The 576,716-nt window shown below is 40.1% G+C and overlaps 7 protein-coding genes and 1 long non-coding RNA gene across 20 annotated transcripts; 3 read left to right on the top strand and 5 right to left on the bottom strand.

Moving 5' to 3' along the window:
* The first annotated feature begins 17,638 nt into the window (after positions 1–17,638).
* On the top strand, positions 17,639–28,934 carry MC2R (melanocortin 2 receptor). 2 transcript variants are annotated; one of them, XM_054060460.1, is made up of 3 exons: positions 17,714–17,743; positions 18,057–18,152; positions 27,595–28,934. In XM_054060460.1, exon 3 carries the CDS (start codon positions 27,729–27,731, stop codon positions 28,686–28,688), a length of 960 nt encoding a protein of 319 aa, XP_053916435.1. In that variant the 5' UTR covers positions 17,714–17,743; positions 18,057–18,152; positions 27,595–27,728; the 3' UTR covers positions 28,689–28,934. The 2 variants fall into 2 exon arrangements, with proteins under 2 accessions (XP_009566319.2, XP_053916435.1); XM_009568024.2 differs by lacking the exon at positions 18,057–18,152 and having other exon boundaries at positions 17,639–17,743.
* A 36,815-nt stretch (positions 28,935–65,749) lies between these two features.
* MC5R (melanocortin 5 receptor) lies at positions 65,750–70,843 on the bottom strand. Of its 2 annotated transcripts, none has more exons than XM_009568004.2 (2): positions 70,587–70,843; positions 65,750–69,792 (listed from the first exon to the last, which is right to left on the bottom strand). In XM_009568004.2, the coding sequence occupies exon 2, from the start codon at positions 69,708–69,710 to the stop codon at positions 68,733–68,735; it is 978 nt and encodes a 325-aa protein (XP_009566299.1). In that variant the 5' UTR covers positions 69,711–69,792; positions 70,587–70,843; the 3' UTR covers positions 65,750–68,732. The 2 variants fall into 2 exon arrangements, with proteins under 2 accessions (XP_009566299.1, XP_053916415.1); XM_054060440.1 differs by having other exon boundaries at positions 70,595–70,843.
* A 31,991-nt stretch (positions 70,844–102,834) lies between these two features.
* RNMT (RNA guanine-7 methyltransferase) lies at positions 102,835–120,559 on the bottom strand. Its single transcript, XM_009568003.2, has 11 exons — positions 120,501–120,559; positions 117,789–118,065; positions 115,389–115,521; positions 113,813–113,935; positions 112,403–112,518; positions 111,710–111,891; positions 110,947–111,111; positions 109,953–110,070; positions 107,606–107,707; positions 106,463–106,496; positions 102,835–104,618 (listed from the first exon to the last, which is right to left on the bottom strand). The coding sequence occupies exons 2-11, from the start codon at positions 118,047–118,049 to the stop codon at positions 104,581–104,583; spliced, it is 1,272 nt and encodes a 423-aa protein (XP_009566298.2). The 5' UTR covers positions 118,050–118,065; positions 120,501–120,559; the 3' UTR covers positions 102,835–104,580.
* Positions 120,560–120,640: 81 nt separating this feature from the next.
* Positions 120,641–143,303, top strand: FAM210A (family with sequence similarity 210 member A). 3 transcript variants are annotated; one of them, XM_054060075.1, is made up of 5 exons: positions 120,641–120,662; positions 135,573–135,692; positions 136,966–137,422; positions 139,827–139,938; positions 141,209–143,303. In XM_054060075.1, the coding sequence occupies exons 3-5, from the start codon at positions 136,983–136,985 to the stop codon at positions 141,473–141,475; spliced, it is 819 nt and encodes a 272-aa protein (XP_053916050.1). In that variant the 5' UTR covers positions 120,641–120,662; positions 135,573–135,692; positions 136,966–136,982; the 3' UTR covers positions 141,476–143,303. The 3 variants fall into 3 exon arrangements, with proteins under 3 accessions (XP_053916050.1, XP_053916049.1, XP_053916048.1); XM_054060074.1 differs by lacking the exon at positions 120,641–120,662 and adding an exon at positions 123,512–123,748; XM_054060073.1 differs by lacking the exon at positions 120,641–120,662 and adding an exon at positions 123,755–123,897.
* An 18,523-nt stretch (positions 143,304–161,826) lies between these two features.
* On the bottom strand, positions 161,827–458,122 carry LDLRAD4 (low density lipoprotein receptor class A domain containing 4). 6 transcript variants are annotated; one of them, XM_054059716.1, is made up of 6 exons: positions 458,040–458,115; positions 350,621–351,079; positions 315,092–315,232; positions 177,011–177,165; positions 164,193–164,246; positions 161,827–162,943 (listed from the first exon to the last, which is right to left on the bottom strand). In XM_054059716.1, the coding sequence occupies exons 2-6, from the start codon at positions 350,658–350,660 to the stop codon at positions 162,401–162,403; spliced, it is 933 nt and encodes a 310-aa protein (XP_053915691.1). In that variant the 5' UTR covers positions 350,661–351,079; positions 458,040–458,115; the 3' UTR covers positions 161,827–162,400. The 6 variants fall into 6 exon arrangements, with proteins under 6 accessions (XP_053915691.1, XP_053915692.1, XP_053915693.1 ...); XM_054059717.1 differs by lacking the exon at positions 458,040–458,115 and adding an exon at positions 457,723–457,861; XM_054059718.1 differs by lacking the exon at positions 164,193–164,246 and having other exon boundaries at positions 458,040–458,122.
* On the top strand, positions 217,649–230,265 carry LOC128851373 (uncharacterized). Its single transcript, XR_008448732.1, has 4 exons — positions 217,649–217,832; positions 227,779–227,943; positions 228,508–228,597; positions 228,804–230,265. It is a non-coding gene; the product is annotated as an uncharacterized LOC128851373 (long non-coding RNA).
* A 32,033-nt stretch (positions 458,123–490,155) lies between the features above and the next one.
* CEP192 (centrosomal protein 192) lies at positions 490,156–555,528 on the bottom strand. Of its 3 annotated transcripts, none has more exons than XM_054059713.1 (45): positions 555,483–555,528; positions 553,986–554,219; positions 553,029–553,151; positions 551,302–551,456; positions 549,727–549,773; positions 548,379–548,411; positions 548,114–548,246; positions 545,475–545,641; positions 542,743–542,871; positions 542,181–542,517; positions 541,714–541,854; positions 539,243–539,307; positions 538,970–539,161; positions 537,953–538,076; positions 535,467–535,615; positions 531,416–532,436; positions 531,181–531,307; positions 529,601–529,772; positions 525,947–526,844; positions 524,036–524,184; positions 521,566–521,796; positions 520,884–521,009; positions 519,915–520,058; positions 519,664–519,727; positions 518,890–519,029; positions 518,670–518,762; positions 516,929–517,044; positions 514,687–514,863; positions 513,553–513,643; positions 512,601–512,777; positions 511,421–511,681; positions 511,093–511,211; positions 509,647–509,756; positions 506,163–506,304; positions 504,193–504,365; positions 503,714–503,837; positions 501,471–501,576; positions 500,206–500,410; positions 499,468–499,547; positions 498,486–498,581; positions 496,770–496,889; positions 493,953–494,074; positions 492,969–493,092; positions 492,453–492,511; positions 490,156–490,636 (listed from the first exon to the last, which is right to left on the bottom strand). In XM_054059713.1, the coding sequence occupies exons 2-45, from the start codon at positions 554,204–554,206 to the stop codon at positions 490,504–490,506; spliced, it is 7,716 nt and encodes a 2,571-aa protein (XP_053915688.1). In that variant the 5' UTR covers positions 554,207–554,219; positions 555,483–555,528; the 3' UTR covers positions 490,156–490,503. The 3 variants fall into 3 exon arrangements, with proteins under 3 accessions (XP_053915688.1, XP_053915687.1, XP_053915689.1); XM_054059712.1 differs by lacking the exon at positions 555,483–555,528 and adding an exon at positions 555,105–555,260; XM_054059714.1 differs by lacking the exons at positions 548,379–548,411; positions 555,483–555,528 and adding an exon at positions 555,105–555,260.
* A 5,237-nt stretch (positions 555,529–560,765) lies between these two features.
* Positions 560,766–575,451, bottom strand: SEH1L (SEH1 like nucleoporin). Of its 2 annotated transcripts, none has more exons than XM_009567998.2 (9): positions 575,242–575,451; positions 572,549–572,599; positions 570,290–570,436; positions 568,803–569,014; positions 567,499–567,597; positions 566,306–566,446; positions 565,848–566,005; positions 565,039–565,189; positions 560,766–561,499 (listed from the first exon to the last, which is right to left on the bottom strand). In XM_009567998.2, the coding sequence occupies exons 1-9, from the start codon at positions 575,350–575,352 to the stop codon at positions 561,310–561,312; spliced, it is 1,260 nt and encodes a 419-aa protein (XP_009566293.1). In that variant the 5' UTR covers positions 575,353–575,451; the 3' UTR covers positions 560,766–561,309. The 2 variants fall into 2 exon arrangements, with proteins under 2 accessions (XP_009566293.1, XP_053915151.1); XM_054059176.1 differs by lacking the exon at positions 560,766–561,499 and adding an exon at positions 561,570–563,125 and having other exon boundaries at positions 575,242–575,447.
* Between the last annotated feature and the right edge of the window lie 1,265 nt (positions 575,452–576,716).

Raw genomic sequence — 576,716 nt, 5'->3', positions numbered from 1 at the left:
TGCATAACAAATTAAATGCCTTAGGATTTCAAGCACTTCAGAGGTTGGCTTTTGAGTGAGGAACAAAAATGTTTCCTTCCAAAGCTTCAGATTTTGGAGATATCCAAAGATTAGGACAAGCATAGTTTAGGGGAAGTGCCAAGTCCTGCATTTGGGTAGGAACAACTCCTCCATGCATCTGGGGGATGACCAACTGGAGAGCAGATTTGCAGAAAAGACCCTGAGGGCCCTGGTGGGCGCCAAGTTGAGCATGAGACAGTAACACTCCCCTGTGGAAAAAAAGGCAAATTAGACTTTGGACTGCAACGGAAGGAGGTCAAGTGACATGATCCTTCCCCTCTAATCGGCTCTGGTGAGGTTATTGAGTACTGCATCCAGTTCTAGGCTCCCCAGTACAAGAGAGACATGGATGTACTGGGCATAATCCAGTGAAAAGCCAGAAAGATAACAAAGAGACTGGAGCATCTCTCCTATGAGAAAAGGTGGAGAGAGCCGGGGTTGTTCAGCCTGGAGAAGAGAAGGCTCAGGGGAGATCACATTGGCCTATGTAAATACTTGAAAGAGGGTGCAAAGAGGATGGAACCAGGGTCTTTCCAGCAGTCCCCAGTGACAGGACCAGAGGCAACTAGCACACAATGAAACACAGGATGTTCTCTCTGGACATAAGGAAACACTTTTTTAACTGTGAATATGACTAAACACCAGCACAGGTTGCCCTGGTATGTTGTGGAGTTTCCATCCCTGGAGCTTTTCAAAAGCCTTTTGGAGACAACACCGGGCAAGTGATTGTAGGTGGCCCTTTATGCATGAGTGGGGCTGAAGCAAATGACCTACATAGGTCCCTTCCAGCCTCAATCATTCTTCTATTCCGTGACATGCTAGTGTTCCTAGTGGTATCAAGAAATTACTTGTGTATGTGCCCAGCTCGCTCACACACACAGAGGTAACATCAGATGTCAGATGAGACATCTGACTTCTCCAGGTTGGGTGGAGGATGACTGCTGGGTTGGATGGTTTGTTTCACCACTTGTTTTTTGTGACAGCTCTGAGCATAAGTCCGTTTCTGAGACCATCATTTTGCTAGTTGCATGCTAATGTCAGCATGCATTCCTTGAACTCTTTGCTTTCTTCCACAGTAGATTTTTCAGTGGTCATGGTTTCAGTTATAGAAGTGAAATTCCCTCTGTTAGAGGAATCTCACATATTTTGGGATCTGAGAAAAAAAAGAATGAGTTGATATTTGATCTCCTAATGCACTCTGCTGCTTGATTTCCTGCTACTGCAGGAGAGCAAACTTAACTTTGGTCCTGTGTTTCTAGACAGATTCCAATATCCCTGTATAATTAAATGAATGGGTTTGCAGGAGTAAACTGGCTAGGAACAGTGTGGGGTATTCTATTAGTTACCCAGAATTACAGAAATACTATACGCCAGAAGAGTCTGTCCCATACAAAAAAAAAAAACAGGACCATGGAAAGAATGACCTAAAACTCTGATAGGATGCTGCAAGTCTCTGCAAATCGAAATAGTTCATAGTTCATTGTTTGCCCTTACATTTTTTTTTAGCTTTCTATCGTGAAAGGGAAAACTAGGCAATTAATACAAAAAGAAATAGTTATTGTTAGATGCCTTATCTGTCAGAACACAATTTCCACAGAGAATTTTCAACTTATGCAATTTTCCTTATCATTCTGACCTTAGTTTCAACAGTGGGAATATAATTTATGTATGAGGAAGCACTTTCTCATAGTAGCAATAATGAAAAGCAACACTTAGGGATGTTGTGAGATACCTAGAAGTAAAGGTTTGTAATAAGAGGTTAGAAAAACCACCTGTGTAAATCAGAATAAGTGTAGGTGTTTCTACCTTGGGGCAAGGGAACAGACTAATTCGGCCCTGTTTTCCACCTATTTTCTGCAGTTTTACTGGAGCTAACCAACAACTCTCAATGCAACTCAATAGTAATTATTCTAGACTTAACTCTGCAGAGTCCACAAAAGATGTCTGTGAAAGGCCTAAGGCTATAAATGTTGTAAGAACAGACATATAATCTGTCACCCTCTTATAATACAATACGGAATGAATGCAGCTTCAGGGCAAATGATAGAGGATTTACGCAAACCAAAAAGTCAGTAATTATCTAATTATATTAATTTGCAAGATGTTTGGTATTTTTCCTACTTAGCTATTGTGACACTATCTCAAAGAGGTTTTTTCTTCTTTTTGAGCTATTTATATATGTTTACAATGGCACTTAGGAAATATCACACCTTGGCTACCAGATCTGAGAGAAGTTAAGAAAAAGAGGTGCTTTTCATTATTCTCCCTGTGCATCTTAGCTATTCTGAACTAACTTGTGATAATTAACCTTAAAAAAAAAAATTCTATATACAAAGTAATAGCCTATGATATAGATTAAAGGCAACGGATTCACCAGAACCTAATGAAAGGGTGACAGATTTCAGCAGGCAGGAGAAGCTAACAGTTTTCCGTTTGTACATTCTACTCTGATTTCACTTAGGCTCCAGAGCTCTACCTGCATTCTTTGACTTCGGGAAGATCCTACCCTGTGTGTAACTGTGTATGTAAAATTTTAAAACTAGAAAACAGCCAGCAATTCTTCATTATTTAGAGATTTAGGGGGGTTGGGTTTGGGGTTTTTTTTTTTCAATCAAATCTGGATATCTTTCTGTCTAGGCTTTAACTTGTCAAGGAGGAATTAGTCTTGATTCAAGAAGCACAGTGAATATATCTGTATAGACTCTTGCAGACAGATATCGGTCATCTCTGCCTGTTCTTCTATTCAATCAGCTGCACATCAACTCCAAACTGAGACTATTATCTTAGATTCTGCATCCAGGTAATGTACACCTATTGCTTTCCATCCAGAACCAAATCCTAATGCAGGAGGGTGAGCCTGTTTCTGCCTGTGATCCTATCTCACATACCGGCTACATCCCGGTACAGTACGTCAGACCCTTGCGGCTTTCAGGTTTTGAAAGGAAAAATGAATGGGTAAAGGTAAAAGGTGTGCAAAGCAGGAAACAAAATTTGCACTGAACACTGAAAGAACAACTAAAAAATAAAAAATTTGCATTCAAAAGCAAGCACGTGTCTCCTCTGTCCATATTGTCCACAACATTGTATATTTTTCATATGCTTCACCCTGCAGCAACAAAAGGTAATCAAAGGGGTTGTTTCTTTAATCAGCACACAAATTTATTTAGACACAAGAATTTGATTAAACAAATAATGCAATTCAAATACATAATCCAGCAGGGAAACTCTGACAACTGTAATAGAAACCTGATTGCCAAAGGAGCAAGAGTGTAGTGGAAGGGGATGAAAACTGATATTATTGGTACTCACTCCCCATGCAGTAATTTAATTGTTCTCATTTGCTACAGCACAGAAAAATTCCCCATCTCTCCAGATCTGCATAAGAACTGATGTGTGAAGTGTAGTTCTCTTTTCTTGCTGAATCTTCCGGAGTTAACTCATGTAGTATCCTATAAAAACTACTGTGACTTTGTCCCACAGGTAATTAATAATCAATCCTAAGAAGGGCCGGACGTAGTTTACTTGCAGGACAAATATATATGAGTACATGTATCTCAATTTGTAACAGAACAAATTCATTGCACTTGACTATGGTTTTACATCATGCTGTAGGCTCAACTTTTTGTAAGCTGAGGTAAAAAATATTTTGCACATTTCTTTAGAAATACCATTTTTTGATGAATACTTGACACAGTTTGGAAAGCGAAGCCTCTTTGTAGGACTGTGTGCAAAATTTGCAATCATATTTGCAAACTATGAGTTTTCAGGCTTCTTGAGCAAGCCCTGCGCTGCTGCTGGTGGGTGTATAATCCACAGTCAGTAAGTGTTCTGAACATGCATCTGCTTTCATGCAAGAACCAAACTGTTCCTAGCAGACAGCATGCAGGTGTGACAAGATGTATCTCCCTGTTTTTCATTTTAGTAGTGGTGATGCCTTAGAGTCAGCATGCAGCAGCTTTTACAAAAAGTCTATAAAGCACAGACAGTTTATGAAAACTTCAGTATTTATTCAATATTCTGCATGCACAGTCATGTCCTTTGCAATGCTGCTATTACAAAGTAAAGAGGTTTATAAATAGAAAAGAAAATGCACATAATCCACAGGAATCTTTTTAAGACACTCTTCATTTTGTTAGCATAATGACTGTCTACCATGCTTCCCTTTTCAAGCTCTTTCTTGCTAAGCATCCTGTATTTCCTCATCTAGCACAGACCTCTGTCAGTGGAAAAATAAAATAACTCCTTTGACTCCAGTTGTTAGCAAGGCTCCAGTATCACAGGTACACAAAACTGTATTTATAGCTGTGCATAATCATTTGCAGGAACATGAATCTCTCACTGATGGTAAAATGCAATCACTCTCTTTTTTGCCATATCATTATCCTAAAGGTGATAATTAAAATTATTTCAAAGTTCAGATTTAAATAACATTTTGATTAATTATGAACTGTTCATTATTACCATATTTTGAATTTTCTCTCATTACCCTGGTAGTCCATACACAAATTAGTATGACGACTTTATCATTAATAACCCTAAATAGAAATAATTTTCATAATCTGTTCACTGGATGTGTCAAATTGTACAAATCTTCTTTTTTAATTCACTTTCTGAACTATTCCATCTTTCAGGCTCAATGTAATTATGCACCTTCTCTCAGAATAAAAAGCAAGCTATTCTGAGCTCTGATGAGAGAAAATATTGCTCTTCAGCAGCCATGAACTCAGGGTAAGATGAAAAGTTAAAGCACACATAGCTTTCTGAAAAGAAACATTTTCTGATTAAAATGGTGAAGGAGGTAGAGTTCTTTAAGTATAATACAAAACATCAAAGATCAAGTAATACAGTTGCAGTGCAGAAAATCTGGGTTCTCTCTCTAGATCAATGTGATTGTTACAGATGGTTTCATTCTTCTGCTTCTTGGAAGTATTTCATCCTATTTCAACTTCAGATTTGCAAACAACAACCTTGGTGGGAAAAATCTTTTTCCAACTGAATTTTTTAGCAGATGTTCAATTCAACAACTTTAAGATCACAGCTGACCTGTGCCAATGTTTGCTAACTAGATCCTGTCTGTGCTGGACTCATCTCACCCACATATTCTGTGTTCACACTGCCTACAAATTTTATCAAAATGAATGAACTGCACAGAAAAAAACAAGTATTTATGTTCTCTTAGGGTGATTTGCTTACACTACCAGTTGGTGGAAAAGTGAGAGAGCCTGAGAGCAATCTGGTCTCCCTTCCATCCCACTTATTCAAAAGAACTGAGGCAATAATGATGTCCTACTGAGAAGTATGAAGTCCTCATCTCATCTTCTTTTACATACCAGTGGTAAGCCAGTCAAAATATAACAGAAGTTTAAAAATCAGGCTCTTTATGATCAGCAACTGTTCCGGCTATGGGTGCAGGAAGCCTTTGATCTTGACTCTTAGAGAATGGCTCTGAGAGATTGTCTTGCAAGGTGTCTTCAAAACCTGACTTCCTGATTCATGACAAGTTCAGGAATCTTAGTGTAAAAAAAAAGAAAGAAATTCCATTTCCAGCACCATTGTTTCTGGATATACTGTAAAATATCCCCACAGATGGAGTTTGACTGCAGTAGGTTTCAGGGCAGGTCCGTCAGGGTAGTTTATCTTTCTGACTGTCATGGTTCAGCCCAGGGAAAGAGATTGTTGATTGGAAACTAAAACCGAAGCAGTTTTAATGAAAATTAGTAATATCAAGGGAAATACTATTAATAAGATAATAATAAAATACATACAAATATATTAAATTGCCTCCCCCCCAATGACTACATTATCACAGATGCTGCAAAGTAGGCACTGGAAAAACATTGAAGACTGGACTCAGTGGCAGGAGGGTGCCCAACTCAGCAACTGCGTTCAAGAATGCAGAGATCCAGGATAAGTGTAAAAAGACAGATGAGGTCCTCACTGGACGTATACCACCAAAGAAGAGAGCTTGACCCTTGTGATCCCTTAATTTTATGCTAAGTATGACATAGATGGAATACTTGAAATATAATGGAATACTCTCTTGGTTGGTTTTGGGTCACCTGTCCTGTCTGCCCCTCCCTGCAGGTCAATCCTTTATCGTCTTTGACTTACAGCATTCGAACTCAAGGATAGCCTTGGTTTCTATAGTAATAAGTATAAACAATGGCTTTCTGCTTACCAGTGCCCCACGTTATCACTTCTAGAGAGAAACATTGTCTGCAAACATGCAGTTAACTTTCAGAAAATGAAGTTACTCAGACGAAGTTTAGCTGAAGTTAGAAAACTGATCCTATTTTAGCTTAAACCAGAACACTGACCCTACCTCACAGGCTGCTAGGTCAGCAACAAGTAATTTAACAGGAATTGTGCAGGCTGCCTTACACCTTCTCATCAGCTGCAGCGATCTTTCCTATTACAAGATCTTCACTTTATTGTAGTTTATAAATAGGTAAACATCTGTAATAATCTGGAAAACTTTTCCATTTTCCACCTATACATTGTTCAATATTGACAATTCATTCTATGTAACAACCAGAGTAAAAATCAAAAAACCCCACATTTCCTACGTTTTCTTTCTTTCTTTGTGACTTTTTAATTACATTTAGAATGCAGTTGAAGGGCTAGTGCGAGACCATAAACCATGACATTCATTAAACCTTGACAATCTTGCATTTAAATGGGAGCAACCCCTTGGGCAACAGAACAAATCACCACCACCAAATCACATCAAAGAAAAGTGCCTGCTAGCTACAAGTCTATAAAGTAGGAAAGCGGATCATTTGACAAAATACATAAAAAACTACAAAGCAAATTTGGCAAAAAGGAGTTAAAGCCAAAAGCTTTTTGCAGGAGAGAGGGAGACTTAAAGATGCAAAATCAAAACCATGCACAGAGATATGAATGTCCTATTTGGCATAACTGGATGTGACAGAATTTTTAAGACCTCTTCGTGGTAAGAAGAGCCCAGAGCACGTTGCTCACATATTTAAGTGTCTGGTGCAGATATGTGGGTTGTCTTTTGTATCATCAATCTACAGACAAGGATATTTGGACTAGAAAACATTTATAGGCCATATATTTGTTTAAGCTTAATTTTTATTTATTCCTAGAGGCTTAAATCTCAGGGAAAAGAAAAAAAAAAAAAAGAAAGAAAAAACAACACAAAAGAGGCTCATTGTTCAGTAGAGGAAGAACAGTGACCTGATCCAGAACATCATCCAACAGGAAAAGGATGGCTATATGTTTCAATATGCCATTATCCCTGTCTTCCTTCCCTACCAAAACGCTGCTTGTCTTTCATAGAATGAAAAGAGGAACTATATTCTAAAACATAAAAGCAGGATGCCTTGCAGAAAAAAAACACACAGGTTACAAATCTCAGGAACTTATCGCATCAGGATATTCTGATGCTTTGAAGGTTAGAAGTTAACATGAGCATGAAGGAGGCCAGAAAACCACATTTAAAAAAAATCAAAACCTAGCAAACAAATTAAACTTATTAGATTCTAGAAAGCAAAATTCATTGAACTGAAAGAGGTGAAGACTTATTCTTTAGGCATCCACCAACGGCCACTGCTATATACAAAATAGTTCTCTAGATTGACATTTGGTTTTACCAGAGCTCACTGCAGATATCTCCTTACGTACTCTCATGGAGCTCAGTGCCACCACTGAGGTGACTACTCTCTGCCTGACCAGCTGATGGCCTCCACCAGAACAACCTGTGATTAGTATTGAAAATTTCTATTTCATCATCATCCTTCTGTTTAAAGCTCCCTGTTGTAGTCCTAGATAGCAAAGCGGTCAAATAAACTCCATAAAGAACTGCTGTTTCTTTAGCTGTGCCATGGAACTTGGCAGAACAGAGGAGCCAGTACTGAAGTCAGTACAGTCTCATGCAAACGATCTGTAAGATGAGCAGCAGCAGGTGACAGAGAAGTGGTCTCACCGTTCAGCTGTCCATGCAAACCTAGTCGCCAGCAGTTCTATGCAGCTTTTGCTGTTCATAATGGCTGAACTAATACTGGTAGCTAGTCTAAACCAAGCTCTGAGGAGCTTCTCTCTTACTGTAAATATGTCCTTTTCAGCTTCTCCATGATTGACACACTCGAGGAGGCAACTAGAAACATATTAATTAAGATTGGGTTTTACCTCAAGGGTACTGTGCAGAGAAATGAACTGAAGATAATGGGATGTATGCTCAGACACTGGAGCAACAGAGAGCCAGCTAATATCTTCATTTGCTTTCCACTGTCTTCTTACACTGCCCTCTTATTTTGATGAAGCTTTATGCTTTAAATCTATTCTGCTATATACATTCATTACTGGATTTGTTTTGCGATGTGAATATATTACAGAAATTAAACCCTCGGTACCAAATAGTAAAAGTCAAGCTTCCAGAAGATCCACTGCCTCCACCTCCTACAAAGACAACTACCCCTTGTCCTTGGAATTATATTAAGATTTTAAAAAGAGGGAACGAAACTGAATGTCTCTCTTTTTCTTTCTTTGGTGGCCTACTGAGCCCAGATACCACTGGTGAAGACTAGTACGAGTACGAAAAATTCAATTTAACAGTGCAAACACACTCAAAATTTTGCTCCAAGTCTCAATACTAATGCATGGGTGAAAACAATAAATGAACAATATAAGAGGCTTTTCAACTATATAGAACAGAAAACCAAACATTGTTTATGGAAAATATATTTAGTTGGAATAATCAGCTGGTAGATACAAACTGAATTGAGAACAAAGTGCAAATCTTTGTTGATTTTCTGTCACATTAAACGAATGAAGCATTCAAGAGAAGCATGCTACAGACTAAATAATGGTCAAAAGAAAAAAAAACTACAAATGCCTGAAGAAATGTTCGTTTCTTCAGTTTGTATCATGAGCCTAAAGTAAAAGCTGAATATTAACATTTTGAAAGAGAAAAAACAATAGACAAAGCTGTTATATTGGTTATCTCCTTTCTTTGTGTGTCAAAAATGATAAGTACATAGACAGCAGCAGACAGCAGTGGTTTCACACTAAGAAGAATATGAAAACTATGCAAACAGCACTTTAAAAAATCACCTGATTCCTAAAGCTAGAAATCAAATGTGAGAACAAAAATATGTTAATTTAGAAAGCCCCCATAATCCAATGGGAAATGGTTAGTCACCTGCTACACCACTTACACATACAGGACTCTATGGGGCCAGATGGGATCCACCCAACAGTACTGACGGAGCTGGTGAAAGTATTCAGCAAGCCATTTTCCATCATTTCTCAGCAGTCCTGGCTAACGAGAGGTCCCAGATGACTGGAGGCTTGCCAACTTGATGCCTATCTACGAGAAGGGCCAGAATGAGTATCTAGGAAATCACAGGCCTCTCAGTCTGACCTCAGTGCCCAAGGAGCTATGGAGCATCTTGAGTGCCATGACATGGCCCATACAGGACAATCACATGATCAAGTCTAGTCATCACAGGTTGATGAAAGGCAGGTCCTGTTTTACTAACATGATCTCCTTCTACAACAAGGTGACCTGCTTAGTGGATGAGGGAAAGGCTGTGGATGTTGTTTACTTAGGCTTCAGTAAAGCTTTTGACACTATCATTCACAGTGTTGTCCTTGAGAAACAGGCTGCTCATGGCCTGGATGGGCATACTCTTCACTGGGTAAACAACCAGTACCCAAAGAGTTACAGTGAATAGAGTTAAATTCAGTTGGTGGCCAGTCACAAGTGGTGTTCCCCAGGACTCAGTACTGGGGCCAGTTCTGTTTAATACCTTTATCAATGATCTGGACAAGAGGATTGAGTGCACCCTCAGTAGGTTTGGAGACAACACCAAGTTAGGCATATGTGTCGATTTGCTTAAGGGCAGGAAGGCAATACAGAGGAATCTGCACAGGCTTGATCGGTGAACCAAGACCAGGTACACAAGGTTCAACAAGGCTAAGTGCCGGGTCCTGCTCTTGGGTCAAAAAAAACCCATGCAACACTACAGGATTGGGGAAGAATGACTGGAAAGCTATCTGGCAGAAAAGGACCTGGGAGTATTGATCAACAGTCAGGTCTCTATAAGCCAGCAACGTGCCCAGCTGACCAAAAAGGCCAACAGCATCCTGGCTTGTGTCAGAAATAGTGTAGTCAGCAGGAATAATGAAGTCATTTTTCCCCAGTATTTGGCACTGGTGAGGCTGGGACTTGAATACTATGTTCAGTTTCAGGCCCCTCACAACAAGAGAGACATTGAGGTGTTAGAGCATATTCAGAGAAGTGCAACAAAGCTGGAGAAGGGTCTAGAGAAAAGTCGTATGAGGAGCAGCTGAGGGAACCAGGATTTTTTAGCCTGGAGAAAAGGATACTGAGGGGAGACCTTATTGCGAAAGAAGGTTTGTAGCGAGGTGGATACCAGTCTCTTCTCCCAAGTAACAAGCAATAGGACAAGAGAAAATGGCTACAAGTTGTGCAGAGGAGGTTTCAATTGAATATCAGGAACACTTTCTTCACTGAAAGGGTTGCCATCGTTGGAACAGGCTGTCCAGGGAAGTGGTTGAGTGTCCAGGGAAGTGGTTGAACACCCCTGGAGGTGTTCAAAAGACATGTAGATGTGGCATTTAAGGACATGGTTTAGTAGCCATCGTGGTGTTGGGCTGATGGTTGGACTTGATGATCTTAGAGGTCTTTTCCAACCTCAATGATTCTATGATTCTATGGCTTAGTGGAGAACTGGGCAGTGTTAGATTTACTGTTGGATTCAGTGATCTTAAAGGTCTTTTCCAATATAAATGATTATGTGATTTAATGATTCTAAAAGTCCACACTCAACAGGTATCAATGCATTTAGAGAATACCCAGGTAATTGTTCTTAAAAAGCCATTTGGACACTGTTTTTGTTTTTATCAAGTAGTCATTTCTAATGGTCATCACAAAAAGTAAATGAACATATTTCAGCAGTAACAGAATCTTTGCCTGTCTTTCTTTTGGATCTTAAGTGATACAAAATTTGCATGGGCTGTCTTTGACATTCCAGTGAACCCTCCTCCACTTACCCAGTCACTGCATTAGAGGTGTTTCAACACTAAGAGATTCATACTTCAAATTGCAGTATCCCTTTCTCTAATGTTCTCCCTCTCGTTCAGCTTAACTCTGTTGTCAAACCTTCCAATATAAAGATAAATCTGTATTACATAGAATAAAAGGTAGTACAGGTGGTCAGGTTAACTGCAGTTACAAACCTGGGATTGTGGTGAGGCTGTCTCAGCCTGACATGAAGTTCTCACACACTACATAATCAACTCTCTGCACAAAAGGAAAGGGATGTAGAAATAATAAAAGGAAAACTTCAGCCTGTTTTATCAAAAGATTACATTCTCTCCCTCCTCCTGCTCAGTGCCAACAACGGACATAGTGCTGCTTTTGCCATCAAAGAGTCCCACTGAGGGCCCTGGGGCTCAAAATTTTTCTGAGAACAAGATAAGAAAGAAGTAGAACAGTTGAAGCAACTCCTCAATCTCCGAAATATCAGCTAGAGAATTCAATAAATTGACAAATTATTTCACTGTCTTGAAAGTGTAGAGCACTTTAGTGATACTTATCCCTGTCATTACAATTATCCCTTTGCATATTTTTATTTGTTAGCTTTAATTAGCATAACAGGCATTAGTATTTCTCCTCCTACATAGACAGACAGCAAGCATATATAAAACTTTATCTAGATGTTCAGGTCTCTTTAGGGATGCTTTTTAATGAGAAATAAAAATATAATATTAAATTTCAAATCAAGAAATTTCTTACGTTGCACTATGGCAATCCCATGCAAATTATTTTATGAGGTTTCTTTAAAAATTAACTGCACTGACTAAGCACAAAATTTCTGCTTGTCAATAGCAAACTTGAAGACCCAACCAACAGATTATCTCTTATGTGAAACATCATTTTGCTGTTCTTAGCGTGATGCATGTTTTACAATTAAGCAATAGAACACAGCTTCCCCATCACACAGTGAATGATATCACAAAGAAGATTGAGGTCAAAAGTGACCTGACCTGTGCCACAGTCTGGCTTTAGAAATGCTTATCATAAAAAAAAAGAGAGAAGGATAAGAGGAAAGTACTCTTACTCTGAACGAGTTACTTGATGAGGAGAATCCAAAGTCCCGGACACTTCCCTTATAAGGTATTGGCCCATCCTAAACTTTGATTTGTCAAAAAACCTAAATTGTATATATCTTGAAGGCTTTACTGCTTTAAAGTTCATATAATACTGAATATCTTTCAGTTCTTTACTATACCTACTGGTACTTTTTAAAAAGTATAATGTAGATAGGCACCTATACAGAAATGTTGTCATTTTTGTAAGTGTCATGTTAAGTTTACATTTATTTTTTAAAAGCAATTGTAGAAATGAAAATTTCTTTCACAGAATTTTCTTTCACAGAAAACTAGATGAAGCTCAATTATTTTGTTGCTAGTACTCCAAAAGCAGAATTAGTAAGAAAAAGCAAAAATAAATTAGTAAGAAAAAGCAAAAATAAAGTTCAGGAATTTAAAGAAATGGAAGCAAGTCATGGAAAACCCGTTCTTGATAGAAATAAACTGACAGATTGAGAAGCCTGCTGTTATGCATCACAGTACTTGCTTTTTGAAAGTGGAAATAATTATACAGTAAGCTTGATAATGAATAATCCTATGGAAAATATTTAGCATACTCCTTTTCTAGACTTTTTTTGTTAGAATGTCTCCTGTAAGCTCCACAAAGAAGGAATGCAGAAAAAACAAATAGTAATTATGAAAGAAAAAAAAAGGAGGACAATCCTAGACAGCCAATCGCATGTAATAAAACACATACTGCTTTTGTTCACTCTCATTCACACTTTTGAAGAAATTAATGTACTTTTTGCAATATGACTAAATGCCATACTATTGATTAAATGCACTGAATGTCTATAGCAAATGATTCAGTCACCCTGAATGCCAGCAAGCGAGCAATGGTGCCTGACCACTACTCTATGTGCATGAAAACAGTCTCTCAGGGCTAAAGCAATGCCAGCTTTTCCTTTTAAAACTTTCTTATTTTTCACTAATAGCAATATTATACCTAAAACTCTTCCAAAAACATAAAACAAAAATAGCAAATCCAAGTATTTAAAAAGTAGTAAAAGTAAACATTAAAGTACACCATGCAATTGTGGTTAACCCTTATGTGTACTGAGCCTAATCCACTCCTTGATTACACCATTGTAGACTAACAAAATTTCATATATAACTCCTTTTAGAAAAATTGAAGTGGAAAAAAGTTCTATTGCAAGGATTAGCAGTAATACCCACATGAGACATCTGAAATGAAAAGCCATTTAGATTGACAGAGCACTCTTGTGACATTTGGGCTGACAAAATTAGCTGCAATTCTCCACATAGGCTGACGACAGAGACTGACTGCTGTTAATCTCAGAGGAATACGAGAGGATCAGGAAACTAGATCTCCATTTTACAGAAGTCTGAAGGGACAATTGTCACATAGCCATCCTTACCTCCTCCCATCTTCTCTTACTACTCTTTCCATCCTGCCCTGGTGAGGGTGTCATGCCACCTACCCAGCCACCCCACTTCCTGCAGGCTACTGGTTCCTCACTTTGCCCTTTTCCATGTCTTATCGAGCAAGGGCACAGCAGCTGGGAAATCTCTCTCCTCCTTCTTTTCCCCTCACTCCAATACACTAATTATGACGACTTAGTGCAAGAAAATAACAGCGCTGTCTCTGATATTACTGTGACTACTTTTAATGCATGACAAATCAAGCTTCCCAGGGGGTTGACATGGCAGCCATATGTTTGTGCTCAGCAGAGTTCAATTATGGCATGCCTGGAACAAAGCAAGAGGTGATGGCTGGAGAGAGAAGTACATCAGTGCTGCACCTTAGGCTTCACTATTTACACCAAATTCATCCAAAAAAATTTCTACTAGCATTTTAATACCAGCTTTTAACATCACACTTGCTGTATCTCAGTGTGCAAGATACAACATACTAACATCTGAAAAAGTTGTCTGAATCTTTTCTTGTCAGGACTTGGTTTCACTGTGTGGCCCTGCCTCAAAGATTAATTCTTTTTGAGTGTGCCTCCAGAATTTCCCTAAAAGATAATTTTCTCTCATACTCCATATTTACCAAGTCATTGAAAAAGAACAAGTAATATTTTTGTGCAAATACTGAATCAGTAACTGGATTAGTAACAAAATTGCAAATATTCACATATTTTTTATTTACTAGACCATCACAACTCAGACGTATTCTGCTTAAGGAAAACCTTTTCTTCTGCTATTATCTTCTGCAGCTATCCATCCCCAAGAGATTATTTTCTGTTTTCTAATGATAGAATAGCCAAACAGTTGCCTTTTCTACAAAGCTCCAAGTTTGTATAGCATGCTGGGAACAGTGTGGAAATCTGACTCAACAGACCTACTTTTAAGCAAGAATCAAAAATGGCAGGCTAAATCTACCCATGAAGGCAATTGACTTTTGTCAATTAGTTTAGTTTTGCTAAAGGTAATGGCTACAGAATCTGAGTCTTTAGTAAGTATTTAATACAGCTATCAAACTGCAGTTGATGTGTTCCCTGTCTAATGGATGACAAAATTTTTTATAACATGAAAATAGCATCTGTTTTTCTTGGCCCATCTGAGGTCCCCGGTTTTATGCACTCCGTTTCTAGTCAACTGTACCGATCAAGGCTCCTCCTTGAAAGCCTGGGCTATTTACAGAGATCTTTACTGCCACAATTTCTAGATCTCTTTCTCTCTTCACATGTTGTGAAAATACTTTTTATTTCCTGGTGTGCTTTTCAGAATTGAAACACAGCGGGATGGAAACATACACAATATAAGTATTAAATTGACTATAGATTTGTAAGCACTGAACCGGTAAAATCAATGTAAGAAGTTTGACAGGTGACAATGTCCTTCACTACTTACTTTGCATTTTCGACATTCAAACTAGAATTGTCTAGTGATTTCATGGCTCAATAAATAGAAATCAGTTTTATGCAGTGTAATAACAGGTGTTCATCTTTTTATTTATGACATGCCATTCTATCTGATTTTTTATTGTAATTCATCATAGTACATCTTTTTTACACAGTAATATTTTATTCTAAAAAATATTGAATAACATTTGTCCCAACTCTGACAAGTCTTTTCATCTTTACATACAAAACAGGAAATTAATGCATTAACACTAGAAAAGTTGATCTGCCTAAAATTGTATTGGTTCGTGCTTAGGTGAGTGATTTGTTAAGAGTTATTTTAATGTATTTCTTGCCTCTGATCCCACCTTTAAATGCTCACATTACCTTCCAAAATAAATCTCTCAATACAAGCCTTCTTATTTCTTAGTATTGTGCTTCCTCAAACATTCACTGTGCATTTAACCGTAGCAACATATATCTCTACAGAGCTGCAGAGAGCCTCTATAGCCAGGTCAGAAGTACAGTAAATGCAGCTCACGTTCCTTTACTGCTGGAGATTTGTACTTAATGTGCCTCCTGGAGGCTGAAAGATTGTCAGCTGCAGTTAAAATGAAAGGCACAATGTTGTCCCTCACCTACCTACAGCCTCAGCTCTGTTGGGCTGGTAGGAGTAACATTCACATTACACCTGAACACAGATCTTTGAAATATTATCAGAAACTTATTAGACTCTTAGGTTGAAGTAGCCTGAAGAAGAGTTCTCTGAAGGCCTTCTGGTTTTCCACTCAAAAGTTTTTAAGATAATAAAATAATCATAGGGCAAATCACGTTCCCTATTCTTTTTAATAAACCGGTCAGTCACCAGAACTCAATGAAATCAGTATACCACTCTCCTGTTGAGAGCAACTACCTTCTGATTTTCTAGACTTAAATAAAACTGAAAATTGAATGTTCGAATTGGACATGACCCTAAATAGCGCTGTTATTAATTCTGACTCTTTACTTCATTTTCAGTTCAGACTTGACCCAAACTTATTTGTTGCCTAAGGCTGAGTGAAGAGGCCTCTGTGCCTCCAATGTGTTTATCACCCCTGCAACCAAAATAAAATGTAAGCACAAATCTGCAGACTGTTTTTCTTATCAGTTATTTATTTTAGCTTATGGTACTGACTTTTTTGTGCCCGCAATACACAGTTAGGCTGTGCATCGTATTCAGTGTAGAACAGAAATTCATAGCACAGTAAGAGGTGAAAGCTTTCCACAATTAACTTCCAAGGCAACTAATGAGTGTCTTCAGGTCCAAAGCAGCGCAAAGAACCAGAATTCATAAGGATATGAGTTCTGCTTGACATGATATAGAATGAGTGCCCCTGAAGCTGGTGTTCCAAAGCAAGGATCATGACCAGGCATATTTGAAGGAGGTTATTCAAATAACAAGGCAGATGAAACAAAAATAGTAAAGAAATGTTCTGCACTCCTGTGACATCAGTTGTCTTGACTGTGTCTTCTTCCTCCCCACAATGCACACAATTATCTTTGTGCATGATAATAGCACTCAGTGGGTCCAACTGGTTAAAGAAAAGAAAGTTAAAAAGTAAAGATGAAACCTATGTGCATTTGAGGATGGAAAATGAGGGTGAGGCACTTTCTTCCTGCTTGGAAATCTGAAACAGTCAAAAAATAGCTTCAATTTTCTAAATGTTTTTTCTTCTTGAAGTCTCCTCCCCTCGAACAAGTTGCTAAGCCTTTTCCCTTCCAATTAGTAAGTACGTGCCAGAGACCCAAATGACTTTCACTGGAGCTGTCAAACTGCTAATTGCAGAGGGTCTGTGTTTTCACCAGTCATTCTGCACACAGATGAATTAAATCCTCAGTTCCTCAGCCCAAATTCACCCTTTCTGTACCAGGCTTGTGCTTTTATTTGGGTCCCTGGGAGCAAGCAATTTTTCTCAGTTTATTCTGTTAAGACTGTGTTTCTGCTTTGGGGCATTGTTATTTAACTGCAATTTAATAGCTCCAAATGTGAAGTCTTTCCCTAAGGCAATTAACTTATGCTATCCCACCTTATTTGTTTCAGTAACAGGGACTACCACCTCTTCACAAAATATTGTTACAGCTCAGTACATTTTTTTACCTTCATGACCTGAATTACAGTTGTCCATAATGATCACTTAAATTCATCCAGACTGGTGTATTTGAACTTCGGTGCTGCTGAGTTCTCTCTACATCATTAACTTGCCAGTTCAGCTACAAATTGTGTCTTTAGTAAAGGTCTGAGATTGAAAACCAAACATAGTGACAATCATCTTGATGGGCACTGATCATTCTATGACATCTTAACCATCTAATTCCATGCTTAGACACTATTTATAATACAGACTACGGTGTTTTTCTGAATGGATTCCTTGATTTATAGTGTGCTGAATATTAGGACTGGTGTTTATAAAAGATCAAGAGTAGCTGAAAGTTTCCTGCTGAAACACAGTGTATTTTCCCTTTAACTCAGCATATTTTCTTTTTTTTTCCCTTATGAATGTTTTCAGAGACAGTGGGTGATTTATTTTAAAATGACCCTAATTCAAGGTTATGCCAATGAGACAACTGTCTTTCTCTTTGATTTACATGTTCCAATCTTTCCTTTACGCACAGACTATGTTGATATCATTTCCTTTATAAGTAATCTTGCTCCCAGAGTTACCAGCACACTGGCTCGCAAGTTGTTTCACTAGCAGGTAAGTGCTACTAAGTCTATCTAAAACTCAGAAAAGCCTTATTGGAGAAAGTAGTGAAAGACGTAATGTTATTTTTTGAATGAATTGCCAGATTTCTAGTGTTCCCTAAAATCCTTCATTTTACAATCATTCTTTCCTGAATCAAGATTTTGGCACAGGTTTTATGCCTCTTTTATGAAGTTTGAGTAAGATTTTCCTCTTTACCACCTGAAGAAGTTAAGCTATACAGTAGGAAAACTTCTGCAGAAATGTTTCTTACCTTTTGGATAGTGTTTCGCCTGCTTTATCTCATTTTTTTTACTGCATCAACCAGAAGTCACACATCTATCAGAGACTTTCTAACTGGTCACCAGTGAGTCATCTTCTGGACCTGAACTGTGAATTACGCAAGGAGGGCTACTCCTGCCAGGTATAGCTTTGTAGAATTCACTCTGCTGTAGGGAGACCATGTTTTGTTCTCACTTGCTCTAGAGTAAATATTGAGAAATTCCATCAATTTACCTGATATTATTATAAATTTTCAGGAGTTTAACTGACAGAAGACCATGTGGTTTGGTGAACTCTAACTGCCAGTACTCCTAGATACTTAATCAGTGCCAGTCTGCAGCACACAGCAAAGGAGGGCAGAGGTTTCTCTCTTTGAGGGAGATGACCACAAGGAAAATCAGGGAGAAATAAATATCTGTATTTAACACATTTATGTTGTTGTAGATATCTGAGCTATCATTTCTCTTCTGACTGTCCTTGTTACTTTTTTTAGACCAGAAGAAGAATCCAAATGACACCATACATACACGCACACATATATGCATGTAGTTCTGTGATAACCTGTGCAGAAACTGAAATAGCTGTTCTACCATATCACCATTGCCATGGGACTCGACATCCTAATGCATGTAAAACACAAGCTAGAATGACCTCATTTAGGGTACTTTCATAAACCTTCCACACGTCTCCAGAGTTGGCTTAGGATGACAGCACACCTTTCTCCATGAGACTTTATTTACTTCTACCTATAGCAGAAGCCATGCCAGCACTGAATGCTGACATGCAACCAGGCTAAAGCTTTATGTGGCCATTACTCCAAACGCAAGCAGATTTTTATAGGCTTGTAGAATTTAGGTTTGATTCTTCCCACATATGTTTTTTGGTTTCCTATGCACTATTTCTCCTTCCTACACGAAGATGAGCACAAAGATGGCTCTGAAAAGACGCATCTCAAGGAGGCGATTCTCAACCTTGGTCCCATTTTATACATTTTCCATAAGAAAGTAACTGTCTATTTAATTCAGCTTTTAACATTGTGTTTTCATCATTTTTACTTTTAGCATAAAGAAATGCAAATATATTAGGTCAGTGGGAAGATAAAACCAGCAAGATAAAAAGGCTAATGGTGTTTTTAAGTAGCTCTCAAGAAAGAAGATACTGTATCTTCCATACCCTTTTTTTCAATAAGATGTGCTTGGTTCTACAAGATAATATACTTAAATAGCAGTGAACGTACTATAAATCTACATCCTCTTTTTATGTCATTTAAAAATAAAAAATACTCTTCTAATGGTTTCATCTACTCTAAATATTGCTTTTGTTTGCAACTACATAGCCAAAGAAAAAGATGAGTGGCTCCTAAAAAACAGCTAGGAGAGCTGCTTTCTTTAGAGTAGAAACACAGAACTTCAGCAAGAAATGGTTAATGCTTTTTTGTCCAGATTTCCTTGATGCTCGTTGACAGCAATATTTCTGTGATGGCACGGTTACTGGCAAATTTAATGATTTACGGAAAGAATAAGAACAGAGCAGTGGCCTCAGAAATGTCACTTGAAGGCCTCTTGATTGATTTTTACAATGATCCTAGAAAACTATTCATCCTGTATCCAAATTCACTGTTATTTTTTATTCCTTGTAGAAAGTTACAGCTATATTTAGGCCTAAAATTAATTTATTTTGGAAGCAAATAGGAAAGAACTCTGCAATACAAGCAGACTATGAAGTCTAGAGCACAGTAATTGTTTAAAAAAACCCGTGAATCAGTCTACCACAATATTAATAAAGAAACATAAAGGTATTAGGCATTGATCATTGTAGCATTTCACCAGGCCACTGGAGTGGCTTGAGAGTGATATACTAGAGTGAAGGGTGTGACTGAAGGGTGTACATACATCACTTCCAAAGCAATTACCTGTATCAGGAGCAGTGGAGAGCGGGAGGAGACTGGATGTTCTTTTTGGTAGGTTATGTTGTTACAAATTACAGTAGACTAAAAATCATTTTTCTTACTACATCACAACAGCAGCTTTGTGTAGAGTGAGACTCAATGTGTTTCAAAGAAAACCCCAAACAATTCTCATGATTACACTTACTGTCCAGCTGCAAAGACAGAGGAAATCTTCAATGAATTTCATTCTATTTCATGATAGCTGTGTAGTAAATGATTTGCAAAATTTTCCCCTCCTCAGGGCACAATGTGTTGTCTGCACAGGTGGGAAGGCCCCTCCAAAGTGCAAGCACTAGATAAGGAAGCAAAACTCCAGTCACTAGTTCATTATCGCATTTACAGCCCTTGATTTTCTGCAAGTTCTAGCTTTTCTCACTATGGATAACTCATTTTCAGTCCTCAACAAACTTGATATGAAGAGGGTTATTTCTCTAGTGACTTCATGGGCATATCGTGTTTATGCCTCATGACATGACAAATGTACATAACTTCCAACACTTCATGCAATTTTTTTTAGTTCCAGATACTTGAGATAAAAGTGCAGCTTACAGCCTCAGCAATCATGTGAAAAATGACACTGCTGCAAGGAGTTAATCAATTAGGAAACATTTCCCGACTTTTCAAATTTAATTTATTTTTCTGTCATTTTAATGGTTCTTGTCGTTTCGTTCATAAACGTCCTAAATAATTCCTTTTCCTCTTTGTTATTACAAATATTTTTTTTGTAAGCATATTGAGAATTCTGTCCATCTTTTCTCAATAATATTTACTTTTCTTACTTTCAATAACTTTACTGAAATACTCAGGGCTTTGCATGTTTTGAATGAAGCAACACTAGCATTATATAGAAAGAAGCAGTCCTGGCCATGCTTTGTTGAGTTTTATGTTCTTGGAAAACAAAATCAAGACATATTGAATACACCTAACCTGAAATGTGAATGAGGAAACCTTTCCTGAATATAGCATTTTTTCTTATTCATAAAATAAGAACGTAATTGTGTTATTTTAATGTTGATCTTAAGGGAAAAGGAAAAGAAGTATCCATAAGAAATAAAACCATCTTTCAGACTTTCTTCATCCGTATTCTTTGAAAGACCTCCAGTATTTAAAATTTCTTTAAATGTAAGACCTCCAGGATTTAAAATTTTAAGCAAGAGTGATTTACAGCCTAATTTCACTCTGGGAATTTTGCTTATAGGGTAACTACTGTTATAATTGTGTGAGAAATATTTTGCTAGTTATTAGCTCAGGTATACGTATGGCTTTCAACAAAACAATATTTTTTCTGTGTTTAGCTTATACACATATGCACTTAGGGTTTTTTGTGTCTTTGTTGTTGTCTCCAAAAAGCACTGTATCTATCATTGTGAATTTATTTCTAAGAACGTAGAAGACATTGAAATCACAGGGGACATATATTCATTATTTTGATGCAGTAAATCTACAAAATATATGGCAGTGAACATAGTTACATAACAAATATTTATCTAGGTCTGATGCAATTCATGATCTTGAAATTGGGCTATATAATGTTATATAGTGTCCACACATGCGAGGAATCAGAATAGCAGTAATCAGTCATTAATATGTGGCTAATCCTATTTTATTGAACACTAGAGGGAGATCAAAGCAAAAGAATAAATTATCTAATAGCTATTAATTGGAGTAGTTCATAAAAATTCAACTGATGTTACAATGAAACACCAGGTAGCATAGTATCTTAATTTTTCATCATAGTTTTCACATAGTCTTATTTTATATTGTTTTATCTAGACTGTAATTTTAAACAATAGAAAAGAAGACTTAGAAGGAAAAGGACTGTGCTTTTATCAACACTACAATTAATGTATTCTGAATTAAATTAGTTTTTCATAGGATGCATGTTTACTTCTTCAGTAAGAAGATAGAGTTTTTAGCAACTGAACAATGAAACATAAGCACAGAGTCGAGCTATCCCACTGTTATCTGAACACATGGTACTTCTTTCTAGCATGTGCCTACAGCAATAAGCAGGGGAAAATTATGTTTCTGAAAGACCTTCCCTGCAAAAAAGATCTTTCTGTTAGACCTAAAGGCAAGCAACTGAGTCTGCTCACATTCAGAACACATTTCAGGACGGAAATTGGTGCTGTCACTCCTTTGCCACCACAACTGCTGTTTTGTCCAGTGTTTGCTGAACAAATTTTGCAACACAAGATATGTGTTTTAAAATACAGACTTTTTTAGTTTTTCATGAAAAGATGTCATCAAATGCACACTTTTTTGCCTTCTCAGTTCCTGCTAGGAAATATCAAGTCTTTCCACAGAATTCCCAAAGGAAGGGCTCTTAGGACCTTGAATAGTTTCCTAAGAGGAAGGATCTGGTTAATCAGGCCCTAGTGGAGAAGGAACCCTGGCATCAGTGTTTCAAAACCAAGGAACTAATGCTCCAGTTTGTCCAGGGACTGTTATGCAGTTAGGCATGCCTCAGCTGCATGGAAACAGCCTGATGTTGGCATCAGTAGAAATGCAATTATTGCAACAAAGAACTCACAAAGGGTTAGTTCACCCTGAGAAAACTGACACCACACTCTACTGCTCCTGTGGCTATGCATGGTAATACAGGTTTGGATAGGTTTAAGGCAGATGATAAGAGAGGGCAGGAGCAAAGTCAAATGCAAATGGGAAGTGAGAGCTGGAAATTTGCCATTCAGCATGGTGAGCTGCTAAGCTGGCTCAGGGCTTGCTATGAAACCATAACCTCTCATAGTGTCAGCAGTCAGCTCTTCTCCGCACAGGAAAAAAGAATGCTGCAAGTTTCATTTCGCTGCTTGGTTCAAAAGGAGACAATATTTATATATAATTGAACAACCGTGCTAACATTAAAGTTAAGTAGCAACTCCTCACGTACTTCCTGCACTATTTGAGTGTCCTTAACAAATGCTAAGGGATTTCAAAGCCAAGCCAGCTAAGAAAAACATTTCCTTCAAGAGTTTAACAATAATACAAATTGTAGCTGAGGATGTTTCACATATAACCTGCTACCATTCATCAAGTAGACAGATTTATCTTTGATTTTTTTTTTTTATACAGGCCATGTTGATTTACCTTAATCATGGTCAACCTAGAAGCCACTAAGATACTTTAAATACTCTGAGACAGCCAGTTGGTCTACACTTTAGCTATGGCCAGAAAAGCTATGGGAGGAAAAGCAGGCAACTTTCAAGCTAGCAGAGCCCTTAGGAGTCTGTAGATATCGTACAGTAATTCCTCTAACACAGTTACTTTTAACACCTACAAAGAGCCATACAATGTGCAGGGCAAGGCAGAATTGGGATCTGCATGCCCTTTTTCAGTTCTTGTTTGTTCAGGGCTAATCCCAGCTGGCAGACAAAAAGAAATGTCCCTTAGAAAGTGTAGGAAACAGCCTGCCCTCATGACTTGCCTTCCTATAACGGGTCCAGTCCCTTTTGTCCCCATGAAAGCCATTGCCTGCCTACTGGGAAAAAAAAAAAAAATGAAAAGACAAAAAAAAAGTTTGTCCTTTCACTTTTTGTAGAACTGTAAAATCTAAGCCTCCACATCAAGGTTTTCAGTGTCTTGTTTCCTTCCGTAATACCTCGTATGTATATAAAAGCTGGAAACAAGAAAAAATGGTAATTGTCAACCACAATTTTATACAAATTTGTAACAGCTTGAATGGACACTACTGAACATGTGTAATGCTCCCATCCACTGAACGTGGGACTCACGCTGTCATTTCCAGAAACATGTTGCCCTAAGCAGCACCAGGCAGCATAACCAGTCACACACAGCTTGTCTGAGCACCTCCACAAGTGTTAAACGTTCCCACATGACCAAGTTTTAGAAGGAGAATCAAGCTGAACCAGGTGCTCCGACACACAAGGTACATTTATTGAAGCCTATGAGGATTTTTATGCTGGATAGTTTGGGGGATGAAATACTAGAGCAAATTACATCAGAAGGCATTTGTTAAGACATTAATCACTTTCTTGAGTTGAGAAATGGTCATGGTCTTTTAAGTGATAAAGCACTACCTATGTGCTGAAGGGCTTATGAAGTATATTTTATATATTGTGTCTGAAACACACAACATTTATTCTTTTTCCATTCTAAATAAATTACTTTTCTAAAAAAATATATACATAAAAGGACAGGGAATTCATAATTTCATGGCTCTAGAAACAAATTAATGAATCGACATAACTGGCCAGTTATCGCAGTTGTTTTCTGCAGTCCAAAAGCAGAAGAAACTACTCAATACCTCAATGCAAAAAAACATGGGAAATTATACAGTATTTATAATATAGAATTTCTTTACTATGTCATATTATTACAGTTTACAGCTGAAGTTACTTTCATTGCTAACAGCTGACTAGGCCAGTTCGTTTAACATTTGGGGACAGAGGGAATTGTGTTGTTTATTTATTTAATTAATAACTTTTCATCCAACAAAAAAAATATAATCAAGTACAGACCTATTATTCCCAAACCTTTCAGGTGCTAAGTCATCTCATTTATTCTGTAATGAAAAAATGAATTTTTGTAATCAATAGGCCCTAGGTGCACAAGAGAGAACTATGTTTTTTGTCCAAGACTAATCTTGCACAGCGCTGAGAGCTCCCAGCCTCCTTGGAGGCATTCTCAGCCTTGTCACAAGCTGAAGTATGGGGGCTGGCTCTTAGCAATGTCACAGTGTGAATATTTTTTGCAAGTGTCAGAGTGTTGAAAAGACCCAAACCATAATCATGGTGAATGAATACAATTGGCAGGTACTCTGAATTGTATTCTATTTCCTAAGTTTGTACCGTATTGTCAGTATGGTTTCTAGTCCTGGTTTCCAATCTCCCAGTTTCCCGATTCATTTTGCTTTAGATAACTACAAACTGAATATAAATTGCTGATAATACTACAAATGTATGCATTTTTAGTAACTTCACTGTTGTCATCAGCTTAGTGCCCACTATATCATCTCAGCTGGCTGCCTCTTTCTAGATAAATAATGTTTCTGAATACTCGATGTTATTGAGCTGTTGATTTCTCCCCCCAGGGAGCTAATTTAAACATGAAAAACAAAGAGTTGCAGTTTTTTGTAGTTTTTGTGATACAGCAACTTGCAAATGTGTTTCAAACTTAAAGGGTATTTTTGCTATTTATTGCTCATTTTTTACTGTATTACATTTCTTGCTGCAGTCAGGTAAACTTATTCTTAGACTGTGAATGACCTCAGGAAAGGTGAAATCCAAATAGTTCAGCCATGCAAGGAAAAAAAATTACTGTAGTATAAAGCACTTTTTTATTATTTAATTGTTGTGTTGCATTTTAAACCATCCTGACACATAAACACTAACTGTGAAAGGCTGACTTTGCAGATACCAGTAAAAGATAAACCTGAGGTCCTTCAGAGGGTGGTGGTGGTGGGTGGCACAAACTCTTTATCTGCACAATACAATGATGAAGCAAACTGGCAAGGCATTGATGGTAGAGAGGAAATCTGTTGCATCCAAGCTGACTCTGGTAATGCAAACACAATTTTTTTTGTCACATGATGTTTATTTATAACTTTGTGTGAAATGGCCTTGGCTCTGATTTCTGTAGCCAGTGGAAATAAGCACCCTGCCCAAAGTGTCTTATTTTCCCATTAGCTTTTAGGACACACCTAGGTTATTCATCCTGTTCACAATATCTTTACATCCCGTGTGCAGCCTGTATGTCCTACACTGCCTAGAAGAGTTAAACTACCTCATGAATGCTACCTGGAAGATCTGTGGCACTGAAAAAAATCCTGCGAATATGGGACTTAATGCCGATGTATGATACAATGTGTACTGGGTAGATAAGGCATTGGATTCACTACCTGCATACAACACCGTATACACAGATACAGTCTGGAGGACTAAGACAGAAATATGACTGTGCACTACACAAAAAAGGACATAATTGGCAATATCCTTGATGGAACCCTAATAAAACAGTGTGCAATAGCCATATACACATGCTGAAATGAGAATCTCTGAAATATGAATGTCTTTTTCTGGCTTTCTATGAACTGTTTTAAAACAATATTAAGTGGTATAATGTAATCATTCAGTTTACTGTAACTGCTCTAAAGCCCTTATAAGTTCTCTGCTCTAACCAAATGCAGTACTTAATATGAAGTTATTATATAAAACTGTAAGCAGCAGACGTAATATATCATGCCATTCATAGTATTGTACGTTTTCAGTGAAAGAACCTTCATTGCTGTCAGGCAGATTAGTTTAGCAATATGACTATATCAGCAAAGAAGAATTATTGGAAAATAGTTCTGAGAGAATAATGACCTAAGAAATGCACTTTTACCTACTGATTCTCCTGTTTAATTCCCATTGAAATTAATCATAAAACTTAACTCTGACACTAGCTCTAGGTGAGAATAAGAAAAACATATTATTACAAAGACATTGTTGAGTCTCTTATTCTTGTTAGCAAGTCATTCCTTCACAGACTGACAGATATTGACCTAATTGACTTTAGGAACTTTCACACATGCTGCAGTGCAACGCAGTTCATTTAATCCACCCATACGGCCTTTGTTTTCAGATAGGTATGGATATTCTCCTGAATGCTTTCTCTTAAGTGAGTTTGTTTCAATTGAATTAATGATAGCTGGTGATCCAAGTCTCCGCATTCTTCATTACAAGCAGCACCTTACTTGCAATCTTAGCAGATAACATTAGCAAAAACAAAAGTGGCCAAACACATTCATCTGAGTTAAGGCTAATCACATTCAAGTGCAGTTCAACTCCCCTGATTACAGATACCCACTGACATTTGCAGAGGGCATTGTTTGTATACAAAGTAATTAAATCTTTGGACTTCTCCCTTTGTAACAGTAATAGAGCATATTACGACACTCAGCAACCCTAACCATAAGAAAATATCCAAAAGAATTTCAAGACTTACTGCCATGAAAGCGCCAAACAATTAAAACCTGGTTTGAACTCTAAAACAGAGGAAAAATATATCCATTCTTTTCAAAGGGGGATATTCCAATTAGCAACTGCATTTTTCACAAATGGGGTTGTAAAAATACAAGAAAAATAGGTCTTATTGTTCATCAAATCAACAGACAGTTTCAATTTAAATGAAAAGGAAGTCTCTCACTAGTACCTAACACACCTCAGAAAAATATCAATATTTATGAACGTTCATATCTAAATTGACAGCATTTTTTTTTAACAATCAGCAGTGTGGTGGTAAACACGCTACTGTCCTGAACAACAGTTTATCTTGGCATTGGTTTCATTTGTGTCTAATAATACTGCAAAACTGGTGAGAAATTCCAGACTTTCTCAAGGCAAACAGCTGGGTCAAAAAGATTGCCAGACTCTTGAAGTCTGTCAAATCAGTTTCAGTAAACGTGTAATGCTCTTTGGTAAAGAAATCTACACAATTCTTTTAAAACTGCTTTGAAGCTAGAAGAGAATTTACACTTTGTTTTCCCCTGAGGCTCAGCAAAGCCTATGGAGCTCTTACTTTGTCTCTCTCTAACCATAATGTATGTTTGTTGCATTGCAATAAATGATATTTCAAATGTTTATTTTTGCTATATCTATGTGGTGAATTTCTTTTTGATATTTATGGTTTTTTGTAGGTGAAATTCAGAATATTACAGTTAAGTCTAAAAATTGCCCCAGATGAAGGAGAAAGCCCTGCCTGACTGACAGGTCAGCTTCAGAAAAAGCCAAGCCTGAGAAACAATCCAGAAGTTTTCCACGATCAGAAGAAATGAGCACTGAGAGACCTTCCCACCTCATCAAACAACTAGGGCAGACAAGCATTCCTTCCCTCAAAAATATAAGTGATTTCTCCTTAAACGCCACAGACTGCACCCAGGTCGTGGTGCCAGAGGAAGTTTTTTTCACTGTTGCTGCTGCTGGAATACTGGAAAATCTGCTTGTCCTCATTGCTGTTGTCAGAAATAAGAATTTGCACTTGCCCATGTACTTCTTCATTTGCAGTTTAGCGATTTCAGACATGTTAGGTAGCTTGTACAAAACTCTGGAGAATATCTTTATCATCTTATGCAAAATGGGGTACCTTACACGTCGTGGGGACTTTGAGAAAAAGCTGGATGATGCCATGGATTCCATGTTCATTCTGTCCTTATTGGGGTCGATTTTCAGCCTGTTAGCTATTGCAGCAGACAGATACATTACTATCTTCTACGCTTTGCGATACCATAATATTATGACACTAAGAAGGGCCTTAGCTATCTTGGCGATCATTTGGACGTTCTGTGCTGGCAGTAGCATTGCCATTGCCCTCTTCTCTTATGAAGCAGCAACAGTCATTCCCTTCACCATCCTGTTCCCTTTAATGATGTTTTTTATACTGTGTCTTTACATCCATATGTTCCTCCTGGCTCGATCTCATGCTAAAAAGATTGCCTCACTGCCAACCAGCACAGTCCACCAGAGAACTAACATGAAAGGAGCCATTACACTGACTATCTTCCTTGGAGTTTTCCTTTGTTGCTGGGCCCCCTTTGTTCTTCACATACTCTTAGCAAGGTTTTGCCCACATAACCCTTACTGTGCCTGCTATATGTCCATTTTCCATGTGAATGGGACACTCATAATGTGCAATGCGATCATTGACCCTATGATTTTTGCATTCCGAAGCCCAGAATTGCGGAGTACATTTAAGAAGATGTTTTGCTGTACCAGGTCGAACCAAAACTGGTAAACACATCATGAAAAATGAATATTATAGAAGAAACCTATGTGATGCTGTGCAACATCAGTTTGCACAGTTAAAAATACTAATGATACTGACCAAAGTAGTACCATGCGTGTAGGATACTGCCAGTGATATTTAGAGGGCTACCAAAGAATGCATGAAAACAAAACACACACAAAACTTTGCCAACCAGACCTCCAGAAATATTAGTAATTAAATTAATTCTACTGATAATTTTCATGCAAGTAAAAATAACTGCATCTTAACTACCTTTAGTCACTTCGGGATAAAAAATATAAATCTTCTGCAGCAAGTATTGCATTACCCCAGAGATGTGTTTATCTCACCTCATTTTATTTCAGTTTAAGGTATATTCTACTCTAAAATTCTGTTGTTTAAATCACAATGAAATGAACATTTGTTGCTATACTGTGTATTTACATAATCTGTGGTAAGGTAGAAAATGTGGGCATGTAACGATTTTGCTGGAAAAGTAAATTCATTACTATACTTTAACATCTTTCCTTAAAATTATGCCATTAGTGTTCTCTAAGTTTCAAAAATAACCTTTGGAGTGTGAATCCAAGAGAAGATCACTGAATCACAGAATGGTAGGTGTTGGAAGTGACCTCTTGAGATCATCTAGACCAACTCCTCTGCTAAACTAGATTCACCTAGACCAGGTTGTACAGGAATGCATCCAAGGAGATTCTGAATATCCCCAGAGAAGGAGATTCTACAGCCTTCCTGGGCAGTCTGTCCAGTGCTCTGTCACAATCACAGTAAAGTTTTTCCTCATGTTGAGGTGGAACTTCTGTGTTCCAGTTTGTACCCGTTGTCCCTTGTCCTGTCACTGGCCAACCCTGTCCTCTTGACAGCTGCCCCTTGGATATTTATAATCATTGATAAGGTCCCCTCTCGATCTTCTCTTTTCCAGGCTAAACAGACTGAAGCCTCTCAGCCTCCTGATCATCTTTGTGGCACTCCACTGGACTCTCTCTTGTAGTTACTTATCTTTCTTGAACTGTAGAGCCCATAATCGGACACAATATTCCAGATGTGACCTCACTAGGGCAGAGTAGAGGTGGAGGATAACCTTCCTTGACCCTCTAGCCACACTGTTCTTAATACACCTCGGGACACCATCAGTCTCCTTGGCCACAAGGGCACATTGCTGGCTCATCATCAACGTGTTATCTACCAGTACTCCCAGGTCCTTCTCTGCAGAGCTGCTTCCCAACGGGCTAGTTCCTAACCTGTACTGCTGCAGCAGATTATTCCTTCCAAAGTGCAGGACTCTACACTTGGCTTTGCTGAACTTCATTATGTTTCTCTCTGCCCAGCATTCCAGCCTGTCCAGGTCTCACTTAATGGCAGTGCAGTCTTCTGGTGTATCAGTTGTTTCTCCCAGTTTTGTATCATTAGCGAGCTTGCTGAGGATACACTCTGTTCCCAAGATATTTTGGTTTAAAAGCTACCTTTAGTCACTGAAGATCTTTTTCCAGCATAAAGTTATTGTGGCAGAAAGGACAGGGTTTGAATTTTAAAGCCCTAAAGTCATGTCTAGACTAGCAAAGGGGTGTGCTGAGCTTGCCAGCTTCTCTTTGAAAGCCCCAGGGCTAGTTTGTTTAAATAAAATAATAAGCTTTACAGACAGCAAAAGAACTTTGATTAAGCCATTACTTTCTAAACATGCCACAACAAAGAATTCAAAGAATAAAATACCAGAGAGAAAATTCAAAGACCCCAAATAACTCAGTCACCTGGAGAAGGAAGCAGCTAGCCAGGCTGGAAGGATACTGCAAAACAGTTTGCAATTTACAAAATCCTACAGAGAAAATTTCATAATATCCCTGCCAAAATAATATAAAACTCACAAAATATTAAGATAGAACAGTTTTCAATAGCAAAATATCCTGAAGCACTCCACAGCATATGGTGAGGAATTAACCTCACAGTGATTCAATGGAGTTACTCAGCTATGCCAGATTGAGAATATTTAGTGAGACAGCCATGAAACTGAGAAAGCCAAGGCACAGCTAGAACAAGAGTGAGAGTGTAAGATAAAATATATTAGAATACATAGATAAACAGAACTTATTCTGATGGAACAGTAATAAAAACAAGAATTTCAAGATATACGGAATATGAACCAAATCATACCTATTCAGACGGATTTAGGCTTACAGCTAAAGATATAAGAAATGAACAATAAACCTGAAAGCTTCTTTAGAACCTAGCAAAGAAAATATCTAAAATGAGAAAAGAGATACTAAATTGAAAATTTTTCAAGCCTAATTATTTATTACAAAAGAAGTTTTATCTCTAAAATGTAAGTTCAGAAGGGAGTTCAGATACAATTGCACATGGTATTTTAACGAGACATTTTCCTTTCCATCAAAAGCAGAACAATGTAAAGCTGCACAGCAAGAGATTACTATTAGATCTGGGGATTATACAACATTAAAGACAAGGCAAAATAAAAGACCTACAGGACCATAATACTCCATTCACACATTTGATGAGCTTCAAAATGATAAAAAATATTGGTGAGAAAACTCTGATTTAGGTAACCCTTATGTTAACTCTGCAGCATATGAAATATCTACTGAATGGGTCTTCATTCAAAGCTTTATTTTCCAACCGCTTCCCTAAAACAGAGAGAGTTAAGAGAGCTAAGTAGCTTCCACAGTGTTAGAAGTCACTGAACCTTGTAAGGAAGTTTGCTCTCATTCTACAGACACAATGTCTCCATGTTTACACCATGATCTCAAAGTGTAAACTTTAATAAATTATGTACAATAAAAAATTAACCTCTAAGTTCTAAACATGGAGAAATACTCAACAAAGAACATAAATTTAGCACAGCAAAGAGGAACGTTTAAGATGGGTTTATGTCAGAATACCAAATCAGCAGTAAAATACACCATTGAAATTCTTTATAACGTCCTTTACAAAGGACTGCTCATGTTGTGGAGACACTAGCAGTTTTGTCTCAGCTTCACCCTCAACCTAAGACCCTAAGGGCAGCTAAGATCAGAACTTAAGATACAAAATCAGTCTTACAGCATACCTTCTATCCCCATCCTCTTGGCCCCACTTCAAGGACAGAGCAAACAGTCCTCCAGGGACCGATCACCTATTCACTCCTCACCAGGCTGTCCCATTGTCCTTCCCACCACCATCCTCAAGCCTCCACTCACTGTTTAGCTGCAAGCAGCTGTGATTATGTAGGTTATGGCCCAGAGAGAGATTTTTTTTTTCCATCCAGCTTGCTGAAACAAAGAGTCAACATTTAGGCAGCACATTTTCAGCAGGTTGTACCATGTTGTTCTCTTTGACTTGCAAGTACTTCTGCATTTACTGACACTGGATATCAGATTGCCATCAGATCCAAGCACTGTCAGGAAGTTATTCCTACCTAATGTTACCAGGAATTAACTGCCCTATTCTTTGAAGCTTACCTGGTCTCATCTGTGGAAACATTCAGAACATCCCAAAAGCATTTGTTAAAGTCATGATGCCTGAGTAACACTTAAATATATGGCTTGAGTTTATATCTTTAAACTGGTGATAGAAACTTGTTGGCCCTTTGTGTTAGTCTGTGTCTAATACACAGACAGACAGCAAAGAGTGGGAAAAGCTGGTACATAAAAGAATTTAAGACAAAGCACAGAGAGACCTGGCTTGTGAATTACAAAAATTGCCTGGTTTTCCCTATTTTTAATTTGTTTAGGAAAACAGAACTCGTCATGTTCTCTGTGTAAATTTGTAAGAAATGCTGATCCTATGCATTTGCAATATAGATGAAATCTGGAGCAGAATATTAGAACCCAAAATGCGCCTGAGGTATATAAAAGAAAATATAAAATTTAAAAAAAAATATATAAGAACATTTTTTTCTTCAGTGCACACTACTTATGATTAAATGGAACATTCTTTTGAAAATATTTCATTTCAGGGGAGGCAGAATCAGGAACAGCACAAAGTATTCTTGAATAAAAATCTTCTAGGAAGATTTTCATTTTTCAGTCTGCCAGCATTCGTTGCATGTCAGCAGATGGGTAAATCTCCATATGTTATCTCCTAATTGGCTGTAAATTTGGCTTGCATTTTAGCTGTTGTGCAGTCTCCAAGCAAATATTTTTTTCTGTTTTATATACTAATGTCTCCAAATATTTCCCTGTGTCTTTGGACAGTTTCTTTAAGCCATGATTTTTGAAGCCTTCATTGCTATGTACTGAGGTCACTCAAAACTCTACTCTGTCATACTAATGAGTAACAGTGAAATTTTTCTCTCAGATTTTGGGACTTTTCTTCACTGCCCAGCTTTCAATTACAAGTGTTTGAGGTGCAAAACTGTACATTTGCATTGGGAGATATAAGTTCATCTTGGATCCTACCAGAAGGTAATAAACCTGTAAGGAAAATCCAGTCCCCTGGAAATCACAGGCAATGCTACAATGAATGTTTTATTTCACAGAATCACAGAATCACTAGGTTGGAAAAGAGCTCCTAGATCATCAAGTCCAACCATTCCTATCAACCACTAAACCATGACCCTGAGTATCTCATCCACCAGTCTTTTAAATACCTCCAGGGTTGGTCACTCCACCACCTCCCTGGGCAGCCTCTGCCAGTGCCCAATGACCCTTTCTATGAAAAATTTTTTTCTCATGTCCAACCTGAACCTCCCCTGGCAGAGCTTGAGGCCATTCCCTCTTGTTCTATTGATTGTCACTTGGGAAAAGAGGCCAGCTCCCTCCCCTCTACAACCTCTTTTCAGGTAGTTGTAGAGAACAATTAGGTCTTCCCTCAGTCTCCTCTTCTCCAGGCTAAATAACCCCAGTTCCCTCAGCCGCTCCTGGTAAGATTTGTTCTCCAGCCCCTTCACCAGCTTCGTTGCTCTTCTCTGGACACACTCCAGAGCCTCAACACCCTTCTTGGAGCGAGGGGCCCAGAACTGAACACAGGATTCGAGGTGCAGTCTCACCAGAGTGAGTACAGGAGGAAAATAACCTCCCTGGACCTGCTGGTCACGCCTTTTCTGATACAGGTCAAGATGCCATTGGCCTTCTTGGCCACCTGGGCACACTGCTGGCTCATGTTCAGTTGGCTGTCATCCAACAGCCCCAGGTCCTTCTCCTCTGTTCAGCTTTCCAGCCACTCTTCCCCCAGTCTGTAGCACAGGGTTGTTGTGCCCCAAGTGCAGGACCGAGCATTTGGCCTTGTTGGCCAATTTGGAAGGGCCCACAGAACTGCCTGTGACAACAAAACTTTTCCTAGTCATTTCCTGCAAAACTAAAGAAGAAAAGTTTCTCTGTTTCTGTTGTTTTGAACTGAACTTGATGTTCAGGAACAAACTGAACAAATCTGATAAAGGCACACAGGGGAATTAATTGCTCTGAAGCAGCTGGGATGCCAGTGAGAGGCAGACTTGCACAGCAGTGTGATTTTGTTCAAAAAACAGCAAGACAAATATAGGTTATTTGTGAGAAAATATAGAGTTTATTTATGTGAGAAAAATCCCATTTATATGAATTATGGTTCTGGGTAAGACTTTCAGAAAAATAGATGTCTTGGACCCCTATTACAAAAAAAATCAACAAAATTTCAGGTTTTTCTAACAATATTTCAATAATGAAAACAGAAGTTTGACTTGAAGTGCAGAGCACTATCAAAGGCAAACAATATTTCTTTACAGTATGAGTTGAGGCAAATATTAGCCCTCTCTTTCAAAAATCTCAGGAAAGATACTTTATATAGAGTCAGCTAAAAGTAGATGCAAGGGAAAAAGTAAAAGGATCTTAAATTATTTATCATGAGACCTTATAATGCTTGTAATAGTACTGAATTGTGATTATGTTCACAACCTTATCAATGTGGTTGGTTTTTTTAATTTGGTTTAGCCTTGTAGGTTTGGAACTTTCAGTACTCTTTTTTGCAGTACTGTCTATGTTTCAAGCCAATTTTTTTTTTTTAAATCTTTTTCAGTCAGATTTAAACTAAACTCTTCAAGGAATACATTTATTCAAACAGATTTTTCTCCCCAAGTGGGCAGAGGGTTTGGTTTTTAATTCTCTAAAGGTAATTACAGCATAAAGATAGCCATCTATGAAGATATTATGGCTTCATTATTCAGTAGTGCTTTGATACAGCTTTGTTTGAAGTGTCACTTTTACAGAAGACACAACGCATTGTGTGTTTCTAATTCAAAGAGGATGACTTGCGGTACAGTTCTGGAGAAATGGATGTGACCATTTAAGAAAACTTTTTATGTCCACTTGAAAGCAGTTTTCGTATGTCTGCAAATCCCCTCAAATTACTGCTATAACACAAAGATCATACTTCTGAACTGTCATACGTAGTCTAATGAGTGACCATTAGCTATCAAGTAATTCTGGATAACACAGCTGGAATACAAACGCCTAATGAGTAATTAAAATTATTTATTGTCTTTTAATTTCCTCCACATTTCATTCCTTCAGCAGCATCTTTGTACTACCATTTATTACAACTTCAGTCCTTCAACACTTACACCTAAACTTCATATTAAATATCCGAATAAAGGCAGACCTAATCAAAAACTATTTGCTAATGAGAAGAGTTACTTCACTGGCAACTTTACACACTCTGACAACCTGAGTGAGAATGGAGGAGGTGGAGCCTAGGTGGATACCTGTATTGACAATTCAACTGAAGTTGCATGATTTACCCACTCTCTGCTCCACTCTCATGAGACCTCAACTGGAGTACTGGGTCCAGTTCTGGAATCCTCAACATATGAAGGATATGTAACTGTTGGAATGGGTCCAGAGGAGGGCCATAAATATGGTCAGAGGACTGAACCACCTCTGCCTTGAGGACAGGCTGAAAGTTGGTGTTGTTCAGCTAGGAGAAGAGAAGGCTCCAGGGAGACTTCATAGCATTTTTCCAGTACCTGAAGGGGGCGTACAAGAAAGTTGGAAAGGGACTTTTTACTAGGGCATATAGTGATACAAAAAAAGGAGAATGACTCTAAATTGGAGGGGGAGAGATTTACATTAGACATTAGGAAGAAATTCTTCCAGATGACAGTGATGAGGCACAGGAACAGGTTGCCTAGGGAAGTTGTGGATGTCCCCTCCCTGGAAGCATTCAAGGCCAGGCTGGATAGAGCTTTGAGCAGCCTGGTTTAGTGGTAGGTGCCCCTGCCCATGGCATGGGGGTTGGAACTGAATGATCTTTAAGGTTACTTCCAACCCAAAACATTCTATGATTCTATGATTCACATGGATATTCAAACAGCGCCTTTTTCAGTACTGCTGTATAGAATCATAGAATCATTAGGTTGGAAAAGACCCTAGAGATCATCAGCTCAAACCGTACTTGCCTACTACTAAATCATATCTGAAGCACCTCATCTACCTGCCTTTTAAACACCTCCAGGGATGGTGAATCAACCACCTCCCTGGGCAGCCTCTGCCAGTGCTTGATAACCCTTTCTGTGAAGTTTTTCCTAATGTGCAATCTAAACTTCCCCTGACACACCTTGAGACCATTTTCTGTTGTCCTACCACCTGTCCCTAGGAGGAGAGACCAATACCCACCTCTCTGTAACCTCCTTTTAAGTAGTTGAGAGCAATAAGGTCTCCCCTTAGCCTCCTCTTCTCCAGGATAAACAGCTCCAGTTCCCTCTGCTGTTCCTCATAGGACTTGTTCTCCAGCACCTTCAACAGTTCTCTGGACATGCTCCAGGACCTCAAATGTGTTTCTTGTAGTGAGGGGCCCGAAACTGAACACAGGATTCGAAGTGCAGCCTCACCAGTGACGAGGACAGGGACAGAATGACTTCTCTGGTCCTGCTGGCCAAGCCATTTCTGATACAGGCCAAGAAACTATTGGCATTCTTGGCCACCTGGGCACACTGCTGGCTCATGTTCAGTTGGCTGTCGAACAACGCTCCCAGGTCCTTCTCTGCCAGGTGGCTTTCCAGCCACTTTTCCACAAGCCCTGTAGCACTCCACGGATTTTTTGTGTCCCAAGTGCAGAACTCTGCACTTGGTCTTGTTAAACCTCATCCCATTGGTCTCAGCCCATCAGTCCAGCCCATTCAGATCCCTCTATAGATCCTCCCTAAACTCCTGCAGATCAACACTTCCTTCCAGTTCAGTGTTGTCTGCAAACTTTCTAAAGGTGCACTCGATCCCCTCATCCATATCATTGACAAAGATATTGAACAGGACCGAAGTCAGCACCAAGCCCTCAGGAACACCACTTGTGACCAGTGTTTCCAGGAAAAAAAAGCAGGCTGCACTGTGTGCAGCTTTATGGGTCCACATTCATTTAAGTGTCAGGGCACTGAGGCACGGATAGCCCTGCCTGTTCCTGCCCAATCCCTGGGGCTCCCCGACTCTGCCCATGGCCCAGGAATCCATGTCAGCCCCCCTGCAGGGTCTCAGCAATGCCATAGCCAGGTCAGCCTCCAGCTCCCCACACCCCTGCCCTGCCATGGTTCCCACTGAGCTATGGCCAACCACAGCCACATCTCCTGCCCCAGCCTCCCACCATCCCCAGGGAGGTGCCCGGTGCCTAGAGCTGGGGGTGCCCCAGGGCAGTGGGACAAGTTGTGGCTGCCAGACCCTGCCCTTACAGACCCCAGAGGAGCCCCATGACCACCACTCCCCTCAGCACCCTGACTTCAAGCTGATAGTTGCAAACAGGCTGTCAAAAGCCACTTTGACAACATCTGAAGATAAACAGGAGCCTCTGCAGCACAGCATGAGAGCATTCAGCTCTGCAGGGAGCCTCGGTGAAAGCATAAGACTGCGTAGTTTAATACAATCTTTAAAGCCAGCAAGAAATCTCTTCAGCTCCTTTAAAATCCTATCAAGTAAGTTATTCTGGTTAATTGTCCATTCCTGCCAGTTTAAATTTGGTCTCAGTATTTGGTGTCATTTAAAGTCCAGAGAAGATGTCTTCCAATTCAAAACTAGCTTCCCAGGCCCAGGAACCCCTGCAGCTACTCAGTTTCAAAAATAATTGATATTAACCAAGAGGCTAGATATGCATTTGAGCTTTCATTTGAATTTTAAAGAATGATCTACAGAGTCTGCTTTGCTGATTTATCATTTCAGTCTTACAATGTAGTGTCTAACATTTTCATTTGCTTGAGAAGTGAAACCACAGCCAAGCAATTTCAGTAATCACATCATCTGGTATGACAGCTAAATCTGTCTTAACTGCCATTCTGTGCAAAGAGGGAAAAAAGGAAGAGGGAAAAAAGCACTTCAGCCCAGCACGAAGTGGTCCATGTCAGGGGGCAAGCCGAGAGGAACTGACGGAGGCCTCAGGTTTCTCGTCTGCACTTAGCTTCCTCTCAAATCACAGCAGAGCCTACAAAAGAGGGGGGAATTTGGATAAAAGGCAAGTGCTGGCTCCTGGGTGAGCAGGCAGATGAAAGCACCTCAGATTTGCAAGTGAGTGCTGGCTGGTTAATAAGGGGTTGAGACTGGGCAGAGTTTCCCAATAGAGGAGCTGGCACTGAGGGTTGTTAGAAGTCTGGGAACAGTCCCAAGGAAAAGGATTGCTGAAGAATAATTATTTTCTAAAATAACAGCGCTAAATGAACTAAATCATTTGCTCAGCCTTTTTCTATACATAGGGGTTTTTACGTGAAGGCTTTGTCTGGGTGGCTGAGGAGTTTCAGGGGCACAAGAAAGTCCATTGGGCAAAGGAGTGCCTGGGCACCCAGTCTGGAAACATTACCAGCAAAGTCAGCATAGAGCTAGGAGAGACAAGGGCAGTGCTGAGACCTAGGTGGGAAGAAAGAAATAATTTCTAGCATTGCATAGGACAGCGTGGAAGTAACCAGAACAGAGAAGGAAAGGGGTGGAGAGGACATAGTCGTCTTGCGCTGCTGGACAGAACTGTTCAGAGAGAGAGGCAGAAATTAAGAGTAACATTCAGGGTCAAAACAAAGCAAGGGAATGTCAAGAGATGAGTGAATGGAGATGTCCAGAACAGGGCTTTTGCTCTTGATTTGCAATAACAAACAATAATTGCTTTTTGTTTCTCAACTGCATTTTCTGTTCAGTATTGATGTTTTGGGTGAGGTGCCCAGGTAGTGGGTTAGGGTTAGGGAAAACCTAACAGGGAAAAGCATTACTGCTCTCAGGCAGGAAGGACATCAGTGGCGGCAGCAGCTGGAAGGAGTACCTGGAACCTGGAAGGAACAGTGAAGCTGTGGCTATCTGATTTACCCAGATCTCTTTCTGTGGCTCTTCTCAATGTCATGCCATGAAGGAATTGAATTATTTGTATGTGTCGTCACTGACATTCAGATAGATATATTGCTTTCTTTATAAACTTTCTTTCAAATGACACAGGCTTTCAGTCTCCATCCTGCATCCATTTGATTTAGTGACCAAAGAAGCCTTAAAGTGCATTTTCTGTGTTACCTCTTTGGATATGGGTAAATAAAGTGACATTGTACCTCCTGGAAGGAATTCAAAACACGTCCTGAAGAATCTATAATGTGAACAGGGGTTACGTTTGTGTTTGATAGCTTAATGACTACTTTATTCTTTATTTCCTTCCTATAACTTCCAAAAAAATCATTTTCTTCTTTAAATCATCATCATAAAATGATGATTTGATCCTAGTCCCTGTTAATGTATCATGTCTGGGGGTCAGTCATATTAGAGTCAGATTAAGTGCGATGCCTCTGGTATTTCAAAAATACCATGATAATATAAAATTTTAAAAATATTGCACATTCATTTGAAATTCAGATGTTGAAGTTTCAAAGAATATCTCATGCATTATATCTGCAAAATACTTTATATCCATTCCGTGACTAAGTATCTCATAGTATACTTCCTTCAGCTGATTGTGCTCCTAGCAACTAAGTCATGATCATAAAATTTAGCATAACTGACTAAAATTACCTAGTGTAATATCTGTGCCAACATTCAGCAGTCTATTCAAATGTTTGCCTTCTTATATTTGTAACAGAGAATGTGAAGAAAAGGCAGCACTCTGAGAAAAATATTTTAAAAAATAATTTATTTTTGTGTTTTAAAAAATAAAAAATAAAATTAAGGAAAGCAAAATTCACATTCTCCTTACACAGAATTCAAAACCCCATTTACAGCCTTTCTAAAGCAACTGTTGATCCACAAGGGTTTATATAGGTAGAAAGTTGCTCTTTCTTGAAGGAGTTTCTACTGTTGAAACTGCGCAGTGAAGAAAGCACTGTTCACTGGAGCAGGGGAAGAGAGAGAGTTGTGGGTCCAAAGCACCCTATATTCAAGGAGATCTGCAACCCAGGTTCTCCTCTCTGTACTGCTGACATACTCCAGCAAAAAATATAACAAAGTGATTCCTGAGGAATTCTGAACTAGAAGTCCTCCAGGCAATAGAATGACCAGAATCCAGTGTCCCCTGCTGATGTAGGGGTGGTTTAAACAATAAACTGTTGCATGAAGCTCAGTCTTACAATCCAGACAATGGCAGGGTTTTACAAGAATGGTATCTAGTACACAGCTCCCTCAGAAAGGAAGGGCATGATCACCTGCTCTAAAAAGAGATATTCATAATGGGGTTCCATACCCCATAAGATTACTTGAGTCACCTCACTTTTCACTTTGTTCAATATTTCTGAGTTGTCTTTAGGTAACTACCTGCCTTCCCACCCTGCCTGGAGAAGCTTAGACCTAAGCAGGGCTCTGGATTCCTCTCCTGGCACCACTGAAACTGAGGAGATCCTCAGAACTAAATCGGTTTAACTCAGGTCTCCAGACTGCCTTCTTATGATGTGCACAAAGAGTGGGTGGTGACAATTTAGCTCCATACCCAACACACTCTGTGCAAACCCAGAGCAATGTACCAGCTGTTTGGTCTATGCAAACTAAGGAGCATAAACGACTCAGAAAAGAAGTATGAAATAAGATACTGCATAGCCCTAGTTCCCAACTGCAAGCCGACTTGCAAAGCAAATCTCTCAAAAGTGAGAGAAATCCTGCTTCCTCCTGATTAGAAGAAGGATCTGGTTTTGAACCACTTGGAAAACATCTTATTTTCATTGAGAGGTACTCTGTATTACACTATGCGTTTACCACAGAATTTCTCTCCTAGAGAGTGAGATGAACTTAATTTTAGCAAATGATCTCATATTGCCTGCAGCTAGCTTTGTGAAAGCCAAGACTTTCAGTTTAAGGGTTTGGAAAATGTCTCCTGGAAGAATGTGATAGAAAATGAGGGGAAAAACAAAAGGTCTGCTGAATTAAGTAAGCCTGCTCTCCCAGCACTTCTGGCTATATTGATGACAAAGCCTCCCCCACAAGGAATACGCCTTACCAACTGGCGATGTTGTGAAACAAATGCCTAGAATAAGAGTCAGAAATTGCATTTGGCAGTTCTGATATGCATCTGTTCTGTTAATGATGCTTTCGTATCATTGTTTTGGGTGGCAGATGAAACTATAACGAAATGAAAGCAGGTTTATGTCAGTTTAATCCTTCACGCACTAATTTCAAGCTGAGGCACACTTTTGTGTCCATGGGTGAATCTCTTCAACAAAGATCTGCTCAAGTCTGCTTCATAAGTCCTGGAAAGGCATACTTGGGCTGGTTTGTGCACCTGAGCATTTACCAATTTCTCTGCAACAGACTGCAAGGCAGATTGTCTTGCCTGTGAGCTCAGGTGCCCAGAGCACACTTCATTAGTACAAGACAGAAGGAAGGTGGTGGGGACAAGAGGCTTTTCCCACAGAAGAGAAATCTGATGTTTGCTAGCACCTGCAGCACACTGGCTGACAATTCCTCCAGATTCTGAAAGTGGGTACAGGTAGGAGAAGCCACACTACCCAAAGCACACAAACCTCTGTAGCACAACAAGGCAGCTGCTGGCAGGTATGCAACCAAAGTTACACGTAAGTGATGCAAAACAAAGGAGTTGCCAGCAAATGTAACCTTAAGAGAAACAAAAGGCAAAGAAACTGCTTCATTTTATCAGTGCTTTCTAGCAGCAGTAGAAATGGTGCCACAATTATCAAGAGAAATGTATAAAGCACAAGTCTGCCCATGACACTGGGGTAGTAAAAGAGTTCCTCAGAATAAGAAATGAGAAAGAACTAATGATAGAGTATTAGGAATTAAATTTAAAATAGCATGTAACTCAGTAGAGGTTAAAAAAAAAGGAATTTAATATTTCTGCTTAAATCCTAGCAATCTGTGAATTACCTGAACTGCACATTGATTTTTGAGATATATTTACTCTAGTAAGTATTGCACATTTTCTATAAATCCTTTTATCCATCAACACTACAGACATTTTGCTGACCTTTGAAAATAGCTTTTTCAAAAATCAGAGGGCACTTTTAAGTCCTATTCTTTGCTGCCTAATCTTTCTTCATGACACACTCACTACTTTTTTCCAACCAGTTGCAAGATGAAGTGTTAGTATTGCTCTCCTAGACTAGTTACATCATCTTTCAATAACAATACTCAAGTTTATTACAATATTATTAGCTAGAGGGAAGGTCCCCTGATTAAGCAATAAACACAACTGAAGATAGATTTTGACCACATGGAGGAAACATTCTCATGGGGTAGAAACTCCCTCATGTTTTCCTCCATGACAGCCTATGTGGGCCAGACCAGTAATGGTATCTGAGTCCCGTTACATGGAATAGCTACAAAACATTTCATCCTACCCTCACCATTACTGCTGAAGAATCTCCAGAAACTATGAGCTCTGTGCTACCAGCCCACGCCCACTAGTAGGTCTCTGCAAATGAAAAAATTGTTCTTTAAGTGAATTAGTACATGAAATGAAAAGACAAAATCATAATCAGCTGGACAAGAAAGACTATATCTGGAAACAGACCAGAACACAGCCAGTTTCTGAGAAGGTTAAAGAAACAGGAGGTGAGCCATAGGATTATACTTCAGAGAAAGAAAAAAAACTACTGTGAGTTGAAACCCAAACACAGTTGATCCCTGCAGGAAAGCAGGTAAAGGTAGAAACTACACACAGAGTGAAATGATTAGTTTTAGTACTTAGTAGTATAGACTGAATTCTGTGTCATTGTTTATGGTATTTTTGTTCAAATCACAGGGGCTTTCTAATAAGATTGTTCTGGTTTTAACTCTTAGATTTCGACTCTCTTGTTTTTACGAAATTGGTACAACAAGAGAAGTGGATTTACTGTGTGGAATTTAACAGCCAGTATAGTCTCTCCTTAAGGAATACTAGAAGCGCTGAAAGTAAAGAACAGATACTTGAAATAAGCTTTCAAATATATGTTTCCGTGGTAAAAAACTACCTGTAATATATGGAAGGACTGTAACCACACTTCAGCTAGCATTGCTTCTTCTCCACTCCCTGGCCACATCTTACTGTCTACATTTCAAGTGTCTGCGCACATGTTCAAGATTCAGAAGTCTGTCCTCAGCTGACTTAAAGAAAATTCATGTATTATCTTTGGCATGTTTTGTGTGCCATTTGACAAGTTGTGCATTACCAAAACAAAAATTTCATACACTTGAAACAAAATTGTACCCACTCCCAAGGCTGAGAGGGCAACAGCTGAGAAAAAGAGTCTGAAAAAAAGAACAGCTTCAACTATCCACCAATAACTTGTGTAAGGACAAATGTCAGGGAGAAGAAATGTAAGTAGGCCCTTTTTGTAAGATATGAGGAAATGATAAGTTGGCAGTCCCCCAGGACAAAAGGAAGAACCAACAAGGACTGCATGTCTCTCATGCCAATGTACAACTTGGTAAAGTCTATCCTTAGCTTTGCAGCCCATGACCTTTGGATCTGTATACAGATGCCTGTTTTTCAGTACTTTTTTTGTTCTAGGAAAAATGTCTTTCCCAACTATAGTTCCCAGCAAGCTTGCTACAAAAGGATTGAGCTATTATACCAGTATGGCTTTAGATCCCTTAGAGAGGTCAGAAGTTGCTGTGCTACTGCAGGAGAGGAGCGGGGAGAGCTAAAGGGACACACGTCCATACAGAATCTGCTCTAAATAGAGGCTTTCAAAGAATTCATTACATGGAGAAAACCTCTTGCCTTAGTTTAAAGGCAGTGATGTCTACCAAGCCTGAAAACAATACAAAAGAAATACTAGGTGTCTCTTCAACATTTCACTAGTCATCCCACAGGTTTGTCTGCATGAGACTAACTGAGTTATTAAACCACACATTTTCGGCTGTCAACAGTCAGTGCATATCTCTGACATAGGATAGGTTCCACAGAGTTGTTTGTACATGTGGGAAAAAAGGAATATTAACAATAGCCACCCAAAAATTTTGATCACAAGGTTCAGATGTGTTTGGCGAGCTGTTAGCATTTAGATCACCAATATGTATCACTTGTGAGATAAATAAAGAAAAAGGTATATAGGTAGGTAAATAGATAGATAGATAGATAGATAGATAGATAGATAGATAGATAGATAATGTTATATCATTATTATGCTATTTTGCCACTTTGGAAGCAAAATTAGCCACTCAATAAAGCAGTACAAAAGCCTCAGAGACAGAAGCTGAGCAGTAAGAAAAAAAGTACATTTTCGGGGACAGACAAACAGAAACAGCTCAAATAATATGGCAAATATGATTGAAGCACAAAGGACTACTACTATTTCCAACTAACAAAAGGGCATGTAGGGATGGTGGTTTCTAGGGGAGATAAGAATTTTACATCCTTGTCTTTAGAATACAATGGAGAAGAAACAAAAAAAAAAAGAATTAGTGTTGTCATCTACAGTACTGATGCGGTCCAAAATCTTAATGGTGAAGGGAAACCTCTAAAAAATCTAGAGAATTTCTGATTCAAAGGCTGGGGAAAAAAATAATGTGGAATTGCAGAGTCAGAATCTTCTTACCAGTTATTATACTGCGGCTTTTATTTACAGGTAGCCTGTTAATGTAATAATTATTATACTAATGGAGATGGCTTTCATGTTAGTGTCAAAGACAGAATTGCACTCCAAGGAATGGTCCAGAATTTCTCAAAATGGAAATATAAAGCTATGTCTTATATAGCATAGTTTTTTATTTGTCAGCATATACATTACTTGCTACTTGTACTCATCTCTTTTAAAGACAGGACAGTTGTACAATCAGTTACTGCAGACATTTGCTTTAAAAGCATTGATTCCTCTGAACTGAAAAAGCACATATTCTGCAGTTGAAGGTAAGCACAGTATAATTTTATGCATTCAGTTATGACACCACTTGTCGATTTAAAACCTATTAAATGATTAGTGAAAGAAATCCCTGAAATATTTTGCAGACAAGCCATTATTCTGCCTGAACTCTGAAAGCCCCACTGATCAAAAACTAGTATCTTTTAAAGAGGAAAAATTAAGCAATTATAGTAATTAACCAAGGAACAGTAATGGAATCGCTATTAGAGGGGGCAATGTACTCCCTTAAAAGACTCATCTTGATCTGGGTTATGAACAAAAGTTAATAAACAGCAGATCTCACTTAGGGAAGCAGATTTCCTTATCTTTCACGTAAAGTTTTATTAAATCTCTTTAATCAAAAGCGATCAGAAAACAAGAAGTCATTCACTTCTTTTCTGCCATGTTGTTTGAAGTAAAAAAATATTTCTCTATCTAGTCATGTCAAATAGAATCTAAGTATTTTCACCATCATTATCACCATGGCAGCTATATTCATAGGATTTTTCATTACTATCCCAGCCACTGTTTTGATAGATAATATTAATAAATATTAAAATTGCTCAAAAATCACTTAGCAGATGAATTGTCCTGTGTATAAATTTACCTTTTTTCCCAGCTAATTAAAATAGTATTCTGCAGGAAGGTTTCTTTTTTTTTTCAAAAAACATCTTTTAATTTTATTTTTAAAAGCTTACAGGAAAAGTAAAATGTTTCAAACAGAATCAGCCCAAAACCAGTACTTTCTTCCAGAGCTAGAAATGTTACTTGAAACAATAAATGGAACTGGGAAAGGACATTTTGATAATGTGAAGGCAGCAATCTCTGGGACAAAGGTTGGTAACCACAGTCCTTTCCGTCTCTAATAGTTGCATAACTAAAGATTTTGAAAGAGAGCAAAAAAAACAAACCTAATAGTGTTGCCAAAAAAAAAAAAAAAGCCTAAAACTGCAGAAAGACAGAGTGAATAGTTACTAATTAGTTCCTTACCCAGCTAGAGATAAATATCTGTATTTCAGGGTAACATATTTCGGCTTCCTTTATTATTATTATAATTACAGTGAGTAATTGAGGATTCACAGACAAAGTGTGTTTGTAGGCAATAGAATGAAAACATGCAGTGAGCTCTGGAGAGATGAGAGCAAAGGAAAAATAGTAAGTAGGCAGCTGGAAATGTCATGTATTTCATCCATTTCATTTGGCCTGGTACCTCACTGCTGGTTGATGAGCAGCTTTCTCATGAGAAGACCTGTTGTGTTCAGACACAACAGCATAAATAAAGATAATGTACTGTGCTTTCAGGTCTATGCTTACATTCACATTTCTTCCCACTCCTAATGATCATGTATGGACACATTCTTCTGGCGCAAGTGGTATTTCAATGCACAGGCCCATGCTCCCACTCAGCAATCACTCCAACTTTGATGCCTGAAGTCATTCTTGAGTCACTGAAAAACTACTTTAAAAGACCTGGCAAGGTTGCAACCCCATCCCAAACACACACTGTGTCCCAGCTGGTACCTATTCCTCTGACTCATACCTTCATGTTGCCAGTAGTGTCTTCTCCCAGCTAGAGCCACAAGGGTAAAATGAAGCTTCCTGACCTTCCCAAACACTTGTGCAACAGAAGACAGAGAAATATTTCCTACTGAGAGAGATGGCTCCTTACTCTGCGGACAGATCTGTCAGTGTAGTGGGTCTTCCTAATACAGAAAGTGGTTTTCCATGTAAGTACATACTTTCTTGCATACACACAAAGGCAAGCTTAAAGTCCAGGGTAACAGTAATGCACAGTGCCTCAACATTTTGTGGTATTTCTAACTACTGGTTTGAATCTTCTAGACAAGTGACTTACACAGGATAATCTTGTAGTGTCCTTTAAATCATAAAGAACTCACATCACCATTAGCTCTCTATGCAGTAGCTGTCCATGTGCACTCTCATGCAGAATAACTTAGGCCATAGACACACATGGAGACATTCAGCTTAATCATACTTTGATTAATAGCTGGTTTTAGGTGGTACCTCAGCACATAAAACAGGAATTCCTTGCTTACAGCACCAATTCCAGGAAAAGGTTATAGCACTCTCCCATCCACAGGATCAGGGAAGAAAATAGCTTGCTGAGATAGAATTATGCTGTCTAAGAAAGAGAAGCACTTCCCAGTACACTTTCTTCCCTAACTTGTCACTCACCATCATTCCAAGTGTCACATGCTTTAGGCATTCACCTTATTTCCCTCCAGAACTTAAAGCTTTTAAGTTTCTAATAGGAGGCCATCATTAATTCTGTGCTCTTTTAAACTGCTTGAAGCAGTTTTGCACTTTTTTAAAACTGAGGTGCCTGTCAAGGCTTACTGGGGAATCAGAAAAAGAATCCTGATACTGGTGGAAAAGGGAACACAACCAACCTTCTCTCACATACAGTTAGAGCACAGGCTCACTCCTCCGCTTATTTTAATTTCCTTCAGACATGTTAGTGCTTTCTGCAGCTGGATTCTGTCACAAATGCTGACCTCAGAAGTCTCTGTCCACATCAGCTGAGGTCTCAGTGATTTTGCTTTGCTGGCAGATTTGGGATTCCTGCTTCTTTTCTCTGCCTAATGTGATGACAGCCTTGTTTGTTAGGTAAGAACCAAGATGGTCCAGCAGGGAAGGAAGGGAGGAAGGAAGGAAGGGAGGGAAGAAGGAAGGGAGGGAGGGAAGGAGGAAGGAAGGGAGGATGGAAGGAAGGAAGGAAGGAAGGAAGGAAGGAAGGAAGGAAGGAAGGAAGGAAGGAAGGAAGGAAGGGAGAGAGGGAGGATGGAAGGAGGAAGGAAGGAAGGAAGGAAGGAAGGAAGGAAGGAAGGAAGGAAGGAAGGAAGGAAGGAAGGAAGGAAGGAAGGAAGGAAGGGAGAGAGGGAGGATGGAAGGAGGAAGGAAGGAAGGAAGGAAGGAAGGAAGGAAGGAAGGAAGGAAGGAAGGAAGGAAGGAAGGAAGGAGGGAGGGAGGGAAGGAAGGAAGGAAGGAAGGAAGGAAGGAAGGAAGGAAGGAAGGAAGGAAGGAAGGAAGGAAGGAGGGAGGGAGGGAAGGAAGGAAGGAAGGAAGGAAGGAAGGAAGGAAGGAAGGAAGGAGGGAGGGAGGGAGGGAGGGAAGGAAGGAAGGAAGGAAGGAAGGAAGGAAGGAAGGAAGGAAGGAAGGAAGGAAGGAAGGAAGGAAGGAAGGAAGGAACAGGAACATTAGTTGCATTTTCAAGAAAAGGCCTGAAACTGTGGCATTCACAAGTGGAGAATAAGCACAGTGATTCAACTTCAGATTCAAAGTCAGGACAGTGCTGGCAGCAGCCTGGCAGCAGCTTTGGATAAACTCATGAAACTACTAGACTCACTGAGTCAAACAAGGCCAGGAGGAGTTCGAAAAATCTTCAGTTTGCTTCTTGTAGAAGAAACCATGAGCCATGGAAAGAACCCAAAGTTAACAAAGGCAGTGTTGTAGCAACAGGATAGGAGCCATTACCCTGCATCAGCAGTGATAAAAACAATAATAATCCAGGGAACTGCATACACAAAGAGCACCAAGATCTAACATGCTGTAGTAGGAAAGCAGCCCTGAGAGAGTAAAACTGTTTTTCAGTAATGAGCTAATAACATTTAAATCCCTCTAGTTCCCCTGAATAGCTCTCACAAAAACACTTCAGCAACAATAACCACTGTAAAGAGATCTGATAAAGAACTTGGCAAGGACAGTATATGTTGCAAAAGAGAAGAAAGTGGAAAAATAAGTCAGGCTGTCAGCATGTGCTAGGATGCTACCAGCAGCTACGCTTGACAAGATTCTTAATAAAGAGATAACTTAGTTTTTAAAATGTGGAGAGTTCTGATGTAAATATGTAGTCTTCACTGAACTTGTCATAACAGGACAATGAAAAGGAGAAAAGAGAGAAACGAAGATAATTCACTTATGATGCCCTCTAACCTTCCATGAAAGTTATCATCCAAGTCAACTCATTTACATCTCTGCTTCTCCCTGAACTTCTTGAATCATCTTTGACACCTTTACCTTTCATCACAGAGCTCTCTGTCATTTGGATTGCTCAAGTGGATCAAAACTACTTCAGGGAAGTTTCCTCCTTTTCTTTCCCCCTGACAACACAACTAGCAGGAACGCAAAGTCTGAATGAACTCTGGTCCGGTGTCATAACATGGGTCACTTGAGAGCTGTGAAGTGTCTGTCGCTGTTTTAGTCTTGTTGCAGTGCAAGTTGTATTCAACTTTGTATCTACTTATTTCTGTGTCTGTATAATCCCCTTGCCTCCAATTTCACAACAAAGGCTATGAGAAGAACAGAAACTCTTCTGACACAGAATACTATAAAAAGCCAGAGAATCTGGCAGACTTTTGCAGAGATGTGCTCTCAGTGCCCTGCAATGTTTAGACCTGCGGCAGCATAATTTGCCTTAGGAAATTATTCTTTCACAGAGTTTTGTTTGGAATAGGGTCTTCAGAGGACCATAGTGACACCTGTAGCTCATGGACCACAGGTTTCTAAGCACAAGCGCAAGGCTGTTGCTTCTACAAAAAAACTCTTCCCAATCTGCCAGTTATGAGTAAGTCCTTCTCTGTTCTAAGTAGTCATTTGATGTGGATTAACCCCAATAGGCACCTCAGCCCCACACAGCCATTCACTCACTCACCCCCAGTGGGATGGGAGAGAGAATGGAAGGTTAAAAGTGAAAAAAACTTGTGGTTGGAGATGAAGACAGTTTAATAGGTAAAGCAAATCTGTGCATGCCAGCAAAGAAAAATAAGGAATTCATTCACTTACTCTCTACAACTACCTAAAAGGAGGTTGTGGAGAGGAGGGAGCTGGCCTCTTCTCCCAAGTGACAGGGGACAGGACAGGAGGGAATGGCCTCAAGCTCCGCCAGGGGAGGTTCAGGTTGGATATCAGAAAAAAATTCTTCACAGAAAGAGTCATCAGGCACTGGAACAGGCTGCCCAGGGAGGTGGTCGAGTCGCCTTCCCTGGAGGTGTTTAAGGAAAGGGTGGATGAAGTGCTTAGGGACATGGTTTAGGGAGTGTTAGGAATGGTTGGACTCGATGATCCAGTGGGTTCTTTCCAACCTTGTGATTCTGTGATTCTGTGATTCCCATCAGCAGGAAGGTGTTTAGCCGTCTCCTGGAAAGCAGAGCTCCATCACACGTACTGGTTACTTGGGAAGAAAAACATTCCCCCTTTCTCCTCCTTTCTTTGAGCTTATCACTGTGCGCAATGTCATATAATATGAAATACCCCTTTGGTCAGTTGGTGTCAGCTGGCCCAGCTGTATCTGCTCCCAATTTCTTACGCACTCTCAGCCTATTTGTTGTGGGGACTCACAAGAAGTACAAAAGGCCTTGTTGCTGTGTAAGCACCGCTTAGCAATAAATAAAACGTCAGTCTGTTGTTAACAGTATTTTGGTCACCAATCTAAAAACATAGCACTATATGAGCTACTACAAAGAAAATTAACTCTAAGTCAGTCAAAACCAGTATATCAGTGTAAAGAAATTGTATTTACTTCAGCTATAGGAAGTATGATCAATTTAAAAAAAAATACTTACTGAATACTATCAGTAAAGAAGAAATCAGAAAAAGAGTAGCACCAGATGGATCTTTAGTGTCATAAAATACCTAAACCACCTTGAAGGATGAGAAAATGTGAGAAAACATACCATTAACTTTCCAATGAGAATCTGGACCCCTCTTTGCTTTTAGAGATGGAACCTGAAATTCTAAGTCATCTATGGACTTTTCACATGTATTTTTAGTACATACTGTAGTACTACAGAGTACAAGTGTTCTAGTTATCAGATACAGCAGTAAAGTATCTTGAAATAGACCCAGAAAGGGGGAGAAATAAGATTGGCTTTGCACACAGAACTTTCGAAGCTTTATATTTTTGTGCTTACTGTTCTTTTATGCATAAGTATATTGTTACAAATGAATGCTTCCTCAAAAATACACTACATGGGACAGAGCAAAAATCCTTTTTCTTTAGCTGGCAAATGCTTGCTCACTTCTTTTGTTCTAACTTTTGCCTCTGCTGTGCAGAACAACATTTAGCTGAAGAGAACTTGAACTTGCAGGAAATTTCACTAAGTGAAAGTGGAGAAGCCAAATGTATATTCCTGTTTTGGTTCCCAGTACTATATCTCTCTTTCAACTGGGACATTGTGAACAAAGTCCTATACTTCTTCATTTGTCAAATGAAAGAAGCTGAAGTTTCTGAGGCAATATACTAAAACGCTCATCCAGAAGATAATTAAATACCATCATATTTTCCCATGACCCTTAAGAGACTTGACGTTAATACAGTTCAGGCAGTCTAGCAGGATCAACATGGGAACAAAGTGTATTTTTGCAGATTTGAGTTAAGATATATTGGCAGAAGTCCACAGCATGAAACTCACCCAGCAAATATTACTACAGCGATCTGAAGTCTTATCACATTCCACTGGAGCAGCGTTCTATTTAGACGTTGCCATTTGCAGAAAATTACACATATTACATTCCCTTGGGATTTATTTAATGGCTAATAGCTACTCACTGAAACAGAATTATTCAAAAGAAACTAATAGGTTTTATGTTTTGACAACATTTCCAGTCTTTAGAGAAAGGTTGATTGTTATTGCATAATCCATATCTCCTGAAAAATATTCTAGATCCATCCTCTGCAGTAACAGTAAAAAATCAAATAACCCCATCTCTCTACTAATGTAAAAGGAGTTAGCAAAATTATAAGTCTGAATACATACACATATTTGAAATCTGTTCATTCAGATCTAAGAAGCTCTGGAGTAATTTAAAAATTAAATCATAAGTGGCTTCATAGGTCTTGTTATTAATGAGTTTTCTAAGAAAGAGATAACACAAGACTGTACTTCAATTTTAACTTGCTTTTAAAAGCATTTGCAGATAAACAGCACCTCCCCACTTGTGTGCCTACAGAAAAGGTGTCTTAGATGCACACAGAGAACCCCCTGTATCTTCAAAAAGTTCACATTTATCTCTTTTGCGGTATAAGGCAGTTACTGGATGGAAATGTTTATTCCTGGTAATTACTTAAGAAAATAATTCAATGTGCCAACTGTGCGCCTCTCTCTCTGTAATTTTGCATCAATTCAATTTGGTATGGAGCATTAGCACTGAAGTCCAGAGTTCAAGTCTATAAGATTAAGAGAGCCAAAATGGCTTTTTTTTCCTTTTGGCAGCTGTTGTTCAGATGTGTCAGTACTGCTCTGAGGTAAATAAAGCTTCTCAATTTTCAAAGTGCTTATCACAACACAGGATGAGTTACAGCAATGTACTCTCAGCTCATGAAGGAGCAAGCTGCTACATGAGACCTGATCATTTGGCAAGCTACAGATGAAATAATTTTGGATCTTGTAGAGATGGTGGAAAAACAGGAATTGCATTCAGAGAAAATATTTGGAATTTTTAGCCCCCTCAAGATTTTAATATTTATTCCAAACAAGGAAAAAAAAAAAAACCACAAAAACTTTGAAACCAAATAAAATAATTCCTTTTTCATACTTTTTTTTTTAATTTTTCCTTTCCCAATAAAATTTGGTGGAAAAAACCCCACCAGCATTAGAAGGAAGAAATAGACTCGACATAAGGAGGCATTTAGACTAGACATAACAAGGAATTTCTTCACAATGAGGGGGTGAGGCACTGGAACAGCCTGGAACAGGTTGTCGAGGGAAGTTGTGGCTGCCCACATCCTTGGGAGTGTTCAAGGCCAGGCTGGATGGGGCCTTGGGCAGCCTGGTCTGGTGTGAGGTGTCCCTGTCCATGGCAGGGGGTTGGAATTAGATGATCTTTAAGGTCCCTTCCAACTCAAACCATTCTATGATTCTATGAAATAGGAAAAAAATACTCCTTCCATTTAAAAAAATAGTGAAGCTTCATAAACATACATTTGAAACTGAAAATGTAACAGAAAACTATTTCCTTCTAGCTTTTTCTGAGGAAGGATTTTGAAAGTGCCAGAGCTGTCCTGTACTGCCAAAGCCAAATAATTTTGTAAAGTGTGTTAGCTTCTATAGCCATTGTGAGGGAATGCTTCTGAAGCCAAGGGGTCTCGGGTCACTTCAGAAGCCCAAAGGAAATGACAGGCATAGCCTGAGACCTAAATCTAAAACCTTGACACAGTCACATTTCAGGAAAATGGATTACAAAGCACGACACATGTCAGAACCTGAAAAATCTCATGAACTGTGTTTGTCCTGTAGACATTCATTCAGCTGTGGTTTGAACGGAAGAATTGATCCTGTTCCAATGAGGAATACAGCACAAACCAGGCTGCAGACAAATGCTACAAGCTGTAGGGGAAACTCTTCTGAGTAAATGAGGCAATAGTGGCAGCTACATCTTTGGAACATTTTCTGTTTTATCAATCAGGTCTACTCTGCCTTTGCTACTTTTAGAGTAACTGCAATGGTCTCCATGAGTGCTTCAGGAGCATCCACAGGAATAAGAAGATCGACTTAAGTACATTATCAGAGATAAAAAAATATTCTAGCATGGCTCATGGCTGTCATAAAGCATGGACAGGCTCATCTCAGAGTAACCAGGGTATACAAGAGGGCTTCTGTGGTCAAGGTCCTAAAGATACTGACACCCCAAATAGCATAGCAGCAGATGAGACAAAAAAAATAACCAGTTTAACTATTAAATTAGTGGATGGGTAGAGTGTGCTGTTTCCTTTCTCAGGATGAGAGAAAAACAAGGTCAGTTTACTGACTACGAACAGGAGCAAGGGATGTCAGGGTCCAGTTCTATGATCATAAAAGTCTTGTCACTAGAGCTCCTGTTGCCACATTTTTTTTAGCAGGTCTTCTATCCTGAGATTTTCTCTGAAGCTGTCACTTTGACAGACAGCCATGACTGCAGTGGCCCTGCCGGCGTGCAACCCTGTATGATTCTTTTCTGTACCCTATGACTACCTTCACAAACTGTTGTGCCCAGGTTGCCTTAATCTCACACTTCAATTGTTATTTCTCAGAGAGATTATATAATTAACACTTGTCTTCTTTCCCCTCAAAACAAACCATTTACTTTCTAATACAATGTTGGTTTTACCTTTTTGGAAACTATTCCAATGTGCTAGACCCTCTGCCCTTTAAGTGCTCAGAGAATAATTATGATGCTGGTAAATCCTGAAAAGTTACTTTCCAAATCAAGAAGGCAACACCATAGACAAAAGCACAAACTTTAGAAGAGGAAAAAAAGGTGCTAAGTAAGTCTCTGTAAAACAACATCATTGTTTTAATAAAACTGCGAGCCAGTCCTATAAGTCACTACTAATTGAAATTTATTAAAACCTTAAGTCCTAATTATTCCTCTCCCTCCACTGGCAGGATATTCCTAATTGGAATGGTTTGTGTATGAATTATTCTGTGTTTATAGTATATAAAGCAGGAGGGTGAGGAGTGCAGATATAATATTTACTAAAATATTTTTATTACAGTCCTAATCCTTGTCACAGTTTCCAGGCCAATTAGCCTGGTGGCACTGGATGTATAAGAGGGAGCAGTGGGACGAAATCTTCAGCCCAGTGCTCTTGAGCCAGTTGCTTGGTCTTAAGCGTTTCCCACAGTGTCTCATACTAAGAAAGAGGGCAGTGTTTCTCATTTCCCTTGTCCCTCCTGAGGGGAATGCATTAATAGGAGATGACTGGAACAAGAGATAAAACTCAGTCACAGGTTTTTACTTTGTCTTCTTGCAGTCCTGTAGGTGCCTTTATTTCCCCTAAGGCCAGGTTGCAGCTTTTGGTCTGGGCCACAAAGGAGGAGAAAAGTCCTTCTTCATATATAATTGGGCCACAAGTTGTTGAACAGAAATAAGTAGGGTAATACACAATGTGAAGTATCCCCGAGCAGGATTTAAATGGTCTTCCTCTTCAGCTCTCCTTTCATTTTAAAAGCCCACTGCACTCCCAGGAAATCTGTTGCTGAATTAAAATGAGTTATTTTCAGGGATTTTATGTCTAATAGTCTTCTACAGCTGAGACTGCCTTTGGGAAATTCCAGCCCTGCATTTACTGCATTTCCGCTCACTTTTTGTTTCAGAAAAAAAATTCTGAGGCAAGATTACTTTCATTCATTCTTCTTTAAGTGCATTAGGAGGAAAAAATCTAAAGAAGAATATTTTAACAGAATTTGCAAGAAACAGTCATACAGAGGAAGAATATCTCCGGAGTCCACAGTAATGACTGGCTTTTATTTTGTCACCTAATCATGGGTTATATAATTGAGTACATAAAATGAAGATCAGCATAATACCATTAAACAGCAATTAATCAGGTCCTTTAAAGTTCTCCCTGTCTTTTATCTTGCATAGAAGAAAAAAAAAGTACCATCAGAGGACACTTGGAATATGTGTCTTCCTTCCAAACACCCCGCCTGCTGCATGAAAGTTCATGATGCTTACTTAGACATTTGCCAAACAACTTCTTAGCCAGTCTTTTTATCACATCACTGCTTACTGTTCCTCCCTGTGCCAAAGCCACAAAAAGTCAAAGTATCTGTAACTCCTAATGGCCCTGCAATCCCTGCTTTGCAGCCAGAGAAGCTGGCAAAACAGTCTGCCTCAGGGGAGCTCAAATGAGTTTTAAAAGGACCCACTAAAAAAAAAATCTAAGTAAATAGAAATGTGCATAGTAAAAGCTTTAGCAAATAAAGACATTTGTTGAAAATTATCCTTAACCAGCTAGATTATGGGGCTACTTAAACAATATCCAGGCATCATAGATGTTAGTATTAAAAGGGAATTTTTGCCAAAACCAAATTACATTATAAACGTACACTTGAAAATTTCAGAACCTCTTTAGAGCCCAGAATTAAACACTTATTTCTAAATTTATCTCAAAGACGTTCTTCCATCCCAATCAGGAATTGTTCTATCATTCTTCTTTTACAATTTTATTTACACAGCTTATCATCCTGATGGTTAAATGAATGTCTAAAATGACAGGTCATTCTTTTACTTGTGGGAATTTAAAAATTAACATTGAGAGGCATAGATTTGAGGTGATTTTCATCACTCCCTTGCATTTTACCTCCTCTAAATTTTGTGATTCATTACCATCTATACTAAACATTTTGGAGGCAGCAAAACTACACAAATAACCAAACCTCTGGAATATTAGAGATGTAGTAACCGTAACCAATGCAAAACTAAATAAGGTTAATCATGGTTGATTCAAAAAAATTAAACAATTCCAGGAAATTAGCTGATGTGTCATTAATTAAATGTGTCATGTCACTGCTACAACTGGATAAATTAACTTTAACATAAATTATTCCATGAGCTTAATTCTTCTTTCTGTTTTGTTTTGTGGGGGGTTTGTCAATTACTTATACTCTCAACACTTCTCAGCTGAAGCAAAATTTTGTACAAAGCTACTTCACAGTTTAGGTTGTTCACTTGTACTACAACTTCTGATACCATTTTCGTATCAACCTTTGTATAGTTCTGATGTCCTGGTCACAGTCTGGTCTCATGAAAGCTTCTACCATGAATGCTCATATTTATTAATGTAGGTACGTTTTTTTTGTACCATATGAATTTACCCCTTTGGAAGAACAGAGTCATCACTCTTCATTAGCTTTCTTGGGAAAGAGACTGAACATTTGTTAAGTTTCCATGAAACTTACTTCAAAATTTTAAGACCAGCACAGATTAACATGATCAACTAATCTGACTTTCATAACAAATAACATAAAAACCTCTGTCTGTGATTTCTGCATGGAAATCATTAAAGTATTAATTCCTCATGATTAACAACGCAGTTTCAGTTTCAGTAAGTTCTTGCTGCAGTCTCTAAATCTATTAAGTTAATACAATAGTGGCATTAGACATGAAAATTCACATTTCCATATAACTGATGAAGAATTTACTCCAGTGATGGTATCTTTGCTCATGTTTTCTTGCTTGATTCTAGCTCCAAAATGAGACAGAGCATAGAATCACAGAATCATAGAATAGTTCGGGTTGGAAGGGACCTTAAATATCATCTAGTTCCAACCCCCCTGCCGTGGGCACAGCCACCTTCCACTAGATCAGGCTGCCCAAGGCCACATCCAACCTGGCCTTGGACACCTCCAGGGATGGGGCATACTCCACTTCTCTGGGCAACCTTGTATGACCTTTCTTGGCATGCAGGGGCAGTCATGCTTCTTGCAAGACTGGGAAGTTAGCACAAGAAGAGGCATTGCGCTGCCTCCATGTGACTTGCTTCCCTGGTCAACCTGTTCCAGCAGCTCACCATTCTCATCATAAAGAAATTCCTCCTTATGTCTAGTCTAAATCTGCCCCTTTACAATTTATAGACTTTTCCTCTAGTCCTATCACTACAAGCCTTTGTAAAAAGTTCCTCCCCAGCTTTCTTGTAGCCCTTTCAGGTACTGGAAGGTCACTATAAGGTCTCCTCTAAGCCTTCTCTTCTCCAGGCCAAACAACCCAAACTCTCTCAGTCTGTCCTCATATGGGAGGTGCTCCAGCCCTCTGTTCATCCTTGTAGACCTCCTCTGGACCCGCTCCAACATCTTCATATCCTACTTATGTTGAGGATTCCAGAACTGGACACAATACTCCAGATGAGGTCTCACAAGAGAGAAATAGAGGGGCAGAATCCCTTCCCTCACCCTGCTGGCCACGCTTCTTTTGATGCAGCCCAGATACATGCATACTGTATGAAGGGGCAGAGATTAATGACACTTTGCAAATATAAATTATATGAAGAGCCATCTAACATCATTATGCATTTAAATATGTCAAGTACAGAATACGGAGACAATGATCTAGCAAAGTAACCTACTCAGAGTACATCTACTCCTTGCACTGGGCCACAGTGCAGAGATCTCTGAAGCAGCCCTAAATAAGCTGTTGCCAAGACCATGAGAAGCATAGCAGGCACTGAGACTGGCTGTTTACACAAATACAACACCATATTTAGGTGGTTAGATTATCTGGGAGCCTCAAGTCCGCCCTTGTGGCATATTTCCCTTTATTATGCAAGGATATTTGGTCTAGTCGTGAGATCTCTAGCACCACTATCTAACCTCAGAGTTGTCAAGTATGCAAACAGTCCTGCAGATTTCAGAAGGACAGTTTCCACTTGTAAAGAGCAGACTGTTCTCATCTGTTTGCTTGGACACTAAATCAAGAATGCTCCCATAAAGTTAATGAACAGCAAGTGCCAGTCAGCTACAGATCTTCTCAAAGGAAAACCTGCAAACTGAAAAAGATGCCCTCAAACCATCTGACTGCAGATAGACTAAGGGGATTTTAGACCAGATGGCTACATATAGGGTAAGTAATCAAAGAGAGCAGCCTCAGTAAAACTAAGGTATTTTTAAAATCTTTACTTGTTTTCATCCATCACTGATTTTCCTTTTTCTACAGGATGAATTCATTTTTAATTTAGTCTGTTTCTGCAGTGCAGAGAAAACTGTTGCTGTGGGAGGCACAAACACTGCTTACCACTAGCTGCTATGAAACTCCATGGTTACTTAAGAAAGAAGTTCGCAGTGGACGCATACTATTACTAGACTTGAGCAGTAGATTGATAAAAGCATAAAACTGGAAAGAAAGACATTATAACTGCAACAAAAAAAACCTGCCTTGTCTGCAGCACAAGTAATACAAAACAAAGGGCCACTGACAACTAATCAGCAGCAGATCTAATGCCCCAAACAAACTGGGAGTCAAATGTGCCTTAGTAGATTCTGTAGAATAAAAGTCACTTGCACTGGTTTTGTAGATACCTCAAGTTGTACCAAAATATTAGCTGAAAACTGTGGATGTCATTAACAAATCACTATCTAATTTCTATGTATTTGCACATTTCAAGAGCAAGAAATGGCACAATATTCTAACTTCCCTTCTTTATGGATGATTTTCTAACTTCCTCAGAAAATAACAGGGAGAAGCTAACACAAATTTTTGTCTTTGCCTTGTCTGTCGGTTTGCCAAGGTATTTTCATAATTGATAACATTTTTAGACTACCATCATCCTTTCTAAGCCCTTGAGCTACAGTTGAGCATGCTTCCTTCTGGAACTACTAAGCCTCACACTACAAGCCAAAATCAAAAGACAGTAGAAGTAAATGCTCTTATCAGAGTATATGATAGGAATTTTAGTGGTAAAATTATTAGGTTTAAGAATGGATAGTTTATCAAGTTGAATTAGACTGAACACTGCTATCTAGAGGTACTTTCCTGTATCTTTCTACTGGCAGTATCTTGCCTCTGCCTTACCAAGTCTCACTGTCTGAAAACTAGTTTCAATGAAGGCTGATATTGTATTGAAAGTACAGTTAAATTAAAGCTTTCATAGGAAAACACAGAAACTTGTCAAGCACAACTTTTAAAGTATGCTTCCCCTGAGGTCTGGCTTATTAGAAAAACAATGCCAGTCTAATAAAAACTTACCTTAACTATCAGCTAAGCCTGTTGCTAACATCCAAGTCAGTAGCAATTATGGCACCCTTAAGCCTTGAACTCCTATTGCCTGTGCCTGTTTCATTTAATTAATTAAGAAAATTATTTCTATTTGGTTTGTTATCAGAGGACAATCCCAAGCAGTATAAACATTTCAGAGAACTAAGGATATATTAGGAGGGCTTTCTAGTGTGCAAAGTGCTCTTAAACAGTTTGAAAAGGCCTCCAAATACTTTCATGTCCTGCAAGTCGCAGTGCCCCATCCCTATTCTTAACCTCTGTTTTAGCAATGTAGTTATTCATTTATTCAAGCTCCGTTCATTGCAGAGATCACAGCTGCTAATTCAGTATTTTTCAGTTTGTATATTGAGTCTGGACCTGCTACAAACATGCCACTCACAAGCAACTGGTCACAGCCCAGCAACCAGGAAAAAAAAAAAAAAAAAAAAAAGGAATATACCCAATCCTCTTCATCTGCCAAGGGAGCAACCCCCTCTGCAGATTCTGCACTGCTACCTGAACACTTCCTCCTATGCTCTCACTGTGCTGGGGCTCAAGGAGGGAGGAAGAAAAGTCAGTGCTAGAATTCCATTTTTTAAGAGAAGGAAATGCCATGCCTACCCTTGCAGCTCAGCGGGGACTTCAGAGTCATGGACAGTAATATAGCACAAGGCCGAAACATTTTTCTCAGGTCTAGTACAGGAGAAAACTAAGCTTGGGACTATCCTACCACCCCACATTACACTGTGGGTGTCTTTTCAGCATCTTGAAGCCAAGTTCTTCAGGTTGTGTGGTGGCTTCAGAGAAGCGCAAAGAGACAAAATCAGTATCTTAGAGCTCTGCTTTAAAAAACAACTCATCTTTAGCTCTCAATCTTGACCATCAGGGTGATGCTATGCTTCTGCAAGCAATCTTGCAGCAATGGTTTGAGCTTTCATTCATAAGTGTTTGCAAAATACTGAGACTCTCAGAAGAAAGGTGAGACTGAATCCTTAATATCTGCACAATTAGCTCTGTTCAGAAGTTATTTTACAAAGTCAAAGGTTACAAATATAGAAAGGTAAACTGCAGAACAAATCAAAACAAAAATCAATTTGAAGAGGGTTAAATAACCCCCTATTTCTCTGTGCAGAAGGCTTATTATCTCTCTTTCAAAGTGCACAAATGTCTGGGGCCCATGGATGGCCCCCCCCCCAGCACTGGAGTGTGGGTGAAGGGAGCAGGGGACCTAGGACGAGGTCTAGGAGTAGTCTCCATGGGGCCTGTCCTCTGACAACTCTGTTGGCTGACCACAGGTTTATTTAATTATTATTAGCCATATTCTTTTCGTTATTTTTTTTTTCACAGTACTAACAATACTGTCTTTTCAGTGGCCATTATTATTATTTCAGCGAAGTTTTAAAGTGTGTAATTCTAGGTGTCCAGCCTCCCTGGATCTTTGCTCTGGTTCTTCACTGAGCATTAAACCTTTCATTATTTTGTCCAGTTATTTATTACCCTCTTTATAAATTCAGCATAATCTTCTAACTGACATTTTCAACAAAAGGTCATCTGAAATACACACGGTGTTCCTTCTATTGCCTGCCTTCCTCTCTAAAGGTCCACCAGAGCTAATGCTGTACTTGTCATCTATTTACTCATTACATTGTGCAATAGGCCTTTGATCACCCACTTACTTGTCTGTATGCCAGGGCTGTCTTCTACGAGGTAGCTCTAGGGTGGCTTTCCTCTTTTCCATTCCCTTCTAATTAAGCTGGACATGTTTTCAATATCCTCACTCTAAATACAGTTCCAGTGTATTGCTTAAAATGCCATAGCTAATTTCAGTTATTAATTGCACATGACTGGTGCACCAGGCATGTGGCCAACAAAAGCATGGAGCTGAATACGGAACTGAGAGCCTAAATCCACCTGTCACTTGTTGTAGCTAAAGTTCTTGCACCTTCCAGTTGTTTTGAAGCTGAGCACCTCTGCCTTGGGCAGCAGAGGCATGGAGGGCTACCGACAGATCGCATCTTAAAAATAAGTCCAGTCAAAATTAACTGAGATGTTCCTCTCTGACAGAGGGACTGTCAGACTTTCCCACAGTGTAACTAAAACAGCAGGCTACACACCAAATACCATTTTTTCCTTTGTAAAGTTTTCCGTCAAAAATCTACCTCCAGATTCAAAGGTGGCCACACCAGTGGCCCTTTTCATAATGAAAACCTGAATATTTAGCAGCTTCACTGTGAGATGAAAGACTTGGACTTCATTCAAGGACTGACTTACCTCCTACCTCTTCATTTTTTATTCACTTTATGCAGGGACATGAACTGTCATTGGAACTGCACTTGAAATTCAAGTGATTCATCTCTTTCCTCTGCCATTTGAAAGGAGGGCTTTTTAAGCACCTGCTTTACAAGCTGTGATTGACAAGAAGGGCATTAAGCCCAGGAAAAGTGGAAGGTTTAACCTCCCTTTTCCAAGTGAATTAAGCAAGTTCCCTATGACCTAATGTTTCAGAGACCCCCAGTCAGAGTACTAGATCATGGAGACTTACCGTGGACAGTCTGAGGAACCTGGAATGAGATTCAGTCGCACCTGCTGAGAGTCTTGCACACAGACTTCCGCTCAAGTTTCTATCACTCACTGGTTCTCATTCTCTAAAACTGACTTTGGCACAGTTTGCTGACTGGGATATTTTTTAATATAGCCCAGTCCTCACAGGTAATTCGTGATCCTCTGTAAGAGTGAAATGTTAACATAGATTTAAAACGCTTACTCCCCAAGGCTCCACCACTTATCTACGGTTGTATGAGCAGAGAGCAAGAACGTCCTCTCCTTGTTATAACCAGAGATCTTATGTGCTCTGGGAAAAACTTTTGGGAAATAGCTGCTTTTGTTTTCAGCAATGTATCTCTGAGCTGAGGTCAGCATTGGCACTACTAATAATTATGTTGCTACAGTTTAAAAAAAAAAAAAAAAAATTTAAGCATAGGAATATTTCCTGCTACCCTTCGAAAGGAAGACTATCCTGAAGAGATTCTTCTGACTTGGAAATGCAGAAGGAACCTGCGAGACAGAAATAATAGTAAGATCTATGTGAGACTATCCTGGTACTATGAACTGCTGAGATATAGAAATTCGGGGATTTATGTCCTGGCTCAAAATCCATGCAAAACTTTCCAGAACGAGTTCAGAGAAAAGCTGTGACAAACAAAAGGCATAAGACAAAGATGATAGGTATTCCTAGGGTCATTTTTTCAGGGCAGGTGAAGTTAGCGCAAGGTTTCTGTGCAAGATACAAAAGCTAGTGAAAAAGCTAATTACAGGCAATACCACTTATTGCTTGCCAAAACTAACTGTGTCCTGTTAAACACTGGCAAACTACTGAGAAAAATTAATGCTACTTTCTTTGTGAGGTTTTGTTTTATTGCTATTAATTAGAGCATTTATATGACAGATCATCAAAAATGTTAATTTGGTGCCTTTGAAAATCATCTTGAGCCAGCATACAAAGCTTATAGTTCCAATTCTCATCTTGCTTTAATCAGGTGTAAAAACACCCTAATTGAAAGGAGAGGAGTGATGAATCACCATCTGGAGGTAGCTGCACAAATTACATTCTTACCATCTTTCTCAAAGAAATTATGTGCTTCCAGCATAAATTTGTGTCTCACCATGGAATCTCTGATCCTCAGCCACTCAGAGGATGGCTGGAACACACTGCAAGGCCCTTCTAGCCTCTGTGGCCAGGATTCCTCCACATCAAAGGTAGGGAAATGGAAGCTGAGCCCATCAAATGAGTTCTGCTACAGAGCTGGAACATGGCCAAGGCATGTACTTAGACCTGGAAACACAGAAGCACTCCTAAGCACCATATATTTGGCATATGTTCTACATGCTGATGTATGACCAAAGTCCTCATTATTGAAAATGTAACTCTGTTTAAAGAATAAGAGAATATGTCTTCCTATGAGCATTTGCAGAGAGGTAATTCTTTCAAAGGTCTTGAAATTTTCCAAATTATGGAGCATGCTGTACTAAATGAAAGTATATTATTACATACTGCTGAGAAATGAATAGAGAGCAAAACATGTGGCATCATCCAGCACTGTGGAAATTTATTTGTTAGCTCTATCTGGATTATCATATGCTTACCTGGTCCCCTCTGAATCAGAAAGAATATAGTAGATCTAGGAAAACAACTTAAGGATAACAAGATACAAAAATGCCAGGCTAAAATCCTTGGCTGGAAAAGAGAAACTTTTTAGTGGAATATATAGGGCAGTCAGATTATGAACGTCACAGGGAAAGCAAATGCGGACTGGTTGCTTCTCTTCTTTACAACATAAAGACTCAGGGGCATTGAAGAAGGCTTCCAAGCAGATATTTCATAAGAGAAAAAAAATCATTTTTCCACAAAACATATCTAAACTGTGGAACTTACTGTCACAAGATATTACAGATGAGCATAAAGAAATTCAAAAGTGATTAGACAAATTCTAAGAAATGTTCTTTGTGAGCTGTCAGTCACAAAGCTGTAAATGCAACCTCCTGCCCATGAAGTGCTGGAAGGGTATTTCAAAGGATTACCATGTACCTATACATTGTATAATTCTTTTAAACAGCTGCACTTTCTTTTGATGAAAACCCTTCACTCTCAGCGCTCAGAACAGCCAGCCACGTGTCCTTCAGGTTCTTTAGGCAAGCAGCTCAGGAAGAAACTGTTCATGGATAGTGCTTAAAGACCATAAGAATTTAAATTCTACTAAATTTTGAGTATGACAGGCACTAAGGGAACTTTTTGTTCTGTCACTCCACTCTGATTTTCAAAGGTGCAGGATGCAAAAAGCACTTGATGTTTTTCTCTTATACTTAAGATTTAGGCTGTTGCTAATTTGTTCACAGGTGGAAGAAATATGTGAGAAACAGGCTGCAAATTGGAAGGTAGTGGAACAAGTAAGTGGAGAGCAAAGAGCAGAAAGATGAGAGAAAAAGAAACTATATCCTGACATATATTTCATTGACATTGCTTGTGATTTTACTCTGTATTTGGGAGCAAAACCTCATACATATGTAGGTGTGTATGTTAAGTATAAGCACACACATGCATACCTCAGATTCTCCTTTTCTGTCCTGTATGAAGAACAAACTGGATCCAAGATGCACGCAGCTCAGGTTGCAGTGCATGATAAGATTAGAAAAGGACAGAGAGCATCTCACCTTTAGATAACTCAGCACAGAAACTTATGCAGGCAGCTCCACTACAGCCTGCATGACTGTCCCTGGTGTGGGGTTAGCCATTTCCAGACCCAGGGCACTGTGCATGCAAATCCACACAGCTAAAGACTGGGACCATCCATTGCAATCCATGAGCACAGCAATGGTCACCATAAGCTGGTCTTTGTGAGCTGCAAGAAGCAGACAAGAAAGAGAAGAAGGATTTACTATAAGAGAGGCAGAAGAATCCCCAGGAAGGCTTCAGAAACAAAAGAGAATTCTTTGAGATTTCAGAGAGCACACTGTGTGAGGGAGTTCTTTGCTTTTCCACAGATGTATAAACCTTCTCTGCCTTCATAAAGTTTGCGTGTGCCAGAAATTCCTGTGGTTTCTGCACTTAGTGTGCACAGAATTCCTAAAAAATGCAACTAAAGTCTCCAGAGAGACACTCAGACAAGGTTTCCTAAAAGGAAAAGCCTAAGCAGTGGGAATGTGCAACCTCCTCTCACAAGGAAGCTGAACAGTGGTTGCACGGAAGTTGCAGGTCTGTAGGCTGTATTGCTGAAAGCAGTCACTCCTCCCAGCCCAGACCCAGAGGTGGCAGAACTCAGTAGTTCTACCTGGGCCATTTGTGACAGACTTGTGCCCATTTAGGAAGCAGGATCATAAGCTCAGGAATATAAACAACCTCTTTGTTCCATTCAGTTATGATTGTTATGTGTTCCAAGAGATGCCAAGGATCTTGGAAAACTAATATTTCCAGGTACCTCATTGTGGCCTTGGCCTGGAGAAAAGATTCAGATTTTCCAAATGTAAGCATAAGAGCATGCTGGGTATGGGATTATCCAGGCAATATCATCACTTGCAAAAGATGACCTTCTACTTCAATCTACTAAAGCAAGCAAAATTTAGAGCAACGTATGAAATAATTGAGTGTAATCCGGAGACAGAGCAAAATGCCTACCATCAACCACTCTTTGCATTAATATAGACTGAAGAATGTAGTCTTCTGCTTTACTAGATGAAGTTCTAGCACAGCTAGAAACGTTGGTTTGGGTTTAGTTTTGATTTTGGTTTTGTTTTAATATGACCCCTGCTCCTATTAATCTACTTGAAATGCAAGTATAATTTCACCACCCTTTCTGAGCTCATAGAAATTAACTCCACCTGCAAAAGGAGTGATTTAGGAAAAAAATTTTATTAAGAACTTTGAAAGTAGCAACACACAAGTTACAGGCAGTGAAGTGTTCGGTCATTAAAGCAGCAGTGGGCAATAGAAGTTGTTTGTGGTGCTCTGGGACAGAAATAGTGTGACTTCAGATTCTTTCCAATAACTGATACCAAACTGTAAATGAATGGCAGTGTAAACAAGAGTAGTACCATTAGGTGTGGGCACACAGTCCAATGACAGCCTAGCAGCTATTTTTTGTATGGCTGTCCTTTGACAGCAAATATCATCCTTACACAATGCTTGCTTTTCCCAGTTTATCAGAATACTTTTCCAGGCCCTGGTAAAAGTGAAAGCATGCTTTTATTCTGCAGCTAAGCAGTAGAATGAAACAGATTAAAACACGTCTTGGCCTTAAAACATGTATTTTATATGCATTCCTGTAGTGTAGACAGTTTTTTGCAGGAACTGTTCTAGCCTATTCTCGAAAATACTTCCATTTCCCCCTTTAGCTGTTTTAGCTCTCCACCTGTGAAGTTTATAATGAGGATGTGATGCTGACACCCAGAGGAACACAGGTATGAATGTAAATACATTGTATCAGTCTGTAATTCTCACAATGTGATTTTTTTTAATAATGCATCTGTTTAAATTGAGAAAAGAAAGCCCATCATGCAGTATTTCCTCTGTGAACTCTCTAGAAGGTCAGTGGACACATTACAATGAATAACCAATAATAGTATGTTTTCCAGCAATCCAGTTTAATAGTTTCTTCATATGTCTGTATATACATCAAATAAATTTCCAAGAAAAGAAATAATGTACAACTCAAGAAAATGCCCAAAGCTATTACAATTTTGTCCTCCTCTTTGTTGATTTACAATTATGTACAAAACTGTCTTATTTGCAATACCCAGTGAAGACTTAATGACTTATTTACAACATCAGCTAGTCCCTTTCACTATGCAATTGAACTGTTTCTTTTTTGCTATTTACATTCATAGCAGCAGGAGCACATTCTTAAGTGCCATTTATGGATAGGGTCGAGAAGTGGACTGAAACAAGGCTAGATCCTCACTACCAACCACAAACATACCTCTGAAGTCCCATTTTCAGGCATAACTAAAGGAAGATTCCAGCACCTAATGTCTCATATAAACATTGGGTTTACATAATAAGGTGTCTCCACCGAGAATAACATTCTCACCTATATCAGAGGGAGATACGTGTGAGCTGGAGGCAGTATACATTTTAAGATGCAGCAAATTAATGTATAACTCTGGTGCTAAAGATGCACCTTACTCACCCTGCAAGAGATCTCCAAAACACATGAAGACACAAAGTATGCTACCTTTCTAGATGTGTGGAGGAGAATCTATTTTACAGTTCTTCTTACACAAGAGATTAAATTAAGAGGGGAAAAATTATAATTCCATCATAATACACAACCTGTTTCATAAAACCACAGAATAACTTGGGTTGGAAGAGATCTGTGGACGTCATCTATTCCAAATCATTCAAAGCAGGACCAAACTTCAAAGTTGGAGACAGCTTTCAACATACAGCAGATTGTTCAGGGCTGTCTCCAGTCAAGTTTTTAATATCTCCAAAAGTGGAGATTGTACAACCACTGGGCACCTGTTCCCATGTTTGACCACCACTGTGGTAAAAAAATTTCTCCTAATCAGGACTCATACCTTGAATGCATAATCTAAGACCCACTGAGTCAATCATAGTCCTTCTATTGACAACAGTTTTAGAGCATACCTAAACCAAATATAACAAGGGTTATCCTTTCAGCTCCTTGGAAGTAACAATTCATTTTTCCAACCTTTTTTCTGATAGCTGGTCAGTAGGGTACCACTGCTTGAAATATTTTCATAGCTTGTATCTCAGTGCACGATATATACCATCCACTGGCATCAAGACATCAAAGCTACAGTTGCCCTTCCTGCATCTGTGAGAAATCCAATATTTTGCTGTTGAAGAACCTATCTAGCTTGACTAGATGCAAATTACTCACACAAAATGCATGATGATTACACCTTAGAATTCACTCAATAAAGACAAAAACTGTTTGTTTGGGGATCAAAAGTCAGGACTCTCTATTATGACTACATGTGCTTGAGTTTTTAAACTCCTGTTTTGCAGTTGCCTCCTATGCTTCTGATGATCAAACTTGTTTTGTCTCTCCCAGCTTTAAAGATTCAATCTACAGTAGAGCTTCCTCCAGTAACAAAAGCTACTCCTGAAATGATTTTCTAATACCTATAAAGGCAGCCAGTCTTTCCTTCTCCACAAAACATTATGTGACTATCTAGAGGCCATGTACTCTTTAATTCCCTGGCCCCAGTGAACAAAGAAAACAGACAAATTAGAAACAGCTCAATCTTCATGCACAGTGAGAAAACCACATATAGTCAGATACAACAAAGTACTGCATCCAACCTGGAAAATCTTGCAGTAACACTGTCCTCTTACATAATACATATTTTACGACAGTAACAGTCATGACTGGAATACAAGACTGCTGGTATGTTGAGCAAGGTAATTGAACCCTGACAATTCTCTGATTTTATGTCTTTGAAAGGAAATGACAAAAAGCGTGTTAATTCTGGGTATCGAAAGAAGCCATACTGTATCTAGAGAGACAATAAATATCAAGATAAATACACACTGAGAGGCCGATAGGCTCATTTGTATGACTGGTCACACTTGTTTCAGTTAGCAGAAAGAATAAGGCTTTTCCTGTATAATCCTCTTATAAGATCCACTCTTCAGTAGGGTAAATGAAATTCAGAATTTTCTTTCTGCCCGTAACAGAGATGCACTTAGTAGCTCCTGCCACCGGTGTGAGAGAGGTGTGTGGAGAGAAAGAAAGGTAAATTGCATTAAAAACTGGTTTCTGATGGCTGCAGAAATCATGACAGCTGAATGGAGAAAGCTGTTCCATGGGTATTTCAGCAAAATTACAAATTGCAGCAAGATGTTGCATTTCAGTTCTCTTCCCTGGTTTGGTTTTGTTTTCTTAATACTTGTCTGATAAGCCACAAACCATTCTCAGGCTATAGCAGCAAATTATCTCTTTGAAGGTTTTCCTCATTTCCTGGCTACGAAAGGCATAGATCAAGGGATCAATCACTGAGTTGCACATAATAAGAATGAGGTACATGTTGAAGTGAGACATGAAGCAGACACAGTAGAGGTTTTGAGGGCAGGAGATCATCAGGATGAGATGGAGGAAGAATGGAGCCCAGCAAACAATGAAGATGCCAAGAAGCATAGTCAAAGTGATGGCTCCTTTCATGCTGGTTCTTTGACGGACAGAGTTGTACCCAGGCAAAGCAGCTATTTTCTTCACATGAGTACGAGCCAGGAGGAACATATGGATGTACAGCGAGACCATGAGGAACAACATGGTAAAAAACATAGTGATGAGACAAACGATCACATAAGTTGATTCATAATAAAGAATGAAGATAATGCCGCAGCCTGTGCAAAATGTCCAGATGCATGCAATAATAAGCCCTGATCTTTTCACTGTCATGATGTTGTGATAACGCAGGGCATAGAAGATGGTGATATACCTGTCTACTGCTATAGCCAGCAAACTGCACATGGAAGCCACCACAGATATGCAGATCATTGAGTCAAAGACATTATCTATATGACGGACAAAGGCATCTTCCATAATTATATGTCTATTGTTTATTAAGTATATTGTTATGGTCTCCCAAGCATTAGAGACACTAACCAGCATGTCAGCCACTGCTAAACTGCAAACAAAAAAATACATAGGTGAATGTAAGTTCTTGTTCTTAATTATTGCACTTATAACTAGGATGTTTTCAAGGAGGCTTACAATGCCTAGAGTTAGGAACACCTCAGCAGCAATGATCACTTGCTCACATGGTGATGACTTGCTGTTGACAGTAGGCACGGTAAAGTTGCTGCCAAAGGCACTCAGGTTTAGTTCAGAAACATACAGTTGAGAGGATGTGTTCATCTCTGGAAGTAAACACGTTCTGTTCTTCCTGAGGGACTTGCCAAGGAGTGCAGTAAATGCATTTTCCAAAAGGCAAAAGACCCTGCCAAAAAAAATATAGCATGACGACAACAGGCAGAAGTTCACAAAACAAATATCAACAATTTCTATTTAATTTGGCTTGTACACATCCTGCCTCATCCACACCATATTCTTCTACTGATTCTAAATTAACCTCCAACTGGCACAGAGTTTTTCTGCCCATGCTTATGGGGAAATTAAAAATACAAACTAAAGAAGCGATCTATGTGCTCTTCATTCATGGTTTTGTTTATTCTATTCAGTCCCCCCGAATTGATCACACTACCCTGGAAATTCTGCTGAACACAAAACAACAAACAGTTTTCAGAGTCTCAGTTCTCAGAGCCTGCTCACTTGAATACAATATACAGAAGTTTGAATTATTACAATTAAGAGTTGAACATTTTCAGCAAAATATTAAAAGGCTTTCCTGACCTTTGTACTTCTAAGTTTGCATGAACTCTGTTATAAACAGCTTTTCTGTGCAATACTAACATGCTCACTTAAGAGAGTAGTATTAAACCCTTAACCGAGGCAAATCCACAAATTTCAGGATAGACAAATGTTACAGGATCGGTATGGGTGGAATTCTATCATTGAAATTCATTTTCTATTCTATATCATGTGTAATTTATTCAGTGCTCATTTGGTAATGAGAATACTCAGGGCAAGTTGTAAGCCATCAGATCCTTAAATAATGGGAGCACTGAGCTGACTGTCAGTGACTTGTTGCAAATAAAATTCAAAGGTTATCAATCTAAATAATTTTCCAATTTTTAAAGTAGCCTTTTGCTTGAAATTAAGAATTAACTGTACCTGTTTACCACAGCTGCTCCTTCAGTTGCTCTTCCTCTTCATTGCCCGCAACCTTTCCTCCAAGGAGCAGAAGTTTCAGCTCCCCTTCTCACCCAACATCTGGGACAGGGGACTCCTTGGTGGGAATGGATGACAGAAAAAAGAGGAAAAGCAATGAGTAAATCCATAGAGTCAAGGGTGGCCACGTATAAATTACTGTGCAACTGCCTTTTTATAGACTCCAAGCAATAATGACTTCAGTATTCAAACGGTGGCTCCTCCTCCCCTTCTTTGCCCCTCTGAACCTCTCTTCTCTCTGATTTTGTTAGAAAAGACTTAGGTTTTTACCGCCATCTCGTGGTCTTCTCTTGTCTGTCTAAGTGAACAGTGATTCTGATCTAACGTTCATCATCAGCTTCTCAAAATAAATGGGGAAATTTAGTAGACATGCTCCTTTCCAAAAATATTTATTTTTTGTGTTTGTTTTCTCTGCTGTTGCTAATGCTCACTGACTTCATACTGCTATAATAGTCCAAAAGATGTGAATGCAGAAGAGACTAATTGAAGTAGGAGGCTTATTGCTTTTATAAGCATTTCTCTTATATACACAGTTATAATTTTGCAATATTAAGAACCACACTCTTACAACTCGGAGAAGGTACAGTCAAGCCCATTACACCACTAGCAGAAGATATAACACTAGTAATTTATGGGGGGGGAAAAATGAAACTAATAAATATTTCTGTGCTGGTGCCCTTGCTAGAATAGAGATTTTGATGCAGATGTGAAAGGAGATCTATGCTATGCCCATATGAAAAGAATAGAGGATGCCCATCTGCAGTTCTGTTCCTCTCCTTTAATGTACAGCAAAATTTAGTCCTCCTAGGTTGCCTTTAGGTAACTTTACTGATTTTCGTTATCTGGTTAGTTTTTGGTTATATTTGTCATAGTTTCTGATTTTCCCACTGTACACTCTGGAAATAATATACCTAAAAGTAAAATTTTACTTTCACTGTTCCTATATCTACCAAGAATTACGCAGTCACTGTGCTCTTTCAACTTCCAATTATTTCCCTTCCAGCATCCTATTTTTTTTGTTTATTACATTCTCTTTTTAAATTCTGTTCATCTTACCATTTACAAATTCCTCCATATATTCAGTTTAATAGAGTTCTCTGCAGCCTCGCTTATCTGCCATAACAAAAGTTCTCACTGTACCTGGTAGGACTCAGTAGACTCCCTGATTACAAGAAATAAATCACACATCAGACTGAATGGTTAGGCTATTATTCCTTAGAGCAATACCTGGTCTCTCACATATAAATTATGAATCAGTCTTTGGATTCTTCTTCCACAGGCCAAGTATAAACCCTGGTACAAGTGTCTGTGCTAGACAAAGAAACTCGTTTATTTACATAGCTTGAAGAAAAAATAGTGAAAATGATGTAGTTTGTTTATGTTAGAAGATAAAATGAATAAATACCTTTTTTTTCCCCCAAAAAAAAAGAGTTTTATCATTCTACTGCTGCAGTAAGCCACTGTAAGCATTATAGTTTGAGAAGCAAGTAGCTGAAGAGGCACCTAATTAGCAGTTGGTGGAGTTGTGCAGGTGAGGTATAAGCATTGCAAGTAAAGGAGCACAGGAGCAGACCTTTGTATTCTCTCTGGAAGAATCCAACAGTGGCTACCCCTCCGGGCTGGAGGTCTCCTGACTGAATAAGCCAGTCTTTCAGGTGTTTGTGCTGCCTTGTTCGTTCAGTTAAATAAATTCTCTGTCTCTATAAACAGGCTGGCGCTCAATGTTTTTCAAGGCCACAAAGATCGTGTTTGGATCACCGGTGTGGATGAACAGTACCATGCATGGCAAAGTCAATTTGGCTATTGGGCTGTATCGACATAGCATAGGATCCCTTGAGTGCATACAGAGTGACCACCCTGAGGAACACACTGCCTCTGTACTGTCCTCAAACCAGCATTTTCTTTCCACAAATAGAAAGAGGAAGGGATGCTGGACAGGTGTCTTGGGGTGTGGGTGCACAAGTCTTCCTACAGCCTAGAAACATGCACAGCTGGGTCACACACCAAGGACCCTGCATCTGAAGCCCATAGGAGTGCTCCTGTGGTCCATGGTCATCCCAAAAGGGATACTAAAATGTATCTTTAGGAAAAAGTGTTTTGTTTTATACTTCATGTAATATGTTAGAAGAAAAATGCTAACTATTCGAAGTTGCTGTTTCACTGAACTCACCAAGAGTTTACTTGGGGCTCCAGGCAAAAAGACAAGAAGTGCCCCAGAAGGACATCAGTGAACATAACAAAGAAGTAAAACACGATGTCAACAGCAAAAGAGACATCAAGGTCATTTCTTTCCATTTCAAAGCAGTGGGAGAGAGCATAAAGCCACTCCAACCACATATCTGCCTCGCAGGCTTCATCAGTGACCAGAGTGGTGGCCATGACAGCATCAAGGACCTAAACACCCAGCCCCTGTCTGCTGCCAGCACCACAAGCCATCACTCCAAAGCTCCCATTTGCCCAGCACGTCCATTGGGATAGAAGGTGCCGTGACTACCCTGACCCGTAGGCAGGCAAGCTACTGATTTTATCAATTAATTGCATAAATGAGACCAATGGTACAATGTGGCCCCAAAGAAGTTGGTTTGAGAACAGCTTATTACATTCAGATGCATTCTGGTATTAATCTGTGCTGATCTTAACAGGTTCAGAAAAGAGGTTTACTGAAGCTAATACAAATGTATCCAACTTCTCTAGCACTAATAGATTGAAGCAATTTAATTCCAGTGTCTTTCTGCTGCTATTTTTATCTGTTTGACAAAAATACTTTTGTCCTTCACAACGTAGCTTTGGATTGCTCTCTTCGCCTGTTTATGAAATCTCTCTTCTGTCCACTGTTGCCTGTGCTGTCATTAACAAAGTATTTCAGAGCCGCAGGGTATCCTCTCAGACTACATTTTGCTCTAAGAGATAACCCATGAATCCAGGGGAAAAGTGAAGATCACGGCCTTCTCTGCATTTAGATTTATATTCACATAAAAAATGTTCTCTAACTTCTCAGACAGCGAAAATTATTTCTCTTGACTTCTGCCCTGAGTAGCTTTGGCTGAGCCCCATCAAGGTTCCCACTGTTACCTCCCCAGCATTACCATTCAATTAGCCTCTATTAAAGACAGCAATTAATCCAGACTCAAAATAAAAGGCACCAATCTTTGTTGTCTTTAAATTAAAAAAAAAAAAACCAGACAAAATTGTGATAGTTCAGTCCCCTCCTCTGTCCAGGGGACAGCTGAAAACTTAGAAGTTAGAATTTTGAGGCAAGCAGTGGTGTGTTTAATACATTATTTTACATCATGGCCTTAATCTTCAAAACAAGACTGGAATGTTTTTTGCAGGAAGAATCACAGAAAAGCAAGACTGAAAAAGTAGACATTGAAATATCATGTCAACTGTGTCCTGTCAAAGGCTGGGATTCGCCATACTTAGCATGACTGTGCTAACACTTCTACCACTCCTTTCATCTGAGTGCTTCAAAAGGGCTTGAGATAATCTCCAGCTATTCTGAGACAGTACCTATCAGTGGTGCTTGTTGCATCAGAGTAGAAAGCTGTGAAAGATGCAATACAGTAAAAAAAGGCATTTCAGAAAGACACGTCTTAATAACCTAAACTGTAACTAGCCCCCTAGTGTAAAAGGGTAATATGAGTTTTAGTAATCGTCACTTGTACGTGCCTTCTAAGGAGCCAGTTCTAGTAATGAATCATCTCCTAACATTTTGTTAAAGCACAGGTCAGCAGAACAGATCTGGTGAATCACACAGAAGTGTCAGCTACAGACTTAAAAAACACAAATGACCAGTGAAAGACCATAGAAACTTTCTGACAGGCAGGAAGGGTAATTAAAAAATAGACAAGCAGACTGCAGGGAAAAAAAAATGAGAAAACAGAAGCCTTAGCAGGTTCTTACCGTATACTACTTCCTACAAGAAAAAGGAAAGTATTTCTTGCAAGACCACAGAGAAAATTTAAAATGTCTTTAACCATTAGTATAACAATTTAAAATATGTGGTTAAACATGCTACTTTAATTACACATTATAAGACATTCCATGTTTCGTTTCCATCAGTTTATCTTGCAGTATGGCAAAGACAAGTGTTAATTGTTCATTTGCTTCATTAAAATCTTGTGCATGAGAATAATGTATAAAAATGCAACTAATTTGGTGTATAATTCAGCTTCTCAGTGGGACTTAGATATCTAAGCATTTTAATGTTTTAGAGTGACCACAGGCAATTTATTGAGTGCTTACATATAATACCCAGTCTCCACAGTCAGCATTCCCGGTTTTCCCAGCCCAGCTCATAACACCAGTGGCTATGCACACATTAGCTGCCAGGTGGACCTTCCAGTCACCCATTCACCAATAAATATGTACAACCATTCTTTTCAGAGAATCAGATCAGCAGATCATTCTTTTCCCATCAAGAAGCAGGTGACTTTACTTGCACTCTTCCTGAGGGGATCTCAGAAGGAGTAGTCTGCCTAAGACTCATCTAGTTTCAGTTAGGACCAACATGGGGCTTGTTTCACAGAGATGCACTCTGATTTTGACTGCTCTGTGATGACAGCCTACCAACTATTTCCCTGGGCTCAAGAAACAGGTCGCCTTTTGATGACAAAGGCCTTTTAAAGGAGCAGTTTGAACAGGCCAGACACGCCTCCACAATCCTTCTCTTATCTGCATCACTACCACATAGCCCAGACACGGAATCTTAAACCTCCCCAGCCTGGTCAGAAACACAGACACTGTTCTTATACTCTGGAGTAAAGTTTCACTCATTCCCAACACACAGACCATTCTGAAATTCAGGCTTTACTTTTCTACTGCTTACCTCCATGGTCCAGCACTGGTTTCTCTTGCAGCTTAACGCCACCTTCCCCTAAGTTTCATCAAAGTCATGAGCTCCCTGCTTTAGAGTTTCTGTCTTCCTCATGAAACAGTTGTGAACAAGTTCATGTACAGACACCGCACAGAGTGTCTGAGCACATCACTGCATTAAATAATAAATTGATAAAATTATATTGCATTAAATAATAAATTGATAAAAATCAAGAGATTATAGATCACTAGCAAACAGCAAACCTTCTAAACCCAAAGCACCGTACTTAGGTCATCCTTCCCTGGGATTTTCCTGCATGTCCACCTGAGTATAAAAAGCCATCTATTCCTTAGAAAGGGTGAAATTTCTGTGTTTTATGAATTTTTGGTCTAAAGAGATCCCTCGAACAGCTGCTCACTTCCCCGCTGCCAGATGAACACAGGACCGCAGAATGAACCCTCCCCGGGAGCGTTGCACTCCCCAACCTGAGCTGGCTTCTTGGTTTGAGCAAAGAGTCCTGACAACTCGATGTCTATGCTGTCTCTGTAGTTAGATGTTAGCATTTTAACTCAACATAAGAATGACAAACAAGATAAAGAACAACCCTGAGAAGATGTACAGTGACAATAATCACGAATACATTGTACCCACAAGCAAGATTGCTACACACACAAAATTGCAGGTGCAGCGATGTGTGCATACAGTTCCTTCCTAGGCAAGTGCAAATGTCTCTGATTCAATACATATTATTGACTAAATGTAAATGTTCGTGCTATCCGGGCTATTTTCAATAATGCTATGACAGCAATATTTTTTTAGCAGTTTTCAGTGCTATTTCTAACATATCTCTACTGATATACAGGTTCCTTCTTCACTCTTTGTTCAGGTTGGTATAAAATGCAGTTACTTCCTATTTAATGAGGTGTCTAAATGTACCAGATATTATGATTAAGTAATAATCATTTACTTAAGAGCTGAACTTTTTGTCAAGCCCTTAATACACTACTTTTTCTGAGCTTTCTTACGACACAGGCTTGCAATGCACAATGTATTTTTTAAATGTCAGGATGATTTTTTAATCACTGTGTTTTGAAAGAAAAGAACAAACAATAATATTTCAGGAGTAATTTCTCTTCCAGCATTTATCTGCTAAGGAGTGAAAATATGGAGTTTTGCTGAAACATTTTTTTTCTGCTGAAACCAAAGATGTAAAAATTTAAAAGGCAAATTATGTTAGCCAGAAACAAACAGATCTGCACAAATGAAAGAAGTTCAATATTGCATCTAAGCCTATAATATTGTCTTCCATGCTGCAGTAACCGTTGCATTTAGTGTTACTAGTGAGAACCTAAATCAGCTTATACTAAAGCGTTGTCCTTAATGGCAAGGTGTTTGCTTACATACAAAAACTAAGCAACTCTCATAAACCCCTCAAACTAGTGGCGTTTAAAAGTTCAAGTACCTTTAGCCCCTCAGAAAAGCAGGCATTATGTGCCCAACCATATTTAGTGTTGAAACCAGTATCAAGAGTAAAGCACAACCTGAGAAAATGCTTGTCACACTGGCCTGGTGAAGCTGTCTAAAAGTTGCAGGTTTCTGACTTTCCTGGGCTCACAAAGTACCTCATTGTAAAAGAAAACCAGAAGATAATTTCTTTTTGACACATTTTGAAACACAAACCAAAAAAAAAAAAAAAACCTACTTCCTTTTTTGTCCCAAAAAAACCCCACAACTGAAGAAAGCCAGATTTCAGAGAGAAGGCAGCCTCTAGAGCAAGCTCTGGTTCCAGTGAAAATAACCCAGAAAGCCCAGTGCAAGGGTTAATCATTCAGGCTAAAAGGGGTAGCAGATTTTTATCTCCAAGAAATCAGTTGCTATTGGATCAACTGGGAAATCAATTTCTTCAAGAGCTAAGCTGGACTATGCTATGGTTTGTCAACTGAATTGCATTTCTTCATGACATCTCTAATTGTTGGTAAATAAAAAGAAGAAATTTCTTGGCATCTATGGTCTTTCTTCCTCTTGCCGAGTTCCTCAGTTATGGCAGCGTGGAGGTCAACACTGGCTAAATATCACAGCCTTCAAAGCGGTGAAAAATGACTTCTGTGCTTGTTAAAGATTCTGAATGCCTAAAATGCACCTCAAATTCTATGGCTAGTTGAAAGCTAGGACTAAAATATTTCCATTTGGGGGGTGGAAGATAGACACTTCAAAATCCTGGAAACAAAATTGAAGCTTTAATCTTAAGAAAAAATCAAACTGATTTTTTTCCTGCGAATCTGCATACAAGTTGCCAGCCTTCACAGCCTCCAGGGCAGACAAACAGAAAGCTGAAGTGCTCTTCAAGAATATCACTGGGGAGTCAGAGAGAAGATGTGGTTGTGTAGACCTTCCACAAAAAACACCACCATGATAGAAGTTCCTATTTCATGTGTCCATATAGACACGTTGATGAGGCAGCAGTTTAATACCACAAAACCACCATGGCCCTTAAGTGCTAAGCTTGCACTTATTGTACTCTCCTATGGACATGTAGAGCTACCACCAATGTTGTTATAGAAGTTTAAAAAGCAAGGATTGTGCTCGTTAGTGTAATTACATTAATGTCAGTAGTGTCCCACAGCTACAGAGCATGGTGCTGATTCACAAATTGATGTGTCCTGGCCTTTCAATGACTAGCTCATAAGAAAAATTTCCTGAAAGGTAACAGGGAACAACCAAGGTCTGAACACCAACTTAACACATACAAAGTAGTAGCAAGGAATTAATTTTGGCTTCAGGGAAACTAGTAGCAATGTAGTCAGTTTATATACACATGTAAATACTTTTAATTCAAGAGAAGAAGACAAGATAATCCAAAGTATCAGATCAATTAGAAGAATGAGGACAAAGATAAATTATGCATTTTTCAAAGAATAGGATGAAACAAAAGGAGTCTAATTTCCAGCAATGAGAAAGAAATGCACTTGGTTTACATACATCTCAATTTAGTGAACAGAATTAATATTGACCTGCATTACCAACATTATCAAGTTCAATGATGCCATCAGTTTTGAAAACCAGAAAACACAAAAAACACTTCTCAGTATAGCCTCAGCCATAGAACACTTGGAGATTTGTCTTAATACATAGTGAAAAATCAAACTAAAGAAAATTTATTATCTTGTCAAGAATGTACAGGTAATTTGAGTTTTGCCACCAAGTACTGGTTTTGGCACTGAGAGTTAAAATTAACAGCTACTAATGTGGTGACAATTATAACGAGAAAACAAAACTAAAGCTAACACACAGGTTTCTTTTTCAGGTTTATAGAAGTCTATTCTCAGTAAACTAAACAAGACTAGGAAAAAAAGTGTAGTGCTTCTCAGTTACGAACAATACAATTGAGTAAAATACAAAGGCAAATGAAAATTTAATACTATTATAGAATTGGTAATATAAGAGTGACAATTCAATCAACTAATGAAATTTCCACCTCTTCATCTTCATTACAGTCTTCCTAAAAAACAGTAAATTAAGAAGTGGTTCTTCTTAATGTCTTCTGACATTATTTTGAGATGAATTTAGCTAGCATGTAAAGTGCCAGAGAATAACAGGAAGGCCATGGGAATTTCTTAGGAAGACATGCTCCTATGAGTTCAGCGATGCAATGAGAAAAATTTTGGGATACCTGATTGAATGGAAGTGATATTTTTATCCTAAAATTTTTTGCTGAATTTATCACACAATATAGAGTTGATGTCCTGCAACGAGATGATCGGTGCCTGAGCAGACATAGAGGTAGAACACGGTGGACAGGCAACTCAAGCACTGCCAGTAGGCATGTCAGTATCAAGTTAACCCACCAAAAATGTCTAAAGACATTTGAACCAGCTGAATAAGTGTGTATTGCATCAGAGCTTTACATCACAGCCACATTTATAACAGAGGATCAGAATATTAACTTTACGGTCATGTCAAACCACAGCTCCTACATCCCTTACAGTCGAGATCCTTGCCAATTTTAACATTGCACGCTAACATGCTGACTACTTGCAATTGTAATAATAAGGTTTTTCCATGTGAACATATGTCCACTACACACAATGAAGAAAACCAAAATACAGTGGATGTCAATACTTTAGCCTGATCTAAAAATTTTTCTTCCTGTACTTTCAGCCCACTTTTTAATTTTATTCTTCACCCTTTGTGTTTCTTCAGATTGTCCTATGTAATCACTGGATTGTTTTTTTTTTTCCAAAATGCATTCCAGAATAGATTGTTATTAACAACAGAATGATCATTACTTTTGAAATTCAGGACATATCTTTAGGTCATTAAATATTGACTTAAAGGCTAACTCCAGGCACACATTCCAGAAAACCATGTCCTACATAGTTTCCAGTCTAGAGTTATGAAAATATACTGAGGGTTAGGGAGTTGGGAGTTCAGGGTTTTTTTAGTTTGGGGGGAGGGTTTGCATCTTTCCTATTTTTTTTGCATAACTGAAGTTTTCTGAAGTATCTGAAAAATACCATTTGCAAGTAAACACTGGAAAATAAAACCATGAAAAGAAGTGTTCACACAATATGGCATGAGTGGAAATCCATGTATTTCCACAGCTTCACTTCCCACCAGGGCCTCCATACCAGCCATGCCAGCAGGAACTCTTGGAAGCCATATGGTAAACAGGATCAGGGAACAGTTCTCAGTTGAAAAAAAATAGGATGTTTATTTTTCTGCTAAATTTATGCTGCAGTCTATAAGTACACATATAGATCTGCGCAATACAAGTGGGAGGGAAAAGTGGTCAACAGGATACAGAAACTGTTGCAGCCAGCAGAGCTGCCAAAGGAAATCTGTGCCCAGCCACAGCCTTAGAAAACAAAAAAGTTCTGAGAGCTTAAATATTTTTCACATGCAAATAACATAAATACAGCTGACCTTAGTTGCTGACATGTGTCGGCTAACAAACTCAATCTGTCAACAGGAATACAAATGCATATCAAATGGTTTTTGCATTTACTGAATCACAGTACGATTAACAAGGGGATGAGCTAGCTTGGGAAAAACTTACTTAGCTGAGGAAGCAAATTCTTAGATGAAGGGAATGAGGTAGCCTCCCTCAGCAGAAGCACGGCAATAACTGCCTGTTCCTCCTCTCCTAACCCAGACACAATCACAGCCTTTAGCTGCTCGAAAGACCACATACTCATTTTAGAGGAAGAAGAATTGAGTGCTTAGAGGTTTGTTGCTTTTTCTAATCCAATGACAATAAAACACTTTGTCCAGGGAACAAGGTCAAAAATCATAGAACCATAGAATAGTTTGGGTCAGAAGGGACCTTAAAGATCATCTAGTTCCAATCCCTTGGGAATACCAGCTGCTTTCTTAGAAGAGAGTCCTATTGATCAGCTACTATATAGAGATCATGGCTTCCTTGTTTGATCCTTTTTCAGCTTGAGAGAGTTCACTTTGGTGTAGCTTCAACCTGTAGTCAGATGAGCAGGTCTTTTTCCTTGGGAAGTGGGAAGCTGGGTTTGAAGTCCCTGCCTCTGAGGAGTCCTGCAATGGAACTACCATCACTCTGAGTAAGGGCTTGGGCCCCAAAGCTGTTCAATAAATGGCAGGAATCTGTGACAGACTAATTCCGTGATGGAAATGGTATGCCTTAAACCAATTGTTTTCTGGCTGTTGAACTGCAGAAAGAAGCAAGTCACATGGAGGCAGCGCAATGCCTCTTTCTGTGCCAACTTCCCAATCTTGCAAGCAGCATGACTGCTCCTGCATGCCAAGAAAGCTCATACAAGGTTGCCCAGAGAAATGAAGGATACCCCATCCCTGGAGGTGTCCAAGGCCAGGTTGGATGGGGCCTTTGGCAGCCTCATCTGGTGGGAGGTATCCCTGCCCATGGCAGGAAGGGTGGAACTGGATGATCTTTAAGGTCCCTTCCTACACAAATTATTCTATTATATATGATTCTATGATTCTATGATATGACAATCTCGCCGGTAGAGGGAGCAAGAAGATCACCTAAGAACCCTTAAGACCCAAGACTCCTTTCCAGAATCTCCTGAACCTTCCAGAAGTGGCACTGCGCAAGCGCAACAAAACTCCTCCACTGAAGGATTGTCGCTTATTAATAATACTCTGAAGGTAGCACACGCACCTTTGTGCTTGCCATTCAGGGATCTTAGAAGACAACACTGAAACCTGGCATGGTGATACCTTACTCTTTTCTCTCTCTTTCCATTTCTCCCCTCTATTCTTTCCATTTTCCTTGCTACAGATTCAACAAACCAATGTCTGTCTTATTCCTAAGACCTCACCTGTGTAAATAAATTTATTTTAAGTCTATTGTTTGGTGTCTTTTCATCTTAATTCAGCCTGAGGCAATCCATGAATTTTAGGGGGGCCCAAGGCTTCCCCCAGAGACCCCTGGACAGTCCGGTCTGGGTCACAACAGCATCTCTTTGAACACATTGCTCAAAGCTGTAGTTACAGGGCGCAAATTCAGCCTGATATAATATTTATTTCACCTACAGCAATGCCAAGTTCAACGTAACCACAAAAGAAAATAGGTCATTCAGGATGAAATGGTTAAAATTACAAGTCCTAACTTCCCTTCCCAAAAGAGGACACAGGGAATCGCTCCCCAAGTGAGTGATACTGAGAGAGCAGGAGTGAGACCAGGAACACAAGGCTGTAAATACAGTACCAATGCATCATTACCTTTTTATAGCTCTGCCTTGAAGGCTAGAAATGCACATATTCATGAGAGGAAGATCGAACTCCAATTAAACTTTCTTCATCTAGTTTAGAAAAGGTATGTCAGGAAGAGATGTGACATCTTTACTAGGATAGTTTCATCTGGCACACTCTGTTGTCCTTGAATGGGTAGAGATGTTTTTCTGTATAACATCTGCCTCTTTGCATCTGTGAATGAGCTGTAACTGTACAACTACACCTCCAGGAAGAAATTGTACCAATTTCACGTTACTGGTGGAACTAATGGAAAACAGCTGCTCCCTGTAGGGAAGCCCTGGGTGAAACTGAGCATTTGGATGCTCACATACAACTGCTTAGAGGAGAAATGACATATTTGTTTAGCCTATTTCTGTTTGCTGCCTGAAAAAAAAATCCAGAGCAACTATGTCAACAAGGTAGTCTCTTGCACTTGTTAAAGGGTACAGAAACCTTCTTTTAGGCCTGATGCAGAAATCTTGCGGAGCTGTGCTCTAGCATCTTCCTCTGAAATCAACTGCTATATCTAAGGACTTCTTTTGTGTGAACTTTTGCTTTTAGTACGATCTCCACTTGATTTGCTGTTTCCAAAAAAAAAGATAAAAAAGGCAGTATTACTATTACCAGCAAAGAATAATCCATGCCTTCATGACTGTGTTTTAATTACAGATTTTCTATCCTATATGCCTCCCCTGCACAGCTCTGAAAAGGCTTGCATAGTATAAACTTTATTTGTTTCATACTTGTTTTAACGTTTTTACTTTAGAAGAAACTAGCACGTTCTCTTTGGTTAAAGGATGGGTGTTGTTCTGAAGCACTTAGACTGGCCCTCAGACAGCAGTGGCACAGGTAATGGCACACTGTCCCAGGGCTCCAATGGTATACATCGTGTTTTCAGTTCAGCAGCAGTTTATTCTCTAGGTAAGATGTGTAAGATGATAAGAGGTTAAGTGTTGTGTTTGTGCCAGGAGTAGACACAAACACTGAGGACTGATCATCACGGTGTGCTGGAGAGAATCCCAGACAGTGGAGCTGGAGCAGTACAAGTCAGGAAAGCCCAGATGGTGCACTGTCCCTAAGAGGCTCACTTGCCTTTCTCTGTCAGGGGTGAGAAGTTAAAGGAAATCATGTAAACACATTCCACTATACCCAGTTTTCTCTTATTGGTTCAAATTAAAAAACATTACTTTATGTATAATTTCTTCTTCAAATAGCATTTGGGAAGCCAGTGTTCTGTTTGATCCATAACATAAGTGGGATATCAGATGAAACTCTACCCTTTGCTTTCAGTCAGGAGGTAAACAATCACATTTAATTATCCTATTTAACATTAAAGTAGTGTTGGGGTTTATTTGTTTTGAAGCCTCTTAATAAAAATCAGGCTGGGATTTTACCATTAAAATCAAGCCAAAAATATAAGAAAACCTTCAGGGAATCTTTGATGAGCAATGTAAGATAGACGTATTTCTGAATAAATTTACCTTATATTATGACTTAATAGCAAGCCTAGTTTAACTGTTACTGGCAGAGAAGGCACAGTGACCTATCCTCACACAGAGCAATACTGATTGATTTCAGAGAAAGCATTGGGAGCTCTCAGAAGATCAATAGAGCATGGCTTTAGTGAAAATTCCAGCCTCCAGCTTTTCACAGGAGTACTCTATCCAATCTTTAAATAACATAATGATAAATTTGGCCATAAGTAGTTTGAAGCAATTTATTTTCTAGTATGACTCTTTCTCTTCAAGGGCATTTTGACCACATATTAGGAAATTGTGAAAGTTTCAAGGAACAGATTCAAACTGATGGGAGCTGAACATTGCACTGAACAGGTTGGTGTCACTTTCAGGTGGGAGCAAAGCCTTGTCCAGATATTCTCCCCTTTGCCTCTCCTTGTTCCTTTGGTATTATTAAAGGTCACCACAGCAGTATTTTACCCATTGAAGTTACTGAAAGTCACCTTGACCATCAGTTGTGAAAATGTACTCAAAACCATATTGATGATTTAGGGTTTGACATGCTGCTCTTACTGCAGTAGGGAAGTATAAAATCAGATATTTTCTTCAATGATAGGTTGTTTCACTGATGTTGCAGCGGTAATACAGATATTCTTTCTCATCTCCTTTATAGACTATACAATTCAATCATTTTCTGCACAGTATTTTCTAATGAATATATAAATGTGAAAGAAAAAATAATGACTTCTTTTTTTCTTATAGTTGTAGGGTTTTTTCTTTCTGGACATGCAATAAATACAAAATTTATTTACTAAATAAATACTTTATAAAATGAATGTGATCCCAGAAGTTAGGAGGGAATAAAAGATACTAAGTATTGTACTCCTTTTGCTGGAGCTGAAAAAGCAATGAATAAAATGGTATTGAGGACAGATTTGCTATGTAACTGCGTACACTACTGAAACTAGCACTGCACTCGTATTGCCAAATAGTCAAAAGTCATCTGCGTTCATCTCTAAAGGCCTGCATTGATCCAGCAAAGGCAAGCAACTAGGTAGTGCATTGCTACCAGCTGTGGTAATTAGCAACTTCCTGATCCACTGCTAATTGCCTGGACAAAAATTACAGTCATAATCATGCTGCGATCCAGCTCTGTCCCTTGGTTACACTAATTGTGCAGCCACCAAATTTTGAAACTTAAAACAATGCAGTCATTAAAAGAATATTTAATATTCAACACAAGTGTTTAATTGAGTCTCAGGGATGCAGAAAATTATACTATGTATTTGTGATGAAGTAGACCACTGCAATGATTACAGGTACTTGAGAGAAGGACAAGACTGCGGAAGTACTGAAAGATTACATTGTATTGCTACTCAATAGTTGGAACACAAATACATAGCACAAAGGTAGTCACCATTAATAATCTTTCCTGTAAGACTGTAGCTTATTATTTTGCCATCAAGAAGAAGAAGATCATAGAACCCTAAGCTTGCTTGTCTTCCTAACATGTTACTTTAGCTGTATGGTATACACAGATATTGAAACATCAGCTAACCCAGATCATTTTAGCAGCTAATGAGAGTAGATTTATATACTTATTATTATATGCAGGATATTTTAAGAAAGATTGCTTGTGCCCACTACAAGGAATTGTGAAGACTTCTGAACAGGTCATCTTTAAAAAAATCAGATCTTGTCATATTGTTTTCTGTAAGGTGTCTTATAACATAATTTCTAAAAACAGTAGTGTCTTAAAATTCAGGTTTTTTGTAGCGTGGTGGGTTGTCCCTAACCAACAACCAGACATCCACCCTGTTGCTTGCCTGCCATGGGACTGGCAGAAAATAAAAGAAAGGTGAAAAGACTCATAGATTGAGATAACAACAGTGTAAGAAGGAAAGAAAAAGCTGTGTGCAAGGCAGAGGGAAAAAGAATATATTCACAGATTCCCATTGGCAGGCAGATGTTTAGCCTCCTTGCAGGAGAGCAGGGCCTCAGCATGCATACCAGTTACTGGGGAAGACAAATGTCATAACCATGAATGTCTCCCCTTTGTGTATTTGATTTCTCCCCTGTTCCCATAGACTTTTGACAGCACAGGTTTGTCTGGGTATTATTTGTGCTATTCCATTTATTATTTTTGGCATATATGCTGATTGCAAGCCTTCTGGGCAGTGAAGCTAACTCTTTTATAATGAATAATAAGCTAGCGCCCACAGAGTTCAGCCTGCATACAAAAGGGATTATAGTAAAATAATTTAGAATACTTATAGCATTACAGCATTGTCCGTAGAAAATACCTTAATGCAAGTCCAGAACATGTATGATAAGGCTTTAATACCACACTCTGATTGTACCGCCAGACACTGCATTTCCACCTTTAAGGAAAATCGAAATTATTCCATTTTATTACACTTCAGTTCAGAGAAGAAAATGTATTACTTAAAGATTCAAAGACAACAAAACTTACATTGTCTGTGACGGTCTTTCTCAAGTAAAATTCCTAGAACTGAGCAAGTAGTCATAGACTAACAGAACTCATTTGTAATATTTGAAAGAAATATCTTGATGGGTGGGTGATGCCTCTAAAGAAGTGCCCCTCATTTAGGCTAAACAACACACCAGGTAAATGTGCTATGTTGAAATGTAGCCTCTATTACAAGACGTGTTGCTTGTGATGATATGCAGAGAGAGATGTGAATTGCAGATGCATGTCTGCCTTGAGACAGAAACACACACATAAAGAGGGATTGTACGTTAGATATGAAAAAAAAAAATGCTGAAAAAGAGCCAAGCAAAAGCTTTCTATTGAAGTACTGGCTTGGAAGATGGTAAAGACTGAAAGAAATTATCCCTATTTGATTGCTGCTACCCATGTCAAGGAAACTGGTCATTCTGGGTCTTTTTGGTGAATGAGGAAGACTTGCTCTGTGTTAGGATCCTGGCAGTGTAGTACAAATCTTATAAAATCCTCCCTCAGAACTGGACGAATAGGAAGAACAACTTTCTTCACTGTGCTTTTCTGATTCCATCATCACTTTACTTACTCAGGAACTCAGACTGAAGTCTAGTTAATATACTGAATTGTTTTATACCAAAGAATGGGCTTCCTACATCATCACCGAAGATCCTGAATATGGTTTTGAATATGTCTTTGCAATGCGATTTATACATTTGTACGCTACAGCTGAGGACATACTCTGAAGACAATGCAAAAGCACAGGTCAACTACCTTGTCCTACATGATTTTTAGTATCGCTTGAGGGATGTAAAAAGTCTGTAAGAGAGTGTGGCTTTTGTTGCTGGCTTTGTAAGGCTGACAGCTGAGGTATCTGACTTATCACATGTCAATAAGGCAGCCTTAATGTGGAAGTAATGAATACACACAAGAATCTGAACTTGTCCACACTCTCCCTAATGATGCTTTTGAAGTGGAGAGGCAAGAGTAAATCTGTGCTGCTTCCATAGGTACCATCTTTACATTTCACCTCTCCACATTCTTGTGCACCTGCATGCCACTTTCTACCTTTTATTTGGATTTCCTGGTAAATAATCCCAACCTCTGTGAGGCATATAAGGATTTTCCTATGAAAAATGCTCAAAGCAGTGGGTAGCTTTAGTGCTACACCCCCACCTAACAGAGGTTTAGCCTGTTTATAGCCAAATTTTCAGGCACACTGAATGACACCTCTAATTTCATGTACATCCTCTCATTAACATAACAGCCTACATGCTCACCTGTTGTGATAAAAACTGTAAAATTTGTCTGTAATTATGTGGTACGTTTTGCCTTTCTTCGGCAAGGTAATAAGAACAAATTGCTTTCGGCTTGTGCAGGTAGTATTGCTTCTTTATTCTGATTATGTCTGACAGGATTTCAAGGGCTGCAATATATGTTGAGGGCCATTGCTTGCTGCATAAAAACTGTCACCACAGTTGATATAATTGCACCACACTAATTGAAGCAGAAGATATTTCCTGGGAAATAATGAGTAGCAGAGAGAGTTTAATGCACCAAAACGCTAAAGAAGCCAATCTTACTCATTCATTACGCCTTCAGTAGCTGTCCTATGCTAGGCACAACCTTGACAGAACTACACAAAATATGAGATGAAAACATCAGTGCACACTGCAGGATGATCTTTAAGGTTTCCACCAGCATGTAAAGCTTTAACGGTGGTATTGTTGGCACCACTAAAAGTCTCATAGTGCTCAGATCTGCAGAATATTTTCATTTCTAGACTGAGATTTGTTATTGGATAAAAGACCAGTGCCAAAATCACCTAACGTGATTCCTTGTTCCGCAAGTGAGATTGCCTATCTTACTTTTTTTTTTCTATTTTTACTTTTCTTAGGAAGAAAAAAGTGACTGAGATTTTTCACAATAAATGCTTATCAGTGTTTATGCTGCAAAGTCCTACCAGACAAGTGAAAAAGCAGAAGATTTTACATGTGCTTTGCTCCCTGCTGTGGTGCAGGAGAGGGAGAAAAAGGAGCTTCGTCAATTCAGAAAACCATCTTTCTGGACTAATGTCTCCTCCTTCTTCTCTGAGTGAAGTGTTGCCTTTTATTTTTTATCACTGAGGTTTTTCACACAGTGATTTATCAGCTACAACCAGCTCTGTCAAGGAAAGCTACCCACAAAGTAAGAGATAGCTTGTCTCAAAAAAAACCAAAAACAATTCATGTGGCAATAACCAGTCCTGGTTGTAGGCAGGGAAAAGCAAAGGCTAAGCATTATGACACTATCGCATTCGAAGAATACACATACCAACTTGTTCTATTACAGCCGATCTGCTGCAGATTCTTGTTAATACATAGGTAATGTTTACCCTGAAGTTAATCTGCTTCCTATTGCAGTCCTTTAAAATCAGATGCAGACAAAGAAATGCATGAGGAGAAGTTTGAGATTTGCAGTAAAGCAGAAGAAAATATATGACTGCATTGAGTAATATGGACACTGTCCCTTTTCCTACCTTTCTTCAGACATACTCAACCACAGCATTAGTTTTCACTGTGATGCTGGGCAGAATTACTTCCATCTCTGCCAAAATATAGGAGCCTGGCAGAAACACCCTGTGCTAGAAAGCCAGTTTCTAATTTTCTTGCCTGTATTTACTGTTTTCACACTTTGGTGTTACCTTTTGACCAGCATCTTCTGTACTATCGCAGAACAAAAGACTCAGCAATGCTTCTGCTCCATTTGTGGGTCATCTCAAAGGGAAAGTGGGTAGGCAAACCAAGTGTTGCTCCTTGTGTGCATATCCTTTCTCCAACACCCTGCCCCTTTCCTCTTTCCAGTGTTAAGGGACAACTATACTCTTGTGACTACTCCTCAGCATTAATTCAGGTTTGAAAGTGGAATGGCAGATAAATGTCTAAAACTCTGCATGTGTATATTTAGGCAGTCTCAGACAACACATCCTGTGTGGAAAAAAAGGCAAAGAAAAGCATCGAGTTGTGTTAATGACAGTAAAACACCTAGCTTTTGCTAGAATGAGCATTATCACCTTACAGGGCTATGCATGGGTTTGCAAGCACTTTACTCCCCCTTACTTAATGAGCAATCTTGACCCTTGTAAAGATATGCTGCTCCTGCTAGTGTTCTGGATTGTTTAGAGTTTTTTGTTAGAGTAACCCTAGAGACAAGAAAAAGTTACCCTGTCTTCGGAGGATGCAGCCACTGTCTTGGACTAGGGCAACATAAAACTTTGATGCAGAGCTGCTGTGAGGAAACCTGACCTCGGTCTTGGGATGACAAAGAGTGGGGCTGGGTAAAAAAAACACAGTGTATCACAGCACTCCCTGGTTAAGCATCACTAGTTTTTCCTCCATTAAGAAACTAACAAAATGTCTTTTGGACACATGATACCACTCAGCAATGGATCAAAGGCAAGTGCCAAAGGACAAATAGTGTGTTCGACATTCACATCTACGTAACCACCAGGCTGCTCAGATTTAATACAACCATATGATGAGCCTGCATTCTGATTACAGCCCATCTGTGCAAAATCAGCTTCAAGGAGCAAGCTGAACTGGGAACTAGCTTGGAGGAGTAATCATGCAGGCTGATGAAGAAGAGATGACAACTACAAACCACTTCCTTGGATTGCCAACCTCCCTCCAGAAGGTTCCACTAATAAGCCAAACACACTTAGGGTAGAAAAATAGGCCACCTCCAGTACAAAAAGCCTTGATTGCATCAGTATTTCACATGCATTTCTTTGACAGGGGCAGGAACTGGAGAAAGGACAATGACACTTCTAAATGTAGCATATGGATGACTCCCAATTGCCATCTACTCCTGCTACCTGGGAGTCTGTAACAAAACTTTACTCTTTTCACAGTATTTTGGCACCCTGGCCCTTTGAAAACAGACAGAAGTTAAAATTTTAAAAGGACCCTAGGGACAAAGATATCAGAATTTCTTTTGAACCAAAGCCAGATCACAGCTCCCTGTAGCCTCCTTGGAAATTCCCAGCCCTTGCTATTTTGGAAGCTTAAGGGAGATGTCAAAGAAGATAAAGGATTCTTGCCTTAAAGAGTCTTTATGTTTTTATGTTAAAAAATACTGTATCCACAATACAACAGGGTAGCATACACATGAGCCTAAACATAGAGTGCACACAGTGCTGCTGCTTCTGTGCAAGGGAAAGTAGATCCAAATGGAATTACCTGCAGCCCTTTGAATGAAATATCCTCCAGAACAGGCACTGTGTGATACCTGGATACCTCTAAGTATTTACACCTGAAAAATGCTAAAATCAAGTAATAGGGATGGCTTAAAATAATTGTATCATCCGACACAAATGATTAATGCAAAAACCAGAATTTAAACATCATTGGAAATTATTTTAAAGGCAGCAAGGGCCAAAAATGTAATCAACTATTAAAATCTACTACCATGTCATTATTGTATCCTTCGAGTTACATCAATGCTGTGATGTTATTAAGGAAATATGTCAGTTACCTCATGCTTTACTTCTTGTTTTCCTCTGTCAGGCTGTAATTTATGTGTGTCACTAATGGGTTTGTTTCTGAATTATAGCTCCTGGGAAGTTCTGCTTCTGAACGTGCCTGAAGTTCCTACATGATTTAGGGAAACAGTTTCTGAAAGTTGATGCACCATTTAGTTTCTACCAATTGAAAAGAAAGTTAGTGCTGAAATCAGCAAGTCAAGGGAACAACTAACTTTTAAAAGAAGATGGCTAACAATATAAAATGAAGCTTTCAAAGTATATGCTTTGAGTTTAGATTCAGGCACAGTGCATCTAGTGTGGATATAAGATATTTATCCACATTCCTGGAGGTGTTCAAGGCCAGGTTGGATGGGGCTTTGAGCAACCTGATCTAGTGGAAGCTGTCCTTGCCCATGGCAGGGGTGTTGGAGCTGGATGATCTCTAAGATCCCTTCCAACCCAAACGTTTCTTTGATTCTCCAAAGGAAGTAAGGAGACTTCTCCAAAACACCTTATAAGTAATAAAGGGTCCACTAAGAAGGCAATGCTACCGGCAGCCCAGCTGAAGTGCCTCTATACAAATGCACAAAGCTTGGGCAACAAACAGGAGGAGCTGGAAGCTACCGTGCTACTAGAAAGCTATGATCTAGTTGCCATCACAGAAACGTGGTGGAGTGAATCCCATGACTGCAGTGGGGCTATCGATGGCTACAGGCTGTTCAGAAGGGACAGAGCGGGAGGAAGGGGTGGAGGCATTGTCCTCTGTGTCAGGAAAGGGATAGAATGTGAAGACCTATCACTGAAGAGTGGCCATGAAGCTTGTGGATCAGAATAAAAGACCAAGGAACCAATGGGAACCTTGTGGTTGGTGATCAGCCTGATCAAGGAGAGACAACTGATGAAGCCTTCTTCCTCCAGCTACAGGAGGATTCACACTTGCAAGCTCTCATCCTACTCAGGGACTTCAACCACTCCGACATATGCTGGAAAAGTAGCATGGCAAGCTGTAGGCTATCCAAGAGACTCCTGGAGTGCATCGAAGATAATTTCTTAATCCAGCTAATAGAGACTCCCACCCGAGAGGATGCAATACTGGACCTGATGGTAACTAATACAAGTGAACTCTTCAGTGACATTAGGATTGGAGGCAGCCTGGGCTGCAGTGATCATGCACTGGTGGAGTTCAACGTCCTGAGGGATATGGGGCAAGTGAAGAGCATAGTCAGGACCCTAAATTTCAGTAAAGTAGACTTCCAGCTCTTCAAGGAGTTAGTCAGTAAGACCACCTGGAACATGGTCCTCTGGGACAAGAGAGCAGAACAGAGCTGGCAAATATTTAAGAATGCTTTCCATGAGGCAGAAGAGCACTTGGTCCCTGGATGTAGGAAATCAGGCAGGAAAGGGAAGAGACCAGCATGGCTGAGTCGAGACCTGCTGGTCAAACTGAAGACCAAGAGGGAACTGCACAGGCAGTGCAAGCAGGGACAGGTAACCTGGGAAGAGTGTAGGGATGCTGCCCGGTTGTGTAGGGATGGAGTCAGGAAGGCCAAGACGCAGCTGGAGCTGAACTTGGCAAAGGAAGTAAAGACTAACAAGATGGGCTTCTACAGGTAGGTCAATCAGAAGAGGAAGGTTAAAGAGAATGTAACCCCCATTGATGGTCGAAAATGGTGACCTCACATCAACAGACAACCGCTCTCCTCAACCCTCCTGGATCAATGGACAATAAGATGATGACCAGGGGGGTAAACCCCCCCCCACATTAGAGGAGGATCAGGTTTGTGACCACCTAAGAAACCTGAACATATATAAGTCTATGGGACATGAGATGCAGCCCTGATTCCTGAGGGAATTGGCAGATGTGGTTGCCAAGCCATTCTCTATGATATATGAAAAGTCATGGCAGTCAGAAGTCCCTGGTGACTGGAAGAAGGGTAACATTGTGCCCATTTTTAAAAAGGGTAGAAAAGACAACCCTGAGAACTACCGACCTGTCAGCCTCACCTCTGTGCCTGGGAAGACCATGGAACAGATTCTCCTAGAAGCTATGCTAAAGCACATGGAGGTGATTAATGACAAGCAGCATAGCTTCACCAGGAGCAAATCCTGTATGACCAACTCAGTGGCTTTCTGTGATGGGATAACCACAGCAGTGGACATGAGAAAACCAGTTGATGCGATCTATCTGGATTTCTGTAAAGCCTTTGACATGGTCCCCCATAACATCCTTCTCTCTAAATTGGAGAGAGATGGATTTGATGGGTGGACTGTTCAGTGGATAAGAAACTGGTTGGATGGTCGTATTCACACCGGAAGGACGGGATGTCATCCAGGGGGACCTGGACAGGCTGGAGGAGTGGGTCTGTGCAAACCTTATGAGGTTCAACAAGGCCAAGTGCAAGGTCCTACACCTGGGTCAGCGCAATCCCTGATTTCAATACAGGATGGGGGATGATGTGATTGAGAGCGGCCATGCGGAGAAGGACTTGGGGGTGCTGGTCAATGAGAAGTTCAACATGAGCCGGCAATGTGAGCTTGCAACTCAGAAGGCCAACCATACCCTGGGCTACATCAAAAGAAGCGTGGCCAGCAGATCGAGGGAGGTGATTCTGCCCCCCTGTTCATCTCTTGTGAGACCTCTCTGGAGTATTGTGTACATTTCTGGAATCCCAAATGTAAGAAGGATATGAAACAGTTGGAATGGGTCCAGAGGAGGACTACAGAGATGATCAGAGGGCTGGAGCACCTTCCCTACGAGGGCAGGCTGAGAGAGGTGGCTTTGTTCAGGCTGGAGAAGAGAAGGCTCCAAGAAGATCTTATAGTGACCTTCCAGTACCTGAAGGGCCTACAGGAAAGCTGGGGAGTGACTCTTGATATACGCTTGTAGTTATAGGACTAGGACAATGGCTATAAACTGGAGAGGGGCAGAGTTAGACTAGACGTAAGGAAGAATTTCTTCATGCTGAGGGTGGTGAGGCACTGGCACAGGTTGCCAGGGGAAGGATGTGGCTGCCCCATCCCTGGGGGTGTTCAAAGCCAGGTTGGATGGGGCCTTGGGCAGCCTGACCTAGTGGGAGGTGTCGTGTCCCTGGACATGGCAGGGGGGTTGGAACTAGATGATCTTTAAGGTCCCTTCCAACCCAAACTATTTTTCTAGATTCTATGATTTTTGTCTTTGCACAGAATATGGTTTGCCACCATTTTTAATGCAGATTTGAGCAAAAAAGACTTTGGTCAAAGGCTACAACGGCTGTGGTAAAGAGTGACTTTCTTGGTCTGACCCTCTGTATAGGCATTGTGCAAAGGACTAGGTTAGAAGCCTATACCCTTGGGAAAATAAGAACAACAGCATGCCATAATTATATTCCATGGGGAACTGGATCTGAGAGAAAATCTAGTAGAGGCTAACATGAAATTGTACAGACACAGCATCACATCACATCACATCAGTACTGTATATGAATGTATCTGAATGCACAGGAACAGGACAGAAAGATAAGATAGTCAACCTGGATCCACCAGCTACTGATATTTGGTACAGGGATTAAAAATGTTATGTATGTAGAAGCAGACAACCAGCAGTTGAAAGCGAATTAGTTGTCTCTTAAGTGATGCTCTGGCAGTGCTTAAACACTACAGAGCACCCCTGTTGCTCTCTACGAAACAGTTTCTGGTCAAACCAGTCATCTAGCCAAGCAACTGGAAATATTTTTGTGTGTGACATTGCCCAGAGCCTTTGCTGAGTCACTTTGCATTTTTCTGTACCTATCAGCATATCCATAGATGCAAGAATTCAATTACTTATTCATGTAGTTGTATTAGCTCAGCATTTCCCAGACTCCTGAGCTTTTGGTGGTAGTCTGTGGGTCTGCATCTATTCTGCTGCCTGCTTCATGTCATTACATGAATTGGGATAATTGCCCAGCAGAGTACTGCCTGGCGTGTCTCATTAACATTCTTTAATTACAGCAGTACTGAATGGCACGTCATTTACTTGTAAAAACTATTCACTGTATATCACAAAAGTGATTATAAACTAATCTCTAAGCCTTGGCTTCATGTTGGACCTGACATTTTTATAGACACCTATACTTCATTCTGGTAGTTCATGACAACACATCTCCTTGATTAGCCATTGCCTGTTAATAAGCAATCTACTGTAATTCATTGTCTCACACTTTATTAAGCATAGGTAAACAAGAGCCTGGGAAATTCTTTTATTGCTTATTTGATTTGTTAGTAAATGTTCACACTAGAGTTATTCTTCCTCTTAGCTCCTACTTGCCAATTCTGGTGACTAGAAGAAAAATTACATTTCAGCTGGAGTTACACAAGTTTTGTAGCACAAATACGAACTAACAGAGTCTGCCTCCATATTGGCCCCCCTACCCTAGTTCTCTGGATGTTCCCTCTCTTTGCAGAAAGCGATGGCAATAAAGTCAGTCTGAAAAATATAGGCTCTTCTCAGCAATACTTACTCTGCTCAATATTATCCGAGCAAAACAAGCAGACCACGGTTCTCAAGGACTCCACTACACAAAAGGTAAGATTGCACTTAAACTTGGGGAAAACGAGAAAAGGGGAGGGGAAAAAGATAAAGTGGTTTCTACAGGAATCTGGAATCTAGTAAGCAGGTGAGGAGGAGCCACAATTTCAAATTTAAATACTTGAAACTCCTTTTCAGTCCAGTTTTAGAGATAGGAGACCTTGTGTATTACTAGCCCTTCGTATAAACCAAGCCAAGTAAGCCAGATAACAGAATGAAGTTTTGCCTTATAGCACGAGGTTGAGTTGCAGAAAGCGCGTGGTCTTAGAGAATGATCTACAAGGAACTCCATCATTGCTGTCTGTATAAACATTGACCAAACTGGGTTGTTCTATAATAAATCTAACATACTTAATTCCAAAAAGAGTTTCAAGGTGATAGAGGTAAAACAAATACTTCACTATGTAAGTGCAAAGTCAAGATTACCCAGGTTGCTTTATTACTGAAAGAAAGAAAAAGTACTACGTTCTATAGGTATATAATGCCATTTTCCGTTTTGGCTGAGAAGAAATGTGGTTAGCCCCCCTAATCAAATACAGAAATCCTGACTATGAATTCGTTTTTTCTCCACAACATTGGACACAGTCATGTTTCTGCTGGGTGAGAGGGGCAATATTAACACCCTAAATCAATCAGGATTCAGTTTTGTGCCCACGTAAGAGGTTCAGCACACTGAATGACCCAGAGGTAACGCATCTGTGAAAGATGAGGGTTTTTTTCTATAAGATATGCTTCAGTGTATAACTGCTAGATTGCTGCTAGAAAAAGCAGCTGTGAGAGGAGAAAACGTGATAAGCAAAACTATGGATACTGTCTGGAGACAAGCATGTCTTCAAGAAAGGGTGAAAGAAAATATTTACCTGATTTAAGCCATTAATATTAAGTAGAAATTGCTAATCAAAGCACAATGAGGGCATGTTCTCTGTCCCATGAACCACCTCTGGCCTTGAATCCACAGGGAGAATAGTCTGTACCCCACTATGGACAATTTATGGAAAACAACTCACCTGCCACACCCAGAATGTTTACATTGCTTTGTAATGCATGTTTCCATCAAAATCATATTTGTACTGAAGGACCCATGGCCTTTTCACAAAGGAAATGGAAGTATTTCATACAGTAAATAGGAACAGATTATTTGAAGCAATGACCACCACTTCCTGAGATTAATTTCAGGTAAAGCAAAGAAATGGGCAGTCATTATTCTACACTATAGTTTGAAGGAAACCTTCAAAGCTGAATAATGTATTTTAATAACAAGTCATCTTCTCCCCAAAATAGCCTTACTATGAAGACCTCAGTTAAGATAATTAAACTGATCAACTCCCACAGGAAACATGAAAAACACCCTTTCAGCACAGTATTTGATAGAATAGAGAAGGGGGAAAGGAGTAATAGGAATTATTTTTTTTTAAATGCTCTTTTGTTTATGACGAAGGGTGCTACCCTGCTCTGTACAAACCACTTTTAAAGCAAAAACCAATGAAATTAGTTGCTGAGCCAAAAAATTCTACAGCAGGCTCCAGCTATGACTCATGTGTAGATACACAGACACTGCAGATGCTCTTGGTTGATGCACCTAAGTTATCTTTGGAATTAGCACAAACTCACAACAGGGCTGATGACTAAAATTAAAAATTGTACTAAAAAATAATGTCAGAACAGAAGAAAATAGTTTAATACACTGACTTATCTCGTCAGGATGGCTGTAGGTGAAAGTCTGCTAAGTAAAGAACATTTTACAGGGTCTTTTAAAAGCAATTTCTCTATAACACTCACTTGTTTCATCCTGAGATTCATAAATAAAGCCATAAAAATGACAAGTTACAATGCTGCAGAATTAATGGACTTCTACGAGCAGGACATCCTTCCCTTTGTCATCAGAAACAGGGGCAGAATTTTGCTTGGCATATTAAAACAGTAAAGGCAGCATCCAAACTGCACTTTTAATGTCCATTTACTTCAGGAATCAACAGAAACCTCCAAAAAGGAAAAACGTAATACTGACTATTTTGCCTCTTTTTTTCTAATATTTTGCTAGTGAGTAGTAGAACAGTAAGCCTACTTCCATCAGCAGATTAATTTCCTAAAACAGTGATTTTATAATTTGTATTCTGGCAGGGATGAAAGTATGGCAAGAAGAAGAAAATTATTTCAAAGATGTCAAAGCAGATATAAGTAACATGCACTTTACATTAAAAAAAACCCTCTATTCCTCTATTATTCATAGAAATAAATGGGTTGTTGCATCCATTAAGTGTCCTAGAAAGGCTTAAACCATTTGGTAGAGTCCCTTTGCCTTCTGTGCATCCTCTTGTCTCACACGTTGGGCTAACAGCTGCCGCATGGGTATTTAAAATCCTGGTCTCAAGGGCTAATGAACATATTTATTTATTTGGGGGCAATGATGCAATCATGTGGTGGCAAAAATGATGATAAAGTGGTTTTAAACTAAGGATGGGTAGATTTAAATTAGATACAAGGAAGAAATTCTTCACCATGAGGGTGGTGAGGCACTGAAACTGGTGGTCCAAGGAAGCTATGGATGCCCCCTCCCTGTAGGTGTTCAAGGACAGGTTGGATGAGGCTTTGAGCAACCTGATCCAGTGGGAGGTGTCCCTGTCCATGACAGGAAGGTTAGACTAGGTGACCCTAAAAGATATCTTCCAACACAAAGCATTCCATGATTCTACGAAGCTGCCAAAACATTCTTACAAAATCGCAAGAAAACATTGATTCATCTCTATTCAGACACAAAACCATAGTACTATTGAAGGCAAAGATCCACTCACATAAGGCAACTTACAAAACTATTATCTTCTGATTAAGAAACCATTCCTCAGAGAATAAACTATTCTTTCCCCTGTTTGGACAGCATCTAGCATGCAAGTGTTATCGCACCACAAGTGGTTGATACAATCCACAAGCAGAAGGACAAATCTAACCTAATCACTAATTGGTACGTCTTTAGGGCAGCCTACAGACTAGGTCTTTCTTTCAGATCGTGTCACATTTTATACAAATTTTACCTTAAGGAGGCCTTAGACAAATTCTGCATTATATAATCAGCCCCTCGGTATCAAGGACTGTGCTTTAAACCGCAGATAAACTGTTCCTTTTATTTTGTCTTAAAACACTGTTTTCGAGCTATTGTTTGAGGTTAGGTGGTTGAAACTAGTTTGGAAGGATCACAACAAGGACAAAATGCCCTTTGTGCAAGCACACGAGAAGGGGTCAACTGGCAGTCACTGCAAGTCGGGAGAGGTTCAAGAGACATGGGATTACACCCCATGGGCATAAATAGGCATGATCAGATGGCCCCAGCTGCATAAAAGGGAAGAACTTTTTCTTACCAATGAGCACTCCCACTGTTTTTAGGAATATCAGCATCATATTTCATTGCAGGATCCTTGGGAAGGGGAACTATATCCGTCCACCAATTCTCTGTTTCCTCTTTTTAATTTGCCTCTCTTCTTTTCTGTCCAATTCTTCTCTCCTTCTGTCTGCAGTTCCATTTCTGGAGAGGCACGGCATTCCTTAATATGGCTTATATATGTACACATCTTTGCCTTCACCATGAATCAATAACTGTTTTAAGCTAATAGACAATTTAATAGTTGTAAACTGCCTTGGAATTAATAAATTAGTTTAATTTAGCCATACAGTGTCATTACCACTCTAATTCGCATCCTAGTATTCTGCTTTAATGAACCACATATCCCTTCCATTGGCAGGATAGGAGGAGGCTCAGGACATAACACTTAGTTATCGCACTTAAGGTTCCATGGTTTTGCCCAAAAGCCTCCTGGCTCAGATTCACAGTGATCAGCAGAGATTCCTCAGTTTCTAAGAGGTCTGACACTATCATCAAGGTGCAGGGGGTCCCACAGGCTCTTAAGGCAGCCCAATTTTATCTTGAGGTTGTTGTTAAGCGGAAACAATGACTTGCTTCTAGCTGAAGAACCATTTAATGGAATATATTATGAATTATGCAAGGAAACCAACAATTCGTAATCCTGTAATTATTGTTATTTGTTCAACTCACTCACAGCTCTTTTATAAAGAAGCAGACTTCAGTTCCAGCTGTCCGTTGCACAGATGAATACCAGCAGGTGTCAAAAACAAGGGAACTAAAGAAAGAAAAGGACTACCTGGACCAAAGAATTCAGAATAATTCTGCTACCAGAAAATTACTAGTCCACTCAGCAGTTTACTTGGGTTATAAAAATTAGATATTTAAAAGCAGTATTTTATATATAAACCAAGGCTGTCTTTATGTTTATTATCTCACGTAAACTTTTATAATTTTTAAATCAACAAAGACTATTTTTTTACCTAAAGTCAGAACAATTCCATCACTGTCAAGTTAGAAGAAGTGAGAACAAACTGAGAAGGAAGCTGTCACTGGTTTGAAGCTCGTAAGTCATCAGCCAAGTAATCTTATTCCAAGACTATGAAAAAGCATGAAAAATTAAGACAAAGAGCCAAGCAGCTATGTGGGAGTGAGAAAGTATGACTCCAAAAAATGTGAACATTGTTACACTGAATCCCATGGCGATGTTCACTCCATCACTAAGTGCAGTAAATTTCCAGCTTAATTGCAGTTAGTGATTAAATAAAGGTGAGCAAAAGCAAACCCCCCTATCAAACTATTTCATAAACATTATATGATTCAGATGTTACTGTAAGACTCAGAGAGAGAGATCAACTCTGTTGAAACACTATGGCCTGTGAACCAAAAGAGTAGTCTTTCCTTGGGCTTCGACTATTAACAGCACAGATCAATCAGACCTTAAATGTTCAAACACCTTATGCTGAAAGTGAATTGCATTTGCTAGGAGAAACATTAAAGCAAATAAAAAGAAAACAATGTTGAGAACTAGCTTTAATAAAATGAAGAAGGAACAACATCTTCCATTAAAATGGCATTTATGGACCATTGGAATACCTTTAACTTATCAAAACCTAATTTATCAAGTTAGCTTTGTTCTACCTTATATCTTCCCTAAATAAAACAAACACTCAAGGCAGTGCATACATCTATGGTGGTGATGTATTAAAGGATTATGCTATAAGAGAGGTTAAGGGAAAGGCATTTCACCAGCACTAGCACATCCGTGTAAAATGCCACACACTGGAGCCACAAAAAACTGAACTATATTAACAGTTTTTAGTTCACTACACAGCATTCATAATGCCATCAGTACAAGGTTTCAGATTTCAGACTTACTCTAACATCAAATGAGGCTTCTTGTTCAAAAACATTTGTTTGAGTGTCTTTTGGCACTTAAATGACCTGATTTTTGTGATTCCCAGTTCTGAAAAATGAGGATGCGTATTTGCATTTGTAAGTAACAATAGAGACGTCCGTTCTCTCACTTCCATGCAGACAGAGGCTCCCATTTGTAACACTGGGGGAAGGAAGTAACACTGGGGACTGAGATTACAAAACCACTGTTAATCTGACTGATATTAGACAAACCCTTTCTACCCTCAGAAGCATTATTACTTTGGCAATAAGTGGACTGCAAAAGTGGATTTATTACCAGCCCCTTGATTACTCTGCAGATGGTTTAAATTTATTGCTATGCAGTTTAACGTTCCCTAAATTAACTGGTTTTGAAGTCTTTACAAACACAGTTTAGTAATTAGAATACAGCATATAATTACTTTTTAATAAAAATAGATATTAGAAAAGAGTTCTTTATTAAATAGACTATAACTCAGAAGGAAAACACTCTTCATCAAAGGAATGAGACGTTCATTATGTAAATTAAACTATTCAAATGTTGTAACAGGAGTATTCCTAAGATTTACAGTAAGCCTAGTTTTTTTAAGTTGATCAGATACATTCTACCAGGCAGTATGCCTCCTTAAACCATTTGCTTAAAACATAAGCACAATTCAAGGCCAGGCTGGATAGGGCCTTGGGCAGCCTGATCTAGTGGGAGTGTCCCTGCCCATTGCAGGGCGGGTTGGAACTAGATGATCTTTAAGGTCCCTTCCAACCCAGCCTATTCTATGATTCTATGTTTAAGTCCTTTGCAGCAATTTCTGCTATGCTGATGTGTAGTACGCAAAAGCAAATTCATACGATATAGCACTGATACAACAAGAAGGTACTGAAACAACACTTTTCCTGCCCAAATACAATATCTCATTTCGGTTTTTTTCTGCTGTAAGTTTGTGGAATATCCTGAACTCCACAAGAAACAATTCGGTATGCTAACAGTGCTTAGGCAACTTTGTTGCCTCATAACCTCAGGAGAAGGAAGCAAATACATAGCTCGCTATTTCAAAACCAAAGATTTACGAGAAAAAGAAGTTAGGACAAATTGCCACTGGTAGCCAAGTACTTTTTCTGTTAACAGGCCTTCCATCCTTACCTTGGCAAATGCGTCTTTCACAAGCACTCTATCTTAAACAGAAAGGGCTGGTGTTTAACTTGACTCTTCATCAACACGAAGTTATACATATAAAGCATTCTATTTGTGATATTAACTGATTAGTTAAAAAAGGACTTTCGTACATCCACTCTCATGTCAAGCTGAAGAGTTTACTGAGTCAAGGGATCTATTTAACACATGCACAAAAGTTTTTTCAGCTGTGCTGGCTCTCCACAGCAACTACACGCTGAGCAACCGGGTCCTACCACAGTTCTCAACTGTCTGCCTCCAAAGAAGGAACTACAGGAAAAGGCTGAACCTCTTCTAGCTCCTGTTCCCCACTCATACCTCTACACCTAGGTGAGAGAGGATCAGGTTAAGGAATACTTTTGCAAACTAGATATGCATAAATTAATGGACCTTTATGATGTGCACCCACGAGTGCTGAGGAAGTTGTTAAATCTCACTATGAAGCCACTCTCAATCTTTGCATACTCATGACAACTGGGAGAAGTGCCCAAAGACTGGAGGAAAGCAAATGCCACTTCCATCTCCAAGAAAGGCAAGGAGGAACTGGCAAGCTACAGTATGATCAGCCACATCTTGATGAGGTGATGGAAAAGAAAACCATGAGGATGTGTTCATTAAGGAGAAATCATGCTTGACCAACCAGATAAATTCCTATGATGAAATAAATGACTGGCTTAGTAGGTAAGGGGAAAGCAGTGGATATAGCTTGACTTCAAGAATGCTCTTAACACCTTGGATGAGCAGAGAGTGAGGTGCTCAGCTAACTATCCAAGCAGCCAGTCCTAGAGAGTGGGACACATGGGTCATTCCTGAGTCAATCATGTTCAGAATCCTGGAGCATCTCTCTTATAAGGGAAGACAGAAGCTGTTTAGCCTGGAGAAGATAAGACACAGGGTGGTACTCTTTTCAATGTGTACAAATACCTGAAGGGAGGGTGCAAAAATGGAGCCAGACTCTTTTCAGTAGTGTCCAGTAACAGGATCGGAGGCAACAGGTGTAACACAGAGGAGGTTCCCTCTGAACATCAGGAAATACTTTTGTACTGTGAGGATGACCGAGCACCAGCACAGGTTGTCCAGGGAGGCTGCTGAGTTTCCATCCTTGCAGGTATTCAAAAGCTTTCTGGATGTGGTCCTGGGCAAATGGTTCTACGCGAACGTGCCTGAGCAGGGGGGTGGGACAGGTTCATCTCCAGAGGTTCCTTCCAATCTCAACCACTCTGAGGTTCTGTGATATGTTAAATTTGCTTAAAAGATGAAAGACACTCTGCTCTATTTCCCCTCCTTTTATTGTTCTAATTTCTTCCAAAAATAGCATAACAATGTACTTTCAAATTAAATTTGATACAAGAAATCTAACAAAACTAGCTTTGACGCACACGAATTTCTAAGAAACATTTGAGCGCTTCTAATGTGTCAGCATTTTGCAGCTAGTTTCATGAGTACTAATTCTAGCAGACAAGAAAGAGTCTTGTTTTCTTAATTTCAGCAGCAGAACTGACTGATTCTACTGCTTTGGTGAAGGTTATAGGTGGTGTTCTATACAATAAACAAACTAAATCAGGAGTCATGGAGGAAAGAACATGACCTAGTTAGAAGGGCAAGGCAACACAATGGAAATCTCAAATAACTTGAACGCTTAACTCGGTAACGGAAGTCTTCTTTCCTAGGTTTATTATAACTTCAAAATGCTCGTATACCATCAACATTGCATAATTTCATCTCTATGTAAATTATAGTAGCCAACAGCAGCAAACAGCTACTGTTAGCCCAAGAAGAGAGAGAAACAACATGAAGTATCCATCCCCAATCAATAGTGGGTGGCTGTAAGTACATGGAAAGCAGAATGCATACCATGTCAGAAATCCCTACGCCAGCTCTAAGATATCGACAGGCAGTTGAGATGATAGTTAGGCACATTTCTGCCTATTGATATCACTAGATTACATTCCCAAACAAAGTATTTGGCTCCAATTTAGGTGTTGTTATCCACATATATCAAGGTGTGTACACACATACACACTCCTCACTCCCAGAGTGAGCTTCTAGTATAATCAATACTCATGTGAGTTCACAATTCAGTACGTGACCTAATGTTCCTAATGCCTTAAGGACTGCAATGAGGTCCTCATTATTATCCTTCCGCCGAGCCCATTTGGAATTTTACGAAACAATTTCAAAACATATACTAAGATCGGTCTAATAAGTTTTAGGAGACATTAAAACTACCAAAACCTCATGAGAGTTTTTAATACAATAGAAAATGTTCAGTATTCTTAAGTTTAGAAGTTATTGATCACCGCACAGACATATTTGGAAAAATGACATAAAGATTTAAAACTTTACAAATTCCATTCTTTCAGAGCACTTTTGTACAGAACCAATTCATTTAATCTTGAAAGAACTTCATGGGACTTTACTATGTAAACTACAGCCTGGGTACCACTAAGGTAGATTTACACTGCAGGCTTGAGCACAGCACAGAGGTATTAATACTCAAACTGACTCAGCTATTTTTTGCCACTGAGCTCTGCATGCAATGCAGACATACCCTTTGTGTCTGAATATACCTCATTAGGAATTTACTGAGCTCTGCAGTACAATATTTAGGCCCTCATTCTGCACTACCAAAGTCAACAGTCATTTTGCCATCAACTTCAGAAAGTGCAGCGTCAGGCTCATAATCACAAACATATTTCTACTAACAAAACATTTGTTTCTAACATAAATTTGTGTAAAGTTCAACCGTAAGTTTTGAGAGCATGCAGATTGCTTACAAATACTTAAAAAGACTGGTTCAGAATCTTTCTTATATATACACACACAAGTCCATCTGTCACAGACAGGCAATGTAACTCGGAAACATGAGCTTGCTCTAGTTTTTGGTAGTGTCCTGCACACATCTGATAATTAAAAAAAAAAAATTAAAAAAATAGTTGCCACAATGGATTTCTGACCATTCCATCTTGCACATGGATATGATCTCTTTCTTCTTGTTGCATCCAGTACATACAGTTTCACAGTTGCTTCTCAAATGCAAATACCAAGTAAATACCTAAAAACAAAAATTAGAGTATTTAAAGTTTATGCTTCCTCTGCAACTCAATTAAGTTTTCAAAATGTAAGAAGGCTGATAGTCTCCCCAAACAACCTGTTAGCAGATTATTGGAATTACAGAAAATGCTATTGTTTCCCAATGAGTAACTCTAGCATTCGATTCCAGCATGCTTTTAGACTTACTTTCACAATAGAGCTACAAACGCAACACTAACTTCAGTTAATGATATTACTGGAATGTGAATGGAATTCATAAATTGCCAAGCCACGCTACACATAATTAAAATTCACTGGTGCGTAAAAAGTCATATGCAACTAAGTTTAAAGACTCCTTCATTACATGCAGTAACGGGCAATTAGGGGTGAAATTATCAACTTCATTTTCAATTAAAAAGTGAATAAACTCATGGCACCAAATTATCAATTTGGCTCTTTTAAAGCATCAAGGACGAAGAAGAAATATTTACAAAAACTAGATAGCTTTTTCTCAACTCCAGAACAGTATGATTCAGAAATGGATAGTCGTACAGTCCAGTACTCTTAGGAAACTCTCACTTGGCATAAAATCAATGCCAGCTATGTCAGATGTTTTTATACTTCATACCAGACAGATAGGTTAAACCAGTTTCCTGAGACCACGAGACTAATTAAACATTTATGGATTTCCACTTGAACCCAACTTTTATTTTAATGGATGAGTGTACCACAGCTACATTACAAATATTTCAAGACAAGCCTATCGTACATTCCTTCAGCAACAAAACAAAGCAAAGTTCCGTGTAATGAGAAAGCTGTGCTTATACCCTGTCTATCTGAAGTTCTGCACTCCAAATTTCTCTGAAAAAGAGATGACTTAGAAAACAGAGTCATCGATGAATTTTTAAAGGTATAAAAAAAGCCCCTCTCAACCAGATTAATATTTCACATAATACTTCTACATTGCTGGAACTAATGCCTACCTTATAATTCATACCTTTAAACTTCAGTGATAATTTAAGAAAGCAAACAGCTCAACTAAAGATTTGTTTTCATTCGTGAATTAAACAGCATTTTTCACTGTTTTTATACCACTAACACAACCAGTATAATGGTCTGCAAGAATGCAATACTGGGTGGTTGCAGTTACACAGAATTAAGTAACAATCTCTCTAGGAATCAATTTTTATCCTTAGAATTCTCAGTCTCTTATATCTGAGTTTTATTAAACTCAATATCAGAAAAAAATGTCAAGTTTTCCATGGCACTGCGCACAAAATTTCAAAACATAATTTAACAACATTGTATCCTTTTCGATGTCTGAAGCACTGACTTTCTTCTCCTCCCTTTATAACGTCTCTCCACCAACCACTGCTTTGTTCTGAAACATATATCACTACAGGAAAAGAGTAGTGCTTCAGTCCTTGTCTTCCCAAAACAGATTTGTATTACTTCTGAGCAATGTATGCCCCAAATGAGTTTGTTTTCTAGTTGACTGGTAAGAGTATAATATCCAAGTATACCAAGAAGTAGTATTTAGTCCTCTAAGAACATCAAAATAACCCTTTAACACTGGCATCCTATTTCACACATCCTAAGTAAGGCTTCCCCAAATTATTTTAGCCCAAAAGTTTGCATGCTAGAAGCTACTTAAATAAAACAAAATTTCAACCTGTTTTATACATTTCCCTTCCACCTCCTTGTGATGTGTGCACTACATAATTTATACATAGGTATCTGAGTAACACAAATAAGACAATCTTGTTATATTTAAAATTTGGATTTTCTTCCATAACCAGCAGGCTGTTTTACACACTTTCCATAGCAGTCATTCAGGCAACACTGAGTTTTCAAAACAGTACTTACTTGTTGCTTCCCATTCAGATTTACTCAAGGTTCCCTACAAGGAGACAAAATCCAAAAAACAAGTTTCAACAAAAAATGAGAAAACAATAAAGCACCCATTTAGCTCAGGATTATCAATCTTTCACAGATCAACTTTTAACCACCCATACTGGCTGTCTATTTAGGGATGAGAAAAGCGTTACTGTAGACCACAGATACTTATAACTCCAGTAATAAGGACAGTAGAGAACTGGAACACCCCATATAAAGGAACACATCTAAATTATACAGGTAAGAGGCCAACAGTCTGTTGGGTCGGATACCTCTGCAATGCAGAGCCACGCTGGGTCCATTACCACACACCAGTGTGACCTGACGTAGCTCACGCTGCTCTCCAGCCCAAGATGCCCAACACACGTGCAGAAGTCAAGAAGACGACCTACATCATGGCGCTACCAACTTAGCAGAGTAAGTTTTGTACAAGGTAAGATTACAATCATCACAAAGTAAGTTTCTTTTCATTCCAGAATGTGAACACAATATATTTAATAAAATTCAGTGTGGAAATATAAATATATGGATTTAATTTTATGCATGTAGGACTAGTCTAAGTCTAGGATCTCTGTTAAAAAAAAATAAAAAAATAAAGGCAAAGCAGATTTTAAAAAACAGTATTTACAGAACTCTAATGCAATTGGCCGAGCGGGAAGCTGGATCTTCTTCACCCAAACCCACAATAGAAAAACAATGTTCAAGAGTTCAAATACACTGTATTATGAAGAACGTTTTCAACTATCCTGTCTGAGGATTACAAGAAAAAAATCTAAAGCTTTAAATCAGTAGCATGAAGATCCAGAAACATAAGAAAATTCTTCAAATTAAGACGAGTTAGAGCAGCTGCCAAGAAAGATGGCAAAACATCCTTTCCCTTTTGCATTGTTACAAATTTTTTAATACCTACCAAATTAAGTGAATTTAATTATTTTGAGTATGGGGTATAGATTAGATTAACACCTTGGCCTAGCAGCTCTATGATTTTTCACATGCACAGAGACATTCATATCAATATCATTGCAGTTGAAATTAAGAAGGTACCACATACCTGAAAGACCTGAACCTCAACTTTAGACACCATTTGCTCTAGTAAAGTAAGGAAGAACTTACTATTGGTAATTTGGCCTTGCTATCTTCCATAAACTCTTTCGCATGCTCATAATCATCAGGGTTATCAGAAACAAGCCTGGAATCACCAGATGTAGAATATGGCTGCAGAAAAAAAAAGAAAAAAGTAAGAAAAGAACATTAATTGCATTGTAAGATATATTAATCACATCAGTCAAGGGTCTGTCACAACACAGCCCAGAACAGAGGTCAGTAATTATTAAGAGGATCTTAAATTTAGATCTCTCCTATATAGCACCTACAAGATCGGGTCCGATACTCTCTAATTCCCAGAAAATCCAACACCCAAGATTTACAAGTTAACTTGCATCCTTGCATCTCCAAAATAGGGCAAACAGAATAATTAGAAAAAATTCTTCTCCCTGGACAGGTAATTATGACTATTACCTAGATATATACTCTTTTTACAACAGCAATTGAACAAACCAGCATCTCTTAAGTAGAAGTACTAAGAAATGAGCAACTGTAAGATTTTCAAGCAGAATGCTTAAAAATGCTTCAATAACACACAGGATCCCAGTCAGTACATAACGTTTTGTACTTCACAAGGTAATCCTCAACTGTAAGTGTTCACTAATTTAAGACAACTCTCACTTTTCAAAGAACAAAGCTGATATGTCAAAGGCTGTGTCACCGTGTTTACTGGCAGCGTGAGCCCGTACAAAGCACTGTCCCTTCCACAGTCAACAAGCACAGCCAAGTCCACTTGCAGCCCATGTGACTTAGTCTGATAAATCATCAGATATTTGAATTGACAGTTTTATGCTGAAAAATTCTATTGTTTGAGAGAGGAGAGAAACACAGAGAATTGTGAGTAAAACCAAAGCCTCAGAAATGGCACTGAAAAGCTCCTCTGAAGATGTTAAAGTCATCCAGGACTTGTATCTTTTTTTCTTTTCTACAAACACAGCCTGTCCTTTTATTCCCACAAGGATTACTTTTCTGTGTTTTCGACTGATATTCCTTGCACAAAGATGCAGCTTTCAGTCTCTCTCTACTGAGTAAGAAATGGGTTACGGTTACCATCATACGACACCACACAGGATTCTCGCGCTTCTGCATAAAACTTATTAAAACCAAAACCTTGCCTTTAAATTGAAATTTTATCTACAAAACTGAATCGCTCCATTGGGAGCTGGTGCCCAGGTGATGGCAGTAGGGGGCTGCAGAGACTGCCTCCTGACCCCTGCCAGACACAGCTGGTTCCAACAGTTCAAACAAAGACACTGCAGGGCACAGCTGAGCCCCCTCAAGGCAAAAGTGTGGCATCTCTGGGAAAGAGTTTTAAGAAAGCACAAAAAAAAGCTCTGTGCAGCAGCTGTGAGAGAAGAGTGGGGGAAAATGTGAAACTATTCTGCAGAAACCAATGCCAGAGAAGGAGGGCAAGGAGGTGCTCCAGGCACCCAAGAACACTCCCCTGCAACATGGTGAAGACCATGGAGAGGCAGGCTGTGCCTCTGCAGCCCATGGAGGGCCACGCTGGAGGAACTATCCACACTGCAGCCTGTGAAGGACCCCATGCTGCAGCAGCTGGACATGCCCTGAAGGAAGCTGCAGCCTGTAGGAAACCCACAGAGGAACAAGCTGCTGGCAGAAGCTGCAGCCCCTGGAGAGGAGCCCAACCAGGAGCAGGTTTTCTGACAGGAGTTGCAACTCTGTAAGGAACCAAAACACACTGCAGCAGTCTGTTTCTGAAGGACTTGTACCCCATGGAGAGAACACACGGTGGAAGAGTCTGTGAAGGACTGTATCCCATGGGAGGGATCCATGCTGGAGCAGGAGAAAAGCGTGAGGAGGAAGAAGCAGCAGAGACAACATGTTATGGACTGACCACAGACCCTAAGTCCCCATCCCCCTGCACTGCTGGACGATGAGCAGAGGTAGAAAGGTCAGGAGTGAAAGAGTAAAGTTGAGCATGGGAAAAGCAGTGGGTGGTGGAAAGGTGGTTTTAGGTTTGTCTTTGTTTCTTGCCATCATACTATTTTTTTTTTTCTAGTAAGTTTAATTAATCTTCTCAGAGTTTAGCCTGTTTCAACTGTGACGGTAATTGCTAAGTAATCTCCCCATCATTATCTTGACCCACAAGGGTTTTGTTTTGGTTTTTTCCTTATTTTCTACCCCCATCCTGTTGGGAAAAGGCTGGCAGGTGTCTGGCAGCCAGTCAAGGTCAATCTACCACAGTCACACTTTCAGCCAAGGCAGTTTAGTTCTTCTGCTGACAGCCCTTAATTCATTGCACAATGTTCACAACAAGAATTTCAATGATTGCACAAATAATTCACAAGATGTAAAAAAGTATTTAAATGAAACAAGTTAACTCCATATTTACCTCCAAGGCCTGCATTCTCCTTAACAGCATTTTATGTTCCTCGTTCTTGATTTTTTCTTCATAGAATTCCCGAAATGTCATTTTGTAGACTAATTTCATACCGTGCTTCTTCGCCATTCTGTCAAAATAATAAGCTCATTTAGGAAACCAGAAAATCACTGTAGTTTTATTTTCAAAGGAACAATTTTAAACCACAGTGACATCTTATGGTATTCACTAGGATTACTCTCTTTCTCAAATTTGGTCTTTTAATAAAGACATTTAGATGAAAAAAAGCTGCACTACCACCACAAAAATGTACTTTTTTATTCTAATTAGTTCACGAAAAACCTACACAGAAGTAATTTTCAAATATTTTAATAGAAAAATGTCTCTTCTCCCAACACACAGCAGTTCCATTTGAATTTACAAATAAGACTACACTATTTTCCCTGCAGTATCATCACCCTGTCACGTCAGATATTATGGATATATTTAGACAATCTTTCTACTAGTTTTAGTGCCTTACATCTCAATTATATATATAGACACTGTAGTCATACAACATTTAAGCTACAGGTGTCAGTGCCCGATGCTGGTATTTTTCATAGAGAACTATAAATGTGTGAAAATATACTGGTTTGTAGGGAAAGCTTAGTATTAACAAGCATGCTGAGCTTGAATGACAGGAAAAACCCCAGCCTGAAAACATTTGTCTGTACCCCAGGAGACAGGCTTGGAAAGGCAAATCTGAATTCACACAGAGGTAACAGAAAAGTGTATGCACACAGATGAATCATAGGAAAAATCCTACAAATATCCAAATGACGTTGAAGACAACAAGAAAGAGGCACCATGATGAAGAGGATATATAAGAAGGATTACATGTAAGGACTAAGGAAAGGCAGAACAAAATATAATTTTCTGCAAGTATTTCACAATGACACACAAGGTAAACCAAGGCTTGTTATGTTTCACAGCTTTCATTATATAATGAATTCAAAACTTAACTTACTCTTCCAGTAATGGAAAGTAAACCAAGAACTCAGGAACATCAACCACTTCTTCCAAGTGGAAATCATACTTGCAGCCAAACAAGGGATAGTCTCCCTTCTTCTCAAATTTCACATTGTATACCTCATTCCCAAACGAATTTGTTTCTGAAGCTTCAAGTCGCTTCCTATAAAATGTGATAAAAAAAAATTGACTGACCAGTTTTGAAATTAACAGCAAAGAAAACTTATCCGTAAGAGGCCTGAAAGTGTTCCTCCCAGTATTACAGCATTCAGTGATCTCTGTAGTGTCCCATCTCCCTCCACTAACAAGGCAAGGAAACAACGAAACGAAGAGGAGAAGCATCATACTAGGTTTTAATAGTTTATGCTATACAAGATACCAAGGACTAAATTGACCTAAAAAATTAACCTTTATCCCAGACACACCCTAAGTGGACATGCCAGGCTTCTTAGAAAAACTACAACCAAATCCTGACAGTTTTTCCCCAGGTTGTGGCTATTTTGCCACTATTTAATTCGCTACAAAGGGTTTATGAATGAAACTCTATACCAGAATAGGCATGCGTGCAAGAAACAAGAGTTTGTACAGATTTACCTGTTTGAGTCAAGTTCATGAGTGACATTTTCCTGACTGGAATCCAAAATCGTTGCAAAAAATCTTGCTTTTGTTTGCACAAATATATCAGAGTGCTGTGAGAACAACTATCACTTAACAATGCTTCACAGACTTTTGAAAGACTAATAGAATATAAATATACTTACACAAGTTCAAAGCTATTTGGAGTTGTACCAATGAAATACCCTCCAGGAGAAAGGTTCCCACAAGCATTTTTAAGCATCATGTCAGCCTGCTCATATGTCTCGAATGAGTAATGATAAACAAATTGACAGCTGCAAATGTCAAAGCGCATATCTGGATCACTGTATTTGGTAGACAAGTGATCCTGAAAAAGAAAAACGTTTGTAACAAAAGCTGCAGAAACAAGCGTGATTCACTTAAATCTTCCAACAAAATAAGCTACTTCCATAATTCTTTGAAGTTTTTCCTTTTAGCTCAATTCCTTCACAAGTTCAACAAGAACAACATGAAAAACTAAGAAAAAGTCCTCTGCTACACAGAAACCCATACTTAACATTTGAGAACAAGAACATACACACACATTTCAAAGTTATCATGTAGCCTTTCCCTTCCACTTGTCAAGTGATAGAAATTGAAAGCACCAGTTTTATTAACAGGAAAAGACATTTAAGCTCCAAGAAGATTACACTGTAAAACAGTAACGAAATACATTTAAGTACATCTCAGTAACCTGTACAGCTGATTCTCACAAAAGTACAACAATCTGATCTTGAAAATACACGTCCTAAAGATTACAGCACTATCATCATTTTCTGTACTTGCTTAACACAAGAACATTAAATCTCAAAAATGTCATAAAGCATACGAAACTCTACCTTGGTACTATCTGCTTGTATAAATTCTGCATCAAAAATATGTTCATTATAACGACATCGGGCCTTCATGTCTTCATATCGCTGCTTGCATTGTTGCACAGAAATGTCAGCAATATCTAGAGAGAGACAGAGAAATTTTAAAAAAAAAAAAAGTGTGTAAACCGCCCCCCAGACAAGAAAACTGGAATGATTATTGCAACACAGCAGACCTTTTACAGTAGGGATAAAAGTTGATCTTCAGTTACATTTTGATGGGAACAAACACTTCAATTTCCAATTTGTAAAGAACGAATTGCAGGTGTTGTGTGGGATTACAACACTCTGTCATTCTCAGGCCTTACTTCAGACAAATATTGTCACCTTAAGATATTAGAAAGCTCCCATCCTCAAGAATGCAAGCAAGTCTCCAGAATTTCAAATGATGGATACTGGGTGATTGATACTAACCACTTTTAATATCAAGTGTCTGGTATGCATTAGATAAAACACTTGAGCTTCCAGAGCTTCTCCAACACCACCAAAAGCTCTTCATCTCCTTACAAGTACACAAGATGCTGAAATGCAATTATTAGTGATATATGCTGATATATTGTATCATGGGAATTTTTTTGTTTTAAGAATGTTCCTCTCTCAGGCACAGAATTTTTCTGAATAACATTAAAACTAACAATATGCAATAAATTTACATAAGGACTTTGTAAGCCAATTCCTTAACTGTATTTGAAGACTGACAACTGCAAAAGAAAGGCAAGAACAAACTGTAAAATGTAGAATATCCAGAATAATTCCAACTAAAGCAATTTAATGAAATGTTAGTATCTGTTTAAGTAATGCTTCCTCTGATTATCCTTGGCACGCTTTTTGGGAAAACGGAAGGCAGTATCTCCTTCCCAACATCTAAGCAAACTATTTAAGCAAAAAATTATTTAATCAGCTTTCAGCTCTTCCACTTTGAGTCTGAAAATCCTTGGCTGAAAGTAACATCCAAGGCCACCTCTGTTAAACCACTGTGGGGTTGGCTTGATTTTTTAAATGCAACTCCTAGATGTTTACTTTCAGAACAGTTAAAAACACTAAGATATTGCACACGAGAGAAAATACGTAAAATAAAAAAATGTCAGTCTCTTCCCCAGTGTTAACCTTTGCCTAAGACAATCTGTGGTAACTGCATTTCTTTACTGATAAAAGTTTTTATTTACAAGTTGAATTGAAAGCTCATTACACATTTATGCTAGCAGTCAAGTTGATGTCTTCAGGTTAAAAGACAAAAGAAGACTTTTTTTACAAAAGGTATGTAATTATATTCTTGGGCTTACTAAAAAAAAGAAAATAATAAGAGACTGGAGTTGTGCTTGTTTTTTGCATAGAACACTGGTGTGCTTTCCCTGGAAAGTTATCCTGCCTTCTTACCAGTGCAGACAAGTTTTTTAATTCTTCCTTTCTTCCATTTCAGTAAGTCTCCACCTTTGCCACATCCTAGATCCAAAACTGTTATATCACTCTTTTTCCGTCGGACCCGGTCTATAAATTCCCCTAGGAAAAAAAAGAAAGAGAAAATGCATATAGACATCTCCCCAATCCACTTGTATTGCACAGCAATCACCTTAAAGGACTAAAAGGATTTGAGAACTTTGAAACATCTCAGAACTTACTTTTCCTATAAGTCTTCATAAAATTACACACTTAAAACACATTTTCTAGAAAACACTAATGATGAAAGGAACCACTAACTTGTAAGGCTATGGAGAACATAATGAATATTTTCTGTGCTTAATGTGTTATGCCTTGTAATGTGACTGGAGCTCTGAACTGTTTCCCTGGCAAAGGCAAAACTGCATATCGTTAAACAACCACTCTGTGCATAATAGGAAAACATGGTTCCCTTTCATTATAATGGAGAAGGCTTTTGCAAAAGAGTAAAAGCCAATTAAATGCATCAGCCACAACTACTCCTTGCGGTCACTTTACAAATGCATAGGATGTTCTCTCCACTCAGTCTCTCCTAGGCCTTGCAATAACACTGGCTACTTGTTTGCTGTCTTTTTATCCTACATATATCAATTTAATTTTGTCTTGTATCTCCACTTTGCCTAGATTCTCTGCTATAACTAACACTGGTGTACTATGCAAAACATATCATCACACTAGGAACTTTTCTTCACAGTAAGAGACCTGAAATATGTTTGGATACAACTTCTGTAATGTCACACTACTGAAATTCATGACTGAAAGATTTCAACAAAGGCTCCAGGAATGGCTTTATATAAATCAAAATATTGTTTCCAAATGTTCTGATACAACACAACGAAAGCCAGCATGCTAATACAAATGATGCCAACATCTCCTGGTATAGATCCCACTTCATGAATCCATGGTGCTATGCCAATAATTCTTTTCTTTGTTTGCAGCTATCTCATGGTTAATTTGTGAGATAGTGGACTTTGCCTTTTATACGAAGCTGCTGACTCTTAAAGAACTTCATGCTCTATTTTTTTCATCTTTTAAAACCATCGACTATGGGTAATAGAGGAAATATTTACATGTTCAAGTTTCCTACAGAACTGCTTTATCTACACCCAAGGACACACTGTTTTGAGAAAACGGCTACAAAATTATTTCAGATAAGACTTAAATAACCAGAACAGCTCGATCTACACATGAACAGATAGGTTCTTTATGATTTAAAGCTGTACCTTTCTCTTTAAAAATGTGATGCAGGTCAGTTTCCACTATGAACTTTATCTGCTTTTCAGGTCAGCTGATCTTTAAAACTAGCATATATTCAGCACTTCAACAATATAAAGCACTATCACAAAGATTCAAACTAAAAATAAATATAGATATTCTATTGCACTTGAAAATCTTACCATTTGTTAAGAGACAAAGTGTCACAACTAACATCAGAAAGTAGAAAAAATGTTATGTTTAGACAGAAAAAATTAGTTACATCTTATTAAGGTCTAAGCAGTGAATTAAGGAACCTTACCAATGAGGACACTCTTTGTCCAATTATTAAAGTTTCGGAGGTAGAATATGCGAGACTGGCTACGTTTTTCCAATCCAACTTCTTGAAGTTCATTATAATGTGCAGCTACAGCTTGCCCATGGCCTACCTCATGCTGTAGAAACGAGGGAAGGAATAGACTCATGCAGTGAATTCTTTTTATTACTTCTTCATTTATCAAAAGACACGTGTTCGCTTTAAGGATTTAAGAAAGTAAACAAGTAATCCTATGAAGAACACCACTATTATATATGTATAAACATTTCCCATAAGCGTCCTGGTACGCCATCAGCATTTCAGTTATCACAGTGACAACTCCCTTAAAAATGTAATCTCCTTTTCAGTTTTTCAAGTAATTTCTAATGGACGATGCCCAACACTGTTCCTTCATAGAAATACTTAATCTTCAGTTCTCTAACTCTCTGACCACCCTCAAAGAGTCAGTTTCATTCCCCTTAAGCCTGGGATTGAAGAAGAGAATATTCCTTCTCGATGAGTATTATTTCAGCTTTAAGCTTCTTGAAACAGCCTGTTTCAGAAATTCAGTGTTTACATCTAACAAAACTGCCAATTTAAAAAAAATGTAACAATTTAACAAAATTTAACAATTTAACAAAAACACCAACTAGTTGATGTCCCATAAAGTCCTAAGTGGGTGATCATACTGCCAAAGCTTTGAACAGACTGTGGTAAGGGAAAAAGAGTAATGACTTGACAACAGCATCCCATGTAACATTCAGCGTAAGCTGTAGAAATGTCTACGATTTAGCCTTAACTGTAAACAGTCAAAAAAATTCCTGTCCCATGTAACACAGAAGCAGTGTACATGCAGATATTATGTTCTTAACATTTCTTCACCTTGAAAATAATCTTCAACTACATACTTGAAATTAAAATAAACTATAAATAAAGTACAAAGCAACACAACATGGAAAACAAACAAATTCTGTGAGGCACAAAAGTGCTTGAAATAACAATACAAATTAGAATCAAGGCTTCTCAGTTAAAAAACACAAATGTGCTACGAAGCCCGAGCCAGTATGAGTTCACACAGAAACTAAAAGCATTCACAACAGTTGGCTAAAAAAAACCAACATCCCAATGTCTTATTACCAAACAACAGTTCCTCATGGGAAAGGGAGGTTTGACTGACTTTATCTACTACATCAGTTCTTCGGTATTTCATGGTATTTTGGTAACCTTCAGAATGAACACAGATGTACTTGTCTGCAACCACTATGACACCATCATCTGTTTAATACCACACTCAGTTGACTGGTACTAACAAATATTTTGATCATTTCCAGTCTTTTTTAGGGTAAGCACAGATGGCTCCCTGAATGGCCACTGAAAGTGACGTAAGGTGGAATGGCTAACTTTGACAAACACAGAGTACATATTCACACAATCCATTAACACATCTCACTACTGCAAGCACAGTTGCAAAGAGCCATCAGCAATAACATCTAGAGGCTGGCAGCTGTGTTCAATCCAATCACCTCTCTACACCCCTAAGCTACAGAAAAACAATGTACTTCTTGTCTACCTAAACTTTATCATAGAACTGCCTTATTAAAGAGATGAAAGGATTAATAATGTTTTTTCCACAACAAAAGACCTGCTTTATTCTACCAAATTGCTGAGCCATAGGTTAACATCCTGGAAAAATTCTGAACAGAGAAAACAAAGCATTAGGTCAAAGATCTGATTTTCAAATTATACTTAAATATCCCAAAAGCTCAAAATTAGACTGGATAACACACCATCAGTTTCTACATGTTCATACATAATAAAGGACAGCAACATATAAAATATCCTTTTCACCCTCCAAGTTAAAAGGACTTCAAAAAAAAAGGCATCTGTAAACCTTTTGGTATTTCACTTGGCTAAGAAACACTGAAATTATATCACAGAGGATGTAATTTGTAGAATTTTCTAAACTGCACAATACCTTCTAAATGAACCAATACCTTACTGAGGAAATTAAAGGGCTAAATTGTCTTAGGGAAGAATCTCCCATGCACAGATAAGTAACACACAGGATAACAACATACAAAACAGACAAAATCAAGATACGGGACTTGGCATAACGCCAGTAAAACATACACTACATCGGATTGCTACCACATCAACAATGGAACAATAGTTTTAGAATTTAACTAACGATGTGCTGAGATCAGCTTTCACAAAAATTTAATTACTAACCCTCTTTCTCTTCTGTCACGCCAAACATAACTGCTGCACCTATTATTTCACTAGGAAGATACCTACAAACTTTGACGTTTTCTGCTTCATGCTGTTTCATGTACATTTACTGTAAATATTTGCAATTTTTTCTTGAGCTAAGGCTTTGAAGTATGACTCAAAATAAATGATACTCACTCTTTTCTTAGGAGGTTCATCTTCAGTATCTAAAGGCTTCCGTTTTGCACTGCCATCCTGATTACCACTATCAACTTCTTTTTCATTTTCAGTGGAGTGCACTGTACCTGAAGTTGAACTATGGCTTCCACAAACAATACCTGAATCTGCCTCTAAAGTACCAGGCGTTTTCTCCACTTCTTCATCTACACTCTTCTCTACTTCCTGTTCTTCTGTCTTGGTTAAATCAGCCATTTCTAACCGGATAGTCCCCTTGTCCATTGATCAGAACAGAAACCTATAAAGGGAAAAAAACAAAACACCAACTATTTTTAGTTTTGAATTTCACCTACTCATGGTTACAGTCATGACTTTCAGTCACAGGCATTATAAAAAAATAATACGTTTTTGCCCTAGACAACATATAGACTTCAAATCTGACTAGTTATTTACGAAAGACTGAGTGGAATCTCAAAGTTCATTATAAGATCAAATTAAGATAAATCTTTACACTCTCCATGTTTTAGTCTTTCTTAGCTATCGTTATGGATTCAACTGCAACACATTACTGATTTTGAGCCTGTAATCTCTTTCCTCATCCCCATATAAAGTAACTTACAAATCGCTCTATGTTTAGAAAAACAAGCTGCCAGAGTTCCTCAAATCAGTAAAACCATTACTTAATCTGATATGTTTTCAAATGGTTGTTCTCAAACAAAAAAAACAAGGTTTTTAAAAGCAAATTTTCATATCACTTGTGGATTTTCAGGTTGACCAAGGCCAAGAATATCCGCTATGCCTCAAGCTTCACTCAGAATACTAGCGAAATGGAGTTACACCTGAAGACATCTACGTAGTCTGTAAGACTGCAAATCACTGCTACAAAGCTCATTCAGTTTCCAGCCTATCCCAGCCTTCTTTACACCATCCATCAGGAAGTACGGCACCTACTTCTCAATAAAGCATAGGAGAGGACAATTTGTCAACTCCTTTTCTAAAGTAGTGGCCTGTAGCACTGTATCCAGGCTTAAGTCTCCTGACAAGGGCCAAAACACATTCACTAAGAGGACCATTACGTAGAGACCCAGAACAGCTTTCCTCCAGAGGGTAGATTTAGATGAGGTATTAGGAAGAAATAGTTTTCTGTGAGAGTAGTGAGGCACTGGAACAAGTTATCCAGAGAAGTCGTGGATGCCCCATCCCTGGAGGTGTTCAAGGACACGCTGGATGAAGCCTTGAGCAACCTGGTTTGGTGGGAGGTGTCCTTGCCAAAGGTAGGGAGGTTGGAACTGAATGATCTTTAAAGGTCCTTCCAAACCAAGCTATGATTCTCTCTGTTTTAGATTGATTCTGAAAGACAGGGCAGTATCTCCTAGAAAGGATGCACTGCTCAAATGCTGCACTTGAGAATGGAGTGGGTTGATAAGTATCCATAGAAATTTTATTTTCATCTTCTAGTGCGCTTAATTTCTTTCAAGCTAAATACCCTGGTACCCTTTTTGTTGAAAACTGGTAAAAAGTCTGCTTCTGAAACAATGTAGTCACAATATTGAACTTCCCTTCTAACCCAAACCATTCTCTGATTCTACAATTCAGTGCTGATGGCCCCAAACTACGACTTACAGAAATTATTCTTCCAACAGGATTTCGCATCTATCTTACTTCTAAAGCAGCACACACTCTCCCACCTTTCCCCAGTTGCCCCAAGCAGTTTACCAGATGCTTTTAAGGCCTAAACTTCAAAACAAACACAATTTCCCAAACAGTGATTGCAACCAAGTTCCCAGGGGTGGCAGCTCCTTTGATACAAAAAATGCCAGCAAATAAAACTCTCCAAGACTCGCTTTGAACTTTTAGAAAGCAAGCATCCTTTATCAGGCCTGGGCAACATGAGAAAGTGATCTCCATCCATTGTGTGCAACCAGACAAGAGCTGGGAACAGGATGCATTTCCCATTTACACACATATATATATTTTCCCAGAAATTTTATGCATATTCTATTAGTTTCCAAAATCTGACTTGAATGTTACTGCAAAATTTTGCACAGTCAAGTCTGTTGCTGATTTGGAGCTTTAGCTCCAGCTCTGCCTGACCTCACACTGGAGATGGGGAAAGGCTGCAAACAGAGGGGATCACAGCAGACACATCTGCTCAGCGTGGATCAGATCGAACACACGACATTACCATCTCCAAAGAATGAACAGTGTCTGGAAAAAAACTGCTTGAAGGAAACAATGCTCGCAAAGGCACATTCTTGTTTAAGTTTCAAAGACCACAACTGCTTAGATGAAACACAACCCTACTTTAGCTTAAAGCAAAACCATTCGATTTTTGTAACGGCAACCGCTTCTTGTATCAACTTCGAAAAACAACCTGGGAGACTCAAAACTCCAGAGACGGGACTGGGTTCGACGGGAAAAGCAGTCCAAGCGCCGTTAGCGCCACCCACCCCATTCGTTCACTGGGGGAGCCGCGTAGGAGAAAAGAGAGCTCGCAAGCACCGAGGCCCCCGCCCGCCGCCGCCGCGACGCCACCCAAGAGCCCCGGGCGCGGCCCATTGGGCCACGAAGACCGCACCCCCCACCACACACGCACACATACACACATACATACATACATACATACATACATATACACATATATACACACGCTCTGTCTGCCCACAAGGCCGAGGGCTCGAGGCCTGGCCCACCGCCTCGCGCCCCTGCTCCCACCAGCCGTACAGCACCCACCCGGCCCTGCGCTCCGCCATCCTGTTTGCGGAAGTGACGAGTGCGGCGGTGATGTCACGTCCGGCGCGGGGGGGCGGGAAGGGAGGAGGGGGAGGAGAGTGGGTGCGGTGAAGGGATCCTGCTATGATAACTTCAGAGCTCGTGTTAAGATCAGAGCGCTGTGTGAGTAGCCCCTCTGAGGGAAAGCAGGCGTGGAGAGACACCGTAGGCTCCTTGTGAATTATAGACTCATAGAAGGGTTTGGATTGGAAGGGACCTTAAAGCCCATGCAGTTCCATCCCCCCTGCCATGGGCAGGGGTACCTTTCTCCAGACCAGGCAGCTCAAGGCCCCATCCAGCCTGGCCTTGAACATCTCCAGGGATGAACTCAGCCTTTACCTGGCCGTTCTGCCTGCTGACATGAGATCTCAAAATGATACAAGAAATAGTGAAGTTTCATCTAAGCAATTACATGGGTTGGTTTTTTTTTTTTGAAAGTTACACAGAATGTCCCTCTGAGAGCATGTTTCCTTTGGGAGCATGTTTTCTTTTAGACAGTTTCTTTCTCAGACACTGTTTGCTCTTTGAAGATGATAAAGGCCTTGTGTGAACTCTGATCTGTGCTGAGCAGATGTGTCTTCTTTTTATGATCACCTGTTGTTTGGAATCTCTTCTTAACTCAAAGGCAAGGTCAAGCAGAGAGCTGGAGCCAGCTCCAAATTAGCAAGAGATTTGACTGTTGTGAAGTTTCATGATAACAGTAGAGTTAACCCTTGGAAAGTAATAGAATATGCTTAGGATTTCGAGGGAAATTCGTACATAAGCATGTAGGTGGGAAATGCATCCTGTCCCCAGCTCTTGTCTCGCTGCACACGATTGATGGACATGACTCCCTCGTGTTGCCCTGATAAAGGATGCTTGTTTCCTAAAACTCCAAAACAAGTTTTAGAGAATTTGTTTGCCGGCATTTTCAGTATCATTAGCAGATGAAAACAAAAGGCAGATCCACCACTTGGGTATAAATACACACGCTGCGATTTTGGAGAGGTTTTTTTCTATTTCATACAGGTTTGCCTTTAAATGCCAAAAGAGTTGCCAGAGAGCTCGTAAGGGTGCTGCTCGACAGCCGGCTGAACAGGAACCAACAGTGTGCTCAGGTGGCCAAAAAGGCCAACAGCATCTGGGCTTGTATCAGAAATGGTGCAGCCAGCAGGACCAGGGAAGTGACCGTACCCCTGTACTCAGCACTGGTGAGGCTGCACCTTCAATATTGTGTTTGGTTTTGAGCCGCTGTGAGGGTCGATCAAAGGATCTTTTTCTGTCTCAACATTTCTCATCAGGTGTTAAACCACAGGCACAGGCCTTGCAGTAATGGCCGAAGCTGGTATGCCTTGTACCTATTAAGATTGGTACAGGACAAATGCTTTCTACCTGTCCCTAAACCACTACTATTGTAAAAGATCCATGAAGCAAGGCAAAACTACAGACCCAGAGGCTCCCTGTTAACTACTATTGTGAAAGATCCACGAAGCGAAGCAAGAAAATTATCGCTAGGACTTACCACAGATCCATACCCCAACACAGCATGCGCAAAGACGAGTTCATTTAAAGTGCAAGGTGAAGATGACTACTAGCCTTCATCAGGCTACTGCCACCAGGAGGAGCGCATGCGCAAGGGGAGAATACCTGCCTCCAACGCTGACCATGCCTCAGATACTCCTCTCCTGGCACGTGTGGCCTGCCAGGTGGAGTTTGGCATATCTCCACAGGACTGAGGTGGGACAAAGGCGGGTCACCAGGAGGAATCAGGTGCATGGACTAACATAAAAGTCAGCTTTGGAGCCGCTGAACTTCGAAGATCTTCCCCACCGTGTGTTCACATCGATCGAAGACAGAAGCAGAGGAACCCCTTCTGGACCGGGGCCCCCCGAGACGCCGGACGTCTGTGGACCCGTGGTGGTAGCTATAACCCCTTTTTCCTTCCCTTCTTTTTCCTCCCCATCCTTTCCCTTTCTCTCTCTATCACAAGCCGCTTTATGGGCACAATTAATAAAGTTCCTGTTTGGATTGGAATTTAACTCCCTTGACTTGTTGAATTATTGCTTTGATTTCTTTTTTGCACTCCGAGATCATAACTGAAAAGAACCATCACACGTCCACTTATGAGTGGATCATGACAGCCCCTCACTACAAGAAAAGCATTGGGTTGCTGGAGTGTGTCCAGAGAAGAGCAAGGAAACTGTTGAAGGGGCTGGAGCACAGGTGTTATGAGGAGCGGCTGAGGGGGCTCGGTTGTTTTGTTACTGAAAACGCTGGCAAATAAAACTCTCCAAGACTTGTTTTGGACTTCTAGAAAGCAAGCACACTTTATCAGGCCTGGGCAACATGAGGAAGTGATCTCCATCCATTGTGTGCAGCCAGACAAGAGCTGGGTTCAGAATGTATTTCCCACTTACACGCATGTGTACAAGTGTTCCCAGAAATCTTATGTATATTCTGTTACTTTCCAGGGACTGATTTTAATGTTTTTATGAACTTCACAACAGTCTAATCTGTTGCTGATTTGGAGCTTTGGCTCCAGCTCTGCCTGACCTTGGACTGGAGATGGGGAAAGGCTGCGGACAGAGGGGATCACAGCAGACACATCTGCTCAGCACAGATCAGACTGAATACAGGATGTTTTCATCTCCAATAAATGAACAGCGTCTGAAAGAAAACATACTCTCAGAGGGACATTCTAACTTTCAAAAAATACAGTTACTTAGATGAAACTTTAGCTTAAATAAAAAATATTCCACTTTTTGTCATGGTAACTATGTCATGTATCAGTGTAGCCCGGAGAAAAGGAGGCCGAGGGAAGACCTTATCGCTCTCTACAGCTGCCTGAAAGGAGATTGTAGCTGGTTGGGTGTTGGTCTCTTCTCCCAAGTGATAGGACAAGAGGAAATGGCATCAAGCTGCGTCAGGGGGAAGTTCAGATTGGAAAAATTTCTTCACAGAAAGGGTTCTCAAGCACTGGCAGAGGCTGCCCAGGTAGGTGGTTGAGTCACCATCCCTGGAGGTGTTTAAAAGACGGGTAGATGAGGTGCTTAGGTTTAGTGTCTAGGTACGGCTGGACTCGAGGATCTCGAAGGTCTTTTCCCACCTAGCTGATACAGCGTGCTAGAGCCCGGCGGCGGAAGGCGAGGACTACAACTCCCAGAAACCCTCGCGACCAGGGTAGCTCTCGCTCGTCTGCGCAATTCGGGCCCCTCCCGCCTGGCCTCAAGGTGATGGTGGGGACGGGCGGTTCTGCACGTTGCCCTGCCGCGCGCGCGTGGCGCTGGGGGGGGGCGGGGGTGGTGCGCTCGGCTTTGGTGAGAGCAGCCCCAATGGCGCGGGGCCCGTGAGGAGCAGCCCCGGCGGCTCTGGGCTCAAGGTACCCGCTTGGTGGGACGGGAGGAGAAGAGAGGGGGTGCCTGGGGTGTCGGCGGGAGCTGCGGGCACTGGGCAGGTTCCCCCTACGGACAGGGGTGCCGCCGCCCCGGGGGGACGCGGCTGAGCGGCCGCGCTCGGAGCTCCCTGTCGTCCTCCGGGCCGCTTTCTTTCTTCTGCACCCCCGGGGCGCTTTGTCTGCGTAGAATGGGTTGGGTTGGATTGGAATGGACCTTCTGCCCCTCTGTTCCTCCCTTGTGAGACCTCATCTGAAGTGTTGTGTCCAGTTCTGGAATCCTCAACATAAGAAGGATATGGAGCTGTTGGAAGGGGTCCAGAGGAGACCACAAATGATCAGAGGAATGGAGCACCTCCCGTAAGAGGACAGGCTGAGAGAGTTCTTCAGCCTGGAGAAGAGAAGGCTCTGAGGAGACCTTATAGCGACCTTCCAGTGTCTGAAGGGGCTACAAGAAAGCTAGAGAGGGACTGTTCACAAAGGCTTGTAGTGATAGGGCTAGAGGCAATGAGTATACGCTGGAGAGGTGCAGATTTAGGCTAAACATAAGGAAGAATTTCTTCACCATGAGGTTGATGAGGCACTGACACATTGCCCAGGGAAGGTGTGGCTGCCCCATCCCTGGAGGTGTTCAAGGCCAGGTTGGATGGGGCCTTGGGCAGCCCATTTAGTGGGATGTGCCTGCCTGTGGCAGGGGAGTGGGAATTAGATGATCTTTAAGGTCCCTTCCAACCCAAACTATTCTATGATTCTATGACCTTAAAGCCCATCTAGTTCCAACCCCCCTGCCATGGGCAGGGACACTCCCACTACATCAGGCTGCTCACCATTCTCATTGTGAAGAATTTCTTCCTAATGTCTAATACAAATTTTCCACCTTCCAACTTAAAGCAATTCTGCCTTATCCTATCACTGTATGCCCTTGTAAAAAGTGACTTCCCAGCTTTCCTATAGCCCCTTTCAGGTACTGAAAGGCTGCTATAAGGTCACCCCAGAGCCTTCTCTTCTCCAGGCTGAACAACCTCAACACTCAGCCTGTCCTCATAGCAGAGGTGCTCTAGCCGTACTGTAGTCAAGGACTGTAGTTAGATTGTGCTCCTTGGGGTATTTCTCTCCTGAGACAACTGGTTCTGCGTGTGTCTTGGCTTCTCAGGCTACTTAAAGTGACTGCACAACTGTTTTCTTGTCTAGTGTTTTGCATGTGTTTTGGTAACTTGTGATGCGCAACAAATACGAGCAAAGGGCTGGCTTCCCTCTGTGTCAGAATCATTGAATAGTTTGGGTTGGAAGGGGCTTTTACAGTTTATGTGATCCAACCTCCCTGCAGTTAGCAGGGACATCATCAGCCACATCAGGTGGCTCAGAGCCTCATCCAATGTGACCTCGAATGTTTCCAGGAACAGGGCATCTACCACCTCTTCAGGCAACCTGTGCCAGTGTTTCACCACCCTCAGCAAGGTGACTCTCAAATGACCACCGTCAACAGCAGGAGAATCTCAAAAGTGAGGAACCTGATTTTTGCTCCTCCTACCCGTTGACTTGTAAAAATAAGGGGGTTTTCTCATTGTGAGCTTTCAGTGCTTTTTTCTTCTTACGTTTTGTATGGACTAACTTTGGAGTTAGTCTCTGAATCCGTAGGAGGCAGTGACTGGCTGAATGAGACAATGCTTTTTGGCAAAGGTGCATAGGTATGATTCTTCTTAGTAATCTACTTCTTGTAATTAACTATGGGAGTTACCAAGGGGGCCAGACTATGAGAAGTCAGAATTTGTGATGAGACTATTATATCAGCTAAGTAATTTTATACTTTTAAAGTCATGTGTGGATTATGTCAGAAATTGTGTTCAGACTTATTTATGCCCATTTCTGAAATGGCTCTACAAGCTGGCCGAAAAGAAGAAAACTGAATTTGGGCAGTAATATATGAAGTGTCCTAGAATTCCTTACCTAAGCCAATTCTTAAGCAAGTTCAAGACGAAAGGGTTCCTCAATTCACCTGAACCCCACCATGTTATTGCTGTTACAAGCATAAACATAAGATGATTTTCCAAAGTTTTGTTATGTTAGGGAGAGGTAGGGAAGGAGTTCCTCTTTTGGAATGTGTCTTGCCACCCATGCTGTTAGCTTATATGACTTGCAGCTGCTTCTGTGTGGGAAGTGCATGCAGAGAGGATAGTGTGTCCCCACCATCCATCTCCGCCTATGAGGCTGACAGCAGGTGTTTCCTTTTCTGTTCAAGGACTGTTTGAGGTAAAAGGCATATGACTGGCCTCTGTGGAAGAGCTATTGAACTGCACTTTCTGCTTCAGAAGCACTTGCATCAGGGAGGAAAAAAAAAAATCATTTGGTGATTTGGGTAGGTGGATTGTGTGGCTTGTACGTGGCAAAATCGGAGCAGGCAAATTCAGAGTAGGTGAAGAATGTAAGAAGCTAAAGGTTTGTCTGGCATGACTGTCTACAGATCTAGGTCACAGACTGTAGCAGCAAATAAGAAAAGTTTTGATCTTATTTTGTTTTAAGAAGCATCTGTGTAATTCTCCTGCTGTAGATGATCTTTTCTTCAGATAAACTGACATAGCTCTCTGTGTATGCCTATAGGCATTACTAAGAAACTGAAGTCTGTTTTTGCAAGACAGGGAGTTCTTGATGTCTCCTTGTGTTGGATAACAGACCTCAATTTGCATCTTGACATATTTCTGGATCTGCAGTGATTTCTGACTGGTCTTTAAGGTAAGGCCACAACAAATTCAAAGACAACAGCAGAAAAAGCACTGATTTTTTTTAAAATGTAAAAATACTAGTTGAATCCATAACGTTCCTTGCAGTCAGTTAGCTTTGCAGACTAGGAAGAGGATCTAGCATAGTTTTTGTTCTTGTGGATACACTGTGAACTCAGATCGTTGAAGCTGCACTTATTTTGAAAATTAGATGCTGCAGCAAATTGAATATCAGTCAGCAGTGTTTGAGTATTAAAAATGGATTAAAGCCACTAAAAGAACGGAGGCCTGGGCCCAAAACATGGTTGAGGTTTTCCTGGACAGTAAGGTATCATCACAGTAGATCATAAGTATTTTATTTTGATATTGTGATATGTAACTACCTAGATCCAATTTTAACCTCAGAGTTAGGGATTCTTAATGACCAGAGTGTACCTTTTAGTAGATTATTTGACTTGAGACAAATGGATTGTGCAATATGGCAGTAACAACGAAAAAATCAAAATGGCTGAAGTTACAGGACTTCTTCCTAATTTTTTAAGTCTTGGATGATGATACTTCTAAAACCCACAGATTATTCTTCATGCCCCTGTCATTATAAGAAAATTACAGTGATAGTAGAAAGTTATTATTCACTTAAATCTTCATTAATCTATTGTGATGATACCTTCCTAAATTCAATTGGTCCTGAAAGTACCAGTATGGGTGAGTTAAGTTCAACATACATTTTTTTTTTTTTTATTAGGTCAAGAATGTATTTCTTCAAACTGTCAGGAAAATTATGATTTAACCAGATATTAGTAGGCCAGATTGATGTGCCTTGTTACGTCAGTCTTCCCACCTTCTGTCTGAGTAAATAAGCAGTTAAGTACTGAAGTAATTTCTCCTTTAAGGTGTGCTGGGATTATACAGTAGGGCTTTACTCTCATTGGTGTCTAGACGTCTACAGTGCAAGTAGTAATGATCTGTGTTCTCTTGAACTTTGTGTTTCCTCTGAACAGCTCTAATCCTTTCTGCCTCAGTGCCTTCCCATCACTCAGTTCTCCCCACATCACCTTCAATGGGTAGCTAGTTTGTGTGATTCAACAAAAAATTAAAATTTGTTATTATATGTCCAGGCATGACGCTGCTCCTTCTAAACAAGGTCTTGCTCTGTTTGTGCCACTTAGCTGGTTGTAAGTTTTAATTCCATGGATCTGCTGTTTGATCTTGTCCAAAACCTTACCTTGACATTTTGTAACAGTTCTTACATAAATAAAACAAGAAGTTGTGTGGCTGTGATTGTGGCTTTGTAGAGCGTTGTAGTAGATGATCCCTTGCAGCTTTCTAAAACTTGTGTAGTTTGTCCTTGCAGAGTGGAATGAGGGAAAGGGATGGAGGCTTAATACAGTCATGTACTCACGAACAAATTATAAAACACAGCAGTTGTTTTTTGAAGTGGATGGATTTTGTTGATTCCAAATAAAAATACCTGGGTGGCTTTACAGCAGTTCTGTAAGTCTCTTCTAAAAGTGGATGGTGGAAGAGTTGAGTAGAACATGAGGGCGCTTAACTTTTAACTGTAGTGGTGGTGCTTATCCCAAACATGTGCCAGTCAGTTAGCTATTTGCACTTCATATTTTTTTGGATTTAAAAGCTAATTTTGCTCATGTTAAAATTAGACAATATCTTTTGCTTCCTGCTGTCTCAGTCTGTAGGATATTACTTTCTAATAGGGGGATGTTTCTGTTCTAGAACACAAGCCTTGGACTTCATTGATCATGTCTCATAGAATGTAGCATGCTTTCAAAGGCTGTAGTATTGTGGTCACAGGATTCTTTTTTTCAATCTGATTACAGCAGTGTGGTAAATCTGCTACTTCAGACTGTGAGGAGGAACATTGTTAGGGTCCAGTTACTGAAGTCATGTCAGAGTCTCCTGATTTAAAGACACAGCTCTGAGTCTGATGCTCTTTTGGACACTCGTAGGTGATGTCATTTTGTTGTTTACATGGCTAGAAACATTAGCAATCATGTCTTCTGTACAAAAGATGCTGTTTAAGGCATTGCGTTGAATTGAGGGTAAGAAAGTCCATCCACTCAGATATCAAGACCTTAATAAGTAATACGTCTTTCTTAAGAACAGTTCACATTCATTTGTAGAGTTGTGGAGAACAGCTTTTACTAAAAATTAGATGAAGTGTGGTTTTGAGCATGTGTGTGTTCAGTAAATGTTATGATCAGCCTCTTCACACATAATTTTTCAAGATATTCTGATTGATACTACACATATTTCCCCATATGGACAAATTTGAATTCACAACAGAGAACTCAACGCTTACTTTGAATATTTAGAAAAGATTTATACTAGAAGTGAATGTCTGCCAACAGTAATTCTGCTGAAAGATGAATGTTCTGTATTTTTTTTGCTGAGAAAAATTACAGCTTTTGAGTGTTTGAAAATGTGAAATAAATGTGGTGAGAGAATAAAAGAAAAAAGTCTTGAACCCAATGCTTCCACTGTGAATACTGTTCTTATTGAAGCTGAGGAAATTTTTCAGTTTGGGGCTAGCTTGCACTAATTCCTACTTCATTTCTAATTGTAAGGTGTCAGAGTTTTCCCTTGAGTGCGTTTCTTGAAAGTACTTTGGATGAATTTGAAGGGTAAAAGTTTTGTTACTTGATTGGGGTTGTTCTAAGTTTTTTATATAGTTGTTACATAGTATAAATTGCATTTAAAATATTGCAGCCAATACTGTTGATTACCTACCAGATGCCAAACAATGAAACAAGACCTGTGAAGATTCAAGGTGGCAAAAATGGCATTTGTCAAGGCTAGAAAATAAAGTTAGTCACAACGCAAAATGAGGCAGAAAGCTGTATAAAGTTGATGCAAAGATCTAAGTTTTAAATGCATTCCTAAGAGATGCCTTTTATAATTAGTCAAGAGAAGGTGTTTGAATACCTAAGCTCTTATTCTGTGGTCTGGATAAAAAGGCTGGACTTTATTTGATTCAGTTTCATTTGTTTTAGTGAAAGTCACAGTATCTACAGTGTCTCCAGTTCTTTCATTAGACCTTTCAGAAATAAATATTGTTGCTTGGGGAAGTTATTACTTAAGAGTGGAATAAACAGGAGAGAGAATTAGGTCTTACTTTGATCATTACCTTAAAGTGAAAGGTAATGTGCAGAAGGGCAGAATAATAAAAGGGCGAGTACAATCTCTGCTTTGAAGTAACTAAGGGCTTTAATCTTATTATAGATACGTATGTCTATTTGTAAGCTTAGTTAACATCTAAAAGCATGACTTCTCTATCTTGGTTATTGCAGACGTGTTTATAGAGTGACGAAAGGACAAAAAAAGCAAATCAGATCGCACTTTAAAAGGCAGGGGGTTTTTCCCCTTCCTTTGACACATGCCTATTACTCTGGTGTGCTCTGGAACCAACATAGAAGATAATCAAACAAATGTGCATTTCTTGGAAGGATTTGTGAAGAGTAGGCACATTTTATAGTATAAGAGGTGTACTTATGTAAAAATTCAGTAGAGGGCAGAATGAAACTTCTGAACGAAGGAACCCAGTCAGCACTGCAAAGCAGGAAAACAGAGTCAAAAGATGGAATAGCACCAGTAATTAAAAATATAGTTCTGAAGAGCAGAAAGCACTACAAATGATTGTGATGCTTTCTTTTAGAAGAATTAGAGAGAGAACATTCACATTTAGCCATATGCAAGCTTAAGATCTAATGCCTTCCAACATCGAGGAAAATGGAGATATGACTGTCATACTGGCTGGATGCAGATCAGCTGTTTAAGCCTCCTGTTTAGCATTCCACATCTATAACTAAATGCATAGATATTAAATTAGGTTATCCTGCTTTATTTGCCCTCTCAGTCCGATGTTCAGACTTTATAAATGTCTACAAAAACTTTTTTTCATCCTGAAGCCCCTCTTTGATGTTCTTTCAAATATTTAAGTTGTAGTAGTAAAGGTTCCTTTGTGTGTAAGGATCCTATGAAGGTTCATTCTACTTTCTTGTCTTCATTATGTTTGTTTTAGCAACAACAGGAGTAGTTTGGATAAAATAAGGGTAAAAAACTTATTGACTTGTCTTCACTTATATCAGAATTGAACTGTAGTAACATGATCAATTTAAAAAATATAGTGTAGCATTTACTAAGTGAAGATCATAATTATAGATATTAGACATAATAGAGTTGGGATGAAGCTAATGTTTTAGGGTCATTTGTCTACAAGAGTTTATTCTTTCATTGTTTTAACGTGATTGTGATTTACCAAGTTTATAATAAATTTCATCATTATTTACTTGCATTACTCCCTTTAACCTAAAATGTGGTGTTATATCTTTTTAGCCAGCACTAGACGGCAGACAAGATTAGACCGCTAGTGATGCCCAAACTTCAAATTATAACCAAGTTTCTTAGTTTAGAATGAATAACAAATTGTATCAGGGACACTGTAAAAGTAGTGAAGGCCAAAATTCGTATTCTAAATGCTTATTCATATGTTCTTAAAAGTACTAATACAAGAATACTAAGTACTAATACAAGAATAAAAAATACCTATACTCTGCCATTTTCCATCCATGGATAGTGTCTGTGTGCTATACTGAGCCATTGCGGTAACTAAGAGGTTTATAGTTGTATTTTACATTGAATTTAGGAAAAACAATGATGCTTTGCATGGATTGCACTGTTACTACTATGATTTTTAAAAGTGTTCCCAGCTTTTTAGGCAACATGTATGTGTTTTCTGTTCGGTTGTGTTTTTCTTATTTTGGTTTATTGGCTTGGCAAGATGCTTCTCTTTTAAATATACTGTCAATACGTTCTTGAGAAGAACAATTTAAATCTGAAAACAAGTTTCAACTTTTTTAAAATTATATTTAGCAAAAATGTAAGCAATACAGTGCCGTGGGGTTTTATTATACTGAACTGAGTGCGATCTCTACATTTGCTTCTTGTGCATCTGAAAGGTGAACTTGGAAAGGATTTCTGAGAACTTGGCTTGTGTCCTTTCAAAATTCTTCTATATATGCAACACACAACTCTCAAAGTTTGCTTGACTTTACTCTAAAAAGGACAAGAATATAAATTAATTCTCTGGATTCACAGAAAGGGTCCTTGGGAGTGGAAAAAGCTCATGGATTTTCATTGAGAACTCTCCTGTGGTGTAATTAATTCGCTTTTTTTAAAAACAGTGACAGAACAAGTAGAAATACTTTAAATTCATCCATATTTACATATTGTGTCTGGAGTGTTTCTGGTAGAACTGAGAAAATAAAGCAGTGTAGTCTATGTATAGTATACCCACAATTCCCTCAGATGCTTTCTGACCTCTTTTACAAAAGAACTTAGAGTAAAGTTTTTGCCATCTTCTATCCACCCCCGTTTCTGTATTTTAACTTTTCTGGTAGCTGAGAACAAGCCAATTGTAGTGTGGCAATTGTTTTTATACAAACTATCCTGATGAAAGTTTCATCTGACAGCGTCTTTGGCTTGACTTCTCTTTCCTACAGTAGATATCCCACAGCAGCCTTTGCTGTACTTGTATTGGCCTGGTTACTTCTGTGTTTTACGATGATTCTGTTTCTTTTTTGCACAAAATGATAGCACGCGTCCAAACCCATGAATTTGTGGTAGTAGCATGGACCAACTCTGTGGCGTTAAAAGATCCTGAACTTTTGTTGTCTTCAGGAACAAAAGCAAGTCTGATCTCTACTTCCGGATAATCACTGAAAGGCAAAGATTTACCAGGGCAAATGCAAGAAATAGGATGCTTCTGCATAAATCTGCGTCAGATTTATGGTAAAGCTGATCTAAATTATAACAGAAATACAGAAGTTTGCTAAACAAAACCTCTGGTGCTCTAGTGAGAAGCTGATCTCTGCTTTTCCTCAAGAGGCCACCAGAGCACTCCCTTTGTGTCAGAGGGTTTGTTAATAGCTTGCCATGAGACAGACGTGCCTTCAGGAACTAAATGGATGTCCAAGAATCCCAACCAGGACTATGTCCTGAACAGCCAAGATCTCCTCAGCTCAGTTTACAGCCAGCTGGAGATACTACTAAATAGTTAGCCAGAATATGACAGCCCTGAAGAGGTGACCTTATCCCAGAAGCGTTTGTATATCATTTCATAGTTTGTCCTACTAACATCTATTCAGTCACTGACCACATGGGATTCTTACAACAGAGAAACAGCTATATTTGTTCTTAGATATTTCAACGTTTATACTTGTTCCCTTGTAGCATTTTGAAAAGAAAGTTAATGTAGAAATCTAAGATGCTTTAAAACACCCTCTTCCCCCCAAAAAAAAAATAATTCTCGTGCCACAGACCAGCTGCTTTCCCACCTTGGTATCTGAAGCTTCTAGCTTCTGTCCTTTCGTGGTCCTTTGCAGCACTATGCCACAGCAGGAAAGACGTCAAATACACTAAAATGAAGAAAAAACTTTCACAAAGTCCCTTGATGCAATTGTGGATAACACCTAGGTTAATCTAGGTTACTGCCTTGACTTCCTTAGAATCTGGGAGGTTTTAACAACCTGATAGCTTTTAGAGCTCCAGTAACTTCTTTAAAAAAGTAGTATACTTGGAGAATAGAATTGTCTTGAGTCCATAGGCTGACCCAGCTTGTTGAGTGCACAGGGTACTAGAAACTTCCTTTCACTAACTGCATCTTAAAGGACTGATTTCTCTATATTCATCTTGTGATTTGGAGGGATGAAACAACTACAGTTTTGTGTTTCTCTGGACCTCCAACCACATTCATTGTGCAGTTTTGAGTTGTCTGTCCTATTTAAGATTTGTTTGCAATGTTGAGCCAAGTAATAAAAATATTACAATTGAGCAGCTGCACTCATCCCCCCTTTAAAAATAGTCATTTCTTTAAAATCAGTGTATGAAGTGGAGGCTGTATAATCTGTTATTTATTCCTTTGCCTTTCCTACTCCCTGCTGTAGCCATTATACTACTTTCTTCATTTAATCTGGTAGTGCTATTGGAGAGTAGCATAATCCTCAACTTATTGACACTTCAAAAGCCTTACCCTTGTTTATCAAGATAAGTGCGTTCCTATGAAAAACAGTAGGATCTTTAGAAAAATTTCATCTTTGTTTTGAAAGACCTGTTTCCTTGTATTCTTTCAAATATAAGCACTGTCCTATCTAACCTTATTCTTATATATCAAGCATCTAGCAAAATGCTTTTTTAAAGTGGAGAAACAAAAAGTAAGCTGTTTCACAGAATATTAGCTAGACCCATAGCATTGTCTGTGCTTACAAGTTTCAGGACCTTTTCAGGTCTACCCTAGACTGTTAGAAGGCCTTTCCTTTGACCAGCCAGGTATTGCATCATGGAGAAAAACCCTTTAGTTAGTGAATTCCAAGTCCACCTGTGGATATAGGAACAAAAATGTGACATGACAAGTCTTGTCATTGGCCCCGTTAGTTCCTCTGCTCTAGAGCCATCAGTGACATTCTAAGCCTTACACAGCGCACCTCACTCTGTGAGCAGAGGCCTTGAAACTCGTTTACTGATCTCACCTGTGTTAACTACTGACTGATGACTGAACATGTAGTAGTGACCCATTCCTGCTTCACATTAAGGAGAATTCTCATCCCATGGAAGCCATTTCATACCCCAGCAGCCATTGCAATGAATCAGAGGTGTGGTATGGTGTTACTTTTGTGCTGTCAGTAGGTGCTGGACAGAAAAAACTAGAAACAAGGGTTCTGAGAAATGCCAATATATACATTGTATAGAAATATTCCTCCAATTTCTTCTTGCGTCTGTGCAGCAAAGTGATCTCCTTGCAGGGCTGTTGGAATGCAAGGTCCTGTTAATAATATTAGTGAACTAAATCATAGTGCTGAGCTTGGTTTTCCTCATGCTGCATGGTGGCAATTTTCAAAGCTTGTTTCGAACAGGTATGTTTCAGTAAGGTACAGTCCACTGAAAACATGAACAGAGGAAGTCTAACTCAAGAGCTCCCAAATTCGCTTAGATGCATATATGTCTTTTTGCTGAGTCTGCTGGCTGGGTATTGTGAAAATCTCAGGGCAAATGCTTTGTTTTGCATACTATTAGTGAGAGGGGAGGAAGCAGTCCTCTATGGAGAGTGCTGTCCCTCAGTAAAGGAGTGCAAGTAGCAATAAGCAAGCAATGTAGTTGTCTTCTTCCAGTTTGTTATAATTTCCATAAACCAGTAAGGTGGTTGATGTATGACAGAGTACCATCTTAACGCTTGAGTTTTGCTGAGTGTTTTCACTATGTTTTGTTTTGAGAAACAATTGCATTTGGATCTTAAAAGTCAGCAAGAATCTCCACTTAAAAAACCAGAGTTATGACACGTAATTGCTACTTTTAGTAAATTATTTCAGGAGACAGGCTCGATGCGGGGCAGTACCTGTAGCTGATTTACTGCTTTATAAGCAGCAGCAGTACTGCTTGGCTCCTACTGAATTCATAACTCAACAGGAGTTAGTAACTATTTGCTTACATAGGGATGAGTTCCCTTTTCCCCTGTTAATACAATAGCTCCTGTTAGTATACATTAAACGAAAGTGGATGTCTGTGCTTCACATGTAAGGTAGGGGTTTCTGGGGAGTTTGAAACCACTCCTCCAATCTTTTCCCCACATCAAGCATTGTAATTCTAGTAATTTTAATTAATTCAAGCACAACAATAACATCAAAATACCTGGAAAACATATAAGTGGGAATGTTCCAACCAATGTATACGGATTACGAAACTTTTCTCTCTTGGAAGGAAACAATAATTCACAGTTGAGGAGCTTCTTTTACGTTACACAGAAAATAATCTCCCATTACTGCATCAGTATCCAAAGGAGGAATTTATACTAATAACTTCTTCCTTAAGTAAAGTTTTATAATATTAGTTTGTTGTTGCCATTTCTCTAAATGTGCTTTCTTTTTGCTTTCATAGAGTCATCAATGTGATCAAGACATATATTTGAAAGTTGGGGAACTAGTGGAAGACTAGCAACTTTTTGAAGATACAACCCTTGTCATACTTTCCTTTTGCATATCTGGAAATTAATAAAGAGTATGTATGGTTTCTTTCTTTTAAAAAAAAAAAACTTCTGCCTGTGTTATAAAGTACTGATCATTTTCAGTAGCCTAGACAAATTCATTATCTATAGAAAGAGCCAATTGGAATGTATCTAAGGCTGTAGGTGAAGGAGAAGCAGACATGACGATGACTGTGGAGTTTTAATTAAGCTTAAATAATTTCTAGTTTGGATCGATAATTGTTTTGATAATTTAAAATGTAAAAGCATCAAAGATTTGGAAGTTGTAATGTAACTGACTGAACTGGCATTCATTACATAGAATCAATTAGTACTTTTTTTGGAGGGAAGGAAACTTAGTTTTGTGGTGTGCAGTCCTTGTATAAAGGAAAGGTGAAAGTATTTCATTCACTAGTTCAAAACATGCATTTTTTGGGGGGGAAACACTGACTTCTTGATGTTTATACACGCCAAACAAAATTCCTCCCTTCTTTTGTGGGGAATCTCTCAAAGGTTCTTCTGAACTTTCTGGAGGAACTGTTAAGTAATCAAATTAATAAAGTTAACTGTATTATCCACAGCTTTAAATTACTCTTTGCATTGTAGTATTTCTGAAATTGTAGTTCAGTTTTGTTCCTGCTCATACATGACATTCAACAATACCTTCCCCCTTTCTGTCAGATGTATTCTGGAAAGCTGTTATGGTTAGGTTTGTTACTAATCAGATTAATTATCATTGGTTGTTTATTGTTTATTATTTATTATTATTGATTTTTTTTTAATGTATGAACCTTTAGTTCAAAATAGTGTAGAACATTAAAAGTTATACCAAAACTAAAAATGTGTTGAATGTATTGACACCAAAAATTAACTTTAATCACACTTGAATGAGTTCATACTACATTTATATTGGTTTGAATGAATTATCACTCAAACTATTACTTGCAACTAGAAGTGAAGCTTCAAGGATACTGTTTCAATATCTGTTCCAAATTATGCAGATAAAAGCAGTAGATAGCACTAAACATCTAAGTATGTTTTTAGAGAGCAGAATGAGCGTTTTAGCTGTGAGGTGCAGTGTTAAGTGAAGAGGCCATTTTAGTTCAGAATCCTAAAGAAGTGAAATTTAAAATTATTTGCTTAATTCTAGAAGGAAGCAATTTCTGCAGAGCAAGATAAGGAAAACCTTTTAAAGTGGAAGAACAGAAAGTTTAAAATTTGAAAATTTCAAGTGGCATTGGAGCAAATAGAAATCAGGTTATTCAAGTACAATTTGTTTATCCTCTTGTTCTTGTTTCCTCTCTATAGAAAGCCACACCATCAAAATGCATCGGAGTCTATTACATGCTGCGTGTCATCTGGCACATGGGACATGTCTGGTTTTTCCTCGCACTAGTATCTTTAAAGGACAATCTGTGTTGTCTAATGTTGGATGCAAAGTAATTTTGGCACTGGACCCTTCTAAGCGGTGTCTTCATGCAGGTGCAGCATGTTTTTCTTCAAAGAAAAGTGCTTTTTCATCAAAGCCAGCAGATACTCTTCACAAAGTACCAGGAGAAAGTAATCCTTTGACTTCAGCCACTGATACACCCAAGCAGAGCCCTGTACAATCAGATTCTTCAGATCCTGATCCATTACAAGACAAATCAATTGGTCTCGTTCAGAGATTCAAGAAAACGTTTAAACAGTACGGAAAAGTCATGATTCCAGTGCATCTTGTGACTTCCACTGTGTGGTTTGGATCTTTCTACTATGCAGCCATGAAGTAAGTTTTTTGTTGCAGTGCCCAATGCCACTGTTGAATTGAGCCTGACTTTCACAGGTGGAAGGACATGTAAATTATTATGATATGCTACAAAGTGCCTCTATATGTAATTGGAAATGAAGCTACATTTTTAACTGAAGCATAATATTAATACTAAAAGTATACAGGATTCATGAGTGCGACGTAAGTACTATTATGCAGTTATTGCTGTATACTAGATACGTTGCTAACATTTAAAGGAATGCTCATTTCCCCAAAATATGCATGTATGTAAACAGCATTGAAGTTATTGGTAACCTGTCACAAGGTAAAGAAAGGGATTTTATATCCTAATTACAAATTGATGGGGGGGGGTTGCCATTGGACTTGAGGGGTATTTTACCACGTCCTCCTCTCTTCATCCCCAGTTTTCCCTCATCACTGGACTTTCCTGCCATTCACCTCGCTGAGCTCCTCACAAACTTATGTGTATCTTCTCCTTTTTTATTTCTGTTTCCTGTCTTTCCTGCCTTGCACTGAAAAAAATTACTACGGTAGGCCAGACATTTTATTTGGAAATGAAATATTTATACAGCTAAAAAAAGGCAAATTAAGTATTCTAGTTTTATTTGCTTTCAGCTCTAGGCTTTGTCATACATCATTCTGGAAAATGGCATTTATTTGAAAAAAAACTATATCAGCTATGACCTAGTTCAAATGAAAGAGATTTTATCTATCTGCAAATGGTTTGCTAAATATAAGTAAGTGTTTATATCTGGATTGCTGGTGTTGTATATTTAATAATAGAAAGCATGAAACAACGGCAGTTCATGGTGGCAAGGATAGGGCTTTGACATCAGAATGCCTTACCACACAAGTGTTTGCTTTAGTTACTCTAACCAGCTGGCATAATTGACCTTTCTAGGAGCTATAGATCCAAATGTCATTCTAAATTTAGCTGATGTTAGAGCAATAAAGGTCTTGAGCTATAAAAATATTTTGGTTTGGATGAATTCGGTTTGATGCTTACATCCAGACGTTTCAGATTGAGTGAAGATTACTTTTTTTGAAACATTAAGTTAACTGCTAAAATAGGTATTTGATGGACAAAACCAACTGAAATATTTAACTGGAAACTAATAATAACAAAGCTTCAGTTTGTCATGCCACAGGAGCAGCACCCTATTGAAGCGGAAAAATAACTTTCAGAGGGACTGCTTTTGATATGAGAGTAAACAGTGGTGGTGGATGAAATAACATGGTTAATGTCATCTTTCAGATCTGACTTGGTCTCCGGTTTCTACTCTGGGGATAGGCCTTCAGACTATAGGTTCTAGAAACTTAGTAAACTACTGCTTGTTATTGTTCATGATGCCAAAGTGATTGCATGCACAGAAGAATACTTAAAATATTAGGTAGAAATGGATAATGATACTAATAATAGAACATCTGTAAATACTAGAAGGCCAGGTCTTCTATAACTACATAGTCATAGGATGAGGGGGAATAGCTTTAAATGGGAAGGGGGAAGATTTAGATTGGACATTAGAAAGAAATTCTTCATGGTGAGAGTGGTAAGGCACTGGAACAGGTTGTCCAGAGAAGCTGTGGAACGCCCCTCCCTGGAAGGGTTCAAGGCCAGGTTGAATGAACCTTGAGCAGCCTGGTCTGGTGGGAGGTGTCCCTGCCCATGGCAGGGGGGTTGGAACTAGATGATCTTTAAGGTCCCTTCCAACCCAAACTATTCTATGATTCTATATAGCTTTCTACTGAAACCTGAAGATGGGCTGTCTTTCTTTGGTGCTGTTGTTAGCTTTCCCTGGTTTTCAAATAGAAAGAAATTGTGAAAGGACTTTCCTCCACCCATCTTGCCACCTTAAGTTATTGACGGGGAGGAACAACTGGGCACAAAATGCGTGAAGTCTTGTCCGTATAACATGTTGCTTCCTTTTGTTTTGCCACATTCCACTTGTTTGATATATTTTAAAGTAAATGTAGGACACTGAAGTCTAGATTCTGGGCTTGCTGCAGATTGGTCTGAAATTTTGAAAAGGAAAAAGTAATTTTAGGCAAAACAAAACATGAAGTTGAACCTGCACAACTGGGGCTTGAGTAGCTGTCTTACCACTATTATGACTCCTTACATCCAAACATCGTAAACTGTGACACAGGTAAGTTAGTAGCTGCTCAGCCCAACAGGGATAATATAAATTAGTTGTTTATTGATGGAATGCTGAAAATAACATTTTTTGCTTATAGGTACAGAAATATAAATCCTGACAGTCTGTTACTTAGATGAAAAAATACTTTGATGTCAAATTATGAATTTTGTATAATGGAGTTAAAGAATGGAAATGGTGCTGTAAATCACTGTTGAGGTTTCAAACTCCAATTCAGTTTTCTTTTTTTTTTCTCTCTTTTATAGGGGAGTGAACGTTATTCCATTCCTAGAGTTGATTGGTTTACCAGACAGCATAGTAAACATTCTGAAAAATTCTCAGAGCGGAAATGCACTAACTGCGTATGCATTGTATAAAGTAAGTATAATTATAGTTTGTAAATATGCTCTAAATCTTGCCTGGTGAACTAAGCGGAGTTTATTTGTTTATATCAGAAAGAATTAATGCTGTTTTTTCTCTGATAGTTACACATACTTGAGCATTCATTCTTTGTAGTAAAAATAGTCTCATGCAAGTTGATATTGTCTATGTGTTCCTTTATGGAGTCTATCTGTATTTCTAAAATAACTTGTTTGTTTGCTGCAGAATTATTGTCTGCCCTCAGAGATTTAATTACAATTAAGTTATTCCTCTGTATCCCTGACACAGTTAGCAGGGATAAAGAAGTAAGGTCTAAATACTTCATGATTTCCAGATAAAAATACAGTTATTTTTATCCTCGAGAATTTGCTACTTTTATTTTCCTACCTTAGTTCATCATTGTCAAGTCCTTTCATTGTCAATTTGAATTAATTACTCGCATTCAGGTTTGGGTGTCTCTTTTGCTTTGTGTGTGTACAATCCATGTTTGGAAAACTTGAAACATGTCAGACCATGCGAAACCAAAGTACTGTTTTCACATCAGATGCTACTTACCTGTTTTGTTTCCAAACATGACGTGCTGCTTCACTGTTGTTTAAAGGTGTTATTTGCCCAAAACAAACGTAAAAGCAGTACTCTTGCCAATTATTCCTGTGCCTAAAAGAGACCAATAAATAAGTGTGGTTAGATGTAAAGATCTTATTATAGCTGGGAGATCTGGCAGTGTTGAAGAAACATTCAAGATGTGGAAGCACTAGAATATATCTTTGAAGTTCTGAACGAACAGGTTCCTGTCTAGAATAGCGAACCTGGTTCATTGTGTTTTGGATTAACCTGCCTCTTAAGGTCTCTTTTAGCTCTGATCTTCTATGTGTCGGTCTGATTTTGGGACCCGAAATTAGATGTCTGTACTCTTGAGAACTTCAGAATTTAAAGCATATCCTCTTGTCAGTATTTCCTCTTTGCTTATGTGGCTCAGTATTCACACACTGGCTGTTGTAAACTGCATTGAGACGTCTGATGCTTGTCCCACAAGCTGCACAGGGAGGTTTAAATCTAATGCCCATTTTGTCAAAACAATACTTTTTGACAAAGTATTGTTTTGTAACAGGTATGCATTTCTGGGGCATGTACTGTAAATTGGCTTATTTCCTTATAAATAGAAGGTCTTTTTAGTATCTAACAAATTCTCAATATTAAAAATAACTTTTTTTTAGATAGTATTGTCTTGTGTTATTGATATGGTGTGCTCTTCGGTTTCTTTAAGATTGCAACACCTGCCAGATACACTGTGACTTTGGGAGGAACATCCATCACTGTTAAATATCTACGTAAGACTGGCTACATGTCCACACCACCACCAGTGAAGGAATATCTACAAGACAGGATGGAGGAAACAAAGGATAAAATTACAGAGAAGATGGAGGAAACAAAGGATAAAATTACAGAAAAGATGGAGGAAACAAAGGATAAAATTACAGAGAAGATACAGGAAACCAAAGATAAAGTTGCATTTAAAAAAATAAAGGACTAGTGGGGATGGTTAATTTTTTGATATATCAAAAGCACTTTAACTCTTTGTGAGGCAGGAGATACGAAGTGCACTTCTGAACTTTTTTCTTTCTTTTTTTCCCTCTTGTCTGGAGACTACAGTTGCTTTGTGGATTTAAGAATTCATTATCTTCATCAAGGTTAAAATTCCCTGGAGAAGAGTAGTTGTGACAAAATTTCTGTTTACAGAAGGAAAATCGAGTCTCAAATTAGAACTTCATGTGTCCAGTGGTATTAACACTTAAGTCTTCGCTCTCCCTCCACCCAAAATGAAGATTGTTTCTTCCAAAAGCCACTGCTTTATTCTTCTTCCAAGTTAGTGCACAACCATTATTCCATTAGACTGAATTCCATTTAAATGAGAACGAAGATTTTTTTCTGCTCAGAAAGGCAACGTATTTTGTTCTTCGGAATACGTGGACCCAGGCCACTACAGTTGTGATCCTCTCCCAATTTGGAGAAAGACCTTTGTCATTGATACTGCACATGAAGGAATCGATGGATTTGCTACTCAGTCTGATTGAATTGAAATGGCTGCGTTGACTTCAAATGAGCTGCAACAGTTTGCAGGTTGAGACTATGAATCTTTCTTGGACATTGTATCTTTCCAGAAATCTCAACTGAAAGCTCAAGAAAGATGAGTTGATCACTGTCAAGTATACTTCTTTCCTAAAGTTGATTTACAGTAGAAAGAAAGTTATTAAATAATATTAATCTATAATTGTATATTAAAAACTGGGGGTGGGGGTATTATGTTAAAGTTTATAAAATTGTTTATTTCATTTCCAGAACAAAAAAGTCTGAAAGAGATGTTTACTTGCAAAATTAGTATCTAAGGGGCTTTTTAAATACATATGAAGTCAGAGTTAAACGCAAAAATTCCTCTTATTCAGGAAACCCTCAGACATCAGTGGAACAATTTAACTAAAACAAGCATAATTTCTGAGACGGTGATCACAGTCTACCGAACCTTTTTTCCCTAAGTTTTCTTGGGTTAAGCAAATACTTATTCATAGCTGAAGGCTGAAATGTTGTCTCAGGTGTCAGAAAGGACTAATGCTGAAACCGTTTGATTTGACTGGTCAGGCAAACCTCTCGTGGGTTTATTCTAATGTAGGCTAAATTGAAGGGGTATTTTCCTATTTCTTTTGCAGCCTTCACTTTGTAGCAATACTCTGCATGTATATCTTGTTTAAGAAAGGGGAGGGATTTTGCAGGGTTGTAAGGGGAAGCAACAGAGTTGGACCCTGAGCATTGCAATTGACTAGATCAAAAGAATATAGTTGATTAAGTACCAGCTCTGCCCCACTCTTATGTTTTCAGTCAAGTCACTGAGGGCCTCTCCATGTTTGAGTGAGTTGAACTTCATTCACTTAATTGTGCAGGATTGATTGCATACTTCTATGCCTCTGTCCACGTCAGATAGTAACTGCAATCTAATGCCTACCTCACAGGGATGTTGTGAGGAATAATCATTGTATATTTGGTGCCCTGAAGATGTAAAGTGCCATGTTTCTGATAAATATTATTTAAAAAAATTTAAAAAATAATTCTGTGATCTGTTGTGCTGCTGACATGAGTGCTACTGTATGATTGGAGTTTATTAATAGAGTCTTTTTTTTCTTTCTTTCTATTTTAGTGTACTTGTCCCTGTTGTCCCCATGCATGAATTTTCTGATGTTGGCATTTGTTCCAGTTTCCCATTTTTGCAGGTAGTTTTCCATTTTGCAGTAGTGTTGTCTCTGTCCTGCAGCACCCTGCAGAGCCTCAGGCCTGTCCCTGTCGTGTCCAGACACACACCCAGAAGGGGCACATGGCTCATTAAAATGAAGTTCTAGGAAGTGGCTTAAAGTGAAAATGACAGTATATGGTTAATTTGAACTAATTTACTAATTCTAAGGCAGTTTGCAAATATTCAGTTGTTTATTAGAGTAAACTAACTATCCATTTGTGGCAAAGGCAAAGATGTATACATATATAAACCAGATAAAGCAATAACGTGCGTCTCCCGAAATGCGAAGGCAGAGAGAGAGAGAAGGATCAGGGAAAAGGGAAGAGAGGCAGATTAAAAAGAGGAAACAGAGAATTGGTGGAAAAAAAATATTCCTTTCCAAGGAATCTGGCAATGAAATACAACGGCAAAAATCCTGGAAAAGACTCAAACATTTGTTCAAAACGGGGAGGGTCCCCCTTTTTGCAGCTGATGTTGGCTGATCATGCCATTTACACCCACTGAGCATTCGTTTAGGAGGAGCTCTGTGTTGCATAAGCTGTCATGCACTCATTTCAGGTGGGCACGCACCATTGGTCTTGGAAGTACTGGATGTCCTTGAGCCCCTTCCCAGTTGCAGTGACCAATGCTTGACCTCTTTGCATGCATGAAGGAACATTTTAGAAGATGTGAAAACCAGGAACCTTGTTTTGGTCCTAGTTCCAACCACTTCATCTCCCAACATGGCTCAAAAACTGTGTTTAAGAGAAAATGAAAGAAACAGTTCGTAGTTCATCTGCAGTTTGAAAGTCCTTGACAGTCCCACTGACAGTGCATGGTCATCCTTTTGGTCTGCGGCCAAATGCAGGAACCTCTTGGTGTAGTGCACAGCATTCATCTCTTCTTTGCATGTGGCAAGGGTTGCACGGGGGCACCTTGGATGCACCTAGGATGGGTCTGTAGGCCCCGGCATGGGAGACAAACCCTTTTGGTACCCCTATTGTTTTGCCTTTAAGGCCACCATGTCCAGGTGCCCTGTGTCTGCTCCAGCGCTGACATGATCCATAATTACTAATGCTAAGTACCAAAAGAGTTCCTGTCTTTGTGCAGTAGATTGTCCTGTGTGACCATCTCTGTGCCTGCAGAAACATCTCATAGTGACTGTTGGCAAGTGCCTCACCTACGCAATATCTGGTCAATTTTGCAGCACAAACAACCTGGGGGAGTTTCTGGGACACCTGCATCCTCCACCCAGGATGTCAATTAACAGAGCACACAATTATGTGGATCGATCTACACAAAGCAGGAGGAGGAATCTTCAGGGCTTTGAAAAATCTGACCTGGAGAGGTTTTGTGACAATTAGTGAAATGCTTGGTTGTACTGGTGACCTTGTCTCAAGTAGGCCTCACTTGGAATCAATGCATTGTCTCATTAGTGTGCAGACCAGCTGGGGAGTTGCTGGGCCACCCGGGGAGTGGACGACACTAGTCCAGTGGGTGCCCAGCATGTACCCAGCTACACTGCAGTTTTAGCCATAGGATAAAGTTGATTTTTCATCCTGGTATCTCACTTGCAACTTCGTTTCCAAAGCTCTTGCCACAATACCAGGGTGCAGTTCTTGTTATTGACAGTAAGACATAGTCTGGGTCTGTGTGGCTGGAAGCCAGCACCCTTCCCCCTTTGGTGATGGAGTACACTAGGAATGTTCCTACCAGCTGGGCATTTCCAGCAGACAAGGGGACACCTTGCAGGGAAAACACGGTCTTCTCTTACTGGTGCCCAAGCCAGCACAGTTGGCACACTCCCACATGGCAGCAGTGTCCTTCAAGGAGTAGCAACATCAGTGGGTGCCTTTGGCAGCACAGAAGGAACAGAGGAGAAGGTGCCATGGCCTAGGAAAGCAAAAAGTTTGGCTGCAGCTGGCATTGAGACAGCCAACAAGAAAATGACCCAAGCACAGAAGTACCCAACAGAGTGCCAAGAGTCCTTGGTGTGAAAAGCCCAGGCAGAAGCCGAGGAGCACCTGCCGTTGCCTGCAGGACCACCCAGTCAGTGCTAGCAGGGGCTGCTTTATTCCCTGGCAGCTCAGCATCCTCAATAAGAAAAGTGTTGTCCCCTTACTTGTCCTTTAGGTCCTAGAGAGGGCAGCTATCCCCTTCAGGAAATATCTCCTTCCTTTTTCTTCATAAAACTTTCAGAAATCTGATGAGACCAGGAATAAGGGATCTGCAACCACACAGGCAGCAGAGAAATTGCTGCTTTGGTTGTTCTCATGAGAGACTGAAACAGAGGTTGGAGCTAAAGTCACGGCCCAATATCAGGCTGGGGACAAAGCTGTGACCCAGGATGGGGCTGGAACCAAAACTGTGTCTCAAGATGGGGCTGAAGCCATAGCAGTAGCCCAAGAGCGCTCCAGATCTTCACTCACTGACTGAACAGGGGTCAGAGCAGAAGTCATAGCCCCAGAGCAAAAATTGCAGCCTAGTCAGGGGCCAGTGTGTAAGATGTGACCCAATATCAGCCTGAAGCTGAAGTTGTGGCCAAAGCAGAGGCCAGAGCTGAAATCACAGCATGATACTCCACCAGAGCAGGACTGGAGTCAAAGCTGTGACCTAATAACAGGCTGGAGCCAAAAGAGTGCCCAGGATGGGGCTGGAGCCAACACTGAGACACGTTTTCTGATTGTGTCCCCTTCAGGGTGTCAGCTTAGAACATCGTGCTACATTTGTCCTTGTTCATCACTTACCATCAGCAACGATAATAATTAGAGAAGCATAATTATCCCCTGGCAATTATCTGTCTATTTTGACGAAGATGATCTTCTAAGTAGAAAGAATACATCTTGATTTCAGAAGCCCTCAGGGCAACATGTAGCATTAAATTTGGGTTTGAGTTTGATGAATTGATTGGGCAATCACAGAGGAGGGAATGCAGAGGAAGATAACACAGTCTTGCTTAACAATGAGAAAAATAATTTCAAAAAACCCACCCCACCAAACAGACCTAAAACAAGAGGGGAAGAGTTTCATAATGAGACATAATTAGAGAAGGATTTCTAACTGCTCCTGTGTCTGGCCAAGTGGACAGAAAGAGACTAAACCACAACCAGAGAAGATCCTACCCCAGATAAATTTGCCAGCACTGTCTTAAAATATTTTCTTTTCAAGTTTATTTGGTTTGGGGTTGGTCTTTTTGTGGTTTTCTTGTTTGTTTTTAATAAAGGTACAGTATAAATTAAAAAAAAAAAATAAGGTAGTCTGCAAATCTGTTACTTTTTCTGTGCAGAACTGGTACAACTGAAAGCTGCTCAGTGCTCTTGCAGCTACCAGATGTGAGACATCCTCACAATGAACAGCAGATCTGTGAGTGCTCAGAGAGCACTTGCTCTTCACAGACGCAACGACAAAAGCAGTTCTCCAGCCAGGAGCCATGGCAGGGTGGTAATAGTGATCATGAGAGTACCCACCTCTGAAGGTGAAGCCCCATTTCCCTAAATCTTGTTCATTATCATAAGAACAGTCCTATATGGGAAAACAGAGGTTCAGGCAACCCCCTGTGTCCCAGTGCGCTGAGAAAGCAGCCCATGGATGAGCTTGGGGGGGGTACCAATGGGTGCTGTTGGCACCCATTATTTGTAGTCTCTGTGATTCAGCATCCTCTAGGAGTAACTCATAAGTGCGCAGCAATAGTGTTGTGTTATCCTGCTTCCGGCTGGAGCAGCTGAAGGACTTGGCTGCTGCCAAGCGCTGTTTTGATAATGTAGGCTCATTGATGTGCTAAATCCAAGTTTAGCATACTTAGTACCAGATTACATGTGCCATGGCTTCTTGACACGTATGTCGCAGTATAAGTTCACTTCGCTCAAACATGGTAGTTTTCAAGTCAACTCCAGTGTGTCTGATGCATTACAGAATTAAATAATCTGTGTTTTCCTACTTTCAATTTCATCCTGAATCAAGGAGCTTATGTTCTCCTGAAGTTAGAATAAAGTCATAAAACTAACATAATTTCCATCTCAAATGCTGCGTTGAATCCATCTGAAACGCAGCTGTTACCTTACACCTAATCCGAACTAACATTGTATTGCTGGGCAATAGTGGCATGGATCCCGTACCGATAACTTTGGAGCGCTGTCTGGCCACTCCCTCTGCAGCGAAGCAGTCATGGAGAGACAGCAAAGGCTCCTTGTGAACTCTGCCTTTACCTGGCCACTGTGCCTACTGATATCTTCCCAGATGGGGTCTCAAAGAAGGTGGAAAGAAAAAGCAGAGCAGCTGCTGGGCTCTAAATACACAAGCTGAAATTTTGAGTTGTGTTTTTTTGCTGTTTCATGTAGGTTTGCCCTTAAATGCCAAAAGAGTTGCCAGAGAACTCATAAGGGTGCTGCTCAACAGCCGGCTGAACATGAGCCAGCAGTGAGCTCAGGTGGCCAAGAAGGCCAATGGCATCCGGGCTTGTATCAGAATTGGTGCAGCCAGCAGGACCAGGGAAGTAATTTTCCCTTTGTACTCGGCACTGGTGAGGCCGCACCTCAAATCCTGTATTCAGTTTTGAGCCCCTCACTTCAAGAAAGACATTGAGGTGCTGGAGCATGTCCAGAGAAAAGCAATGAAGCTGGTGAGGGGGCTGGAACACAAGTCTTATGAGGAGCAGCTGACAGAACTGGGGTTGTTTAGCCTGGAGAAGAGGAGCTCTCAACAACTACCTGAAAGAAATTTGTAGTGAGGTGAGTGTTGGTCTTTCCTCCCCGGTAACAAGTGATTATATGACAGAAAATGGCCTAATGTGGCATCAGGGGAGGTTTAGATTGGATATTATAAAAAAAACTTCTTTCACTAAAAGAGTGGTGGAGGCACTGGAACAGGCTCCCTAGGGAAGTAGTGGAGTTTCCATGCCTGGAGGTGTTCAACAAGCATGTAGATATAGCACTTCATGACATGGTAGAGTAGGCATTGTGGTATGGGGCTAACAGATGGACTAGATGATCTTATAGGTCTTTTCCAACCTTAATGATACTAATATTCTAAGTTAGAGATCAGAAGTGACGCTGGACTTGCCTTTCATGTTTTAATAGGCTCTGTGGTAAGCACTGCAATGTGCCCTCAGCTGGCACCGACTAAGCGTTTCCCACGAGCATGTTTGCACCACCAGTGCTGTGCTTTATGTAGTCACTCTATCAGAGCTGAGTCAGGGTACCTTTCCTCTAGAAGAATGTGTCTGCGCACAGGTGTGGCACTCAGCCACCTCCCAGATGTGGCAGCCGTGTTTTAGTGCAGAAGGAGACACTTCAGAAGAGTTTTAGTGGGGGAACGGAAATTTCTTGGGCTTGGCTGACTGACATCTAACATTTTGGTTTGCCAAGTACCTGTGTTTAATTCTTACCCTGGATTAGAAAAGCCATGAAAATCATAGAATCATAGAATAGTTTGGGTTGGAAAGGGACTGTAAAAATCATCTAGTTCTAACCCCCCTGCCATGGGCAGGGATATCCCACTAGAGATAAAGATAACGCACTACGATTTTATATAAGGAGTACTCTGAGTTCTGCCTAATGTCACTAACAGTATATTTTACATTTTCGGATTGTCATGCAGCAATCCTATATGTAAGCAGAACTGCATCTATCTGCATCGATCTGCACAGTATGCACCTGTATACAGCCAATCTGTTCAAAAAGAAACAAGCAAAACTGCCAATGCACAAGCAGCACTTAAACCACAGCTGCACGGTTTACCCCGAGTACAATTTTACCTCTGACAGGCACTTTATGTCTTCTACATTACTGTCAGCCGGCAATTTTAGTGTACCTGATACCATTTTCCTGACAGCATAATTCTACAGTAGATGAAAGCGCCTGTTTCCCCAGCATATGGCTGGAGCTAGAATGCATATTTTCTTAAATATGGGCATAATAGCAGCAGAATATACAGCATAATTTTAAAGGGATGAGAGGGCTTGCACGTTGAGTGGCTAATGAGGTTATCAATCAGCCATATGTCTTTTAACACACATCAGTGCACCTCGCACTGAGAAGCGATGACACCTAATATTGCACCCGTGACTCTCCAAAACAAATATAGTCAGACTTTCAAGTAACTCTCAGCACTTTAAGTCTGCAGAACTGAGGGGGCCAAAGGAACCAGACTGACTGTGGCTGGTTCAAGCCTTACCTGTTCGGCTTTTCCTGACAAATCATTAGTGAAAGTCACCAGCTCATCATTTTTTTTCCCCTGAGAGCTATAAAGTTTGTAGCTGTAAGCAAATTTGAAAGCACTTGCAATCCTAACCCCATTGTCAGGAAAGAACTAGCTCCTATACATTTTGCTGTCGCCATAAACCCTGCTGAATGGCTATGCAAGCACATTCGTGCTTTTATATTTGACTTATATGGCTTCTTCACCAAGTAAAGCCAAGTAGGGCAAACTTGGCAAGGCTTATGAAATATTCACAGCATTGTAACACAATTACAGGTGTACGCATAGAGACAGGGACATGTAATAAGCTGGAACATTCTCACTGGATTGAGATGAATACTTTTTTTCTTCTTCCCATAAGAGTTTCTTGCTGCCCTGGGTTAAATCTAGGTCAAGCTGTCTGAGCCCATGTCTGTGGCACACAGAGCAGGATTAAACCAGAATTTTCCACTCAACTTCAACTGTCAATCACAGTAATGTCTGCAAATGTTAATCTGCTGTGATCTGGTGTTGGCATTGAAGGGAGCTTCTGGGGCTCAAGGGTGGCATTTTGGCCTCCATGAAAAAGATGCCCTCTTTCTCTGGATGAAGGATGCCTACATTCTGGCTGATTACTTAAACCCCTGTGACTATCAGCCAAACACAGAAAAACAGCTCTGTATGAGAGGGCAACGCATGCATCTTAGAAGCGAATGGGGAGAATCTACGCCTCACAGATGGAGGGGCTGAGAACAGTAGCGATGGGAAGATCGTTCCCAGCACTGCCACAGACTGTGCTGAGCCTTGCCATAGCCTCCTTAATGTGTGTTTTCTCATCTTTAAAATAGTATTAGCACCTTTCTGGTAGTATTCTGTAATGTGCTTCATAGTGGAAACCATTAAAGGGCACAAAATATTTTACAGTAAGCATCTGGTTTACTCACGAGCCCCTTTATGAAGGACAGCAGCCTTTAACGTGCCCCCTCCAGCTGTAGTTCGCACATCCACTGGTGCGCCAGCAAAGCTGCCTTCAGCTTCGCAGGTGACAGACATCACTGGGACAGATCACGCAGTCCTGCCAACTTAAATAATGTATTAAAGGCAATTTGGAACACCTAAGGTAAGCAGAAACAGGCAGTTAAATGGTGGCAAGTACAGCAAATAGTTTCTCCCTTACCTTTTGGAACATTCTGGGAACAAGTAATGTTACTGACTATACAGGATACTGAGAAACTCAGCTCATCAGTTTTACCACATGTGAAAGAATTCAATATCTCCTCTCTAATCCTCACTTGCAGGAACAATCATTTGGCAGTTTGGAAACAGACAAACAAACAAACAAACAACAATGTAGAAAAGGAAGGAAAAAAGAAAATCGTGGAAGTTTTTATCCTCCGTGCTAGACTTCCGTGAAAGTGGCAGGATGCAAACCACACAAAAGCAGAGCATCGCCGCAGCAGAAGAGAGCCATTAGAACAGTAAGTAAGGTTTTTCAAAATGTGCATTTTAATTAGAACTCATTTAAAGCACAACTGATCAAAACAGTGATAATGAGAGAAGCCTAATTAATTTTTGTGTAAGTAACGAAGCCTCATTACAGAGGGGTCTTTGGAAGAAAAGGGTTTGGGATGTTAAAAACAGAGTGTTTGTAATGAGACGCAATACTGCTGGGAGCCTGCAAGCCAGACCTAAAGGTTTCACAGGACTGCAGCAGCCACTGTATTAATCTTTTAACAGGAAAAAGTAACCCTACTGAGATGAGACATCCCATTTATAGCTGAGTTCTGAGTTGCAACCATTGGCAGAGATATTAAAACACAATCAAACGGAATGGCATATTATAAAACAAATATAAATACAATTAAAACTAGATTAAGAAAAAGATCAAAGTAGACTCAAAGAAAATGCAGTTTCCAGGGAGTTCAGGGTTCAGACAGTAGAGGAGGAGCAGAAGCCTGGTGATTTTGAGCACTTCTGAGGACTAAGGAACCAGCAATTTTCCAAGTACTAAAGAAGAATTAAAGTGCTGCAGGTAGAGGAAGGCTAAGTCAGAGCGGTTGTAGGAAAAGAAAATGGTTACTTTTGAACCAAAAATAAGTATTGTAACATTCCAAGCGATTTGAAAAGAGCAGCAGCACGGGGAACACCCCTGGTTCCTACCTAAGGGCAACACAAAGGCTGCTCTGTAAGCAGGTTATCAGAAATGGGCTGGAACGGTGGCTCCCGCAGCAGACCTCTCTTTCTTGAAAAGACCTGCGAGAAAGCTCCAGCTTTGAAGTGCTACCTCCCTCTAAGCACCATAGCTCAACAACAGAGAGATCAAGGTCCAGCAAGCCAAGGTGTAAAATACAAGAGAATGATTGCATTAATAATCACGCTAAATAAAGCGTCACTCTATGCTTATACATGAACAGAAATTAACTGCTCTGTAAAAAAAAAAAAATTAAAATAAATCTTTTCTCATTTTGTTAAGCTTTGGTATAGCAAAGTGACAGGTACCAGCTATGGAAAGTTTGATCTGCTTTGCAAAGATCCCTGTTACCAAAGATGAGCACCTGTCACGGGATCCTTTTTTCTAGTTTCCTACTAAATGGATCATGTCTCTTTCCCCCACGGTGCACCACAATTACCCATTTTAAGCGTCATCATAAGTGTGCCTCAGGTTTCTTAAACAAAGTTACTCCTTTTCCCCACTCCTCCCCCATATCCTGTATGTTCATTTTTGAATGATTTTTTTTTGCAACTCAATGGTTTGAGACTGCTGCTTATCCCCGAGCCGGTTGGTCAGCACTAACGTGCCAGGGCAGTCACCAAGGGCTTCAAATGGGATTGAGGTAGGGTTGTTGGCTTAAAGGAATTGAAATCATGAGTGGCTTAGATTAAGAGTCTAGACTGCTAACGACAGGGGTGACAGGCAGTTGCTCGGACACAGCTGCCTCTGGCAGAGAGGTAGGACAGAAACATCTGAAACCATCCTGGTATTAATCACCAAAGCTGAAAGTCAGAACACTGATGTAAAATCCTCATCAGACATCCATTTCCCACGGCTCTCCCCCATGTCTCCAGGGCTTCCATTCCTTCATGATCAGCTACCTGGTTGCCAGCAGCAAAACAGCAAGGGAAGAAGACAAGTACTTGTTTTACAGAAGGACACTTCAGTGTTTCTCCCTCTTTGGTTTTGTTCTGTTGGGTTCTGTTTTTTTCCACTTAAAAGAGAAAATAAATTAAACAGGAGACAAATGCATTTCATGATTTTTAATAATTTTGTGCCATGGTTTAACCACAGCATATTAAGAACAAGCATAAAATCTGTATTTAAAACTAACAACAGCACTTAGAGCAACATCTTCCTTTAAAAGTATTGCAATAAACAGACCTTAGGTCTAAAAACTAGGACATCACCATTTGCTCAGTTAAGAGAGTCAGATACACAACAGTTGAAATCTTTTCCTGTATATAACTGGGAGTCACGGTGGAAAAAAAGCAACAAATTAATTGTGTTAAAAGGAAAACAAAACAAAGTAAAAATTAAAGCAAGCCAGGTTTTCCATAGCGTCACATGAACAGCTATTGAGAAATTCCAATACAGTTGTAAAAAGACTTACTGTTTTTAATAGCTTTGTTTTTACATCAATAAAATTCAAAATAAAGATTAAATATTGTTGATAGTGCTGTACATATTTCAGAGTAGCTTGAAACAAAATGGACAAAAATAAGAGACGTTTTGAAAACATGATCTTGAAAGCCACAATGTTGGAAATACAAAAAAAAAAAATCCATACAGCAATAAAGCATTTTTACACTGTAAAATAACTAGCAAGAAACAACAAAGAAAGGGTCAACACTCTAAAACCAGGCATTTGATGGTTAATTGTAACAGCCTGACCGATGAATATACCATCATGAAATGCTCTGAGCACAGCAGCATTGGGCAACTGAAAGCTATACAAAGATAAAACCCCTATCGATGCTTAGGTAGGCTTTGTACTATAAGTAGAAAAGATTTGTTAAAGAATATTAATGTGAATTTTTATTATTATTTTTGCTGTCCAGCTCTACGACGCCCGAGGCTCTCATAACTTCTGCTTATACTTCTTTTAAAATCTTGGCTGCCTGCTGTGCTTTTTGGCAAACGGAAAAGTGTGAACGCAGCTGTGAGTACACTTAATAGATAGTCTGCTCTTTCCACTGCAGCTTCAAAGCAAATTAGTGCCTCTAAAAGGAGACATGCTCATGTTTGGTCCACTCAATATGCAAGTTTTGTTATGATAAATCCTACCCTAAATTCCTCCAGAGGGAGGTTTGCTCTGCACAGAGTCTTCCTAGTCAAGGCCTGGGTTTATTTTCTTTTTTGTTTTCCTTCCTTCATGCACAGAAGTGATACTGCAGTGCAAACAGAAACGTGAAGGTGGCCAGGCAAGGCATACTTCCAAAACAATTACTCTACGTCTTGACAAACAATAAATGAGTTAACAAATGACAGTCATGAAATATGCGTGTTTCACTATGGTACGTGCTTACTGATAGAAGCGCTCAACACATAGAGGGATGGATACAAGCCACCTGTGAGGGCTTGACGATGAGAACTGGCCAGAAAAACTTACACACTTCTTTAAAACAACAAAAAAAAAAAACCCCAAACAACCATGATCGACATTCAGATACAAGACTCCTGTGAGGGCTTTTAAAATAATATTTACAGACAAACATGTAGCCGAAGTTTCAAATCAACAGAGAAGTCATGAAGGATTGTGCTCCAAGGCACTATCCTCAAGCGTGACGGACTGGACTGAAAGCCCACTCAGACCAGAGGAAGCCTCACCATTGACTTCACTGGGCCCTGGATAAGGCCCCCTGAGTTTTAGCATAGCGTTTCACTAGTCATCTGAAAAACAAAACAAGAACGCCATCTCAAACATACTCTAACACATCACTACCTCACATCTGTGGTTAAAGCCCGACAAGTATAAAAAAGCTACATATAGACACGAGTATCTATGAAAGGTTAGTCGGTATCCATCTGTGAGAGGACTAGTCTGCCTCGGACCGATAAACATCACCTACCATCCTGGGATAGTTAGAACAAACAGTTTAGAAAAATAAGTACAGCATCTGCAAGTCTCTACACTAGAACTTCATGTTGAGTTTTCCTGAGGTATTTGCTTTACCAAAGAGCCCGCGCCGAGGCCATGTGGGGGCACGGGGACAGACAGCCAAACAAAGACACCAGGGGAGAACCAAACTGCCGAGGGAGCCTGGCAGAAAGTTAAAAGTGTTGGATCACTTTCCACGCCTCTTCCCACGTTGGGTCTGAACAGGTTTAGGCATTTCTCTACAATCTTAAATACAAACCTAGGCTGAACCATTGTTGCCAGTGGCCAACGCAGCAGCAGCACCGGCGACTCAAATCTCACGCTCAAACCCTGCATTCTGCCTGCTACCAGCTGCAGGTTTTCTCATCTACCCTAAAGGCTTGCACCTTGCAGATACGTAGGTCTTTCGTGATTCCCAGCCTCAGACAGAGCCTTAAGACAATTTAGAGTGACAGCAATGGGCGCAGAGCAAGGGCCAGCTGTGGTCACAAAACTTGCGTTGGCCTAGTTTTGATTTTGCAGGGATGGTTTGGGTCAGTTCCCACTTGTCTGAGCTTCACTTCAAATCTAGGCTGTGGATAAAAAGATTCAAAAGGTTTTAGTGTTTTAGTCCTTTTCTAAATTAAAAATAAAAAAGGGGGTAATCAAGGATAATAATAAATAATGTATCTGCTGGAGAAGTAGTAACTAATACTGGTCCAACTCAGCAATAGCGAGGCAACAACCAATATGAGAAGCATCTAGTTGCAAGGCTAAAGCTGTGGAGGCTTTGTTTGCTTTGTTTTTTTTTTCCTTTTTCTTAAAGTGACACATTGTAAAAAAAAAAAGAACAAATCTTCACAGCAAAGATGCATCAAATGACCAATCACTATACACAGGCAAGTCAAAAAGGATTTGTTCAAACGTTTTCCCTTATGATAGTATATTGATATTTGATAGGAAAATAAAATACATAGACTTTCTGTCATTTGTATGCATTTGTTTGCAAATTTTCTTACAAAAAAGGACCGAGCACAGAAGCTGGCATTCACAAAGTCTATGCCTCTTTTTTTTTGTGTGTTAAAATCAGTATCATCTATACATTATCTTACAGTATTAACAACATCTATTTGTTTTAGTATGTTTGTTTGTTCTACCCATTGGGTAGGATATGTGCATAATATATTCAAGTTATATACAGCACCATACAAAGAAAAAAAAACAAAACAGAAAAAAAGACAGACAACTGGAAAAGCACCATTTTAAGTGAGGCACAACAAAGGTGGGAGCATAAGGCTTGATCCAAAGCCCCCTGAAGTTGGCAAGAGTCTTTCTACCAACGTCACTGGGCTTTGGATCACGCCCTCTTGAGTGCAAGGGGATTCCTATCTGCTCAGACCTGAACATGAGGCACCTTAGTTGCTTACAAACTACTGACATGCAAACCTCCTCAAAATTATATCTAATACAGACATATTTAATTTATTAATAATCCTACCGAGGTGGACAGACAAGCACAAACCAAGAAAAGAAAGGAATAAGAAAAGAGCTTCATCACCCATGAGATCCTACACACACCACGTTGTTCCAGAAAGCTCACACACCAAACCATTTAGAACGGCGGCAGCAGCAGCAATATAGCAAAGAAATGACAGAGTCATCTCTGGCAGTAAATCACACGGCTGTCGGAGGGAACGGGGAAGTATCTAGGTTATGATTTTGTTTCTTTTTTGTTAATCAAGATAAAAAAAAGGTAAGCTCTTTAACAGCAGGAAAGCAATGCTAGCGATACCCAGGTATCTAAAAATGGAAGTGATGACAGCAAGGCAGAAGTAAGAGCCAGGAGAGTTTGCAGCGCTTCTCAATACAAAATCATGCTTTGTTTTTCCATTCAGAAGCAGAATAAATGTCATGAGTGGTTACAAAAATGGCATTAGCAGCTCTGAAGTATAATCTCACCAGATAGTTGTGATTTCAAGGAAACACCAGTAGATTCCTCCATGGTGTTTCTGTGCTGCTTATTAGCGTGGTAAAGCACTTCACTGAAACTGAGCCATCACCTACACTTCAGTTTGCTGGGAAGAGGCAGTGCAGGTCTTACGCTGTTTCTGGTGGCTGAACTTAGTGGTGCAGATTCTGCTCTAATTCCCCAAGCAGAGCCGTACCAAGAAAATTACTCTTTTTTTTTGCTGGTGCAAGTATGCCCAGTGGGGCTTTTGCCAGCATAGAAATGGCAATTACAGGTGAGTCAAAACGTTAATTTACACCTCTGATTAATGAGTGCAGACTGGCAAACAATATATTAAGTATTAAAAAAAATAAAAAATCTTACCAATCAACAGTTTCAGCGGGGCCACTCTCAAAACTTTAAACTTTGATTTCCTAACGACACATTCAGAACAGAGTCTTCAGACAGGAAACCTCTGCAAGTTCAACACATTCTCATAAGGGGCCTTTCCATGCTCTGAAAGGCCTCAACAGGTCTCATACAACTCAGTAAGACTGCCTCCTTCCAGGGATTTCAACAATCTACACGTTCGGGGCTAGTTTAGAATAAAAGCTGTAATCACACTGGTTGGGAAGCGGTGAACCCAGTGCAGGAACAGACCAGAATCTGTAATTCAATTGTTTGCCTTTGTCTAAACAGCAAGGATGTAATCAAAGTCCAGCCTCCGTCTGAATCCACTGTACAAACGGATCAAAGTTCTCAGCATCAGCTAAGTTTCAAAAAACACGCTTCTGAGATTTGGAGTACACGAAGTACATTTCCTTCCTGTACATCAATATATGAGGTCTACATTGGGGTTGTTCCAAAAGCACAAGAGTTTTTCAAATCTCAGTCAAAAGAAGAGCTGTTGGATGGAAGATGCAGTAGTGCACCAGGTCATGGGCAGGAATTTGCATGGCAATTAAGTCCCCTACTGATAAAAACAAGGGCATGACATTTGCAGGACTGCAAACATTCCTCCTGCCTCCAGCTGTTTGACAAATGACTTGTCATTGTTCCTGAGAACAGAATATACAGCCATGAAATACTCCTGGAAGGTGATTATGGAATAGTAGCCAATATATAGATAACCAAAGGGTAGGACACAGGCACAAGTTTCCATGCAGGGTATGTATACGCACACATGTGCATGGACACAACTTAATGAAGAGACTAGAGAGAACTGGTGAATAATCCTCAGTGCCTTCAGTGGTACCAGCAAGCCTGCTGTTTATCCTTGCGGGAAGAAATAATAAAAAAAAAAAAGCAAGGACCAATTTTGGAGCGTATCTATTTCACCAGCATACTATTTTCTTTTTCGTTGCCTATGAAATCAGGTTACCTTAGTTACCATGAGCATTCAGGGCTCAGAGTCAGAGAAAGGTTAGTAATGAATCTCCAAGACATCCAAATATTCCTTACAGATCAGAGAGTCAGTTTAAAGGTCCAGTATCTCACTACCTGGCAGGGTTAGAAACGACCGCTTTCAGACAGCACTGTTCCAGACAGCCTATACACAGGACTCTCCATCAGCACAAGGCTTTCTTCCAACACAAAGAAAGTGCATTCTTTCAGAAATAATCTTATTTCACTCCTGGCCCTTCCCTGAGCCACGTTTAAAGGGAAAAAAAAATTAAGTGACACTTCTTGTAACATATATTTCTGCAACACAAAAATTCAGACTGGGATAACAGAAGCAGCTTCCAGCTTGGACAAACCAGTGGGAGTAGTGGGCGAGCAATAATAAAAAGCCAAAGGATGCACAGCTAGACTCATGGTTCCTGCAGATTCCACGACTGCAGGAACGTAAATACCTTCCTCACTAGCCATCAAGAACTTGTACACGGAGCACGCATCCCAATTGTCATACTTAGAAGGGAACGGCATGCTGTAATAAAGTAACATCAGCCTGAGACTGGGTTAAGTGCAGAGTTCATCAGTGACGAGACTAGGAGTAGCTTAACTAGGTCCTCCCTGACAAAACCAACCTATTATGCCAAGTGCAGTGAAATCTGCCTGTGCCCTGCACTACGGGAAAGGGATCTGAAGGCTGCTGCGCTGACTGGGTACCAGTCTTCATAATCATCACTCACATTTTTTAAGCAGCATCACATAGACAGAGCCTGCTTGTACAGCACCGAGACAAACCCAACCACCATCAGGCTAAACATACATCCAAAATTAGAGCTAGGTGCCGGCCAAGTGCTTCATCAGGAAACTGGGAAAGAAACCTCTTTTCTGTTGCAAACCCCCTGCCTTTTCTAGCCCTGCAAGATCATAGGAAAACACCAAAGACAGGACATATTTAGCACCAAGAAGGGAGCCATGCTGAGCCACATAATGGAAAAATTAACCTTTGCAGTAGGATAGAGGTCATAATGCTTTATTTCTTGAAGGTACATTTAAGAAAAAAAGATCTTTTAACTTGAAAATTTCTGAAGCGGGGACATCACTGGACTATATCTTAGGAAGATGAGTTACTGGGCAAAGATCAGGAGATGCAACCAGAATTCAGGCTAATATGATCCATCACACAGAAAATTCCACACACATATTACATGGGTTTTGTGCATGACACACATAAATCAAGACACAAGTATGGATGCACAACCTACATGATTCGCCCTACAGTGCTTGCAGAAGTCTCCTATAATTTACAAAGCCTCCTTTGTGTGGCTGTGGAATACAGTTTATTTTTTTCTGTATATTTTCAAAAGGAGTTTTCTGTAACTGCTTCACAGAATTATCTGCCTTCAGCGATCACTAATTTCTAAGCCCATAAAGATCAGTAGTGCTGTCTAACCCTGATATTCCTTCTTTTACCATTCTGTTCTGTTAGCAAGGACATATTATCTCTCACTGCAGCAGAAGAAAAAACAGAAAGAGAAAACACACACAGTTGCCGCATTATACTACTGATGCAACCACCATTGGAGATCATTAATATTCATCAGAAAATATCATATTTACTCCCGTAAGAGGCCCCAAAACAAAAGCAGCAGATTGCAAGCTCACCTATGGCAAGCAAAAGGTGACTACACTTTCAGACTTGACAGGTAGACCGGCCACAAATAAGCTCTGGACAGCAGAACGCAATGAGAAGGCAAAGATGCAAAAGGAAATGCAACCATTAGGTGAGCAAACACTCAGAACCGGAACAGGTTACATATTCCACGCAAAGTAGAACTTCCTCAGACAAGAAAAATTAAGAGACAACAGTGCATGCACCATAGTGGACAATGTTAATGGGAAGTGCATAAATCCACCAACATGAAGAGATGGCGAAAGATGGTAAAGGGCTGTCTTCAGAAAAAGCATGCTCCCAAGAGGTGACTTTGAAGGCAACTTCAAGACTCACTTTGCTGCTATCTGTGCATGGGGAAAAGTTAGTGCTCGACCAGTCCAAGCCCCGGGCCCAGTCCAGGTGTGCTCTGCCATGACAAATGAGTTCCAGCTGTTCTCACCTAAAGGCTTCTCGGCTAAATAATCCTCATTTAGGCAACAGCACAGTATCTGTGTAGCTATACACATTCTCTGACTTAAAAGCTCACTTCTGAAGGACAAAAAAAGTCGCTGAAGATCAAAACCAACATTTTCTAGTTTTGTCTTCTGTTCAAAGTTTTTTTGTTTTCTAAAAAGTTAAAGAATTATGTTCATACATTGTTTGCAAAAACCTAATTTCACAGCTTTCGTTCCCAGGAACTAGACATGAGAAGAGCCTTAGCTGACTGACAGCCACCTAGTCACCTCCAAAACATCTGTCCTGTGAGTCCGAGGAATAAGTGAATTCTATCATACAATCTCTATCTCTCCCTTCAAATAACACATAAATTAAAAGGCAGCTTTATTCTGCATTACCAACGTGACTCAGACCAAAAAACAATTACAGGGACAAATGAGGCTGCATATTCAGACTAACAGTTAAAACAAACATGTCTTAAATGAGAATATAACTAAATTACATTATGAAGAAAATAATCTATACTGAGGCCTGTAAAACACGCACACAGACACACATACTGTTTTGGCATTAAAACTCTGCATAGATCAAAGATGCACTTCAGTTATCAGAGCCCCTAGTGTACAGAAGTCCTGCAGAAATCCAGCCTCCAGCCATGGGACCAGGTGCTTGGGCTCCTCCACTACGTGCTCAGAGCACTCAGTGGCTGCTGCCCGTAACCAAGCACAAGGCTTCCGAAAACAGAAAAACAAAAAGTGAAATATCTTAAAGTGAGAAGGTCTATGACACCCACACATACACATATCTATTAGAAACTATTCAAGCTAAGACTCTAAACGCTCTTACTTTAAGTCCATTTCCGAAATGCATTTTAAGTGCAAGTTGTGCTTTTTCATGTGCTTGTGATGCCACTATCACCACTTGCCAACTGCCTTCCAGCGCTGCGTGTGCTTCCACACAGAAACAGCCAGGGAAGAAATACCCCACACGCCATTTTACAGGCAAGTAAATTTTTCCAACTACTCTTTTAAGACCAGCATGACAAAACCAGGCCTTACAAACAATTAATACGCGAGTCATCTTTACCCACGAGCGTAGTCCTGCTGGCGTCAACCGGATGACACGCACGGAGGAGGGTTTCTGCAACAGGGCCCAGAGCAAAACCGTGGCAGGGGAAATAACTGGTGCTCCCATGTCACTGCCAGGGATGCTGCAGAAGCCAGTGCCACTCTCGCGAGCACTCTCGGTGCCGCTGCGGAAACTGCATGGGGGGAGGGTTATAGTTACAAAGGCCTCTTCGCTTCAACAGGATGGATCTCCAGGACTGAACTCCAGTATCTAAAGGATGAAATGGAGAGCAAAAAGCACAAACAGAGTCTCACGTATTTTAACAGCACTGCAGGGGAAAAAAATCCACCTTGCATTTTTAAACAATTTATTGCATAATGTCGTGATATGTGACTAAATACATTTCAGGCTACAGTGAGGACAAAAATCTCTAAAACCATAAGTACTGGCGATACTGCATTATGAAAAGGAAAAGAATGGCAGCACTTAGTTAGAATCAATACAAAATAACACATCTGGGATTTTGTTTTGCCGTTTACAAAACAAATAGTCTATGCTGCAAAACAGTTAAACCCTAAGTGATGGGAAATGCTGGGATTTCGTATTTGCCTTCTTCCATCCAAAAGTCTCCAAGACACTTCATTGATGCACTGTTATTTGAATGCAAATTATTGCAAAGTCAAGTGTCCCTGTATTTCTTGATTTGTAAAAGTCAAGAGATGTTAGGCTAAGTCCTGTCCCCTTTTTCTATCAAACCCAGGGGGAGGGGAGCAAACTCCTCCAGATTACTTCTGGGGCTCTATCATTATTCCACAGGTGAAAAGACAACATATAGAAGAACTTCACATAAAACAGTTCCCTCATATATATTTTTTAAAACATTAAGATAGTGCAACTTTTAAAAACACATTTATCACAACACAAATTAATTCCTTGCATTCATCTAAGTTCTCAACTTTATACCTTGGCACACAGAACAGGAATTTTGTTTCATATTAAAAAAAATCCACACCCTGGGAGAAAAAAAAAAGCAAACTGGCCAATTCTTCCCCCATTTATCTAGCAAAAACACCTCCTTCCTTCTGCCATTCAGTGAGTATAAAACAGGCTGTACAAGCCTTATTTCTGTGCTAAGTTAACTTTTTAGAATTAAATAATTGAAATAGTTTATTAAAAAAAAATAATATATTCCCCCCCCTCTCCCCTGAAACACTGCTTGTAGACAAACTGAATGGAAGTTTGTATTTCTTTCAATCTGCTTTGCATGCAATTCCCCTGAAAGGAATCAGAAACAAGTAACTGGTTTGCACGTTTGGTTTTTACTAAGTTGTACCACATGAAACGTAACAACATTGTGCACCGGAGCATGGGGGTCTTCCTCCACTGCTCTGCTTGAATCTCTTGTCTTCAGTTCAAGTGCACCTGGGTGAGTAACGTTAGACCAGGTTTCCTGATTTCCGGTCTTGGCCTTTGCTGGGGACTATTGTGCTCTCTGAATTGTTCTGCTGAAACTGAAGTCTGCTCCCCCTCTGCGAGGAAGGAGCCGCGTTGCTGTGCTGGTGATGGAAAAAAGAGGAGCCTGGGTAACGCCCCATGACCTCGCTGTACGTCGGGGGTGGTCCTTCCATCCTTCCATTACTGCTGTAGTTGGTTGCACTTATGCCCGAATTGCTGCTTGGTGGGCAGGGGCCCCCATTGTACATTGAGATGTCTATCAAGTCGCTATCAAAAATTGTTCGGTTGGGTGGTGCCCTGACGGATTCCCGGTTGAGCTCCATCTGCTGTTCTGGGTCCCGGAGCTGAAGGGTGCACGGGCCTTGGTACGGAGGTGGCTCTTCCCCGTCAGAGAGGGAGATGGTCGGAGGAAGGTCGATTTCATGCTGCATGTAAGGGTAAGTGGGCTGGAAGCGACTGAAACGGTCCCGCTGCATAAAGGATGGGGCGGTAAACCTGTCCCTGGACCTTGGAGCATACATGATCTGAAATGGGAAGAAAATAGGCACGTGATTCACGTCTGAGCAAAGTACTGTGGGTGCTCCGTAAAAAAATAAAAAGAACTGATAGAACAGAAAATACTTCTTTTTGCCATCTATCTTAAAAGACTAAACCCAGCAGATATTTTGCATGCGTGCTCCCACACGCATGCATGTGAAAAGAAGAGGTAGGAGTTACAGGAAGGATTTAACACAAGCTACTTGAGAAAAGCTTCCCAGAGGAAGACCAAGACCTCACACAGCTCTTTCTGACACTAAAACATGCAGAGCTGAAAGAAAACAATTCCATTTCTTTACACAGCAAACACTTTTTCTCTAGGTGTGACAATTAACTAGTTCACAAAAATGTCCCAATACTGAATCTCAGCTACAGCTGAGCCTTTCCCTCCTACTCACAGTTAATGTAATATCCTGCATCACCAAAGAATTCAGATGGTTGTTTTAGTACATTTTGTAAAGGCCTGGCATATCTCACGCCTTCACTACCAGAGTATATCAGGTATCCTCCTCCCTCTCAGCTCTCAGCTCTCAGCCAGAACTCAGCCTCCGGGGAGGACCTGTAAGGCTTCTGCACTGCAAGTGGGAAAAAATGTCCCAGGCTTATTAAGCCCCGGAGGCCAGGCTTTACAAGAGGAAGAGTTCAAGACCCTCCTTCAGAAGCTGTTGCTCCTCACTTGGTCTATCCCTGATGTGGGCAAACACGCAAGCTTCCTAGATCTAGACTTATCAAATTCTTCCTCACATTTTTGGGTTCATGCTGTATCTTTGGCCCCCAACTCTCACAGACGCAAGGTCAGCCACCAGAAGATTCACTGTCTGACACAAGCGCACTTGGCCACTTGGAGCAACACGCCCACAAGTTATCACTCAGACCAGGGATCTGTGCTGGCCAGAAGAAGGGACACACTGGTGATAGGATATGTGTATAAACCAAGGAAAACACAGAGAGGAGAGCATCTGGTCTCGCTAATTCCACCGAATACATTACTAAGCCACTGCATGAGAGAGACACCTATTGTCAGGTAGGTAGAATTTAATTCTTTTCATGAAAAAGTTTTGGGCTGTTATGGAATGGGAGTTAAGGGAAGCTCAGATGTCCACATGAACCTGGCTCTTTGTCTACACTGAAAAAGCTTTATTTACTAAACAGATGCATGTTTTTGAAAGAAGCCATACCAAAATAACAGGAAAGAGGAAAGCACATTGGTGAAGATAAAAAGAAATCTATCTGTACCTCTGAAGCACCCTGGCGTGAAACCGAGCTTTCTGAAGGCCACAAGCACCCTTCCTGGAATGTAGAAAAACACAACAAAAGAGAAATATTAATAGATTACATCACCATCCCACCTAAAATACCATGACTTTCAGGAGCAGTCAGCTTCTAAGGATTGGCTGTCTAGCTAGAGAAAGGTGATAAGTAACATTCCACCTCTGGCTTTCCAAAACTAAAGCAGACACAGTTCTGCACCCAAGTCAGTCAAACTTGGTCCATTTTGCAAGTGCTGAGATGCCAGCCACAGCAGCCAGCCCCACAGGCCACAAGGCCACAGCAAGACAGTTGCAGCTACAAGCGTGTGGCAATGCGCAGAGGTGACAGAAGATACCTCAGCACTTGTGTGCTGAGTGGGTACCTGTCACCTCCCAACCCACGTCAGCACGGCTGGCAGGTCTGATGAAGCTGACCTGTCAGCCAGGATCCGGATTACACACGGAAGCCGAAACAATTCACAACAGAACCTGGCGTCTGTAATCTCTGTGCAGTGACATCTGCTCTAAACCGAGGTATATTGTCAAAACTGTCAGTTGCCCAATTCCCACAATAAACAGTAATTAAGCAGCTGAGGTTTCAGCCACCGGTTCCCCTCTTCAGCCACTTCCCCAAACATCTTCTGAAGGCAATACATTTTCTCTCTCATGCCTTGAAAGGCCGTTCTGACACCGTACTGGCACTCAGGGCAGAATAAAAGGGTGAAGAACATGCCAAGAAGTGAAAAAAGCTTAAGGTGCATGATTATTTTCCTTCTTGATTAACTGTTTAGAGTAGCAGTAATTACTGCAGTGGATTCACTTTACTGGAAAATTTCAAAGCTGAAAAGGACATATCAGAGCAATAAAGGACAGAATTTCAATCTTGGTGCAAAAAAAGAAAATCAAAACATTGTACAATCACGGGTATTGTCTTGGTGTCAAATAAAATTTTACAATTTTTAGACATAAGGAATTTCAGGAACAGGGAGGGAAATGCATACTGTCCCCAAAAGCATTACCCTGTATGGACTACTTTCAAATCTTACTGTACTGCTTCTTCTCACCATAGCATCTTTCAACATATTGCAGATGTAAAAATAGACCTAACTAGATGTTCATCATGACACTCAGAGACCAAAAGCCGTCTGTGATCTTGTCAGCAGAGTCCACCGGAGGGAAAAACTGCTCTAAGAGGAATCTCCCACAGGATTCAACTGTTAAGGGAAATGTTTTGAATAACAAAGCTGGTCAACCAGTCCTCTCCTGTAGCTTTAGAGAGCAGAGACAGAAGGAGGCTAACCATTACAACTGAGAGCTATGGATGTCATCTACTTGTACTTCCGCAGGCCTTTGACGTGGTCCCAAAAAACATCCTTCTCTCTAAATTGGAGAGGTATGGACTTCAGAGATACGGATTTGATGGGTGGACTGTTCAGTGGATGAGTAATTGGTTAGATGGTTGTATCGACAGGGTAGTGGTCAATGGCTTAATGTCCAGATGGAGCTCAGTGACAAGTGGAGTCCCTCAGGGGTCCATACTGGGACCAGTACTGTTTAATAGTCTCATAAATGACACAGCAAGATCGAGCGCAAGTTTGCAGATGACACCAAGCTGAGTGGTGTGCCTGACACATCTGAGGGACAGGATGCCATCCAGAGTGACCTGCACAAGTTCAAGATGTGGGCCCATGTAAACCTCATGAGGTTCAACAAGGCCAAATGCAAGGTCCTGCACCTGGGTCAGGGCAACCCGCTGTATCAATACAGGCTGTGGGATGAGGAGATTGATAGCCACCCTACCCAGGAGGATTTGGGGGTATGAAAGGTGGAGAAAGACTTCTTAGCAGGGCCTGTAGCAATAGGACAAGAGGTAATGGTTTTTAAACTAAAGGAGGGTAAAGTTAGACTAAATAAGAGGAAGAAATTTTTTACAGTGATGGTAGTGGAACACTGGAACAGGTTGCCCAGAGAGGTGGCAAATGCCCTATCTTGGGAGCATTCATGGTCAGGTTGGACAGGACTCTGAGCAATCTGATCTAGTTGAAGATGTCTCTGCTTACAGCAGGGGCAGTTGAACCAGATGATCTTTAAAGGTCCCTTCCAACCCATATGATTATATGATTATTTACAACTTCCTTTTGCAAGTATCCCCATGTGCAACAATCTGATATGAAAGACAAATTTCAGGTAGATTAATGTATTTCACTCTTTTACACAAGGTTTTGTCAGCAGCAGAAATTATATCTGTCTAAATGTGTATATATACTTGTACCTGCCTTCCTTTCCACTTCTCCATCACTCACAAGCCTCATTTTGAAATATCTGAGGGTGTTTTTGCACAACTGAAGACAATCAGGTTATCAGCAACTGACCAAGCAGGCTCTAAGCCTGTTGCAACTGTTAAGTAAAACATTAGTCAAAGCTGAAGTGCTCAATTAACTGCCCAGGCACTAGAGGACAAATGCAGCCCAACAGTAGATTCCTAAGTGATAATTTGAAAAATATCATTGTGTGTGTAGCTTCACATTTAGTGCAACCGTCTCAGTATCTCCTTTAATATGTTCATCCTCAGAACAGAGGGAAAAAGCCAAACCCAATGACCTAACCCAGAAAGGAATTCAATCTACCACCACTGCTCATGTTACTTAAATTCCCTTATGAAAGAGAGTTGCCCATGTCAAAGCAGAAACAATGACTCCCTTCCTAAGGCCAATCTCCCCTCAGGCAGGAAAGTAAGGTGGAGAGGGAGAAGGTGTACAGGAAGAACATCTTGCACTGAGATGGAACAGGACTTGCATGCTGAGCCGAGGCATGCAGACTTGGGATCAGCAATGATCTAACAGAAATAACCTGCTAGAAGAGTGGAGTTGCCCATTACTTCTACTGCTGATGTCTGAATCCCAGTACAGTAGAAGAACCTGCCTGGAGGCACTGCAGCTACCACAGGGACCCCACAGAGAACAACCAAGGTGCTGGGATAGCTGGACCAAGACAACGAGCCCAAAGGAGCCCCAGGCTCTCCCCATTCTGGGCTAACTACCTGAGAAGGCAGACAGCTTAGGATGCAGCTGAATTCCAAGGCTGTGAGAATCTTAGGATGCAAGGATATGTAACAACACAGTCTCTGTGACAGTGTATTCTATAGTGCCTCTGTAGCTATTCCCTTCTCTAAGGTTTTCCCTGGAGAGACTGGCAGGCTGAACAAATAATTTGGTAGCAGCCAACCCCCAGTGAGATCTCTATCCCAGGAGCCAGAGGAACTCTCCAAGCAGATGGCTGGGTAGCACGCACTCAGCATGCCCTCACTCAGAAAATATCAATCTCACCATGCATATGTGGTCAGTCCAGTACTCACAGTACAGGATTCCTTCAAGACCACTAGAATAAACCCAGACTAACAGGCCCAGTGTTGGAAAAGGCACTACACTCTTACTTAGTGCATCAACAAGTTTTAAAACGGACAGTGAGAGAGGCAAGGAAAAAGGGAAGGAGCTGGCAGACAACTGGAATTCAGCTACAGATGAATCTGAATCCTTCTAGGACACAAACTTATTGTAGAGTACCTGCAATGATAAATGCAAACATGTAGAGAGACTTCCTAAATTTTAAGAGAGCAGTATGACAACATCGGAAGAATAGTACAGAGAGCAGGAAAAGGAAGAGAGACTATGGACAACATGCCAGTGCTTAATTATGAATGGCTCTATACGGTTTATATTCGAGGGATACAAAAGAACAGGAAAATAATTTATGCTCAATATCACACACTAGATATCCCTTATACTTCTACATAACATGTATTTCATTAGGTACCTCTGAACCAGATGCAGGAACTCACTACTGCACTGTGTAGCCCTGCTTCAGGGCTGGCCCAGCAACTGCAAACTCAGAGCAAAGGCACACTTCACTCACGTCTGTCTGCAACTAATTACTCAGCTGTGCCGTTCTGCTAAGAGAAAGGCTAAACCCAAGGCCGAGATAAAAGTTAGGAAACTAACAAAAATTTAACACGCCAAATTGCTTTGCTGAATCTTGCCCTGAAATGCTATAGGGGTTTTCTGCACTTTGCCTTCTATAGATAAACCCCACGTCCTGTATAGAAGGCAGGATCTGTATGGAACAAAAGAACTGCATCCAAACAGATGCCTGTCCAGTCTTCTGAATTTTGGTCCTTTCAGCCAATCTGCCTTCCTGAAATCACTGTATCCACCATGGGAGACTTACTATGCACCTTCCTCAAGTCCTCATATGATGCAAATGCTGCTCTGGGTAGATACAACCTAACCCAAGGGTAAGTGCACACCTATCCTACTGTTCTTGGGGTAATGGAAAGGGGTTGAGAGGAGAAGAAAGGAAAAACTCTGGTGCTGCAGAGTGAAAACACCCCAATGACTTCCTTCCCTCTCCCTCCCAAGATGTAGATGTAAGAAATAACATGTTGGGACTGCCATGAACGATCTGGAGTGACTTATACTGATGGAAAGTTGGTGAAGGGTTTAGAGGGGAAGCTGTATGAGGAGCAACTAAAGTCACTTGGTCTGTTCAGCCTGGAGGAGATAAGACTAAGGGGAGACCTCATCGCAGTTTACTGCTTCCTCACAAGGAGAGGAGGAGTAACAGGCATTGATCTCTTCTCTCTGGTGACCAACAATAGGACCCGAGGGAATGGCAGGAAGATGAGCCAGGAGAAATTTAGGTTGGTTATTAGGAACAGGTTCTTCACTCAGAGCACTGGAACAGGCTCCCCAGGGAAGCAGTCTTGGCTCCAAGCCTGAGAGTATTCAAGAAGCATTTGGAAAACACCATCAGACATGCTGTAAATTTAGGGATTGTTCTATGCAGGGACAGGAGTTGGACTTGATGATCCTTGTTCAACTCAGGACATTCTATGGTTCTATGAAAGGTTAATGCTTGCTCATTTCTTGTTCTTCTACTTACAAACCTTAATTTGATGAAGTGCTTCCCTGTGCTCAGATCAAGTGAAAATCAATTAATAACTAACAGCATTTGTTTTTCTATTCTCTTCATATTGTTTCTCCCTTTGTAACTCAAAATAACAAGGTAGATTGGCCTAATGATAGAAAACTACTTTTTATTTCTTTTCACAGAATTGTAAGTTGTAAAGTACCTTAGATATCATCAAGCTCAACCATACCTGTCCACTCCTAAGTCACATCCCTAAGCACTTCATCTACCTGTCTTTTAAATACCTCCAGGGATGGTGACTCCACCACCTCCCTGGGCAGCATGTGCCAGCGACTGATAACCCTTTTGGTGAAAGATTTTTTCTTAACATCCAATCTGAACCTCCCCTGACACAGCTTGAAGCCATTCTCTCTCATATTATCACCTGTCAATCGGGCGAAGAGACCAACACTTAGCTCTCTACAACCTCCTTTCAGGTAATTGTAGACAGTGAGAGGGTTACTCCCTCACCCTCCTCCTCTCCAGGCTAAACAACCCCAGTTCCCTCAGCTGCTCCTCATAAGACTTGCTCTCCAGCCCCCTTCACCAGATTTGTTGCTCTTCTCTGGACACGCTCCAGCACCCCAATATCTTTCTTACAGCGAGGGGCCCAAAACTGAACACAGTATTCAAGGTTCAGCCTCATGAGTGCTGAGTACAGGGGCACAATCACTTCCTGGGTCCTGCTGGCCACACTGTTTCAGATACAAGCCAAGATGCCATTGGCCTTCTTGGCCACTTGGGCACACTGCTGGCTCATATTCAGCCAGCTGCCAACCGACACTCCCAGGTCCTTTTCTGTCGGGCAGCTTTCCAGCCACTCTTCCCCAAGCCTGTAGTGCTGCACAGGGTTAGTTTCAGTTGGTGACTTCCCATCCCACTTCTCGTACTGTGAGCAAGACAGTATCAGGCACAAGCAATACTACTCAGCATGACACCTAACCAAGCCACGAAGCCCGGCTCAAACTCCAGTCTCAGTACCACACCTGCCTGGCATTGTGCAGACAGGCACTTTCTAGCTAGCAAATCCAGTGCTGGCAGTCCTGCTGGACACTCCACTCACACCAAACACACTGGGATTTGTACAAGTACATGCAATCAAGGCTAAACTTGAGTAAATGCCATTTAGCCATTTTTTTTTCTATGGGCAATATATTAATTATCTGCTTCTTACAGGTTCTCAATAGCTACACACTTGAACTTGCTGCTTCTTAAAGAGACTGAAGGTCTTTAGGCGTAAGCTTCAATAATTATAAGTCACAGAGGGAGACAGCTTATGCATTCATTCCCTATAGCATTTTCATTTTTAACATTTTTACGTTTTGGAATGAAGAAGGATGAGCCTCCATGGTAAGTCCCAGCTCCCACAAATAACACCAAAGCAAGAAAAAAATCTTAGCAATACAACTATGTCTTTTGCTGACCTTTGCCATTCCTGGGTTCCATGACAATTTACAGAAATTAATCTTGCCATTAGGTTTTAAAGAACAGCATCATTTAATAAATCCAGCTGAGAGATTACTTAATTACCTTATGGTGATGATTATTTAACTGAATATTTAGAGCTTAGGAGAGTAGATAAGCTTCAGACTATTTGCCCGATTTGTATTTTATGAGGGTCACAATAGAGTTAATTCTCTTCACAGTAGCTAGTATGGGGCTATGTTTTGGATTTCTGATGGAAACAGTACTGATAATACAAGGATGTTTTTGTTATTGCTGAGCTGTGCTTACACAGAGGGAAGGCCTTTTCTGCTTATCACAGTGCAGCACCAGTGAGCAGGCTGGAGGTGCACAAGGAGTTGAGGGGGGACACAGCTGGGACAGCTCACCCCAACTGACCAAAGGGATATCCCATTCCATATGGCAACGTGCTCACATGTAAACCTGGGGAGGGGAAGACGAGGGGGTTGTTTGGAGCGATAACACTTGTCTTCTGTAGTAACCACTACACATGACACAGCCCCGCCTTCCTGGAGATGGCTGGACATCTATCTGCCAAGGGCAGGTACTGAATGAAATCCTTATTTTCTCTGCTGACGTGCACAGCTTTTACTTTACCTATTAAAGTGTCTTTATCTAAGCCTACAACTTTTCTCACTTTTTCTCTTCTATGTCTCTCCTTCATCCCCTTGGAGGAGAGTGAGTGGCAGTGAGCGCAGCTGTGTGGTGCTTAGTTGTCCACTGGGGTTAAGCCACCACAGTTCCACGTAATACAAAAACTTTTCTTTTTCACTGGCTATTAAGCAGATTTACAGTTTTACTCCACTTTTCAGTTTGAGGATTAGAACTCTGCTTGAAATTGTACTTCCCGAGAAACAAAAATTAGTTTTTCACTTTCTCAAATGCATTATGGAAAAAAAAAAAAGAGACCTTCTCAATTAAACTCAGATTTTATTTTTTTTAATAGCTATACAGACACACAAAAATATACACACCTCTCCTGCAGACGAAGTGTTTCAGACAGCACTGTAGTTTCCTATTTTGGCCCTAGGTGGCAGTGACACATCACACCACATTAAAGCAGTGGTTTGCTCAAAATGCTCCGGAAAGGCAGCGGAGCTCGTTCCTCCTTGCCTGGGTGATCCCAGACCATCTCAGCTCTTAAGACTCTCCATGCCGAACAGAAGCAAAGCAAAACCACTGCACTTCTCCCAAGACAATGGCAAGTATTGCAGCAGGATTGCTCTCTCCATCAAAAGCTGTATTTCCCAAGGGCCAGGAAAGGTTACAGTCTGGCAGACCTGTGCACTGTGCAAAGGATGAGAAGTACCAGAAAGAGATGACTGCTGATATCATCACACCTCCTCACACTTACAGTGATTACCTCTATTACTTAATGCTTTAAAACTTCACAGCAGTTTAACACTTTAATTAATCTTCATTTGATCCAAGTGAAGGAAATAAGTACTATTATCTTTAGAGATGAAGCAACTTGCTCAAGGTGACCACAATGAGTCAGAAGCCACCTGAAGCCAGCACTCCTTGCTTCTAGTCCTACCTGTGGATTTCCTAGGTGATCCTGCAGTCATTAAAGCTGTTCTGACTTTATTGTGGTAGACTTCAAAGAGCAACAGCCAGCACACACTGTCCTCTCCTGGCAGCACACCCGGAGGAGAGGCAAGCCTGTGTTCCTCACAAAAGGCATCAGGAGAACACAGCGCACCTCCAGCTCCTGTCAATTGATGCCTGGTGCAAAGGAAAAGGATTGGCAAAGTAGGGTCGCCTACAGCAATCACACTCTCTCCTAGCTGTAGACTGGGTTCTCGTTCCCACTGGGATTTTCTTCTTTACTGACACATGCAGAAGAGAATGAGTGGGCCAAGGATGCCAGCAGGGAACAGAAGGAACAATGCTGACACCAGTCGGGAAAAATTTAAAAAGGCCAAGAGACAAGCCTAACATTTGAAATCACCAACAAATCCCTGCAGTTGTCAACAATATTGTTGTCTGTCACCCTCTTGATGTTCCCTTTATTCCAAAATAGCCGTTCCAAGAAGGAGAGTAGTATCTTTACAGCCATGCTCAAGGACCTTGGCATTCACGATGGGCATTAGGAATGCAGGTCCTAGTGCAAGCCAACTATCCGCTGCAGTGGTGCTGCACTCTGTGCCAGGAGGCAAGGTTCTCATGTGATGGATACAGGGTCTTTGCTGCCAGGAGTGGGCCTAGGGCAGTCAAAATGTTCAGTACTCCTTAAACATCCACTTCTCTAAGAGAAAAAGATGCATAGACAGAAGCTACTAGGATGGGGAGAAGGAATCAACTAAGGAACACCAGAAGCTCATGAAGAACCTGCCTGCAAGTCACTTAACCTCTTTTCCCTCAACATCCCCTGGTAATCACTGGTGATGACACTAAGGGTAAATAATCATAAAGCAAGATTTATCTTCGTTTTATTCCTGCAAACAGCAGAGTTCCCAGGCATCTGCTCGTCCACAGATACCTACACTCCAACAGGATGATTTTGGTTACCCACAATGCCACCCTCCCAATACATCAGTCCTCCAGAGGCACAGCCAGCAGTGCTGCAACACACACCTCCCCTGGGATACCAGACACACATACTTAGTGCATGGATGCACCCTTCCAAAGTTGTCACACTGCTGTGCCTCAAAATCCCCCCCTGCACTGCCAGTAGCATCAGTCACTCCCACAGGAAAGGCTGTACACCCCTAGTGAAGCTGCCCTGGCCGACATCCTGGTATGCTCCACACCTTACAGCTTTTGCATGCACCTCAGATGTTCTGCAAACCTTGGCTCAACTCCTGGTTGTGAAGTCAAACATCACTGATTGATCGGCCAGTAGGAGGAAACATTCAATATTTACTCTCGCATTTATGACCCCAAAACTTACATTCCTGCTACATTTAAAACAGCTTTAAATGTTTTAATATCCACACTCTGAGAGGGCAGGCAGCAACCTCAGCAGCACTGCTGCAGAAGCATCCCGTATTCCTGAGCACTCTCAGGTTGTCCTGCCCCTGCTGTTATCGTCTAGGACTCAGTACGCTAACTAAGGTAATAAACATACACCAGGGGAAAGACTAGAAGAGTAGACTTACGAGTGGGATGAAAAGGGAAAAAAGAGAAAGAAAAGAAAAAAGACAAACTGGTGGTCACATGGCATATTTACAGAATAGCAACGTGACAACTACTTTTCAGCATGTAGTCAAACAGTAACTTTTTTTCTTAGATTGGTCCCTTTTCTGTTCGTGCGTCACTAACACATGTGATTCCAGTAGTATTTCATCCTCTTTTTAATGCTATAATTTCTGGACTTCAAAGAAGATTATAATTTTAGCTTTCAAGCCTTCTGGTGTTTTTTTTTTTTGGTTTGGGTTTTGTTTTTTTTCCTCCACAAAAGAATTTCAGCCAGACAAAAGGAGAGAGCGACAAATACCTTTTATTTCATTATTTTGGAAGCCTGAACCCATGAGTTTCAGAAGTGCGACAGGCAATGAAGGCAATAGATAGCTTATCTATTCATTTCTATTATGCTTTCTAGAAGAATCAGAATAAAAGATCATCTGTTCAATAGTTGGTCTTTACAGGGCCAGAAACCTGTGCAGATCAGCCACAGCTCAGCTGTTGGAAGATGTGATTATCTAGAAATAGGACAGGCTTAAAGAAAATCAGACTTAACAAAAGGACCAAAAAAATGGCCCACCTCAATAGGAAAGGCATGATTCTGCATCTTGATACACCTCTGCTACCTCAATTACATGAAAGAAGGTTCACTCTGTAGTTCACTACAGAAACTAGCCAACAGGCAATTAATTTGCCTTACTGTTTTTGGCTGAACCACCTCTATTTCCACTCAGTACTTCTCCACTGACAGAAGGCCCAAGTCAGAATGAAATTTTCTTCTGACATTAGTAGTTCATAAATATTAAAATCTGTTTTCAGAATGTATGTAACAAAAAGTTACTTGGAAGATAATCTGCTTATTGAGAGCATTTGTACACAAAACCAGGCCTGCCTGGATTAAAAAAATTTCAAAAATGTATAATCAACTGCTCGCTCTACCTGTTTACCTTGTGCAACTCACTCTGTGGACACTGCGAACAGACTGGTCATCTTCAGTTTCACATCACAGAGGAAATGCTTTAGTTTCCCAAGGCTCATGCACCACATGCTGCTTTTAAGGTTCACGCTGCAAGTAGCACACAACCAGTTTCTATCAGAATTTCCTTCTTAACACCCGAGACAAAGGAAAACTGAAACATACTTGACAGTTGGCCTCAGAGACCTCTGAAGCCCTGTTCCCCAGAAGTATGATCTTCTTCTAAGAACAGCTTCAGCTTATCAAAAATCCAGATGAGTAACAGTGATGACAAAACTATACCAGGGCATTTTCAGAAGAATTTAGTAACTGGGTCTTGCCAACCAATCATCAATTCCCATGAAGTGCTCACTTGGCTACATGATTATCATTACTCATAAGGGTGTCAACAAACTGAAATCAAGTCTGTGTTCTAAAACTTATTTAAGAGCAGTTCTGGACACTAAAACAGCTCCCAAGTCCCCATTGCCAAATTGCTTGTTCATCACAAGAAGGTGATGTTTCTTCCCTTGTGTCCAAGAGAAAAGGCACCGCTTGCTGTGATAACAGTCAATACTAACAAACCATACAAAGGAAATAATGGGTTACTTCACACATTTGACAGTTTACTGCAGTTTTAAAAGATTTGTGAAGACGAAAACGTGTTTCCTTTCTCTCAAATGATTTCATCTTACCTACCTGTAGCAATTACAGCTAACATTTTTCAGACAGAAGTGTGCTGCTTGAATTACTCTGTCCATTTCAAAGTAATACTCAAATTAATACAATCAATTTTGCCAGCTCTGAAGTCCACAAGGTTAAGGTCTGACAAGTTGCAGTTTCGTCTGTAATCAAACTAAAGTTAAATATTCCTGCACTACTGAAGCGCTAGAAAACAAGGCAGGGAACCTTCTCTTGAGGAGAAAGCTCTCTTATTCCCTATGCAGCCCTCAAGGTAAGTGCTATACACCCCAGAAAAAGGGTGCAAGTGATGTGCTAAGCAAAAGCTTTAGGAACCCTGCATTCATCACGTTTTACAGCTGGCTTTCAGGAAGGAGATGCCAATTGCAAAGACTGACAGGAGCACAGCTCCACAGCAGCCCCTCAGGTCCAGCCCTGGCTGTGACACCCCTGTCTGGGCACTTTGCTTGTTGATCTAGCTGTGGAAAAAAAAGGAATTGGTGTTCAGCAAGATCAGCCCCCTGAGGTGTCTCACCACAGCAGTTCCCTAAGGAGCACAAAGAAGGTGGAAACATAGGACTGGGATGGAAAGAAGTCAAGACTTCTGTAGAACTTCTTAAGAAGTTAAGACTGCTGTAAACCATAATGGGATCACACCTTCCGGCTACAATCAGAGAAATATTTTGATAGTAAAAATGAAATGAAGCTGTGAACCCAACACTGTTGCCAGGAATTCAATGCATCAAAAGCTACCCTCACAAATGGCTTCTTGGCCACCACAGTCAAAGAGGCCAAAGGCACCACTCCAAGGACATCTAAAAGCACATCAGAAAATAGGATCAGTCTGCAACATCACAAGATACTGTATGGCTTGGGGGGTTGTCCCAGAAGGGACACCCTGTGGTGGTTAACCTTCACAAGGAAGCGAGGCATCCCACACAGCAAACTCCTGGCTCACAAGGAAAGTTCAGTCCCCATTTACTGTCAGGCTGACCAAAGACAGCCTTAACAAGTCTTGACTGAAGTTCAGTCTTAAGCCTTTGACTCCGTAATAACTCATCTTAACTACTTCAGGTCCTTGGAGGGATCATTTTCCTAATATTTCTTGCTGATTGAGTGAAAGAAGTGCTACACATTCCTGGGCCCTTACTAGACCAGTGTTTTGGACCCAGCAAATGGTTACTGCAGCTTCACAAAACAGTAACAGTGATAAAACTCCAGGATATTAGTAAATGCAGGGAAAGTCAGGACAACATGTATTTCAAACATTGGTACCCCAGGTGATCTCCATTCATTCCCCCTCCAATCCCCCTCCAATAACAGCAGCAGCAAACAGGGATGTCACACCTGAGCCTCAAAACACAAAATGAAAGTGGGCTACATAAAACATAGCAGGGTCTAAAAATAATAAAAGATGGTATACCTTAAATTTATGTCCCCATTTTTTTCTACTGACAAATACAACATCAGCAAAAGATCTAACTACAGGGAGTATTAAAAGTGATATTAAAAGTTTTTCCAACAGTTGCCTGTACCAGAGCTACTCAGGAGGCTTTGCTGCAGACCTGTACAGCACAAGGAGAAGTAATTTGGTGCAAGGAGCTCATACTCACTGTCTGCAAAGTTTCTTCCTGTCTTCTGCTTTGGCTCTGTCGGTTGATAAAGGAGCGTGTCGAGAGTTTGTAATGGTTCAACAAGCAGATGATCACTACCACCATAACAGTTAAAACCACAATTATAATGATGATTTGAACAAACTCCAGTTCAGCTAAAAGAAAGAAAAAGAGGAAAACATCAATCACAAAGAATTATATCCATTAAACCAACAATCTGAAAAACTCTCTGTATTTCATCCAGATCAATCTGGTGTAAGACGTTATCGCTGCCCATTTTGCAAAGTCCTCTGAGAAAAACTGTGTCCTAAAACGTATGAAAACTGTTTATTTTTTGGCAGTGCCCATCGACTGGTCTTTGTGGCTGTAGGCCAAGGCTAAGAAACTTCTTGGTGATCCTTCTCTGCAGTCTTCACAGGTAATAAATTTTTCAGCATAAACACCACAGACAAGCCTTTTTAATAATACAGCAATTTCATGGAGAGGCGAGAAAAAACACACACAGAAGCCACTATCTTAATAGCCACCTGCAACGCCAATAGAGTCCAGAGGGCTCCATGAGCTTCAAAGTAGAGGCCCTGGAGTGAGGAATCAGGTCACTATCTAGTAAAGCATTCTTAATTTCTATCAGTTAAATTGCACAAACACTACCTAAATGAAGTTCTACTTTATGGTAAATAAACTTTTTTCCTATTGAATCTACACACAATGTCTTTTTTGACTACTTCTCTTCAACTTTACCCCAACAACTCTCCAATTTTACTAGAGTAAAATTAACTTTTCTAGGACATTCCCATTCAGGTAGAAATCTAAAAAAAGAGACCTGGTATTCTAAAACAAGATTTGTTCCACTACCGATAAAAATGAAGCCAGGGCCTTGGCTGCTGCAAGAGATACCATTACAAGAACTCCATTCGAGCCCATCATTTTATCTGAAGTCCTGCCTATACCACAAATATTAAGTATATTTAGATATGAGTCACTCTTGCACCCTTTCAGCTACACTGGAACAGCAAAGATGAGCAACGTAAGGGGAGAAATTGCCCTTTGGAGTTACAGCATTTGCTGATATTTCTATGGAAACAGCATTGCTCACAGGGGATTCTCTCATCTTGAAAGACAACTCCAGTTAATGGGAGGAGGTCTTGTTGGTTGTTAGGCTGGTAGAAAAAGAGAAGTAGTGCAAGTGACTCAGTTTCAGCACCTTCCAAAACTGGCAGTATTTTTGGGTACCAAAACATGAACTTGGGGATTTGATATTATATTTCTGTTTTTAAAAGGCAATGAGGAAAGAAACATAAAAAAAATATAAAAACACAAAGCAAACATTGGCACAAATAAGCTCACCCCTCCCAACTCATTTGTAGTCACCCTCAGCCTTCTGTGTAACAGCAGAATGCTTTCGCATAAGCAACACGACTACAAAGCTGAGCTATAAAAATGCTGTTCACACATAAAATCCAAAGCTACCTGCAGTGGAACTAGAGGAAACGCAAGGCTATTTCATTATTCTAATATCTCTTGCGAACAAAACCTCAGACCACGGGAGCTGCAAGTGCTCTGATGTCCAGTGGAGGCCAGTGCTGAGGTCCAGCTGTTTGTCACAAGTTACCAGTGGGCACAGGCACACCACCAGCTAAGTGCTGAGGTTCTGCGATTGTCTTAGTAGTGCTGACTAAACTACATTTAAGGTTAAGGAAAGAGTAAAGGGCAACAACACATCTATCAGTTTCTCTTTGCTGTTATGTATCATCCACTCCTCATTAAGACCACCAACATTTTCAGAAAAATTTGATTAGTCAGCGGTTTGCTCCGATTTTTCTATCTGTCCCACGCAGCAAACTTTTTCTTCCTCTCTTGAATCACTGGAAGCCAACAATGTTAGCACCAAAAGATCAAAAAAGCAGGAAGCATAGAATTAAATAAAAAAACCAAACCCATCAAACCCATGCTTAAGTAAGAAGTCATTTTTCCTTGCTCAGAAGTACAAAATACAGACTTGACACAGTTGACAACTGCTGCAATTCATGCTTTGTGGCTACTACAGTACCAAAGGCTTTCTTTTCCCAAAACTCTTGGGTGTCTCTCCATGCAATAATTCAGACTGGAAATTGAGAGACTGGTGATAAAGGGCAACACGCAAAACAAGCACTGTTGATTTAGGCTTTCCTAGAACGCAAAGATCACTGGAATGACATGCTACTTCTCTATCTGCCAAGGGCAGAGTCTTCCAAATTTATCAAGGCCTCAGCATTTCAGTGGCAGAGAATGGTACCTCTCCTTTAGAAATACAGGACTGGAACTGTGCGGAAGGGGGAATAATTTGGAATCATTCCACCAAAACATGGCCATACAAAAAAAAAAATAATTAAAATGACAGCAGACCGGCGTAAGCACACCTGGAGATATTTAAAAGACAGGTAGACAAGGTACTCGAGGACATGGTTTAGTGGCAGGTAAGAGTGGTTCAACTCGATGATCTAAGAGGTCTTTTCCAACCTAGTGATTCTATGATAGCAAACAGTAACATGCAACAGAACACCCTGATATTCCACAGACTTTCCTCACTAGGAAGTGGAGGGAAAGGAAAGGGGAATGTGATTTTTAACCTCTTCTTCCTCCTTCAGCCTGGCCCTCCCCCTCCTGCTACTCACCAGATTATTAACAGAAAAAGCAGAGAAATCAGAGCAGCAGCAGTCTCTGTTTACCAGCACTGCTCAAGGCAATCTGAGCAGTCTCTGGCAGCTGCTGGCAGGCTCTGGGTGACTCCGGATCCCGCCCCAATGCCTGCCCCAAACCTTAGGGGCACGAAGGGCCCTTGCTGCTGCAACACTGCCTCCCAGACTGGCATCGCCTCCTGCCCTCTTCTCCTGGAAGTTAACTGAGAAAGAGACTACGGAGAGCTTCGGGAAGAGAATGATACCGTTTTGCCAAGCCGAGTCTCTTTGCCACATTCACGTACGCCTGTTCCTTTATGCTGAGGAAACTGTATTTATAATACTTTCTATAATATTTATAACATATATTTCCCCCCGGGAGAATATTTTTCATGGTAAACACACACGGAATCATGAAACAGACAATACCAAAAAGAGAAAGATAACTAAAAGTCAATGAAAATACCTTCACAAAAAAAGTACAATGAAAAGGAAATAACTCATAACCCTATCCACAACCACACAGGCAAAAGGATATGGCTCATCACCCTAAGCCCTCCTCCACAAGCAGCCTCTCCCGACTGGCAAAGCCCCGGCCAGGCTCCCAAAGCCTCTCCCGGGCTGGCAGAGGCTCCCAAAGCCTCCCCCGGGTCAGCAGATCCTTGCTCTACAGGCGAGCGCTCTCCGGGCTTGTCCGGGCTGCGGGTTGGGTTTCGCCCCCCGGGAGCGATGGGGCAGGAGGCAGCCCTCCCCGTGCGGGCGGAGCAAAGGGAAGAACGGGTACCTCTTTCCAACAACAGGTCTCTCAACCGCGCATCCTTCCCCGCTGTCCTGTTGAGCCGCTCATTGTTCATCGCTCGCCTCCGGCGGGCGGGGAGGGGGGGAGGCTCACGCCGCTCCGCCAGCCCCCGCATCACCGGCAGCCCCGGGATCCATCCCACGAGGGAACGCCGCCCGGGAAGGACAGATGTCCGTCTGTCCGTCCCTCGCACCGCCGGTAGCGGGCGGGGCAGGCAGGGCAGGCACCGACCTCCTCCACCCCCCCTTTCTTCCTCCTCCTCCTCCTCCTCTCCCCCGAGCCGCGCGTGTGCGTGCGCGCACACACGGACACGACAGGCGCCTCAGAGCTTTGTCTGAGTGAAAATGAATAAAAAAAAAAAACAAACCCAAAATAATAATAAAAGAAATTAATAACCGATTAAATAAAAAAAGGGGGGGGAATAAAAAGCCCCCCTTCCTCCCCCAACCCCGCTGGCCGCCCTGGTGGAGGCCGGAGGGAGGAAAGTGCGTAGCTTACCCACAGCCGCCGCCCCGCCGCTCTCTTTAAGCCCAGCCCGGCCCGGCGGGCGCTCGGGTCGCCCCGGCTCCTTCCGCCCCGCCCTGCCCGCGCCTGCGCCTGCGCCGCCGGCCACGCCCCACGGCGGCCACGCCCCCGCCGCAGCGACCACACTACTCTGACCACGCCCCATCCAGATCAAGTTACACATTGGTCACGCCCCGTAGCGACCACATTACACTTTGGCCAAGCCACCACATACCGCTATGACCACGCCCCCTCACGGTGGTCACGCCCACGACAAACCCCACGCTCTTCTGATCACGCCTCCACATTGGCCACGCCCTAATCACCTCCCAATTAACCACGCCCCCTTGAGCGGACCACGCCCACACAGAGACCACACGCCCATCTGGCCACGCCCCCACACAGGGGCAGGGCAGTGGGGGAGGGCGAGCGGGGAAGGCAAACGCCTTCCTGGGTTAATGAAGGATCCCAATGGCGTGTGTCCGTCCTCTCTGCACAGGCCCGAAAAGGCACCGGGGGAGGGAAATGTCAGCCCCCAGGCTGGTGTCTCCATGCCGCCCCATGGGGACGCGTGATGCAGGAAGCAGTTACTATGACAAAAAGTGGAATATTTTTGATTTAAGCTAAAAGAGAGATAAGTTTCATCTAAGGAGGTGTGTTTTTTTGTTGAAGTTAGACAGCATGTCCCTCTGATGGCGTGGTTTCTTGCTATGATAGCATGTTTTCTTCTAGACAGTGTTTTCCCACTGTTCATTCTTTGGAGATGATAATGCCTTGTGATCAGCCTGATCTGCGCTGAGCAGATGCGTCTGCTGTGATCCCCTCTGTTTGGAGTTTTCCTCCTATCACAAATCCAAGGTCAAGCAGAAAGCTGGAGCCAGCTCAAAATTAGCAAGTTTTGGCTGTTGCAAAGTTTTATAACATTAAAATTAGACCTTGGAAAGGAATGGAATATGCATAAGATTTCTGGGAAAACTTATACATATGCATGTTAGTGGGAAATGCATCTTGTCCCCAGCTCTTGTCTCGTTGCACATGATTGATGAAGATCGTTCCCACACGTTGCCCAGGCCTGATGAAGGATGTTTGCTTTCTAAAACTCCAAAATGACTCTTGGAGAGTTTTATTTGCTGGCATTTTCGATATGTAAGCAGCAAAAGCGGCTGCAGAGACCCTGGCAAGCCATGAGGCTGCAACGTGGTTATCCAGCATTTTAAGGGAGAGTCAGAGAGGGAAGTAAAATATTAGGGAGACTAAGTTTTGCAATAGTGCAAAACAACAGCCACCAGAAGAAGTAAAGCCTGTAACCTCCAGCAATCCACACAAGCACAAGTTAAAAAAGAAGAATGGAGGGGAAGGGAAAACAGGGGAGATGTTGAGCCTTGGCTTCCAGACATGTGTGTTTCTTTGGCAAAACTCCCGGTTCCAGCAGCATCTGCCTTCCCCTTAACCCCTCGCCCTGCCCCAGCCACTGAGCCAGCCTTGGCCACTTTCCAGGCAGATCCCCATCCCCATCCCCATCCCAGTCCCAACTTGTACTCAGTCACACAGCACCATAGCAGAAGCTGGTAGCTACGACTTGGAGGCTGCCCCACCACTGCTGCTCACAGGAGCTGCACAGCAGTCCCTGCCATGCTGGGACAAACCCTGTTAGCACCACATCCCTCACCAATGCCATGTTCCTCAACTCCCAGGATGTTCCTCCTATACCTGCTTCACCAGCATGGCCAAGCCCTCCTCCCATTCCGAGTTACTTCTCTGGATTATGGTAGCATCCCCAAAGGACCAGGTAAGACTGGTGTGTGTCTGTGTGTGCAGGAAAAGAAAGTTCACCTTCTGGTCTGCACACTGCAGCTCTTGGGAGCTGCAGAAGGCAGAGGAGCTCAGTGTCCCGAGTCCAGCAGGCTGGCTGGCTCTGCACAGCCCCACACCAGCACCACTCCCGCTCACAGCATGGCCACAACAGTCCAAGCCCCCAGAACACGCTCTGCAACTGACCATGGAGATGGACCCACAGCTCCCCACATCCTTCAGATCTGTTTCAATAAAATAAGGATCCCTTGACTTGAAGTCAAAGAGCAAAAGGGGAAGAGGCTTCGAGGAGCGGGGCTGCTTGTGGTCACCCATCAAGCTAGCACTAGGAAGAGTCAAGGCTCTGGTTTATTAGGAGGCACATCCTCATACACACAGCAGGGCTCTCTTCCCACTGTCTCAATTTATTAAGCCATTGTTGAAGTCAGCTTGCTACAGCAAGGTCTAAGGCCGCAATCCAAACAGTACAGTCAAGCTGGGGGACAATGGACTGTAAATAAATATCCTTTGAGAGTTCCTAGAAGAGCAGAATGAGTTTAAATTATATGTCGATGGAATGTTTTTGTGCAAGTGGAGTATTAACTGATGACAGCACTGCTACCAGCAGAGCGAAATAATTCAGTACAGATAGGAGACATGGAGAACCTTCAAAACTACAATCTTATCGCCCCTGGACTTCTTTGAAACCAAATAATTCAACATACTGGCCTATTAAACATGGCCGTTGTATGGGCATGACCCACTTTGTGTGTACAGTTGCTGCTGAGGCTGATTGTCTTCCTGTTGCAAATTCCCACTGCCAACAACTGAAGTGCAAATGTTTCTGAGCGAAAAATTGACCCACATACATCATTCCCAAACCTCATGTTTAAAATGAGAAGCTGGTTTCAGATAAGTGTCATTTAAAGACTACAAGCAGAAAACAAAATGAATGTATTAGTATTAATGCTGCTCCTTTGCTTTGGTCTCCTACAACTGATGCCTGGATATTTATGGAGTATTTTTAACTCCTGAAGGGCATTAACCTATAGCATAAACCTGTATATATAACCTATAGCACATAGAGAGACTGATACATCACACACTTGGTTACAGACACAAAATAGTTACAGACTGCTATATCCATGAGCAATGCACCTGATAAGCATCCTCAAGAACATCCTCAGAACAATTATTTGTCCCATTACCTATTTATTAAGAATTTATCATCAAGTTTTTAATGTGAATCAAGCCCTTTAGGGACTGAACAACTATGGCAAGTACCAGATAGCCCATGAAAGCTGCTCTGTCAACAAGGGCGGGGGACAAACTTCTTTCTAAAATTCCACTCCCAGTAACAGATTTCACCATGACCTCTGAGCAGGACAGCTCCTCTAGCAAGAGGGTTGAAGCTCCCTAAGAAGGCTTTGGCACACCGTGTCATAGCGCTCTTCCACAAGCAGTTACAAATCTAGTATATTAATGATAAAGCTGAGGGCTACTTAAACTTCGTTAAGATTTAGGTGTAATTTTATAAAGGATATGTTTACTGATCTGTGTCCTCAGGTCTTAACTGGGAAAACAAAATACTCATTCTGGAACCCACAAGAACAAAACCTGACTTTTTGTTTTACTAATAGCAAAGATGTTAATCTCTTAAGTGTAAGACAGCACAGTCATGCTTTGGTGACCAAAACTGGACAGATGCTGCTTTCTCAGTATGAGTTTCGCATTCCCAATCTTTTATTTTTTTTTTCCCCCTCTGCTTCTCTCAAGACATGACTGACTGTGGGCAGGCTTCTGGCCAGCCTTTACTCTGAAGGGTAAGAGAAAAACCACAGTCTTGGAACTGGAAAATAAGTGGGTGTTTCCTACTGCCTGCAGTCAGCCCCTTGGAGTCACTCATCTGGGAAACCTGGATGGTGGAGTGGTGTGTGGAGGTGCTTTCCCCTCCCTGCACTATGATACAGCCCAGAACCACACACATAACTTCAGTCCAGAAAACCATTTGAGGTGGGTACAAATCTACAACTATTAACACTTCATGCAGGGCCACACGTCCTTACGTGCGTCTTCCAGGTGGCACCAGGACAATGCTTCATGGTCAAAGCTATGTTGGAGAGACACATGCCTGTCGTGAGGGAACTGTGGCCGGGGGGCTTGCAGAGCAGCCCCAAGGGTCTTCAGGACTACCTGCATAATTGCCACCTGCTGCAAACTCAGTCCTGTGTCAAGTTAGTGGCCATGGGAACACGACCTTGGCTCTTTCCTGCCACCCATCTTGTCCTGGCCCTGGCACACAATGACAGTGACAAGGCTGAGGCACAGATGAGCCAGACCAGATACTTGCTCACAGGAGAAAAAGTATAATTGGTTGTTGTGTGAACACTGATGCCAACATAAAAAAAAGGAGGAGGAAGTGGTGAGAGACCGAGTAGGAGAGTGGGACCATCCCCTTTTGGGTAAGGGTCTGCACCTGGATGGGCTTCAAGCAACTGCAGATGCACTGACCAAATGTCCCACCCCCCCATCTCTCTAGCTCCCACCTCCTGGGGAAAATTCTCACCTTTTTGGTTAAATCAGGAGTTTATAGGTTAAGTTGTCAGAAAAATATACTGAGGAATGGCACCACTCCAGGGAAAGGAAAAGTGCTTTCCTCATTGGCCATGACTTCAAGTAACTTATTTGCCAGCAGGTGCGCACCTAGGTGTATTATGTTGTTGTGTTAATGGGATTAGGTGCAAGGAACAAGCAGAAGGCAGAAGTGTGGAGAGATTGGCCACATAACCCAAAAGAAGCAAGTTTGGTGGAGGGATTTAACACAGAAGAGGACAATGTTTAAGGCCTCTAAATTAACTCCCTGTTAAAGCTGTTCCTTCCTCTGCATTAATAGGAAGGATTGTGAAATTGGTTGCTCTCTGTTTTTTTGGTTTGTTTGTTTGTTCTTTGGTTTTTTTTTTTGGTTTTTTTTTTTTAAATCATCCTTTGCCATCTTCGGTTAAAAGCTCCTTCCAAATCTTGTTTGAAGCAGTCCTTCATGTGCACAATTAGTTGCACAGCCTGCATGGTCCATGTGCTGGCCACGCGTGCAGTAGTTTGTTTTCTGTGGTGGAAGGAGGGATCAATCTAGGACACTGAATTATTATATGCTGTTTAATAAGTAATCACTGTTTCAGACCTGACTAGGCCTAGATCTGTTTACACTGGCAAGTGAGAAAATCTGCTCATGAATTATCCCCTCTGCCGTTCTATTAGTCCTCACACGCCAGCTCAACACAGGCAATTTACAGTCGTCTCCTCCAGCAGGGTTAAATGGTACAATGAGAATAATTTGCTGGCCCTGTTTACCCTGGAGATTACACTGCTAGTAACTTGGATGCTCCCCTGCCACTGCTGAAAAACAGGTACAGAATTTCCTACTGCTGCTGTGTAAGGAGTGAGAAACTCTGGGCAGGGAAAGGCAGCTGTAACCCTGAGGGTGACAACCAGCCCAGGCTACTCAGACCATGAAAATATCCCTAAAGGGACAAAGCAATTGGGTGGCCGAGAACCAAAATTTCATGCAGGTACCTGTTATGCTGAACACTGATATACGGTGGCTTCCACTTATTTTAATCACTGACTACTTCAGTCCTCCACTTAGTTCTATTAAATACTCATGAACAAAACCAGCTGCACTGAAAATATTGCAACCCCTTCCATACTTCCCTTTGATCATATTCCATAGCTTTTGCCTTATTTTGAGCTCAAATCTAATCAGTGGTTATAAAAACGAGCCATTTTAAGTAAGAGAAAAGGCAAGAAAGGATAAAAATGTATTTTTTTTTTAAAATTCTGTTGTTATTCAGAGTTCTCCCAGCAGTAATTGCAATTAGTAGCTGGTCCTGGACTCTGTGGAGTCTCAGTGGTTGCAGCACAACTACCCTGCCTAAGCTCCCCATGGTTTCCAGGCAGTTCCCACTGAGTACAGGGAAGAATCGTCCTTCATCATTAATTATTTTTTTTTCAGCCCATTCAAACAGGAGCTAGAAGAGATGCACCAAGGACCATATTAAAAAGCTGAAGGATCCCATCATGCATTATCCTGCCATAGGAACAGATGAAAGTTAAATAAGAGACAGAATTAGCCTGGGTGCTAGAATCTATGCATATTCAAGAATCCACCTCCAACACAAAACCGAAAGCCCTGTTGATGAGATACAGGTTTCTAAATAAGCTATTAGTGGTATTTTACACAGAAAAAGGAGAGTTTATTCTTCCACTGAAGAACATTCTTCAGAGTTACAGAGTCTCCTGCCAGGTGGATTCTTCACTCCATAAATCTCAATAACCAACAAACTCTCTGGCAGCCAGGAAAAGAAAACAATGGACATTTGGCTGCAGATTAACAGACTATCCAGATATTTTAGTACTATCTGACGTGTGCATGGAAAGGCTTCAGAAAGCTGGACAGTGCAAAAACCTTTCAAGATCACAAGAAAACCCAGTAACCCTGGTCTAAAAAAAGAAACATAAGGGCAAGACTCAGAAGTGAGATTAGAAGGGAAAGCAGAATCAGGATTACAATAAAGTACTAAAAATACAAGTAGAATGTGAAGAGCTGTATTTTATTTCTGACATCAATATAATCAGCTAGTTTAGAGATATGAAAATCTGCTTCACTGAGGGTGCTGTCTAGTAAAGGGTGAGCAGAGGAACCTGGAAAAAGTATCCAAAGAGATATGGGGGAGAAAGGGAATCCACATAATCCTAAATTTGAGGTCAGCGATGACAGAAAAATAATGCTTTTTAAATAACTACAATGCCAATATAACCTAGTTATTAACATTTAAAAGTGGTTAAGGGAAAGATATTGATACTGGAAAAACAGATCTAGACGCAAAACAAAGGAACTTTCTTAGTTTTCTTTTATCCTACAGTTTTCTTATCATTTGTCTTGCAGCATTTACATACATACTGTCTGGATGTGTAATCATAAAGGAAATTAACCCTGGATAACCCCATGCTGCAGCATGTTTACAGAAATTGCTCTAGAGAAAACAACTCTAGGAATAAAATGGGGGATGTTCAAACCATCGGAAATCAAGTGAGTCAGACATTATAGGTCTGAAGAATGGGAAAATCTCTTTATGAGAACATGCCATTAAACATTACAATCAAGCATAAAATTGCTCTGCCACAGTATTTTGTTTTATTTGCATTGTTAAATTTCTTCTCCTAACAATAATGGATAGTTTATAGCACTAATGATTTATACAAAAGGAGCTGCGTAAATGCATCCCAAATGGGCGGCGGCTTCTTTCTTAAGAATTGTAGACTCAGTTTCCTTCAGCTTGATCGCCGATCAGTGACTCACACAGATTTCACATCTGCCTCAGGATACAATGGTGGAGCTTCTAATGAGGTTTTGTGATGGACTAAGTTCCTATGGTGTAAGAGAGGTGTAAAAACTCACGCTAGTTTAAAACGACACATTGCATTTCCACAGACTGACACGATGCAAAAACTATAGATGCTTTGCCACTAACAACTGTTACCTCTGAATCCTCTATGGCTATTTTACTAAGTTCATTACATCGGACCTGTGCAGCCCTGCTGAAAATAAAATACATTGTATACAGTTTGTGTATGGCCATGCACACAAACACAAATCTTCTCTAATATATCAATGGGATGAATCTGGAAAAAGCGGGCCACAGTTCAAGAGTATTTAAATTGGACTGCAAAACACATTCACCTCATTTGCAGTGCACCCCCAAAAGAGATAGTGACTGAGATTTTTGACACGTAAGATGATTTGGATTTGCTACAGTTTATAGCCCACTTTATGATCTAACAGAGTATTTTATTCCCAGTCCCCAGCATTCCAAAACTGTTAAGTCAGGCTCCCTCAAATCAAAAATCAGAAGAGTGACATAAAACAGCACTTTGGGAAACACTTTGATCACATCTTTCCTGTATTTCTTTGACCTTTACGTCAAAGTGAAAGTATTCTTCAACTCTCTTGATTCCAGCAGCTGAAGCATTAAGAAAACCCACTTAATTTACAGTAAAATCTTGAGAACGGACAACACTAGAAAGAAGAATCAAGGCTTCTTAGGCCAGTAAGAATGAGAATGACTGCAAATATAATGCACTCAGCTCATGGGGAAGCACCAGAACTTTCTAATGCGCTTCTTTTCTGACTAATGGCCTAAGTGAGTGTGTAGACAATAATCCTCATGTAGGAGATGTGAGGAGGAGATAGGAGAGAAAGTCCACAGAGAATGTTGACCTTTGGATGCTTCCTGCAGTTCTTCTGTAACCACTTACCAGGAGCCAGTTTTAATGCATCATCACAGGCATTCCTTGGCAAGCGGCAGCGTTTCTGATGGCTTCCTTCAGACTGGCAAAGGAGTAAGACTTCCTAAATATACATCCTCCAGAAAAGAGGGAATTAGGCGAGCGAGCTCTGCGCTCAATGGGAATGAGATACCTCACTGATGCTTGTGAAAAGCAGGCCTCTGAGTAAACCACCAGTGAAATGACAACCACGTTGCAGAAGCTACCAGGCTATTTTTACCGAAGCAGCAGAATATGTTATCTTTTCATTTTGTATAAAGGCAATAAAAATTCATAAGATTCATGCTCTGCATTTAAAGAGAAAAGCCTGGTAATACAGCATTCAGACCACATGGTTTTTAACATTACCATGAATGGTCTACATTCTTCAGTCTTTTGACACGTTCACAGGGATGGTGTTTACACTGACTTGTTCATAGTACATCATATCACATTTTAATGATTCAGTTCGGCTCTGACAAAAGGAAACATCTGCCATAATTTTTTCTTTCGTGAACTTTATCACAATTAAAAATCTGACGTTTCACCAGCCTGTGTGCCAACCGAGAGGCACGCCAAGTTCGGCACTTCCTGATACATACAAATGCGTGCAGCATGAACAGCTAGTACCAACAGCACCGAGCCATCACTGACTTGTCAGTTCCCACCACAAAAAAAGAAAAAAGATCACAGTTTGTGGGCAATAATTTTGTAATCTTGATCTGGTTTCCATATGACAGAGTGCAAGGGAGAGAAAGCAAAAAAAAAAAAAAAAAAGAACGCTTCACAGCTCTGTGTAATGACAACATATGATTTCTATGTCTTGCCCTATTGCAGCCAGAAAAATATTAAAGCAGCATGTCAAAACTGGTGTAGCTTCTAAGAAACGATTTCCAAACATCACTTGATGGACAGCACTGTAACAACTCGATACAAAGCTTAAATCCACATCTACTTTAAATAAAATGAGGCCAGTCCCGCCCAATGCAGTGACAATATTCTTGTTTTCATATCATCTATAAACTCAAGCCGCTTCTGAGACACTGCACATATGATAGGAAGGCAGCTTGACCACTTACCACGAAGACCACCAACCTCTTGTACCCTGCATAAGGTTGGGGGAACTCCTGTATCTCTAGGCAGTTCCAATGACACCATCATTTCAGGGTGGAAGCCAAAAGCCAGGAACAAAACCAGCAGCCTAAAGATACAAGTAATGCAGTGCTGCTTCATACGTGGAGCAGCAAGGTCCCACTACTCGGTGGGCTGTGATGGTACTGAGCTCAGCCAGTCAGGAGGGATAGATGTTTCTGAACAGGCTCCAGGACAGAACTGGGGGCTCAGTGAGGGCCAAGGGAAGCTTTCTAACACTGCTCCTCCATTCTTTTGGTTTTTTTTTTTCCTGTACTCCTGGCATTATACTGGATTGGGCACAATTTCATTTGAAGTGTCTCATAGGAACACTTTAGGGACTGTGAAAGAAAAGGAGAAATGACCCTGCATGTGGAACATACAAGACTGCCCCAAATGTATGGCATAGGAAATGTTTAAGGAGATGCATGGTCTACTAGCTATGAGACCAGACTGAGATTCAGCTTCTCTCCCCAGCTCTACCATAGAACCATAGGTGATCTAAGGGAATTCCATTCAGCTCCCCCTGCCCATCCACACTGTCCACTCTCTCAGTACCACAGCAGCACCTATGCAGTGCTTCCACAGTGCATGCCCTCACTCACTTCAGTCTTCACACGCTGCCTGGCACCATTAACATAGGAATTTGGGGCTGCTAAGCCACTTCTGAAGATGACATGTGAGCACCTAAATCACAAAGGTGCATTTTCAAAATCTGCCCCATGGTGAACAGACAGATGCCTTTCCCTATGAGCAAAAGGCTGTCCCAAACAGCTGCAAGTGCATTTTTCCTGCATGCAACAGCAAAAAACAAAATTTGCTTGAAATCTCACCAGACACACTGGGAATTGACAGATAATGTCTCTTACAGTTGGTTGGCTGGTATTTTTGGATGGGAGGCTGCATGTCAAACTACTTCATCCCCAGTTCTCACTCCATACAACTGTACATCCAGTGCTGTACTGACTCATCAGTACCATGTTTGGGTAGCCCCCTGAAGTGATACCAATTCACCCCATGTCGGTAGGGCAAGACTTTTTGGATGAATCTCTTTGTTGGAGAGGAAGTTTTGTGAGTAAGATAATAATTTTCAGGTTTACAGAGAAACTGCTGTCTTCCATGTCTACTTGCACACACAGCGGGAAAAGCACGCTCATTCCCACCAGTCACTTCTCCACATTACCCCACTGGGATAGCTGAACTACTGATGCCTCAAATTTGGCGCAGTCCTATTTTTAATAGAAAACATAGTTTTCGCTAGGATTAAGGTAAAGGTTTAAAACCAAACCAAATCATTACGCAGCCCCCAGGGAGAGGGCTGTGCTTTCTGCCCTGCCTAGGAGGGGTGGACACTGCCAGCACAGCATACCTTCCAGACTGCCTCCAGGCAAGTGCAGGGTAGACACAGCCTTCTGGAGAAGCAAAGAGTAGAGGGATCTCTCCATCATCTCTTATCGGCCTGACATCAGGGGTCTCTGCCATGCTTCTAACCCACCAAGTTTTAAACCAAAGCTGCAGAGAATCGGCCTGAGCCAGGCGAGCAATTTGCAATGCAGCTTTGTGATCCCCCGCCACTGGAATCACTTTATGCAACAATTCAAGAAACAGCCTTGACTGTTCACCTATGAACTGTGGAATGTGAGTCAGGTTTGCAGTGCTGGGAGACAGGCTATTTTTACCACACTTAGGATGTGCTGTCACAACGGTAAATCCTAGCTGCAGATTTACCAAAAGCACTAAGGGGATTTGTCCGGGATTTCAGGATGCCCAGCATCCTGATCTGCATAGCAGCTCATACCAGGCGTTTTGCCATTCAGAAGTCCCAGACAAATGATTGGTGAGAGTGTCCAGGTTGCCAGCACAGTGCATATTCAGTGAGCGCACAGTCTGCGATGCATCTGACTCTGGAGGCATGTGCTGGCCACCTGCACACGCCATCTCAGCCTCCCACACACACTGCACGCCAGACTTCATGAAACACCTACATCCACACGTGCAACCCCTTTCCTGTCCACAATGCCCAGGCACACCAGACCACAAGGACCATGCACACTACGTGCCATGTGGCAGAGACTTGGCCACGCAGCCCCTGCACTCAAGCAGGGCAGTATGTACTCCCAGTCCCTCCTGCGCCACTCCTGTCTATTTCTGTTGTCTAAACCAAGTCCAGCACACACTTGCAGTTACTTCCCTCACAAAGTTTACACCCTCCAGCCCACCTCTGTTCTCAGGGATCTGATCCCTTGGCTGCAGTAGGAACACAAAAGGGTCTCACAGGAGACATCTCAGTGCATCCATCACTGATGGTTCATGGATGGAGTCTGAGAAATGTTGCTGTACCACACTAAGGACAGTGAGGCTGAGTGGCTCCTCATACCTTACTTGCTGTATTTCCTGCCTTGGAAGCTGTGTGTCATTGTATTAGCACAGTTTTTCTAAATTAATTAGAAAAGGCACACCCTTTCCAGTGCTCAGCCTGGTTGTTTTAGACACCCTGAATAACTTTACATTGCTGTCAATATATATGGTTTCTGTATTACACACAGAAGACGGCAACAAGGGAATTGCTCAAGCCAAGGTTGTGCATATAAGGAACATGAATGTGTCATACAACCCCAACTGGCTTTCAGCTTTAATCTATCCTTTTTTGGGCAGCCTGCTTAGACATTTTGAATTTAAAAGGACTCTGCCATTTTCCTTTATGTTCTCTCTTGCTCTGGAAGCTCACACAAGGACTTCTTGTTCATTGTAGGCATCTTCCTCAAAGCTGGCTTAAATCTGAACACCTCAAAAATTTTCAAGAATGTGGTGATTTTTCTTTTCAGGGGAGGGCTTTTGTCTTTTTGGTTTTTCTTTACTTCTAGAGGTAAGAGTTGTGGTTCCCAGTTTTACAGCTCAGAATTTTGAGGGTCTATTTCTCTGTCAAAAAAAGTTGCTTTTTTTTTTTAGCACAGTGTAACTTTTCATTGCATAGAAACTGAGTCCCAGTTTCCAAAATGTTCATATTTTATCTTTTCTGCCATATTTCTTATATTTCTTAATACTTCACAATTCTGCCTGAAACTGAAGTAGTTTTAGTTTCTCTATTGCCTACACATTTTGTCATTTCTAACATGACAGCACTGTAACCCATTTGTTTTCTCAGTGCATCTTTCAGCATCACTTGTACTTCACAGTGCAGATGTCTAATGCAGATCAAGGCAGGCGCTGCAGTATATTCTGTTCCAAAAGATATCCCCACCTCCTCATTTGTTTTGCAACATGGCTATCAAAGCATTAAGTAAATAACAGAATACTTAGCTTATATCCATTGTTTTACATATTCTGACTGCTTTATAGATGTTACTTATTTTCTTCACGTCTTGCTCCTGTGAAGTAGATTCAGAGGTGATTGGTTTATATGAATTGCAGCTACAAAGCAAGTCAATAGCTAAACTAAATAATCAGATTGACAGCCCTTTCTCAATTTCCAAGGCTGTAATAAATCCCATTTATAAGGAATAAACAACAACAAAAAAAAATGCATACCACCTCCTGCAAACAAATAAAATGTAGTCTAAACTTTGATCACTACTTTTTTTCTCTAAGTCCAAACCCAAAGCCTGAATTCTCTCCCCTGAATCACACACCCAGAGTCATGGCTCACTGGTCAATGCAACCTTCAACATTTCCCATCTTGAACAATTTATTTTCAGGAACAAAGGCTGGAAAAGGTCCAAAAACCCCGTGTGGGCTGGCAGCAGCTCAGGATGCTGTCTAGGTGTGTCTGGCTTGCCCAACTAACAACTCTTTCCACTTCCTCCATTCAGAGCACACTTGTGCTTCGCCGTACGGCAGCAACCCACCCATTAACTTATATTCCTTCATTTCTTAAAAGGCTGCCAGTTTCTCCCACTAGAACCCCAGCTTTTTGGGCTGTCACACGCTTTGGGGTTTAGATGGTGGCTGAGAATTTGACAGCGAATGTACAGTTTAGGACTTATGGCTGGGAAAACAATTTCCCAGAATATCTGTATGAATGCAATGCAGAAATATGCCACATTGTAACGGTGAGTATTCTTTCTCAAAATGGAAGTGTTAAAACTTGAAGCACAGCCCTCTGCCTGAGATGAGCCAAGAAACTTCTGAAATGAGTAACTGGCCTTGCTCAGCACCCTGTGGGCAAAGCAGCCCCCTCTTTTCTGGTCCCCTTCACTCTCCAGGTACCCCCAGCACAGTAAAGACTTGTTTCTCAGCTATGATTTTAAGCCAAATTCCCCTCAATACCAATCGTAGAATCATATCATAGAATGGTTTGGTAGGAAGCGACCTTAAAGATCATCCAATTCCAAGTCATCCACCATAGTCAGGGACACGTCCCACTAGATCAGGTGGCTCAAAGCCTCACCCGACCTGGCCTTGAACACCTTCAGGGATGGAGCATCCACAACTTCTTTGGGGAACCTGTTCCAGTGCCTCACCACCCTCACACGAAGCAATTTCTTCCTAATATCTAATGTAAACCTACCCTCTTTCAGCTTCCCAGTTGCTACCCTCAAATTGTTAAATCCTGAAATGGGTCCCTCTGAAGGTTATTAAACTAATTCTTCACAGGCAGAAACACAGAGGAAAATAAACACTAATATTAACCGGTTCAAACAGCAAGAAATCCCTCCCCTCCTCTCCCCCCTCGTGCCTAAAGCTACAAAAATTAAATCCATAAGGGCATTTATAGAGAACGTCTTATTTAGGGAACAAAACAAAAGTGACTGACACAGTTATTTGTCACTGCTGGTAAATAAATTTGTGCAGCTTACAGTGTTTACCCTGGAGTACGGCTGAAAGATCTGTTCGTGCTGCATTAGAAACCCGCCTCAATGACAAACTTCAGCTCCCCGCTCTAGCAAAGCTGATGTATTGACTAGACAGGTAGATATTAGGTGCTCTGACTGTCTGGATGCTATGGAAATCATGCTGCACGCATCTGACCGTTGTCAGCGGCAGAAGAGAAGTGCCGGGCTCATTCTTATTCTAGCCAGGAAAAAGGCCTCGTCCGCATTAGCCTTTTAACTGAAAGGCTGCCATATTTGTCAGTTCAGACGCATGTAAGATAAGCTCTTTCCCCGTTATCTAATATTTCACCAGGCAGTGGAAACGAAGGATAAGCAGAACCTAATAGACTATGTAGGCAGGAGATCTTGAATGCTGTCAAGCTCAGCGCAAGGCCTGGATGCCCTAGACAAGGGGAAGTTTACAGCAGAAGTTAATCACTTCATTTTGAAGAAAAACTCACAGGGATTTGGAGAAACGGTTACATCTTATCCTGACTACGCAGCAAGCAAGGAGACAAGTGTAAAACCCTTAGTGCAGCATTATACTCGGTGCCTCTCCCTCCCTATAATGTAGGTACCGCTCAGCTAAAATTGCAGTCCAGTCAAAGGGGATTTAAGAAGGCAGCTGGAAAACTGCTGCTTTCCATAAGCAGCCAGAGGAACCAGAAGGACAGGCAGGCAGAAGTAAAATGAAAAAAACCTGAATTCTGCGTTCTTGAAATGTCCTGGCCCAGTCAGTACCTCACATGGCAGCTGGCAGAGAAGCCAAAAGCACCATCACAGCTTGGTTTGCCTGTACTTCTCCCCTCTAAAGCTACTCAAGTCTCATATGGAGTTGGTAGCGACCTGGCAAACAGATCAGAAAGGCTCTTGCTCAGTCGTGGGGCTCCCAGGCGAGCATGTCTCTAACAGGCTTTTATGCTGCATAATGTGTATATAAGACTGCTAAGTGAATTCTGAATAAAATTAAGATAGCCTGTTTGAGAGCTCACAGAGTAAGTCTGATTTAACAGCATGTCTGCTTAGCAGATACACCATCTTAAACAGTAGTGACTATATGGTCACAGTACTCCATTTTAATGCCCTGACATGAGAAGCAAACCACATCACACAGCAGTGCATCCCCAGTATAAGCTTTCACTGTAGTTTTGGCCCACCCAGAATGGCCAAGCTGTGCCCAAACTTTCCCGCCCCCATCTGCCAAAAGCTGATTTTCTGGGCCTTGAGTGTTAATGGGTACTTGGCCAAAAAGTAAGTGACAGCCTCTGAAGTAAGGATTACAACACGTGCTTGAGATGTAGTATCCAACATCCCTCTGCTGCCTATTCCTGATCTGCAGCTCACATTTTAATCCACTGTGTAAGTGACCTGGTGAATTGTGTCATGTATATGGACTCCTAACGTCAACTCTGCACTTAATACTTCATCTGGTCACCAATAATAACTTTGATCCTCCCCACAGTCAACAACACTTTGGCTGTCAATAGCAACAGTCCCAGGATAGCTGCTATCAGCGGCACTGTACTGCGCGTGCCCACACATGACGACAGCTCTGCTGTGTCACCCGCCTGTTCCCATCGCGTGACAAGGAGTATAGAAAGTCACAAGAAACCTATTCCCAAGGAGTCAAGTGCTCCTCGGCATCAGCACTCGCTGTCCTCGCAGAGCAAGCCAACTGGGGGAAGACGTGTGCGGCATGTGAGCCTGCAAGGAAAACAAAGCCTAGCCTGCATCTAATTTTAGGCTTGGAAGCCTTAAGGATGTTCTGGGCTGTCTTTATCTTTGGCTTTTCCAACTCCTCTTCCTTTAAGGTCATACCCTTAAAAGCAGTTGTGCTGCCTCTCCCTCAGGTCTCTTTGCTTCCCCATGAGCCCGGGCAGAGGATGCATCAGTGTGAAAAACCTCCTTTCAGGGAGCTGGCAGGATGTCTCATCTGGCAAAGACCTCCCAGCCTGCTGGCAGAGGTGAGACAGAGGAGGAAAGACCCCTCACACTTTATCTCCTCACCAGCCAGCTGCACAACTTTCTGAATCACTCCTGGTCTTGAGCTGGGCAAGAGTTTCTCTGCCTTTTCTGCCTTTTCACACAACAACATTGCAGTGTATTTTTTGTCTTTTTTTTCTTTAATGGTGTACATGTATCACTTCATTTGAGATGATCAGTTTCACAATACTGGGAAAGACAAGGGAACAGGAAGGTGCCAGCCACTGATGCCACATGAAGCCTTCCAGCTGGCCAGCTGGCCATTTCTTCTTACAGACCCCCCAAAATCCAAAAGTCCAACGGGACTCAGGTACCTGTTCCTCACACAGGAGCAAGATGCTGCACATTAGCTCCTTTGCCAAAACTGCCTGAAAGTACAGGCAAGATAACACAAGTATCATCTGGCTCTCTGCAAGGCACAAGCTCTCCACTGTGGCACACAAAGGGAGAGGAGTAGACGCTGGACCACCATGTTCACACTGACATTCGGAGGCTGATCATGCCTTGAGTGCCTCAGTCCTCTGCTGGTCCCACCATCTAAGCATGGGCCCTCTTCAAATTGCACCTGCAAAGAGTAATAAGCACATGGCAGCAACACCACCAAGCCTGCATGCTCGGCCCCAACATCCGGCAAAGCAGTGCCTCACGTTTAGTAGTGCAGAAAAGCAAAATAGAGAGAAAGGCTATGGTGCCTTTCCAAAATGTTTTTGTTTTGCTATTAATTTCCTTAAATGCAGCAAGGTTTTACTTAAAAGCTGGGAAAAAAATATAATAACCTAACGATACCCAGTCACCTTTTATAGTACTCCATCTCTACCAGTGTTTTCCGACTCCCAGAGAATGAATAAGGTTACCCTTCGCAACAGCAGCACTGGGTCTCAGCTCCAGGGGTATCGCACAGCCTCCTGAACAGAAATCCCAGCTTCTGGAGGGAAGTGTCTTCGTGCAACCATACAACATGACCTCTTCCTTTTACTTCACATTCCAACTGCCACTCTGAACTTTGCACAGAAATTAATAACCTCATTTTCTCTGATTTTTAATAATTTTTTTTTTCCCAAGAAGAAAAGGCAAACTTTGATTAGACTGACAAGGCTACTTAAAAGCAGTCTCTAGCAAATCCATTCTCTGATGAAACAACTAGGGCAGAATGGCTCTCTGTTAATGTTACATTTAGTCATTAAAAATGTGCATTTGTGATTCTAAAAGCTGCTAGAGGCAAAACAGAACAGAGAGATACATACTCAGATTTAAATTCAGTTTCCAGCCTGGTAGACTCAGTGAAACTAAAATTAACATCTCTACCTTTCATATGCATTTATGGACAAATGTACATTGAGTAATAACCACCACCGCTGTACACATTTTAATCCTCTTTCAGCAGAGGACTAAATGCCTTTTGAAAAACCTAAATTTAGCATCATAATAGTGCAAAGTGTGTAAAGACACTTTTATATACTACTGCCTCTAGCTCTGGGGTACAGCACAGGGGATGTTGTCATCTTAAAGCAACAACACCATGGCTTTGGGCAGGAAATACACACAGCTAATAGATCAAAAGAAGAAAGCTACTTGAACTGGACTGGAAAGCATCACTCAATAGTAATAATAGATAATTGAAATAAAAATAATAACTATAGAGTGGGATCTTTAATTATAAGGATCTACAAAGACTTGCTTTCACATCTCACCCATGCTTGTTAAACAACATCTTGGTAAAATTAGTTCATTCTCACCATTTATTTCTTTACAGGAACATAAAGGTCTGTCAATCAAGAATCACAACTGCAGTGGCCTGAGCACTGCATAATTAAAAAGACAGTCCTTACGTCTATGATCTTGAGGTCTGGAACTACAACAAAAAAGATGAATTGCTTAGGAAACAGGAGGTAAGATTAAGGGGTAAAATGCTCACATCCACTGTACAAAATTCTAGGTATTCTTAGCTCAACAGCTGCCTAACCAAAAAAAAAAAATTATATAAAAAAATGCACCCTGAAGGAAGCCTTTTCAGGATTTTAACAGCAAATATTATTTCCCATATATCAGAAGCCATCTATTGAATCACCACAATATCTTTCTGTTGCACTAGGACAATCTCCTACCAAGCCACATGCAGTAAACACATAGCGAGAGTAAGAGAGTAAGCGAAGTAGCAGGAGAAATTAACACCCATTATATATTCTGTATTGCAAATGCTTTCTGCTCTCTTTTTTTCTGAGCAGTAAAAGCAACAGTGAAATACGGTACAGATACCAACAGAAATAAAGCTGTTTCCATCTTCTGATTACCTATCTTGTAGTATTTCTAGTGTCTGAAAAAACAACACACACTGGGAAATAAGTAAAGGTTGGTGATTTGTTTTTTTTTTTTTTAAAAAAAAGGCAATCTGAGAGATTCAACTTAAGTAAAAGTAAATTCATTAGATGGATACACAGTTCAAATGCTGTGGCCATACTACCCACCAGCAGCTAAAAAAAAACAACTCTCAAAGCTGTTAAATTTTCCTCACCCAAACTTTGCTTTCCTTCCAGACTAAGGAGATCAGGAACGTAAAACTATACAACATTTTCCCATAACAGTTTGCAAAACTCACAGCCCACTTCAAATAACTTCTGGCAGACTTCCCCACTACCACCCCCAGAGCTCCTTGGAGCAGGGAACCTTTTAATAATTTGCTCCTGCAGTGTCAAGCAGAATGCCAAAATGAAAAAAAAAAAAAAAAAGGAGAAAGAAAAATAAAAAGGAAAAACCATAGAAGTATGCAGAAATGAATCGATGGCAAACTAAATTTCAATGTAAAAAAAAAGTGGTAAAAAAGAAAATAAGGTGAGGGACTATATGAAAATATGTGGGGAAGATGAACCAGGCACCCACACAGGTGCTCAGAAGCAATGATCTAACGGTGTCTTCTGATTTCACTGTTGAGGAGCTCCTGGCACACTGCTGCCATATCTACAGCATCTCCACACTGGAAAGAAAAGTCTATAACTCATTTGTTAAAAAGTGGTTCTTTAGGCTATTGTATGACAATAATTTGCAATGTCTAGATTTACTCTGTGCTTTGTTGCTGAGGAGAGCAGAAATAAACTTACTGTTCCTCTTCTACGGTGGTTTAAAAGCACAGCGCAATTTCAAGGGCAGATCAAAGTTAGACTAATTATTTCCTTTCTGCATATCCTATAACTAAATGTAACAGGTCACTAGGGAAGGGTGAAACAAAAGATGAATGTATTTGCACACACTAACAACAAACACTAAGAAACAAGGACATTATTTATATAATAAAAAGATGCATAAGGGAAAACATCAAAGCCAGTATTAAATATACAAACCCACAAATATATCACCAATGGTGCCTAAATAACTAGGGAAATAAACTGGCTGCTCTCTGTCTCCACACTTCAAATTAAATGTATCTGCTGAGACAGTGAAATCCTTCAAGAGCCTTTAGGACTACTGATCATGAAGGTTTGATAATTCTAATATTGCCCACTTGAAATTAATTCCAAGACTAAAAAAGATGCATTTCCATTGTTTTATGTTGTTTGGAAACATTTGAGTTTAGTAAGGCCATACTTTAGAGACTTAGACTGGAGTCAGGAAGGCTAGAAACATGCTTTACTATATCTTTTTTAGTGAAACTTGACATTCTTATTTGTACAGTTCCAGGAATCAGAGCTTTGAAATACTCCAACTATCAGGAGAACTGAAAAGTGGTCAAGAATACAATTTGCCTGTAGAAACTTGCAGAAGCAAATACCTCCTGCTCTGCCTAACTTCCTCTCTAGGAAACCTCAACAGGGATATTTTGCTTATGTTACTGATCCTTTGTCCTTTTCCCAGTTTACTTCATCTGCTAGTTGAGAAATCACAAGCTTTTTGGGGAGAAAGAAAGTGTCGAACTCCTGTGTTCTGTCCATCTGTCAGCAAATGCAAAACTGTTCTCCATGGCATATCCCTAAGCATTCCTACTTGAACTGCTGCTTCAAAGTACCTACACAAGGTAAGATGACCTGAGCACAGAGGAACTCCTACCGATGGCACACAACACACAGCAGCATCTGTAAAGGCTCAGGCAAATGTCCAACTTCTGTTAAGACCCATTAAACTCTCCACGAATCAAGAGAGAGCTTGTGGTATAGTAGCAATACTGCTTCTTTTTTCGAGAGCTTCCCTTGAAAAACATGTTCTTGGACAGTACTCTTTTTTCCACTCAAAGGGCAAAAGAAGTTCACTGGAATAGGAGGAGAAAAGGGAATAGGCATTTTCAAAGCAGAGAACTGGAGGTCTTCAGAGAAAGCCCTCTTGACCAGAAGGGTGGCACACAGGGAAAGGTACCCGAGTGGGATGGAGGAATGGCCATGGATGCACAGAGCACATCACCACCACCGTCAATAGGGCCTCCAGAAGCAGCAAAGAGTGCAATCCAGTGGGAATAATACTTTACATATTTATTGCTCTTTTCTTTCATTCCTGAAGCCTTAGGGAAGGCTGTTACCTGGCTTGCATCCAGGAAAGGTTGCACAGATCAGACCGAATGCCGACAGAGGACTACAGCCTAGCACACAGAGGTCTGAACAGCACACCTAAGTTTCTACAGTAAAGCTAGGAGCAACCCCAAACTCCTTCTCCATTTCTATACACAAATAAAAGGCCTTTTATTTGCTTGACAGTGCTCTTTATTTTTTTAATGTGTGCCCTTTTACTGTTTCTTGACTAAGAGCACAGATACAGGCGTTTCTCACCCACACAGTACTCAAATGACTTTCGAACCTTTGTGTTAACTTGTCATTTTTTGGTAGCTTTCACACCCCTATTGAAACAAAGCTTAGACAAACCCTGAAAACTAAGGATGTCTCCAGACATGTCTAGACTCTCAGTTCAACAAGGCACAATATTTTTGAACTCTCTAACCTTTATGGGAGGTGACCAAAGCCAGCTCAGACAGACTAAACTGACACACTGCCAACTAATACCCTGAACACCTTAAAATGCAAATAGCTCTAATCTTATTAAAAATGATGCAATTCGCCCTACCGCAACAGTAAGAGGGGGAAGGGAAGCAAAAAATACCGTTGACAGCATAGGCTACCATTCTCATCAGACAAACAAAACCGTAACATTTATTAATTATTTCCATTTGTAGTTAAAGAAGCCAAAGAATGGGATGGTTTGGTTTTTTTTTTAAATTCATATTGACCCTGGTAAAAGACTACATCTAAGCTATGTGTGGGAGGTGAAGAACTGCCACCATCTCCCTAAGACATGACTAATACAAGATTTGGTAAGTCAGGAAGAACAATGCCAAGTCTTTCCTCATACCATACAACTTGGATGAAAGCAAGTATGTAGGAAGGTAACTAGAGAATGCCAGTGTAGGCTCATGCTGTATCCACCACTATAAAGCAGGTGCCTCACTAACTTAGATGGAGCAAACAATGTAGAAACATAGCAAAAAAGTAGCTCTTTGCAAGGCAGAGCTGTCATGCTATCCTGTCTCCTACCTCCGGTGTGAGACAGCAGGAAAGCTACACCTGGTATAATGGAGGAGCTGGGCAGTTGCAAGTCAGTTCTACTCGGAAGATGGATCATGCCACTGGTGTGTGAACCTCACACACCACCTGATTCAACTTGCCTAAAACCTGCACGTTTACTACCTGTTACAGTATGGTCTAATACTCTGAACGTAAGATAAATGAGGACTGGTGAAATGTTCCTTATTCTGATGGGCTACTTGCATTCAGTGTCCTAGAAAAATAATGCTGCCTTGGATTTCTGCAGGCTTATCCAGTGAAATATTTACAGATTCCTCGCAAAGACTTCTGAGTCCTGAGTCTGTCCCTCAGTGGCAATTCCTCAAGCGAGGCTGTGCAAGCTTGGCCTGGCCACGACTGTCAAAGTGTTGAAAAGGACACTAGTCATGAACTGGTTTGTACCATTCAGTATCAGTGGACGAGTTGTGCTGCAGTAGCACAAAAGCCTTTCAGCCATTCTCATAAGCAAAGGCATATGGGAGAAAGGACTGCTGGAGTTTTGGAAGCTATTTACTGTGGTAATCTGGAACTGGTGTAGAGCAGCATGTACAGAAGGAGCATGGCAAGCTGACAGAAAGCAAGTAGCAAGCTGCTTCTCTTTTATAGAGGCTTTGCTCAGCTGGGTTGCCTTATGCAACCACCACGGGAACAAATTCACCATGGGAGGCAAGAAGAAAGAGAGATTGATTTATCTTAAATCCTGTAGAGCTTTTTCATTCTCAGTTTTGCAAGGCGTGCAGCCCCAAAGCACAGATCCTATCACATGAAAGGCCTGTCAGAAATAAAAACCTAATCATTCTACAAACACTAGGGCATCATCAAACATACATTTGCCTCCAGATCATGGATTGTTGCTATATTATAACAAATCTCTTTTCAAGTGACAACTCAAAGTAGAACAAAACCAACCATACGGCACAAAACCATATTAACCAAAAGCCCTACAGCCTATTGTCCCAACCAGATGCACACAGACCCATGTTTCTGTCTAATTTAGATCATAAGAGTGTAACTACAAACCTATTCTCAGACATGCATTCCCATGCCATTAAAAAAAATGCTAACCAACCTTCAATATTGAAACCCCTGGTTTAAGTCAGGTCACAAAAGAAGGGATGGAACAGCCCCTGTAAGTAAGCTGGGTTTTGCTAGCCCTCTGATGGATTTGAGATGAGGTATCTGGTGACAGTCTGTCCATGTCTGGACAAAGGGCCAGCAAGAATGTCAGCAATTAAGGGAGACCTAGAAAGAAAAGGCAGGATCTGGAAAAAAACCCTCCAGAATGAGAGTGGGAAACAAGGCAGTCTGCCTGTGCCATGCTCGCTGGAAAACAACTCCCTGTAGCTGCTGGTGTTGTTGTGAAAAGAGTTTCAAAAAGAGCAGGCAGCACAACCCTCTCTCTCTCTGGTCATACTGGATCACAAAACAGATCAATTTTACTAACAAAAAAATGAAATTCTGGCACAGTGAGGCACTTTGAGCAACATCTACACCATGGTTTGTTTTTCCAGCTTACACATAGGTGCATTTGACCAGGATCACAACTCTGCAGAGAACCTTGTGTGGCTACTGCTAGTTCAGTGCTATCAATTCCAGACTTTCGTATACTCCAAATCACTGCCGTGTCTTTCAAGTTCAAAAATAAGCCATTGTTACTGTTACCCTTCAGACTGCTTTGCAGATTTTTTTTCCTGAAGGATCTGAGTATTCATGTGGAACGTGCTGGGTTTTAGTCTCAGAATGAGTTGGCAAACAAAATGAGAACTTTGAGTGCACGGTGGAGCACTGGGATGGCAAGCCAGGAGATCCAGGATCTTCATAGTCCTGCAGACTCCACAGAAGTTAAACCTGGCTCATAGTGTAAAAAAGACGGGACAGGAGGGCTTGCAATTACAAGCCCTACCTTCAAATTGCTAGAAAGACTTGAGTCCGCCACTCCGAGTCAATAATCTAAGACCCCAACTGAGAGCTTCACTCAATGAAAGAATTTTGCTCACATCTTTTGCTTTGCTTCTTTGCCTCTGGCCCAAGTACAGCACTGCTGACTGTCTAGTTCCTGTGATCTTGCACGTAGAGACAGGGAATCTGAGAGGCACCACACTACTGGGAACATAAGTGGTGTCAGCCAGCACGGTGACTAAAGAGGCAGGAGATACCTCCTCCAGAAGTCTCCAAGACCATGCTCAGTAATTCCATGTGGACAACCACCTCTGGTGCCACGGAGAAGGAAAACACCCTTAAAAACCAATCTTCTGAACACTGAAAGACAAAATGAGAAATTTTGTACCATCTTCCCTCACATTGCTATTTCATTTAGATTGCTGAGTGCAAGGGCGTGACGGTAGATAGACCACCACTGTTCTACATGGCATGCATGTCAAAGACACAAAGTCAGAAAAACAACAAGAACTGTAATGAAACTCAGAGTTTAACAGTGCTGTTACTGCTAGCCCTCCACCTTTGCAGCCTGCCAGGAATGGCAGTCATCAGCAGCTGAAGCAGAGGAGAGATCCAGGCACTTGGAAATTGTCTATGATACAAAACACCTTGTTTTGTCCATTTGGGCAATTTTCTTGGATCACCTTACCAGCACCTACGAAGGCTACAAAAGTCATTCATATGCACACAGCACACGCTGCACCATCACCCATGAACTTAGCACAGCCCTCTCCAGTGCCACTGAATCCTTCAGGCTGGAGGGAACCTGGGAAGTGCCTTGTCTGATGCTGAGCCTAAAGCCAGGTCAGTGCTGAGTCCGTATCAGGTTGCAGTTTATATTCTGCTGATCAGATTGACTGTAAGAAATGCCCTTTACCTCATCAGGATAAGGAGGGAACTGTGCTAATTGAAATGAATTAATTTCTAAGAAGACATTATATCAGGTCTGAGTAAGGCTGGCAAGGGTTTCTGAAAACAGGCCATCTGGGTGACAGGAAATATTTCTCTTTGCATGAGAGCACTTAACTGAGTTCATGAAGTTACACAGGTCTCTTACCCCCTACATAGCCCGTATGAGTGAAGAACCCCTCAGACAGTATAGTTTAAACCCGTCTCTCAGAAGGAACAAGGTACACCAATAAAATAATATTTCTCTTTTTTCTTTTTAAATAATTTCACCTACCCTCCAGTTTCTGCTGGCACAGCTGAACGTGTTAGGAGAGTGATTTATACACAACCCTCGCTGACATGCCATTTTCCAGTGCAGACTAAGCTGCAGTCATTAACTAAGAGAACTTCAGAGTACAATGAGTTTAAAGAAGCCCCCCAATCAGTTCAGAAATAGTTGTCAACAATTTTTGGAAGTACAGAAAACAAGTCACCGATAATCTTTCCTTTACAAATTTCAAAAGGTTCAATGCAATCATTGTGGTCAATTTTGGAAAAACACCTTGTGACATTTAAGTTTACCCAAAATGAGCAGTGCTGGAAGAGGGAGACAAAATTTTAGCAATGAAACATACAGCTTTATAGTATGAGGAATGCCAAGTACATAAATGTTACCCTCGTGTTTGCTTTAACACAGTGTAGGTATAATCATTATGAGTCGATTTCATACTTGAAGAACTCTCCAGGTAATATAAAAGCATGTTTTCAAATGTGCTGGCACTCTAAGTTCTGCTTGTGGCCCACAAGCTGATAGTGACAAAACAGAGAATAGGAAGACTTCATTTAATTTAAGCAGAAAAGTTCTCAAATCAGTCGATGAGCTATGCTTGCACTACTAAGGCAAGCAATTTTCGCAACATACTTGTTCAAATCTGCACTGGTCCTACACACAGCATTCCTGAAACCTCACTGGAGCACTACATTTTTTTTTTAGGAAATAATTACATGTGCTTTCATTATTTTCCTTAGTCTGCTCTCACTTCTGATTCCAGAAGGTTTGTTTTCCCTTGCCCAAAATGACCCATTGCCACTACCATAAGCTAAAATTACACATAGCTGGCACATACACTGAGAAATACTAACAATAATTTTTAATGTTATTTGCTTTTAAAGGCAAACCAGCAGTTACTAATCTGTTGACCTATTTCTACTCTAATTTACCATACTTAAACATGCAACCCAAAAAACCCTGTTCAGAAATGAAAAATCACCTCAAAAACTTAACCAGGATAGAGAAAGCGGCAAAGACACCATTACCTACTAAATTCCTTCAGGGAAAGAAAATTGGTATTTAGAAATAAGATTAACTATAATAAAATGAAGAAAAGAAAGGAAAAGCTTAGGGAAAAGATCCAGGTCATGAGGATGGTATTTCCAATTTTTTTAAAGCTGCAATGCAACATTCCCAAGCTGAGAAAAACATGTTCCTTGCCCTCACAGCAACCCCGCCACAAAGATGCCAGTGGCCGTCTATCTCCTCTTCAACTTCTTCGTGTCTCACACCTCCAAACCCAGAGACTGACTCCTCCAGCCAGGTGCCAAGCTTCCCGCACGCCTGAAGAACTGAAGACACTGCTTACAAAACATGTCCCTATGGGTATTAGCAAAAGTGTCTATATTAATAGTATCATTTATTTTCACTATTTGTGCTTTTTTTTTTTTTTTTAATATTTATTAAAAAAATGTGCTTTCTCCTTAGCAAGTCCATAGAAAGAGCCTCCTCGGTGTCCTTTTCTTTGCTGGCACAGATCCTGGTCCCAGTGCTAGGGCTGGCGAGATGCCTGTTGATTTCAGTGGGAAAAGGATCAGGCCCAGTCCTGCAGATGTTACTCACGCAAGTACTTAGCTCCACCCTTTGTTTCTCACATCGCTCCATGCTCTACTACTTAAAATACAGGGATAAACTGGAACGATGGAGCCTGGCGCGCAGCACTTAGCTTCTCATGCCTTCTCCTTGTTATTATGTGCTGCCCCTCAAAGCTCTTTGTCACCACTTGGCTGGGACTGATAACGTGCAGCACTTCACACCTACAAATGCCAACTTCAGGCCAAGTGGATCTTAGTGGGAGCCAGGCACCATTGTCTATGTTTGTCAAGCAACGTGGTCCTTCTGGCCTGTGGGAAAATCAAAAGTCAACAAAGCCATCTCAAACAGTGCGGCATTTGCTGTTTTCTTCCAGTCCCAGTTCCTGGAGTCATGTTTCTTCTTGAGAAACTTGGCTTTCATTTAAAAACTAATCTTTCCGGGTTCCCATAATTGCAGAGGATAGTCTGAAAATCTGGCTTCAGAGTTTCCCAAGGGGAAACAAAAAGCCAGCAAACAAATAAAAAGAACTGGAAGTTTTTCTTGGTTTTATGTCATTTGTTGATTTTTTCTTAACATCACTATTTTAAGCAATTATCTTTATTTTTTTTATTATGTTTTATTATTTTTGAATGCTCTAGCATGGCAATTTGTTTTGAGCTAAATCCTGATTCAAACAGCCATCACTGAACATTTAAAAAACGTTTCTTTACTTGTTTGTCAGCATTATCCAATATTCATTAATTATATTTTTATATCTATTATTTTAAAGTAATGCTTTAAATCTCTTTATTGGATTAGAGAAAAACTTGGGAAACAAAGTCCATTTCCAATCCAGAAAACCCTCAAGGCAACTAAGAGGCTTGCATCTCATTTTATGCTTATGAAGCTGATGTAGGAATTGTAAATATATACCTATGAGACACTCTAGACTGGGAAAGAAAAGCTGACTGCTGCCCCTTCGCAATTGGACAATTTACAAATAAGTATGTAATTGGGCTTTAGTTGCTGACCTGTGTAATGTGCACTATTTCAGTATTTCTGACTCAAAGAAAATGATGCTCATTAGAAAAATGTTCAGCTTGCATTATTTCCATACTCAAAACTGCTCTTCCCTAAGCAGAACTGAAATGGAAAACAGGCATATATTTTATTTTTATATATATATACACATACAAACACACTTCTTTTAAAGCACACTTTCTGCCTTTAGGAGAGCTAGACACGCAGCTCGGACAACTGCAGATGTTTAAGAAGGAACCCTTACAATGCTTAAAAAAAAAGCAAGAAAGAAGATAATTGTATTTGCTTCATGTCTACCTATTTTATGCACGTGGGTGCAAGGGCATATTAGCTGTAACCCTCACTTTGCACTGTTGATTCAAAAAACTGACAGAGAAAAGAGTGAGACTTTCAGTGCAGCTGGGTCAGCTCGTACCACGGGATGCTCATCTGGCACTGGTGCGGCCCAGCTGCGCAGAGGATCTTATGCCAATGTCACAGCCCAGCTACTACAAATGAGGGCTGTTGCACAGTGGTAACAGCCTCTAGCAACAGGCTGTTGGGGCTGTAAATGCACAGCCCTGTCTTGTCCCCGGCCACCTGGAACCGTGCCTGGCTGAGAAAAGTTCCTGCTCGCAGACTGGCACCAGTTAAGATGTCGATGCATCCCAGAATTTATGACACTCTACACTTTGGCTGCGTACAATAACCTTCTTCATAAAGCAGATTCAGATGGGATGGGCTGTCGGTGCCAGCCTCACCAGGGTGGAAACATCTCCCCCACCCCCAGAAAGAAACCCCATGCATTTCCCCTTGATTACCCTTCCCCGGCAGCCATCCTTCTCCATGATCTGGCATCATAAAACAAACTGCCTACAGAGAAATATTCACAAGGAGCTATTTCACATGATTTTTTTTAATAGGAATTTGAGCCTGGGCTCCCCAAAACACACCCTTGAAGGTCTCTGGATTGGCCTCTAATAAATTATATCACCATCCTAAAATGAAAATGCCATTTATTTAGATTTTTTGATGCCAGAAGTGAGGGGCAGAAGGTTGCAGGACAGATTTTCAGCAGCAAGGAATTAAATAAAGTAACACCACCACACCCAACAACAGTGCAGCAAGCTTTGAGACAACTTAGATGCGATACATTGGACTCCACGTCTAGTTCTGCCAGCCAAATAGGAAAACTACAAGTTAGGTTGGGGAAGTCAGGCTTAGAAGCCTAGGCTGGACTGTTCTGCCCACTCCTCCCAGCCTCCTGGGTTCTTACTGAAGCTTTATGAATTTTAGAGAAAAAATTAGCAAGCCAGTATCCTGCACCTTTATGAGAAAGGTAGCGATGACTGAAGAAAAGGTACTTCGTTTTTTTTTGCACAGACAAGTGAGACTCAAGAACATCCTTCTGAGAAAAGTAACAGCAATATCATGGTATCATAGTATCATAGTATCACAGTATAGTTAGGATTAGAAGGGACCTTAAAGATCATCTAGTTCCAACCCCCCTGCCATGGGCAGGGACATCCCACCAGATCAGGCTGCCCAAGGCCCCATCCAACCTGGCCTTGAACACCTCCAGGGATGGGGCATCCGCAACTTCCCTGGGCAACCTGCGCCAGTGCCTCACCATTCTCATGGTGAAGAAATTCTTCCTAATGTCCAGTCTAAATCTGCCCCTCTCCAGTTTTTACCCATTCCCCCTGGTTCTATCCCCACAAGCCTTTATAAATAGCCCCTCTCCAGCTTTCCTGTAGCCCCCTTCAGGTACTGGAAAGTTGCTATAAGATCTCCTCTGAGCCTTCTCCACTAATTCATCAGGTGATAGAAGAATGAGCAAGAAAGGGTTGAGGAACTGCCACTGCCATGGGAACAATAAGCAGGGTGCCTTAGCTTGGGGAAAAGTTGGGACAAGATAAAAGTAACAGGGGAACATAGTGCTATCAGGACTGACTCAAAGTTTCCATACTTGCAAAACCTTCTCATGTGTTAACAGCAGAGCACGCACTTCTACTTCAGGTTTTTAATACAGACCAAAGGAACCCAAGAATAAGTCATGTAAAAATTTTTAGATTACCTTTTCAACCCTTCTCCAAAGACTCTGGCCCTAATTTAAGCATAAAAGACATTACAGGCACTCGGATAATTTCTCAATGGTAAAACCATAATTTGGGGGCAAAACACAGACAGCTAATTCTTCTGGAAAATACCTGTTCCCTTTTAAACTGGTAGCCAGAAGTACCTGTTTGGGGTATGCACACATCCAGAAGACCGATGTGTTTACAAAGCAAAAAAAAAAATAATCTATCAGTCCATACTGAGAAGTCAGGAACTGTTAACTGACCTCACCGTGACTGCACAAGGAACATTTTTCCCAAAGGCAAACTTCAAAGACTTTTCAGATACTGAATGTGAGTCTTTTTTGGTTTTTGTTATGATGATTTATTATGATACAGGAAGATCCAAGTAATCTTTTCCTGGTTTGTTCTTGAATTTTAAACTGAATGAGATCAGAAAAAAAATCAAATCAGTCTTTCTTTCCATTCCCACAGAGGACTTTTTCATGGGGTCTCTGGAAAATACTTACATTTGACCAAGTGTAGGCTTTAATCCAGACATTCCCTAGTATTAAGCTAATGTTCACAACATTACAGAGAAAATTTTGCAGTGAGTACAAAACCCTCCTCCTCCGAACTGCTCAGCCTTCAGTAGGTTCAAGTAGTAACAGTCTTGAGAACTTAAGGAACTACAGGACTGTGCAGTTTGGCAAAAAAAGAGCAAAAAGCTCCAATCAAACACATGATAAAACCCTTCAAACCCTCGTCCCATTCTCTTTTACTCCTTTTACACGCGTAGGTTTCAGATCATCCTAATTTTTTTATGCAGAAAAATCTGAGAGTGTGTTCTTCCACATCTTCTTTTGGAAAATTTTTCTGGTCTAGGTGTTTTTCTGGGAATATGGACATGACAAAGAAGAGGGGAACTCTTATGTTCATTTTCTCACATGGAAAATTGGACTCCGATTCCAATTTCTCCCATAGTGGTTGGAGTCAACAAAAACCTCAGTGAAAACAACTATGTTATTCTAGTGGAAACTTCAGAGAAAAAAAAAATGAATTAGGCTATCGCCTCGCTACAGAAATAGATCAGTATGTTTAGGCAGTGGCGTTTTTCAACCATGCACTAACAAGAATGCTCAGCTCGAATATTCCACAGATTCCTTAAAAACCTGATGCCTCTACTTGGGACTAGCTCTTCATGAAATCTAATGACTCCTTAAAACTGAGACAGGAAAATGTCTATACCACCTGCTAGCATGAGTGAAAGCTGCCTAGGTAAACTTGGTCAAAAAAATTATACAGGAAACTTTTGACATTTAGTGGGATAGTGAATATATTCTTGTACACACAAAGACAAGAAGACAAATTCCTGTCTTCCCCTTACAGTCCTCCCCACCCCCCAACCCCAAAATGTGATTTACCAGAAGGAGCTCACAATGCTGCTCTGGCTGAGAAAGTACACTGAGAACTTCACAGCGAGCCCAAAATAGCCTGAAAGGAGGAAATGGGTGGGGGTGAGGTTCTTTCTTCTGCTCACAAAGGACTTCACCAGCCGATATAGATCAAGTAAAAACAGTCCTGACATGCGGAGCAGCACTTGGTGACAGCCCTCCCCTCTTTTCCCAGTCTGGTCTATTTTAAGATCACATCACAAGAAACTTGGCAGCTAAATGTTTCCGAAAGTTGCCCCTGCCACTTCCACAAGTTCAAATCGTTTGTAAGGGCGCAGCCCACAGCAGAGAAAATTCTCAGGGGGGAGAAAAGGTACTGCCAGGCTACTGAAGGCAAGTCATTCAAAGAATGAAGTCAATTATCTATAACTAAATTAAGCTGAAAATGTGTTCGCTTTTCAGTACTGTTATCGCTGTTTTTCAACGAACAACAACGTTTACATGAGCCATCCAAGCACTGGTAGTACTCGCGTTGGACACCGTTTGTCTGCTCAAAGACAGAAGTCCTCCTTATTATGAGATTCAGCTGTGTGGGCTGTAGCTTGATCATTTTGTCATGGTTTCTCTCTTCTTAGCATCTTTCCATACACATGCAGCCAGAGCCAGGAACAAAGAACAACTCAGTTGTTGCGCGTGAAACTCAACTCTGATTCCCATTAAGCATGGAATAGGATAAATGCTAATGGCATGGTCTGATTAGAGAAATTGATGATAATTAAAATACTAACACAAATGTAAAAGCACATAAACATTGCTAATGCCTTCACCCTGCATTATAAAATCATCCATCTGTAAAAAAGCAGCAACGGGAGACAAAACAGGAGGCTTCTGAAACTAGGAAAATTAACAGTAATTGGAAGTAAAATTATTTTCAAAACCTATGTTTTTATTATTACATAACCATATCTTTGACAAATGCCAAAGCTTCATGGGTTCCCCTTGTTCAGAGAATGAAGTTTCTGAGTAATCTGAGCTCAAAAAGATCACTCAAAAAAAACCTCTGCAGAGGACTTACTATTTAAGCTAAATGAATAAAACAGACAAATAGATATTTATCTCCCTTTCCAGAAATAATTTATTCTGGACATGGAAAGAGCATTCTCATCTCTAAAAGTCAATTTTGAGCCACCTGCAAATAACTGAAAATACCAGTCCTCAAATTCAGCCTTTAAACTAACATGATTATTGGAACACCACAAATCTTGATCAGCAATCTAAAGCTATTAAAAAAAAATTAATATTGTTTGTGAAGAAAGAGAAGAGGTGCAATCCCTTGCCTCTTTATGATGTGCAAAACTATGCAAAAGCTTTCAGGGAATTTCACACAGTTGGTGTTTTGTATTTAGTGATATCTGCTTCAAAAGGAAGACCACCAGAGGAAAGGCGTGTTAGAACTCTTCCTGCAGAGCTCTCACTGCTCCCATGCTGAATATCTGTGCCCTCTCACCCAAGGGCTCTCTGTTCGGCTTCCACACACAGTTAGACAGATTAGCTTAAATTGCTGTAAATAACTCCTACTTGCTATTCTTGAGCCCTTTATTCCAGGCTGCTCTATATTCTTAAACTGTACCTGAGTCACCTTCATGTGTAATCCTTGGTGCTCTGGGAAACTCAGAGTTTAGTAAACAGGTTAAGCAAATGAAAAGATTCATCAGTGTTGTGCCTCAGATGGACGCGAGATGATATTACACTGAAAGCAAATATATTAACAACATTAAGAAAGAAAGGTTTCCAGAATCTTTGCACTAATCTAAATAGCTTGTACTGCACAAAAAGAAACCACCCCCATGTTTTCTGCTTGAGTCTTTTTTACCCTGGTATTGAAGACCATTACTGATACTACTAGATTACTGGGAAAACTGGGGTTTTTTCTGCCATACAGGCCAGATGACATTGGACATTATGAGTTCTCTATAATTGTGAGTGAAGAAATTGGAAAGTATAGAGATTAAGGTGGCAAGTAGATAATATTAGCTATGGAAAACAGAATTGCACAATACACTTACATTTACTTCTCACCTTGTGTTAATGTGTAACTCTACAGCAAAGAGCATGAAATTCAATATAGTTAAACACACAAAAGAAGAATTAAGGTAAGTTAAAGCAAGCTCAATTAAGAATGAATACTGACATTCAAGAAAGGCTCAAGAAAAGATTTCTTCATTCATTTTGGTTGGTACCCTTCCCTCAAACAAACATGCTAGTGACGCTAAGGCATGACGAGGCATCACTAGTTCAAACTCAAAGCTTATCAGGGACAGAAACATTAGGTGGAAAGCAACATGATACAACCAGTATAGCAACGGATACAAAAATCTACAGAGGCTTGTAAGCAACCCAGTCTTTTCCATTCTTCTCTCTATCTCTGTCGCAGATCAGTCCAACCCTCACGCCTCCATTTTCCACTGGCCATGCGATAGGCCATGATAGCTATTTTCAGTAAAAGCAACTTATAGACAATTGTAGAAAAAATCTGTACAAGAACTTCTTATTCTAATGTCCTAAAAATAATTATTTACATGAATTGGCTTTACGGTCTTAGTTCCCCCACGTTATATGGTCCCTCAGCATGAATGCATTCAGGTTCTACTAAGCATGCCATCACCTCAGTATTAGAGGCATTGCCCATCATCTTGGATCATTAACAAATCGGCATCCTCAGAAATGAGAAGGGGAAAGGAAAGGATAGAATGATTTCTCCCCTGAAAATTAATTCTTCTGCATAACAGTGAAAATATCTTGGATGTAAAGCTGATCAAGCAGAACAGAAAGTGGCTACGTTTCTTTATTGAAGAACTGCAAACCAACAGAAAATGTCTGCAGACAGTATTCCCGATAACCCAGCCCTCTAAGTTTTCCGATGCAGTCCTTCAGCTGTGAGATAAGGTGATTATTACAATAGCTCTTTACATACACAGAACCCACACAGCCACATGCACAGCTGAATAAGTTTTTCCAATTTGGTGGCATCAGAGTAAGGAAATCCCCACACTGCTGCCATTGCATATAGCAGCACAGCACCTACGAGTCCCTGTGGTGCCACACGCAGCCCACACACATCGTGCAACGCTAATTAAAGGTTCACTGGATGTAAGAAGCAAAGGGCAAGCAGAGAAATAGGCACAGCAAGATGAACCCACTGTCCTGAGCACCAGCTAAAAGCAAATGGCAAAGCCAAGAAGAAAACCCAAGGCTGTGTGTACGCAGTCGTAAAAGTGTGACTTGTAGAGAAGCTGTAAGCACGTGCACTCCTTGCCTTCAATACTCAACACTCATTCCTTGTCTGTCTTTTCTCCAAAGCCATGCAGAACACTGTAAATATCTTCTCAGCTACCTGGAGTGTGATCTCATTATTTATTTCCTGTTTTTTAAAATTATGCACAATATTTTCATGCAGTGGGCCACACTTTCAGAAGTCCTCAGCACATCAATATGTTGAGTCTTTAAAGAGCACAGCACTTTGCATTTCCTGAATATGTAATGACTTATCTACAGATCTGTCTTGTTTAAAAACCTAACCTCGGTAACCCCTCTGAAGGTTACATCAATACACACAATCAGAAGAAGTTAAGAGTTGCTAAAACCCTCCCCCGCTTGTTAAAAAAGATAAACAGGTTTAAAATACTGTTCTAGTTTTCAGTAACAACTTAAAGTTAAAAACCAAAACCTAAATCTCTCCTGGAACTCAAACAAGTGCCCTTTCACAGCAAATGCCAGGGAAATTCTCACAGGGATGCCGCCAACTCTGTATAACTAACTTTTACAGTCTCAAACCTTTTGAGCCTCTTGGCTAGCTCGAGGCACACTCAGAGACATGTACCTTGTCAGTCTAGCATTCACACATGTATTTTTTTTTTGTAAAAGTAACAACTTTTCTGTGGTACAAGACTGCTTTTCAAAGATGCTCATAGCTCTGTTTCCTGTTGACTACTCAGGAAACTGGATCCTCATCATCTCTAAAAAACTAGGCCATAGATGACTTTAGAGCTGAGCTGACATCTTCTGCAGGGTTATAAAAGCCAAAGTCTTCCAAAACCAAACAGTGGATCAGGGAAAGAACAGTTTGCCATATTAAAATGCGAGGCACTGTGTCCACGCAAAAATATTAGAAGAAAAAAATCCTAAAAATCTGGCTAATTTTAGTATATTAGCAGTCACATTTTAAAACACAGTCTATTTTCCTAACGGAGACATGTCTCGATAAGGTGAAGGATCTGTTCTGGAGCTAGGAAACATCTATCAAGAAGAAAATGGCCACTGCAATAAAAGCCAAGGAGTGTAGCAGTTGCCCCACCAGCTTAGCCACAGCATATGTCAGCAGACACTGCAGAGGTGATTGTTACCCAGGGAGGAGCACCTGGAGCACCACCAAGAGAAGAGGAAAGGCAGGTCCTGGAGGACACCTGCGTGAGGAACCTCAGCTCTTGGGAGGGACAAGAAGCTGCCATGAGCAACCTGGTAAGCAGGAACATGCCTGAGTGAAAACTGCGATAGTAAAACACAATGCTGGCTAACGAAGAGTGGAGAAAATCTGGCAAGCTAGGGTAGATTCCATCAGCATTTTGCATAGGTGATGAGCATCCACACCTCTTCAGCCTCCCCTGTTTGGATTATAGGATGTCAGTCTCCTGCTCACAAAAAAACAGGCAGTGAAACTCGTTCCCCACCACAGGCTCAACCGCTGAGGACCTCCTCTACTTTTTTCCCTCAAGTTACGGGAGCCGGGGGTAAGCAGGTAGTTTTAGGCGGCTTTGAAGAGCTGGTTGGAAGGCTTCAGTATGGGTGGGAGAGGGGTGTGGTGGTGTGGTAGAGAAAGGGACATATAGTTCTGAAGCACCTAAGTTTTAATAAAATCATTAATTAATTTCTTTGGATCGCAAGTATCCCCCTGACTTGGGGGTGTTGGTGGATGAGAAGCTCTACATGAGCTGATAACGTGTGCATGCAGTGCAGAAAGCCAACCATATCCTGGGCTGCATCAAAAGAAGTGCTACCAGCAGGTCGAGGGAGGTATTCTGCCCCTCTACTCTGCTCTCATGAGACCCTACCTAGAGTATTGTGTTCACTTATGGAGTCTTCAGCACAGGAAGGACATGGATCTGCTCAAGCAAGTCCAGAGGAGGCCATGAAGGTGATCAGAGGTGAAGGAGCGGAGATTTAGATTAGATACCAGGAAGAAATTTTTTCCTGTGAGGGTGGTGAGGCACTGGAACAGGTTGCCCAGAGAAGCTGTGGATGCCCCATCCCTGGAGGTGTTGAAGTTCAGGTTGGATGAGGCTTTGTGCATCCTAGTCTAGTGAGAGGTGTCCCTATCCATGGCAGGGAGGATTGTAACTGGATGACCTTTAAGGTCCCTTCCAACTCAACCCATTCTATGATTCTTTATTAAACTGTTGAAGGAATTTCATTTATCCTTCTTTATTGCCGAGGTGATAGTTCTGCCCCCACCTCTTTCCCTGAACCCAGAAAGTAAATTTTATTTACTCCTGGATTAACCAGGCAGCCGTTGTGAGAAGAGAGGAAAGGAGGGACAGAGGGAGGAGGGGAGGAAGAAAGGAAACCAGGGAGGGACGGAGGAAAGGATGGAAGGATGTAGGGAGGGATGTAGGGAGGAGGGGAGGGAGGGAAGAAAGGAAGGAGAGAGGAGGGGAAAGAGGAAGGAAGGAAGGAAGGAAGGAAGGAAGGAAGGAAGGAAGGAAGGAAGGAAGGAAGGAAGGAAGGAAGGAAGGAAGGAAGGAAGGAAGGAAGGGAGGGAGGGAGGGAGGGAGGGAGCAGACACCCCTGCCGGGCAGCGGCCGCAGGGCGGGGAGCGCCCGTCCCCTCCTGTTTGCGGGCAGGCGACAGCCGGGCAGGAGCGGCGGGAGGGAGCAGCGGGGCGGAGGGGCGGCGGGGAGCCACGGTTGTTACGGCAGCGACAACAGCGCGATCAACAGAGCGGCTGTGGCGAGGGCGATGCCCGCCGCGCTCCGAGCAGCCAGAAACCCGCTGGCAGGTCTGCAGCGGCTATTTTTGAACGGCCCGAGCAAGATAAAACTTGAATCTCGGGGGAGGAGGGGGAGAGGCGCTGATTTACAGCCGCTGTAAGGTCAGTTCGCTTCGGTGCGAGTGGGTGGAAAGGCTTTTATTAGGGAGGCTGGTGCTGCCCCCGGGTTTGGGGGCGTCTTGTCAGTCTGCAGCCTTGGACAAGACAAGAGCGTTGGACTGTTTTGCAAAGTATCGATAGGTATGGTTGGACTCCATGACCTCAGAGATCTTTTCCAGCCTGGTGATTCTGTGATGGAGCGCTGAACAGGCTGCAGTGGAAGGCTGCAGTGGAACAGGAATCATAGAATCACGGAATCATAGAATTATAGAATGGTTTGGGTTGGAAGGGACTTTAAAGCCCATCCAGTTCCAAACCCTCCTGCCATGGGCAGGGACACCTCCCACCAGATCAGGCTGCCCAAGGCCCCCATCCAACCTGGCCTTGAACACCTCCAGGGATGGGGCATCCACAACTTCCCTGGGTAACCTGTGCCAGTGCCTCACCATTCTCATGGTGAAGAAATTCTTCCTTAAGTCTTATGGACAGATGAAGCAGAACTAGTGGAGGGCCACAAACATGATCAAAAGCATGGAACACCTGTGAAGAGGCTGAGAGAGTCAGTTATTCAGCCTGGAGAAGACTCTGGAGGAGACCTTCTAGTGGTCACAGAATCACAGAATCACAAGGTTGGAAAGGACCCACTGGATCATCGAGTCCAACCATTCCTAACACTCCCTAAACCATGTCCCTAAGCACTTCATCCACCCCTTCCTTAAACACCTCCAGGGAAGGCGACTCGACCACCTCCCTGGGCAGCCTGTTCCAGTGCCCAATGACTCTTTCTGTGAAGAATTTTTTTCTGATATCCAACCTGAACCTCCCCTGACGGAGCTTCAGGCCATTCCCTCTAGTCCTGTCCCCTGTCACTTGGGAGAAGAGGCCAGCTCCCTCCTCTCCACAACCTCCTTTCAGGTAGTTGTAGAGAGTAATAAGGTCTCCCCTCAGCCTCCTCTTCTCCAGGCTAAACAACCCCAGCTCTCTCAGCCGCTCCTCGTTAGACTTGTTCTCCAGCCCCCTCACCAGCTTTGTTGCTCTTCTCTGGACACGCTCCAGAGCCTCAACATCCTTCTTGTGGTGAGGGGTCCAGAACTGAACACAGTACTCAAGGCGCAGTCTCACCAGTGCTGAGTACAGAGGGAGAATAACCTCCCTGGACCTGATGGTGACCCCATTTCTGATACAAGCCAAGATGCCGTTGGCCTTCTTGGCCACCTGGGCACACTGCTGGCTCATGTTCAGTCGGCTGTCAACCAGCACCCCCAGGTCCTTCTCTTCCGTGCAGCTCTCCAGCCACTCTTCCCCCAGTCTGTAGCGCTGCATAGGGTCATTCAGTACTTCAAAGGAGGCTTGTAAGAAAGACAGACTTTTTAGCAGGGCCTGTAGCAACAGGACAAGGGGTAATGGACTTAAACTAAAAAAGCAGTTTAGACTACATAGTAGGAAGAAATTTTTACACTGAGGGTGGTGAAACACTGGCTCAGGTTGCCCAGAGAGGTAGTAGGTGCCCCATCCCCGGAAACATTCGTGGTCAGGTTGGATAGGTCTCTGAGCAACCTAATGTAGTTGAAGATGTCCTTCCTCCCTGGGGAGGGTGGACTAGATGACCTTCATGGTCCCTTCAATCCAAACCATTCTCTGATTCTGTGTTCAAAACCTGCCAGGACGCAATCCTGTGCAACCTGCTCTAGGTGAACCTGATTTTGCAGTGGTGTTGGACCAGATGATGTCCAGACGTCCCTTCTAACCCCAACCATTCAAAGTCAAATGAAGCCAGTATGAGCCTCTCCAGCATGACATGCTCTAGGCAGCAGGTGCAGGTTTTGAGTAGGAAAAAGAGGGCAGAGCGGGTTATCCGGCTTCCTGCCTGTGTCATCCCAGCCACAGAGCTGTCCCTGCTATCCCCACATCAGGGTGCTTTGCCCCACAGGCCGCACTCCCTCTCACCGCAGCTGTCCCTGTGCGGCAGGTACGGCTTACCAGGTGTCTTGCGAGAGGAGGCAGCTTGAGCCATAAAACCAGCTTTGGGCTTTCTAGCCTCCCTCCAGAATTCACTGCTGCATCCACTCTAAAAGCTGCTTCCCCCATTCAGATTGGGCCTTCTGGCCAAAGCCTCTGTACCTGGATGGTGAGGATGCATCAGAAAGCCCAGCTTGCTTCATCTCAGGCTGCCACATTGTGCCTTAGAAAACAATGAAGCTGTAGAGTCCCTCAATCACAAAAATTAATGTGCTGAACTACACCAAATGCCTTGATAATCAAACTTCTGTTCCAACAATGCAGTAACAGTAATCTCCCACACTGCTGTGGCAAGGCTCTCAGTCATGTTGTATTTACTCTTTTTTTCTTGAAAAAGAAAATAATTAGGAGCATTTACTAAGCTTTCAGAAGAGCAAAAGATTTGCTACCTTTAAAAAATAACAGTATTTTGATGCAAATATAAACTTATCATAAGCTTCCTAAAGCGCACACAGCATAAAGGCAATATCACTGCAGAGAAGGTATCTGCTTTCAAGGGGATTTGCATTCTCATCGAATGCTGGACCAGGTCCAGATCAGCCGGAGAATAACCACCCTCTAACCTCCCTGTGGAGACTTACAGAAACGAGACTGAAGCAGTATCATTTCTGACAGAAATCAAATCCTGGCTACTGCACTGCTGGGAACACTACAGACAAGAAAAAAAAAATAGGGAGGAATTGGAATTAAAACAATTCAGTGGAGTTCATTTAGACAATACCTTGTCAAAGGACCTGAGAGGCAAACATATTATATATTTACTAAATGCATGCAAAAGTTAAATATCTGCTAGCATGAAATATAACTTTAACGAATGAAATGTACAAATGATAAAGCTGACCAATTAGAAAACCAGCTCCACTACATATCCAGGTTAACCAAGCTAAATAATACATCTAGTGAAATTGTACATAAAACCACAGAGAGCGTTCAAAAAATATGATTTGTTCAATTTTCCATCAGTTCATATTACAGCACGAGCATCTCAGAGGACAGGATAATGCCTAGCAATATGCCTCCAAAGATCCAAAAGCCAAGTGACCTTAATGGAAGCTTATGAATATTAGGATATTGCATTATGGGTGCTGTGTATGTATTCAGTACTTCCTTCTTGATGTAAGGCACCTAGGGATATGCATAAAAAAATCCCAGAACACACTGATCAACAGCTTCTAGCTATTCCCTATCTTGCCATACTCATTTTTCTGTAGTGGTAGAAACCTTTGAGCAGCACACAGCAAACAATCAGAAAAATGATAAGTAATTCCTTAGTGCCAGCAAAGCACTGGAGGCAGCAAAGGAATAGGAACAAAGTGACTGCACAAAGCAGCAACCGCTCAAACACTGTTGCCAATATGGCAAATAAATGAGTAATCTTCATATATTATTTTCAAAACCAGTGAGCCCTAGGCTTCTCCCAAAAGTAGCAGCATCTGAATTGTGTTGGACCTACAGAAATCCTTAGCCACAGACAGATTGTTTGTGAAAATAAATCTAGACTACGTGAAAAGGTAATGTTTTAAAATGTCCTAATTGCCCTGGTTTAGTACCAATACAAGCAACCTTGTACTATCCATATGGATATGCCAAACCCAAATGCCAGTCGGATATAAGATCACAACATTACAAAAGCCTCAAATACAGTTTATTTTTAAATTGTTACCTTAATGTCTCCTTCTTTCAGTTACAGTTTAAAATACTCCCCGACAGAATCTTCGTTTTGCTGTTTTGCAGCATTTGTAGCAGAAATATTAGGATTAGTCAGAAGAGCGCATGAACAGAAATGTCTGTGGGCAACAGCACTGGGAGAGGCAAGAGAGCAAAGTTACAAAAAAACCCCCAAAACATTTTGATAGCCATGGACACAACTGACAGTAATGAAACTGGTACGTACTGAAGAATGTGATGTTTGCATCAGGAGCAGAAGGCCTGTGCCCTAGAAGCCCACAGTGTGGATTAGCAGAAGTCTCGCACTGTGACAGAAGGATGGCAGCAAGGTTGTACCATGCTATATATGCCGTTCCTGTTATCCCCACAGGGAAGCTGACTGTAGCTAAAAAGACACACACAGCAGGGAAACCCAGAAAACAGGAAGCAAACTAAGATCCACCTAGGCTGAGGTAAGCAAGATTCAGAGGTGAAAGGCCACACTGTAACAACGTGCTTGACTCCTAAAGGCCAGAGAAGATCTACACTTAGAGGTCTTTTCCAACTTTACTAATTCCACTCCAAAAATAGGGCATCATAGATGCAGAAGTCAAGTAACATGGTTAGAACGAGGTGGGTGATGTCCCTTGTTTTCCAGGTGCACACAACTAATCCTAGCCAGATCACTTCTTGGGCACACGTGCTGGAGCTTAAAAGCATGAGGGTTGTGGGAGTAGGCATGAAATTGGTAAGAGAACAAGTGTGGGAGGAATCAGTTTTGTTTAAAGGAGGTATCACCTTTCATTTCTGTAACGTCTCACTGAGGGTTTTTTTGCACTAATTTCCTTGTCGCTATGTGTTACGATTAAAGCTGAGATTCTCAGATAACTACTAGAACCTCAAAGTTGAAACTTGCAGAATAATGTGGAATATGCAATAATTGCAAGAACTAGCAGACAATGCTGCAAATAAAACATTTTAACATACTAGCACATAAAAAAGGGCAAGCCAGTTATGGAGAACCTCATTGCTGTTTGTTTTACCTAGTTAACAATTTTTTAAGTACAATTTGATCTGTAAGAGTGTTTTCTGAAAAGAACTCCACTTTCTTCCCTGTTTTTCAATGCTTTCCTGGCGCTTCAGGAGAAGGTCCATCAGCTGTGCAAGTTAAGACTACGTTTAGGGCCTGAACTTCTTTTAGTATTTGCATAGAGAAAACTTTGTTGAAGGGAGAGGGAAAGGAATATACAGTAATTGTGGCCTGCCCCCCAAATAGGACAGATATACCAGATGGGACAGGACTTAAAACATCATGAGACCTGTCACTGTCTGTGTTAGTACTTTGCCATCACATGTCTGTGTGGGTTCTTACTCCACCACCACATCCACGCAAATCTAGGGGCGTTTGTCTAGGCAATGCAACTCTTCATCTGACACAGAAGATAAAGCAGTGTATGGTTAGTATTCAAGCAAAACACTAGGAAAGGCAAGAAAAAGAAAAATACAAAGGAACAGGGCAGTCTTATACGAGAGACAACCTGAAGCTTTTCTAGATGTGCAATTTCCTTCCAGAATTAAAGGAAATAATTATCTGAAAATAATTTGACTATTATGCTGAAATGAAATACTCTCACAGAGTTGGGAGGGTAAGCATCTTACCGATACAGCTACAGCTGGGTAACCACTCTGCTAAGACTATGCTGGGAATCCTCCCAGTACAGACCAGCCCTGAGATTTGGTCTGTTGTTTCTATGTAAGTACGCTTGATTCAGTTATAGGTGTGATTCTTAATCTAAACAGTTTATACCAGCACAGCCTGCAACACAGACGCATCTATCGTGGTATAGATGTTTCTCTGTGATGCTCCTGTAGCTGTTCCCAAATGGGAATCCTCTGATACTGGACAGAGGACACCCATACTGAAATGAAGCTATTTCACATTGTTTTCAAAAGAATTTGTTGCTGCAGCGCTGTAGACTGCCTGCTTCTAAATGCTGGTTGCACGAGTTGTTGTTTTCTGGGATTTATGACCAAAAAGATTAAAACCAAAGAAAACGAAAATAGATCTCCAAAGGACATAAATAGCTCCTTCAAGCTCTGTCACATCCCAGATCCCATTATTACAGAAAAATATTCTTAAAGTAATAAATATAGCTTCCTCAATTTAAACTCTTTTAAAAAAAATAATTTAATTCATTATACAAATATCCAATATCCCAAACACAACCATCCATGCAACTGATAACTCAGCAATCATTTGCCCCATTTACCCGTATAAGGGCAGCTGAAAATTTGGGCCATTGTAAATAGATGTGCATGCCACTGTTTTGCAAACATAGGTCTAATGTCCTGGAAACACTAAAATGCCCAACGGCGTCAGTGGGAATTGAGGGCTCTCAGGATTTGGCAGAACCGAGCCCTTCTTACGTGTACATATAAACACATTCGCTCACACATAGCAGTTTTGAATAAGACACAGATGGTGGACAAGAATTTCCTATTCATCTGGACATTGTGTGAGATGATATTCCTGACTATAGTTTCAATGTTATAAATTAAGATTTGGTAGTTCATTTACACAGTTCCATTTATTTGCTAAAGATTCTGGTTGTCAGCAAATGACAAAAACACATTCCCACAAAGCCAGCAGACCAAGCATTATATTAATTCTCTCACACTTGCAGATAACCTTTAAGGAAGCTTTACCTATTTATATCACAGCCATAAAAACATCCAATCAGCATATTAATTAATAGTGATAATAAAAAAAAAAAAAGCCTTCAGTCATGTGTTCCATTCAACCACTTAAACCATATATTTTTAAAATGAACAAAATGCGTTTGCAGTTTGCCAGGGAATTATTTTAAGGTCCTGGTGTCCCTTAGAATCTCTTCTCACGTCTTTAGATGTCTGCCTTTCGCTCGCACGGACTGAAATGTCTAGACATCCAAATTAAGGAGTGACCAATCACCGACACACTGATCCCCCTGCGTACGAGGTCAGCACTACAGAGGCACACGCGCGCACACACACACACATACTTGCAGCAGGCACTGTGCAGGAGACCTTTATTTGTGCACAAAAATATTGATGTTGCTAAGTGATATGCAGGCGGTCACTAGCCCCAAGTCTTTGTGTTTGTTTATTACTGTTTTTTCTTCCCCGAATAAACAATGCAACAGTGATGCAGAGATAGAAGAACCTGTCTAAATTAAAACAGCTATGGGATCAATTTATTATGTCTGTATGATATCAACCTATTACTTTTTTTTCCTCACTCTGTTCCGTTAACTCACAGGGAAAAAATCTAGGAGGAACTTGAAAACACACATGTCCTGAACAGTCCCAATCATCCCTCTTTCCTTCGGTTAAACAATAAAACCAATTTATTTGCAGAGGTCCTTCTGCATCTTAAGCTTGCTCACAACTGATTTAAGGAATTTGCTTTGAAGTTAAAGTAATGGTCCTGTGTTCATATATCAGTTGGAATAAGAGGGAATCTGAAAATAGTATTTCATCACATCACATAATATGCGTAGATACACTTCCCTGATCTAAAAATTCAGTCCACTTCCATTCAGTTCTAGAATTCAAGCTTTTATTTAAAAAAAATCTTTTAAAAAATCTTCCCCCCCCCCCCATCCCCCCCAACACAAACGTATCCTCTCCTTTTTTAACTTATCCCAAATCTGAAACCTGTATCTTTGGTGGTGCTAGGGGTAGGTTTATGGAAACACAAGTGTTCATGACAAGGGTTCCATGTGGAGTTTTTGAAATATATTGGCTTTTTTAACTTCAGGGAAGGCAGACTGTGGAGAAGATGCGTTTCTATTATCACCTCCCTTGACTATGTTCAAGGCTTATGGGGTGCCCCAGAAGTGCTGCAGACCCCTAAGCTTGTAAGCCCTCCTACTCCAACAGAGGGCTCAAGGTGAGGTGCCCAGGAAGCTCTGCAAACACAGGTGCCCAGAGGTCACCACGCTGTCCACAAGCACGCTAGGGGGAAATCAGCCCAGTCTCTCAGTCTCTTCCTGGAAGCGTCCAGATTCCCAGAATTTTTTACAGTCATCATGGCAGACCATTAGATTGCAAATCCTTTTTTCAACAGAAAAATATTTCATAGAGCTTTGACATGTCATTAACAGAGATGCTGCTGGAGTGAGTCCACTCTCCTGCTCACCTACATGTACCACTACCAACACCTGGAACTAAGAACATTATTAGGAAAATAGTGACCATATTTTGACTTTATTTCATTATAGCAGCAAGATACAAAGATGAGTACTAGTGGCAACTAGCTGTGGCAAGCACAGCTTGAAGAATATTTCAGAACCTTTTACATTCTACTGGAACAGCAAAAGCCTGCACAGCAATATAAAGATGAAAATTCACTATGAACTAATGTAAAACAGTAATTCAGGTAACTTGTAGTAACCTAGAACAAAATGAAAAACAAGTCCTGTAGTAAATCATAGACAGGCATAAACTTCTGTTTATAATTGTGATGTACATATAAGCGCTTCCCAAACTCTGTTTCCCTCTCTCCCACTGAAACAACGGCAAGTTTACAAAACCAGTATACTGCCAAGTGACTGCATTTTGGAAGTCTTGATACATAACCATACCCAAAGCAGTGCTGCTCCAAACCATCTTCCTTTCAGTCAGCTGAATCAGATACAGCAGCAATCAAGCCAGCAGGAAACTGAAGGGACAGGACAGCTCGATCCTCATCAGTAATTTGCTGTCTCAGTTTGTCCATCTGTACAATGTTAATAGCAATGACACCTTCCAAGTAAAAACCACTGCTTTAAATTCCAGAGGTCAAAGACCAGAAATGTCCCCATTCTGGACAAAAGCAATACTTCGCCTTATTCTCAAATTGCTTGCACAGCCATCACTGGGAGCAGACCCGTTCCACAGTAATCCTGAAGTAAAGGTATTAACCCTTATGCACCAAATCAGTACTTTCCGTTAAAATATTATTTCTGCAGATCTACTCTGGACAAATACTTTAGTTGTAAGACAGGGAAAGAAGAGGGGAATGAGCACATAAATAGAACATGTTTTCCTCAGGAAAGCTCTGTGTTAATTAAAAATATTATTTTCCAACAGACTTTTGATTTGTAGGAAGAACGAGACTCTGCAGACAACAAGCTTCAACAGTAATGGCACTACTTCGAAGGACCTGACTTGCCTTCAACTTCAATGTGACCTCTTAGGCAATCAACATACCCTGTGAAGGGCATATAGCTTCATCACATGTGAACTTACTTATTTTACCGCTTTTTCATCCTTCCTTAGAAACTGTTCCACATCTCACTAAAATCCTGATTGTCCTACTAAAGTTCATGCTTCTGATTTTGCCTGTCTAGAGAAGAAAACTTAATCACAAATAAACCTCACAGGACAGAAATATTAAGAGGAAGAAGATATCAAGTCAGACAAGTATGACTGGAAAGTCAGATATAAAGAATTCAAATATTTCAAAAGATGTCTCGATAGGCATATTCCCACCTCATTTCAAGCAAATAGGATTAGCACGTATTACTGAGAATTTTATGCCTCAGAAGAAGGCCCTAATTATATTTCATGCTGCTCTGAAGATTCGGGTAATATATACACACCTTTAATGTGGAATCTTATATCCTATTTATAGCATACAGGCTCTTTTTGATACTATTACTTTTCTATGAAAGTTCCTTTGAAGTCAGGTAATTACCTTAAGCGAAATATTTAGCCTGTTGTGAGAACTGAACTATGAGATTTCTGTAGAACAAATAAGTCATCATGTAGCCCAGTATAAAGGTTTCTGAGCCGCAAGTGGGGATAGAAACGTTAATTATGGGGACAAAGCCGAGAATGCATTTAAAATTAATTTATAGTGAGACCTGATAAATCTGTATAGCTCTAAATCTTGCTTCACGCATGCCCCTGAAAACTCTTTAAGCTAAGCACTAAAGAGTGTAAAAGTATTCCATTACTAGTTGCTATGCTTAGTAAAGCCACAGCTTTAGGTTACCACAGATCTGGCCAGAGTCAGGCTATAACTGTGAAGAGGTCAGGAGGAGTTAACTAAAATGGCTGATAACAATCTGCAGTAACGTCTCTCCAACCAGAAATGTCACATCATTAAAGACTTGTAAATCTGGATTCTTCCCATGCTAGAAGAAAGGGTGTCTCTTTCTCTGCAAAGCTGTGAATCTCTTTAGTGGGATAACTGGTGTATGCCTATTATATATCAATATAGAAAGTTATGGTCTTTTTATATTGCATTCTGATCTAGGACTGAACCGTGACCATTTTATGTCTGATGGCAGCATTTTGAAGAAAAGTCACTTGTGGAGCAATCAGCAGATTCCCTCTCCACCTCTTCTGATACAGTTCCTTGAAAATACCTAAAAGTACAAGATGTTAAAACACTATGTCATATGGATCAGCTGTTTGTCAGGTAAATGTTATCCCTCATATGCAATGCATAATGTAACACATGAAACCAAAACTTCAAGGTGTAACAGAGCCATACATACGCACACGTGCACACCAAAAAGGTGGGTCCACAAGGACCGCAAGACCAAGTTATCAGCATTTTTCACAGATGGAACAAATTCACCTAGTTTACCACATCCAGTCAGGTTTACCCAACTGCATGCACTTCAATAATCCCAGAATTTAAACTGCTCTTTCTGTTATGTTTTTCTGCCTAAGCAAAAGTCTAGCTTCTTATTAAGAATGGTTAATAAAACTAACACACATTAAAAACAGTCAGCAGGGAGTGTTGCAATTAGATGCTTTCACAGTGCTTCCCTCTGTGCCTACATGGAAATATTTTTCTTCTTATAAGGACTTTCAGAAACTTCATCATGTTGCTGCAGTACGAGAGACCTCCGCACTTTTTCTTCATATGAGATGTTAGGCCATCAAGTGTATATCACCATTACTTTATAGAATAAAACAAAACTACTTGCAAATTGCCTGAAAATCTAATTTTCCCCTCTTCCTTCCCTTGTTACAGCCCAACTGAAGACATTGACACTGCAGTTTCATCCCCCAAAAATTAGGAGTGGAGGAGAGACTAGGCTTAAAAAAGCAGGTCAATAAGGAGGTAAGAAGCTGTAAAAAACACATCTAAGATGACTGAAGTATCTACATGAATTATACAAAACTTTTTCCTTAACAGAATATAGAAATGCTGTTGAAATATGTTCTTTTCTGGAGGGAAAAAATGTAGGCCTTCCTCCTATAAAATTGGCTGCACGTAACTTCATAACAATGTCTGCAATTCTTTGTCTTCATGTTCTTCCTTCCCAGAGTAACCTACTAAAGGAACTGCAGCGTATACATTAAAGAAACCAAACCAGCAGGAGGAAACTTCAGGAGGGGAAAGGAGGATTAGGAGGAAGGCTCTGAATCACAGGCTCATAGAAGGGTTGAGGTAGGATGGGACCTCTGAAGGTCAACTTGTCCAACCCCCCTGCTCAAGCAGGGCCACCCAGAGCCAGCTGCTTATGTCTGTGTCTGGCTCCCAGCCTCGCTCTTGAGAGTGAGAGGCTCTGTTCGAGAGGAGTAGCTGCAGCTGTCTTACCTCAGCCCAGGCATGCTGCAGGACATAGTCCTTTTCTAAACTAATTTCACAGCCTGTCTTTTCCGAAATGTTCAACCTTTCCATAAAGGCTTTCAGTCAGAGCCTGATGGCATCTGACTTTAGCTTTTCTGATGCCATAGTCTGACAAAGGTGGCTTCCATTTTGTCAGAGCTTTGTTCCCACTGCCATATCGTAGCCTGCAAGCACAGCAAAATGTCTCTACCAGAAGTGAGTGTGCAAACAAACAAAAGAACGTTGCAAAAATATTCAGCGTGAAGGAAAGCCACACCCGTCATCTAAGCCCTTCCAAGTCTGTTTTTTCTCTGTATTTATATACAAATGTTCCAGGTTTGTTGGTTTATTAATTGCAAATTTGCCTGTGTGAGCCTCTTGCACATTTGTTATGGTCTTTATAAAGATATTCCTTGCAGATGCCTTGAGGTCACACTTAAAACCATGGTGTGAACTATGCCAGACATTGAGTTTGTGAAAGAGCTTCTTCCAGGACCGTGTGTGATGTCTGCCTCTCTGCGCAGAGCAATTCAGAAACAAGGTGCAACTACTGCAGGCCTCTCCCCGCTGCTCAGCAGCCACCACGTCTCCTCTCGGTCACGGCTGATTCCCACAAGATGGCACGGCACGATTTAATCTGAGCTTAATCTGAGATTTTAAATGATGACTCCTTTACTGACGCAAAAGTCTGCCAGCACACCGCCTCACTACACATCTCTCACGATCCACTTCTCTCACAGAGCGTCTTTGCAATTTTCCCTGAATCAAAGTATTGCCCATCTCTCCCTGTTGACAGCAAGTTTCTTTGCAGCATTTCTGCAAAACAAAGTTGCAATAACCTGAAAATGAACGTAGTTTTAGGTTGTGTGATCTACCTGAAACACTACTCAGGCAGCAGGTGACTGAAATGAGAAGGAGCTGGGGAAAGAAAAATGAAGACATAAATTAAGAGCGTGTTTTGGTTTAAGATTTTTCAGCTCTAATGGTTGTCAGTGTTAACAGTGCTTTGGTTTAAATCAGTCTTAAAACAGACTTTGCCTAAATCTTTAGAAAGAAATTTAAACCAAAATGGAAAATTAACACTGGTTCAATCAGTGTAACCCCTCAATTTCATAAAATCTCCATTATCAAGTTGGAAAAAGAAGAAATAAAATTACATTTCTGATCAGAGACGAAACCAATCTTTTGCCAAAAAATGAATAAAGGTAAATCTTCTCTTACTTTTCACTGTTGTTATGGTTTCTAACACTTTGTCTGTCCAAGCTGATATTTCAGCTCCCTGCCCAGGAGCATTCTGCACAGGAGCTCCCGCAGGACACTGCTGGATGCATCCCTGCCTGTCTGTGGCTGGGAAGAAAACGGTTAAGTTGAGCAGCAAAGCGACAAAAGAGGCAGCAGCCTCTGGCAGCCATGGGAACAACAATTTCTACAGACTAAAGGCTGAAATTTCAGAGGGAAATAATCCCAACTGCCGTAGCCAGGTCAGAGAGGGGGGCCCCAATGGTACTGGCTTGAGTTTTAAGGCAAAATGTAACTGCAGACATGCATGGACCTGACTTTACCGTCCTCTAAAGGGCCATAATAATGACAGCCACATACCTGCACGAGGTAATAAAGCAAAGCAGGAATTTTGCCTGCACAAAATGTAAACATCAAAACAGATGGCGCAGTTATGTTAATCAGTTAATGTTTGCAGAGTGCTTTGAAGATGCAAAGCACTATACAGGTACTAAATACTTACAGTCTTGTCTAGACATCATCAAGCTCGTTTTTAGATTGCAACCTTTTCAGGCCAAACCATGCCTCTCTGTACGTATTTGTACTGCATCTTCTCTAATGGCCTCCAATCTCGGGGTGTATTCCTAAGGTAGGAATAACAGAGGAGCAGCTTCTGGAGGTGAAAAGCACAAGCTAACAGCTTCTGCTAAAGCAGCATGAAGTAGCACAGCAGAGAATCGGGCTAAATATCATCAGGGAATCAGATCGAAGTCAAAATGTACTATACCAGAATCAAAATAAACACATCACTTTTGTGCAGTGCAGTATGTAAAATACATGTTCAAATACAAAGACAAAGAAAGGTAAAGATTGAGGCTGTCAAGGCTGTCACAACAGATAATCCTTTACAATACAGTTTGCCATAATGGTGAAAACCATTTACGGCATTAACAAGCCAGGATGAGAAAAAGCATCTTTGACAGCATAAACTCTGCATGTAAACTTAACAGAGCTGTGAGAAATGCAGAGGCAATCATCTTCATGCATAGTCCAAGCACGGAATTTAACAAAGTGAGTTATGAACAATGAGATCACACATTCTATTGAGGTTTGGGAAAAATCCATCTAAACCATTTCAAAACTCACACTTTTTATTTGCTCTAAGGAATGCGGCATGCAAATAAAATTAAACTCCAGAGACCTATTCTGCAATAAGTGAGCCTTCTGTGTCAAGATTGCCGTGCAACCTAAAGCAAACCTTACTAGTCTGATGTTAAGAAACCTTTAACAGATTCAGATTTCAGAAACCTTTTCCACTCGTGTTTCCCAGTCAGCTCAGACTATAAATGGGGAAATCTAATGTTACACAAAAGGTACAGATAGCTGAAACACGTAATCCTTATTCATAGCCTAAAAATAGACCCAAACTGACCACCCAGTGCATAACCAGTGCTACTGAGCATGGAATCAGAGTTAGAGATTTCAGCTCAGCCACTAGCTCCTGGCTATGAGCAGTGCAGAGTCAGGAGGAGGCCTGAGGGCCAAGCAGCTTCCAGTCTGTCTGAAACAGTTCCTCTGACCTGCTCTGAAGCAGCATCAACCAGACACATGGGGGAATGGCATTCTTTTTCCTTTACCTGGAACAGAATCTCAGCTTTGGTCAGGGGACTTATAGTCAAGATAGCCAAGACTGAAGGAAGAACGGGGTGTTTGTGTCTAGAAAATCAATCGCTTTCATCCTAAAAATAAAACATCATTATTTTTCAGATCAGAAATATGTATTCTGAAATGTGGGTGGAAAGACAGTTTTATTCCCATTTGCACTTTTTGGAGCCTCCCCCAAAATCTGCCTTCCTACTCTGCTGTGGGGGGGAGGTTTGCTTGTAACTTACTATTCCCAAGAACAGCTGTGTGTCAAAGGTCTTATGCTGTAGATTCACTTGCATACTAACCAGACGTAAGGTTATTTTCTTGACTTTTTTAAGGTTTTGTTTTACTTCTTTTCCAGCCTCTTCACTTTAGCTGTTACACATTAATTTCTAAGTAGAAGAAAAGCCTTTACATCATTACAGCTCTTATTTCTCAATTTGTTCTCAAATAATTTCTGTCACTGTCCCAAAAAGAAAACTTTAATTGGAAAAGGATTAAAATAATTTTTGGAAAAGTAGTCCTTCGTACTGACAAAGAACATTAATGAGCAATGCTAACACCATACTGACTTCTTCCTTTCCAGGGAAAGTGTTGCCTCTCCCTCTGTTTCAAAAAGCATGTATATATAATAAGCCCAAATTTCAGTCTCATCTTAACTGCGTTACCCTTTCCTTGCCCGTAATTTTGCATATGCTCACATAATTATGGCCTGAAATTTGCAGATACAATTACTTGCTGACACACTTTGTTATTTGAATGATAAAGTATTTGATTGTATCCAATGAAAATAAGATTAAGATGTGGAAGCAAACATGTTTTAGCATACCTAATGTACTAACTTAAGCTTCTGTTGTTTTATGGGAACATGATCCTCTAACAGCATGTCTACACCCTGTAGTGAAGCATTGTCTAGAGATTTTGCATTAAAAGCAGAATAGCCGTATCGCTGCGTTACCACATTTGCACTTGCCGGGTGAGAAATAAGAGCTACATAGGAACAATAGCCTTTTTTTTTTTAAACAGGGAAGTTTGCTTGCATAAAAATCATCAGGTTAACAATGGCTTATTAATGGAGTCACAAAATAACAAATAAAAAGATACTGCTAAATTAAACTCATTTAGAATTCATATTGAATCTTCATGTTTGTAAGTTCATTACATGTAATAAAATTGATTTCTCTCCCAAAAAGAAAATCTCCAAAACATGTTAAATTAGAACTTGTTACTAGTGGCTGCTAAAATACTGAACTACAGTTGAGCAAAACTAATAAGGTTAAGTCTGTCAATGACTTATGAAGCTACATTTATTTCTAATTAGTTCAAAGGTAAAAAAATTATTAATAAAATTCCATAGGAAATCCTTAAAACCTTCCATTTGGTTTGCGTTGGGGCTGACTCTCTCTTGTCGCAGTCTTGTAGAGTTCTCACGGCAGCTGGATTTCCGAGCACTTACTAGAAATGCAAATGACTAACTGGAAAATCTAGATGATGTTCAACTGTATTTAAGAACAGTTGTGACGTAAGACTTTCTTGATACAGAGCACAGACCTGAAGTAGGGAGATTACACTAGCAAGTTATTTTGGTTAGCATTTTCAGGAGAGAATGCAAACTATGGGCAAGCAGCCTAGTAATTACATTTAAAGATATTATTCAGAAAATCTAAGGACAGGAAATAAAGTTACCAGTATACTTAGAGGTATTACCAATAAGATCAGGAAGAAAAAAAAGCTTTTTGTTATTAATATTTTTGTCTATGTTTGAATATACTGTTATCAATGGAACAAAATGTGCAGAGCCTGGAGTCATTCATTTTAGGTCTTGAAGCTGATACTGAATAGAAACACAGCTAAGCACACAGAGATATTTAACAAATTAATATTATATGGAATCAATCAACATAACTTGAGTTGCCACATCTAGCTATACAGAAATCATAGCAGAGCTTATATCAGAGAGCTTAAAGATTCCTACATCTTTTTTCTTTATCTAGTTTCAGAGTCTTCAGGGATCATGTGTTTAAGCTTTTCTTCACAACTGAGAGAGCTGGAAATTAACCTTTTTTACAGTGAGAGCAAAATTCTTAAGCTTTTCTATAATCAGTAGCCTTGGAAGGCAGTTTCTAAAGAAAATGCAAATCAATGCCTGACTGTAGTGGAAGACTGCAAGAGTTGGTAACTATAATCCAGCAATGACAACACACCATTAACTGGATATTAACTTCATTAAGACTCAAGCAGCAAAATTCCAGTGAAGCCTTAACAGCATCAGCTTCAAGTTATAATCCACAATGTCTGCGCTGGGCTGGTCACACCACAAAGAAAGCATCAGGTAAGTAGATAGAGGACAGGCAGGCAGTGCGAGCAGCTCAGTAGTTACTGCTGCATTTGACACGAGTGTTTATGGATGAGGGTCAACCTTACTTCTTTGTGTTTCAAAAACTCTAGGTGACCATATTCAATTATCCACTTATGAATACTCTGGTAGTCCAGAAGAAAACCTAGACTTCATATTTACAGGACTCATCCTACCAGCATGCATTCCTTGGCCACCAGAGAGAAGCGCAACCCTTTTCCACATGGGTTGCCAAGTGTTGCTCCTAAAACCAACCTGAACTCATGTTTGTATTGCAGACTTTTGTTCCCATTGGAGCTGTGCAGGATCAAAAGCTGTTTACTCCTTTGGCTGAGTAGGTTCTACACCAACAAGGTTTCAGGAAAATGTGCCAAAACCGCCAATCAGGGCGTTCATGCTGTTGTTAGAGCCTAAGGAGGGATGACACAGTGTGTTTACATATCATGAAGCTCTGAACTCTCCAGTTCTCTGGGCAGGAGAAAGAGAACATGATTACAGTCCCCTGACTATGGCTTGTATTTTTGAAATGTTCAAATCTTTTCAGCCTTTCCATCTTATTCAATGCATTTTGATCATAAACTGCTCAAGATGGCAGGCAAACCCAGTTGAAAAAATATTAATCCTCTCCTTATATGGTGAGAATAAAAATGAGAAAATACAAGCTGCATTAAATGTGATAAATTTCCAAGAAATTCCTCTTTGAGTGGACTCTCTGACTCTACCTTCTGCATTCACAGCAGACAAATTATTTTGGCATACAGAGATAAGAAATTGTGTCAGTTCAAGTTAATTTTGTACCACTAAGTGCTGATTTGACCTTTAAAAAAAAATACAGTATTTACAGACTTTTCCCCACTCTTAAAACTTAATATGAAGTGCTGTATAACAGTTCTTGCAAGTTAGACAAGTATTTTTATTTTGCAGACAAGGAGACAATGAAATTGTTAAGGGACTTCCCCAAGTCATTATTAGACCTGGAGAAAATTTCAGGACTTGATCCTGTATCCTGCATTGTCCATTAATCAACATTCCTGACAGAGTGCATAAGTATAAGCTATGGTACCAGACATGTTTACATTATATCTACTAAATGGCTACATGAGTTGAATAAATTACAATAAACTAAGGTCTCTTACTGGGTTACTTTCCTGTTGGGTCAGCATTGCAGTCTAGGTCACCACACAGCTGTAGAAGAACTGTCACAAGGAAGTGGGCAAAAACATGTGGCCGGAGGTAGAACAAGACCCAGTACAGACAGAGATAAAATTAGACAAGGAAAGCAGACAGTGATCTAACAAAGTCCTCTGTTTCAGCCACAGGGTGCTGTAGGTTTTTTTAATTCATGCATAAAAACATAGAAAAACGGGACTGAAAAATTCAGAGATTAACTCATCCAACCTCCTGCTATAAGGTAGGACCGAGCTCACATAGATTGCCTTTGACTGATGATTATCTGAGCTGTTCTCATCTCTAGTGAGGACACTGCATTGAGCAACCCTCAGGTAGCCACTGATGAGGTTTACCACCTCCACAATGGAAAGCTCTTGCAGACTCTTAGCCTAAATCACCTCTGTGGCACATGAGATTGATTTCTTTGCTTCCTCTGGGAATCATGGCAAGCTGCTAATCACTGTCACTTAAATACTGACATTTTGCATATCGAAGACTTATGCCCCTTCTGGTCTCCTCTGTTGAAGACTAAGCGAGCCAATTTTTTCCATCGTTTCTCTTTCTGAACTCTCTTATTATTCAGAATTTTCTCCACTTGAGTCTTGTTATCTCTTGAAGTGAAGGAACTCAAACCAAGTACCGTACCCCACTGAGGAGGATCAGTACCAAACGTAGCAGAAAAATTACTCCCATTGTCCAACTGTTAACTTATCCTTACATGCAATGAAAAACTAAAATATCACTGAAGATGCTGAGTGAATTCCAACAATATATTTTTATGTGGAGAGTAAAATTAACCATGATGCAAGGAAAGTCCCAGCCCTGCAGAGCTAGCTCATCATTTGAAACAACATAATTACACACACATTCTCACACATATTATAATCTGGCTAGCTGCCTATATGACCTAGAGATTCTACTTGTTATTATGTACTCTTATTTATTCAACAGTTTTTGTTTTTCAGAAATGCCGTGTGCCATTACCTTGGCATTACAGTCACCAGACTGAGCAGGAATGTCCTGGATGTGACAACAGTTGCACCTATCAATAACTGCAAGGACTGTCCTTTCAGACAAAGAAAGCCACAGGAAAACCTGGCAAACCACTCTTTCTAGTTCAGGCACCAAGTCTATGCCGGGCAAGTAACCAGTCACCTGAAGGTGCTCTTTGCCTCTGTCCACTTCAAAGGAGAGAAATTGAACAGCAGAGAGCAAGGGTCCCAACTGCAAGGCTCCCAGCAAATAGAAAAGATGTGGACAAAGTACCCAAGGATCACTGCTGCAGTGAGGGGACATAACATGGGCATTTGCGAACTGGTCTTTCCATTTTCATAAGGCTTCCCATATTGCACACTGCCTGCAGTCAGAGAAACTCGCGTACAAATGCCTTTTTGCCAACTTCATATCTGTCTTTCAAAGATGTACCTGCAAAAATTGACTGAGAACTGCAAGCTGCCAGAAGAACGGAAATCTGGGGAAGTGTCTGCTTGAACTACTGGGTACATGGATTAATCAGTACTGGCCTTAATGCTCTTTGCTTTTTTCTAATGTTTTTTATCTGCCAGGTAAGGTCCTGGAAATAGTGGAAAACACCTCTGTTTGCACAGCTTAGGGCAGGAAAGAATGACTGGAAGGCACCAGCTGAAGTCACCACCATTAACTCAAATGTGAAACCAGAGTCTTCAGTCCCTTTGGCCAGGCCTGAGAAATCACAAAGGAAACTGAGAAATCAGTTCAAATAAGACTACTTTTATATCTTAAGAAACTGTAGATCCATTCATATTCATTATCTGAATATTGCAAACTACCTGCTTTCTCCTGACATACTACAGCTACCAACATGGGCTGGGCTTCACTCAGATTACCTCCCATAACTTATCATAACACAAGCAATCTGTAATGTTTTTGCAAATCATAGCAATAGATTTTTTTTTAATTCCAACCAGCAGCTGTTGAAGCAGACCAATAAATAACCACAGCACAGTTCCCACTGAGCTCCCCCAAAAAGCTGTAAATACATTTAACAACCTGCAGCATAAACACATCTTTGCTTTCAACTGCTACTGAATATCTTTCAGTAAGTTTTTGTTATGAGTGTATTTGAAGAGAAGAAAGGCTTTAAAGGACACCACTGATACACCTCTTTCCCAGGGGATGTATCCGCATTCCCTGCTGCACTGCATCTCCCAGATGAATCAGCAATCCACAAATACCAGCATCTTTCTGAAAATGAATGCAGTAATCACTCTGATTAATTTAACATTTACTTATTTTAACATGAAAACTTTAACTTGGGGAATACATGACAACTGATAGAAGTCACAGAAGCCTGTAATTGTGTCTTGGTTGGCTTACAGTATTTCCATAATTCACTCCCACCGTAAGTGCTTAAACTAACGCAGATGTCTGACTAGCAGGCATGTGGTATCTGACAAATTGCTGGCTGTGGCACTGAGCTGAGGTTTAAAGGGTCCCACTTGCCTGGACTCACACCACAGCTAGCCACCGCAACTGCTTGTGCCACCACTCCACAAAACACATCAGTGAATTGATCCAGCGTAACAATATCCAGTACATTTTCTTCCTCTAGAGTTGTTTTCCTTCACAGATATTTTCAGTGATGGCTCAGCAGTTTGGCCCTGCCAGCAGTTGCACTGCCAAAACCTCAGCGGTGGCATGCAGATGCACAGAGCCAGAAGGCTCTCACACTGACTTCACCGGTGAAGCCACTGTCTTACTGAGTTACACTCTCCGGAGGCAGCAACCTCTAGAATCTCCCCTGAGCTTAGCTAAGAAATGCAACTAAGGCAGCATATATAACCGGCTGAGGTAGCTTCCAACTTCAAAACAAACAAATAAAAAAAAGACAGAAAAATCAACCTGAAATATTGAAAATATATGCTCTTGAATGAAACTTGAATTAAAAATATAATTATGTTTCTTTACAGCATCAGAGTACTTGATGCTACATCGAATTTGTGATTCATGAGAGTTGCACTAAATTTATATGAAATTAAACCAATTACAGTCTTCCTCATCTTTACTAAAAGCGATGGTCTTTGGTAAACATATAACCCAGTGCTCGGAAGAAGAGTCTTTAAGGGGACACCTCTAGGAGAGATTCAATGGAAGCTGAGAGAGTTGGTGGTGGAAGCCCCACTGCCTTCTTGCCCCTGAGACCAGTCTACCCTAGTCTCTGATTATATTAGATCAAAATCAGGCCTTCACTGTTGCTGGTGCTACAATGTCCCACATTCATCCCAAATGTCAACTGTGCCTTCAATTACATTTCTGAAAAAACCCAGAAAAAAACAGAAAGAGCTGGTGTACATCTGCCTGTCATTTTAACTACGCCTCCAGATGGGGTAAGCAGGACTCACTGCGTAGGTATTAACTCTGTATTTCAGCCAGGACCATCCCATCAAGGATACATACGAAATGACTAACAACGGAGACATCAGCCTATGCGCTGTGCTGTGCCACTGGGAAAATCATGGGTTTGCCTGTGTAAAAATACACCTTGCAGTTTACACAGACAGCTATTGGGAACAGCACAGGACTTCAATTCAGGTCAGGGTTAAAGTCATGGTGGTTGGATCAGGTAGGGAGGTTCTGACGTTAATGCTCCGGTAGTTTGTTAGAAATACACTTTACTTTCTACCTCTGTTTCCCTTTCTTGCACCATTACTCCCTTTCTGTTTTGTTTTGTTCTTCATTTCAGCACTTTGAGGCAAAGACTGAAGGCATCTGCACAGCAGTTTGGCATGCAGATCGTCTGGCCGTTTTATGATTTGTCTGTTCTATGTTGCCTTGTTTCACAGTTTCGACTATTGCACAGCACTCTAGTTTCTAGAGAGTTTCTGCTCCTATTTCTAATTGCAAAGGATGTAAAAGGCACTACTTTTCAATAACAACAGTAGAGCACTGCCAAACACAGAAATAAATAAGAGTTTGAAATGTTCTTCCTTTAAGCAGAAGTAAATGACAAGGGGTCCACAAAGGATGATCAGAGAAAGCTAACAAGAACTCCTTGTAAAATAGAGAGCACTTACATAGAGTATGGAAAGCTACCTCTGACAGCTTTGAAGAAAATACTTGACCTTAGGCTGCTCTGACCATATCTGTTAGGCTACAGAAGCAGCCTCTGCTCACCTCTGCTGACACTTAAAAGTACCTTCGCAAAATGGAAACTCCACCAAGCAAGCACAAGACATGCACTTTGGGCACGCGGCAGCTCCTTGTGCGAGGTTCCCTGTAGAGGATACAGGACATCCAGCGAACTGGGAATAACCTGATTAATTTCCAGTTCCACCTCTGTTCAGGAAAAAAAAAACTTCTGGTAGGCACTTCACTGCAAGTCTTAGATTTTCCTCGGTTCTCCTAAGAGTATTCTGTAGGGTCAACTACTCTTGACTCAAACCCAAGCCTCCTAAAGGACATCATAATGAACTACAGCAGAATACCTTGTACTACTGTAAATGTTCAACATGGTCCAAAAACGCCATGCAAAGAGAAAATCTTGTAGTCGTTATTGTCGCATTGTAAATGAGCAAAAGATACCTGGAAAGAAAGGATTTAGGTACAGTTTCATAAAGGGGATAAGAAAGTGCCGTAAAAGAGAAGAGCACCATTTTAAATGGCATTTGCCTAATAACTAACACTATTCTCAAGGCAAGTGAGTGGAAACACAACCGTGCTCAGTTGCAAAGGAAATAATGCTACTGTCAGAAAACCTTCAAGCAAATTCTTTCTACACTGGCAAGGAAGTCCTTTGGCTCTGCTTCAGTCAAAGGATCCTTTATGCTATGAACAATCCCAATAAATGCTCCTAGAGCAGTGACAGAAGGAAACCTGGAAAATGAAGAAAAAGAATTTGCAACATTTCTTGATTTTATTAGCTTAGACATTTGGCTTTTGGAAAAGACATACAAATAACCATCCACAGTGACATTACCTCAGCTACATATTTGTTAAAGAAGCTGAACAGCAGAGTCTGGGAAAAGTGCAAACTATTTCTCAAAGTAACCTCTTGTCCGTCTGGCACATTTCAGGGGACAGAACGTCTGGGTCACATAGGAAAGAAGCTGGAGTCTGTGAACCTTGACAGAGCCATGTTGCAAGCTGCGTGAACTGCTTCAAATGAGGCAGCTAAGGGGAGTGGGGGGGTACCACTGTAAATATCTCACAAAAGCACTTAAAATACTGTAAAGCTTCGAGAATAAGAGACTCAGCGTTGCCAATCCTTGCAATTTTATGGCAAGTCTCATGATGCTCTATTTAAAGTCAGAGCTTTTGAAAACAACTGATTACCTTGGAATCAGCTTCCATTAAAGAAAGCGTCCAGCAGAGGTTACACAGAAAAGCCTGAAAAGCCCAAGTAAGCTGCAAAGACTGAATAAACAACCTGTTTATTAAAGGCTTGTGATCTTTAAGCTAATCATGATTCTGACAGACTAGCTCATGACTTTGTTTAATAGTTGGTGTTAGCAATATCAAACTAACAAACCCTGCCTCAAGACTAAACCTAAATGAATTCCTCAACAGCATGAGAAAATTGGCAGCAAGAATGGAAATCTATCTCTGCATTGCCTTGCCTTTGAAAGCCTCTCAACAAAACAAAACAAAACTCATACTTCTGTAAATCAAAGGGTAATAATCAAACCCAGGAGAAGTCCAGAAATACGTTGGGCTTATGGAGCTGTTCCTGGAAGGAAAGTTTCTAAAAAGTGGAAGAGAATCTCCAGGTTGTTGATTCCAGCAGGAACGCTGGAGCCTGGCAGTCAGCTGCAAAATAGGTGCAGCAACTTCAGAAACAGGAGATGTGGGAGCTAGGGGAAAACAGATGGATGGTTTGCCTACTATGCCAGGGAAGGTTATTTTTTGCTGCTTCTACTTGCATCCACATGAATTATAATATACATCCTGTGGATGTTGACTGTGAGGGAAGTGGGGCGAGAGGATCAGGCCACAGCCACAGCAGTGGGAGAGAACTATCAACACTCATCAAAGGAGCTTGGATGGGAAAAAAGCAGTCTTCAAGTAGGCCAGATCAAGATAACAGAGATGTTAACACCATGAATAAACTATCACTTCCACCTTTGCTACATTTATCTCTTCCTTCATCATTATTTCTCCACTCCCCCCCACCACTCCTTCAGATTTCCATTTCCAAGTAAGACAGAAGATCAAGATGTGTGCTTTAATTTAAAAGGGAAGGAACAGAGGAAGACAGAAAGAGAGTAAAGCAATCAGACTTCTTTCTTACTTGAAAGTTTTGTTTTTACAGGGAGGAGGCTGGTCTGATTTGAGTAAACAGTGTTTTGTCAGGGTATCATTGCCACAAGCAGTGGAGCATCTCGAGCCAAGAGAGCAGCTGAGTCTGATGTTGAGAGCAATGCCAGAGATGAGAGCAAAGAACAGGGCAGGGAAGTTTTTCCTATCCCGCCCGTTTGGCAAATCACCATGGAAGAAGGAAACTGTTTTTCCTGCAGGAAGGGAAACCTCTGTCAGACACAGACAGGTACATTCTTTTCACAGTCTCCTTCTTTCTGAAGCAGTCTCGCTTTAAAGCTGCTACTGTGCTAAGTACCATTAACAAAAAAAAAAAAACATACTTTTTCTATCTAAGATGGAAATTAGAAATACTTATAATCATACAAAGAATTCCTGGAGACTCCTGACCAATGCTTGTTGAGTCTATCCTTGCTAAACTTGCCACATGGAAATAATTCAGAGGTGGAAAGCCAGCCAAGAAACTCACAGGAGACTTGTAGTCCATATTTTTCTAGATTTTGGTCAAAGTTTTGTTTCCCATTTGTTTTTAATATACCTAGGATTCCTCCCAGACCTGCTAACCTCTGCATGCCTTTTTATTTCCTTCAGTTTAAAATCTGTTCCATAGACAATAGAAACAAACTGAAAAAAGCTTTGGGGAATGGAACCCAGCTGCCATTAAAACAAGCTTCCCAAAAGACGGTTCCACTGGCCCAACAAACCTCTAGACAATGACCACAGCATACAGGTTAGCAAGCCCACTCTTCCTCATCAAAGCAACCATATATTTAAATGGTTAGAAGGAAACAGGGATGTTTTCCTTAAATTAAGGCCACAGACACATGTGGATGTCAGCCTAGCATCCAACAGCAGGGCCCAAAATATGACAGGGAGCGAAGGAAGGAATAGTGGAATTTAATTCAACCTTTCATCCGCCTGTCCTGTGGTGAGCAAAGCAGAGTGGCTCAGTTAAAACCTATGTGAGGCAGCTGCTGCCTTCTACTATTGTTGCTAACTATTTCTGAAGCTTTGGCAGATGGTTTTACTTTGGGCAATCCTTGTCACAGGTCATACCCCATGGCCCTCCCAGAGCTGAGCTGGTCAGGGCTGGATGGAAGCCTGCAGATGCAGTGGTTTGCACTTCTGCAGATTGGATGGTTGGTTCACTCGGGCTGGAGAGATGTGTCTGCTGCTCGAATGTAGCTTAGTAAGGCTTTTGAAAGATTTTTTTGCTTCACTAGCAAAAGATCGAGTCAGTCACTGATCAAGGACAGAGAACCTTCCACTGTGGAGACATCAGATAAATTCTGTAGCCATTTGGAGGAATTGGGATGGTGCCACACTTAAGCTCTGAAGTCAGGCTGACGTGTGACTTGTACTGTGTACACTTAGGCAATAACACTGTATAGACTGATAAATCACTGCATGGAATGTATTTATATGTGCCTGCTGAGATATACACTACCACGGTGAAGCCTTGCATATAAATGTAAATATTTAACAGCGAAATAGGGCTAAGTCTGTCTGTGTATCAAAATATTTTTCCACTCAAAGACCATGTTTAAAACTTACTTGTAACATGCCAAATAAATATTACTTGCCGTTTTACAGAATCTGTAGTTTATTGGTGATTAATATTTGTTAACTATAGGACTGTATGTAGTATTTGAAACTGACAGTTACCAAGATCTGTGTCTACACAACAGTCCTCAGAGGAATGTACTGTCCTCTTTAATATTTCCTGAAGAGTCAAAGCTCTGCTCTGTGCTACGGAAAAGTGAAGATGAGGCAGAAATAGGATAGAACATAGTGCAGTCACACGGACATGTCATGTCCTACAAGAACAGATAAGGTGGAAAACAGTTTTTAGGTAAGTAGCCCAATACTACAGATAAAAGTATACAAACACGTTGCATAAAACTTTTCAGAGACGGTGTGTAGCTAGGTATGAAATCAAATTAATGGCCAACACAATATTGTGTAAGCATAATTATCAAGATGATGGGATGTCTTCAGTTAATTTAAGGAATATTAACAGGTTCATAAATCTTATCAGATAGATTTATCAGATTGGAATATTTTGAAAACCTCACCAAGCAAGCTCTGACTGTAGAAAGAGGAAGATTAGATTCTGCTGTTGCACATCTCCTACAAAAACAAAACAGAAAGGTCAAAGCAGTGTGCCTGACATAAATTGCACTTAGAAATTTCACGACGGATTGGCACATGCTCTATTCGCAGCATCATCTAAAGTTACTTTCAGCTGGGCAGCAAAAGATAAAACATTCCTCAATAGTCAACGGAATATCAGAAAAAGGAAAACCATATCTCAAGTGCACAACCCTCCAAAATGCTCTGTAAAACATATTCCAAATGAGGCTCAAGTCAAAGGAATATTTAAGGACTATTCTGCTTCCTAGCCTTCCTCAGGACCCAGCCATGCTTCCCAGGCACGGATCGTGTCCTAACTCAGCACATAGCTTCAGCTCACCTAACACATCTGCAACTCCTTTTAGTCTGAACTACACAGACTAAATTAAGCATGCCATAACTTAAGAAGTAATGGTATCAAATTGATTTTTCAGGATAATCGTAACTGTAGTAGATAGAAGATTCAATTTTGTCAGTGAAGTATCAAAGGAATTTTAGCATATCCTAGACAACGATTCAATTGTCTAGAAAGAAGACACCTTCTGTCATAGACAGTTTAGGTTAACATCCACGCATACTATACTAGAACCTCTCTGATGCAACAGATTTTATTCCCTTCTGTGTTATGCTGTCAACAAAAAGGTTTCAAGCCTTACTGTTTACAACATTTTAAAGCAAAAATAACTGAGTGCATCATAGTTGCTACAAAATCATGGATAGGAAGAACATCTATACCAACGCTTTTCTTCTAAAACAAAGTCAAGAATGTCTTTGTCTGTACTGACTAATTTGAAACTTTTGCACTCAAGGACCTTGTCTTGATTTTACTATTTCAATCATTTTTCCTTCCAAATATGTACTTTTATTCATAAAAGATATTCAACAGGTCATTAATATTAATATCATAAAATCAATCCTCTGTGAAACATCCTGAGTTGGGTGTTTTGCGTAATTTAGAGTCCTCTGATTCGAAATCTGGCCATATCATTTAAGAGACCAAGAACCCTATCTGAAACATGGGACCCTCTTCATGCCCTGCTTATTGCCCCCACCCTTCCTTAGCTTCACTCTTACAAAACAGAGGAGTCTCCTGCCTTTCCATATGTTGTGAGCATTAATATTTGTTCACTGTTTCAGGCATAAAAAATACCAATAAGTACCACCACCAAAAGCATGTGTATGCTAGGTGCAGAGAGCCATGGCATTCTAGGACTCTATCTGCAGTCTTCACAAATCCCAACACTGAGTGATCTACAACTTGGTCGAATCTAAGCCTCGCCTTACTGAGCCTTGAGAAATAGTCTCGATGACTTTCACAAAAGGAAACACTTTCCCCTGCAATATGCATATGACGGTAGAATTGGCTGTTACAGGCTGCCGAGGGTAAGAATTCCACAAAGTGTATGATGACATCTGTACAGATCAGAAGGCTATCCAGAGTTACAACAGTTAAAGATTCAGCAAGAATATTAAGCATCTGACTTCTGGGTTTAAGCCAATCACGATGAGAAATCAAGCTGAAGTTTTATGTGGAGCACTTAGTTTTTTCTCCCTTTAACATTTCCCTACAACCAGAATGCTTCACTTATAGGTAATCGGGGGCATTTCCCCTCCCATCCAGTTGTTTGGTATCTGAATGACCACACAAATCATAGAATCACCAGGTTGGAAAGGACCCACTGGATCATCGAGTCCAACCATTCCTAACACTCCCTTAAACCATGTCTCTAAGCACTTCATCAACCCGTTCCTTAAACACCTCCAGGGAAGGTGACTCGACCACCTCCCTGGGCAGCCTGTTCCAGTGCCCAATGACTCTTTCTGTGAAGAATTTTTTTCTGATATCCAGCCTGAACCTCACCTGGTGGAGCTTCAAGCCATTCCCCCTTGTCCTGTCCCCTGTCACTTGGGAGAAGAGGCCAGCTCCCTCCTCTCCACAACCTCCTTTCAGGTAGTTGTAGAGAGCAATAAGGTCTCCCCTCAGCCTCCTCTTCTCCAGGCTAAACAACCCCAGCTCTCTCAGCTGCTCCTCATAAGACTTGTTCTCCAGCCCCCTCACCAGCTTTGTTGCTCTTCTCTGGACACGCTCCAGAGCATCAACATCCTTCTTGTGGTGAGGGGCCCAGAACTGAACACAGTACTCAAGGCGCAGTCTCACCAGTGCCGAGTACAGAGGGAGAATAACCTCCCTGGACCTGATGGTCACACTGTTCCTGATACAAGCGAAGATGCCATTGGCCGCCTTGGCCACCTGGGCACACTGCTCATGGTCAGTCGGCTGTCAACCATTACCCCCAGGTCCTTCTCCTCTGTACAGCTCTCCAGCCAGTCTTCCCCCAGTCTGTAGCACTGCATAGGGTTGTTGTGCCCCAAGTGCAGGACCCGGCATTTGGCCTTGTTGAACCTCATGCCATTGGCCTCAGCCCAGAAGTCCAGCCTGTTCAGATCCCTTTGCAGAGCCTCCCTACCCTCCAGCAGATCCATGCTTCCACCCAGCTTAGTGTCATCCACAAACTTGCTGAGGGTGCACTCAGTGCCTTCATCCAAGGCACTGAACAGGGCTGGACCCAGTACCAAGCCCTGAGGAACCCCACTTGTAACTGGCCTCCAGCTGGAGTTAACTCCATTGACCATCACTCTCTGGGCCCGGCCATCCAACCAGTTTTCAACCCAGGAGAGTGTGCGCCTGTCCAGGCCAGAGGCTGACAGTTTCTGAAGCAGAATGCTGTGAGAAACTGTGTCAAAGGCTTTACTGAAGTCCAAGAAGACTACATCCACAGCCTTTCCCTCATCCAGTAGTCGAGTCACTTTGTCATAGAAGGCGATCGGTTTAGTTTGGCAAGATCTGCCTTTTGTAAACCCATGTTGACTGGGCCTGATCACCCGGTTCTCTTGCATGTGCTTCATGATAGAACTCAAGACCACCTGTTCCATGACTTTCCCTGGCAGTGAGGCCAGACTGACAGGCCTGTAGTTCCCTGGATCCTCCCTGCAACCCTTCTTGTAGATGGGCACATTAGCCAGCCTCCAGTCTAGTGGAACTTCCCCAGTCAGCCAGGACCACTGGAAGATGATGGAAAGGGGTTTGGAAAGGACGTCTGTCAGCTCCTTCAATCCTCTTGGGTGGAAAGGCGAGCAGCAGTTGGGTGAAGGACCTTCCAGAAAGTTCTCATCTCTCCAATATGAACATAGCTCTACTCCAAGCTGCCCCAGAATCCTAAAACTTACATGACACATGGACAGAATGAACAAGTGCTCAGTCACCTCTGCAGCGACGGGATGAGCTCACAGCAGGAACACGACATCCTGTGGCTCCAACACTCTGCGAAGAGGGTCCCACTAAGGTCGCAGTGGGAAGGTGGTGCACACCCCAGGGACCATGCTGGGCCATCAGGACTTATCAGCTGCTCAGTGTAAGCCCTTCAGGACACTTCAGTGAAAACCAAGGGAGAGGGCTGCTCAATTCAGGCACGGAGGCCAGCCCTGAGGTAAGCTACCATGCCTTCAAGCTACCAGAAGTCAAGCAGTTCAGTGTATTAACACTCACGTCCTGCATGCAGCCACCCCGACAGACACCAGTGCATACGAGCTAGCTCAGTGCTGATGACAAGTGAGTGCACTGTTGAAACAATCTGGCAAAGAGTTCAGCTATTCCTACACAGCGATGCCTGTGAGCTAAAATAACCTCTTCAAGCCCAAAGTGGTTCTGCAGGGGGAGAAAGCTCCAGTGTTTCTGATTCCTACTAATATGTCACGCAGGTAGTTGAGATTGACCATGTTTCTCAGGATGTGGGACTCTCATATTCCTTATCCATAACCTATTCATACTGCCTCATTGCATGCCCCCTCCTCCTGCATCCATCGACTCTACTGTGTACTGCAATCTCCATCTTTTGTCTTCCTTTATAAGCTTATGAAAGAGCTGTACAAAAAGCAGCACACTAAGTGATTTACACAACCCACTAGAGATGGAGAGGGATTTACGAGGGAAAAAACTATCACTGAGCTAGACAGATGGCTGTACTGCAGGGGTTATGGCTAAGAAAAAAGGCTGCAGAGACTAATCAGAAAACGGAGGTCCAGACTTTACAACAGACGGCTAAGCAAAGGGTTGGTAGGGACTGCTGGACTGGGCAAGATTTATGTAAGAGGTCATCCAGTTAATTTTAAGGCTGGGTCCCTAGACAAACAGGCAGGAAAAGGACTGGATAGGTTGCTTGTTAGATAGAGGTTAACAGTTCCAGTATGCAAAGTCTGATGCGTAAGCCTCGCTGCAGAGAGGGCTGCTAGCAAAGGTTCCCTTCTTCACCTGCATGAGCCCTGCAGTCTGAGAAGGCACAAGCAGATGAATATTAAATGAGAACAAGAGTGCAAGGAAATCATTGGGCAGTGCAAGTCAGAATAACGCTTTAACCTCATCATTGCCAAGTTTCTGCAGACAGAACAGCAAGGGAGATTTCTGAGGATAGTGTGAGTGCCTGGAGGTTGTTTACAGGAGCTTTCAAGGAAGAGTGTTGGTGTTGAAAGCAAAAAGCTAAGGAAAGTTGGCCCGTGTTACTCTTTTCTTCTAATCCTTTCACCAACTCCCCTTCCTCTATAACAGAATCTCTAGCACATAAATTGCTTGCCTTTGCTTTCAAGACCTATTCACTTCCTACCTATCACATCTCGTTTCTTACTGAAATATCATCTCCTGTCTCTGATCAACCAGTGATGCCAACGTTCATCACCAACTTCAGTGAAAAGCTGGGACAAGAATCCTTGCAGAAACATTTGCCATGGATATGAGCAAGACTGCATTTGTCAGGGCAAGGGAAAAGAACACGGCTGTAGCTGAAACATGAAACTGAATTTTAGCTAGATGAGAAGGTGGATAGAAATAGAAGATGTTTTGAAAAAAAGCTGATTTGTCTGAGACTCTTCTTGCAGCTGTGTGTAATTCCACATATTCCATCCGAAAACCAAAACAAGGTTGTGTTCTGAAGCACTCGTGACTTTCTGAAGCATTTCCTTGCTATTGGCTGCATGTGAAAAAATTCCATTGTTTTCCAAAGGAAAGCTCAGCTATCCAATTAATTATAATGAAAGGCAGCACAACAATCATATAGACAAAACAGAGAATTCAAAAGCTTAATAGGAGCTGCTATTAAGAGGAGGCTACTTATTGTAAATAAAGGGTTGGTTTGATTTAATTCGCATTCATTCACCTTTACCCATAATACGTATCAACTTGACGATGTTGTTCTAAGTGCAGTAGCTGCATGAGCTAGAGGCATGCTGCATGGAAACAGAAGGCATTAATATTTGTAAGTTGGGTTTAAAATTTAAAAAAGTGAGTTTGTGAGTAACTGAGTAATTATGATGCTATTACAGTGCATCTCAGCATGTTATATTCCCTGGATTACAGACTCACAGAGGGGCTGGGGTTGGAAGGGACCTCTGGAAGGCAGCTGGTCCACCCTTCCCTGCTCAAGCAGGGTTACTCAGAGCCAGTTGCGCAGTGCTATGTCCAGCCAGCTTCTAAATATCCCCAAGGATGGAGATTCCATAGCCTTCCTGGGCAACCTGTGCTGGTGCTTGGTCATCCTCACAGTAGAAAATGTGCTTCCTGATACTCAGAGGGAACCTCCTGTGTTTCATGGTGGGCCCACTGGCTCTGGCGCTGTCCCTGGGAATCACCAAAAGGAGTCTGATCTCTTTGCTGTCCTCAGGCTTCAGGACCTGACTCAGATCTCAGTCTTTCTCATGACTATAGTTTTGTTGATTTGCACTCTTATACCCACATCGGGAATAAATAAATCCAAGAAAGACCTCAATTTCTCAATTTTTTTTTACTTTACCAGCTACCTCTCTCTACACACACAAACGATGGAGTGTAACAGGATATGATATTTCATAGCAATGCATAGCCAAGTGAAGTGCAGGGGCCATCTCCTGCTGTTTGCATGCCCTGTGTGCACCCTGTGGCATCTCCTCTGGCCACAGGATTTCCCAACAGGCAGCTGAAGAAGAGAGACAAGTGCTAGAAGGAAAGAGCAAGGCCGATGATGAGCCTGTATGTCAAAACGGCCTGGACTTGGCTTGGTTACTTTACTTCACATACACATGAGGATCTGCAAGTTTGCAGGGTTCGCTGTGGTATAGATTCCTGGTTTCAGTTTCAGTCTACGCCAGCCTTTAAGTTCTTCCTATCTCCAACCGTACAGCATTCAACACTTTGTATATTTATAAGTGAGAGACAAGACTCCTCTCAAACAGACAGCTCTAAGACTACTGAAGAGAGAGTATTTGGGAGTTTGAGATATCCATAGAGCGTTTCATGTTAAAAAAGAGAGATGCGAAGCACACTACCATACCACTCTACCAGGACTAAGTATTAACTCAACCTATCATTCCACCAAAAAGTTCTAACATATGCTAGGCAGAGTTAGTGTGAGGTGCAAACAAGAATATTATCAGCTCAGCTTAAACCACACTAGGTCAATAAAAGCACTTCACATGCAGACAAGAACTTATTTGCTGAAACTCTTCATACAGTCAGCAGTTTACAGGGTTTTTTTTTACCCGCCAAATCATACACATCTGCTTATGATAATTACTCTAATCTGCCAGTGTATCTGCCAGAACGGACCTGACATAGCACCTATTACCAGTGAAGCGCAAAGTCTTTTACAAGATGAAAACCAGTGAAGCTATCAAGTCCTTCAGGACTGGCAAGATGCCAGGTGATGATGAGTTGCCACCCAAGATCTGTAAAGCCCATCAAGACGAGGTAGGTCCAATCTAACAGGCAGCATTTCATGAAGTGGAGAAGACTGAGTTTTATCTGCAATCCCTCTCATAAAGCTATCAGTTCTTTGATGGACAGAGACTCCCAGAAAGGCAATGAGATGCTACAGATAATGGATATACTATAAGAATTTAGGCAGACCAATCACTGCAAGAATGGTCATCTAATTTTATAGCCCACTTTGCATTTAAGGGCCATGTTCAAGTATAGGAGAGCTTTAATACTGTACTAAATGCAAGAAATGTAAAATCGTGTCTTGTTTGATGGAGGAAGTGGGGGATCCATTGTACATCGTGGAACAGTTGCTGGTTACCAAAAGCAGTTTTGACTGGGTGGAGTGAAAGAACTTTTCAAACCTCTCAAGGAATGTGCATGGTTATTTAACTGCACATATGCTTTTCTTTTGGATACACAAGTGCCAAAAATAAACCCAACTAAATCTTTTTATGAAATGGCTCTATTTCTCTTCCATTGGAAACACTTGAAAACGTTGCTTACTCTACTATTTCAACTTGAAATTTCTCCTGGGAACCAATGAGGAGAAACATACCAAAAAGTCATTAATAGGAGCGATCAAGTCTATAAAAATTATACGATGATGAAAGAATGCTGCAGCCACTCCAACATTCTGTTATTGATATTTAAAGGTCGGTTTGCTGAATCTGAAGATCTTCAAATTAACCAAGTATTTAATGTCACTGTTCTGCGTTCCTGGGTTAACCAAATCTGAATGATAATTTAAACTGAGAAAAATAAAGCATGACCTGAATTAGGTAATGGATGATGAGATGCAATTAACATTACTGTTCAAAATAATGGGTCAGATTCTTTTCACTATAAAATTTCTGCTTGGTTCAGCGGGAAGGAGGGTCAGAAAAACAATTACAGTTCCCTACGTATTTTTCCAGCTTTGAAACACAGACAACGCTCAAGTCTGCTTTAACATGCAGCAGAAGGAAAAACTCCTCAAAAACATACACTGTCAGCTAAAGACAGCTGGACTACTTAAACCACAGCTTCTCCCGGTACCCACCACACTGCCTGAAGATGTTCACGTCCTGGGATATGCTGAGCATGCATAAAGAGGAGCTGTCTTAGAAGAAATCCCCAAGAATTGGAGCAGAGCCCCATGTAGGCAGTTGTGAGGACAGTAAAGATGAACAAATTAAAAAAAATCCAATGCATTACATAAGCAAAAATTATATTAACAGAAATAACTGGATTTTTTGGTGCTACAACTATGTTGTAGTGCAAGTTGAGTACTTCTAGTGTAGCACTGCAACAACCTGAAAACTGAAACATTGAGATTAATTAGGAAATAAAAATCCAAGTTGCTTACATTCAATATAAAGCAAGTAGCTGCCCAAGTAAACATTAAAAACTAGATTAAAAATATGAAACTGCAAGCTTTTATATATTTTGTCCTTTTTCTATGTCCAAATCCAGACAGCAATACCTTTACAGAAAAATAAGACAAATCAGGATATAAGCATGCATTACACCAGACAAAATTCAGTTCCCGCTCCTAAATCAAAGAAAGCTCAACAGCCTACTGTCAGGTAACACAGACCTGAGCTCCTTTCCTCCTTAAGAGGTCTTCATATACTACCATGAATAGTTTTACATGCTAAGCAACCCAAAATGAAGATGTAGCTGTAATAAAACTTGTTTTTTCTCAAATACAGAATAAGCAGTGCCTAGCTTTTCCTTGATCTAATAAAGTGTATTGGGTGCTTCTAACTTCTAAAGACAACTAGTTTAAATGGACAAAAAAATAATTCATACACACATACAAAGCTATTTTACGCTTACATTGGGAGTCTGTGTTTGTACAGTAGAAAATCTACAGGATAAGATCTTGGGAGAGTCAAAAGACAACTACACAACCTACATTTGAATAACATTTGAATAAGGTTTAGACTTTCAAAGCAAAGTATTTTGTAAATTATTGTAATGACATATACACACACACTTTGCCCTTCTTCCTCTCACCAACCATTCCGCTTTCATAACAGATGCATTAGATGCACTTCTAATATAGCACTCTTCTCCAAATGAAAGGGAGATATTTGACTTGGAGTCAATGTTGAGAGAACATAACCACAGTTTAAGAGAGGAAAGAAAAGGATGAGGGATGGGAAATGGGGAGATGCTAAAGTATTGTAAATAGCAGCTATAGAAAGCATAAAAAATTAGAGACCAAGTTTTAAATGAAATCTGTATGGTTTGAAGGTTGTAGAAACACACAGTTGACAGAATAGAAACACTTTAATTCTGTTCTGTAGGGATGCCATTTATCCTACCCCCTTCCCCTCCCTCAAAACCAACACAAAACCATAACCACCACAAGAAACGCTTACAGAGGATGGAGAAGCTACTTTATTCATACTAAATTCACAAAATTCTTTTACATTAAGAAGGAAATTGCCCGTGACAACACAACTACATCATGATAAGTATATACACATGGAAAAAGTAGTCTAAATCTGTGTGATGCTATTTCCCTCCCCCTCCCCTTTTTTAAAGCTGAGGCTAAATATCATATATAATTAAGAGGAGGTGAAGTGTTAAACAGATGAATACAACTATTCTTTTAGATGACAGAAAAGAAATAGTGCTAATTATATGCATTCGTTTTCAGTACAGAGCTTCTCCTGACAAAAGGCAACACCTTAAAATTAAAAGCGGAGGCATAAGATGCTGTAATTGCCACACCCTCACACTTTCTTAGAGTACCTCACACTTTCTTAGAGTACCCTTTTTTGACATGAATGGTCTGTATGACGCTGGAAAGCCATGACTTTTTTTTTTAAAAAAGAAGTTTATCATGCAGGATAACTGCATAAAATCACGCTTCAATTACCTACCTAGACAGGAAAGGAAACCAAAAATAGGAAATTAACATTCCAAGGGAATTTTTGCATGTCTCAACTTAATACCAAACAAGTTAACAAGTGTTTCATCTGCTTACTCACAGGCATCATCTGAACAAAGCTGCAGTGCAGTACGTTACACAAGAAGTTTGGTAAAGCTCAGGAGGCGGCTTGCTACTTCATTTCTGTTTAGCAGTAATCAAGAGCTGCCTGGCTGTTCCTGGGAAAAAATGCCCTGGAAGGGAACTCAGTGATGAACTGCTTCTCAGCTTCCACAGCTAATTTATACCTGAAAGTCCTAAATAATGGTTTAGTATGCATGGTGGTGTTGGGCTGATGGTTGGACTGGATGATCTTAGAGGTCTTTTCCAACCTCAGTTGTCCTATAATTCTCTGAAGTGTTCCTGATCTGATTTATTGCATGTCTCTTTTTTTCAGATCTACTTCTAATATTATAATAAAGAATTTAAGCCCTTCATTTGCTATCAGAAACAGGTTTCTGGTATTAAGAACAACTCCAAAGAAACTCAATAAACAGTTTTCTAAACAACTCTTCCACATTATACTGCTTATTTATGCAGATCTGCAAATGCCTGTAACTTAGCAGGAATCTCTAATGTGCAGGAACCAAGAGTGCTTCCACCAAGCTACCATCACCAGTCTGAGAGCTGGTACCCACACAGGTCATTTCTGAAGAAGATGATTTCCCTGAACTGGCATCAGGCACTTTTCTGGCAAAGAGATATGTCAGCTACATTAGATAACAACCACCAGCCACCCACAGCTGCTTCATCATCGTTGCTTATAGGAAATGTCCGGTCACAGAGATAACCAGCAAGGCACTGGCACTGCCCCTGCAGTGACTCGGGAGGGGTTATACACTGCTGGCTCCTTTGGAAGTTCTGCAACTTTGATCATTCCTGATTATTATTAGGAACCAGTCTTGACTGACTGACTCCTGCAAGAGGAACTAACAAGCTGATGAAGGGTCCAAAGGAAGAAGGAAATCCCGCTGCAGACAAATCTTGCAGTTATTGTGGACACTGCTCAAAGCTTGACATCGACACTAGTCTCTCCCTCAATGCCTAACACGCTCGTCATTCCAGACTGTACATTGTCGCACAACATAGTGACCTTGCTTTTGATGATGATCCTGCCTTGTGTCCCCCTCTCTGATATTTGTGTCTGCCGATGTCTGAACGCCAGCAGGAAACCTAACCACTACAGCTGACCCACCCAGACACGGGGCACTGTGTCTCCAGCAGAAGTGCCATGGGGTTATGCTCCTACTAGCTCTGATGAGTCTGCACTAAATAACATGTCAGCTTTGGGACTTCAGAACAGTCCTTGAAATCTGTTTGGAAATTATGAGTTACCAATATCAGGATTGCACACCTACATATCCAGTCAGAAGTGTCTTATAGATATTCGGATCCCAGCTCCACTCGCTAATGAATTTTCTCTTTCACTGTTAAAATAATGGATAATTTAAACCTGAGTGGATGGATATAATAACTGTCAAGGTCAACAAAGTCTGAGCCATTCATCTGTACCCACATACGTAACACTGATGTATACCAGTATCATCTGCCAATGATTTAAAAATTTCATTTTAATGGCTGGTTTTACTGCTGCCTTCCCAGCAAATAAATAAATAATTATCAATTTGTTTTAAAAATTGCTAACAGCCTGGCCCAAGCAAATAAACATTTCAACCAAGAAAATCTCAGAAGAAATGTTTAGACTTATCTGTTGTGGGATGTTTATAGATTCACATCTTATAATCTCTCTCGTGTTCTAGTAATCTACAGCGTACAAGCCACACCTCTGGGCATGTGGCAGCACGATCCTTATGATTATATGAAGGGAGGTGCGTTGTCCCTCAGCCTCTCTCAAGTCCCATATTTTACTACATCTCAAAACCTAGACATTGTTAGAGCTGCAAAATCGTTGCAACAAAACCCCTCTCTAGAGCATTCTGTTCCCTTTCCTTCTGAGAATGGAAATGCTTCCAGGTAGTCAAAAATGGAAGAACCTGAAATCATCTTCAAGCATTCATGATGAATGTAACCCTCCTGGATTGCTTTCAGTGCTAAGATGCTTTTTACTTGGCATGAAGTTATGACAGAAATTACATCATACTGAGAGAAATGATGCATCACCTGGATTCCATGGGTGACTGCAGACCAGTATGTATGACACCATGCTAAAGTGACATAATTTTTCTGCAGAAAAAAAGGAAAAGGCATGGGATATAAAGATCTGCCATCAAACACAACATCCATCCTTCCCTGAACTTCAGCAATAAGGATAATTCACCATTTTACTGCTTTAGCCATCAAATTTTATTACACTTTTGGTAGCATGAATGTTTTCTCTCTAGCGCTATGGCACTTAGTGATTTTTTTAGGTCTTTTTGTTCAGCTTTGAGCAACAAAAAAAGGTACAAATTTTAATATCTGTTACAATTGCTCCTCTCTGTGACCTCTCCCTGTGCATGAGACTTTCAGAGCCTAAACATGTTTAACAAACTGAAGAAAAGTATCTGCAAGACACAGGTGCTCTGAACAGCCGCATACTTATAATAGGATGTGCAAACACCGGGGCTACATCCCAACACTTTGGCCTTACAGTAATGGCAACAGTTTTCTGGTTCCAGGAGCAGAATGTTTGCCTTTGTTTTCCTCCCCGGTCTGATGCTTCTTTTAATCGTACTTGTAGAGTGAACCCTTTCAGATTTTTTTTGCCAGGAGACCTTTTTTTTTTCAGTTCCAAAGAGCATCAGAGGAATCATAAGATCTGGTATTCAAACCAGAAATTACTGAAATGCATGCAGGCCATGTGAGCTCAACTGCACATCCAGCCACACATTTTTAATTTCATATGCATGATTGTGCACCATTGTCCTTGTATAAAGAGGGGCAAAGACATTCTGTGAGTAAATTTAAGACATAGTCCTTCAATTAAGTAGATGTGCTGAGTCAAAAGTCAGGCTAGAAAGTAACATACCAATATGACAGGGCATTTCATCTTCCCTTCTACGCAGTCTTTCCCTAATAACGCACTAAAGCTTTATGTAACTGGATTTCAACATTACATAACATGTATGAACACATAACAGTGTTCACAGCTGAATTAAATAAGTGGATGCATTAATAATGGCCTAATAATAACTTTCTAATGGTTTTGGAATTAAAAGCCCTGAAGTCCAACTTTAATGATGATTACCGGCAGAATGCAGGACAATGTGCATAATCCCTTTATGGCTCACTCCATCTGCCGAAAAAAAAAGGGTGTGTGTGATATGATGTCACCCCACTTTGACAGTGTTATCATGGCTGTTAAATTGCTATCTGTGAATTATATTAAGAACTCCGAGATAAGAAGATGTTTCAATTATGCTTGTTAAGCAGTCACATTCAGTCACATCATCATTTGTCTGCATATCTGCTCTGTTACTTATGCAAAAAGCATTGATTTGCACAACGTCAAGGTGCATAAAAACCTTTGGCCTGAGAGCCAAAAAAATCTCAGAAGGCTGGAAATGACTCTTGTTCACACAGACACACAAAGTCACAGGTATGTATGACTGTTGAAACACACGTACATACCTGTATCTATTCTCATGTGCTTTTTACAACGATCTGACTCAATGATCCAGTGGGTCCTTTCTAACCTAGTGATTCTATGATTCTATGATCAGCTCGCAAGCACTCTTATCCATTTTCAAATGCTGCACAATACACAATCCAGAAAAAACTACTATACGAAGCAGTTTCATATTCCACTGATACTAAACTTTATGACCCTTGTCTTCGGGGAATTCATTAAATCTTCTTGTAAGCAAACACTGTTTTGTTTGAGCAAGGATAGTGATGGAGGGCATTCCACACACAGCTGTGTGTACATGGAGACAGACACACACTGTGAGTAGGTCAAGAAATATGAACACTTTTAAGTATCTGCAAATTATTACTTATTAATTTCCATAAATCAAGAGTTTATGAAAAGTATGTTCTTCTCCTTACTTAATCTCCCAGTCAACATCCATCTCTTATTATTAATTCAATTTCGACTGTTTTTAAGCATCTCTCAAGGTACATTCCACAATATCTTGCAAGACAATCAGAAAATACAGCCCAAATAATGTCATAAACCACCAGAGTTGAAATGACTCAGTGAGAAAAATCAAATTAACATTTTGGGCAGCCCTTTAACAGAGGAAAATTCTCTAAGGCTGACACCTCTTCTACGCTGCATTCTTACTACTACTTCCTAAATATATTGCCCATCTTTAGTTAGAGCCAAGACTAACTCATGTTGCAGTAACCAAACTGAGCTTTCAGAACTGTCTGATACAGTAACTAAAAAGAAAACCAGGTCCTAAAACAAACCACATAAATTCTTACATGTACTAACACCATCACCTAATGGTGGGTAAAAGCTAAAGAACTCAGTACATACTTTTTGTTTATTCTTTAACGTATCTAAGCACATAAGATATTGCAAAACTACTTCAATAAACCTCTGTATTCTGTACCATAACTTAGTCTATCTAGCCATCCTTTCTGCCAATTTTTAAAGCTTATGAAAAAAAACCCTACTAATATAACCTTAACCTATTGTCCTTCAGTATTTGAGTTAATTAGAAACCAAATCTTTGTTTTTAACTACAAGATACAGAAATATGAACAAAAAGAAAAATCTACAATGGACTGTGTGAACTGAAGATCAGTTCACTGGAATTAGACCTGAAATGCTTTAGTAAGAATAAAGGATCCTTGGACTCTCGCATCACTCACTCCTTCTCCTGCCCCCAAACCCAAAGTGGCCAGAATACAGTCTTTTGCTCCTAAATTCCTAATCCAAATCTATCTTTAATCTTTAATCAGTAACAACTAAAATCAATTGCCATCTTGAAAGCTCTTTGGCTTATGTTAAAGGAATCAGAGGTCTCAGTGTAGCTCCTGGAGCAAAGGTGACCACAACATGGCTCATGAGAACTGATTCAACTTGGCAAGTTCCTTTCCTGGGTGATTTGCGAAGACAAAGAAGTGAACAGATATGGAAGGGGAAACACCTTCAAGCTTTTACAGGCAGAAGCAAGTCTGCCTAGCTGAAGAGCTTTGATGAAACGTGCCGGCAAGCCTACGTGGCTATTACACTAACTACTCTGCTATTGGAAACCGTATGATTCCGAAGCTACCAACATGACAGCATTCATCTGCCCTACATGTTCTTCAAAAGAAATACTGAAATCACACATGGGCCTGTGAAGAGCAAAACTAAAGACATCTCATTTCCCAGAGCTTTCTGGTTGGATTGCTGCCGTTCAGTAAGCTGCAAGTGCTAACAAAAGTTCTTCTAGGACCTGAAGCAACCATACCATCCTTTTCTCCTACCGACTCTGGTGTTGACTAAGTACTGGGCTCTTCTTGAAGCTTTTCATTCAATGGGCTCACTAATAATCACAGAATCATGGCATCACAGAATCACAGAATCATGGAACGGTTTGGACTGGAAGGAACCTTAAAGATCGTCCAGTTCCAGCCTCTCTGCCATTGGTAGTGACTCCTCCCACTAGACGAAGTTGCTCACAGCCTCATCAAACCTGGCCTTGAACACCTCCAGGGATGCAGCATCCGTGACTTCTCTGGGCAACCTATTCCAGTGCCTCAGCACCCTCACAGGAAACAATTTCTTCCCAATATCTAATCTAAATCTCCCTTCTTTCAGCTTAAAATCATTATCCTCTGCACTCTCTGATAAAGAGCCACTCCTCAACTTTCCTCTAGGCCCCCTTTAAGTACTAGAAGGCTGCTAGGTCTAGTACTAGAAGGTCTCCCTGGAGCCTTCTCTTCACTAGACTGAGCAAGCCCAACTCTCTCAGCCTGCTCATATGAGCCTCATATGAGCCTCTCTCATAGGGGAGGTGCTCCAGCCCTTCGATCATCTTTGTGGCCTTCCTCTGGACTCGCTCCAACAGATCCATGTTCTTCCTGTGCTAAGGATTCCAGAACTGAACACAGGACTCCAGATGAGGTCTCATGAGAGCAGAGTAGAGGGGGTAGAATCACCTCCCTTACGTGCTGGTCACACTTTTTATGCAGCCCAGGACATGATTGGCTTTCTGGGCTGCAAGTGCACATTGTCAGGTTCTGTTGAGCTTCTCATCTACAAACACCCCTAAGTCCTTCTCTTCAGGGCTACTTTCAGTAGGTCTTTCTCTTTCACCTGCTTCTCACTTTTGAAAAAAAAATCACATATTTAAGACCTGTTCCCCTTTTGGGGGGGCTACTGGTTCCAAAGTTGTGGAGAGGTGCGAATTAAGCAGGCCAATAGGCAAATGAACATCTACATGAATGCGTCCATGTGCGGACTCACACACACAATGTTCACAGATAGTCACTGCAGCCTTATTTCTTTGGAAATTTTAAATAGGGAAGAAATATTTTGCAATGTTTTTAGTACTCAGTAATCCTTATTTGTCTGTCTGGAACGTTAACAGAGGAAAATATCCAGAGCTTAGCAGCATCTGGTAAACACTGCACTCTTCTAAAAAAGCGGTTTGAGCTTCATGGAGAAAAAAAGTTAGCCAGAGCTCCTGACTCAGTAGAGAAGCATGCTCAGTAGCCCCGTCCCCAGGGACAGCAGCCCAGCATCTCTCCCTGCAGCTGGTGGAGCCTTCTGACACTTGCTCCCCATCTGTGCTGGACCACAGATAACACAGCTTAGCACAGCGTGAACCATGGACAATGCTGCACCCTCCTACCCAAAACACCAGCACCTTCATCTGCAAGTCAGTTGAAAATGCAGCATGTTGAGAATCCCACCTCTTCCCTTGCAGCCCTCCTAGAGAACAGGATGCCACTGGCAGAGCATGGTAAGCAGAGACTCCAGAGTCTCTTCACCAACCTGAGCTCTGCCTATGCCACTTCTGTCTGCAAAACACATGGCAATATTTAAATTCATGCCATTCTACGATAATCAAAAACCTCTCTTCTCTTACAAAAGATACACAGGAAACATTTTAGTTTTGTGTTCTAATGTAATGGACCAAGAAACTTTGTTTATTTAGAGTTTCAATTTTACCACTAAAACAATAAGGAACTGGCAAAATCAGATTAGCAGCATCCAAAGTAGTATGTGGTCTGAACTACTGAATGGTGGATGACAACAGTAAGCTAAAGAATTATAAATTATTATTATTATAAATTATATTATAAAGAATTATAAAGAATAATAAAGTTATGTTGCCTATCCATTTGACATGAGGACATTACAAAGACAGGATGAGAGAGTTGGGCTTGTTCAGCCTGGAGAAGAGAAGGAAGGCTCAGAGGAAATCTTATAGCGACCTTCCAGTCCCTCAAGGGAGCCTACAGGAAAGATGGAGAGGGGCTATTCATAAAGGCTGGTGGTGATAGGACAAGGGGGAATGGGTATAAACTGGACAGGAACAGATTTAGACTGGACATTAGGAAGAATTTCTTCACCATGAAGGTGGTGAGACACTGGCACAGGTTGCCCAGGGAAGCTGCGGACGTCCCATCCCTGGAGGTGTTCAAGGCCAGGTTGGATGGGGCCTTGGGCAGCCTGGTCTGATGGGACGTGTCCCTGCCCATGGCAGGGGGGTTGGAACTGGATGATCTTTAATGTCCCTTCCAACCTTAACTATCCTATGATTCTATGATTCTATGATTCTATGATTCTATTATTCTATGACACTGTCAAAGTACAACCTTTTATTTAGTTGTTCCTTTTTTATTGACTGATCCATATTTTACCTGTTTGTGTTACTAAAACAGGATAGCTGATAAGTTTTAATGGCATCCTATCCTAGAGCAAATATTACAGAGTAAGATCATAGCATTAGTAAGGAAGTAGTAAAATGAAAGAAAAAAATCCAAGTCAAGGAAATTTAGAGAGATCACAGTTCAGGGCGAGGATGGAGCCTCGAGTTTATAATCATCATGCAAAACGATACATCTGCTCATTGCAGAGATCACACCGTTCATTCAATGGATCTAGGAATACAAGGCCATTAAGAATATATATTAAAGGGGAAGTAACTTCATTTGCAACCAGGTATGCAGGCCAGCACTGTTTTGTCATGTTGACGCAAGTAGAGATTGTTGATAAGATAAAGTACTCTGGAGTCTACCATACCTGCCCGTTAGCAACCTGCTACATTTTCAATTTAGATGAAGACATAAATTGTTGGGTCAAAAGATAAGCCACAGAACAACTTCTAGCTACTCCTCCTTTTGGAGTTGAAACAAAAATGCTTGCTAAAGAAGAGTGTTGTAATGAATGGCTTACATATTTTTCTGTCCAAGCCCTGGAATTTAAAAGGAAAATTTAACTGGGGACATACTGAAAAAATTTTGTTCACTTTTGCAGGGTCAGTGGCTGAAAATCAGCACAGGCTGTGCTGGCACCGTAGATGACTACTGAAAGAACATAATATTTCCTGTCGCATCTTAAGCAATGATGTTCTTGCTTTTGCCTTAAGTGAGGAAATATTCTAAAAAAAATGAAGATTATGTTCTGCTTCTGTTTTCCCTTGAGAAAAATTTAGAGAGCAGTGTCATAACCCAATGTCCATTCTTCTCATCTACAGCTGACAGAATGGAAAATGCCACTTTATTTCAGAAATGAGCTACTTTTTTCTTCTTCCGTTAGTCATTCCTGCCTCCAGGCACAAGTGTTGTGGAGACAACTCCTTCAAACTCATGTTTAGAGTACTAGCGCTTCTCCTATCTGACAAGCTAATGCTTGCGTACTTTGATAACTTGGGCAGCTCAATCTTCTGCCACACTAGTTGGCCTCGACGCTCTATAAGATTAAATTCTTAAATCAAGAAGCTCAACAACTTTTATAATTTAGCAACAAATTAACATCCAGAAATATCTCAGTGGTCTACTTGTCCTTTCATAAAGAGGACAATCTGACTTTGCAGATCTTTTACCACTTAAATAACCTGTCTGAAACATGTTCAAGGTCTTCTGCCCAAGTCAAACTGGGCCAAATCACAAGCAACAGGAGGGCGTCCTTTTCTGACTATGAAGTATTAGAAACACAGGAATGATGTAGAATTTTATTATCTTTTATATTGCTGAGGAAAAAACCCCCACAATTAGGTCAGAGACCTCCCTTGGATATTTTGACAAAATGCAGAAGTTTGACATATTTTACCAAGATCAAGCAAACATCCTTTTCTTCTCTGCTCCAGAGAGCCGTAAGCTCCTACTGTTCCCTTGACAAATGTCAGGATACTGCTTCCTTTTTACGGCATCTCTTTCATGCTGCTGCCTCTTTAGTTTCACTACAAGATGGTGCTACTGTTTCAATAAATTTAATAAAAACAGTGACAAAATTCTGGTAAGCAAGGCTAAGCATCTGGATACCTATTCTTTTGTGAGCATTCCTTAACATTTCTATCAGAAATATTACCTGCTACTTAACCAAAATTATAGCCTTACAAATTACACTTACAAATGCCCATGCCTGTGTTTTTATGGAGTTTTTATCACCGTGGTTCAAAGATACGCATTTTTTTATAAAGGATTCTCTCCTCCTTTATGACACTCAAGAGACAAGAACTTGCCACTGTTTACCAACAAGAAACCTCCCTTCCTGAAAGTAACTCAGCCATTAAGTACATCTGCTGGTGCAAGACACCACCTCTCCAGTCCCCACACCATTTCCAGGAGAGCAATGCATGTTTCAGCATTTCACTCTTTCTCAGAATTAGGATCAGTAACTATGAGAAGGTGAAAAGTTACTTCCAGAGCTTGGCCACCAGGAAAAGCAGGTCCAGCAGAAGCCACTTGTGTTCTGGCAGGACAGAGACACCAATCAATTCAGACCTTTTTTCCATGAGGCAGTTCCTCATGGTTTTCAACAGGTAAGCTGACTGCAGTTTAGAAATATATCCACTGATCAAAACTGATAATAAATCTACTGTATAAATGACAGCCTTGTGCAGAATGAGTTCAGATTTCTGAACATCAAAACAGAAGAACAGAAAGCTTAATTTCCACTGTGACTTTTCTCCATGTCTTCCTGAAAATATAAGCAATGAAGCCAAATGAAGAGAAAGCACAGAGGTGGCTGCCTCCATACAATAATGAAATGGAAGTAGATGTATAGATGGGAAAACACAAAGGTCACTGAACATGAGCCAGCAGTGTGCCCAGGTGGCCAAGAAGGCCAACGGCATCTTGGCTTGTATCAGAAATGGGGTCACCATCAGGTCCAGGGAGGTTATTCTCCCTCTGTACTCAGCACTGGTGAGACCGCACCTCGAGTACTGTGTTCAGTTCTGGGCCCCTCACCACAAGAAGGATGTTGAGGCTCTGGAGCGTGTCCAGAGAAGAGCAACAAAGCTGGTGAGGGGGCTGGAGAACAAGTCTTACGAGGAGCGGCTGAGAGAGCTGGGGTTGTTTAGCCTGGAGAAGAGGAGGCTGAGGGGAGACCTTATTACTCTCTACAACTACCTGAAAGGAGGTTGTGGAGAGGAGGGAGCTGGCCTCTTCTCCCAAGTGACAGGGGACAGGACTAGAGGGAATGGCCTGAAGCTCCGTCAGGGGAGGTTCAGGTTGGATATCAGAAAAAAATTCTTCACAGTAAGAGTCATTGGGTACTGGAACAGGCTGCCCAGGGAGGTGGTCGAGTCGCCTTCCCTGGAGGTGTTTAAGGAACGGGTGGATGAAGTGCTTAGGGACATGGTTTAGGGAGTGTTAGGAATGGTTGGACTCGATGATCCAATGGGTCCTTTCCAACCTTGTGATTCTGTGATTCTGTGATTCTGTCTAGGGGTGACCTGCAGACAACCATGGCTATTGAATGCACAAAAGCATAGCTGTGAGCACTTCAACAGATCAGTAACAGTGATACTGTATCCTGGACTCCTTGAATATTGCTATGGAAAAAAGAGTAGCGGTAGCCAAGCAGGTGGAGAGTACGATGCTCTTTTAAAGGTGCTGCAACAAAATTAACTGTTGTTGTTGGGCATTTTTTTCCTCCAGGTTGTGGGTGGGGGTTATTACTATTTTTATTACAACTTGTCAGACTACTTGTCTGAAACACATTATGAGGCTTAATTTTTTAAGGAATATACAGCACGCTGGGAGTCGGTGATAGAAGACAGTTTACAAAGGCCAACTATCATAATTATGCTATGATTTTACACCCAGCAGGAAACTTATGATTTGCCACCCAGGAACAAAGCTAAAGAAATGATCTAAGGTAGCCAATTAAAGTTTTCATACAGAAACCCTCATCTATTCTCAAAACCTAAAATCTCCTTTTATAGCACAATCCTCTTAGCACTTATCTCTCCCTTCCTCATTAATCCAGTTTCACCTAGCTGGTACTGACACACGTGGAGACAGAGAGGGAGATACACAGACATATATACACATTTTACTTTTTTCCTTCTGTTCTTCTTGACCTTTCTGATTTGGTTCAGCATTTATACTAGCCCACCTGTCTGGCCGATCTCCCCTGCAACGTGCCCTTAAAGATGAAAAACATAGTTTGATAATGCATGGTGACAAACCTTGCAGAGAGCAAGCGGGCGAGCAAAAGAGAGAGAAAGCGCTAAGGGAAATCGCTTCTAACCAGGATCTGCTGCTGCACAGCTAATCAGGCAGGTATTCAGTTGTTCACTCCTGCAGACTTGCTTAGCATAGAAATAGGCTGTCTGCCCAGGAAGATGAGGTAATGTCTAGGTTTAATGCCAATCTCTGTAACTGGCAGGACACATCGGGTAAATATTTCTGCTGCAGGAGACCACGTTAATTTGATTTTGCTACCAATTTTCATTATTGTTATTATTTCTATCACTATGAATATGCATGAGTTTACCTGCTAATGCTGAGGATAGATGGAGAGGGCACAGAGCTCCAGGTGAAGCTGCCTCTGCACTGCAGCACTGCTCTCCCCCCTCTCCTCCCTACACTCAGCGCTGCCTCTACTTTGTCCTCTCATCTTCTTTACCGAAGGACTGGGCATTTGCCAGTTCACTTCTCTACTCCATTTATGTAGTATTAGATACCCTCTTCCACTCAGAGGATATGCTTTGCCCCTCCTTACTGTACCACAAACCCCACTTTCCATTCAGTACTGCAATACTGTGGTCATCCACAAGTGCTTCTTAGACATCGCTCTACCTGCATATTAATACAGCCATCTCTTCTATCGAACTGTCAAAAAAGATAAAAAACCTCAAAACATCAAACAAAACTCACAAGACACTGACAAAGAAATATTCAGAGGGGTCTTTTTCCCAGACCAGAAACGATCTTGAAAAGTCAAAGCAAAAACATTATCAGAAGTCTGTCCATCTCAGAGCTTTATAAAGACAGTCAGAGCTCTAAAACTTAAAGAGATGTTTAAAGGAAGTGAGGAGCATGAAAGCCTGCAAACAGTAGCAAGATAGAAGTAGAACAATCCTGAGGAACAACACTATGATCGAATTCCCCATGACATGGTGGCTTCAAAATGGGCAAAGATTTGGCAGGCAAAGGTTTCATGAAAAAGGAGGACATGGAATTATGTTCTGAAAATAGGGTTATTCTGAAAATAAGGTTGCAAAAACAAGGTTTTCCCCAAAGTGACTTGTTCTCGGCCTTAATTACTCTCTTATTTCTCTATCAGTTAGAAGAAAACCAACTATTTGTGCCTTAAAAAAAATAAATTTCCCTGAACTCTGCCCAGTACACTACATTTTCACCTTCTGGATCATTTGTTTTTAAGCTCTACAGTGTACTTGAAAATAATATCCCGAGGATACAACAGTGCTCCTTGTAGGCTCACATTTGCTTAGAAACAGACAAGGGCAAATATTTGTTCTTGGCAAATATAAAAATATCCAAAGTCTTAATGTTGCCTTTATTAAATTTTAGAAGCTTGAAATGTAAATACAAACTACTATTTTCTCCTTTTTCATGAGGTGTCTCCAGAAGAGCAGATTCAAACCACCTGAACGCTATCCATATTCCTTTCTGTAAATCTTCAGGTTTTTCAGCATAATGGGTACAATCACACTTTTGAAGATACCAAGGTCTAAAACAGTTGCATGCAAACTCGCTCCAGTCTTGACAGCAGAGCGCTCAGACTGAACATCCCTCTCCTGTAAGGGAGGGGACACTGTGATCAGTTCCCTGGTCAGAATCAGTTTGCAAGTCCCTAGCTCAGGTATGACAGGCAGATGTCTGCAGCTTGCCTTTCAAAACATTAATTATATTCAGTTGTGCACAATTGTATGAATGTTGGGTAAAATCAAATACAGTAATTTTCTTCTGTTCATAAGTTTAAGATGCTTAAAGCAATCTTCTTAGTATTAAAACTGAACAAAATCTTTGTAAACTGCTTGCAAATCTCTTGCATTAAAACTACTTTTTTCATTGTCTCATTTTTCATCTCTCGAATGTCAGCACATATTTTAAATCATATAGCATCAAAGAGGGTGAGGATACATTTGAGTTCATTCTTCTCCCTTTGATACCAGTATACAGATGAGCATTTCAGTTTAAAATCTGTTACCACTTGTGATCGGCATCCACACACTGAAGACTGCACTCTAACTCTTCACTTCTGTCCTTCGTGCTTAAGAACACACTGTCTTTTCAAACTGTGCCATTCCATTTGGTTCATCAAAACCACTCCATGTACCAGATTTAATATTTAGCACAGCCTACCACATGCAAGTAGTATACTAGCTTCCTTGAGGTTTGGCCAGTCCTTGGCAGACACAGTACAGACTTACACACTTTTACTACATACATGTATTTAAATCAAGTTCTTTGTAGTTTCTGCTGAAGAAACTGCTCTGGCATCAATTACAAAACCAAATTTGTTTCTGGTTCATCACTTCCAGTGATTCAAAACCATGAAAGGAACATTTTACGTAAAGAAAGGCTAAAATATCTGCATTGAGAGGCATAAGAGGTCAAGGTTTCTTCCAGGCAGCTGTCTATGGCAAACAAAGAACTGAAATGGAGAAAACTTATGCAGATATCCGTCCAAAGTGAGGTCTGCCTTCTTTCCTCTCTGGTGCACTGGATACCAGTGGTATCTGACAAAGCTGAGACAGAAAATGATCCAGAGACCTTTGTCAGAACTAGAAAGGAACGTGACTCTGTTTGACAGGAACACATTGACTATTCCCAAGCTGACTCAAGCCAGAACATGAAGAAAGAAGCCCATTTTCATCATTAGGGATGGGCAGGCACAGAAACCCAACTGGGAAGGAAAAAAAAAAATCTCCCCTCACTATGAAGAAAAGCAGAGCTAAAATGAAATCCATAGTCTTGATGTTACTGGGACCAAGAAACAAGACTCTTTGCTCAACAAGCCTTAGCTGCTTGGGCTGACAAGACAAAGGTAATGAATGTGTTCTGCACACTGCTTTTCTTGATAGGAATATGTTCGCATATTGCGCATTCAACTGAGGCCATGCCCCGGTGAAAAAAGACCAGCCAGAATTTGACAGATGACACATTAAAATGATTTTTCAATATTTTGCAGCAGAAAAATGTGTCTGTTTAGAGGAAGGCTGGATATGCCTGCTGCAAAACAGCAATGGCATCCAAGTATTGGACATTACCAGATTGCACTCTACAAGTGCTAAAACACTTCTTTGTGTGCTTCCATGTGCTGCCAAAAAGCCCAACAAAACAGGTTCTCATCACTAGGTCTCTCAAGTTAGCATCCTTTACAAAGGATGATTTCACTTTAAAATACTGGAATCATTTTTAGCAATTCCAATTTTAAGCCATGATGTCACCAATACACAGTAATCAAGGACAGCTGCTTTTGAGTGCCCATACCCTGACAGGTTGATGATACCTCTGTTATGCCCTTGAGTCCCTCATTCTCTCCTTCTGTATAAAAGATCCTTCAAGAGGTTCTTTGCAGAGATTTAGCCATGTTCAGTTTCTTACCTTGGAGACAAAGCCCAATGACAAGATAAAAAGAAGCGACAAATGCGACGAGATTCCTGTTGCAGCACTCGGCCTTCCCAAGGATGCCCAGGCTCTTTCAATAAATTTTCAGAATTATGTCAACAAAAAAGAACATGTTTCTGTGCGTGTTTCTGACTTTATTTTCTACCAGAACAATGGCAGCTTTCTATTACTTAAAAAGCAGGGAGAAAGAGATGGAAAAGTTAGTGTCCCAGCCACAAACCAGCTCTGTGGAGAGTTAACACTCTGCACTGGAACTGGCCAAGTTTGAGTCAAAATGTTCTCCTTAGGGTCTCCTGCCAAGCAGAGAAAATAAGGCAAGGCAGACCGGTGGGTATGCTACATTCTCCATTACATGAATTATATGGCGTAATGTGGGTGCAAGCCACGGCAGCCAGAGAGACATGGTTAGCTCTCTATGATTGCTGGAGAAGCTGTGACAATTACATGAGACAGCAGGCATGTACCTTCAGGATGTAGGAAAAAAAGAGTTCTGTCTTCTCTGCCACTACACAGGAACTCATGGAAGCCCTCCGCAGCTGGAGAAAGGGGGTCAGGCCACTTTGTCACTACTGAGCTTTTGATAAGTGGAAAGGGAAGTCTGGTGGACACAATGAGGGTACAAGAAGAATGTTTATGGGTTTTTTTTCTTCTTAAAACCAAACTCAGGAGGATTTTGACAACAGGGTGCACTAAGGGCATCTACCACAAGTCCTTCAGCAAATCTCACACATACCTCTAGGCTGAAGTGAACTTTTCACTCTTCACTCCAATCTGCTGAAGAAATTCTCCCAAATCCCCTCAAGTGGTGACAAGTGCTGTTATTCCTGCTGGCTGCCAAACCTCCTTTTCCCCCCCAACCTGTTATAGGAGCAAGGCAGGAGGAAGATAAAAATGGGAAAAACAGAAGTCTCTAGTATGACTTTCCTGAATCCTGGTCACTGAAAATCAAGTTGATGGATTTTTTTTTCCTGAGAGCAAAAAAAGCTTCTCTGTAATTGAAATATTTCTTATTTGCCATGTACTAATTGTGCATCATAACCACAGAACTAAAAAGAACATTCAACTCAAACAGAAATTGGGCAGCTGAGGATATTGCTTCAGTGAATAACAAACAAAGTGAGCTTGGTGGTGGTTATTTTTCTTTGCATTTAGTACTTCAATTTTCTCCAACATAAGTTGTGTTTTAAAAAATGTGACATAACTTTTTTAAAAGTCTGAAGTTAAATGTTTTGTCAACTTTGAACTGAAATACTTCCCTTAAAAATGATGTAGCAAATTTGACAGAAATTTGTGACAAGATTGAGTTAGCTCTAAATTGTGTTTCTCAGCAAGCTTTGAGAACCACCTCATCTGCTTTGTGGTTCACACCCCTGTACAGCTTATCTTCTCACTCTATCTTCAACAGCAATTTTACACCAGCAATTGCAGGTCAGCCTGCATCAAAGTCCGGAGATACATGAGAAAACTTGTATCAAGATTGGCCTCTTGCTTTTGAGAACATTAAGACAAAATTGTTCAAGTCCCACTAATGTGAGCACAAGAAGTCCAAAATTCAAATTCTTTCTCAATTGGTTAGTTAACTTTGTGGCAATTTAAAATACCAAGCACAAGATATTCCCTAATTATTTCCATGCAAAGCCGCACATTTTGTTTAATGCTGAGGTTTAGTGAAAGCAAGCAAACATTTTCTACCTTTCTTAAAAATCCTACTACCCTATCTATTCCCACGTTTCCTTGATGACAAACTAGCGAGTTGGTTTCTCTGGGACACACCTGTCAGCAGCAAGATCCTGGTTTTGAAAAGGCCTCTTCTTGTAGCTCTACCACACAGATGTCCAGGACTCTTAGAATTGCCATACGTTATTACTTAAAGAAAATACCTTGATTGTTTCCTTGCCATGTACTCCAGCCCCTCTTTTGTGTTCCTCTGTTGTACCCTCTGGCTAGCAAACAAGCAAGAAAAAGCATTGCAGACATTTTCAGATAGCTAATCTTTATGAACCAACAGTGTTTCTGACAAGTCATTACCCACAAACTATGCTATTAGCAGAGGAAAGGCATTTTTCAACTACTTACGAGGATATAGCAACCGCTTAAAAAAACCCTGACAAGAACATTGTATGCATCACATCAAAACTTTCCGCTAGCCTACATCATCCCCCAGCAATCTTAACTCTCCAGGGAATAATTTTTCTTTTTTCTGATTAAAGTCTTGTCATTGGCACACATAGGCTGTAAAATCAGGCTCTCTCCAGAAGACGAATGAGTTAACTCATTGGAAGTAGCAAGCCTAAAATTGTTTTTTAGGCTGATGAATTCAAGACATTTGTTTACTGAAACCAGTAAAAACCCACGTAGTATTTTTTTTTGTCAACACGGAGCTCTAGTTTTCAAAGGTACTTTTGACAGTCATGCCTTGAATTTATTTTCCTTGTGCTAATCAGTTAATTTAAAAGGTGTGATAGAAATTAATAATAGGTTATTTTAGCCCTTTCTCTAATTCCACTTGTTCTTCCACAGACCTGTGTGCTCCTCCTTGCTCACTGCCTGCAGGTAACGCATGTAGCAAACGATGGCCACAATGAGAAGCTACCACCATGGAAAGAGTGCCTTCAGCAAAATCAGACTAACTGATTTGGCACCATTTCAGCTCAGTGAAGATCATATGAAGAAAAAATGCGAATTATGATTTCAGCCGCCCACCCATGCCCACTCGTGACACTGTTTGCTCACACTACCCACGCCACAATGCACAGATTGGTTCCAAGTTACCACCTCTAAGAGAAACAGCTGAGTGGAAAGTTCCTCAACTGTTCCAGAACAGTACGGATTAACATCAAAATACCTATGTATACAACACTACCTTCCTCCCTTCTAACCACATTTCTTTCCTATATGGTTATAGACTATTTATATTTTCAGTAACTGCTGCTGGTAAGCATCAGGTCTTCCACTACTATGATACCTGTTTATTAACCTCATTTTTTAACACAATGAGCTCATTAAAGTTTTCATTTGGAATACAATGGTTTCCATTTAAGACAGTTTACCCTGTAATATTGACACTCAAACTCTAGTAGCCCTCAGGGCCAAAACTGAAGTCTTTTCAGCCTCTTAGATTTTGAAGGCTGTATCTGCAACAACCTCAACTAACAGATCACTGCTGGTTGGGTTTTTTTTCCTCTTCACTTTTGGATATCTATGAGAACGTAGGCAAGGGCTTTTATTTCCCATTTTCACTGAATATACGTTTTCATGTCAACCGAAGTGAAAGCTAACACAGTTGGAATATAGTAAATGTCAATATTTAATCTGGCCTTTCCTTTCCAATTTTTTAAAGCACAATGCATCATCTCAGCATGATTAATAACAACTCTTCTGTTGCTTTCCCTGAACCGACCTGAAGTATTTTTGTTGCTAGGTAATGTTTTGTTGTTAGCTGTCCTCCCAACATAGGAAAGATTAAGAGATCTCAGATGGAACCAAAGACGACATGCCAGTAATCACAGCTGAAAGACGCTTGCACTTGACATCTTGAGATGGGAACAACATGTCTATTGTTTGAAGTCATCAGCCCTTTGCCTGAATACATGACAGACAAAACCACCTACCTTGACAAGAATTAGGAATGTTGTCAAGAAATCATTTGTACTGATTGGATAAACAAAAGGGGAATCTGGGGAAGCAGGTGTATAAAACAAAGAAACTGTCTTAGAAATGCCCACAGTCACCATTACAGGCCAGAGTAAAAAGGAGCTCTTGATTCACTTTAAGTGGTCGCAGGAGGATCCAATAGTCATAAAGAAATTGTGCATTGACCTCAAGCTTCCACAGCAGCTTTTATAAGAATACAACGCAGTGCTGCCAAGGGAGTGGGTTTAGCCAGAGAAAAGAGAGTTTTGGCCAAGACATTCCTCCATCTGACTAATCCTTGGCTTTCCAAGAGCATGTTGACGCCACTGGCAGCCAATTCAAAAAACCTAACACCTTTTTAGTCCTAACCTGTATGAGATAATATTTCAGCAACCCCAAATCAAGCAAATGTGTAGTCATGTTGCAGACTTCCTCCAGACTGTAACCACTCCTTTGGCTGACCAGGATTTTATTCTAAAACAGTTTTTCTATGCAAGGATCAACATTCTTATTAGCGTATTTACAAAAATACATAGCCATATCTCTGCGTTTCCCAGCAATACCCTTGGCAGAAATAAGGCAAGCCAGACTGACAGGAAAGTTATACTCCAAGATTACTGTGCTGTATTCTTTGCCAAAGGGTAATTTGTCAAAGCACTTGACAAATTGAAAAAGGGGAACATTTGTAGTGCCAGCCCCAGAAAACAACAGAAGTGAAAAACAATGCTCATTCCCTTAGTGAAAATATCGCCATATAGCCTGTAAGATAAGGAGCAGAAATACAGGGGAAGAAAAAGAAGTCACTATACTGAGGAATCTAACTCCTTAATCTTATATTCTTTAAGGCTATATAAGCAAAGAGAAACACCATCTAGTTTTCCCAGTTAACAAGCTATTTGCGCATTCTGGTGGCACCTAGGCTCCCATCAGGAGTCAGAGATCCTTTTGTGCTAGGCACTGTAAAAACACTTACTGAAAGGACAGACAGCCCCAAAGGCTTTATTATCTAGAATAAATAAATTACCATGAATTAAGACTCAATTTTCTAGCAGTGTGGGTAATTAAATACTGGAACAGGTTGCCAGGTGGTAGACTTACCATCACACGGAGTCTTGAAGCCTGTATTTCTCTCTAAAAAAATATGCTTCTAACTAATTCACAAGAAAACCTAAATGGCTAACTATATACAGGGAGGGTCAAGCTGAATAATTACAGTGATCTGTTCTGACCCTTAAACCCATGAATCTCCCCTGTTCAATCTCTTATGGAGCTAAACCAAAGGCACATAATTAACAGTACTGCACTCAGCTGCTACTAATACTTACTGTTCTGCATAAGGCAACAATGACAACCCCACCTCGGAGCTTCAGCCATTGGGCAGATTTCCCCCTGCTGTGCATCCCAGTTATACTTTCTTCTGCAAACTGGAGCAACTCTCCAAAGTGCTATGCCCAAAGCAGGAGTCACTGAGTAGGACGGAACAGTATTGTATGGTCACACGGAGAACTTTACTTATTCACTGCCTAATCTGGTGGGTGTTATTTGGCTGTAACTGGTTATGCTGGCAGCATCTCCCCAGATCTGGAGCCTCAAAGGAATTTTCCTGCAGAGGTCTAATAACACTTTTTCTTTCTCTTTTAGCATAGCATGTAAATCAGAGGGTTCAAACCCATATCTCAGCTTATCCAAATGAGACTCTTAAACATTTTAGATATGACCTTTATTCTGACTTCTTTTCTGAATGTGGCATGCAACAGTTTAATCCAAATAAACCCCAATATTATGAAGGGCATATAAATGAAATTCCAAGGCCTTTTAACTCTCTCAAATTAGACCATCTAATGAAGTTCTTCAGGCATTAAACTCTATGAAGTCGATATAATGGCTTCTCCATGGGCAAAAAAGCACTCGAACCATTCTTTTCTACCATATAGAACTGTTAGTTCCAGTTTAATTAATACTAAGCAGCTTAATCTTCATTATATATCTCACTGTGTCTATGCAACTGCCTTGGCTACTTGAAAGCATTAAACTACTTGTCCCCAGTGAGTTCTTAATGAACAGCATTCTTCTACTGCATGTCTGGGAGCTTCTCTCCCTTTATTAGCTGTATTACAGACCACTGTGACAGGTGGTCATAAATGGTGTGCTACATCTATACATTATTCATATGAGTTACAACATTAACCAAACTCAGAAATGCAGAACAACATTAAAATAAAATGGATTTCTTCAAAATAGCGTTCTTTTCCTGGATTAATACAAATCTCTGTGAGATGTTGCACTCCCTTAGACGCCCAAAAACTTCCTGGATGGCAGCAGAGGGAAGGCAGCAATAAGACCTTCAAGATTATGCTGGGATTTGTTATTGCAGCTTTAAGAAAGCTGGCAGACTGCTTGCCACATCCCACACCCTTCCCACATCCCTGCCAGTTGTCTTGAAGAGTGAAGACAAATCAACCTTAAAATCCTGAGGTAGTCGGCCAGCAGCTGTGGAAATACTAAAAACAAGGAATGGCTGAGCCAGCCAAATCACTTCATTTCCTTAGGCAACAGCAAAGAGAAAAGGGCAAAAACCCTTAGGAGCCAGAGGACTTTGGGTATATATATTTATATATATATATTTGTGCTTGAGGGTAAAGTACTCCCTTCCTTAATCAGAGAAGGGAAATAGATGACAGAAGTTGGTGTTTCAGGTTAAAAAACCCTCAAAACCCAAGAAAACACACCACACAAAATATTCAGCAGTTTTTCTTTCTTTGTTTGAAAATCTTTGCCTGAGTATGACTTTTATTATATTTCCATTCTGGTTTGAATTCCAGACACGATGCAAAGCACAGAGAAAACAAACCCACTTCTATCAACTAAAAACAAACCCAAACCCCAACAACCCACATAACCACCACTTTTCAAAAAAGCTTTGCTTATAAAACATTAAGAGAAGAATCACTTGTGTCCAAATGCCATTCGATCTGGCATCACTACCCAGAAACACTGCCCAGTATAATCAATAAGACAGATTCTAGCCTTCAGGGATATTTTAATCATCACAACCATCCACGGTTATCAGCTCAAATTATGTGTCCACCCCTAAAACATTCTTCGAGGAGAGTTCACTGCACTGGCACTACTTTCAGGGCATGTATTTTAGGATATAACAAGTAGCTATTAGTCTAAGAGGATTGTGACGTTTCCAAAATGGCATAGGCATGCGACTCTCCTATAAAACATAATAAAATTTTATGTCAGATCAGTGCAGGAACTGAAGTCTTATGCGGAGCAGATATCTGCCTGGTAATCACCATCAGCATAGAGTCTGGTTGAACACTGCAGCAGGAACATCTAAGGTTGTGTTGGTTTCGAGCCCAAGTAAGTTCCGTCACTGCAGATAGCAGCTTTGCCTGAAAAAACAAGAAATCCAACCCAAACCAATCCATCCTACATTACCACTCAGGATAGTTACACTTGAGTTACACAGTCTTTCTCTCCAGTCCAGAGAGTCAAGGAGCAAGACCAAAGAGCTCTGGAGAGGGAGAGAGGGAGCCTTCAGGACAAACCAAGCACTCTCCAGAGGAGCACAGTGACCCAGACCTGACTCACCTCCCATCTGCAGCTGAGCTGCTTGCACTGCACTTTGCTGTGACTGTCATCTTAAAAAAATACCCACCCCAACGAAGATCCCTTTCAGTCAAGTCAGGCATCATCTGCCTAATATAACCATACCACTCCTTTCCAAATTTGAGATATGAAAGGTGTCTCTTTCAAAAAGCTGTGAGACAGCAAATTAAACATTGTGATAAAAGAAGTTTCTGATCAGCAGGTGCCTCCGGTGCTGGCAGCAGGCAAAGATACTCCTGTCTGTCAGCAAATACAGCGGTCCCCAAACAATGAGGTCTTCCACTTCGGGGGCTCTGCCAGAAACACTATCACCACCAGTATCAAGTAGCTGGCAGCACATGGCGTTATGTGCAGAGATCGCCTGAAGGTCACCGAACATTTACCTTATGGTTAAAAGCCAAAACGAGATTACCCCATGGATGCCACCTAATAAACGCACACACCAGGCTGTAAGGGATGCCAACTTGTCTGGAGCGATAATCACTCACAGTGCTTGTGCTGGCTGGCAGGCAGGGAGAGTGAAAAAGAAGCCTGCCATGTCTGCACAGCCCCCCTTTGGGAGGAACTCCAGACATTGCCCACTTTATTGTCCACAGGTTGCATTTTGTGCTTTAAAGCCTTGCCCTATGTGCAGGTTCAGTGGTGCCATCTGAACTGCCTCGGTGTATCCGAAGCAGTGCTACTTTTTCTCATCTCTCAGCAGTGATTTCATTAGGAGCGTATCTCAGCCAAGTTCTGCAGATCAGCACAAGAGTTATTGTATGGAAAACTATGCAGCAGACACCTAAAACGTGGGCAGTTCTCAGAAAAAGGCCATTCTTGGCAGAGAGAGCACTGTAGAAAAGCTCCCTTTGCACAGATCCCAAGTATATTACTTAAATGAAAAATAAAGGCAAAAAGAATTCCCTCAATCTAAGAGGAAAGGCCTACAGAAACTATGGGGAGAGTGCTGAAATGAGATCTTTTAGTATATACTATTTATTTATTTTTTTAATTTTTCACTTGCAAACAGCATTTCTGCAATGATACACAAACATAAATACATAACAACTGGGTACCATGACAGGGAGGGATATTAGTTCATAGCAATTCAATCAGGTACAACAGAGTGAAAAATGACACACTGTGTAAAACTGTCATAGATCAAACCATCCAGCACTCTGGCAGGAACCAAATGCTCAAGACTTCCAGGCTACAAAACCAGCTGATTTCCAAATAAGGGACCATCTTGTCCTGAAACCTCCTCTGCCATCCCAGTGTGTTGACAAGCGATATTCACAGGTAGCTGTTGGGTGGTGACTCCGCTGCCAACAAGAGCAGGATCTGCAGCTTGCTGTTACCCCTGCGTGCTCCTCTCGCTGCCCCTTCCCATCCGTCCCCTCGGGAACAGCCATCACTGCTGCCCCCACCTGCTGCATCCTCACCAGCTGCTTTGGTAGGTGGGACACCATACCTGTGCACGGCCTTTACCACAGTCATGCACTTGGACCAGGCCAACACACTGGCTCACCAGCACTGTATTATCAATTAACTGTACTTTTAATAGGAATAAGAAGGAATATATGGTTCTGCGATGTTCAATATTGGGTCATTTTTACCTTTCTTCTCTCCTGTTTTTCCACCACTAGCTCCTCCCTTCTTCAGGAGATGCTGTAGGGCCGCTTCCTTCAGATAACTGGCTATAGAGCATATGTTTACATCAAATCCAGAAGAACTCTTTGATTGAAAACTATGTTATTTGTGGCAAATGTTATTTGTCGCTAACATAGGTACCACCGATAATGGTTCTTCTACTGTTTGTGATGCCCCGACAGCACCAGCAACACACACCTCACACACATCTAACAACTTCTACAGCTGATCTGTGGAAACATAAATAAAATAAATAAATAATCCTGTTCTGGCAGCTCAAGATCAGATCAGTTAAATGTAACTAACTGCTCCTGGGAAACCCTCTCTCTTAATGAATTATTGATAGGTAGGTTCTGAATTGTCTCCATAATTTTATATGTGGCCTCTTAAGATTCTCAGTGGCAATCAAAGGCAGACAGCGCTGGTCCAAAAAAAAAGTTAACACTTTTTAGTGTCATGCCTGTACTATTAGCAAATGCCTTTTTAAAACAACTGGTGCATTGAGTTTGTTGCCTTCACAACATCAGGAAAACAAGCGTCACACCTCACACCAACTAATAATGAGCTGACTTCACCTAGTCAGTGGGCAGACATTTGCGTGGCCCCAAGAATATCCCACTGTTCACCCTACACCAGCAAAAAGCACCATATGGCCTACTATATTGGTGTCATATCTAATTTCTGAAATTATGTAGGGCACTCTTTCAGAGAAGTAGGTCGCTGTGATATTTTGGATGCAAAGGTCTTCCACTCTTGGAGACCTGAATCAAACTTTCATGTAAGCATAGTGCTTGTTGCTATGACATAATTGCAAGCTTGTTTATGTTATGAATACTGTGTAATGAAGTCTGCAGGCAGTCTCCTCTATTCTGGGATTGAAAGCACTTTGACTTATGAGTTATGGCAAACATTTTCAGTCTGGGTATCTGCTGTCACAGGAATTATTTGGAAGGCAGTGGGGCAGAAAAGCGTGCACAAGGGGAAGGTGCTTAGGGACGTGATCAAAGGAACAACAGTACTACTCAAAAAGCAAATCCACTGAAATAAAAAAGTGCATGAGGTAGTATGTTCCTTAGATGCCGTTCCACTTAAGACAAGGCTATTCCTAGTAATCCCCCACCCCTCTCCAAACTGAACTGCTAACTGTGCATGACAGTCACCGATCTGACTCAGTACATACATCAGTCCCTGAATACACATCAATTTAATTTGAGACAATACACCAAGTCATCGCTATTCCTTCCCTTTCCCACAGCTGGCACAGCCACCTGGCCTTCCCAAAGGAGGGATGGTATTACCGGAGCAGGAAACAGTAGTATGACCTTTCACAGTTAATTTGCTCTTGGATACCAGTGCCAGAAAGAAATATTTGGGTTCCTGACCATCTACTATAACCATCATTTCCCCACCTAAGGTGGCAAAGGGAGCAGCTCTGCTCTGTAGATCTGCTCTTGGGTACTGATCTGAAGCTTCTTATTGATGCGAGATAGGTTAACATTTTCTTCTCTAACTTAGATACTTCCATTCCCAGAATATACATATGAAAAAGCAGCAATTGCCCTTTTCCAGTTTATTCAGTCACAAAGGCAGTAAATGTCTCAATGGGTTAGCTTCACCTAGAGTAGCCCTGGTAGAGTTTTGGCACTGTTATTTCCCTCCTCTGATCAACCCAATACCTTTACTCTTTACCGATACGTCTGCAACTTTATTTTAAATGAAGTTTCAAAAACTGTGAACTATTTCAGGTGGATAATGGAGAAAGACCAAAAAAAGAAAAGTAAAAAGAAAAAAGAGATAGACTGAGATAGACATTATTAAATTTCTAAGAGATAATTCTTCAGAAGCATGGGAAGAACATTACTTGAGAGTGGAGTATTCAGTGCCATAACATTAATTGCTCTACCCAAGAGCGTAACAATAATTTAGCTGGGCTTCTGCTCTCAGCAGAGCCAAAAAAATTAATTTCAAAAAACTAATTCATAGTACGAAACTTCATTTCTCCTCGCAAGGAAAAAGTACTGATAACTTTTTTCCCCCTCCAGAGCTTCAGAAAAGAATTTTTCTTCTATTTTCCTTGAGTTTGTAACAAAAGGCAGTGGAACTAAATATACACTCTGTCTAGGAAAAAAAGCTGGGTGTCAGAAAGGCCACAGCACTGTATAAAAGAGTTTGCAGAATGGAGGGTACAAAGCGATTAACTTTATGACATGCTCTGGTAGGGAAAAATAAGAGAGGGACTAAAGTTATATCCAAAAACGAATGAAAAAATGTCAGATTATCTAAGGGCAGACCATCACTCAGAATTACTTCGGGGTTTGGAAACCAGATCCAAACATTACTAAGTCTCTCCCAGGTGTAGACAACAGCACTGAAAAGCCAAACCCCAGTCATTACTTTATCTGTAATGTTACGCATGTGTCCTAGCACTCTCTGCAGCTTACAGAGCCGAGCTCTCCAGAGATGCTTCTGCAATGAGCTGCAGAAGAAAACTGCCTGCATTTCTGAGCATCAGAGGAAAGCAGCCAAAATTGTGAGAAGGCTTTGAAGGACCATTAACCCTCCAGTTATTTTTACCTTTGTCCTCACGGCAAGGTGGCTGCAATACAAGCCTCTGAGAACAGAAGGACTCTTGACTCCTGATCCTACCTCCAAGTAGATGAGACCATCAGAGGGCAAAGCACCAACAAACTGCATTGAGAAAGTTTTATGTATAGATAAGGGCAACGCCCAAGAAACCAAACTAAGACAGAACCTGGAGTGCTGAAGAGTCTGTATCCAAATCAAAAGGAAAAAACATTTTTTCTTGCTATTCACACTTTTATAGCAGAAATAAAACACATGGGCTGCCTTTGACAATAGCTCCCAAATCAAGAGAAAAATGTTATGAGAGGGTGAGTAAAACAGAAAGCACTCACGGGCAGAGATCTGCAATCAGCCTGAGCAGAATCAAAACAAAACTTAGATGCAGGGGAAGCTGAGCACTAGAGGGGTGCTGGAGGTCCCCCTAAGGTACATCAACTGAAGTACATTTAAGCGAATACCGATATCTTAAAGCTATACTACCACACTTTTTCAAAGTCAAACTAGGAAGCTACCTTACTACAGCATTTTTCTTTATGAACAGCACTCTGCCGTCTCTGGTGATTTGCATATTGCCTGCAGGTTTTTTGCCAAATGCCATCAACGACCTCTCAAGGCCATTTAAAACCAGTAACATGCTATATCTGTTTTACAATAGCCGAGCAGGTGTATATGGGTTTTTGGGAAAAGCGTTGTGTTTTAAGCAGGAAGAGTAAAGCCTTCAGAAAAATAATAATAACTGAGAGATAAACACGCATTTGAAAAACCACCACGGCAAGAGAACGACCTTGAGTTGCAAGTCAGAGCGAGCTGAGCTGAAAAGCACAAAAGTGCATTTTGCTCTCAGCCTCTATGGGCCAAATCAGGAGAGGTAGTGAGTGTTTATTTGCTAGGGACAGCAGTTACACAAGACACCCTTCCTCTCCTGCTGCCTTACGTAAGCTTCCTTGTCTAGACACAAGCTTGACTTTGACGGAACATGCTGGTCCTACATTTTTCTCGGGACTTTCCTCACCATCTGGAAGCTACAGGGGAACAACTATGCACTCAACAGTGACTCTGCCTCCCTTCAGCTGCTTATATAAATATAAGTCCGGCCTTTTAAAGTATTCAGTGGCAGATGAAGAGAGCAAAAATCCAACTGCTTGGATTTAATTTCTTACTTCAGTGATATTTCCAAGGGGTTGATCTGTCATGCCAACACAGACAAGAATCAATATTCCTCAGTTACTTCTGCAAATAGAAAACAGAATTTGGATCAGCCTAGAAAATAAACACACAGAAAGGGAAAAAAGGAAAGGAGAGGTAATAAAGGGCAAGGAAACTATGGGTAAGCAGGCTATATATAAACTGTTTTATATAAAACACCTTCTATACCCCACACACTTTTTCAGGGCTTCCTGGCAATAACAAATGGTATTTTGTTCTTTGGGAAATAACATAGTCTAAATCAATGACATGTTGAACTCTAATACAAGAATGTACTGAAAGTAACATATGGGTTTGGTTGAGGTCACTATAATACCTTTGCTAGACAAGCTAAAATTGTACCTTTTACTGGAGTTCCAAGAAAATGTGGCATTTTAACAATTCTTAAGGCAAAGTGGGGGCAGAAAAGACTCTCTTAGATGTCAGGAATTGGTAGGAATTCATGTCCCAAGATCTGTTTTCCTTTTACTAAAAATACAGGTACACACAAAAGGAAAACAACACAGGCAATATTTCATAGCCACTGGAAGTTTGTCTTCTGGTAGAAAATAAACACGAACAAAAGATGATTAAGTTGATCTCCTAGTACAGTGCTAGTGGAAAGCACTTAGGCATTCCTTCAACTTTTTTCTGGCCATTGTTTGACCAATACTTGCCCATCCTGATCCAATGGCTTGTGTGCCAACAGACACAGTACACGACTACAAACAGAAGACAGACTTTTGCATACCTTAACATATTTCCGAATGCTAAAAGAAAACTCAAAACCAAATAGGTTTCTGAAAATTATCCTATCCAAAGCAAAGCAAATATCATTTGAGATCAGATATAAAATCAAAAAAACAAAACAAAACAGAGGGGGAAAAAAAGCATGCTGTAGTTATAAATGGCTTGTTAGTAGAGTTCAGCAGCAGGGCAGTCTGTGATTGATCAAGTTGGCTGTCACCAGTGGGAAGCACTATAAAGGTTTTTGGCATAGGGACTGGGATGGGATGATGGAGGTATTTGCTCAACTAAGGAAAAAAGGCAACAATAAAGTTTAATAAAATACATATTAAAAGATATTCACAAACACAGCTCATAGTAACTCTATAAACTCAAGAATATTCTGCAGTGACATAGGACGACTGAAGGAGTTGTTGACAGGAAGAAGAAAAAGTACTTTATTCTTATGTATATATAATAAAAACCACCCTTGGCTTTTGTAAGACGTCAGTTAAAAACTGTTTGGCATTTCCCAAGATTCCTCCTCTTTGATCTCACTGCCAACATGATCCATACTAAATGAAGAAGCAGAACTTATACTATATATCTGTCAGTAGGAGCCAGGTAGGGCATTGGGAGAGGCATCAGGAAAGAACATCGTAACATTCTCTTCCTTGTCATTTTTGAAAATCAAGGCAGAGTTTGCTATAAGAGGAAAAGGAGGACAAAAAGCCATTGCCTCTGTGCAAAAGGGCTCTTAAGTAATGGGTGAATAAAGCAGAACAATACAATTAAATAAAATGCCATTGTTCACTACACATAGGGGTGTGTGAATATAAACACACATACACACACATAGGCAATTTCCCTAGTCACAAAGAAGAAAAGGGTGTGGGTGCCTCGACTCTCAATGTAGAACTTCCATCATCCACCCCAAATTGCCAGCGTTCATGACACCTGTGATTCTGGGTCCTTATAATCCCTCTATTACAGTTTAAGTGATATTCTTGGCATAGCAGCCTCTGAAGAATATGGAAACTAAGGAAAAAATGAGTACAAGTGATTCTGTAACAGGAGTCTAAACTAGCCAGCCATGGAGACACTGGCCTGTTCATTCTCTCTGGCAACTCTGCAGCAGCGCAGCAGCCAGGGCATTGCTGGTACCTGTCACCATAATGAAATCTGGAGAAACCTATTTAAAGAACAGTAAAATTGGAGTTAAATAAACAATGGATGAACCTTAATTATTCTGCATTTAGTCAAACAAAATGTCTGGCCATATAGCTGAAAAAAAAAGTGATGAACTGCCAAGATCTGAATGTTCACAAGAATTATAAGAGAGAGACAAAAAGCTGAATATATCCTGTATCAACATCGGTTTAAACAGTGTTAAAATTGTTGCGAGTGGATAGCTTTTGAACAGCCTGCATGAGATCTCACCTCTGTGTGTGTACTGTACAAGTGTCCACACCACAAAGCCATCGGCCCAGCTGGCACTCTTACTGTTTCAGCAAAGGAGTCAATACTGCAACCTGACCTGAAGATAAAATACAAAAAGGTATTTGCTGCCTAGACACCAATGCTGGGCAAGCTCCTGGTAGCAGTGTCCATATGTTCTACTCATTACAGTACTGCCAACATCAAATACTCAAAAATATGAGTCAGGTACCATAAAATCTCACTTTTGGCATAAAACCAGGCATTTCTTTTAATAAATAATGGACTTGAATATTTTATTTCCTTCTAACGTCTAAGTACTTACAGCTCCTAAGCATTTTTCAGGAATTTTAGGAAGGCACTCCTCACACTTAAGAGCTGAAATCCTCATCAAATCTTGTGATGCCAGGAGACAGGCTTTCCAGTAGGAAAGAAGCAAATACCATGAGACAGGAACAAAATTAGGAAGTTAGATGTTGCTTATGCAAAAGCAACTTCAAGATCATCATCCACAGAAAGGCAAGAGGGCAGCAATGCAATACCCTTCTTGCCCAAAGTACAGAGTTCAAAGCCCATTTTAAGTACGGCTATCTCAGCTCTCATACTAAGTGAATTACTTGCAGTTCTTGCACCATATGTGATTCTCACACTAGAATTTCACATTGCCATTGCAGGTTTAGGAGGAGGATTGCAGTTCTGTATGTAATCACACAACTGAGTTATATTTACCTGCTCTCGTTGGAAAAAAAAAAAAAGAAAGAAAAAAAAGTGTCTTTCTATTTTAAAAGGAATGGTGGTTCAAACAGACTTTTAGTTTTGGAAACAAATTTCATATTAAAGTGCCAACTGATCAGAAAGTGACATAGCACACCTAGGTCCCCACCATTCTGGGAATCACCAGATCTCTGCCTGTCACCCCGACAGCACAACACTGGCTTCCCTCAGTGGACTGAAAGCAGTTTATTTTCCACTCTTAACACTTCTTCAGTTTGACAAACTCAAAACCTGTAAACCTCAATTAAATAAGCAGCTATTGTAGAGAGCTGACATCTCTCGCTAAGTGGAGATGCCTTGGCTACCGTAGATCTCTGTGACTCATCATTGGGAAATCTGCAGTTTCACAGGGCAGTGTCTCTTTAAATAACTGTTTTTCTTAGTTTCATTAAGCTGTGTGTTTACTTTAAGGAACATTTCTTCACTGCAGAGTCAAGGGACTATTGTATTTTATTCCTTGGTGATTTCTCATCGCACAGACAGAAGTGCTTCCACAAAGAGGCGGCAACAAGTCCGTGACCCAGCTGACCATCACTGTCTCCATGGGAGCTGCTCTTGTGTAGGCGCCAATCGAAGCAGAGTGGACACGTAGGAACTCCCAAGCAGTGACCCAGGGACTCTCTGTGTCTCACATGTTGATGTTACCAACTTAATTTACATGGAGATTTGCTAAGATGGACTGATTTGGTTCTCCCCGTTCTTGTTCGAGCTCTGTTACCACTGTGCAGTAAACAAAAGCCAAACCATGAGTATAAGATGTCTGATCAGTTATTAGCAAGTCCACCTCTCTCTCTACTCTCCTCTCCCAGTAAAAACTAATCTCTTATTCATTACCCCTGTTCTCCATGGACAGGCTCAGAATGCACTGAAAGTTATATGGGAGATGTAGAAGGGACAGAAGTAGGAGTGGGGTAAACAGGGAAAACTGAGGAAAAAGAAATGATGAGAGTGACATTTGGATTACATAAAAGCCTGAGGGACAGCAGGGTCCAGCTCTCCTTTTCCTGCTGACTCCCACAGACCATCTTGAGGGTGCTTCTCACTGTCCGTCTTGCTGCATCTCCTCAGTGCTGGCTGTCTCTCTGGCCACCGGCCACAGGAGAACAGCCATCCGGAGGCTTCCCTGGTGGCCAGCAAGCCCCAGCAGCTCATTACCTGCAGGGATGGCTACAGGTGTGACCACAAGATCATAGAATGGTTTGGGTCAGAAGGGACCTTAAAGATCATCTAGTTCCAAGGGCAGGGACACTTTCCACCAGACTGGAACCCCCAGCACATCCCAGAGTGCTGTAAAGCCACAGATTTGAGCACTAATGCTACTGCAGCCACAGAAACAGGTTTCAATGTGAGCTGGATTCACATCGTCAAGCAACTGGGCTGAAGCCTGGCTTCTCCAGACTCCACTTCTGCCACTGACTCAGCCCACACAGGTATCTGCTCCTGTCACAATTAGATCTCCAAATTGCCACACAGGCATCGCTGTGACAAATCTCTCTCTGTGCCTTTACACTCCCCTTCAGCCTCTGCCAGATCCAGCAGGGCATGTGAGATGCAAACGCCTTCACACCTACGTGTTTTGTTTAATCAACCACAGACGCTCAGATTGATTGAGCAGTGATTTGCATAGATTAGCATGATGTCAGTATTTATAATACGTGAGAAGTATCATGCCAAAATCTACCCCTGAGCAGGTATTTACTCACAAATTAAACAATAATTGGATAGATTTTACAGCAGAAAAAGAGACCAAAACTAAAAGATAGTTGAAGTCAGATTTATCACATTTCCTCAATCTTTTCCCCTCTTGCAGGCTTCTCTGTTCTCATCTATACGGTGTTGGAAATCTTCCTCCTTAACTTTCCTAGAAAAAACACACCACCTGTCAAGGCTGTCACTGCGACTAGATCTACCTGAAGTGAAGACTATATACAGTGCAAAGTTTGTATTTCTACACATTTTAATTAGTATCTTACTGGAAGTAGATCCGGGGAACAATCATAATTTTTCCTAAAAAAATCTTTATATTTTAACATAGAAGTGAAAAATAAAGTGAAAACTATTTCACAAGTTCAGCTTAAAAGTAGTAAGAGTTGGCCAAAAGAGGTTTGAAAAATGTAGGAGTTATTTTGCCAAGAAAAGTTAAATTTTTAAAGAAGACTTAATTTCAGACAAATAGAAGTTGTCAACATTTCTAAGCCGCGCTAATCATTTTTCTCCTGGCCTAAATAACAGACAGCTACAAGATTCACTTTTGTATGTCAGTAATGTGTGTAGTGACTACCTTTATTTAAAATGATTTTTTTAAAAAGGCCCAGAATATGTAACTCAAAAGAATGAACAAGAGAATTAAATTAAGTGCTGCACGCTCTTCTGGAATTCGTTGAAATATAGTGAAATGCAGTGAATACAGATTACTTCAGATGGCAATAATCCCCATTTTATCTTACACAAAATTAACACCTGGTTTACAGCCAGCACTAGTAAGCATCTATCAAAACAGCAGAGTACAGAACTTCACTTGTGATGTGAAACTGTTACCATGACCAAAGGATGCAAGCACAGTCAGCTGTCATGAGATCCATGTACTACAAACAGCAACACAGGCCCCAGGTACTTCAAAGAGTAAATCAGATGGCTTTTTTGCAACTCCATAGAGACTGGCAATATGATCATTGCCATACTGACATACATACAAAACTAAGTTGTTTTTTTTCCCTGGAAGTTTTAAAATAACATTAGGTTGACACTTTGGAATTGACTTCTCTATTTCACTGCCTGCTTCCAAGGGACCAAACTTTTTTCTTTTTTTTTTTGTTTTTTTTTGTCTTTCAGACCAGGTCCATGCCCCAACATCACACCAGCTGTAGGCACCAAAACACAGGACCACCCAAAGCACCTTGGGCATTACTGGTATGGCACATAGGCTATGCGAGTTTTGTTCTCCTTTGTTTACCTTCTCAGAGGATGCCAAACCCATTCCCAGACCACTAAAAATTACCTTGGGGTTGATAAACCCATTGAACTTGTCTTGAAACCTAAAAGTAACCTGTACTCGGGTAAGACTGAATAGGAGTCCCAATTCTGCATCAGAAGATTCTTATTGAGACAAATACAAAGATGTTTTGTTTTCTAAACTGGTCTTTGTTTCATGTTTTTTAAATCTAACAATTATATGATTCTATGCAATAGTAATCACAGAGAATCAACAGTGAATTCAGAGAATATTTTAATCAATATATATTTAAATTTTACTCTACAGAGGTTCCCGATTCAGTGCCCTACACGCAACTAATCTTACTACTCCTGGCAATAAATTATTATCTTTTAAAAGATATCACTGATTGATTGTACTGTCCTTCTTGAAAATGTTTTGTTACCATGATGTTTGCTTGTTTCCTTGCTTTTACACAAAACTTGAAAGGTATCTCTAAGAGTAGCAAATTTCTAAAGGTAGCTTAGCTGGCAATTAAAATGTAGGTTTTGCTCCCATTAATCATGTAACATCTGCATGCACTGATGAATTTCCTGCCCCTCCCCATATTTCCACTAGAAAAAGCAAAGCTATTAATAAATGAAAAGTGAAGAACACATCAACAAAAAAAAAAATCAACAGACAAAAATCCCAACATACATGGTCCTGTCCTTGAACATCAGGACAACATTTAGAAGGTGCACAAAACCTTGAGGAAAATGCAGCCAGTGTGTGAGAAATTACTCTGAGTGTGGTGATGCCGGCAGAAAAAACGTGCATTCACTCACTGCTTATGAAATACATGAATATGCACTTTCCTCTCTATAAAATGACCAATTTACTGTTCAGAAACTGCAAAGCAGTAATTAATGTACAAGGTTAAAGAGAAAGGAAAAGGAAGAAAGTCTTTCAAGGATGCAGCAAGAGAATTTTCTGCCTGAGGCTACATTAGCCAAAATAAGAACGTCCACTGTACAATATCTAATTTCATGCATGAATGCTGCTCCGGGTCACAGCTCTACACTCTCTCCCTCTGAAGCTTCCCCGTTCACCCTCTATCCCAGACTAAAATACTGCTATTTATAAACTGTTTGGAAAACTGGCGTCCCAACAGCCTCAGAGGTTTTATAAACAAATGTGCCTGTCTAAGGTGATACTGAATTTATAACATTTTTTGAACTAAGAGGAGTAAACAAGATGATGCACAAGGCCATTACTTCCAGATTCAGGCAGAATGGAGAGGAGTGTTATTGACAGAAGAAAAATTGCTCCTATTTTTGCCAGCAATAATAAGAACTCTGCTGGAACAAAATGAAAACTTCTTCCAACTTCCATTAATTTTTTTTTTTCCTTAAATAATATAGCTCAGGTTCGTTCTAGGGAAACCATCCTCAGGGCCAATTAAAGAATGGTTTATCAGGACAAAGAATGTATTTTATTTCCTGCTTCAGTTTAGGAACAGCAAAAGTGTTCAAATATGTCTTGTATTACATCCTGGGGGACGGACCAAACTCTATACTGAAATAAAATGAGGACAGATAACCAGGCTCCAGAACAAAAGCTTTAGGACTGCCTTAGACAGGACAGTGTAGTAACATATGAGCAACGAATTATCTTGGACTTATTTAGCCAGGTTAGCATGGCATTTTCCTAGGCTTCTGACACCCAAAAAATTGCCTTGGGTATCTCAGCAATCACAACTACATCCACTCGGACACATCTTCTGATGTTATGTTGTATAAGCACGCTGATTCACCAGTTGCAGCCATCAGTGGACAGCCTGCAGAGGCAAATCAGATATAACCTAAAAGGGAGAGGAAAATAAATCCAGTACCAGCTTGCTCTATACACCTGTGGAACTGCGGTGATTGCAAGTCAGATAAGCTGTAAATAACAGTTTTATCTGTCTAGACTAAAGGTTTAGATTGGCTTGCAATCAACAGCTTCAAATAAGGCAAATCTCCAGGACAGGAATATGAAAAAGGAGAGAGGAAAATCAGTATATGAAAACTTCCCTAAAGATACGGCATCAGAGAATGGTTGAGGTTGGAAGGCACCTCTGGAGGTCTTCTGGTTCAACCCCCCCGCCTCAAGCAAGGTCTCCCACAGACTTTGTCCAGGTTGCTTCTGAATAATCCCAAGAATGGAGACTCCACAACCTCTCTGGACAACCCGTGCCAGTGGCTCCGTCACCCTCACAGTAAAATAGCATTTTCTGATGTTCAGCAGGAACCTCCTACGTTTCAGTTTGTGCCCATTGCCTCTGGTCCTGTCACTGGGCACCACTGAAAAGAGTCTGGCATCGTCCTCTTTTACCCTCCCTTCAGGTATTTATACACATCGCTGAGATCCCCCTGAGCCTTCTCTTCTCCAGCCTGAGCAGACCCATCTCTCTACGCTCTTCTTCACAGGAGAAATGCTCCAGTCCTTTCATGATCTTAGTGACCCTTTGCTGGACACTCCCCAGTGTGTCCATGTATTTCTCATATTGGGGAGCTCTGAAAGGCACTTCCCAAAAGACACTTTCTCAGTCAGAAAGAAGTGGACTTCTCCAAATTCAGTACAGTAAATAGTGAGGATTTACTTCAGAGCGTTCACGTAATCTGCTTTCTCACCCAAAGTTATTAAGGTTTTTATGTTTTAACGGGTCAGTACTACTTTCAGGCCCACAAAAAAAGCCACGAAAGTCTCTAAACAACAAACATGTTGATGCATACCAGAGACAAAATTATACACATCTTTTTCACACAATTTATAGCTGTCTCTAGAAAAGGCTTGAAAATGACTAAAAAGGAAAGTTTATTAAATTGTTTACTGCTCAAATACATTCTGAAGCAAAAATAAATGCCTTGCCAGCTGGTGTTCCTGTGCTCTCTGCAAAGAAGCGGTATTCGACACTTATCTCATAGGACCCAAAATTCTTCTTTCTGCCTTTTCCCCCCCTTGTGCTGTTAGTTTTTTTCCTAACGTTTCCTCTTTAAAAAAAAGTGAAATCAATAAATAAATTCTGGATATAGCTGCTTGCATAATGTCATGAACGTTGTGGCAGAGCACAAAGTGATCTTTAACCTATCCCTCACTGCCCGGGAGAGGTCAGACCAGGAGCAATGTCACAAGAGAGAAACGACCATCAAAGGGTGCTGACTGCTGCTCCCATCATGTCCCAGACCTGAAGCCCCAGGTGCCCAACCTCTTTAAATGGGAAGCTTACCTAACCCTTTAAAGCCTGCCATTTCTAAAGCATGGAAGAAGAAGGAGGGGGGAAACAGGAGGAGAAAAACATACGCTGGAGTCCTCTCCTCTATCTGTAGGGAAGGAACTTGACAAAGGATTGTTAAAATCAACATTTTAATGAAACCAAAGACAGGATATCAACTTTTAAGCTATTCCTCTGCATGAATTTTTCCAGCCTATATTGGGGAAAAATAACAACAAGAACATGTTAACCTTGTTCTGGCTTACTAGACAGTTATAAATAACACATCTGAAAATTTTGGAAGGTTATATTATGGAGTCTGAGTTGCATTGTCTGTTGTTTCAGAATCAGGTGCAGGAAGCTCAACTAGAGCCAACATGCTTATCAAAAAAAAAGAAAAAAACAACCCAGCCAAAATCTCTGGATTGCAGAACTTGCTTTTTGTGTTTTTCTCACATGTTTTAGCAAATGTATGTATCCCATACATTAATATATACTAAACATAAATTGAGTGCTCCCATCTTCTTTATGAGCAGCAACTATTTATAAATGCCAGCAACTATTGGAGGCTCACCTTTGAAGAGAAACTCTGAACTTACCTTAAAATTGTTCTATCTCGCTGGCTGATTTCATATTAAAAACATATAATTTAATATATGGTTTTGATAGGGAAAGGCAAGCTTTTTACAATAGTCTGGTCTCTGTACTCCAAAGCTGAGACAAGAAGACTTCTTGCTTTTCAGTAACAGAAAATTATGTGAGCAATTCTTTTTTCTTACTCAGAAATAAAGTCAGCTATTGAAGACATCTCCCTAGGGAGGGCATTCTCCAGGTCTTAAAGAGCTGGAGAAATCCAAGTAGAAACAGTACAAACACTATGAATGAGAAAGAAGCCCATATTTTAACCCAGGTGAAATAATACTGACTTCAACAGATGTCAAATGTGATACCTTTTTCCAGCAGCAGACTGTGTTGAACAACCACAATGTAATTATTACATAGCTGCCAGTTCTGAACAGGATGCTTTCGTGATCTTGCACAGTAACAGCCAAAAATTTGCTTAATTTTAGCTTAAGGTCAGGTAGTCCAACACAAAGTCTGTGTCTGGGGAAGTTATATTTATGTACCACTTATCTGTTCTTCCCTTCAGAAAATTCATTACCCAGTCTTCCTTCCTGCTTAACCTTAACCTCAGCTTCCAAAAAAGTACTGAATTCTGCTTACACAGTGTTCTTTATAATTACACATAAAATGTTCAAGAAGTTCAATTATAACATTTTCTGCTATAGCATCTAAAAATGCTAGATATTAATAAAAACTTTAACTATCCTGAAAAAAATACTATGCTATCACAATTCTATTCCATGTTTCAAATTCGTCTGAGCAGAAAGAAATATAAAGACTGATATATTACTTATTACTATGCACATAGCTATCATTACATGAAGCTGGGAAGTTGGGTTACAACAGTCTTACAATCTTGAGAATACACCTATCAATTAAGTTTTCATCTATAGTGTTGAATACAGTAAAGCTTATTTTATGATGTAATATATATTATTATATATTCATTTTAAAATGCAATCTACAACTATATTACATCATGTTTTGTTAATAGGACTTTAATTGTACATATCTTTCACAAAATACTAACGCAATACACTTCATATGTGAATAGATGTGTTCACATTTATATGTATATATATAAACCAGGCAAAAGAGATGTTCAGATCCCTGGAGCTCTATGATGGGTAATGTACATATTACAGCACACATCCTTAGACTATCCAATCTAAGTGCTTAAGTACTAGCCTAACAGAAATATGCTGCGACACAAACATATCTGTTACCACATAAAGTTAAAACAACCAACCAAACCACTGGCTGTTGCTATCAGAACTTGTAAGACACTCTAAGAGTGCAAAACCTATTTTTGTCCTCCTGAAGCTTATTTCCTATTAATATACATTTTTAACCTAATATAAGCATTGAGTTAGTTTGTTGTTTTTAAATTTTAAGTACACATAATCTTGCTTTCTTCTCTCAATTACCTCAAAACTTTCTCCCTTAATTCTGCTCTCTGCTGACAAATCAGCCTCCCATTCGAATTTTCCACATTTTACATATTTCCTTCTTCGGTCATTCACTGGCACTTGTCAACAAAATTTACCTGCTAACCTGCCTGCTGATGTTGACATTTTCCAGGAATATGTGCGTCAGTTTACAAGGAACTTAAATAAAATGAAAAAAATGCAGGTTTCCTGGAAGATGCTAAATTGGAAATCCCTTATGCAAAGCCTCTTCAGTTATACAAAGACTTGGAACTCAGTGTAATGTCCTGCCAGATGAAGTCAAGCACTGCCCTTTGCTCTTTCACACCAGGTGGCTTTTTCTATCATCAGCTTCTGCTTACACAGACCCAGGTTTGGGAGTTTTCTATGGCACTGCCGGTATCTGAGAGAATATTTCGTTTTGGTAAGGAGCTACAATGATAAACACAATAATGGATCACCATGGAGAGCCCTCTTGATTATAGTGAACTCTTCCTCCCTGGCTTTTTAAACTTGGTTCAGGAGCTAACAGGCTTTCCCCCTTTTTATTTCCATCCTGTATAGTTTTATTTATTGGTAGCTCTGATCACTAACAGAAATGGACAGCAGCAACCCTTCAAGAGCCATCTATGTTTTCTTGTTTTTCAACATGCCTTCCTGTAATTTTCCTCCAACTCTTATACCTTAGGTTAGGGGAAACTGTTTGTTCAATAGCTTCCCCAGAGACACTTCCAAACCTAAACCAGAATGTTTCTCATTTAGTATCTGCTCCTTGCTTCCCTTCCAAGAGATAAAGGTGTTAGATCTTGTACAGCAGGACAGTTGTCGGTGGAAGACAGGTGGGTGGTCACTAATTCAGAAGACTGAAGACCACTTTCACAGTCACCAAGAACACATCACCCTATCTCAAGACAATCAGTACTTTCCAAAACAGTTGGAACACATGCATGATCTCAATGAAAACAAGGGACACAATGATCAAACTGGACAGATTTCTATTTCCAGCAAAGAAAAAACTTTACATCCCAAACGGCACTGCTGCACTCACTCTATAGATCATAATCACACCTTCAATACAAAAAAAGTTGTCATTGTTGTGTGATGAACATCTCGCCATTTATCGCTTTGGATCATTCAGGTCATAGTATGCCAATACAGGCTTCAAAATCCTGATCAAAAAGTTTTTAGCCTTACTGTTTAGCTCAGAAAACACACAGCCTTAAAACCCAGCCTTGTTTACAAGGTTATATCATAGGTCACATTTTCCTTTAACAAATGCTTACCTGACCAGAATAATTTTTTTAAAACAATAAGGAGGTAGGATGTAGGTTCATATCTAAGGACTCAAAACAAGCAATGAAACTTAAGCAGAGACAAGCCAGATCCAAAAATAATTTTGGGGCACTTCACATGGAAGGCTCTTGGGGAGAAGATTAGTTTTGTTGTAACCATACAATGTAGTTTTTTAAGTAAATTTGCCCAGAAGTAAAGTTTCATTGTAAAATGAGTGTAAATTTCGCTTTGTTAAGAGTCAGTAAAGAAAAAAAAATAAAACATGGAAGAACACGTATCCTGTCACTAGTGAAGTGCAGCTACGCTAGGAAGAGGTGAAAGATGACACTTTTCTCAGGCAGAAAAACTAGTCTGTCCTAGGTGGACTTAGGAAAAAAATACCATTTTGTATTGCCTTATAACCAGCTGAGGGAGGCAGATCCAAAGAGAGAAATGAAATCCAAACAACATAAAGTTTTCCAAGTAAAGAACAACAGAATAAATTGATTGTGCACATTTTATTGAAAATCGTTAAGAATTCAAAGAACCTAATTTCCAGGAGCAGTTTTCTGAACTGAATGACTAAAACTAACTGAACTGGAACATTCTGATGGAGGCATGGTATAGGAAGTACAAATCCAGTTCTTCATAAGCAGTGCAGAGGACATAAATTCAATTACATATAAAACTTTCACATACAGAAACTAGTTTTGTGAGAAACTTGGGAGAGTAACATCTATTGTTTCAGCAGAATCAGGAAAACAAGTCCCCAAACTGATCTTGAAGATCCATGTGACTTCATTAAACAGTGGATTTTAATAATCATTTGATAGTTTGACATTAATAAATAATTAATACTAAATACTGTATCACATATAATACATGCCAGCATTGTGTTAATGTTAATAAACTAATGTTCATTAGTTTGTTTATAGTAATATTTAGACTACCTTGACTGTGGTGCACTTTCGTGTAAGTGCACTTCATCTGATGCGCTTTAGAATTATTTGGGATTTTTTGTCCCCTCTTTTCCTCTCATGCCCTTTTCAACTCGGCAGTTTAATTAATATCTGTTTCTAAGAATAAGTAGCATCACGGAGAATTTCACTAAACATGCAGAATGAACCCTGTTTCTGAGAAGACCTTTAACAACACACCAAGCTTCAGCTGAGCTTCATTTCCTGGAGCACAAATCCCTCCTTCAGCTCACTATAACATTTGACTTATCACTGGGAATGTTCAAAGTTTATGTTATGTTTTGTGGAAAAAATCTTGACTTGACTCAAGTTAATACAGACCCAAATGACCTTCTTCAAAAAAAAAAACTTCTTAAGCTTCCAGAAAATAGCTTTTTTTGGGATAAAGCGGGCATTTTATAGAGTTCTAGCTCAATAGAGTTCTTCAGAAAAACACAGCTCCTTCCAGCACACTATGGAGACCAACTCTTACTGAGGAGATAATATAAATAAGTTTAAATAAATATAAATACTTTTATAAAGAAGATATAAATCTTTTTAAAATGGAACTGCTCATTAGACAGTGGCGCATTCACGCAAAGCAACCTGTGACCTGACACAGGTCAACGAAATCCAGACTGACTCTAAACTGGTTCCTGAGAATCCCTCCTACAGCAGCCAGGGGGCCTAGACCAAAGAAGAGTAGAGGGAAAAGACGGAGAAGAGGGAAAAGAGGCAAAAGAGGAAGAAGGGAGACAAAATGACAGGTCATTTTTTTCATTAAATTTCTTCTGGCTCAAAACCTGGAATGCTACACAGGACAAGACAAGGATCTAGCAGATACAGTACTGAATAGTTCCTTTGTTCATGTTATTCTAATGTATTTTGCCAAAAAGAACTGAAGCAATACTGTTAGACTGGAATATGTCACCAAACTTGATTCTCTTATCTGAAACCAAAGTCTAAATGATTCCTTTTATCTGCCTAGCTTGTTCATTGTCCCTCTCCAAGTGCCTGAATGAAAGCGAGGAAGCTCAGACCTGTCAAATTTCCAGATGTCAGTGGATGTTGCAACACCCGTACTATGAACAGAAATGGATTGATTTGGCTATAAGGATTTTAGGAGGCAAAATATCAAAAGAGGGCAGGAAGTAAGAAGAAGGAGGGAAGACGGCTGGATAGTTCCAGCCTTGGCAATGATCAAAACAAAGGGAGATGAAGCCACATCTAATGAGCTCCTTTCACTGCTTTCCTCAGCAATGGGCAGCTGAAACAGTAGATCTGATTCAGTGAGAGAAAAGCAGCTTACTGAAGGTTTAGCACTTCTACTTAAAATCATAAATTCAGATCCTCCCAACTGGTACCATCCTACTATTTGTTTTGAATGTGTTTATTTTCAGCATCCGTTTGAGTTGTCACTGTATCTGTTCACGAGATACTGAAGCGTTATCCTATAACCAGCAATTCTTTACATCCTTTTCTCCCAACTTGGAATTTACCGAAGCTTATCTCATACAGAAGTTGCCGTGCTATGTATAAACTACATCAAGGAAGATTCTAAAAGAGTCCCTTTTTATGCTACCTTGTATCCATTTTGCTACTCTGATGAACGTCCACACTAAAAAGGCCTCTCCTGGATGCATTTTATGTGTCCAGGTCTCAATTACTTTTGAAATGAAAATAAAAAGTAGTAACCACTTGTACTATATTTGCTGAAGTGACTAACGACATGAAGTGGCTGACACTATGTACACAAATACTACTAAAACACATCTTCCTTCATATCCATGCTACTGAGCCCTCCCCACCACCAATGGTGTCAACTACCTCTACCTTCTCTTTTTCCTGTTCCTCAGCCCCGTCAACATGGCCAACAGAGTTGTAGCTAAACCAGAGCCGTGCACACACTCCCAGGTCCCTGTTATGTAATTTGCCAGTCAACCATAGGTCTGAAATATATTCAATGCTTGAAACTCCTTTTTATTTCTTTCTTTATTTATGAGTATTCTCTATATTCATTACTTATGAAAGTAACAGACAAGATGAATAATTAGACATCCAGCAGGGCTAAATCAATGAAGCTCCTTTTGACTCAGTTCATGATCCATATAATTTCAGTGTGAGGTTCTTCCAATCCAACACTATTGAAGGGCCTCAAACAACTCCAGTTACCAGGTCTTTTTAATCACTGCCTAGTTTAGGAGTGAAAAGAATGATGCTATGTAAGAAAGAATGAGGTCTATTTTCACCCCTAACCTGAGCTGAGATATCATATATGAACAATTGAGACCCTAACCCTCCACCACTTAATTTTGCAATTGCTTTTACTGTTTTTTAAAACAATCAATTATTGCTTCTTGTTTTCTTCATAAAAAAACACTGCAAGTTCAATCAGATGCTCTAAATACCCTGCATCTGAATAAATAAGAATCTGCGGTGCTCCACCTGGAGCAACATCCTCAACTACTAATGCGCACAAGTAGAGCAGCTGATTGAAATCCCAGCATCACGAATCCCAGGGCTGACAAGTTAGGTTTCACCTACACAATTGTTTCAGAAATAGTAGGGACCAAAAACCCAAAGGGGTTACAGTAAACTGACTTCAAGACAACCAGCAGGAAAGGCTGCTGGGAACATGTGCGCACACAGTGAGTTTCGGATGGCAATAGCTACGCAAGGCAGGACAATGTTTTTGGGAAATCCAGTAACCTTTTCTTCCCACAACCTGCCACACCTCCTGCTTTCTTCCCAGCAACTGACTCGCCACGCAGTCTTGCTCTGCCTACCACAAGTTATCCACCTTCCAGCCTCTCTACCAAATCTCACCCAATCTCTTTGCTCTCGTTGTCCCCATTTCCCCATCCTTCGTGGACACACCTAAAAGACTCAGCTGCTTTTTTTCTTTAATATATCAATGTAGTATTTTGTGGAAGTCTCGCGTATTTTACATCAGCTAAAGGGACCTCCTCCAGGCAAGAAGCACTACAAACATGTAATGTAACAAATTAAAAGCTCTGTCAGAATACAATTACTCCTATTGGCGGTGGAAATACTACGTAAAACTGCAGTGTAAGTTGAGGACTTCATGTCCATGAAATATAACACGTTTCACCCATGTCTGCCTTCAATATGCTATGGCCGCCAAGGGCCAGCAGGCCCAGCAAACAGCCTGCAAAAGAATCACACAAGTATTACAGTTGGAAAAGACTTCTAAGATCATCCAGCCCAACACCACCATGCCTACTAAACCATGGCCTGAAGAGCCTATGACTGCATTTCTTTTTAAGATTCATGTGAAGAACACAGATTTTTAAACCTCAAAAAGCTGTTCCATGTCTGCAGATTTCTAGCGGTCGGTGGCCCCACTCTGTAATCAGATTTTCCAGAGAAAATCACCTCTAGACTTGTTTTCCCCCCCACTGGTCGACAACTAGAATTAATTAGAAGAGAGGTGTGTCTGTCTGTCTGTCTGAATAATGGAATGAGACACAGCTGGCAAAACTAGCAAAGCATAAATGTAATGTCTTGACCACTTGTCGCTATTACAAAATCCTATGGCATTTTTCCCTCGTCTATTAGTCTTGCAGGGGATAATTACATTCTGTCTACTTAAATCCTTATTTTAAATAGCTACTATGGTCACATATAGAAAGATATTTGTATGTCTAGCTCCTACTTAAGTGACTTAACTGCTGTTGAAATCAGGGACAAACATACCTTTTGAAAATGGCTGACATATAATTAAAGAAAAGAATTTCTATAAAGAGCCTATGCAGTCTATAGTTTAGCAAATTGTCTATTTAGCTAAAAAAAAATATACATTTCCTACAATAACTAGTTATCCGCCGAGGTAGAATATTCTATAAAGTTTATTATTACTCTTTTTAAGACAGAGACCACCAACGTCAGGAAAAACACACTCTGCAAACACGTTCTTCACAATGAAATAATATTTCAGCTTCCTCACTAGAGAGGCCAAAAATCAGAAAAATATATATTAAAAAATCTAACTGATATGGTTCAAATAAGTAAAGTTCCATTAGCCATACAGAATGGAGAAAGGAATTCTAATCATTATTACTAGTCATCTAATCCAGCTCAGTATATCACTAAGTACCGAAAAATTTTGTACATATGTGTGCAATTTAACCATCTCCGAAATTTATTTTTATGGTGCATAAACATTTTTGTATACAGTTATTAGCTTGACAAATGATGTCTTTATAGAATCCATAATAGAAAGTGCGGCCAAATATGTAAGCGAAGTGTTCCAGGCAATATGGAGAAACAGTTGTGCTCATGTAGAAACTAGGCTTTCCAACAGAGATCTCTAAAGCCCCATTTGTATTTGAAAGACACGTCTCCTGTTTCACTTCATTTTTTGCTAGCCAAGAAATATTTCATCTGTATTCGGCAAAACACACCTTTCAACTGTGAGAGGAAAAACAATGTTTTAGCATTCAGTGGAGAGGGAAGATAAGGAAGGAGAGAAGGGGAGGGGTGAAAGAGGGATTATTTTCCCAGTTACCTGGAAGATTAGAAGCGCTCTTCTAAATCACAAGCTTTTTCATACGGATAAAGAAGGAAGTTGTTTCAGGGAAGTGTGAGAAACATTACAAGTGCAGAAACTGGATCAGAAAAATCATCTCTGCATTTGTGTCCTGGCAGCAAATCTGGAGTCACTCTTTCCGATCTACACATGTGCCTTATACTTAGTGTAGAGTAGTAGGTAACTTATAACTGCAGTGTAGCAACAGTAGTTGTGTGTCTGTTACTGTCTGTTCCTAAAATGATGGGCTGGGCTGAAATGTATCACACATCTGGACTTCACAAAAGAAAAAAGGCTGTCCTAGAATATATATACACATGTATGTGCATGCATGCACGCACTTTTAGGATGCCTAGCAACTGGAAATACTAGTATTTTGTACTGCAAATCATAAGAGATAATACAGTAAAACAGGAACTTTAGATAATTTGCCATGGTTTTCCTAAGGAGAGGTTCATCCTACAAGAAACATTACCAGGTACTTCCCCCAGCGATGGCAGCTGAGACACTGGCTCCTCTTTGCTGACTCCTCACTGAAAGAGGGAGAGTGAGAATCATCAAGGGAGTAGTTTCAAGTCCAGATGGAACACACTGGGTTCATTAGCATGACAGGAAGCAAAATGGATGAGTATGGTTTCCTCTCCAGTGTTAACCCAATGCTGTCCCTTCAAGGGTACAAAAAGCTGATGGCCCTACACTTACAGTAATCTACACCATGAAATTAATCTGTTCTAACAAGGAAGTTCTAGATAGCTCACTTGCAAAACAATTTTAATTGAAGCATGTTACTTATGGTTCTGTGTAGAGATTAAGACAAGTGTGAAAACCAGATGCAGGACTGCACTCAAGCCATGAAACAAACACCAATGTTATTCAACATTCCAGACGCTAATTAGCAGACGGATGGTATCTGAGTAATAGCTTACTGGTGCATATATGACCACATATCTGTTACCCACCTCTCTGCATCACTCTGCATGCTCACAGCCTACACATGTTTCTCTCCGAAAGTCCTAATTAATGGATGGCTTGTTGCAATAAGCACAGAAACTGCTGTTGTCCACCACTGTGGAACATTACATACGGAGTTCAGTACACTGTATCTAAAGAACAGATACTTCTTAAGGTCTGATTTATTAACTACATGAACCTAACAGACAGAAGGGCTGTAAGAAGCTTCAAAGAATCAAATACCAGTCCATATTGCAACACATAGAATTCTAAAGCTTGCTCGTTTAAACTGGCTTCCTCCGTGATTCCTAGTATTCGTTTCCCGTCAGGATGCTCTCCTGAGCTGGGACGTGCTCAGCACCCTCCCAAGGCAAGAGCCTGGTGTGCAAGGTAACACAAGCACCAGCTGGCAGGGATACCACAGTTTTCACTTGCTGAGCAACTCTTTGTGCCAGCCTTGCTAGAAAACCACTTCCTATGAAAAAGATATATACAAGACAGTCCAGATTTCTGCATCATAAGATATGACACAAGGCTGTTATGTGCAATATCAGTAATTACTTCAGTCTGGGAAACAGTGCATAAGGAGTTTGATCATAGCACGCAAGCACTGTTCCAAGCCACTTACTATGGACTTGAGTTTCAAACCACACCTTGGAACTCATGTGTTGTCCTCCTGGATGAGATGTTCAGTTCTCAAAAAAACTGAGGAAACGTCCTCTACAAGGCCTCAACCCAATCTTACAGTTAGAAATAGGTTTAATGCCTTAAACCTCATCCTCACACATTTCCTAACTACACCTCTCTGGATAGATTACATCTAGTGGACTTAGATGTTCAGAGGCTTCCTTTCTTTAAACATCACTAAATTCTTGCCTCAACAACACTGCACAGTAATGAGGTCTACAGTCTAAAGATAGGATGTATGAAAAAAAATCTTTTTTATCAGCTTTGGAGTGCACTGAGCAATCTTCTAATCTTATGACACAGCTTAAGTTCCTGATCCACCTTCTGTTCAACACCCATAGTTCTGTGTACCTTTTTATTTCTCCACTCTTTATCTACACTCAAGAGCAAACAATTCCAAACTTTGTCATCTCTATTGATATCACAGCCTGTTCACCACTTCTTTCGGCTGTTTTCCTGTGTTTTCTACATCTGCAATATGTTGCTGTGCTGCAGCAACACTTGAATGCAGTGTTCTAGATAGAGGTGAAATGTTGATTTATGTAATGGCATCATAACATTTCACATCCTACTTTTATTGATTCAAAATATTTTATCTGACCGCAACTATATTCTCCAAAGAGGTCTTCGTTCAGCCCTTCACAGTGATGCTTTGGTACTTTTCCTTAAATTACACAATTAATTAGGATCTAATAAACTGTATTAATAGCACATACTTTGCCCTCCAGTGTGAATTACTTTGCATTAATCAAGATTGAATTTCATCCATCATTCTGTTGACTGGTGACCTTATTTGATTAAATCTTTCTGATATTCCTCTTCAGACTTACACCAACACACAACAAGATAACATTACATCACAGAGCATTCACTGTTTTTTATGATATTCTGCTCCAATTGTGGAATTATAATTGACTGACGAAACTCATTCCTATTCTTCTGTCTCTAGTCATATTTTAATGCAAATTTACTTTTTATGTATCTACTTAGAAACTAATTTCATTGCTTTTAGATGTTAACATACAAGTGAAAAATTAAAGATAGATTTATTAATATTGGACATGTGTGCTAATGTTAATATAGAACATAAAGCACATACTTTCTAAACTTTATTTTTTTAATTCTGTCAGCTTATCATTGTATTTTTCTAGTATAAGACCCATTTTTCTGAAGTTATTACAGCTTAACATCTCTTTGCATGTTTCTTCAACCACATAAAAATTTAATATTCTTTTATTACTTCTGAAAAATAGATGAACATCATTATCTCCATTTTATAAATAAAGATATCAAACAAGAAAACCAATCAAGATTTCTTCAGGATTACACAGGAAGTCTATGGCAGAGATGCCAAGCAAACCTGGAATTGTTGATGAGACCTATTCACTGATCGCCAAGTCTTTCACTCTTCATATCGTTTCAGTCCTTACTCTAGTTTTTTAACAACAGTGGAATTTCCTTTCCCCATAGATTATATAATGGGCTTGTCAAAAGGGAACATGGTTTGTAACTGGTGTCATACAGCGCAGTAAATGCATTTGCTGGAGGAGCACCACCAGCCCCAAATACTCAGGGCCAGTTGACTGATCATCTACATTGTAATAGCCTATCAAAAGTGACAGGTATTCACAGTGAGAGCTGCAGCTTATTATAAAGAAAAGCAACATGCACCCTTCATCCTGGTAATTAAAACAAACAAGCCAGTACCTTTGCCAGGGAGGGAAACAAAGAGCAGGTTTGTGGCATAATGATTTCTGACAGTGTCTAGCAAATCTTTGACTAGTACAAATCATAATTTCTTCTGGAATATCTGAACCTGCTGGAAAGGAGATAAGATCATTTCCTATTGAAACAGCTGAAAGGTTCTGCTGTTGATGCCATATCATTCTTGGCATCAAGTTGCAGAGCACTGAACATGAAGGAAGAGACCGAGTATGTGAAGTACCATGACATGGGTGGCCAGGCTGAGGCCCTGGACTGGAATACTTGCCACTGTGACTGTATCCTCCAGGAGAATACTGACTCCTCTGGAAAACACAGAGAGATGACCCTTACACCAGACCATGATTCTACGGTTTCTCAAAACATACAGTTTGTTCTGTCCAGATGAGCTAGGTTTCAAAACCAACAACAGTAAATCTATCTGAAATTTAGTAGAAGATGTAAGGCATGAACTATCTAAGAACTGAGAAACTGATTCCCACCATCATGTGCATCAGTGCACCCATTCTCATAGAACCCTCTGTTTGCATAAAGACAACCCTAGCCCAGCCTGCCTTAGTCATACACATTTGTTTATACACACTTCGTTATCTTCGACCACAAAAAAAGAACATTCTAAATCTTGGTAAAATATAAAAGAAAGATTGTTTCAGAGGACTGTGCTGCCAAGAACACAATTATATCACCATCAGCCCCCACACATTTGTTACTGCATTCAGCACAAGTGCCGGATGAACATCTGTACTGTAAAAATTCAGCCCATTAGCTCCTTCAGCTTGTTAGCATATTTTAATACTGTGATCACAGCTTTCTATTTCTATCAAGGTGCTACTAGGTGCCAGACTCCGTATTCACATAATGCGTCATTATTATCTCTACAACCCCCAGGTCCTTAATCTATCTTACTTTTATGAAGCTATTACACAGCAATACTGAAACAGAAGGAAAGAAGGGGGAGAAATCTGAGGAGAAGGAAAGAAGATGCTACTAGTGTACCAGTACTGCTGGGAAGATAAGCAGAACTGTGATCTCACCATGTATGGTTGGACTAATGCTGTGTTACATCCATACCTCTCTAGACTCTTAGTCTGTATTGTAACTTAGAGAAAAGTTGTCTATCACATACAAAATGCAATTAATTTAATAGCTCGTCCTCTCCTGATCTACTTTTCCTTTAGCACCTTAAAGAGGCTAGGTATAAATAGTTGGTCAACTGTCTCATTTGTGCACTAAATAAAATTCTTAGTGCTAACATTACGTTAGCATAAGACATACATATCAGTAAAACAAAAATTAGTGCAAGTCTGCTCTAACTTACACACATCTGCTCCCCTCCCACAGTACCTGATGCCATTGCGCTCCACAGGCAAAAGTGACGACTGTTTTCAACATGCAGTAGGCTTTGCGTGTGCATTCTTTTTAAACATCCAAACCAAATTTAAGCCTACTTTCATCACAAGATTAACTTTGTTAATATTAAATTATATTAAACATAAAGCTGTCACACAGTCCACAAATCCTGACCGAAAAAAGCCCCAGCACCACAAACTGAAAAACCCCTACACCACTCAGAAAAAACAGTAGGCTTAGAGAAATTAAAAATATCTGTTCCTCACAAAAGAAATGAAAAGATCCCAGCAAGCAGACTTTCAGGTTCACATGAATTCAGCACTTTCAAGCTTGTGTCCTACATCTGAAAAGCCTTAACATAAAAACATGTGCTGAATATAGAATAAACCAATGTGCCCACACATTTAATGGTTAGCAAAGGGTTGATGGATCTTCTCTTGTTCTTACACTTATGAAATGAGACATTTTCTCTTCACCTCAGTTCCTGCCCTCTCTAAATGCTGAATTCTGTCAGAAGGACAGAAATCCATGTTCTTTACTCAGAGCAGTGCAGCATTCCTCCAAGGAACCAGGTTTACTGGGAAAAGCACAACTGTTTATCTAATTTGCTTATACTCTTTCACTCAGCATCTGCAACTGCCCAGTGCCAGATTCAATACTGGGCTAGTTGAGCCTTTGATCTGACCCAGGACAGCTGTTTCAATGAACTCATTTAACTAGCTAACATTACTCCAACAAAGCCCCATGTCTTAAGCCAAATTTGACTTTGTTATTGAAACAAAATGTTATATTACATTCTACTAGCATGGGTTCATTTGGAACAAACCTGTGAGAATGGTCAAGAGAGACCCCTTCTGATGCTTTGTTCTTCTTTTTTATTTCTCTGTAACAAAATGTGACAAATGATGAGATTTGCAGAAATGGGGAAGGCAGGGGGAAGCAACAATTCGCTCTTAATTCCCAAACTCTCCTGTACTGCAAGGTATCGAAGCACATGCTTTAAAGCAGGCAAGACTAAGGTATTTAGTAACATTACAGTTTCACGGAAACCTTAAACCAGTCAAGGATAAACCACCAGTGAATGTAGTCACTTGTACAGCCCTCGGCTTTGTGCTGGCAGAAGAGTTTGCGCTGTCAAGCTGAGAACACAATCAAAGACATGATGCTGGCCGAAACTAAGTGGAAGTGTTTCAGAGTTCATCAGAACCAGACCAGGTCTCCAACCCAATTCCTATGTGGCCGCACAAGCATTTGCACAGGGACAAGTGAGGGAGCAACCACATGGGGCAACACTGGCTTATGCTGGTTACCAGCACTTTCAGAACTGTGGAGAAAACAGGGTTTCTCAGGCTTTCCAGTCTCAGAAAAATAGCTGCACATTAATGGCCAAAGCAATATGATTTGTTAAACACTGCATAATATGGAAAAACATCATTTCACAAACAACATAGACCACAGAGATCACTGAAAAGCATGGATTTCTTGCTGCACAAGCATGATGCTGTGTGTTAAGCCACACAGAAACTTCAGACAGAAATTTTTCAACATGCATTTTTCATACCCGAACATAGAAGCAAACTTCTAATTCATCTTCGTTTCCGCTGTTACTTTAAAACGAAAGAAGATGAGCCTGCTTAAGAAAAATTAAAGTGGTTCTTTTCATCAGGGAGGTGAAGAGTTTCTGGAAGTAAATGGTCAGATACTGACCTGTACAATGAAACGTAACCAAACATCACAGTCTGCAGCATTTCTAGGAAAGGAAGGACATTTGACTCTCTGTCCCTTTCTTGTGAGGGTGTTTTTTTCTAAACTATTCTTTTCTTTTAAAAAACGCAGCCTCAAAAGCACATTCTCTGCAACACTTTAAACCACATGGAAACACAAGTAATTTTGGTAGTGACTAAGCATGTGAACAGCTTCCAATGCTGTACGGAAGAAATACTTTGTGACTGCTCCTCTAGGCTTCTATTAACCAAGTGCAAACACAGCACAAACGCAGTCCTAATGAGCATTTACCAGCAATAACCAATGTGAATGAATGACAGGGAGACTGGTGGCTTTAAAATTCACACTGGAAGATTTCAGAACTGCATCTAAAACTTACTGAGATCTGTCCAGGCAGCTCCTAGTTCAATCTACAGTATGACCCCTGCAAATGAAAATGTAGAGAAGGACAACAGTGAACAATACTTACTAATGTGGACTGAAAATATAATCAACAAAAGTTGCTCAGTTCCATTCTGCATGATTTCTGATGTGACATTTGAGCACCTACTAGTTGTAGGTGAAATAATGTCTGAAAATAAGTGTCTCACAGCTTATTCTCTTCCTCCCTCTCTCCAGAGCGAGAATTGTGTCTGTGGTATGATACTGTGGTGTGGGTTTTGTCCTTTAGTTTTAGGCCTGCATTGATGAAATATTTTTGCTACAATGCACTTCTGGTGGAGAAAATAGATTGAAAAAAGGCACGTGCATTGTCTGTGGGAGGTCATTTCCCTGCCTCACAGTGGTCCACAAGGAGCTCCTGCCTCTTGCAGAACCAAGCATACCTGTAAGATAGAAAGTCATATCATAGGTGATGCCTGGCATCACTGCTTTGAGATTTCTAGCCTGAAGTTTAGGCACTCTCAGATAAAGGAAAATCAGTCTTTGAATGAAGATCTTAATACACTGTACACTAAGCACTTAAAATTCTCTTTTGGATCTCTAAAGAATCAGTAGCAGAAAAAGGAGACAGAGGAAAGCAAAAATATTACCAGACATAATTGTACTAAACTGTAACATTTACTACCAGACCAAGTTTCCTAAAAGCTAACAGAAATTGAAGGAGGGATGAAAGGAAGGAATACGATGAACAAACACAAACAGTTCTAACGAATGTTGCTTGATTAAAGGCGATTCAACTGACTTAAATACTTTGTGAATGAATAATATACCATTTCAGAGCCACTGAAATTGCCACATTTTCATTTGCAGGGCACTGTGAGCTTCTATTTTTTTTTCTCATTAACGTTCAGCTGGAAACTCTGTGAAATGGAAATTCCTTACCAGAAGCCGAGTTTAGCTCTGTTTGTAAGCAGATGCAAATACCTGACGTTGTACCGGCATATTTCATGCTCGTTATTGGCCACGTACATGTGTGTCTGGCTTGTCCGAGTTACTAATACTGTAAGGCTCCGGATGAAGAAAGTGTGAACTCCAGCATTACTCAATTCTACTGCAGATTTATTGCAGAATTCACAGGAACACCATTCTACTACATTTATTAAACATCAGCAAATACAGTATTTTTTTAAATATATACAAAATATTGAAGGAAAACACAAAATTAACCTTAGTTTTACTTTTTTGCCCCAAAATTTCAAGCTCATATTAATTGCTAACGTTCCATGCTGTGCTTATAAATACACAAAGATGAAGTTACTTCAAAACAAAGCACAGAACCTGCTTATAGCACTTTAAGAAACAAGACTCCACTACAGGCTGAGAAGCAACTGGATTTTCTAAATAAAAATATCTATTTACTATTTAGTTATGTATACACAGAACTAAAATCCAGAACACTATGGCTTATACTGTAATACAAAACCCACTGAACCTCTTGCTTTTTAAAAAAGTTAGTGTATGTATCAAATTAAGGTTTTGTTAGAACTCCATCAGTCAAATAAATACTTGTTGTTCTGTCTGTATCAGAAATTTTTATTTCCCTATCATTATTTGTGCTTACTGACAGAGAAAGGACAACTAACAGCATGAGAGAGCACTAAATAGTGCAAGGTCTGCCCTGGGCCATGGGTCTCACCTGGTTAACACAGCTTCTCCTTTCCAAACTGTAGGCAGCCTGAGTTAACCTCATCCTAACAGCAAGGGACATATGGAGCCCCAGGTAGGGAGAAGAGATGAATCCTTTTGAACAAGTGGGCCAAATCAAGGAAAAGTAAGCAAGTAAATAAGCATTTTCAAGAGTATACTGTAACTAAACCAATCAATAAATACAGGTGACCGAGCAGTTTTATGTATGTGCTTTACAGTCAGATCATGGCTCTCCCAATCCGCTCCCTCCCAAGATCTATATTCCCAGCTAAATCACCCTACAGTTCCCAGGCAGATGCAGCAGAAATCAATAGCGTCGTAACACCATCCCTCTCCTTCCCCCCACCCCCCGGCAAAAGCCTCGTGATAGCCAAGTTTTGGCTGCGATCCGTATTGACTGGCTCCCAGCACCAGCAGGGCAGGATCAGCCCGGATCCCCATCCGATTAGAGGGGAGAGCCTTCTGACTTTCCCCAGTCACTTAAGCCGGCGTCTCATTGCTTGTCCTTAGAGACCACAGCTCCACTCAGGCAGAGAGCGTCTAGACAGTATTCATGATCCATCTGTCTGGCACAGCCAGGCTGATGACAAACTCTATTAGACCCGAAACATTTTTTTTTTCTGCTCTTCCCTCCTCCCATCTCCCTTTTCCTTCGAGAAGCCGTAATCTGACACTGAAAATTACTATCATTGTTGCAATGCTCAAAATAGCAGTGCCAGACTTTCATTAACATCAATGCTAGACTGCTAAATATTTAAAGAAATGGATAAATTTCACCTGAAGTGGGACAGCCCAGTACACATGAAAGCAGAAGCACAATCAAAATGTAAATCTAAGCGGTTGTTTTTATCTGCACAAATTCGGTGTCACAGTCAGAGGGGGATGCCAAAGGTCCCTTTAAACAAAATATTTTCCTTTGATTGAGCTTTTTGTTTTTAAAACAGACTCATTCTCCAACCCCCTGCAGATCCCTAGGAGGCTCAGAGCTGACAGAAGTAGGTGGGGGTGGTGAAAGGAAGAGCTATATATTTGATTTGTTTGGGTTTTTTACCTTGCAGAGGAAAATGAACTCCTACAGCAAACTCTTCAATGCCAAAACAACCATGACACATCACCTCCATCAATGCTGACAGCTTGAAATTTGATGTAGACATAATTTTCACATGACAAGAAGGATTTGTTCTCCCTTATTTTGTTCCTCTTCAAATTCTCATGCACGTCAATATTTGTGTTTCATATGCTTATGAACACGTACAGACTGTTTTCCGTCAAACAATTAAAGAACTAAAATCTCCACCGTCACAACCCTTCTCAATTAGACATGACTTCGATACTGCATTCCGTAAACAGACAACAGACTACACTTCCCATTTCAAAATCTAATTTACTTTTAGCAGGACAAGGCAGGCTGATCATTTGTTGCGAAACAAAGGGAAATGCTCAAACAAATGAACTGTGTCCTGCTAAAAGCAGGCACGTTGTTTCAATTTCTCTGAGTCCAAATTTTGCAGGTCATGTGAAAAGACAAGCTGCCGCCAAGACCAAGTCTGCAACGTTCAAAATCCTACTCTTCATCTCGTTTTTCCTACTATGGCTTTGTGCCGTCAAATACACGCTTGACCTCCACGTAGTGTTAAAAGAACAGTCATCTCCATTATCTCAATCAATAAGTCTTTATAGTTGCTGAAAATAAACACAGCAAGTGGACCTTCCAAAAGCTGACACGGGCTATTTTGAAAGAGGCTACCTGTTGGGAAACATGCAGTAACCCCAGGCTGTCTTCACTAAGGAGGCAGAGGTACATTTTAAAGTGCATCACCAAACTTGTGTTAAAAATATCTATTTTTAAATCAAGCAAGCTGTTACCTTCACATGTTTGGATTAAATGCTTTAGCATGTATTTTGACCAACTAAAATCTGCAGGATTGCAGCTGGTGGTGTCTAAAATGAGGCTCCAACACACTAGATAATGTACCTCATAGCTGATGTGGATTTTCCCTGGCTGCTCTCTCATTCCTCTGTACTATACAGACTAAATTGCTTATGTAGCAGCAGAGGGAAGCTCTACCTACAAGTCAGCAGAGGAAAACTCATAAAACTAAAGCGCTGCAGAAATACACGGTTTGTTTAACTCTGCACACACGTGAGACATCTTATTCAGTAGCAACACTTAAAAGATTGAATTAACAACCTTCACACTGGAGCCAGATAAGGATAAGAATACTAAGGACAGAGGAAGACTAAGCCTGGGAGATTTAAACTCCTCTAACACAATGAGATAGTGTCTCTTATAATCACGAGATCCTGTGAGCAGGTCAGCCACAAAAAATATCTTTCTATATCACTGCTCATGCAACTTAACTTAACTAAACAATAAGCTCCAACGAGACATTCTGGATTTGGCTGCTGGCAAGAACACAAATGAGAAATGCTTCAGTAGCCAGAAAATATGGGCTACCACTAACATGGCATATATTGCTTAAATAGACTGAAGCAGAACTTCCACATGAAGATTTATTTATTTATTTAGACATCATTTAGGGGCAGTCTATGTATTACTGTGAAATGAGATTAATATATTTCCCACCATGGGAGGATAGAAAGCTTGAATACGGTAACAGAAAGTGATTCTTTGACGAAACAGCAGAGGGGAAGGCATACCACAGCACTGTCACCGTGCTCTAAAGACAAGAGCAGGTCCAGGAAGAAACAGGCCACAGTGCTGGGACAGACTAGCTCACACTTGTATGTGGCTGCTTTCAACAGTTTCCCCCCTCATTCAAGAAATGCACAAGCATGAAGATTTAAGAACAGAGCTGACAAGTAACAGTGACCAGAAAGAAATTTCTGCTTTAAAATTCCTCAAATGACTTTTTTTTTTTAATCCTCATTTTCTTCTTATTGAGCTGTATTACTGTCTTGTCACTAATTAGATGCCAACTAATTTATGTACTTCTGTGTTAGAAGGTAACCTCGTCATCTGGGACATTTCAAGCCCATATATACTCTGCTGTACTCTAGTAGGGATCCCCATTAAAATCATTGAGCAAAAGCATGCACAAGTTTCTTAATTCAACATGTCATCTCTCTAAGGCCTGCGGACCTCACTTCAACAAGAATTCTAGAAACATTTTTTCAAGGCTGGAATAAGCCAACACAACCAACTGCCACGTCCATAATAATGCTCTTTCCTATTACCAATTGGCACTGATTTCTACTATGTAGCAGCCTGTTTCATAGCCAAAAAATGATGAATATCACTAATCCTCATTTGTTTTAAATACTATTTATGGTTGTATTATTTTTCCATCTGGCTTTGACCTTTTTTCTCTTTGTTTCACTATGAGGACCCTGTTTGACTGGATCTTGGGTTTTTTATTTAAAAATCGAAGTCCTTTTATTTGCCAGAACTTGCCACACAGTCCCTATTGCGATGATAAAGTAGAGTCATTATGAATATACCCAAACACAACAAATAATGAACCACTCTCTCTGCCACAAGGTAAGCAAAAGTTAAACACTTCCAAGTGCTCCTAGCAATAAATCAAATATTTTAGAAGGAGTCAAGAGAAAATGAAGAAATATAACAGATTTAAGGAAACATAAGTCATGTGAAAGAACTTGGATTTTGGTCGTTTTTTTTAGACTGACTCAGATGACAACTGACAGATGGGTAATAACAGTCCTGAGGTTTGTAAATGGCTGATTTGAGAAGGAAGCAAACAATTTTTCTCCATGACCACTGAAAAGTGAGACAAATGCCGCCACTTTGATGTACACAACTCTCCAAAGACAGGATCATGAAATACACCAACCAAAGTTCCTGTGCAGTAGGAAAGCTGCCACTGAAGATTTTTTGAAGACGCGTTTTGTTGTGTTTGCTCTGGATAACCTTAACAGTGCCAGAGGCAAGAAGAATGGCCTGCCAGCTCACCAGCACAGCTCCATTTCAGGCATGCCTGGCTTCACATTCTTGACCTACTGCAATGCCTGAAGGGAGGGTTGTGGCTTAGGGGGAGACCAAGAAGTCTGCAGATCCTGGATCAAGCAAGGCATTTCTACAAGTATTTCTACAGGCCAAAAGCCTTTTGAAGAGAAGGAGAGTGTGTGGTGCCATTGTGCTGCTGAGCTTACTGAACGACTGCTACTGGGATGGAAGGACACTGAAAAACCACTGGCACTCTGGCTATCACACCACACGCTGAAAAAGGCTTTTGGAATTCTACCTAGGATCTCCACCTAGGAACTCATGGGGTGCCACTGTCACACTGCAGCCTCACAGGGCCACCACCTGCAATGACCCAATTCCTGCTTTTCACCACCTTCCTTCCCTACATGTGCTACCACAGTGTTTTTCATGGCTCCTTTTGGCCAAACATTTTTGCTGGCTTGGTTTAAAGGAAGAGCTGTACAGTATCCCAGTCAAAAAAAAAAAAAAAAAAAATCCTCTATTTGAACTTTAAAGATACGCTTACAAGTTTTGAATGCCCAAATCACAGAATCATAGAATCACCAGGTTGGAAGGGACCCAGTGGGTCATCGAGTCCAACCATTCCTAACGCTCCCTTAAACCATACACCTCAGCACCTCGTCCACCCGTCCCTTAAACACTTCCAGGGAAGGTGACTCAACCACCCCCCTGGGCAGCCTGTTCCACTGATCAATGACTCTTTCTGTGAAGAATTTTTTTCTGATATCCAGCCTGAACCTCCCCTGGCGGAGCTTGAGGCCATTCCCCCTTGTCCTGTCCCCTGTCACTTGGGAGAAGAGGCCAGCTCCCTCCTCTCCACAACCTCCTTTCAGGTAGTTGTAGAGAGTAATAAGGTCCCCCCTCAGCCTCCTCTTCTCCAGGCTAAACAACCCCAGCTCTCTCAGCCGCTCCTGTAACACTTGTTTTCCAGCCCTCTCACCAGCTTTGTTGCTCTTCTCTGGACACGCTCCAGAGCCTTAACATCCTTCTTGTGGTGAGGGGCCCAGAACTGAACACAGTACTGAAAGTGTGGTCTCACCAGTGCCGAGTACAGAGGGAGAATAGGTCACAGAGGTCACACTGTTCCTGATACAAGCCAAGATGCCATTGGCCGCCTTGGCCACCTGTGCACATTGCTGGCTCATGTTCAGTCGGCTGTCAACCAACATCCCCAGGTCCTTCTCCTCTAGGCAGCTTTCTAGCCAGACTTCCCCCAGTCTGTAGCACTGCATAGGGTTGTTATGCCCCAAGTGCAGGATCCGGCATTTGACCTTGTTAAACCTCATGCCATTGGCCTCAGCCCAGTGGTCTGGTCTGTTCAGATCCCTTTGCAGAGCCTCTCTACCCTCCAGCAGATCCACGCTTCCACACAGCTTAGTGTCATCCGCAAACTTGCTAAGAGTGCACTCGATGCCTTCATCCAGGTCATTGATAAAGGCACTGAACAGGGCTGGACCCAGTACCAAGCCCTGTGGAACCCCACTTGTAACTGGCCTCCAGCTGGAGTTAACTCCATTGACCACCACTCTCTGGGCCCGGCCACCCAACCAGTTTTCAACCCAGGAGAGTGTGCACCCATCCAGGCCAGAGGCAGACAGTTTCTGAAGCAGAATGCTGTGAGAAACTGTGTCAAAGGCTTTACTGAAGTCCAAGAAGACTACATCCACAGCCTTTCCCTCATCCAGCAGTCGAGTCATTTTGTCATAGAAGGGGGTCAGGTTAGTTTGGCAAGACCTGCCTCTCATAAACCCGTGTTGACTGGGCCTGATCACCCGGTTCTCTTGCATGTGCTTCATGATAGCACTCAAGATCACCTGTTCCATGACTTTCCCTGGCACTGAGGCCAGACTGACAGGCCTGTAGTTCCCCGGATCCTCCCTGCAACCCTTCTTGTAGATGGGCACATTAGCCAGCCTCCAGTCTAGTGGAACTTCCCCAGTCAGTTCGGACCGCTGGAAGATGATGGAAAGGGGTTTGGAAAGGACATCCACCAGCTCTTTCAATACTCTTGGGTGGGTCCCATCTGGCCCCATAGACTTGTGAGTGTCTAGCTGGGCAAGCAAGCCTCTAACCACCTCCTCTTGGATCATGGGAGCCTCATTCTGTTCCTCTAACTCCTTGGGTACACCAAGGGAACAACTTCCTTTACTATTAAAGACTGAGGCAAAGCAGGCATTAAGTACCTCAGCCTTGTCTTGAATAATAAGGAATAACTACTTGACAACTCAAAAGTGAAGGTTAGCCTAAGTTCAAGGGTAAAATACATGTGACATTTTAATATAGACCTATAACGAAAGCCAATGGCTAGCCCTGAGGCTTTGGAAAGAGTTCCACTTCAAAAACCAAATCAAAATAATAATGAAATAACATAAAAGCATATGTAGATCACTATTATTTCAAAACTTCTCAAATCACTGCAGAGGTAGCAAAGTACTCTGATTTAAAAACACTTATAGCATAGCATTTAGAAACACGTTCATTTGGGGGTTAGAGGATGAAAGGCATATATGCAACACCTGACTTCATATTCTATTATACATCCACTTCAGTGATTCTATCCTGCTTAATGGCACAAGTGTTCGTTACAAAAATTACAGATATATGCTGCTTATAATTCCTACTATTAATAACAATATAACACCACAGATATTCCTAAGCCATAGTCACAACCAGAGGTGAAACAGTGTGCTGAGGGATGTCAGTATTGGCAGAACCAAACCATCTGGAAAGCCGTAAGTAACATAACAGCACATCTATTGTACTTGTAGACCAGGAGCATTACTGGAAAAAAATTCTCCCTTATCCAGAAAGCTGAATTGTGGTTTAAAAATAAACTATTGCAGAACAGCAAAAATCAAAAAGTTTGATTTCTGTGTACATCACTGAGAGCAAAGCACTAGGAGAGTAATTCTGGTCATAAGCTCTGTCACTCTGTACCAGATATTTAGGCACCAAAGAACAGCAACTATTTTAAATATATACCTAAAAAAGCTTAGCAACCTACCAAATAATGCTGATCTGAGTACTAATAAAACGCATTTGATTAATAGGAATGATGACTGGAAAGGTTACAACATTCCTAATAGACCTAATAGCATATAAACACTGTCACATAGGCAAAGCATAAAATATTTTTTAGAACCTCGGAAAACAAATCATTTAACATTTAAATACTGTCTTTTCTTTCTCAGAAGCTATGTGTGATCCATATGATTACAACCTCATTGCTTGCAGCACAAACTCCTTTTGCATAACCACAACGTTCTAGGTTTAGAAATCTGGGGAAACCGTGTTACAAATCACTGCTGGTTCAGAGAAAAACAGTATTTACTTACTCTGTCTCATCCGCCTCAGATATCATACTGCGGAGCAAGTTTATGAACAGACTGATTTCTGTTGTAAACAGACATCATCGACATACATACATACATACATACATACACAGATGCACATACAGAGCCAGTACTCACAGCTAAAGATCCCTGGAGGTGGATGCTCCGTTACAAGCAGACAGTTCTCTTCATCACTGTTATCCCCACAGTCATTCTGTTGGTTACAAATCAACGAACCAAGATACAAGCATTTGCCACTGGCGCAGGTGAATTTGCACTCTGAAAGGCAAAAAACAAACAGCAACAAAAAATTTGTGAGGAAACTGATGCTTACCTTCTTCACTGCTAGAATGACCGACATTAAAGGCAATACCATAGAATCATAGAATCACCAGGTTGGAAAGGACCAACTGGATCATCGAGTCAACCACTCCTAACACTCCCTTAAACCATGTCTCTAAGCACTTCATCCACCCGTTCCTTAAACACCTCCAGGGAAGATGACTCGACCACCTCCCTGGGCAGCCTGTTCCAGTGCCCAATGACTCTTTCTGTGAAGAATTTTTTTCTGATATCCAGCCTGAACCTCACCTGGCGGAGCTTCAGCCCATTCCCCCTTGTCCTGTCCTCAGTCACTTGGGAGAAGAGGCCAGCTCCCTCCTCTCCACAACCTCCTTTCAGGTAGTTGTAGAGAGTAATAAGGTCTCCCCTCAGCCTCCTCTTCTCAAGACTAAACAACCCCAGCTCCCTCAGCTGCTCCTCGTAAGACTTGTTCTCCAGCCCCCTCACCAGCTTTGTTGCTCTTCTCTGGACACGCTCCAGAGCCTCAACATCCTTCTTGTGGTGAGGGGTCCAGAACTGAACACAGTACTCAAGGTGCGGTCTCAGTGGGCAGCCTGATCTAATGGGACCTGTTCCTGTCCATCACAGGGGGGTTGGAACTGGATGATCTTTAAGGTCCTTTTCAACCCAAAATATTCTATGATTCTATGATAAAGTATTTGTAGCATTGCACGTACAAAAAATATATGTGACAAATTCCAGATCACCAGAATCAATCCACTAGTAAACCAGATTTATTATTCGGGAAATTTAGGTGCTGCTCCTTCAAAACCAGACAATATTTTTTTTGTAGTTAACGTTGATTACAGTCCACTTCAGACAAAGACTGGGTTCTCATACATGTTTGTGTGGCACCTTGCATATTGGGGGTAAGACAGTACTATGAATAAAAATAACTGTCCCACATTAAAAAAAAAAGTCTTGCACAATGTAAAACAGCATCAGCTGTGATGCGCCAGTATAGTTTGTAACCAGGAACAATTCTGTCCAGACATAGACAATTATTCCTTAACTATCTTTCCAAAGCCAATTTGCCAGTCTCACAACTAATTACAGTCAAGCACTCAGTACCCGCACATTGCACTCCCACATGCCAGTTTGCTTTACAAAGTCAGTAAACTTCTGAAACCTTTTAAAAGCGCCTGAATGCTATCCACAGGCATGCTGTATTTTTTTACATTTTGTTCATTACAAAAAAATTAACCGTTTCCTCTAAATATGGTTCCATCATGAGAGCAATTCCTATGAGACCACACATCTAAACAAAAACTTTGTTACCTCAAGTTCCTTCTTACTTCTGTCTCTTTCTCTGCAATAGGATGCAGGCTGGCTAACTAATCCTGTGTAAGATATCTCGCTAGACCGAACTCCAGCTCTTAAAAAGAAAACATCAAGAAAAACTCCTTACCTAGTCTCCCACTCAAAGTTTACACCACCAGGAGAGCTACACAGTTACCCTTTCAGATAGGTATGACCTTACCTCCATCCCTGGCCTTTTGTTTACTGGAAAGATTCAGTAAGAGCTAACCAGAGGCAGCTTTGCATGGAAAATATAGTCCAGTGCCTTCTCATCCTGGATGCTTTTTCTTTAATTTTCAGAACGTAATCAGACAGGGCTTCATTTTGACTGACTTGTCCTCTGTCTGAAGCTGTAACACCTCAGTATTTAAATAAGGCATTATATAGTAAGGATGTCTATTATGGTTGATAATTAAAATTCCATTGCCCTTCTGGTAAACTGATCATTTAAATGTCACTGCCAGAAACAAAGCTTTAAAGTAAGTATTTGAGATGTAATTAAGGAAGGTTCACAAAAATATAAATGCCGTTATAAAAAGCTTTCTCATTAAGCTTTTTTCAAAGTTAAATCCACTACATGTATAGAAAAGATGACATATTATATCTAGACAAATTATAATTTAATGATTATACTCCCAGCATGTTTACAAATTCTGGCAATTGTCATTCACAAGCAGAGGCAAAGTAGACAGAATTAGAAACATTCACAGGCAGCTTATTAAAGCTCCCTGAACCTTGCTCTTCCCTAAGGCTGCAGTTTGGGTTGGCTTATTTGGTTTCAGAGAGCTCTCTGGTCCTTCCCAGTGAAGACATAGCACTATAGCACAGGTCACATTCAAGGTATTAATAAGAGACTTTCTTTGAATCTTAACAGCGCTTGGACTCACTCTGAACTGAGACAACAACATCTGTAATTCTATAAAGCCCCTAAAACAGTTACTAAGATGTGATGTTTACCCACACGTATCTGATGTGTAACAATAGCAAAACAGAGGAAAAATAAATTGGGAAAAGGAATGAAATAATTTTTCTTGGCAAATTTGCTTTGTAGGTAAAAGTGATTTGTGGACTTCACTCTGAACACTTTTCAGTAAGAGTATTAAGGACCTTTTGGTACACATACCAGCAAGACTCTGCTGCTGCAAAAATATATGCATCAACATGTGTAACACAGAAAATGCTACTTAGGAATATAAGCAAAAGCAAGAAAACCAAGAATTTAGTATGGCGAAAAAAAATCCATTTTCCTCTTTCATTTGGTCAAATTGCACTTAAAAATCAGTGAGTATTTGCTTATAGTATCACAGAATCATAGAATAGTTAGGGTTGGAAGGGACCTTAAAAATCATCTAGTTCCAACCCCCCTGCCATGGGCAGGGACATCCCACTAATCCAACCTGGCCTTGAACACCCCCAGGGATGGGGCATCCACAACTTCCCTGGGCAACCTGTTCCAGTGCCTCACCGCTTACATGGTGAAGAAATTCTTAAATAAGGTCCTCAAGATTTAGGCTTTTTCAGTCCAACCCTGTAGTACTTGAGCTATTCAAATTGTACAATAAAATACTGTACAAACAAAATATTTTTCCCTGTTCTATTGTCTCCCCGTCCTTCTCTGCTACAACAAAGAACTGAAGAGGAATTCAAGAGATTAGGTTTTCTGTTTTGAGTATAGAGTATAAAAAAATAATAACCAAACAGAACAAGCCTTTGATACTCAAGGAACTAAGGTCATTTACTTTTGGAAAGGAGACTTAAAAGATCAGTCTTAATATTAACAATCTGATAATTACAACACTTTAGGACTCATTTCTGCAACTTCATGAAGTAAGAAACTAGAACAAGAAAAGAACAAAGTTGCCTTGGAAGATTAGAAAAGTTGGCTTGAAAGGGTTCAAACTTTCCAGGTATCCTAAATAAGGAAATAACACAAGGTGAAATTAATAGTGGTAAAGAATATATTGCTTCTGTTTTAAAGACAAATATCAAACACCGTATTGCTTGAATTAAGAATACTTGGCATGTTACTTTGGCAACAATATTTATTTCTTTCCTGTGTCATTGTGCTGAGTCCTAATGTAAAGCCTTCTACACTTCCTCCTTGGCTGATATAACATACGCAAGCAAGATGTCAACCAAAAGCAATTAAAGCTAAGAACTTTGGGTTTCTATTTGCTACCAGCTTATACAGTCTTCAGACAAAAGACCAAATGAAGCATTACATTTTTAGTAGCTCTATTAAAGTCTTAAGGTCCTGGTTTTTAACTAACATTACCATAAGAGGATGAACCAGAGGAAAGACTTTGTGCTTTAAGGGGCTTTTTTTGTCCTAGATAATACACCACATAAGAATTTGGACTAAAAATACAGACTCAATCAACTTTTTTTACAAAATTTTAAGGCTATTTCCTCCTTCACTCAGACACGTGAACACTGCCATTGTCAAGGGGTATAAAAAGAAGAATCATCAGGCCTCTCAGCGCCCACATTGACTGGAAGGTTGCTCACAATACCACACAAATTCTGTGTTGACTTTAAAATGGCAAGTGTTGTCAAAATCACCTTGCCTTGTGATCTCTCAGCAAATCTATTTGCAAAGAAACAGTCATCCTGTACTGTGTTTGGCTGGGATGGAGATAACTTTCTTCATAATAGCCTCTATGGTACTGTTTTGGATTTGTGACCAGATTAGTGTTGATAGCACACCAGTGTTTTGGCTATTGCTGAGCAGTAACTGCACAGCATTGAGGCTTCCTATTTTTCTCACTCAGCTACTCTCAACAAGTAAGCAGGAGGTGGGTAAGAGGCTGGGAGGGGACACAGCTAGGACAGCTGACCACAACCAAAAGGATCCTCCATGCCATAAAGCATCATCAATAAAAACCAAGTAGTTTTTCCTCCCATTGCTCAGAGTCTTCGCTGGGCATTGATCTACTTGTGGGAGGTGGAGAGTGACTGCTTTTGCATGACTTGTTTTTTCCCCCTCTGTCCTTCACTTATTAAAACTGTCTCTGCTGTTACTCTTCCTGTTCTCTCCCCTGTTCCGTGAGGCAGGAGGGGGTGGTGAGTGAGTGGCTGTGCTGGTGCTTAGCTGCTAGCCAGGATCAACCCACAACAAACACACACGCAAAATTAACTTGTAAACCTAACAAGATTTAAGATCTAATGGAGGACCTAGAAGTGCAAAACTTGCCCCACACAATCACACTCTGTTGAAGTCTGAAGGAGATACTCAAAGAAAAAATGTATTGTAAGAATGGGGCAAATTAATTAAAGAGATTATTCAATGAAAATACGAATAGATTATTCAATGATTATTCAAAATAATTTATTCAAAATAGATTATTCAATGAAAATACAAATACCTCTGAACATGGACCATACTTAGTATCAGGTATTTGTAACTTGTAAATGAAAATTGAGAACCCTAGAGTAGTTTGCATAGTAAATGCATTTAAACTGTGTGTGCTTTTATTAAAACCAGAAGAGAACCCTTCCTTGTAAAGCAAAGTGGATCAAAGCCAGGTTGATGGAGATACTAGAAAGCAAGTATTGAAAAGTATTATTAAATTGGAAGTTAGTAAATAAACTTGCAGACGTCTGTACCAAAATATTAGGAGTGACCTCTAAACACTCCAGAGGGAAATCCAGACCAGTCAAGATTAGACCAATGTGCCTAATGACATACCAGAGAGTCCTTTCCAGTACAAAGTCTTGTATGTGGCTTGTCTAAACAAGAAGAGGGGAGAAATCTCCCATTCTTAAAACAAGCCAGCATGATCGTTCTTTCATGTTTCAAAGCTAGGCAGTTTGCCTTTTCATTTTCAAGTGGCAATTAGTGAAACATCAGTAGGTTGGCCAGCAAGGCTCTGACTTAAACCTGAAGGGTTAAACCTGAAGCAAGATGACAGCTACTAAAGACTGAAAAAAACACACCTTCTTTTAATTCCATCTTACTTACGTCATAATAATGTCTGCAGCATAATTTTAAAATTTATCTTGCCAATATAATGATTCTTCAACACAAAGTTTTAATAAACATACTTCCAGGTAGAACTAGACTTCCTTGAAAAAAAAAAGAATACTAAGAATACCATTATGAATGTTTCCTATCTCTATAAACTGTATGCAAGTAGTATAAGTAAGTATATTACACACAGGTTCAAGGTAGATGCTTGTATGTATAAACTGTCTACATACAAATACCTGTTAATATATAACTGAATTTCAAATTGCTAATTGAACGTTATATTTCAGCTGCAACAGCAAAAGATGGATTTGCCTCATGATATAAAAACGTTTCTGATCAGGCTTTCTTTATTGTGAAATGCAAGATCTACTGTATTGGGTAGGCCTATTTTACACTTTCTGTGCCTATCCAACAAGATAATTTTATCCTTGCATTCAGCTTAATTCTTTTAGACTTCATTTACACTTGACTTCATCCATATGAAGAGCATTCCCATTGTTTTGTCATCCCACTTACTGCAGGGCATTTTTAATTATAGCTAAGTGCTGTTTGTTTTTGTAATGTAAGTCTAACCACAGGCCAAGGAAAAAAAAAAAAGTGACGAAGTGTCATATTGAAAAAATATGGGGGTTTAGGCCACTGTTATGATGCATGTCATAGCTATTTATTTAACGGGCCTGAGATGATTATCTGACTCAGGGGCAGAATTCTATTCCATCCATTTGAATAAAAACCAAAAAAACTGTATACGCAGCCAGTGATCTCAAACCGTTGTGACTAAACCGTAGTAACAGTTCAAATGCACAAAATGAAATCCTAAGTGATGTCTGTGACTTAACCAGAGTGTAAAGGCACTCTCCCATAATCCAGCGAACTGGTAGCAGCCCTGGCAGCACAGCCAGCAGAGGGTGATCGAATATCCTGCTGGCATCATGAAAATAGAAGGTGAAAATCTCTTTGCCTCCGGGCGGATCTAGATCTCTAGAATAAAGGCCTAATTTCTAATTTCTTACATAAAGGCTCCATTTTAAGTATGTCATCATACTTCTTCATACTCCTGTTCATACTGCAACATGTAACAGCCTGAAAAAATAATATTTAAAGGGCATCATCACCTCTTATAAAGGTAATAAAAGTCAGAAGTAGTAAATTGGGGAGGGCAGGAGGAAGCACACTTCGCTAGAGATTAACGCAATAGAAATCACAAATACCAGAATCAGTACAATAAAACCCTGTTCAACCTCTGATAAACATCTGTCTGTGTATTATTTTTTAATATTGTAGATTGTAGCTTTATAATGGGAAGTAAATCATAAATAGGAGGCAGCGTACACAAGGAGCATGTTTATTTGGGAAAAAGCTTGCTTAATAAGGAAGATGGCAGGCTGCCATGCAATCTAATAAACCTCCATTGGTGCAGGGAAAGGAGGGATAAATAGGTCTTTACAAAACAAAAAAACACTTCATAAAAAGAATGCCAAGCAGAACACCAGCAAAAATGAAAGTGGATCGGCTTATGCAGAGTAAGAACCAGAGCTGTAAGCCCCGGTCAAAGGCCAGTCCTCGCTGGCCCACAGCACCATGCAGGACAGGGGATTCTGTCCTCAGAGCCACACAACGTGGAGACCGAGAGACCTTCTCTGCCCAGGAGAGATTACAGCCTTAAAACCAGACTGATTGAAAGAAGATTGTTAAAGGTTCAAAACCAGTCTCATTTGCTGAGCTGCTACCCTCTTGCAGCCCCCCATGCTCGCTTGCTTATCCAGCAATTATCTTTTCATCTTCTTCTTAGGCAAAGCCTGAAGCTATGCCCTTTAACTAGTTACTCTTTATGCCAGTAACTAAAGGAAGCAAACACAATATTCTTACATATAGGTAGTGATATCCATCGTTTGGTTCTGAAGTTCAGGGTTAGGACACTTTACTAAACTTACCTTAATTAATAGCCTGGATGAAATTACATAAGACAATGTGAGGACAAATGGAAGACTTCCTTTATTTTGAGATATGTCAACGGCGTTGGCTGTTGTCTGTGATCTTTCTTCCCCATACATACCTGTCTCTGATGTGAAAAGAAACAGAAAAGTGTCTTCCCAAAGTCCAGTGGGGCATTACAAGGAGAATTTTCATTAACACAGGGAACTTCTTTGCATCTATACTACATTAAAGAGACCAGCTGTCACTCAGCTGCCCTCTTGCCCACGCAGAGAGCCTCCACAGCCTCTCAGTGAAGACCAGCAGCTCCTCTGAGCAGGTCGCTTTGAGAACAAGGAGCTGACAGTTCCCCTTACAACTCTAACCTCAAATGGACAAGCCTATCCAAGGTGACCTCAAAGACCATCAGGTTCACCCAAACAGCCAGTTATGCTACAATAGGGAAAGGCAAACAAAGGAAAGGTTCTTTTATTGCCAACTTCATGGATAACCTTTAATGTTTTAGTTATTATTTATCTTTCCATAAGACAGCAAGGATCAGAGTACAGGTTTGTATTTTCTGCCCTTATAGCCACTTGCTTTCCCAGACCTGGAAATGATTCTGCCTGAAACACCAGAACTTCTCAATAAAACTCAAGAATCGCGTCCCCTGGTCCACACTTGTGTAAAGCCTCCTTTATATCCCAACAAAGCAGCTTGACACATTCTACAGCCACAAAGTTTTTGCAGAAACACCCTCCCAGCACCCCATGTGCTGCATTCCCTGGCTTAGGGACTTGCTTCAGTGCTAACAACTCAATCGAGACATGGTCTTGTCTTTGACCTATGAGAAGCTAGGGTCAGAGCCCACAGAAAGAAGGATAGAGTGCCACGGCAGACATGTGCAGCTGCCAAGGCGGCAGACAAGGAACACTTTCACTCCTGCTCCCGAGAAGGAATAACGTACAAGGGATGAGTTTCCACAAGACACAAGAAGGCTTTGCATTTCTCCCAGTTCAACGCAGTGGCAAAGCAGGGACCACTGTGGGATGCTAGGCCCACCCACAACCCAGCCCATCATGTCACCTCAGGGAGGTGGCTGATGCCCAGGTCTGGGGCTGCCCCAATGCCCCCCACTGCCCTGCTCCTGGCTGGGACGGTGGGATAGACCGTGGCTGCCAGCCCTGCCCTGACAGATGCCATCAGAGTCCTCACCTCCCCCTGACATTTCTATACATACGAGCAGAGTTTTCCTAATCAAGTATGGGGAAGGCGCCTCGGTGACTCAGCTAATGACACTCTCATTTTCAGTTGTGAAATTACATGAGGAGACGATTAAAAATACATTAAATATGTACCTTATAAATTTTGTCAAGCACAACGTCATTATCATGGGCAAGTGCCGATGAGAAGTAAAGGGTATGTGCAAATGAGATTTTCTTAATGTCTGGTTCCCCTTAATCACAATTCAAAGATTTCCTGAATGATGGTAAATATTTTAAAATTATCTTAGTTGGTTTTCATCTTAAGAAATCTTCAATAATCACAAGCAGTGTCACTTACCAGTTTTGTAGAGTGCTGCATACTTAGAGGAATATAAAATAAAAAATCTTGTTACTGTAGCAGCTTCATGTTTTTTCTTTCAAATATTGTTTACAAAGCAAATAACTCAAGACTAGACCATTTTAGCAGGCAATATCACAACCTTTGAATCTAGACAAATACAGATTAAACCATATCACTTCGAAGAGGCATTGCTAAGTTTTGACTGCAGTCCTAACAATGAGCCCAGACGAGGACACAACAATTACTGCAGCACTCAAAGACTATCTGGGGGCTGGAGGGAAATGGGATGATTGGTGGGGAAAAGTGCTGTCTTTATGTTCTCTCTTATTAAATTAGGTAAGACTACTTAAGACTGTGACCCCTGTAAGACAGGAACTATTTTCAGTTAGCTCTCCTGGGAGGTACTGAAATACAGATTAAGTACCATTCTCATCTGCAGTCATGGAATGTTAAGGAGGGATCTGAGAATACACCTAAGAACTTGACTTCCCAAACAACTAATGTACAATGCAGGCAAGAGAATAACAGTTTCAGGTGGCTGTGCAGAAGACGTCAGCCTAATACTGATGTCAGTATTCTTTTACACATCTTCTTTCACATACTGTGCATAAAATGTAAGAGAATATAAAAGCATTTACTATGTGTCAAGAGGGAGGACACTTAAGGAGATTCCACTGTAACATGAATTCCAGATTTTAATCGTCAAGTTCTCCTTCCATTTCTCAATGGGATTTGAATTGTGCAATGCACACTAATGTGAGTAATGACAAGGTTTTATCAACCGTAACATGTCTCCAATCCACACCTGCAGAGATTTGAATGTTCCTGCAGTAAATACCTTGTCACTGTTGGGGTTGGTACTTTAAAAGTTATTTCCCCTTTAGTCCAATTATCTGAAAAATATCTAAGTTGGGTCACTATGCCTCAGTGTTCACATAACAAAAAAACATAAGCAAAATAATACAAGGAGTACAGCCAAACAGATTGTTCTCAGTGGCTTGCACTGTACAGCACAGACTATGTTTTTTACAAACTAGTACTGTCTTGTATCAATTGTTCTTTAATTCTTCAGTCTTTATTCAGCTCTACCTAAAAAATGAGTCACATGTTTTATTCACCTCAGTACTTTTCCCAGAAGTCTGGGGTTTTATGGCTAAAGCATTTAAAAAAGAAACAATTTTCCTATTAGAAAATTTCTCTTTTCTACCCCTTGCCTCCTCCTCCAGTTAATTTCCATGAACACTCCCTCCCAAATATGCACCGCAGCGCAAATTCATACAGACTCCCATCTATATGCATTTCCATATAGAAGAGCTAGTAGTCGTTTGGTTTGCCTAAAATTTTCCACTATAAATGTCTTGGAGAAACCCTCCCATGTTGGCTGCATGCAGCAAGCCTGTGATGGTGAGCAGAAAGAACACCCCCAGGCTACAGAAGCGCCTTTTCTTTGTCCCAGGAAATTCTCTTCTACTTTTATGGAAACAAAAACTGCAAAAAAAAAAATAATAATTGCAATTATCTTTCCATTGTCTGTGTCAGGAGAGTCTCTGGAAACACTCCAAAATAACTAAAAGGCACAGACACTGTGAGACTCCAGCAATGCCAGAGTAACAGCTCAAACCATACTGGGACAGTAGGGAAGAGGCAGATCAGCTGTGGTGGGGAAAGGCGATGAGGTCTGTTTCCCCTTCACTTTCACACAAGAATTTCCATTTCACTTCCAGGTATCTGTGCTGCCAAGGACAGACACTACTACAGCCACTCTTTTGTCCCTGAGTGCTCCCAACGTTCAGGGCACAGGACAGATAGACAAGAGGGAAGAAATGTGAATGCAAAGCAATTAGTAAAGTCAGTATTTTTATGCGTTGAGTGCCTCATTTAGCAACCTAAGCAGCATAGTTTCAATAAAGATTCTTTCACAGTAGAATCATGCCATTTTGTTCATGCATCAGCAACATATTTGATCATAGAACAGCTATTTAAAAAAGATTATTTCATAATTTCCTTGGCCAGAATGCTTACAATGGAGACTAAGCAGAAAAGACTGATACAGGCATCCCAAACAAATCACCACCTTATAAATCTTTCTGTCTTTGAAAATGTATTATATAAAAACTAACAGTGCACTTAGGACAGTGCATTTCTAGTTGTAAACATGAACGTACAATTAACACGCCAGACCGTTCTGAGTCTGTCCATGCACCATGATGTATCTTGGGTAACTTCATGAACAGAAAACCAAACCAAACAGCTTTCCTTCCTCAAACCGCATCCAACCTTGCAAATACAATGTGTGTTTAGGTGAAAAAGCACCTAATAAATAGGCACAAGCCAGACATGTTTTAAAACCTGTGTATCAACAGAGCCTCTCATTCTCAAGCTCAGGCCATGACCACACTGCATGTGAGAACCAACATAAACCACCTGGAATGCTGCATCCCAATAAGCAAATGCTTTGGGCTGGCACTGCTGCCCAACATGGGTGCACAGACTCCCTCTGCAATTGGCTGTGGTTCCCATCCACGTGTGGCCACTTCTCCGGAGGAAGACAGAGTAACTAAGGGGCTTTTCAGTGGGTCCATTTGAATCACGTTATCTCCCCAGGCCGAGCACCAACCCACTGACTAGGCAGCAGAGTGGTGAACAGGGAAGAGACTGGAAAAGGGTGGTGAGAATGTAAGGATGGTGCCAGAGCAGCCAGGTGTGATGGTAAGGGCTTGGCTTCACAGCTGACAACTGCACATCTGGCTTGGGTAGAGCTGCACAGCCTGGCACCCTGCCGGCATGGCTGGCTTTGGCTGCCGGCATGGCTGGCTTAATCAAGTTAAGCATCCTTAATTCTTCCAAAAAACAAGTTTGCAAAAGGAATCACCGCCTTGTTCACACAGGACACATGGTGCCCACTGTACCAGCACACCTGCAGAAATGCCAGCCTGTCATGCATGTTGTAGATGTGTGACCTGGGCTTGGGAGACCGCTGACAGATGAAGCCAGCTTTACTGACAAAATATAAATTCCATTTGAGAGCCAAGCAGCATCTGATTTCCAAACCACATCCCAAAACCCTGACACATTAGCTCAAGCCTAAGGCTCTTCCAGGCATTATTTCTGTGGTCCATCTTCATATACTGGAGTGGAAACTACCGTGGTTGACATGCAGACCAACCATGCCAGCCTTGAGACAGCACTGTCTGTCAGAGAGACAGGGTCAGCGGCTGAGAGCCATAACCATTTCAGCCATCTAATTTTAATCTGCCACTGTACATCTGTCAGAAGCCCTAGAGAATTTTTTGGGTGGGGACAAGACATGGGATGGGACAAATCTGCAGTTACAGCTTAAGCTATCAGTATACCAGTGACAACCATGTTTTAATAAAAATTATACATGTGATGCGCTGAACATAGAGAACAACCCAAAACAATACCAGCCATAAAACAGAAAAAATAGTCAAGAGCATCTGTAACTCAAGAGCAGCTAATTGTGTTTTAACTGTGGACAAGGTAGTTTTATCATATTGTACCAGCTCATTATCAGTAATCTGTTCAGAGACAGTGATAATTTTCTGTGTTTTTATAAAGTCAACATAATTAAACCAAAGTCAGTTTCATAGCATTGGCTTCTCTTCAGAAGACTTCAAATAGGAAGCTCATAGTAAAAAGAAAAAGCCAGCTAATACAGCACTAATACACTGCTATTTTTCAAGCCAAAACCAAAGGAAATACTTGTTACTGCTTCCCTGGAGGTATTCAAGGCCAGGCTGGATGAAGCCTTGGGCAGCCTGGTCTAGTGGGACGTGTCCCTGTCCACAGCAGAGAGGTTGGAACTAGATGATCTTTAAGGTCCCTTCCAACCCAAACTATTCTATGAGTCTATGATTCCTTGTGTTACATCACATGCTTATAACTGGTCTTCCTTCAGCTTAAAAATTTATACTGAGACACTAAGAAACACCATGTAAACAGATTCACTTCCCTTGTCATTAGGAAATACTCCTTTAAAACATAAAATGTATTACTGTTAAATGTTATACTAACATACAAAAACCATACTTCTCCAGAGAGGTGATGATTCTAAAATCCAGGCTGCAGATTAAAAACACTTTATGATTTGCAGGCACTGCATTCAGAAACAATGAAAATAAAAAGAATGATCATACATCCTCAAGAAAGAAAAAGGAAGTTCAACAGCTGCCAAGGTAAGGCAAAGAGCAATCGAGCACAGGAATATTTGGGGATCAAATTCAAAGGTGAGAGAAACTCTAGAATAGTGTAACACAGGGCCCCCTGATATTTTTTCTTAGCCCAATTAGGCTCTCAGCTATTTATTGATATATAATGAAGACTACAATTAAATGAACACACTGAACATGTTAGCACCTTTTTGTAAGCTTGTGCACCAAATCTGTTGTCTCGATGGTCTCAGCCGAGACGCAGCTTCAAGTGTGTGAACAGCGCCTGTTCTTCGCAATGTTAAAGAAAAGTCTTTCCCCTAAAGCACTTCAGCAACAGCTTGCACAAGGCCATTGTACTTTCTCTTATAGTGGATTAGGAACAAACAAGCTAGAGAAGTCATAATTAACAACAGTGGGGAAATAATACTGAAATATGTCTTTTGGCACTTCATGCAGTGACTCGTCTTACTCAAATTATTTGATGCGTGCATATTATCAAAGAGACAGAAGACAGAAGCAACGATGGCAGGACTATACACCCTGATAAAAGGTCGTTCAAAAGGGTAGGAAGCTCAGTCCGTAACAGATAAGGGTTATAGGAAATGTAAGAAAAATTTCCTTAAAAGAACTATGTAAAACTAAGGGGTTTTGAGAAGGCTACCGATTTTAAACAAAACCCACACCATCTGATACTTACTGGTACACAGTATGTGGTCGTAAGAGGCTTCCAAGTGGGCTTAACCAATTAATAGAGATGAGCATGTTCATTTAAATATAAACAGATATGCATGTGTGAATGTAAGAACTTGCAGCCTACAGAATATATTGCAGTTGCTTAAATAGTAGCACATTTGAGAGAGACTATAGTTTTGGTTTAAACATGATTTCTGGATTTCCAAACAGGACCTCACAGACTTATTTTTGCCAAAGTAAGATACGTAATGAAAAAAATTAATTCTACAAGCACACATTAAGAACACCATTAATAAAAGAAAAATTATATTGCCTTGTGACTAAAACATTAACATTCATGTGTCATGATGCAGCAAAGCATCTGCTTACTCTTCTTGGAAAGCAAAGTTGTGGCAGAGCTGCTATTGTCAGACTAGATGGATGCAGTTTGTTCTTGTCCTCAACATTATTTCTCAAGACACTAAATCATCACTTTTTTTTTTATTTCCATGGTGATTTCTAGGGAATACAGCTGTAGGATGCTGTTCTTTCGACACTTAAATAACTAAGTTGGGGCAAACATTTAAAAATTCTGGGTATTGAGAGAGGCACTCACTGGAGGAAAGAATTCTATTTTAAATTTAATTAACAATTAAACTCCTAAACATGTATTTTAAATATCTTGTTCACTTTTTTAACGATAAATGTAATCAATATAGACTAGATTGTGGAGAGATACTACATATATGTATAGATACTGGAAGATATAAAAGGAACATTAAAAAAAGAAAGGAATGTTTTGCCCCTTTTTACTTTTTAAAACATTGAGTATTTAAGACCCTCTCTCCTATCCCATGGAGAGAAGAAGTAGAGAATTATTACAAGTACCTAAATGGTGAAAACTGAGCAACTGAGATTAGAGAGGAATGCTCCTTAAATCACTTTAAAACTCTCTAGATCAGATCTTCAACTTTAATGGGGCTCCATGTATTTATTTCAATTAAAGCTTATTTATATCAAATGCTTAGCAATCAGCAGCCTACATCTTGCCTTTTGCATAAAGATTTCAGTAAGCGTCTTCCAAATTTTTTCTTTCTCAAGCCATATATCAATAGCAAAACAAGGAAAGCATAACCTGATTAATAAAAGAATTATACTGGTGTTCTGTTCTTTTACAAGCATTTTTTTCTTTACAATGTATAGGCGAATACCTTACAAAGAAATAAAAGCAAAGAACAAAAAAATCCAGTCTTTGCATATTCTTTCCTTACAAAGTTCACATTTGATTCAACACATTATACATATACATACAGTCACATAAATATATCTAGCAGCAAACTCAAAGCATAAGCATTGTAGGCCAAGTTTTGAAGCAAAGTCTGGCCTAAAATGTAGAGGTACTGACCCTAAGATTCCTCCACAAAGTATTCAGCGTGTGAATTATTTCATACTCCTCAAATATAGGAACAATACAGAGTTCAAAATCTCAGTACAGAATCATCTCAAAAGTATTGGCTTATTTTACACGGAAATTCCTGTGGGTCAATAGGAAACACATTTTTTATTTTAAACAGTATCACTTGATTTTGAATCCATGTATCAACAATATATTATATAATTTATGATGGGCATTAGGCATTGTGGGGCAAAAAAGCACATTCCAAGCACACATGGAACACTCCTGCCTGACTGTGGTACTGTTTTCCAGCTTCCATTTTAATACTTGATGTCTGCATACAAAATCAGCAGGCCAAACCAGAGAATTGGCCTCAATTATCTTCATGTAATGCTCAGGAGAAAAGAGATTTGCTGGTTATACTGGTTGCTGTAAAAGAGAACAGCCTGCAGTACTGCACTACTATACTTGCGAAGTATGAGAGACAGTCTTGTAAAATACAGATGCTCTCCCAACATGGAGCAGCATGAAGGGAACGCACAAGGTTGTGTGCCAAAAGATCCAAGGAGAAAAACTATTATGCTGTCTTAAGTAATAGCTCTAGACATTTTTCTTCCTGAAGAGCCACAGAAGGTTTCTTAAGATCTTGAAACAAGAAAATAACAATTACTTTCTTAGCTGCAGTTCTCCCCCAGTCTCTATGATGCTCAGCAAGCTATTTGGCTTTTCCCAGCATATCTAAAGTTGGGATGATACTGATGATAATGTGTCTGTGAAATGATACAGGTATGTAAAGCCTGTGACAACTGTAAGAAGGAAGGTACTAGCAAATTAAGCAAAATTATTAGGCGTCTCAGTGTGAAGGAGAACCTCTACTTACTAATAATTCTAAAAATTTTCTGGTTCCATTAGACCTTTTAAATCTCATCAACTCTTGCTTCATTTCTGTTATCTGTACAGATTCTCTCAATGGAAACTGGCCAGTGTTTCAACTGTGCCACCTGGACAGCTATCAGATGAGATATGACGCTCTCACTTACTTCCATTTAGTCCAGACATTTATCCCTATGAAAAAAAAAAGTAAAATCAAACACTACCGTGTCTCACCTTGCATGAAAAGTCACTTTTTGTTGTTCAGATATAGCTCCAAGTGTCTCTTTTCAACCATCTATGAAGAACAATGATGTCAGTATATAACTAGCACTGTTGAATTGGCTAGTAGAGTTTTATCTTTCATTTCCTAAGGCAAATACAGAATCTAAAGAAGAAACTGAGCAATATTCTCTTAGAAGAACAATCCATATTCTTCTTATATCCATGACTTCATTCAGAATCTAATCTCTATACTCTATGAAGTCAGTAGTAAAGCTAATGTGGACTACAGATTGAAAGGATACGGATTTCAATGAGGAAGTAAAAAATTATAAACTTCTCGCACCAGTACACGAGGATGTCTTTGTCTCCGATGACGTCTTCCCTAACTATTTCAAATTAAAGTAGTCAAATAAATAAAAATGCTCTATCTTCGCAAGGAGGAGAACATTAGCAGGGTATGTAAGGCATCATAATGATGGAAAGTTGCCATGAGCTCTGTCTAAAATATTGTGCGTCACAGTTTATGTCAATTGTCCATGACCCTGCCACCTCTCCACCCTGGAGGACATGACATTAGGCCTGTCTGAGACATTTCACAATGTCTTTGGGGTAGATCAGAATGAAAAAAAAGAATTGCACTGTTAAATTACTAATTTATGAGAAAGGTGTGATGGTTTGAAAGAACTCCTCTGAGACTTCTGCTACAGCCATCATGATGAATACGCTGAGCCCCCAGCACCCTGAGAAAGGCTTTGAAGAGGAATAAAAATAAAAGCACAAATAGCAGGCAACTGAATCTAGCTACAGATTGCCTTTGGTTTATTACTTTACTCCCCAGTCTGTTAGGGAAGGATAATTTGAAGAGGAACTACAAGTGAATAGAGACCAGTAACTCTTGGCTTAAATTGCTATTAGAACCTAAACAGTCATTATATTTTATTGCCAGTCCAGCCACTAGTACCAATGCGTCAAGGGCTCAAATACACTTTCATTTGACCTTGTGTCCTCAGTCGCTAACACAGTCATGATAACACGTCTCAACAGCCCAATTTCAACAGGACTGTAATAGGACCATAACAGGACTTACAATAGGACGTAGGACTACACCTCCAAACAGGGACCGTGTACCAACCCTATGCCAAGCAATGCTCCCCAACTCCAAGTGAGCAAGCAGTGCCCAGTGCCGATGGAGTCTCCTCTGCAGTAGCAATCATAAATTGTACCGATACATTTGCAGCACATGACAGATCCTAGCACCTCTGCCAGTTCCCCTATTCCAGAAAAATTAACAGGATAATTAAGCATGTCCAGGATTTACTGAGCTGGCAGATTTAGAACTGAAGAAGAACACCTTGTGCAGTAAACAAAGTCCTGATGCACGCAACATTACCTGCAGGGGCAAAGGGAGACAGTCTTATTTGCATGTCAGCTTCCCCTCTGTCTTCCATCCAGTGATTTTCCTACTTTCTCTCACAATGCAGAAAACACCCTTATGGCACACAAGTTTTCGGTCTAAACTAATATTGATAAGGTCATAATTTTGCTGGCAATACCAGTTAGCTTCAGAAAACGAGCACCATGTGTATGTTTTTCCTTCCTCTTTACCACTAACAGCCAATAGACACTGTTCTTCTAGGATTAAAATTAATTCAAGCTTAAAAATATTCACAACGACTTTTTAACGAATCACATACACACAAAAAAATTACTGCCAAACATAATGAAAAGGGAGAAGTCCGAAGATTTTGTTCCTAAGCTGCTGAACTGCCACAGCAGCTTTTTGGATGTCATGATAGAAATAATGCATATTATACACAAATTTCACATAGAAACTGGTTCCATTGTAATCAGCCTGAAAACCAAACATTATAATAACTGATGAAATGTCTGTCATTGATATTAGCAACATTATTTGGCAACATTATAAATCATCAGATGGAAAATAACACCGAAACACAAACTTTTTTCTTAGAAGTTTATAGAAGTTCTCAGTGTATCTATACTTTGCACCTTAGACACATCTTCCTATTAATTGATATTTCTAGGTCATTCATGTTTCCTTCCTCATGAAATGTGAAATTTACAATGTGTTTGTCTTAAAACTCTTGTTTCAAAAAAATTTTCAAGCTTCCAGGTTACTAGATTAATACTGAAAGAAAAAAGTTATTACAGGGGAAAAAAAAGCTATGTGAGTATTAAAACTTCCTTTCTTAGGAAAAGTTAATGTTCTATGGAGCAGTAGTGGGAGAATTTTAAATGCAAAATATGCTTAAGTAGTTGCAAAACCACCATCATCAAAAAAAACCTCTTACAGATGGCTCTTGCAAGTTCTCCCTGTATTCTTTATAAAAAAGAGAATAAACAAGAGTAACATGTGATGTTAAAGCCCTGGAAATCCAGGATTTCAAGGTCCCCAACCCATTTCTGCTCCTAACTCATAAAGACAGATTTTCTGTCACATTTCTGTTCACCATTTTACACAAATTTGAATCAAAAATACGTGTATACCTCGCTACCACACAAGGGAAAGCATTAAACAGCATAAGCAGAGCCCCTTTAAGACAGTCTGATGACAGAAAGGTTCTAACTAAAGGTAAAAAATAAGAATCCTGACTTTGTAATAAGACTCCTTATACATGATCCCTCTCCTGTAGATAGAGAAACAGTGGTCTTAAAAAAACAAACCCTCTTCTTTGCAACATGTTGAAACTAAAACCACCGGTCCATACACTGGCAGAGGGATCTTCCAATCACTTAGTCCTTAGCATAGCTCTTCCACAGAAACCACTACAGTCAGCTTGGTCAGGTCTCAGCAGGACTGTTGAGCTAGCAGAAGCTTTCAGAAGCAGACGTTTTCAGTAAAGCCTCCTGTTGACCGCTGCTCCCCTCTCCATGGAGAAGAGGCAGAAAGCCATACGGCCAGTTTCTCAAGCTGGACCACAACCCTCGAGAGGGGGTGGCGAGTCTTATCCAAAGGCTCTTCTCTTTTGGACAGGTCATCAGAAGGAGGTGAGAAAGGTGGTATACACCCCGGGGCAGCTATGAGGGGACCGGTACTTCTGCGTATTGTATTGAATGCATTGTATGCACTGCCATCAATTCCAAAAAAGGTTCCTGCAGCAAAGTTACCACTGGAGCAAAGCTCTGAGAGGAGCAGGGGATCAGCAGGAAGGAGGTACATTCAAACTGACAGAAAACTGCAAATGCTACAAAGAACAAAGTGACTTGCCCGCTCGAGGAAAATTCCGCTCACAAGGATGCAAAGCTGTACAATGTGCCTCTGAAGCCAAGGTGATTTAACTGAGGAGCATGAAACCAAGCCTTAAGTAGACTGTCTGAATCACACATGACAGGCCACAAAATAAACACTGTGGCTACCAATAAGGTCTGCAGTGAAATCTCAGGGGATGGGAACAAGATAAACTGAGAAGCAAATCACAGGCTTAACTGCTTCATCGGGTTTTTAGCACAGCTTGGTTTGAGCTTAGGTAGAAGAGTCAGCCCTCCTGGCTATACCCAGAGTGCGAACATGTGAAGAGAGAAGTCAGCACAAAGCAAAACGGCTGAAAGTAACTTTAACTCTGACAGTTCAAAGAAAATAAGAGTACGTGTCCTGAACGGCAAAGGCTAAAACTACAATGTTGTGGTTTATTGTAGACATGGTAGTTTAGTCATGGCAAGTTTTATAAAGAGACAAGCTATCTTTTAATTGATCAACAGGTACACGTGGAAAAAAGCGACAGTGTTTGCAGCATGCAGACCTGTCATTCAGGATGTTTTTCAGAGACCTGAAGAAGGAGATGCAACACACTTGGCTTGTCTGTTTTCTCCAACTAAATCAGATGGTCTAATGAAAGAAACTATCACCCCCTATAATTTCTGCCTTGTAGAAATTACTAATACAGGGATGTATAGCTCAACATGATGTATTTCACGGCAAACAGAACAGCTCTTCTCAGTTACAAGAGTACCCAGGAGATCATCAGAGCTGCAGTGTCTTCCAGTGCCAGCATAAATCATTATAGGGAAACTGAATCTCCAAATATCTCACAGTAAAGTCCAGCAGAATAAATCTAAGGATAAGCATTACATTTGACACACTATCCAGCATGCACCTGCTAATATCAATACCTGAATTCTAAATCATACATAATTTACCCTTCATGACACCTATAACTGTAGGTCAGGAGCAGATGCAGAGCCATTAAGAAAGCAATTATTCCAAATTTAAATTGCAATGCCATAGGAAGTAAAATCCAAGAGTAATCTTTTTCCCAGGAAGACCTCCCTAAGACAAAGCAAGTAAGTGTTATTACTGAGAAGAGAAAAACAAAGCTATGCCATCTTCAGACTAATATGCATCATAGCTTTTCTGATCAGCTTTACTTTAGCCTTTGTTCCCTTGATTTTAATTCTTTTTAAATATCTTTTTCTAATGTAAAACTATCTGCTATTTTAAGGATGCAGCTTCAGTTCTCCATACTTATTCTTAACGTACAAACTCTGGCAGCTAAGCTTAACCAATTACTACCTGTTAGAAATACAGATATCTAATGACTTCTTATCACCTCTGTAACTTCTTGTGGAGTCTACTTCCATTGTAAAACTTGACAGAAGGAAAAAAAAACCAAACAGTGGTACTTTCAACAAAGCTGCAGAACAAACTGGAAGTAACAGACAGGAAGGAAAGGAGAGAGTTATTGTCTCATTTCACACTAAATGATTCAGTCATTCCTAATCAACAAAGGTAACAGTGACAGGTGAGAATATCATCACAACATTGGAACATCTGCACCGTGGTGAGAATATACATTTATCTTCATAGTGGACCACAGCAGTAATGTATCTTTGCCTTGTACTAAAGGCCTACTTGATTCTTTTTAACATTATGAGACTTGAAATACTCCTTTCTAATTGAACTTGACAATATTATACAATTTTGTCTCCTCTGGAAGCTGCATATAGCAAAACTAAGCATTCTTAACAACTTCTAAATGCTATTAAAATGGGATCTCTTGTACCATTTATACACAGACTACCTTGTACTTTATTTAATTTCTAATTTCGAAAGAATAAGCTTGAAAGATTCAAGTACAATAAATGCATGCCTGCTGCAGCAGCATACACAAATATTCTACACATTATTCTCTCAGTTTAAGTTGTACTTTTTAAACCTCATAACCTTTAAGAAGTTGAACTCTTTAAATTAGTCATAAGAGATTGACAATATTACATAATGTCAATCAATAAAAGAATTTTTAAGGTTATCATTTTGGAATACCTTTGTTAAATGATTTCTACTTTTATATCTCAAGGATTACTGCTCCATTCAATTTAACAAGTCATTATTACCACAGAGGTAAAGAGAACATGCAAGGTTACTAGCTACGGCTATTAGCTGTAACCTAACCTGTGTTACAGTGTATAATCGATCTATTTTCTTTAAGAATAAAATTCAGAAAAATTACTACTAGAGTCTCTATAAAAAAGTACAGAAAGCCTGGGGGCAAACACATGGGATAACAGCAAAGACAACAGGAAGAAAAATGGGAGCGCACCAAGAGTTTATTTATAAATATCTTGGAACTCATTTCTTGGCATCATGCAATGTCTACATAGTCTCATATCCATCTAACTTTTAGACAGTGGTCCTATATTTAAGCACAGAAAAACTAAGAACCAGCACACTAGACTTACGACACTCTGCTCAAAAATGAACACGCTTTCCAGGTGGCAGGCTCAAGCATGTATTTCTTTCAGGGTGAAATTCTGCATGTCCATCTCAATTTTAGATGTTGTTCCTAGGTCTCACTTCTTTTTCCTTACTTCTCTCATTAACACATGTGGCATCTCATTACCACTTTGTCAGGTCACAGGTACCAAACAGCTGGAAAAAAAACGACTTCACCTTCTCTAGTCTTCAGTTAGCAAGTACTGGCTACTCTGGTGGCAACAAAGCTGTCTTGTGAGCTTATCCACAGTGCCACAAACGAGGACAACTGGGGAATGTCATTCACAATCACAATACTGACTGAAAGCCAAATGCTAATACTGTAACAGTCAATTTCACTTGCATGAGAATTTTCTTCCCAGTGGCTCTCCATGACTGGTTTTAACGCTGTTTTGCTTACATAGCAGAAAATGGCCTTTAGCAAACCAAAGAATCTCCAGTGCTTATTTAAAGATTTCCTGGAGGTGAAGGGCTCATATGCCTGAATACTTGTGGGTTTTGGTATCTCGTTTGTTTGCTTTCCAAACAGACCACTGGCTATAGTATGAAATATTATCTTTCCACAAAACTTGCCTTTCCTCATTCAGAGAAAGCAAGTTACATAAAGAACAGACCTTTCTGAGGTACTTCAAAACACATCTTAAGACACCACATAAGTCTGATCCATACAGGTATATAGCAACAAAGCGATGAGCCTGCCTGCATTACACTAATGAACATCATATTTTGCATTTAAAGATCCTTGATAAAGGAGCAAAACTAACATGGAGAGCTTTATTTGTATTCACCTCACTAAATTTTGTTCCCATAAATTTCAATAATCCTACTCTCTAGCTGGTAATTCAATGACTTCTTCTTTTTAAAGCCCTTAAGTAATATCCCATATCCTTCAAGCAGTCTTGTATCCCAGCAGCCCCTTCTTCCCAATGCACAATTAATACTTGCAGATGAGAAGGGTTGCTTGTGTCACATATTTTATGGGCAGCTGTAATTCTTTTTCAGAGAAATTCTTTCCAGCAATGCTGGCATAAAGCACGCCTCCACTTCCCACAAGAAATCCTACTGACTTATGTTCTTCTCCTCATGGCGGCAAGTGAAAAGAATAAAGATACAACAGAGGAAATATGAGAAAATAGAGCAGTAGGTATACCGCTGACTTGGAGATTAAATACATTAGTACTTGTGGCTATAATTTCACTCTTCATACGGGGTTCAGATTCAGAGGCTGTGGCTTTAATTCTCAGGTCTGCCAAGCTTTCTCGCTCACTCCATATAAATATTTCATCTGTTCCTTAGTCGCCTATCCGTAAATAGAGGACAGTAGTACTTTTTCTTTCTGCTTCTCTCTTGCCTTTTTTGATGTTGAGATTTTAAAAGGGACCGAGCTTCCCTGTTTTGGTCCAGCAAGGTCCTCATCTCAGCTGAAGGTTCTTTGGTGCAATACTGATCACTATGAGCAGGAGTCACATGCCTAAAAGAATATCAACTTGTTTATATCTAAAAGTAGAACAATACAGTTTTAAAATAGTAACATAATTGAGAGTACAAAACACACTAAGTCAATGCTATGTCACTTCTTCCATGCACACACTAGAGAAGGCACTGAATAAAAACATCTTCAAGAACCCTACTTGTTGCCTTAATTGTCAGAGCTAACTCCGATTCCTTTTTTTACACAGAAAAACTACAACAATTTCTATAAACAGCGCTGGTTTGGGCACAGAAGTTATGATCTCTACAGGGAAAAAAAAAAAAAAAGTCTTTAGTTCACAGATGCCACCTACGTCCTGAGTTAAGAACAGTAAAGTTTTCCTTAACTCACTCTTGCATTCTCATGGCAGGTCATGTGTCTCTTCAAATTCTCTCTCTGAGCAACAAGAAGCAGACATTATCTTGAAAGTATTTCTTTTGAGATAAACAAATCAAGTATAATAAAGCTCAGAAAGGGGAAAAAAATGGAGAATCATGCACAAACTCCAATTTTTTCGTTTACATCAGGGACCAACCGAGTACACAGCCAGGTTGCGAATCCATCTTCAGCCAGTATAAATTACTGGTTTATATAGTCTAAGCCTCCAGGATAAAGAAACAATTCTTGAACCACTCATATCTAAGCAAGTCTTCTAGGCTTTTCTGAAGCCAGTACCTTGCCTTAGGTCCTTCTTCCATCATCTCAGCGTATGTACACCTACAACACATAGGAACACAGCATTGTCTGCAATCAAATTAAACTGTTTTAACAGTTTAACAGTGGCTGTTTTACCAACTAACAACAGAGATGACATTATCCTGAGAGGCATGGATTGAAGATACTTAGATGCTGGCTGTAGAGCAGGATTCTTTTTGGGTGTTTTCATCATGAAAAATCCTCATTGTTAACTCCTCACTCCTCAAACAAAGCTTCTTCTATTCTTGCCCTTAAATCAGAAGGCAGTGACTTTCTAGTGAAGAAAGCAAGAAAGCTAATGACACAGAGCCCACAGCAGAACAGAAAATATTAAGAAATAAAATCAATCCCACAATATATGAAAGACTTACTGCTCAATCTGCTCTTCACTGTTAACAGATTGTTAATCCTAGAATGAGAAAGCGTGGAAACGGACCTGTGGTTGTCAAGAGCAAGGAGAGTGCCCTTACTTGCTACCCACCCACAGACACATCCGCTCAAACCTCTGGGAAACATGTCTTGATGGTTTTCAAAGAACGCTTAGGAATTCAGCTGCCCAAACTACTGGGCAAGTTTTATAGTTGAATTATAGTAGGCTTGCTATAGGAGAGGACTCAAATAGGCAATACAGGAGAATTTTGGTTTGTTATCAAAACTCAAGTTTCTGGGCTACAGATACCATCAAAACGCACCTGCCCAAAGCCTCCCTGGTTCAGAAAACAGCAGTTTCCCAGCCTTACATGAGCACAGCTTTGGAAAAGATAGATCTTGGAAAGCAGCAGTGTTATTACAGATACATCTGAGTACTGTGTCATACTCTCTTCCAGGGAGAAGAGTATCTTTAGGCATAAGAGGCTGGCAGGGCTTGAAGGCTACACCCTATTAGCAAGTACTGATCCTACTAGAAACCAAACATTTTGCTTATTCACTGTTGCTGAGGAGAAATTAAATAGGGTGGGAGCATCCTTCTAGAAAGGGTTTGGAGCAGGGGTTGCGCAGTCCCCAGGGATAAAACCTGGGAGAGGCAGAGTGTGGGGTGTGTGCTTGGGTGGATCCATGTTGCTCCATAAGGAACTGCTTCAGTAAAGAAAGCCAAGTCCCAGGATGGAAGACGGGGCAAATACAGCCACCAGAAGGGGCGTATTTGTAGAAAGGCTCAGAGGAAGGACTGTGTCCACACAAAATCCAAACCAATCAGCAACAAAATAAGGCCTGAAAAGTAAATTATTCCCCATGCATCCTGGCCTCTGTTCCTAAAAAGAATCACCAAATCATAGAATCATTTCATTGGAAAAGACCTTTGAGATCGAGTCCAACCATACTTGTCCACTACTAAACCATATCCCTGAGCATCTCATCTACCCGTCTTTTAAATACCTTCAGGGATAGTGACTCAAGCACCTCAAGCCTCTGCCACTGCCCAATGACCCTTTCAGTGAAGAATTTTTTCCATCTAATTTGAACCTACTCTGGCACAACTCGAGGCCATTCCCTCTCATCCTATCACTTGTTACTTGCAAGTAGAGACCAACACCAGTCTTGCTACAACTTCCTTTCAGGTAGTTGTAGACAGTGATAAGGTCTCCCCTCAGGGGTGTAAATATCAGAGAAGTAAATGTAACATTTAATTCTGTATACATGGTATTACCTTCTCCTCAATAACTTTTAGGCTTTTTCACCACATTTATCCTGCAACGTCAAATAATTTCACTTCTCTCTTTACCCAAACTGCAAGTTCTGATTTCTAAAGGCATTGCTATGGCGTACAACAAAGAAGCATCACAGAAATACATATTTTTTATGGTAAAGGAAAATTGATAGAACACCAGGTCAAATGGCCTGATGGCGTTACAGAAAAAACAAGCAGCAAAACATTAGACTAAAACTTCGCCTCACGCTATTCACTCAAAACACCGCTGCCTGGATCATTTTTATGTTAATAAATATAGGTTTTGGCTAATATTGCTCAGGTTTCCACTCAGCCACTGTACCTCCTCAGCTTCCAAAAGGGCGCGGTCAAGTGCTTCAATAGCTTTGCATTGGTTTGGGTTCCTCTCTTAGCGCCTTTAAGTGTGCAACAAAATGCATTTCCAGCCTGTTTCATGCTGCTGCTCTGACCACCAGCCTGGCCCGCAAAGACCACAGCCAAAGGCTCATGTCCTGTCTGCAGCAACACCAGCAGGAGCACTACCTTAAGCACACAAATGGCCCGTTCAGCAGAGAAAATACCCTCAGCCAGCCATGGGCACAGCCTGAATGTCGTATTTCATCTCTTCTCAAATCTACCTGATTCATCGGGAAGAATTCACAGAAAACATACACTGCCAATTTAACAATCAATTTTCACATCTTTGTTTTCCAGATTTTACTTGAGGTTCTACGCATTAATGTTCTCCATTCAAAAAGTCTGCCTTTTTATTATGACTAAACACTGGAACATAGCATATTTACAGCTAAGTTTATTGTCATATTCAGCCCGGAATTGGCAATTTGGCTAATTAAGTTGTCTCATGCAAAGACACCGTGACATGTACCATTAAGAAATGATAAATGGCAGATAGGCATTTCCAAAGAACCATCAGCTTTGCAAATGCTAATGCTGCAGATGAATATTATCTACTAAAAATGGTTACCTGAGAACCTAGGTTCAACATCTCCATCAACAGGCTAAAGTATTCCATCCCAAGACTTTGGGAAGGAAAAATGTGACATTCCAGCAATGCACTACTTCATAAAATAATATTAACAATACAATTGGCCATGATGTTTGTATAAACTTGAACCTTTTTTCACCTTGGCCTATGCAATCCACAGTCTTTCATTTGGGCTCTGGATTAACTGTCACAAGAATAAGTGGATCATGCACATATAGCCAAGACTACACCTAGACTGAAATTTAAAGAAATTTTAAATGGAATTTAATTTAACTCAAATATTAATAAAAATACAATTAAAAATTAAAAATCCTTTCAGATCAGAGTAATAATTTTAGGATGGAGCTTGATATGAATGGCATTATACAATGCAGTAGCCTGCAACTCCAGGTCTGTGCAGGATCCTTTTCTGAGTCCAGTGTCAAGACGTTTCACAGGACATCATGCTACTGCATTTCTTTTGGAGTCCTCGTGGCTTCTTTTCTGCCTTCCTCTGCCCTCCTGTTCATTGAGCTCCACGTGGCTTCACACAGCAAGGCCACATTCTAGAAGTGACTGCCACACAAATTCTCACATTTTTCCCCTTAACAAGTGCACAAGTATGTTCTATTTCACAGAATCAAGCAAACAGGGAAAACCATTTTCTATTACAGTCAAATAAAAATTTGAAAGGAGGAGCATTTAAAATATTAAATCCTTGGCTCGTGTGAAATGCCCTACTATTTAGGTAAGAGCTGCTACAGTTCAATTAGCAAAGTACCTGTCCAGTTATGGATTAAACAGTACTTCAAGCAGATGTTTGAAGAGAACTATCTGTTTTCTGGAGGTGAAAGGAAAGAAAGAAGAAAACATGATGTTTCACCTACACAGCATTTGGGATCAAAACTTAAAAGCCAACCTCCCAGATCTGAAGAGCGACCTAAAGCAGAAGGCATTGCTGTTCTAATCACTATTCTTAAGGACAACAGAAGAACCAGGTTGTTACCAAAAGCTATCACTCTCACATGGCACCTTTGCTCATGAATTGATTTTCACAGTTACTCACTCTCCTGTAATTCTATTAAACCATTTAACTCTGCAGAGGAGACTTCCAAGCTATGTATTACTACAAACAGTTTCGCTGAATGCTACCGAATGTAACATATTTAGATAGCAAACTCTTTAAGACTGAGGTTATATGTTTTTCCATGTATTTTTGCTGAGAACACTATCTGTTCTCAGCAAATTGCACACTCTTAAGTAAAATATCTCAGGGAATACAAAGGAATGTGATCTGTTACTATCTGTGTGCTGAGTAAGGAGCATTGCAGAAAGCAATCTGTTTCTCCCAAGAACTAAGACACAGTACGAGTTGTCCGTGGGTGACACAGTAACCTTGAAAATTCTTAAAAGAAGAATGCATTTGTTAAGAAAATTGCAGAGATTTCAGGGAGGCCAGACCAGCTTCAAGAGGCAGATGAAAACAAAACTGGAACAGAGGGAAGTGAGAAACCTCTGCTACATACTCAAGTTGCATTGTTTAAATGAAATGTTTATCTGTAACTGAAAATAATGCAAATAACAACAGCGGCAATGTGGGAGACCTGTATTAATGTATAGAGGAGTTTTCAACTGCTTTTAATATTAATTATTTTATATACTTATTAGAAGGCATTTAAAACCTGTTTTGCTGTTTTACATTGAGCTTCAATTATAATTCTGAGGAAGAAGGCTATCTTCAGCAGCAGATAGCATTAAATATATAACTGGTGTCAGTAAATTGCACAGTTTTGTTCATAATAAAGAAAAAATCAAAGGGTAGTTGCTTTGGCTTTGCCCTATTTTTGATTATTCTTAACAATTACCTTAAATATGCTTACTATCTAAGAATGGTAAAAGCTTTTCTTAAAATACTTGCATACTGTGAAACAGAAGAATGGATGCTGTATTTCTGTAACATTAAAATATTCCTATACAAGTTGCACAGACACAGAAACATATGTCACACCCTCTAAAAATAAGATGTTTAAAGAAGGCTAGAGGGAATGCAATGGAGCAATACTCCAGCAAAAAGAGAGTTAAGACTTTAAACACATAAGGCTCTTTATCTATCTGTTATCAATTATCCCAAGAGCTCGACAGAATCTACTTAAACATTGAGAAGATAGAATAGTGCAGGTAGGTTACTAACTTTAAAAATGTACATTTATTATCCAGGGAACCAGCAATAATAGAATCACAGAAAAGTAAGGCTGGAAGTGCTCTCATGAAGTCCATTCCCCAGCCCCAGGGCAAGATCAACTATACATAAACCACTCCTGACAGATATTTGTCTAACTTGTTCTCAAAAACCTTCAGTGACAGAGACTTTGAAACCCCCCCAGGCAGTTGGCTGCAGCTCTTAAATATCCTTACCATTAGGAAGATTTTCCTAACGTCTAACCTCAATCTCCCCACTACAGTAAGCTTGTCTGCTACTTTGTGCTCTGTTCCCAGCAGAACTGGAAAACAGTTTCTATTACTTCCTCTTTACATGAAATTTCCATATACTTTTAAACAGCTATCACAACTTCCCTCACTCTTCCATTCTCTGAACGAATAATGGCCAACTGGGTCATACACAATCTGCTGGAGCAATTTATTTTGTCTCCCATGTAATCCCCTCAAGGAGCCTCTCCCTCTTCTGGAACCACCACCTCCACACAAATCACCAGCAGTTAAACAAAACATGACACAGGGAGAGAAGCCAAACTGAGCTACAGGCTCTCAGCCTTTCTGCAAAGGAGGGTCCCACCCACACAAACCAGCAGAAGTCACTCTGGAAGAGATGTGAGGTAGGGAAAGGTACTCACACCAGAGAAGGGCAGATGAGAAGAGGAAGGGTTGAGTCTACAACTCACGGGAAGAGGCTTTTAGACAACTTGGAATTAAGTTGTAGTGAATTGATTTGGAAGTGGGAGAGGTCTGGAAGCAAGAGAAGGATGAAGGAGAGTGTTGAAAAAGAGGAAGATCATCAGAAGGGTAAGAAATCTGGAAAAGAAGTGAGATCAGATGGGGAGTGATGGACGAGCCTCAGTACAGAGAGAGGGGATTTGGGCATTGACGGGGAAAGAGGCAGCAAGAGATTAGGAAAGCACAAAACTCAGAAGAGGAAATGTAACAGAAGTCCTGAGAGCCAAGGGGATACAGACCAGGGATGGGGGGACTGGAGAAGCTCTACCACTCTGCATTCCTATAAGCAAGATGATCTCCTAACAGATATGTTCAGTTTCTCTGTTAAGGCAGGGCTTCGGGGAGTTACAGCCAAGCTGAGGAGTTGCTCCTCAGGAGTAACTTGGGGTCTCTAGATATGGCCCAAGGTCAAGCTTCAGCGACAATGACCTTGAGACGTAAAGCTGCAAGGGATTATGGAAAGATTTGTGGCTGCCATCACTTCCACATAGAAAGGTGTGAGGGAGAAGATTGAAGCTATGACAGAATGGGATCAGAAGGTGACAGGAAAAGTCAGTGCCAGACTGACGGGCAGGGGCCCACTGCACAGAGCAACCTCTTAATATTTATTCTGGTTTCCATAGTGCCAGAACTAATAATCCCTCTAGCAGTGCTAAGGGTCACAGGGCAGGAATGCCTCCAAGTCAGCCCATGTCTGACAGAGCTCCTGCTAAGACAGAGCTAATAAAATCCTGATGGACCTAAGGTGACCTTGCAAGGTCAGGAGGCTTCATACACTGATTCCTAATCCATCCCATAAGGTTCCTCTTGTCCTTTGATCACCCTGGATGTCCCTGTGCCACGTGCTCCTCAGTGATGGAGATCTGATTTCAGAATCACACTGTTCTCCTAAATCAGCACTCAAAACATACTCTGGCCAAGTAGCTAATTTAAAAAATGAGCCTTGGCTGTCCAAGATCCCCACCGCTGTCACCTCAGCACTGAGAGCAGCACCGGCAAGAGGTGTAGCAACTAAGAAGTGTGCAAGCAAGGTGGTCCTTCTGGCCATTACACCAAAGCACCATTGTATCATGGCCACATCTTGCCCTGTAGCTCAAGGCATCAGATACATGCTCCAGCATAAAACTCCAGTGCTTCATGGGAACCTAGGAAAAACACCTCCAGAAAGTTTGAGAACTACCACTCCATTCTGAAAAAGATTGCTTCTTCCAATTCTCAAGGATCACGTTGTCTAGACCTGTGGCCCTTTTTTTTGGCTCTTCTCTGGATGCTTCCAATGGGCCTGAAGAGCACTGCTCAGAGCAGAAAAAGTACGCCAGCCACATGAATACTAAATAGACTGAAAAAATTACTTTGCATGTCTTACATGCAGACTCCTGTCCATGTATTCTAGCATAACGTTTATGGCATAGTATTGTTGATTCATAGCTATTTTCTGATCTCTTGCAACCGCCCATCTGTTTTCTGCAGACCTACTGTCTCACCAGTTATTCTACATTTTGATTTGCACAGCTGAGTAATCCTGCCCAACCACAATTCAGAATTTGTCCTTTATGAACCGCATCGTATTTATTTTAGATCAGTTCTCCAAGATACCACATTAATTTTGAATTCTAATTCTGTGCTCAGAGGGTTTACATCCTCTCCCTGGTTGGTGTCATCTCGAAATTTTGCATGCTGATTCTGTCATACAACTCATTAATTAAAATAGTGAATATTTTCAGGCAATCCAGAGCAGAATCCCACTTTGACTATGAATCACTAGCAATTATTCTAAGAACAGCTTTAAAGCCAACTGTGTACCCACCTTGTAGCTCATATTGCCACCTTGTTAATGAAAGGGTGAAAAGCCTTCAAAAAAATCAAGATTTACTATTTGTCTAATTTCAGGGAAATTAGACACCACTGACAAGGTATCATTTGAAAAAAAAATGCAAATTTATTTATCATGTTATTTTCCACAGGCTATTATTTAAACAAAATCAGTTGATTATTTGACTCAGACTTTTTCCCTCGAGAATTTTAAGATAAGCTATCTACTCCGAAGGGGAAAAACAGAGGTCCAGGAAAGTTTACATGTGTAGGTGCAGTGTTTGCTCTTTCACAGCTTCTTTGAACCTAGAGTGTCCTCTAAATGTTCTCCAGTGTAACCACTAATTGCTCAGACATTGCTTCAGCTATTTCACCCTACATTGCAGAGATAAGTTAATAAGCTCTAGCTTGTTCTAATATACCTATCATCCGATCTTATTAGTTCATAATCAGTTCTATTCCTGCTCTAGTTGAAGTTCTTTCCTTTCTCAAGGCAGAAGTCCTTTTCTTGCCACCTGGTTACGGGTCATCCTTTCTGGCAAAGAATGGTGCAAAGTGTCATGAACTACTCGACCCTCTCTGCACCATCAGACCATGAGTTTTGGCATTCCTTCTCAACTAATACTCCAGAAAAATCAGTCTTCCTCTTATTACTACTGAGAACGTAGCACATTTCCTTGTTACCGTGTCTTTCATTAGCTATACTGTTTTGTGCATTGGCCTACCTGATTTGGCCCTTGCATTCTTGTAATGCTTTTTGACAACTATCTCTAATAACGTATCTAGTTTCCACTTTCTGTATGAGTTTTCATATCATGCAATTATGCCTCGTCTTACACATTTTATTGGGACATCTTTCATTTGTGCTTTTAATATTCTTTACTGTGACTGGAAAAGAAAAAGTTGGTTCCTTTAGAAATTGCCAGCCTTCCTGAATTTCTTAGGTTTGTTTCCCAGGCAATCTTACCTATCACAATTCTTTGAGCTGAATGCAATTTACTTTCTTGCATACTATTGTTTTGATTCTCAAGTTCTCTCTTCTTGACTTTCAAGATTGCTATCATTCAAATTACTTTTACCACGATAAGCTCAGTCATCCCTTTCCTAATCAAGCCTAGAAGCACTTCCCTCCCATTGCCTTTTCTACATTCTGTAATCCTGATCCTATTAGACTTGCATGATCTACTGAAATTAGTATTTAGCCAGTAAAGTGAAAAAGCTTTTACCATAGGCTATTGTTTGGTAATACTGGATAAAGTGATTGGATGACCCCATGTCTTGGAACTAGAGCCTTCTGCAAAAGAAGGGCAGCTTTGGCATCTGTGTCAGTAAAATGAGAGTACAGACAGGATCGAAGTATCTCCTAGAGTTAACTGCAAGCCTTTTCAGATCACAGTGATTATTATTAGTGAGGTGGAAAGGAGGTTTATGAAATACTCCAAAGGTGGCTACACAGAGGCATCGTCCTCACAGGCTTCTTTTGCCAGCAGTTGTAAATTGAAATGATTACTGCGACAGTTACAATAGCTGCAATCACTTAGCATGGCTAGATTCAGTGTTGACACTGCACAGGTTTCAGATATCAAAGCTTTTCCTGTACAAATTAGCTCCCTTCTGCATGTGGTCATGCCCCTCTGTCACCAGCAGCTACTGTTTTCTCCTAGAGCTAAACTGGCATTTCAATAAAACAAAAGGAGCACTACAGCAAGGATCAGAGAAGCAATCTTATGCACCTGCCATTACACTTTTATTGTGATTCTTAAATTAGCATAACACAGTGCAATAAATTTCTCTAAGAAATATATACCTACCCACCATCTACAGCTGAATGCATTATATAAATCTAACAATGAACAAGAAAGCTCTCCAAAAAGCAGATATCAATTTGATATAAGTTGTAAGAAACTGAAATCCTTGCCTTCTTCTCATATAAAGCAATGATATTTCAGCCTGTTTCCTACAGCCTCTTTCCTTTACCAGTTTCCCGAATATATGGTACAACTTAACTCAATGTTTACCAATCCTTTAGTACAGCTACCACAACTTTAAAATGTTAACATCTTAACCTGAGGGCAACTCCAAAAGAATGTAAGAATTCTTTACAAGAGACCAAACAACCTCACCTTTATTAAAAGTCTCCAGAATAGGTCTAAATCTGCTAAGTTGTCAGCACAATGTGGCTGTTGTCCTGGGCCTCCAGGAATCCTAGTTTCATCTCCCTGAATTTTACGCAGCACTAGTTGCCAAGTCACCTCCACCCAGCAGTAGTCACACGAGATTGCCAGCTTTCTGACACCCTGTTGCACAAGTACCCTGATCACAGTGCCAACAACCCCGACCTTCTGGGAGCGAAGGGACAGTAGATGCTGTGGCAGAAGAGCGTAAAGCTGAAAAAAAAAACCCAATATTTCAAGAGTGCTAAAGGTAATAAGGTTTATAGCAAAGGAGAGAGCCACAGAAGGCAGAGCAGGTAAGACAGAGAATAGATATCCACACAGTAGGAATATCTGTGGAGAGCAGAGCAGTGGCAAAAACTCCTAGGAATGAGCTGAGGGTGGGCAGAGAGCAGCAAGGACGAAGATGCACACACAGGACAAGAATGGCAACAGAGAGCTGAAGGAATGTGCTGTCAGCCAGTGACCCTGCAGTGGTCCCAGACTTCACATCTCCTATCAACACAGGAACTCATGTGGAGACAAGTTTCCCATTTCCTCTCCTTCAAGACATGTCTCACTGATACGTGTGGGAACTGTGCTGTAAATCAAAGCAACAGGAGGCAACAGAGACGGTTCAGAACTGCACTACCACTCCAAACCAATGTGCTGGGGGTGGACAACTGGACACTAAGCTGCTGCCCCACTGCAGCCTGAAGGGTAGGACAAGCCTCTGAGGGTGGATCTGCCTTGGGAAAGGAAAAAGTGGGAGCTGGCCCACAGGGAAATGAACACTTCTGCTGTTCCTTCCCTGGAAGAGCACCTAGAACTGCAAGCAGCCCCGGGTAAAGCAGCCTGAGACAGAAAATGATCCTCCCATAGATAAAACCCACATTCCAGTAAACTTCTAAAGGCAAAAAGTTTATATTGAAAAAATAAACATCTCACACATCACTAACTTTCACTGTGGTACTAGTCCATTATCTAGTCTTACTGAAGCGAGAGGAATATCCAGTCGATTTTCTACCCATTTCTTGCAGGGTCTCAGCTGCCCAGCAGATGTGGAAACAAAGCAGCAGGATCTTCTGCTCCCTGTTTCTTTCTTCCACCTCTCAAATCAGAAAGCAGTCTAGACAGTGAAAGTCCTAAATGAACCCTAGTGGACTTCACACGAGAGGGAGCTTTCCTCAGAGAGACACATCACCTTGACATCTTTCTCATTACATTTTCAGTGTATCTACAAGGAAATACATTGGACGGAGGTGGAACAGTTATAGTTTAAACTCTCTGGTTTTGCCGTTCAAGTGTTGCAGCGTGTGAATGGTGTGGAGGGGGAGGGATTACGAGTAGAAGGTACCCAGGAAGTTTTGTCTGGAGATGTGCTCTGGCCAAAAATATAAAGATCAACGTTGACATGTTTCTGAGAAGCTTCCCAACATGAACCGTGTCCATATTGCACGTCTGCCAAACTCCCATGCTGAACAAAAGAGCAACTCAACAGACCATGTTTTATACTGACCCAGGAGGCCACTCATTAAGCTGTTGATAAGTACTTTAATGAGGAAAGCTGAGATACACCTTCCGTAAGGCTTGTGGCCACCCATTTCAGAGGGCCTGAAATACAGATAACCACATTACTCAGTGTTAATACAAGTATTGAACTGTTCCTCAAATTAACTGTTTTAAAATATTACTTTAAAATATTAAGTACAGCCAGGACCTATCCAATTTATTTTCTAAACGCCAGTAAACTGTCCCAAAACTACGAACTGAACTAGAAGAAAAGTTCTTACCTGTGAAAGCATTTGTGGCCTGAAAACCAGCTTCCTGCATACTGCTCTCCCAGCGAAGCTTGAGATTCCCGTCTTAACCTGTCCTTACTGGAGACAATTGCTGATCTTGGAGCTCTTAAGTCACTTCCATCTTAGCTCATCAGAGTTCATTTCTCTTTCCATTCCTGTATTGGGCACCGTCCAGTTCCCACCTGATCCCAGGTCTTTCAAAATGTAGGCAGAGAGGATCTGCACCGAATTCAAGTAAGAAGTGTTGGACAGTCCCATCAACCAGCCAGCCAGAGGATACGGGTCATGATGAATGTGGAAATGAAGCAAATCACCTGCCAAGACTTTATATCCCTTTTACAATTAAGTTCTAATCCTCTGTTCATCCAGCACCATTTTTTCAGGTCTCGGCCAATGGTGATGTTCAATTGTCTCTCCTCTCTTGTGTTCCTCTGCCCTCAGGCACGCTCACTGAGAAATTAAAAAAGAAGAGATTATGTTTCCTGATGACCTGTAGCAACATTAAAATTAACAGACTCCAGGGAACAAAAACCCAAAACACATTATCAGGGATTGATTGTACACATTAAAGGAGATCTTCAGAAGGCAAATATTGCGATTTTGCTGAGATGCAAAGTGTGACCACACAGCTCTTTGAAGTGCAAAGAGGAACAGTGCTGAGGGTGTCATATGCATCTCTGAGAACACGATATGATTTACATTTCAAAAGCCATATTTAGCAGAGATGGGGGCAGCAATACAATAACAAAATTGCAGTTAAAAGGAAAATGGAAAAATACTCAAGGCTCTCCAGTCTAGTCTATTCAAAACCACAGTGAGATTATTAGCATATCATATAGCTGCTTCCCTTCTTTTCTGGAGCAGCAAAAGAGAATGCTGTCTCCCAATACTATATATGTCATTCTAAGAGTCCTCCGAGGTTAAAAATCTTTGTATGTCTGTGTTGTCGATTATCTGTTTAAAATCTCAATTGTAACACAGATGATGCAATTCGGATGTCTTCAGACATGCAGTAAGGTTAAAAACACCCACAGGCTATACAAGAGAAATACAGTTAAGTTTTTCTTGGTCCTACTGTTTCTGCATGGCATGGATACTTGCAGCTCACTGAAAACTGGAGCTGTTGCACAACCATCTTCCAAAAACCAAGGCACATTTACTTTTATGAAGCGAAGGCAAGGACTAAACAGGTACCTGTTTAGGGACATTATTTTAGAAATAAAGGAAGAAAGAAAAGAGGACTTGGAGAAGAACTCACTCACTCCCCATCCATCCTGTTTCTTCATGTAGTAATGCTTGGCTTGCTGTCTCCCAATTCAGAGGCACAGGCACTATGTCTGTGATGATCTTACAATCTGCTAACAGATTTTAGCTAATGAGTCTAGCCAGGACATCCAGCACCAAACAGGACTCAAGGTCCAGCTACTGGAGCAGCCCATATCAAAGGGTGCCAGTGTCGCTCTTGGTCCCAGTACCCTCTACTTTGGAGGACAGTGCAAGACCGGGCTCAGTGGGCAAGTGTGAATAACCCACCACCTGCTCCCCAGCCCCACTTCACCCTTCAGCCTGAACCTGCAAGATCTAGAGACTGCCTTATACCCTGAAGCGGAAGGCTGAATATCCCAGATCTAAAACTGCAGAGAAGATTCTCATGCTCCTTGCAGCATATTCTGCTCTGTGGGCACCACCGAGGTCACAGCCAGCCCGCCCTCAAGGGCTTCACTAGGGCCCTTTCTGGATGGACAAAATGGATCCAACCCCAGGTGTGTCACTGCAACCAAGTGAGCCTGTCACCTGATGAATGCCATTTTCCTTGAAACACACTGAATGAAAGCTAGCTGCTAACAAAGACGAACCTTCTAGCATAACGACATTGCTGCTTTTTCCCCACACACCAATTCTGTTAAGACAGTATTACTGAAAAACATGTTTTTGTCTCAAAGCACAGCACAGGAGTGATTGATTGGTTACTTGTATTCAAATCCAGTCATTTGCATTCAAATCAAATAAGGTTACAGAACAGATGTAAGACATTTTCCCCATTTCTTCTCCAAGTATCGCAACTTCACAGAGGAGAAAGTAGAAATTAATGAAAAAAACACTCAAAAACAAAGCTTTCACATGTAGTATCCTCTAGCTGAAAAAGCTGCATAAAAAAATTCAGAGTAGTGTTTAGAATGCTATTATTCCTGAATTTCAGCCCTTTGAAGTGTTTAAAATAACCATTTCATATGAAGTAATTTTATTCTCAAATATACACACATGAGCAAGTAATACACATACACCATAGTACATATTTCTCTTGGCTAACTTTTCTCTAATGACTACAGATAGATGCTGGACTCATTTCCCAAGCTTTTTCTCTAGAGGCCCAAGTTTCTTCTATATTTATAAGAACAGATTCATATTTGCATTCACATTTTCAGCCTTATGGCTTTGGATTTTGGTTTACAAATCCACAATTTGATGCCTTCTATTTTCAGCATTTTAAGTTCTCTCCCCATCTTAGAGATGCTCAAGAGATGTGCACCAATACCTTAGCATCCAGGGAAATTCTCTGTTACATCTTTGTATTAGATATCATGTATTTCTAATTCTTGCAAGAATAAACTACATTTACTTTCTTGAAAAATAACTTTTTATTAAAAGAATAATCACTTTCCACATTTTCAACGTATCTGCTAAACTAGTTAAGAACCCAACAGTGCTGAAGGAACTCTACAGTATAGGCAACCACTGCTTCTTCAGATAGAAAGATGTAATTTTAACAATATTACAGGACACTGGAACACTTACAGAGTTCATTCAGAGCTTAAAATTCAAGAGGTAGTCCACTGCATCAGTCCTCCCCAAAGGCATCAAGTGAAAGAAGACACTGATATCTCTTCACTGCCGCAAGCGACCATTTCCTATCACTGCAAAAGCACTCTTTTGCCTTGCTGGATAATGAACTTGGAGGCAGCTGGCAGGATGCGAGTAAGGAAGCAGAGTAGGTTGCTAGGACAAGCCTGTGCCGTGCTCAGCACTTGCTGGGCCTCTTCACAATTCATAACCAAATTCAGTACTTACAAAATGCTTCGCACTTATGGCTAAGCAGGCTATGAGTATTTTCAACAGGCAGACCTTCCAGCAGTTACATTCGCATAACAACTTCAGGTCTCTCGGATTTCGAATGCATCGAGGTGAAGACGACAAAGCAGCCCAGCCAATACAACAGCAAACCAGGAAAATAGCAAATTCCATTTTTTAACACCACATAAAGCCATGACCTTTCTATTCTACTTTACATTATCCATAAATTTTCCATTAAAGCTGAACCAATGTTTAAATACAGAAGATTTGTGTTTGTTCCTAACAGACTGGCATGTTTGCACGGACAGAACGGGTCGGGACCTTTGCTGACACATTTTGGTGTAGCTCAGCCAACTCCAGTGAAGCTATGCTTTTATACCAGTGGGGTGCAGAAATGTCAAACCAACTGACTTAAAGGAATGATAAGGGAAAATACTCATCTGAAAAAGAGAAAGGATAATAAACAACACAATAGAACTACAATATGGGGTGCTCTTTGATGTCACTTCTGTATTTTTCACAACCTGCAGAGATCCTGGTGGAAAGACACCCCACTATACTGATCAGATGGCAAAGAGAAAATGTAGGCTAGAAGGACTAGAGAATTTCTCTTTGTTCCATCTGTTACCTCCTTTCCAATTGCAACAGGAACTCTTCCTCCACTTCTACTTTCATTCACTGCAGTGTTAAGAGAGTCTCAGAAGCAAAATAAAGCAAAACATTGTGTTTTATAAATACGTAGCTGTTCCATAAAGATTTTCAGCTACTACGTGCCTACGTGTTCCAATACGTATCAAAAAATTAAGTCCATTTGTTTTTATCCTCTCCATTTTTCTCAAATTTGGTCCTGGGAAAGACACCTCCATCTGAACATCACACAAAACGCAGACAGAAAATATTCTAACACCTTACGTGAGTTTCATGTTCTCATGATAGAGGTAGTGAACCTGCTATTCCTCTTTTCTAAACATCTGAAGATGCAATATAAAAGAGCCACTGTAAAAAATAATCTCAGAGGAAAAAGTAGACAACGAACGTCATTAAGTCCTGCAATAATACATTTTATGAAGTATTGTGCAATCATAAGTCAGGACCAGCTGGAATCAGGAGGAACTTGAACTGAAAGAAGAAGTAAAATACTATTTTTTCCAAGACTGGCATCTCTGTAATAATCTTGAAAAACTCAAAAGCACTACCAACATGTAAATACTGCAGCTTGGGTTTTTTTGTTTGTTCTTTTTCCATTTCCTTTCACTGTATACAGTCTGTTTCTCCATCCTTGTGCTGTTGATTCCCACACAGGCATTAGGAACTCACTGGATGTGTTGCCAGAAGGTCTACAGCCGTGGGACACGTTTCCCATGATATCCCTTGGCACAAGACATGCTAATGGACAGCATTTCAGAAAGGTGTTTAACAGGAGTATCTGTAGAGTAAGCCCACATGCTTACATTTTTGAGAAAGTTACTGAACAGCTTATGAGTTGTGGTTTAATTTAATTTAATCAAGGGAGAACTTTCTGCTTGAATTTCTAGCTTTCAGGTGAAAGAAATTTAAGAGGGGTGGGAGCCTGAGCTGCCCTGCCCCGCTCTCGCTGTGCTCCCTGCAGAAAGCAGGTGCCAAACAGGGTCAGACCCTCAGTGGGAGCTTGGCCACTGCTGGCACCAACCTACTCTGTGGCTAAAGGCAGGACAGAAGCAACACTGGCCGAGTCAGCAGCATGACTCCAGTTCAACAGGAGATTTAAGCCTATCTCCAAATTCAAGGAAAAAAGTAATCCAACTAAATCCAGGACAAGCACTGAACTGTCCACATGCTTAAACACTTCACCGAAGTAGGACAGGTTAAGGCAGCATGGGCTTTGATATATATTTAAGAAGTTTCTCGCTCGAAAAACACTTTCAACATTCTGTTTTTATAAAAGGCTGTTTGTTAAAACATCTTTTAAAGTTTGCTAAAGCAAATTAAGCATATGTGCACACACACAGCTCACCTCTCCGCTCCCTTTTGGATTCACCAAGTTTATCGGGCTTTGGTTTTGCTTCTCATAATAACTTCTAAACTAGCTATATTAATATCTACCAATTGTACCTACTCTTTTTTAGATGGCAAGGCCTGTGTTTGGCTGTGTGATCCTCATTTATTTTACTCCTGTCTGTAATTTGTCTTCCTTCCAAGACACCATCACTCCAGTGCTAAATGAACCCTGCCTCTTGGAAAACACTATACTCCATAATTCAAAGACCTCTTTAAGAACTTAAGGCAACTTTCACAGGAGACTAAACTGAAAACCAGATGTTTAAAATGTTTATCTAAATGCATCTTTCTAACACACACACATACATCATTTATTTTCACTATCTTCAATATTTGTATAGGTCAGTTGCAACAGCTGCTGGATTTCACTTTCTGGGTGCATTTTGGTGACATACAAAATATGTTTGCATGTTAAGTTATGTGCTTATTTTTACATCGTTTCTGTTAGAGCGCTCACTGAAATGGGGCAAAGGGAGGACAACCAAAGCGAGGTGTGGTCTTTCTGCATTAGCTGAAGCGGGAAACAGGTCCTGAGAAGAGGGCATATGGCCAAACCCAAGCATCATTTTCTTCTAGCCTGTTAAGAAAACAATCTACAAAACAAAATATATCCCCAATGCCACTATGCACAGCAAAAACCATTACAGACAAGGCCCATCTTAAAAGAAAAACAAGGAATTTTTCAGTACAGACATTTCTCCTCTTCCTCCTGTTTATTTCTCTTTGGAGTGAAGTAACAAGCAATGGAATAAAAAATCGGTCTGTTTAGTAGCTTCGTGCCAAAGCGAATAGCCTCTGGTAATCAGACAGCAAGGTGTATTTCACTTGAGGAAACCCTATAAATGACTGATACCACAAAGGAGCATGCCACATTTCCTTTCATTAATCTTGTTAAGTGAAATAATTAATTTGGATCCTCTATTTTATCTCTCTACAAACAAACTAAAGAGACATACATTTTAGTGTAGCTGTGCTGAAGGAATGCAGTACAACCCCAGTAGAAAAGTTTACCAAGATCTCCATGACAAGCTATTGGATTTGGATGAGATAATTATTGGGAGAAATTGTATAAGCTGTGTTAAGCAGGGCAAGTGAGAAGATCGCACTGTTTATTTTTGGACCTTAATAAAACTATAATTACCAGAAGTTGTCAAGAGAAATCATTAATCATGCTGCTCTATGAACCTGACCAGTCAGAAAAAAATGTGACATCTGAATTTTTTTTGCCAAAGTCAAAAAAAAGGTAGTAAAAGCAGAACCCAGTCCAAATGAATCTTTTTCCAATGCCAACACAGGGTCAGTATTTGAAACTGCAGAAGGCTAGTAAAAATAAAATTACATTGAACAGACTGGAGAAAAGGTCACAAGTTTTTGACTGGTGTCCCTATAACTTGTGTGAGGAACAAGCAGCTGCCAGAAAACCGGGGGATTCTGCGTATCTCAAGACTTTGAGTATCTGACATCCATCTGCTTTCCAAAGGGTGTTTAGTATCCCTGTACATCACCTGAAAAACTGTGGTTATGAGATATCGCTGCAGAAACTGACCACCCAGATAAGGAGCAATAGAATAGGGAACTACTGGTTTAACTTTGCTGCGCCACATACGATGTGTAAAGGAAAGGAGGAAACACCTCAGGCAAACACAACATGGCCACTGTCCATCCGCTGTTATGACCCCTACAAAGGCAGAGTCCAGCATAAGATAAGAAACACGTTTCTCTCTTCCTCTTTTCCCACAGCAACTTGTTGCTGCTTTAACAAAATGTTTCTTCTGGCTTCCTTTCACCTCATTTTGAGAACCTACCACACAGACAGTAGCGATGTATGTTGCTTACAAGCTCTCCATTTTCCACCGGTGCATCAAGCGTTTCCTACTTCGCGTGAGCCGACACAAGCTTCCCAAGATCTTTATCTTTTAGGTGCGCATTGCAATCTTCATTGACAGACCTTGCAGAAGAGAAGCAAACAGCCAGTGTTCCTTTCCTCCAACAACTGATAGTTATGTCAGCCACCCCCATCATCCCTAAGAGATCCAGCAGCACACTTTACTCTCTCCACTGATGGCACCTTTTGGCTGAGGGCATCACACCCAGAAAGGAAAAGGTTGCACAGCTGAAACCAACCTCTCCCACTGAATTAGAGTAGCCAAAAATCCTAACATACACAATGAAGACAGAGACATATCTACCAACTTCGCTCATAATAAGGCAGAAACATCTGCACTCTTGACTGTTCTGGAAAGAAAATGCAGAAGACAGTATCTCCCATATGAAACTCTCAAGCAGCGCATGGACACAGAATTTGTGCAGTCCTCCCACTAAAGAGTACTGGGGACTGTGGAAGTAAACATGTATGGGAATCTGAAAATTCAGAGATTAATAGGAGGAGTTGTCCAACATTATTCCAACTTTTGTCATAACACTTGGTATGAACGAAAAAGCACAACACAATGCTCATTTTGGGAAATGCAAAATGGAGACGAGAACAAGGAATTTGTGCTAACTGTAATGAAAAATGAACTGATGCGCAAGAGACACTCAAGGGGCATGGGAGCTGTTTAAGAATAAAACTACTATCTTGGAGAATTAAACTATCTGTACAGCACTTAGGGTTGCTATGTACACCACTCTCAAGAAGGATACAGTACCCTATGCATGTGGGCCATGATCAAGTAAAATCCTCTTCTGTTACAGAATAAGAAATAAACTATGCAATCGAACTAGCATAAACTGCTACCATAGAAGAAACACTGATAAGAATTTCATAACTTTCTGGATGGTTGTATCAGTCAGCGCTATGAAAGTCCATTTGCTGTAAGCAGCAGCTGTTCAGGAGAGTAAGAAACATCTGAGAGAGGTCCACTAGTATTTTATAGACGCTACTACATCAAGTTAATTCTAGTACCTGCGAATCAAACCCACACCACAAGAATTCATCTGGTTTATTTACAGTGTCTCAGGAGCCAACATCACCTGTGTGCCACTCAAAGAAATGCAAATGGAACATTAACCAGACAAGCAAAGCCCAGTTTAAAGAAACCCTAGAAACCACCAGGCACGTCAGCTGCAGGGTGTCCCCAGCCCTACTGTGCAAAACACAGGAGAGAACAGCACCCTGCAATATAGCTGCAGCTGGTGCAAGAAGTCAGCCACATGTGTTTGCCTTTTCCAACCTAATGAAGGTTCACAGCTATTTCAGATGGCCTGTATAGATCATACAGTGTGCAAATCCACTTTATGTCCTGTACCATAGGAAACTGGAAAAGATGTGTGACTGTATCCAGAAAGGACTCCTGTAACAACAAACACCTAAAATTTCTACTATAAAATTGATTTTAGAAGACTGAAAAATCCTGAGGTTTGCAAATGAATACTCTACCAGGTTTGATTACTATGCCGAACTACCATAATCTGTACAAAGCTAAAGAGTTTTAAAGTTATAGTTGAGTTAAGACCAGGTCTCCGTTTTACCCAGCACTATCATGCCTCACTTTATGACATTACATTATACATTAGAGATGTAAACAACTCAGAGTATGTAAACAAATGCCTTCGTGATAGCATAATCCTGAAAGTGCTCTTCTATATGCTTTACCATCATTCAGTATGGCCCCCAAGTGACAGGACTTCTGCAAGTGCTCCTAAGAAGCAAAGGAAGGCATTAGACCTGGAAACCAAGGTCTAATAAAGCAACATAAAGAAGAAAAAAGCATTATTAAAATCGGCTGTGATCTAGGTTTGGTGCATTTGATGAGAAAAGAAATTGTGCAGATTAAATGTATAAAAATTATTTTGAAGCCACCTTCTATTGTGATGGCATTGAGTTGTCTTAAATCACCCCTCTGCCTCACTTCACAAGACAAGAAAAGATCAAAAACTTCAGCTCCGTGATGCAGTTGGTAAATACAGTACACTACAGTATTATTATTATTGCAGTATTAATATTGTTATTAAAGTATTAATTTTACTATTACCATATTTTAATAATTATCCATTTACATGATCTGTATTATGCTAATGTTAGATTGAGGTTAGCTTAGGGTAGGTTATGTCAGGTCAGGTGTATATGTCAACTTGCTTAACGATTAAATTGATTAACGATGCTCTGGTCAGAACCACAAAGCATCACTACGTGAAGCACGACAGGTATCTAATGAAACTAGCAAGTTTAAATTGTATCTCCATCATTGTACTATGACTGAGCTCTGAACTTCAGAGATCCAAACTATTGCCTTAACATAGTCTCCAGATGCTTTGCCTTCCAGAGCAAATTCAATCAACTTAAATTTTATCCTATGAATGACACTAGATAACAACCAGATGAATATGGAGCCTGGATCAGAAGCCATATCCAAGCAAGGGTTTTGCCCATGCCAGGCCAAGGGAAATGAACATGGCCTTATTACTAAATAACCTAGACAACACTGAAGAAAGAGCTCCTTCAGCATTTAAATGTGTGTACTTCTAAGCCCCACAATCCATGGGGCATAACTAATTGCCACAGTAATTATTAATTACAACAATACAAAATTACTCCAATTTTCAGCCTGGAAATGAGAAGAGGAACAAAATAACAGCTTAGCATTTCTCATCTTTTTCTTGGGACTTGGGAGATTGGAATTTGTTATATTTGGGCACGTTACATGATTCCTCTAGGCTTCCCATCCCTCCAGCCAAGCAGATATAACTTCTAGCTGTGGATTAAGGACCTACAAAATGTTTAGTTAACAGCGGTGTTACTTGTGAAACTGAGAGAAAAACCTATAGTAGAGTTTTGATTAATTTAATTTTGTTCTCAAGCGAGTATATCATTCTGCAAATCCAAATCAACTCTTAGCATTGTAAAACAATGCCAAAGAAACCCTTTCAACTAAGTAAGAGGCCAGTGATTCTTTATTTCCAAGCAATACTGGCAACACACACTCTCCTTCAAGCCTGGCCTCCTTAAAAAAATGTGTTAGAAAACAATTCACAAAATAACTCACAAAATTCAAAGGGAGGGCACAGCTGGGAAGCAGTATCCTGAGGTGATCAGCTAAACCTCATTTTCCAGAGAACTACACAGTTCATTCTCTCAAATCCCTCATTACTTAACGTACAAAAGCAAAGACGCTATTTTTTTCTTGGCCTTGAAGGACAGTTTTTTACATAAACAAACTGCATAAAGGCATGGGAAGTAATGCTGTTATCAGTTAAACCTGTGAAATTCCCCTAGCTGAGAAGTTCTTGTTTAGCATGGATATAAGAACAGAATTTCAACTCCCTCGCTTCAGCTGTAATTTGGGAAGCATTTCTAATCCGAATGGGCAAAACCAAACAACTCACCAAGATCATCATATGGGGGGCGGGAGGGGGCTGTGCCCTATTTTCTACCAACATTTTTTAATAACATTTTAATATACTCTTGTCATATTTTAAAACCATTCTTGCTATGCTTATGTACAGTGTCTAGGTGCAACTGAGGCAGGTAACTGCATAAAACTGAAGAAACATGTTTGCAATACAACACTGACAGCACCTTCTTTAATAACCAAGGGGTAAAAACACTCTGAGTCTTTTGACCAAACAACTCTAATATTGGTATTTTTATCAAGGAAAATTGGGCTGCATTGTTTCTCTCAAGCAAATATCCCATTCAACTGTTCTCTTCTCCTACTATCCAGGCATTTAGGGAAATCTCGCCTCTCTAGCCTTTTTTTATGTTTCACAATATCCTTAAGTGAAAAAAAAAAAAACAACCCATAACGTTTACTTCCAAATACCCATAAGATTATGTGTGGTCTTTCAAGCCTACTTGCCAGTCTTCTCCTCCCACAACCAATCTACCAATAAAGCCAGGGATTCCTATAGGAAGGGCCTACACAGACTTAATTTATAAATAATTATGAGTTGTAATTAAAGCTTCACAGCTACAAACAGAAACACTGCAGGAAGTTCTTATTAGAAAAAAATAATGATCTCTGCAGAGGAACAATCATTAGCTTCCTTGTTCTGCCATGGAGTGGTAGCTTTGTATTTCCCAGCTGTTAACCTAGCGTCAGTCTTACCATGAAAACAAAGAATATTCTGGCCCTTTTTTTTTTTCCCTTTTTAAACAAGTGGAAAATGTAATGAAAGTCTGACTTTGTGCCTTTGATAATTAAGCTTCCAATATCATGGAATGTTTTTTAATAGGAGCATCTGCTTTCTGCGTTGTAGCCCTACAGCTAAGAAAGCATGAACTTATTAATAAAATACAATAGAGAACCAAACATCTGGGCGGGAAAGATGCATGGAAAGGGAGAAACTGCCTTCCTCTCGAAATATTCAAGAAACAGCAAAGCTCATCCAAATAAAACGTTTTTCTGTTGAGGAAGCAGCTGGAACCAATGATGCTGATGATTCTTATTCCACTATATCCTGCTGCAAGACACAAACCTATTTATTTAGAGGAAACAGAGGGGAAAACAGAAAAAATCCCACCTGTATTAATCTATACCATATAGTTAAAAGCTCCTGACAGTGCAACCCATTCCCATGCCCAAGGAACAGGCAGATGGGTGTACATAAGTTCTTCCTGCTAACAGCGCTGGCAGAAAAGGGCTTCATATCAACACTTCAAATACTGAAAAGAGAAAATAAGACAAAAATAAAACAAGAAACACCAAGATCCCAGAAGAGTTAAATAGCTAGAATTTTGGATCAACAATTTCAGCATCTTATATAACACAGTTCATCATATGGTACCCAGTCACTCATGCATCAAGAGCAGAAACTGGGTTAAATACAAAATTTCTCAGAAACAAACTGAAACCTTGATTTTAAAACACTTCTAAATGTGCCAAATACTTTGGTACACTGTTCAAAGCTAATTACCATCAAACTAAATATCTGTGCTTTATATATTTTTTTAAATGCAAAATAGGTGGGGCTGCATGCTGCTCCCGCAAGTGGGGCTCACTTTCTGCAAGGGTATGCAGTATTTCTCCACACCGCTGACCTAAAGGAACATGTCAGAAAATCATTCTGAGGGAAGACGGTCATCCCAGAACCCACAGGTAAACTGAAGCGTTCCACTCTGGTAACGGTGCACAGACTTCACTGTGTCACCCGACCTCCATCCCAAAGGGGTCACACCGCATCCCCTGGGGGTCACCGCCCTGCCCTCCTACCTTCCAGAACAGCAGACAAAGGCTACTGTCACTGCAGCCCCACAGCCAGAGGAACTGGGTACACGTCTGTCTTCCCATGGCATATTAAATAATTACTACTTCAGAGTCCGATTTTTAGCAAGGAGTAAGTTACCACGCAGTGTATGCATAAGCTAGCAAGACTAATCCTGATTTACCTAGGCATTTTTCTGACTTTTCTCTCCTAACGCTTATTAGCTTAACACTAATTGTCCTGGGTTTGTTTGTGTTGTTTTTAAATAACATACAAGGAAACACAACTAAAAGAATTTATAAAATCTGTTCCCTAGTAGGATGACAGAACTAAAACCAAACCAAGCAATCCTGGCATGTTAATTCAATACACTTTATGGATTCGTAACTGGCCATTTTTAAGCATGTATATCTTTGCAACTTTAAAACCCAACTACCAACAAAATGCGAAAGGTTTTGCTCCTATTACATCAGGTCATACATCAACATACATCGAGGTAGAACCAATTTTCTATGCGATGAGACTTCATGGCAAGATTGAAGCTCTAAATTTATTTTTGAGTTCAAAAAACGCTCCTGGGCCTTTTTATTTAAAAAACACAGAAGAGATAAAAAAATCAAATATGCATTTGCAGATAGAACTATGTTGATTTTTAACAAACAAACAAACCAAATTTACCTTGTGGCCAGAAGCAAACATCAAAAATGCCAGCTCAGAAGGCTATTTTCTTTTAGTAACACTATCACTTTGGGAAACCATTTAAATAGCACAAACTTAAAAGCAGCAAAAAACTGAATGCAGTTCAACTCCAGTTTCCAACTAAATGCCTTTTTTGCACACATATGCTTTGCCTTCCCTTACTCAGTTGTGTAATATAAACCACCAAACTGCACTTACCACAAATATGAAGTGACAATGCCAAATTTTAATTGAAACACATGAGAGTAGTGGGCCTATGCATGAGCATTTCATAGGGAAGTTAGCAGTGCTCACAGCCAGAAAGAACCTCCACCTCTAGAAGAAAGGGATCCAGTTTCCCAAACAGCTTATTTTAATCCTCGTTTAAAAAGAAACACACAAATCTGCTAAATTAAAAAAGCATGTAATGCTGTAAATATTTTCTAGCCTGCAAAATCCTTCTGTCCAAAGCCCATGAGCAGTCTGATAAGTGATGACTTCAAGAAAAAAAGCTATTTTTTACCTCTTAATGCATGAAAGTATATTCGTTCTCCCAGTTCACAAAACTGCTGCTTTCTTGCAGCCTCTCTGTGACAGCAACATGCAAGGACCTCTCACCGTTTTCAGAGCCAAACAAAGTGTCTCTGAAAAATGTCTGTGTATTTGTGTATACACTTGTATGTAAATGTGTTTGTATAAAGGCCTGTGCGCAAACCCAGTCTGCGATACATGCTCTTTCAGAGCACTTCATGGCATTAATGAAGACATTTTTCTGTTTAAAGAGAAAAACAATTTATGCTAAAATATTCACCTCAGAACAGTATAATTCAGTCCTCCTCCAGATAGTTTTGCTGAGAGTTGATAAGTCAATTTTATCACTAAAAAATGGAAGGGAGGCAGGAGGAGACCTACAAAAATATTAGGACGTAAACATGTAGAGTTCAAACTAAAATCTGGTAGTGCTACATAGAATCTACCTTTGAAAATTCAGACTTTTCTCATTTATTTTAGTTCACTGGATGAAAAAAAAATCCCTATTTCACTACTACATCCCCTGCTTTAGGAAAATACTCACCTGAGAGTTAGGGCTAGGTGGCCGGGTGGAGACATTTGGCTGCAGCACCACCAAAGAACTTTTCCTTGTATTTGGCTTTGGAAAGGCAAAAAGGTCACCTGTTTCTATTCCTGACTGGTTCTTGACTCCTTACATGAGCACATCAGCAAACCATGAAATAGTCATTCAGTCCATGGAGAAGTACATTAAGATTATGGATGCCACCAAAAATGGCCCTCAACTATTATCCAAATGTATTATGCAAATGTAAACAGATTTATTTATTTCTGCAACCAGCAGAATCACAGCAGCAGTAAAATTCCAGTTTTGTTTCCTCAATGAAGTTTTTAATTTCAAAACTTACTTACAATCTATAAAGTATAGCATCACACAGCTGCAAAAAAGCACCTTTATTATGGCAGTGAAACTGTAAAATGTAACTATTGCACCTATTTCCCTTGGGAATGCAGAAAAGGTTGAGCAAATGCCCTCTGCTCACATCATTAAAGCAAACAAGGCCATTGCCATGAAATCATTCACTGTGCTGAAACTTTATAAGCTCTTCTATTATCTTTTATAGCTTAATTTGAGAACTGAGCATCTCTGGAGTGCTTTGCAGCACATTAATAAGAGACACTTTGCTTTATAAAGTTTATCACTTTTATTTTACTGCCTGCATTAGCTCATTGTAGTCAAGTTGGGGGTTTTCTTAAAAAAAAAAACAAACAAATATCCTAATACTAAGACTTGATTTTTTCCAGTGAATGACAAAGGTGGCGGTGGTTCTCAGGGTATCTTTCATAGGACCGCTTTTATTTCATTTTCATAGCACTTTAAGAGCCCATTATTAATAACACTGCTGAAAAATTTTTCTCTGAAGCCATCAGGCATCACAGGCTTGACTGTGATCCTATTTCCCCTCAATAAAATCTGGGGCCTCTGAAGTCTGTAGAGTGCTACCAGAAATTAAGAAAACAATATTGGAATGTCAGGCAGCAAACAAGGGAGCATTCCATTTCCTGAGTATGCTTTTAAACAAACTCCAGTGTTTCATGCCCTACTCTGAGTACTTAAATACTTTACAGCTTACATCAGCCTTTATCCGATACCTACTGCTTGAACATGATCTGGATTCAGTTACTTGAGGGGTTTAAAGACACATAGGCAGAGGAGACCACACTGATACCAGCAGCTTTCACCAGCACCATAATGTCCCTCAGGGTGTGATCCTTTCCATTTTCTCTAAAAAACCCTGTGTGCCAGCAAATGTGCCAAGGCAGCCACAGCAGTATAAAGGTCCATAACTGAGATGGCTTATTTTAGTCCCTGAGGCACCACTCTGCGTGGAGTCAAGTTATACTTCAATTTTCCCAAAGCTGGTGGAGCTACCTGTACTAGCAAACCTTTCCTGGGCACCAATGCGCAGATGGGAAACATGGTTAAGACCTGGTCCTTCACCAAACTCACACCAGAAAGGAGTCATGGGGGCATCATCAGTGGAGACGATGTTTCGAGATCCTGCTCCAAAGATGGACACTCAGATGTGGAACACGAGTCGTAACACATGCACCTGGTCAAACCCGTGTATGATGCCTACAGCATTTCAGAAGCAACACTGCAATGCCTTTATCTGCATATCCCTAAAGCACGATGTTGCAGATTCCTGGTGTATTCATGTGGGATGCCCAACTCTCAGATCTAGGCCTAAATTTGTCAACAAATTATTTCAAGCAAATCATGAACATGAAGCAGTTTTGAAATCATGCTGCACTTTGTGAACAAGTACTGACTGGCAGCACTCTTGTGCATGTTTTTCTTTCTTAAAGTATATAAATTGTGCTGCATCCCAACTCATTAACTATGTCAGGTACAAGAAGGGACTGGAAGCACAGATAGGTTTGCTAGATCAAAGGCAAACAACTTTTTGTTTGTTTGTTTAGAACAGTGAAAAGAATTATTTACAGTTACATTTATTCACAGAACTTATTTCAACAGGATTTATTTACTCCATTAGGTCTAAAAACCAACTAACTAAGCAAATAAATGATTGCTCAAATATAGCTATGTGTAATTAATATTTTACATTTAGTTTCCAGAATATTAACTCATTTTTAAGTGTAAAAAAATACCCTATATTATTAGAAAATCACACTGAGGTCATTTTAGAAATATTTAAATGCAAATCATTTTTTTTCCTCTGTTTCTACCCAGATCCTTGCATACCGAAAAGAACACAGTTAGCTGATTTCACAAAATTAAGAAATCACTCTTTAACTCTTCTAAAATACAACTAGAAATAATATACACACAATCAAGATATATGAACAAAATCTCAAATGGTGGTCTTTCTAGTTAGAGTCTAATAAGGCTTGCAAAATTTCTCAGTGGGCTCCAATACCCTCAGATACTGGAGTCAAATAAGCCTCATGTTGATAAAACCATGATGAACTATTTCCATCCATTATATTCTTGAAGATGTAGTACAGAGAACATTATAAAGATTTCAAATCAAGTTCATAAAAATGATTGTGTCATCTCCAGTCTATTTGGGAATATGCATTAAGCTAATCAAACCGACAAGTTTCACAACAGAATTGAAGACAATCCAAGTCCTGCTGTTCCTGGAGTCCAGCGGCCCAGAAGCTCAGACCTCTTAACATCTACCCTGTCTTCCCAGTACTTCAAGCACAGCATTTATTTTACAATTTATGTTTTTCTCACAGTGAGGATAAAAATGCCTTCAGAAATGAAATATGCAAGTCTGATGCTGCTTTCCCTCCTCATCCTCAGCATATGGCCTCAGTCCTGGTTAATAACTCTGTTTAGACCCAGTTTTGACAGCAAAACAATGTACATCCTCAGAGGCTTTTAACAGAGTTCTTCACTGCATCAGTTTGATGTGGGTACATTAGGTGAGACAAGCAACATTTTACTATAATTCACTGGTAGCACCGGAAAGTTAAGCCAAATCCAAATTTCTGCCAAATTTCTAAATAAGGAAGGACTGTAAGCTCCTCAAGAAAAGGTCGCCAGAGTATTTCATTCCCCAAATGCAAACCATGCTTTTTATTAATCCCATTATTGGAAACTATGGAGCCATTTTGACTAAAATGACACATATAAGAATGCAAGCAGCCACCATGGAAAACTTAAGCCCCAAAGTTAAAGACGTGAAGTGATAAGCACTTGAAAACAATCATATAATAGCAAATATTTAATAAAGTTGTTAGATTACAGAAATTTGTTTTACAGTTTGTGCATGTGTATAGTTCACACGCATTTGCTTCTTGCTTTTGGAAGCATGAAGGTTAGCCGAGGTTCCATGGAAAACTTCTATAAGAAATATTTATGCTAATAGTTAAAATTTTCATTAATGACACAGAAAAATGAATGGCAAGAATATGGCAGTAAAACCTTCAACAGTAAGCTAAGTATTACCAAGACATTATTCTTATATGAACACACACAACCCACCCAAAGACGCAGAGTCCAAAAGCTGTTTACAATTAAATCTGATGCATTTCCTTGTATGTGTAAAATATGTATGTGAGAGATTTGAAATCTCGGAGTTTAAAAGCCTGTTCCTGTCTAGTTGGACAACCAAGATGTCCAGATCTCAGAGGAGGAGGCTTCCTCAAAGATGTTTTCCAGGAGAAACAACATACAAGGAACAACACTAGCGTACTGTAACACTAACATAATGTAGTTTGAGACTATGCAAAAGAATTTTTGAAACTAATTTAATGTGGTGAGAGGGCAGTTCTTTGCTCCTGACAATTACAAACTCTGATGAGGCTTGTAAACAACCTCAGGGGTATTCTTAGAGTACTTCTAGTAGCCATCACCAAGGCCGCTATGGTTACAAACCCTTTACGCAGCTACTGCATCTTCCACTGTCACAGTACACGAGCAGGAAAAAAGTATGCTTGACACTTTCTGCCTGCTTGTGGGGTGAAGGCAGACATATATGCTGCCATGATTCCATGGAGTCAGCGTGACAACAATTCCACTAACAAATTGCAACAAATGTAAAAATTACAACAAGCAAATTTATTCTATTTAGAAAGTGTAAGGAAAACACCATCCTCTACAGTTCATCGAAAGAAACGGAGAGTACTTTTCCGTCTTCTCATGACAACAGCCACAGAGAGCTCTACTACTGCAGACCAGAGCTTCATCTTAGGAATAGTGTGCCCGCGTTACCAATTAAAACCAGTCACCACAGTGACACCCTGACTCGTATTGCACTGCCCACTCCAGTCAGACTGGGAGAGGGAGTGCTAGCAGGACATGGGCTAGGAGCAATAAAACCTCTATAACCTGGCAGAAAGAAGAGTTGGGAGAAATGCAAAAGTTGCCTTGCCAGCCTCCTTTGCTCCGAACACAAAGCCAAAAATAAATTTTAGCACGCAGAAAAAAAACCCCTTACTACCTTAATATGCATTTTTTTAACAAATTGATTGATTGGGCTTTTAGAGTTCACAGCTAAGCAGTTCTTAGTGAATTCAAGAGAGGAATAAAAACAAAGAATCTCAAATTTTATCAGCCAGGAAAGTCATAACCAAACATACAATAGCAGAGTCTATTAAACCCAGTTGCTAACTACCTAATGTTATTACCTAAATTTGACTTGTGAATTATGCCCCTGTTGTTTCAAACCAAATGTCCCATTAACAGCTTTCAGGTTAGTGTTTAAGCTCACAACATTAAGTCAAATGCAGTTAACGAGCAAGTTCCTTCACGTTATGGAGGATGAAAATATTTTTCTTACAGGAGGCGCAGCCTCTGGCTATTTCTAAATTGCAGCAAAAGTATAAATAACAACTTAAACCAAAACATACCAGCATGTACATTACTAAAGATTCGGTAGAGACCATTTGAAATCGCCTAAAGAAAAAATGCTTAACAAAAAATACTTGCTGAGGTGAAACAAGCAACCTTCTCTCCAAAGGTAAAGCCACCTCCTGACAGCTCTCTAGGAGCACCAGAGTTAAGAAATACAATTTGGCTTCCAAGGGTATGATCTCTCAGGGTTTGTGGAAAGCTGTTTAGGTAAATGATGAAAGAAATGAGTAGCAGAGACAAAGGTAAGGCAATAAAGGAGGGAAAGAACCAAGCCAAAATGGTTTGTAACAGACAACTGCTAAAATACTACCAAGGAAAATTACTTTTATCAAAAAACTACAGGACAATCCCCAGTAAGAAGTACTTCCCCAAGTCACAGTGAACAGCGGAAATAACTGTACTGAGGATTACTTTCTAACCTCGGTCACTGATCGAGCTGCCTCTTCCGCGCTCTCTGCTGAGACAGAGCCTCCTCTGTCCACATCCCAGGGAGAAATGAAGTTTGGCCATTCAAAAAAAAAACCCTAAAACTCTTATTAAAATATGAAAGAACTGACCCAGAAAGCATCAGTCTCTCTTGTTTTTCCTTCTGGGCTGAGAAATCGTTTTTAGCCTTTTATTGAGAAATTGGAAGGAAAATAAAGGAGGACTTTCTTCCCCTGCCCCAGCAGCAGCTTTCCACTCTGTGGAGAGGTCGGGGAGTCAGGACCTCCTCCCAGCTCTGGCTCCAATGCTCACAGAGTGCGAAACAGCTTGCTCCATTCACTCCTCATTGTGGGCTCACTCAGGTCTCTGGAAGCTTCATCCTGCAAAAATCTTGTGGGACCACTTTCCGTCTTCCTAAGCACACGTTACAACCCTACTAGCCATTCAATGCCGGCTGGGCACTGGATTGCCCATTACTCCTTCCTCCTTCACAGTGCTAGGGATCGATTATGTCCAGGCTGGAGGCACGTGTCACTTGGGTAGCAGTCACTGCAGAGGTCTGACAGGCAAACTACTCCTCCGTGCCTCTCTGGGGCAAGTTGGCTTATGGTTTGCCCCAAGAAGTGTTCAACTCAGAGAGCTTAGGAACAATCTGTAAAGGATTTCTTTCAGTGCTGCAGTTTTACTGACAGGTTGGGTTTCATTTCTTGATAATAGTATGAGAGCTGATAGTTTTCCTTTTGTCAGAACAAGAAAACAACAGAGACAGCATCTCCGCTTCGGTTTTTAAAAGTCTTTTTATGAGTCACCAGGCAGCACACATTAAAACCAAAAAGGTATGTTGCTGAGTCACTTTGAAACGAAAGACAAGGAAAGCTGTTGTTTTTGCAAAATTTGGTTACTTGAATGCAGATATAATGAACAGCTCATTAACGCTTTTAATACTTTGCATTAAAGACCAATTTATCCTGCCAAAGGACGCATAAGCCATAGAATTGTAGAATGGTTTGGGTTGGAAGCAATCTTAAAGATCATTCAGTTCAAACCATGGGCAGGGACAACTTCTACTGGATCAGGTGGCTCAAAGCCTCATCCAAGCTGAACTTGAACACCTTCAGGGATGGGGCATCCATGACTTCTCTGGACTACCGGTGCCAGTGCCACACTAGCCTCACAGGAAAAAAAAAAATCTTCCAAACTATCTAATCTTTCAGCTTAATCCCATTACCCTTTGTCCTATCACTGCACTCCCTGAGCCCCTCCTCAGCTTTCCTGTAGCCCCACTTTAAGTACTGGAATGCGGCTATAAGGTCTCCCTGAAGCCTTCTCTTCTCTTGGCTGAACAACCCCAACTGTCTCAGCTTGTCCTCTATGGGAGGTGCTCAGCCCTCTGATCAAATTTGTGGCCCTCCTCTGGGCTTGCTCCAACAGTAATGAATTTCTATAAACAAACTCACACTGATTTAATTAACTCAATAATACTGACTGAAGAGACACGTGACTCAGTTTGAAGAAAAATAAATAAATTTTATTTTAATATGGATATGAAGCTTATGAGAAAGATACATACTTTTTCAAATATGAATTAGTTTTTGGTTTATTTTTTAATCTTGAACTGGATTTCATTTGTCCCGCATCTCAGTGAAATTCTGGCCCCCCCTTCATTCAATGGAAATTTCACTAATACGCTTAGCCTGACCAGAATTCTACCTGGAGGAGTCATACTCATTTCACTATTTTGCAAGTAAACCCAAGAACATTTTGTCTTATATAATCAGGACAGCGCTTGAAGAAATCAGTCAATATTCCATTTCACACACATACCCAAGTTTCACTGGAAAAAAAGAATGTATGCATACTTACATACATGAATACTTAGGACACTCATTGTGTATAATAACTTCAGTTTTCAGCCAACGATCGGAACAAACTCCTTAGCTTAACTTGCTCCTAAACAAATGCAACTCTTTCTAAAATGTTTGGTCAGATTTCATCTGACCACAGCACAGGTTCACACAGCTACACTACCTCTGACTCCTATCAGAAGTTACTACTTCACATTCACTATGGAAACAGACATGCAGCTCACTTGAGAAATAACAAAGTCATAAGGATTTAACTCCCTGTGCTATTCATTAAAAATAATTATTCAATGCATAAAGGCTTGGTGCTGAGTGAGCGAACGGTCAGGGTGAAGTATTCCCTTTAGCTGCAGAACAGACACCTCTGATACACCAAAGATACTTTTCCTCACGCAGTCCCCTTTATTGCTCATTTTGAAAGACTATCTCTAGGATAAGATGAGACTTCAGACACCCATTTAGTTCCCCATTCCTATATTGGCTTTTCCGATAGGAGCACTGATTACTGGTAGACAATAATGATTTTGTAATGTGAACATCTGTGCAACAGAAAACAGACTCTGATCAAATTAATGGCATGTATCTTACCATTAAGCAGGTACTAAGTGGTAAAGATTTTTTTAACTGCCAATAAAACTGACTAAGTTCTTACCAAAGATTTAGCCATGGAAACACCAAAAGCATTTAAAAGTCCACGAGTAAGATGCTCTTAAATATCCTTTTGAAATAAAGAAAAAAAAAAAAAACTTTACATTAAATAATCAAACTACTCTTAAGCAAAGCTCTGTCTGAGGTCTGAACACAAAGAACTCCAAATTTTATAAGTTATTGGTCTCACTGCAACAATAATTCAGCCATATTGCCTATGAGTAGCAATTCATTAAATTTAATAAGGAACACTACGAATTGTTCACGTTTTTAACAGCCTAGCCAGGACCCTAAACAGTGCTGCTTTTTCTTACTCCAATTTTCAAATGTTTAAAAATGCAATTGAACAAAATCATCTTTAATGTTGGAGAAAATCCCAGTGCATAAAAATTCACTTAAGTGCTCTATTAACAAACCAACCAAATCTACCTGGCAGAGGAAAGGTCAGTTTTTAATAAAGTACTGAGTATCTCTTTCGAGCAACAAAAGAAATATAGGGAAATATAAACTATCTTTAATAACATGCATAGAAAAAGTTTTTCCCCATCACTAAACTCGGAATCAGGCATTCACTGAGGATTAAAAAGCAAACATCAGAAAAAATGAACTTGGTGTACTGAAAATTCTCTATTCACTTCTACGCATGCAGAAGATTTTACTTTCTCCTCCCGGTGAAGAGAAGGGTGATCTTAAAAAGCTTTCCTCTCTTGACTATTTGACTATGAGACTACATTGTACAACAGAAAGCCGAGGAAAAAAACTGAAGCATTGTACAACCAGACAGTACCCATCTACTTTCGTGGCAACTACAGCACAAGTGATAAATAGGAAACCAGCAAAATTTTTCCAACTGCCTTTTACAAAAATGTATTACCTGAAAAGACAGCGCAAAAAATAGTGGCAACTGCTCTTGGAAAAAAGAGATCACAGGCAACCTTTAAAGGAGTAACAGAACAAATGACTGGCTTCTCAATAAGAAAATTAACAAGTAATTGGTCCTGTAAGACCATTACAGACTACTACCAAGACAGGCACCAGGCAATCCCACCTACATTTGGAAGAAAGGTTAATTCAATCAGCAAGGAAAATCCATCAGACTAGAAAGCCATTTGATTGTTCCAGGGTATTACATGTTTACATTATGATTACTCCCATCTGATGTTTTAAAAATTCTCATTTGCTTCCTCATTTCTATTTATGATTATCAACGCCATCAACATGACGCTAACAGAGAAAATCTTAACTAGCTTTGCAGAATTAATATAGAAAGCACTATAGCTGCATAAATTCCATTGGCATACTCCAGACTGGGAAAAAATCCACTATAAATAGGAAAAAATAGCAAACTGTAACCAGCTTAAGAGCTGGATTCATTTGCACCGACAACTACTATCTTTCCTGAATGAAAGATAGTTTGGTTTTGCTACAAATTAGGTCCAAATTTCAAGCCAAATTCCACTGGGAATTTTTCAAATTCCAGGTGCAGCCTCAGCACTTTTTACTTGTGCTTTGTAGAAAAGAAGTCTACAATTCTGGCTAGGACCCATCTTTACAAAACCTGATTATCAAGGTAATCACTCCTAAATGAGACCCTTGGAGACTTCCAGATGCTTTGAGTGTAACATAGGAACTCCCTGAAATGAAAAATCGACAAGTTCCACCTTCCTACCAGAAACCAAGGACCAGAAGAGCTTTGCAGTGGTGAGCACTTCAGGAAGGATGCTCTTGCTGTCAAACACCCTTGCAGACAACCAGGATGATTCCTCTTCTCCCAGCCCTTTCAGAGGTTACAAGTTCCTTAAAGTTCTCCACTCCCTCGTCATATCAGCAAACGATGATACTTGTTAAACCGAATGCCTCATACACACAGATTATTTCAATAAGGAAGGCTGAGAAGCAAAGCAAGAGGAAAGAGGCAGTTAAGGCTTGTGTGCCTCTCTCAGCGCAGACCTTCCCTTTCCTATTCAGTTTGGCGATTAGCGTGCCAGCAGTACTCAGTAAGTAAAAAAAAATTACTCCAAATTGCACACATTATTTGCAGCTCAATAAAAAATAATGCTGGGTCTTTGACACACGTTTATGTAACACCTAATATAAAAGGATTGTTACCTTCTCGTGAATAAATACATCACGCAGCCCTAAGCCTGGAAGCATTTTCTAACTAAGAAAATAAAATATGTGAATTCCAAACTCCAATTCAAATTTTTTTAAGGATATTAGACCTAGAGTTCAAGTTTGGGATCATACCTAGTTAAAAGTTAGAGTTAAAGGGGGCCTACAGGAAAGCTAGGGAGGGACTCTTTATCAGTGCAGTGTAGCAATGGAGTGCAGTGATAGGATGGGAGGTAACGGTTTTGAGCTGACTGAAGGGAGATTTACATTAGGTATTAGGAAGAAATTTTTTACTGTGAGGGTGGTGAGGTCCAGAGAAGTGGATGCCCCATCCCTGGAAGTGTTCAAGGCCAGGTTGGATGAGTCTTTGAGCAACCTGATCTAGTAGAAGTTGTCACTACCCATGGCAGGGTAGTTGGAACCAGATGATCTTTAAGATTGCCTCCAACCCAAACCATTCTATGATTCTAGGAAAACTAAGTCAACTTGTTAAAATAAACAAAGTTAGTATATTTTGAGATACATCAATCTTAGAATCATAGGATGGTTTGGATTGGAAGGGACCATGAAGGTCATCTAGTCCATCTTGTCTGATTTGGTTTGTTCATTTCTGTTTTCACAGAAACTGGTAATCTGCGACAAGTGTCTCTGCTACTGCAAGACAGATTCAGCCACCTGGAAACAACCAATATTTTGATACACATTAATAATGCTCTAACAATAAACAGCAGCCTTTCCTACTGGTTCCGGTAGTTACTGTACAGCTTTATAAGGCCTGACCTTATCATGCAGCTCCTTCTTATCACACAGTACAGTGTTTACACTTGGAAAATTAATGTTATAGCATTTTAATCTTTATTATTCTCTACAGTTTAGAGTGTCCTGTCTCTTTGACTTTATAAATAACCCAAACACTCTGCACGCTTAATTTGCTATCACCATAGCAATTTTTTTTTCCAAAGGATGAGTCAAATTCTTACTCCAAGATTAAATGCATTTTTTTCAACTAAGTCTCTTCTTGTGGCACTGAGCACTGGGCAAAGTTTTTATTCAGAACTCCCTTTCTTCTTCATGCAAATTTCATTAAAGCAATCCTAATAAACCTTTCTTTAGCATGAAACACTAAGTCTTATATAAGATGCGTTTACAACATTTACTACCCTGTTAAATCTTTCGTTCTGTGGAGCAGGCATTTGCTACGAGACTGAGTCTGTCATTCTCATCAACTCAGTGATTCATCTGCCTTTCCTATACTTATCTTCCAACTTGTCTTTTCTAATTTCTTTGTTTAACTTATCACTGCTTAGGTACTGCTCTCCATCTTTAGATTCTGAACGAGGTCTAAGCTGCTGAGCACCACAGTTCATAGTATCGTGACTCATTTCTGTAATGACTACTAAAGAAAACTATTCTTACTTGTTATATAATTACAAAGAGTTAATTCTCCAGGTGTCAGAATATATGATTCAGGAAAACAGAGCAGCATTATTACTTTCTGAAATCAGAGCAGTCTTTGGCGCCCCTGTCATGCTCCACTGCCTTGTTTACAATCAGAAGAAATAACCCATGAAGAACTGGAACAAAGGCTTTCTCAGATGGAGAAAGGGACATCCCTGAAGATCCAGGACAGCCCAGGAATCCCACCCTCCAGACCCCAGGGTATCTGTATTATTGCAAGTTTTGGTAGGAGTGGCAGACATGTAAAATCCTGTTCAGCCTGGCTCCTGTCTTTTCAATTAGATAATATCTTGTCTTGGGAGAAGTTGGTTGGGTGACTGAAGTCACTGGAAGTCACAGCTACTAAAGTAAAGATATCCATAACCGCAGGCCAAGTCTGACACAGAGGGTCTTCCCATGCAAGGGAAAGGAACTCTAGAAAATAATTAAGTTAGTTCTGAGCTCATCTTGACTGTTTCAGTTAAGCATGAATACCTTGGTTTAATGAATCTTCCTTACACGGGCTACCAGATGTTTGTTTTGTTCAGCTACTAGAGGCTCTTTATAATAAACATTCCTTCTTTTCCAGAAATTTGGATTCTTTCAGATGCATTAAGTCTCTGTCTAACACCCATTAAATGCCCAGGGCTAAGGTCAGTCAGAGAGAACTAGAGGAACTGAAGTCTCAAGAGACTTTATTTAGACAACATGATGGTGGTTTGCATCACTTTTTACTAGCCACCACAAAGTCAGAAAAGACTTTCTGCTTTCCATACAGATAAGCGCTGCTAGATTTTCAACTCGATTACGGATTACAAAGCAATCCTGACAAGATCACTTCTGAAGTTAAATTTCAAAGATACACTTAGGAACCAAAGATAGTTGTTTGAATCTTTGATACTTTCAATAAACATTTTGCAAAGAAAATAATAATTACTGAATCCCAAGAACATGTTATTGACTTTTTTTCTTTCTAATATTAAATCTACTGTAAAGTACGGGGCAAGGAAGAAGGCTAGAAATTTGTTTCACATACTGCAACTAAAACAGACCTCAGGAGGACACAGTATTGCCCATCTGCCTTTCTGATAGTCCAGCAGAATAGAAAAATGGTTGAAGAGCTCAGGAGTCAGAATCATCCAAATGCCCGAGGCTGTAAAATGCTCTGTAGAAGAAGTAATGCCATCAAAAGCCACAACTAAAACTACCTTGCTAGTCACAGGAGATTTCTCACTACCCTTTTGTCTCCTGAAATGACAACTGAGAACCACAAACTTTTTGGGAAGGAACACAAAAATGGATAACTGTAGCAACATGAGAAGAGCTTCAAAAGGCAAATGAACAGAAGGAACAGATGTGGGGCGGGTGTCTGCTCTCTGCTTATAAAATGATGGATTTTCAGGGCCATCACTGAAATAACAGAAACTTGAAGCAGAACACAAATCCTGAGACAGTCCTCATGTCAGGCTTTCAAACATCAAATGTAAGACTTCAGGCGTTCACTGTTGCTAGGTAAAGCCCAAGGGTCAATGATTTCCGTACTAATTTAGGGAGTGATCAAAATAGAAGACAGCTTGTGGCATCCTTGTCAGAGTCGACATATGGAGATCATAAACCCCGGGAAGTCTTCTTGCTTCTTCCCTCACAGAGGAGGGGCTGAGATTACAGTTCCCTACAACTACATCCAACCAGGTGCTATAGTCCTATGTCCTCCCTTTCAGCTAGACCCATGAAAGACCAGCACCAACATCTGAGACACAGACTCTCTAGCCTCAGATGTGCTCAGTAAAAACTGCACTAATTAGAAACTAATGAGAATTGAGACACCTGACAAATCTTAATCACAAAACATTGGTTCAACATTTTCATGTTCCCATTAAAGACCTAGCTCATATTTGAGTTTCTCTAAACCACACAAGTTGCTTTAAACAGAGTGAGAGGACAAGCGAAGAAGCAGAATGGCCCCTGTTCCCATGTGACATCAACTCTGTAAAGACCTTCACTGCAGATGAGAAGTAGCCTTATTGCTCACTACAACTACCTAATAGGAAGTTGCAGTGAGATGGGTGCTGGTCTCTTCTCCCAAGTAACAGTGATAGGATGAGAGGAAGTGGCCTCAAGTTGTGTCAGGGGAGACTTAAGAGTGGATATTAGGAAAAAAATTCTTTACCAAAAGAGTGGTCACACATTGGAACGAGCTGCCCAGGGAAGTGGTAGAGTCTCCTTCCCTGAAGGTGTTCAAAAAACATGTAGATGTGGCACTTGATGACACGGTTTAGTAGGCATGGTGGTGTTGGGCTGACAAATGGACTGGATGATCTTAGAGGCCTTTTCCAACTCTAATGATTCTGTGATTCTATGAATCCATTCCAAGTCCATGTCATGAAAGAAATTGTTTTGAGTATCTATACAAAAGACTAATTTAGACATTATGGTAAGAAAAGTATCTCTGGACTGCTCAAAGTAGCCAGTCTATTTCCACCTACTGAAGAAACACAAGCTGTCTACTGGTAGGCTGTTGATGTATTTCTTAACCAGCAACAGGAAGCAGGACAATAAACACCACAGACAGCTACGGCTGTAATACTGACCCCATACTCCAGGACCACATAATGTTCTAACATATTATTAGGTGCTGCCTCGTGCTGAATTGAAACTCCAGGGCTTACTGCCATTGTACAGTGACCCACAGAAAGATCACTTGGCCCTCCCAGCAATTTTTTCATTTTTTACCTTAGGTTTCTCATAGGTCATCTCTAAATGCACAAATCAACTTATTCTTCAGCTTCCTTCAGCTGAATGCAGGGAAAAAACCTTCAGTGCTCCTGCCAGAGCAAGTTACCAAGCACAAAATCCCCATAAGCTTTTGGTAGCCTCTTTCAGCTGCTGAAAAGATCATCTCCTCCTTGAACTGACACCAAGCTACCAGAGGACAAAAATCTTCAGCGTCTTTAACAGCTGCTTTTCACTGCAAGTCAACAGGGGAGACTTATAAGCAAGGGAAAAGAGTTTTCAAAAGAAATGTATACTACTTTATGGCACTTTGCTAAGAATGGTGCTAAGAATGACTAACAACTTCCCAGCACTTAAACAAAACTTATGTTTCAGCTAGCTTTTACCCAGCAATAAGTTGTGTTCTTACACACATGGCAAAGGTGCGTGGTGAGATCCTGGACTCTGATGACTAAGAACAACAATACCCCAATCAAAGAGCAGAAAAGTATGTTTTACAGCTGAAAGCTTATGCAGGAAAGCTTCAGCAGCTCAGCAGCATTCTGCTGGCTGAGCATGACAAGATGAATCACAATGTTCTACAGAAGAGTTCTTTTTCCCTTCCCAGAGAAAATTAAGTCTTTTCTCCTATCAAAGTCTGTTTTAGAGGAATGTGCTCTATGCCAATATACATCTGGCTGCCTATGACTTTGCAACACCACCACTGGTAAAAAGGGAAAATCACTAATACTAATGTAAAAGTGGCAAAGTAATGAGTGCCCATACTTGTATGTGCACATGCTCAACATCCACTAGCAAGTGTGCATATTTGCTGGCAGTGAAAGGTCTTCTAAAGGGAATCTTAAATCATTAATCTAAATATTTCTCCACAAAAACTTGTGGATACCTGGGGAAATATGATTAAAGAGTTTCACGGGAAGTTGTTTGCTAGCAGAACCACATCACAGTCAGTATCTAACCAACCAACTGCTTGAAGGATACTGACCTCAAACACTCATGATAACACATACAGCAGTATCTAAGATATTTTTCCACCCAACATGTCCTCCAGTTATTTTTTTCCCTGCTAAGACATCAGCTTTCTATTCCTGCAGCAAACAACAAGAGCAAACAACTGGCTCCTTTGTCAAAACACAACACTGACAGGAAAAAAAGCACCCACATTTCACATTTTCAGACTACAATAACACAACTGTACTTGGCTGTTACCTGCTGTCAGAATTCACATTTAGAATACAATATAGAGTCACATACCCATTAGTTAAACACGTATAAAACATGCTTTTTTCTCTTAATCTCGCTATTTATTTGTTAGTCGTGTCCCCACTTCTCAGGTCAGATCCGCTTATCATTACTATGACACAAAAAAAGCTGCAAGCAAACAAGTACAAAGATTTTAAAACTAAGACACACTACAGGAAAGTGTAAGTTTCCTGCAGCTGCTTAAATAAGGTTTTGTTTCACACTGTGGCCTTAACAGAACACTGTCATCCCAACTCGGCTAAATACAGTAATTTGAAGTTAATTCTTCACTCTTTTTTTTTTTCCCCCAATAGCCCACCCCCAGTCCAACTAATTTTCAGTTGTAACTTATCAGGAGCAAAGATTTTAGTCCCATGTGAATGGAAAAGCAGCTGGTAATTGAAAACAAATTAACTTATATCCAACTGTGCCGAAGTTATATTTTCAAAGAAAATCTTTACAACAAGCATACAAATCCTGATAACATTTAGAGCAGGGATGGGAGAACAAAACTGGATAAAGGGAGAGGGTTTTGTGTCGCTTGGCTGTTGTGCTTAGGTAGACCGATATTATTCATTTCCAGGGCAGAGCGAGAGCTAGTTAATTCCTAACCACCAGCAGAATAAGTGCTGAATGCAGAGAGAACTAGTTTCATACATCTGAAGGAATGACGTTTGAAATATCAATAAGTTACCTTTCCCTTGAGTATAACATAGGTATTTTTTGCTAGTATCAGAGATTTGTTGAGCAATTATCTGATCAGGGATCAACACAGAAACAATACCAAAATTCAGCATACTCATCAGTCATTGCTCTCCTTTATCTTATAAAGGAAATATTCACATTTGGATTCATGTAAGTATCATATGCTTCATGGATGTATTGTGGAAACATGTTAGCTATCCTGTGAACTCAGTAATCCTGATCAAGTTACTCTTAACTCACAACAAAAACTCTTGATTGATTACACTAGAGATACATCTGCATAAATGTAACACTGTGGTCACAAAATTATGTATGTTTTGTAAACAGACCATATTTTTAAAATACCCCATAATTTACTCTATTTTTCAAATACTTACTTGGATTGAATAAACATGGCAAAAGAAGGAAGACAGCAAATCCAGGAAACTCAAATATGAAAAACACTATTTAAGGTTACTATTAGTCTGGAAAGCATTAAAAAGGTGGACATAAATGTTTTGTTCCGGTCTGGTTTAAAGATTTCCTGGCTTAAAGAAAAGATTTTCTGAGAGGCCCAAGAAGACAGACTGGAAAGCAAAGCACAAAACTGGGCATGCAGACAGCTCTTTTTCTTTCCTCATTCTAGGTGGGTTCATTTGACCTCTGGCAACCCATGTAAGTCAGTTCATCAAAGAGAGTCACTAAATTGGGGTACTTGGTCTAACACACTGAAAGCCCAACAGGTGCTGAATCCCGTACTTCAAACTTGAGTGAGCATAGGGTAAGAGCACAGGGTTTCTGTTTAAGTCAAAGCCTACCTCTGAAGCCTGGCACCCAGAGCTGATGCCCAAAACAGACTCTGTGAAAAACGTTAGCCTGAATTTCCCTTCCCCTCAGCTTGAGCTCTTCGAACTGTCATCTGATGCAAGGTAAAAAAAAGAGAAATTATAAAGTGTATTATTAAATATTTTAGACGTTGCCTGGAGAGAGGAAAGTTTTATTTTGTGAAAAGCTATAGCTCCTATGCCAGTGTGGCTGCGGAGACCAGATAGTTAAATGAAGCAAAAAATAAGTTGATGGCAGAAACAAAAGTAGCGTATCGTCCTGATTATTTGCAGGAGGCTCCAGATAGTCTGTGACAGACAGACAGCTTTTTACCACCATACAATACGTCTGACAACTTGAATTTTTCCAACCTGCTGTATTTATTATTGGGGGGTCAGGTAAGGATGTAAACAGATGAGTCTATAACAAGCCACTGTCCTTTTATTTACTTCCCTTTACATTTCCGATCAAAACAAATTGAGGCCAAAATAATTTAAATAATAAAGTCTTAATTTTAATATGGAGTTTTTATATTTTCCCTTTACAGCATGAATTGTCAATTCATACAACAACTTGACCAGACCAGTGGTCATTTAAAATGGTACAAATAAGGTCTGAGCTCTAAAATACACCTTACAGCTTACAAAAATATTCAGCATGGTGATAGGGAAAGGCAGAAAAAACTTACCCCAAATGATTCAAAGAACAGGAAAAAAAAAGTAAAAACAAGCAGAATAACATTGGTTTTATAATTCCTGATTCGATTAAAAAAACTGGCTGGTTTTGTTTTTTTATGCTTGGCATTAGCAACACTGGAGCCAGAGCAGCAGGATTCAAGCTTTTACAGAATGACATTTGTGATTAAAAAAAAAAAAAAAAAAAGCCATTAAATTATCTTCAACTGCAACAGAGTAAAACAAGGACTAAGTGCATTTTTTGGCTCCATGTTATTTTGTAGAAGAACAAACAATGACTAAATCTCCATACTAGATTTTGCTAGTCCTAAGAGTCACTGGAGTCAAACTGAAAGTACTCAGAGCACGTGGCAGACCTGTAACGGCAGCACAGCTCTCAGCATCTCTGCTGCTCTCAGCCCAGGCTGCTCAGGGCAGGGCATTTCCAAAACACACACCACTGAATGCCAGGGAAGGGTTAAAATACATGCACTGTATCTGACTATTTCCAACGCTATTTATTTATTATTAAGATTAGGAACAGCTTCACAGGAATAAGAAGAGAGAACTGCACTGCCATATTCATACGTACTTAAGATAATTCAACTTTACAGTTTTGACATGTGTAGCTTATTAGACTCTTAAGAATGTAAAAACACCACTGGCATTTTTCATATTGCAAGTGTCTGGTAGATAATGGCCGTGCTGATTTTATACAGAACGGCGCAAGTAAACTTGCCAAACTTTCATCATCACTCCTTCGGAAACTCTGAGGGGGCCTATTAAATTGGCATTTTGTTTGACATGTACACAGAATGTGCTTAGCATGCAGAACAAGTATGGCAACAAACCTTTCCTTAACAGCTGTGTTATTTTAGCTAACGATAAACATGTATCTCAAGCCACATTATCACCATAACTTAAATTGGTGAGAAAAGCTCAGTCACCCCATGGAAAGAGAGGCCATCACAACAGAGAGGAAGTCATTTATTTATTCTTAACTATGCAATTAATTGTCTCCCAATAAACACAGCCCAATACCCAAACTGTTGTTCTAAATTAACTAAAAGTTCACGATCACCATAGACTATATTTTGTCTCATCTATTTTTTTAGCGACACATTCCTATCCACGGGCACATGTATGCAGTTATCACTGATCTGAGTGGAAGATGTGATTGCATAACTGAGAGAAGTGTTTATTTTCCATAAAGTTTCCTCACGGCTTAAGAGCTTTGGACGCCAAAAAGGCTCTTTTTGTCATTGTGGCTCATTCCATTCTGCCTACATTCAAAACTAAAAAAATCTGGACATGTGAAATGCAGATGTTAACGAGCAAGACAGCATATTGATTTGGTTAAGCCATTTAATTTTGACCAACTGCCAAAACAATAATAAGAGAATCGCAAACCTGAAATATTGGAGATTTCATCAGCAGCCTACAATGAACAGAGAGATAATGAGTCCCCAGCAACCTCTAGGAAGGGATCGATGCTCTCCATGGAACTGCAGTGACTGGGAATTCCAGACAGTACCCTTCGATTTTCTCTGAAATCTTACCTTTACAAAGTAAACAAACAGAAGATAATAACCTTTAAACTTTCCACTGCCACTCATAAGCGGATTCATTACTACAGAACAGGAGCTGACATTCAGTATTAGAATCTGTTCAATACATGGTACTCTGTGTACCACAAAACTTGGATCTTTTAAAAGGCACAGGTTGCAATCCTCAGAATCGTGACACTTAAAAAAAAAAATCATAAAATGAATCAGGGTACCTCAGAAGCATTTGCCAGTTTTTCTCCAAATCAGCTGAGCTGCATGCATCCCACCTTTCCAGTGAAAACTAAATTTATCATATAATCAACAGAGTTTGCAAATTGAAGTCCTGAAAAACATTAAATAATGCAGAAAACACTGCAAAACCTAATATGTACACTTCAAAATAGGAAAATTACTTTGTTTTCAGCATTTTTAAAAAATTACTAAAGTTGGATCAAATCTAAAACTATTTTCTTTTTTATTTACTCACAATCAATCTAATTTTGGTTCCTGTGTTCAGAAATATTTGAGAAACTGAAACATGACAGAGCTTTTAAGGAGTATGTGCCTGAAACCGGTCTACATATTTTTAAACATCCTCAATATTCAGTTTATAGCTATATAAAAGCAGAATTTTTCAACCCAAACTTCGATATATCCATCTTCACAGAAATAAAACACAGTTTTTTCTCTAAATATTTGATAAATGGCTTCTATTTCTTTGAAAACAACAACATTTAGACTACATCAGCCCAGTATCTTTTTCAATTATAATTGTATCATTTTACTAAACTGGAGAGAGAAAAAGAAGAGGTAAGTACTGCTACATTCCTTCTCATATTGTTTTTTTACAGCAATTTGCAGAACACCATCAGTAAACACAGTGCTTTACAAACCACATAAGAAAGGTCATTACCCTAGAGAGCTTACAACTACAGCAAACAAATCAAGTACAACAACCCTTCCATTCAAAGGAGATACAGGACATTCCTTATTAATATATCAGTGTATCATCATTAAACAGATCTTTAAACTACTTAGGATCCTCAAGCTGAGCAGCAACAAGCCACTACCAAAAGTCACCAAAAAGAGACACGTTTCTCCTTGTCCTTCCTTGCTCACAATGTGCATCTTGAAAGAGTGGGCAGATGCACATCAACTCAGTTCTCCTGCCACAGCCACAGAAGGGTGCATGGGAGACACAAGGGAACAGTACCTGTCAAAAAAAAAACACTAAAATCCAGGAACATAAACGGCCTCAGACTCTTTGAATTTTCCTGTTCTCTGTGATATCCCAAGACGGCTTTTCTTTTAGCTCTTGCTCCAACATCTTACAGACTCATGCCCACCAAATGAGTATTTCATGCATGAGAAACGGGATGGGAGCTTGTAACAATGATGATTGAGAAGTTTATGTTGTGGGCTAATTATTAAGGCTTCCTTGCAAGTTTACTTCTTCTCAAAATGAATTTCTTACAAGACATCGGACCTGGAAAATACACAACCATGACAGTCATTTACTTTCTTCCAATTCAAAATGTCTCCTGTTCTTTAATTTTCAGATGAGCAATAAACATCTCCTCTGGGCCCTTCAAAAGCTACCATCATGCTCCTCTTATAAGAGCATTAATTGCTAGGCAGCCAACTACAAACCACTATCAAAGCAGAGAAGACTATTTCATTGCAGGTTCTGCCACAACAGCACCTGCAAGATACAGGCACTTAATAAGCTCCTTCACAAATGCAAGAGTAGGTTTTCTTCATTGATTAAAAAACCCTAGTCCTTAGCACTGTCTGTTGAAGCACACACTCCTACCAGTTCAAAGAATCAGTGCCTCCATAACCCAGGAAAATTCCTTCGTGGCCTTATGGAGCATCATCATGCTTTTCCTGCTACGACTTAGACAATAAATCCATCACCTGCAACTGTCTACAAGTTACTAGAATGTTTCCTACACCTTAGAAAGTAAAGAAGCTGGAAAAAAAACTGTGACATGACAAACACAACCTTCCACAGGCAGGACATGTTTAAACAGGGCACGAGCGGCAGCTCAGTGTTTAGTGGCGAAGGGTGGTCAGGGAGGGTCACCTTGGCCTTGAGTGGAGCTGTCAGGAGAGCAGAGGGTGGGGAAAGCAGCTACCACAGCTTCATGTATGAGACAAAATAACATTTCGTCTAAAAATTATGTATTTTCTCAACATTAAATTTTGATCCTATTTTTCCCAACACCCACAATCTCATTCCTCTTTTCCACCCAAAAACCTATCAGAGAAGTTGACCCTTTAGATAAGAGAGGAAAAAAAATTAAGCAGTGCAAACCCCAGTAAGGATAAGGTAAAAATGCTGTATATATCTAACATCAGTCAATTCCCAATAGTAAAATTTAAGGGAAACATGTTACTCAAAAAGGATGTTCTTTTTTTGAAATTATTTCTGGTAATCATTGTCAGACTTAGTGAATATGAAGGTTTCATTTATAATTGATTAACACAGATGATCACCATCTATACCCACTGCAGACTAGATTAATTTTATATTATTAATGATTATAAACAGAAAGGTGGCTATCAATTACCATGAAGTTCTCTTTAAAAGATGTATAGCTGATAATTAACAAGCTATCAGCACGCTGTACACTGGCAATTGCTTACCCATTCATTAAAAAATCATTCGTGCGTTACTTGTGCCTGACTATAAACCTGAATATAAAACAGAACATTATTTTCTCAGCCCTGCCTATCCATATCCCCAGTCTGCACTACTAGGAAAAAATTACTGAAGATGTTTTCTACGGGTAACTGAAGGAAATGTGTGTAAGAATTAATACTGAGGTTGGCTTTTGTTTAACAAAAGCAAAGAGAGAAGTATTATATTTCCCTAATAAAATATACTGCTTAAAGAAGAGGGAAGGCCATTTACCAGGTGTGCACATCATCTTTTCTGAATCACAAAACACTAGAATGAAAAGAGCAAGCTGCTGAAATGCAGGGCGAAAACCCCACATGTATGTAAAGAATCAAATAGCTTAGCATCATAATATGGGAAAATAATTAAGGACTTGGATCAGTCAACTAATGTGAGAGTGAAGTTTTCCTGGAGTAGGTTTAGGATGCTCAAATGACCTACTTTAGGAAGAAGTGTCCTACTTTCAGCACACCAAAATATTCCTTTTTGGACGTGCTACCTTTCTAGTAAAGTGTACAATCATAATGATAATTTTACCATCTATATACCCATACGACCTCATATTTTGTTTGTCCTGACTGTTATCAAGTCTGTACTACTTTTGTGAGGTGCTTTGGGTTTTTTTTAACTCATTTTCTTTTCTCCTGCTAGACAACACTCTTCAGAAACCCCAGCAAGTTAAAATAAGCACAGATTTTCTAGCTTCAGACACCTAGTTAAGTTTAATGTGTTTTCCGAAGAAGGATTTAACAAGGAATTTCACAAAAAATATATTATTACACCTAGTTAAACGGGGCACTGCTGGTAAGATCCCTAATCTACTTTTACTACAAACTAACGTCAGGTTTCATTTTGTTGCTGTTCTAAATTTGCATACATTTCTAAATTTCATGTTTACCAAATTTTGAGGTGATTAATAGCTGTGGTCAAACACAGTCACCTATGAGACACCATTCTTGGTGTACCAAACAATAGTGAGTAACGGGAATTATCCATCCTTATGCCTCGGTGCACTCACTGAGGACTGGACTACAATATGAAGTCCTAGGAGAAAAAGAGGGGTTGGTTCTATTTAATTTTTAAGTTCTATCCTTATATGTGCAAATAAGCTGACAGAAGTCAAGCCTTTCCCTTGCTCTTAAGACTCTCATCCCCTCAGAACAGCTGACACTGGATAATGCCCAAGCCCTCATTCAGCACAGATCCCCGCCAATGCCATGGAACATGCATACCAGAGCAGCAGGACACGCGGGATTGGAGACGCAGCCTGCTCTTCCACTGGGTGTTCTGACAACAGAAGGCTTCAAGGACAGAGCACAAAGCACTAAGCAAGCACCCAAGTGCCCCAAACCCAGCATCTGGCAGCCGAAAGTAAGCAAGCATCATAAGGATGACCTTGCACAGCACAGACCTAACGTAACCGTGCTACAAGGACAGGAACCGAGATACCTACACCTGACTCACATATACAAAGGACTCGCATGTAGCAAGTATGGCGCCTTGCAGTTTGCCACTATAGCTAATTCAGCTGGTACCTTTTTTGTGAGTGAGAATAAACTTACTTTCAACAGGGAAGTAGTAGCAGTGACCACAAATGGCGCCTCAAAGAGAAGCAGACAAGAAAATATGAACTTAAGATACCAAACTTGGGATGATGCGACCTACGATCCTTCAATAGATTTCAGGAATGGACAAAACAAAACCAAATGAAACCCAGTGATCCTGGACAATGACTTTCCTAATTTAAATAAGGAACAACCACAGTGCAAAGAAACAACCAGTGAAGTCTAAATTTGCAAGATGAACCTCTTAACCTATCTTTTAAGTGTCTAGCAATGAAAACACTGGTTGAACAAAAGAACGAACATTACTTAAATATACTCATAAAAGCAGACTGAAAATGCTTTTCCTTTTTAAGCAAAAATTTAGAGAACAGACCATCCTGATGAACCAGAACTTCTAAACTAACCAAGTGGGGTCAAGGAACAGTTCTTCAGGAAGATCCAAAAAAGGAAACAAAAGGAGGAAGAGCATTTCTTCACAGAGCTTTGCTTCAGCCTGCAGTCTCATAACTGTACTGAGGAGATAAACCTTTTCCTCACTAAATAGGAAATGTCTCTTCCTCACAGCAGAAAAAGAAGGCACAGCCGAGAACTCAGAGATGTAAACTTGAAATTAAAAGAGTTTGCACATGTAAGACAGACATAGAGTTTATAAATAAGTTAAGTCCAGGACAAGGTTATTTATGAATACAAATGTCCAGCTAGACACAAAAAATGGTTAGCAAGTCTGATACATTGTGTTACTGTTAAAAGTCATTTGAAGATATTTTTTTTTCTAAGCTATATTAACACATGTAAGTTTAACATATACATGTTTTATGAGAAGTGTTTAAGCATAACCAGGTCCCAAATAGAATTGCAAGAGCATAACAATAGGTAAGGTACTTCAGATTATGCTTTGGTTGCACATATTTTATTATTTAATGTTACATAAATGATACACTACACTCACAATATTTCATGAATGACATTAAATATTAAAAGCGTAAGAGAAGAAAAGGCACACGGTTTTAAATGGGAGGAGAGAAACGAACAATACTGCAAAACGTATGATGGGAAAAATAAATATAAGATTATCACTCTATGTTTTTATTATTTAAAAATGTCCATCCACTAGCAAGAATATTAACATTGCTTGGCAAATGGTTGTTTGTAACTACCAGTGACTGTTCCAAGAAGTGGAAGCTTTTCTCTCACTAGAAGGTAAAGAAACAAAGGAAGACTGGATATGACTATAAGGCAACTCCCAGAACAGGTAACTGCAGCAGGCAAAACTCAAAATCAGAGAGCCATACTAACTCGAAGAGCCTGTTATAAGGCTTTAAACCTTTTAATGTTTGCTTTTCTTTCCCACCAAGACACTTTATCAGCCCTACTGATTTTACCCATGAAACGGTGAATTTTGAGATTACAAAGAACAACAGAACTTTTTTAAGTGGACTCCAGCCCCACACAAGAAAGGCACACCAGCTAACTTCAACAGACGTGACCTTTAGAAAGCAGTATTATTCACCCTCTGCTTGTGGGTGCTTTGACACATTAGCACTTTGAGACATCTCCAGGCAGTATTTCATCAGCAGGACCCATCCAGGCATGATGTGCACTTTCAGAGTGTATTAGCATATCCAGATGAGGAACACAGCGGACTGCAATGGCCTTTCCTTGCAGGACAGATCTGAAGTCATTCTCACTGACATCCAGGAACTACTCCACATATCCAAAATTCATCAGCACTTAAAACCTAGCACCATATACTGGAGAAACTGATTGCCAGACCAGACTAAGAAAGCCAACCATACCCTGGACTGCATTAAGAGAAGTGTGACCAGCAGGTCGAGGGAGGTGATTCTTGCCCTCTACTTCGGTCTTGTGAGACCTCACCTGGAGTACCGTGTTCAGTTCTGGCGTCCTCAGCATAGGAAGGACATGGATCTGTCAGAGTGAGTCCAGATGAGGGCCACAAAGGTGATCAGAGGGCTGGAGCACCTGTCATATGAGGACAGGATGAGAGAGTTGGGATTGTTCAGCCTGGAGATGAGAAGGCTCCAGGAAGACCTTATAGGAGTCTTCCAGTACTTACAAGGGACTACGTGAAAACTGGGGAGGGGCTCTTTATCAGGGACTGCAGTGACAGGACAAGGGGTAATGGGTTTAAGGTGAAAGAGGGGAGATTTAGATCAGATATTAGAAAGATATTTTTTCCTGTGAGGGTGGTGAGGCTCTGAAGAAGGCTGTCCAGAGAAGTCACGGATGCCCCATCCCTAGGGGTGTTCAAGGCCAGCTTGTGTGAGGCTTTGAGCAACCTGACCTAGCAGGACGTGTCCCTGCCCATGGCAGGATGGTTTGAACTGCATGCTCTTTATGGTCCCTTCCAACCTAAACCATTCTATGATTCTATGGTTAGCTATTACTACTTTAATCTTTGACCTGCTCCCAGCCTTGTATTCTGAAGAGTTAATCATCGTAACTTTTTCCTTCTTACACTACACATTAAGAAAATATCAGTCTATACATACAAGCTGAACAATGAAGTTTAAAAAGGAAATGAAACATATTTGATGATGTAAATAGAAACCCTGCTTCTCATGTGACATCTGTACTGACCAGGAACAACCCCAGCGAAGTCAGCCAGCACAGGTATAAAAAGGGAGGGAATCTGTTCCAAGAGTAACAGAACCCTTTGTACACAGATACCACCCAGGAAAAGCCGATGAACTAATCTGAGATCACAGAGAAAGATGGCAGAGCAGTCTGTAACAGACTTTTCCTCCTTAACAACTGAAGAGTTTTGCACTCGATGTCTCAAGTGGTCACTGAATCCTGGTCGTTTGAGCAGAGGATTCCTCCAATGCACTTTCAAGGTCACCTTGCCAACAAGATAAGAGGGCTCAAGTCGCAAACCGCCATCTACAGTTACTTCAAACCATGCTGTAGCACAGTAGCTTGGGATGTAAAGCTAGACACAGATCTACCTCAGTATTATTAAAAACACTTGAAGCTGCTTAAACATATAACTTTCAAATTTTAGTAATCAGAAATTGCTTCTTCTCTTTCCTATTTTATTAAAGGTAACATAACAAATGAGCAGAAATTGGCCTCAAGCCCTCGTTCCTGAGCACTTTTGCAAATATCCAATTGGCTTCACCAGCTTTTGAAACACACTGAAGTGCTCCTGAGGAAAAAATGGTTTAATCTTCATTGGCACATTTTTGTCAGCTCCAAGACATGACATACCTCACTGCTTTAAAAAGGAAAGACACGGGATTTTTTAACTTTTAAGTATTAGGCTAAGAATTTTAGTTTGGCAACTACAATTCTGAGACCATTTCTTCCAGATGTGGATGTGACTTTGTCTTTTGTCAAGAATTTGTCTTAGTAAGAAACTATGAGGAGTTTGGGTTTTTTTCAAACAGTAGATGCTAAGGCAAGCCAGAAGAATTTCATTCTACAAACAGAGGTAAACTGCACTGATTGCATTCCAGGTGTAACAGCACTTCACAAAGGACTCACAATAAGAATTTACCTATTTAGTTTAACATTTTTATAACCAAGACTCCTACTATAAGAACCAATTCTTCTTAAAAGCTATTTCTATCACCATACCATAGTGTGGTACCTTTTAATCAATCCTGCAGTCATGAAAAATAATGTTACCTTATAAAATTTTGGCTAGTGTTACTCAGGGAAACAAACTTTAACCCACATACATCAATTTCAAAATAAATATTGCAAGCTAATGTTCCATCTTCTTTGTTCTGCATCTTTGTCTTCAAGGTTTAGCACTAAGTGATGAAGAAGTTTATCTCATATATAAGACACACCACTAACACTGATCTATTCCCTCCTCAAAACATCAACTAAAGGAGCTATGGGTCATTGATCCAAAAAATTAAATGCTGAAATATATATCCAACAATTACCCTTCACTAGCAGATATCCTGTGGAGAAAAAAAGAAACAACAGAAATACGACTCAAATGTCTAGCCAAAAGAAAACATTCAGAAAAGAACAAGGTGAAATTCAGTCCTCCTCTTCAGGATGAAAAGTATCTTGTTTCAGCTTCAAATCTTTCATAGAGTTTGCCTGAGCATAGCTAGAACATGTGGAGAAAATTTATGGCATTTTATCATGGATGGCTTGGGGGAAGGAAGAGGTTTCTCTGTGAGGTCAGGTGCAGGAAATTATTTGCTTTTTTATTCAATTCTTCAACAAGTATTCTCCTTTACTGCTGACGTTGCAGCCGTTTCGCCTACAGAAAGCTGAATAGCCAATGCAGTACAAAATTAAGGTTAGCTTGCACTATAAATGGACGCTTCAGTGGAAGATACACTACTTTTTTCCAGGTTTGCATAGCACAAAGTCAAATTCCGGTCCATATTTGAGCAGGACGTTTGTACCTCATAAGCTCCAAGCTCCATATATGAGACAAACTGATGCAGTCTAAAGGAAAACAGGGAATGTTTGTAACTGTACAGTGCTTCTTCCCTACTACTACTTTACTTTCCAGGCCCCTTTAGGAAAAAAAAAAATCTAATCAAAAAAAGATTAATCAACTAATATACCTCTTATTATACACCCAATGAAATTCATTATGATTTTATCAAAGGGCAAGAGATTTCATTGTAATAATTAATGGTATTTTCTTGAAGCTGTGTCTGCAGTGTTCTGTTTAGCAGTTATTCATCCAGCAGCTCAAGTCAGAGTTCCTTAAGCATACTAAGAACAGGACAACACCAACCTCACAGGAAAAAAGGACTGGAAAACATTTTGAGGAAATGCTGGGGAAAAATATAACACTTAGATTTCCCACAGCAGAAGTGAAAATAGAATGATCAAACATATGCCACGATCCAGTTCACCCTTTTCTAAGCCCAGAAGGAATTAAGCAAAATTCCTGCACATTGAATTGGACAAAGCTGCAAGCAACTTCGTCCTCGTTTGAAGTGGATTTAGAATAATTGCTGTCAAAAAAGTCGATAGCTTGAATGGCTGCAAGCACAAAACCACTTGTCTTGTCATCACTGAAATAGGAAAAAACTGAAAGACATCATATGACATGTCAGGTAGCTACAGAGATCACCAGGAAAAACAGGTACAAATATTTGTAACTAAAAATCATTCACTAAAATAACATGTAAGCCTGGAGTCTTCTAGCTGTAACAGGATGCAATAATGAGAATATTTATAATATATTAAAACAAGACTTTGTTGTAATCCACCGAAGAACACCAGAGAACAACAGTCAAGGAACGATAAAAGAAAACACACATATACTCAGTATCATCTGAACGGTGCTGATAAATAATGAATTAAAGATTTTGCTAGGCAATACTGCAAGATATGCTATCAAACCTATAGTTATTTCACCCATCCTGGACTGTTTTTTCATCACTTGAAGGCAAACCCAGGGCACAACACGGTAGAAGAGAAAGCAGAAGATTCAAAATTTGTAAACTTTTGATCACCAACTCTATTTTCATAATGAGCATTTCAGCTATTTAATGCACTTAAATCCAGGAAGAGACATGAAATCCTCACTGCCTGCCAACCAAAATTATCAGCTCGATAAATTACTTTTTACTAGAACTTCCTTTTAAAAAGAAATTCCTTGTGATGTATTTCCCATTGTGTGTAGTAATATAGCAATGTGCTTCTATACTGTCTGCCTTTGATCTACAAGTCTGACATGAATTCTTTAAATTACACTAGTAATTTAGACAAAAATAGCTTTGAAAGATACATCATTTTTCCAGAGAATTCCAACAGATTCAAACTTTGGACGTTCTAATTGACAAGACTAAACTCCAGCTGTATTAAAATAAAATCCAAACCTAGCATTTTATATTCCACTGAGAGGGTGAAAATGAAGAAGTATGACTAAAACCAAGCTTCTGCATGTATGAAAGCCATCCTACTACCACCACCAATCTCCTTCAGTCACATCACTGCCAAACAGCTACACCACCCTACAAAATCCCAGCCAGACTGATCTCATTTTACTAAATTTTTTCAGATGAGATCCTTGGCAGCAGTCTATCATAGCTCATACTTTAATTTTTCGAAAGAACGGAAAAAGAAAAATCTCTTTTGCAATTAGTAAATAGTTCAATATAAAATATTCATGTACCATCAAAGGCCTGATTTATTCAGAGTTGTCAGTGCTTTGTAATTTGAAGTTCAGTTTGCACTAAATGTACACTTAAGAAAGCATACCATCAAAAAGTCAGCAACTGAAAACTTGGATGAAATTAAACTAAAAAAATAATATTAAAATCTTTTTATAAAGTCCTGTATTTTCAGTGTATTTCTCTTTAATTTCATCCTCAACATTAGAATTAGCAATTTCAGAACAAATACTTCACGCTAAAACACAAACTCTTCATCTTCCAAGGTTATTCCTCAGTGTCACTTTTTTATAAATACTGTTAATGAAAAACACTGTCAATGCATGGCAAAGGCTGCTGTTATAACCTGGAACACTTCACCACTGAATGCGAGCTCGTGAGCCCTTCAGAACTTCCCAGCAGTTACAGTTTAATAAAATAAGAGTCATGCCCTGATGACCATGGCTCAGCTTAAGAAAACAGCAAAAACACTCAAATGCTTCACTGAGTTTTGGGTTAAGAAAAAAAAAAAAAAGGTAAGTTGATTTAAATGCAAACAACTTGAAAGTAACACAAAAACTAGAAAGCTGATAGCAGTTTTTCTAGGAGAAGTGTAGAAGAAAGCAAGAGCCTTCAAAAATTTACCTGCCTGTACATGTAAAAAAAGCCTCCTCAGAACCATGAAATCTCTATCAATTGAGAATTTGTTGAGTGTGCACTAGCACCATGATTTTTATTTAATTACAGTTCCACAGTTATTCCTTATTTAAGCTACAATGCTCTCCAAGCAGAACTTCTCAGGAGTTTACTGCATGTCAACAGTATAAAACCATGATTCTTCAGTCACCAGAAGAAGAGCAAAATATCCCATACAGTCACTCCTACAATACTGAAATAGTATTTTTTAACATTACTTTCATATACTTTGACTGAAATTCATATTTCACATTAAATCAATGAAGAGTTAATCAAAAGTTTAATTTGCATCTAGGCTCTAAGCCTCTGGTAATAATTTAATATCATTGAAAATGGAATCAATTTCATAGGTGATAAACAAAGGGGCAAAGGTTAATAGTATCATACAAGCACAGCAGCTACCACATTTAGTCCCTTGGGATTCTCAGATCCTGCTGTAATACACTACACTTAAGGTTTACCTAATCAAATAAGTTTAGACAATAGCCATAACTGGATGCTTCAGGAACAAATTAAAACCCATCAGTGTCCACATGTATAAAACCACTCCCCACTTCACTGACCTGTGTCTTATTAGACATTTGCTAAGCCCTGAAGCACAACGTTTTGTGGCCCTTCCAATGAAAATTCTTGGCATTTTTTATAGTAATTGACATTGTTAATATTTCCTACCCCGATTAAATGTATTGTTTTTTAGGGAGGACAACACAATCCACAAATCAGCACATAAAAGCTACAGAAATATAGATAGTTCATAGGAATGTATTCAATCGATGAGCTGCCCAAAATTAAAGCAGCTGTTAACAACGATGAAAACTTCCAAGTTCAAAAGAAAACTCTGCTGGCACTTTACAATTCAGCATTTCTTTTTCCAAATATTGAAGAAAGCTAATAAATATGAACTGAACTGAATGTAACACAAAAACACCTCTCTGTAGCCCAGCTTCTGAAGTGAAACGTCTTCAGTAGTAGAGACAGAAACAGAAAGCTAAAACCAAGAACAAATAAGGAAAGGATAAGGTCTCCTAACAAAGCACGAAAAATAGTCCTGGCCTTAATCGCCTTTCCCTCGCAAGGTAACATCAATCCTTCCTGCCCTAAAACAAATCTCATTTCAAAGCAAACTGTTCTGTAGTCAGTCAAGCTGTACTTTGAGTTTTAAAAAAATTGCTATCAAAATATCAGGTCTTGTGAATTTTCCTTGGAAAGAAGATCAATTTCATGACATCTTGACAAAGCCACAAAAACAAATATGATAAAACCTAAACCAGCAAAAAGAAATAACTAGTTCATGAGACAATAAATTACTAATATCACACTAAGAATAGATCTACCTCTAGAAATAGCTGACGGCCACAGGATTTCTATTTTGTACCTGATCCGTACGCCAAGTTCTGCGAGGAAACCAGAAAGTTTTCATTGTCTCTAATATACATCTGCCATAATTAAAAATGTATGCTGTCAAAATACCACAAATGCCACAACAAAGTTGTTTTTCATGTGTACGTACAGAGGATCTAGTTGTGCAGCTATGCAGATACCGGGACAACCCCCGCATCTGGAAGACCTTTGAGCATCCCTGGAGAAGATGGCATCACACCTAGCACTCAGGTGTCACAGCTAGCCTCAGATAGGTCTACTCCCTGTATCATCTGTATGGTTGAGGAGCTGTGGGAGGAGGTCTCCATGAAAGAAAAAAAGGAAAGATTCCCTCCTCAAAAAAAAAAGAAATTTTTGTAAGGTTTTTCTTCTAAAAAAACTCACTGCTTTACAAAACTACTGACCTGCTGTGGAATAGGTTTAAAAATCTCCAGCCACCTACGTAAAGACATCTTTTTTTTTGTAATTTCTGGATGTTGGATATCTTCGTGTGTGTATAAACGTTTATTCTCGTCAATTAGCTTAGACAAAGCCCAGACCAGCTAGCTGGAGTGACAGAGCCCAAGTGGCGCAGACTTTTTCACATTTGAAATGCAAATTATTTATTCAACTACACAATCCAAAGTCATTTAAAAAAAACCTACAACATACATTCCTACAGCTAACCCTTTTCTAAATACAGAATGGTGCAATTAAATTAAAATGCACCCTAAAAATGCCATTTTCTTAATACAGTAAGAAAGTAAAATGAAAGTATATACAAGGCTGTGTGCATAATAAATACAAAAATAGCATTAAAAAGCAATAGTTTCATCTAAAATGGCCTCAAAGTTCCTTTTTTTCCTTAATTCCGTAAACGCATCATATAAATACATGCATGTAATTCTAAATCAGTGAGAAAAATCCTCGGAACTTTTTCCATTGGAATATCTCCATAATTTTTATAAACTATTAAGATAACATTTAAGAAGCAATGATAATGTACATAGAAATTGTGCTTATCTATGTATTTATTAAGCTTTTATATTAGGTTTGACTTCAGGGTTTTATCAATTGATACAGCAACAGTAAATTTATATATATTTAAATTATTATGCATTTAAATGCTTATTATAATAAAGGAAAACAACAAAAACTCAAAAACTGAATCGCGTCCAGAATTTTGGAAAGAAAATGGAAACTTTCATTATGCAGGAACAAAAATTTGGCTGTGGTACTCTAACACACCTGCTATAAAGAATAGAGAGGAAGGGGCAGTAACACCCCAAGCTATCACAGCCTATCTGCAGTGACTATAGAGCCATTGCTTTGTAAGCAAATAAAGTGTATTTCCGAAGACAGAACAAAGAGGGGACAAACTTTACCGGAAGTTATGAACTGAACATACAGCAAGGTTAAGCTACACAGTATCATTATTTTCAGTATTTTTGCCCTGGCTGCTTTTCCTCTCCACAAAAGAAAACTAAGAAATGTGTGTTATCGATCAATAATTCAGTTTCATATGTATATTTTGAGAATCAAATATTCAAAAGAGCCTGAAATATGATGGACTGACTGCAGGAAATGTTTTTTCTTCTATACATATTCAAATTGCTTCTTCCTTTATAAATGTTAATGCAGGTGTCGATGCTTTTATGGCATTTATACGAAAAAAAATGGCTAACTTAGTAGCATCAAAAATACCAGAGGCATGGCTGGCATTAGAAACTTAGATGTGAATTAGACTTTTTCCAGATTATCCTTTGTTCAGAGCAAATTTCAGTTTTGTAATCCAGCAGCAACCACCAGACCTCATACCAAATTTAGGGGACAAGGTCTGTAATATAGTTGAATATTTGTCTTCTGTAATCACGATGCCCCAAGCTTTTAAGATTTACACTAATTAAACTAGAAAAGGTCACACAATTGAAAATGTTCACAATTTGGGCAAGACTCAATGACAAAATCTTTCCCGTCTATCACTGATTTTTTACGCACAACTGTCACTTTGACAGAGTGCATCCGTCAGCTCACGGTTATACACAAGAAGCTTCATCCCTTATCCCCTAGAAGAGTTCACGAGCTTTGGCTTGCAAAACTCAGTGAGACAGAGCCACAGAAAGCAGAAGAGGAAGCAAAACCCAGAACTCCTCAGGACTCCTCTGTCATCAGGAAAGAATTTCACTGCAGTTTAAGAACTCCTTCAGATTTAACTTAAGGAGCTCAGTACTGAAATTCTGGAAGAAAAAAAATGTATTTTTATAGCTAGGAAGGAGAGAAGGCAGATAAAACCACTTTGGCTCTAATCCCAACCCTTGAAAAATCATCTCCAAGTGTGACCTGGGGCAAGACACCTTTTATGTCTCTGCTTCACACAGGTTATCTGATAACATGGTTATTCCTTCAGTTTTTGAAGCCTTAAGAACCTCTATAGATGCCTACTCCTTCCTTTTCCCATATTTTGCCCTGAAAGAAAAAAAGAAGACTGGAAAGCATCTCCTATGTCTATGGATTCTGACACCAGCCAGCTAAAAGGCCCTTAAAAAATCTCTGTATTTACAGATAATTGATGGGAGTTTGATCTGTCTTTAGTTCAGTCAGGAATTTGAAAGTATGGTGAGGCTTAGCCCCATGTTCTGAAGTCCTTCTTGAATCTGAATACTCCTCCAGGCATAACCTAGAAAACCATTCCCTCTCTGAATCTCCTTTTCTCCAACTTTTCTTATTATGTGGAAAACTTTTTTCCCAAAAGTCTGTTCCCTCTCAGGTATTTAATGGGTGATTTAAAAGAAATAAAAGGATGAGGAGAAAAAGACTCCTACCCTTCACATCACAGTGGACTGCACAGGATCAGGACGAAAGCCTGCATGGAAGCACAATGCTGTCAAACCTTTGGGCCCTTCAAAGGCTGCAGTATTGCCTTCCTATCGCTGGAGGAGGTGAGAGCTTGAAAAAAAAAATCCACATAAAAATCACACAACCTAACCAGTCTAAGCACAGTGGGCTTAAGAGTAAGCGTTCAATCAGCAAAGACGCTGACAGAGCAGATGAACATAAAATGCTTTCAGAACTGTTCAAAATCTATTTCTGGATAAAGTTCTCAGCTTCATATGGTTTTCTGCCGCTTTGAACTACACCTTAATGTAGCTACATCTTTAAATGGTATTCAATACAGCAGATTTAAAGAAAAACTACAGAAGGTATCAGAAAAATACCACAACTACATATGAACCAAAGAGTATGTGTTGTTGCTATTCAGTCCAGTCCCAGGAAGTGCTCCCCAGGGAAACAAACTTCTTGGAAGGACTCCTATCGGTTCCATGATATAAAAGAGATCACCACAATCTAGCATCCTGAGTAAGGAAACCATACCCACAAGTGGAGGATCTAACAAACAAACATCGGTATATACCAGAAACCTTCAATAAACTCACTTCCAAGACAGTCACGTGAAAGTTCAAAATCCCACAATCAGACTACAACTACATTAACTTCCCTTCTGATATGTAGGCTTTCAGGATATGCTCCTCTTTCATTCCGATTCCTCAGTATTTCCTTGGAGTTCCACTAGGGCACCAGAGATTACAAAGCCTGAAAGGAAGTACGTTATTAACCAAAGATATTTTCAGTCTAAAGACAACTAGCATGAAATGAACTTCCGAACTGCAAGTTAAGAAGAAAATAGGCAAATTCAGTCTTTGACTACCTTCAGAAAATAGAGCGTAAGCCTTCCTGTGGGAAAGCTTCTCCATAGTAACTAAAACAGCAATCTGAGCATTGCCTCCCTATCAAAGATACCCTCAACATAATAACAGAATACAAAAGCTTCTCAAAACAGAGATTTCAATGACCCAAAAAGAAGAGAGGAGGAAGCTCCCCTAAGTACATACAACTTCATTGCCACTGATCTATCTTACTAGTAAGGAAACGACAGAGAGAAATATAAACAGCTATTTAACATGTACTGAATAACATTATTATGGCAACTAGTAAATGGGTGACAGTGCTTCTCCAACAAGAGAAAGGATCAATACAGCCGACCCCGGCAATATAATTAGGGATGAGGGCACTGTCTACCCTTGAAGTTATTTAAAACTCCACTCAGCTTTAAAAGTTCATCTGATTTTTTTTTTTTATTCTGAGTCTATGTCTTAAGTCTTGATTTTTAAAGTATTTTAATTTTAGTCAGAACAACTGAGCTGTTTTGTGAAGGCGGAGAAAGAAAAATAATCTTGCTTGGCCCTTGTTGGAAAGGCTGACTTTTAAAGAAAATTTTCAAAGACTGATGCTTCCAAGAGAGGGTCTGGGGTCGTTATGGATAAGGAAAATACTTTCTGTGACTGTCAGGATAATTTCTTAAAATGGCTAACACATCTTTGAAAATATACAGATGGCTCAGGTTCTCTAAAATGTAGCTAGAGTTTTGCAGCTGGGGTCTCCAAAGGGTCTGGTCTGACAGAGCCTCCCTGCTCCCCTGCACCACGAGACAGTACCACTGAAGAAAAGACACCACCACAGAGAGCAAAGCAGTCAAAGGAAGAAAGCAAAAACCTCAGCTGTGGTTTCCTCCAGTAATCATCAGGACTAAATCTCATTAGAACATATAATTTTGTAATCATAAAAGAATCACTGCATCATAAAATGGTTTGGATTGGAAGGGACCTTAAAGATTATCCAATTCCAACTGCGCTGCCATGGGCAGGGACACCTCCCACCAGACCAGGCTGCTCAAGGCCCCATCCAAGCTGGCCTTGAACACTTCCAGGGATGGGGTATCCACAGCTACCCTGGGCAAGAAGAAACAGGGGAAAATAGGAATGGTGGAGTGCTTCTAATGCAGAAGTCTTAATAGCTCAAAGATCTGAAGTGTGGGAAGAGTGTAATACACCTTTATCAGGATGCTACACTCCCATGCATCTCTATCAAGAGTAATCACATTGTGCTTTACAGTTTTTCTTGGGATTCACAGCATATGAGAAACACTATATACATGCCTACGTACATACATTTTCCTGCTGTAAGGACAGGCTGAGAGAGATGGGGTTGTTCAGCCTGGAGAAGGCTCCGAGTAGACCTTATCACTGCCTTCCAGTACCTGGCGGGGGCGTAGTGATAGGACAAGGGGGAATGGCCTTAAATTGGAAGGGGGAAGATTCAGGTTAGACATTAGGAAGAAATTCTTCACAACGAGAGTGGTGAGGCACTAGAAGAGGTTGCCCAGGGAAGTTGTAGATGCCTCATCCCTGGAGGTGTTCAAGGCCAGGTTGGATGGGGCCTTGAGCAGCCTGGTCTGGTGGGATGTGTCCCTGGCCATGTCCAGGGGGGTTGGAACTAGACCATCTTTAATGTCCCTTCCAACTCAAAACATTCTATGATTCTATGCCAGTCATGAAATGCACTGAAAGATAAATTAGAAGTTCACAGACCAGATACCTCCTGAACAACCCAAAACATTGAAGGATAATATGAAGAAAAATTCTTTCCATTTATTGTGAAATTTTAAAAACAAAACTCTTTTTCTCAAGCTTATTAAATGCTATTTTTTAACAACTGTCCAACCTTCAAAGAATACTATTACACAAAACTTTCCTACAATTTTTTTTTCTTACTTTCAAGTAATTTTTCAACTTATTTCATTTAGAAATATACTAATTGAAAACATCAGAGGAGCCAAAACAGCAAAGTGATGCAGCATAAAATCATGCAAAAACAATTAAACTGCATACAACTGTCAACACATCCATATTTTTAAAAACAGGCTTCCTCGTACCAACTATCTACAAAATAAAACCTTGATTAACTTCCTTAAAAATCCCTGATGTTTTCTGCCTCTACAGAATTCAAAATAACTATACTTGACTTCAAAACAGCTCATTTTTGTGAGACTGGTTTCAGTTTCAGGATGGCAACCGGGTGGCAACCACTTCTCTTTTTGTTGTTTTCCATTTCTAAACATATGCTTTGATCCCCTTGGTCTTGCTGGTAGAGCAGTCGCCTCACACATACAGTCTCTCTTTGAAGCCTTCCAGCAGTGCCAAGAAAGAAGCAGGCTGTGGCAGCAGGCTCAGTATTCTCCGGTTATGCAACAGATTAGATCACTATCAACAAAACTGGATGCCTCCAGCAGAGAACAGAAACAGGGAATTTCAGAGCATTTCTTTACTTTTTGAATTAAGGACGAATTAAGGCCGGCTGCTTGGTCGGTTTGAAAGGAGGAAAAAAAACACCTGTAAGTAAAAGCTGGTCATATCAGAGAAGATGACTCTTTGGCGAAAAGCTCTATAATAAATATTACTGTCACATTTATCTGTTCCTTCCTTGGCAGGAAAGTTTTTCTATTCATTGTGTAATTGGAAAGAAATATTTGGCTCAAGCCAATGGCAATAATTTAAGCAGCCTTGTTTAAGGCATGTAAGAACCAAGTGGATTTCATTCCCCATAGATGAATGGCCACATACCAATGGGATGCAGAACTGTCTGGGTTCTCACATACCTGCAGAGTGAATCTGTGCATCTTACCTATGATACATTCACTTGCCTGTGCATGTGGATATCCTACACATCTGTCACATTTCTCTCTTCTCTAGTTGCTCTAACAACTTTCACATCATAAATTCTGTAAACTGCCTTTTTAAAGATGCATCAGTTTAGGATTTCATTTCAGTTAAAGTATCTACTAATCAGTCATGGAGTAAAGACACAGATTTTAGGTCTTCATACATAGAGGAAAAAATACAGACTTCAATTTCTTAATGAAATGCCTTGTATAGCTGCATCGCCGCATAACTGTCACATCCATTTGTGTTTTCCCTACAGATAATTGGGAAAGAAGTGTTACACTGCATGAAACAAATCCCTTGAGTCAAGTTCTGACAATGAACGTATAGTTAGGAGGAGATTATTATATAATATCAAACAGATTAAAGTATTTATTGTTTGTGTGCAAGATTTCGGTCACCAAGGCTAATGAATGCATACAAACAAGAACAAACTGAGGTTCTGAGAAGCCTAACTAAAAGCATTTCAGTGTCTAAAGAAGATGAAGAGTATTTAGATCTTGGACATATGACTAAACACTTTAATATAGGAAAAGCCTATAGGTTGCAGAAATTTATATATATATAGTGTTTTAATGTGTTAATATTGGATCATAAATGCTTTATTATTAAATTTATTATTACATGTTAAAACTAGATTATAAATGCTTTATAAGCATACGTTATATGCTTATAATTTTCTAAACTTAGAAAGCACTACTAAAGTGGGTCTTTGCTTTTCAGTTTTCCACAAAATTAACACTGAAAAATGTCATTCATTTGGTTATCCTGCAAGATAACGCAGCATTAAAAACAACATTACTCAACAAAATACAGATTATTAAAATACAGTACAGTAGAAGTTATATGACTAGTGTTGTTTGCCAACGCTTATTATCATTAGATAGTGAGTCATTTAAAGAAGATCTAGAAATCAAAAGCTCTGTGGCTTAGACTTTACTTGCAGGAAGTATTTTCCAGACATAAGATTTTTCTTGTATCTTATACATCTGGAAACTATTAAGGCAAAGGAATTATAAGCATAATAATGAGCTCTTAGGACTCACTTGTTACCATCCTTGTTTGACACTAACACTGAAGAATCAGAAACCACATTTTATGGTCTCTCTTATGCAATTATTTTAATGTATGATGGGACTCTTTAGAAGCACAGACCTTAAAAAAAAAAAAAATCAGGTGTTTACCTGGACTGTATCTCTATCTTTATTCAACAGTCAATAATAATTAAAAACCACACATGAAAAAATAACTGGCATCTCCCCAAAATCATGCCAGAAGAAAAAACACTGATGAGTTGAGTTCGTCTGTAAGTGGGACACACAGTATGATTCATAAGTCATTGCTTCAGGTTTAATTCTTGAGAGAGAAAAAGCTCCACCAATAACATAAGATACAAACTCAAAACTCCACTTTCATTACAAAAATGTAACATTAAATTAACTGTGTCTTTTCAGTTCTGAGTATTTATGTTGTATATGTTCATAACAAGGGTTTAAAGCCACAACCAGTAACCTTCAGCAACTCCTGGAGGCAGTGAAATCTTGCAGAGGACAGTGAGCACGTCCGACCACATTCCTAAGCTGTCTTCTACATAGCTGCAGGGTGCAAGCCTTGGTGTCCAACGGGACCTTTCTGACTGAAACCATAACAAAAGACTCATTAAGGCGCAACTCAGTCACTGACTCACATCTAAGATAACACAAATTTATAAAAGCAGCTGTGATTTAGTAAAGATGCTGAATTTGCTGCTTCCCCACCCCCCAAAAAAAATGTAATATTTAGGTAAATTAAGACTATAGCACTAAAATGAAAAGGAATCTTGGTCCAATGAGACAACGGCAGAGGAACCAACAGATTACCTCTGTACCTCAGCTTTCATAGCTAGGTGGGTTTTCAAGTGCATTCCCCCTCCCTTCTGGCCTTCACATATATCTCATTTTTTTCTTTCCAACCCAACTCCAAAAAAACAGAAACTCTGTGAAGCTATTTCAGTTTAAGCCCAAAGGATGTTTATAATGAGATTATTTTCAATATAAGTATGTAGTAGAAAAAATACTGAAGTCTAATTCTGTACAGAAACAAAGAAGTAACAATCCAGGGGCCTTTATTTCACTACAGATCTAGTAAAATAGCAAAATCATCTAAAAGAAAACCTCCCGGGAAAACCTGTATGACCTTGCTGATCAGTCATATCTTTCCTTCAATCTGACCAGTGAAAGAAATCCAAAGTAATGCTCATTTCCCCACACCTCCTATCACAGGCAAAATGACAGCTCTGACTCTGGAAACAGTTAGGAAAATATTATGTATCTCTTTAACCCCAGTTATGAAAAATGTGAGACATTTTTAAAAAATTAAATAGCCAGGCTGCTGTTGTACACTTCACAATTTAATCGTACACCCTACTTGTACTGCAGAAAACATGCAACAAGCTAAAACATATCTGGATTTAAAATGTATGCTTCTTCACCTATATTCTCAGTTAACCAGCTATTAAGGAAGGCTTACCAATGATACTCCAGCAGATGCAATCTGAAGACTGAACGAGTGAGCACGGCCTTGGGTTCTCCCTTTGTATTTGGTGGCACTTCTTTTTTAATATATTAAAATCATCAAAACAGCAAGCACTGATATGGACACTATGAATACACGTGCTTTAGTGAAAGGTGATGACTACTACTTTGCTGTGTGTCTTTTGGTTTATGTGCTCATTTACATTCCCCTCAGGAGTAATATATTATCAATGACACTGCTATGAACAAGTAAATGACATATCAATAACGATCATTTATTAATAAACACTTCACTCGTTCCATGAAGTTAATCTTCCTATGCACCCGTGAGGCAGGAAATTATTAGCCCATATTTCCCATGGGGAAGCTGAAGTCACGTTATAGACTGTTCTAGTCCATGCAGTGATTCAGGTGTCAAAGCCGTAAGTAGCAAACTGTAAGGAACCCTGCCTCCTAATCCTAATTCCTCATCACTTGGTTTTGCCCACCTCGCAGGGAGGAAACTACCAGGATGGATATCGGTGTCTTGTCACAATTGAGCATTTATTAAAAACTGTTAGAAGCTCCAAGATAATATTGCCATTAAAAGGGGAAACACAAAAGAACATGACATATCAACTGGTCTCCCTTTCATCTTCCAGCGATGTATGGGTGACGACTACTACATATTTACCGCTCCCTACTGTTAACAGAGAGTTTTATTTGGAATAAGAATCTTTTATATGAAACTCGAGAATGTTTTCCCTGTCTTAATTTATTGACTTCACTTTGCCTGGCTCCTAGTTCTCAGATACTCTCCTACGTCTGAAGGTGAACTGAATGATTAGAAGGAGACTTTGCTATTGTTGCCAAGCAAAGCAAGATAAATATTGAGTTAAAAAAAAAAAAAACCACACAAAGAAAGAAGGTGAGAGACACGTACAACTCAAAATTACTGCTCATTTCCCCAGTCTGCTTCTAATAAAATTAATACAGTACTGAGTACATAAAACACTAGGCCCCCCTCTACTTCTGCCATGAGAGTGCAGAGGGTGTCTTCAGAAAAGGAAACCTCTTGTGGTACTCACAAATTACAGGTGCATTACAAAGGTAGGATCACTAACCATAGGTTAAAATGTTTATTTCCAGCACATTTGAATTAGCAGAGTCAATGACTCAAAGCTGACTAGGACATTGATTTAGACAGCTGCCTTTAAAACTGCTAGGAATTGAATGAATAAATCCCTTAACAAGCTTTCACATCTCAACCCATGAGTTTAAAAAATTAGGCTGCAAATCTTGCAACACTTCAAAGGCTCTGGACTCTCACTGGTCCACGTATCTACCTTAATTGTGCAGCAAAGTATTCCTGCTACCATCCACAATCCAAAAGGAAAGAACTTGAGAAATAGTGAAGTACTAAGAAATTCTTTAAAAATTGGTTAGGAGCACTGCACAGACATTTGAATGTTCAGTTCAGAGTTTTGTGTAGACTTCTTTGATTTCACCTGTTAACCGCTTGCTTGTGCTGAGTGCACCAAAGAAGAAATCCTCAGAGCATGCATCAGCAGCAGTCCACAGCAGGAATGTCATTAGGAATGTTCCAAAACCAGCTTATATGTCTGAATACTTCTTTCATTTCCTTGAGTTCCTTAACATTAAAGGAAATTAATGGGACACATTCTGGTGAAGACAGACAATGCTAGTCTTCTAGATTACTGCACCCAAGAACTTGAATTTGTTCATTTCTCAGCTGACTGAAGACCACTCAGTTGAGCTTCTACTAGTTCAGTTGTTTCTTCCTAAGGGTAACACTCATTTCTGCTCTCTCTCTAAAACAATTAAATACAACTTGCATCACTGTAAGTGCTACAAGCCTATATACCACAGAAAAGACACACAAAACATGGTCATTTCCACTACAAATTTCCAACTTAAAGCTGAGTACAGATCAATCTGTCTTCATACAGTCTGAAGACACCCATAGCATATTCTTCTTTAAATGCTGGGCCAATGCAAATTGTTACTAATAGCAAAGGAATAGAGGCTAGAATAGCAATAGGAACAGATAGGCTACGCAACCCTACAAACAAATGTCAGTCCGAAATATACTTGCAACAGAAGATTAATTTCATTGTCTTCCATAAATGCAAAAAAACAACAGGTAACATATTCCTCAATAAAGATACTCCTTGTAAGCCTGGACACAAGAACAAACAGAATATACAGGAAGTATCTTTCATGAAGTGTTTCAAATGACTATTTCTCAGTCCTCATCTTGTTTTGTGGGGAGTTCCACTGAGCACAAGAGGAACATTCTCATGTGCTTTGTGCAAGGTTGTTTACAAGATCAAGACTCGGCTGCTGACCCATTATTTTACCAGTGTTCAGGGATCATTCCAAAGCCAAACACAAGAGTGCTTAATACAGCAACACACTGGTTAAAATTGAATCAAATGCATAATCAATTTTAAGCAATGAAACAGCACTTAACTGAATTTCAAAGGTCACCAAAGTTCAGCTGTGGTCCTTCAGCTGATCACCTAGATTTCTTATGGCCTCTCTAGCAGTCAGCAGTGACAGACAGGTAACCTCTAGATCACTACCACAGAGTTCAAGAACTAAATGTTTTTTACCTATGTAAATATTCCCAGAATGAAAATAAAGTCATGTATATAGTCGATGCTTGTAGAAATAAGTAAAATAACACAGAAGTCCAGGCTTTTCTGTTCCAAATAGAATATTATTTCATGAAGGGATATATTCACTAATATGTGAGAAAGAGGAATGAAAGTGGAGGTCTCTCCCACTGCCACTGGGTACCACACTTGGTGGTACCCAATCCAGTGTGCATCACAAAACACAATCCAACAAATCTTATCTTCTAAACCAAATGTTCCTGAATCTCACATTCATTCCTCAGTCACAGCAGCCAAGATCGTTATTAGCTTCTAAACAAAAAATTATTTGATGCTTATGAGTGTATACCTCATTCTTAAAGGTGGTACAAAGATAGCATGTCACTATTTTAAGTTCTTGCCTTAAAAATCTACTTTTTAAGCTTCTCCATAATAATTTTTACTATATAGAGATACGATTTCTCTTCTGTCAATGCCAACAGAAGAGTATTTGATATGACTTTCTTCAAAAGCAAGCCAATCACAAAAAAAATATATATTTAGAAGATGCAGTGTGCCAGTGATGCTTTATTTTATCTTCTCTTAATTCATTAATAATTCCTGAAGTTCAAGCAATTCACTGTAAGAAAAAAAAATAACCTCTAACAACAAGAATTTCATCTATGCAGAATCCTTCTGGAGGGTCTCCAGAGAACAGGACAACCTAGCGCTCCACAAAAAGACTCCAAATCACTGAAGCAAGCACAAACTAGATGGGAAGAGTTAAATAAACCTGCTAAAATTCAGCAGTATTGCAAGCTATTCCAGACTACAGTTAGTATAACCTACACTGGGTGTCCTCTGCATAAGCACCAGTGTGACTTTGTGGACTGCTGAGACTCAGTCTGTTGCAACTGGCATAAGTTGCCACAGGCGAGTAATCACAAGAAACTGACCTTGGCAAAAGCACATTTTACACTTCACTGCTGTTCAACTGTGTTATACTAAAGAGAGAGCAAGTGAGCACAAGCGGAAAGGGGAGGGAGAGAGAACAAAGGGGGGATAGACAGAAAGCATAAAAGTGATCGCAGCCATTTCCAGCTTTACCTATGTTTAAGATTTTAAGACAGGCACATCACCTTCAGCACACACTGCAGTCTACACGGGGTTATATCAACTCTGTGTGGTATCATTTTTAAACCAGTGGGGCCCAGGGTTTTTTGGGGGAAGGAGGAGAAGAAAGAAGAATAAGTACTAAATTTGGAAATAATATTTTTTTTAAATCTGCCAACAAAGTGAAGAGGTAGAGAAGGGTGGAAGTATAGAAAACAATTACAACTTCACATTTTTCCTACCACTGATTCCTGAATAAATGAGGATTTTAAATTGTCCTTTCCTCCTGTTTGGCTACACCTCTTGAGACTGCAATTCGGAATCAGCTGCAACAAATAAACATGAAATGTATTCCATGAGGTATATGGCAAGATATCTTAGTCCCGATTTTTAAAGTTTCAGATCAACCTGAGCTTGAGAGGCCCTCTCAACAGCCCGGCAGCAATTCGCATGAACCAGTACGCACACACAGTTGTGTCTGTCCTTTCCTAACCATCTTCGGTGGTCTCTTTTGATTTGGACCAGTCAGCTCCTGTCAAATCTTTTTCTTATTTTCTGCATTAGATTTTTTTTGCTATTGATTACCATATCTCCAAAGAAACAGAAGTTGGCAGAGCAAGATGGCACAGGATCCCATCGCTAGCGCTAACCAACATCCTGCCCAGATTTCATGGCAAGTTTAACACAAGGATCTCACCTTGCAGGTGTGCTGCGTTTCCAGGACATTCAGTGTTTGAAGCAAAACATGCATAAGCTCTGTACAAGTTCCAAAATGCCCAATCACTCTCCACTTGGGAAATGCGCAAGGTACACAAGTACAGACAAAACGAACTAAGACTACATGGATTTTATAGCTGTTTCCTCACCATTCTTATGTCAGTGAAACTGAGGGTCATGGCCTTCTAAAAAAATCCTTACTGCATGCAGCTTCTCTTCCAGTTCCTGAAGGCTGCTTCTCTCCTCTGCAGACAGTTTCTCCATTCCTCATCTGGTCCCATAATTAACTCGAAAACCCTGCTACAAAAGCCAGCCTTTGTTCCTCTCAGACATCCAAGCCTTTCACATCTCCACCTTCACAGTCTCCATTCCTGTATTACAACTCCTCTTTCTCCATTTCAGTCCTTCAAATGCCACTACTACCAGTACACTGAAGAAAAGTGGCTTTTTTTTGGAAGCAGCCATATTATTACCTCAAACCATTCCCATCTGACAGAAAGCCATTGTGGTTTAATGACCTCTGCTGTCACTGGCCAGGGAGATACAAGACTCAGCCCTGACAGCAGATGGCTGATTCACACACACTGACATTCACTGATTCAACAACGATATGATCACGTTTAGCCTATAAATTATAAAAACAGCAGTTCTATGAAGCATAACTTAAAATTCCAAGGGACTGAAGTATTTCCAAGTCTGAACTTCAGATCTGGGTCAAAAAGGCGTCAGCTATGGATCTGCAGAATTTTAGTCTGCTCACCCGTTTGTATTCTCACAAATAAATGATGTTTGGAAGGCCTGCAGGTATGCTCCGTGGCAGCAAGCCAGGGCTCTGTCACAGGGGGCTGCATGGGCCACCAAAACACTCATTCCTTCTGGGCAGTGGGTGAGAAACTCTTGTAGGGTCTTTGCAGAGAGTAAACCGATGTCTGTCAGATCTTGCTGACTGTGCACTTGGGCACAAAATCCAATTATTAAAATTTTTATTGACTAAGCCCTATAATAGTTACTTATAGTAGATTAAAAAAAAAAAAAAGAAATTGGAAAGAGTGCAGTAGTTCTGCAGTAATTACTATAGGTCTTCGGGTTCAGTTATGATATGATCACCATTTCTCCCAGTGGAGCATAACAAAAGGAAGAAAAAGGTGACAAGAAAGTAAGTACCTGAAAGCTACTCTCATCCTCAGGAAGAGTGAATGTTTATTTTTGCTGGCCCAAAAGTAAGCATAAACTTATATTATACAAGAGCAGTCTCAGCTAAAAGCAGGAATTTTACATTTCTTACTTCTTCAATGCATATCCTAAACAACATATTATTGAATTAGTGTCTCTTTCTGCAGCGCTTTCTGTGTCTCACACTACACCACATTTTAAAAGTATGTGTCACTCAATGCTGAATGAGCCATTTGACTTCATAGTTCAGAGGCAGGGATCTCATTTTCACATAATTTTTCTCATTAGGCAAAGCAGAAACATTAACTGGGTCTTCCACAGCCAGGCAAATAATTACCAATACGCTGACTACTCACCCTCTTCCTTCTCCACCTCTTTCACCCTAGAGAATTCCTCAAACCAATACATTTTCACAACAAATACCAACAACAACAAATCAAAATCTTCCAACATCTAAAAATTACTAGTAAGATTTACCTATAGCTATTTATATGGATACATGTATCTATACATAGGTCACTGCATACGTACATACAATTGTTATAAAACATGTATCAAAAAGATCATGATGTTGTGGTACAGTACAGATTAAGTGTTATCAGCATCAGATTAATTTGACCAAAGTATTCCTCTTCTGGCTAAAGATTAGTTTGCTTGAATCACGTCTACCTTTCTAGAAGTGTTTCAGAAAGAAGTCTTATCTAGTTTAAACTCATCCAATACAACATGATATCCTTGAAGCCCAGAGAGTTAGGAGATTCCTCCTTTTCCTTATAGTTGTGAATATTGAGTGTGACCTACAAGAAAGGAAGGGGGGAAGTTTGGCAGGCAATCCTCCGTATTCTCAGTGGGTTGGTATTTTCAAAACCCTTACAGAAAGCAGCAGTGATCCCAGAAGACCAATCAAGCAATTGATACTAGATTTCCAGGAAGAATTCAAAGCAGATTTTGTTGTTCCCTAGCTATCGCAACGGGATACCAAGAATTCATCTTTCCATGTCAGATAATCTGCCTTTTTTCACTGTCTTAACCACAAAGACACTGAAGTGAAAGGCCCAACACTCTTCAGCTTCTTTTTAAGAAGACTATAATTACTGTTTGCATTTTCTGGTATAAATTTACATTTAGCACCAGGGAATTTGTAACTTCTCGTTTGAACTTACTAAGCTAACAGTTTCTGTGCTGCAAAGTGCTAATACAGTTCATAAAACCAATAATAATAAAAATCCTTGAAACACAAGTAAAATCATGAAAAACATAAAATATCCTTTCTCTTATTAGACACTTCAATTAATCAACAGCTATTGGTGGACAAGTTAAGGTAAGTATTCAACAGCTTTGCTGAATAAACATGTTTTAGTATGGAAACAGCTGTGAAGAGTTCAGCAAACTCTATTCTCTGCAGTGTTCTGCTAACTCCGAGTTTTCCGCTCTTCTAGAGAACATCACTTCTTCTGTAGAGCATGTTCAAAACATTATTTTGCAGATACTCATCCTGTGTAATACCAGCTCAGTCTTTCTAGTTCTTTCAGTAATAGCAAGCAAACTCACAAAAGCTTTGCCTCAGATTTCACAGGCATGTGTGTGCTTCTCTCTCAGTACCCAGGCCGCTGTGCCAATATGAAGGATTAAACTTTTTCCAAGGTTGAATAAGCCACCATCTGTCTATCTTGTGTGGTGCTGTGCGCCATCCGGGAGACTTGTCCCTTAGAGCATGTTTCCACCATATGTCACTCCTGAGTGATCAGTTATGCCAAGACATTTGGGAAAAAATGACTAAGTCGAGCTGGAAAACCCTTTCCGAATTCCAGAGGAGGTTTGCCAAGTCTGTATTTGCAAATAACATCGCATCCACTGGTTTTTGCATGTATTGTATGCAGCGATAAATAACCTTTACCCAAATGGACAAAACAATTACTCGGATGACATACCTGCCCTACATTGTGCAAAACTCATGTACCTTTTAATAAGGTACAAGAGACTCAGGTATGATGCATCTTCAGAAAAACTACCAGGAACTTTCATGGAAGAATTGCGACTCCTATGATTAACTAAGTTAAGAAGAAAGGAAAATACAGACGCAAACAATATATTTCAAGAAAGATTCTACCTGGTATTTGAAAGCCACAACATATTAGCAACTTCTTTATAAATACTCAACTAAAAATAGCTAAGGCAACTGAATGCAAGGCTTTTTCCTAATAATAACTGCATCTAGAGTACTCACCTGCATGCAAAGTGATTGCCTAAACTAAGTGTTAAATGGCTGACATCTCACAGTTCATGCAATTTGAATTTGTCTAATAAAGAATATGGCTCTATCCTATTTTAAAGAGCCATTTTATGTTCCAATTCCTCAATTATTAAATTAAAACCCAAGCCAGCATTGTTCTTATGGCCAGCTCAAGGCTGCTCATTTACATAACTGACTTTCAAGGGCACTTGGCTACGCAGCAATTAATACCAGCAAAGAAACTACCAGATCTGCTCCTTAATGTTAAGGATGACATTCTTGAGAACATTAAAAGAAGAGAAAAATTAGTAACTCGTGATTACAGCCTCCCTGAGTGTGTTTAACATGGGAAGGAAATCTATTCCTAAGGGCAACAGTAGAAGTATTAAATATCAAAAGACAAATTACTTTTAGTGACAAAAGTTAGATGAGGAGCAGTACTAAAGTCCAAGAGAGAACATTCACAGAATTCTTTGGGTCCCTTCTGTTTTGTCTTCAGAGTTTGGACAATCATTGAAAAAAAGGGGAAGATATGAAACGAGAACAATTTGTAGAACAAAGGGCAACAAAAAAAGCAGAAAAAGTTCATGTTAGACAAAGGAAATCAGCACTGAAAAGAGGTGACTATTAAAGGAAAATTAAATAAATTATTGTCTTCAAATGGATAACTTTTTTTTCTTTTAAAATGTATCTAATTTAAACAGTCTCCTTAAGCAGAAAGAGCGAAGCTCACGAAGGTGAAGGTATTTTAATCAAGTGACAGGTAACAACTTAATCTATAAAGTAATGAAAGCCACATACCACCACACTGATTTGCGGAAAGGAAATAAGAAAGGAAAATAAATATAGAACAGCCAGGCAAAACTGGACCACTTGCCTACATAGCACATGTAAGGAATTTGAAGCCAGCATATTTCTTTGAAAGGCTCAGCTCTTTCTTGGCCCACAACAACAGCCTGAAGTATTCCCACTACTCAGCCAAGAGAGACTGGAGATGCTGCTTCTACAACCCCAACTCTCTCCTGACCCTCCTTATCCCAATGGGAAACCTTGAGACTAAGATGTGTCTGCTCTGAGTGACATTCCCCTTCCATCGATTTACAGGTCAAAATGATCCTCCCTTTAGAATAAAACACGATATGTCACGACTGATGCAAAGGACTGCAAGCAGGGACAAGAGGAGGGGAGGGAAATTTATCAAATTTGTCAATTGAGAAAATTCCTATTTTGGATGAGCATTTGCAATATGAAGCTGGTAAACAGTTTCCTCACAGAAAGAGCAGCTACATAGCTTCTGCACTATCACCTCTTGCCACAACCACAGCAGAAACGAGCTTCTCCTACAACAGTCATCATTAAGATCCTCATACATCCTCATCCATAAGCAAAAACTATGAAGTAAACATATGAAGTTATGGGTATAAACTGGAGAGGAGCAGATTTAGGCTTGATATAAGGAAGAATTTTTTCACTATGAGAGTGGTGAGGCACTGTCACGGGTTGTCCAGCGAACCTGCAGATGCTCATCCCTGGAGGTGTTCAAAGTCAGGTTGGATAGGGCTTTGGGCAGCCTGGTCTGGTGGGATGTCCCTGCCCATGGCAGAGGGGTTGGAACTAGATGACCTTTAAGGTCCCTTCTGACCCAAACTATTCGATGATTCTAAAGTGATAAAACATTAAAACGTGGAGAAAGATTAATTTTTTTCTTTCCCTTTATGTTCAGCTGAGGAGGCTCAGGATCCGTCACCTGTTTGTCCTACAGTTTGTAGACATACAAGCAAGAACTCTATCAATCTTTAGAGAAATTATGTTTTTTAGTTTGGTTTTATCACTATTGGTCCCTTGGAAATGCTTGGCACGTGCATCGGTAGCATTAATTTGTGTTCTGCTTCAAACACATACTAAGCCTCAACACTCACTGTTGTCCTCACAAACTTTTTAGGAAACTCTCTGATGCTCCTGGAATTCATACACTCAGGATTCTAACAATCAGAAGCAAAACCATTCCTCTAGGAATAAATTTGCTCCGTGGAACAACTAAATACTTCTGCTACATATATGCAAAACTTAACTGAAACATCTGTTGATAAATGAAGGACTAGGACACGTAAAAAGGAAGCTATACTGAAGCTTATTTCCACAGGAAGCCTCATTTAGAGGGGATGGCTGCAGAGACAGTGTTTACAGACAACAAAGACTCTCCGAGCACAAGGCCAAACTCAAGGAGTTTGTGTTCTCCGAGCCACCCATCTGCAGGGTATTTCATATTTTCCCACATTCCTTCATCAAAGTTCATTCCCCAGCAGCAACACTGGGCTCTAATTGGCAGAGTTTCTTCCTCTGACTGAGACATAAGGGAAAAAAATACAGGTTGGTGGGAAGCTATCAAATGTCACTAAAAACTGCAAGGGATCCAGTCCTCTAATAAAATAATTCATTCTACAAGAGCTGTGGTATTACAACATAAAAGGAGTTCATTGCTCAAAATATTAATGCAATATTAAAATAAAGTACGGTTCCTTTTCTCATAAATAATTGATATTCATAAACAAACTCAAATAAAGAACATCTACATGTGATGTAAAAGTAGCTTGGGGTTTATTGAGTTACTTTGCTAGGGCTGCAAAAAAATGGATTGGTGGGGGAGGAAGGCTTGCTTTTTTCAAGCACAGAAATAAAGCAGTTTTCCCTGCATATCTTTCCTCTTCTTCATTTCCCCCCTCCTCCTCACAAAACCCAAGAAAATCTGCCATTGCTTTAGGTCAAAGGAAAAACAGGCCCAGCTGCCGTAAGCCAAACAACGTACAGGTTTGCTATCTCCCCTGCTGTTTTGGCTCGAGCTCTTCAGACTGGAAAATTCAGAAGCACAATCTCCCAAGCTCTATAAATGCCAGAACCATCTAAGAGGAAAATAGGACAAGGCCACCCCCAGGCAAGTTTGTACTAAAATCTGCTGGCTGCAAGGCAAAAATACAGTAAACATCGCATAGGGACAGACTGCTCCTTGGAAAATATTCCACAAGAACACTATAGCTTCCAAAGAAAGGCTGCGCTAAAGGGACTTCTGGAGAAAAAAATAAAACACAATGTTTTAAGATCCTTGTGAGGAGTTAGCAAGCTAATGGCACGCTCAACAACAAAGTGTGTGACAGGCAATATGTTTTTGACATTAATCCCAAGAAGAAATGTAAAAGCAACATTGAATGTTCTCTGTGAAGTGGTAACAAATACAATATCCTAGAATAATTCTGCGGTTCACTAAGGAAATTTCGCTTTTGTCTTGACAATTGACTTCATGGAATAAAACAAGCAATAATAAGCAATTAAACCTTCAATCTCATCATCTTGTCTTCTCAGGAAAGACAAGTTAAATTTTTGCAGTCCTTGAGAGACAAACTTTGCAACCGATTACTGTGTGTTTTAACATGCTCTATACTGACTCAACCTAGAAAAACAAGCCAAAACCAGAAGTTGAAACATCCTTTTTCCTGTGTAGCTCCAATTTGCAGTAGTAAGAAGCTAAACAACATGCTCTCCACCAGATGGCTGAAATAAAAAGAACACTCCTTCTGATTAATTAGGAAACAAATGAATCTGCTGTTAGCACAACAAGTTACCATCAGGAAACCTGAGTTCCCATTAAACTTCGGTGTTCATGCTTTCTCTGCAACTGTGTTCAGGACCACCTCAAGATTTGTGTCTCACTTCAGAAACAAAACATTACACCCAAGTCCACCAGATAACTGCATCACTGAAAAGGATACTGACCCTTTGCACAGACAAATAATGCTGGAAGAGCGACCTCCGTGGAAAAGAAAAGTGCCCATCAAAACAGATATGAATGAAGGGCTCCTAGCACTGTGAGGAATCACCCCAGGCAGCGTCGCTAGGTAAAACAACACATCCCTCATCAGGGCTCAGCGAGCAATGGAGGCTCACGTGTGCACACTTGAGCTCTCCAGCTGGTCCGGGAAACGGAAATCCCCAGACCAGATATAGCACAAGGAGCAAGGATGTGACAGCCCAAGCAACAGAGGCCAGCCTCTGGTTCCCTGACGAGGCTGCCAAGGATGACTGTTAACAACGTGAGTGAAGGTTCAGAATAGAGTGCAGGCACTGGGGACAGCGAGGGAGGAGGCACAGAACACACAGAATATGCACAAAACACACACAAGTGCATGCACTTATGACATGAATATAACATACGGTGCTACTGAGGTAGCGACCTTGGGAAGAAGGGAACTGAGCTCACACAACCCAAGGAGGTGCAGGGAGCTGCGGCTAAAAGCTTTCAGTGTTGTCATTATTCCTCTGGTTTTGATGGAAAACCTGCTGTTTTGGCACCACACAGCGTGAGCTCCTAAACTGGGAAAGGCATATTCAAGAAACCTGTTGCTAAAATGAGGATAGTGAGGCAGAGAGCTCCTAGCATTCTTTGCATGAAGAACTGCTTTTTTGCACCAAACTTGGGACTTGACATTTCAGTTAACCGCAGTTAACGAAGGATCACTTCAGAAGAAGCTGGCAATGCACTGAGAAGGAACTTGCCACGTTTGAAGACTAAAGTACAATTTCACCTTCTTTAACGACAACATGCACGCTTAAAGAGGCATAACGCCTTAGTGAGAACCCTGAGCTGCCTCAAAGCCATACAACTATGACTTGAGTGTTTCTCCCACGTGCAAACTTGAAGTTCTCAAACACACCAAAAGAGTTACTTTCTAGGGACAAAGGGAATGGTGGAGACATTTACTAGAAATTAAATCCAAGACGGCTGTTTACAATCCAGAAAAAAGTACTATATCCTCTTAAGTAACTGAGGAAGCTAAGAGACTAAATAAGAAAAAAACCACAAAAGGTTCCTTACACATTAAAAAAGGATTCCAATAATTTTGTATATACAGAGAGACTACTTAATTCAGCTAAATGAGCATGAGCTTATCTTGCTTTTCCTTATAGGCGTGTGGTAGTTACCTACTGCAGGAAATACAGAGCTACACAAAAGTACAAAAGACAATACAAAACACTAATGATTCAAAGCGCACCCAACCATTACATCATACGTACAGTCAGAGAAAAATCTGATTTTTTTTTTGAGCATGTGGTGTCAGAAAGCAGACTCATGTAAACTTTCAGCAAATATTCTTTGGCATAGTGTTTTAAGAAGATCCACCTGCCTTTCTGTTTGCTTATACTACTACTTTACATGATGCCTCCTAGGATTCATGTTGGAAGAGTGAACATTTGAACCTGTGCACTCTCCCATCACTTAAATTACTGCAGCCCTTAAGAATATCCTTCAATGTCCCTTCTTTGCAGGATAGAGAGTCCCAGTTTTCTTTGTACACAAGCCTTTCTGTACCTCTTACAACTGCTGCTTTCTCCAATTTTCTCCCATCCTACTGTATTGTTTGTGAAGTGCACATGCTGTACAAGATGCTGATGACCTTACACAGCGGCAACAAGGATGCCATCTGTTTAATTCTCGATTCCTTTATTAATATTTCCTAGCATTTGATTTGCTTTTTACATCGGTGTAGAGCAGCAAGTTCCTGTTTTACACTGCTGTTTATCATAACCTGGTAAGTGACTCACTCATGGCAACAGTCAGCTCAAAGCTCATAATTTTTTAGTGCAATGACAGATATTTTTCACCATGTAGATCACTTTGCATTCATCCACACTGAATTTTACCTGCCCTTCTACTCAGTCACGCAGCCATGTCAGGCCCTCCTCCAATTCTTCATGGTTCATTTCAACCTTACTACCATGAACAAGTTAGTAGTATCGTCAGCAAACTGCTTCACTTCATCAATGAGCCCCTTTTCCAGTGTACCTTTTATATGCTAAATACACCAACCAATCCAGCCAGGCTGGTGACTGTTACAAGGGAATAAGTAGTCCATACCCTTCCAATCTTTTACCCAAATTTAGTCCATGACATGACCTTTCTCCTTCATGCACAGCTGCTTGACTTCCTACTGGTAAAGAACATTGTCAAAGACTTCTGAATGCCACCCTGGTCTCTCATATTCACTTGCACATTCAACCCCGCAAAGGGCCTTGGTAAGTTTGACTGGTAGCACTGCTCTTTGGAAAAGAAAAGTTGGCTCTTCACACAGAGCTTGTTCAGGTATGTTAACGCATTTGTAAATACTGCCTTATGAAGTACATATTATCCTTGCAAGAAATGAATTCTGCATTCCTTTATGGAACAAAGGAATGTAATTTTCTGGCTTTTTATACATAAATAAATAAACAGACTCATAAGCATTTGCTTATTTTGGAGCCAAACAACCAGGGAATTTAAGGAGCCACCAACCTCTTCCCTTTATATATGACTCCATATATGTCTAAGAAGTGGCACAGGCACAAGAACAACAATTTGTCCTCTTGTAATTCTTCAGCGAAGACAAGACTATTCATTTTTCTAACAATTTTCAATCTAGGAATAAAAAGTAATCAAATATTTAAAAAAATAAAATATTTTCCTGCTGTTTGCCAGATGTGTGGCACTGCTGGCAACTGCAGAGCACCAGAACATTTTCTGAGTCAGCAAAAGTTGCAGCTTCTTCCAAGTTTTCTTCTTGAACTTAGGCAAATTTCTACTATTCTTTACCAGATTAATAGACTCATTTCCATTCCTGTACTGGCTCATTTTTTCCCAATCATTAAGTTAATTGTGCAGGGAATTATGTCTTTCCAGCCTCCCACCCTCGCTGTTTCCTGCTAGCACACCATGGAGCGCATGAGTGCACCCACCTGAATTCTGAAAAGACAAGACAATGATTTGAAGGAGTAAGAGATGGGAAACTGATTCCACTTAATCCCTTGTGTTCCTGTATTAACAGTAGCTACAGCCCAACCCTTAAATTTATGTCTGAAACCTGCAATGACTCCTCTCATAAAAGTTCTCTCCTAACATTTATCCTAGCAGTATCTCTAACACCCTCAGATTCTTTGGTATCACCGCTTCCAGACTCTTTTTATCTGGCTCATTCATGTGAACAATGGCCAGAAGCTCCAAAGAGCACAGGACACAAGATAAGTATTGGCACCCTCAATTTCCATTACATTTCACAATAAACAATGTTGATCAACAAGCTAAAAAGATCAAGAAAGAAGCACAAAAAAAAATTTCAACAAAGTGTGGCTTCATCATTAAAAACCTCTATTTGAGATTTCTTGTTGGTTTCATTACACAGAAAGGCAGAGAGCTCTGTAAACAGATTTGCTTAGTTTCCATATCTGTTGCCAAATTTCCATCCTGCGGAACCAATTTTAAGTAGAAAAAAGTGTCTCTTCCCATCCTCTGTTCCTCACTGTCATTCTTATTAAGGACACAGTGCAAAAAATGAATGGAAATGAACTAGTTTCAACTGGGTTCAAATCCAACTATTAACTTATTTTTAATTGCCAAAAAAATCCAGATCGCTTTGATCCGTATTTCTTCCCTTCTTGCAGCTATGGAAAATTTTTAAACTGAAGGCTGCCAACAATGACCTTGTTATAAACTAGAGTTCACAGTTATTTTATGAAATTTTGTCTCAGTAACTTTTAGCTCAAGCAGTTCTCATGGAAGTATTTCCAAACCACCAACTTGGCTAAATACTTCCAGTTAAGTAAAATAATCCCCAGCTCCTAAATAAAACTCTACTTGTTTTTTTTAACTTCAATTTATCCTTCAGAAAGCTAGTACAGCTTTAAAAATGGGAAAGATAGAAAAGGGAGAAAGGAGACAAAAAAAATCTGAGAACTTCAAGCAGACTCTAGTATCTCTGGGTTATATCAGACACAGAAGTGGAAACGGAGAGAAGATATAGGAAATAATCTCCCACATATACACAAGTATTAATAGCAATGGCAAATAAAAGCAAAACTAATACTTTAATTTGAAATAGCATAGTACTTGCCTAGCAGAAAGTTCTCAAATAGATCTGGCCATTGCTAGCCCATGCTCACAGCCAGAGTTTTCATACTACCACGAAGGACCTCATAAACAGGAAAGAAAATCCAATGGACTGTATCGTCATTTTGTTTAGCTTTTTCGATGAGGGAGTGCAAAGGAATAATTTATTATAATCCTTTCCGTATCTGTCAGATGTTGCATGTTTTATGTAACTATCACACATTTGGCAAACTCTTCCTACCTACCCATATGCTACGGAAAAGCTCAAACTGTGGAAGAGAAACCTTGCTCCACAAAGTAAGTTTCCTCTTTAAGAGGAACTGAGTTGCACCCAAAGCTCCAAGATCTCTGCACTCCTCTTATAGCTAGGACTGATACATATCCATGGTTTAGTGTTAGACTTGGCAGTGTTAGGTTTACAGTTCTACCTGATGGTCTTAAAGGTCATTTCTAACCTAAACGATCCTATGATTCTATTATATATCCCAGAACTTGCACATCTGCCTCTCTGGGAAGCAGAACTATCTGTCCTGTGCTTGACACACACCTAAACAGCAGTTGCGCATTGGTTCATTTCACATACTGGACCACAACGTCAACACAGTACAACCAAAACAAGCCCTCATCCATCCATCTAAAATGGCTTTTGCAGAACGCAAGTGCCAGAAATGTTTGCACAACTGGCCAGTATATTACCATCCCTAGTGACCAGGTCCATTACCTGAAAAAGAATGAAAGGACACCCACATCCAGGACCCCACCACTGATCCAGGGGCAGTCAGCCAGGGATCAGAGCTGCTCCCAGGGTCCAGCCCACACAGGATGCACTGTTCTGCTTGTGACAACTCTTGATCTTTCACCTCAAGCAGAAGATGCCCCCACCTCTGAACTTGAATTCAAACTTGATTTCAAACAGATTCATCGTATGTAAGAAACCAAAGCACGCAAGCTGCATAGGTAGTCCTGAAACTGGTCATTCATAGCTTTTTACTGCAGTGTGTAGCTGTGACAAATGGAAGCTGCCACCAGAATACTCCAACAGAAGAATGAGAGGAGCGTACAGAGAGCATGTAGGAAGTTATGGAGAAATAGAAGAGGGCACACCACAGAGAACTTACAGCACAACTTGAGAAAAAAGAAACCCGCCTTAAACAATGTGGCTAAAAAAGAAACAGTGGTGAGGAAACAGATGCTAAGAGTAGTTCAGGTGTAGAAGAACGGGAGAAGCTGTTCCAGGCAATCAAAACGAACTTATTTTCTTGGCTCATCATTAAGCTACCTCCTAGAATTTAGGATTTTAGAAATAGATTTGCAGAGCCAGGTGGCAGTGTGTTCCTTTCACCAGAGTTTTCACCTGCAATGTAACTATACCATCTTTAAATGTTTTTAACTAAAAGCATTTAGTAATTAAATACTTCACATAACTATTATAAACAGTTGCATACCTTGGCAAATATGTACCACAAGCAGTCCTCACAACACAACCTCACTATCAGATCTCACGCTTTTTAACAGGTTCAACTGTGAGACCAAGCATGAAACACCCTTTATCCTCAATGTCAGGAGTCAGTGCATGCTGGTAGAGCTTGCGTATGACACTTCAAACTGCAGATAGACCAATTACTTTATCTACTAGGATTGGCAAGTCTATGTTTGTTGCTGCCTTTGTTTGAAAAGCTGCTTCACTGGCCTTTGGAGTCCCTTGAGTTGCAGAAATTTTTTTGTAAATCAAATATATACGCACAGTTCAGAACTGTGATACACTTCAGTTAACAAGAACTCAGAGAGTCTGTGATTACAGCAATCATGGCACGGTTTCTGCAAAGCAAGATCAAGAGTTTTGAAAGGAAAAAGTGAGCCGTCAAGTGACTGACAGGGGGAGGTTGCAACAGGGTGTTTCGTTGCATCTGTAGAAAATAGTGCTAAACCCATCCATGAAACGAGCAAAGAAAAAGGATTGAAGGGATTAAAAGATACAGCATTTGTTGCTCCTTAATCCAGAAAATAAATCGTACAAGGAAGTATGATGGGAAAAAGGTGAGATGGACAGATGCACAAGAGCGAGCTGCATTAGAGACCAGTAGGATACAGGGAACTTGTCCTGACTGAATCTGTTCCAACTAAAGTCTTTATCAATGCCATACAATGTTATTATGAAGAAAATATGGAGTTACTTCTCCCAAGCAACTAGCAATAGGACCAAAGGAAATGATCTCAAGTTCTACCAGGGGAGGTTTAGACTGGGTATTAGAAAAATTCCTTTACTGAAAGAGTGGTGAAGCACTGGCACAGGCTGCCCAGTGAAGTGGTGGAGTCTCCTTCCCTGGAGGTGTTCAAAAAATGTGTAGACGTGGCACTATCGCACGGTGGTGTTGGGCTGACTGTTGGATTGGATGATCTTAAAGGTTTTTTCCAGCCTTGAAGATTCTATGACTCTAAATCCTTGTACTATCCTTTACCAACCCACCTGAACACTGCTGTAGCACTTGATCTGAACCTGATGGGCAAAAGAAATCTTCAGTGAGCAGAGGAGGGAAAGAAAAATGTATTCATTTGTCAAGTAAATGGGACTGTAATTGCCTATTACCATGAAGCCCTGCCTGTTATTTCTAACAAGGTATCAAGGCACTGGGTATTAATTTCTAGATATGGAACAAGGTAGACAAGCTCAGAGGAAGGGCAGTCCTAACCCATGCCCTACTAGGTAAGAAGGATGTGCTTTATTAAAATAATGCAAATTTCTGGAACGCATTGTTTCAAACAGCTGATAAATGCCTGCAGAAGTGCAGTGTGGGTTATAAACCTGAAAATAATGGAAATGAATAGCCACTTCTGGATGGTGTGTTAAAGATACCAAGTTTTTTTAGATTCCCTTTTTTGGCTCAATGCCACACATGCAGCACGCACACCTGTGGAAATACAGAGATTGCGTTAGATACTCCCTCTTCACAAACACACCAATACACGAGCTGGATTACATAAAACTTTCAACCTTCCCAAGTCTCTCAAGTACACTGTGTATATTATGTGCACTTAGAACAGTGATAGAGGAACAAGTAACTTCAGTGTCTGTCCTACGACTGATCCAAGCACAGAAAACAAAGATACCAACTCACCACTAATTTTCAAACAGCCAATTATTTAATCCTTATTAAAGTAAGTATGAAGAACATAAATTAAGGTATCCTGACTTAGACATATACTTAATCTGTGCTCCATGCAGCTCATGATTCTGTTCTCAGTTTAGGTTTTAAGTTACTCAGTAATGACACAGCCTGAGATTTTCAAAAAGCCTGTACTGGGTTTGTGTGGCAACGTCAGGGGCGGAGGGAGACTTGCTACATGGGTGGCTTCTGTGAGCTGCTAGAAGATTCCCCATGTCCACTAGAGCCAATGTCAGCTGGCTCCAAGATGGAGTCACTGCTGGCCAAGGCCAGCCCATCAGCAATGCTGGTAGCACCTCTGGGATAACATAGTCAAGAAGTGTAGGGGGGGGAAACAACAACTGGGCAACAGCAGCTGGAGAGAGGAGTGAGAATGTGAGAGAGACACAACTCTGTAGACACCAAGGTCAGTGAAGAAGGAGGGCGAGAAGGTGTTCCAGGTGCTGCAGCAGAGATTCACCTGGAGCCCATGGTGAGGACCCTGGTGAGGCAGGCATGAAGGTCAACAGTAGAGCAGATATTCACCTGCAGTCCATGGAGGACCCCATGCTAGAGCAGGTGGAGGCAACTGATGGAGGCTGTGACCCATTGGGAAGTCTCTACTGGAGAAGGCTCCTGCCAGGATCTGTGACCTTATGGAAAGAGGAGCTCATGCTGGAGCAGGTTTGCTGGCAGGACTTGTGACGCCCTGGGGGACCCATGCTGCAGTGGTCTGTTCCTGAAGGACTGCATCCTATAAAAGTAACTAACGCTACAGTAGTTCATGAAGAACTGTAGCCCCATGGGAATGACTCACACTGGAGAGGTGGAGAAGTTCATGGAGGACTGTCTCCCATGGGAGGGACCTCACGGTGGAGCAAGAGAAGAGTGTGAGAAGGAGGGAGTGGCAGAGACAACGTGTGATGAAGTCATCACAAGCCCCATTTCCTGCCCCTCTGCACCACTTAGGGGGAGGAAGTAAAGAAAATTGGTTGTGAAGTTGCGCCTGGGAAGAACTAAGGGGTGGGAGCAAGGTGTTTTAAGATTTTTTTCTTTCCTCATTACCCTACTCTGACTAGACTGGGAATGAATTAAACTAATCTATCCTCAAATTGAGTCTGTTTTGCCCATGACTGTAACTGGTGAATGATCTCTCCTCACTCTTATCTCAACCTATAAGCCTTCTGTTACATTTTCTCTCATCTGCAGCTTTTGGTGGGCAGCTGGTATCTAGACAGCATCAACCCACCACAAAGTGCTTAATTATTTCAGAAATAAAGTCCTCAACCCTACATATTGTGACCAGTCCTAATGAGGCTTACACTCTCCTGTGCATCAAGAAGTGTACTTTCTAAGATTCCTCTTTGTAGATGTATAGGAATCTGTGCTTTGAACATGGTCTAAAAGCAACCAACTTTACCTAAAAGAAATAAGACCATCTTCAAGAGCTATGTAATGCACTCTGTGATAGAAACCCCGATCATTAACCATTTCACACGTGTATGGTACAGTTCCATCTTAAAATTGCTAAACAAAAGGCCAAAATAAAAAAAGAATAGACCTCAAAACAAATATTTCTAAAGAAAATTGTGGAAAATGCTTATATACTTGCTGCAATAACTTTAGATTTTTCCCACATGCACCCATTGTGTGAATTTTTAACAGAACTGTATCTTGGTACATCAAAAAATACTCCCTTTACACTGTTACACTAGACATACTATATTAATTATTCATTTGGCACCAGTATATTACACATATTCTGCATACTATATCACATATATTCTATACTTCCTGCCACTCTGCTCATAATAAAGACCTTTTCCAGTAAGGCCACACCACCATCTCATGACATGTACATTTATTAATTTGTAGTGAAACCAGCTGAATGCAAATATATTCATTTTATCTGTTCACACTGTTTTGTAATTTAGTCAGCTCCACACAGTAGTTCAGACTGAGTATTTTACTTTTAACTTTACTGGTTCCAACACTGTTCCCAGTGATGAAAACAATGGAGGGTCAAGTGAGGGATAAGGGACAAGAACAGAGGAAATGTGAAAGACCTGAGGAAAAGGGACGACAGCAGATTCAAGAAGCATTAGAAACTGCAAAGGCATACAGTGAACTGAAAACGTATTTTATAAAAACACAGACTGTTTTCCCAGACAGCTAAATATTTTTTACTAATGAATAACACTTCCTTAATATTTAATTTCTATATGGAAACATTAAAAGAAGGAAACAGGGGGAAAAAAAAGCAAGTGAGGTACATAAAAACTGCCTACTCCTTTCTGTCCATGGCCATCTCTTTCTTTTGCAGTTTGTTTTGGAGGGTCTACAGCATTAACACAGAGAGAAGGCTGTAACTAGAAGCTTAAATATGACACAACACAGGCACTTGCCTTGCATGCACACTGTCACTGTGAATTAGGCATGAGTTGACAAACTAAAGACCTGGCTCGCAGTCTCATCATTCAATCATCCGTCCAGTCTCATCAATTGAGCAAGACAGTAACACATGTCCCCTCTAGCTTAGATGACAACAAAACTGTGGGTTGTAATCACAGGTCATCTTCAAAGGACACTTACTATTAAGGATGTTTTTGTTCTGAATCAATTGTTTACTGATAATTACTCTGGTACTTCTCTCTGTTCCTTTTAATTCTTGCATTTAACACTGTTTAGAAGAATGTATCAAAATGAGAATTCTATCATTTCCTAGGAATAAGCTAACAATAAACAATGTTGGGTAAAATGCAAAATTAGCCATTTGCAGTCCAAAAACCATGACAAATTAAGGGTCATCTAGATGAACTTCCACAACTGAATCTTAAGCAAAGTGCTAATCTCTGGTGCCTTATTTACAGTCTAAATTATTTATTTTAACAACGCAAAAGCCATCTGAAATTATCCTGGACATAAAAATTTGAAAAACAAAAATATGACAACCTAAGTACCCCTGAAACAGTGTCTCGCTTATACGTAGCATTTAATGCTTTTGTAACATTTGTTCTTAACTGCCCTTCTCAAAAAAAAAAAAAAAATTGAGCAGTAGTTGTCCTTTCTTTGTATGGAACTTGAGGGCAAATTCTGGACTAAGTCAAAGCATGACCTCAAAGGGTGCCGATAAAGGCAATGGAAGAATAACGGGAAGAAAAGTTACATCTCTGCAGGAAGAGTAAAAGCAAAGTGATAACCACTGCTGCAGTGAGAGGACAGGCTCACCTGGAGCTCATTCACCATTTTTTAAACATCAAGGATACCTTAATAAAAAAGGCTCAAATCGAACAGACACCACAGCAGCATCTCTAGGAAATGACAGGCAGAAGGACAGATTCTCCACTGGTTAGGGAAACATAATCAAATCTCTATTATCATCTGCTTTGTTATAGTTTACATCAGCTGAGGATCTGCCTTGAGGATATCTGGAAATTTGTTTGTTTGCTCATATCGATAGACATGAAGCACAAGCTTCCCAAATTCCACCAAGTTTAAACAGAATTCTAAGCACCCGCCACAGACCCTTCATCACAAGTTTATTTTTCTCTCTTGCACCCTCATCACCCTCCCAAGTATAAAAACCTCAAACATTAGATAGCAGCTACAGAAAATACAGGAATAGAGTTCTGTGACAGCATATAAACACTAACAAAAATATATTTCATTATCAGAAAATGTATTTTAAAATTTGTACTTAGTGGACTGTCAAACACACCATTTCTCCACCACTATGACAGGAGCATTTTTATCCAAGTCAAAGTAAGTTCTCTAGTTTAGTTTTTAGATAAGGATATACACTGTTTTCCAAATAACTGCACTCTCAATCTCATTCCTATTATATTTTTAACCAGATTCCTATTTTTATCTCTCTGAAATTATAAATGATTCCACACTTACCAGAAACTGGAGTACCTGAACTATGCTTTAAACTGACTCTCCTCCTGCAATCTGCCCCCTCTGCTAGCTCTCCCACCCAGTCTAGATGTACCCTTTAAAGCTGCCCTTTTTGCCTCACTTTCATAACATTTTCAGCAAAATATTTTTGTTCTTCCAGAAACTTGGGGATGGGATACGTAACATACAGGTAATTATTAATGCTCTATAGGCCTATTTCAGCTTATGCAAAAAGATCACTTCAGCGTGGCAAACATTTCATCAGCATTCAGCCCAGGATATGTCCTTAAATCAAAAAAAACCACTGATTTTGGGTATTTTTAAATAAATGTTAGAAGCCAAAGATCATTTTAAAACTCAACTTCATTTCATTAAAAAGGTTATTTTTTTTAAAATATAATAATACCACAAATACAGATTTTTATTTTCATACAGCAATTATGATTATTTTTAAGACAAAAATTAAGACAGTGAACTGCAAAATTTTTCTTTAAATGAAATATTTAGCATCATCTTAACTCTAGAAATATTTCTTAACCATGCAATCAGAGATTTACAATCTCAGTTTCACTAAAATATGTATTTTAACTTAGAAAATATACCAAATAGCTATAGGTTAAAGCAAAGAGGAAGCCACACAAGGCAATGTTGGAGACTATACTTGATTACGTAAGTCTCCCTATTTTAAAACATGAATAGCAGCCAGTAAGAATGGATGAATTTGAAAAGCCACGGCATAGTAAATTAACCTAACTGTGAATTTCAAGAGAAATTAACTTAAAACCACCAGACATTTAATAAATGGTGTTGCTACTACCTTAAGGAGAAACACTAGTAAGGCTGAAATCTGATTATTTCAAAGATTAAGAACAAAACAGAGACTAAACGCACACAGAACAGAGTAAGTACTTTAGGATCCACACAACAGACTCAGTCAATCATATTTTCTTCAAGCTCTGACTCATACTACATCCTCAAAATTATCTTTTTATAATAAGTAAATTTTCTTTCCTCACACAGATGACAAATTATTTTCATTATAGTTCTCAAGTAGGGGAGAAGGAGTACTAAAAATTACCTTGATACAATTAAAAACAAAACAAAACAAAACAGAAACCCCACAACTCCTAAACCAAGATTTAAGGAAGAAATTAGAAACAGCCTCCAGGCTTATATCAAAAATGGTGTGGCCAACAGGACCCGGGAAGTGACCACGTCCCTGTACTCGGCACTGGTGAGGCCACATCTCAAATACTGTTTCCAGTTTTCGTCCCCTCGCTACAAGAAAGACACTGAGCTGAAGCGTATCCAGAGAAAGACAGTAAGTCTGGAGCACAAGTCTTATGAGGAGCAGCTGAGGGAACTGGGGCTGTTACGTTTGGAGGAGGCGAAGGGAAGACCTCATTAGTCTCTACAACTACCTGAAAGGAGGTCGTAGAGAGGTGGGAGTTGGTCTCTTCACTCAAGTAACAGTGATAGGACAAGAGGACATTACCTCAAGTTGCACCAGGGGAGGTTTAGATTGGACATCAGAAAAAATTTCTTTACCAAAACAGTGCTCAAGCACTGGAACAGGTTGCCGAGGGAACTGGTGGAGTCTCCTTCCCTGGATATACTCATAAAATACGTAGACATGGCACTTCGGGACACGGCTTAGTAGGCATGGTGGTGTTTGGGCTGACAGTTGGACTGGGTGATCAATCTTAGAGGTCTTTGCCAACTTTAATGATTCTATGATTCTATTCTTTCATTCTATGAAAATTAATTGAGATCTCTTTAATTCAGACGGTCTGTAGATTTAACTTCCAATGTGAATGACAGGCTGCCACTTTCAGAGCTGTGCTGCTCCTGTAAAGTCTATCTACACAACTGAGACACTAGAAACAGCTGCTATTTCCCACAGTTAACATAACCACCACCCCACTACGCTGGTATGGAAGTCCTCAAACTGGTAGCTCTTGTGGTGTAACTTTTTATGTAAGCAGCAAAAGACCTGCTGAAAATCTGATTAAAAGAAGAATCGCACCTAGAACAGCTCCAGTCAAGTGTGAAACACTGTCTCCCCATATGGTAAAGCAAATCCAAAAGTCAGACGGAAGACAAGGTGTGTCAGCAAGCAGGGCTTTGTTGTGACCTCCCCGCAAGTGAGCAGCCCACAGTGATCAACTGCAGGTTTATGTGGTGGCACTGGGGGGATTACCACAGGATGTCTTGGAAAGTTAAAAAAACAAAACCCAAAAAACTTACAAATCAGTTTTTTATATCCTCCGAAGGTTACAAGAGTTCTTAAGTAACGAGTAAAGAAAAAGTAAACTTGAACCTATACACCATACCTAGGAACTTTTTTTCGGAAGCAGTGCTTGCTTAGGAGGATTTCATGTTCGAGGTGACAGACTGGCAGTAATGAAATGTGAACTCTTCCCTTTCTCTTCAAAATGATACGCAACAACATAGGGAGCTTCTCACATTGTCCAGTTCAATTTCCTTCTCACTTAATTATAGATCAGGAGTAATTCCACTGCAATTAATTAAGTTACATCAGAGGCTGACAAGAGAAGCAGCAGTCTGTCTATTACATTTGCACTAATGACCAGAGGCATTCAAAGGGCAATTACAGTTCTGCAAAATTCAAGTCCAAAAGCTCAATTCTATTTTTTAGGAAAGCACCTTAACAAACCATATAAAGACAACCCTCAGAGAAGGGCTTTCCAGGCTTCCTGTTTAAACTGGCACAAAAGCCACACGTAGAAGAAAGGAGAGGCAGTCTGTAAGGACACCCACCACTGGAGAAGACAATCCGAGTGTCGTTCTTCTCACCAGGACTCCTGCACTTCTGGCACTTGGCAAATGTCCAACATTCGTTGGCCAAAATGAAAACACCTCCCTTCAGGGCTGGGGGTCTTTTTATACACTGTTTCACAGCTGTAGGGCTGAATGCTGTGAATCTCATTTTCATGTTTCATTCTCTCTTTTCATTGCAGAGTGAACAAAATGCTCATGCAAACTTCGACGGCTGTACAACATCCACCCTAGAACCAAGCAGCTAAAAGTTCAGACCAGTGTACCTCCATGCACTTGTGAGTCTACCCCTAAGCCCACAAAATATGAAGGGTAACCTAAGTTACATGCCTGGGTTGGATGCGAATGAGTAAACCACAGGTGAAATTCAGCTATAACCACATTTCTTGACTTGTACTATGAGAATTAAAAACATCTCAAATACAACAGAACTCCTCACCACCATTTCTGGATATTTTTTAATTGTATCTATACCACTTCTTTTGTCATAATTCACTCCTCCTGCATTCCACTTTTGTTTTATCCACTGGCTTCTCCCACCTCAGACTTTCATTATTCTCTCAGTTCATTTCTTCCCTGTTCATCTTCCTTCCACTTACTCTTTCTGCCTTCACCTCTTTGACTTACGGCACTCCATCAGCTCAAGGATGGCCTTGGTTTCTATAGGAATAAGTATAAGCAGTGGCCTTTCTGCATACCAATGCCCCATGTTATCACTTCTAGAGAGAAACACTGTCTGAAAAACATGCAGATAACTTTCAGAAAATGAAGTTACTAAGACAAGGGTTAGCTGAAGTCAGAAAACTGATTCTACTTTGGCTCAAACCAGAACAACAGTTCAGCATACGAAGCAGCGTGTGAACAAGCATCCTGGCACTTCAGACACTTTCAATGAAAAGACTACCCAGCTACTAGAATGCAGTAAAATAAAAGTAGAATGCACAGGACACAAAACTTCTAATGGAAATACAGATTAGATGTCAGAGGGCTAAGAAATTACCAAAGGCTGTATTACAGCAGACACAGTGTTACTACTTATAATTAAGTGTACTTTATTAGCATTGGGGAAAATAAACTTGAAGTGACCAGCACATGACTGAGTACAATGAAAGACAAAAAGTTGAGCTGCACAAATCTGAAAGTCACCTTTACACGACAGTGGCTGCTGCAAACATGAGCTGCAGGGTGACTGTTACATCTACATAAAAAAAGCTACAACCTTAACATGAAACTGTATTTTAAATCAGCACCCAAAAGGCATTTTAGAACTTCGTTTGTACTTGAGTGTTCCCTTTCTCTCTGTTACAATCACAGAAGATGGAGACATGCCACTGGCTCTAATCCATCCAAAACCACATGGGTCCTCTATATCCCTAACAATATTTACTGAAATGTTGATGGGGCTTCCCTCATTGAACACGAGAACAAAGACAAGCTACTTATTAGCCTGTGTGACAGATGGACAGAAGTCTGCTTTAACTACCCACTCCAGATCCACTTCCACTCTTTATACGGCAGCATATGTTGTTGTTATTTACTGAGAGTGATCACACAGGTTACTGGCTAAGTTTACAGAAACCTTTTTGGGTTTTTTTTCTTCCTTGGCCTAACTCTCAATGTGTATTTCTGTATTTAGTCATATGGCTTAAAGTGAAATAATTCTACTAGCCTATCAATGTCTTCTGTTAAACAACAGAAATCCAGGAATTTCTGGATTCTGTAGGCATTCCAGCCCCTCTGGCAATCTACAATTCTACAAGAACCTGCAGCACAATGCTGACAAACTGCTTACAAGAAAGAGTTAGAAGCTATGTACGTACTCTATCAGCTGCAGCACCTGAGTACCTCATGGAAGCCTGGCCTCAATGAAGTCAATGACCAGCACCATGTAGAGCAACTCCAGACAACGGTCATCTTTTTTCATCTGTTTTTAAGTCAGTTATAAAAAAATGCCATCCATTGCTGTCATGCAATATAGTAGGGAAAGTTATTTTTCCATAGTTATTCTTCACATCACCCGTTCATTCACATCACCTTTCCCTCCACTCACTCCCAAATCCAGCTACTTCCAGTTGCTGAGACAATTAAACAACCATTTTTATAATACTGGTCCCATACTGGGTCATTTATAGAGGCTCCTTGTTTCTAAATAGTTTTTTCTTGTTATTTTTCTTATAAATTCCTCCTGGTGCCTCCTGCAGTTTTTTACATGCAGACAGGACTTTGGAACCCTGGCGAGACATTTTCCCCAAATAAATGAGTGCTCTGTATTCACATACATCTGGGGCAGACTGAGACCACAGAACACATACATATGTGCTCCCAGAGTGCTGATGGTGAGACTCAATCTATCAAGAATTCATGCTTTAAGCACAGTTTATTCTCTTAAACAAGATGCTTCTGAGTAACACGGGATGTGTCCCTGCCCACGGCAGGGGCGCTGGAACTAGATGATCTTTAAGGTCCCTTCCAACCCAAACTATGGTTGGAAGTCCATAGTTTCTATGATTCTATGAAAACACAATGTGGTACCCCTGCTAGGTGGAAGAACAGCTTCAGCAGCAGAGCTTGCTTGAGAGATTTCCACCCTGTCTGGCGACCCCATTCCCAGCCTGCAGACCCTCCCTACTCTTCCACTACTCCAGTTGTGCCTCCACAAGCACTAGCGGGGCTGCAATCAAACTGGATGACTGAAACGATCGCACTAACAGTAACTCCCTTCCTATCCCCATTTGGAGGGTTAAGTGTAAATCCAGACTCTTTCTACAACCCGCCCTAAAGCACACTGCCACAAACAACTCTACTAGCACAGCTCCAGCCATGGGCAACCACCAATTGTCCAGTCTTCCCCCTAAGAGAGGCTAAGACCTTCCCAACTGAGACAACAATGACTGTTTCCTTTCCCAAATTCGGGCTTAGAAACAGTTCAACTGGTTTCTTGCACTTTGAATGCTTTCCAGCCTAAAATAATCAGTCCAAACAGACAATCAGCAGGGAGAATTTCAGCTCCAATGACTCACATCTGAGAAAGTTACAAACAACTGAAATAGCCTTACCTAAAAGGAACTGGCAACCTCAGCTACAGATGCTCAGTCTACTATAATTTGAGCATATATTTTTCCTTTTATATTAATTTTTATATATAATATAGTGTTATATTATATATATATATAATACAGTGTTATATTTTTGCATTTTTTGCTCCTGAAGATCACTAGAAAGTATTTTGGGCAGTTTATTATTACTGTCACCTTTTTATCTCAAAAGTATTCTCTCAAACTGGCTGATACTAGTCATGAAGGCATATAAACTGAAATATTAAGCATAACACAGAAGACTTAAGTTCTTTGTCCATGCAACTTAGTTATCTTTATTAAATCACTAAGGCCTTATGTATCCTGACATTCAAAAAAAAAATCTACAAAAATGAAAAATGAGAAGTTTTATTCAAGACAGAGACAGCTCCTCTAACTTCTGTTGAATTCCTAATTTTACAGCTGTTTAAAGAAAAGGGAAAGCACGCACACAACTCTTCTTTCCTGGTTAAATCCAAACTCCAGAGGGTTCTCTACCCTAAGAATTTTTCAAGACAGATGATTCTAAGCACAGCAGTCAGTGTTTGAAGCAGGCAGCCGCAGGACAGAGCTGCAGGACCGCCATCTAAAAGTTGCAAAAACACAAGCGTCCATACTGAACACAGTGAAAAACAACAGCAACTGACATAAGACTAATACCGCAAGGTGTAAAATGAGATAGGGGAAGTATGTAACATTAAGGGTATCCTCAAGAAATAAACGAATGAAAACTCAAAACCTGTACCTCCTATAATCAGCTTAAGAGTCCTGATGATTGGCTCTCCTTTCGTAACATCGCCAGATTTAAGCTATATATTTCAAGAAAATATGAGGACAATTATTACTTTTCTACCATGAATTTAAATGACAGAGGACATCACAGTCTGAGCAGCACACCCCCAAAGTACGTTGTCTCTGTAATTTTACATAAAATAATCTGCAGTTATTATTCATATTGCTGTGGATTAGAAAACTGACACCAATAAGCTTTTGGGGCAGTTCTCTAGACAACAGCAGTTTTACACAAGAGTCTTCCCTTCGAGGTTCAGCGGAGGACACAGCAGGCAAAGGGTTTATCAGATTCCATCCAAGGCATATATTAGTTATTCAAGATGCCTTCTCCAAACAAACTTTCCAAACAAACTGCAATGCACCCTTGAAATGTTAACTCATTGAAATGTCTTTGCAGAAAGCTAGTATGAAAACACATTTTATCAGAGAAAAAACAGTATCTGAAACACATAGATAAACTCTACTATAAAATTATTGTGCCACAGCAAAGTCTGAGCTCTTTATGCTACAGATCTACACCACAAACACATTTGTCTTGAGATCAGCTCTCAAACTCAAGAAAAAAGTTTGAATTTTATAAGAATTATGATACATTTGGACTTGTGGTTTCTTTAGTTATCTATTATTAGCTGAAGTTTAGTTGTCAAGACAACAGTTTCCGTGCTTTAACTGTAATCAAAATGTCACAGTCAATATCAAAAGTTCGCCAGATTGGCCTTGTCCACAGCCAGGAAGTAAGTGTATGTCCTTAGGACAGGGTCAGGCTGCCACCAGAGCAATGGCAACCAAACACAAGGAGACTGGAAATTTGTAAGAGACCACTATCCACCTGGTAGAACCTGAAGGATTCAAGGATCACTGGAGCTTACACAAGATCAGCTGCCCCATGTGACTTCTGAGTAGTGCATTACTACGACGATCACTCTGAAACAGAGTATAGCGTCTGTAACATAAAACAATGAATGTGTATGTTTCAATAGACACGGACACTTCAACACCTTTTTTGATTATGTGATGTATGAATGACAGAGATATACACAAAGCAACAATTCACACCCAAAAATCTTCTACTCACAAGCTTCCTATGCGTCCACAAGTCACCATGGGGAAAGCCTGCCAACATGCAGTTTAGTTTTGGTAAAATCAAGTACATTGTGACCACATCTATTTTCCTTACGTTCTAATATTCTTTCAAAATAAGTATTTTGTATTTAAAAAAAAAAACCAAACAAAACAGTGGGCCAAAATAATAAAAGAGATATCCTCTTTACAGTCCCAGACTCTGACTCTGCACTGCATAGCTGTTCTCACGTGCACAAATAAAACAACACACAGCTAGTTGGAAGGTATGTATGTAATCCACTCCCTCTTTCCAATCATCTCCAAGTTCACATCAGCTACAGGTTGAAACAACAGCACGGCAGTCTACCTAAGGCCTTTTTACCACCCACTCAACAAGACAACAGAAAAGGACAAAATGAAGGATACTTGGGGTAACTGTGCACAGAATTAAGGGTTTAGGTTAAATAAAGGGTCAGTTATCATTGGGCACTTCATTTGAACGATCCACGCCACTAATTTTTTTTCTTTATATATAACGTACATGTGCATGCACATACACCCCCCTACACAGTCATTGTCTGCCTTTTATCTCCTTGCCTCTCTAAACACACGCTTACCATAACAAGAGAAAGCAACTGTACTCTAAACCCTAATCTCAGATGCAATCCTGCGCCTCTGATGGAATGTGTCATAATTACTTACAGTGTTTAATCAGAACATTTATTTTGCTGTGAGAACAGATGGGAATAAGCTACCTGAAAGTATCAATATTAGCTCTTGTTAACTCAGTTTGCAGAAAACCAGAATAGACTACTGGCAGCAAGACAAAGAAGGGGAGAACGAAATGCAAGTAGAGAAGAGAACATTAATGTACGAACAACCTCCTCAGTATGCCATACTGAGGGATATGTGAGGAAGGTTTCTGGTGAACTGGAAGCAGTCCTCTTCAGCAACAGGCATTTTTGTCAAACTTGCATTTTCAGGCATACAAGAATATTGTTGACTGCATCCCTATGTTGAAACAGTTCCCCAACTCAGCCAAGGCATCAGGCACTCACTTGTCAGATTTAAATCTTCTGGATTAAATCTTCCAGCCTTTCCTTTTTTAAGTATTTTTATCTCACAGATTACTTTCAACTTGTGGCAAAGCAACCTCTATAATGCCTGAATAAATCATTTAGTTTGTGTTAAACAGTGCCACTGATAATCTATTCAAATATGTTCCTTTTGCTTTAAGTCTCCTTATTTACTTCCAACCACAGTTCGAACTGTACACTTCAAGTACGAAGGTTATAGTTGCCTAGGTTGTTGCTTTTAATTATTATTTCATATTAAGGCTTACAGTTTTGGGGTTTTTTTATTATTTTTTTTTTAGCTAAAAGTCATTGCTTATAATCTTAGAATGGTTTGGGTTGGAAAGGGCCTTAAAGATCGTCTGGCTCCAACCCCCCTCCCTGCCATGGTCAGGGACACCTCCCACTAGATCAGATTGCTCAACGCCTCATCCACCTTGGCTTTGATCACCTCCAGGGATGGGGCATCCACAGCTTCCCTGGACAACCCATTCCAGTGTCTCACCACCCTCGCAGGAAACAATTTCTTCCTAAAATGCAATCTAAATCTCCCTTCTTTCAGCTTAAAACCATTACCCTTCATCCTATCCGTGCACTCCCTGAAAAAGAGCCGCTCCTCACCTTTCCTGCTCGCCTCCTTTAAGTACTTGAAGGCTGCTATAAGTTCTCCCCGGAAACTTGACTTCTCTAGGCTAAAATCTCTTCAGTATCTTTGATAATGCTTTGTAAGTATCATATCAAAATTCAGAACTTCAGCATTTAACATTGCACAGGGGTTTTTTTATTCCTAACAGTAAGAGAAAGTTCTTAGCTGCCCAAAATATACTGATAGTTCTTAAGCATGAGTAAGAAGCAGTATCGTCACATTGTATTAATGTCGTTCTGGTCTCGGTTTTAGAAAAAAATAATCTTTCTTTGAAATTGTAAGTTAACCAACTTTTTCTTGATCTAGTGTAAAATATAAGAAAGTCATCACAGGTCTGCGCGCACTGCTAAAATTACACCACTAACATTTCTCTTTCAAACATCCATAACCAAAAGACTATCTAGCTGCTGGGATCCTTCTACACACTACTAACTTTAAGTTAAACCAGGTTCTGGTTTCTTTCTTACATACACCCAAAAAGATAAAAAAACAAAGCAAACATTCCTAAAGCTTCATATAAAGGAATCTTGGCGTGTTCAATAACTCTCCTTACATCAAGAGGGCCTACGTTTGCACATACACAATACGCAGTAACTTCAAAAGTAAAGATATTTTTCCACTCATGGACATGAACAGAAGTTCAAGTTCAAATCATAGAATGGTCTGAGTTGGAAGGGACCATGAAGGTCACCTGGTCCAACTCCCCTGCAGTGAGCAGGGATATCTTCATCAGGTTGTTCAGAGCCCCATCCAAGCTGACCTTGAAAGTTTCCAGGAATGGGATGGCCACCTCTCTGGCCAACCTGGGGCAGTGTTTCACCGCCCTCAGTGTATCATGTTTTTTCCTAATATCTAGTCTAAACTTGTCCTCTTTTAGTTTAAAACCATTACTCCTTGTCCTGTCACAACAGGCCCTGCTAAAAAGTGTTTCACCATCTTTCCTATAAGCCCCCTTCAAGTATTGAAAGGCTGTAATAAGGTCTCCTAAGAGTCTTCTCCTCTCCAAGCTGAACAACTCCAACTCTCTCAGACTCTCTTCATAGGGACAGGGGAGGTGTTCCAAGCCATTGATCATTTTTGTGGCCCCCCTCTGGACCTGCTCCAACAGGTTCATGTCCCTTCTATGGTAAGAGCTCCAAAGCTGGACGCAGTACTCCAGGTGGGGTCTCATCAGAGCAGAGAGGCAGAATCACCACCCTTAACCTGCTGGCCACACTTCTTTTGATGTAGCCCAGGATACGGTTGGCCTTCTGCGCTGCAAGTACACATTGCTGGCTTATGTCCAGCTTCTCATCCAATAGGACCCCCAGGTCCTTCTCTGCAGGGCTGCTCTCAGTCTCTTCATCCCCCAGCCTGTATGGATACTGAGGGCTGCCCTGACCCAGGTGCAGGACCCTGCACTTTGCTGTGTCGAACTTCATGAGGTTTTCACAAGCCCACTTCTCCAGCTTGTCAAGGTCCCATCTCTCAGGGGTGTCAACGTCACCACCTAGCTTGGTGTCATCTGCAAACCTGCTGAGTGTGTTTCAGTTACGAATACAGACTTAGATATAAAAGGAGAATCTGTCTTGAGAGCAGTCAACACGTTTTCCTGGTTATAATCTCACTTTGTGAACAGTACTCTTGCCAGTAAGCACAGCCAGCCATCGACATTGTCACAGGACTCCTGCAGAGCTGGGACCAGCAAATTTGCTTTCCTGAAAATCATACACAGGAAATACTTAATTTAAGCTCAATCATCCGATAAGTTGAGCAGAACTGTGTAGGGAGGAAAATAACGTTCTATAAAAGTAAAAAAAACCAAAACAAACTAAACGTACTGATTGGGGAAAACACACCACGGTGTATCAGTCTATAAACACATTTCCATCTCTTCTTCTTTCCCCATTCTCATGACAGCTGCTAACTTGGAGTTTGGGGCAGGAAGAGACTGTTTGCGAGTGTGGGGGTTTTTTTTAAATACAGAATGCAAATCATGGGACCAAACTGATCTCTTGTGGCAAAACACAGCAGCATTGTCCATCTACAATTCATGCCTGTCCCCTTTGCAGATTTTAAGGATAGTGAGAGCAACAACAAAAGTTTGCCGCTTATCTGCTACCTCAGCGAGGTTTCTTGCACCAGGGGGATTATATAACCTCTACATCCCAAACAGAGCTCAAAAGTGACACACTCAAGAAAGCTACTTGAATACTCACTAAGTCAAATTCAGACCTGCCATTCAGGTCTTACTAAATTAAGATTCCCAGAGTTTGTGGAAATACATGGAGAAATAGTCTGAACAGCCACAAGAGGGAATTAACTGTTACAAGAAGATCTAGAAGTTATCTTGGTGGTTCTAGATGGCAGATGGTCCTCTGCACCAGTCAGTTTAATTAAATAATGTATGGAGGAAAAGCATGCAAAATAAGACAGGAAATAAGAGTCTTGTTCTTTCCTTAAACACCTGAGAGGGCACCAATCTAACAGCTGCTCATGCAGAGAGAACAAAAAGAATAACTGAATGTTTCTGTAGAATTACTATACGCCTCTACAATACATACTTCCTGTTTTTATTTTTATTTTTAAGTCCTTACTCTAGTTCATACTGGATTTCAAACATCCATTAACTTTTTTTTCCAAGTTTTCTACATGCTAGCTTAATTTTAAAGGTCCTAGACTAAAGAAAGCACATTTGTAAAGATAATAAACCTTTTTTTATTTATTATAAGCATGTTTGGGTTTTGCATTATCCATACTATTCTACACCATTAACTTTCAATTATACAGAGTAGTGTATTTGTACTGTTTACCTTTTACAGGCTACCTAAAAGTAAGATAAAAACATTAATAACATCCGTAAGTCTTTTCTTATTGAACATTAACAGATAGAACAGTGTTTTCAGACAAGTATCATTAATAATTTCCCAACAATTGTTCTCTATTAAAAAAAACAATGTGAAAAAATATTTCATGGTGAGCTCTTTGCAGGACGTTTGACGCTACAAAGGGAGTAGTGCATTCATAGCATAGGCACAAAAACAGTGCAGAGAAGATTGCACAATGACACTCATGCCACTTTAATCAAACTCTAATTAATCTGATGGATTTACATCCTGACATAGCTTTGCTGAAAACAGACATGCCTAATTACAACATGACTTGTTTATCCAGCAGGTATAAGCTTTTGACTGTAAAAGTGACATTCACAAAACAAATGCACACTGTAGCATGTAATTTACTTTGATATGAAAAACCTTGAACAAAAAGAATTATGCTGTGTCAGCAATCAGACAGCTAAACAGAAACTGAAATGGCAGCTATATACTTCAGCAGATCTAAATAGCAAGTATTTTAAAATAAAGTGAGTGGTTTCGTATCATCTACCATTTCTAGCGGGTCAGACTTCGATGTGATAACTCACTACAGGTTGTTCCGCTACTAAAGCTAGACACGGTGTCCATCCTTATTTAAGTACTCAAGATATAGCTCCTGTTGAGCAATGCCGAAATAAGCCTGCTCGCTCTTACAACTTTCAAGCCTATCACACATTCAGGCTCACAAGAGAAACTTCCAAGGCACTTGTCAAAAGAGCCCTTCTTTTTCACTTCTTTTATAAGTCTTTTTCTTTTAACTTAAATAGCAAAGTGATTATAACACAAAATAGTCCCAAACAGAGACAACTCAGTATCAAGCATGAGGACCTCTCCTAAGTCAAACATTTGCATATGTGCAGGGTTGGTTGGGTTTTTTTTCCCCTATTTGAATACCCAAATATAAAGATAACTCTATCGCTGAGACCCATGCAGCCAGCATTCCAGAAATTACTCCGGGAAGATTTACCACCATCCTGCATCCCCTTTTTTCCACTCAGTACGTGTTACAGAGCTGTCTTAGTATACATAAACTAAATTGGAGAAGACAGTCCATTTTTATGTTAATTACTTCAGCAGAAGTCAAGCACATAATCTTCATTTATAACACAGCACTTCTGTATAACTGGACAAGAACATTTAATGACAAGAAAATCATATACACATCAACACATATGAAGTGCTGGAAGAAGGAAAACACTTGGCTAAGGGGAAGAAGACCTGACATAGCCAGTACTACGCTCTTCAGAAGCAAAATCTTATTTGGTTTACTATTAGCCTCCATTCAAAGTGACCAGAAACACAGAGTGGGTTCAAAATAATTAGGTTTCTGTATAAGTCTTCTTCCATTTGTAGGAACCATTAAACTACACAGGATGAGCAGCAAGTAAACAAAACTGGGAGATCAGCAGTAGGAGATATGAGCAAAGGAAGATCAATATTGCGAACAATCGAGACAGACAAATCATATTCAATAGCCAAGACAGATCAGGAGGATATGCTGTCTTCTACAGAGTAATGTATACTCCTACATAGTAAAACAAACAAGAGGAGGAATGGAGCAACAGAACAGAATTAAACATCAGAACAATAGAATTTGAGAGATCTCCCTTATCAAGTTCCAAATTTCATGCAGAAATGCAAAGTCTTAAAAAAAACCAAACCAAATAAACGTAACTAAATAACATAAAGCAAAGCAAAGCTCGCAAACAAGAAGTTTTCGCTCTTATCAGAAATACTCCTGTGGATCTGCTTTCCATCAGAAAAATTAGATGCATGAAAACAGAAATAATATTTGTAACAGATAATGAAATATAAAGTGCCTATTTCATTTTTAAAGGCAGAAATTTTGCAATATTTCATAACGTTATGCCTTTTCACTGTAAATTATTTTTTTCTCTTATTTTGCATATACTGGGTTTGTGTGGCAAGGTCCTGGTAGCGTGAGGGGCTATTTGTGTGAGAAGTCTTCTGGAAGCTTCCTCTGTGTCCATAAGAGCCAGTATTAGCTGTCTTCAAGACAGACCCACTGCTGGCCAAGCTGACGCATCAGGGACAACGGCAGCCCCTCTGGGATAACATAGCTAAGAAGGCGGAAAAAACGTGCCCAAAAGCAACAGCAGCAGGAGAGAGTGAGAACATGTGCAAGGCACAATTCTGCAGATACCAAGGTCAGTGATGAAGGAGGTGAAGAGGTGCTCCAGGGGCCAGAGCAGATTCCCTTGCAGCCTGCAGTAAAGACCATGGTGAGGCAGGCTGTCCCCTTGGAGCCCATGGAGGTTAATGATGGAACAGTTATCTACCTGCAGCCCATGGGGGACTCCACGTCAGGGCAGGTGGATGCGCCTGAAGGAGACCGTGACCCCATCGGAAGCCCATGAGGGAGAAGGCTCCTGCCAGGACCTGTGACCCTGTAGACAGAGGAGCCCACGATGGAGGAGAAGGTTTGCTGGCAGGACTTAAGACCCCACAGGGGACCCACGCGGGAGCAGTTTGTTCCTGAAGGACTACATCCATGCTGGTGCAGGTTGTGAAGAACAGCAGCCCATGGGAAGAAATCACGCTGGAGAAGTTCATGGAGGACTTCCTCTCTTGGGTGGAACCCATGCTGTGTGAGGAGGAAGGAGCACCAGAGATAAATGGTGATGAACTGACCACAAGTCACATTCTCTGTCCCCCTGGGCCACTTGGGGAGGGAAGATAGAGAAAACTGGGAGCAAAGTTGGGCCCGGAAAGAAGGGAAGCGTAGGAGGAAGGTGTTTTAAGATTTGGTTTTATTCTCTCATTACCCTACCCTGATTTAACAGCAATAAGTTAAACTTATTTTTCCCGAAGTCGAGTCTGTTTTGCCCATGACCATAAGTGCTGAGTGATTTCCCTGCCCTTACCTCAATTCATGAGCCTGAGCATTTTCTTTTGTTTTTCTCTCCCCTGTCCAGCTGAGGAGGGGAGTGGCAAAGTGTTTTTGGTGGGCACCTGGCATCCAGCCAGGTCACTGTAGTATCATACACGACTACAGAAGAACACTTACATCTAACAGAAATGTAATTTTTGTGAAAAAATGCAAAAAAGCTTTTTTTATTCCATTTTAAAACAATCAAGTTTTGATACAGTAAGCTTTTCAGCAGGATGTAAAATACATTTCTCACCAAAAGCTTACTCAGTGTTACTCTGACCCAGAGAAGTTTCCTCTGCAAGGGATTTTATGTTTTTATTTTATTTTTTATATTTTATTTTTTTTGTTTTATTTTTTTTATAATGATGTGGAAAAGATTCTTTGATTGTGTTTTAATTAACAATGGACAGTAGTTATGTGGCCAAAGGAATAAAAATGAAAATGTATACATTTGTATTGATGAAGAATTGTCACTTGTTTCCCTGAAAGTAAACTGCAAGATTTTTTGTTAATTACTTAGACAATACTTAGAAGAGAACATCTCAAGGAAATATGTGTTGATTACTTTAAGCACATGCAACAGCTTCCACTTACTCATGAGATGGTAACTTCTACTTGGAACAAGACTTTGTGTCAACTCCGCTCTTCTTTGGCACTGACTCAGAATCTTTAGAATTAAGGTTGTCTTTTTTCATCCTTCATTTTCTTCTACTTCACCTTTACCGCAGTTTGCCCCAAACACAATTCAAACCATACTGATCAAGTTTTGAAAATTAATATCTAAATAATAAAATTCTGGAGAAGAGTGTTTCTTCAGAAAAGCCTTAGTGCTATTACTGTAGGTTAAACTACACAAATTCAGCACAGGAAGGACATGAATCTGTTGAGTGAGTCCAAAGGAGAGCCTCAAAGATGATCAGAGGGCCAGAGCACCTCCTATATGAGAACAGGCTGAGAGAATTGGGCTCGCTTAGCCTGAAGAAGAGAAGGCTCTGTGAAGACCTTATAGCAAGATGGTGACGGACTCTTTACCAAGGAGTGCAGTGATAGGACGAGTGGTAACAGTTTGAAGCTGAAAGAGAGGAAATACAGATGAGGTATTAGGAAGAAATTTTTTCCTGTGAGGGTGGTGAGGCATTCAAACAGGTTGTGCAGAGAAGCTGTGGATGTCCCATCCCTGGACGTGTTCAAGGCCAGATTGGATGGGGCCCTGGACAGCCTGATCTAGTGTGACGTGTCCCTGCCCATTGCAGGGGGGCTGAAACTGGATGATCTTTAAAATCCCTTCCAACCCAAACTATTCAATGATTCTAACTCCAGATGGTCCCTTGAGGCCCAAATTACAATCCTCTTTGTATCAGTAGAAGATGAAGCAGGAGAGAGTACAGTTCACCTCTTCAATCTCTGTTTTGCATGGATAATGCTACACTCCACAGCAGAATTGTCCTGATTTCATTTTCACCTGCTTTTTCAGCTTTGAACTGCTACTATGCCCACAAAAAAGTTTTACACCTGTAAGGAGAGAGGCCTCTAGTGTACAGCCAAGAAACAAATTTTTTTCTGTGTCTTAATTAGGGTCTATTTCTCAGCTTTATTTAGGACCTGTACAGACTACTAATTTTTTTCTTCAAGTTCACTAAGTATTTTTATCCAGGTCCACTAATTTTTAAACAATGACTGTCAAGTAAAGTCTACCAAATTCAAACGACAGCACTGTGTCAGCTCCAATCCTACAAATAGCTCTATTCAGAAAAAGCTACAATGGTCTCAATTCCCACTGAAATCAATGTGATGCTGCATGTAAACTCCCTTGCAAGATATGAATGAAGATCCACTGATGGACCTGTGCACATAGTAGTTTGTCTATACACATACATGCAGTTCTCCACATAAAATCCACCAGATTGCTTCAACACAAATTAATATAATTGCCATTAACGTCAAACATGCTTTTCATTTCAATTTGCATTTCTCCTGTTGTTTTGCCCCCTTCTCAACTGAACTCTGACTCACAGACAGATTACAAATCAGATCAGCCTAGAATTTGCAACACTGACTTAGCCTCTTTGGACTAAAAATAAACAGTAGATAGAGTGGCTGGGGAAAAAAAATATTGATGACAGTCCGTCCCTATGTGCTCTATTTTACCACAGCAAGAATGAGCAATATCTGAAGTTTACAGGGTTTCTCTTCCCACAGCACATTTCCACCACAATTCCTGGAACTCTGATTTGAGGTTCATCTGATAATACAAATACCTAGAATGTGTATGTTGAAGACTGTGAACCCCTAACTTTGAATAAACATCTCTGTTAAAGCCACTGAGTGAAATACCTAGTTTATTCCACAGAGATGGGTAAAGTGTTTACTACGTCAATTCCAGCTCTGACTGCTGCAGGGAGAAATCCTCACACAGCTCCCTGTGCTAAAATAATACCCTAAAGCAGTAGCAGCGTGATTGGATTTCTACATGCTTCTAAGGTCACCCAGGTCTTGCGTCTAGCCTGTTGATCCCTCTGCCACCCAGACACCTGCACTGCATGGGCTGCCTGCACAGGAAGGCTGGAGCCATCTCCTAACAATGTGCTCACTCACAATTTGGGAGTGCAACATCCTGAAGAAGATAAATAGATCAAACCCATCAAGACACAAACTTCCTGACATTCTCCAGAAGGGGCAGGGTTGTTTTTTTTTCTCCAGAGCATGGAGGTTTTTGGTATTAATTTGAACAGGGAGGAAAGCTGGAGTCTGCTACGCAGAAACATCTAGTCAAATAAATACGTCATTAAGCTAACTAGCTACAGGATTGTCTAGCAGATGGATGACATCTTGGTTGCTAGTGGAACATTTTTCTATAGCCTTGTTTGAGGCAGACACATATGGCTCTCCCAAGCATTGATGCAAGCTCCCAGATGGACTAGATCATTCCTGACACCTTATTATAAACCCCAGAAATGAAAGAAGGAAGCACAATTTTTGAATCACAACACAGGACTCTGAAATATTCAGACTTCTTAAAAATCAAGTTTACAACAGAATATCTTAACTTCTTTCTGTCAAAAGAAGCAGCTTCTAACCAGGAGAAGAAAATGGGAAAAATGCTATACCGAGGACAATTAGAAGAGTCTTGAGGAAACATAATGACCGTTAATGGATATCATAGAATCATAGAATCACTAGGTTGGAAAGGACCCACTGGATCATCTAGTCCAACCATAACTACATATCATAACTACATACACAGAGTTACAAATATTAGACCTCCGAGGATGTAAAAAAATATCTGCTGTGCAGCTGTTACTGACACCAAAGGGCTTCCACTTGGAATTTCTTGACTGCAAGGGGAAAGGAAAGAGGAGGAAGCCACTTAGACATTAGAGATGCATGACAGCTCCGAAAGCTCTGTATCCTGAAAGACTGGGGAAAAAAAAAAAAGGCAGGGGGCAGGGAGAAGCCTAGCTGCAGGAGCAACAAGAAAACTAACAGAAATACATGGGAGATAACAGGACCAGTTGCATACAGCCATGTGGATTTTGACAGATCTGGATTTTGGCACCTGAAAACATCTCAAGTACACAAGGGGACCACAATGTATTTTACACATCAATGTCAGAAACAGGACAAAAAATATTTATTTGACATTTGCAGACTGTGAAGAGACCATCCTTAACAGCCAGTAAGAACTTTACTCTTTTCCTTCACCCAAACAGAAGACTCAAGACATCAGGAAGATGACATTACATATTTTTTTCTTGCCTGTAGTATCTGCCACACCATGTAAACCAAGAAAGTTAGAACCTTGAGACTATTCTAACTGTGTGAGAAAACTTTTCAATTTCAAAAGCAAATCAACTCAATGACCCCAAAAATATTTTGAAATGCTATACACTCATCAGTCAGGGAGATGCTCGAGCTGCTAAAACCTATCTGCCTCTATTGTGGTGGCCATAAACCTAACAAGTATGCAAAGATCTTGGAAGCATCAGCTAAATATACAACAGCTAATATATCATAACTCATTTGTGTCTTCATTTTCAAAAAGGACAACTGTGCCTTCAGTTTCTTCAACCACACAATCATTTCAATGTACTGAAATCAAAGCTGCTCCCAAATTTTCATTCACAGCTTTTAGCATGGCTTTCATCTTCTCGGCCAACTGGAAGTTCACAAGGTTTTTCTTAACAGGAGTATACAACAATCCTTAAATCATTTTTATAAGATGGAATGTTCATAAATAAAGAGACAAGAGTATCCTTTTCCTCTTTAGTGAAATAATATAATCTTTACCTCCATCACATCACAGACCTCAACAGGATTGTCCAGGAAAAGCCTCTATTTTTTGTAAGGTTCGCTTACAAAAGGCCACAGATAAAACTGAATTTCCAGCTACATACACTGCATCTGCAATTACTGCAACCAGATGATTCCTCTTCTCTGCAATACAACTGTCTCTCTGGGAGACAAGTTCAGCAGGACAAAAAAAAAAAAAAAAACCAACAAAAAAAAAGACAATCATCTCCCTTCTTTCTCAGAACCCTGAAGAATATATGCTTCATCATTCATTTTAACCTCTTATAATATAAAAACCTCAGGATGTTCTTTCCTTTCATCAAATCACAGAAAGGTTTGGGTTGGAAGGGCCTCTCACTACAAGAAAGACATAGCGGTCCTGGAGCATGTCCAGAGAACAGCAACAAAGCTGGTGAAGGGGCTGGAGAACAAGTCTTATGAGGAGCAGCTGAGGGAATTGGGGTCATTTAGCCTGGAGGAGGCTGAGGAAAGACTGTCTACAACTACCTGAAAGGAGGTTGCAAAGAGGTGAGTGTTGTTCTCTTTGCCCAAGTGATAGGTGACAGGACCAGAGGGAATTGCCGCAAGCTGCACCGAGAGAGGTTCAGACTGGACATTAGTTAAAACTTCTTCATGGAAAGGGTTACGAAGCACTGGAACAGTCTGTCCAGGGAGGTGATTGAGTCACCATCCCTGAAGGTATTTAAAAGATGGGTAGATGAAGTGTTTAGGAATATGACTTAGTAGTGAACAGGTAAGATTGGATGTCATTATCTCCAAGGTCTTTTACAACCTAGTGATTCTATTCTATGATTCTATTCTATGATTCTAAAGATCATCTGGATCCAACCTCCCAGCCATGGGCAAGGACACCTAACACAACAGCCTCATTCAACCTGACCTTGAATACCTCCAGGGATAGGGCGTCCATGACTTTTCTGGACAACCTGCCCCAGTGCCTCACCACCCTCAGAGTTAAAAATTCCTTCGTAATAGCTCATCTAAATCTCCCCCACTCCAGCTTAGGACCGTTACCCCTATTGCTACCACTGCACTCCCTGACAAAAAGCCCCTCCCCATCTTTCCTGTAGGCCCCCTTTAAGTACTGGGAGGCTGCTATAAGGTCTCCCAGTAGCCAGAAGGAAGTGCAACTTGCAAATCTCTGCAACCTGGGCTAACACAACAAAGGGTATATTAAAGCCTTTAGGCAACAGAGGCTCTGGTTCTCCAGTGGTAAACTTTCAGATGAACTCTGGATTGAGAAGAAAGGCATAGACACATTAATAAGCATCCATGAAATTATAACAAAACACAGCTCATACTAGATCTAGTCAGTTTCTGGGCTGCAAGATATTTTACAATACTATTCATTTCACAGAAACATAAAGGTTGAAGAAGACTTCTAAAATAATCAAGTCCAACCATCAGCCCAAAGTGCCATGGCTACATGCTGCCTGAACACCTCCAGGGAAGGAGACTCCACCACTTCCCTGGGCAGCCTGTTCCAATGCTTCACCACTCTTTCAGTAAAGAAATTTTTCCTAATATCCAATCTGAACCTCCCCTAGCACAACCTGAGGCCATTTCCTCTTACCCTATCACTTGTTGTTTGGGAAAAGAGGCCAACGCCCACCCCACTAAAACCTCCTTTCAATCTCTGTTGTCTCAAAGCAGATGAAGCCCCAAAATAAATTTTCCTAATTTCCCGGTTTTACAACTGTCAAATAGAAAGGATTTCTTCCTTAGTTTTCTCTTTAGAGAACTGACAGTTTCAATATGTAGATACAGAAAATCACTGCAGGTCCCCAGATCTAAAGTGGGTCGACAGGAATTTTTTCAGTTCTTGACTCTGTAGCAGACTTCTCATGCAGGCTGTCCAGGGAATTCACATGTTCCTTGAGACGGTGTCCCTGGTCACAAAGAAGGTTCCTTGGCAGTTTAGGTCCATGCAGAGGACCCTCATAACACCAGGCCTTTGGTCAAAACACAGTTCACCAGAGTTCACTATGAACCAAACAGCGTCTGTCTGTGTCTTATTTTTATTTCAGTGAAAGTCTGTCCAATCTAGAGTACCTGCAATGAAACATCTCAATTTCAACAAACTCCCATTTTCTGGCTAAATTATGTTCACTTCAAAGTTTGCAATTAGCTCCATCGAAGATGCCTCTTAATAGCAACATTATGAAAACTGATCAATAACAAGCGACACGGAGGAAAGTTGAGATGAATCAAGTACATTATAAAATGCTGAAGTTAAAACATGGTAAACATCAATGTCAAGAGGCTCTCATTCATACACAGATGGTTTTATATCACTGTAATTTAACTTACATTCTAAATGATGTCCTCCTTCAGATGTAAAATGACCTTTGATTGATTCAAGCTAAATACATAAGGCTGTTCTATATTCAACGCAGCATTCACACACAAGTTTAACATACTTTAACATATACATCTTGACTCGACACTTCAAGTGATTTGCTTTGGTGTCTCTATGTAGACATGATTAAAGGCTTTTATCTCCAACCCTTAACAATACCCAGGGGAAAACAGGGAATGGGAAAAGGCAGTGTCTGTTGCTGGTTGCATATTCAAATGAAGACAGAACTCATCATTTCAAAAGACACTTTCAGAATATCTTATACTTCTACCTCCCACTCTACAACCCATAGAGGTCCTCTTTTTCCTCACTATATTTAATTCCTCTTGATTTGCTCTGTTTTCAGGTAATTTCAAACAAAATCAAAAAGAAACATGAACCAAATGTTTCTTAACTCATTAATGCACATTATCAGCACTAACACACATCAGCACTGCAATACTTCTTTCTTGATATTTACGTACTTGCCCAGCCACCATCTGTGAAAAAAGGAGACCAACCAACCTAGATTATTGAAGATTTCTGCTACAGAAAACTTTACATTATCCCAGTCATTTTCATCAAAAAGCTGTAAAGGTGATCAGAACAGAAACAGTTATTTTCACCTACAGCTGCGAGTCTGAACTGTCATCTCTGTACCCAGTGCAGGCAACCTCCTCTTGCACTAAAGAGATGTTTATCTCCCTAATCCTTGGTACATCAATCCCTACATTAAAAAGTGGTGCCACTATTGTTAAGAATCTAATAAGGCACTGTAAGAATAAAGTTATTTGTAAAATGCTTTGATGCGAAAGCTTTGCCATAAGGTGCTAAGTAGAACAGGTCAGATAAAACACACATTTGACAAAAGTTGGCAGCATTTCTGTTCATCAACAGATGGTAGCTTTTAAAAACATTTTTAATTATTATAAGCTATGTGAAAGTGGGCACCAAAAAGTACCTGTACTCAACATCATGCAAGTTGCTCAGGCTGGATAAATGGATCACATTAGGCTTCCCAATTAAATAATGAGAGATCATAATTTAAGACATTTTAAGTGAAAAGTGAGTACTTCCAAAAGTTAAACTCGAGGTTATTAAAACAGTAAGATGAACATGAAAGGGTCACAAACACAGAAAACATCCACGTTGGAAATATTCATTGAACTTCTTTCCTCTCCACTATTCCACTACGGATACAACCTTAGTGATGAATTACGATCAACACACATCTTTTGTAAAACAAAGCACCTCCCCACGAACTGCACTGGCCAACAGAGGCTACCAGTCAGCCCAAGCCTAGCTTTTATACAGTCAGGCCAAATCCTTAGTTTAGGAGTATTGTACCTTACCTGCATGTATCTTTACAAACATTCAATTTAATTTTGCTTAATACTAGTTAGGCAAAAGGTACAAAACCAGTCATCAGATTAGGTGAAATAAAAAGAGAAGAACGTCAATTTGGTATTTCACAGGAGGCACCAGTTTAACGGCTATGGAGATTAAGTTAGGTTATTCAGAAGTGTTCCTCACATCTCTCCTATACCTTCTGCTACGCTACTCAACTCTGACCCATAGGGCAAAAGCCAGCCAACTCACTTTCATCTTACAAAAATCCCAAGCAAACCATGGCAAATGTCCACTTGAAATTCTATGCAATACAGACCAAAATAAACACCATGAATTAGCATTACTTGACTCAACAACTAATGGTTAAGCAAAAGCAGAAAATGAAGCAATGCCATTTACACCCAACACTTCAAGAAACACTGCTACATTTAGGCAATTACACAATATTACAGCCCTACTAGACACAGGACTAACAAATTCATATTAATTCTTGCTTCATGTGTCATTAACACCTAATGGAATGTTTAAAGGTGTTTACAAGTCCAAACTAATAATGGATCACTCTTAATTAACACACAGTAAAATTTTCATGAAAGTCTCAGTGGAAGAAGAAGGTTGTTAAAGAGATTGCTTCATATCTCAGTCACAGACTGCTCCCTCCTTTCTCTCTATGAAATGGAGAACAAGTAGGTTACAGGTGTGAGAAACCAAAATTAGGCTCAGTTACACAACATAAAGAGGTAATTAAAGAAGAATCACACATTTTCCTTTTAGTAATCTTTGAAATCAAGAAGAGTGGAAGTTGTGTTTAAAAAATGGAGCACTGTTTGAAGATGCCTGTAAGTACCGGGTGATGAAAATTAAAGACCAAACACGGTGGCCCTATACCAGCATATGGTAGGTAATACTAAGCAGATGAGTCAACTCCTATTTTGGAGTAAAAATCAGGGTTTATCTAGAAGAAAATGCTGTTTACCAGTCTCCTGTCAGTGTAGAAGAGATTCTAGATTTTACTTTATTAATCACTATTGTTATAACAGAAACTCTAGCAGAATTTTGTACTGTCCGCTAAAATCACAACCTGAATGCAGTCAGCAAAAATTATTATAGAACCATTCAAATCTCAAGATATGTATCATACAAACATTTGAAAAAGCACATCTTCCCTAAAAGCCGGTACATCTTCTACAGACAATTTCAGAACATAATTAAACACTGAACACAAAAAGAATGGAAATCTCCCAACTCGTCTTTTACAGGCAATAGCATGTTCAATATTGTGACTACATTTTTTCAGAAGCAGACATTATAAAAAGGATACCAGGGTATTTAGCATAGAAGAAATTAAGAGCACTAGGAGATGGAAATACAATGAAACTTCTACAGACACTTCATCAACCCACTCCACTCTCACGTGTAGCATTTGAGCAGTGCATGTATTCTAGAAGATACTGTCCTGCCTTTCAGAATCAATATTAAACACATAGAAGTTTTCGGCTGTAAGGGACCTCAAAGATCACCCAGTTCCAATCTCCCTGCCATGGGCAGGGACACCTCCACTGGATCAAGCTGCTCAATGCCTCATCCAACCTGGCCCCGAACACCTCCAGGGATGGGGCATCCATGACTTCTCTGGGCAACCTGCTCAGTGCCTCACCATCCTCACAGGAAAACAAAAATTCTTCCTAATATCTCATCTAAATCTCCCCTCTTTCAGCTTAAAACCATTACCCCTCATCCTATCACTGCACTCCCTGATAAAGAGCTCCGCCCCAGCTTTCCTGTAGGCCCCGTCATCGCTTGTTTTCCCTGTCCTACAGACATTTATGAGCCAGTGTCAACATAGACAAACTTTGCAAAGATCTCCACACAATTGTCAAACCACACTTGCCCTTTTTTCCACTGCACCCATCACTGAGAACAAATAATATTTTCATTTATCATCTCATCTAAGTGAAACAAAGCCAAATCAACCAGGAGCATCTGGATCACAATTTAGTCCTACCTAAAAGTACGCATCTAGTAGGTGCCACTACTCTAGTGAGTAAAATTCCTTTGAGGAGGAATAGTTCTACAGAACTGTAAAACCACAGAATTGTTTGGGCAGAAGTGACCTTGAGGATCATCTAGTTCCAATCCTCCTGACATAGGCAGACACACTTTCCACTACATCAGGTTGCTCAAAGCCTGAAAAGCAAGTTACAAGCACGCACACTTCCAATTAAGCCATGTGCAACAACCTCCTATTAGAATTATTTTGGATTTTAAAAGTATATATTTTCAGTCATGCCTATCAACCAAATGTCTATTTATAAAGGCGTCTGTATAGGACTGATGCTTTTTTGGCTGGGTAAGGGAGAGACTAAAGCCTGGGAAAAACGCTGAAAATGTTTGTGCTTTAAATGTCTGAAATAACATTCAGTTCAGAATATAACTAAGTTTGCTTAATCTTTAAGAGGTTTAAGAGGTTTTGATTCAACACAAAACAAATATATTCTGTATCTAATGGCACTCTAATGGAAAAAATGCCATGTCTGGGTGCATGATTGATCTTTTTAACAGTTATCTAGTCATCAGAGAGACTTACTACACCTGCAATTCTACTTAATAGGTAGAAAAATCTAAGCAGAGCAGTGCCAGGCAGAGGCACACCCCACAGGTTTGCACTGAGCCTAAGTATTCTAGCAGCAGCAGCTTATTTATCCTTTCCACAGAACTTTTAACAGCCTTTCTATGTGGATGCTGGCAATCACTGACTTCCATTGTCCCCTAAATTGTCTAACAGCATTTTCAAATGCTTTTCAGTTTTAGCAGATAATAAAACATAAAATCACTATGATTTCCCATCCTTTTTTGGTGCTCTCCTCAAAAAACTACCCCCCCAACTCATAAATTACTTTCATAATAAAACTATATTCCTACGAGAACACAGCCACCTCAGTTTCGAGTATCCAGACTCCTGCGCGCAGCGAGTTTTCAAAATTCAGTGGGTAAGGATTTCTAAGTAGTTACTCTGCAAAATGCAGACATGAAAAATAAATTATGGGTGTGGATGTGTCGCTTTCCCAGCCCTCTCCCCACTGCATGCACTTCCACCCCCAGCTTCTTTGCTGGTTTTCATGCAGATTTGTGCCAGACATTCGGCATCCTCATTAAGTGGTGTCTGGCAACCTGCCTAAGTTTTAGTGGGTTCTGGGAATGCCAATATATTAACCAGAGGACTTTCTGCATACTCTAGAGAGATTTTCATTCTAGAAAAGTCAGCCATTTGGCACAAAGAAAAACTTAATTCAAATCTAGGAAAGCTCTCCATTGGCAATAAGAGGAGAAACTGCATTTAGATTCTTCTTAATTTCTGTCTCCTATCAGAAAGAAAAGCTTGATGTAGAGCATGATCATTCAAACACAGTTTAAAAGGTCAGACTACTGTCTGTAGTAGGATTTTAGAAAAAAAAGAAAGGCAGATACGAACAACACAGACACAGCACATCATCAAGAAAATGATTCATTTTCATTTCCATGGTTCTTGTGACCAAAATAATCTTAATCAAGAAGATCAAATTTATCCGTTACTATGCTGAGTGATAATGAATGGTGATATGGGTATTTGCAAATTTTCCTTGCTCAACTAAACAACAAGAAAAAGCGTTCAGCAAAATGCATCTACATTTCGCATACTCCAAATATGCTAGATCAAGGCATACGCTATTGAAATGCATATATTAAATAAATATAGATGATGAATACAGAGACATTTTGCCAGCATGAAGTACAGAACACACTGTAATGTTGTGATCACTCTTACTCACCTGCAAGCATCCTTTTTGCTGCAGTCCCCTTACAATCACTGTTACTCAACTGGCAGTCTCAGAAGTAGGCAAATAAAACTCCTCTCTAAAATAAAGCACTTAAATTTATCTTACAAGGTTCAGAAGAACACAATGAAAAAAAAAAAAACCAAGATCAATAGCTCTCCTTCACTGGTATATTTTGCCTCTGTACCGCAAAGAAAAAGTTAAAGTACACTGGACGAATGTGCCATTATTTTGTTCTGAGACCATTCCTGCAGACTTATACATGTAGAGAATCCCATTCACTTCAAGGAGTTATTCAAGTAATCTGTCGTCATTTACCTATCGCTATCCAATATTATTAGAAATAGCTTCAAATTGATATTTACTTTAAACTCATTTTGGTTTGTAAAAAAAAGTCCCTGATCTCCTGGCAGCACCAAAAGGTCACAACCCCTTTATAATGACCAATTAGCACCAGAAATACAACAAGAATCTATTAAAATAAACTCAACTTAAGTGGTTTAGCATACATATTAAAGTCTGGCAAATATAAGATTATGTTTGGTGGGAAATAGATTTTTTTAGCTATCTAGGCTGCCTTTGCTTAGATATCAACCTTCTAGGCAAGACGGCTATTCTTAAAAATAGCTGTCAACTGAGAAAAGAAAATGTATATGTATGAATCATTTCACTACAGGGTTGGATTCAGCAACTGATGCACCACTGTTCTGGCATCAGTGCCTTGAATGAGCAGCTGATACTAGCTCGGTGCCATTGAAGAATTTCACGGTTACCACAGAACCAATCCGCAGAAAAATTCATCTCTAAACTCCTAGAAGTATTTGTATTCCATAATTGGCAATTCACTTGCAATGAGCTCTTTTAAGCTATTAGAAGCTCCAGGCAGAAAAAAGCTTTTCCAAGACCTCTCAAAAGTTAAATGCAAGAAGCATTCCTGCCAATGCAAGAGCTGCTGGGCTGGCGTGCACTTTTTAACACTTCATTTCTCTTGGAGATTATACCGAGTTAAATTACTTTTATACTTTTCTATTATTTCAATAATCAGTTGCTTCTTCTGGCTCATCACATCCTGAAAGTATTTCAAACTCTTTTAGAAAGCATGACTTAAACGCAACTAGTTCTTGGTAGAAGGGCACCAGCCACTAGACAGAGTACTGCAGGGCAGCTATGAAAAAGAGAACTAAATTTTAGTTAAGAAAACCAGAGAGGAAATTCCTTTTCACCCAAAACAAAACAGACATGGTACTTCCACTGCACAGAAAACATGTAACATCTTTTCAAGTCTCACTTCAAATGTCCTATGCAGAGAAAACAGCATTTACCTACTTAAAAATAACAAAAGAACAAGATAGTTCTAAATTCTTAGTTACACTACCATTCAACAGTTTTACTCTCACCAAACTTAATACAACTGTGCCTCAATCTCAAATCTCAATTTCTTTCTACTTCTACCAGTTTTCTTATAGCAAGTTTAAGACGCTGAAGGCTGAATTCAAACTTCATCACTCAAACACTGCCTAGTGTCTGTAATGTTTCAATTAACATAAACCAATGGTCTGAAATACACTGTCTCACATTGTTAACTCATTCTGCATTACACATTTATCATCATTTAGGCCCGCACAGGCATCAGTTTACTGGAGAACACTGATATGCCTTATGTGCATTCAGCAATGATCTTCACGTACCTAAGAGTCAGAACTAAATATAGTGCTATAAACACAGAACATAAAAAAACATACATTTTTACTTCTATACATAACTGTATATACTCAACGCATTCCAACTAAAGTTCTCTTCACACTGGTTGCTTTACGTACCACAGTAACTTAATACCTGGTGCCAAACCACCAGTACAGATATAGATGTTCAGAGTATCATCGCTATTTCAGCTAACATGGACAAGGGGGTGTTGAATAGCCTGCTTCCCACCAATGCACCAGTTTTCCAGCAAAATTTCCCCTTTTATTTACAGCCACGAAGCCATAATATTTATATTCTCATTAGTGGAACCATACACGTGTGCACCACACGCATAGTTATTCAACTCTACTCAAGAGTGCATCATATGTTATTTAAACAACTCTGGATCACTGTAAAGAGTAAATTTCCCAAAACATTATCCTAGAAATTAAATTGGAAGGCAGAATAAAACTTTTCTCTAACTAACATACTTGCAGGTTGAAGGATGAAAACCAAAAGAATAGGATGAAAACCAAAAGAACCTTTCTAGAAAGGCACATTACCTACTTATGCAGCATCTGGGTTCTTACCTCATCTATGACTACCAGTAACTGCCACTCAGGCTTTCTTACCGGCAAAAACTCTTTCCCTTTTGGGGAAGCCTCAGACGTTTGATGCTGCGTATGTTTTGCTCTTCATTTTATCTGATGCACCTTTCCCGTCCACAGATATTTTAACACAAGAGGGTTTTGTTTCTAAGAACAGACAAACCTCTTTAGAGTTTCCCCCTTCCCGACAAGAAGATGCCCACGTCTTAGATCAATAAACTTTTGTAACAAACACCACTTCTAGTGCCACAGAGAATTATTCACGGGCTTTCTGTTCTCTCGCACAAATACCATTTGCTACTCCAAAAAGATTCGGAAAACAAAGGTAAGAAGTCCCACTACAACCTTTACCGTTCGGTTAAGACCTCCTAACAAAATAGAAGTTACTTTTGCATTCTGTCTGTTTTCTGTTCAGTCTTCAGTGATGAACTTAGCCTAGAGCAGGTACCAAACCATACCCCGTGCCCAACTCCCAGGTGGAAGCCCGGCACCCCCTCCAGGAATCCGGGATGCACCTACTCCATGCAAACGATGCAGGCAGGCATCAGACGGGCAAAGCGCGGCTGCTGATGATGAACTCTTCGAGCAGGAGGCACTAAATAGAGTTCCCCGTGCGTGAGCCCGCTGGCCTCGCCGCCGCCTCTCCCTGCTGGAAAAGTTGCCCGGTGGCGGCGGGGCAGGACGCGGTGCCGGGAGGGACGCGCCGGCACCTCCCCCCGGGATGCTCCCGCCGCTCACCCCGCGGGAGGGGATGGCGAGAGGCGCCGCCAGCCCTCCCCCGGCGCCTCAGCTCACCACCCCCCCCCCCCCCCGCGGCCGGTCCCTCCGACACTCACCTCGGCGCGGGGCTCGCCCGGCTCCGGCCGCGCCGCGGCTGCGCCTGCCCGCAGCTCCCGGCGCTGCTCCCGCCCCCGCCGGCTGCCGCCCGGCCGCGGGGGGGCGGGGAGGCGGCGCCGCCCGCAGCGCGCGGGGACACCTGCCGGGCGCGCCGGGGACAGCTCCGAGCGGCCCCAGGGACACGTCTGCCATTGGACACCTGCGGGGGGGGGACACCGCTTCCCCCGGCGGCCTCCGTCGCTGCCGCGCTCTTTCAAGCCAAGGCGTTTTTCCTAATGTCATAGAATCATAGAATAGTTTGGGTTGGAAGGGACCGTGTCCAGCCAGAACCTCCCCTGGCGCAGCTGGAGGCCATTCTCCCTTGTCCTGTCACCCATCACTTGGGAGAAGAGGCCAGCCTCCTTGTCTCTACCTCCTTTCAAATAGCGGTAGAGAGCAATAAGGTCTCCCCTCAGCCTCCTCCTCTCCAGGCTAAACAGCCCAGCTCCCTCAGTTACTCCTCATAACGTTTGTTCTCCAGCCCCTTCACCACAGCTTCATTGCCCTCCTCTGGACGTGCTCCAGAGCCTCAACATCCTTCTTGTACTGAGGGGCCCAGAACTGAACGCAGTACTCAAGGCACAGCCTCACAGTACAGGGGGACAATCCCTTCCCTGGTCCTGCTGGCCACACCGTTTCCGATACAAAACAAGATGCCATTGGCCTTCTTGGTGACCTGGGCACACCTGTTCAGCCAGTTGTGAACCAGCACCCTGCAGTCCTTTTCCACCAGGCATCTTTCCAGCCACCTTTCCCCAAGCCTGTAGCATTGCGTGGGGTTGTTGTAACCCAACCTGTGGCAAGAAGGCATCCCCTGACCCACTGGTGGGGCATAGCCATAGGGGTCCCCACGCCCGTCCTGCTGACCCCACAGGACACCCACCAGCCTGAAGCTGTGCACTGTTGGGGACAGGACTGGCACAGGGCAGGGTGGAGTAAAAAAAGTACACTTTATCCCATGCAGAATGAGAATTTTTCTGACATTTCAAAAAATGTTGCAAAACAGGAAAACCCAGTTCCAGTCATGGCCCAGCGGGCATGAACCCGAGGCAGGCTTCTGCCCTGCTTGTGTGCACTTGCAGACACTGTCCATTGCAGAGGCAGGAACACAGAGCCACGTAAAAGCTCTAGGGAGACCTACGAAGACTCAACGGGAAAGCTGAGGAGGGGGGTCTTTATCAGAGTGCAGTGATAGGACAAGGTGTAATGGTTTTAAGCTGAACGAGGGGAGATTTAGGTTAGATATTTAGGTTAGAAATTTTTCCTGTGAGGGTGGTAAGGCACTGAAAGAGGTTGACCAGAGAAGTTGTGGATGCCCCGTCCTTGGAGGCGTTCAAGGCCAGGTTGTATTGGACTGATCTCCTGGAAGGTGTGTGTCCTTGCCAATAGCAGGGGGTTGGAACTGGATGATCCTAAAGGTCCCTTCCAATGCATGATTTAATGATAAGGCTGTCAGGCTTTTCCTTGCCATCAGTCTCCCCCTCTCTTTGTTAATACAGATCATCAAGTAAATGGACCACCTTAATTTCAGCTATGCCCAAGCCAGGTAACAACAAGTATAACAACTAGAAATTGTGATTATGTTTAAATGTTGAAATATTTCTATGAACACCATTCGCACAGGAAAAACAAAAAAAAAAAAGCACAGATCATCAGCCTCAGCCCCCATTCCCATCCGTGATGCCGCCTGAAGACTCTTCCCTTCCCGGTTGTACCCGTGACCCAAGAATGAATAGAAGAAATAGCAGGGAGTAACATGATGAACTGTAAAGGCTGGTAACTTTAAGCACGTGCACTTTCGACTGAAGTGTGCTTTTTAAGTGTAGTTGGTTCCCCTTCTCACCTCACCTCTCCCTAGCTGCAAGTCTGCGTGAAGGAGTCGGGAATCTGCCAACCCAGAATTCAGAGTGCCAAGCTATGAAGCTCATGGAGGTGACAGCCTGCAGTTTGTGCTGCAGGTCACCGGATGGGAAATGGGGAACCAGTGGAGTAGTTCCAAACCAGAGAAACTGTCAGATCAGCAATGAAAGATGATTTTAGCAAACATGCTTTGGATTAAGCTACAAGGAACCAAAGGAACATCAAAAAAATACAGGAAAGAGCAGCTTCCAGTAATCTGGGCAATATATTTGGGCTACTTGTCCTGAAAGTTGCAAAAATCATCAAAAGGCCACAGTGTTAATAATCACTATAATAAGCTATTTATAACCAATAAATTGGTATTTATAGTTTAATGATAACCTAACAAACTGGGAGAACCTTGACCTCAGGTTTGCTGTAGAGTTAGCCATCAAGAGTCGAGTGATCTATTTCCAAGAGTGCCCCAGTAACCTGTATGCACTTCATAACAAATGAGTTTGACATGCTTCAGCTGTCTTCCCTTCAATGACTTCTCAGGGAAAACAAGAAGTCATTCACTTCTGTCAGATTCTTGCCTTGTACAGGGAATATCTCTAACCCACAGAAAAGTCTATAAAAGAAAAGTCTATAAAGCATAACAAAATCGCCTATCAAGTAACAATTATTTCTATACAATACCTCTCGAATGGAAAAATTTACCTGGAAGCAACTTGGAATATTTTGGGCAGGTAGAAGGAGGGCATAGACTTATGTACATGCTCAGAAAGCATTTATGTATGTATTGGATCACAGATGGGAAGTGAAACATAGACAACACTCAGTACTGCTGATACTCTTGTTCCTATCCAAGATATCTCTGGAAAAGACTGTCTGCAACCTAATATTCTGGCATGTACAGAGGACTAGAATTCCTCAGATATATAGATTATTTCACCTTCTAATCAGCAAAATTACAAGTTTTGTTCACTGTCTGGCTCCACTTAAACATGTCTAAGAACATCAGTATTTCTAAAGCACCTGTCTAAAAGGAGTGTTAACATTGATCCCTTGATAAAGGTACAAATCATAGACAATCTTGGAGCTGTGTAGAGGTTTCACTCTCAGGAGAATCCCAGAGAGATTTTGGTTATATCAACAAGCTTATCTTAAAAACCCAAAACATCCCTTCTCTTTGGTGAAAGCAATACTCACAGTACCGTGATATCAGGTTTTCATATCCATGAGGTTGCATGGGCATCCTGACAGTTTGTTTCCTGGATAAACAAGAGAAAGTGCTTATAATTGGTTTAAGGTATAGGCAGATCTGTGTATGATTTTCTCTCTTTTTTTTTTTTTCATCTTCCACTCTAAACCTAGTAATGATATAGTTAATATTTGGACTGTTGGGGTGGGGGATGTAGCCTTTTTTTACTACTTTATCATTCATCTGATAATAAAAATGACTTCAATGTTACTGGTAGACAGCACGGTGCTGCATTCCTAAAGGCGTACCTTAACAACAGGAGCAGCCACTCGCCCCTGCCGTGTCCAGAACCCCAATGCAAGAACCAAGCAAACCTGAGAGACAGGTTCTCTGCTGACTCTATAATACTTGGCCCAATTGTGCTATTAGATATAGTAGGAGAGACATTACCTGGTGAAGCACGTGGTCTGAATGTCTATATCCCAAATCACTGGTGGGGCCACTTCTCCGGGTTTGTTCCATACGCTGTCACTGATATCACCTCTTCCTTCCCAGTCTTGCTGTCCACAAGCTGTGCCACTGTGCAGGGAGGAAGCCAGTGGAGAATGTAAGTATCTGAACAATTAGACTGAGAGCAACAAATTTGAATCCAGGGATATAATAGCTGTAGGTTTTAGGTACTGGTGACCCATCTTGTTTCCCCACCAGGAAGCCACAGATCAGTGTATTTCAAATATTACTGATATCTAATCTCTGTTACACTGAGAGAACAAGGAGGAAGAAATTAAAAACATTCAAACCACAGTAAGAGCATAGCCAAATAACATATGAGCACATGCAATAAACCAGTCTTACTAAACTACACATAAAAGCAGCCTACAAATAACACCTAAAACTCGTCAGAAGAGTATCCAGTAAGCTTTTATACCAAACAAGTCATTCAGATTCATCTCTCACTTGTCCACCATGAGCAGATAAGCATTGTTCATAATTGTAACCTACTGCTGTTTCACAAAACCAGACTGTAGGCTTACTGGCACCCTGCAGTACACAGCAGCAGGAACATCTTCAATATGCTAACTTCCCAAAGACTCTATCAAGCCCCTGGGGGCAGTGCTGGGGTTTGGTGGTTCAGAGGCGGAGGCGTTGTTGTTGCTTTGGGTTTTTATCATGGCAGAATCTAGTGAGGGAAGACATTGCAATAAAGAAAGAGATGACAATCTCTCTCACTAAAGCCAGGAAGTTACATTCTCTCTCTTGGATGATTCCCAAGAAGGTCATTTCTTTCAAGGGCTTCCACACTCTTTCCTGATTAGAGTAAAAAAGTACATCACGGAAAAAAAATTCCATATTAGCTGGTTTATGGAAGTAATGGCAAGCAGTCAAATATCCTCAAAATTTTGAATATTAGTAATATCAAAAAACATACCACAAACTTGCCGTAATATTTTTTACATTTCAAAGGAAAATGGTCTGTGAAATAACTAAATAAGAGATTCCGAAATTTTCCAGAGTGGTTCAAGATGTTAGTGCAAATTCTTTTTCAGTCACAGAGGGATGGAGGCCTCAGCCACCCTGAGCTTCAGTGCACGTGCAAGGCCTTGACACACACCTCAACGCCCAAGCAGATGTGCGCAGATGGACTTGTAGGGCCCCTTGACCACACGCACAGGGTTCCAGGACCCAGACTGTATTTCCAGTAGCACGTTACAGTGGTGTGCAGTTGGGTCACTCCAGTGTCGTCACAGAAAAGGACCACTTTGTACACCTTGTTAAATAACTAGTAGGTATTAAAGCAATGACAAGGGGGAAGAAAGTATTTAAGGACATAAGGAAGGCAGCACAAGAATGATTAATACAAGAAAGACAAAAAATAACATTTTGCTGTTGTATAAAATTATCTGTTCTAGTCATTCACTGAAATTAGACTCCAGCTAGTTTATTGTTCATGTGTGTGTGCGCACACACGCACACTCATTCTGCAATGTGTTGTTCACCTGCCAATTCCACCTACACACCTGCAGACTCCTCCACTCAATCTCAGTTTTAGATAATCCCACAAATTTTCAGAGATGGTTTGGTTTTTTGTCATGATGGACATAACTAAAAAGGATTTCACACTAAATAAAACGTCAAGCTGTAAACTTAGTAAGTGCTATCAACATCAGGATTGCATCCTCAGGTTTTAACAATAAGCTAACATTACAGACTAAACATTTCTTTGTTCTCAACAATAACAAGGCTTGGGAAGAACATCATTAGATAAAGTACTATTAAGATGGTAATCAAATGAGTCCAGACTGGAACTCTCCCACTACCACAGACAGTAAATAATCTAAGGGCTTGGGAGAGGCATGGCAAAAATCTCAGTTGGATGCACATTCTGTATCTCTTGTTGAAACTTCTATAACTGTACTGTTGGTCACAATGACATTTCCGAAAGACAACATCAATACACCAGAGAATATGAAGCTTGTAGAAAACAGTAGATAAAAAGCTCCGGGCAGTCTTACTGTTTCAGAATTTATACAACCAACATACAGCTAGGAGAACGGGCACCCTCAAGACTCTCCAAACTATAATGGCACTAACACCCTCCAAAACTCCACTGGGAATGAGCATAGATCAGGTTACCAAATTTACGTTTAGCCTCTGATAAATCAGCCAAGAAAGCTATGATGGGGAAACCCTCTGCAAGGAACCAAGAGAAATGGACTGGAATCAGATCATATCACATAAGCTACCACATACCACATACGCTACCATAATAAAGAGACAAATTACATTCCCTGTTAAGAAGGGCTGGATGACTGAACAGCAATCAAAATTGAGTGCTGTATTAGCATCTTATTACATAGTCTATAAGGTAAGTAGCAATTAGAAAATATTTGATCATCAAATAAGAAACAAATTCTTGTCTTAATCTCGCTATTGTTTTATAAAGAACCACCTCAAACCATTTTTCTTGGAGTTAGCAGATCCTTACAGATGTACCAAGTGTCTTATGAGGCAGCATAGATTGTTTCAGGTTAGAATTCTGTTCTTTCAGAATTTTGCTCTTTGACAGCATTGCTTTAAAATAAAAATGGCAACTATAGTTCTGAATTGATTCCTTGCAAGTATTTTAAATACCAAACTGTCTAGTTTGCTGAAATGTCGATAGCACTACCACGTTAAAATAGAAAGATATTTAGTAACTTCCATATGCTTTCACATCCATTTATCTGCTTTACAAATTAGTGAATTTTTCAGATCAGGGAAAAAACAGCCTCCAGAATGCAGATTAATAATGGTAATAAAATGCTATTTCCAAATTCTCTTGCAGCACTAACACACTTTGGATTGCTGCAGTAGTTTAGCGCATGAATTAATACACAGGATATACTTTGTTATTATCAATTTACAGACAATTTACAAATAGGTGTATTTTCTGCTTTGCAAAATAAGGTCTTTGCTATGTGCGAGATACAAGGTTCTCATTTATACTAAAATTTCCTAAATACATTTTCACTCCCAAGTCGCTGATTGATTTGTGTTGCAGGACAAGCCTTAGTATTTCCATGACACAGATAGAGAATCTAAGTCATAAAAGAAATATTATTTGCTTTAAGAATGTACTACGAGAACAGACAGAATCGGGAACTGATCCAAATTCTACTGGTTTATTCCACAGCCTTCTGTCTTCTGGACCACAAAGCAGCTATTCACTGCTTGTTATTCTACAAATTTTGATTTTTGAAGTACTACCAAACCCTGCTTTTTCTCCAAAAAACGTAGCCATTATAACTTGCTTAGCTTCTAGGCTTACGGTACTGGTTTATGTTAGTTGTGAGGGAAGTAATTAGTTTGCAAAGCACTTTTAAATAAAAGAATCACCAAATATTGTTAGAAAAGATCCTAACTATTTTCAGGTCGACATCAAAAATCCCACTGACTTCAGTAGGAGCAGGATCAGACTCATTTTACAGACATACACACATACACAACCTATAGAAAAAGTACATAATAAAGAATGCTGTGCCCATCTAGTACTCAAATGAAGCCATGACCCAAAACACCCAAAAACCTTTGAGCGTGCTTATACAAAAAGAGGGAAATCACATGAGAATTCTGCGTAATAGAACTGATTATCGATAAGAGCAGCAGTATCTTACACTTAACTGTAATGGGAGAATCAGTATTATAATCTATAAGCTTCTGCCTTTTCTGTTCATTAATACAATCATTCCTATTCAGCTGCCCATCTCCTAGCTTTCAAATCCTTCCTAATAACTTGTTTAAAAGCTACTCTATTCTTCTTTAGGGCACCACAGAATAATTCTATCTTTCTGTTTAGACACTTTAAAAAGAAAAGCCCTCACTTTTTTGTGATAAGGATCATGTTCAGTACAGAGCACTGGTCAGTGCTTAAACCTTAAAATATAATTGCTTTCATTTTAAGAACCCTACATTGCAATAAATTTATTTTAGTTCTGCCCTTCAGCTCTGAGAGCTCTGCAGAGCTCTGAGAAGTTCCTAGCGTCCAGCCGTCCACCCATTACAACTACTTATGCTCTCTTTCTCCTCCCCTGGCTTCTGCTTTTGGACTCCTTCTAATTTAAAGCCTTTGAATTAAAGCAGCATTGAGAAATCTGAAGGCTTTACTATGATGCAAAACAATTAAGATTAAGGCAAATAGCTTGGACAGATTATACAACTCAAATTGCCTATATTGTCATATGAGTAGTAGCTGAGTGCTTTTGATGCCTAAGAGGTAACTCTACATCACCTTCAGGCATCCCAGGCTAATGGTGTCCACTAAACTGGATACCTGTATTGTCCCAAATGAGAACAAGTGGAACCTGCTGCTGACCATATGCCTGCTTTGCTTCATCTGCTGCTATGAGCAAATACATCTTCTCACGTCTCGAAAAATGTTTCTACAATTGCTTGCAGAAATACTGCAAATAAGACTCTTATATCATTCCATTCTAGCTTATTCCTCCCTAAAGAACCTTAGGAACCGTCTTTTTGGTCTTTCATGTTAAACATAACCCAGTGACTTTTTTTTATCCTCCCCACTGCTTTTGCAGGTCGTCTGTAATATATTTTTAATACTGGAAATTTGCATAGCATACAGTCAGTTGATGCCTTCCATTAAAGGCTCTCAAAGCATTGTGTTGTCACTAATCAGTTCAATCTCGCCAACCCAGACATACACAAGCATTATTCCTATTCTATGGACAAGAAAACAACTACAGAGAAGGCTGAGTGGCGGAATTCATTCCTGTATTCAAACTCCAGCCACTAGATTATGAACAGCTTGGAAAAAAAGAAGACACTAATGCTCAGATCTGTATGACTATATTAACAGGAGCTCCTCCACTAACTTGCTGTCTCTTCTCTCAGATACTTCCTTACCTACTCATTTATTTACAAGCGGGCTACCTACAGATCTTAACATACCTTGCAGACACCAAGAACAGAGGCCAGTATAAAAAATGCCTTTAAAAAGGATCTTTCTCAGTTATTTCAGCATAACAAGTTGCAAGAAGACAAATTACATAAAAATGATAGATTTTTACATCTTTTTCTTTTAATGCACTCACTATTCCTTTGGCTGGCATCTTCAACACTCTCCACTGACAGCTGAACCACTTTCAACAAGACATTACTAGAAAAATATACTCAAAATTTGTGAAAAAAAGAAGTTTCTGCATCTCAAAATTTGAAGTCCAAAGGTCTACATCATCAATATAGATACCAACCTAACAGGTCATTCACATCTCTCTCGAGTGAGTGTTAAAGTACCAAGATGTGTCCTGTCATGTTGTGAAAATGATACCTGATTCACAAGTTCAGTGTAATGAGATGTAAGAAAAAAGCCTGTATTTCTGTCTCAAATCTAAGGAGTGAAAAAGTACTATGTTCAAGGGTAGTCTTCTGCAAGATTTCTGATTAGAAATGCCACGCATTATACACTATGTAATACACACTTTCAGAAGTAAAAATAAGATGGTTTTTCTACGTTCAGGAACTACTGACGCAATAGGCAGTGATGGCATATACTGAAGTTTGCGGGTTTTTTTAAAAATGTTAAATGAGAGGATGGATTGTAATCCTAACACAGGAAAACTCCTGTTACAGATTAATGCAGATTCAGAAATTCCTCTGATACTACGTAATCATTTGCAGAAACATTAGCCAATTTACACTGTAGCATTGACCTCTATTTTTGCTCATTTTCTATTATTATATGCTATTGTTTCTACAGTAGTTTTCACTGCACAGAACAGAGACTGCCCAAAGGATCAATCAGGAATACATACACAAAGAAGTTCCTCTTGGTAGAAGCTCTGCCTCACTTGTGCAGTTTAACATCTTGCTTTTGTTCAGGACCATAATCACTACGCCACACTCTAACTGTAGGAATTCATGAACAAAATTGTCACAAGTAAAGCCAGGATGTCAAATTCAGTACAAACCGGTTAATCTATATACTCTGCCCCAGCATGCAAAAGAAGTTGGTCTTAAACCAGGAAAATAAATGGCATTGAATGAGCTCATATTGACCTGACAATAACAATTTGCATGCAGGCAGTTAATGCAAAACAGCTGACTTGGAGTAATTTACTTTCAATAAGGAGTTAGAGACCTCACAGGTTATTCATGTATGTGTACTCTTAATATACATGCACTTAAATTTTTTTTAAAACACAGCTACACACCTATATCTTCTGCCAGTCTAAGTTACATTGTTCCAAAAAAAACTACACTTCTTCAAGCTGTGTCTTTCGGGCAAAATGACAACCGTGTGAAATAATCTCTTTGTTCTTCAAACTTTGTTCCTCAAAAACTAGCATGCATCGATGGGCAAATACCTCCCTGCTTATAGTTTATTTGTAGCTAAGCCGTTCATGGCTTTTTAGCACATAACTATCCCAAATTGTGTTGCTTCAAAACTAGGCAATTTTAAGACAACAAAGCTTGTTGCTGCTTCCAGATATTAGAACTATCTTCTTACTGTTTATTTTTGTTTAATGTTTGTTTTTACAGTGCTATTTATTTATTTCTCTGCTGTAGTCCAGAGCATTTGTTATCCTGAAAGCATGAGAGATGGAGCAACATCAAAACTCTAATTACACCACATGCAGTGAGGCCACGCAGAGCCTTCAGAGCCTCCCCAGGGAAACATGACACAATGTTATCTCCAAGTCCTTTCTCCCCCCCCAAATATCTGCCCTTCTCCTGGGGGCAAGGCACCAGAGTAAAGAAGATATTGTTCTGTTCAACCTCATTCCTGGCACTGCAGCCCAACAGCAGCATAGAAATCTTGGCAGGGAACACCAGCGCTTGGGGCGTTTGAACAGTTGCATGGGGCATTCAGCCAGAGGCTGCACAGCTGCTGCTGAAGGGGTTCCAAGCGACCCTCTCGCCTTCTGGGCCTCTTTGGTTTCACAGATCACTCACTGATACCCTCAAGGTTGTAGCAATATCAAGGAGACTCTTCCCCATCCACAAGTCCTCCTAATAAGCTTGTATAGATTCGACTTGCTAGCTAACTGCAACGATCCAGACACAGGCTAAAGGCTGAGGCCGTTTAAACAAGCCTCTGAGAATGTCAGAATCACATCAGCCACCAAAAATAAAACCAAAAGAGCTTTGAAGTCAGCTTAACTGTGATTTGTCTGTTCCTGAAGAGAATTACATGAGCATAGGAATTTATTTGACAGTGGGCAGTCTCAGCTTTGCAGCAGACATATGATTTTATAAGAAATACAGATGTCATTTAGAATAGTGTCAAAAGTCAGACTAAATTTAGCATTCATCAAATTACTTTTTTTAAAGAAAAAATATGCTCTGCAGCTTAAAGAGAAATTTGTAAAAATATCTCAGACTCATTTCTCTTAGCAATGTCATTGCGTTTCCTCTCGTGCAAACATAAGCCTGAAGAATCAAGAGAGGAAATATTTTCCATGTTTCTCTTTGAATATGGCTCGTAACTCAGGATCAGTTTATGAGTCTCAATAGTTCCCCCAGAGTACAGAGCTGCCCACCACTACAGTTTGGTTTACATGCATGGTATCCACCTATATGAAAAGTCATGATGCACTGCGAAAGACCAAGGTGGGTTTTCTACATTTATTTTGGAAAGAAATGAAATTACTTTCAATGGTCTTAGGTTTTCTTAGGGGATATTAGAACTGCCTGCACACTACTCTACTAGTTGGTGCAAGCAGGAAAAAAAACATGGTTTATTTTGTTCTGAGACAGCCATCCCAAAGCATTATCTCCCATTCTACAGAGTGAGTTCACCTTCATGCCATGCTGTGCCTACCCAAATTGTAGCAGTCACCCACTTTCATTGAATAAAATGGTGCTTTATTTACAAAGATTTAAATAAAGCACTCTTTGTTCATGAAAGATCTTCATTCTTTTCAGCAAAACATATGATCTCATCATTCTGATATAATTGTCCCATTAATTGCATGAAAGCAACTTTGCATTGCTACAGCTGAGACAGATCACGCCAGAAGGTGAATCTAGGAGCCCAGAGTGATGTTTACAATTTACCTCTTAAACAGGAAGAAGAAAGTGTGTCATTTAGCTATTCCCTAAGAATGAAAAATCAAGCAAAATCAGCATGGGGCTAGGCTGACATCAAGATACCATTCAAAGTGTAGCCAGTCCCAACAATGTCTCAGCCTCATAATAAGCCTTTTACGATCAGTTGGCCCCCAGTTGCCTTGAAAAAATCCATCTCAGAAAGGGATTAAATTTAGCTAGGAACATCCAGTTCCACCTTCAGGAACACCTGTTTATTTTAATGGTTGGTGTTGATACGTTCTGCTGTGTAGTGGTCTTTAAGTTCTGCAAAGACATAGTGGATATAGCTTTCTGTTCAATTGCATGGTTTTGATTAAAAATTGCTTAGATTTCTAAGTCTCAACAAGGCAAACTGCAGAAAGAAAATGGTAATATCATGATAGGGGGGCTGTTGGCTGTTTCTTCTTAAGAAGAAAACATTGTGGTCATACAATAAAGAAACTTTTCTATTGAAATAGGTGTTACCACACTTCACTTGGTTTCTGAGCTAGTGACTTTCTTCCAAGTCACTCTTCCTTCCAGAGTTGTAAACAAAGAAGCGAATAAAAGACGATCAGACACAATAAGGGTTGTTTAGCCTGGAGAAGAGGAGGCTGAGGGGAGACCTCATTCCTCTCTACAATTACCTGAAAAGAGGTTGTGATGAGGAGGGAGCTGGCCTCTTCTCCAAAGTGACAGGGGACAGGACAAGGGGGAATGGCCTCAAGCTCCTCCAGGGGAGGTTCAGTCTGGACATCAGGAAAAAAAATATCACGGAAAGAGTCGTTGGGCATTGGAACAGGCTGCCCAGGGAGGCTGAGTCACCTTCCCTGGAGATGTTTAAAGGACAGGTGGATGGTGTGCTGAGGGGCGTGGTTTAGGGATTGTTAGGAATGGTTGGACTCGAATCAATGGGTCCTTTCTAACCTAGTGATTCTATGATTCTTTGAATAGCTGTATGACAGAAAAATCCTTTCCTTCAGATGAACCCCAGTAAGTGGGTTGTTTCAGCAACTTAACGCTTACTCTTGAATTGACACAAGTACTTGAGTTATTTCTAAAACTAACATTACAAGAAGTAGCTACAACAGAAGCGTGTTACCTTTCAGTGCTTTGAGAGTTCCAATTTGTCAAGACTGACAATCTACAATAGCTTGATGCTGAAATAGCAGTACTGATCTCGATGCAAGAATGCTGCATTAAACAGCCAACGTGTTTTCTAAGTACCACTATAGAAGCCTGAAGTCCTTGTGATTATACACTGTTCTTGGTGATTAAAGCCAGAGATTCAGGAACATGAAGTCACAAGATTAGTCTCCTACCCTAATCACTACAGAGGGCAAGACCAAGTAAAACGCTATATCTACCACAGGCCCTTCTGCTTTTCTCAGTCAGATGTAGTGCACATCAACGCTTCCTATGTCAGAAAAAGTGAACAGATTTTTCACCTTTCCTACAGCTCATACTCTTGTGGCCCTAAGATTGCAGTCCTACCTTCATATTCCCACCGCTTCCACTTGTATTTCATCTAAAAGATGGACTTTGCCTTTTCTGTTTTGGAGTTTACATCTAACACACCTGACTCTACAGACACAGCTGTTTATCTCCTTTTCCTGATACGACTTCCTGGACTTTGGGACTGAATACAAATATATACCCATCTTCAAACAGGAAGATCCATTTTAGGGACCATGTATTAGTCTGACCTCCTAGATCTTATGCCTATCATATTAACACAGCACATGGACCTCATCCTATCCCTGGATAATCAAGTCGGTCAAATTCTTGGCAAGGGAAACCAAAATTTGCCTCCTCAGACACCAATATTTATAATGTTTCATATCCTCAGATCCACACATTAACTGGGCTAACCACTGTGGAGTTCTTCCTCTGCGGAGAGGAAATACTGACTCCCAGGCCCTCAACTTGTGCATCTAGAAGAACAAATACTTTATCACACTGACCTGCATTGGCTTGGGTGTTTTAGGTGGGGCACATGATTTACTTCTGTATTGCCTTCAGATGTGCTGAAAACTGCTTCCCGCCCCATTTAAGAAGCATGGTTGCCATCTTTTTCGCAGAGAGGTGATATTCTTGGTTATTTGTCCTGATGTGTCAAAGTGACTAAAAGAGTATATTGTCCAGGTCAAAAAGGGACCGACCTCTGGTCAGCAAGTACTGGTGGTGCAGAGATGCACCTCTTCATGTCTAGATTCTCTCACACAAGTATCTTTCACATGACAAGAATTTGCCTAAGTAAGCAGTGTGGACTTTACCCATCAAAAGTGCAAGTTATGAAGCCCACTCTTCCCCAAGGCAATTGTCATGCAACTCTCACATTACCAAATTAACAAAAAAGCATCTTAGGACAACCCTCCTGTAATCACTTCAGCATATATATATTGGATTACTGAGGAAGCAAGTTTTCGGGAACTACTGTGCTCTCCAGGGCATCAACAGCCCATACAGTCTCTGCTGTCACTGCTACAGCAGCTGCTCCTCCTTTTGTTGCAGTGAGGGGACGAGGGCACCTGGTTTTCAACCTGATCTCACGATGTTCTGAAAATTCAGCACCTGTAGGTGGGCTGGTCTTCAGTCAAGCTAACAAAGGCATCCTCATACTTAGTGTCACTGTTCCAAGCTGGCCTGCTTTTCACTTCAGCATGTCTTTCTTACCCAAACAGGCTCTAAATACTGACACCTTGCTCTTAAGTCATATGCCCACAGAAAGGAGCAGATCAGCAGCATGGGTGGCTCCTGGCTGTGGAAATGCCAGACTTTCCATGGTGAGGGGTATCTCCAAGACCCCAGCACCTGCAGCACATATGCTTGCTTCCGCTCAAGTTTTGGAATTAATAATGGGTCTTAAAAAAACAGCTCAGAAGAGGTTACAGCCTCCAGCTGCCTGTCATCACCCTGCTGCTAGAGATTTTCTGCTGGAGGGGCTCTTATTACAAGTGTTCCACAAATCTGTTGCCTTCCAGTGAATTAACTTAAAAATACAATTATAATCACCAGCTGAAAAGATGGTGACAAGCAGCTGAGGGGCAGCTACCTCGTCTCCAAGAGCAGCAAGATCCAGACAGTAACTTCTGCCCATGACTTCATTAAACTACAATTTTCTCTGCTAAAGGGCACCTTGTTTTCTGCACATTGCTAGAATCAAGAAAAAATATACTAGTATATTACTCATCTGTGTTGCTAAAGCGAACATCTTGTACTTAATCCACAAACAACACTCTTTCTGCACAGCCAAGTGTTAAAGACCCAAAGTCTCTTCCCAAAACCTTTGGTTAAAAGGCCTTGCAACTTCCTTACCTTCAATAAATTAGCATTTTTCACCTGTGTGTCTCATTCTCTACTGCACCAAAATAGAAAGCTGTTGGAAATTATTTTTAATGTTACAAATGCAAGCTTCATTTCAGTATAAGAATTTCTACTTCGTTCTACACTCATAAATGGGCTTTTAGAATTGCACAAAATAAAACTCATCTTTCTACAAAAGACTGGATGAGAATCTCCATGCCATAAAATAAGATCCATGGTTAACCTCCCCACTGAAGCAGTGCGGAATTACCTTACCTAGATCCTTCTTAAGGGACTAACTGCTATACTGCAGCAGTCTAGGTTATTTCATTTCTGGTGACGCTAGTGATCGCCCTTCTTTTAAATAATTCTGAATTATTATAGCAGTTCAGGAAAATAGCCTCAGTTCTTCTGGGTTTTTTGTTTGTTTTGGGTTTGGTGTTTTTTTTAAAGTCACAGACACGTTTTCTTGTTTACAGCACTACTGAAAATCCTAATAGACTGGTTCCTATAGGCCACACAGAGATGCCTGGAGCTATGACAGCAGTTCCTCTGAGGACTCCAGAGGTAACCACAAGGGAGAGAGGTACATAGAAACTAGAGACTATGCAAGAAATACATAGTGAATGGAAGAGGCTCTGAAATGATTTCCTAACATACATCAGCTCCCTAACACATATTTCTTGAACCCAGGAAAAGCTACGCAGGTGTGAAGGAGCAGCAAAAGAATTTCGGAGAGGTATATAATTTGCCTATGTAAAATGATTTATACAATTAAATGGCATGATTAAGCACCAACTGTTGTTGTAGGTATGCAAATGCTTTGAAAATTCCATCCCATGGTTCAATTTACTTGATTCCTGAAAATACCAAAACTCTTAAATTACTATTCAACTGCAGAATAGGTTGCTAGGCAGCATTCTTTTCAGAGACATTTTCGAAGTTCATGGTTGAGTTTTCACAATTAAAACCAGGTACGAATGTTTATCTCGTCATCTTAGGTTATGTTAACATCCTGTTCACATATATCTTGCTTTCTGTTTTGTTACAAGGGCAATACAGTTTAGATACTTTGTACTACCACTTCTGTCTTCTCATTTAATATTTTTAGTTCCTTAATTCTTGTAATATTTATTCAACTTTCAGCTATTGTCAACAACTAAGTGCATCAAAATTTTCCTTTCATCTTTTTGACTCTCTAGAGAGAAAGCTAAAGGGCTGGTGAATGTGTGAAGTTTAAAAATTTAAAACTAAAAACATTAAAAGTTAATGCTGTTAGTCCATTTCCTCCATGTTTTTTCATATCAAATATACTACATTTAGAAGAAAGATTTTTTTTTAAATTGCCAGTACAATCATCTATAAAAACAAAAACATCTATATAAACAAAAAAAAGTTTTCTTCTATATCATAGAATATACTCAGATAATGACAACATATATATATTCATATAATCTACATCTGTAAAATTTCTACTTGCGATAAAACTGAGATTGCACCATACTATGGGAAATGCCCCTTTGATCCTAAAATTCCTGTTTATTATGTGGAAGAAACCATGAAGTACACAATGTAACCCTTCAAAAGAGATGGTTTTGTGAGAGTTTCTTATAGGTACCATCTGTTTAAATCACTAGAAAATAAACTTGATAATTTCACTCAAATTTCATTTATCAGTTCATCTCCAGAATCCATTAAATGAATCTTTCGTCCCTAACACTTGGCAAAACAATTTGGAAAGGAAAGTATGCTTGCTCAAAAAGGGCTTTGAATACAATGCCAAGTCGAAATATTCTTGAATTTTACAAAGTCTACTCCACACTCTTGTCTTTATTTACACTGGAAGAGAGAAGAGAGAAAACTGTGAGGAGCTGTATCAACATCAAAGAGAGGAGGACATTTTGATGCTCTGCCTCTGCATCCAGCGTTTCCCATAGAGAAAATAAATCAACAAACCACTCCAATACCAAACAGTGCAATGAAAAAGAAGAAGAAAAAAAAACAAAACAAAACACCACAACCCAATATTAAAAGCTCCTAAACATTACAGGACATACTTTCAGATAATCAATGAGGTGACACACCCTGGTTTACCTGAAAGGAAGAAAATTTATCCTGCTCTTCGGATCTTACCCATGCCAGTGGGTTAAATTACAAGCCTTTGTTGCTTTAGCATTCCCCTCCCTCTCTGAGGAGGCCCTGGTCTCCAAATGCTCATAGCATCCACAGGAACAAACAAACAGAAGTTCTGAGCTGATTTTCACACAATGGCTGAAAACCTGTAAGATAAAGGTGAAGAACATCTGAACATGTTATTGAAAAAAAGAATCTGCAATATGAGGACAGATGATATTTCTTTCTGAATACAGAAACCCCACTTGCCTAGCTATCATCCTTTACTATGAACAAACTTTCAAAGACTGTTTCTCTCTAGTACTCATGAGTCATTTTCTAACATCGTGTCTTTGGCGGCTTGAAACATTTTGAAAGTGGAAAGCAAACAAAATTGCTTTTAATGCACTCATAAGAGGGTACTTCAGGTTTTTTAAAAGCCATTTTTTTCTCTATCTTTTAGCTGCTAGGAGGCTTTAAATGGGACCCCTGTAGGTTTTTGTCTGTAAACCATACGAAAGCATAAAAGCTTGGAAAACTTGCAGAGATTCTGAAGCAGGTTCACACAGCTTCATTGAAACTGTGTGTGGTTTTGAAGCTCACCAGGGTTCTACTCACCAGGAACCATTTAAAATTGCCAACTTAAAAAAAAAAAAAAAAAGATTTAAAACTCATAAAGTACTATGATGAAAACCTAAGACTTATTTTGTAGGTTTCCAGCTTGAAAGAAAAAATACTATTCTGTAAATAGAGAGGAATGGGCTTTCACTCTCTAAAGGTTTTTGGGTACTCTCTCTTTGAAAACACGTATAGTAGCCTGGAAAACAGGTTTACAGAGTAATCTCTGTAAAGACAGCCTGAATTAACCTGCAAAGTGATTTACCTGTATCAAAACAATCAAATTGATCAATCCATTACATCATCACATGGCATCTCAACTATCCTAAAAGCACTTGCAGGACTGTTACAATGGAAATGTGTCAAATCGTTCCCTTTCTTTAGAGGTGACTCTTCTCAACCCATTTCAGTATCTATCAGAATAGCCAGCAAGAAAAGAAGACCTGGAAAACCAACACTGTGATCATAAATACCATGAGAAATGTGAAATTACTTTCATTTATATGAATAATCAGTCCAGTAAGATTTCCTGACTATCACTGTTATCTCACTGCCCCCAATTTCTCATTTTACAGTGTAAGGTTTGCCAGGACTTCATGTTGCAAAAGAAAATGGGAAAGTACTGTTTTGAAGCTTAAAGGAGATGTGAAAAAATTGTCATTAATTGGTCTAATATGGCTTTTCTTGTACATGTACAGTCGTCATTGAAGCCCGTGAGAGTTCTGTCAGACTGGATTTTACTCCAGTCAACAGTGAAATTCTACTAAGAAACCAAGAAGTTAAGGGACAGATACGAAACTAGGGGGTTTTGTGTTCTCTGAAGTGGTACAATGGGTGGATGATGCCCAATATTATTTAAAGTTGTTGTGAGACTGATTTTGCCACTAGTAATTGCTTATAGCTTTTATACTAATTACTTGTAAGTTTTATACTTATTGATAGTGAAGCATATCATTGATAGTGAAATGCTGCCGATTTCAGATTAAGCATTCAATACGAGAGCAGCTGCGCAACACCAGGGAATCAGCATAGCTGATCACTGGGATCATGAAGACCACGGGGTTGGTCACGGAAGTTTATTTTTTCACCATCACAACCAGCCATGGAATTAATTGCAAACTCAAGAAGGTCCAGGTAACACCTCTTCTGTTAAATATATACTACTCCAAAAGCTGGTGACATTTTTCCTTGTGCTTTTTTTGGCTAGGAATCCATTGGTCCATACTAAATTGCCAAAATCTATAATATGTGAGCCCTAGCATAAGAGCAGGAGAGAGCAGAAATCAGTAGTTTCCTAACTCTCAGCAATAGCTACCATTTTAAAGAGCTCAAAGATGCACAAAGGAAAAGATTCAAACCATAAACGGGAAACCAAAATGTTTATCCCTGCTTGTTTGGACAGGAGAGGACAGAGGATCTGACTACAAATCTAGTGATAGGAAGCAAGATACACCGAGCAGGTGCTTAAAAGTCTTAATTGCCAAAGAAAGCACCAATATACTCTGCCAGCCTTGTGTGTATGCTTGTAGCAACCTTCAGAGCTTCATAAGGCAGGAAGGGAATTGAGAACAGAGAGAAAAACCCAAACACCCAAACATAAAAAAAAAACCCAACCCTGTCACCACCCACAAAACCCTTTCAGAAACCAGGGAAGGGAAAAGGAATTCCTTCCTGGATCCTACAGGTAAGTAGCAATTCTGAAGCATGGCATTAATACAGCACAAATGTAATGTAAACATATACTCAACTAGTTTCACTGTTTAAAAAAAAAAAAAAAGAAGAAAAAGAGGAGGGGGAGAGGTACTATACAAAGTACTAGTCAAAGAGAGTAAAGTCTGGAAGAGCACAGCTCATGGCTGGCATCTCAGTATTTCTTTTCCATCACTGAGACCAATTTGAAGAAAATCCCTGCAAAGAAGCTTTCATGAGATGGCATTTTCGTGATTCAGTATAGCACCAATATTCCTTTTGAGTTTTATAACTGTTCCTAGGACATTCTTGGCAATGAATTTAAACTTTTTGAAAGAGGTTGCATTTCACTGTAAATGGTTATCTGGTATTCACAACACAAAATAAGCATTTGAATATTTATTGTGAGCACATTGCATTTTAGGGAGAACACACAAAGATTCTTACCACAATTATCTTGTTCCAGCTTTAATATATTAGCTGTCACCTCTTTAATGGATCTTGTGAGAAAGGAAAGTTTCTTTCTTTAACTCTCTTTTCCCCCTGAACGCAATTACCACCTCATTCAGAGCTCTTTGTGTCCACCTAATCTCTCTGATTATGTCTCTGACACCACCACAATACTACATGACTGACATACCTGACAGCTGTGACTGGTGACAGAATACTCACAATGAAAACCGGCTCTATGCAGGATGAGTATTACCTACCGCCAGCCTCACAGAACAAACATGGAAGGAAGATAAAAAAGGGGTGGGGGCATTGCGCGTCTAGCCTAACCCCTACCGATTTTTCCTCCTTTTAGAGCCAAACAGCATTGACAAGCAGAGCCTCTTTGTGCATACCTACCTAATGAACCAATTGTTGGATGAATACAAAAGAACACCCATTAGTATTTTAATTTTGAATTTATAGAGTAGAAAATGCACGTTTGGAGACTTGACTTACAAGTAGGACTTGATGGATCATTTTGTCTCTCTCCAGCCCTTTTATGCTTCTCCGGGTCGTAACTCCCAGCTGGTGCTCAACTGTCACATTTAGGCAGGTGGCCATAGATGAGAGCCTGTGAGGAAAGCTATACCTGCAAATGTCATTCCCAGACAACAAGCTGCCACTGGAATCAAGCACAAACTATTTCAGAATTCAGCATTTTGAGCCATAAAGACATGAAGTAGCATCACAAATAATTGGTTAATAAATAGCAGCAATGAATATGCTAATCGGGAAAAATACTAAGGTAGAGTGTGCTTTAAAAAGCGTCTCATACTTCAAAAAAAATCCAGGTTTTTAAGTTGTATTTCTATGTTAAAAGCTTAATTTTATCAGTATTGTCTTCCTTCCCCACACCCATCAAAAAAAGGATGAGAATTTTGGAAACAGGGATGAAGCAAATATTTCTAAATATACTGAATATTCAGAACACACAATTTAGTCACATCTTTCTGAGCTCTTGAGCAGCTTCAGAAATTACACTTCCCAGAATCAGAAAGAAGGGGCAGAAATCAAGCTAACATTCTCAAATTGTAATGTCTACAGCCAAAACGCACCACTCAGATGTTAGGTTTTCCGAGATGATCAGGTAATATTTACAGCAAATTAATCCAAGTGCTTTGTATCCATCTGGTTTTACATCTCAAAACTACTCATATAAGAGTTTCCTCAGACAATCATACAGCAAAAGTGAAATGAAGGATATGCTCAGGAAAGCATCATGGTCACACTATGTTACTGAAAGCTGAATCGTTCATTTTCTATTTTAACTCTCATGCTGCAAGTAAGGCGTTCAGGTACAGATTCAGCACATAACATTTAAGTTTGAAAAGGTTTAAGGAGCAGTTTAAGTAAACGAATAACATGTTTAAAGAAAATCCTCTTTTTAATCCATCATGTTCCAGCTTGCAGTATTTGTTTCTTAAGTACTTCAAGTTAACACTACCTAGGAACCTGTTATGCAGATTCCACGTTACGTGATGTATCAAGTTAACTTAGGCAGTGCTGTAAAGGAAAAAAAAACTCATTAATGTTAATAGGAACTTGGAGAAAAGTCTCTTCTACTGCTAATGCCCACTGAAATTTTCAAATGGGAAGCTAGAATTCTGGTACAATGCTACTTAAAAAGTATTAGCGGTCATGTTCCTTGCTGAATATGAGACATCACTGATTATTCATACAAGAGACTTACTTAGCAATCATAAGACATGCATACTCTTCATCTACACTATACAGTGCAAGCAGTAAGGCATAAACATCTGTTATCTACTTCTGGGGGCGGGGAGGAAGTTAGCACAAGATAGTTGTGAATAAAAGTCAGGACAGTCAATTCAGTTCCAGGAGCAACCGATTTTAGGTCAAATGCCCACTCTTTCATTAGCTTCCAAGGACTTTTGTTCCCATAATGCCCCTTCTGATTTTCAAAGATGCTACAATATAGAAAGTGAACATACTTCACATATGTAAGATACATTACTTAATAACCTCATAGAGAACTCTGATAGCCCTGTAGCCCCCACAAGTCCTCCACAAAAAGTAGAAGCGAGACTATTATGTCAGCGTTTCACCTAACAGGCATTCCTACCACAGAAATGCCCTGAAGTCTTTAATACTCTACTTCAAAAAGCCACCACCGCCCTCATTAACTTACTTTATACACCAAAAACACCCTCACAAAAATCTCTTTACCATTTTAACCTTTTATATGATCGCAATAATCTTCTAGACAGCCAGGCCTTGATATGTACCTTTACTAGATTTTCTGAACACTAATTAGTTTCAGATGCCGGGGCAACAAACTGCAAAACACACTGAAGCACGTGTACGGAATGTATTATAACTCCATTTGTAGTCAATGATGTGAAAACTTTACAAAGCGCTTGAATTATTATGATTACTAATATCCCAATTAGGTTGAGCAGGTACAAAGACATCCTCGCTGTTAGACATTTAACAAATTTTAAAAAGTAATTTATATCTGAATTTTCTCTGACTACTCTTAGAACCAACACGTGAGATTGCTGTCATTAAAGAGACATCATTTGGAGGCGTTTGGTTTGAAGTTTGCCTGCTTGGGACGTTTGAGACAGTCTTCCCAGTCTGAGACAAAGGACTGCATCCAACAACAGGAGAAAACTGGAAAAAGTTTCAAAACTGACAATTACCCAAAATAAGAGAAGAATTATACCCATAGCTAATTCTGATTCTTTTATCAAAACTAATGTGGTTTAAACTCTTAATCCAATCTGCAGTCTTTGAGAACTGGTCAGAATGGTTCTATTTTTCTGTATCCCTAAAAGATATAGAAACAGAGATCTGGGCATCTTCATAGTAAGCAGTAGACAACTCAAAGCAGTATCATCTTGACTACACAAGTTTACTACACAGATAAGACAGTCACGGAAAAGGAAACAGCTTAATTTTATGGACTAGGAATGGAAGCAGTTTGAAGTGATCTACTTAAGACTTTGGAAGTCCAACTGATCTTCTCACTTTGCAAGTAAAAAAACATTGGCCGTGTTCCAGCTCTTGCACCTCCATTACCGGGAAAAACCTTCATCCAGAACTGATAATCAGTTGCCTATCAAAGACTTGGGCTTCCAATGAAGTACTCCTTTCTTCTTCCTCACTTCTCTGACTGAATAACAAAAACAACAACAACAACAACAACAACAACAACAACTAATCTGTCTTCAACTTTGCATTCTATATTTTTTCCTAGACATATTTGTTTCACCTCTATATGATTGGCTCCATGTCTAGAGACGATAATTATTGCCAATACATCCAATGACTATTGTAACCACACCAAAATAGCGTGGTGGTATTTAAATTGAAAAGGAATTAAAAAAAAAAAAAAAGGCACACGCAATTTATTCTTCAAACATTTGTGAAACAAAAGCCTAAGGAGCAGAACAGTGTGGTGCTGTGGTCTCAGCCAGTAAACAAAGAACCACACAGCTTCTCACTCCATCCCCCACCACTGGACAGAGTGAGGAAGAAAAGATGAAACTCATGGTTTGGGATAAAACAGTTTAACAGAACAAAAAAAAGGAAAATAGAATAGCAATAAAATAAATATGCAAAATAGGCAATAAGGATACAAAACACTCACCACCTGCGAGCTGATGACCTCATGTGCTCCCAATCCGGAAACCCACACCATGCTCCATAGCCACGAAACCAAAAAATGCACACAAAATCCAGCCACAAAACAGGACCACAATTACCACATCACCAACCACACCACAAATCCAGCGCTGCCACACTACGCCCTATATCCCAAGCATAACATCATGGTGTCAAATACTCCTGTTGGCTGGTTTGGGGTGCCCTCTCCCAGCTTCTTCTGAAAATTAATTCTTCTCCATTCGGAACCAGGATATTATCCATGCTTTATTCTGTACCATCCTCATCATACCTACATCCCACACTTTCCAATTGATTACCACTTTTCCTGCTGTTTGCTGTATGTATGTACACACACAAACCTACAAATGTCATTCCCTTAGTCCACACGCCATCCCTCCAAAGTATACATTGAGTTCATTTAGTCCGTGACTTTCGGCTTCATCGGTCATAAATCTGTCAAGGCAGGATATATGGTGTGTGGTATCAGATTGTGCTGCATTCAAAGCTTGCAGTTAGTGTGCCCAGCCTGGCACATGTGCACAGTGTGCAGGCTGAGGATGTTGATCTCAAGGAAGTTGTTGGACACCAGCTGCTGAAGCCAGTTCTGGTTCCATTACCACTGCACTTCTCTCAGTTTCATTAAAATCCTCTCTTTATTAATCTGAGTGAACCTTACTGTAACATCTCTGATATGACAAACACCAGTCAATGAAGCAATAACATACAGTGGCAGGGTCACTTAGCAATTCACATTGTATAATTTAATTCACTGGCTCCTCTCATTCTCACCCAAAATTAAATCCTCTTCAGACACACATCAGACTTCCTCATCCTTCTGCATCACACAAGTGCACCCAGTACCTTCAGCAAAAGCAACCCTATGGATGGATTTGCCTTTGCTGCACGTAGGACAAACCTATTCTCAAACCAAACATATTCATCATATGCACTAAAGGGACTTTAACCTCTTCTACAGTACATGGAAGTTTTGACTGGGCAGGGCCAGTTTTACTGGTAGATTCCCTAGTGTTAACTAACCAGGTGGCCTTCATTAAATGTGTATGCCAATGTTTGAAGGTCCTACCACACATCAGTGTAGGTTTTTTTTTTCAGTCCATTGTACCATCTGATTTTCCCAGAGGCTGGTGCGTGATAGGGAGCATGAGGTACCCACTCAACATGATGGTCTTTGACCCAGGTGTCTATGAGACTGTTTTGGAAATGAGTCTCACTGTCCAACTCAGTTCTTTCTGGGGTGCCGTGTTGCCACAGGACTTGCTTTTCAAGGCCCACGATACTATTCCAGACAGCGGCATGGGACACAAGATGTACGTTTCCAGCCATTTGGTTGTTGCTTCCACCACTGAAAGCACTCGGTGCTTGCCTTGGTGGGTTTGTGGAAACATGATACAATCAAATCTGCCAGCATCTCTGGAGGACAGCTATTTGTCCTCCAGACCACAGAGGCTTTACCCACTTGAATTGCTTGATTGCAGCATGTTCATTATTCACAGATAACTGTAAAACAGTATACAAGGTCAAGTCCACCCCTTGATCACAACCCCATCTGTACGTTACATCTCTTCCTTGATGGCCTGAGGTGTCAGTGGCCCACTAAGCTATCAATAATTCACTCTTACGTTGCCAGTCCAAATACATCTGAGCTACTTCAATCTTAGTGGCCCAATCCACCTGCTGGTTGTTTTGATGTTTGTTAGGAGCCCATCTCTTAGGTATGTGGGCATCTCTGTGATGCACTTTTATAACCAGCTTCTCTAGCTAGGCAGCAATATTTTGCCCAGATGGGTTTGACTCTGTGCTGCTAGTTGCTCTGCTCCTAGTGCTGTAACCACCCCCACAGGGCATTTGCCACCATCTCTGAGCCAGCACAGAGACAGAGCACTGGCCATTTGTCTTGTTCAGCAGTATCTAAACCCAGATGGATAGATTTCAGCATTGCAAACTGACTTGATTCACCTCGTCCTTCAGCAGCTTCTACAATCCATTGTGTAGGACTCCACACAATGCTTTCTCACACTCTGACAGGACTCATCAGTAAACAGGGCACATTGCTCCACATTTTCAGGTTGTTTATTGCACAGAGGAGCCTCTTCGGCACCAGCCACCACCTCCTCTGCCAATACTCTGAAATCTTTGCCCTCTGGACAATCCATGATCACTTCCAAAATTCCTGAACAACTGGGGTTTCCTATTTGGGCTCACTGAGCAATCAGTACAACCCACTCGCTCCACGTAGCATCAGTTGCATGATGCACCGAAGGTGCTGCATAACATCAAACAGCATTTGAGAGATATTGGCCAGGGCCCAGCACAGTGTGGTAAATTGTGCCTCTCTAGAATAGCCACAGCATTTTCCTTTCACAGTCTGTCACTCCATGAGGGTCCTGTAGTCACTAGGGAGTGAAGTTCCAAACCACTAGGGGTGAGGCATTCGCTAGATAACTGCCCACACTCTCCCACACACCATGCCACTCATGCTTATTGTAGAATCATGGAATGATTTAAGTTGGGAGGGACCATGAAGGTGACCCAGTCCAACCCCCTCACAGTGAGCAGGGATATCTTCAACGACATCAGGTTGCTCAGAGTCCCACCCAACCTGACCTTGAAAGTTTCCAGGGATGGGGCTTCTACCGCCTCCCTGGCTAACCTGGGGCAGTGTTTCACCACCCTCAGCATAAAAAAATTCTTCCTAATATCTAGTCTGAACTTCTCTTTTAGTTTGAAACCCTTACCCCTTGTCCTGTTGCTACAGTCCCTGCTAAAAAAATTTTCCCTATAAGCCCCCCTTAAGTATTGAAAGGCCACAATAAGATCTCCCTGGATCCTTCTGTTCTCCAAGCTGAACAACCCCAACTCTCTCAGGCTCTCTTCATAGGAGAGGTGTTCCAGGCTTCTGATCATTTTGCTGACACTCCTCCTCTAGACCCACCCAAACACGTCCATGTTTTTCCTGCGCTGAGGGCTCCAGACCTGGAAGCAGTATTCGAGATATGTTCTCATCAGAGAAGTGCAGAGGGGCAGCATTATCTCCCTCACGTGCTGTCCACACTTCTTTTGATGTGGCCCAGGATTCAGTTGGCCTTCTGTGCTGCAAGTGCACATTGCTGGCTCAAGTCTAGCTTCTCCAGGACCCCCAGGTCCTTCTCTGCAGGGCTGCTCTCAATCTCTTCATCCCCCAGACTGTATGGATACTGAGGGCTGCCCCGATCCAGGTGCAGGACCCTGCACTTTGCCTTGTTGAACCTCATGAGGTTTTCACAAGCCCACTTCTCCAGCTTGTCCAGGTCCCTCTGGATGGCATCCTGCCCCTGAGGGGTGTCAACCTCACCACTCATCTTGGTATCATCAAGCTATCCAGCCTCAGGACAGATCTGTGGGTGATATTTTTAAAGAGATGTCTGACCCTAAGTGACACCTGAAACACACTCAGGAGGCACAGCAGAAAGAGCTCACTGCCTTGAACATCCCACAGGAACTGAAAATTCTCAAAAGCCATTGTATTAGATTGGTAAAAAAATAATTGTCATTTTATCATCATAAGCTGTGATGCTTGTTTTGGATTCAACTTTTATTCAACTTTGTTCATGTAGTATGCCATTATAAAGTGCGAAATTCACTCAACTTATTTATACTAATGGCTTTACTTTCACTGTTTATTCTTTTTTAAATTACTCGCTCAAAGTAAAGATGGGAAAAAACCAAATTTGAGGGATTTTGTTGTATGAGTCCAAAAGAAGATGTAAACTACTAGAAACTATTGCAATAATAGCCAAGCATTTGGCCAGGGGACCGTCAACAAATGTTTCCAAAAATTTTGTAAAAGAAACAAGAGCCCTGAAGATGAGGAGAATCACAGACGTCCCTCTGCGATAGATGACAATCAATTGAGGGCCATTATTGAAGTAGACACATGCAAAACAACTTGGGAGGTTGCAGAAGAACTAAACTGCAACTGTTCAACAGTTGTTCGACATTTGCACCAAACTGGAAAATCAAAAAAGCTCAGCCAATGGGTGCCCTCTAGCTGAATGAGAAATCAAAAATATCTTCTTTTGTGCAACAAAACCAATCCATTTCATTGACTGCATTTTGAGATGGCACAAATAACGAACTCTATACCACAATCAATGGCATTCTGCACAGTGGCTGCACCAAGGTGAAGCACCAAAACACCTCCCCAAACCAAACCTGCATCAAAAGAAGGTTATGGTCACCGTTCGGTGGATGGCAAGTGGAATCACCCACTACAACTCCTTGAGCCCTGGCAAAACCATCACAGTACAGAAGTATTGCTAGGAAATCAACAAAATACACCAAGAACTGCAATGTTTATGTTCAACATTGGTCAACTGAAAAGGATGAATTCTCCCTAATAATGCTCAACCACACATCTCGCAAATGACTCTGTAGAAGCTGTATGAACCAGTCCATGAAACTCTATCTCACGCAGAGATTACTCGCCAGACCTCTCTCTCATAGATTAACACATTTTCGAGCATCTCAAAAACTTCCTGCAAGAGGTTTCCCATAGCCAAGCAGCAGCTGAAAATGCCTTTGAAAAATTCATCAGTTCCATGATTCCAGAATTCTATGCTACCAGAATAACTAACTTGTATGTTGTTGGCAAAAATGCGTAGATTGTAATTGTTATTTTGATTAATAAATTTTATTCTACGCTGAGACACATGGCTTTAAAGTTGATGGGTAAAACCAGCAATTCTTTATGCACGAAAATAATAACTGGCCTGAGGAAGAAAAGGGAGGTGAAAGAGCAAGGGAAAGGACTCCTCCCAGCCCCTTCCCTATAGGTCAGGTGTGATTACTGACAAATTCCAATAGATGGCACCCGAAGTACAGAAATGACAGCAACATTGCATGCAAGTACCCCAGCAACCTTATTGCCAGTGACAATATCATACCGTAAGCTGTTATTACACAGTACAGAAAAATGATAATCTTTGTCTTTCTCCGAGAAATCATGAACAGCACCACAGGGAATACATAGAACATTTAAGAATTTACATAACACAATCATGTGAGCAAACACAACAACATTGTAACCAACAACTATTAAACTAATATAATGAATGCCTTAAATGAATTTGTTTAAACGTGCTCTGGTCAGTTCTGTCATTATCCCAACCCTTATGCCCCATAGTGGATGCCAAAGAAGACTGTTGTGATTTAGTTTTGTCCAGCAAAACTAAGAATCACACAGCGCTTAACTGGCAATGAAGAACCACACAGCTTCTCACTCACCCCTCCCCAGTCCTGGACAGAGTTGCAAAGAGAATTGGGAAGAAAAAGCAAAACTCATGGGTTGGGATAAAAACAGTTTAACAGCAAGAAAGTCAGAGAGAACACGACAACAGTAACAAAACAGGTGAAACAATGCAAAATGTTCACTACCTGGGAACAGACAACCCCACGTGCCCCCAATCTGGAAACCCACACCGAGCTCCACAGCCATAAAACCTAAAACCACACCACAAAAAACAGCCACTAAACAGGACCACAATTACACATCATCAACCACACCATGAACCCAGCCCTGCATGTCAAGCCCTGTGGAGCCATGGAACCCTGCCAACCATCCGGCCTTATATCCTAAGCATGACATCATGCTACCGGATATTCCTTTGGCCCATTCGGGGCAGCTGCCCCAGCTGTGTCCCTTCTCAGCTTCTCATAAAAGTTAACTCCTCCCCACCAAAAGCAGGAAATTAAGCCTTTCCCAACTGGAACCAGGACAAACAGCTAAAATATTAGAGGATTATATATCTCTCTTGCATCAACTGGAATAATTTTGATTCATCATATCAATACAAATATAGCAACATAATTCAAACAGCCAAAACAACTGCTGGGACAAGTGCTCTACGGATTTCTCCAGCACTGAGTCTGGTTATGGAGTTACCAGCCTGTAACTTCCTCTTCATACTGCAAAGAGTCATTGTTACTAGAAGCACATCAAGCAAAACAGGCTGTGCAAAGAGATGCCAAAATATTTAGTATCACCCGCAAACCAGGCACCCCACTTGGATAACCAGGGCAAGTCATTTGCTCACACTTGTTCTTCAAAACGTATTTCAACCATGTATATTTTTATGCATTTATAAACACACACAGAGTTCAAAGAGTACCCACAGCGTCACATTTTTCGCCCTTTTGTTCTCTTAGGCCCAATCTAGGTGGCAACATATGAACCATTCCTCCCCGTTCTTTTCAAATCAAGGAATAAAGAAAAGCCAATAACAGAAGCATTGAACAGAGTCCCAGAGGCCGACCACAGGAGCAGCACACAAAATAATTCTGAATTTAGACTAAATAAACAATTATACAAATTGGGGTTTCTCATTGCAATTAAAATGTGATCTTTTACGAAGACCACTACTTAGGCAGAAATTCCCAATGACAATACTTGATGACCTTCTGAACAACTTAAGCACTGACAGAAACAAGGCAACTTTTTAAAGAGGCTTGTTAGAACTAGCATAGAACAGACAGAGGCTGGCCCATCATCAGTCATGAGGGTTTAACTCTACAAGATTGAAATCTAGAGATAAAATAATCTGGAATAAATTGAAAATGACAATCAATCCCTGACAAAAATTTTGTATGTGTTCTAAGACTTCTTTTATCATTATGGAAACTTGCGTTATGAAGAATCTTACCACAAGAGGGATCATCACCTAATTGTGGAAACTACTACTAAAAACACCCCAATGGATAGTAAAAAGGTATAAAGTCACACAGCTCTTATTAACAGATAGTGATCCAGTTTCCTTATTAATAGACAGTCATCTAAAGACAATTCCTACTGAGAAATGAAGGTCCTTGAGAAAAAGGTAAATGTTAACCAGTTCCTCCAGAAACTGGTCCAGAAAAGACTACTATGAAGTTGAGCATGTAAGACTAAACAGCACAGCTTATTAAAAGTTCAGGTTTAAGTGGATGGTCAAGAACAGCTGCTACCGTAGTAAATGTAGAGTGAACATGACTTCCTTGAACAACAAATCACAAGCCTTCACTTCAATGAGAGACTTTAGTTTTGTGTTGTGTTAATGTAGCAACAGAAGAGAATCCATAGAACTGTTGGAGCTAGCGACCTTACATCCATGCTATCTGCATCACCCAAGGATTACACTAGCAAGAGGCAAGGAGAACTTCAGAACAGAGGGCAGCTGGAAGATCTCAAAGTAGGAAAAGCAAAGGCTTTGAAGATAGTGACACTGAGCTGATTTTTTCTTCTGGCTCTGGAAGAGACTTCTGATTGTGCTTCTAGAACTGAACCAACATAAGCTTTTGGACACTAAGGTTTTCCTCAAATGAAGCAGCCAAGCCTGTTGAGGTAAGGCAGAAGACAAAAGATTCCCTTTCTTCAGGAGACACGCAGAGACATCAGCTGGGGAAACATGTAACATCTGGCAAAGGGAAGGCAAGAGAAACATGGTTGCGCTGCATAGCAGACAGAAGCTTACATGCTGATGGAAGAATATGGAGTTAGCAAGTCTTCTAACATCTAGTTTAATTTCTTTTGCTAAATATTCCCTTACTTGTTTATAGTTTGCTGAGAAATGAGGTCTTATGAAGAAATGGCAGTTTTAGTGTACTGCACATAATAGCAGTGGTGTGTATCAAAGGCAACACACTGTGTACTTTAAGTCTCCTCCCGTTTTTTTTGTGTTTCAGTTGTTTGAAAACGCAGTTAAACAATCTCATACTGAAAGGAATTTCACTCACACTCCTACCAACCTGAAGAAAAGAATAATGTACATAAGCTATGACAGAACTATACAGTCAAAAGCTGCATTTCTAGCTTAAGGCAACTTCACACACGCAGCTCCATACTACAGAAATAAAAGACCAGACAGAGCCAAAGGGCACAAAGGCAACAATAGGTAACCTGGCTTTGGAACCGTTCATCAGACAAAGTAAGAACTGGAGAGCACTCAACAAAATTAGAAAGAAGCCAGTTTAGCACACAAAGAATAACTTTTGTTAAAAGAGCACAGAGCAAACTTTAGAGCTTACTGCCACATGAAGTTGTGGAAACAAGGTGATAAAAGGGTACAAAAAAAGTAAATAGATAAATTCACAAACAGGTCCATAACGGGGAAAGAAGTGCTAGGTGATAATCTGCCTCCTATCCTAATCCGATCACTGCAGATGCTGAGAAAATGCAAGCAAAGTGAACCAAAGGCAGCACAGTCAGACTTATGTCATCTCTCAAAGCAACATCTTTTCACCATTGTTAGAGGCAGAATACTGGGTTAGATGAATCATTCTGGAAGGCTGAAGGCAGTTTGCTCATGATTAATTTACACTGTTTTCACATTGCAGTTAAAAATAAAGCTTATACCTGCCACTGAACTCTGTAAAAAGTTAGGGGCTGATCATCAGGTCACCTATCTCGTCTCAGCTTTTCCAGATAAAGACAACAGGTCAGATTCCATGCTGCAATCCCTCTCCCTGCTCCCAAAAATCCCCCCCCTGAAAACTAGCATTGCCCAAGAACAGCCAGCTTGATCCCTTAACTACAGCAAAGTATCCTCTAACCAAAGACAGAAACCAGATAGAATCAACTGTTAACAAATAGATTTTATTTCTGTATTTACAATGCTAAAATAAAATATACCAGTATCTAGCTGTTCCTAATAAATGCAAAAATAGAAACTTCCTTTCCCAACAAAAGTGCAGAAACATTAAATAAGAACATAACTTTAAAACATACAACATTATTTCTCTGTGTTTTTACTACGAAAACAGATTTGTAAAACAAGCACCATAATTTATCTTACAGAAAACTTTCTATCAAAGCAGCATCAAAGGGCAAAACAAGTAGGTCATTAGTACGGAAACATAGTAACAAATCTTTGAATATTTTTAAAGGCATAAAATGTTATAAATGATTACAAACAGTTATAAAACCATTCTGACTATTTTTATGCTATAGCTTTACCACATAGTCGAATATTAACCAAGCCATATCTGGCCGTGAGCACAATGAAGAGATCTTCAAATGTTCCTTCTGCCTTTGGCTTGAACTGCACTGGCACATTGATGTAGTGATGGGATCTGTAAGAAGGCAATTACATGCATATTCATCGTTAATAAACAAGTAAATCCTACCAGATAAAGAAGTTCATGTCTGGTTTTGATTTTCACCAAAATAGTATATTGGATGTACACTAGATAATCAGTTTTATACATATGATTATCTATTCTTGTTGTGAGGGACTTTGTATAATCAGTAGGAAAGAATGACCTTTACAATCAAAGTTACACAATATTTTATTGCTGCTAGTTTACCCAGGTAAGTTTGCGCTCTTTGCAATAGTATTGGCAGTGCATCAACTACACATAGAGCAAAGTTACTACATTTCTTCCCTTCAGAAGTCACGTGACAAGTATACTAAAATTTCCAATTCTTTTGGAAATTCCACCAATTTAAAGCTAGTAAAATAATTTCAGTTACTTGTAATTACCTCCATATGAAGAAATATTTTGCTGACTCATTGTTAGTCAATAGACTCATCCTCAAACAGTGTTTTAAAGGTTTCATATTACACCTTTTCACATTATATAATTCCTCTTCTATTCAGATTACATAAAACCATATAAAATGTAATGGGTGGCAGTCTTAACAGTCAAAAGCCTAGAGTGAACATCTGCGACAGGCTGGAAAGACAGAGGGGCACCCTACTGGGTTATATGGCATCCAATGGAAACATACAGAACAGACAGACAGGTAATGGTAAGAGGTACATATTGGAATAAGAAAAAAATGAATTGGTTTTGCAGGATTGCTTTCAAATTTGGCCCTAAAAGTGAAAAGCGTGCAACAGACCATGTTTACTACATCGCACTGTTTTTGTCAAAAAAAAAAAAAAAAATAGGTAGGTGGTACTTTCTATTTTTATACACTTACAGACTAATACTCCAACTTCCCCAAAACAGTTTTCTTACCCAATTACTTTTGAGCATTATACTTTTAATTTATTAGTTTAAATGGAAACAGTTAACACTGGCTTTCTTGAAACTCTCCTTGATGCTGTTCTCAAATAAACATAAGTAAGTTCCTTTAGCACTTTTTCAAAAGCATCTATTCAAGTCAAGTAATTCTTTTTTGCTTTATGCTCATTAACAGGAGAGATTCTTCGTAAATTAATTTCAGCTAAAAATTTTTTAAAAAGCTAGGAAAGGCAAATATTTAAAATTAGAGAAAAAACAGCCAAAGTTACTACAAAAATTAGTAACTAAGTACACTTCTTGAAGAGACAGATGATTAACGAGACTGTCGAGTACCTGTTGTAATGAACTCTAAAGATCACTGGGTTTTATTTCAAGGGACTGTTATCACTAACTTGAGAATTCCTGTAATGCAGGTAATATGCTGAAACAGTTGGTATGACCAGGCAATTTCCACTGGCTGCTCAAACCTGGTATTTGCAGAGAGTCTTTGATGCAGCTCTGCAGGTTTGTCAAATTAGAAGCATGATGAAGACAATTTGCTTGGTCTGTTGTGCAGAAAGTATAAATGGAAGGAATGACTTGATTGTGCACAGCTTGCCAAATGGTTAAATGAAGCATTAGGCTTAGCATTAAAAACAGAAGCACTGTTAGAAACAATTTGCAGGGAAGAAATTGCCAGACGCAGAAATAACTGTGTGGGCTCATTCTGCTTCTAACCAAGATTACAGAGTACAGCTTAGTGATAAAAAAAAACCCAAAAAACAAAAAACCCACCCGCACGCCCCTACCTCTGACTAAAGAGCCAGAAGGTTGGATATTTATATCTACATTTTAGCACTGCAGATATGGAGAAGGTATTTATCTTACTGAATTGTTTAATTTTTTGTTAGGAGAGAATGTTAGCATGTGCATCACTCACCTTAGAAAGTATTTTGAGTGTTTGATGTAGAAAGGCTCTCGGGGACTTAGAAATTTTAGCTGAAATTTAATACAAAATGCTTAAAAGTGCACTATATCTAAGCCTCTCATATTCAATTTATGACGTGCTTAAGATAAATCAGCTCACTTACAAATACAGCTTTACACAGACCCAGGGTTTAAAAATAAAGCATACCCACATTTGTGGATACTATGAAAAACTCACATCTCTAATATTTCAATGAAGTTAAAAAATGAAATAATAGGATAATAACAAATCTATGCAAATTATAATCTATTATTTTTTCAGCTGCCAATATATTACAAGTACACTCAGGGATTCAGTCAGACAAAAGAAAGGAAAAATTACAAGAAAGCAAAATTATTCAAGTACAATATTGACTTGTGAAACTAACAAACTAAGACACTACTGCAATCCTCTGTCAAGAGTGAAAAAACAGTCAAACTGTTGGAAAGGTTTATAAAATGTATTTAAAATAAAGTCTGTCAAACTTACCAAATGTGTTGCAAATGAATTATTTCGCAAGTTGACTTTTAATGTGCATGATTCCCCAACTCTAGTTGGAGGAAAAGTGTACAGGTTTTCTGGTGCATATATCCCTCGAGTTATCTCATTTCCTCTGATTTGAAAAAGAGATTTAAGATATTAAAATTTCCCACTTACATGCTCTGAATATACTCAAAGCATGCGTTAAGATACGGTGTATTTTCAGGGACTAAATCAGGAAAAATGGAAAAATGCTGAAGAGAACATCTCTTCTGTACAAAAATACATGTACATTTGCTTATGTACCCTTTCTCAATCTGAACCCCCTCCATATTCTTTACTAAAGAACTAGACTGTTCTCAGAGATGCCAAGTTTAATCAAAACATTTTACTCCCCTGCCATATTCACATCGTCCTATAGTAAAAGAACTGGAAACCAGCTTGAGACTAAAGAAAGCAATGTTAAGACAGGCAGTACAGCGGCCTTCTCAGAAGTGTTTTTACACCTCTGTGGGCTCTCCAAAAGGGGAGCATACAAAAAAGTACACACAAGATACTACTGTTGATATCAGATAATTTACAAGAGCCAATCATGGTCAGGCTACTTAGAAGCCCAACTGAAGAGACAAAGCATAGGAAATCGTACAATACAAAGCCAACAGGAGGTTTGGTAAGTCTGGGGTTTTTTTGCAGCTGTTCACGCTTTATAGAATCATAGGCTAACTCAGGACAGAAGAGGCTCAGGAGGTATCTAGTTCAACCTCTTGCTCCAAACAGGGTCAGCTGTGAGGTCAGACTAGGCTGCTCAGGGCTTTGTCCACTCAGATACCAAAAACGTTAAAGGACAGAGACAGCACAGCCTCTCTGCACAGCCTGTCCCGCCACACAGCTGTCCTAATAGTAAAAAAAGGTTGTGGCTGTGGTGTGTGATGTCCCCTGTTCCCCACTTCTTCCCAGCTGCAGACTGTCATTTCAAGTTTTGTCCATACATACCCAGCTCTAACTGTAGGTGCTTCAGTGTCAACCTTCATTTCTTGCTTAAATGGAGGCTCAGTTTTAGTGAGGTCACTTGCAGAAGCTTTCACAATTGAAGTTTCATTTTCTGGTTTAGTACCCTATTGGCAAAAATAGAGAGGTCTTTAAACTTTGTCTTCAAAAGTGTGTAAGCATTCAAGTACGTACGTTGTTTTCCTTACCCAATCCAAGATTTTTTATTTAAATATAATCTTTCAGGAACAGTAGAGTCTGGATCACTGAGACAGAAGCAACGACTTAGGAGGAACACTTTAAGAGGCTTCTATGTCTTATGAATACTTGGTTTTTCACAAGCCAGTTAACAAGCTAGCAGTACAGGTGGGATCTCAAGAAGCCTGCTAGCAATGAGGATTTTACTAAAAGCCAAAGCAAAAAGTAATTCTTCCATAGATATTCTGCCCATACACCTCAGGGACAGCAGTCAACTAAACAACTGGTCAGGAAGAAGGAAGATATAAGTCATCATTATAGTCTCAATTGTCACAACAGCCAAACACTTTGTAGTAACTCTGTATTATGAACAATACACCTTCCTTAAAGTAAGGCCTCTCCAAAGAAACAGAATTTGATAACGCATTATATTGTAAATGTTATATTAAGAAATTAGGCCAAAGTATTTACCCCCATCAAGATCCCCATTCAGTGTACTCCGACACAAGGAGACCACATCACCCTAAGGGAATACTTTGCCCAACAGCCAGTTTCAACTTCTGCGTTACCAAACTTTGCCAGGTACTGTTTGGAGCCTCTTGGGTCACATCACCTGAAGCAAAGTTAAAGAACCAAAAGAACCTCCCACACTTAGGGTCGTACAACATGATCTCAGTTTCTGAAATGGTGCTGACGTTTTAGACAAGCTGTTGATTCCCTTACGCAGGGAAGATTAAAATAATAGATTGATCTTCAACAGAGCTGCTGTGACAAACTTGTCTTTTAGAAGTGCATTTTCTCTACTGAAAGAGCTGCTCATCAGTCTGTCAGAAATAGAAGCAGCCAAAAAAGAAATCTTAAAGAATATTTTTCAGTCGCAAATAACCCATGAACCACAATAGAAACCGATACATAAAGACAAGAAAGAATTTGTATGCATCTTGTTTCGAGAGCTTTGGGTTTTCCATGTAGTGAAAAATTATAGGTGTTGTGTCTCAGTGCTATCATTCAAACTCTAATTTACAAATAAGGCAAGTTTACCACAACAGAATAAGGAAAACTATTGGAAATTCCTGCAGTCTTTACAAGGGCATCTTGAAGCACCACATGCTTTTCCCACTCTGAATGAAAGCAGTATGTTCACACTGTTGAAATGCTTACAATTGAGTGCTGTTGTACCAAAGCAACTTCAGGAACAGATATTTGTTTTGCTTTAAAACTGGAATTTTAACTCTCAGAGAGTCTCTTTAAAAAGACTTTTTCTCCTCTCACTTCTGGGATGCCAAAAGAAGATAAAGATTTGTACTGCTGAAAATAATAATGAAATCGGGACTCACTCCTCTACACCGGACACTCTGAAGGCTCAGCTTGACAGGATGCCGGGCCATCTCATTTAAACTACTTATCATCTACAAAGGTTGGACCAGATGATCCCTAAGGCCTCTTCCAAGCTGGCATCCTATGATAGTCGGGATTATGTTTCGTGCTAAGTATTAAGAAAGTCAGCTCAGCTTGCTGCAAAATGATACATTAAAAAGTTACGTGTTTCCATAGCTAAAGTACATAAATCAGGTGTATTAAAAAATGGTAGGCACTTAACATTTGTACTATCCTCAAACAGGGACTCTTTACGCAGTCCTAAACTTTCTATGTGCTAAAGGAACAGTCACAACTTAGATGCTGCCTCAGCCTCCTGGCAGGTTCCTACTAGTTCCCTGTTTTACCCAGAAGGGATCAATAGTAACACCAAAACACTAATACAAGACTTCCCATGCACAGTGCTGATACTCATTCTTAGCAAAATGGTAGCAGCCTAACAAACGTTTCACAAGAAAAGAAAAAAATAAGTTTGAATGACCAGTACTGAGAGGGTGGGGCTGCAAAGTACATGTAGAATCTCTCCTTTCTTTGTCTCTGGGATCAGTTTGGGAGACTTCTTCTGAACTCCTGACTATGGTTTCCAGTGGTCAGCAAGCAGAGCATAATCAAAGTCACAGTTAATTGGTTTTTCAGGAAAAAAAAAAAAAAGGTGGTAAGTGCCACTGGTTTTCAATTTGTTCTTCTGTTGTCTTTTTTTTTTCCTGAGCTCTTCCAAATTTTTAATTTCTTTTGTAGTGCTGCTATAAATAAATAGCACTCAGTCAATCTGAGTGACAGTCAGTCTGTCTTCCCACTTCATTCTATCAAAAGTCACATTACCCAGAGCTGTAGCCCCCTCTGCCTCAGCAAACCCAGCAGGATCCAACTCCTCTTCAGGATTGCATTACGTTATGTACTACAGCGAAGGTCAGTTACTTTGCTATTTATTTACAAAAATAAAACCAACCCACTTAGCACATGATACCAACAAAACTGCATTTACAGAAACGATTCCCACAGAAAGCAAGTTTGTCTCTAACTTCTTCTGAGTAAAATAAAGGTTTACATCTGAAATGGCAAAAGATAATGCATGTAAGCAAGACAAAAAGGTATTTTTGTAACACAAGAAAAACAGTAGAGTTCAGTCCAACAAAAATATCAGCAAGGTTTTTTTTCAGAATACACCAGTGCACATGACGAAGTACTGTATTAGCATGTTAAAAAAAAAAGTGCTGAGGACTCTGTTTAGAGCATTTATATACTTACTGTTCCAGAAAGCTGAAATCTTAATTTGTGTTTCCGACTAGGTTTTTCAACTGGGTGACATTCAAGGTCCCAAAACTGGGAGTAATCCCCTTTATCTCTAGGTAAAAATATTACAGCAACCTACCAAAAAAACCAGAAAAATTTTGCAGAAGCATGTTAAAATAATCTATAAATCTTCACAGTTTTACCTACGCAAAATTACAGTTAAGACATCACACTACAGAACATACATTCCACACACAAGTGATCGTGCAGAAAAGAACACAATTCATCCTCCTTTGCTCACAAAAGAGAAAGTTCTGATGAAATAGGTAGTGTAAGCAATATTGAACAAAATTTTAGTTCAGCTAATCTGCTTTAAGCAAGGCCAGCAAGTGCTTGCACAATTATTTCTATCAATAAAATGCAAGAAAAGGGGCCAGGGAGGGGAAATAGACACAGCTGAAAGACAGCAATACCTTCCTTCATCTGTCAGCTAAGCTGTGAACAACTGTGCTCCTCCAGCCCCAATTCTGCAACTATCCTGTGCTACAGACACTAAGAGGCCTGAAATTTAAGCAGACTTGCAGATTATGCATTTGATCATCTTTAAGGACCACCTACATAACAAGGGGTTGTCTCTGTATAGCACTGTATCAGTTAATTCAAGAATAAATTCGCATTCTTTTCAGTGTTGAGGTTGGAGGAAGGAAAAGAAGAGTGACAGCAGATTAAAATACATCACTGCAACTATGTCTAATCATCCAAAAATTATCATACCCATTGCAAAAAAACAGCAAATCATGATAGCACTGTACCTTATCAGGGTCAGCCAACAACCTGACAGGCCAATAATGTAAATGGTATTCAAACAGGCCTGAACTAGGATTGCTAAAGCAAAGACACTTGTTTAAATTTAAAAACCGGTTATCAATAATATGAAATTTCAGTACCATAAAATAACTATGAAGCTGGACACGAGTAAGTTTTTCTATGTTTTGTAAATAGACTACAAATTGCCTCAACACTGAAATCATTTAGTTAAAGGAAAGTCATAATAATCCATAATGATTAAAAGACAGGCGTTCATGAAGATGAACAGATAGAACTGAAGTTGCATTGAGGGAGAAGGTGAAGGACAAAAGCCCCATAAAAACCCATTCAGTATGTCCTTGGATGTGCTTTATAATTGTGGTTATGAAACCCCCTACTGGCCAGGAGATAAAATTGTAAGCCAAATGAAATCGACTTCAGGAACAGACAATTGTTCTTGAACAAGTATGACATGACTGCTTCTAAGAAGGGAAAACCAGTTCTCACATCAGTTTCGTAAGAACCCAGTATTACCTGCAATCTTCTTGTGGATTTTTACAAAACATTTAAAACAACTAAATTTATCTTTTTAAAATAATTTATCTTTTAAAATAATTTTTAAAATAATTTATCTCTAAATAAACCCAAACCACCACAAGACCACCATCACGTTAAAGTCAAACTACAGACTGCATCAATTCTTGCATGAATCCACTCCACTGATATAAAAGCTGTGGTAAGTAGGTACTGACCACCTGATAACACCCCAAAACCCACTTTTGGAAGGCAGCACTTTATCATTATCGGATCAAGTATGACCAGCCCGAAAAGTCAATGGTTATTTCAGAGAAGTCCTCATGTAAGATCCTATTTCACAACTGAGATAAACAGACATTCATAAATATTTCAAGCCTATTAGTGTACCTTATCTTCTCCATGAGCTTCAAGAGTACCAGAAACACGGGAACATCTGAAAGCGGTGTAAGTAACCCTATAAACACCACCAGTTCCATCCACATCCTGCAAATAAAGTTATGAGTCAGATTCAGAAGGGAAGGGGAAAAATCCCAACAAACATCCCCACAATACTGTCATCCTCATAACCATCCTCACAAAGAACAGAAGAAAATACACCCAGTCAAGCTGCTTTCAAGTGAAAAAAACAATACTGACTCTCTAAAAGCAAATTAATGAAGACTAAAACTACTCAACTGCTACAAGATCTATTTAGTCACCGTGAGTATTGATTTCCAGTTTAGAGGTGGTGCACTGGCTGGAACATGGCATTTTCAGTCTTCTGGACTGCAGCTAAGAGCCCTACATAAACATTTGTTGCTATTTCACGACAAGAGACCCTAATAATTCTAGTATAAAATCAGAGTGACCATCACAACATTTCAGACTATCAGCAAAACAAGGAAACATTTATAAATACCAGTGGTGCAGCTACAGTAACTGCACAGGCAACAGCAATGTAACTCAAATGTCCTTGACCTAACTAAATTACCTAGAGAGACACCATGTACAGCACAATTCCAGCAGCACAAGTGTCAAAACAAGGCAAGTCTAGCACTCTGGAGCCAAAAGGGACACACATCTTTCATGTATGCTTGACTGCTTCATGCAATCTCGCTGATGTCACTGGGTGAGCACAAGCAAACTCTGTAAGGTGGTAAGTTAACCAGAAATTGTCCTACAGAGCACTGATTCATAGTTGGGGAGAACTTCAGAAAGAAAAAGAGTAAAACATTTTCCTGATAGGGACAGAGGCAAAAAAGAAACTTTATAACTGAGTTCATGCTCAAATATATATTCTTTCTTGAAAAGATGAAGGAAGAGAAGAGAGCAACAGGAGAGAGAAGAAAAAAAAATTTGCATAAAATTACCAATTTAAGTATTCACTCACTTTAACATAGGGTGGTGCAAAAGATGACAAATGCCACTTCACATTTTCATCCCCTTTATTCTCCATTTCCACGTAACTCTCTAGAAGAGAAATATCAGACCAGTACATTAAATGCCTTAATGTTCAAATGTTCAAGAGTTCAAGTATCTTTAGTGGAAAGAATTCAAACACAAACGATGTTTCAAGACCCACAGAAGTTTAATGGAAACAGTACTGGTGATGCCAACTCCAAGAGCAGACCCAAACAAAGCACACTGTCATAAAATTCATTAGGTTTATTTCTCTGCTACATGCAGATAGATTTCTCTCCTCTCACATCTTAGGGACACAAACAGATGACAAGAACAGGTCTGCTGCCAAAGTGCACTGATTCAAAGGCGTTTCACCAAAACAGAGTAACCTCATAGCACGCTCCTTGCCCAGGCACAGTATGGTTGCATTCATCACATCTGCCTAAAAAACTGGCAACTTATTTGTCTGTATGCAAATCTAAACCTATGTCATGGAAAAAGTGTGGTTATACTGCATAAGATGAAAAAAAGAAAAAGACTTCTCAAAGGAGTTCTATCACAAAAAGTAACACTGCAAACTGAAGTCAGAGGAGGAGAACTGGTCAGTCGCATTAAACAAACAAAAACAAAGTCAAGGCATTCAAGTTCCCAAACATACAATACAGTAAACAAGAATTCTGAACACAAGACAGTACATATGTTGCATTTCCTAAGTAACAAATATTACCTGAGCTTTGGCCAGGTCTTGTTTTAGGAAAAACAATTATTCTGTTCTTTATTTCCATTCCTGTTAGAGGGAGCACTGAGACAGGTTTTGCCACATGAACAGTAGGATTTTCAGACTGTGGAGCAAATATACCATGTCTTCTAGACGGAAAGTGTGCTCCAGACACACTCTGTGCGACTGTCTCTCGAACCTGCACTTTAATAAACTTTTGCACAATTTGGAAAAAAAGAAAGATTTTAATAGTAAGCATTGATATATTAACAAACCAAATTATTCAGCTTTATTTCCTGTAAGAGCTCACAATGTTCAGCTTTACATTCCAACAGAGAAAGTCTCATACATTAAATCACCTGGTTTTATCTAACTGCAGTTCACAAAGTTGAAAGATTTTAAGACCAGTTTAATTCAGGAGAACAGGAAAATTTACTGAAAATTTGCTATCTAGACATTGTAATTCAACAGGAAAAATAATTTAAACTAGTTAAATTTAATTGACAACTACAATATCCTCTGCTCAGGGCTGCCTCACACCGAACGAGCTTTGTGTTTACTTCTGCTACGTAATTAGCACTTGTAAAAACTTAAGTTCATGCTAGTAAAATCTTGGCATGCTTTTTGCTTAATTGGATAGGTAGCAGAGAAACGGCAAAGGCATTAACTATCAGATCTCTTTCAATTTGATTGATTTTGCTACATTTTCTGCTTTTGTCCTAGTAGGTTTCTTCTCTTAAATCCTGTTCTATTCTATCATAAAAGATAAGTTAAATATGTGTGATCTCCATTTTCTTCTCAGCTCACTCTTTCCATCAATTTCCCTGTTTTGTTTGCTGTGTTTTTAAGGCAGCCTAAACCCCTCTCCTAACTTATTTTAAAATATTATACAGACTACTTTTATATATGCGTGCTAGAGCGTGTGTATAAATATATATATTTAGTTTCTCTAGAGAAGTATAATTTCTAGAGAATGATGCATAAGGTAGTGGCAGATTGTAAACATGCAATTTTGTTGGCTACTCAGTCTGTGTTCGCATCACAGTATTTCATAGTATTAGAGATAAACTAAGAATCTCAGCTTGCAAAACAGCATCTTAACTATATTTATTCTTTTCTTTTTTTCCTTAAAAAAAACTTTACAAATTAGAGAGAAAAATGAAAGTTAACGGAACTGCTGTCTCACACCTAAAAGGATTTAGTAGCTTTACTAGACCTAATCCAGAAAAGTAAACTAAATAGCTGCAATCTCAGCTCTCAAGTAAACCACGTACCTTTTGCCCATTATCACAAGTGATATAGATCAGACCACTCCAAGGAATCAGTGAAGGCTTTGTGGCAAGTGACGGACTAGGGCTGACCAGAACTAGTGTACTGCTCCTAGTATAAGAAAAAAAATAAAACTATGATCCTCATATTAGAACGAATATCTACAACAGATAGCACTAGCCACCCTCCATCCTGAAAAAGGAGGCACTTTTAATACAGCAAGTGAAGATGATCTAGAGTTATATTTAATATATCCAGATATCAAATTTATTATCAAGCTTTAGTAGTCAGAAACTTAACACCAGTACACTTTGTAAACTTGTTGTTAATGGCTCTAAAAGGTGACACAGAGAAAGAGTAAATCTTACCTGTTGTTAACACCTACAACCACTCAGTAAAGCAGTCCTCTCTTTTGTTTCAGAAAAATAATCTTCAATACTAGTCAACAAGGGAATTGTACTGTTCAAAAAAGTATACTGCACAAATTGCATCTCAAGAATCTTTTAAACTAAGTCTAGTTGTAGACAAGCAGCTTGGTTTCCTTTCTCTTTATTTTATTCTCACTGGTCACGAAAGTTCCCACACAATAATTTACATCTACATGAGTATGGAATTAAGCATTTAAACATACTGCATCTTGCACGCTGATGCAGGACTGAAAATAAAGTATCTGCTTTGGGAAAATATCTACGAAGCTAAAGCAACTACTTATAACTCAAAGCAAAACCTAATTCTTTGTAGAACGTGAGACTTCCCTTTCCTGAAGATAAGAATAGTTCAGTAACAGGGTCTTAAAAGGCTTTCTGAACTGACCTTAGAAAAACAAATTCAGCAGTCAGAAGTGATGAGATCTTTCAAGCATTTTATTGTGAAAGATTTTGCTGACATCTGAGAAGTCCAATTATATTATGTCTCCTGTTCCAAAATACTGCTAGTTAAGACACAGATGACCTGATGCTGGTTTGCCACTTTTGATACCAACAGGTACTGGGAAACCAAAGTTTAGTGGCAAAGAAGTGTCAGAATATATTAAAAATAAAAAAAAAAAAATCAACCTTCACAACCAAGTTCTGATGAAGATCAGCACATTTGCAAAAGAAAACGCTGAGTCATAGAATTACAGACTCACAGAATAGCTTGGATTGCAAGGGACCTTAAAGATCATCCAGTTCCAAACACCGGGCCATAGGCAGGGACACATCCCACTAGACCAGGCTGCCCAAGGCCCAAACCTGGCCTGGAACACATCCATGGATGGGGCATCTACAGTGTCCCTGGGTAACCTGTGCCAATGCCTCACCACCCTCATTGTGAAGAAATTCCTCTTTATGTCTAGTCTAAATCTGCTCCTCTCCAGTTTATAGTCATTGCCCCTCGTCCTATCACTATAAACCTTTCTAAACAGTCCCTCCCCAACTTTCTTGTAGCCCCTTCAGGTACTGGAAGGTCGCTATAAGATCTCCTCGGAGCCTTCTCTTCTCCAGGCTGAACAACACTAACTCTCTCAGCCTATCCTCATATGGGAGGTGTTCCAGCTCTCTGATCATCTTTGTAGCCCTCCTCTGGACCCACTCCAACAGCTCCATATCCTTCTTATGTTGAGGATTCCAAAGCTGGACACAATACTCCAGACGAGGTCTCACAAGAGAGGAACAGAGGGGCAGAATCCCCTTCCTCGCCCTGCTGGCCATGCTTCTTTTGATGCAGCCCAGGATAAGGTTGGCCTTTCAGGCTGCAAGTGCACATTGCTGGCTCATCTCGAGTCCCCAGCAGAGAAGCACTCTACAAGAACTGATAATTCAGGGGTTGTTATTTTGCTGGGGGAGAGAGGGAAGTACTTCTTAAACACACAGGTCATTTTTAAACAAAAAATGACTGTGAAAGGAGATTTTTAAAATTTCAGCTTTGTTGATCATCCAGCTTCTGGAAAATTACGCAATACTAATAGTATTTCCAGGCACAGAAATCCCCTGGCTTCCATGTTTGTAGGCAGTAGAAGAACATTTCTCCTATATAGAAACTATAAGAGGATAAGGTCCTAAAACACGAAAGCTAGATTTGCATGGTAGCTGACAGAAAGACCACATGCTAGAAGTAAGTAAAAGTCAGTTCCAGAGTATAGTCTAAACAAACTAAAATAAGTTCCAAAAAGCCAATTAAGACTGTAATTCCTAAATTAACTAAATTCCTAAACTAGCTGAAAATAAATTTCTCCAAAACCTCACCACACTTCTACACGTAAACTTACTTTGGTTCAATAACACCATGTTGTGGGGTTATAGTAAGGCAGTGAGCTGGCCATGAAAGCTCAAACGCCAACATCCTACTAGAATTGTTGACAATTTGTACGTGTCCAGTATCTGCTGTTCCACCTGTAATACAAAAAAAGGATAAGATGCTAACATGTACAAAAATTCATAGAAGAACCCAAGACCAGAGATTTACCAACTAATATAAAGCATTTCCTGCCCTATTTTCACTTTCATGATGTTTTAAAATTTTTATGGCATAAAGCACATATTTTGTATACACACACAAAGCACACTACCCTCTGACCATTGAACCAAAACCGTGTTCAAACAAAGTTTATTGTCTGGATATAACACTACTGCAGTAATACTACTGGCCAAGCCACATTTACAAACACAAAATAATTACAAGTATAGTATGCAGTACAATTACTTTAATACTAGAATGGTTATTTTATTCACTTCAAAAAATACTTACTAACAGAAGGAGATGTCAAAGTCAAGAATTCAGGTGTAACAGCCCAAGTCTCTTGAGTGACTGAATCATTCTGAACCAGATCATCAGTTTTTACAGGTAACGGAGGACCCTGAGGTCCTTTAACAGGAAGAACATCCAAACTTGCATTGATATGTCTGACAGAGTTCTCAAATCTGAAAGTAAGATTGCATGAAGCTAAGGTAGTAAAAAACCAACTTATAAGGAACTATTTTTCCAATATTAATACTGAAATACAATGTTCTTTACATGTGCCTTTAATTTAATTCAATTCTCCACTATTAAAAAAAATTGAATTCACTGGCTCTATCATGACACAGATTTTTCACAACAATATCTAGAAGTGGAAGGTACTATTTAAAATGGAGGGTACTAAAATAATCTTCAGGTGATAGTAAAAATGCTTTCTCTATATGTATTTTATTCAGATTAAGAAGGTATAAAAGAGAAATAAGTCTATGCAAACTGTGCTTTACAGAATCACAGAATATTGGAGGTCAGGAGGGACCTCTGGAGATCACCTAGTCCAACACCTCAGCTCAAAACAGCATCAGCTACACTACGTTGCTCAGAACACTGTCTAGTTGAGTTTCAGATTTTTCTACAGAAGAGAAGCAGACTTTACAACCTCTCTGGGCAACCTGTGCCACATGGGCAACTGTCTGACCATCCTCGCCAGGAAAAAAAAAAGGAGTTTTTTTTCTTCTCACATTTAAATCAAGTTCCTTGCATTTCAGTTCGTGTTCATTGCCTCTTGTCCTGTCACTGGATATCACTGGGGAGACTCTGGCTTCCTGTTCTTTACTCCCCTAGCAGGTATTTATGTGCACTGATAAACTCCCCTTTCCTGCTCCCACCTGCTCAAGTCTTCTCTTCTCTGCTTAAAAAAAAAAATCAAACCTGTCTCTCAGTCTCTCCTTGTAAGACGGATGCTCCCAGCCCTTCATCATCTTCATGCCCCAGCATTTCACACCTTCACTTGCAAAATACATGGCAGATAAGCTTATATACAAAAGCCAGCATGCTATTATTTTAGGATTCAACATATTTTCTTAAGTTAAAAAGCTTAAGTTTGATCTTAAATATTACAATACGAGCAGAAATAAACTATTAAAGGAAAACCAGATAGCTTTTGCTCCATGTAACACTGTGCAAACATACAACTCTTCTTCCTATTATTTCTAGTTCTAACACCTCTGAGAATCCTGACTCAGTTCAGGACAGCTGAACTAATACCTGTGAGAATTCATCCCTTAAGTACCAGGAAGGCAACTGATCGCATAAGTCCTTGACATGGAATTTCCTAACAGTCAGATTAGCAGTTAAACACACACAGATATCTTCTAAGAATTACAGTCTACTCGGAAAATGAAGATATTCATGATGCTTAGCAAGGTTAACAAGTGCAATGAGATGCACTTCAGTTCAGCGTTATTTGACAGTTACATAAGGCTGAGGTTTCAGGCATTAAACTTATTTCTAACTGTAAGATCAGGTTGAGAGCTTGAGAGGACATTTCCTCAGACTTCTGGAGAACAGACATCCTCATCTAGGAAGACAGCATGTGCCAAGGCGTGGTATGAAACTCAAGTCCATAGTAAGTGGCTTGGAACAGTGCTTGCGTGCAGCTTTCCTGACTTAAGTAGTTACTGGTACACATAACAGCCTTGTGTCATATCTTATGAAGCAGAAATCTGGACTGTCTTGTGTGTATCTTTTTCATAGGAGGTGGTGGTTTTCTAGCAAGGCTGGCACAAAGAGTTGCTCAGCAAGTGAAAACTGTGGTATTCTTGCCAGCATGTGCTGGGTTACCTATTCCACACCAGGCTCCCACCTGAGGAGGGGTGCTGAGCACATCCCAGTGCAGGAGAGCATCCTGACGGGAAATGTGTACCAGCAATTGCAGAGGAAGCCAGTTTAAGCAAGGTTTAGAATTCTATGTGATGTATTACCTGTTAGATTCCAAATGATCCTCAGGCGACTGTTGAGACCCATCCCGATCAGAAGTGGAACATCCAGTCACAGAAAGGATAACCTTATGCATATTTGCATAGAAGAGGTGGATATCATTTGTCCCCCGTGGGATATCACATACTAAAAATGAGAGTAATAGATTGATTCTAATAAGAACAAAATTATAATACTCAGAAATTATACAAAAGATTCAAGTTACAGCTCTAGTTAATAATCTGTTAGATACGATACCATGGATCATTCACAAATTGACTTACTGCAAGTTCAGTTATCAGGCACATTAAAACAAGAGGTGGCAAATCTAAATACACACTGATTTCAAATTTAATTATAAGATAGGTATTTTCCACCTTTATACAAAATGGTATATACTAGTCTGATTCTGTGCCAAATTAAAGGTGTCTTACAAAGACTAACACATTCATAAGGCTTCACAGACAGGGATTCAACTTAAGAAGATGTTTCTCCATTATTCCGTCTATTCAATCCAATATTTCATTATTTAATTCATTATACCTGTAAATATCCAAAAGGCCAGGAACGCCAGAGTTTGTTTGTTTGTTGAAAAATAATAGAATGTTTCATTAAAACATTTAATAATCAAGTCTAAGTTTTCTTCCTTGCTTTGAGTCATTTCATGGTGGAAGAGAGAATGAAGAAGAGAACCACTCTCACGCAGGATACATTATTTCCTTGTTTTCACTGCTGTGTAGTAGATATTGGGGGAATTAACATTTGGATATAGGGTCTACCACTCAGCTACACATTAGACAAAGCAACATCTGCTGTACAAGTGTTTTTAGTTAGAATTTACATGCATCTAGAAACTTAAAGCTAAGTGTCATAAAAAAAAGTCTAGCAGAATGTGTTTTTCTGGAAGAAGCAATTTATTTACATTGTCATATATATAACAAATTTCATACGGAAAGATGTTTTTCCCTTAGGATGACCATTATTTCTACTCTAACTTGCCTTTACTCCCCCCTCAAATTCCATTTAGTTCAGGAAATCATTATTTTCAAACATCCCATTAAAATATTTAACTCTTGCAGCCTATCTCATTTTCACCAACTTAAAATATTGTAACAGTTAGTTCATGGATCACTAGTATCATCAAGATAACTTTGAATGCCAAGGCCACAGTGCACACAGCTCCAGACCCACCAGTGCCACAGACACAGCATGCAAACAGCATGATGGTACAATCTCCCCAATCATGACAGAAACAACTTTATACACAGGCTTAGACCCTATAAAATACAGTGAAGTACTTTGTATCACACCTAGAAATGCACAGGAGGCTCTTACAAAGATTATTTGAGCAGAATTGTTTCCCTCCTCATTAACACTACACCCACATGTGGACAGTATGCTAATACACATTGCTAACTAAACTCTTCAGACTGCTTTAGAATAAAAAGCTGCTAGACGTTAAATACCAACAACTACTGTCTCTGTTCTATTAGTACTTTAGCATACTTTAAGCAACTAGAAATATATTAGATCATTAGGTGAACATGTTCAGTTACTGCAGCACACCACCTTAGTGCTAGGGAGCAGCTGAATCTGGTAGTGTGATAGAGCTGAGGCTGACACAGGTCCGACCAGCCATGGCTGAGCACATGCTCACACATACAGACGAAAACAGACAGAAACACTCAGCACTCACACAAACAGCATAAATGACCTCATCCTGTTTCCCTCCCTGGCTTATCAGGATGAAAGCCCATTACTGGAAACATACAGATGTATAATGTTGATCCCTCCAGCTGCTGGCTCTGCATCATACCATGCCAATGCATCAAGTGAGCGGATTGGTGAAAAACTGGTGCCACATTACTTCAAACACTAACATTAGTACACAACTTCTTAATAGATTTTTCAGATACCTCTGTGCATTAATGCAATGAGGTACAGAAACCAAAGAAGTCTAGGGATTCAACTTTACATTAAAGGCAGTTCTTATAGCTAAGACATTCTATTCCTTGAGTTTTTTGTCAGCATCACTTCTTTAGTAGCCTTTCATTTAAAAGGTCAAAAAGCAAGAAAGCATATAGATGTTGAAAAAATAACTTACTCTTCACCTAAAAGATAGTATCTCACAGAAAAGAAAAAAAAACCCCAGATTTCTTAATTCTAGGTGCTGTTGTTAATTTCTGCAAAGAATTTGACTTACGAAAACACGTAACAAGAAAAGTTAGTGGATATTCCCACTGAAAAGGCAGTGAACACTAAGCTGTGTAAAATGGGATTGTACTCGTCACAGTGGACATCACTGGGTAACAAGAAGGTAAGGAAGGGTTTGAAGTTTGTATTGTTGTTAAAATAAGTAAGAATAGCCTAGTTTACTTATCTGAGTGCTACTCTTACAGCACCCTTCCTTGAAGGCACAACTGCAGTGTTTACAAGTCTGTCTCCTAGGTTTTTGGTAACAGTCTTAACCTCAAATTTGAGTACAGAAAGTAGTACATAAGAGGGCAATGATCTTTTCTGTCCAAGATAAGTAAGTATGAATAAATGAAACAATTGTGACCAGACAGGGAACAATAAGCGACATTTCACAAATTCAAGGAAGTAGGCTCTCAAAAGAGACAGAAAAACATTAAGATGCAAGAGGCAGGCCTCATTTTCTGAAAGCAAAAAAAAATCAGAAAGAAAAAAAAAAATTAAGCTACTATTAGCAAAACTCTAGTAATAATGCAATACTCGATAATCAAGAATGTCTAGGCTCTAACACTGGCTTAACAACTTCAGAGCATACTCCAGAACCCAATCTTTACTTTTCCAATTAAAGATACAATATAATCTGCAGGAAGAGGATCAGACTACAACATTTATTCCAGTGTAGTAGCGTTTGAACAGTAAAATTTTTCCACATGTGAACAGAACTAGTTCAGGAAATATGGTTGGACAAGTAAACTCATGACACAAAGGGTTTGTACTGTTGTGTGGGATTTTTCGTGGTTTGGGACTGTGGGGGGAGTTTAAGGAAACGTTTACAACATACTGCATTCTTCTATAATAAATTGTTTGCTAACACAAATAGAAGTACAAAAAAACACCACAAAGTTATTTAATTTGGGAAGGGAATTAAATATTTTAATGTCAGCAAAGCTGTCTGCACCTCAGTTTTCAAATAAAAGATATACCCATGAACCAGAAACTGAATCTTTCTCAATTACTGATGATAAGACAAACAGTCCCCAAACTACACTGAGCATTTTTAATCTTATGATATTCATAGACTGGAGGTTCATTTTGCTAAGAGCCAAGTGTGGTAAATTGTTTAAGTAGATTAACATTGAATGAAAGAAAGCAAGTTTCGTACCAATTGAGAATCTTGCTACCACATTCATCAAAAAAGAAAGAGCTGGACAAAATTCCAGGATTCAAGCCTAACAGCACATGTTTTCCACCCCAAAACAAGTATTACATTTGTCTTTTAACTAGTCGTAGGCTTACCTTCTGTCACAAGCTGTTCCCCTTGAAATTCTTCATCAAATACAACGTTTCTCAATAAGCTGTCTTCAGAGATTATGTGTTTTTCTACCTCAGGTTTATGCATCATAGCTCTGTTAAACAGAAAGAAACAAGAGTCATTAAATTACACAAAGTATTGGAAACAACAGCTTGAAAAAGTTGTTAAGATCGGCAAATATCCAGCATAATTTTAACTTCATCATTTCTCAAATATACCAAGCTCAAATCTCTGAGCATTTGTTTAAAATTGAAATCTTTTCAGAATCTTAAAATGGTTAAAGGAACACCTGCTTTATTGCTGCACAGTAAAAGGAAACACTGAAATAATGGCTATGATACACCTGTCTTTCCAAGATCCTTGTTCTCCGCTGTCAGTCACACCTACTTAGGTTTCTGGTAAGTATATCAGGCATCTGAGTGATTTTTCAGGCACCACAGGAAGGAGGAGAATGCTATTTTGGTCATGAGTGAAAGCCTTTTGAAAGGAAAAATTGACTAGTCAATGGCAGAGTGGCAGCAGGTGCTGGCCAACAGCAGGAACACGAATCCAAGCAGCATGACTGCCAACAGAACAAAAAAGACTGGGAGGCATTAGGATATAAATAGTTCTGTCAAAAATGGGAAGGTACAGGCCAGTAAGAGGAAACCTGGCACTCCAGAAGGGTAAGAGCCATGGAGGTGGAAAGAACACCTCAGCACTACCAACTCTGAAGTCTAAGCTACTTAGCAGGCTACATATAATTTTGGAGTAAAGAACTTGAACCACAAGTTGGCAGACAAGGCAGATTACTCATTTCACACTCCTGCTCCTAAGTCCCAACTCCTGTTCTCACTCTGGTACACAATTACAAAACAGAGTTTGATCCGCTTAGATTACTCAGTAATTTCAAGAAATTAGCATCTCTCAAACTATCAAGCGAGACTTCAGGGAAGCTCCCACCAAGAAGCAACCAGTTAGACTACCACAAGAACCAAATGTCATACTCACTGATTAATAAAATGAGCAGCAAGTAATTTCACTCAGGTATGAACAGCTAGAATGTGAATTAAAAGAGTTTCCAACACTACCTATATAGATGCATCAAGCTTCTCGATGGGTTTTCTGTTGATCAGTAGATCAAAAGCTTTTACCTACGTGTTTCTGCCCCTTGAGAAGGACTCAAAGGTAGTGAGTGTTGCCTCAGACAAGAGATCATACAAAAATCAGTAACAAGCATTGTAGGTACAGTACATAAACAAAACCACAAATAAACAAACCAAGCTCCCACCAAACAACCTACCAGATGTAAGACTTAGCAGATCTCTCCATACCAATGTCTTTTGGTTTGTCCTCACTGTTTTTGGAAGCACATTAAAACCATAGTCACAGTACACACACCCCTAGTGTTAACTTTTCTGTCTCTGTTACAGTAGCAAAGTACATCTTACCTACGATAGTGCTGCCTAGAAATCTCATCTCCACAAAAAAAATATACCGTTGATAATAAAGTGTTTACTTTATGCAAGTTCTTTTCCTTTTCTATTGGAGACCATGTCACAGTAATCACCTGATAACATAAACAGACAAAACAAAGAAAAAAATCTTGTTAGTTCTGTGAGAGTACAAGTCAAAAAATTACTGCAATACAAATGGAACAGTATATAACACAAGTTAAGTGAAATTTTGAATAAAGAACTAGACAGACACATTCTCACTGATCACACGGATTTTAATTTGATTTAATAAAACTTGCTCAGAATCAAGTATTATACTTACTTCGTGTGTTCCCTCTCTCAGTACAAACTTTTCTGGAGATACCATCATTACCCGAGGATCCATAATTGTTTTCGTCTGTGTGTCTGCAAAGCATAGTGCTCTAACATAGGCAGCCCGAGAACCTGTATTTCTTATGCGGAAGGAAGCTTTCCTTGATCCTGCAGGCAACAATCCATCCAGTGTTACCGTGTAACCACCTGACAGTTGTTCAATATTTTCTAAAGTTATATTGCTTTTTCCTCCATATCCAGAGAGCGGTATCTGGAGGGGGGAGAAAAAAATTAAAAATCACAAAAAAACCCAGTATTTCAAATGAAAGAAACATCTTATTAAAACTTCTGTGCAATTATATGAAGAGTTGCAGTAAGACAAATGAAAATGCTTACAATGTGAACTGAAAAAATTTTGCATAAAATAAAAAAACTAAGTTTACTCAACTTTTTTCATATTTTTACTGAAAATTAATTCAAGCTCTACCTATAAAACAAGAGAGGTTAGAATTTTTTTGACAGTTCTTGAGTTAGAATCTTGGGCTACTTTCAACACAGTACATAAAAATATTTCTTCTTTCACAAGCGGCAAAAGTGCACACAAAATTGAGGCTAATGCTCAAACTGTTAAACTTAGTGCCCATAAAGTCTCAAACAAACAGTCATGGTTTAGCCCCAGATGGCATCAAAGCACCATGCGGCCACTCGCTTGTGGAATGGGGAGAAGAATCAGAAACAAAGATGAAACTCCTGGGTTGAGATAAAAACAGTTTAATAGAGCAGCAAAAGAAGGAGAAAAACAATAGCAGTAAAAGAACATGCAAAGTGACAGATACATCGCACCAACTGCTCAGAAAACCAAGGTCCCACATGCTCCAGAGCAATGGTCCTGAGCTGCTGCGCTAAGCCGTGAACTCTCCTCCCTTATATACTGAGCATGACACCAGTCTGGTACCAAATATCCCCTTGGTCAGTTCGGGGCAGCTGCCCCAGCTGTGTCCCCTTCCACCTTCTTGTGAAGGCTGTGTTCTCTTTCCCAGCCAGAACAAGAACACAAGTACACAGATATGCACAGTGTATATCTTGAAAAATTTCAACTTTTCAATAGCAACAGCTGTTCAGTGCTAGATTTATAACAACTATGAAATGCACATGTTTAAAATTATTAGAAGTTAGTTTGGTACTCTTACAGTAAACTTAATTCCTGGCTGTGATCGAATCCCCAGCTGTTTGATTTCCAGCTTTGCAAAGAAGCAAGTTATTCGAGTTGGTGCAAATATCAAGTATATATTAGTATCTTCTTTGGGACGGATTTTGAGTTCCCAATTACTAGTTAAGCGTTCTTCTGATCCAAATATACTCTGCAGCTATAAAAACAAAGACACCAGAAGTGAGTGACTAGAATAAGAAAAACATAGCAGCAAGACTTAGTTCACAAGTAACCCAAAATTAACTTCTTCAAAATGTGGATTAACTCAGTTGACAATGTCAGATATTTAAGTTTGCAATGCTTGATATGCAACACTAAAGACCACATTCAAGATACTTTATATTCCCACAATAAGACTCTCAGTTTAAACCACAATGGTTTTTGCTTTCAGTCTACAACAGGGTAAGGCTTGACCTAATCAGCATTGTATTAATTCCCTCTCAACTGAAAAGTTTAGATATTCGATCTGAACATCTGAGGGAAAAACGGGATACAAACGTATGCACTTTATGTAACAAAAAAAACCTTAGGTTAAGGTAATTCCCAAAAACTAACTCCAGTTTTGGTTTCCTTCCACCCTCAAGTACACTGAATCCCCTTAAGCAAGGTCTGGAATCCCTCTCGCACTAAGTGGCACTGACAGTTTCCTCCATAAGGTATTGATTCTGTTGTGCTACAGCAGCTTCAAGAGCTCTAAACTGAGCTCTGATTCATTGCAGCACTGTAATGGTTTCAGCTCTTCCTAGGGTTTCCACCGTAGCTTAAGCTCTGCTACCATGTCCATCTTGGCAGTCTCAGAGCAAATTCTCACACAGCCTGCTAGGCATTGACATTTACAATCGAATAACCCCTTTTTTATTTAGACATTCCTATTACAAGCTTATTCTGATAGCTGTCATAAACACTAAACAGAAATTTTAGTGAAAGTTAACCTGAAAGCAGTCTCGATCCTGGCCTCTTATCAACAGTCTTAAATGCTGGGTCACAGATGGAGAGTCATTTCTTAGAGTTAATTTCTGCTGGCTGAAAAACAGGAAGTTTAGTTATATTGTACAGGAAACCAAGGTGAATCAAAACTAACTTGCAGGAGGCACAGAAATTAAATAGGTAGCAGCATACAGGGAAGAGAAAGTGATTTCCAAACACTAAACAGACAAAAGTACTGTTAGAAATAAACTGTCTTAACAAAAAAGAAAAACAGGAATATAGCTGTCAGAAATGGGTCTTGGCTACAAACGTGGATCATTTCTAAACAAAGAAAATCATCAGATTGCTGAATAAGTTCAGCGTCAAAACAGCAGTGGATTAGTCCCTAAAGTAATACTTAACAGAAGTCCTGAGATGTGCAAAACTTGCAGCCTTTACAAAAGCAGCAAAGTACATCTAGATGATTATGAAGAGTTTCACTAAATTCTGAAATATTGAAGCGGTAAACTTGAAACTAAAAAGTTCACACAAGAACTAGTGAGAAGGATAAAGTAATCATAATTGGGGATGGAATGGATTCTCCATTACTACAAGTCTGGCACTGGAATGCATTCAAATTCAAATAAATTAGTTCAGGGAAGTTAGCAGCCTGTGCTATTCCAATGGTCAAATTACATCACCAGACTGGAGTCTTTCAGCCTTAATGGATGAATTCAAGAAAAATGAGCACTGAGATTTATTTCTAGCAAGAGCTGGATATCTAAAGGACCAACCAGAATCTTTCCATCAACTTGCTTTGAAATCTTTTTCCACTACATTTTGACTTACATAACACGCTAACCAGCTGTTATTCTAATGACGAGTGAAGAGTCTTGAAGAATACAAAAAGCTCAAATGAGATCACAGTTTGTTTCCAAAAAATTCTTGCACCAAAGAAAAATAATTATAACATACTGCTTCTCTCACTTGAGTCACAAAACAGGTTAGTTCATCACTTGTGGATTATTAATGTAATAGGGACAGTAAGGAAATTTTACCAACCTAGTCATTCTATGATTTTATGATTCTGTTTCAGGTAAATGCAATATAAAATACTTAAAACAATATTCTATACGAACAGTTGCCAAGCTTATACTTACACTGACGCTCCAAGTGTTACTCCTCCCCAGGCAATGAACTGCTTGTTGGAGAGAATGGGTGGGATGTCTGAGCAGGCAGGAGCTGTAGACACAGGTCTGTTCTCCTCAGATTCCACCTCACCTTTTATTACCACTTCATACTGAGGCCCAGACGGAAGGACAAGGATTTTCAAAGTACTTTAAAAATAAATAAATAAACGAAGTTAGAACCCATTACAAAACAAGATTAGTTGAAGAAAACAAAAGACAAATGAAAAAAATTATAGACAGGCCTTTATAAACTACCTTCTTAAAAGGAAAAATACAAATACTTTCTTACTTTACGACAATGGCCAGTTTTAGGCATAGCAAAATCTAAATCCTCTGGTTTGTAAATAGGTGGGCCACATGTACCTCAAACACCTTCTGAAGTATTTAATCTAGAAATGGTTCAGATAAATAGTTTGGAGACTACAGCTAGGCAAATTATTTTTCACCCATGCCAACTTCTGATTATTTTGATGACAGTGGTTTGGAGGGAAACAAAGCCTGGATGTCTCTACATACATTAAAAAGATGCCTTGTGAAATACCTGTGAAACGTCAATGAAGTTTTACAGGTATGAGATACCCAGAAGTGTCAAAATTAAATTCGGTCATTTATAATGGTAGCATTCCAAGCCACAAACCCAAGATTTTTTCCTCGCTTTGTTTCCTGGGACTACTGTGAGAAAGAACTCTGGGCCCACAGGCAGGGAATCAGGCCACCTACAGCTGACTTTTCCTGATACCCTAGAGGACACACAAACAGTGCAGATGACTGATGAGGGCATTAGGAGTACACATTCAAAAAATGAAATGTAAAGAAATGTGCTAATACTGAATAGGAAAGCAAAGAAAAACAGTTAAAAAATTAGTCACACACAAATAAAACAAACTGAAGAAGAACTAAGGAAGTAAAAGAAAGTGCTGCCTAATTATGGGGAACAGAAACCAACAGAGAAATAAAACAAAAGGCTGAAGCATATAGGGACAGGAATGGAGATTGGAAGCATCTAACCAATGACACAGGGAATGAGAGAAAAATAATCAGAAAAACAAGACACTAAAAAAAAAAAACTAGAAAAAAGGCATAGGGCAGGAAGGAAACCAAGCTTTTAAAGAACCAGGTCAAGTATTTGCTATAACACAGACCCATTTAGAGCCAGAAATGAAACTCAAGAACCTCTGCTGCAGCTGCCATTGAATTATTGTGATGCCTACAGACAGAGCCCAGCACCCCACCAGTAAGGAACATGAACTTGTTACTCTGGTTAGTCTTGAGTCTTTTGGCAGCACTTGCAAGTGGACTGCAAAGTTTCTAATCCTACTGAGTACCTCGAGCCTGTAAAGCCAAGCAGCTATGCATAAAGGCACAGGAAAGCAAAGACTTCACCTGCCTATCCATTATGACCATACAGTCATTAGCACAGAACTTCTCACTGTTTAGTTTAATGCACTGTGTAGGCTCAGTTAAGCCAGGTAGCAAAGCTGAACATAGTTTAGACAGATTGCTTCGTCTATTTTTGCTCTATTATAGCAGAAACTAGAAAACACATAACAAAGGAAGAGCTGCTCTGGAGAAATGAGTCTGAACCAACAAATTTTTATATGGCATGAGAATGGTCACATGAACCAATCATCTCTATTTCACAGAATGAAGTTCAATAGGTGCCAATGTGCAAAAATATGGACATTTATGTTTGTAAATGGAACATGTATATTAGCATTGTAGAGGATTTACAGCTGAATTTTTATTTGATTATGGCAGCCAAAAAAAAAAAAAAATCAACTAATATTTCTGATCCTATTCCATGCCTGAGTTTTTTCATATGTGAAATAGAAAATACATTTCCCTTGTCTCAGCAGAGTGAAGAAGAGTGAAGCAACTGAAGGGGCTGCTGAAGGTAAGTATTTTAAAGCTTTGATGTACTTTAGAGACAAAGGGCTTCAGACACTTAATCCATTTTTTTACACCAAAAAATCTCAGGACATTTCTTGATCTGTGATGGGAAATATTAGCTACTTACTAAGCTATGCACAACAAAAGAAGCAGGAAATTTATGGAACAGGTGAACCCTAGCAAAAATCTACTTTGTAACCAATGTGGACTCTCAGGAAAGCTACTGAAGTGAAAGTTTCCCTTGTGGGTAAAACTTCCTTCACAACCTTAAGGTCAAAAGTAGCTGTGCTTCAAATAGGCAGCATAGAATCAGTTGTGTTACCTTGCTGTTGCCGTTATGTTTTTTGGAAAAAACAGTACAGTCACTTCTCGTTCTTCTCCAGGAAGAAGGAAAAGATCCTCAGGTTGAACAGAAAAGCAGCTGTCCTGATTTGATGTCTGAAAGTGGGCAGGGGGAAAAGGGAGGGTCAGTTCCTTAATTTAAGGCAGTAAACATTTCTACAACATATAAAACATTCTGATTGTGCCTCTGTTGCACATACAATTCAGACAATTCAAATGCACCTGCCACCTTCAGCACTTTCCCATAGCCCTGCACCAGTTAAATTCTTCTAAAAAGTAGAATGCTATAGTACAAATACCCCTAGAAAAGCAGCTTAAGACACCAACTGTGTATAATACTGAAGGGGCCACAAAGAGGCTTGAAGAACTCAACAATAAGTGCAACAGGCACTGGTACACCACTAGCGACGTAACATCACTGGCCTCAATGGTGGTACGATTAATAGCATCAACTAGGATCATGTATCATTACGTTAATGCAGCATTTGTGACACTAATCACGCATTCTATTTGCATGGCCTGTACCCAACTGCTCCTTCCACTGTCTTTGAAATGCTAGTTCCAAATGTGCGTAGTTACCTTTCAATCTGGGACCATACTTTCCATAGATTCTCAAGAAAACTAAAGAGATCACATCTCTGAAAAGAACTTGCTTCATACTTGAGTTGGCAAGATGCCCACTGAAAACTAATGCAGCTTTACTAGAAAATAAGGATGTTTCCCAATGCTGATATTCCTTGTTGCTCTAAGTGGGCTTTACTCCACTAGCTAATACCTGTTATGCAGCACATGATTCACTACTCTTACCTATTTGTTATACATCTATTAAAATCTACTCGTTAAAAATGAAAAAAGTATGTTTGTTAAAACAAATATAACCAAAGCTGAGCAACAAAACTCCCATTGGCTTTCTCCAATAACATGAGCTCATCTCTTAGCTATATTTAATCGCCTTTACAGAATCATACAATAGTTTGGGTTGGAAGGGACACTTACAGTCTGGTCCAACCCCTCTGCAACAAGCGTGGACATCTTCAACTACATCAGGTTGCTCAGAGCCCCACCCAACCCAATCCTGAAAGTTTCCAGGGATGAGGGATCTACCACCTCTCTAGGCAACCTGGGCCTTCCCAGAATATCTGTTCCTGCTTCCAATACCTGTGCACTTTCTTCTTGTGCTTTAGTTTGACCAGCAGGTCTTGACTCGGCCATGCCAGCCTCTTGCTTTCCTTTCCTCAAGAGGCTGAGAGACCCCACTAGCACCCCCTCCCTCCAACCCTGGTGTGTCATCTCAGTTTGTTACCAGCAAGCCTGATATTTTTCTCAACCTCCTTCAAGTCTAGTTCAAAGTCCTGTCCATAAGCCCTGCTACATTGTGAGCAAAGACCCTCTTCCCCCTTTGACAAAGGCAAATCTCATCTGATGCCAGCAGGCCTGGTGTCATGTAGGCCACCCCATTATCGAAAAACTCAAAACTGTGGTGGTGATACCAGCCATGGACCTGTGTATTAACAGACTGGTTCCATTTGTTTCTTCCACTGTTGCTGCCTGCAGCTGGAAGGAGAGAGTTAAAAATAACCTGTGGTCCAGATTCCCTATGTAATGTTGTAAACCTTCTGTCAAATCACGTAGTTAAGCCCCGAGCCCAAGGCTTGGCTCTAGACTCAAAACAACATCAACAGCACAAAACTCAGGATTTCAAGAGTGAGACGCCAACCTACCTTAATTTTCAAATGTACATCGATGTTGCCAGCATTTTTCAATGGCAGCTCCTGTTTGGCTGTTGAACCCACTCTGGTAGACATACATATTGTCTGGAAAACAAAGAAATGCATACGTTTTTATGTATATACACATACATAATAAAATCAAACATTCCAAAAGAAGCAAGCTAGGAGAGGCAAACTATTATTCAACAATACTTTGTAAACACATGCAAACCTGCAAGTCCTTTGGAGCATGTATCCTTGCTGTTCCAGCTCTTGCTCGGAGAGGAATACTTTTAATTACACTGCTAGGTCCTGCACTATCCACTTCCACATCAACTCTTGCCAAGTATTCATCTGCTGGACCCAAGGAATCTAGGAACAGTATCATGAGTAAAAGAAGTAAGTAAGTCTGCTAGCAGCAAAGGCCATTCCTTCGGATGTGTCTCACTTAAGCTACTGTCCAATCTTAACATGTTGTAGCAATAATAACAGAAACTCTCCCTGTGAGCCAGACAACACCTTTTTTCTTTTAAAAAAAGTTTTATTCAATATTTTTACCTTTCTGTCAAATGTAGCTGAAACTGTCCCTAAAGCAAAAGAAAAAAACATACCAGCTAGGCCAGTTGACATATGCACTATTTCTACTTAAGGGGCCGGAAAAACTTGGAAGCTTCTTTGTATTTCTTATCTATTTTGCAACCAGCACAATGTTTTCTTAAGTGTTGACTTAATTTCCACAGCAAAACGAGTAAAGCAAACTTCACAATCTTGCAGTAGACAGCCGCTTTGTACAGCCTGATACTTAAGTACAAACATCTCTGCTAACATCTAAAAGATTAAGACATGGAAGGTTTTCACCTCTTTCAGGTACTAAAACTGGATGCAATACCTGAAATATTAGGGCACAAACCAAAGATGGAACATTTCATTTCAAATTTGCAGCTTGTTCCTGTAGTTTAATGCATGCATACATTAAAAGTCAAATTTGAAAATCAAATTGCTGTACCTGAAGAAGAAATTTGTTTCTTAGGTGCATGGAACAGAACCCAAACTGTTAAAGCTTCAGGATCCTGAAAAAGAAACTGGTTAACTCATTTGGGGCACGGGGGCAATTACTGAAGGGAAAAACAAAACTAGCAACAAAACTGTATTGATCGTATAAGATGACTCCCCAAAAATCACTGCTGTCAACCCACATATTCAGAACTGTCATTTCAGACAGCAAAGAACAGAAAGAGTCAAGTACAAACTACTCACTTGCCCATCATAGCTCGCGTGTATCACATGATTTACAACCGATGGAGCTGCTATCTGAGAAACAGCATCCATTTGAAGTGATTGTTCACTAGGAAGATTAACTGGTTCCTTGGAGAACGTGAAGCAACGCCAAGCTACTGCGTTCTGTAAAGAAATGAAGTATTAAAAGCCCTAGATCTCTTCTTGTCACTAAGAATAATTCTGACAAACACAAGGCAACAATCTGAACAATGCAAATAGCTTGGAAAAAACAATCAAAGATTAGCCAGTAGTTTCAGTTTGTATGCAATAGTCAAGCAAATCCTCTAAATATAGCCAGAAACCCTTCTGCAGTAAAAGGGAACAAGTTGAAACTGCTTAGTTTATACCTTTCAAGAAGTCTGGCTGTTCAAGATCAAACCTCACTAGCCACCAAGATGACCTGATCCAGGTCAGGTTTCCTCTCCCCTCACGTACAGAAACAAGATCAGCTCTTCCTGCATCACAGAACAGTGGCCAGCCTAGCCAAAAATCTGAAATCTGCACTGACAGCCTCTAATAAAGGCCGTTACTGTCCAGTGGGAGAAAAAGTGGTTAGAGTAAAAAGTCCTGCTCTTGCTCCTACAGATAAAGAGAAAGCATATGTTAAACTTGCTACAAAGCAAGTTTAGCTGCTTGTTTGAATAGTCAGCTGTTCCACTCAAACGGTGGAACGCGCCTCCATCTTCTCAGAGAGAAGGATTAGGCAACACAACCCTTTTGGTATCTGCTCTCAATCAGGCAACACAGAATGAGCAGCCCATGGCTGGGCTGTAAAAAGAAGAAAAAAAGAAAAAAGAAGAAAAAAAAACCCGGAACAAACAAAACCACAAGTCACTAAACAAAACTCTATACCTATCCCAGAATCAAATATTTCCTGGGAGTCTTCCAGCTAATGTCCAGGGCAAGTTTGTTCATGACATACCAAAAAAACAAAGTATCTGTACTTACAGCATTAATAATAAGTCTAATTGGCACAAAAGCATGGGTTTTGTTGATAAGTTTTAGTGGAAGAGCCTTCCAACTGCCAGAAGTCAAGTCACCAAAATCCAGATAATCTCTTTTTCCTGTTTCCACCTGGGTTTAAAGTAAGCAGAACTTAAAAGGAAGGAAAACCTCCAAAACACACTTAACATACAAAAGGGAAAGTAAGGCTCTTATTCACCTATTTTACCCTCTTAATGTAAATATATATATTTATACCTGCATACAACGCACACGTCCAAGAAACATGTTTCCTTTGACAGCCAAAGAGCTAACTCCCATATATTGGAAATAAATGCTTTTTGTTACATTTTAATGCCTAATGGCATTAACAGCAGATAAACATCTAATGCTTTGTAAGTAAGATCTTGTCCATTCTTTTAATAATGAAAAAGCAAAACCTTTTAATTCATTCTTTTCAGACAGTGCCATAACAACTCCTCATTTCCAGCTAGGTGGTTTTCCAAAACTAAAACATCCTAGATAGTTATGCAAGCTTCCCAAATATTCTCCTATATTCCCTCCCCATTCTGAACATCAGAAATACAAGGAACAACCTTGTATTCCTATATTTGCCCATTCATCAAACTAGTCATAAAATTCGAACAATAAAAAAAAGGTCACATCACCACAAAAAGCAGCTACTTACTTCTAAATTAGGATTTTCAGCAACTGCTGTCAGAACTACTCTACTTGCCAAAGCTTCCGCCTGAACAATTGTCTCATCATCTGCAGAAACCGGCCAAGATGAAACATTGAGAATACATTGAAAGATCCCCGAATGGCAGGGTAGGAAAAGTATTTTCAGATCATTGGTAGAATAGGGTCCTACGATGGTTTTGTTCTTGAAAACCAGACATTGATATTTCACAGGATCCATCTGAAAAACAGAATCTCTTGTCATTTTCAGCAGGTCTCTTGCCAGAGGACAGCTTCTTTCAGAACACCACATTTATCTGACACCACTGGTCAACAAAGACGCTTTGCATATGTTTTTGCTCAATATTAATTACTGCATCTACATATTCCCGTTCCACTTCTATCTCACTCAACTGTAGGCACCTTCTTTTAATTTAAGAAGTTAGATAAATCAGTCTGAAAATTGTTGGAGTTTCCTTCGAGCATGTAGTGGAAGATAAACATATTTACTGTATTTGAAATTGAATTCTTAAGTAAAACTCTGATTTTTGAGAAAAGGACAGCAGCAAAGCAAATAAAACAAAGCCAATTCTACTTTGTGATTTCTGCCATCAAAGATGGGGGGGAAGAGGCATGGTGGAAGAGTAATGGAAAGGTCAGCGATGGAGGTCACCAGTAAATTCTAGTGCAGTATGTTGTGAACATACTCATAAATAATCTTCAAGAAGGAGCAACAAACTGCAAGATGTAGCTAGCGTGATGCTACATCTGCTGGAAAAATATGCCTAAGGAAAGATATGATGAGGAAGCAGTAATATCAAATGAATCACTGCCCATTATTTCTCAGAATTAAGGACCATCAAACAATAAAAGCAAGAATCAGATTAAAGGAAAAAAGCAGTAGTGCATAGAATCCACACCTGAACTGTGGACAACGCCACACAATTTTAAAAGACTATCTAGTTAAAGAGCAGTCCACTATTTCTGTTCTACAAGAACAGAAATAACATCTAGCTCAAAAGTTCCCAAGCATCAGACTGCCCAAAGCTGAGAGTATACTATGCTTGTTCTGTTGTTATTCTTCTCTGTCAAGAGCATTCATCAGTAAGGAAATTAAATTACACTGATGGACCTTTAATCTAACTCATTCTCATGCTCTTGAGAATTTTTACCTCTGGAACTACTACTATGACAACAGAATTAGACTCAACAAAATTGAAGTCCAAGATCCCCCATATCTATGGCCTACAAGCTACATACAACCCAAAGAACTGATCTAGCTTGAAGAATGTTCCAAATATCTCTCATTCTCTGTCACACAAGATCTCCTAATTTCAAGGAAAATGGGGGCAAACTGCACAAAGTGTCCTAGCAGTTACAGTCTTTAGCATGGATGCTTTCTTTTCTAGGGTTGACTTTTCTTGCATACAAAGGTGGGAATGAATAAGCATTAAGTTCAAACCTACCACACTTTACACATATGCACAACAATTCTACAAGTCGATTCCCTCACATGGCATTTACCTCTCTACGCTTATTTGCTGAGTAAGTCCAGTGGTCTGGCTGAAATCAGTAGCACTGCTTTTGTGCATATTAACTATAAAATGGGAAAAAAGTTACAAATCCATACAGAGGGCTTCAATTACATATATGACATCTGGTAAGATTATCCCTATAGCTTTATTAAGGGGCCAGAGGGACCTAGACAGACTGGAGAAGTGGACCTGTGCAAACCTCACAAGGTTCAACAAGGCCAAGTGCAAGGTCCTGCACCTGGGCCACGGCAATCCCCAATTAATTTCAGTACAGTATGGGAGATAATGTGATTGAGATTGGCCCTGTGGAGAAGGACTTGAAGGTGCTGGCTCGACATGAGCCTGCAACACGTGCTCAGAGCCCAAAAGGCCAATCGTATCCTGGCTGCATCAAAGAAGCGTGGCCAGCAGGGAAGGAATTCTGCCTCTCTATTCCTCTCTTGTGAGACCCCACCTGGAGTACTGTGTCCAGTTACGGAATCCTCAACATAAGGACAAGAAACCGTTTGAACAGGTCCAGAGGGCTATGAGGATGATGAGAGGGCTGGAGCACCTCCTGTAACTACAGGCTGAGAGAGTTGGGGTTGTTCAGCCTGGAGAAGAGAAGGCTGCAAGGTGATCTTATAGTGACCTTCCAGTACCTGAAGGGGCTACAAGAAAGCTGGGGAGGGACTGTTCACAAAGGCTTGTAGAGATAGGACTATATAGGTATAAACTGGAGAGGGGAAGATTTAGAACAGACATAAGGAAAAATTTCTTTACTATGAGAGTGGTGAGGCACTGGCACAGGTTGTCCAGGGAAGCTGCGGATGCCCTATCCCTGGAGGTGTTCAAGGCCAGGTTGGATGGGGCCTTGGGCAGCCTGATTTACTGGGAGGTTGAAACTGGATGATCTTTAAGGTCCCTTCCAACACAAACCATACTATGATTAAACAAAACTCTTACCTTTTCCCCATTAACTGAAACACTGAGTATTCCAATGCTGACCTGCAACCATCGTTCAGTTGGATTAAAAACACTAAGAATTGCCGGTGATGCAATTCCCACGCAACAGGCATTAGGGAACTTCAATTCTTCTGGTACTTTTACATGTCCTTGGGAAGAAAATATACTCCTCTTAGTTCCAAATACCCAGAAGCAGATCTGCACTCAGGCTGCCACCATCTCAAGTTTATAAACTCATTTGACAAATCCTTCATTATAGCAAGGAAATGTTTGACTCCTATACTTTCTGTAAGAATGTTTTCCACAAGCTTGATACTCAGAATTTCAATCAATTGTTTCTAATTCGCATCTTACTGGGAGTTCTACTGTCACAAACAAAAATATGTAAGGAAATAGCACATTTTATGGATTATTTTCTGCATGGGATATCTATATATACATCTTACATAAAATACTCAGTGTTTACAATTTAACCAGTAGCAGGCCAACACAGAAAATGTTAATATTAGTATTACAACATCTGTAGAACATTTACAACAACCAAAAGGAAAATATTTTTTTACCGGAGTATAATTGTTGAGGCATTTTTAAGTACAGAAAAATACTGAACACTCCTAGAGCACATTTCCTGTAGGAGTGTGGTCATCAAAACTTATCACCAAATCAAAAAAAGAAATCCTGCTTCTAATATGTTACTTCCAGGAAGTACTTATTTCTAAAATATTCAAAATAACTCTTTCAGAGGAAGTACAACATTATAACGACAACTCAAAACTTAAAAGAAGGGAAGTGTTCTCTGGTACACCAAGGAACCTTCATTACATGCAGAAACCCACTAGAGGGTACTCAGGTCAGATTAAAAATTTGACTTCTCAGAGACATACGTAAGCACCTGAAGCAGTTTTAGTTACCCAAGCAATAAACTTTATTTTAAAGCCACACACGTTTATTACCCTCTGAAAAAGAAAATTTAGCCCAAGTACAAAGGTGAAAATGTTGACTAAACTTAGCATCACTGGAAATTAAGTTAAAAAACTCAAGTTAGCTACAAATCAAGTTTAGATTATATAAATATTCAGAGATCAAAAACATGTACAAAACCCTAGAAATTACGCATATTAAAAAGAAATAAAGAATGTTCACATTTTACTATGTTAAAATGTGCTAACAAGGTCAATGATTTAGAACAATTCATAAACAGATAATAACCTATAAACTGTCAGAAATTCAAAGTTTCAACCCCACTAGCTTGTCATTTCATCTGAAAGAATTAGCCAGAAAAAAGTAGCATAACAAAACAACTAAACAGATAATAGGGTAGAAAATGTCTTTTAGATTAGGTTTAGAGGTAAACCAAGATACGGAGAAAGAGCAGAAAGTACAGAAGGCACTTGGCAGCTTCTCTCCTCTTCACAACAACAGAACTGCTTAAGTCATCCACTCTCCTCCTCCAATTTTTTGGCTTAACTGACCAGCAATACCAAGTGAAGATGGAGACAGAAATGTCACCTTCTTTCCAGATAAAATTCAACAGAATTTCCAGAGCGTAACTTGTTTTGTCTAGCATGAACTGCAACTAAAATTTCTCTTCCTTCTATGAAAAATAGTCCTTTAAACAAACACAAAACTACTGAAAGCTGAAGAATGCTGAAATTCTTCTAGAGTATCAAAACTGCAGACCATTGCAGGACTATAAGAACAGACACTGAATGCAGACAATATCATTAAACAAGGAAGATTAGTAATATATTTTTTTAAAAATAAGAAAGTCCACAGACAGAATAATTGTGGTTACACTTAATAACCACCTTTTTTATTTACTACAGTATTAGCATCACTATTGTCATTTTTGTCCACAGTTGTATTTTAAACGCACTCTAAAAACACTCTTAAGCACTCTAAAACACTTACCAATACCAGGTGACTTTGCCAACTCCCACTCGCTTCTACCAGCTCCAAGAGGTTGTCCAGTGCATGATTTTATATTTAAGATATCCTTGTTCCAAGCAGCAGAGTGTGGATTACAAAACGGAGCTGCACTCCAAGAGCCATGACCAATATCTGAACCTAAAGGAATTCCTGCCATAAGTGGATTCTCAACATGTCCTGCAGGGATACCAGAACAAGGAAGCCCTGCTGGAAGACCAAAACCTGCAGAGCTGCAGCCATGAAATGGAGGCAAAACTGTATTTCCAGTAGACTGTTTATGTCCCAGGTGCTGTTGTGCAAATGGAGTTGTTGCTCGAGAACATCCTGTAAGCAACGTGGGAACAGAAGAAGAAATTGCTTGACTCTCAGAGGTAGTGACATGGGATTTAAAGCTTGAAATCGGAATGTATTGTTCGCCAGATGAGTTTTGATTGAATGGCATATAACTGCTTAATCCAGGATAAATGGGTAGTCTATTCAAGGATGGCAGCCCTCGTCTCTGTGCTTTGCTTGTTTGATCCTGCCACATTTCTTGTGCATCAACATTAACAGGAAGTGGCTGCAAGGTGCAGAATTTGCTTGGTAAAGCTGATGGAATGTGGTCCAGCTCTCCACAATTTGCTGCTGTGTTTGAAGGGATAGATGCAAGCTGCTTTTCATTCTTCAGAAAATCTTTGGACACTTCTTGACGCAGCACGTCATCAAGCTTTCTTTTAACACCTTCGTGTTCATTTTCTTCTGATTTCTTGTCTATACTAAGTAGTGCTTCTTTTCTATTTCTCTGACATGAGTGGTCCTCTACATTTTCATTTGTATGTTCCTGGGCAGGAGTTGGGCTGGCGCGAATTATTGTTGTGCTCAGTTCACTAGCATCTTCACTCTAATAATTAAACAAATATAATATGCAGTATTACAAATTTTAGAAGAGCAAATAAGGTATACAAAACAAGACATACCTTAATAGTGGTATTATCATCCAAAATAAATAACCAAGCTTGCCAAGTCTTGTCTGAAGTTTTGCTTTTTCAACATCTGTGGCTCCTCACCTCAGAAAAGGACACTTGTAACTTCAACCTGCTTGCTGTTTGAAGTCACGTTCTAGCCAGGTGTACAGCATCAGGCATTAATTCCGTCAGCTGGGATGGAGCCAATTTTCTTTATAGTAGCTCCTACGGTGCTGTATTTTCAGATTTGCAACCAAAACACTGTTGATAACACACTGGTGTTTTAGCTGCTGCTAAGCAGTGCTTGCACAGCGCCAAAGCCTTCTCCACTTCTCATATCACTCCACCAGCGAGTAGGCTGCGGTTAGGCAAGAGGTAGGGAGAGGACACCATCAGGAGAGCTGACCCCAACTGACTAAAGAGAATCCATACCACGTAATATCATCTCCAGCAATAGAACTGTGGAGCAATTTTTCCAAAGTAGCTGTTGCTTGGAGACTGGCCAGGCACTGGTCTGCTAGAAGCAAGTGATGGTTTTTGCATCCCTTTGTCCTGTCCATTTATTAAACTATTTTTTTTTCAAACCACCAGTCCCCAACTTTACTCTTGTGGTTTTCCAATTCACTTCTCCATCCCACTGCAGGGGCGTGAACAAGCAATTTTTTGGGGGGATCAGTCACCAGTGGGGGTCAATCCACCATACTAGGCAAAAACAACAGAAAAATGCTCTGCTCTCTGAAGTCGCCACCAACTACGAGAGCTTCCAAAAGGCAAAAAATGTTTGACTTCCTATGATTTTTACAAAGTCATTCTGTCATTCTGTGGGAAAGCAACTGTGCTAAGGAAAAAACTTAAAAGAGCAGATTCCTAAACTCAATGACAGGTTCACAGACATAATTCTGCCAAACTGAGACCTGCAATTAATTTTCTTATTTACCATGTTTGGATCCAATACCACAAAAAAAAATCATTTTTAAAAATGTATGAATCATAGAATCACTTGAGTTAGAAAAGATCTTTAAGACCATGAAGCCCAACCCTTAACCTAACACTGCCAACTCCACCACTAAACCATGTCCCTAAAAGCACCACATCTACACATGTCTTAAATAACAGCCACCTCCCTGAGCAGCCTGTTCCAATGCCTGACAATCCTTTTGGTCAAGAAACGTTTTCTTAATGTCCAAACTAAACCCGCCCTGGTACAACTTGAGACCATTTCCACTCATCCTATTACTTGTTACCTGGGAGAAGAGACCAATACCCACCTTGCTACAATTTCTTAATACAACTGTAAAACTCTGGCAAAGTACTTGAGGATCTCCTTGCTAAACTACCCTACGGGACAAAGACTACTCAAACAGTAATAATTTCTTCAAGAGAAGAGGGGCAAACTAGCACACAGCCAGCTACAACAAAGCATCAAGAGCCACTCTGTTTGCACAAGATGACAGAAGTCCAGAACCATATGCATTTAAAACATGAAATGGGCCTGAGAGCGGATGCTACGCCAGCACTGACTGAAAGCAAGCACCCATTTAAATTTGCCCTTGGGTTTCTTCCTACAGGAGAGCAACTCCCATTGAAAACATGAAGATAGAAAAGAACACATATACCCTGTGTAACCCAAGCAACCAGACCTTGAACAACATGGGCCAGAAAACACCCTTTCCTCTTCCTGATCCTTTCAACAAAGGAGCGTTGCTGCTGGTGTTCCTATAGGAGGAGGAGAAGGCTCCACTAAGTCTTTCACCAGCCAGCGCTCCTGAAAAGTCTCACCCTCTGCAAATGAAAAAAAAAAAACCCAAAGCATTTCTATTTCCTGTGTCAGAGGAATCCATAATTGGAAGACATTACAAAATAAATGTAGCCACTCAGATTTAAACAGATACGGACGCAGTCAAGAGATTTTCATCTTCTGTTTGTTTAAAGTTTCATTCACATTTCCACACACTTTGGAAGCGGGGGAAGCATAAAAGATTCCAGATACAAAGCAACCATGGATTTAGATAAAAGAATGCCAATTATCTTAATCAGCACAAGACTGCAAATCTGAACAAAAGTTTCACTCTTAGAGTATACTCTTTGCTAAAGCAGTAAGAACAGTCAGAAAGACGGTCAGAGGTAAGAAGTGATAGTTTCAGTCCCAAAAAAAGAAGTTAAAGCTAAAATATGTATTTATAAACATTTATACAGAAAAAAAAAGAAAAATATTCTCCTAATAGCTGAAGCTGAGCAGAAAGGGCACCTTGGGGGTGATGAACGCAGATGCAGATCCTGCAAACTGCTGCTGGAACACTGCACTGCATTCGAACAGAACAACTTCAAAAGCAAATGATGGGGGGATGGAATCAAAGGGAAAAAGTACACCAACTCTAACTTTTTTCACAAGTTAATAAAACACCAAAAAAACTTCTATGTTTATGTTCCTTACCATTTGTGCATTTAACACAATCTATTACAGAACAGAAACTCCGGAGTTTCTGAAACTCAGGAATGGAGGAGAAGCAGAACACTTGTTCCCTGTGCAGAGCATGTCCTAAACTGTTCCAAAACCCTTTAGGATTTTCTAATTTAAAATTCTTTTGACCATCTAAGCATTTAAAGGGGGGAGGGAGAGGTGTTGTTTTGTCTTCTTGTTTGTTTTAAAGAAAGGGAATTGATACAAATTTACAGGTCAAGATTTTCTTACCCAGTATGTCTCGGAGCTATGTTTTGCAGACTTGTTCTTAAGGGTAACGTCAGATGCAGAGACATATGTTAATCTGCTCATGCTAGGACTTGAGTAAACTGACTGAGGTAGCACGCTCTCTTTGCAAGAAGACTCCTGATAACGTGATGTGCAAGTAAAGTCAGTTTCAGACCTGAAACAAAGTATGTCAGTATTAGAATACATTTCTAATGCTGCTCCCAAGAAAATCAATGCTACGCATGAGCTCTACTAGTCTAAAAATCAACTAACTTGGCCATTGTGTTTAGTATAGTCAACAGAAACGAGACATCAGCTCACAGTCAAGCTTTACAAGTTTTGACCTTGACGTACACAGAACTCATTTCCATTAGACACAAATCTGTAAGGCAAAGCATCAGTTCTACAACTGAACTCAGATGCTAAGGTCACAGAAATAGCACAACAACTTACTAAAGGAAAAAGGCGAATAGATATACTTTATCTAACTAGATGGAAGAACGTCAAATGAAATCATTCAGTATCACAGGCATCACACATTAGTCTTTCCTACTCACTGCTGAGATTCTCTTCACTTCACACACCTGAAAACATAGGATCTCTCACCACTTTGCCAAACAAGAAGAGATAACATGCAAACAATTAAAGTCACTGACAATTTTAACTGGAAGTCCTAACATCTCTATAACACGTTTGCCAAAATGCATACTTCTGCACATTTTAACCACAGAGAACCGACAGACAGCCTATAATTCTAACATCGTGTACAACACGGTAAACGTTCAGACACTGAACTTAAAAGTTAAGACAAAGAAATCAGTTGCCTCCTCTTTTTATAAGAGCATATACAGCTATTTGCTATTGGCCATGTTTATGTTTCAAACTAAGGTTACAGCTTATACTGGTTGTGTATAGTTTCTAGAACACTCATGGAAGCTCATTTAAAAAATACTGCCCTTTCAGCTGTTAAGAAAGCCTTAAACCTTAGACATAATAGTAGTTTTAAAATATGAAGCAGTCAAAAGCAATACTAAGTATTTCTACCTATCCCCTCTCAAAATGAGCACTGCTATGAATCAGAGAAATAAACTGAGTGAAACATACGTTTGAGAAACACATCTTCCTTGGTCTATACAACATCGAGCTTCGTTACCATATAATTAACATCATAACTCCCAACAAGCAGCTTTATTTTTAATAGATTCATTACTACAGAACAGTAATTAATAAATTTTGTATTTTATAGCTCCATCAACACAGAGGTATACGACTACCTAAGAGTCCAAGTATTTTGTATTCTTGCATTACACGATAATGCTGAGCAGACACAGCAGTGTTCCTAGCCAGGATCTCTGCCTCATCGGGACAATGAGGAAAATAAAAAATTAACGATTGCTTAAGACTGCTTCTCCATAGACATAATAAAAGCAAACAGAAAGCTCAGCCTAAGAATGAAGGCCAAGCCTAATAAAGGTCTTCTGTAAACTGAGATCAACAACAACATTAAAACTAAAACTTGATCCCTCAAAAAAGCCTTAGGAAGCATTCTTACACATTCTTATAACCTGCACCAAAAAATTTACCCTGAAAATGCTGTTCCAGAAGTCTCGCTGGGAGAAGAGTGGATCAGTGGTGAAGTTGAAGGTCTGAAGCTATACTGCTCATCCTCTAGAGGCTGCAAGTCACATTCAGGTTGAATGGGTTTGTGCTCTGGTGAATAAAGAGAATTTAATAGCAGTATTTGTTTAAGCACAGGGAACAAGTCTACTGTCAAAACAACTTTTCAACAACTGGCAGCTCTTATAGAGGTTTACTTACCAGTACTGTTCTGGGAAGCAGAGGAGAGCTTCTCAGAAGTTCCACATTTCGCATTCCCACTGCAAGCAGTACCAGCATCTTTGTTTTTCTTCTCTGTTTTCAAATTTTGCTTCTTTTCATCGTTGTTCAATTGCTGGGTAGGCTTTGCTTTTGTAGGACATACCGAGACATATTTACCAGATTGTTTGGCAGGTTTTAAGTTGCTGAGTGACAAAGTATTTCCTGCACTTCTTTCCACCAACTCATTACATGGTTCAGGAATAGCTTTTGTTGGTTGATCTACTGTTTCTGCGTCTTCCCTGACAGAACATGTACTAGGGACGTCACTGGTCTGGTAAACAAGCGGACTTGTCTGCACCACTTCCATTTGTGCTGCTAAAGCACATGTCTGTGCTTCATTTCCAGAAGGTGAGGACTGGGTATCAAGCATACCTGATCCAAGATCCGCATCCACTGACCACACCCGTTTACTATTTACTAAGTCTGACAACTTTTCTGAATATTTAACTCTATCTGCAGTTATTTCTCCATGGTTAGGTACACCAGATAGACTAGAGAAATTCTGAATACTTTTTTCATTAAAATAATCCAGAAATGGTTTCTCTGTTTCCTGCTGCTTTCTATGACTATTCGTCAAGCCTTCTGCAAGACTATCTTTACCCAGTAAAAAGGTATCAGGCATAAGGTTCTGGGTAGATGCTTCAGGTTTCACAGTACTCTCGTATTCACTTTCATGTCCAATCTCATCTGTTTTTTTGAGATATTTTTCCATATCAAATGCACTATGTTCCACACTGCTGGAAAATACCCGATTAGCAGAGAGTTCAGTCTCTTTAACAATTCCAGGAACCACACATGTTCTTTTACTTTTATTAGATAGTGCCATCATCATAGCAGCTAGCTGGGAAGCATCAGCACTGGAGGAAGCATTAGAAATAGCAGAAGCAATTGTGCTAATACTCAGAACAGTGTCAAAATGATCAGCTAGGCCGTCTTCAAACTTGTCTTTATGAACTTCATCCTAAAACAAACCAACATAAATAAAGCACCAAGTTAAGGAATTTTTTTTTAGTCATGGTTTTGGGGTTTTTTTTGCGCTTTTGCTCTCTTCTTTAAATTATTTTGCGTTTTGGTTATGGTAATATATTAACATTTATAGCTGGTACTCAGCACTGGTGAGACCGCACCTCGAATACTGTATTCAGTTCTGGGCCCCTCACCACAAGAAGGATGTTGAGGCTCTGGAGCGTGTCCAGAGAAGAGCAACAAAGCTGGTGAGGGGGCTGGAGAACAAGTCTTACGAGGAGCGGCTGAGAAAGCTGGGGTTGTTAAGCCTGGAGAAGAGGAGGCTGAGGGGAGACCTTATTACTCTCTACAACTACCTGAAAGGAGGTTGTGGAGAGGAGGGAGCTGGCCTCTTCTCCCAAGTGACAGGGGACAGGACTAGAGGGAATGGCCTGAAGCTCCGTCAGGGGAGGTTCAGGTTGGATATCAGAAAAAAATTCTTCACAGTAAGAGTCATTGGGTACTGGAACAGGCTGCCCAGGGAGGTAGTAGAGTCGCCTTCCCTGGAGGTGTTTAAGGAACGGGTGGATGAAGTGCTGAGGGACATGGTTTAGGGAGTGCTAGGAATGGTTGGACTCTATGATCCAATGGGTCCTTTCCAACCTTGTGATTCTGTGATTCTGTGATTCTGTGACTGTCAAGATGGAATACTGCAATAGGTTTAACTCTCATTGCATTGATTTTTTACTCTACACATTTTTAGAGATTAAATAAAGGTAGTCTGCTAGGAAGCTTCAATTCCTGTAAAACTTTTAAAAACCTAAAATGTTTCAACTCAGTTGGAAGAACTGGGAGTAAAATACCATCAGGAACAAACACAACAGAGAAAGAACTACCATGACAAAACAGACAGTGTCTTCTCAATCAGCTTTAAACCATCTGCCTCTCTACAAGGGGAAGACAAACCTATTTCCACAGTTTTCTCTATCACTCAAGTCTGAGATCTTTAATGTACATGTGGGCTATTCTTAGCAAAGAGCATGGAATAAGTAAATAGTCATGTCCAGACCACATTCTCTACCCACCTCTTTTAGAGACACAAAACTTCAGGAAGAATACATCCGCCCTCCTGTAGATAAGCATGCATATCTCCAGAACACCCTCATTAAAAGACTAATGGAATATAGAGCAGGTAAGAGGATCGTAACTGTACTGAAAACCAGCTGCTCAAAGGGCTGTGATGAGCAGCACAAAGTCCAGCACAAGGCCAGCTGCTCGCTAGTGGAATTCTCCAGGGACCAAGACTGGGACTGGTACTGTTGCTGTTCTTCATTAATGACATGGATGATTGGCCAGAGTGCACCCTCAGTAAGTTTGCCCATGATACAAAACTGGCAGATGCAATTTTTACGCTAAGAGAGCAGGCTGTCGTTTGGAAGGACCTCAACAGGCTGGAAAAAACGGACTGAGAAGAATCATGTAAAGTCCAAAGGGAAACACCAAGACCAGCACCTACATAATCCCATGCACCTGTATCGGTCAAGGACCAATTAGCTGGAAAGTAGCTTGATAGGAAAGGACTTGTGGGTCCCAGTACTCATGAAGCTGACCATGAAGCATCACTGTGCCCTTGTGGGAAAAGAGGCCAACAGCATTCTGGGCTGCAGTAAGAAGAGAGTTGCCACCTGGCTTACGGAGGTGATCCTTCGCCTCTAAGCACTGTTGTGAGCACATCTGGAGTGCTGTGTACCATTATGGACTTCCCAGTACATGAGAAGAGTCCACAAAAGAGTCCACAAAAATGAATAAGAACTTAGGAGCACCAGTCATATGGAGAGAGAGATGGAATCTTTAGCCTCAAGAAGACAAGGCCTGGGAGGAAATCTTATAGATGGGCACAAATACCTGATAGGGATAGAAGGGGAGTGGGGAGGAGTAAAGAAGACAGACACAGACTCTTCTCCAAGGTATCCAATGAGAAGAAAGAAGGCAACATGCACAATTTTAAATACAAGAAATACTATTTAAACATAAGGAAAAGACAACATCAACACGATAAAACACTGAGACAGGTTGCCTAGAGAGACTATAGTCTCCACCCTTGGAAATATTCAAAATGCAACCAGACTTTGCTCATCCTGCTCTATTTGACCTGGCTTTGAGCAAGAAGGAATGGACTAGATGATCTTCAAGAGTGTCTTCTGACCTCAACCACTCTGTGATATGTCTGTTTGAGAACATTTTACCATCTGCATCAGACTAACAGTGACCTAGACTTGTATAAATTGAGGGTAGGGTAGAACCTCAAGTTACTCATTTTGTATCTAAAACAACAGGAGTAAGGACAAATTAGAAAGAAAAGCAACTATGGCAGTACAGAGTCAGATGAGCAACCCAATCTGTATTTAAGTCTGCAGCTTTCACCATTTGATCAGCTAAACCAAGTCAAACTTGCCAGCTACTGATTTTTTTCAGCAACCATGTAGGAGAAGGGCCGTTTCTGTAACTGAAAGGGTCTGTATGTGTTCTGCCTGACCAAGAAAGAACATGACAAGGCAGAAAAGGTAGGTGTCTAGGATTACCAAATCGAAAAAAAACCTTTTTCAGACTTATACGACATCAGTACTTCTTAATTTTTTCAAGTAAAAGGCTTTATTCACATACCAAAGACAAATTATTTCACAAACAAAAACAGAAGGGGAAGACAGCTGAAATTCAGAAACTTGATCACAGGACATGAATAGCCTAGGAGTTTCTCAAAAACTGTGGGCTGACAGACCAAGCAACTCCAAAAGTGAAGTAGCGATAAAAAGGAAAATGAGATGTTGACAATAACACCTGACTGACTATTGTATCATGGCATTCTAGTGAAACCATCCTAACAAACAGGAGCACCTGCTAGGATTAAAATGATCAACATAAAAAGAAGTGAGCTAATGTGAAAGTCCAACTTCAACGGTAACCAAAGAAACAATAATAATTAGAAGTATCTGAATGCTGTTCCAAGTTGGTAGCTTCATTTAATAAAAAAATATAGGATAAATACCTTTGCTTGACTTTTGGTAGCATCTTCTATATTAATACCATTTTCTATATTAACGCTTTTATGTATTCCAGCTGTAGCATCCACCCTATGCCATGCACCTCCACAGACAGTAGAATTTGCATCATCTTGTATTTGTGCTTCTAAGTCATCTAAGAACAAAGAAAAAGACAGGAATTTACAGTAAGTAAATAGTCTAAAAACCTGCATTCTTGGCATATACACGCTCTATAGAAAAAGGAGCTGTTATAATGGCACAAACCCAAATATTGCAGGCATCAACTTTTTCCTGTACAGTACTCAAAGGTTCACATTCAAGTCACAAAATAAGCTGGCATTAAGAAACCACGCTCACACTCTTCAAATTTTATTTTCAGGTAGCTTATGGTATTAGCATAAGCTAAAAAAAAACTTTTCATAAAATACTGTTTGCAAAACACTATGAGCATAGACCAAATTCCAGCAGAAAACTAGAAAGGTTGAATCTGAGTAACAACAATTATCTTACACTGGAGACATTGTTAAGACTGAGGTAGATAGCAGTGAACAGGTGATTTTGAAGGATTTTGTTCAGGACTAAGCTTATGAAACCATGAAACCCACAAATAATCTTCTTGATTACGAGATCAAACCCAAGCTAGAAGGCACTGCTCCATACAAGATCTGGAGGTTACCATTCCAACAAATTACTTCCTGTTGTAAGGAAAACATCTGGACTTCTTAGAACACTAAACCAACTTTTAAAGATGGTGGTGAGAAAACAAGTATGAAATGTTTTTTGCTTGAGAGGGTTTTTTTTGATGGAGAGGTGGTTGGGGGGGGGGGCGTGTTCTTGCTTGGTTTTCTGTTTCATGTTTTCTGTTCTTACAGCAGATACTTGGGTTTGGATACACTTTTTATTTCCCTCCTCAGGTCGCTGACCTCTCAGCTTCCTCTCCATCTGCTGCTCCGTAAGCAAGAACAGCATATTAGTATTGCTGATAAAGATTAATATTGCCAAAACTACTGAAATCTGATGGCACTAACTATTACTATCTTAGCCACAAAGTGACCTAGATACCTACTTTCTCTAGCATTTATAGCCACCCTCATATCAGAAGAGCTGCAAAGCACATTAGGGTATTTTCCTAGTACTCAAAGCAACGATTACATCTATAATTTAATTTAACAGAGGTCATGACTCAATGAACTTCTCGTGGCTTTTGACAAAAATTCAGCTATTGTATAACATATTTAGGCACACTAACACTAGTTTTTAAAAAATAATCATTAGAAACCCTTGAAAAATATTTGCAAGGTCCCAGTATGAGGAGAATTATAGCCGTAAAGCTATTTCAAGGAAGCAGGCTCCATAAAAGCCTGATGGATATTTTTCACCAATGAAAAAAAATATTTAAGTCATTGCACTGACTGTACAAGCAGGTCCACAGAGACTGATGTTGCCACAATTCTATTAAGACCAGTAGAGGTGCTTTAAAATGCACTCATCCTTTTCTAAGCACAGTTCATGGGGACAGGCACACACATCAAATTGTGTGCTGTGATCTTTACATATAAGATTTTGGAGCAACCTCCTAAATTACTATTTCAAGTTAAGCAGATAATATAAGCACGTCACTTTTTTTAAAGATGGCAACAACAATTTAGACTGTTTTATGCATTCACTGTCAGCTCAGCTATAACCCAAACTGCTTTCTTTCCTTCTTTCCATATAGACTATATCTATACAAGCAAACAGACCAATTCTCTAGGTGTTCCATTTGTTTGACTTGGTTTTTGGCAACACATCTCTACAGTTTTTTCAACAGGAAAACTCCAAACAGACTTCAATTATTAAGACGTTCTGGTAGTCATCCAATATCTGGAAATGCTGCAACATAGAAACATGAACTAATCTGACAGTTAAAACTGATTTAGGGACTCTTATCAGTTCATTACATGCGTTCATTTTTGCTGTTCAGGTTTTACAGTGTGGAAAAGAAACGAGCTTTCAAAATAACATCATACATCTCCATTGTTCGCTGGGGGGCATGTTTTTATTTCATTTTCAGCTATCACTCAGGCTTCTGCCATTCTGTTTCTTAGAAAATCACAGAATGGTTTGGGTTGGAAGGGACCTCAAAGATCAGTTCCAACACCCCTGCCATAGGTAGGGACACCTCCCACCAGACCAGGCTGCTCAAGGCCCCATCCAACCTGGCCTTGGACACTTCCAGGAAGGGAACAAACAGTACGTGTAGCTACATGCACGGATCAAATTTTCACCTGTTACTCTTAATACTGTACCGGTAATATCAGTAAAAATATAAACTCTTTTATAGATATATGTGAGAGCATAATTTGAATGCAACCCAGCAGTATGACCTCATTTCTTGCAAAGAGGTTTGCATCAGATTCTAAGTTGATGATAATATCTAAACCATTCACAAAGCCCTCTTAACTACTGTTACAATCACTGCGTAGGGCTGACCCTTCTGTTCTATAATTACCTGGAAATACTCCAGACAATTGTGAAATCTCTTGGCTGGCATCACCTCCTGATGAAACAGATGTCCTTAGCAGAGCAACAGGTTGCTTTTTCTTCGGAGAGGTAATAAAATAACCAAAAGATGGCTATAAAAAAAAATATCCCAGAATACAGAATGAGTAAATTTGACCATCAATAAATAGGATCAGTGGGCTTGCAGAGCAGTTTTAGCCACAGCACTTCCACTGTTGGTGTTCAGATCTAGTACCACTGAGAATTAACATACCCCTCCTACCACTGCAAATGTCTAATCCAAATACACACACTTCCTATATATACATAAACTAAAAACCTATTTATGTCAGTTAGGCAAAAGAAAGTACAGATGCTCTCATCATCTCTGCCTGCATCTCATCAGCACAGCCTCTGAATGCACCAGGACACAACTGCATTACAGAAGCATATTTGACTTTTTCTCCTCATTATATACACTTTTTTTTTTTTCCGGTCTGCAACACAGATGGGATATCGCCTATCAACAGCAGATAGAGACAGGTATCAGATAGATGTGAGAAACAGCCACAAGTAGGTTGGCAAGCTAAAGTCTACACGATGATGCTTTCACTGAAGTTGCGCATTTGCCTAGATAGCACATCAACTATCAACAGGTAGTCAAAGATACCCTCGTTGTGCAAATAGCCTTTACTGAGCAGCATTTCATTCAACTACAATGTGGATCACCTACTAGTACCTCCAATGTGCACCATGCATATCGTGTACTTTTCTCTCTAATCCTGTAATTAGTTCCTGATCAAAAGGTGAAGATTGAGATTCATCAGTAACACCAGACAATCCCTTCACATCAGAAGCTTCAAATGGGAAACAAAAGTCAATCCAGTATAGAGAGTTTCTTTTTCAAGTGAACTTAGAAAAGTAGTTCTCGGAAATAATTAAGTTACAATATAGAAAAAAAAAAGCCAAAAAGATCAAAGTAAGTTGTTCTTATCCCTTCCATGTGTCTTAAGACTAAGACACATACCCGTTTCACATCACTGCCTCCACCAAGACAACCAAGAGCTTCAGATCGCTGGCCAAAGAACTCCCCCAAAGACAAACGTAAATAACTGGCATCTTTATCAAGACCAGATGTTCTCAGCAGAATGCAGCTATTGGGAGATTTCCATGAAGCATCTGCTAATTCAGAAGCATTTAGAACGTCTACTTTTCCCACCTGCAGACAAAGACATTTCAAAAATTATCACTTGCAAATAAATTAGAGAACTGTTCCGTTTGCACCGAGATAATTAGTTACCTGCACAAGTTTGTGCACTTTCTCAAATTCTTCCTGGTCTTGTGCAATCATAGCTGCTGCTTCAGCTTAAAAACAAAGAGAATACTTAAAGTAAGACATAAGTTATTTTGTGCTGCCATTACTATTTTGCATCACAAAACTAAATTTTGAGGGACAGATATTCCAATATTTAATTCTACATCTGAGATAGTTTGGGACACACTAGGAGTTATTCCATTCTTTTATGGTGAGAAAAGTTCATGTGAAATTTGTTTTAACAGAGTACTGGATCTTTAGGAGCCAAAGTAAATCAGCATTTAACTAACTAACTTAGTATTGAAGTCTCTAATGGCCTTAATCCACAAACAAACTACCTCATTTAATAGGTTATGCTAATCATACTAGCTAGAATTGAGCATCATATGGCTATTTCCAAACAACCTTTTACTACATTTGGTTTTGAAAATTTCATCAAAGCAGTACCTGTGAACTGGAGCAAGACAAAACAGACTGGTTTGTATCAGTTCATGAAATGTCTGTGCAAATTAACAGGCAAAATAAACAATGCATTTTAAAAAAATCATAGGCTTGTATTATTTTCACAATTACCACTAACAAAACAATGAACATTTATAGTCTCTGCAACAAAATTATGTAAAAAACTGCTGAATAGGAGATATCGCTTTACCACCTCACTTCAATATTAATGTTATCATTAAGCCCATCAAAACTTATATAATATGTGGCCTTGCATGGCCTTGTACACACAGCGTCCCCAGTCACAGATGACGCAGGATAAATGGAGGAGTAGTCAAGAATGGACGCAAACTTGTAAAGTGAATACAGCTGCAATTTATAAAATTACTTGTGGGAAGTCACAATACATATTCTGAGGAAAGAAACAAAGTTAGAAGACACCTTTATTGAGCAATCCAACTGCTTCCTAAAGGCAATCTAGCACCATCAATGACACACTGCTATATTCAGTTGAACTCAAGTCAATATCAATTCTTTCTTAATGCTCTATATAAGCCACGTAGCTCTCTGAAGACTTCCTGAAGAAACTGTCAAATGAGCAATACTGCGCTATTCTATAATTAACACGCTGTGCGCACAGTCTCCTGACAGAAATAGACAAGTCATAAATAAGACTCAGAAGCATCAGATGTCACATTTCCTTTCTGTCCAAAAAAAAAAATTTCTCTGTTGTCAAGCATCACATGTGAGCATTTCAAACAAAGGCAAACTAGCAGCCCGAAAAATGCTAATCACATTAAATTTATTACTCCTGTTGTGTGAACAGGTAAGCCAATCACCTCCAAAGAAAAATTCCTTTAAAATCCCACCACATGGGAAAAAGCTAAACAGCCTTGGAAAAATTTACAACAGCCAAATATTCGAATCATTTGATAACCCAAGTCTGAGATGCAGGAAAGTGTCTGAAATATCCCAGTATCTGAAAAATAATGGAGGAGCTCTGCTTTACTGACATAGTAGATAGGGACGTTTCTACAAAGTTGGATCATATTTGCTTGCTTCAGCACTACAATGTTGAAAACCATTATTTCAACCAATCAACCCTTTTTGATTCAAAATAAACAATTCTAGACAGTGACATATACTGTATTCTCTTTGAAAGAAAGAACCACCTTGAGCGGACTGTGAAAATCTTTAGAGTACATCAGCCCATCCATATGTCAACTTTAGAAGCAAGAAGAGTCTAGGAGAAATCCTGCTGCACACATTGCTTGAATCCATCAAGTAAAACACATGACACTTCAGTGCTAAGGAATTGTCTGCAGTACCACACACATATTATCCAAGTCTGTATGACAAACAAAGACTCTAATGAAGATCAGTCAGAGACAGCTTTAAGAAAATAAATAACTTCAAGTAAATAAAGGTTCAAAAAGCCTGGAATCTGTTAGAAGAGTCCAGTAAAACCCAATGAAGTCCAACATTTTTCAGTACCAGCACTATTTTTTCAGCATTAAGACATTCCTGAGGAGTTCACCAAAAAATTACCAGTTAGTGAATTCAGCAGCTCTTTTCACATTCTAGTTGATTTTGTAGTAATTTCTTGTTTACAGCTATTCCTATCCTAGAATCATAATGCAATACAGAATGACTACTGTCTCCTCTTCTTGAAAGAAAGAATAACAGAAATTAAAGTCCAAAGGAAAAACAGTGGAAATTACAGCTACAGGAGTTACTTTTACTCAGACAATAGGTAGCAGTGACAGGTTAGAACAGTTTTCAAAAAAACAATAAAGACTTTCCAAGGGAAGAGTAGGAACGTGGAAAGAAGCTATCAACTGTAACTAATGATAATATCACTACAAACTACTATCAACATCAGCTTTCAAGTAATTTGTAGTATCTAAAGCCTGGAGGCTTCACAACAACAAATACTGATCTGCTGAAGTGAAAAAAAGTTTACATAACATTATTACAGATAATAAAAGGTAACTAAAAGGAGAAAGATTACATACATCCAGTAATGAACTCCTCATTTATTTTATCACCTTCAGACATATTTTTATCTTGTTCTTCATCAAATGAAGTATAATAGGCAAGATCAGTCACCCATTTGCCCTCTTCATCTTGGTAGACAACACTGTGTGGAAGATCACCTGAAAGATATGTCAAATGTTATACTGTTGATTAAAATAAAAAGGATTGCAGCAAAGTCTTTTAAGTTTTGATTATGGAGTTCAAAGAAACATAGCTCAAGTTGCTGCAACCGCAAGCTTGAACTAGTTTCACCATAAAATAAACAGTTTAAGGGCAATATACAAAAGTCGGTATTATTTAAAACAAAAACAAGTCAAAATTTATTCATGCTACACTCGTTTTTATTTCAACTTGCACAACTAAAGAAAAACGCATAGCTTAACAATTTTATTCTGTTTTCCATGCAACAGAGTCTGGTCACAATCATCTATCTAAAGCAACCTACCTCTGTTTGCTGTAGCTAAACTCATGGTGTCACAGCTGTCTGCAGATGGAGACAGGTAAGTATCAGCCAACCCAACTTCACGTTCAGTTGCATCTGTCTGAGGTGCTTTTGCACTAAGAACTTCAGGAGTGGTGTAGTGCCCCACAAATCCTCTTGCTGTGGGTAGTACTTCTGCATCAGAAGCAGCCACCTGAAACTCAGAGGACTGTATTTCTTGCTTTGGAAGGACATCCAAGTTATCACCTTTATGGCTGTCCACACACTGAAGATGCGGTGAATCCAATTGCAAGTCAGCAGCAGCACAGGAATTTAGTGCATCTCCAGCAGCCATGGAATTCTTAGAAAACAATTATAGAAATGTCAGAAGTGCAGTAGTTAACTGTTTGTACTAAGTTCCAGGTACAAAATAGTCCAAGTTAACTATGTTTGCAAAATATATTGGGAAACAAAGCAGTGTAACTATTTGTGAAGAACGTCTCCAACAAGTTTTCAAATGCACTGCCATCTTCTACTACAGTCTTAGTCTACATCATAAACAGAAATTTAAATGACAATTTCATACCTGTTGCAGTACTGCTCTGGGCAGCACAGGACGTCCAGTTATCCCTTGATTTTTTGAATCTTCATCACTAGCATTTCCAGAGTCTACTCCTGTCACAGCCTTACAAGTGTCAGGAACCTGAAAGTTCTCCTTTAAAGAAACATTTAAGATTTAAGTTACCCTAGAACAGATACACTGAAGAAAAAACACTATAGTCACTTTTACAATGTTAAAAAATTCTCTAGGAAGGAGATCATCATCATTTGTTCACTCATGTGCCACGGTTGGAGGCATCTCTAGCTGCCAGCACCATCACAAAGGAACAAGTCCCTGGCTATGTCAATCCATGCATCTGCCTCCAAGGGCACACACGGCAAGAAGACAGAGGATCTCTTCTTATTCCTATTACATCCTTCCCCTTCTGGCTGACTCACTGATGGATGAGGACTCTCAATACAAATCAGAACTTGCTGTACCTACCCCATCCACACATCTACAATGACAGTGAAGCAGAAACATCTTACACAAGTAGAGAAGACCCGAGGTCAGAGAGCAGAACTGTTACTCTTCAAATAACCACCTATTCCTTTCTTCACATACAGCCGTGGATCAGCAACTGGCAGCCTATGTAGACTGCTTTTACAGGGTTAACAAACCACTTCCCACAGCTTGGAAACACTGATGTCAGATAGGAAATTTCAGAAGCTACAGTTCGTTTAACTGTTTAAACCAATCACACTTTCCTGCATTCAACTGGCAGGATCACATCCACCATTACAAAGTCAGGAAAATGGAAAGGCACTTAATCCCTGACACTGTGTCTGTAATGGAGCTAACTGCTGCTCAAAGATAAACCACAAGCCAGTCAGTTGCTATTCTACGCTTACCTTTCATGCACTGACCACTTATTTAAGCAGACTTATTTGCTCTCCTGGAAAAACAAGTCTCTGATTCTATAAACTTAATAAAACCTTGGAGATTGCTATCCAAAATAATAAACCAGTGATCAAAAATATTTTAGGAACTAGCTGTATGACACAAAATAAGTGCCAGCATGTAACCTTAATAGTAACAGGAACAAAAAATGAAACAGAATCTTTTGTCAGTAGTGAATTACATTTCTTTTCAACAAGTTTAATCACCATCTTACAAAAAAAATTCCATTCTCTTCTTTGAATTATGTTGCAGTTAAAACTGCAACTCTAACTACAAGCAGCAACTAGTTAAACTACCAAAAACAGTTTTGTCACAGAACCATCAGATTAAAATTAAGCATTTCCCACACAGACAATAGGCCCATCTCTTAGATATTACAAGCAAGTTACAAGCGAGATCAAAATATGCCCTGTTTCAATTCAGCTTCCTACGGCTGAGATGACAGGGTAAATTAAGTATTTTATGGGTATTACCTTTCTTATGGAAATCTAAAATTCTTTGCATTCAGAGTCTGGTAATCAAAATCAAAATCATGTCATCACAAGATGATGGTATCAGTAGAGGCTTCTGATTAGTTACAATGATGTGGTAATACAGATTAGACATCAGAAAGAATTTCTTCACAATAAGAGTGGTGAGGCACTGGCCCAGGTGCCCAGGGAAGCTGTGGATGCCCCATCCCTGGAAGTGTTCAAGGCCAGGCTAGATGGGCCTTGGGCAGCCTGATCTGGTGCAAGGTGTCACCCCATATGGCAGGGGGGTTGGAACTGGATGATCTTTAAGGTCCCTTCCAACCCAAACCGTCCTATAATTCCATTATATAATTCCCCTTTGTGAATTTGATGATCCCAAACATTTATGTACAAACATGTTACCACCTCTGACACTAAAAATCACTACTAGTAAGCTGGGATAGGAAGCAAGGTGTATAACAAATATTCATACCTTAAAGCACTCAGAGTACCTCTGAGGCATTCTCTTAAATTCAGACCAGCAGAAATAATTCAAAACTCTAAAAGCATTTTTATCTTTTGTAATAAAGATTAAGAAATGCAGTACTAAGTAGTCCAGCAGAAAAAGTCTCTCTTCAGGAAATACTGATGCTGTATTATTTATTAAAGGATTTCTCCGAGGACATGTTTCCATCATCCCAGAGAAGGGACAGAAATCCAGTCTTAGAAGTTTGGGGGGTTCGGTGTGTATCCTCCCTTTGCAAGACCAAGTAACAGTAGAACCTTGTGCAATCAATTCTATCAGAGCTGCTTGTCAGGAGAAAGGAGAAGGCTATAAACAGGTCAAAGCAGAGTGTGAGAAGCAGGGTTAGAGAGGAATGGGAAACCTGAAAGGAGACTTGAATAAAGGAAACATCATATTAGGAAACTTCAGCTCTACTGAAGCCTTCCTGACTAATGCCTCTTGGGACAATCAGTTACTTCCCTAATTCCACCTTATCTCATGAACAGCAAGACCTTCTGTAACAAACACATGAATCCACTGCTAGCTCTTGCACTGCAAGGAAAAGGAAAACAAATACAAAAATGGCTACCTAGCTTGTTTCTCTCTCCTTCCCCCAAGGAAAACTTTACTGAGGGAACATCAACAGCTCACTCAAACAGCTCCGTTCCTAGTTTAGAGCAGTATTTGCTATCTTTAATTTTAAGAAGACTCCTTTGCTGTACAGAGTACCTGTTGGACAGTACTTAGGTTTGTCAGGAAAGAATGAAAACCTAGTTCACCCTGGCAGGCAATCTTCAATGATGCTACCATATTTAAGAGCCATTGGGTATGCTGAGCTTCAAATTTTACTTTAAACCTACCTGAAACAAGCCTTTTTCAGAAAGCTTCAGTGCTGTACAGCGTTCTGACAGTTTCAGTATGTCGGCATCTCCTCTTACCATTTCTGGTTGTATAAGCTGCTCAAAATAGCCTTCTAGTTGGTTACCAAAGAACTCTTCATCATCAATATCATCATCAATATCATCATCTATTGAAACAGAAGAAAATACCCTATTCGCCTTTCACAGACATTTTATATCGACTTAAGTACCATCAAAGCAAATCTAGAACTTTTAATACATTGAGTCTCACAATACACTCACACTGCCAGAGCAGAATTTTCCTGGTTTTGCCTTAGAATAATTAGGTCACAGAAAGTGTCTTACTCCATGACTAGTGATATAAAGCAAAGTAAGATGGCTATAAGCTAGCACATTAACTCCCAGGCTATCAAGTGACTCATCCCTTTATATGATCTACACACCACTACATTCCAACCAGCAAATCATATATGCACTCACAAATTAAAATATATGTAATACTTTACAAACTTCACAGAAAGTGACCGAAGCATAGTTCTACATTTCAACAACAAAAAAAAAGGTTAAGTATTATTATTAAGAACAGTACGATTGCTGTTTGCTAAGTAAGAAGCTTTTTAAGACAATTCTTCTTGGTCTGGGGGCTTTTTTTTTAATTTGTGGGGTCTGAGAGGAGAGAAGAGTTTCCAGGGCATTTATTTGCTTGGTTTTGAAGACTCAAAGATCAGTCAGCTTTTTAGGGCATGGTTAAATGCACCCTTAAAACCACTGTAGAACATTCCAAGAAGTTTGACATCTTTACTTATTATTCTTTCATTTCCAGTCAACAATATCCTGTTTGCGTTTTCCCTTTTTTAAAACAACAGTATACTCAAGGAAGCCTTGCATTTAAAAACTCAACCATGTTTTGCTTTCCACATAATTAAACAAGCGTTCATTTTTAGATTGCTAGTGATAGTTTAAGAATTCTCCAGCAATTTTGCCTTCATTGTGTATCTCAATTCTTCTCCACGAAAAGGTATTTCAGAATAACCTTCTTAGTATTTCCTTCTGCTAAAGAGGTCTACACAATGCCAAGAATGTACAGGAAAAAAAGTACATATATACAGACAGAGGCAAGTCATCATTATTTGTGCATTCCCAGTCTTGCAAGTGCCCTCTACAAAGAGCCTGATTTAAAGAAGCATATAAAAACCTGATTTAGTTAAACTGGAAGCTATGGATGCTTGGCAATTTTGGTATTACATCAAAGCAATCAGGATCTGTTACATTTGCAGGTCAATAAATGAAAAATCAGCATTCTAATATTGGAGAAGGTGGAAGGATTACAGCAGGCCACGTCTCCTCAGTTTTTCAAAGAGGACTAACATATATCCTCAGAACAAATATCCATAGAGCACTTTAAAAATTATATAAGGATTAGTTAATTATGTGAAAGGTAGAGAAATACCTACAATTCAAACTCAAATTAACACCACCACAATAACTGTTTTATTCTTGCTAACCTGCCTTGACTTCCTTGTGAAACCGAAATAATAATCTGCTATCTTCCAATTAATGAGAAAGCAGATTCATGTATTTTACCTTAGACACCAGAGACTTCATCCTTAGTTTTAGAAACACCCAGCTTCCAAATTTACAATGAATACAGAATTATATGACAGAAATTAGTACCTCACACACTGACCAGGAAAAATAAAAAGATCAGTTAGCTTTGTCAGTACTGACAGCTTTGTCAGAACAGACAAGTATTTCCAACTAAAGACTACTAACTCCATAGAAGGGCAGTTAAAAGTAATTCCACCCCCCTCGATGGAAAAAAACAAATAGCATTTTTTACTTAGCAAGCTATTAACTTAATTTTTATATGCTTAACACACAAGTGCAACAAGAAATAGCAAGGAAACTTCACAAGACAGTCCTGACACCTATAGATTAAATGCAGAGAAATCCAGTAGCCCTACTTGAGAGCAGGGCTGCTTGATCTCAAGATGACAGCAAATCTGTTCATCGCTCTGCCTTTCCCATTCTTGGTGCATCTGAGGATATACTCAGTCATCCTTCACATTATGTGCAAAATCAATGGCATTAATAAAGAGCTTTTTTTGTCCTTCTGCAGCCACCGCTTGAAGGGCACAAAGTTCAAAATTCTTGTTATACAGAACTCAGGCTCTCTCTTTACCTCTGCAAGTCAACGAGACTTCCAAGTTAGGTGTCACGATGCATATCTGGCAACTAAAGAGAACTAAAGCTCAAGTAAAATCTAATTCTAACTGCATGTACATGTTCATCATAAAAGTTTCTCTCTATTAATCTAAACTAAAACTGTAGTGAGGGTTACCGCTTTACTAAATGAATGTCCGCATTTCCACCTGTATTTTTGATTCACAGTAACTGCGCAGTAACTTATTTTACATTAAGCTTCCAAGTGTGATTTTCTCTGACAAATTCAATAGCTACCTACTCCTATCACAATTTTAAAAAGTTTCCCAATGAACAATTTTCTTTAATATTCCTAATACCAGTTTTCAAGCAAGCATAATCCTATATTAAACACTTGAGTAAAACACCTTTCTTCAAGTACACAATAACATTGTGTCAGAATTCTAGATTCAACTACCCAGAATAATAGAGCTTACCAGTGAAATCTTCCTTTGAGCTTGCAAGAGATGAGAGTTTTTCATTTTCCAAAAAACTCACAAGGCTACTGCTAAAATGATCGCTCGGGATTTCAGTTTCTATCAGCTTTTCAGAATGTTCAGATGGACCAACCTGTGAAAAGTAAACATACAGAAATGTTTCAAGGAGTTACTTGCTATTGTATAAATTCAGTTAATAATAAATTCAGTTAATGAGGTTAATAATATACAAAACTTGGCCCCCCCTCTATTTTTTTCTACTTACGCCAAACATTCTAGTTTCAATGGACTTTGCCTGCTGGCTTCCAGAATAGACACATTCAAGAGATACAGGCATCATAAAGGGAAAAGAGGGGAAAAAGCATCACAATGACATAAAACTTTAAAAAAATTAAAAATAAAATACTGAAGCATTGCATTAAAGAGTTTACACTTCAAAAAAAAAATGCTCTTCCTTTCATTAAGCTGCAAACTTAGAAGTACAAAGACTACCCTCAAGAGTTTCCTATGCTGCTAAAACAGTGCTTCTGCAGAAATCATACACCCAGATCAACGCTTTGTTGATAATTTCTTCAAATGAGCACACTGAATTTCAGTATTTCAGCTGAATCTAACTAGATATTTTATCTTTCATATACCTGAATGATTTTTCAAACAGCATGATGTAATGTCTGGGTTGGATTTACACTCACATTCCTTGTGATAAACAGATCATCTTAGACACCAAAAAAGTCGAAGTTCGGAAAGCAAAAATTTGAAAGGGGCATGAATAATGGTTTTCAGATGACACCATGTGAACATTCAGCTGCAACTCACTGACCACTCGGGCTCCCAGAAAAATCAAGTGAAAAACAACTATATCAATTTACTAAATACCAGCTGGCACACTAAGGAGAACATACTGGACAGCATCTGGCTGCAGCCTGAGGCCCATTTTCTTTAAGAGAAACAACATTTCCCATTCCTGTCTGCCTTATATCTCTGTGGCCACAACTGTCAGCTTCTCTGACACAATAGATCAAAACATCTGCAGCATGGCCCAACCTGTCAATACCTGAAGCTATTTGCTAGCTGTGGTAAGGAGGCATGCACAAAAACCCCACAGAGGCAGCAGGAAGATTGTGTTTTTACAAATGGAGCCATTTTTAACGTTGAGGATACTTAAGAAGTCATCTGAGCTAACAGTGCTCAAAATAATTAACAAGTACAGGGTCAAGACAAGTCATGTAGATATTTTCTACTCCAAAAGCACTCAAAAAAGTTTCTCAGACTGCTTTTCACTAATCTAAACTACAGTTGGGATAAAATGCAAGGTCCTTACATGGATAAAGAACTACAAGAGTGCCGAGGCTAGGAGTTAACAACAGTCTTCACAACTGACAAAGATTAAGTGGAGTCATGCTCCCATGGTACCAATTATATAAAATGATCTGCAAAAAGGAGGCCAAGTGAGGCACAACACATTCAGTACACTAGCACCATTACAAACTATAGGGATACACTAGGTAAGACAACAATTCAATTCCATTCCCTCCTCCTCTCACAGAATTAAGTCTAGCACAAGATTAATATTAGAAAGCATTTAATTTCACTGTATTTACAAAAGGTTTCACCTTGTTATTCTTGCTGTCTGGAAGAAAACATATTCCAGTTGACAAACCTGGAAAAAAAATGCCGCGTAATCAGTATTTTATTAAATCCTTATGTTACGCTACTAGGCTATTCTGTAAGACAGCAGACCGAGCCTCTTGAAGATCTTTGCATACACCATAAAATTAACCCTGAGATATGTATGTTATCACAATACCAAGGTCTACATGTTCTTATAACAATGATTAAAACTATATGGGAGTAATTAAAAAGGCAGAGCTTCATCAGGTCTAGAACTGTAAAAGCTATTCAAGACAATTACTGCCTTAAGGATTTCTACAAAAAAAAATAAGGAGTTCCAGATTGCACTAGCAGAAGCAGGAACAAGTGTTCTAATCCACTATTGCATTTCACCTATTGGGTCAACTCTTTTTTTTTTTTTTAACCACTCATAAGCAACTTCCCCTTGGTTTTGTGTTATATCCACCCATAATCCAACAGCGAGTCCCACAAGACAGAGCATAATTTAGACACGCACATACAAATGTTATTAAAAAATGTTCCTAAATCTTAAATAATAGATAAAAATAAAAGGTAATTTCCAGACTAGAATCCTAGAACTTGAATGAACAAGTTAAAGCCAACTAACTATGTTCAAGCACTACCAAGTTCAAACACTTGGCAGTCCCACTTTCCCAAAGAATCACAATTTTTATTGCTGTAGTTACTGCCACTTTCTCAAGACTACAACAGCAAGTGACTGAGGACAATACTTCACTGTTAGAAGTGTGTTTTATAAGAGCCCATTTATATTACAAACCATAGTACTTTCTAATTGAACGTAGTCTCTATTAAACTACCTCATTAAACTCTACGCAAATATTGAGATAAATCTTAGAAAAAGGGTAATGACTAAAAGTATATTTTTGCTAATTATACATACTGAATTTTAAGGAATGCACAGAATTTAATCATAGAACTAGCATTAGCAAAAATCCCAAGCAAGTTTACTATCAACAGCCAAACTTTTAAAATACGTTATAGATTATTAATTCACTTCTACTACTTCATTCACGCTTCAAAAAAGCAGTTTTCACAGCATGAATTCCAAACTACCTTTTCATGCATCATCTCACTAGAAAAGTGGGTTATGAGCCACCATGACTGCACTTAAAGATCAACTACTACAGGTTGGAATAAGGCAAGAGAAGAGAATGTAGTTACAATATAATCCCATAGACTTACAACTATTGAAAGAAAAAGAGTAGGAAAAAAAAAAACTTGCATAGAATTTTTCCACAAGTAAAGTTCCTGAAATTATTTAAGATTCCTACTAGCATTCTAATGATGGTATTTCATAGCAAACACAACTTTCACCAGCTTCCTGTCTAGCTTTGTACTTTGGGAAGAAATCTAAAACCACGATGTCAAACACAAGCTCTCTCTGTTTTCAGTTTGCTCAAATCAAAGACTATTTTTCAAAATCCATTTACACACACTACGCCACAAAAGAGTGAAAGGGTCAAGAGCAGACATTTATACCATCAAAAGCTAATTACATGGAGAAAAAGTATACAATTTTTCTCAAATGTTAATACCTTCCAATCGTTCAAGTGGCAATACCTCAAGTAAGGTATCTTGACTGTGATTTGAATGTTCAACGACATTCTGATCCTGTTCTCCACATATTGAGTGGGATTCTTTCAAATCAACAGAAGCTGGCTGAGGTTCTTCAACTCGTGAAGCAACTTCCCTAGAAAGAGAATTATTTCAATGAAAAATCACTCAGTGAGCTACATAGACTGATATCAGTACACAACATGTCTATATATAAATATTTGATAAATTCTATTTTAATGCCTTCGCCTCTCAGAAGTCAGCTGTTCCCATTAACACAGACTCTACAAATGTATTACCTGTCATTTTACAATAAAGGAATAAATAAAGATTACAAGGGCTCCAATTTCACAAAATATAGCATGAAACAAACTGAAATTTAATTTAATACATGCACTCTACTTTTTTTCTGTTTGTTCTTTGCTCTTTCATTTCTGCAAAAGGAGGGAAAGTGTGAGGGGGAAAGTGTCTATTCCAGATGAGTTCCATGATTCATTCGAGAGCCAGTCAAACCCTAGGCAAGATTGTCTTAAGTTCACCCTACCAGTATACCTTTTGTAACATTAAATTAGGGACTGAATCATAAACAATATGCCTCACTGATATTCGATACAGTTCCGTTAAATAACAGCTTACATACTTCTGCTGGAAAATTATTTTTCACTTCTGATTTCATAGGACTTGCAGATTGACAGACAAGCTAATCATCCAAGATGTTAAAATTTCTGCATTGAGCGAATTGAACCATACCTGTGCATTAGTATTTTAGATATACAAATAAAACTTACATTTGAAATTCTAGAATACAATTACTACATGCTTTGTATTTTTTTTTTACTCAAGTACAATCAAGACACTGATTCATTCTCAATCTTAAACCTTACATTCTTTGTTTTTATAGAGACATACTGCCTATAGTGCAATTTTAGGAGCAAGATGCACATTGTGGATTCTATTGCTACAACAGGAACAAATTCGACCTTGGTTAGACTAACCTATGCAACACTTCCATCACACAGCAATGCTCTTCAATAGCACTAGTTATTTCTGAAGAACTAGCCATCACTGAGGCTACAAGGAAGCTAATTTAATAGAAACTGACATTTATTTCTGTACACCAACTGCAGGAAACTTAGTCGGAACAGATATAAGTCAGTGCAAACATGACACGAACCAGAAACATCAGCTTAATTCTAGATCACGTAATGTGAACTAGGTAAATACAAGCCTGATTCAAGTAAGTCAATTAATAAATCACACTAAGGAAATTTTTAAGTAATGTGACAACAAAACAAAACATCATAGCTAAAAGAAAAAAGCACTTCTCAAGATTCATTTCCGTCATGTACATGAAGCCAAATTAGTCACTTAAACAGCAGAACACTGTTCACGTTGGTCTCCACAGGCTAACTGGCAGCATTGCACAGGATGCTTCCACTTCCTGCCACTATCCCTCTTTCAGAAAACATGGAGAAGCTGTTTCAGTAGGAAAAACTGCCCAGGCTACCAAACAAGGTAAGCTAACAGGCTAATGCAGAGCTGAGCTCTCCAGTTACTGCCATCAAAAGGCCAATAGTAGAAGCTGCTCCTGAGGTGGGCAAGGCAATTCTGAAGCATTCCACAATTAGCTGACAGTACAAAAAAATCTAGATAGAAAGCACTGATAGGGCATTTTAGGACAGGATTGGATTTTAACAGTCTCACTCACAGGTCATCATGAAAGCTGAGGGCAAATGTCTCCATCGGCTCAGGATTTGACTGACTCCTGTGAGCAGATCCTAATGGAGGTGAAAGTTTCTCTTCCAAATAGGATGCACAGGCATCAGAAAGCCTGTAAAGGTAGGAAGGAAAAACGTGCAACAGAATCATTTTAATATGCACTTCTCTCATTTTACAAAGAACAGAAAAACAAAGAAAAATGACACTGATGGCCACTCATCTCTGATAAGTTCAACTATTTGAATATTTTAGCATTTTCTAGCCAATCTGTACCTACAGGTACACATATGTACCCAGAACGACCCCTTCCAGTCTTCCACAGTTGTTTAGAGAAATGCCACATTATCATTTTTAGTGGCTAGTGCTGTCCCATTTGGAATGCGTACTCCTAGAAAGGCAGGGTAGAAAAGTCTAATCTTACTTCTTGTGAAGTCACAGTACAGCAGTTAAGTGAGCAAAGGATTCTAATTGTTATTCTTTGCTCTACTTCTTGCTGAACAAACAATTCTAAATTGTGTTAATTGTCATTTGTATCTGTAACACTAATTCTTACAATATCTTTTCTAAAATGAGACAGATTCAGTTAAGTTAAAGTGAATAGAGTTAAGAAAACACACACGTGAAAAGCATTTTCTTGATATGACTGCAACCACAACAATACTAAGCTGAATAATTAAGTTAAAAACACCTTGTTATCAGTCTAAATACTAAACTATTCTTTTAAAAGGTAATTTTAATACAAGTTAAGTATTTTATGAACTAATTTAATGCAGAGTTTTCACTGCTAATACAATCAATCCTATGTTTGCTGATCAGTAAGCAACAGATTAGTAAATATTTTTATCATCTACCAAATAATCTGTCAAAAGCATTTTTCCTCTCTACAGCTATGTTTCAAACTGGTCAACTTTTTTATGTTATTTATGGTATTAAATGATAGTGCTACCTGTTGTCACAGACCATTCTGCTCCTGGCAACAGTTGAAGCTGCAACAGGTAAACCAGGGTTTGAGGAAATTGTAACATTTTCAAAAGCGACGCTTGCATTGGTACTAAAGGAATGGCCCAAGAAGCTCGGAAAGGTCTCATCCGCAATATATCTGAAGTCTTCTGTCATCTTGCACAAGCTGCTTAAAATAGCACTCTGCTTGGCAACACGATCAGCCATGGTCCAGCAGCATCTGAAAGCAAGAACACAAGTATAAAGTTACACAAGTCACAGCAACGCTTTCAAACACACCTTATTTGTACATCACAGCCAACATTCTTTGGCAATCGCCCCTCTTTACCCACAAACGTGCTTAAAAATTATTCCCAGCCCTCCCTCTGACGCAAGTATTCTGGGGAACCACAAAGCTCTACAGCCTCCTTGGACTCCTACTGATCCAAAAAGCAGTTACTATTACAAAAAGTGGAATATTTTGATTTAAGCTCAAGTGGAGTTAAGTTCTTATCCAAGTAACTGTATTTTCTGAAAGTCAGACACAATGTCCCTCTGAAAGCATGTGTGTTGTTCTTTTTTAAACAGCGTTTTTCCAGACTGTTCATTCTTTGGAAATGGCAGCGTCCTGTGCTCTGAGCAGATGTGCCACCTATCATCACCTCTGTCTGCAGGCTTTCCTGATCTTCACTGCAAGGTCATGGTACGTGAAGTAGTTAGTTTTACAAAAACTGAATATTTTGATTTAAGCTAAAGTAGAGATAAGTTTCATCCAAGTAATTGTATTTTTTGGAAGTTAGATAATATGTCCCTCTAAGAGGATGATTTCCTTCAGGCAGCGTTTTCCCACTGTTCATTCTTTGGAGATGAAAACGCGGTCTTCAGTGTGATCTGTGCTGAGCAGATGTGTCTGCTCTGATCCCCACTGTGTGCAGCCTTTCCCCATCTCCAGGGCAAGGGCAGGCAGAGCTGGAGCCAAAGCCCCAAATCGGCAACAGGTTAGACTGTTGTGAAGTTCATGATACCGTTAAAACGAGTCCTTGGAAAGTAACAGAATATGCACAAGATCACTGGGAACATTCGTGCGCGTGTCTAAGTGGGAAACACATCCTGTCCCAGCTCCTACCTGGCCGCACACGATGGATGGAGATCGCTCCCTGACGCTGCCCAGCCCGATAAAGGATGTCTGCTTTATAAAACTCCAAAGTGAGTCTTAGAGAGTTGATTTCCCGGCGTTTCGGTGCCACCACCAACGCAGAGCAGCGGCGCTGCAGACACCCAGCCTATCTTTAGCCCGCAAAGCCGCTCGGCCCGAGACACCCTCCCGCCGTACCCTCACTCTGGAGCGCCACCAGCCCCGCCACGCGGCCCACGGCGAGGGAGACACGGACTCCTCCCGCCCTGCGGATCGGCCGGACACCAACCACGTCCTTCCCCCCTGCCCTTTCCCGCTCGCCCTGAGGCGGCGGCGCGCACGAGCCGGAGAGCGGGAAAAAGTGCTCACCTGGCGCGCGCCGCGAGCAACGGCCCCACGGAGCCTCCCCGCCCTCCCCGAGCCCGCGCGCGCGCTGCGCCCCGCCCCGGCGGCAGCCAATGGCAGAGACCCCGCCCAACACGGCGATTGGCCGGCGGGGATGGGAGGGAAATGATGATTGGGCAAGAGGCGAGAGGCACCGCCCAGTCCTTCCCGCTGAGACCAATAGGAGAGCCCCAACCAGAGCCGGCGATTGGCTGCCGAGGGGAGACGAGCGAGAGCGAGATACTGATTGGGCGAGGAGGGGGCACCGCCCACCCCTCTCCACCGCAGCCAATGAGAGAGCCCTAACTAGAGCCCCCGGACGGGCTGCGAGGCAGAGGGCGATGCTGACTGGACGAGGGGCTCGCGGCACCGCCCACCCCCTGCAGCCAATAAGAGAGCCCCAACCAGAGCCGGCGATTGGCTGCGGAGGGGGGAGACGAGAGAGAGAGCGATACTGATTGGGTGAGGTGCGCGGGGCACCGCCCACCCTTCCCATCGCCAGCCAATGGTGGAGCTCCAACCAACCTGGCGACTGCTTGGGGACGCGAGAGAGAGAGAGATGCTGATTGGGCGAGGGGCGCGGAGCACCGCTCACCCCTCCGCGCCGCAGCCAATGGAAGAGCCCGAACTACAGCAGCGATTGGGAGCTTCGCTTGTGGGGGATTCACTGGATGGAACGAGGAACGGGTCGAGTGTTGTGGGCACTGCGTGAACTTTGCGACAATCACTGTCTTAAAGAAAATTGTCTCTGACCGATGCTTCAGGGGCACCGAGGCGGGGGCCGCGAAAAGGGGGGAAAAATACAGTTCTGCAGCAGAAACGAGCAGAGCTGAATTCACTGAGAGGATGGATGCAGTGATGAAGAGAAGTAGTAAAGACCACTAGAGGTCTTTGAAGATCAGTGAGAAACTGTGATGGGCGTGCGAGCGTGGGTGATAAACTGTGGTAATGAGTTCTCAGAGACATCATAGAATCACAGAATGGTTTGGGTTGGAGGGCACCTTAAGGATCATCCAACCCCCCTGCCATGGGCAGGGACACCTCCCACCAGACCAGGCTGCCCAAGGTTCCATCCAACCTGGCCTTGAACACCTCCAGGGATGGGGCAGCCACAGCTTCCCTGGGCAACCTGTGCCAGTGCCTCACCACCCTCAGTGTGAAGAAATTCTTCCTTACGTCTATTCTAAATCTGCTCCTCTGCAATTTATAGCCATAATAATCAATATGTACCGTGTTTCCTGGAATCTATGTGAATATGCATGTTTAACGAGTATAAAAGTCATGTAACCAGCCTCAATAGTGGCACACGTTACGTGGAGTAATGCACTGTGTGCTCGATGTCTTTAAATAAAGAATACCTGCTTAATAATCAAATTGGCATTGATTGAGTTTGGCTTTTCACTACGCCAATTTAAAGCTGCTGGAGAGTGTCCAGAGGAGGCCACAAAATCAGTGAAGGGTTTAGAGGGGGAGTTGTATGAGAAGTGGCTAAAGTCATTTGGTCTGTTCAGCCTGGAGGAGACTGAGGGGAGACCTTATTGCAGTTTACTACTTCCTCTCAAGGGAAGGAGGAGAAACAGGTGCTGATCTCTTCTCTCTGGCAACCAATGATGGGACCCAAGGGAACAACAGGAGGACTTGCGAGGGGAGGTTTAGGTTGGATATTGGGAAAAGTTTCTTTATCCAGAGGGTGGTGGAACACTGGAACAGTGATGGAAGCAGTAATAGTTCCAAACCTCACAACATTCCAGAAATATTTGGACTGTCACTCACATACGTGGTGTAAATGTTGGGGTTGCCCTATGCAGGGACAGGAGTTGGACTCAAATGTTCCTTATGGGTCCCTTCAGCTCAGGTCATTCTGTGATTCTGTGCCTGACTAGGTGGCCCTGCCCCGCTGCCTCACGTACAAAGAAAAAAGCTTTCACAGGATTTAGTTATGTTTAGTTATTTTTAGTTACTTATGCAACAGGCGTTGTTTAGATTATTGACTTTTCTGTTGCATTGTTGCTACAGGAGTCACTTGAGATGAGGCTGAGCAATGTGGAGTTTATACACACCACACGGAAAAATTGTTTTTAATTTCAAAGCATAAATGTCACATTTTTTTTAAGTAGAGGATGAGATGGCAGCAGATGCCTTCCAAATATACACATATGTGTTTATGAGAACTTCAAAAGAGCTAAATCGAATTCAGTGTTATTCCAGGACATTTCTGCAATGCACTTCTGCAGTTGTTTTCGGGGTACAAAGACTGCTGAAAAGGTAGCATAAGAGTGAAAAGTCACACACTCAGCATCATATGAAGTTCATCTGTTCAAATATATTCAAAACAACAACAAATAAAACCAAAGCCACCTCATGGGTACTGCAAGATAAAAAAAATTCTAGTCTTGGTAATTCAAGCCAAGATGTGCTCCAAGCGCATAAACAGTATACAGGAGAATAATAGAATCACAGAATGCCACGTTGGAAGGGACCTCAGAGATCATCTGGTCCAACATTTGAGGTGATGTATAGTTTAAATTACATGGCCTACCCAGAACCTTGGGCTGAGCCTTAAAAGTATCCAATGTAGAGAAAGCTACCACTGGCCTGGGGAGATTCAGTGTTTTAACTGTTAATGCCTATGTTGTTCTTCAGAAGAAGAAAAGGGGCGGCAGTCTTGCAAAGTGCTAGATAAATCTAACATAGAGTGAGCACCTGCTGCAATCATGGCTTCGTAGCCCTTCTGTAATCTCCCTCCCTCCCAGAGTTTCTGTTGCTTATCTTCAAGAGCTCAGATTCTGAACAGAAGTAGGGTGCACAATCTTGAATTATGAGAGTAGGAGAGATGATTAAAGAGGGGAAACGTGAGTTTGAGTACGTGGAGGTGGACAGTCAAGGATATGGAGTGAAAGGTCCTGGTTTGGAGAGACGTCAATGCAAAATGGCAGGCAGGGGGAAAGGCACAAAACTAGGATTAAGTTCATTTGTTGAAGTCTAAGTGTTCAGCCAGTTCGTTGGAAGTGTGGCTTGTTTGCACCAAGACTATAACAGCATGTTTCCATAAGAAATGTAATCGGGATTAGTCAAGATATCTAATAACGTTCAGCACAGAGGAAAACAATGTGACGGTGCTGAACTCACTACAAACAACTGCATTAAAAACTGCAAAAAGTTGTCATTTACTTTATTATTACCATAAATGGTAATTCTCAGCTCCAAAAGACTAACAGAAGCAAATTTAAAGGGAAAAAAAAACACAAGCAGGACTCTTTCCCTTACATGTGGCTTGTCAAAGATAGCTATATGTAAAGAATTATCTCTGAATGTATTTTACACTGCTTTTTGTTACACTGCGGTAGCTGAGGCATACCTGACAAACACTGTAGGGTCTCACAGCACAAACTTTTAGCATTGGAGAGTATAGGGGCACTGCCACCTTGCTTGTCTTGGGGAAGGAGCCCAATTTTTTTTTTCTCTGGTACAAGTAGAAGTGCAGTAAGAAAATGATTAGTTGTTGCAGTGAAGGGAGTGACCTTTTAAAGCATTAAGATGGACATTCTGCAAGTGGCTTAAATATTCAGTAAGTACATTTGGCTGCTGGCAATATCCAGAAACAGTTTGTTCTGTTTTAGGAATGAATCCTGATATAATAGTTTCGATCTTTTGATTTTTTTTTTCTTTAAATGACCCATTCTCCCACAGAAAAATATTGTTACTTTGTACCCCCATTTAAACCTCATCTTTTAATCACGTAACATGTCTGTTGTTTGTCATACAAAATATGGCATGGTTTTATCAAGTTTTCTTTTTGTTAAAGAATTTGCTTTTACTAAGACTCCCTCCCCCAAAGTTCTGTTCCTGCTTGCTGAAAAACGCCAGCTTACCTCCACGCAGGATTAGCGAGCACTTCCCGACACCATTGTTACCTCTCATGTTTTTTTAGTAAATTAAAACTAAGTTCCTCAGACATAAACTGAGAAACAAATACGGTGTATCTGAGCAAAAAATATAGCACCTGAGCAAACAGTTTTCAGTATACCAGTAAAACTCAGGGGAAATGGCTAGCATTTGGGATGAATGCAGATTGCCCTCTCATTACCTCACACTAGTCGTCTAGTCCAGAAGTAGCACAAGCCCATTTTGAAGCACTCTGAAATACACTACAGCACTTTGGGTTTCTGCTGCACAGAGCCCACCCTTATCCTTCCTCCCCTTAAGATCTGCTAACAAGCTCAGCAATTACATCCTGTGCAGTAATGCTACTCCCTAGCAATACCATGTAGTCATTGTCCAGTTTTATCCCCCCAGGCCTCACATCAGCCTTAGCTTGAGTTAATGACATTGTGCTGACACATCAAAAAAGGGGGCCTTTCAGTCGCTACTAGTTCTTAAAAACATCCTGAGTTAATTATCCAATCACTGGAAAAGAATAATAGAATCGCTAGGCTGGAAAAGACCTTTTGAGGTCAAGTCCATCTGTACCATTCCACTATTAAACCATATCCCCAAGCACCTCATCTACCTGTATTTTGAACACCTCCAGGGATGGTGACTCCACCTTCTCCCTGGGCAGTGTCTGCCAGTGCCCAATATCCAAAACAGTGTGGTCGTGTGGCCCAGGGAAGTGATTCTACCCCCGTACTCAGCATTGGTGAGACCACACCTTGAATCCTGTGTTCAGTTTTGGGCCCCTCACCACATGAAAGACATTGCAGTCCTGAAGCGTGTCCAGAGAAGAGCAACAAAGCTGGTGAAGGGGCTGCAGAACAAGTCTCATGAGGAGCAGCTGAGGGAACTGGGGTTCTTCAGCCTGGATGAGGCTGAGGGGAGACCTTATTGCTCTCTACAACTACCTGAAAGAAGGTTGCAGAGAGGTGGGTGTTGGTCTCTTCTCCCAAGTGATGGGCGATAGAACAAGAGGGAATGGCCTTAAGCTGCACCAGGGGAAGTTCAGATTGGATATCAGGAAAAATTTTTTCACCAAAAGGGTTCTCAAGCACTGGCAGAGGCTGCCCAGGGAAGTGGCCAAGTCACCATCCCTGGAGATCTTTAAAAGGCAGGTAGGTGAGGCGCTTGGGGCCATGATTGAGTAGTAGACAGGTACGTCTGGAATTGCCAATCTCTAATGATTCTATGAACTCTAGGAGTCTCTGCAGACCTTCGCAACTTCACATTAACAAAAGCTACGAGAATGGACCCATGAGTCTAAAATGCTCCTTGATCGGGAACCTGTTAAGCAAAGTGCTCATTATGAGAGAAAGCATACTAACACAGACAGTTTAGAATAAGTTTATTAGTCAACCACAATTAGAAAATTTAAATATTTATACAGCAAGATGGAAAATTCTTTAGTAACCAAACACCCCAAACTGTTTTGCTGCAGTATTCACAGGAATGGTTTTCTTTTACGAGTTCATCTAAAATCATCCTTTAGTGACTCAACAGCTTCTGAAAGGCATGTTTGAGAATACATTTCACAGTTGTTAGTGCAATATACAAAACCAAAAAAAATTCAAAACCACACTAAACTGATTCCAAAAATAAAAGGAAAAAAAGAAAAGAAAAAAGGACAGGCATATCGCAGTCACCCATAAGCTATTTACGGAGTAGCTAATACTGTTTGTGTTGCCATAGTTCGAAGGGCACAGATTAAAATGTTCCTTTGATACAAAAACATAAATGACACATTACAAATGTAGTTGGTTTTGCAAATCATGCATCCAGTTCCCAAACTTTTTCTGTGAAAGGGAATACAAAGGCAGCTGGAAATGGAAGCATTCACAAACACCAGAATAAGGCCCTTCCAGTTTATCTAAGTAACATGTTAAACCCCTTCATTCTCAGGTAAAAGATTAAGAGGCCGAGATACACATCGTCTGCGAGGGTGAGGATACTGGAGGTTGGCAGTGTCAGCATCGCAAGAGTGCTCTATCAGAGGAGGAGGAGGAAGGAGCTGGGCATGACTGGACCATCTTGATCCAGCCCGTGGGGAATCCAGAGGGGGAAAGAAATACCTGAAACAATTAAGAAAGGAACAAAACACCAAAACAAAAAACCAAAACCAAAACAAAACAAAACAAAAAAACAAAACAAGAACAAGAGAAAGGTAGTAAATACAAGGAGAACCAAAGGGGAGAAAAGACATGCTGGAAAAAAAAAAAAGCTTTAGTATATCCATGCCAAAACCAATAGAACATAATAGCAAAAATTAAGGCTTGTAATTCAAAACAAGACAAATCTGGAAACTGTTCTTTAAAGGAAGATCATACAGTCTTTTCCACTGAAATTCATAGAAAAGAACACCATCATAATAACCCTAGTATACATTTTTTACAAAAGAACAGATTGCTTTGGAAATCAAAAGGATGTTGGAGCACAGCTATTAACAGGCTTTCATTCTCCAAGAATTCTTGCAATTTGTTAACAGAGCTTTTAGGAACGCTTCATTTGTGATACAAAATATACATTAAATATTTCCAAGCACATTTTCTGCATAAGCATCTAATTCAGATTAACTTCACAGCACTTCTAGATGTAAAAAAATTGTTTTTACAGTACTTAAATTTAATAATATACATTTACAGAGAATAACTCCTTTAAATGAAATACAATCTTTGTAGGTATTTACAAATTTCTGCAAAATCCTTGTAAATTTAAGATTCCTGGTGAATGCAAGACTCGGAATTCTGCCATTCCATGTTATTTTTCTACTGTTCTTACTAGAACTTACCCGTAATACTTGTGCATTTTAGTATATTAGATACCTACAGGTGTTTTCGGTCATGTTTACAGTTCAGTGGACTTACATAAAGGAACAGCGATTAATGAAATCATGAGACAGCTCACAACAAGCTTCATTTTGCTTTCAATCTTCATATGGCTCAAGTGCCTGTGTTTTTTAGGCTACTATGCTTCAAGAATTTTAGTTACTCCATAGGAATGTACAAGCACATATCAGAAAAAGTACTTCTTTTAGGATGAAGAAAGTATGACGGTACTTACAAAACATTTATTTGAAGTCATACTAAGGTATAAATGAAGCAATAAGAAACTTCTAAAAGCTACCCATCTGTACAATTATCAAAACACACTTTTCTTATTCCTTTAAAACTAACAGTTTCATATATTACAAAGCAATTACAAACACGTGATGTTTAGGAATTTTAATCAAATGCTGAACACTATGAAATGCAAAACAAATTAGTTATCAAAACACTTCAAATGAAAATTTTAACGGTCACTTCCCTCCTCCCATCCCAATCAAGGACCAAAATTCTCATTTTTACTCATGTATTTTAATTTGACAAGCTTTAAAAAATAGATGTTTGGATGGAGGTTTTGGGGTTAGGGTTGTTGTTTGTGGTTTTGCCTTTTTTTCCAAACAAGAAGCCTCTCCAAGTATTTTTCTATCAGGAGTTCCAACAGTATCAAACTGTGCGGGGTAGTACAAAAAACGTACACAACGTGTTTTAAAAAGGCTTTTTGAATAGCATTTAGTAGTTAGCAGGCTGCTGGTGTCTTGGGAGAGATCAAACGGCGTTGGGGAGGGGAAAAAGGAGTTCGTTTTCCATTCCTGTGTGCATGCAACAAGCAGCAAAACACCAAAGTTACTCCAGTTAGCTTGGTATCAGCTCTGCTTTCTGTTAAAAAGGACATAATACAAATGGAGAATGGAAATTGTATCATAAATCTAGACATACAATTATATTAACATAACAACATAGCCCTGCTAATTTATTTCCCTATCTACATCATCTGTCCTGAAACTCTTTTGATTACAAATCCAGTTTGCTGATCATGCTTTAACAAAGGTTTCCAGATCTGCCTAAGCTTTAGCTGTTTTAAAGTGTTTAAAATGTATAGACACCAAAACGTACCATCTACAGTTACAGACAAAACAAATTCTGTGTAGCATATCAATTTAGTCAAATGTCAGTGCATAAACCTGTACTATGTGTTAATACACTAAACCAAAAGTTAGCAACTGTGCTTATGCAATTCAAGCCAATGCAATTATGAAAGAAAACATGTAGTTAAGTGCATCTTTTTTATAGTCAGGCTCAATCATAAGAAAAGACGCTGTGTATTTTGAAATTCCACAGCCATGGACTTAATTCTGTAACAAAAGTTAATTCCAAATTGGAGCCAAGAACGATTTATTAAAAAACAAAACAAAACCCTCACTTTCAAAATACAGGGCAATGGAGGGGGTCTACGATAACACCAGGAGTTTCAGTTTCACCACGGCTTACTACCAGCTTCACGGAGAGGAGAACAACCAATGGGGCAGGGAGACTAATCTTGCTGGCAGCAGCCGAGTGTTAGATAAGGAGATTGTGAAACCACTCCCTATGCTGAAGAGTTATAAAAGCGTCTGTACCTCCCTAAAGGAGCCAAAGCAGATAGAGCTTTGGATATCACATTTCCAAGACAGGACTATATTTCAGCATTGTTTTTGCTACACTCCAAGTAGCAACTGCAACCAGGTGACCAATATCATTTTGGCCTCCTTTCTTGCTGAAGAGTTGGCCCATCACTCTCCCATTTTATCTTGTGAGGAAATTGAAAGCCCTTCTGTGTTCCATAGGGATCTGAAAGCCAGAACTGCCCTTTGGGACTGACTGCTGAGGAGGAGTGAAGGCTATTACCCAAAAGCAAACTGGCAGAGTACTGTACAGATGAGCATTTTAAACTGAAAAAGCACCAGATTAGTAGCTGCGTGTAGATGGAAGTAGAGGCTATCCCAAGGCATTTGAAAAGAAATACAGGCAGCCAAACTTGGAAGCTGCTGCTATGGAATCTGGCCACATCTAGTCCTTACATATGAGACACCCTGAAAAGCTAATTGCACGCAGTCCGCCATACAAATGCAGGGCTCAGTGCATTTCTGGATTTTGGTGTGCACAAATTAAAATGGCTTTCAGAAGAGGCAGTTAATTTCAAGTACTAAACAGCAATTATTACAGAATAAAAGCATAACAGATAAAGCATGTTAATCTGCAGTAAGAATGCCATATGAGGAAGACTAAAAAACCCCAAACTTTCATTCAATTAACGTTAGTCCTGAAAAACGGAAGTAAACTAACACCAGCACAGGACTGCTGAAACCATACATTACAAAGTATGTTTTCCTCCTTCCTTTCTGCTACATTATCCCAGAGAAAACCAATTCGTTGCTGTATTTTTACTTCACTTTTAAACATGCATCTAAACCAAAAGGGCAGTCACACAGCAGTATGACAGAGTTTCTCCTCGTTTGTTCTATTTCAGAGAAGTTACTTTTAATAATGTGAAAGGACTAAAAGTGAAAATCATTGTTTACATTGCATAGAATGATTGAGTCTCGCTTATGGTTTTGTTCACTTTCCTTTTAAGACTGGCATGAACAGACACCACCACAGAGCAAAACCAGAAGAGGTTGTACAAGTGTTGATGCAAGAAATGAAATAGCACTTAAAAAAAAAGTAAAACCAATATGAAGGCTGAGTACAATTAAGAAGATTCAGAGAAGAGAATATTTACTGAAATTCAGTCTCTCTATTAATTAACCTACCTGCTGGCAGATGATCCATTTAGTGAATTCTGTAGACTTGTATTGGCAGAACCTAGAGAGGCATTAAAAATCCCCTGCTGAGAACTACCATTCACTGGACTCCCGTTACCTTTCAGTATACCCGTACACTTCCAGTTGTCCATGTAATTAGCTGCAAATATAGAGAGATAAACACATTAGTTTCTCTTCTGAAGCTCAGCTTTTGATACAGCTATGATATTTCAGCTGCTAGGCAGCTGGTGTGAGTTAGAATTGAACTTCAATACCAATATATACATTCCAAACAGATGAGGATCTGGCCCTTCAGCCGTCTGGCATTCTTTGCCTACCCACAACTTAAAACTCAGTTTTGTTCAGCAGCAAGAATGAGTTTCTTTTATTTAAATACTGAGAAACAAATATGAATGGATGAGGAACCTGCCACTGTAGGGGTTTTGTTGCCTTTGGAAACTTTAACAGAAATAAGCCAGTTTGCCTGAGGGTTGTGACAGAACGTAGATTTTCTGGTTTTGGCAGCAAGAACAGACAGGAATGCAGCACCTGTGCTAACTTAAAAAACGGCAACTTTACACAGTTCTGGTCTGGTGAAATGATTTGAGGGTATGTAACAACTATTCACAGCAGCCTAAATCATGCAAATGTTCCCGCACAGTAAGTAATTTCCTTTTTCTGAAATGTAAATAGAAATATAAAAATCTATCATTCAAAAACCTAAAATCAACTTTTACTCGAAAACTACTTTTTGAGTAAAACTTCTCAAGAATATTCAGGATACTACAAAAGCTTGTGTTTCAGGTGGGTGACCTTACCCTTCCAGAGCCTAACGCAGCCGTCGTCCCCAGAGGAAGCAAGCACTGTGCCTGTAATATTCCAGCTCACTCGCCACACCTGGGAGTTGTGATTATCAAACTGTGCCACAATATGAATTTCAAATTTTGTTAATCCTCCAGATGAAGTCAATTCTTTCCTGTTTAAGAGAAAAGCAACAGTTCTGCACACAACTCTTCAAAGGTCTGGACTTGAACGTGATGACAAAAAGAGAGGACTACATCTTTCAAGGAGTTTATGTAATATTGTTAATAAGTAGTATTAAGAGGTGTTCAGACAAACAGAAACTTGCTCACAATCTCATCATTTTAAAAATCAGGCTGCTAAAAAAACCAATCCCACATACACTAAGTTACTACATGTGCTTTGCAGACACCCCTACAATAAGACTATACAGTATGCACCGTATCACACCAAAGTTTCTTCCTTTTAAGCTCACCTTAGAGGTTTTAGCGTGAAAATTCGTACATCTTTGGTTGCTACAGCTAAAATGTGGAAGGATCTTCCCAGATTTGGAGCAAATGCAATGTCATGTACGGGATCTGTGACTGTCATCAGAGCTTCTGCTTTTGCGTATTTCCTGTACAGCGTAAGAAATTAACCTTTAGTGCCATCAAAATTGTCAGTGAGGCAAATTACGTAAACCAGGCATAGTGGAACAGTCAAAAAGGGGTAGGATGCATGGCAAGACTTGCAAAAATAAAAATATTTCTTAATGTAAGTTTAATTATAAGTCATGATTACAAGCTGGTTCCTTCAGAAAGGGACAGATACAGTAACCACTAACAATAGTATGCTAAATCATACAACAAAGCAAGGATTCCAGTACAAACAAGATTTCTGCCTATAGATGGAAGAGGAAAATAAAAAAATTCTTCCATTCACAAATCTAAAGTGAATTTGTTTCTCAGTAACTTACTAAATTTTCTGTGCTTCTAAGCAGGCCACTATATGCCTCCTCCGCTGTGTGACAAAACGTATTCCGTTTTCTTATTTACCACCAGGTAAAGCTACAACAACTTTTCTTTATTGTTAATGCACAGAGAACACCATCTGAGGCCAGGCATAAACCCACCAAACACCTTGGATCCTTTCCTACACCAATTGGCCTGAATGAAACACAAGTCCACTGTCATTATTTAATTGGAAGTGGTTGGGCATACACTTCCTGACTTTTTCTGGTTCTGAATTCTTAACTGTACAAACTGAACATTCACAGATCATTGGTAATTCACAGGGCTTTGTCATTATAAACGTGCCTTTAAAAGTACTTCAAGGTCGCCTCGAGCAGTACCCAGTGCAACACAATTCAAACTTCTACTCTGTCCCATTAATGCCTTGTGGAAAACTAAGCATGTGAATCAGTAGAAGCAGAAACAATTCTCCCTTTAAAATTTGGGTTCGAACACTGGCATTTCTGCACCAAGATGGAAGAAAATTATCACTATCACATCTGTTAACACCAGTCACCGTTCTGAGGTCGCCCTCCTTTCCCATCCAACACCCCAGAGGCAGAATTAAGGTGTTATTTACTACTTCACTCCACATCTAATGACAGGAATAATATAGAAGCTCATACATTACAAACTACTTTAAGACCTCACAAATGTTATAAATTGTCATTTAGCATACCTGGTATTTTCGTTATATTCATAAATTTGAACCTTTGCCAATATATTTGGACTGTTGTCATCGCTTCCTACCGCTATCATTGGAGCATGTGCTCGAGAGCTAAAAGGTGAAAACAAATACCGTTATGCTTACATATGATTTCATGGAAAGTACACCAACCCATTTTCTACATTTCAGACATATTATCTGTAACAAAACCAAAACAATTACCAAAAAAAATCACAATGGGACGAAATAATCACAAGGAAGCATGACTAAGTGCTTTCGCAGTTTCCAGTATAATCTCCATTATTTTGTTTTGAATGCCTGCGTTATACATCTGCCAAGGAGAAATCACTAAGGAATATTATTTGGCAATTCAAGGTGGTGCTCTCAGAGAGTCAAGTTGATTTTATGTATGCATCTGCAGTCAAGTATTTGCCATACACTTCATGGCAGAATCTGCATTCATTGCAATACTTTTAATGACTGATTTAGTAGGATTTTATTCAGGTTTTGGAAGTCAGATTACAAAAACCAAATGTAGCCAAAGTTCCAGTTTTTAAGTCAACTTTTAACCTCAACCCATGCGTTAAAGGGAAAGCCTGTAGTCTGGAGCTTCAGCATAGATTACTACTACTGACTAGAAGAATAACTGGATCACCAGGACACAGAGCACTACTTTTGTAGGGAAAGCTGTGAAGTGCTTCTGAACAAACAGAATCCCAAGCAGTTCAGCCCTGAACGGTTTTTCCCTTCCAATTATTGCTGGGGCAGGATGTGACATGAGATGCAAAGAACCTCCGCTTGTATGTATTCTTCTGGGTGAGGAATACAACTAAAAGAACAAGTCTTAGGCTTTGTATTTGTGCTAGCAAGATTTCTGTGGTTTGTAGTATTCTGTTACACTGGCAAGGGCATGTGTTCTTGTTAGAGCCATCAAAATTATTACTATCGCAACATTTCTCATAAGGAAGGAAGAAAGAGACAGGAACTGTCCCTTCATAAACACTTTCTCTTATGAAAATCCCAGTTATGTTCTGTGGGATAAATAACACCCCACAGCTTTTTAGCTTGTTGCTTGTTAAAAATAATTAAACTGGGAATGTTTCCTCACAAAGTACAGAAGGACTTTTTGTAACACTCCTCTGGCTCTGCCAAATTTGATTTAAAAAAAAAAAAACCAAACAAAATGTTATAAGCTTTCTTTCAGATCTGAGTAATGTGCACTCAAGTCTTCTCCACGCACGTTTTAGGTAGGACTAACTTCTTGGATCTTCTGCTTAAACAGTTATAAAGCAACACCTACAGTTTTAATAACATACCTTGAAGGATTCCAAGAAATACAACTGCAGCTTAGCTTACATGAAATTTCATGCTGCAGGGACCATTGACTGAGATTCATCACATCTGGAGCTTCATAAATCCTTACAACTCCATCTGCCGAACATGTTGCTAACATAAGACCCATATGCTTGGGAGCAAACTTCACATCTGTAACTGATGTCCTACTGTCCACTAGAGTGGTCCTCTTCACCTGCAAAGAAAAGCAGAAATTCTTGAAAGAAATGGTATAAATTTCCATCAAAAATTTATTCCCTAAGGAAGGTTACTGAAAAATCTAACAGCATGATTCCATAGAATCACTCACCTCTCTCACCAAGAACTAAAAAACCCAAACAACTTCATACACCAATGAACTGGAGAAACAACAGATCATTGCAGGGATGCAATTTCAAGCACCAAGAGATATACTCACAGTGGTATCAACCTTCTGATAACAAAAAGAATATTAGCCATAGGCAGTTTGAAACTGTTCTCTTAATTCAAATTGGTGACAATATTAACTGTGATGCCTAGCAACGCCACTTCCTAATGTCATGCTGTCCAAGTTTACCATGAAGCATTTTCCAACCTAAGTATTTCTCATAAGGGAATGGGTGATATTTGACAGGACGATTACCTATGGTGAAAGTCACAAACCTTTGTTTTTCAAGTTGTCTCCTTTCTACCAAAAGTATGAGTTTGAGCTAGAAACTACACATCGCAACTGCCTCCTGCACACAGAAGTCACTTTTCATACCCCACTGGGTGCCAAAGGTCTTGACGCTTCACAATTACTTCAGATTATTTTAATATCAGAAAACTTCAGTATAAAGTAGAAAACTGCAGATATTTTAGCAATCTAAAGCAAAATAAAACACTAAAGGCAGGAATAACATACTGAGGTATACAAGATTACACATGAAGAATAGCTGCAAAATAATCTGTTTAGGCATAAAATTCCCTTGATGAAATACTGCCCAGAATATCCCCTTTCAAGCAAACTATTCTTGCTCCCAAATCTTGATCTATTGTTTAAAAGATGAAAAAGAACAGCATGAAACAGAAGAAAAACACCACAACTTTAATTCTACTGTAGATGGGTATTCAGGTCTGCAAATTGTTTGCAAGGGAACACCTTATTAAGAAAACCAATAAGAGTGACACTAATGGCCTGAATGTTGCCATTTAGCTATTTTTCCCAAATGCTCTATATTGGAATGTTTCCACACATTAGAAAACACAAGTGGAATCAGGAAAACTACATGTTAACATAATAAGACAGGGAGCTTTCTCTGTTTCGGGAATAGAATTGTCCAGTAACTCTGTATTTAGAACAATTTTCATGCTTAGTCTTCTGTTTACTTCTGGAATTTAAACAGTTTAAAGGTCCAGCCCATTATGATAAGCAAACAAATCAATAAGGCACAGAAAAATCTGTTTATATTGGAACATATAGGAACGGTGATTGATATGTTAAAAGTCTCACCCAGTGACTCTGGCCTCGGAGTTTATCATTTGACTCTCCCACTATTTCTTCCCATACAGCTGCTGTTCTATCAAAAGAGCAGGATGCCAGGACCTGTCCGAATTCAGGATGGGCCCATGTCACACGCCACACAGATCCACTATGTGTCTGCAAGACAACACCAAAACAGACTATGGAGAAACAGACTTACTGCATTAGTTCCAACCAATCATACATTTTCGTGACCTGCGGAAGCAGAAGTAAATTCTAGGAAGCAGTAATACTAGTCCTTTGAAGCCTATTCTGTCTTGGGTGGACTACAGGGAGGAAGAGAGATCGTGCAGGGAAAAAATCTGGAGGGCTAAGGCCCAACTAGAAATCAAATTGGCTAAATCTGTGAAAGATAATAAAAAAATCTTTCTACGAATACATTAACAAGAAAAGGAGGACTAGGGAGAATATTCAGTCCCTATTGGATGCAGAAGGAACAACAGTGACAAGAAATGAGGACAAGGCTAAAGTACTTAATGCCTTCTTTGCCCCAGTCTTTAATAGTAAGGGAAGTTGTTCCCCCTCTGTACAAACCCAGGAGTTAGAGGAACAGAACGAGGCTCCCATGATCGAAGAGGAGGTGGTTAGAGGCTTGCCCAGCTAGACACCCCAAGTCTATGGGGCCAGATGGGACCCACCCAAGAGTATTGAAGGAGCTGGCGGATGTCCTTTCCAAACCCCTTTCCATCATCTTCCAGCAGTCCTAGCTGACTGGGGCAGTTCCACTGGATTGGAGGGTGGCTAATGTGCCCATCTACAAGAAGGGTTGCAGGGAGGATCCAGGGAACTACAGGCCTGTCAGTCTGGCCTCAGTGCCAGGGAAAGTCATGGAACAGGTGATCTTGAGTGCTATCATGAAGCACATGCAAGAGAACCGGGTGATCAGGCCCAGTCAACACGGGTTCACGAAAGGCAGATCTTGCCAAACTAACCTGATCGCCTTCTATGACAAAGTGACTCGACTACTGGATGAGGGAAAGGCTGTGGATGTAGTCTTCTTGGACTTCAGTAAAGTCTTTGACACAGTTTCTCACAGCATTCTGCTTCAGAAACTGTCTGCCTCTGGCCTGGACAGGCGCACACTCTCCTGGGTTGAAAACTGGTTGGATGGCCAGGCCCAGAGAGTGGTGGTCAATGGAGTTAACTCCAGTTGGAGGCCAGTTACAAGTAGGGTTCCTCAGGGCTCGGTACTGGGTCCAGCCCTGTTCAATGTCTTTATCAATGACCTGGATGAAGGCATTGAGTGCACCCTTAGCAAGTTTGCAGATGACACTAAGCTGGGTGGAAGTGTGGATCTGCTGGAGGGTAGAGAGGCTCTGCAAAGGGATCTGAACATGATTCTATGATTCTATGTTCTTTTGCATTTGTTTATTCCCATAAGTGCTATAAAGTTTTGTTGCTATTAGTTAATGCTAAAGAGGTAGTGATTACAAGTGTATTTCAAGGCATTATTTATTACTCCTTTAAACTGTAAGTTCCGAGCTAAGATTTTGCTTTGGCACAAAAAGCACAGATTTCAAATTTTCAGGCATTACCATGCTCACATCTAACTTGCCTGTACTTCTCCAAAAATTATGCAGAGTATCACTTGTCTTCTCCCTTTTTCCGTGAAATTCCTCTTTCATACCTAGTCAACCTTAAGCTTCCTTTTTTAGAGAAGGGGAATTCCAAAGCTTCATTTGTGTTTCCATTTACAGGGATTATTGTATTGTGGTCCTATTAAATACAAGTTCAAGGATAAGGTGAATGCACCAATTATCCCGACAAAGCAGAGTCTCTGTATGACACAGTTTGCAGAAAGGTTTTGGAAAAAAAAAAACAGAGGTCAGATATTGTAACATTTAATAGCCAGACCTCTTCCTTTTTCTTTTTTTCTCCCCTTTGTTTTTAAAGTCTTACAATATGCCAAATGGAAATATTCAAAGAAAAACAAAGGTACTGTTTTCCAACTCCCTTAGCACCAGTTACCGCTAGGTTTAATGATAAGAAAGTCTGCCAACATAACTATAAATACTGATAATATAAGACTGCACGCTAGGCTCTGCTTTATGTGAGAGACAGTAGGGATGTTTAACAAAAGCAGAGAAAAAGTGTTTTATCATAAGAAATACAGAATCTATAACAAACCAGAAGTATTTCTGCTCTACAAGCCAGCAAAAACTAAGTATGTTTCCTCAAAAGCAAAGGAGAAATTATGGTTATAATTGTATAATTTTTATAAATACAAACCTTCCAGCTGGCAGTGCAATGCCAATCCCCATTTTCACTTTTGTCCCAGACCTATAAAGAAATCAAAACACCATCATATCATTTGTATATAAAGCTCACTGAACAGTATTACAAAACACAGCCATTAAAGAATACATATATACATCACTAAACATTTTCATCTGGAAAACTCTACCCGGCTCAGTACACACCTACACTTCACTCAACCTTGAAAATATCCCTACTACAGGTAGGAAGAAGAGGGATGCACCTGGGAAACTTACTATTGTATGATGACTATCCTTTTTAAATAAGAAATTATTCATAGAAGACAATTCATGACAATTCTCAACACTTCATTCACTCAGTTCCTTGAGTACACCGCTTACTTTCACGCTCAAGCCCCCGGGGTCCTCACCACAGCACGTGCTCAGATCTGGTCACAAAATCCTGATGTAGCTCCTGGCAATCATCTCAAAGAGAGAGCAGGACAGCAAAAAGTGGGGAAAACAGATCTTGTTTCTGTTGCTAATGTTTCTGCCTTGATATACAACTACAAACAAGTCACCTCATCGTCCTTTCTCTCAATGCTCCATACAACTTTATGACTTCTTTTCTGAAAAATTGTGAAGGAAGACACAAATGTAAACAAATGAAAGGCACTTCTAGAAGCCTGGCACCCACTTCTGTCTGTCACTCATTCACTGTGTCACTTTTGCTGCTCTGCATCTTCAGAACAACCTTGGTTGTTACCATCACAGCCCAACTTCATAACTTCTCCCCAATTCTGCAGGGCCCACCTAGCAAGAATGAGACCTATGCCAGATACAGGACTTGTGAAACAGCAGTGGTGTAAAACTGGTTAGAGCAAAACTTAACACAGTGCCATAAAGGATACTGCTACAATGAGGAAAAAAAAAACCATTACGCTGCTGAAGAACACAGTTTTTGAGTTCTACCTCCTGGCTTCTTTTTCAAGAACACTCTGTTTAGGCTGCAAGTTTTACACAGTTACTCCAGACCAAAGGCAGACATTGTGTACGTTTTTGTGGGTAGGTTTTTTTGGTGGCATTTTTTTCTTTGCTTTTTAATGTGTGGTCAGGGAAAGGGGCTGCTCAGTTGTTTTTAATTTTAAGCCTGATCTACATTTGACATAGCTTTGTATGGAAAAGTGATTCAACTATTTACCATTTACTAGAAGGGAGAAGATTTAGATTAGACATTAGGAAGAAATTGTTTACGATGAAGGTGGTAAGGCACTGGCACAGGTTGCTGAGGGAAGCCGCAGATGCCCCATCCCTGGAGGTGTTGGAAGGCCAAGATAGATGAGGCTTTTGATATCGAAAATGCTGGCAAATAAACTCTCTAAGACTCATTTTGGAGTTTTTTTTGCAGGCCTGGGCAACGTGAGGGAGCCATCTCCATCAATCCAGTGCAGCCAGACAAGAGCTGCGGACAGGATGCATTTCCCACTTACATGCATGTATATACGTCTTCACAGAGATCTTATGCACATTCCATTACTTTCCTAGGACTGAGTCTAACGTTATCATGAACTTCACAACAGTCAACCTGTCGCCAATCGGGAGCTTTGGAGCCAACTCTGCCTGACCTTGCACTGGAGATGGGGAAAGGCTGCAGTCAGAGGGGATCACAGCAGACACATCTGCTCAGCACGGATCAGACTGGACACGGGACGTTATGATCTCCAAAGAATGAACAGCGTCTGTGAAAACACTGCTTGACAGAAAACATGCTCTAAGAGGAACATTCTAACTTTCCTTAGCTTATATAAAAATATTCTACTTTTTTAAGAATAGTAACTAATTCTCTTCATTCACTCTGACCAACCTGGTCTGCCGGGAGGTGTCCCTGCCCATGGCAGGGGGGTTGGAACTGGATGATCTTTAAGACCCCTTCCAGCCCAAGCCATTCTGTCACTCTACCTGGTCTAAGAGATGTGACTGCTCTCTGCAAATCACATTTCTTCAACCTAACCACGCAATTCCTGAATTTTTGTCCCATCTTCTCACTAGACAAAAAATAAAGAATCATAGAACGGTTTGGGTTAGAAGAGACCTTAAAGAACATCCAGTTCCAACCTCCCTGCCATGGGCAAGGACACCTCCACCAGATCAGGTTGCTCAATGCCCCATCCAACCAGGCCTTGAACACCTTCAGGGATGGGGCAGTCACGCCTTCCCTAAGCAACCTGTTTCAGTGCCTCATCACTCTCATAATGAAGTTCTTCCTTATGTCTAGTCTAAATCTGCCCCTCTCCATTATACCCATTGCTTCTAGTCCTACCACTACAAGCCTTTGTGAATAGTCCCTCCCCAGATTTCTTGTAGCCCCTTCAAGTACTGGAAGGTCACTATATGGTCTCCTCGGAGCCTTCTCTTCTCCAGGCTGAACAACATCAACTCTCTCAGCCTGTGCTGATATAGGAGGTGCTCCAGCCCTCTGATCATCCTTGTGGCCCTCCTCTGGACCCGTTCCAACAGTTCCATATCCTTCTTACGCTGAGGATTCCAGAACTGGACACCACACTCCAGGTGGGAGCTCAGTGGTTAACTCTGCATTGCGGGAACGGGACCTCAGGCCGGGAGGGGCACGAACCCCTCCGTCCCCCATTCGGGGCCCGCCGTGACGGAGCCCCCATTCCCGCCGCCCCGTAGGCCTGTTTTTCCCGCCCCGCTTCCCCTCCCGCTCACTTTGACGCTCTGGTCGCTGGAGCAGGTGGCCATGCGCCGCCCATGGAAGTCGAAAGAGACATCGTGGATGAGGTCACGGTGATCGGCCGCGATGCTCCGCGCCACGAACATGGCGCAGCGGAGCGATCGCCCCACACTCCCGCCTGGGGCCCGTCCGCGCGCGCCTCTGCTCACGCGGCCCGGGGGGGCGGGGCGGAGCCACGGCGCGTGCGCGGGGACCGCCCCGACGGGGGGCGGGAGGGGAGCGGCGGCGCGTGCTCGGGGGCGCCCCGCCCCCCCGCCGGGAGCGCGAGGGAAGGGGGAGGCTAAGGGGGGAGGAAAACACAGGTGCAGGTACAGACACAGGAAGAGAGACGAGCACGGAGGTTCACAGACACACGTATATATAAGCACACATATAACAGACACAGAGACAGATACAGACTCACAGACACGCACAGACAGTCACACATATATAGGCGCACATATAAACACAAAAGCAGAGACACAGGCAGGCACACAGGCAGGCACATACATAGACACACACATAGACACACATAAACACACAGACACATACAGAGGTAGACACGTATAAACGCAGGCAGAGAGACAGACTCACAGACACAGACGCACAGAGATAAAGACAGACACACGTATGTAGGCACACGTATAAACACACAGGCACAGACACATAGAGACAGACTCACAGAGACACACAGAGAGACAGACTCACAAAGACACGCAAACACACAGGGACAGAGACACACTCAGAGACTCACAGGGACACACACAGAGACGGACAGACGGACAGAGACACATAGATACATAGACTTACAGAGACAGACACACACACACCCAGTGTCACTGTGCCTTTGCCCAGGCCCAGGCAGGCTGCTCCACACACAGGTGCGCTGAGGGCTGGAGGTGCGGGCTCGCTGGTTGAGACCAGGCATGGCTGGGTGATACCGAAAATGCTGACAAATAAACTTTCTAAGACTGGTTTTGGAGTTTTATAAAGCAAACATGCTTTATCAGGGCTGGGCAACACGAGGGAGCGATCCCAGGAGCTGGGACAGGATGCGTTTCCCACTTAGACACGCGCATAAATGTTCCCAGCGATCTTGTGCATATTCTGTTACTTTCCAAGGACTCGTTTTAACGGTATCGTGAATTTCACAACAGTCTAATCTGTCGCCAATTTGGAGCTTTGGCTCCAGCTCTGCCTGCCCTTGCCCTGGAGATGGAGAAAGGCTGCAGACAGTGGGGATGAGAGCAGACACATCTGCTGAGGGCGGATCACACTGTACAGGGGACACTCATCTCCGGGCGAGCTGGAGCCGCGAGGTCGGGTTCCCACTCCTCGCAGGCGGCTGCCCTGTTCCAGAGGGTGGCGGCAGCGTCCCGGGCGGCGAGCATTCCCCGAGGCTGCATTCCCTGCCCTCCGGTGCCGAGCGCCAGCCCTTTGCAGGCACTGAGCTCCCCCGGGTGAGCCCCGT

The sequence above is a fragment of the Cuculus canorus genome, chromosome 2 (assembly GCF_017976375.1).
Source record: "Cuculus canorus isolate bCucCan1 chromosome 2, bCucCan1.pri, whole genome shotgun sequence".
Taxonomy (NCBI): domain Eukaryota; kingdom Metazoa; phylum Chordata; class Aves; order Cuculiformes; family Cuculidae; genus Cuculus; species Cuculus canorus.
The sequence above is the reverse complement of the archived record's forward strand: the minus strand, read 5'-3'. Positions and strand labels throughout refer to the sequence as shown.

Bases quoted from the DNA above. Each gene is read 5' to 3' on its own strand.
- SEH1L (XM_009567998.2), bottom strand. From the start codon at position 575,352: ATGTTCGTGGCGCGGAGCATCGCGGCCGATCACCGTGACCTCATCCAC. The intron at 570,437-572,548 runs GTTTGTATTTAT...GTTGTCTTGCAG, and splicing joins ATTGCACTGCCAGCTGGAAG to ACACATAGTGGATCTGTGTG. The intron at 569,015-570,289 runs GTGAGACTTTTA...TTTTCTTTGCAG, and splicing joins TCCGAGGCCAGAGTCACTGG to GTGAAGAGGACCACTCTAGT.
- RNMT (XM_009568003.2), bottom strand. From the start codon at position 118,049: ATGGACAAGGGGACTATCCGGTTAGAAATGGCTGATTTAACCAAGACA. The intron at 112,519-113,812 runs GTAAGAAGGCAG...GTCTCTCTCTAG, and splicing joins TAAAAAACTTGTCTGCACTG to ATATTGCTGACATTTCTGTG. The intron at 111,892-112,402 runs GTAGAGTTTCGT...TTTCTTTTTCAG, and splicing joins TACAAGCAGATAGTACCAAG to GATCACTTGTCTACCAAATA.
- FAM210A (XM_054060075.1), top strand. From the start codon at position 136,983: ATGCATCGGAGTCTATTACATGCTGCGTGTCATCTGGCACATGGGACA. The intron at 137,423-139,826 runs GTAAGTTTTTTG...TCTCTTTTATAG, and splicing joins TTCTACTATGCAGCCATGAA to GGGAGTGAACGTTATTCCAT. The intron at 139,939-141,208 runs GTAAGTATAATT...GGTTTCTTTAAG, and splicing joins CTGCGTATGCATTGTATAAA to ATTGCAACACCTGCCAGATA.
- LDLRAD4 (XM_054059716.1), bottom strand. From the start codon at position 350,660: ATGCAGGAAGCTGGTTTTCAGGCCACAAATGCTTTCACAG. The intron at 315,233-350,620 runs GTAAGAACTTTT...TTTGCCTTTCAG, and splicing joins GGCCACAAATGCTTTCACAG to AGTGCAAATTCACCTGCGCC. The intron at 164,247-177,010 runs GTGAGTATGAGC...TCTACATTCCAG, and splicing joins AGGAAGAAACTTTGCAGACA to GAAGGGTGCTTGTGGCCTTC.
- CEP192 (XM_054059713.1), bottom strand. From the start codon at position 554,206: ATGGCTGATCGTGTTGCCAAGCAGAGTGCTATTTTAAGCAGCTTGTGC. The intron at 494,075-496,769 runs GTAAGTATATAA...TTTTGCCAATAG, and splicing joins GATTTCAGCTTTCTGGAACA to GGTACTAAACCAGAAAATGA. The intron at 493,093-493,952 runs GTATGTATGGAC...TTTTCAAATCAG, and splicing joins GCACCTACAGTTAGAGCTGG to AGGAAATGAGATAACTCGAG.
- MC2R (XM_009568024.2), top strand. From the start codon at position 27,729: ATGAGCACTGAGAGACCTTCCCACCTCATCAAACAACTAGGGCAGACA.
- MC5R (XM_009568004.2), bottom strand. From the start codon at position 69,710: ATGAACACATCCTCTCAACTGTATGTTTCTGAACTAAACCTGAGTGCC.